The sequence below is a fragment of the Anopheles arabiensis genome, chromosome 2, assembly GCF_016920715.1.
Source record: "Anopheles arabiensis isolate DONGOLA chromosome 2, AaraD3, whole genome shotgun sequence".
Taxonomy (NCBI): Eukaryota; Metazoa; Arthropoda; class Insecta; order Diptera; family Culicidae; genus Anopheles; species Anopheles arabiensis.
Window position 1 is genome coordinate 1,008,370 of NC_053517.1, and position 468,146 is coordinate 1,476,515.

The following is a 468,146-nucleotide window of genomic DNA, read 5'->3' on the forward strand; positions in this document are numbered from 1 at the left end:
ACGAGCCCTTGAAGATGCAGCGTAACGAGAACTGGCGTGTGTACGCTCTCCTCCTTCCCCGAAACCGATTCTCGATGGCGGATTACTTACTTAGCCTTCACTCGCCTTCGGACGCTCGCACTGGTGGATAACAAAACCTGTAATTGATATTGTCAATTCAATCACTGTCATTGTGGAGCAGCGCGCTCAACGTCTCAGCGCACACACAGTCGCGCCATCTTTATCATCTCGAGTGTGTCATGGCGGTTGGGTTAAAGACAACACAGGAAGGGTTGGAAGCAACGCAAACATGTAAGTGTTTTTATTTTGATAACTACGTACGCTTTACCGGTACGCACACCTTAGCACGCGTGTGTCCGTGGGTGGGTTGAAGGAGGTGGGAGGGAGAAAAACGCCTGGAAAAATAAGAGGCTTTACAACAGTGATTATCATTCCCGTGCCCCCGGGTTTGGGTTGGAATGCAAGCCTCTTTCCAACAGCTTCACCACACAGAGTCTTTCATCAGTCATTGGATTTATACTATACCGAATCGGAATACTAAAAGCCGTGGAGTTTACAAACATCCTGCTCTGATTTGTTTCCCGTTCAACAACAGCTCAGCTGCAGGTGTTGTTTTGACAGTCGCTCAAACAAAGGGACGATTATTAAATACAGCGTTTTCGAAAGAATGTACCAAGGCATCATCTTCCTGACTCACCTAGACCAGCGCTTTTTTGTTGGAGCCCAATGATTGTTTGATGATGTATCGTATATACTACACTATCAGCCGTGTGGCTCGTGTCAGCCAACCCATCGTCCATATTTACGTGATCCAAATGCGCTGCCACGGCGTGTTTGCAGTGCAGGTGCGGGCCCCTAAGAAGCAAGGTTGGTGGGGATCATCAAGAACGAGCTAAGATGCTTGCTATCCTCCTCACCGAACCATCCCACGGGGTCCTTGGCTAGAGCACGGTGGCACCAAGCAAACTCTACGTCTTCGTGTTCGTTGCCTTTCAGTGGAAAAAATACTTTGCGATCAAATATTGTATATCAAATAGTTTCCCGTGCACCATACGCCATCGTCGACGAGAGCCCTCGCTTCGCGGGCACTGCGGAGGAGATAACGATGTTGGGTTTTGTTTTACTTTCAGTTGATACTCGACATACCAGATCCGCTATCAGAGTCCTCCCCAATTTTCCTCCTTACCTACCCTTCCCCTTAGATGACATTTAATTGCTGTAGAGCAGTGGCCTTCCCACTAGCTTAACGGCCGATCTCGCGTTTTGATCGTTGCCCGTGCTTCTCGGAACTCTCGCGGACGAGCTCAAGCTGAAATGTTCGAGAAGGATTTTATTGCATTTCTATCCCGAGAGCAACCACCGGCAATTACGCGTAGCTTGTGTGCAGCGTTAACTACCGTTTGTGATAAACACCATCGCATTCGATTGAGCGACATGAATGACCGTCGCAGTGTGCAGTAGCATTCCAGCTCCCGTTCCGGAAGGTGAATGATTATCCTAATTGATAAGGCCAGGCCCGCCAGCACACGGGAGGAGAGTCACGAGTCAGCTCATTTGAAAGGATTCGGCGTCTTGCCATCACCTTCACGCTCATCCATTCCGGACCTCTCGCTCGCTCGCCTCTTGCTCTTTGCATTGAATTGAATGAAGTATCTGCTGTTACCTCACTGCCACAGTGGTGCTATTTGTCACGTTCTGTATCGTCCGCACACGCGACCAAGACACACGGCTCCCCAAGGACATGCGCATTGGGCGAACTTCTCCTCTTCGAACCCGAGCACAATCGCCACATCGGTGCTCGGTGGGGCTTCTGGGAGAGCAACAGCAGACAGTTGGAGAAACATCTTTCCCCACGTTGCACGACGCAGTGTGAAGGCGAACGGTAGGCGATTCTGAAGCGATGATTGCTAGTGCCATCACCAACCGTCTGAGGGCGCTGCTAGGCTGCCTTAACTGTATTGACATCCTTCTTGCGCTCCACACCCCCATACGTTGGGATCATTTTTCAACCGTTTTGTGCACAGCTCCTGCACAGCTAATCAAACACCAACGAGCCGGTCCCGTCCTAGGACAATGTCACAACGGCACCACCGTATCGAATTAAGTTGGAATGCACCACCGGCCCTGCCACTGCACTGGCTAATTCGTGGAAAGCCCAAGCCTGCAAGCCGAACGTAAACATAAATAGAATGTGGTCGGATCGAAATCCACACCCGACTGACCTTCCCAACTCGCTGCCCCTTTCCGCCTCGCCCCGGTAGGATGGCATTTGGTCGGATCAGCATCTGCCTCATCAACATTGTTTTGATTTGTATCGAATTTTGCCGTCGTCTGGCGGGTGTCCATACCGGCCGGTTGTCGCGGTCGTCGTCGTCGGTTTCGCTTCGGCTGACAGGTGCACACACGCTTTCGCGGACAGTCCCGGCAAAGGTCAACAGGAGGGTAGGGGAGAAGGGGGAAATGCGGGCGCTTGGAATGCCGTCTGGGCGTACGATGAACCGCGGAATGTAAGCAACACTCTCCGCAAATACGATCATGTGTGAAGTAATGGGAGTAATGGGAGTAATAGAGTACACGCCGCGCCATTTCACCGCGAAAGTATATCAAAGTCATCAGAATCAGAACTAGAGCCTCCACGTAGGAGATAATCAAATGTTGGGCTTTAGAATTGTAATTTTAATTCGTTTTAATACTGTCCGCAAGCTTTTCAGTGCCTCAACCCGGGGAAAAAGTTGCTTCATCAAGAGCCATAAACAGAGGATGTACAATCGTTTAAAGCGTTGAGTTATGGTTCGTTTTGATTTTTATAACACCTCTGACCTCATTTCACGTTCAGAATCACCCAGTACGAGCGCGTTTGAGCGTTGATATTTGCAAACAAACCCGCGCCAAAGCGTAAAAAGCCAAACGGAAGTGAAGCGTTGAGCCTTTAACTGCGCTGCTTACTCACAAACCATTCCGAAGGTGTTTTATTTTATCGCGTCGCCACCCTTCCCTACATTTTCCCTCCCCCCGTAGCCTTCTGGACACAGGGGCCACGGGCAAGCAAATGAGGACACTCGGGCCACCACTGCAAGCGATCAGTATATGATAATCCACCTATTGTTTATTGTGTCGCGCCCGTGGCCCATCTTCATTTGTGGGTTTTGAGCCACTCTGTCCCACTCCCTCAATCGTCCCTCCTGCTCAAACCCACGCTTGTTTGACATTTTATGGCGCGTTGGTTGCAGAAAGGGTTATTAAAATTAAAATCTCACATCAATTCGAACACTTTTCGTTCGCATCATTTACCGAGAGCAAAGACTTTGTTTTCGGCACCTTAAGACGACCGTCGTACCGGCCCGTCGTACCTTGATCTCCCTCACACACACACAAACCCCCTGAATGCGGTGCAGCAGCGGTGCCAGGTTTTGGTGTCCGCTGGCCTGTGCATTGTCGTGATTAATTTTCGCTTTGTTTATTTATAAAGCTCGCCAAAGGGAAGGCAAACAACCCTTTTCCGAGCCGGGGCTGTGTTACTGATGTTTCCTCGCTGATTTCGCGAATCACTCGAGTTGCGCCCGGTCGTAAATTCGTCTTAGCTCTTCCCCCAACCCACCTAACCCTCGCGTTGGTTCGAGGGTTTGCCTTTTTTGCTAATTTTTATATTGTTCTTAAGGCAAACGGTCACCACCGTGGTCGAGTGGAGGGTTTTGCTATTAGTTATTCATCGAGTGCGATCTACGAGGGCGCGATTAACGTGTGTGTTTGAGTGTGTGCCTGTGTTGGTATGGGTGAGTGCTGTCAGATTGTACTGTTGGATAAGGGAGGAGAGTGGGGAGCATTTTTATGTTGCACCCTGGAATGGTTTCCTTCATTGAGCGTGTTCTGTCCGGTGGTGGTGGTGTTGTTTTTTTTTGCACATAGTTTCTTATCGCCGGCCACAGCCAGTTGGGCACCTTTTACATGCTACCGTTGTCTCGAGTCGATGTTTTCCGCACGATAATCCGCCTGCCGGTGGTTTTTATTCTGAGCGTTTTGCGTCCAACGAATGCAAGAAGGGGAAGAGAAAGAGACAAAAGTATCGCAAATCAGCGACTCGCCATTCCCACCCTCCTCCCTCGAAGGAGATTTATACCGCAAGATCCGTACGCTACTTGCTGCTTTATGAGTCATACATAATTCGCTACGAAAATCCGCTCTCCCAAAAAAAACGGCCTCCGATTATGGACTTGTTGATGAGTTCACCCATTCCGGAGCGATTGTTTTGAGTGGCAGAGCAAAGGTTTTCGGGTTGTTTGTGTTGTGTTGCAGCAATTGATACGCGGCGATGATAAAAGCATGCCGAAAAGATGTAAAAGTTTGCATTCTATTTGCATCCTAAGCGTACGACAATACATTAAACATTTGTTATTCACGGAAAGATTTAGAAGGATGAGGTTGAGGCTGTCATTTCTCACGGTCGCTTTCGAGTAACAGTAACACAAAAGCCCATCCGCGAGGTGCAACAATCGATCACAACATCTCGCAACATTCCCATGGATCCCGGTTGACCCACATTTGGCAGGTGTGTTCCCTACATCCAAATCGTTCATCAATTGATTTCTTTCATCGCTTCAAGCACAAATTTCGATGAATGTTTCGAATGAATGAGGAATGATTTTATTGCCCTTCAAATGAAGTCTGTCAACACACCGATGTCTACCGATTGATCTCGGGATACAAAAGACACATCAACCCACCCCACAGGGAGGACGGAAACCAAGGTGCAAATAGTGCCACCGATCGTCGGTTCGGTTTCGGGCCATTTGTTCTCTGACCCTAAAAGCATCCGCGTTAAGATCTACGACGGAATAAGCGGCTGCAGGAAGGGGCAACCGGCGAGAAACGCGCTGAGCATTAAGTCGAGAATAAAGATAGCAAGCTAAAGAGCGTCCGACAAACCATCGGGCTAAGAAGCATCAGCTCCACCGTGTAGTAAGTCGGACGGACTCGAAAGAACCTTCTCTCGGCGTGTGTCACGAACGAACCACGGCAGAGGCAGAGAAAGGAAAAGCTGATTCCGTCTTCACGCGTGTGTGTGTTGGTGAGGAGTCGAACGCGCCACGGTTCACACTACGGTGTGAAATGGGATCCAATTAAAATTAGCATAAGTTTGTACGCCGGGGCAACAACGCCGGCAAGGAAAATGCACTTTTTTGTTCGACACTGTGTAGCAACAAAATAGCAGCAGCGCCACTTCGCCCGCCGTCCCGTGTTTCCCCGTCGGCCCGGGGCTTACCACCGCCGAAGGCTGTGGCGGAGGCAATGCTTGCTCATAAAATACATAATGCATTTTCTTTTACTGGCGGTTGGTTGCACTTTTTTCGCCTTCCTTCTTCTATTCGCTCTATCTCGCTTCTTTAAACTCCATTGAGTAAGTCCATTTTCCGTCCGGTACAGACAATTTCTTTTTGGCGGGTCGTCGTGCCATTGCTAGTGGACCACTTTCGGGGGAAAACACATTTACGTTCAGGTGCGTTTGTTTGTTTTCTGGAGGCGCAGGGGGAAAAACACTCACATACACATGCAGACAAAGACACACGTAGCACGCGATGGGAAGGAAGTTGCCGCTGGTGAGGGTCGCTGCTGAATGTTGAATGCACTTGAATGCACCCGAACGGACGGTCGGTCGGTCGGTCACACGGAAATGCAGACAGATGTCTTTTTGGTGGTGGCGGTGGTCGCTGACAACACTGGGCTGGCGGTGGGACTTAAGTATCTTGGACTTCGATTGTCCGATCCGGATGCTATTCGCTTCCCGCCGGATGGTGATAAGAGCAGAAGAATAAACATGAAGCCGTTTGAACAAGGGTTCTCAAGGAAAGAGGCGACAAACATATGAACGACAGGATGTTTGAACGTGAATCTCTTGCTGGACTGCTTGTAGCTGTTCAGAAGAATCAATATTGATCCAAAAGTGGCACTGAAAATGCACTAAAATGGTTTCTTTGAGTCTCCAGCAGCACAAGAAATCTCGTTAAAGCTTAAAGCTTCCTCAAAATGGGCAGTGATATACACTTACATCTCACTGTACCCTCCACGACATCTGCAGAGAAAAGCAAAATCCATTCTTTGGCGAATTTTAATCACAATTCGAGTACCAGCCTGTCCAATTCGTTCCCATCCATTTTCCCAGCAGCTGCACATATCCCTGTCAGTCACATTTGCAGCTCGTACGGCAGACGTTTTTTTTCACTTCTTGCCAACATTACTACAGCACATCATTTCGTTTGCCCACATCGTCATCGTGCTGCTTTCTTTTGAGGGTGGATATTTTCCTTTCCATCAAACCTCCATTGGCTGATGCTCGCTGGCAATGTGGCTGCGCTTCTGCTTGGACGGAGTACGGAGGGACATTTTTTTAAACGAAAAATCACAAATGAAAATTTGCCTTTTTTGTCCGCTTCAATTCTTGGCGAGTGGGAAAGAGATTCGTGCACCGGTTGAGGGAACACAGACACACACACACGTGCGAGCTCGAAAGCGTTGGTTGAGTTTACATCGTGTCCTACCATCATAAGTCCCCGGAAGAAAGAATGCGCCATCCTTTTGTGCTGAAAAGCCCCCATTTCCCTTCTCCATTGCCACCGCTCGCAGGACAGGTCAGGTGCAAAAGAAGGGAAGAAACACAGACTCATGTACAGCCCATCTATTCCCATCTATTGAACCCTCCTGCGCTGGCTCCTTCTCTCCTATGAGCCCGTTCCTCCCCCGTTGCCAGCCTGTAGCTGGTCAATTTCACCGGCAGGTCCCAAAAACGAAGCACCACCACACGCAGACATACATCAGGAGTCGCATTCTAGCGAACCGAACTAATGACACTATGCATCATGGTGCGCTGACATGGCACCGCGTTCACCGCCGCGTGTGAGTGTGTTGTGGCACTTTCGTAGCCGATTCGTGAAAAACGTTTCCCTGCCACTCTCGATGAACCGACAACGACAACGGCACTGTGCGCCATGCGAACCTGAACCGTGGTCGGATGGATCCGCTCGGGCAAAGGACATTAGCGCAAGAAGCAAAACGTGGCGGATCCGGAATGCAGTGCCGGAATGGAAACACCTTCTCCAGTGATGAAGTGCAGCAGCAGCAGCAGCATCAGGACGATGACATCCTCTGATGCCTTCGACCGAGGCAAAAGGACGAAAAAGAAGCGTCCGCTTTCTTCGCCACACACTCACCCGCGGGACTCGGAACATGGCCGGCTCCATCCGACATCGAAGCGGGAAGCGCTCGCGTACGGTAAGATTCGCTATTAATAGGGCGCACACACACACACAGATCGGAGAAACACGAAACTCGGTGAAAAAGAAAGCACCGGGCTTCTGAAGGGAAAGTGCAGAGAAGGGAAACACACGGACATCATTGCTACGGGAAGCTTAGGGCACGTACGGCACGGGCAACGATTGAAGCTGATTGAAGCAGAGCAGAAGAGGACCAGAGACCAGAGCCACCAGGCCACCGGGTTGGACACATGCTCGGGGAACCGAAGATAGCAAAGGATGCAAATAGATGATGTTTGATAATTATTATGTGCTCGCTTTTGCCTTTTCTTCTGCCTGTTCGTTGCCATGCAATACGCTCCTCTGCCCGTTCCTTAAGAGTGGCTTCAGCGCACGGGCAAAAAATGCAACCTTTTCTCATTTCCACCAACCAAGCGAGTTGCTGCTCTTGGGACAGGGTTCACCCGGAAGTAGAAGGAAGCTTTCTGGCGGGCTCTGATTGGAAGCTGCGCTGGCTGGATTCGGCAAAAATAGAATGCCCGCCGCTGCGAGATGCCCGCTCGCACTACAGAAAGAACAGCAAAGCAATGAACGCAACAGCAAACGACAGCAAAAGCAGCAAAAAAAAATAATGACGAAGGCAACATCAGCGCGAACACATATGGTTTTAGGTCCCGATGATGAGAATCTGATGTTGATGCGCTTCTGTCGCAGCGCTGTCACACTTGGCGCAAGCAAGCGCTGCCATCGCGCTGCCCTTCCACTCACCGTGTGCCTCACTTCCGTACGATTCAAACATGCAGATGAGACGTTTTTCCTGGCGCGAAATGTTCGCGAAAGAAGTAGGGGAAAAAACACCACGCTGGGCTCTTTTTGAGCTTTTTCAGGCAAGGAAGAAACCTCTTCCCTTTCTTTCCCACCCAGTTTTTGGGGCCGGTCTGCAAACGGTGGAGTTTTAATTTGGAATTCTGTTAAATGTGTGTTCCCTCTTCTTTCCCTGTTGGAAACTATATTTGTGGAGCGTTTTTTTGGTCGCTCTTTCTACACACACACACTAGCCGTGCGACGAGTTTAGCATTTTTATTGCCGAAAGAAAATTGATGAGAATATTCTGATGATGGGTAAATAGCGAAAGCGCTCCCCCAAATCGCGACCAGCTTCCATGATGCTTCATTTGGAGCGGAGGTAAATAACGCTAAAAAGGAAATGCACATGAACGATATTGGTGTGTGCTAGTGGTACATGTATGGTGGAACACAAGCGACAGCAAAAAACGATCATTTCAAAAGACTTCTAATGCATATCTTTGCCAGGGAGTGCAGTTTTTTTGGTGTTTTTTTTTTCGTTTTTTGAAGGACCCTGATATCCCATTTTGCAAAATACACACACACACACACACAGGCAAAGGGTAAATATAGCGAAAAAATGGTCCCTTGGTTTCGCGCATCAAATGGTTTGAATTTGCTTTTTAAACGATGTTTGTTGATACAGATTGGGGCCAGTTGCTTTTACGTCCCCATCGTGAATGGGGGATTTGTGTATGGAATTCTGCGCAGACTGTTGCCATTGTTTTTCTATCTCTAACCGGTATAAATTGTTAGAGTCATTTTTATCTTCCAATCGACACGAGTTATTCAAATTGCCCTCCAACCGTAGCCGTATCGATGGAACACAGTTTTAGCCTGTGTTTTAGAATGTTTGTGGAAATTCTGAAAACTCTCGTCCATTCTTTCCACAGCCCGGAGAAGGATGATGATGATAGTTTATTCTTGCTGGTGTTCCGCCTAGTGTTTCTAGTTTGTTCTAGCAGCACACAGATAGTAGCATCACATTCGTGCTAGTCATTCGGAAGCGCACCCGGTGAATGGCCAAAAAAAGCAGAAAAGTGTCAGACCTTCCAGCGAGTCTGCACAGCGCTGGGATGCATTCTGCAGCGAAAGATAGTAAAAAATCAAACCGATGCAAATTTTTCATCCACTCCAGCAATGTACGAGGTGACAGTATGTGAAGCATTCGCTCCATTCCACCCACCCCCCTTCGTTCCCGCTGGCTGGCCCTTGGGCGGTCATATTGAAGCGAGAAATGGGAAAGAAAAATCAGATTATCTTTGCTGACTTTGGACTGAAAAATACGGTTCCTTTGCGCCATGAATTTCCACCTCTCCAGCGCCCCTCTTGCTTTGGGTCAAGATTGAATCAGGTTGGTTCTGTTGGATGCGAGTGCAGGAACACAAAACAAATGCAGCTGCAAAAAGAAAGAAGAAAAAAAGCACCAAACAACACAAGGGGAATAGGGGGGGAAAAAGAACTGTCCATATTCCATCGCGGAATGAACTATTTTTCTCGCGTCACGAACCATTTTTGCCATTGCCAATCTGGTCGTTTTCTTTTTCGCACCATTACCGGAGTCCATACTTGTCACTGGGTGGGATCGTATTATATTCTCACCCTCGATGTGCATCCGTTTCCTGCCTGCACAGTCGTCTGCTTCACTGTACGCAAAGGTGGAGTTAGTTTAGTGTGAGTGTGCGTTTTATGTTTGATTGTACACTCCCGTGGAGGACACACATTGTGCTCAGTTAAATGGATATTTGATTGAAAGCCTCTTTTAAATAGTTTTTGCTTGTATTCAATGTATTTAAAAGAGAAACCCGTATCAAATAGAATAACGTTTAATAAAACTGTAACCAATTTGTAGCACAATTATTCCCCACTTTCGCAAATGTCTAAGTGTGTCATCTCATGCTTTAATGCTTCCACACGCAAGGGATGAGTAAGAAAGCGTTCTATCGCAAGCGAACTTTACACGAACGGCTTCGAGTAATAAATGATGAAAAAAGCTTCTCATCTTCCCCTTGCGCCGTACGCACGGTTTCAGCTCCGGTTCACTTCCGGTTCACCAATCCAATCCATCCAACCTACCCACTCGAGCCACCCACCCACCACTAATAATGTACGTAATGCATTTTTGCACCGAAGCGGACCAAAAATAATACAAAAAAAAAAAACAAAACGAGAAGGATAAAACATGAACCTGGTCGAAGATGAAGGCATCCTCCCTCATGCAAGGATCCTCCGCAAGGATATCGATTGCATTTTCCGCTGAAGCTCTGTGCGCTTTCTTACTCTTTCACTGTGTGTAGCTCTCGCTCCCTCTCTCTCTTGCTTGCTCTCTTTCTCACATTCATACATTTGGCTTATCAATCTCGCTTGCGAATCATTCGTTCATTTCATCCCCTGCACGCCGGGGCCCACTCGTTTGCACACGTCTTCGACCCCAAAAATACCAATTGCACCTATGACGGTACAAAGGACAGAAGCATGTGGAACTACTGGAGGTGTGTGGGGAAATAAATTCTGATTTCCGAGGAATCCGGTAAAATATTAAAGCTTCCCATCACTCTCGCTCCACCGCCCATGCGTCCTTTTTCTGCGAAAGCTCTGATTTATCCTTCCGGCCGGCCGAGAGTGGCATCATGGGGATGGATTTCTTTTTTCCGCTGCTCTCATTTTTTGCTGAACCATGCCCCAAACCCAACCAACGCAGCAGCCGACACCACGGGATATCCAATCGAAGGTGTCAGTGTGTGCCTGTATTTGTCCTCTATAGAAGTTTTGCTCCGGAAGAGAGGGTAGACACTGATGAAAGGATGCAGACGATCTAAGAATGAAGCTGCATGCATGTCTTCTTCGCTTGGGATTTCCCCAACTCTCCTCACCCTCTCGGCTCGCTAGTGCAATCGTTCGCTGTTGGTGTGCGAACGAGTGCTCGACGAAAACGCTGGGAGAATAGAAGAAGCGGTACATATTTATCTGCACGGAAGATCCATTTCTTCCCCTCTAAGCGCTGCCTCTTACCCTCTCTCTCTCTCTCTTGCGTCTCCCAAGTGGATGGGAAAAATTGCACACGAATCTTTTGCAATCACTCCCCCTCCTCTCCCACACACACCCACCCCCTTTCGGATCAGGTCCTCTGTCCCGTTCGCTCGTGGCGCTATGTGGCCGCGAACGGTGCATGTGTTGTTGCATTCCGTTGCCTAGTTTAAAAATGCTGCTGCTGCCGGTGTATTTGTAAGGATGGCGAATCGATGCAGGCGCTCCTGCCGAACGGCCGAAGAAATAGCGGACCCACCCGTCCACCCGTGTGGGTGGGATGGGTGGGTGGGCGAGAGCGAGATCGCATCGGTGCACCAGAAAGAGCGCGAAAAACACACACAAACGCGCGCCCGGAGTCGATGGAGGTCGATGAAGAACGAGAAGCTTTGGCACTAAGCAGAACTGTTGGGGCTATTTTTTACTTCTTTCTGTTTGCCACGGCCCGAACTGCAATAAGGATGCTCGTGAGCGGAAGAAAAAACAGCGCAAAAAACAAATCAGCAAAGCACGACTACTTCTCCTTCACCACGGTTGGAGCAGCGTCCAACGTAGTAAGTAAGAGCGAGAGAGAGAGAGAGCGCGCAAAACCGAGAGTCGAGCTTCTCGTCGGGGCGCGAGATGAGAGAACGCCGTTTCTTGCCCCGTTTGTCGTCGAGCACGGTTTTGGTGGATCTTTGGAGCACGGTAGCGAAGGGAGCGGGGGATACATGGTGACATATGCGACATAAAAGCACGGCCGTCGTCGTCGTCGTTAGTGTAACTGAGCCCCGTACGCGGCAGCGCCTCCGAAAGCGACTCCTCACCGGCCCAAGGTGCTGCGAAATGGATCAGTGTGCAGAGGGATTTGTGGACGAGGCGAGTGAGAAGGAGAGTGAGAGAGAGGGAGAGAGCGTGAGAGCGGGGCACACACATATTGGTGGTGGCCCTAAAAACGTCACCCGAAAAGGGGTTGCGAGCACGAGCGGGGATTGAGAAATGGTCGCGATGGCGCGCGCGGAATCGCGGCCAAATCGTGTATTGAAAAGGCGTGGCTAATCGACTCTATTAGTATAAGTGTCGATTCCGAACCTATACACACACGCACATATACATCTATGTATGGGATGATTCTCCCAATTCTCGTAAAAATGTGATCCGCTGCTCTTGTGCGCGCGGACCAGTTTTTTTGTTGTTGTATTTCTTTGATCGGTTCAGAGCGATTTGAACCGTTGACCGTCGAACTTCCCCTAATAGCTTATGAATTATCGAAAGTTTATGGTTAAAAAAGTACTTTTAGTGTGATTTTTGTTACTTTTGACATTTTCAAACTGCATGTAGCCTTCAATACAAAAGCAGTATGAGCCATTTTTAAATGAAGCTCAATCAAAGAAATCAATAATAAAAATACATATCACTCGCACATGTTCATATGGAGCCGAAGTCGATGTTTACAGCAAGCAAAACAGAATGATAAAATGATACGCTTCACGGAGGGGAAAACGGCATAAACACACACTCACTTCGCTCACCCGTCGCCTGCCGAGCGATTGGTGAGATTTCTGAGCTCTCACTGCTCACTGCCTAGGGTGCTCCGTTCTCACTACCGCAGAGCGTGTTTTTGCTGCAATCTCCCACCGACTGAACGCTCACGGCTCAAAACGCGTGTGTTTACCGCTCCTCGCCGTGCGCTTCAGCCACCGCGCACACCCCCTGCTCTTCTGCTTGTTTGTTTGTTTGTTGTGAAAACTATGCTGCTGAGTGTCGCTCGCTCGGTCACTCACTTTCTCACCCTGCCGTCACGGCGCGCGAGAGGGTGCGATTTTGCTCGCGTGCGAAAACGAGACCACCAGCGGGTGCGGCCGTCGCACGAGGCAAAACAAAGCGGATTGGGCTGAATGGGATTTACGCTGAATTTTAGTCTATCTGGAATTTTATACCTGAAAACATCGTTTGCGACCAGGGGCTTTCGATGCGTGCTCGCCGACGCCGCTAGCGCCCGCTTTTACGAGACGATTTTCGAGACGACATCGACGACATCGACGTTCGTTCGTTCGTGCGTGCGTGCGTGCGTGCGTGGGATAAGAATATTTTTGTTTTTTCGTTGTTGATGGTTACTTTTTTTTTTTTGACGTTTCGTTTCGTTTGTCCCGGTTTTGGCGCCCGTTTGCGGTTTTGCGATCCCCGTTTGCGTCCGTCCGTACCGGCGCCACCCAAAACGGGACAGGTGCCGATCGGGCTGATGATGATCCTGTGGCGCGCGATCGATACACTAAGGCAGAGCGAGTGCGTTCGCGTGGTGTGTGTGTCTGTGTGTGCGAGTGTGTGTGTATTTCGCGACACGATCGAGACCGTTATCGGGTGTCTGTGTGACTGTGTGCTATTGCAATTGAACCCCAGTGCCATGGTGTGAAAAGAATTGCATTTCCGCAATATTTTGTTTGTTTTTTTCTGTTTATTTTCATCGAGTGACCTGACACCAAACCGACTTTCGCACCGTGATCCGCACCCTTATCATACTTGCATACACACATACACACATACAGCCACCCACTCAAGCAAATACACACATACATACACACACACACATACACCCGCAATTGCACATTGAAGTGAGCCGTAATTCGGTGTGACAGCGCAAGCGATGCAATGAAAATGACTATGAAATCAACCCGATCAAAGCGCATCCAGCATGATTAGTGTTCAAATTAAATCGAGACGCCGACGAAAACAAGATTCCCCCACAATCCACCCCCTTCCTCACTCCCTCCACCCACTCCAAACCATCACACTACAAAGTGATCGACATACAGTTGGTGCAGTTTTACGATTCCCGCTGCCCAGAAATCCATGCTATAAGATGTTTCGCTAATGCTTCTCGTCGGGGTTGTATTTATTTTGTTTTTAATTTGCTGTTGCGGTTTTTTTAATTGCACCTGAACTGGCGCTCAACACTGTTGCCCCGTTGTGGTCGGTGAATCGCACAATCACAACCATCCATAAAGCCATAAAAATCGATCGGAAATGCATGCAATAAATGGCCGCAAAGCAGCAAACGATCAACGCGAACGAAACACTATTGAAGAGCGCCAGCCAATATTATATATTCACCGATATGCGTTTGACTTTTGGGTTTTGCACATTTAATTCGATCATGAGCTGTGTGACCGGTTGTCATAATCATGCATGCAAACGGTCCCAAACAGCAAGCAAGCCATAAAACGCCAATTAATAGAGATTTGACTCAAAACAACTTTTTCGATTCCTTCTGCAGCCCCGATTCGCAGTTCGATGTAGTTTTATTGTAGGGTTTGATTTGATTTTGTGTGCATTTGAATGCAGTTTCGGCAAAGTGTGACAAACAACAGTGACAAGTGACCGACCCTGACGGAGCAGATCGATGGTTCAGTGCTTGCCGCCAATACTCGAAGGTATTGTGGTTCGCGACCGATGAGTGTGGCCGTGGCCGGTGGAATGCATCCGATCCAAGGGGAAGCAAAAACAGCACAACTCCCCATAACCATGTAAAGGTGTGTGTGTGTGCGTTTTGGAAGAAAAGTTGCAAATATCACAGCAAACAAAACAGTGCATTTAGTGATGAAAAGAAAAAGATCGTGCTTTTGGTGATTGAGGCGAGGCGAACAAGCCGCATCCAGCAGTGAAACACCGAACGAAGAAGCTCAAGTGTGAAGCTGTGTGTATGTGTTTGTCGTGCATGCGTGTGCATCATCGTGAGGTGTGTGTGTGGTAGAAGAAAGAAAAGAAAACAAAACAAACAGTTGCACCAGATTCGGGGCTAGAGCGTGGCATCAAACACGGCTTCCCTCACGAACGCAGTAACACCCGGTGCGGAGGGAGCAGAAGCAGGCGGAGGAGGAGAAGGAGGAGGCATCAAGCAGGTGGCCACGACTTCCACTTCCGCTTCCACCGTGGTGGCCCCTCCCGTCGCTGCCCCCACCACTGGCCACCGAATGCAGCCGACCATTCCGCAGAGCACGGGAGGCAGTGATATGGACCTCCCTGCCGTCCAGCCTATGGATTGGTTGTTCAAAAAGGAGCGCATCTATCTGCTAGCACAGTTTTGGCAACAGGTAAGCAAGCAAATGCCCCCCCTCTTTCGCCCAGAAAACTCGCACCAGCGCGTTCCCAGGTCGGTCTATCCCCTTTAAGCAGGCGTCAATGTAGCTGCGAATGGGGCGCCCTGTTTGGTTGCGTGCGAGCGCCATCTTTCGGTAGATTCGGTTGCGTATCCTTACGCGCCCAGTTTGTTGACCCCTTTTTCCCGGCCCGCCACTGTGCCACGGGGGCCCGTGCCAGTGGGTCGTTCCGCTTTAATTTGGTTTCATTTAAAATTGATAATTTGGCCCGACGACGACGACGACGATGATGACGGCAGTGCGAGCCGGCAGACAGTGGCGATGATTATGGTGACATTGCCTTCTTGAGATGCTGTGCTGTGTCGTCGATTGTCCTTGACCACATTCCAGGGTGAGGTGGAAAACAACAAAAACAAAAAAGGAAAATTGTAGCATCGTTTCTGGATCGGCCTACAGCGATGAGTACGCGAACGAGCTGCCGCCAGCTTTGACGCGTCGTGTATTGTGATACATTTTCCGGCCTGAACCCTTTTGTCGCCCTCACCAACCGTTCCTCTGGTTCCACCGATGGTGGTGGGTGGCCAATGGCGAACCCTTGCGAACTTTTCAATCCCCTTGTCTCTCTCCTCCTTGCCACTCATCCGGCAACAGGAAATCGGAGGCTCAACAGCACGCTGTAATACCACAAAGCCCGGATTGCGGAATAGACACACTCGGATGATGGGCCAACAGCGGCGACAATCAACAGCATGATGGTGCTCCGATCCGATGGGCGGCTGGGGGGGGCGAATTCGGTGGCCGGTCTGGACCGAGCGTCGAATTTAAGTGTTTACACTTTGGTGAAGTGTGCTGCTGCTGCTGCTGCGAACTTCTCTTCCCTTTGGTCGTTTTTCAAACGCGGAAGTGATGGAATGGGAATTTGGGGCCTCGTTGATATCGAAAATTAACCCTTCCGTTGCTTGCTTGTTGTACGGTGGTGCGATTTTTCGATGCTGCCTGATGATGAATTGTTACAATTGTTGGACACAAAACTTTGGCTATTTGACTATTTGTTATGCCAGATGATTGTTGTTCCATTTTGCTTCGGCGAAACTGAAGAGTGCTCTATGAATCATGCTTTGATTTACTGCTTCCATTTTTAAATTGAAAACAATTCTACCATGTTCTTCTATGGCAAAACCCACCACCTCATAACCGGAAGTGAAGAAAATTGTGCAACACACTTGCAAAACACCAACACTGCACCACTGTTTCGCAAGCGCAAAAACACCGACGGCAATTTGCACAACACGTCGCCACACGCGTTCCTGCTTGAGAGCCGCTCGCAATTCGAGTCGTACTTCGTGCATTTTCTTTCGCCTTCAAAATCTACGACATGTGTTTGTTTACGGTGATAGTTTCTTTTAACAAATCGCTCATCTAGAACACGGCAGGGCAGAGGAACGCACCCTACATCGAACATCGATACGTGTTTAAAGTAATATGCGTACTCGTGCAGCCGTGCAGCCGTGCAGGTTCGGTTCGATGGCTGCTTGCAAGGATGAAAACGCAAGCCGACTCATAGCAACAAGATAACTAAAGTGTTTCCCTATGTGTGTGTGTGTGTGTGTGTGATGTTGTGCGTGTGTTTATGTGTGTAAGTGCTTCCTCATGGCAGTGTGGTTTGCGTGTGCCTAATTTATGCTTCAGAACACGGCGGTAGCAGGCACAAGTATTCGCCTGTTTTTTTTATTCCCCGGGAGCAGTTATTAGCACGGGCCGGTTGGTCAGCCCGTTTTGGGGATGCATTTTTCGTGGTCGATTGAGTTTTTCCCCTGTTTTTTTTTTTTCGGATGAGCTGACCGTTTCGAGATGATGCGTGTTTACTGTTTCATCCCATCCCACGCCCGATTGCGTGCGATTCCCGTGCGAGTGAATCTCATTTCGTACGTTCGATTGATGCTGTCAATCGGATTCCGCTCTTCCAAAAATCACTTGTGTGTCCTTTTGTGTTCTTCTGTCGTGCTGCTGCTACGGTCAGCCACGAGGGAGAGACTGGCTCTGTGCCGGAAGTTGTAATTACAGCTCATCGACGGAATGCCATCCAAACGGGACGGGGAAGAAAAATTGGTGCTAGGAGTTCTCGGTGCTTTGGTGCGCTAGTTCGGACATCAATCGAGGGAACTATTTCTGTCCCGGGATTGTTCCGAAACCGCCCGCGATTGATGGATGCAGTGAAAGGGAATGGAACACAAATTAGTACCAATATGGGTGCGTGAATGTGTGTGCGTAGGAGAGGCTGCATGTTCTGAGTCTTTTTCCGGTTCAGAAACCAAACCGACCCGGCAAACGGCAAGTGATGCTCCCGAACTCCATTGATCATTCTGTGTGTGCCGTGTAAGTGTCGTGACGTGAACGTGAATGGCCGATGGCAGAATGGGATGGATGTTTTTTTTTTTTGGGGAAGATTGAAACACTTCTCGGCCCGGTTCGTCATTAATAAATAATCAAATTCTCGTTAGGCGACGCCTTTCGTCTCCTTATGGGACCGGCTGGGAATCAAACGCAAAGTTCGATCATCATTGGACGGGCAAAATTGTGATTTAGCAATCACGATCGAGAAGCCTAATTGGCCATCGATTACTATTGATGTGTGTAAAAATTTGTACGTATAATTTTTCTTCACGAAATTCATTTCTTTCATTTGTTTTGGACGACTCTTCCTGTTTTGTGGGAAATGAAGCGGTAAAGAAACCGCTTGGAAGTCTCTAAAGACCCTTTCAACCGGCCAACGAGCCTCAGCCACTGAAAAACCCAACACACTTGCACAACCAACTCAGTTTATCTGCTTTTCTTTCACTCAATTTCACTTCGTTTTCTCGTATTTTATCTCTTTAGCTGGCAATGTGCGTCCTTCTTCTCTCTCTCTCTCTCTCTCTCTCATTCAAAAACATTACACACCATCCCAACCGGTATTGAGGCGAAACCATAAATTGATTAATCTATCGACATTTGTTTCAAAAGATATGCTTTTGATGCCTTTCCTCCGGCTTAATGGGACCGTCGATCGGCAAATTGCACCCGGGAAAAAGGGGAAAAAAGCAACACCACAACGACCCATTGCTTCTGTGTGCGTGTGTGTTGGTGTTGCAAATAATCTCACCAAGTGCCATAATCTTGATTCCATCGCAGTGCTTCGAACGCATCGGGGTGGCCAACGACGATTGTTCAGCCGCAGCCCCGCCGAACGATCTGATAACAGCTGAACCTGCAGCGTATGCATCATTTCGGAATGAATGCAAAATGACAAACGCACACACACACACACACACACACCCAAGTGCACATTGCACACACACACACGTACACACGCCGCACAGAAAAGCGCGAAAAGCGAAAAGACAAAAAATAATCATCATTATCTTGCATCCCTTGGCGATTTGGTTTCGCAGTTTCGCTCCTCATCTCGCATTGGTTCAGCCTCTCCACCGGGGACTCGGACACGATCTGACCACCCACCCTCCCCACGCACCACCCTTCGCCGCGCTGCGCTTGCCGTTGGGAAATGTATTGGTAATCATCATTATTTATTATTGAAATTGATACGATTTTAATAACACGTTACCCACCGTGCAGCGGACGGTCGAACGGCTAGAACGGAACACGGACCCGGCGATCGAGGGTGGTGTCTTTGTAGAGTGTGTGTGTTTGTGTGAAGAGTGAACGCTCGCTAACGAATTCTTGTTTTCCGGTCCGTCCTCGTCATCGTCGTCGGGATCGATGCCGGTGCAGCCAAGAGCGAGAGAGGGAGAGATCCGGATTCGTCGAACGAGAAATCACCATCGATTGAAGTGGCTTCGATCACATTAAAACCGGGGCCCCGGCCACAAACGGGCCCATTCCGGCACGCAGATGATGATGAACGATTGATGGGAGCGAACGGAAAAAGGGGGGAGTCTCAAGCGAGAGAGAGAGAGCCAAGGAGCAAGTATGAACGATCAAAGATGATGGATATCGCCCGAAGGCCCGCCAAGGACCTGGACCTCGGTACGGCCGGCTTGAAATAAAATAAATAGACGCTCATTTGTTGCTGCCAATCGCTCCGCTTTGTACCGCGCGAGATGCGCATTCCGTCGATCATTTGCCGACACGATCGATTAAAGAAAGAAAGAGCGGCGGGCAGGACCGCAAGGAACAGGCGGAACACAAAATGGGGGTAGCGCATGGTCTGCTTTTTTTCCTGCTGCTGCTTCCATCGCTTCCTTTCGCGAACAGCAGAATGCGGGCCCTGTATTTGCGGTTTCCACCATCCGCTGTCCAACCCGGCAAGGGTTGGCTGTCGATATCCTGAGGGGATAATTGGATAATGCACACACACACACTCGCAAGCACAGATGCCATCATCAGCGCGCACCATCTCGGGGTCCACTCTCCGGTCTCTTTATGATGGAAAATTGCCGATTTATGGAGACTGGGTGGTGTCGAATTCTGCGCAAAATGTTCACCGCGACCCGTTTGGCGCCGTTGGTGCTATAAAGCAGAAATGCAAAACTGCAACCGATACAACGAGGACAGCAGCGTCACGGTCGTCGGGGCCACGGCTGCGTCCAGTTTCGGGCCGCTGATGGGATGCCGTTTGGGTTGCCGGCGGTTATGATTAAGAGCAATTAGAACCAATCGACAAGTTAATTACTTTTCATTTGAATTCTACCATCGACCGATCGTGTGTGTGTGTGTGTGTCGGTCTAACGCGCCCCCGTGCCCCGTGTCAGTTGCGTTCGTGTGAAAACATTTTAAGCTACGATTGCTAGTGTGATCATGATCGCGAGCGCTCCGGCGATACGGTTCGGTATTGCCGTTGTACTTTTGCCCATAAATAATGCCTCCAATAGTGAGTGTCAGTGTCAGTGCATGGGCAGAGGGCGATAGAGAAGCGACACAGCAACGTGAACGATGACCAGTTCGATTCGATTGCCGGCCCTCGCTAGACACACATTTTACTTGTGGCTAATTAAGCGCTGTCAGTGAGTGATCGGACGAAGACGGCAGACGCGCAGGATATTGAGTGGAATTCCATTAATAAAACCGATTCCATTCCAATGCTCTCCGGCGTTTGGTGCCTATTCCTGCTGTTGGCCTAACAAGACCTCCAGGGTGCATTCTGCTTCTACTGCAATGTCGAACCAAATCTGTATCTGCTGTTTCGGCCACATTTTCAAGCGGCAGTTCCGGTAGCCACACACGCTGTGAGCGCGCGCGCCACACATTCAACTTCACGCCATCCATCGAAACACGTGTTGTTCTGTGTAGCGTCTGCCTAAAACACGCAACTCGCTCGACGATCGCCGAGTGTGGGGGAAGGGTGGATCCACTGGAGCGCAAGGGTGAGTCTGCCGCGCGCGTTTACGAGCGTCTGTCGAGGGGTCAAATCGACCGGAACGCATAATGGTGGTGCCGCCTCGAATGCTAGCCGGTCGCCGGTCGCCGTCACCGTCGTCCTCGTACTCCTCACCGTCTTCGTATGCTAAAGCTTTCTGGCCCCAAAGAGGCGCGCGCAAATTTCTTACCCCCCCCCCCCCCCCCCCTCTCGGATGCAGCTCCCGTTATTATTAGAATGTATATTTTCACCTCGTTACTGTCACGGGACAGATTTCAACGGAATCATATCGCTTCCAACGAACAAACAAAAAAAACGAAACACACAGATGCAGTGAAATCCGGATCATGATCACGTGACAGAAATTGGTTTGATATGTTCTTTTCTTCACTCGCTCTTGCTGTCCAAGATCAAACATATTGCATTACCTGGCGTGCATTCTGTGAATAATGTAAAATATGCCTCTCGGTTTTAGCTCGGCTGCTCGGGCTGTCCCGGGGTGTGAACTTCCATTATCCAGCTAATTGTCGCGACACTCGCCGCCTCAAACTGTCCCGCTGCAGCCATCGTCCATCGTCCGACGCCCGACCCCGGGCAGCAGCAGGGACAAGAAATTGCATGCAGAAGATGCACATCTAATTGCATTCGCTTCTAATCGTTCGTGACAAAAGCGCGGCTCCCGTAACGCATGATCGTTCGTGCGTCCCCGTTGCCCCACCATGTTCAGGCTGGTCGGCTGGGGTCGGCAGGGGCTTTCGGGAGAGCGATCCACCGCGTACATTTTAATCGCTTTTTCACACCACTTGCTACGCGAGGTATATAGATGACGACTCACTGTCGCTTGTTAGTGTGTGTGTGTGTGTTTGTTTTTAAAATTGTATTTCAGTCCCACGAGTGCGTTTGGCACACGCGAAACAAATGACCAAACGCCCGGCGGTCAATGTACACTCTATTTTGCAGATAGAGAAGATCGACCGCACTTTAGTGGCCGCACATAAAATGGGCGCCCCAAAACACAGCGTGTATGTTTGTGTGTGTGCTCAATGATTTATGGTGAATATTTTTTACTCCCATTTGCCGGTGCGGCGACGATTGCACAGCATAAACCGCCGCAAGCATCGAATAAAACCACCCACCATTTGAGGTCAGCATTTTTCGAGCCGTCGCGACTACGGAATGGTTGTGCGGGAAATGTGTAAGTGTGTTGGCGGTGATGGGGATGGTGTTCCATCTCCATTTTGAAACGAAGGAAAACAATAGATAATGAATTAATTCAGCGTAATCATACAATCAGCAGGATTACACTCTGTTTTCCGCCCGAAAATCCTCGCCCGCCAAGCTGTGGCGATCTGTGTAGGCACGGGACCCCAAAAACCCATAGCGGCCAAACAACGCCGACCTCCGTTAAACACGGATGCACCAGTGACCAATGCATACACGCCGAAAGACACACAAAATGGAGAAGCTTTTAAATAAATTTAGCAAATTACGCCCAAAACCGAGGTGCAACCACCTCGGCACGTTGGAGCTCTGCTACTACTCCTACACGAGACGCCACCGAAAAGCGAGAGAGAAAGAGAGAAAATACACACACACACAGAGACGGAGAGTCAAAACTGCCTGATTAATATCTGGAACAATGACTTTAATTAAGCTGCCCGCTTTCGAGAATTTTTAATTATTGGTTAATAAATTCAGCCACCAGATGACGGACGTGCTGCTGGTCTGGCCGGGCTTGCCCTCGTCCCCTGGTCGGTAACGGTGTGTCCGTGTGTGTGTGTGGTGGGATAGTTTTTGGGCAGCAAAAGACACACACCGGCCACAGAACAATGAACACTTGAGAACCGTTGCAATTGTTTCTAGTCTCGCAGTTCGCAGCTTTGGCTTTTAAGATGGCTCCACGGTTCAATCTGATACTGAACTTTGTGCTGGTGTTGGTGGACTTGAGTCGTGTTACCGTGAGGCAAGAAAGTGATCGATGGTGACCATTTTGCTGAACAAAGCGGAGTCCTCCATTTCGTCAGCATTATATCATAAAGCGCATGAAAAACGAGGGCGAGGGGTTTCATGAGTTAAGGTGCGTTGTGAGTGATGAGGACCGACTCTCCGCTCGAAACCGAAGTTAGTTACAAAATCGTATCAGCAATGCAAGGGATATTAATTATACACAAACCACGATAACACACGCCGGCAACACTTGTGCCGAGAAAACACAAGCTCGATAATGAGCAGCCGAAAGGCGGCAAGCGATATTCGAACACTTGCTGCCCTCGCCTTTGATTGCGGCCGAATTCCAAGACAAACAGTACTCCGGCTGTGGCTTGCCAAAGATAACGCCATCACCGCCACCACTGCCATCCAGAATGGTGCAGAACTTATCGGCCAGCAACTCGGGTCCAAACCGAGCCGCCTTTATCACTCGAACGTTGCATGGGAAGGAAGTGAACAGATAAAACGGAGCTGGAACAACAGCAACCCAGCTTGATATGCGATCGCAAACCCCCCCCCCCCCTGTGCTTGGTGCAGGAATCGAATGCGTCTCATTAGCAAAACTCGAGCCTAGACAAACCGTGAAGCGTTTGATCGCGTACGCTGTCGCTGCAGCTTAGCGGCTTGCGTGAAAAAATGAAGATTAAGGGAGGACGGCCACCTCTTTTCCACCTCATTAAAGCGATCCGAAGACGCGGCGTGAGAATTCACCCCTTTTTCATACACTCACACACACACACCCATACACTCAAGCGCACATGGTTCCTTCCTTCCTTTCTGCTTCTGCTGCCCGGTGCTTCGTCTTCATTAGCATACTGCCACGGAACGGAACGGAACGGAACGGAACAAATTTACATTTTTACATACCCATACAGAGCGACGCGCACCAATACCAGCAGCACCCATCGCCCCAGTGTGCGCCTGGAGATAAACCCAAATGCGGCCGAAACAAGACGAAAACAAACGGGGTCTCTTTTTATCTGCCGCAGCCAAGCGCCTGCTCGAGCCCTACTTCTTCCGTGTGTGCGTCCGGCTAAATTGCCTTGCGTAGCACCCTTACGGAACAGCTGTCGTGTCGAGTCGGTTCAACTACTATTCTACAGTTCATGCTCATTTTTTCGTTGCTGGTTTCCTCGCCCGGCGCTCTGTGCTTCTCTCCTCAACATCGTCGCTAATGTGCCTAACGGTAGTGGTGGCCCTCGCCGAGCCGGCTTCTGGGGGTCGGCATTCTGGGAAGTTATGCGCTGGTGGCTGGAAGAAGAAGAAAAAAACGGCGCAAACCGAACGGTCAAACATGCACCCAAGATACCCACGGGTCGTATTAATTACCGCCACCGTGGTGCAAATTAATCAATATATAATAAATGAATTTCTGTACCATCTTGGGGTGGGGAGGAAAATGGGCTTGCATGCGGGGAGAAGGTGGAACAGACAACCGACGGGGGGGGGGAGCCGGGCAACGAGACTCGATGCTCATTATTTTGTAACACGATCTTGCCACCGGATCGTACGATCTTCTTCAGCGGGAGATTCGAAGAGTTAAATCGACCCCGAAGAATGGACCACCGCGGTAGAAGGGATGGAGCGGGCAGCCAACGGGAGAAGTGGCAAGAAAAAACTGTCGATGACGCCGATTTAGGCGTTTAGTTTGTTTGTTTGTTTAACGTGCCAACCGTGCTTCTGTTCGACGAAATTTTATGATAGAACCATCGCGACCAGAGGGCGCAAGATGCAGCTTCTCCCGATCGTAAAGTAGCGAAACTTCCCTCGCCGAGCAGGCAGGAAGAGTGATGTTGCTCTTGACTGTTGGCCACCCACGGCTTTGCTTTGAGCAACAGCCAACCTGAGGCAACAGAAGGAGAGAGAGATCTGCTCGCCAGCACTACCATAGCACAGCGCGGTAGCTAGGGAAAGGCACGCTAATCGAGTGTAAAAATGTGATCGAAAATTGTTACTCGCCGTCGCCAAATATCAACAACAATTGACGGGTCGGCGGCAGATCACGCCGCGAAACGGAACCCGCCTCGAGGTTTTGGCTGTGTTAAATTAAATTTTATTGTCATCCCACGATGATCAGGCGAATCGGCGCAGTATTTTGTTTTGCTGCCTTAAAATAAAAAAAGCAAACAGCGCACAAACGCGGGCAATATTTTACCAAACGGAGTGGACAATACACACTTCGCGCTCGTAAAAGTTAAGCGCTCGAGCTGACTTTATATATAAATTCGGGGGAGAATTTCCTCATTGCGAGTGATTTGAGTTTGATAAACATTCGAAACCATTGATCGAACCTCGGTGCTCGCGGGGGAAAACAAGTGTGTGTGCTGCTTTTCCCTGTGACTTCTTCCCAACACCACAATAGCTGCTTGCATCGTCATAGCGAAACCGCAACAGCGACAGGATCGTCAATCGACGTAAATTCACCTTGCGACCTCGCCACACTAACCGACCGAAGCAAAGCGCGGCTGTGGTTGTGGCAAAGGAAATAAATAAATTGCCATTACACCTGTTATTAGAAATCATTCCCTCGCCTCCCCAAAGACCGACCCGAAGAGCAGTGGCGTTCAGGAGTGGAGTGTGCACCTCCGGGCCCCGGGCTCATCCCGAGCAAACCGCCCCGTCGATCGATGAGATTTGAAGAACAATGCTACCCATTTTTCGATGGGCCATCGGGTTTCTCAACACGGAGGCAAGCTATTTTTAAGTCTGGGAAGACGACGACGACGACGACGACGACGGACGCCAACGCCCGTTCTCAGCGGACGCACGAAAATCTCTGACGATGAGATTTGTTCGAGTCGATCCGCTACGACCGATAAAACTAGCAGGCGCACCCAGGCGGACGAGCAAGTGTGGGATGGTGGGTCATAAATTGATGTTCGAATGACTGTCACCAACACATCACACCCCACATCGCAACCCCACTACTGAGTCTGTGTGTGTGAGTGTCGCAGTGTTTGAGTCGTAGAAGGGAAGTGGTTCAATCATTAGCCTTAATTGAAACTTCCGCAACGAAATCAAAACCTCCCCGATTCCCGATGCCATTGATGCAACTCGATCATATTTTCCCAGCATCATCATCGTAGTCGTCGTTGTCGATTGCATCACCAGTCCCGGGCACACAGGCCGTACGCTTCAATCGATTCGGGTTCGTGAATCGGCATCGGAAACGTCGAAGACATTATTAGTCATTGGGACTTCGTTTGGGCTTCTTCCTTCGCCTCGGATGTTGTCAACGTCAACGCGTTCTCTGTCTGCACGCTCGCAAGCATCGAGGGCGACGATCAAGATCGAGACGGAAGCGCTCAATTGTTCGAGGGTGAGGAATGTTCATAAATCCCACTGCCGAGGCATGACAATCGGGAAGCGCACAAACACCCGGGGACAAACTTTCAGCACGCACGCCTTGGGTGACGTTTCATCATCGGAACGGATCCCAGCGGAGAGAAGCAAAAAAGCGAACCAACCCGATTGAATTAGAGTATTGCTTTTGTTCAAATAGACCAGCAAAAAAGTGGAAGGTTTTACGTGTCTGTGTGTGTTTGAGTGAAACTTCCATTGAACTAAGTGTCTGTTCTTGCAATAACAAGAGAGCGAGTTTCCAAATGCCCTTGTCTAAGCCTCCGAAACTCATCTTCCGTTCCGTGTTCGGCGCGAGTGCGTGCGATCGGTTCCAAACCAAAACCAAAACCCACACCAAAAAAACGACCAAACGGATGTAAGCAGAGTGCGTGCAGTGTCGTGCTGGTCGCGGGGTACACCAGGGGATCGTTTGCTTCTTCATCCGTTCGCTCGCTTCCCGCTGCATTACGATTTATTCCCATTCCTCATCTTCTCCGATGCTCTGGGCTCGGAGATGTTCTGCGCGCGGAGCAGTCGTCGGATCTTAATCTATAATCCATACAGTACATGCCCGGGCGTGGGTTACTCATTGGATCATTTACTTGAGAAGAAGGGAAGAGAGTCCCCTCCTGTGCCACTGTCCTGTCCCTCGCACCGGGATTTATTATGGCATGGCTTCTGGTCACGAGAGACGCAACGGCAACGGTGAAAATGAACAAAAGGAATGGAATAAAAAGGGCAAGGATTGTGTCTCTGAATTTGCGCGTTCGTCGTCTTCACCGTCGTCGTCTTGGTTTGAGTTGGCAGCATCGCTTCGATAACGCACGAAGATACGCATCGTAACACGCATCGATCGTGTCGAAAAAGAAATGCGTGTCGCAAATAATACAAAACCAGCGTCTCTTGATTCTTCCGGACGCTGAGCAGGGAGTGGGCTTTGGAGGATGATTTGTTTTGTAAGGCAATTCACAGCTCTTGAATGAACACTTGCCACGTACCTCAAACCGTTCGGGTCTGGTTGATTCAGCGTAAAATAAAAACAAGAAATAATCGATGCTACTCCCGCATCGATCGGAACCGTTGGTGTACTGTAGTGTCAGTGTCAGTGTCACCGGGAACGGCAGCCCTAGCGGCAAGAAGACGGTGACAATAAGCCACAGCCACTGGGGTGGAGAGATTTGCTTTCGTGTTCGTACGATTCGGCCCAAGGGTGTGGTGGTGGTGGTGGTGTATGGCAGATTTTCTGGCGACAAACCCAAACACAACGGACGGACGGTACGGAACCAAGACCGGATTTAAAGACGGAACGTTCACCCCCAAAGACACTGCCCGTTTCTATGGATCTGCCTACGAGCGTGTGTGTGTGTGAGTTTGTGTTGTGAAATGGAGTGAGAAAAATTGTACGAAATGTTCATCACGCGTCCGCTTGCTCGGTGCTATGCGAAACGAAGGGCAACATAACGCCGCGACAGACAACATGTGGCGTTTATTATTATTGTTGCTGTTGCTGTATGCTTTATGCACGCCATTATCGGGTTTCCTCCGGTTGCTGCCGGGACCTACCGGGACCCATGCTGTGTGTGCTTTCTTCCGCAGTCCCTGTCTTGCGATCTGCCACAAACCACAAACCAATGATGCGCAATTGCTCTCACCTCGTCGCAGCATGTTGGAGATTTCCCTAGCTGTCCTTGTGTGCGTTTCTGTTAGTGACCTAATCCTTCCCCAATACACTCACCCGCAAGTGCAGCACCGTCGTCAAACTCCACACTCTATCAAAGTGGTCGCGATCACATAAATCACGAATCTGAATTGACTCTAATGATAACATAGCGCTTGATTGGCTTTGAATGTCTGTTTGCTACTGTTGCTGCTCAATGCACACACACACCGGGGACACACGGGGGGGACAAATCCAAATCCAAACAAACAACAAACGGCGAGAGACCAATCGAGCTGATAAAAGCGAAATATATCGTAACCTTCATCATCAAACACAATCATCCCCACACACCGGTTCGATGCCAATAACACACACACAGACAGCACTCGCCCTCTCTTTCTCTCCAATCAACAAACAAAAAAGGCAATAACAGATCACTGAAGTTCTGGGGGGTGTATTCAGCAGGGAAGCCCAGCCGATGGGCGAGGTATTCAATTGGAGAAAATCATCTCCAATCGCGCCGGGGACCGCGGTTTTTGTAAAACCGGATGTGGTGACATCGTAAAGCAACGTTAGACGGTGACGAATGGTTGAAGTGTATGGTGCAATTTTCTAATCAACCGTTGGAAGTGGGAGCATGCTTTTTTCTATGCTGTTCGGGGACAGGCGGGAACTGATTGAGCGGGGTATGGCAAAGATGGCAATCGGTTTGCACCGCTGTTTGGAATGTCCGCTCGATAAGCGCACAAATTGAAAACAGTATCGACTGTCCTCCAATCACGACCGCAAAGGGAACGGAAGTCACGCAGACAATAGCCGGACCCGGCGGACGAAATGAGTGCAATATTTTTGTTAATAATAATATAAAGATTTATTAAGCTCATAAATAAGATTGGATAAAGATCTTGCGGAGGGTTATAGAGACCAGACTCCCTGTTCGGTTCATTAGTGCCGGGCGTGGCCGTTTCCCCATTAAGAAAACTCTACCACCACCGGTTTGATGGCAAAGTTTTTCCTTAAGCTTATGTCTTTGCCTCACACAACCACACGTACTCACTTCCTCCGCAATGGCCCACGCGGATTGAAGGACACGAATCGAATAGCAACTAGTAATGATGGGTTTATTACTCGGCAAGGGCGATTATATTCTGCACCGGACATGAAGCAGAGCCGTGCCGTGCCGGGAGGATCAAATTATCGTCCTAATGAGATAAATAAACGATGATAAATCATAGATTATGGCAATACGCTTTCATAACACACCAATGACTTGGGCCTGTTGGTGGAAGCGTTAATGTCTGGTGGGCTTAAAGTCACCCATTCCATTATCCCAACACATCCCGGCGGCTTCCATTCCGGCGGAGGAAGACCGACACTGCACACTGTGACGGTGTCCTAGTTCACACTTGAAAACAAGGAAAATTTCCTTCCTCACTCACCAAAATGCACCTGATGCATCGAGCTCGAGGGGCTTCTCTGGAGCAGAAGTTTTTTTTAATTACACTCCAATGCAAACGATAGCAAAAGTAAACGAACGAACGAACGAACGGGGTGCGCACAAAATACGCACAACTGTACGCAACGCACTCCAAGCGCGTTGTTCGGTGGTGGCGTGTGTGCGTACTCGAAACGCAACAGCAAAAGTGGCCCGGTGGACGCGCTGGCCCCTCCGCTGCTTGGCCGCAGGGATGGTTTGGTTGGTCGAATAAAATAAAAGGGGGAAAAACGCGTGTTTCTGTGCGAGCTGCGGTAACCCACTTCTTCGCACATGCCAAGTGCATATGGTCAAGGATGGCGAGCCTCTACTCCTGTATGTGTGTGTGTGTGTGTGTTGATGTGAATGAAAAGGGAAAAGTTTCTAATGGGATGTAATGGCCTTTGACACACTTTTCAACCCCGTTGATCTGCACTGATTACAGGCGTCGTTTTGCCCACCGTTGGAAAATAGAACAGCTCGCCAGTTACGGTGGTGTTGTGGCTAGGGAGACCGTTCGTCCTGAATCAACAAGCATGTGTCCGGGTGTACAACGTCAACGGAGGCGTGTGTGCGTGTAGGCAGTGAAATGTGGACTGTGGAAGCTTCAACACATTTCAACACTTTGTCTTGCGGAATGGGGAAAAACGGCGATAGCGCTAGGGCCATATAAATCAATGCTCGCTTTATCTGCTGATTGTAGTGAATAAGCGTACAGAAATGGTTTTTCTTTTCCGGCTGCCCTGTCCATTTAGCATTTCATGAGCTGGTCGGTTGCGTACGAACGAAATCAATACTTCGGCGCAAAGTTCACCTCCATTACGCACTGACTCGGCCAAGTGTGTATGTGTGTGTTTGTTTTAATATACATTTTCGTACTTTATCTAACAGTTGGCATCGTTTGATTAACATGAAACTGTACTAACCTGCCTGCCCACTGCCCTCCAGCGACTTGTCGCTCTAACAATCCGATTGCAGATAATTATTTATAAATAACTCATTGAACACGCTCGCAATGGAGGTGCATTTAACTTTTTTTTTATTCGTCCCCTCCCGCATTCTGCTTTGCATTCGATTACACACATCGGGGGAAATAGCAAAAAAACGCAGTCAGAATTCGTTCGTCGATTCGTCCCTTTCGTCACAACCTTCCTCGACGGACGGGTTTTTTTCTCTGCCCTGTTTTGTTCGGCAGGGTAAACACGCAAAGCCTATTTCGCGTGTTGAAACGCCATTTTACATCCGTCAAAACTCTCACCGGGGCCACACGCTGCACACACACACACTCGCCGTACTGCAGCCGTATTGCACACCGTTCTGGTGATAAAATCAGCGTTTGTACAAGAGTGCAAGTCTACTGAGAATGTGCATAGCAGTTAGAAAAAAAGAATTACCCTCACAAGTGTAGAATTTAGAGGCGAGCAGGGGAACACAGTGTACATTGAACTGAAATACTTCTCATTTACAGTTAAAGGTAGAGTGCGTTGTACGCCATTCCAAACACAAACACGCACATTTTGTAGAGCTCATATGAGTATTTTAAATGATAAAACATTGATAATTGATACTCAATAATTAATTTCCCGCCTCCCCATTATAGTTGAAAATAATAATTTACGCACCCGTTTACGCCAGCCGATACGCATTTTCACGCACTTTACAAACAAACACACACTCGCACACGGACAGTTGTTTGTGTGCCGAGGTGTACAATCAAACAAACACCCATCCACCCACCCTTACCCCAGAACGGATGCATCACGAAAGGTTGCATCGTGCGTTGGGAAATGGTTTTGTTTGTCCTTTCCATCGCCTAACGCCTTCCCCTAACGGTTGGTCGCTTAATCGGGGAAAACGGATTGAAAATTGATGTAATTATCGTTCGGCTTCGGAAACCGTTTGTGGCACCGGCTTTTTTGCACCGGCTAACAGCCCGCGAAATGAACGGAAGGAAGGATTGTTCGCTTCCACCACGGTAAAGAACCACCTTGGCATGCGATAGTGAGATTTCATAATTGCGATAAAACGCTTTTCCAGCACCCGTCGCGCGGCTCCTTCGCTGCTGCATTTCCACCCGGGGTATTGGGAAAATGACACAATTGCATGTCGGCCCCGGCCAGGGCTTCGGGGCTGCACCTTCGACGCAAAGCTTATTTCAATCAATGGGTAAATAAATAATGATTAATTATAAATAGTACAGTCTGTTCAAGCCTGTGCTTCGGCTCGGGCGCTATTTCCGGCCGTTGGACGCCTGACGCTAAGACGGATAGATAAACAAGTGGAAAGCCCTTTTCCTGTATTGAAGCTTCGCCAAAGTTGAGACTCGCCTGGGAGCGTGAGCGAGCCTGCTGTTTGACCTGCTTTTCTGCGCTGTCCTGACCGGAGAGGTCGTGTCTGCCGGAAGCTTCTGTCTCGTTTCGCCGGCTCAAGCGTCAGGCAGGCTGTTCTGCTTCCAGGACAACTGCTTCCGGCATAGGGCTCCATGTCATAGGCTCGGTCAAGCTACCGGCTTCAGGCCTCAGCGTGGTCGTATCGAAATCGAATTGAATCGATCCATGAGCTACTACAGCCTACGGGAAGCATGGCTCGGAGCCCGAAACACAAAAAACGAGATACGACCTCCGGTCACGATGCAGACAGGCGTCATTCATTCGCTTTTTAATGAGTCTTGCATTTTAGATGCACCGAGCAAAGTGACTGGCCACGGATAAAAGCATCGACCGTGATTAGGCGCATCGTTGGAGGAGTTTTCAATCATTTTTTCCCCTTCCCGTATTCAATACCACAAGCTCCACAAGTCGGTCCAGTAACGAGCAACAGACTGTGCAACCGTTTGCCGTTACTGCCATCTCTGTAAATCTGTCGCTCGTAAACCATTCCATCTTTTCTCCTGCACAAGCACTCAAAAGGAAAGCAATTTTCTTCCTCTTGAGCCACTATTCAGGCAAAAACTATTAACTTCCGGCCATGGCAAACGGATGCACTTAGCAGACACGGTGCGAAGCCACCGCCGGAAGGAAAAAACTACGTCCTGAATCTTCGGGAGCCACCGATTTCCACCGAAACCAGCCCATAAATTAAAGTTTATTGTTCAATGCTGTCAAAAATGGTGTGCGAGGCCCTACTATGGCAGCATTATGCGTTGTTCCCGCCACACCACTACCGCGTGCTTTTCCTATCCGTATTGATTTAATTCGAGTAGTAAATCCCTTTTTCCGGTTTCGATTCATGCCATCCTTGATGTTGCGTCTTTTTTTCCTCCTTTGCCGTGACAGTTGCGCGGCTGAATAATCGCGTTTTTTCCTTCTCTCGCTCTGTTCTCTTCATTTCGAAAAAAAAGAAATCCCATCACTGCCTGCTTTGCATCCATTGGCAGGGCTGGAAAACCGGTTCCGGCAGTGCGGTGTCATGGTCCCAACGGAACGGGCGCCGCAAGGATCTGGCGCAATTCCGCTACCATCCAGTGGATTTGCGTCGAATTTGTCCATTTGTTCGTTATCCGTTTGATTATTTCTCAAATCATTGGGGTAAACAACGAGCACTCACACACATAAACGTCGTTTGAAAATCCGGCGTAGGGAAATGAGTAGTTTTCCATCCAAACACACCATTCCATTCGATACAGTACCGATTTGCGTCTGTGGTGTTGTTTGATTGTGATGATGCGAGCGGCGCAAAAGGGGCCGACATTAAGGACCGTTTGTAAAATAACAGGGCGGAGAAAACTAGTTTCAATTCCCACCGGAGTGGCATCCACCAAAAAACCGGGGTAGGGTCGGGTCGGCATGCCTCACGCGGTGTGATGTTTCGAAAAATGATTGTTGATAACGAAACCCATCCTCCTCTACGGGGTTGTCGATGAGGTCTGTCGTGGCGTTTTGGATTTCGATTCAGGTCGGGAAGCGCGCCCGTAGGTTCTGTGGATCGGGATTAATAAAACATCATCATCTGTCTGCCCCGCGGGGCCGTGAGGTGGCCGATGTCTCCCGGAGATATCGAGCGCATTTGCAAACAAGCTGATAGTGTGATAGTGAGAGTGTGAGCCGTGTGTGGTAGAGCGAGCAACGAAAAGGAAAGAAAACAAACGCGACAGTCGATAATTTATCATCTTTCACATTACACATCCCCACGATCGAATGTGCGACAAAAACCCATCAAAAGGAGAAGGGCAAAAAACACTCACACCCAAACCCATGGCCCCATAAGCCATGTTTCTCGACCATATGCTCGCCCGACCGACCGTCCGACATGACTGAAAGCCATTTCCCCATGACCACATAATCCGCCCAAACTCCTGCCAAGTGCGTCAAGTTCTGCAAACGTTCTTTTTATTTAGCGATTGTGCCCATCCACTGCTACCTCTCTCTCTCTCTCTCTCGGTATGAATTAGATGTGTGTGTGATGGTGTTTTTTCCTTCATTGCTCTTTCTGTACGGCTTTTAGCAATAATCATCGAGCCATTCTCGTATCGGAGCCGAACCGTTTTATTCGATTCCTTTGCTCGGTGGGCCACCACTGCTGTACACATGATGATCATAATTTATGGCCACTCTCTGCTCGTTGCTTCCCGTGCCAGAAGAAGACATCGAGCTATTAGCACCAGCACCATCGGTTTTGATAGTCGTATTATTTTCTAATAATCGTTTCGATCGAATAGACCGAGACCGACGGGGGCTGCCAGATGAAACCCAAACCAAGAGCAAAAAAAAAAACACAATAAATTGCATGCCATTCGGGAGCGTTCTCCATTGTGTGGTGGCGACCCTTCTGCTTTCAAAAAGCACAAACCATTGCCCTTTTTATTCACGCACTCCCGAAAATCCCGAAAATCGGTAAAATGTATTGATGATCATGTTTGGGCCATAAAACGCCGACTCGCTTCTCATTTCACAGCCCAATAACACGGGAAGCCTTATTTTTTTGTTCGTCGGTGGCCATGCCCACCGAAAGAAAAACACACGTGCCCGTGCACTAACGAGCCAGGGCGGCATTGTGTTGGTGTATTAATTGATTTGTTAAAGCCGTGCGTTATCCCGTTCGTTCCCACCAGCAGAAGGCAGCGTTTTTCACATTCATAACTTGTCGCTCGAGCTCGGGCAGTAAAAAAGCTATCTTTCACAATGAATTTCAATATCGGTAAATGCGGTTCGCGTGGGGTTCTGTAAAGTGATATATCAATCATCATTCCACGGGCCACGGAGAGAGAGACACGCAGCAGAAGTGCTTACACTTTTCGGCGAAATACAATAAACGATTGGGGCATGTGTTCGCCTGAGAAAGGCCAAAAACAGTGGAGCAAACGGGTTCTGGGAATTAATCAACGGCAGCGATGTGTCGCGATCGGCGGGTTCACATCCCGTGGCTGACTCACACACGCGTGGTTTGTTCCTGCCTCGACGCCAAGACAACGCCTCAACCTCCCGGCTCGGCTGCACGAAACACGGTGTTAATGTTATTATTTTGTATTAAAATCTAATAATATTTAAAGCCACCACCGAAATCGGGTGACAAGCTGTTATTGCTATTCTTACCACTCGATGAATATGGTCCGTGCGTCCTTCCCTTCCCTTCGGCGGAGTCGCTTTAAATGGTGGGCCGGCTTTTGTGGTGTGTGCTGCCTGTTGCCGAACATCAGACCGGTGTGCCGGTGTGCGATGGTGTGCCAGTGTTTGTGTGTATGTCCCCCAGAGTGGCGATGCAAAAACCTAAAATCCGGCTTTAAGCGCGCCTGTGTGTGTGTGTTGGGCTGCTACAATTTCATACTTCCGACATGGACAGGACATAGAGCCGTTTAACGGAGCTCCTACTAGGCTGTGGCGATGAGGGTGTGATGGTCGAGGAAAGTAAAAGCAAAAGTTTTACAACATCCTTTCCACCGCGCCACGCGCTCCTGTCCTACAGTAGTTCCTTGAGTGTGCTGCCTAAATGAGCACCATCCACCACCCGCACTCCCTACGACAGGCTTTACACACTGACACATCCCCCCGGCACATATGCGTATGCTTATGAGAACTTGCCGTTGTGAGGTTGGGCTCGTTGGTTGAGGTGTACAAATTAAAGTACTTTTCGCCGGTTGCGTTCGCCGCCACAGCACACACCCGGAGAGAGAAGCCAAACGGAAAACTTTCTCCCGTCCCGGCGCTGGCCACATTTCCGGCAGCAGCAGCAGGCGGAAGAAAATCTCACTTTCGTTCTAATGAAATAATGGTTGATGACAAGAGCGGCACCGAGCACAGGAAGATGACAGGCGAGTTAGCAGTGTGTCATCGTCGTGTCGGTGCAAGGCACGCTGCATCTGGTGCTCATTGAAGGGTGGATGGTGCATACCGATGCGTGCGGTTATCACCACATGAGCAGATCACACACGTTGGAGCAAGTTGCCGGTGGGTTGGTTAAAATGTTGACGAAAAGTTTCGGCATTAGGCGTCCCTTCCTCTTCCTTCCCGCCGCGTTGTGCCCCACCGTTGACAATGACACAGTTGAAGGTGCTCCGGTTTTTAGCACAACGCGCGCACCAATGCACCTCAGTGGCACAAAAACCTTCAAACGGGGAACGGGGAATTTAATACCTGATGTATCAAATGCGAGCGACAACGCAACGGTTTTTTGTGCAAATGCTGGGCTTTCCCGCCCTTTAAAGCACGCACATTCTCACATCGGTAAAACGGTAAACAAGCTAGCAGGCATCCGACGGAAAGAAGATCCACACAATTAACATTAAATTTTACGATGAAAGTATTTTAGTCAGCCGGCTGACAGATGAGCAAGTGCGTGGCATTGGAAGAGGAATGAGTTGCGAGCACCGCACGGCTCACGCACGCACACCACCGCTCGTCGGTGGCGTTGGGTTTGCCACTCCGGAGCGAGCTAATGATTAGGCGCCTCTCACGCACGAAACCGATCGAATTAGGTCCTAATGCCTGGGCCTGTGCTTGTTGGTTCGATTTTTCCTATCGAACAGCGCTCGATCGAAGGAAAAAAAGGGGTCGAAAAGATGGATCTTCGACAGGTGCGGTGACGTTTGATGGAGGGAACAGGGTCGTTTCCTCGTGTGTGTGTGAGTGTCCGTGTCGGAGTGAGGAACATTGCATGAAGGAATTAATTAATGGATGAGAATTATATTTATATGAATTATCGAATCGATCGGATCGGCGTGTGTTATTTCGGGGTTTAGGGAGGGTTGTTTTGGAATGTTTTGCGGCTTCCTGCACACACACACACGGACACACGGACACACGGACAGGTGATTGATATCGATCGGACTCGCGCAAAGGTCAACCACACGCACCGGTGCTTCCCGATGAAGCGACTCCGTCCGTCCGTCCGTTCGTTTGCTCGTTGCGTGTTTGCGGTGTGTTTGCGATCATGCGTTCGATGCTCATGCTGCGTGATCGTGCGTCACATCAAAATGACGCGGAAAACCCACACGCTCGATTCGATTCGATCGATTTACGGTGTCGTCTTCGCCATCGTCGTCGTCATCAGCAAGAGCTGTCTGTGTAGTTGTGACTGAGTGTGTGTGTGTGTGTGCTTGTATGATGTGTTCGGGAGCTGGCAAGGCACAACCATCATCTGCTTTCAATTTGAAAATTTATTGCTTAATTTCGGTAACCCGGAGTTCCTTCGAAGCCGCCCATAAAGTTGGGACACTTTTCATGCTCGTTCGTTCTGCCGATCGTTCTGCGCTTGTACACGGGGTTGTTTTTTTTTTGTTGGTTTGTTTGCTGTATCTTATTTTCATTCCACTTGTAAATTAGCTGTCGAACGTTGACGATGCTCGGTTCTTCGAACGGGAAAGATACGCTCAACCAGCGCTAGCGCCGCCCGGGATGGCGGAAGCAAAAGATTTTCCCCTGTCAAAGATCATAAAACCGCGTTGTGTGAAACGCGCAGTGAAATATGTATATTGCCTCAAAGAAAAAGGCTATTAAAAAGAAAAGAGAGAGTAAGATGAGTCTGTTTTTTGTTGCGTTGCTGTTGCTGTTAGGTGCTGTAACAGACAAACACAGATACGGGCACGGGTATCAAAGGCGCATCGAATTTTAAAATTGACACTTTTCACATGTTGTCATCGTTGGCGCACGGGGAGTGGCGGCAGGACGCGCGGTTTTCAGATTCGGCCACCACGCCACACCGGCTATGAATAAAAATCGGTCAACATTGGGGACATGAATGGTGCAACATAATAAACCCACACACTGGCATACATTTTCCTACACCCGGCTACCGTGCGCCGGGAAATCAAACGCAAACGAACGAAAGTAGGGAGGAAAGGCAGCACGCTCGAATCAAGAACGGGCCACATTTCGTCGATCGATTTATTAGTGGGTGCTACTCGATTTGACAGCGACCGGGCAACGTTGCTTTAGTCACCCACCCGGGCCCGGGCTGTAAATGTGAAGGAAATACCCTTGGACTGGGGGACCGTAAAAATATAGTTGTCGTTTTGATTTTCCCCCGGCAAAGACGGCGGCGGGCGCTGTCGTGTCGTTCGATTCGTGCAGTAGCGCAGCGTCGACGACAGCGATGGAAGCAACCAACGAAACGGAAAAAAATAAAAGAGGGAACGAACCCCGCGAACACTAATACACCCTTGGCTTCTACGCCCGTTACAGAAAAGCGATCGTAAAAACAAGAAATTTATATTTATTTCCAATAAATAGTGGGAAACGATATTTATGAGTTTGAGCACTTGTTTCGTGCCCACACCGGGCATGCCTTCCCGTCAGCACCGACTCCCTCCCCCAGGCCACTGGCTGTTCGATGGATTTCTAATGTTCCAATTCCCAAGACGCCCGACCAGTGCGTCTTTCGCACAGAGGGGGTGGTGTGCAGGTTAAATTTGGTGGTGTAATTTTTACATACTATCCACATCATCATCAACATCATCCACTCGCACTCGGGTGGGTGGAATGTAGTTGGCCGCTTCGGGTGGAAGGGCGAAGCCGATGAGAAAATTGTGCACGATTGAACGGTTCGAGGCGGGTTCGTGTTCGAACCGGTCAAACACGCGATTTGATCGTTGTTTTTATGTACTTCCCTGCCGTCCTACTCCTCTGCTAGTGGCAGCGCTTGGAGCGATTGATTTGATGGCAAGGGATTTGGTTTATTCGAATTTAATGGACCCATTCCGGTATCGGCAATCGGCGATGTGGAAAAAGAAAAGACGGTGAAGCTTCTCGCAACAAAGGATCGTTTCACCGTCCTTCCAATCGGTCATTATGACGCCCATGTGTCAAAATTCTCAGCGCAAACATTGCCTTTCTTTCGAAGGAGTTCCTCGACTAGAAAAAAGGTTTGCCTCATTATGCGTGCGAAGAAGGCACAGAATCGAATTCCACTAAATTGCAATCTGCACCCGCTCCAATGACCTTCAAAACACATTCAGAAGATGATCGGTATCAGAATCACATAAACATTTAATTGAATTTCGTATTCGGGGCGGTCGTACTCAACCAGAGTCAGTCAGGAATGACGCAAGAAATCAATAAAACTGCACTACAGTACGACGCTATTGCTTGCCTTAAAAGCACAAACAGCTGTAAAAAAGCGACGGCCTCAACGTACCGATACAGTCCCGATACTCGATGCGGGCGAGCAATGAACTTTTACTGATTGTTAATTAAAATTCATTTAGAAAAAAATAACCCCCTGCATCACCACCCGTCCTCATTGCCAGCGTGCCGACAGCATCAGCACCAGCGGGCCAACAGCGAGTAGTGCAAACTGGAGCTGGTTAATTATCGATAATTCTTGCTGGGAGAGCTGGAAGAAAATCCGTAAAGTGTTTTCCACCCGACGAACGAAAGGCGAATGAAGCTCATCATTGGGTCCCTCTCTCTCTCTGTCTGCGAAACGCATTGATCCATATCCCTACCATCCTACCCTCGTTCCGGGGCATTCTGCAACGGGTTTGAAATTCGAGCGATATCGGTAAATTAATCTTTCGATTTTTACGATTTATCGTTAGGCTCTTTGCCACTGCGCCTGTCGAGTTCTCCCTCGCCGCATTAGTTCTGTTCGGGCTGTACGCTCGAACGCTGGCTGCAGAACGCAAACACTCGCAAAGAGCGTGAGAGAGAGAGGCAGAGAGAGACATCAAAGAGATTCTTATCGGGAACAGCTTCTCTGATATGTTTGCACTAGGGCTTACGATCCAAACTCCCTTCGCACAAAGGGGGAAGGGGGGGGCGAGGAAAAGCGTGGACACTTCTAAAGGGGGTTGACGATGATGAAAGGGTTGTCGAGACACAATCAATTGATTAACCTGGAATACAGCCCCCACCCCACCACCACCCCCTCACTTGCGGATTTTCACCGGGCGTAACGACAACATCAACCCGTTCGAAGATTAAAAACAAACAAAAGTATAAATCAAAATTTGTCCTCAAACCACCGGCACCCGGTCGTTCGGTTGGTTCCCGATTTGTTTGCGGATTCGGAGCGCACACAAGGTGCCGTGGTTTGACAAGGGGATCAGCGAGAAAGTTTGCCCAGTGCGCTCCCTCGTAATGGGTGGCGTATTACACATTTTTAATTGATTCCTTCGGTAATCTCTTCGACAATCTAAATTAGTTCGGAGACAACGTTCCTTCGGTCGGGCAAGTGGGTCCGATACCCGATGCGGGTCGACGAGAATCGTTCACTTCCGGCACAGGGGCTAATGAGCCACGAGATGCCATGGGGTAACGGGACGCGCATACACACCCATACAAGCTGCTGGCTTTGTTGCAAGTGCAACACGCAGATCATTAGATTTGATGCATATTCAATCGTTCAAATTCCTTTTTTGCTCGAACCGGGGCCCACAAGAACCCTTCGCGCTCGCGCGCCTGCAGTTCTGAGTGGCTGCTGCTCGGGTCGGTGCATGTTTGCTGATAATAATGACCTCGATTGCATTGTGTACTCGAGGGAAAACTGTCTTCCAAATATGAAACTCGCATTTCAACTGCTGAACTGCATTTCATCATGCGGCGGGGAGCGGTGCAGCAACTGCAGCTGCAGCCGTTGCTTTGCAATAACAACATACCAGTCAATGATCTCTGCCGTGGCGCTCGCGTGGCGTTGTGCCCTCTCTTTTACTCTCCCTTTTGCACAGGCACACACACACACACACACATTACTTCGCCACGAGGGTGTTTGTTAACGTGATGTGGATCAAAATCATTCACGTGATTGCCTTCTCGAGCCTTCGTTCAGTCTCTCCCCCCCGCTTGTGACCAGTGCAGAAGCCACCTTCCCTTCATCGTCGGCTCGACACCGTCGTTAGGTGTTGTGGCTTTATTATTTCTACCACCATTTTTTCATGCCACCACACACACACACACTAAGACACCGTCAAGTAATAAGCACACAATGGGAATAAACATAAATTATTGCAGCATTATGTTATAGTTTTCCACACCATCCTCAGTCCCCCCTCACCCCCTCTTGTCCAGTGAATGTTGTTTTGCCTCTTTCTGCACTCAGCCACATTCGCATACCTTTGTCGCTTTCGTCGAGCACGAGCACTGGTTTTCCCACGTGGAATTTTCATTTTTCTCACCAAGTTTCCGCCACACCGGGCTTTTCCTTTTCTCCCCCGAGGCGGCTAGTTGAGTTGAGTGGGCTTTGGTGGGCGATCGGCCACGAATGGACGCGCTGTTACGTCAAGGTTGTGAGCAGAGACATACACAGAGAAAAGACAGAGAAGTGCAAGAGGAAGGTAGCAAGTGTTGTAATGCAAACACATTAAAAAAACACAACCTATTTGGCGGTGCGTCGATGGTAACTCGATAACATCCCGGGTGAGAGGCGAGCGAGCGAGAAAATCAACAAATAAAGGCACATTAGTTGGGTTAAATGCAAAAATAAAAACAACAATCGCAATTCCCCCTGCGCCAGCACCTCGCCTGACATATGCTTTTCCCCTTTTGGCGTTTGCTTCCTTTTTTTTGGGATGATTTGCCCTTTCCTCCTATTTGCCAATTATCGAGCCTTCAATCACTGATTAATGATGATGTATTGACTACTTGTTGTTTGTCCGCAAAAAAGGGGCTTCTGCAGATCAATTTCTGCAAACAAGAACGGGAAACCCGAAACACCCAATTTCGACAAACCGGGGAAAAACAACAAACAATACAGCCCAACAAAGGACAGAAAAGAGAAAATGCAGAAAAAAAACACGGCCGCTATCTTCCGCAACAACCGTCGACCCTTCAGCGACTATTTCGATGGTTTTGCACCCGAAAATTCTCTACCAAACTTTCCCCCTTTTTCCTTACCAATCGTTCGTAATAGGTATCGAATTCGAAGCGACAATATGTGAGGTGTACGCGTGTGTGTAGAGGCGAGAATGTGAGTCCCTTCTGACTTTCCTGCGGGGAAATGCATGCCGGCATCATCACCATCGAACCGGAACCACATACACACACAAAAGATCAATAAAAGCAGCGTTAAACACGGCTCTCAATTGACGACGGCCACACAATGGAACGCTGATTGACGTTTGTCCGCGGGTCTCTCTGGTAGGTCCCCGACCCGATGTGTCACTGGAGGGGTGTATTGGCATTTCCTTATTGTCTTACCCTCGATCGATCGTGCCAACAGGGCAGCCGATCGGTGGCGTTAATAGGAGGTCACTTGTCGCGTGCCCACTTGTCGCCACACTGCATGTGGGGTCCACTAAATGGCATCGGTTCCGTTCGATTGATCGTCATCATGGGGCGAAAGGGAGCGCAAAGGGAAAGCAAATCGAATCGTTGATTGTAATCAATTCTTACACAATGCCCATCTGCCCCTCCACTTTTGAATATTCAATAGCACAGGCCGAGTTTGCCGGCCCAGGTGAGTGAAGGGAGAAGAATCGACCCACACAGCTGGACCGTTCGGACTGTTCCTTTCGCCTTTTATCTGTCAAATTTGTGGCCGATGATAGTTTTAATCAAATTCCTATGCAAATATTGGTCAACCGAAAGTGGGTGGGATCAACAAGCACTGTCAGAAAGAAGGGATTGAGGAAAACTTTCGTTTTTGTGGCCGGTATTTGATCAATGTTGACCCCGTGGTTTTGACCCTTTGCTTGGTTTTGTCCCCCACAACCTCAAGCGCTTTCGAGAAGGATTTCTTGACGAATAGTTGCGCCGTTTGTTTACCATTCATGGCATTTTTCCTGCCAATTTTTGCTCTTTTACCAGTAGGAAACAATCAAACGAAGGATCTCGTTCGTTCCCCAACCAAAACAAGAAGAAACCTCTCTCGAAGAATTTCCGCTTCCGAATGAATAGTTTAGCTCACCAACTTCTGCCTAGCGGAAGTAGGAGTCGAAGATGTCGAACCCCTGGTCACCATTTCCAGCAGGGAAGGGAGCAGATAGGACATTCTTAAGCATTCTTCATTAATTTCTCATCGAAAGTTTTCCGCCTCCACTCCGCCAGGGTGAGAAGTGACTACTTAAAGCGATACCTTTACCCTAACACACGCAGACACACATAGTCGGAGCATTAGTTCTTAAAGACACAGGGCACTCATCCTTCAACCCGAAACTGGACGAGTGCAAGTTTCTTGGAGAATTTATAGCCCCAAGCAAAGGAGACCGAGCGTGTGTGTGTGCGTATGTGTGTGAATGAGGAAAGTGAAAGTATTTAGCTGTGATTGTTTTCCCTCGGCATAGTTAGTTTTGGGGGTAAAAGCCCTAGCCCTGTGTGGCTGGGACACAGGACCTTAAGCGAGAACTTTAAGCGAGAGTTTCTTTGGCTGCAGGTTGGGTGTGTGTGTTTATGTCGGGAAGAACCACTCTGTCCCTTCGGTGGGTGGTGGGCCCATTATTTAGTTCTTTCCCATCGTGCGTTCAAAAGGTCAGGGTTACTTAAAAGATCATCAACTTGTTCCCCTCGTGCTGGGACGCTGGATGCTAGGAGTGGTGTGCGTGTGTACGACTATGCGGGAAGGAGTGTGTCACCGTCCCTGCAGGATGTCCGGGAGCAACCGGAGACAAAGAAACTCTGCTACTATAAACTACGGCGCGTTGTCCGTTCTTAAGCCCAGTCTCTGTTGCTGCTACTGTTGCTGCTGCTGATGATGATGATGATGGTGAGGCTTGGTGTCTAAGCAAAACATACTCGAGCATGGTGGACAATCAAAAGAAGGCGCCTTTCGGATGAAGGCAAACACTTTTGTTCTTCGTCCTTGCGTCCTGCGTGCTGTGTCTATTAACGGCCTCCGAGGAACGAACGACCGAGTGGACTTCCGACGAAGAAAGTCTCATCGCACCCAGCTGGACGCCCAATCCGGCCCCCCCACACTGCAGAATGCTGACAAGGACAGGGAAATACACTTCCTCCACGCCTCACGCCAACGGGGCCCAGTCGGAGAGCTTGATTATGATTTAATTCCGAGTGATTTTGTTTGTTGTTTGCTCGGGCAATCCTTCGTCTGGCCGATCGCAAATAGCAGCAGTGGAAAAGTGTTACTGGGAAGCACACCCCCATGGCCCTTTCTCTCTGGTTCAAGGTTGTAAAAGGCCTAGTGTCGAAAAACACGAAAGGATTCTCCGCTCCACCGTTGAATGTTTGCAGTCGAGCGCAGGACGACGGCTTTAAAGTCAACCCGTTTTCCATCTCGGGAATGGGGCTGAATTCGTCAACCAGTCGAGTCGCTCTTCGACTGTCGTAATAAATTGTTCTTAATTGCTTTGACACGGATTTGCGCATAAATCAATAAGAATTTAATTTAATTTATTACACTCTCACTCTCGCGCGAACTTTTCGGGGGGGAATGTTGTGCGCGTTTCGTGTATCCTTTTGTTGAGACACGCTGCTTAGCCAAAAAGACGTCCTCCGCCTTCGCCTTCACCCTCAGTCCGATGTTTTTCGATCGATTTTATCCTTGAATAAATCCTTTTTTGCCTACCATCACAAGCCCTTGACTTATGCCCCTTTTCGTGGGCGTAGAGATAAACACGGAATCCATCTTTAAACTGTCACGAGAACATCTTTCGGGACAAAAAAGAGCATCCCATTGTGCTGTTGGGATCGTCGAATTCGGTGGGTGTGTATGTGTCTGTTTTATCAGTGACATTTGTCGTTCTTGTTTTTATGTACTCTTTGCTTTGCCGGCCACTTTGAGCACGCTCGTGCCAGTCGTTGTGACAGCCATAGAAACAAAAAAGAAAGGGCAAACTGTTGCCAACAAGATAATTAACAGGGAATTAAATAAATTAATAGGAAAACTTTAACCCAACGCCTTTCCGCGTTGCCGGCCGCCTCATCGGCGCTGATGTGGATCGCCTTCGATAATTCCTACCACACAGAGTCTTATCACGTTTCGAATAACCCGATAAAACCTACATCCTTCCAAGACGCGGTGCTGCTTAGCTCAACTCTTTAAAGTAAAGGGCGGGCGGTAAATTGAACATCAAATGCTCTCAGGTTTCAAAAAGCGTCTCGGAAGTTATGCGATACCTGCCCCTGTGATACCTCTAGAAGCGGGTCGCTGGATAGTGGCATGAAAAATCCATAATCAAAGCCATTCCAGTGAGCTGCTTTAATCGCTTTCCAGCCTTTAATGCAACCTTCAGCAGCTATTAAGCAGTATCTTCGAGCGTCCTCAATGGCCAATCGCCCGCCCAAAAAGACAGTTTTGTGCAGAGCAAAAGCACGCGTCTGGCACATTTTAAAGCGCCAAGGAAAGGGGTTGCGTAAAACGGGGGGAACGTTAGGAAGCGCGCCGGAACGCGATACCGTCCGAAAGTTTCCGTCTTTGCCTTGCTTTCATCATATTTTCGGATAACCATTCTAATAATTAAACAACCATCACACCATCGTCATCGGCGGGGAGAGCATCATCGCTATCATTGCATGTCCTGATTGTGGAGATTTTGCGGGCGTAGTATCATTGCCCGAAAGAATGTCTAACCGACTGTAGTAGCCTACCAGGCGTGAGGAGAGGTACGGGGTTGGCAACATTTTTATCATAACCATCATCATCGTCATCATCGTGATGGTTGTCGTTCGTAGCCGTCATAAAGCTGAGTATCATCGGTGTCGTCGGGAAAAGTTGCTCCACAGCCATCGCCAGTCGTCGTATTGAGGACACACGGCGCAATCCCAACGGCAAACCCAACGGGAGAGGGTTCGCCAAAGGACACGGACCGGCGCAAAGACACTGTATTTAATGGCCAAAAATTTCTCCATTAAAGTTTGAACTTGAAAAACCTCGGCTATGATGTGTCTGCTTCGGGACGAGGATGGCCAACGCGACGGGAGGACCACTTGAGTTCGTCGGTAAGCCTTCGTGTACGCCACAAATATCGGCAGCGGAAAGATCAGCATCAAAGATGAGCCTCCGCCGCTTGTGAACACGTCTCGCAGTTGGCCGAGAGGACAATTTCCCTGACAGCAAATGGAGAAAGGCACTCTAAATCAGAACGCTACAATTTGGCGACTTTTCCCGTTCTCGAGTGGTTTTTGAGGTCGCGTATCGGAACACTCTCACGGTTAGGATTGGCGGGTGAAGGACGACAGGAAACCATTTCTTCCATTCCGCACTTTTCACTCTAAAACCGTTCATTAACGCTCCGTTTCGAGGCAATAAACATCGTCCGCTTGTTGTGGTAGATATTCTTCTTTAAGGCGAGTTCATTGCAGTTTATGTGTTTCCTATCAAGAACGAAACCATCCCTCGCCCTCGGATGGACGCTTGGATGGAGAGGATGCTTTAAAGTGAGGCAAAACATTTTACGTTAATGAGTTACGCTCCGTCTGGCGGGAACGGCGGGAACACCCGACCGACGGGGAAAGGATTGCCGCGGGGCAGTTTTCCATCATTTCCATTTACTTTTGCAACAACAGCTGACTCGTCGTTGTCGCCGGTCTCGTGGTCGGGTTAGTGATCTCGACGCCTTGCCGCCCCCCACCCCGTCGGATAAGATAGTAAGGGGCTCCAGAGCAAAGGCTCCGAGAGGGCGCTGAGATGAGATAGCAACACAAACAAACCGTTTGTGCCGTCTCGCTTGCTCCCGCCGGCCTACTAGATGTGTTTTGTTACAAATATTCACGCGCGCTGAATATTCCCTCCGCCAACGCTAACGCCAACGACGACAACGACGCGTAAGACGCAGACGGGACCGGGGTGACGGGACACGGCGAGGACGTAATCGTTTAGTCGCGAAAATGTATACCACCAAATACCACACTCCGCTCGGCTCGTTTGTAACAGGGTTGGCGGAAAAACTTTAACTCTGGCGCGTGCTTTTATCGTCCTCGCGCTGTCGACATTGAAGCGAGCTTCAGCTTTAACCCAGCAAACCCCTCAGCAACTGCTGCTTATCAACTCTGCCTCTCTCTCTCTCTCTCTCTCTCACACACACACACGCACACACTCCCACATCGACCCTTTTCTGTTGGCTTTCTTTCCCTTTCTTGCGCATTACGACGCTGCGTAGCGTAAAAACAATGCGGCGTAAACCGCGTGTTAAACATATTTGAATATCGGTTACGCTGCGAAACGCCAAAGGAACCAATTCTTGGCGTGGGTGTGGGTTGTGGGTGTGGGATGGTGTGGTATCATAAAATTTCATCGCCTTGCCACCTTGCTGCTTGGTGGTACCCGAAAAGCACGCGGAACTCCGCGGTCGAGACGCCAAATGCCGGCGGTTCACTTGCGCGCACGGTCGGTTCGGCCGCGTACGCGCTTCATTCCTTCGCAACGCGCGGCTTCGAGCCGGGGCTTAACACCTCTTCTTTTTTTTCGGGATTCTTTTACGTTTCCGCTTTGACCTTTCCACGGCTCTCGCACACACACACACACACGCTGACTACACGTGGCAGGGCATTTCCGACCTTGCAAGCCAGCTGCAACTGCTGCTAGGTGTGTGGAGATTAGTGGACGCACGGGTTGGCTGGCTGGCTGTTTTTTGGTTTGTTTTGCTTCTTCCGCCTGCTTATCCGCGTCTCAGCAAAAGGATGGCAAGCAACGGTATTTACCGATGGGGGATGTTTTGGTTGTGGCTCTCGCAAAAATTGCACATGTTGCGCCAAACGGGGATTTGCGTACGGTCGCGTACAAGGAAGAGGAAGACCCGAGCGAATAAAGTGTCAATCACACAGAGCGAAGGGAACTCCAAAAGCCCTTCCAAATAATTGGAGCAATCGAACGGTTTCGTAGAACCAGAGAGTTGCGTGTTTCGGGACCTACGAATTTGAGGTCAGATGCTGCGAGGGCTGCGATGCATCTTGTGATCGAACCGAAAATACCGATAGCTCTGAAAGCAGGTCAGCGAAGATAGAAGGAGAGAAACGGAAAGACCTTCCGAACACGGATCTGGTCCCCGCTTTCGGCGCCATATGTTTCCATCTGGCAGGGGTCGGGAGACAACAACGAAAAAGAGGCTCAATTCAGGACGACTTCAAAAGAGAAGCTGTTTTAAACACATCCACCGCCAGGAGAGCCAAACAAAACATACGTTCAGTGTCGTTCGGTCGGAATGAGAAGGGTCTCTTAAATTACACCACGCGCACCAGCATTGTAAGAGCGTTTTCAAACAAAATACGTTAATTGGAAAGGAAAACTTGTGTTGCTGTGTTTCGGAATGTTTAACACCACTTTACTACCTTAGAAGCAACTTTTATCGAACATATCTGCATACAGGGCAGATGGTCATGCGAGTTTTTGGCGCTCTGCTTGGCCACACCAATGCCTCAATCCTTGCTGCAGAGGTCTGTTTGTATGCGCCGATAATTGACCTTAATTTCACCGCCCCAACGAACCGGGAAGCTGATGCGTTCAATCGGAAATGCGGAGGAAATTCAATTTAAGCCTCATCACCAACGAACCAACGAACGAACGAGCGGCCAACTTGCTCACAACACTGTCGGTTGGCGGCGGCACGATTAAATAATTCCTCACCGTATCAATTCAATAAATCCAATCAAAGCTAATTGAGGTCTGGCTCGCGCTTCGGCTCGAATTCGATCAAACCGCGAACGCAGATGCCGCTGACGATCGAGAGCTTTGCCATCGCGTCATACCGCAGGCAGTTTCAATCAGTTTTACCACATCACTGTGTGTGTGTGTGTGTTTGCGCGTGTAGGAGCTGTTTGAGTGAGTGATTGATGTGGGAAAGCGCTTATCTTATTAACAGAAATGGTACATTGAACAATTCATGAGAAGCGTTAACTCACTGTAATGTTGTTTACTGTTTAGAATGAAGCAACACAACTCACCCCCCGACGTATATCGAATATCAAATCAATACGCACACCCAGAACAGGATGTCATTTTTTCACGAATCACGAGCCTTTAAATTACATCCATATGGCCGTACCAATGTGCACCCCTTTCCACCAAAGTTGCAGGCAGCTGCAGCGATGGAATGTGTCAGTATCGTGTTACTCTCCCTGCATCGGTGGCATGGGTGCTAACTAATCAGAGACACTAAAAAATATGCCCATCTTCCATCGAACTCTTTCCAGAGAGAGATGCCTTTGCAAGGTATTTCTACTCTTTTTAAGAACATTCCCGAACGACATGTCACTCGAGCCATCCCAAAAGCAAGACAAGGCGTCTCATTCCGTTGATCTTTAATATATGACAGCCATCCATTTCCCGGACACTGTCCCGGATGGTTTTGGGGAAGCCGTGAAATATATGCGTTACCTTTCTTGCTTCCTTTCTGCACCGCAGGAAGATAACTCTGTAGAGCACGATTTTTATGCGTTTGTGTTACTTCTTTTTGCCACTTCGAACACGAATCGAAACACGCTGATTGCCATTTTTGCAGAGCGTTTCTTTCGGACTAAATCGGACACATTTTATCAGTTTCGCCCCCCACAAAAGAAAATGGCGTCGTTCGTTCGAAACCGTCGCCACCCCGCTTCACTGACCAGCCGAGCGCCGAGTGCCCGCCGGCGATGGATGTGAGAGGTTTCCTGTGCTTCCTTGCCTTTTATTTTCCGATGGTTTTTTGCTTTTGCTCATCTCAACTTCACCTCAAGCGTATGAAAAATTCTCATGAAATGAAAAATTGCTTTTTGCTTCCCTTTTCCACGAATTTCTCCAACCCTCCAACGCTCGACGATTGTCGGACAGCGGCGGGGAGGGATTTAATGCAAAAAAGCCCTCGATTTCTTACCTTACCCGAGCAACCGTCATCACTCGAACGGTTGCCATTTTCTCGTCGATGATAAAAATCTTTCATTTTTCTATGCCCTCGGCCAGCGGCGGCACAAAACGAGGGAAAAGAAAAGAAACACAACGAATTGAACCTTGCTCCCCACTTTGGCTCCGTTCCTCACACACACACACTCTCTCTCCCTCTCTGCCCAAAGTGTAGAGGAAGCGAAGGAAAAAAAGGCCAACGGGCATGAAGCAAGGAAGTGAGCGTTAAAAAAAACTTTCACCCCTCGCGCGTCCCCTTTTTAACGATGTTCCATCTCACTCGGATGGATCCACCGATGGGCCTTGGTCTTAGGACACACCCTTACGTCCCCCTGGTGGTGGAGAAGGCGTCGGAGAAAGGGAAGGTACGGTATTTTTTTTTGCCGCCCTCTTCGATGATGTTCTTTCCATCCATTTCGTTCGGTTCGGAGGATATTCAATGCTCACTGCGATTGCCCTTGCTGCTCCGCTCGAAGGATGATGTTTTTGTGTGTGTGTGTGTGTGTCCTTTCTGCTGCTTTATGTATCCCAGGAGCGTGGTTTGCCTGTCCTTCGCCGAACATCACCCCCCCCCCTCCCCCCTCATTCCTTGGGCTATGTATCGGCAAGGGCAAAGAAGAAAGCAAAAAGGAAGCTTCTGTCCGATGGATGGATCATTTCGTGCGCCATCCATCCAAACGCCATGCTACCGCCGTGTGCGTATGAGGTTCGCCTTCGTGGCAAATGATATAAGAAACGAGCGAAAAGACCAAGAGAGCGAGCAAAAAAAGCTATCCAAGCGACACGGTATTGGAAACTTTCTATCATCAAGTATCGAATGGAGCAAAAAAAAAGGAATCACACGAACCAACCACACACTCACACACAGCCCTCTTCAGACAGTGCTTGATAAGGGAGGTGATAGAGGGGGAGTCGTTGGGAGGCACGGGGAGCAGCTCGTTATGTAAGACACGTACACTTTTTTTTACTGATGCCACCACCAACACCACCCCCAAGCAAAGGCTCCATTTGCTCCAGAATTTGCTCACGTACGGTCTCGGTTGCGCTGGCTCTCGCTCTGTCGTTCCCACTCTCGCGCACGGTGCAGCCCGAGAATGGATTGGAAAATAAAAAAGGCGACAGGAGAGGCAGCTAAAAAAAAAACACACACACACCCAGCCCCAGCTGAAGGTGTACATAAGGAAAGGAAAAATGGAAATCTATTGATGGAGATGACGGCAGGATGGGAGGGAGAAGAGGAGGAAGTGAATAAAGCCCCACTGTTACGCGATGGAGCTTGAGTGCGCAGAGAGGGCGGAAGAAGGCGGGAGAAGATTAGAACGGAAGGGAATGAAATAAAAAGAAATCAATGAGGGTGGAGCCAGTGTCGTCTTATCAGTGCGACGTATCGTGGAAACCAGACGTATAAATTTTATTTCATCGTGTATCGTGTCCTGGCTCTCCGGGGTTGTCATCGTTGTCTTGTTGGGTGTGTTGGTGTCGGCATTCGGTATTGTGAATATTGAAGCGCTAAACTCAATAGTATTGAAAGTATTTTTCACACATAAAAATGGAGGAAATTTGGCGTTTTACGAGCTTTTTTCAATCTTATTCCACAAACCGTATCAATTTCCTTTGAAAGAAGCGCGTTCTTCCAATCAGTACATACCGACGAATGTCACACACACACCGACCAGTCCAATTCCATCTTCACCAATAGCGTTAGCGTCCGCGTGTGGGGAGTATGTGAGGCCCGAGATAGGTTTCGATTATTTGACGAACGACGAGAAGTAAATAAAAGCGCTTTTTCGCACAAAAAAAGGAAAAACAACGACGCATTCAAGGATGAAATGATACCCAGGGAAGCGCACAGTGGAACATAGAGCGTTTGAAAATATAAAAGAATTCCTTCCGGGTGTGTGTGTGTGTCCTAACAGCGCGAGACAGAAAGAGAGAAATGGAAAAGCACTTGGAGCAGCTTGCGAAGCTCATCTTTTCCCTTCGAACGAAGCTAAATCAATATAAAAGTGTATGATTTCGATCTCGCCATCCTCCCGCGTGGAAAGTGTTTCCTTTTTGTCTCGCTTTCACAGGCTCAATTTTCCACACTCTCTATCTCTCGCTCTTGCATGCTTTTCCCAGGCGGCATGGTCTGATAATGGAAACCTTGGCAGTAAAAAAAGCACAAAGGCACAAGATGACTTCGCGTTCTTCTACACATACTCGCGGCACACACACACACTGTAGTGAGAATGTGTGAGCGAAAAAGTTTCATTTCTTTTTCTGCCAGCGTTGAGCTTGCTTTTTTATTCCTTCTGATTCTTTCTTTCTGGTTGCTACAAACACACCACCATCAGCTGCACAGAAACACATACACATGCGGCAGCTTTCACATATAGAGCACATAATTCCTGCCCATAAACACACACACATGGATGCGAAAAGCGAAATGATAACGATGGTTCGAAGTGATCGCAGCCAAAGTCATACACACACACACACACACACACACGACCGAGCTGGCTTCCAATATTTTCCTTATATGCGCTTTTCCGAACGAACCGAACGCCGAAGCGAACGTCGCGGGTCGCTCGGTTGGCTCGGTGGCCGAAGCACACCGTCGAGCTGTGTTGCCGTTGTTGGTGGCGTCGAAGCGGAAAACAGGGCGGAAAATCGCGCTAAAAGGATGCGCTTTTGCAGAGACGAACGCCTCGGCCGGCTCCGCGCCCGTTTTGAGGTCGCTGCTGTGTTTGAAAAAAGTTTTTTTCACCGCCTCTTGCTCTTGCTTTCTTGCACACCAAGGATCATCGCTGTGGGGGAGCGGACGGAATGCTTCCCGATCGTTAGGTGCAGGCATCAAAAAGATATTAAAATGGCACACCCTTTCTGGCCCCCGTGCCCTCTTACAGCCCACGGTCCCACGAGTGCACTCCGGAAAAGCGTCCGGAAAAGTAAAGTTCCGCTTGGAAAGAGCTGAAGGTGTTTTGCATTTAAAGAGTTTCTCCTCCGCTATTGCTCCACTTCCGTTGCTGGGAAAAGGCCGCGGCAAAAATGATCAAAGTTTTTCGCAGTTAAGGCAGGAAAGCCATTTTATTGAAGTGCATGAAACGAGTGCGCGCGAACGTTACGTTCCACCATGGCGTTCTTTTTGCCCGTTCGTAAGTTTGCCCGCTCGCCTTTATCTCGCCTTTTGCAACAGTATTTCATTCGATCTGCGCCACTTGCATCTCCTCTCTCCCGCAAGAATGCTGAACCATTTTCCGGAAGTGAAAGGCGTGCACGAGAACAGAAACACACACACACACACACAAAAACGCGTTGATCGAAGGAAACATAAAAGCTCCCCCACACGGGTTCGGTCGGACTTCGAGGGATCGACTCGCCGAACAAGCATGATGCTGCTGCTGCTGCTGCTGCTTCTGTCTGTGTATGAGTGTGCTTGTGCTTTGGGTAAAGTGCAATAGGAAGAAGCTCCCCCTTTTCCTGCACTAAATTCACACTCACACACTTTCACCCAAGCAACATACGGGAAAGGAGAAGAAAAGAGGCCAACACACTGAGGCGAAAAAAGTATCGGAAAAACATGCACTTCAACGAACACGGGCAGAGATATTCGGGTTCTCGGGCAGGTTTTACCTCGGCTTCGGGGTGTCGGTGTATGAGTGCAAAAGCTGCCAAAGCTCGGGCGTCGATCCGGGCGACGAAAAGGAAATACGGACGAGAAGGAAATAAATAAGGCATCTCGGTGAGGGAGGGAAAGGGGGGGGAGGAAAGACATGGGACAGCAGCAAAAAATCCCATCCCGATAGTAGTTCGATTCTTCGATACTTTCTTTATCGTTGCGCACGTCGCGTGCGCACATCCTTCTCGTGTGCATGCTATCGAAGCTGGGGCGTGTGTGTTGGTGTGAATTGAGGACACCCCCCGGGTGGGTAAGGAAGAAGGAGAATGGCATTTCGCTCATATGCAACCATCCGAGATCCATCCGACGACCGCCCAAACGAAACCGTTCCAGGGCCCCGAACCACGGGACACGGGCGGAAGATAATGGGAAAACATGCGTTTTTCCATCGCGAGAGAGTGAAAGCACTTGCTCTCTCTCACGCTCCCTATCTCTCGCTCTCTCACTCCGCTCCTTGGCAGGCAGTGGTCAGGTCAGCAGACGGGCAGCAGCATTGATGTCGCGAGAGCCCATCGATATGTATCGGAATCGAATCACGTCGATTGGCGCCGACAGAAGGAAAGAAAGAAGCAGCTGCAGCTTCGGAATCGGGGAAAAAAAGTTGCACACTTTCATCGCAAGAGGGAGAAAGCTTGCGCGATAGAAGAAAGTGTGAGCGGTGGGACTATTGGAAAGGTTTCGATCTCGGTGCAACTGCGCGACTTCGGTTCCATTTTTTCTGTGTGAGCTTCTCCTGTTTCCGCAATCGTGCTTCCGTTTTATTTGTTGCTCCACGCTGCTGCCAATACATTCAGGTGGCGCTTTTTTATGTACATACATGCGCGCTCTCTTTCTCTTTCATATCATCTCTCTCTCGCTCACTCGTAGCGCTTCCTCTCTCTCTCCCTGGAAACCAACGGTGGCGAAATACATAAATCGAGTATCGAAAAGAAGAGAATAAAATACGATCGTGCGAGAGAGCGATGGAGTCGCCCGGCATTGCATTCGTTGCGCGCTCGCCGCCTCCCTCCAGTGTGCGCGCCACACACCATCGATGACGTTGGGTGTCGATGTCACCTTCTCACCCCATCATACCCTCCGTTCGTATCGTTGCTCTTTGAATGATTTTTTTCCCTTCCATCCGCTTCTGCTGAACGATTTTATTTATCATCGTGTGACGACGACGCGGCGGGTTCCAGGCAGGGTTTCGCCAACACATCGACGAATCCGAATGCGGATTCCACTCCCCCACCCCTCTAGCCGTACACACAAATAAGCGTATACATGCATATGTACATAATAAATCGATACTGTTCGGTTTTGTGAGTTTCGGTGTGTCCGCTTCTCGCTCGCTCGGGTCGCTTGGCGCTCCATGGGTGATGGGGGATGATGGGGGATGGTGGATGAGGGTGCGCTTTTCGCGTCCTGCTCTCGCAAACACATCGCCATCGGTGGTTTTAGTCGTCGACCAAAGGCGGAGCAGTATCGTTTATTGGTAACGCCTCTAACTTCGATATTGGACCATCGTCGGGCAGTTTTTTTTTTTGCTGCTCTCCATTCCCTTACGTGGCTGTTTTTTTCATGCTTGCTCTCCAGGATTGTTTTCTTCTTCCAGCAGAGCATGTTTTTTGTGTGTTATTCCTTCCACCACACACACACACTGGAGGGTCGATTTTTATGTGCTTTTCCGGGATGGTGCATAGCGCGCGCTCGAACAGGACGACGGTTTCTTCCCGCAGTGCTATCGAACTTGTCGTCAGCTTCCGGTTTTGGAACATACACACACACACACACACATCGAGTTCGTGCATCCATTGTTCCTAACCTCAAAAGCTCTCTAGGGGGTGAAAACTCCAAGGGCTGAGCGCATGCAAACACGGCAGGCAAGGGAAAGCACGCGAGCTGAACTTTAACATGCAATATGAAAGGAATTTAATTTATGTTTCAGCTATTTCGCTGCCTCACTGCTTCCACCGAACCGAAGCGGAAGCCCTTGAGAGTGATGTGAGGGGTGAGGGATGAGGGAGAGTGCGGTGGTCCCAAGAAGAACTTTTTCTTCTCTACCTCCCGTGCAGGAGTCGAAACGAGCCGGACTCGACCGGACTCCAACCGACCACGCGTCTCTAGGGGACGTTAGTAATTTGTTAGCAACTGCTGACTTCTTCTACTGCTGCTCCGGCTTCACGACTGTTGCTGACCTATGCATACTCTCCTCTCCTGCTCAGGACTCAGGTCAGGCGAGCTGCCCCACCGAAACGTTTGTTTTCCATATTTTGCCACCCAGCGCCCCCCGCGTAACCGCTGTTGGCGAAGTGAAAGAGCGAAAAATTAGTGGTCCCAACACTAATTAAACGGTCCGGTTTGTGTGGCTCACGGGCGCAAAGCTCACCACCACCCTCCACCAGCGGCCGTTGGTGGGCGAGGGATTGAGCGTGAGTTAATTTTATGCGGTTGTTCAATTTTATGACCTCTCTCGCACACTCCCGCACACACTGGAAGGGCTCGTCAGTACCAGCAGCTTCGTCTTTGGGGCGTCCTCACAACAATATGGGCTTTAAGCTTTCGGTGTTGAAGCTGCAGTTTTTTGTTCCCTTCTTCATCTACTCCGCTCTCTGTGTGTGGCTGTGTGTGGGGGGATTGTAGTAATACTGTTGCTTTCTTTGCCTTTAACTTGGGCACTTTCGGTTGGACGGTCGCTTTATCCGGCCTGCGATACGAGCACGGGGCACTTTGGCGCGTAGCGTGTCGATTTGTTGACGACGACGAGGTGAAAATTGGTTAATTGGAATCCATTTCTTTGAGTGGTCGTTTTCGGCCGTTGTTGTGCTTTTGCTTCGACCGAGGTGCGCGCGCCTTACCGGTCCATTCATTCACGCGTCGTCTGTCGTCTGTTTTGAATAATTCCCCGCTCGGGGCTGGTGGAAAAGCTTTACGCTGGCGCTTCGATAAAGCCTCTCCATGAACCAGTTAGGACAACCGTTTCGGACCGCATAAACTATTAATTTGGTCAGGTTTTGTTGCGTTTTCACGCGGGTCAATGATTGAAATTTTCGATTAACCATCAAGGCGGCAGCCGCACTAATGGATTCGAACGTTCGCCATTTTTGTTTCGCGACTTTATTGCATCGTAGACTCTATTTCATTCCGTCCCAGCCCACACCCAGCCAGCCAGCCAGCCACTCCATGCCAAGATAAGATTATGTACCGAAAAAGCGGCCCCTGGGTGGGAAGTATATGTGTGTGTGTGTGTGTGTGCTTGAAGGTTTATTGAGCAAATGGAATGTACGCAATACCATCTAGCAGCACGTAATCGCACACGAATGGGAGGAATAAAAGGAAGCAGTGGCTTTTTCGCCGCTTTTTTATTTTGTGTGCTGTTCCCATCTTCCCATCCTCCACTGTGCATCGATTGGTGCTCGATCCGAACGGTGTTATTTACACACCGAAACCGAATCGGCATCTTTGCGCACTCGAGAACTGCATTCCATCTCTGTTCCGGTGCGCTCGTTTGCGCTCTCGCTTGCTCGCGCGCGCCCCCGTTATCAATTTCGAGGCTATCGGCCCCTCGAAACGGCGTCCCCAATAGCGCACTCCCCAGCAACGTCCTCTTGCAACGCTGCAAACGACCCCCACAACCACGACGACGACGATGGCGCTGCATACATACAAGCTTTTATTCTTCACCGAACACCGCTCGATAGCATCGCTCATGTACAAGGACCGCCGCACACCCGCCCAAACGACCCACCGACCGACCTGAATGGTGGTTCGAAAATACATCGCTCTTATCGAAACGAAGAAGCGAATTGGTGTGATTGTGAGCGAAAGGACGATGCGAACGAAGCGAACCGAAAACCCGCTCTCTTGCAAAAACCCGGGACGACAAGGCACACACAGCCGTGCACGGCGACCGAAAAACCGAACCCAACTGAGAGAGGATGATGCGCTTTGATTCGATTTTTCCGAATCGAATTGTGCTTGGCGAAGCTCGGGAACAGGCCACGGTACCACGGTGGAAAAATATAAAAAAGCTCTTCTCATTCTTTTCGCAGCTTCCGCCGCTGTGGTGTGTGCTGGTGGTGGTGCTGGTGGGTGGGTGGGATGCTGCAAGCTTCTCACAAGCAAGCTTCAACTCTCTCGCTCTCTCTCTCTTCCATACTGTCTCATGCACACAGACGCACACACATAGTGAAGCAGCATACAGTCGCTCAATCACTCTCCAACAATTGAAGAAATACAATTCGGAAAATATCGTCTATCTATATGCAGGAGGCAGCTTTTCCTATTCTGCGACTTCTTCTTCCCGGGGCGTGTAGCAGAGAAATGCAAGGACTCTGTTTTTTTTTCATTCCTTCCCTCTCGGGCAGTCCACTCTCCATCTCACTCGTTCGTTTCGCGTAGGAACTTGTGTCTAGAATCAGGCACGGAATCGTTCCGTTCCGGTGGAAGTTTATAAACATTTTCCATTTCCAATGTTCCATGAGAGGGAGGGGGGGGGTTGTTGGGGTGCGGGAGTAGAGGGTGTGAGGCGAGTTCAAAAGCAGTGTGTGAGTGCTTTTTATCAAACGTTCAGCCCGCGCCGTGTCTCACCGCCGCCACTGCCAAGTGACATACCGACGAACCATCATTTGCGAGGAATCCGATAGATGGTTGGCACGTTTGCTAGAGCTGTTTGTGGCAGGACTTTTCCATCGACATGGCTATTCGCTGTTTGTACGACGTTGTTTTGCGGTGGGTTTTTTTTTTCTCTCCCCGAAGGCGGAATGGAGATGAGTACGAATGTAGACATGAAATCAATATTTTGTAACATTTTCGAGGAGTGTTGTTCCAAGGCGTGTTTTTGAGCATCTTTTCAAATCGAATATTTAGCTGTTCATTTTCAGTACCTCCAGAAGTGCTTAACAAAAATTCTTTCTTTTCTTTACTTTCAGGTAAATACCCGTCTTACATTGGCTGCTCTATTCTTCAAGCCAGCTCACTAGGTATGCCTGACCCTTGCACAACAGTCCTTCTTCTCTCGGTTCCGTGACATACGCTAATCAGAACACTCCGGTGCAGAGATTATGCTTCCCCCAGTAGCTTCAAATCAGTCGTCAAATTGTCTGGAAAAAGGCAAGCAAATCCTGGTTGTAAACATTTTTACGAGACCAAAGACGGTACGGCCTGTTCTTGTCTTGGCTGCACAACTAACTGTAGTTAGATTTTTGGAGCGCGACAAAGAACAGGAGAAAAAAAACCATCAACCGACACACATGCTCGATGTGGGTTGGGAAGCGTGCATCAAATCAAACCATCATCGTCTTCGAATCTCCTCCACGGATGCCCGAACAGTGGAGGAAAACGCAGAAGGGAAATCTTTTCGCAACCTGATGACGATGACTGCGAGACATAAACATCGTCCGTCAGAATTAGTAGCGACGTTTGATATCGCAAAAATGATATCGAAAGGAGAAAAAGGGGACAAGAGAAACCTGGCAGAGCAGGATGGACCCGGAGTTCTTTGCCTGCCTGCCACAATCCAACGTCCTCGTTTGTTGCTTTTTTGAGGTTACTCTTGAACTTCAACTTCTATCTAGCGTTCCTGCTGCCTTCCTCTCCACCTCCGACTCCGAAGCTGTCATGTCATTTACTGGGCAGAGAAGGCAGCAGCATTAATGCATGGAGCATGGTGGAGCAGTCGAGGAGCACGGTGTCAGTGATGTATAAATTATAATTATGCATAAAAACCGCACGCGATGAGCATATGATGGGCATGGGGATACACGCCGGAGGAAGCGCTTCGCAGGTCAAACGGGTGAAAGCAACAGAAGCAGAAGCATTAAACAGCATAACACAGGACCAGTCGTACCAGCCAGTACCACGCTGGATGCTGCCAAAAAGGGCTGCAATCGGGAATGGGGGGATGGATGGGGCGACAAAAATCAGCCTGATGAGCGACATTTAGCCAAGTGAGAGAGAGAGAGAGAGAGAGAGAGAGAGAGAAAGAGAGGCCGAGCATGGGCTTAGAGATAGCGAGCGAGGAAAGGATTGTGTGTGTGTGTGTGTGTGCGTCTGGCGCGCTCTGAACGTCGCTGAAAAACGAGATATTGTTGTCTGGGTTCTTAGCCCCGGCAGCATCCACCGGCATCATCGCAACCCATCATCACCGTCATCGTCATCGTCGTCGGCGGTTGTGGCTGCGGCGGCGGCACAGCGTTGCGGAAGTGTGCCTTGCGCCAGTGTGTCTGTGGCAGTGTGTGTATATGCCCTTGCCTTGTCAGAACGCTGCACGCAATTAGAATCAGATTTTTGTCAGCACGATTAAAGCGCAGCACGGCAAAACGGATCTTCAAGTAAGAACTTGGGTCGCAGAAAAAAAAGCAAAAGAAGCGTCAAGCAGGAAACGAGTCGTGGACGTGGGAGTTGCACACTTTTGTTCGAAGACAGTCAGGGTTTTTTGGGATCAATTGGGATCAATTTCCATACTTCTTGCACATCCAGCTACCACCCTCCCCTGGCGGCCACGGCAACGGTACGCAACAATTGATTTCCGGACGACTTCCCGTTTTCCGGCTGCATCGTTCGCCAGCATCCTCCGTTCGATGCTGTTTTTATTTATATTTGGCAAAGTCACAGACGGTGAGGGGGAGTCTTTTTGTTGTTGTTGTTGTTGTTGGTTTGTTTCGCACTTCCCGTTCAACTCGATCAGCAGCGTGAATGCATCATGCAATGCATCCTTATGGAAGATCTTTTTGCAGCTCGTTCCGTGTGTGTGTCCCCGCGCGTTGGACCTACATTGTAGAATGATTTATCGCCCGATTGTATGCAACCTCACGGGGGGGTGGGGGGAGGAGGACGTCCACCAGCGATCGATCAGAAAGGTCGGGAAGCGGTGGTGGAGGGGGAACAAAAATGCATCGAAAAGAAGTTGGCACGCGCAACCCACACGCGCACTCGATTAATTTGTACAACACACACACGCAGTGACACACACACACAACAGGAACGATTGTGTTCCGCACAGTGGGAGAGAGGCACCGAGGGGGTTCCTTTTATTGCACATTTTGGAGGGCATCATGGGGGGTTGTGAGGAGAGTTGAACTCTAATTTCAATAGCGAACGTTCGAAAGTGAACAACGACCGAGGGATGGTGGGTTTCGGGCGATGATTTGCGACGCATGCTGCTCATTATTCATGTTTTGGGGAGTAAGGGGGTGAACCAAATGCAAATTCGGCGAGGCCCTGTGCAGCACAAGCTGATCCGCCAGTAATCAAACCATCAAAGTAGCCTTTGAAAAGCGTTTTCGTTAGTTGGGGAAACGTCTTTCGATACAGAACATGAAAAAGTTGGTGTGCGTGTTGTTGTTTTTAAGAGCATTACAAACCGCTTCGGTGTACGGCGATAATCATGGCTGTCAAGTGCTGCTGGAGGGGCCAAACTGTCCAATTGAGGAGAACAACAGTAACAGCTCACTCGCGGCAGCTTGTGATGGATGGCTGTGGGACCGACGCTGGATTGCGGTGGAGAAGAGCTGTTTGCCAAGAGAATGGCTGCGACACAACTGTACCCAAGATGTGAAGGTAACGCTGACGAATCTGGAGCTCGTGTATGTGCAGCTAAAGGTCGATAGATTGATTTACCATCCATCCCCAAACGACACTGTCTTGCTGGTAAGGAGCATACCGCGACAGCACTGTCCTCTCTTGCCAATTGTTGCATACATTATTCACGCCACACAGCTGCTGCTAAGCCGTCCATTCGGTGGACCGTTCGAGAGTGAGTTGGAAGTCAATCCCGCTTTGAGCCTGCACCGGAACTGGATTGATGAAACGATTCGCCACGAAGATGCGAAGGACGTTGCGCGTCGACAGCTGGAACGGGCGGTGGATACCGGCGGCGGCGGCGACCTTCCAGCAATTGCTTTTATGGACTTTTTGAAACTGCTCCTCGTGGTGAGCTCACTGGCCGGTATATCGTTCCTATTCTGCTGCACATTTATGCTCGTTTCGAAGTAGCAGCAGCACCGGCAGCACCGGCAACAGCAACAGAACCCATCAAGCGTAATCAAAACTTGTGTTCCAATCAAACATTTATCATTTCTATCATTTCTTCCCTTCCCCTTTGTGCGGTGGAAGAACACGGCACCACGACTGCATGGCGTTTGCTGGCAAACGTGTGTGTGTGTATTTCGGTGCAGATTTTATGCATGTTTTAATTTCCACCGCTCGAATTGCCATTACCCGGGGGAAGGGGGGGGTAGTGGGGGTTTGCAGCATAATTTTAGCAGCTGCTACGAGCAATTCCTCCCACGAGCATCACACAAACACACACGCTGAAGCACACCAGGTCGAGTCGGGATGTCATTTTCATTAACTGAGTTGACAAGTTGCATTGTTTCGATTTGATCGTAATTAAAACAAAACCGGAGTTGCACACTCACACCCTTCCTCTCTCTCTCTTTCTCTCTGTGTGGGGCATGCAAAACGGGTGCGCCGGCCTCACTGCACTGCGTGGCGTTTGTTTTTGTTTGTGAGCGCATTAAATAACCCAATTGTATGGCACGGCGGTGGCGGCATTTGCCCTCGGCGCTTCTTAATCAGTTCCCGAACGTTTCTGTGTGTGTGTGTGTGTGTGTGTGTGTGTGTTTACAGGGGAAGGAGTACTCCGGTGCGCACGGTGGCACTAATTTAAATTTAAATAATAAATCGCAAACAACGGCCACCTTTTGCGCGGCATTTTGGCTCACGTGCGCTGCTGATGCGTGAGATTTGCCTGGCAGGAGCTGACTCGAGCGGCGACCTCGGCGTCTTTCTCACCGATGAACCAATATTTTCCACCTTTTTTTCATTTTTTGTTTTGTCGTCACTGTACAATACCCTCCACACGTGCGGAAGTGGCCAGCGTACAGTATGATTAATCCAACCTCGAACATTTGAAGGCCCAAGGCCGGAAAATCATCATCCCCTCGGTTTGCTCGGGTATGACCTCATTTTCGGTGCCTCCCCTATGCTCGATTCGATTTCGCTCAAGATCCTGCATGAAAGATTGACACTTGAAAGCCGAATGATGAGGGTTAATTTTTCCGAGCGTTTCGTTGTGGAGCGGTGCCATTTCTTTCCACCTCCCCCCGAGGGGGGAGAGAAGGAGAGAAGGCTTTTATCACTCGTAACGCGCCCCGTACTCGTGTTCCGGTCGTAAGCACAAAGCAGGCGCGCGCTGGCGACGTTGGTGGCGGGCCCTGGTTAGCGTGTCGCGGAGTGGTAAGTGCTTAATGTTGCTGCGGTTTCACCGAGAGACCCCGAGAGCCGCGCCGAGGGAAGTAATCTCGACACGCAATATTTCGATACGTTATCAATCATAGTCCGGTACGATTTCCTTCCTGAAAATAATACGCTTTCGGTTCGTTTTCGTATCGCTCCGTTCCGTTCCGTGTGTCGTGTCGCTTTTCTTTGTTCGTCGTGGCAGGCTCTCGCCCTCGGGTCCGATAATTTAGAACGATCATAGAATCGGGCCCATTGCTTCCGTGTACCGCCCTTCAATCGATGGCCGGGGCACTTTGGGAAGAGCGAAACTTCCCCACTCCCACTTCGCTTGACGGTGGCCCTCAGAACCGTCGTGTAATGACCAACGTCCGCATCACGAAACGTGGTCGTTAGTGCCCGACGATCTGACGATGCGGGCGCTCCTCGAGCGGATATCGACCGAGTGTGGCTCAGTGTGGTTCAGAAAAGAAAACAAAACAAGAAGAAGAAGCAACACTAACCGCAAACCGATCATCGCATGCTTCTTGTGGCAGCAGTCGTTTTTTGTGTGTGTGTACTTCAACTTTAAAACGACAATCGCGCGCAGAACGGGGAAAACATCATGCACCATCATGAATGGAAATCATTTATCTCGGTATATTTTATTATTGTGCTCCCACACAAACACACACACCAAAGCAGTAAGTGATTTAGTGAGACTTATGTGCAGTGGAGGGTGGAGGGTGGAGGATGGGTACCCTATCGTCGTTTGGTTTCGATCGTTCCACGGTTCGATCGTGTTCCTTCCGAAATGAAGCTCAACTCTGCACATTCCACACATTTCCTTTGGGTTGTTTTGTGTGTGTGTTTGTGTGTGTTTTTTTCACTTCTGCACATCGTCTCTACATTTTTATTGTTAGCTGTGTTTGCTTAATTTGTGCTGCCTGCCTCGAGATGAGGGCAGCTGGCGGTGGCCCGTGCTGGCTCGCTTCGTACGCCAAATTCAATACGCCAAAGCGCAAGGGAAATGGTTTTCTGCGTAGGTTTAAAGCTCAATTTTGTCCCCTCCGGCCGATGGGGGAAAGGGCTCGCCCCGTGCGACATCATCAAGGTGTCGTTCAGTTTCGAGCGTAATTTGCATTTACCTGTCAACCGCCGCCCGCTTCCCGGCCGTGTGGAACCCCATTCATCCGGGCGCTTGGACCGTCTTTCACGATTCATTGAGCAACGTGGTACGGGTGTGGTGCGACACGGGCGAAGGTTTTGAATAACAAATAAATTCGTTTATTAACAAACGAAGAAAAGAAGTAATTCAATTCGAACGAACCTGACGTCTTGCCTGCCCCTGCTTGCGGATCGACCGGGAGGAGGCTGGCCGGAGACGAAGGACATTCGTTTAATCTCACTGCTTGTGCGTTCCGTGATGAACGAACGAACGGAACACGCCCGAACACGGTCTTGCTGCGGAATAATGGTCGCGTGGTGGACGGTGGTATTATTGTTTCCGGTATTCGATGATTTATATCCGATTTCAAAATCATCTTTGACATGGGAGGAAGCCTATTTCAGCGCTCGGTCGGGGAACGTAAACTGAAGCCCAATATGGAGGCAGGCATTTAATGTTTGTCGTTCCAAAACCGTCCTCGCATTGCGCATTCGAAGACTCGCTGCGACACTTTTGCGATGAGAAGTTGATCGAATTTCGACCCAAAGTAGGCTTCAACATCAATTCGTGTCGCTTATTTGACAGATGTCGCAACCACGGTGGGTGGAGTGCCCCGTTGTGTACGCAATGTTTTCACCAATTACGCGCAGTAAAGGCCATGCATTTTGGAACTAACCGGCGGTAATGTTTACAAAAACAAGATGACACTACGGAGCTGCGGGACTCGAATCGAATCAATGTTAAACGCAAACAAAAACACGTACGCTAATTCCCCTTTTTGTGGGGTGGGGGGCTGGCAGTGGCTTAGTCTGTGGTTCACCAGCCCGCGAACACGTGGCCGCGCGAGTGTTGCTCGTGCGCCGAGTTCGTCACCCTTTTTCGCCTATCGAACGTTATGCTCCATTTCCGAAAACGCGACCAAATCGACGGCCGACCGACCGACCGGTTGAAAGTTCCGGAAGCCACACTAGGGGCGACCGTCCCGAGTGTTTGTGTGTTTTTTTTTCGTTCTTTCTTTTCGTTCGCTTAATCTAACGCTCCCCCAGCCCCCTCTTCGCACCGAAAAACAACCGCGTCCAAAGTCAAATGGTGGCTAATGTGTGCGACCGCATGTTTATACAAAATTACTCCCGTGCACACACTCACACTCACTCACTCACTGAAGGCCGCACACTTCGCCCGGGCAGTGTGTTAAGTACGTTGGACATGAAGCTAAGAGAGGGGAAGGCAACCCGGCGTGCTTTCGTGCATTACTGGGGAAATGAAATGGAACGAAACGGTCCATCGGAAAGCGTGGGGACGATTAGAACGATTCTGGTCTTTCTTTTTTTCACTAAGGGACTGGACTGGTGGGATGGAATAAAATGGAAAGAAGTGATTTTACACAAAAAACTTTAAACAACAGCATGCCCTCATAACGGTCAAATTTTAATTCGATTTGAATATGGTTCCATTTATTGAGTATCATCGTGCCAAGTTATTGATGGCATGCAAACTTAGAATATGCCTTAGTCATTGCCCTGATGATGACGATAATGATAGAGCGCAGCATATGGGCTTTGAAGCGAAACGCTAATAAAGCTGTAACCATCATCACAACTTATTTGAATCGTATGAAACGCGTTCAGAAAGACAAACAGATTCTTCACGTGTCGATAGGTCAAAGGTCAACTATGCCTCACAATTATCACTATTTTCCACGCACTTACGCACTGCTCCCTTCATAGATATCTATGCTCCTCCATCCACAATTGACCGCGGTCGTATCGAAATCGAAGTGATAAGAGCACCAACCCTCCCCCCCTTCCCCCCGGTGCCACCTACCGGAAGTCGTCCCCGGGAGCAGCGTATGACGGGCGCGAGTGATCATAAATTAATTACCGGTGTTGATAACAACTCAGCACCATTAAATATTCACAGGCGTAAAACGACGTCCGCGTGCGCCCATCAAGGCGTGCACACTGTCCCGTCCACCCCACAACAGCGGCCGTATCCTGAACGCAGTGAAAATAATTATCCTGTCTATCACTTTTCCCTCGCTGGCCTGCGCTGGGACGGTAAACGGTAGTCAAACGCACTGTTTGCCACTCGCTAGGCGGAGCTGCCCGATGACGGAGCGCAAGTATCGTTGGAATACAATGTGTCCACGCGGTCCCCTTTGGGAGAGGCTGAATAACAAAAAAATGCCCATCCTGATAGTGGGAGAGGGAAGAAGGAGGAAAAACCAACAACAAAAACAACAACTACCGTACGAAGGATGGCCCCCGTTGGACTGATGGGGAGAAGATATTAATAGACACGCGTTGACCCTATTTTTTAATGCTATTCAATTCTTTTCCACCCTCTGCGGGAGGCAGGGGGAGTGATAGGTTAAGAAAGTGAAAAATGTGTTCCTATCATAGCCGGCCCCGGTAGCGTTGGGCGTTGTTTGCTCGACTAACGATCGGCTACTTGCTAACAAATTTTCTACATCACCTCACGCTTTGTGTGTGTTGTTTTTTCCTTCTCCCGCTTGTCGTTGGTTCACGTCATCTGGGTGCGCTTTAAAATCATTATGCTTCACCAGCCCGTGGACACGAAAGATAATCAATTAATGACCGGTGCGGAAATCAGTCCCCCGCCACCACCCCTACCATGCCCAGTCACGCGGCGGTACGCGGCTTTTTTGATAGATGAAGAGCGAAAAAATGAATGAAGTGAGACTTAATAGAAACGGCAAACACGAAACTGATACCTTTTGGATGGCAACGGGAGGAAAAGAGAGGGAGAGCGATGGAGAGGGGTCGAGGAAGATGTTGTGGAAAATAATCAACACCTCGCGCCCCTGGGACACTTTGCTTTCAAAAAGCGATGACTAAGACACTTTTGTCGCACGGTTGTTGGTTCTTGTGTTTTTTTTTTGGCAAGTGTTCATTAAAGCTGAAAGAAATTTGCTTATCAGTGTGCTCATCTATTGATTGTGGGTGTAAATTACGGATGTTTTTGAAAAAAAGTGATATAAAAGCTTCATACAAGTCTACTTTGGAAGAAAGGAGGAAAAAGTTATGAAATCATTCTTCCCTCACAGTCTCCCAGGTTGTTTAAGAACAGAAGACCGCTGCCGGAACCTTGCACAGCCCGCGAGCAATAATGGGGATCAGTTGCATTGGAATCCGAGCCGAGTGAAAGTTAGATTGATAATTTGAAAATTCAATGCAAATGGCCGGGCTGCTGAGTTTGAGCTGGTGGATAAGAATTTTTTGATTAAATCCCCAGTTCTGCTGCTGTTCCGTGCACAGTTCGCGGCTGTCGGGGAGAAAGAATTTTGCAATTATCGTAAGAGTGAGAGCGAGTGAAGGATATAGGGGAAAAAGAGAGAGAGAGAGAGAGAGGGATAAAAAGAAGCGAGCGGTTTTCATCAGCCGGGAAGGATGCGGGTGTAATGATAATAAAAATAATAAAATTTAATCATAAATATAAAAACGGATATAAAAGCTTGATAGAGCGCACCGAACCGAGGGGCGCTCGTGAACCTCGTGAGCTCGATGACACTGAACTTTTTCCCGGTTTGCTGGAGCACACGCCCCCAACCCCAACACGCACCGGCTGGAACAATTCGCGAGAGACAGATATTTTGCCCATTGATCAAAATTTATTGTTATTATCGCGGGTGCCACACCACCGACGCCACTGTTGCGCCGTTTAACTGCTTCGTCGTCCGGGGGTCGTATTTTATTTTCGGTTTCATTTCACCGTTCACCGGTCCTGTATTGATCCGATTCATTTCCGTTTTTAAGGCGGAAGCTGTTTGCTACCCCCTTGGGGAGAAAAGGTGTTGCTTCAGCGCAGGAGGAAGAGGGTGAGAATTAAAAATTCAAACCAATGTTTGTGCGTATTATTTTTACTGTTTTCCCACGAAGGTTTTCGATTCGTCGATACGAGTGTGTGTTTGTAAGCGCCTCGGAACACACGGATGATTGGCGAGACCACGCGCGCACACGCCACGGAAGCCTCCGAACGATACTCCGATTAATAATTGATGACGATGCCGTTGCCGAGTTGCTGGGTGCTGTGGGCACACATATTCGCGTAGGTTATGTGTATGCAAATTTTTCGTTATTCATCCTGCGAGCGAGTTTTCTCTCCTTCCGCTTTTTCCGCTGCGTGTGGTAAAATTGACGGCTTTGCGATATGTTTTTTCCCTCCACCACTCCCTTCTGGTACTATCTCAGCTTACTCGAGCAAAAGAAGATAGGGTGATGCCCTACCCCTCCCGAAAGATGAAATGAAAGGAAAGGCGGGAAAATGCTCATTTCGGGAAAAGCGTTCGGTGAAATATTGAGCTGCCAAATCGAGCATGGCTGCGCATGGGAGAAGCACAGGAGAAATAGGAGCCCCCCGCCTTGGTTCGCATGTTTGATGATCGCTGGGAGCTGCGGGATCATGATTCCCTTGCCACCGCGCCGAAGCAATAGGGAAGGAGACGGTTGTCCTAAGCACGGTGTGGAATCCGCGGGAGGATGTTAATAAATAAAAATATGCTCCCGCGTTCGCTTTCTTTCTTCTCCTCGTTTCCATCACCTCACCACATGTATCGGGATGGTTTAACAAAGGGATTAATAGGGGGAGGAGAGGGAGAGAAGCATGGTGGAACAGTTTGATCTTTGATATCAATCAAAAAAATCCTTTTACGTGTTCGAACCGCCGCGTTCGAGCCCGTGTCGGTTGCCGGAGGAAATAAATTTCAATTTCACTGCCACGTCGTGCTGTAATGCCTTTGTTTGTTCGCGAACCCCATCACTGTGACCTACTAAATCGATCGATAGGAGGAAAGTGCTTCGCTCACTGCTCGTATCCCGACCAAAAAAACAGAGTGTTTTGGTGTATGATGCATTAATTTTTCAGCGTTCTTTTATCCACACCAAGGGCTAGCAGGGCGTAGAAGGATGTTCTTTACTCCTCAACGCAGCTCATTGTGCCGAAATCGTGTTCGTTTTCCCTTCGGACACATTTAAAGAAAGTACCCCGAACGGATGGCGATGCAAGGTGTGCGATATTCATCAAAGCGAAAATCGAGCACGGATGCCTCATCCATGTGTGTGCGTCTAAACCCCTTGGCTAATTTTTTACCCCATTTGGAGCCAGAATTTTCCAACTTTGTTTTTCCACGGGCAGGTTTGAAGGCGAGAATTTTTCCATAGCTTGGCCGTAAACACTGACGATTGCGTTGGCTGCGGAAGGGATGGAAATAATTTTAATGTCTAATAATATTTGCATATTATTTATGACACGTCTTCCTCTCTCCCCTTCCCACCACTGCTTCCCCCTGGCTGCGTTTGTGGCGCATCTTTCTTATGCGTCTCTCAAGCGACGCCTTTTTTCCCGCTGAGTGTTGTGTGAGTGCCAAATAAACCTCCGGCTCATATGTGCGTTTGCCTCCGCTGTACGTAAGGTGCGATGTATTTGTTCTCGGGCGTAATAATTCTGCATGTGAGCGATTACTTGCTCGTGCCGGGGCATGCCGCCCGTGTGAGATATTGGACAGATTGTGTGAGGGATGAGCACGCCGACACCAGTCCCTGTGACTGTGGTGTTATTCGATTAAATTTTTATGCTGCAATTTGCATATTTTATGGTTTTCATGAGCGTTACACACACGCACAGACGGAGAGGCATTTTTACACACTGCTTGTCTGCTGCCACCATGTTGGAAGGCCGCTGGAAATGCGCTTCCGGTTTTAATTCCATCCGAGGGGTGCCGAGGAGGAGTTAAAATTCTTAAGCAGTGCCTGTTCTCGAATCACGTACCAATGATGTTTATTAATCGTAAAAATAATTCATTTCCTTACCGGCACCAGCTCAGACACACACACATACACTTTAAAAAAGGGATGAAAGGATCGCTGTGCTCTCATTGCAACGTGCTCCTGTCGCGCGTCTGTATCGATTTTCTACCGTCTCACTCGCAGTACGATTTTTAATCCTTTCCTGCCCAAAAAAGGAGACAAAACCCTTCGAACCGCAAGCATCGGAAAACCCGACAATCGGATTTTCCGATCGAAAGGACACAACGGTCCGGAACGCGCAAATGGAAAACTCTTTCCACGCCAAAGCACGAGGTGTGAGAGATGCCTCTCCATTGATCGAATATTAATAAGCTTCTTACTCGTCTTTGTTGGTGATGGCCGGTGATGGTGGTGGTGATATCGATTGGTGAATGTTGGAATAAAACGCTACAGCGATACAAGAAGAAGAAGAAGAAGAATCTCCAGCATCGAGTTTTCCATTTTCCACGGCAGCTCGAACACGCCCTCGTAGATGTATAAATTTAATTAAATTTCAATAAAATTACACTTTTAATTACGGTATTGATATTTTATTCGGGCCCCTCCCCTCCAACAGCGAAGGGATGGCGCGTATCTCTCCGGCATCTGGCGTCGCTGTGTCTGTTTTGTGTAAAATTTCTTTGTAACTCTTTCCCAAAACTTCTGCCCGTTCTGCCTTGCCCGAAAAACGGTGTCGATTTAGCGCGCGGCACAGCTGGAGTTTTCCAATGTTACAAGCCGATCGGAAAGTATTGCGCTTGAGATATTGGTTCGAAAGATTCTTTCACTTTCCAACCCCAAACTACCCTACCCACCTCCCCCCGCCCATTAGATGGCGACTTTCGATATCGTGTTGTTCGCTTGCCGAAGATGGACCGTGAAATGGGCCGGAAAAATGTGGCATCCAGCGTGCTATTGAGTATTTATTGAAGCAAAGGCTGTCTCTGAAGGTTCCCCACTCGCTTGGAGGGAAAAGGGTCTTTGGAAACTACGCGAAGATGAAATCAATTTATAGAATTCGGAATGATAACGGACACCCGGAGCCGTTGGTGCGTAACTGGATGCTTTTTGGCGAGGAGGAGAAGGAGGAAAAGGGTTTTTCGGAGCGGAAATGGTTATCGGAAAAAGTCGCCATTTGGCTTTGAACAGTCGACAGTGCGTTTTGATGGAAATTGATTTTTAATTAAAATTTACGACGTGATGGACCGGTTTTTTTTGTTCGTTGGGATGAGCTGATGGAGAGAAGAGGATCCACTTTTCCCGTTTATGAAGTGAAAGAACAAACAGAGAATGAAGCTAGTCTTTCCACTGTAAAAGATGCTGGTGGTGGTGGTGATGGTGGTTTGCGTGTCCTCCCGAAGGGGTTGGAAATTCGAAGCACAGTTGTGATTCGTTTGAATTTTATCTATTTGCCGTTGACCAGCAGGAGCAGGTCGGCCCCTTTTGCGCCATTTTGCGTGTGGTGTGGTGGACACTCGCTAATTAGCTATCAAAGGGTTTTTCGGGTGTTGCAGATAGCAGATCTCTCTGTACGGTCGGTCTAGCGGTACGCAATCCATGAGTGGCGAGTCAGCTAGCCAGGTCAGCCTCTAACCCCCGTTCGCTTTGTCCGCTCCTAAGGGAATGGAAAAATCCGCTTTTCCGAGGGCTGGTCCTTTCAAAATATAAATTAGAGACTGCAAGGAGTTTTCTGACCTGTGTGCACGGGCGAAATGATACCTTATTTCAATTACATTTGCGCTGAGTGAGTGAAGAGCGAGGAAAAAATAAGGGTCCACCCGTCGGCCAATACACTTGACCGAGGGGCCGGAAGATAGGGCCCGTTTTCTCTTCTCTTTTTTTTGGTGGGTTCTTCTGCCCCCTCCAATCCTGGGCCTGTTGTGCGAGTGTGTGAATGTGATAATGATGTTAGTAAGCGTAGTCGTCACCCTTCGGGGTTTGGTGTACTATTTGCTTAGGAAGGAATAATAACCTACCCGACGAATCAATACCTATTTACATTTGCCATCCACTCGGTGGAGCCCGGCCGCTCGCTCTTCGGTCTGCACCCAATTAAATATGTATTATTTAATTTCCTTCTCTTATTTTTTGCTCCGTGCACAGACACACACACACATGCCACTCGCCGTTTGAATGTGTTTGTTTCGTCGCCCGGTTTCCACCCACGGTCGTAACGGGCCGGTTTCTTCGCATGTCCTTCGCGGTAAAGTTCTTTTTCGGTGCTGATGGAAAGTGTTTGCTTTTCCGCACAGGTTTTTATTGGAATGGACTGTGCAGCTCAGCCCAGTTACAGACTAATTGCTTCGTTTTGTGTGTGCTGTAGTGCCCTCGTCCTCCCTTGTAAAACACCCTTGCACCACGATCGGGAAGCAGGGAGAGAGCGAGGAAATTAACAAAGATCAAACAAGCATAAATCCTTTCGCTCCACCACGACAGTGTTGCAACGGGCGAGCTGTTACGCTCAGGTCGGTCCAGTTGTCGTTAATTAGCTTTTGTTCTTTCGTCGTGGCGCAATGTGTGCATATCCTTCGACCGGGCTGCCGGGACCGGGATCCTTTTTTCGGGGAACAACCCGGGACGCTGTCGGTTGGATGTGTTGCAGTTCAGGCGGGTTAGCTCGCATCGAGCAAGTAAAAGTTTTTCTCCCACCCGGGGTTGCGCAAAAAAAAACGGGAAAAATGTTACAAATATTTATTTCGTGTGGAATTGGAAAGCGGTAACAAATGGTCAAGCGAGCACATTTGCCTTCGGAAGTAGTTTGTGAATTTTTAAATAGTAATTATCGACCCCTCTCGTGTGTTTTTCTTTCATCCGAATGATGAAGCTGCGCCAAAAAGGAACTTCCCTTGCATTGCTGTTTTCGTGTACGGGAAAAGTCAATGAAACTGTTTCACTACTTTCGTCCCTTTTTGGCACTTTGACACCAGCAGCGATAACACACTAAACTCCACCGTCAAGCTCTCTCTCTCCACAGCTCCACACACACACAGCCAAACACACTTGATCACGTTTAATCTTCCCAATTGCATCGACTCTTCACACGGTGCTCGAATAAAAATCCAATTACCATCCAGTCACGAGCTTCCCGTCCATCAAACGGCGCAAACGGGTCATCATTGCACAAGTGGTCGCCAACAGGTCCGGCGAAAGGCAGAAAAAAGCGCGTAAAGGGAAGGAAAGAAATCACCCCACCGATAAACAAATCCCGGCCAATCTGCAAAATAGTCAAAAATTAACCTTCCCCAAATTGATCCTGTTTGTCTTGTCCGCTGAGCGTACAGTTGCAGCGAACGGATGCACCCTCTGCACGTACTCACACTGCGCCACGGGTGGTACATACCGGGTGTGTTCAAAAGTGCATATGTCCCGTGCATACGACCATGGGGCTGGGGTTGGGGTCGGTCGGTGGCACACAGTATTTAGTGCCGGACGAACATCATCATCGCCATCATCGCCCCATCGGTTTCGAGGGCCTGAGCCTCGCCTCGGCCCGAAATGTGTTTTCCCGCGGAGTTTGTTAATCGTTTGCCGTTGCGCGTGGTCTCAGCTGCAATCATATCGACGATGCACATGACGATGCACATGACGATGATGATGCTGCCGCTGCGTACGATGCCGAAACGAACGGCACACCGGCCAAAGTGCACTGGCGCAAAAATCCAATTACATCCCACTGCATGCGGCGGGAATGCAACCATTGACCATTGCAGTGAGCCGATTTCCACGCATCCTGAGGCGCGGTAGATCGAGCGGAAATGCAGAAATGGAGAAGGGGAGAGGAGTGGACCAAAAAAAAAACACAAACCAAACCACCCAGTTTATCCCGTTACATCCATCGCCTCACCTTCCCTTTCTAGCTGCAATCAAAAAACGCTAAATTCCCACATATTGGGCGCATACTAATTGCGGTCATTTTGCACTGATAACCTCGCGCCCGCTGTCGTCCGGTCCGGGACAGTTTCCTCCAGCCCCATCCCTAACACAAAACCGGGGGGGAAAGGTGAGAATTGCATCCGTTTGCGCATCTCCAGCCCCGATTGTCGATTGTGCATGTGCGCTGTTTACCGTGAAATTGTGAGCCCTAGTGTCTGCAGTTGACTGTGAAAATCAACAGCTCAGGCCATGTGGCCTTCGTTCTTTTTTCTGTGCTTTTTTCCCGTAGGCCTTGCAGCGCACGGCCACCGGGCCAGAACCGGGCCGGATGAGGATGTGAGCATACAGTATGGAGCAGAGATCTCCGGATCACTTGCCCCCGATGGTTGATGGTAGTTGTTATTGTTGGTGCAGCCCGAAACATGCATACACGGCGATGCACGCGTGAACCGTTGCAGAACCGCGGCACTTGCAGAACGGCACATCATTGCCATCCTTTTTGTGTGTTCGTATGTGTGTGTGTGCGGGGGGGGGGGGGGGGGGTTGTGCGCTTTTCTTTCATTTTTTGGCGAGCGTTCGTCGCTTCCTGAATTCCCCCTTTGGGAGTGCTCTCTGCGGTGACCTGTTGTTGTCCGCCGCCCGTGTTTCCTGTGGTTGTTTTGTCCGTTTTTTATTCTGTTTTTTTTTGGGATGCATTCTACTGCCCTTTTGCGTGTGTATCGTGGGGTGGTTTTTTTTCCATTTCAAGTTTGTTGGTTCCGTGTTGAAGGTGAACCTTCGAACCATCAAACCGTCACATTGGGCAATGTCAGTCGGTCGGTCGGTCGGTCTGTTTGCGTTTGTGTTGCTATCATCATCAGTCAATTCATCACGCGTCCTTTTGCCTACATCTCGTCCCATGTGTGTGAGCGGGGTAGAAGCGCCTGGTAAATCGAAAGGATGAAGTGACGAATGGCAGCAATCCCGTTCGACCGTAAGCTGCAATCGTTCGAATCGTTTCGTAGCCTGCAGGATTGGCCGTTTAGAAGCATAAACAAAAACCCACCCACCCGTGCAGATCTTTCAACAAGAACGACCTATCATTCGACACCATCGAACGGTTGCATTGGATTTTGGTTCCAGTGCCGTTTAGGATGACTGCAGCGTACATGACCAGAAGGGAAAGCATACAAATCTCGCTCGAAAAAAAACCCCGCCACACAGAGTGTATGTGTGTGGCCTTTTGCCATACGTGAAGATGAGGTGGCTTAATACGTATGTAAACAGTTTCCTATCCCTCTATGATGCTTCTGCCTCTCACCGGGAAGAGCTCTTCGGGAAGAAATGATCCTTCTAAAAGCCAGTTTGTGTTTCCAGCTCCATACGCCGCTCCATTCGATCGGTGATTTATGCGATGCGACTGGTCTGCCGTGCTCGTTCAGAATTTTCAATGAACTATCCACTGGTTTAAGGCGTCGTTTTTTGTGCCGCTGTCCGCAGAAAAAGCAAAATCCTTTTTTCCGATTGCATTTGAAGAGAATGGACGGGAAGAAGGTTGAGTGAAAAAAACGCACACTCGCACAGGGAAAAGCAAAGGATAAACCGACCCGATCATCGGTGAACCGTACGATGCGATTCGGAAGCACACGGAATGCTCTGTCGGGTGAGATTATGACTTGTAAACATTCGCGTCGAACCACTTCGATAAATCAAAACGCCGGATTTGGCGTCCGCTCGGGCCACGGAAAACGGTTCAGACGTTCGAAAAGCGTCCAGAACCGTCCGGCTTGAGCTTGAGGTTAACCGAACGTGTGCTAACCCTTTAGAGAGAGAGGGAGTTACTGAGGGGACAAAAAAGAACCACGAAGACTCCATCAAATAGCCCTTTACCAGATAACGCGGACGCGCAATGTTTGTGTGTTCGTCTTTTGATGCTTTTATTGCTGCGATGCACATCTCGAGCAAACGTTCAGCGAAAGGAAATTCGCTCGAACTACGCGGCAAAAGGGGAAAAAATGCGTCGAGGATGGGGGAGCATTTTTAGTCCATTGAATTCACATCGACTGGTCGACGCTTACAAAGGATGCAAGTGAAAAATTATTGGATTCAAATCTGGCAGCCCGAGTGTATTGGTTGTTTTATTCCACGTTTCTAGGGTTTTCCACGACCACGACTGCCAATGAATAATCGGGATTTCGTACGATTTTCCCCCTTTATGCGACACATTAATACTGTTGTTCTGTACTGGTGCTCTCTCGTGAAAGCACACACACACAAACGATAGGCAATATCGGTAGAATAATTAAAAATTTATCAATTGGAATTAATGCGCCTTAAACACAACAGCAACATCGTGATTGTGTCGGTTTTATCCCCTCCCCAAGCGTTTGCGTTTGAGCCGTTTTGCTCGTTTGTTTGCTTGCTTTGGTGTGCGCTTTTGTATGTGCATTGTCGATTGCAATTGTTGCACATGACACCGACATCGAACGGGGCGGGTTTAAGGGGACAGGGTAAAAGCTATTATTTTGCAATTAGATGTTTGTTTTGTTCTCTCCACTCGCGGTCAATGCCAGCTGGAGGCGGAGGTTGGGTGCATACGTAATTGGCGATGCATTTTGTGATAGGAATCGCGTCGTGGTGGTTGGTTGCAAGCCATCGCGGGTCATCTGATTGATTGGGCCATCCAAGCTAATTACCCCGAGTACAAGTCGCGACAACTGTATGAAAGAAGAAAATCCACAAAAAGTTTTGAAGGGGGTTTTCAAGGATTTGTTAAATCAATAAATAATTCACTGCTACTGATTTCAAGTCGTCAAGCACAAACACACCAGTCCCTAGACGCCGTTTTTCACGAGATGAATTCAAGCAGCAACCCAAAAAAAAACCTCAATTTTTGTGCAAAATTTGAAAGCAGCTATCGAAATAAAAAGAAAAACGAACGACCGGCGGTTTTAGAAAACCTCCTCCTCCTCCTCCTTCGACCGGGCAAGCGGTCGATGATTTTGTAGAATGCAGCGCCGAATGTCAGGATTTACAGATTTTAATGGAAAGCAAATATTTGCCACCAGTCAACCGAGTGCCGGTCGGACACACTCTTCGACCTGCGCCTTCCAAACCAGCAATCCATTGGCTTGGCGCATGAATTTATGATGGTCTGTCGCTCGCGGTGGAGTGGACCCGATTTTGGCGATGTTGCGGCAGGCCGTTCAGTTCCCTGAAGTGTATTTTTTCCCCGTTGCATCTTGTTCCTTTAACTCGCGCCGGGATTTTGGGGCGTCTTTCATTCGGCACCGGCAGCCGGATTGAACCCAATTTTTGTACGAGACGATGTTGTTGCTATCTATTGCGGTTACCCTACACAGCCACATGGTTCCGGTGGAGGTCGTCGTTTAGAATTTGCCCCTCGGAACGCAAGCGAATCGAGCGCTGTGCATCGATACGCAAAAAAAGCCGTCTAGCGAACGAATTTCGCAGAATCTGGTGGTCGGGTTAATGATGGTTCCGACAACGACGACGACGTCGACGACGCTGTTTGATTCTTGCTCCATCGAGCATCGGCAGTGGCCACCGGGCGCAACTACAATGACGGTCATTCATAAATATTTAAAGTGGATTTTAATCACGAAAGTCATCCCGAGCGATGGCTGAAGGTTGGGCAGTCAGTCCCGAAATTCGTCGGGTGTCGGGTTGGTCGGGTGGTTGATGTTTGTTTTGCTTCATTTCTTTTCAGTTTTCTACCCAGCAGCACACTTTCCAACAGATCGAATTCCACACAAAAACACTCAAAGTTGGTGGTTATTTTCCGAATGTTGCATCTTCCGAGCGTCGCTTTTTACTGAGATGATATTGGTCGTGATTGTTTCCTGCCCTACCCGGCCCTTTTGCTTGTTGGAGTGTCTCTAGAGCTGCTCCGAAGATTTGCTCTTGATACGCCTTAAGGTTGCAGACATCCACTTAAGATGTTTACAAATCATTTCACCAAAGCATGCACCGAAATGCGGGAGTGCGCACAGTGGCCAGCGAGCACGCGGGCGTCCGGAAGTCAAACAAAGAAGCAGTGTAGCAGGAAATGGAGATAAATTTGTAATCCTACGCAGCTCACGGAAGCTGTCGAATTTTATGAATACCAAATTAACAACATTAACCGCTTCGGGAGTCGGTGAAGTCGATTTTTGGAGCGTCTGGAGGCGTCAAGGGATCGTCTCTCCGGTGGGTTGGAGTGGTGCTGGGTGCTGGGGCCCAGTATCCCAGGTATTAGTAATGATCCGACAAGCACCAGCACCGGCAAACCGCCCCAAGGAAAAGGGTGCCCCGAAGGTCGTCGATACTGGCACCCACCGCACAGCCGACAGTATGGCGGTGTTTATTGTTATCGTTTTCTCGATAATGGAGATAACATTTCTCCAGCGTCGGCTCGGATCGGCTACATTTGCGAGCGAGATAATTACCTTTGGAAGAGGTGCAGAGTGGAGGAGGAGAATGCGCTAGTAAAAGATGTTTAACGTCTTACGGTTGCTGTGCTATCGAACTATAATTAAAGAATGGTTTGCGTTTGCGTTGGCCAAGAAGAAGATGTGCAAATGGCAATGGTTTCATTATCTAATTGAATTTCATTGCTGGTGGGAGGCCGTCGGCGGCAGCAGCAGCAGCAGCAGTCAATAAATGGCCATTTCTATTCTAATGTATCGACCATCTTGTCGTTGTCGGGGCTGGTGAATACCCGGCGGAGCAATATTCATGACGTTGTCATCTCGATTTGACGCGCACCCGTGACGTAGTCACTCCGAATGTTGCAAAACTGACATTAGCTCTCGCTCTCCGCACCACATCCTTCGATTGATTGATTATGTGCTGTCAAAAGCGTACTTCTTTGCAGCATACCCACCACACTCCTGGCACATGGAACCCGTTATCAAGCGCTCGTTTCAACCCCGTGGACGGGTGTGTGTGTGTGTGGCTGCGTATGAGCTTAATTATTTTCAATCTTCAGCTTCTCCAGCCACGCGCTGGAAGGCGTCAAGATGTGGTATCGCTGGTGTGGTCTCCTTCCCTCGACACGCGAAGGCACACACATACACACACTCGCATACGTTTTATCGAACAGTTGAGCTGACTGTGGCACATTCTTATCACATCCCTCACGTCTGACTTCCCACTCCCCCGCACCCACTTCCCTGGGGACACAGGAACTGAACCATTTGTTTGTTTATAAATAGGTTCCAGAAGGATGTGTGATATAGAGCACGGCCCGTTTCCTCCATCGCTGTGTGCGCGGGTCGAAAGACTACGTTGCCAACATTGGTTCCCATTCCTATCGTTTTTAACACACACACACGCATCATATTTATTATTGTTCGTCAAAACTTCTGATCAGCCGCAGCAGAAGAAAAGACCTGTCGCGGGGTCGATGAAAAAGCTTCCAAGGAACTTGAGCTCATCAATTTTTGCACACCTTCTCACCCCAGTGCAGTTCTTTCCTGTTCGCAGGCTGCCTTTAAGGTTGCTGCTGAGCATGACATAATGTAAGGAGATAATGATTTTGTCGTTAAAAGCGACCATATAGGCGTTTGGGCGGGTGCGCGCGTTGTTGGCATTTTTCCATTGATTAGCACCAAGGGATGTGCAGGGAGTGGCACGGGGATGCGATGGGATGCGCTGTTTTTAACGAGAGAACCATTGCCATGCCACACATTGCCCTCGGAAAGGGGACGAGAAGCTGGAGATGTGTGTTGGGCGTACGGGTGAAAATTCATCAAATATGATAATGAATAGAAATAAATTTTCCTCCAACGCGTGGTGGTGAGGGAGGAACGCTGATTTTGAAGGAGGCTAATTTATAATCTTCACCCCCGTTGGACCCGTTTCCCCCTTTTTCGTCGCGCAAGCAGCTGGTTATGGCGGGTGTTAATCAAAGCGAATGTGAATATGATCGGTCGATTTTTTAGCTTGAAATGTTTGTTCAAAACCTGCAGAAAACGCGTTAAACGAGCTGGAGGGGTTCGTAAAAACGCTGACATATCGGTGTGAGCGGACTGATAAGTGGCCCCAATACGATTAATTATACAACACAGCAGATACTTTATTTTAATATATTTAGTTGAAAACTCCTTCTAAAATGGATATTTTAGAATAAAGATTCTAAATATCATAATTTTGCATAAAAACAGCGAATTCCATGACGTAATTCATGAATAAAGCCGCCTCAAAAACCATCGGAGGGAGGAACAATTTCGATTAACCTATCACTCACTCCCCTCTTCGGCTTTCCCATTCAAAGCGCAGGCTTTTCCGCGGCCACTAGGGCAAACAGGTCGACCTGTCACAGTTCAACTGGTATCGTTGTTTACCTTCTCCACGGTATGCCGCGTTTCCCTTCGCGTTTTTTTTTTTTATTTTCATCTTGCTTTGCTCTTTCTCATCACCCCCGTCCACTCTTCCGGTAATTGATATCACTTTTTTCTAATCTGCCTTATCATTATTGCTTCTCGCTTCCCATTTTCCCCGCTCCCCGGTTGAAGCGTTTTCCGTTCCGAGGTCAATTTTTGCCCTTATTTACCGTTCTTTTTTATCCTGACGAAGCATAAAGATCGAACAAGATGAAAAGTCCCGCCTCCTGTTTGGTGCGCAGTTTTTTTTCCTAGGTTTTGTGTTTTCCCCATTCAGGTCGAACAGGAATAAAAGTTTTCCCATTTTCCATCACTTGTTAGAAGTGGGGAAAAAAAACCGAAAACAAGACAAAAAAGTGGCACACCGTGGTGACTCGATTTTCGATTCCCGAACGACTTTGCCATTTATTCAAATTTTACAATCATTGTTGTCTGTTATTATTACCGTCACCACGGATGAGCCACGCTCGTTGCTGTTTCATGCTGGCGGTTGTTTTGTCTTGTTTTTTTTTGTGTTTCGACGGGGAAGCAAGAAAACGAGCCAGGAGAGTTCGCGGGATAATCGTGGGCACAAAACGCATCCTCGCATTCATCCCATCCCACCCCATGGGAGTTCTCCGTTGCACTGCTCCCTCTGCGCACCCTCTCAGCAATTGGCGGTGGAAGATTTTCCGCGAAAGCACCGACGAGAAACATTGGGTCGAACGTCAAACGTGAATAAAGTTAAATTAAACCAGCAAACGCAGCTTGTGCTTCTGTGCCGATCTGAATCCGACTACAAACTCCCTCACACATACACACAGAGAGTGTGGGAGGGAGCAATGGAAAATAGCGACGGAAATGGAGCAACCATAGAAATAAATAAAAAATGAGCTGATAAGGACTGATTGTCGTCCGCTGCTCCCTTCCCTCGACGCCCTTCCCTCCACGGTGGTGGATATCTTCGTCAATTTCTTGTCATGCTATTGTTTCCGCCTTCCGCCTTTCCCAAGACAGTTCAAGAAATGGCCTACCTACTTCAACGACGGGCTCACGCAAAGGGTCGACGACGACGACGACGACAAATTGTGGATCGATTCGGAACGATAAATAGAGAAAGAGCAGCTCGCCTCTTGCTGGGTGAATGAATGGGCACACGCACAAGTGCGCTCCAGCACTGTGACGGGGAGGTTTGGTGTGTTTGTAAGTGATGTTAGGAGAACAATCGAATGACAAATAATAGGCCGGCCTCAACGACCGACCAACGGAAGCAAATTTTGGGATGTGGCGTTTTTTTACGCTCGATAGTTAACCGAACAACTCATCGGAGGCCCGCAAGGGAAGAGATGACATTCATTGTGGAGCAATGCCGAAGGGTGGTGTGATGGTTTGTGCGTTTGGGTGGCACTCGGAACTGAGGTCTGAGTGTCGATACAATATTTTTTCCACCGTGGACGAGATTTGTTGGACGAGATAAAGGAAAACAATTTTCAAGAATTAATCGAAATTGTATTCCAGTGTGCTCGTTATGTGTTTGCGTCTTCTGCCTCCACACAGTGCACAAGAATAATCTCCACCACGGTCTCGAAGCTGTGCTGGATGGGTCCAAAACTAAAGCAGAGGATGGAAAGAATGTGGTTAGGCCACGCGGGGTGGGGTTAGCGGTCGGACGGCATGGCAGTGGAGCAGCAGTTCCATTGTTCGCAGCAGATCTGCGTGGGAAATTCGACATCCGCGAGCCGTCCATCGACCGCTTTCGAAGCGTGTAATAAAACAGAAACCGAACGAGCAAGTGAACTCGAGTGACGTGGCACCAAAACCGCTAAGGAACTTACCCCCGAAAAACACTTTATCAAGCACCTGAGGAAAGGTTGTGTCGCTGTTTATGAGATTGTGAACGTTGGACGCCCCAAACCGGAAGCGTCGCACAAAGCGCAAAGATTTATGTTTTGCACTTGATTGAAAGACTTGCTTCAATCGATCGATCGTAGGTTTATTGTTCGATGTTGAGCAGAAGTTGAATCATCAAAATTCGATTAAATGATACAGCGTTGTCTTGCGGGAAGGTTGCGTGTTTGCCTCACAACATACTAACTAATATCGGATTCAATTTAACTTCCACCGTTCAGTGAGAATTACAGAAGTTTTCGAGAATCAATTGCTCACCCTCCTTATCGGGCTTCGGCTCATCCACCCATCCACTTCCCTGGTGCCGTTTGCAGCATCATTTCAAAAGATATGAAATCGAATTTTCAATGAGCACTCATTCGCCGTCATTTCATTAGTCACGCCGCGTCGTGTCCCAGGGCAAACGAGCACATGCACAGGGGTCGCCATCGCAGCGCAGCGCACGATGGGCGTGAGGAATAATTTTATCAAACAAAACATCTTAATACTCGGGCTAAATGGATCGTAATGAAACTGTCGATATCGTATTATGGACGGTCGGTTTTGGAACATGTTTGCTGGTAGGGACCGGACCTGCTTCTCGTCTTCCCCGTTGAACACCGACGGCGAACCAGTCGAGCGGAGAGGCAAAATACGGGTCGTTCGGCGCTTGGGTTTTAATAGTTTTCGGTTCGATATCGGTGACGACCGTTTGTGAGTGTGTGTGTGTGTGTGTGTGTAAGTGTTTGATTCAGATTGTTCCAAGTGGATCCCAGAAGCGGGAAGTGAATGAATATTTGGGAGAGTTTTTTTTACGATCAATTAAACCGCAATATACGGGTAATATGTTTTAAGTCTCGTTTGATGAACGATGAAGTACATTGTGGACGTTTGAAATGTGTGAACACTTCACAGCGATTGATAATTTATTTATTTGGATTATATGTTAGAAAACTATGAATTATTTTTTACTCTTCAAAACCAAAAGTTGTATGTAAATATAACCGTTAAACATTAAATTCTCTACAGCGCTCATGCTCGTCATCATCATTCCCTACAAAAAGAGGTAACGGAAGTGAACATCCTTTGCCAAAGGGGAATCTTTTCGTATTTCCGGTTTAATTGATGCTCATCAGAAGCCTTTTCTTATGCTCACCCTCTTTGTTGCGTCCTCATCATTCGCCGTAGCAAACGGGTTCCCCAACAGACAAATCGGTACATTACACGAAAGCCATAAAAGTTATTGAACAACTGAATTATATTTCGCATTATAGCTGCCAGAAATCCAACCAACAGATGAAAAAAAACAGAAACAGCAAGGATTCCCATTAATGAAGTACTCAAAATCCTCAGTACCTCAACTGCCCGCCCACAAAGACCGCAGACGAAAGGGCGCAGTAACTCTCAAAAATAATACACCTTCCTCAGGTCCTTATCAAAGGGTTGGCCTTTCCATCGCTCGCAATGACTCGGAAGCATCCAATAAATTGACGAAAATTCCAACGATGTTGTACCGCCGTGTAAGCCATCCTTTCGCAAAGTCGTTCACATTTTTGCCTATCCTGCACATAGCAACAACAAAAAAACTGGGAACCTCTTCCCAGATTGGTCATTGAAGAGTTGAGTGCTACAGGAAACTCGCGGTACCAGCATTTGGCTTTCGAAATACTTTTACATCCCATCGAACGGCAGGAACGGCGGTTCTCTCTCCCCGGTTCCCGTTTCTGCTGCCTTTTCGAGTGCGGTTTTCCTATTTCGGAACATTTTAATGAGTGATTCAACGGACTGTCTTTCCCCACCAAGCTGAAGGGTCTTGTTAGACAAGATCTTCATCAATCGCTGAACAAATCGCACATTTACGGCAGCAGCAGCAGCTCAACAAAAAAAGATAATCTCTTCGCTTGGGCGGTAAACCCTCTCCCATCGCCCGGGAGACAACCCCGGGGAGAACCTCAGAAAAAAGAAAGGATCGAATTCGAAAAAGGGTTAAAAATTTGATTAAAATTTCTCAAACCCACTTCGGGAAATGCTCATCCTTTCTTTTTTTCCCAGTGCTCGATTCGTTGGCTTCTAATATTGGCTTTTTAGCTAATTAAGCGAGTGCGATTTTACACTTTTTTCTTCCTCAATCTGTTCCCCCGAAAGGAAAAGTACAACCCGTTTTAGAATCTTTTGATCCGATCCATGCTGCCTGTGCCACCCGCTTCCCTTGCAGGGTGTTGATAACGATGGCCGGAAGCAAAAATCGAAAGGTCTTTGAGATTGTTTTTGAGGCTCGGTTTTTCTGTTTTTTCGTTTGGCTCCATCATTTACCATTGAGCAGGGTTGAGGCTGCATCTCGCAAAGAAAACCGAAATGTTCAAAAATTAATGCCCGGTGTGGTGTGGCGTGGATGAAAAAATCGCTCAACCGAATTGAATTCAATAACGTCCCGGCTTAAATTTCACTACCATAAATCATACAGCACGCCAAACAGCAACTACAACTGCACAGCCGAACGCACAGAGAACAGTGCGGGAATTGGTAATTGAGCGTTCGTTGTCCTCACCTGGAGTGCGGAGAACGGGGACCAGGGAGTGCAGCGGGAACCCACAGAATGGGATGACGAATTTCGTCATTCCATCGCGTGATTGTCGAAGACATTGAGGGGAAAACGCACACACACACACAGAAGGAAGAGGATGCTGAGGACGATATAGGAAGAGGAAAAAAACGAGATCATCTTATTATTCAAATGAGCATACATTTATTGTGTTTGATTCATGCATTGTGCCCGAAATGGTCCGGAAAGAGCGACGAGCGGGCATATGCCAACAACAACAACAACAAAAGCCACCGAAGGAAGTGATGCAGGGACGAAGGGAGCGGAAGCGTAAGACCTTCGGGGATCGGGACCATCACACAGGCACACGGATTAAAAGGCGGGAGGGCGGCAAAAGGAATTTCTGATCGTCGAGCGCTGGGGTATTGATGTTCGGGAACGGGGTACGCTCCAAGGGCTGGCGGTGGTAGACAGACGAAGCTTGAACAGACTGTGAGAAATATCTAAATCGAATCTGGTCGAAGTACAGACGGGTACAGTGCGCGGCAAAGGCAGCAAACACACACAAAAAAAGAAGCTCGATCCTTACCGAAATTGAATCGACATGACGTTTTTCCCTCCCAGATCAACGGGTGTGCGAGAGTGTGGTGAAGGAAGGCTGGCGAAGAAGCGCTACGGGCACATCGGCTCGGGCACGATGAATGGAAAGATGGTTCGGAATGAATGAAAAAAAGTGAAACGACATCTTATGCGATCATCATTCCCGCGATCTTGGCCACCAGACCGACACCGATCGGGAAATGGAAAAGGGTACAACGCACGGGGAGGACACACAACGGGACGCAGTATGTGTATGAGTGTGAATGAATGAAAAATAATATTTAAGAAATAGAGAAGCAAAAACCTCCACGTCGTCGACGGCGATATGGTAATGATGGGAAAATGATGCCAAACTGTAAGTGAAAACGAGTCACAAAAAATGGCATTCAACTCAAAAGTCTACCAATGAATGTGGCTGTGTCGATGGTGGTGGTGGTGGTGGTGGTGGAAGTTGGGGTCTCATTCACATTGGAACGCATCTGTGCATAAATTAATATCGCCGGTCTAGCGATGCAGACCGAGTGACAGATTGAGGGCAGGGCAAATAAATGAATGAACGTGCATTCGATTTGGTGCTCTTGAATGGTCGAGATATGCCAATGCCAAGAGCCGTTTGAGCCGTTGTGCTGAGTTTCGGGCCCACGGACTGTGTTTCACGCGCTAATTACGCCCGGCCAAAGACTTTGTTCCAAACTATTGTGACAATTTCGATTATCGCGCTGATGTTGGGTCCAAGTCCATCTGCTTCGTGTCGTCTCGAGCTGTCAAATGTCATTCCAGCAACTACTCCAGCTGTGGTACACGTTGGAGAACCTGGATGAAACGCCGTCTTCCAAACCAAATACAACAATCTTCGCCTAGTCGCGCCCAGCTGGAAGTGCATCCGTTGTGATCGATCGGGACCGTCACACACACACACACACACTCGGGGTCGGGTCGCTGGTGAAATGCGCATGTGCTTCAGGGCCGTGGCGTCTCGGTAGTATCGTATCGCATTGGAATCGGTGGGCTGGTATCGGTGATCGAAATGCAAACGGGCGTAAGAGAGAAAGCCACTTGGCGCTTTCGAACGAGACAGCTCCAATTGCATATCCCAATTGCAACTGCAAAACTGCATCAACACACACACACAGGCAAACAGACCATCGGCATCGGTGTTGGTGAAAGCGTTGTCAATACCAATCCGTTCGATCTGTTTGCGTACTCAAGTGCAAATGGGATGGAACTACCCACGACTCGTGATGGTGGAATGGTGAAGAACGATTGGGGGAAAAAAAAGAAACCACCGCCAGACAGACAACGCTGAACCTTTAACCTTCACAATGCGTATGAAGGCGGGTACTGGGCGGGTTGGGCTTTAGTGCTGCGCTGCCGATGACAAAAACTGATACTTATCAGCAATTAATGTTGCCGAGAGCCCCGCCACGCTCATGTCAAGTGCAGCGAATGGTCAACCGCAGACCAATTGCACTGCGGCGCGAGACAATGCAATATCCGCCCCGTGCACATACGCTAGCGGTGGGGTGGGGGGGGGGAGGGCGACCGGAAAGCTGGTCATCCAATTGTCAGCTCATCGATGCGTTTTATGTGCGATTTTCCGGCCCAACATAAAACGCCCACCGAACATTTGCATGCGCGTACGCATGGACGGTGCGAAAATGGTGGGGGTTGTGAAAATTGAATGGAAAATTACTACCATTCGTCGTTATCGTTTTTTTTTTGTTCGTCCCCGGTGTCCATGATCTCATCCTGTACGGCGAGCATCTGTTTTCAATGTTCAGCCTTTGTTTACAGCAATTTTCAATAAAACCAACCGAGCCATTTTTAAATCGGTACAACTGCTAGAATGTCTGGTGCGAGCGTACGAAGGGATTTGGTTTAAATTTTCCATTAACGCGTATCTGGCGTTTTGGGTTGGAAACATTGAACGGCAAATCGAATTCATTTAATTGTTCGCTGTTTGCCACATGTTTGCCAACTTCACTCGCTAATATCGATGCATCATCATATTAGGGCGATTTGGTGAAGCAAAGCTACCAACTCATCTCGATATCGCCACGATGCACGATAGCGCAATGCAGTTCGGTTCCGCGCCAGACGGTTTGGGTATTTGTTTTGCCCGGCATGCTGACCCTTTCCCGCAATGGCACTGGCTGGCTGGTGGCTATAATTACAGCATTAATTATCCAAATAATTATCGCACGCCTTTCGACGCTGCTCCGCAGGGTTTTCGTGTGGAAAAGTCGTTTTTCAATCAAACTGCGGTTGCCGTTGGGTGGTGGTGGTGGTGTTTTTAAAATGAATCGCTAGCCAAAACAAACGCCCCATAACGCGCACAAGAATTCCATAGTCGTTCTCGGCTACCCCAACGTGTATGAACCGAGCGAAACCGAGCGAAGTTGCCAAACAGATGGCTCCATGCGTCGCGATTTTTACATTCCCATGTACCGCACCGGAAGCGAAATGCTTTGCACGCGTTTCCTAGTTCCGTTTCCCTAGCTGAAGTGGTGGTGGTGGTGCTGGTGCATGGAGGTTTACCAAAACATGCCTCAAACCACTCAGCTCGGTGTATCCAAAACAGCGAAGTGGATAAATATGGATAATCGATAGCTCCGCGTGAGCCCGGAGGAAGTTGGTTCGAAATGTAACTGATCTATTTTTAAGCATCGCGCCCATCTCCTCTTAAGAGAGTAAAATGCGATCCAGAACGCGCGTCAGCTTGTTTAGATGCCCCATTCTGAGTGTGATCTTGTCACAAAACAACCACTCACGATCGCGATTGATCCTCGCTCACAGTCACGTGTCACTGTCAGTCTCGCTGGGCGCGCGCGCGCGTGAAACGGAAACATTGCTTATGCGCCATCGATCATGCGCCCCGCTTCACGCGTAGAGATCAAAAATTTTGCTCACACCAGCATCAAACACGGCGGCGACTGGATTAAAATATTAATTGCAACATTAATTAAGCACGGTGCACGGCTGCGCGGGCCTGTCCGTTCGAGAGGGAGGTGCCGCTCCATAACGCACTTCTTAGAAAGCGATGCGTGTGTGTGTATGTGTGAGTGCGCATGTTTATCTTGCTAATTGGATCAATTTTCACGCGTTCAATATTCCTCGAAACCGTTCGACGACCTTCCCGACGACGATGCTGGCCTGGGCGACGCTGGCAGCAGGCGTAGCAAACACTTGTCCCGGGCATGTTGCTGGGCCGGTGTGAAGATTGAGAAATTTATGTTGCCCTTCGGCGTCTCCATGCTCATCATCTCCACTCTTGGTCGATCGGACGATGTTTATTTACCTTGTCGAGAGCCGAAGAAATGGGCGCCTTCCTTCGCACACAAACTATCATCAGCTCGAGAAGTCACGGCCCCAAGGAGTGTGGGTAGTGAAATTTTTGAACCGGCTTGTAACAACATTTCCTCAACCAGGGCTGTATCGGAGCGGCTTTTAGTCGGATGCTTTGAGAATTCGATATTTATAGTCTATTAGCTTCGATTTCCGTCGTTCAGGCGAGTGTTGGTGAAGTTTGCTTTGAAGTTTTGAACATGAATCATTCCTGCATTAGAGCGATTGGGTGCGCAAAAAACAAGACCCTTAACAGGTGCATTAGATGTAATGAGTTGTCGTTTTCGCTTGTCGGGGCTTTTCCTTGGGCAATGCGACTGCTTGGATACGTGTGACTCCTTCAAAGTGTGTTTTCGGAAGTGGCCTTGATCGGTGTAAAAAAGGCACATCTTACAACACACAACAGGGGAGAGAAGAAGAAAAAAAAACACAATACAACAGCCCACGTGTTTACGCAAAAGGAAGGATGACGAACACGGCGCGAGTGCGTGAAGGTGCTGACTGGCCGAGTACAGACAATCGTAAAAATTCAATTTAACACAAATTGACGGACCACCGTACCGGGTACACCAACGACCGGCCACGTTTAATGGCTGCGTACGTACGTGTGTTCGGTCGTTCGGGGTAACGTGTTTTATTCGATGCGATTAATTTAAATCTTTTCAAGAACATTCGAAGGACACGAACGCCCTGCCGGCGGGGTTTGCGGGGCAAGGGATGTATGGTCAGGAATCGAGATAACTGCTAACGATCGTTGGTGCGATGTTGAAACGATTTTAATTCTTTTCGCGGCGAAAAGCCACCCGAACGGCAACAAACAAAAAACACAAAGATCCCATATACTAATGAACCGGTTTGTTTTATTTTCTCCCCCACTCGATTCCATTACAGCGTGCCACGTTGGCGGAAAAGGAGGTAAACTCGCTCAAGGAGAAACTGTCGACCACGGACCGCGGAGTCAGCAACAACAACAACAACAACAATAACGACGGTAACGATATGGACGTCACGGCACCGCCACTACCGCCATCGCTTGCCACCTCGGCGACACTGCCACCGTCCCTGCCACTGGCCACGTCGCCGACACCACCGACGGTCTCCTCGCCGATGATCGTCGAACAGAACGGTATCACACCACCATCGCCCTCGACCACACCGGTCTCCGAGAGCGGCAGCATCCATCGTCCGGAGGGAGCGCTCAGTCCGAGCGAAAAGCCCCACGGCGGAGCTCGATCACCGATGGCGCGCGCCCGCACACCGGACCTCGATCGTAAGGTGCAGCAGGAGCTGGCCGCTCTGGCGCACTCCATCAACAACAACAACTGCCTCGCCAGCAGTAACAACAATCACAGCAGCAATCGATCGCCGACCCAATCGCCGCCGACCACGGTTGGCGACAAGATGGATTACGACAGTGCGACAGGCGTGTCGAAGGGCAAGACGAAGGAAGAGTCGACCGTCAGCGAGTGCCACAAAGCGAGCAGCAGTGAGAAGCTGAACCACTCTGCGGAAACGAACTGCAGCGGAGGCGAAACGGACTCCCCGGCCAAGGAGCCGGCGCTGGACAGCAGAACAAGATCCCTGACGGAGGAGCTATCGGCTAAGGATCGTGAGGTAAGTGTCGAGAGTGCGGAGATGATTTTGAAAAGAAAGAAAAAACATTGCTCGAAACAATAGCGTTTGCATAGCAATCATCGTATAATTTCTTGATGAGTTAACCATATCCCTCGGCGAAGAAGAAAGGACACTTAGCAGTAGTTCATGTTCTGGGAAGCGTTACCCTAGAAGATAAAAGACTAAAAACCCAAAACGTAGGATGCAGTCACAGGGAGGGGGTGTTCAGCTTCAAAGCTGCAGGATGTAAAACCCTCCGGTGATAGGGATTCAAGAAATAATTCTTGATTTTATCGAGCCGCCAGCGGATGGATTTCGCTTTTAAAAGATAGCTCACACTCACACAAACAGAAGAAAAAAATGCCTTTGATTAATTTCACCACATTTTTTAATTAAATCTTCGGTTGGAAAGCATTTTCCCCTTTTTTTCGGTGCTTTATTTTTCGGTATTCATTGCAACCTTGCTGGCATCTTTTATGCCCATTGTGATAAAAAGAAAAGCAGCATAGATGAGCAGAACGGAAGGAGAGAACGAACAAAACAGAAAAAAAACCTGGAAAGAACCCTCACCATCCGCGGGTGGTCAGCAGAGTCCTGGGACCCAAACCAGCTGCATCCCGCTGGTGGGGACTGTGGCGTAGCAGGGCGATGGTAACGGTAACCACCACGCGTGGGGAGGAAGAAAAACAAGCTTTTGATTTATATTTGCTGAAAAATAATGAAAAACTTTTTTATCCGTTCGAATCACGGCGAAACAAGCAGCAGGTTCGGTTGGGCGGGTGACCATATTGAGGGATGGAAAACAATTCAAAGGATCTTGGAATCGTGGGGCTAAAGTCTAAAGCGAACCAGCAGATGAAGAAGGAAAAAGCATTAACAACATGAAATGTAACAAATGAACGGAAGAAAAGAGTTTTCTTACCCTCGAACCGGGGGAGGGGGGACGCTTTCGCCTTTGCTGCACTGCCACTGACCACACAAGAAACAAAGATCAATAGGGACCGTTGTTTTGGGGAGGGGTGGGGCGAGTACACCAGCTGAGTGGGGTTAGTACAACAGTACAACATAGTTATTAAAGAGTAAAAGTTTGCCAAAAACATCCTCATTTTTCCTGCCCGGGTTCCATTCTTTGGAAAATATTAATAAAAAACAAAACACACAAGAACGAATGAAAAGCAACAGTACAGGAACGGCAAAAAAAAACCGCAACCCGCCAAAGTAACAAAAATGCCACAAAAAAGGACCGCGTAGTGGGGGTAAAAAAACGTCCTCCAATCCAAAATGTTTCAAATAACAATACAATCGGTTTTTTATTACATAATTTATACACAATTCATTGAATTTCGCTTTTGTGGCCACGGATGTTTTGCGGGGGGTGAGGTTGGATTGAGGAACCAAGCGCGCGCTAAGAGTTCTTTTTTTGTGTGTGCGTTCCCTTTCCACGCCAAGGATCCGTTTACGAGTTTTCAAAGGAAAATACAGTGCAGGCAACTTTTCCTTGCAAGGGGTTTGATTTTTTTTGGTATGCTGTTCTGGTTGCCATCTCCCGGTAAAACACCAACGCTTGATTGACGCTCCAGGTTTGGGCAAAGTGGGGAGATCGCCTTCCGCCTTCCGATGGGTGATGGTGATGGGTGTTTGAAGCGAAGGAAGTAGAAAAAAAACGCCATAAAAAGTACGCAACGCACCCTTCAATGAATGTCGCTTGTGCGTGTCATAACAGCTTACTTCCTTCGTGCTGCTGGCTGCTGGTGGAACGTGTATCCATGTACGCCACCAGAGAACGCCCAAAACCAAACATTCTCCTTCCTCTTCCTTCCCTCAAACGCCCCTGTTTGTGTGTGTGTGCGCTCAAATAATCTCTTCATTGTGGCAAATCGAATCTTGTGAATCGAATGTTTTCATGTCATTCTACCGCACCGGGAGTGAGTCTTTTTTTTCGAGAAGGGACGGCCAATTTCCTTTTTTTTTGCTTTTCGCTGCCCTTCCCAACCAAGGCAAGAGTGTGATAAGAAGATGTTGTACGGCCCGAGTGAAGGAGGAATACAACACGGACGCACGCACCCACCACCACCACCACCAAACAAACGAGTCGATAAAAATCGCTTGTTGATTCTCGTTTTCCAATCACGGGGCCCACCCTAGTCAAGGGTGAAACTTTTCTCTCGCCACAACAAGCGAGTGCGGCAAACCTTCTTTTCACACGACCCGGCCTAATGAAGACGCTGTGCTGCGGAGAGGAAGGAGAAGGTCTTGGTGGCCACTTGAGGAATTAGTAAGATACACTCGTAAATCCACTTATCGACCAAACCCAAGACTTTCTGCCTCCCTCGGCAGGCGCACGGTTAGGCGCAAAAGGCCATTCTTAAAAGGTGATGGAAGTTTGACCGGCAAAGTTCGCCTTTGACCGGCCACACTAGACAACCATTTCCTTCGGCAAAGGACCTGGGCGCAAGAAGAAGGACGGCCGAAGGTTTGTTTGTTTACTTACGATGAACGGTTGCTTGCCTTTCGTGTTGGGATTCCTTTTTGTGGGCCGGTTTTTTTGTGCTACTTTTGTTGCTGCTACTCCCATGAAGCAGGAGATGCCGGGCATCTTTTGGTGTCGAAGATTTCGAGGGGGTGATTTATCGCCTTATTTTCCACCCGAAGGATCAAAGGCGCCACACAAACAGGCGGACGAATATTGAAAACATTTTCCTCCGACAGCTTCTTCTGCTTCTGCTGTTGTTCGGTTGTCCTTTCTTCTGGAGCAAAACAGTCTGACCACAGACGACACGCGGCCAAATCATTTGCATTCCTTACGATTTGACCTGTTTGCGGCCACTTTTCTGCTCAATTTTTTACCAATCATACGCGCCTTCTTCATTTTTTGTGCTCCTCTATTTCCATAACAGAAAGGTCGCCAGAAACAAAAAGGTCGCTGTATCAATAAAGAATAGCGAAAGTGAACGGAAGGACTTTTCACCTTTTTGCGGGGCGCATCGGATCCTGTGACGAGTTTTCCAGTTGATTTGTTGACGATGGAAACGATTTTCACGCCCCGAAAGTCCGCAGCCCGTGGCCCTTACGGGCAGGTCGGGGAAAATCCTTTGGCTTCCTTTCGTTTTACGGCTGAAGGAAAATAAACAATATCCAATTTCCTGAGCTGTTTTTTTGTCTTCTCTCTCTTTTCCCACCCACTGGAATATGGTTTGAACGTTTGAGAATGTTGTGTTTTCTCTCCTTCTTCTTCTCCTCGGTCGGTGTGCTGCTGCTGGAGTATCAGTTTCCCACGGGTTTTCCTCGGTCTGGCACGTTCGTAAAACGGCGATGGTTTGTCAATAAGTTATTATCTTGTTTACGGACTTGTTTGGCCCCTGGTTTCGGGGTGATGGATTTGGGGAGTAAAAATTATTCTTTCGGCATGGAGAGGAAACAAGAGAGCGAAAAAAAAGAAGTGCGCCTTGGAACGCCCCAGGAACGGGAAGGAAACACGTGGTAATAACTTCATAAGCTGTTTGTTTTCCCATCGTCCCAAAAAGTCGGAGCTTCGACGCGTCTCCGGGCAAAAGTTTCCGTCGAAACCGAACTGATATTGGATTTGGGTAACGTCCTCCCTTTCCAACCAGCTCGAAACGTTCGTGGTCGATGTAAGGTGTAAAATTCGAAATTGATCTATAAAGCGTCATAAAAACAGCCCTGCCACATGCCAAACAAGATTCGGCGTTTTTGAAGCGAAATCCTCACAGCAAGGAAAATCGCTCCGTGATGGAACAATCAAAACACAAGCCTTGCGCTGGATGCCGATGCCGAGAGACGTGAGCTTGGGGAAGGGGTTGGTGAAAATGTTGTTCGATCCCTTTTTTTCGCCGGGAACAGAACATAAAAACCCATGAAAATATTTAAAGAATTTGATACCCTTGGTTGGACGAGTTGCTGGTTCCCGAACCGTTCTTTCGCTCCCAAAAGAAAGGCGAAGGTGATTTTGTGGTTGTGGTAAAGTTTAACAACCACCCAGCCCCACCGAACGAGCATAACGAGCCATCGGGCGGAACTGGTGCGGTTTATGGGTGGATTATAATGAGCCGCATGGGTCGATTGATTTGCCAGGAATTCGACACACGATATCGGGTCGTTAAACTCCCACCGCTCGAGCTGGAGGTAATAATCGTTTATTTACGACATTTATTGAATCCAGTTTGCAGCACAGACTGGGCGCCTCCATGCCACGTGAGAGCACGGTTGAAGGAAAAAAAAAACCCCTGCAACGTATGCTTTTGTTTCATTAAATTCCCGCCAGCGTTGAAGCAGGAAAACACACACACTTATTTTCACTTGGTGCAGTCCAACCACCAAGAAAAACACCATTAGACCGGCGTTTGGAGTTTCTGCAAACAAGAACGTGCAACTTCTCGCAAGGAAAAGCGCCAGTTCGTGTGAGAAATGGAGCGGGCCTATTAGCATGTAAATTTCCCTTCTCAACGTATGGATTTTTCACGTATTGCTACACCGTGTACTTTTACTCGATTTGTGTACTGGAATTTTCTTCAATTTTCTCTACTTGAAGATGCGTTTTAGATACAACTTAAAGAGCTCCTTCTTATCCATTCCTTGCGTTTGTGGTGTTTAAACATTCAATACAAAGCAAATTCAATCCGCTCCCTAGACAAACACGTCTCGTCCTCCCGGTCGACCTTTGCATCGATTATTTCGCTGCTTTGCACTGTCTGTCGGAACGATGGCGGCAATTCTGCTTTTTTCCTTCGCAAGCAGAACAAACGAAGCAACACCAGTCAACGATCCAAAGACATGTGCTGCACACGGTGCTGGTGTGTCTGTGTGTGCGTTTGTGTGTCTTGCTGCGAATGGCTGAGCCTTAAAAACCGGTTGGCAGAGAAAATACGCTCATGAGACAGTGGCATCGGTTCTTTGTGTTCATTTTGTTGTCTTTACCAAACCGCCTGCCCTCGCCAGGCCTGGCCTCACGGTGCTCCGTTGGAAAAGCGCCCGCAAAACGATGAACGATCTTCTGCATCTCTTCACTGCGCAATGAAAGTGAGAAATGAGCTACACGATACCATCACCGTCATCGTGCACCGCACCGTGTGTATCGTTTTGCCGGGGTTTTTCTTTCCCCTGCTTGGGATGCCGTTGCAGTTGGAAATCTACATCCTCAACCCTCCCCCCGGTATGAGTGGTATCGGAAGCGAAAACCAGAAGGTTGTGAGTGTGTGTATGTCTGTGTGTGGGTTTGAGAATTGGCAATATGCTCATTTTGTTCAACAACATCACCGTCACCAGCAGTGCCGCGCGGGGAATGGGGCAGGCAGCAAGTTGTCGTCGTGGTTTGGTTGCATGAATTATTCAGTAATGACAAAACAATATGTAAACTATAAATATCACTAAGGCAGCCAATTCATTTTCACTTTCGGGATGGACAAAAAAATGGGAGGAAAAATCGACATGCGGTTTGGTGAGCGTTTGTTAACAAGTTTATTAATTAGTGGACTTAAATTTTATGCAATAATGATTGCAAACAAGAAAAATTACTAACAATCTCGAAGAAAAGTGCTCTTATACAACCAAGAGAGCTGGGGGAAAACCTACACCATTGAAGAGCATCCAAACACACACAGCGCAAGAAATGCTTTCGATATCGGTGGGCGTACGACTGGCGCGGAATGTTACTTCACGCTGGAATACGACCACCCAGCCCCACTCGTCGAAGTAAGTTTTCTTTCGCCTCCACAAGACGCCACCGTCGCGACAAGCGCTTCGGTGCACTTTGGAATAAATGCAAAAAGCAGCAACACTCATCGTGGTCGTTGTCGGCGCAGTTGCACAGCACTAAAACTCGCTCACCACCCAGCGGGCGAGGGCGAGGGGACGGAGAGCACGGGCTGGGCATGTGGGCTCGGGCTCGGGATAAAATAGTCCAAATTTTGTAAGTGTCAAAACAAAACATACTTTCTGTATATTTATAGCATTGGTGCTGTGTTTCCCATCGCCCGCCCGATACGCCTCCATAAAGAGCGAAGGTTCGTTCGAATCGTTCGAGCAATCGAGCGCCAACCCACTAACCCCCCCCCCCCCCCCGGGTGGGTGAGTGGAGTGTGGAGTATCATACGCTTTCCACCGTGCGGCATGCGGCACCGAACCCGAAAAAGCGGTACAAGTTAACCATATAATCAAACAATCCGCCCACCAGCCAGTTCCTTCATCAACACGCCGCGAAGCAATGTCACATTTGCACCCTCCCTTAGGCCCTCCCTTCCACAACGAGCCGTGTGTCGCATTCATTACCCCACCGCGGCACACTCACACACACACACACACACACACACACACACACACACACACACACACAGAGGCGTGATCGTTTCGTTCGAGGTTTTGCGATTGTTTTCGATTTGTTTTCATTTGCCGAGCGCTGCTGGAAAAACGGGCAAATCCGCAATCCGCAGCTGCGTTCTCGCTAATGGATGACTCGATGAAAGTTTCCCTTCGCCTCCTGCCCTCTGCACGATGCCTTTCACCCATCGAACGACACGGCATTAGTATTTGATCGAATTAAAAACTCAATCGTTTCGCTTTGTCCTTTGCGACGTTCCTACAAAACTAGCGCTCACGAGGCGCCCTACCAGGGATGAGGGTTGGTAGAAAATGTTTTTATTGATAAAATATCGTTTGTAACTCTGTGCTCCTAGGGCCTTGTGGCCGTTATCGAGCGGGGGACAAAACAGCGAACGAACGCCACGTCAAAACGTTCCGACCCCGAAACGAAACAAATTATAAAACCGAATCGAATCGAAACTCCTTGTTCACGCGCTCATTTGCTCCCCATTCCCGCCCGTCCTTGGCGGTTCGTGCCACCAGCACCGCCTTCGCTTATCGCACCGCTTTCGTCAACCGCTCGCTGGGTGGGAGAAATGAAAGGTAATAAAAATAAAAAGTTCTTATCAGAGGAAAGTTGAAATTTATATGCAAATGTTTTTCCCTCGTTGTGTGTGTGTGTGTTTCCCGCGCGGTTTGTTAATCCATTCGGGGGCCGGAAAAAACGGTCGAAACGGTGGAAAAGGGGTGCCAATGGTGCGGTAGTGTTACCGTTCCCTTCACTACAAATTACCGAAGAATTGGATCAAACGGTTTAAACTTCCTCTCCGGCTCGTCTTTGAAGTTTTGACTTCGATTAAATGCCACCGAAACATTGGCGCATATCACGCTGTGTGTATGTGTGTGTGAGTCGGTGTGTGACTGCGTGTGTCCTGGTTTGGCTTTTGTTTTGTCAGAATGCGTTCTTGGAGTTCTTTTGTGTGGGGACTGTTTTGCCTTGCACCATTCGGCATGCGATGGGAAAGGAAAATCGTTTGTGATTTGTTCCGCAAAAGCCTAAGGGGAGTGAAAAACAAAACTTTCCTTTCACGTCACCAATGCGCCAGATACAATCACGTGAGTGATTAACAAATAATACAAGCCTTAAAGGTACGAGAATTCTTGACTCCCGGGTTTTTCCCACCTCCACCAACAGTCCACCGATCAACCGAACCCATATCGTGGGTGAATTGACGAGGTGGAATAAATTATCAAACCCGTGCTTTGGAGTGAGGAAAAGCCAACTTAATGGTCGCCGCACAAGGAAGTCATTGGAGAAGGACTTTCTTTGCTTTTCCTTGCCACACACGGCCACACGGCCCAGCAAGCACACATACGTGGGTAGAACACAAGCCACAGCACAACAGGGACCCCATTAGCCGTTCAATTGCATGCGAGTTGATTTATTACGGTGCAGTAGTACACTCGAGTGTACAAGCGACCGGGTCGATTTTATCGAGACTCCCCTCATCTGAATGTTTGTGAAAAATCCGTACTCCCCGTTCCGGATCCGGAGGGCAATTAAACTGCTGCGGGAGTCTTGTGACAACTTCTCTTGACAACGAGACACGGCGCCAGCCGGAAAATGAATCATTCCACTTTTAGCAAAGTTGTGTCATTTTATAATTTGTTTAATTTTTACTGCTAAATCGTTTTCCCTCCAGCATCGAGTGATGAAAGATCACCCAATTAAGGGCCAAACGATGATCGTTCATCATCAAATTGGGAAATGTGTGATCATCTACCGCCGTTTGCGCGTGAGTGAGGTCACTTTAACCGATTTCCCTTTGACCTCGCCCCCCCGTTGCTCAGCTCAGCTATTTCCAAACAGCGGAAACATGTGCATGTTAAACGGAACGAGAAAACAGAGCGAGAGAGAGACGCGACCCGGCCCCACCAAAACCCCAGCAGTTGCGGGATTCCAATGTTTCTAATATTCCGCCAAGTGAGGCGAAAAACCACCGGACGACAACACGTGGCGTTAGTTTTTCCTCCCTTCTTCTCTCTTCCCTTTCGGCCCTCGCCCTCATTGCCTGCCCTAAACCTCGGCCCTCGCTTTATGTATGTGACCTGCTTGGCGCAATGATTTATACGCTAAATTTATGATTTATGCTACATTTTTGCATTCGGGTTGAGCATTTTCCCGCGGCGCTCGGGGAGGAGAGGGCAGGTTTCAGGGAGACTTTACACACTTTCGCGCGATGCGTTTGACGCTGGATGTCCGGCTGGATTCCTTCGGATTGCAAACACCACAGCAAGCGGTGGTGGGAGAGCGGCTGCATTGAGTGCATAAATTACATCCTCGAGCATCCAGAGCGCACTGGAACGGCAACTGAATCACTGTACACCAGTGAAAAACGTTGCACATTTTCACTCATTTCTGTGGTCGCATGCATGAACAGTGATTGCAGAAAAAAAAACTGGAGACGAGAAGAACAGTGGGAATAACGAAAAAAGGGGTTCTGAACAAAAAAACAACGGCTTTGAGCAACTTCAGCGTTCTTTTCTGCCCACACTCGTTGGACACACAGATACCAACAAAAACCACACGACGTACCGCACAGAAAAGTGCGAATAGAAAATAAAACTAAAGCATAATTCGTTACCCAAGCCACCCCTTTGGTTGGCTTTTTTGGTTTGTTTACTCTATCTCTCCAACTCTAAGCGTGCATTTTATCCTCAAAAGGGACCACCCCAACGACCAGCCCTGAGATGCTGGATTTTTAACATCATTAATGAATGAAAGTGTGTGCAAGAGCGAGAAATATTTGCAAGCGTTTTTCCCGAATAATTGTCACCGTTTATTTCTTTTCATTCTCTTAACCGTCATGCATGCGTTTTTTCCTTCCTCACAAAACTCCCATGCGTCACATGTTTCACACACACAGAAGCGCGAGGAAAAAGTGCATCAAACGCAAAAACTAAATTTCCCGCCCTCGCGCAAAGATGCGGCCGTCGGGGTGGGCGGGCAGCGGGAGTGCTCGCCCAAGCGCATTTTCAAATGTGATATTTATATCCGTTATCCAAGCCATTTAACGAAACGTTCATAAAGATCGGGTTGCTTTCTGCATTATTTTCCAGCAACTCTGCCACATCGCATCGTGTGTGTGTGTGAGCGTGCATGTGAATACGAGAATGCCGCATGTGCGATGAAAAACTCGTGTTTTCTGTTGACTTTTTGATTAACTACTGCTCACAACCCACCCGAACCAGAGATCGAGATGGTTTCCGCAGAAAGGGAAAGAGAATGTTGTTTCATCAATTTTTGTGCTTATTAAAATGAAGTTCCACCGAGCAAGACGTTCCTTTTGGAACCAAACAGAAACCTTCAAGTAATGCAATCCCATTGCACAACTACATCGCTCACATGCGGCGGGGAAAAGAAAATCAAAAGATGTTTCATTACTCCGGCCGTGACTGTGCAAGCGAGGATCTCGCACAAAACAATCCCCCAAAAAAACACGAAACCATTGCTCAAGTACAGCACACACCGACACGGAGCAGAAATATGAAAAGCTATCAATAGAGGACTCAAAACACAAGACAAAATGTAAGCGAAAGTTTGTCTTCCTGTCTTCCAAGCTCCGGCTTCTTCGGCACGAACATGCAATGCCCGTTATCAGGTCGAGATCAAACAGCAAAGAAACAGCAACCGACCGTTGATATGGAGCGCTTTTTATTATTTGGCTCCCGAGCTAGTGCGCAAACACATCCCTTCCCTTTCCCTTTGGATGGCACGGCTCCATTCAAAGCAAGAAACGTCGCAGGGTGTAAAGTTCCACTGGCATCTGCAACCGATCCGCCCGCCCCATCCTTGAACGCTGCCTTTCATTAGCACTGAATCATATGCACCATACCCATTAGAGAAATGCAACATAAAAGTAATTAACAGTTTGTACGGTTGCTCCCATTCCCCCTGCGCGGCAACTCCTCAAGGATGTTCAGCAAAGCCGTCCAAACGCTGAGCAAAGGGCAAAAAGTTTCCTCTTTGTGTCTGCACGGGTTGGATTCGGCCAATTTTGGGGTCCTTTTTTCATGCAAACGTTTTATCTGCAGTTGTGGGTAAGCACCGCCTCAAAAAACAGCCTTGTCGGTTTCCTCCTTTCTGCATAAGATTTCCCGCTTTACTTTACGCTGGGGTGATTAGCGCTGTTTCACCCTGCAGTTCGGTGCAGAACGGTCGCACGGATCGAACATTGGTTGGAAAGTGAAACAGATACACGATTGAGTAAGCGACCGACCGCCGGGCAAGGAATTCAGCAGGAGTAAGACGAAGAGAGGAGGGCAAATTTTGTGAATTCTTAATTAAAACAAGCCTCCATATCTCATAAAGATCTTGGCAAGAGCCATAAAACACGCTTCGACCATCGGGGTCGAAATACCGTTAGAAGAAATTAAGCGAAAAACAAAAACAACCGAGCACCAAACAAAACATTCCTGACTGAAACCGCGCGCCACACAAAACGCGAGGGAAAACAGTTGCAAAAATGAAAACAAACAAAAACAAATACACCGACCTCGGGCGAAAACCTCGCAAATTCGCTTCACGGTACCGGGAACACACAAAACTCCAAAACGGCATTTAAAATAAAACTGCAATAAAGCACATGCAACGTTTTATTTTAGGCGCTACTAAGTACGGCCACCCCGTTTGGCCTTCCTTCTCTCCGTCCCCACCGCCACCAAACGCTGCCCAAGTGCACCGGAAACAGTAACAGTGGTGCGGCAAAAGGGCGTACCGAATTGATTGCGGTTGCAAATGCGACGATCGTGCGACGAACAGCGTCTTCCCATTCGCACGATCGGTTGCACTATGCTTCGTACGATCAACCATGCGTCTCCAGCGCATCGGCTTGGGCAACATAAATCGTCCGTATCGGTTGCAATTAATCAATAAGCGCAAAGAACGTCACCGGCATCCGATGTCACGCCGTTTCACGCTCGTCTCTTATCCTCTCGAGGATGCTGAAAGGATGGAACTAATTGATGGGAATAATACCGAGAAATGCAAGATCAAAACCTCCCAGAACACCCAAATGCATCACCCCGAGCGCAGCTCGCATTTTCCCAGCCATGCTCGCGTTGCACAACACATGCAATTTTCTGCACACGAGCATCTGTTCACGTGATGCGGCATCGGTGCGGGGCGAAACAAAAGAAAAGCGGGTTCAAAAATCACATTAATTGCAAAAAACACGAACAACGCGCCGTTGCCTCGCCCTATGTCCCGGTTGACCTCTTGCATCTTCTGCCCTTTTGCGTTGTTTTTGTGGGCCGAAAGAAAAAAAAAGAAAAACGGAAAAACGTACATGTACTGACACACAAAATGCGCTAAAAGCAAAACGCACTCGTGTTTCGGTCGTTTGTTTCGAGCGGGTTACGGCCCCGTCCCTCACCTTATGCTTCGGTAGCACCTCTTTTCGGTACATTAAACATTCGCCTCCTCGCTCGCAACGGCACCTTTTACAACATTTCCCTGAAACCCCCGAAGACACCCAGGTATCAAACATGCACTTTTCTTCTTCGATCCGCGGCCGCCATTCTTCCCAGCCCCAAAATTAGTGCAACGAAACAACAATAAAAAGTGTGGAAAACAAAACAAAACAAAACCGGCCACAGCTCATGCTAATCGGTCGAACGAAAAACTACCAGCCAAACAAAAAGGAAAAACGAGAAATTTGGCACTACCGTAACACACAAAAACAGCCCACCAAAAGCTGCATTAAAAACGAAAGTATCGTCTACTGTTTCATTGCAATTGATGGATGGAACGCTAGGCGGCTATCTTCAATCTCGTGGTGCAAAATAAGACATTCTCGAACAGCCAGACACAATTCAACGTGAGCAAAGATTGCTCATTGTGATAAACAGTGTCTAAAATTTTGACTGTCTGTGTAACTGTAAGCGATATCCGCAGCAATACGAGTTTTGTCGAATATTTATTACACGACTTCTCGAAGGAATAGTGGAAAAAAGGTTTTTTTCTTTCCTTATTTCTGCCCATCAGCGCTTAATGGATAGATTTTCTAATTGGCAGCTATTTTAGTATGGCTGTGCGTGAGTGGGTTTTTTGAAATAATCGGCCCAACTTTCCACTGCTCCCTATTTGTTTTTCATGTCGCTATTGCTCCCGTCGTCTAGAGCGCGCCTGCAACAACAACAACAACAATCCCTTCGACCAACAAAACCGCAACGACAACGACGACGACGACGCGGAACAGATGGATCCGTGGCGGAATGGTTTATTTACGGCGCATATCGAACGCTTCCCATGCCTTCCATTCCAGCACCGTCGCCGATGCCACCTACGCACGTTGGCCTTCAACCAAGAGGCAAAAACAAATGCAAAACAAACGGTAATGCTCGCTGCTCCCCTTCCTGCTCACCTCAAATTGTCACCTCGCGCCCTAGTTCAAGCCGCAGCTATCAAGAACGCCGCACACATAAATCAATCTTTAATCCCATCTCTCGAAAATATCCACCACAAACCTCCGCAAAGGAAATCGAGACATTCCGGTGCGTCGGTGGGTTGCGACGGTTTAGAGCACCCACTCCGGCCATCCAAAATCGAACACAGATCACAAATGAAGTATGGTCTTGCGGCGGGCGCGCGAACGCGGAAAACGCAACCATAGTAATGGACTACATGTCTGTGTGTTACCTCTCCCTCACGTCGATCAGAAGGGGCTTTTGTTCGAGCGCACGAACATGAACTTTCTTCGGGTTGCCGGATTCGGATTCGAAAGCCGCGTGTGGAAATGACACCCCCAAATAAATCACCATCCATCGGCAATGAATCACCTTTTCACGTCGAAATGCACGCAGCAATCACAACCGCAAACGTCGTGCACGACGACGCACGTTCTTCACACACGCTCGGGGGAATTTCCAGAAAAGAAAGCAACCAACCCAAACACCGGTGCGATCAATAGCCCCGAACAGCGAACGAGCGAACGAAACGAACGCGCGGGCCACCGAATTCTCGCAAGAAATGATCTACTACCCTTACGGCGACAAATTTCTTTGGCCAGATTTTCCAACCTCCCAAACACACTTACACACACACAGACACACACATACACATGGGTCAAACACTCCTGCCTAAGTGGCACTCAGTGGTGCAAGATTGGTTGTGACGGAATGTTCATCCACCCCGTGCCTCCCGTGGGATAATGTTTGTTCTTCTGGCAGTGTTCTCTGCCCCGGCGCGGAGGATGAAACAAATTGTTCTGCTTGCCCGGGGTTGGAAGCGCGCGGGGGAATCGCACCTTTGGGGAATACTCCCAAGCCCCGTGCACGTTTTTCTCGATCGAGTTAGACCGCGACCCCCGCTCTCCGCGGCCCTGTGAGTAATGGTTTAGTGATGCAATTTCGAAAATAGCTCACCACGCCAGTGCACAGCTATAATAGAAGGACATAATCGCTTTTTTGCGCTAGGTTATGGGTGGTATCTACATTGCCAGCCAGCCTCTCCTTGAGTCACCACAATGTGTAGCGATTTATTTCCGAGCCAAGGAAGGCCGTCCAACCCTCCACCATCGGGTTCTGGTGCATTGAAACTATTCTCTTCTGCAGCTCAGCCGACCGGTGAAAAGGGAATATGTGATTTAAGCAGTTGTCTTCACTTTGCTCCGTCTCCCTAAGGTAACAGGGAGGAAGGAGGAGCTGCCGGGGCCGGGGAGCGGGAGTGTGGGAGAAAATAGTCAACTAATAAGACACGTTACGGGTGAAAGTAGTCGCTCCTAATTCGAATCACCCCGAGCCTAACAAATGTGCAGCGTTTGTTTTGAGCCGGCAGCATCAACAACGCTCAGCAGCTTCATCCCATTATCGAAGAGGAAAAGTGTGCCACCGCCAGCCGCCACCACCCCTCAACGGCACACCGTGCTTGGCGAACCGTTTTCTCCGACTGGTGGTGCTCTTTATTTTTAGCGTCTATGAAACAAAGCGCGAGCGCGAGAACGGGACACGCCAGCCCCCAGAACACCAAATCTCTGTCCGCATCGTCTATAATTTATAGCTGTTTTACATATTATTATTGTTTTTATTGCCCGCGGCGTCGCCCTACGGCACGGTTGCAATGTTGCCCGGGATCGATCGGATGACAACATTCCGCCCAAGAAGCCGAGGCCGATTTTGCAACGCAAACCCCAAGATTTTTGCCGGCTCTTTTCGGGGGCAGTGCTGGGTGGAGGGGGCTTCAACCATGCGAAACTATCGTCAACCCGTGCCGTGGGGAAGGCGTCGTTGTCACCGCATCGATGTCGTCTCCGTCGTCGTCGTCGTCGTCGTCGACGAGGAGAGTCAATTAGAGGATTTTATAGTTTTCGTCTAAAGTATGCGAAACGGCGTAAGGTTTCCACCTACTGAGCACGCCGGGAGTGGTCCCGGATTTTATAGTCCTCTCAATCGTCCCCACAAAGGCCCTCCCAACACATACACACACTCACACATCATTATTGTCTCTAAACTCTTTCACTGACAGTCTCTTCTCTCGATTCATCTCCTCCTCTCTGTCTGCAATCTTCACTTTCAACAATCGATTCGGTTTATGGTTCTTTTGCTAGCAAATAAAAATATTACCACCGCTACGGTTGGTCAAATCACCACCGAAAGAATCGAAATGTGTGCTCTTTCTTGGTGCGGTCAACCACCACACACACACGCACCCGTAGAGAGAGAGAGAGAGTGAGAAAGGTGGGTTTGGTTAATGACACAATTAATGATTTGTTTTAATCGACCAGCTGTTGGCAAGTCTGTCAAGCGCGACACGAAAACCGCGACCGCGGGCGACCATTCGCGACCAATAACTCTCGATTAACGATCTTGGCGAGAAGCGCTTGGTTACTGTTACCGAGTGCCAACAAAGACGCCTGACGCTGTGGGATGGATCTTCCCTGGGGAGTTACCGGCAATACAATCGATTAAAAAGAACACTCCGTGGGGGGGGGGAGAGCGTTGGGAAACGGTGTGGTTACGGTGAAATATTGCTCTTCTCCACTCAAACTACAATCGGTTTCAACAGTATCGTAAACTTTTAAACCCACCTGCCCAAGTGAGGAAAGAGCTGGAAGCATTTTTCCTTCCAACAGCAACAACAAAACGTCCCCCAAAATAAAGACGTAGTCCCACACTGAAGTGGTCAGCACTGATGGGTGCCGGATTCAATATTTGAACAAATCGCAAACAGAAGAAACCAGCAAGTGAAACAATATTTATTAGAACGGCTTACTTTTGGCAGCTTTTGGCAGCCGTGCGGATAATATGAGAGAGAGAGAGAGAGAGAGCGAGAGAGGCTCCCCGGTGTGCCTTGCCTTGCACAGTTGCGAGTCGGTCAACCGCACCGAACCCACCCCGGCAACTAAGAGTGGAAATCGAAACGACAGAAAGTGTCCCGCAGTCCCAATCTTGACCAGATCTTGCTGCCCAAAAAACCAACCACCACCGCAAGGCATCATTTGCAGCAGCAGGTCGGAGCAGAACACCCGATTGACAGGGCGGGACAGGGACACCCGAGCAGAGAGTTTTGTGGGAACTTTCCTTTCCTAAAACCCCCAGCGCTCCGAACTGACCGGTGGATTTTCCGGGTGAGCGTGCGAGGATGGAAAAGCGATCAGTTACGTGTGTTCGTTTCATTTGTTTCCAATCGTTGACGTTGGTCTCGGTGGTAGAAAGGACTCGTTCCTTCCAACCCAAAGGATGGCTGGTGGGTGTGTGTGTGAGTGTGTTTGCATACGCGCAGAGACATCATAACCAGTTGACTATCCGCCTGCCGTCATGTGCGGCTCAGCTCGGTTGATTTCTTCTTTGTTCAGGCCGACACAGTGCGGCAAAAGGGTTTCACTTTACATGCCAGCCGGGAAGGATAGCCCCTGTGAAAACAATCACACCTCGCATCAAGTCCATCTATAATATTATTGTTGTAAATATTTGCAATCAAAAGGAAGCTGCCAACGGAGCATCGTACAAAAATCCAACCAATGGACCAGCGGGAGATGAAAGTGGAGGAGCATTGGTCGGGTGATGCGCCCAGCTTCTCCCAGTAGCTGTTCTATCTGATTCTATCGACTTTCTTTCTGCAGCATTGTCTGCAGGACGTCCTGCGGTGTTGGGTTGGGGAAGCGGGGCAAGCATGTGGGTGTGGACGCTTGTGGTGCATTAGCAAAGACTTTCGAGCTCCAAACAAATCCAAACAGGCGACGAGGACGAGATGAAGGAGATACGATTCCATCAGACGTCTTTCTTCTTTTCATCCCGAACGGGTCGATGGATTTGGAAGGTTCTCCTGCTCCTGCCAGTGCTAGAGCTAGTTAGTTAGTGTTTCCGTTCGTCTGGATAGTTTTTGGACGTGGCGCTAGTTTGGCCATCCTGTCCATTGCCATGCCATGTGAGTGTGGTGTGTTTGGTAGGGGTGATGGTGATGCGCTGTCCGATCCGATCCCATTACATCTGTTTGATTCGAACAACCTGGGAGCTGCCCAGCTCTCTGGGGACGGGTGGGTGGGTGTGTGTGTGTGTGCCAGATCCATTCAATTGCCATGACACTTTTTGTTTTGCTGTGCTGCCCCAGCTTGCCCGGCCTGTCACGGGGAGGGCTTTTATTTCGATGTAAACAAGCTGAGAAGGTTAATAATCTTCGGATTTTTCGCTTCGCTCTAACGATGGCTTGCGGGTTTTGGGTTGGCTTTAGTTGGGAGATGAAGGCAGCCCATGTGTTGTTGGACGCTTTCAGATCGAAGACATGCCTTCGTTCGTGACCAGAAAGCCCTCCGTATGATGGACATGAGCCAGCAGACAAAGCCTCACGATCGAAGTAATTCGAGTAACCGTAATCTCGTGTACGGTTTTGCAGAAATCGCATAAATATCTACTCTTCTCTCCCACTCACCACTTCTTCCTCCAGCTCGCAGCCTTTGCTCTGATGTTTTATGTTTCCTACAGGAGTTTTCCTCGAGCAGTTTCACTCCAGCACGAGGCGAATGGTGGTGAGAAGAGAAAAAAAATCAAACTGGCGCAGTAATAAAATAATGAAGCCATTTTTGTAACAATGCTACCACACGGGAACGGGAGTCCCAAACGGCTGCCCGGCAAATATAAGATCTTGTCCCGCCACCCTCCTACCCATGTGGTCTCCCGTTCATACCCGAGCGGTTCACAAAGTGGGACGGCTTTTTTCTCGCATTTATTTTATCCTTTTGTGTAATGTTGCCACTCCGCCAAGGGTCTTATAATTTATCCCCTTGCCGCCCTCTTTGCCGTCTTTTATGCCGACCAACGGAGCGCCGAATAAAAACCGATACATCATTTCCAAACGGGGTTTGGGGCAGTCCGGGCGGCCGGGAAACATTGGCAAGGTGGCAGCCACAAAACGTGTAGACAATTGCTCGACGTTAGCCACGGGAAATAATCCCTACCCCTAGGTTTGGATGTGTGTGTGTGTGCGTGTGTGCGTTTGGGCGCGCGTGTTCGCCGGGGACGTATTGGGCCTTTCCGGTTGCGTAAATTATTAAAATTATTTAAAACAAATTACAATTAACGATCGAAAAAGCGGAGCGACCCCGACCGGCAGGCCGAGGTCCCGGAATTAGACCGGCTTTTTTGTTTGCGGCAGGGTTGGGCCAGTCGGCGAATGACTGGCCACCGAAAAAGGCGGAACCGATCTGCGGAACCCCTTTTCGGATGCGGAGAAAGGAACAAACAAATGCAAACACAGCAGCAGCAAAAAAAAAACCCGAACCGAAGCCAGAACCAACGCAAACGCCACTGACCACTAAAACACCAGCCCAGGCCAGAGAAATCCTTCTCGCCGGACATGACCCTTTTTTTCTGGGCAGGAGAAAAACCCACCCCCGATCGCGTTCTTTTGTTCCCGAGAGTGGGGTGGTGGGTGGTCTGTTTTCGCCTAGTGTGTGTATGTGTTCGGAGTTATGGGTTTTTAATGAAAGTAAATAAAATATACAACTCGCCATCCCCCCACCTCCCATCCCTCCGAACCCCTCCCCCAGATGGGTGTGGAATCGGGTTTTTATTTTGGAAAAATTGGTTCACTTTTCGAAAGTGGCCAGGCTTGGGTGCTGGCTGCGACAGGATGGGAGCGGTACCGATGCGTCTAGATTGCTGCTCTTCTTCTGCTTCTTCTTCATTAATTGAAGTCCAAGTATTAAAATTTCATTCCAGTCCGGGGGCAGGTGGTACAGTACACGCGCGCCCGGAACGTACCCAGGTAAAGCCCAGGTTTAGCAGCATCACAACAATACTTCGATAAATATTTTATCGTTATAAATTTCCTCATCATCGTTCGCATGGCGCACATCACAGGCAGGTGGAGGAAAGGAACTGAACGCCTCGCCCAAACTCGCTCTCCCATCACGGATAGGGTTTCGGTGTTGTTTTTCTTTCGAATCGAGAGTTTTATTTTGTTCAACTTCAACAGTCTATTTATGCTCGCAGCTGGTCGGTCGGTGGTGTTCGGTGTTTTGTAATGCTACAAATATTACCCACACCACACCACACACGCTTCCTATTATCCGGCAAAACCATTGGCAACCGGGAGTTTAGCCGTATTGAGTGGGACAGATACGGAAGCATCCCTTTCTACCGGGTGCCCCGGTAATTTAGCATTTTTCGAATGGTCATCATACGGTAATGCGTACCAAAAATTTATGAAAAATGTACATACACCCTTCCGACTCTCCCACCGTTCCACTCTCCGGCCCTTCACCGGAATGGCGGAATCTTGTTTAGAGGATCGAAAGCTCTCTGTTTTTCCTATCCATGCTCAATTCATACATTTATTATTATATTTGACCGTTTTCGTTTGACCACTTGTGCGGATGCCAGCACACGGACGGTGGTTGGGACGGGATGGCAAGTCAAATTATTCCTTCACTCCTTTCTGTCTCTCTCACCGAAGCGCCTTTTTTTTTTTGGTTTCCAAGGACGGCTCAGTGGAGGAGTAAAATAATCCATCTCTCGTCCGTGGCCAGGGGAACGGTATCGAAGCGAGAAACAAATGAAAAATCATTCTCCTCTTCTAAGCACTAAATTCACGGGTCGAAGACAGGAAACATTCCTCCGACTGTCGCTCTCGCAGGATCCGACCAATTCCAGGCTCGTATCAAAAGCCACCCCCTCGGAAAACACTCATACATGCGTGAGTGTGTGCGAGTAAAAGGGTTCGAAAAGACACTTCGAACGAGAAAGTGTTAGGAACAGGCGAGGAACAGGAGGTGGCGAGAACGGCCACCGGGGGAAAAATATGAAATCGTAACATATATTATGTAAATTTTCCTTTTTGCTGTTCGGTGAAAAATGAACCTCTGCCACCATTGTACCGTGCGGGAGAGGGGGATTGTGTGCGTGTGTGTGTGTGCGCGTGTGTTTGATGTAAGGAAAAAATGCGGAACTTACATTGGAAATCGTCACGTATGGCCGTCCATACAGTTTCCCTTGCGAGGATTTCCGAGCCCTTTTGCTCGCTCGTTTCGGGTTTGTGATATCTTTTGTTTTTCCTCGCACTCGGGATGTGAGCAGGCAAGCGGGGAGGAAATGGCTCGAAAAGGATTCATTCATCAAAAAAGCGAATCCTCGCCCGAAGGCTAATTGGCATCAGCAATCAAACTTCTGAAGCGAGCGAAAGGACGCGTACGGCTGCTAAGATCGTCCCAGCACGGTTGGAGGAAAACCGTGTTTTGAGAGAGCGAGAGAGCTATGGAGAGTCAGTAGCAGAGGGAATGAGAGAAGGAGAAAGGATCAACTCCCAAAAATCGATACCAATGAATGGTTTGCTTCACGTTTTTTGGCCGGATTCCCATTTTAATTTGATTCTTCCAAAGTCAGTCCCAAGAGTCGATGTAAGGCAATATCGACCCCGGCTGCCTGTCCATTTCAAAAAGGCTAATGATCTGCAGATGATAAGCAGCAGGAAGCAGGTGTAATGTATCTTTACCATTGAAACCAAAAGGTAGCTAGATAGCCGTGGGTAGTAAGATTAGCTTTGGAGTAATTTCTGGGTAAAATCTCTATCTCTTTGTGATACTAGCGACTGCATAGGTAAAAACGAGTCCATTTAAACATATACAACGGTTGTGTGCTTCCAGAAAATCGTTACATTTGTTTGATCCTTTTGTTTCTACGTGCATCCATATACTTAAGTATATCTGTACAGCGTTTCCTCTTTGATTTTCGTGAGCATAGCTACTTCTGGCTACCAACAGTTGATGGAAGGTAAATTGGAGTATTTATTTCATCACCACGACTGCAAATACACCTGGTGCAAGCCTCTCAGCTGATGAGCAAATGAGCTTTATCTTGAAGTGGATCTACAGAATTTTCAATGAAGTGATCCTTTTCCTAAAGTTCTGGGCCAATACCAACCAAACTAAGGGGTCTTTTTTTAAGTACTTTAGTACCCAGTTACGACATACATCATGCACAATGGAGAACGATGACTAATTAATTCGATTGTGTGAACATGTATACGAGTTATGTCTCTGCAATTCAGCAGAACTGGTCAATAATTAGACTGAGATAACTCTTACGATCTTTTTAAAAGAATGTATCATTAATTACGCTACCATTTTGAAGATGAATTACAAGAGTTAGGTATGATAAGAGTAGAATTATGCTTTACAATTGGTATGTGATGAAATCAACGATTCGGGTTACTGGATACCTTGAAAGACTACCACCTTGTAGCACAAAATGCTTACAAATAGGGCCGAGCTGTGCTTCAATTCTTTTACCGCGCTCAACCCTACATAATTGGAATCGTACGTGACTTGGCTGATTCCTGCATGGAACTTAATTAAACAAGCAAAAAAAAAATCCTTTCACAGTACAGAAATCAAGAATTTGCCCACAGTAGCAATCCTTCCCACACACTCAAAAGTGACTTGCCTGAAGGCTTGAAGTGTTGCACTTTACGAGTGACAGGATTCGAAATGCACCGAATGCGCCGACATTTCACGACGCCGAAGAACTTGGTTCAATACAAAGAACTACTGACTAGTGCGGGCGAATATGGAGCACACACTTGCACGCACACACACACACACACACACACACACAAAAACAGCATCCGAGCTTCATCTAATTAATTATTTTCCATCCCATGCACCGAGCGAAAAGAAATCAGCATTCAATGCCGGAGAGCGGAGACACTGCAAGGGAGACACAGCCATCCTCATTTCATCCCATTAATGCGCGTGACGCGACGTTCAGTTGGTATTAACAGTTAATCCGAAGCGCCACTACACGGCGGAACACAAACAAGCAGCCAGCCCGTACACACTCTGCTATTCAGCAATTTCTAAGAATTCGAACTAACGAATCGTGCGCCACCTCCTCCACATACGCCAGGACATGTGCACAATGCGCTCGACGCCCCGCACCACCAGCCAGGACCGACGGGAAAGCGTCATTGACGAAGTCGCATCGTTTGCGTATCCCTGGCTGACGAATGCTTCTTTTTTCACTTTGCTCCTTCCACCTCGAACCGTTCCACCGGTATCTTATTCAAGTGCAAAAGGCTCCGTTGATCCCAATTTGTCGATGTGTGTGGTGCGTTATTTTTCCCCCGAGCATGGGACAAAACCCCCGCCAACCCAGAGAGCAGCAGCGGCGGTGGAGTGAAGGGCGGACCAAACAAACCCGTCAAACGCGAAACACTCCTTTGAGATTTGCATTTTTTCCGCTTCGCGCGAGGGCACGGCCAGAGGGCTTTCATAGGGATATGGCAGCGATGGCACGTTCCAGAAGCTGTCGCCTGGCATGTCGCTATTTTCCTATCAAGTACTCATTAGAGACAAGATCTGCTTCCTGCGCGAAACGAAACCCAATTGCCAAAAGAAAAACCCGCGGCGTCGGACAGGTTGGGGGGAAGGGCGCGCGCGTCGGAGTGTTGCGATTGATAATGAAGGATTTCGCTCTTAAAATAGGCACACTTATACACGAGCGGCCGCTCCACCTTCCTGCAGGGGTAGCAGCTTGAAACAATAGACTCGAAACACGTACCCGACACGCAACGGGGGGGAAAGCAAGCCCTTCTCGGCACAATCGGTTGAATTTTGTTTTGTGCCAATGTGTTCCCGGCTCGGTTCGGGCGCACGAGTGGCTGTGAGTGGTTCTGTTTTCCAGTGATTTAAAGAATTTCTATGGCAAGACGCGGGAGACAGGGCGAAAAAAAGTGACTCTACCTGCTGCCATTCGCTACAAAGTAATCGAGCAAATTGTTTCTTCACTCGACGACACTTCATCAGAGGGTGTTGTCCCCACAGACCAAGGCCCAAAACCTCCATCTTTGTGTGGCAGCATTCGTTGAACCGGAATACACCACCGTTTCCACTGGGAAACGTTAATAAACGATCCTGTGTGTGTGTGTCTAATGTATTCTTTCTGCTTCTTTCTCTCTCTCTCGCTCTCTTTACAGGTGAGTCTCCAAAGCGCCAAATGCGGTCTTGCGTCTTCTCCGGGAAGGCAACCAAATTTGCACCATCCGAACACAGCGGCGCACTCAGTGAATGATTGTGTGCTGCAAAAGAAAAGGTAGAATATGGTTTCCCTGTGCCACAGACGGCATCCGTAATCAGGTGATACTTGGATAAAACCTTTAATACTACTGCGATCCAGCACGGCAGGATAGGAAAAACGGGAGCAAGGTTCTGGGGGAGGATATTTATGCACACTGTGCCCGACCCGTGTGCCCGATTTTCCTATTGACTTTGGTGTCATTTGCTTTGTTTTCCGCCAAGTGAGAGGCGCTTCACAAGCAACGAAACAATGAAATTGGCCGCAGACGCGCGCGCGCACACACATACGCACATACATTGTCGCTCCCTTGGCGCAGGTGGAGCGAGCGCGTGGCCTTAGGGAAGAAGAGGTACGGTAGAACCATTACGTATGATATATTGGCGCAATTTTGGATATTATTTTGTTTTTAATGAAAAATATCATTAGCCCTAATGGATGCGGCCGCATTGACCGGTGTTCGGTATTCGCGTTCGTGTCATCTGCGAGCAGTCGAGATGAGCAAGCAATAAGCTGCTGCTCTAAATAAGTCTTATCATTTCCCGCGCCTTCAGTGGTGTTTACTGTTATAAATCTCACACTGACCGTGAGCATCGTAAAATTTCTCAAGCTGGACACGCGGTTTGCACAAACTTCCAATCGATTATTGAACGCTTCCGGCAAGAACGACGGAAAACGGTACGAAAGAGGTGCCAGGAGCTCCTGCTTTCAAACACTACGAAAAACATCCAATCGGGCGCGATAACCTTGTTGGTGAGAGCATGCGGTTGATCACTTCCAATCGAAAAAAGGCACCAATGCGTAAACCGTGCCGTCCCGCGGGGGAATCGGCAATAAACGGAGCCTCTAAGTCAGGCCTTATTACCACGTCAGTGCGCTCGCTGGTGCGTCTATCGATCATCGATCACCTCTTGATCTTCTAATCAAATCAAATTTACGAATTCCATCGAAATGTCGGACACAAGCGGTTCTGCCCGTCTGCACACGTACGAGGCCGCAGCGTAGGGGAGCGGGGCCTCATAAATTGACATTTGACATCTCTGGGACGCTGGGATGTTTGTGATCAGCAGCGGGAGGTTTGCAGTCCTGGGATCTGGTCCGAATCGGTTGTAACGCAACCGTGGCGCAGTCGGTGAGCCGTGCGTCTTTGTCTGGCCCAGACAGAAAACGTACATAATGTACTGCAGCAATAAGCGTAGCGTTTGACCTCGAAGCTCGCATCGATTGGCGGGCGTGAAGAGACCGGGCACGAGTTCACAAAATTTATTTATTTGCCAGCGGGGTGTTTTTCGCGATTTGCTACATTTGCCGCATGGAACCGATAGGTTATCGGTGTTTTTTCCCCTCTTTTTTTGTCGCTCAACTCAGGCTAATCTGTGGCCTGCCCGTGCCTTTTGCCTGACTATCGAAGAAGCCTGCCCAATCCGACCCAGACGGAAAGGGAATTAAAACGGCCTGCTTTGTTTTGCGACCGGGGTGTAGAATTTATGTGAGATTGATAGAAAATCAGCGACTGTTTACGATTTTTGCGAGATAATCTGGCCGATTGCATGCTTGCGGTTGCTAGCTATTGTGCAATTTGCGTGTGTGTTTGTGTGTGTGTGTGCGTGTGTGTGGGGAGAGGAAAAACAAACCTCTTCATCATGTCCACTCAAACGCATCGGACACATTTGATCGGGATTTGAAAGCAAACACCAGCGACAGATCAATTGATCGCTGCCACTTCCAACGACCATTCGCTGAACCAGTGAAGCACAGCTCGGCCTCCGGCAGCGATAACGAACGACGCGTTCGGGGCCAAAAATTCTATCAATGAAATTGGAAAACACCTCTTCGACCCTTTGCCCAACCCCTTTCGCGTCGCGTTTCGGCGGAGTGCCCGCGGCGGAGTGCCCGTTCAAATTATCGCCCATCGCAACCTCCGTGACGCGTACGCGTTCTAACGATCCTCTTCCAGTCGTGCTCTTCATCTTCTGCTGCTCTAACCACTGCCCAGCGCTGTCACGCTTCCGAAACCAATCGAGCCACGGATTTGTGTGTGTCTGTGTGTTGGTTTGGTTCGATTACTGTTCCAGGGGAACCGGCTCGCAGACGAAACTTGTTAGAATAATTATTAGTTGGTGATAGCGCGTCCGCGAGGTAACACAAAGTACGCAAACCACGTTGACATCGTGGCATTGTTGCCTTTTGAGCGCGTTTGTTATTGTGCTACATTCAATCCATTTACACACCGTGCTCGTGTTTCTAGAGTGCCATTGCTGAGTCAAACAAGCAAACACAAAAACGCGTAAAAAAAAATCCGAACAACACCTTCCAAAACGCCGGAACCGGAATTGGCTTCTGTGGTTGAATGTTCGCCAGTGCCTTTTGTTTGAAGAGTGCAAATTTGCCAAAGCATCGATTGTTTGCATCCGAGTGACAGACAAAAAGCAAAACCAAAAGGAAGAAGAGCCTCCACTTCAACCCCGAAAAGGGTGCAAACATGTGACTCAACGCGCCGTTGTCTCTTTTTCCTGTCGTGTGTATGTTTTTTTTTTGTCGCTTCGTGTGTGATGTGCAATCGAAATGGCTCGATGTGAACGCTGCCCGTTTGCACCCTTGCGACTCGTGTGTGGTGGTCGTTCGTGTCGTCGAACGTGCTGAACAAGAGAAAAAAAACACGGTATCGATATCGTGCAACCCGTGGAAGCACTTCAAAGCGCAACACACACAGCCGACGATTGGGGCCGATCCAATGACAAGGGAAGACACGCCGGCGACGACTGCAAAGTGACATCCACACAGCAGGCAACAGGTATTCAGTTTCCATTCAATTTTCACCAATACGCGATCAACAGATAAAACGGTTGCACTTCGGTCCCGATGTGTGTGCGAGGGAAGGTGAAAACTGAGAACGCTTTTCCTTCTTCCCGGTCGGTTGGCAAGGGGGACGCGGGGCAAGTTTCCACGGAAAGCAACGAACATACGTGGGAGTTCTTTTCATTTCCATCAATAGTGAGATTCGCTTGTGTGTCGGTGCTTTATTGTGCTGCCCTTCAAACCGTAGCTCCGGTGTCGGTGGCGCATAACACAAAAAGAACCACACACACACACACACGCTATTGACACGAAAGTTCGGCATCGTTCGGTGGGATCGATTTACTGCCCTAAAGCACTCGGGGAGGGGGAGAGCGAGTGATTTGATTGTTTTGTGTTGGCTTCGGTGTTTATCCAACACCCACCCATCGCAACCTGTTGCTGGCGGAAGCTGGCGGCAATGACACTTGCGCCTTAAACTAACAACAGCAACCGCAGTGCTGGTGCAACTCGCTTATCTATTGTTTGTTTTAAAGCGTTCGGGAAGGGGGTGAGTGAAAATATTAAATCATTTCACTGGTTACCATCACTAACACGACAATCTGGCCAGGAAGTGTCTAGAACGAACATGCTTTTGCTCCAGAATGAAAGGAAAACGAAAGCAACACTGCACTGCACTCCTTCTCCCCTCGATCCTCGAGGCACATTGTTGCACTTTGCAGCGATCGCTGCATCTAAAGCGACCGAACGAACCGTGACTGACCGGTACAAACAGGTGGCTGGTGCTGGTGCCCTGTCCTACCGCCACACCGGCCACAGATCGGCTTCCGATCGTACAGAATTTCATCGCTGTTCAATTGCGCATAAATTGTGGTTTTGCAGACAAATTCATTCGATATCTTCTTCCCCTGCCCGCGCACGGAGAAAGGGAAGCCCCACCAAGCGCGTTCGTTCGCTCTCTTTCTCGCGCACTTTCCTTTCTAAAGCAATCTTGTGCCTTCATCACCAGCCACCACCACCATCACACATGATGAGCGAAAGATCGTTTTATTTCGATTCATTCGAATGATTTTTGATAGATCAACAAGAGCGATCATGCTCGCCCTGGGACTCCCCGGCCCCGGGACCGAGGGGTTTGGAGTTGAATTGTTGCCCTTCGGCAGACGGCCGTCTTCTGGCACCCGTTCTTTCTCAACCGCAACCTATCCACTGGCAGCGGCAACAATTGCGGTTAAAAGCTTTTGTTATTGTTCCGTTTCCGCAACCCCCGTAACTTTCGAGGTCGACTGGAGCAGCGATTTCGATTGGGGTAAAGTTGGCGGTTCTTTTTTCGGTGTACGGCTTTGTTTTGGCGAACGGTCCCGAGCGCGAACTCCCCGAGCTGACCGATACCAACCGATACGCATGGCCGGGTTCGATAAAAAGCGTCTGGCAAGCCACATTATCCCTCCACCGGGTGAATAAATTCATCGAATGAATGCCGATCGTCGTGTTCTGGCCAGAGGTCTTTCCGACCGTCTCGGCATCGATCTGCACACTACTTTCCCGTATCGCGAACTCACGCACTTCGATCTTCGCACAAGACGTGGGCTGTCTCGTCGCAAACACCGGCTTCTTGCTTTCTGCGATCATTAGCACACGATCATCGTGTAAGGAAGGTAGCGGTGCCCGGGGGGAGTGCTTCACAATTCATTTAACTCGATGAATCCGCAGGTGTGCGCAGCGTTTTTCTCACTCTTTCTTTCGTTTCCTATTTCGCTATAATTAGAGAAGTACTTGCAGGAGGAGCTCTCTCCGTCTGTGCCTGCGGAGTTCGCCCCTGCGCAGGCTGATTAATAGTCCGATCTGATCGCATCAGCTGAACCGTAGCCGTGGTGGCGTTTCATCGATCCAACCAGCGCCGGTGGCATGGTACGTTTTTCTTCGGCGCGGCGGGAAAACCCACTCCGCCTCTGCGAATGCCAAATACCTTCCGCGGGACAGGCACACGATCTGCGGTGCGATCGGAAAAGCCGATCGAGAAATGTCAGGAATGGTGTTGGGTTGCCGCATTTTCCAATTGCCCTCTAGACCACCGTGTGGCGAGCGGAACGAGCGACTGATGCGCCTCTCGGAATGCTTCGAATTGCTTCACACTTCACCGGGCGGGCCGCACAGATACCGTGCACCGAAGGAAAGGCTTTCCGTGAAAACGCCAAAAGGGAACACCCCTGAGATGGCTGCGTGTCCAGGGGGGATAAATTGATGGCAAAAAAAAGGGGAGCCAGCCGCACCGTGATGGGCCAGCTGACGATGGCGGAATAGATTTATTACACGCATCAAATTGCAACTTTGCCGTCGAGTTTACACCGTGCGCTGTTTTGTGAGTTGTTTGTTGCGAAAGAGGGAAAGAATTTTCCTTCGTTTTTTACCTTTTGCTTCACCATCGCCACTTCACTGTGGTGCGCGAGGAACTGGAACCGACGATGGCAATTAGTGGAAATCGAATCGATGCTCCCGAGCTTCAATTCTTCCACCCGTTGCGCACACACCGTTTTCCTCGATAATCAGTCGAAGCGTCGTTTCCGCACCGATGACTATAGATTAATAGAATTTTTATTGATCGACCACAATCAGCAGTTGAGCTGATGTTTAATGATGATTTTTTGCCTCCCTCTCTTGGACGTGTGTGTGTGTGTTTGTTGTTGTGCTTTAGAACTCGTCCGATCATGAAGTTCCGGTTGACTAAGGCTTGCAAGCTCACATCAAAGAAAGAAGACCTTCCGCTCGACCGAAACCGACTGCCGTTCTCGAATGGGAGAAGGTACTCGGCACCAATACAAGTGCCGATGCCAGCTTCGAGGGAGTTCGTGATCAGGTTGATCACCGAGTCGACGGACTGGCCCCCGATCGATGCTCTGCCCCGGAATGATGATTCACTGGGGAGGTTGTTTTACCTCCAGCTCCAGGTTGGTCGCCGTACGAAGCCAATGAACTGTTTCGCTCGTTCGCAACTCCAAACCTTCGTACGCGTGTGTTAGCTAGGAGAAGCTTTTTATGGCACACACTTAAAGGCTACTACACACTTCCGATCCGATTAGGTTGTAGCACATTAATGAGTTGTTGGAAATTTATTGATTTGTTTCAAAGCGCATAAACGCACTGTTTTGTTGTACAGCTTTAGCTGCTTCCGCGCGCGCCGCTTGTAACGCAATTGATGGGTAAATAAAATTAAAACTCTTTAAACAGTAGGTCGATACCACCGAAACACGGTTCACATCCTTCCTTTCCCGAGAGCGCATTGAGAGTCCCCCAACACGCCAGCCAGCTTGCGTCAAATTAATCATCAACAGAAGACGAAAACGATGGGCGAAGAGATTGGTGAGGCTGAGCGGATTCCGTTACTAGCGCGTAAACCGTTTGAGCAGCAGTGTTTGGTGTTTCGACTGACTTCCTACTCGTTTTGAATTTTGATTACTTTCGATTCGATTCCGCAGGCCAGCCGCGCCAAATCAGCGGCTTGTTGTGCTGCTCGTGGGAGGGTAATTAAAAATATTCATCCCAAGCACATCGCTTTTCCCCGTTTTGGGATGGTACGGTGGTCTATCAAAATCGGAAACGCCGCCGAATCGAAAGCGAGGGAAAAACTCTAACGAAGATGTACCGATCGGATCAACTTTGATCTTGGCTTGGAGAGAGAAGGAGATAAAGAGAGAGAGAGAGAGTGGGAGCTTGATTGGGCTCTTTGAAGATGTATTGCGCCGTATGGATCGTTCATTCCCTAATCTTATCGTGCGATTATTGACACTCGCTTGGGCGTACTCGTTCCACCACCGCTTTTGGGCACAAACTTTGCACAGATGATTAAATAAATCTCCCACTTTAACGAAGACGCTCCTGTCGTCTTGGTAATCGGATGTGAATGTCCCTTGCCGTTGCTCCCGAGGGGTTGGACGGTTCCAATGTCCCAATCAAACATTATTGAATTTCCACCAATCTTCAAGTCGTGCTTCGTCTTTGCATTTAATTCATTAAATACTATTTATGTCTCATTGCAAGACGTTCGGGCACTGGGACGGGAAAAAAGGTTGATTTCGGTTGCCTTCACTCCTGCGAAGCATTCCGGGTGTCTGACACCGCTACTCCACAGTTGACACAGTTCCCCTTTCCGTCCGCGATGTTATCTTCTTGCTGGTTCGTTATGCTTTTCTTGCTTCGCCGAAACTCAACGCCGGCAGACGAACGATGGATAGCCTGCGATGGAAAATTGCCTGCACAAGGAACGACCGTTTCTAATCTAAGATTACTTCCGGGGCCGCCTTCGGTTGCCTTCGTGCCCCTCGGACATCCATCACTCGGAACGGCTGAAGCTTATTCGTCCGCATTTTCCTTTTAATGGAATCCACCGTCAAGCGGGAGAGTGGGGCCGTGTTCCTCGCAACCAGCGTCCAAGAAAACAAGCGGAATACAAATTAAAAATCAATTCCACTTTGCACCAACGCCCTTCGGAAGTCAGCGCCCTTTCGACAGCTGATTGACTCGGCCAAACTCTGTCACTCCGTTTCGGGTGTGTGCATGCATGTGTGTGGCACCATTGCACAATATATATTGACTTCTTGGCCACCCGTCCCTTTGGTGAGGGGGCATGATTGGAGAAAAGTTTTGCAAAACTCCGGAAATCATGCATCGAAAAGCACATCCTCCCGCATATCCGTTCGTAGCCCGAGGCTTCGATTCACGAAAGCAAACGGTTGAGCGCATTCTATGTCTTGGGAAAATTCCGCTTCCCATACGGTTGTCTTCTCCATCGTAAACACAACACACACAGAGAGAGAACACGGCCGCCAAAGACGGGAAGCCAAATTTGATTATGAAATGTTTGAATTGATGCCAAACCGGCAAACCGTGCCAAATTGTGGAGCTCTAACAATCGAGCAGAAGGAAAAGGGGAATCTCCTCCCATTCCCTGCGAGACGTTGAGAAAACTTTTATTATTCCACACGTTTGATTTCTTCCGAAGTGGAGCCCTGCCCGGACGCATCCACACCCATGCTTTCGATAGGTGATATTTCCCATTTGCTGCAAGCGAATGGTAGGTAAGCACAATGTCAGTCAAACTAAACGATACGCGCAGGCACCCAGCAACCCGCCAAACCATATGTGAACTTGACGACTGTCAAATTTTTGACGATTTAGAAGAATTCGGGAAGCGAAAAAAAGCGCCCGTTTTGCCCGATTTCGTTAAAACTTTTCGACACTGTGCCTAACTTTTGATTGAAAGATACGCAATGACTGCACACCGCCCAAACAAAACTGGAGCTAAACACACACACACTCACACACACACACTAAACGTGGTTCGATGCGAAAGTCTACATTTGACGTGACTTTGTTAGCGCAGCGACGATTGCGCTAAAAACTGGAACAAGAGATTGCAAGCAACGAATATCGATTTTCCGACCCTTCCCTACAAAAAAACGGGTTCCAATCGAGCATAGTCGGGTTTTCGTACTGCACCAGCCAAACCAAACGAAACCAAACGTTCCGCTTCTCTTACATCAACTCCCAAACAAGTCGGTTGACTCGTTGCGAGCGTCTAATTATCAGCATCCCAGGGACACGGAATTCGATGGCACATCGGTTGGTGCGGGAGGGAAGCGGGTGTGATTGCCTTAAACGGAATAGACAAGATACATTCCTTCACTCAGAGCGGAAGGGGAGAGAAACCGAACGGCAGCCCGGTGAAGGATGGTGCTGCAACAACTGCAGTGATGCTATCTGCGTGGATGTTTTTGAAATGCTAATCCTTCAAAATCCTGCATCCTTTCGCTCCTGCCATTCAATTCTTCCGCCCCGCTTCAGCCCGGGCGCCGGGCGTAAACATCGAAAATCGGATCTCGGTTCGAACGACCGGAACGCTTTTCCCAGGGTGGAAAATGGTATGGCGACGGGTGCACTCCACTCTTTTGTCCCCGAACAACGCACCCTCGCGTGTTTGTGCTCCATTATCAGCATCCTCCCCCTACGTACCACTGCTGCGAAGGACTCTATGGGAGTGCCGAGGATCTTTGGGCGCAAGAGAAAAGTACGCAAAAATTAATTCAATTGTAATGAAAACTCCAGCAACCGGGGAGGAAAAAATAGGAAACAAATCCCGTCCCGTTCCGTGCCATTCGCCACACAGCCCGCCCAGTGGTGCCAAAAATGCCAAACGCTTGGAGCAACGCTTGCAAGGAATGTGCCACCGAACCGAACGGCTGCTCTTAGTAGACGATCTTAGTGAGCGCACGAGCGAGCGAGTGAGCACGTGCGTGTGAGCGGGCGAGCGTGCTAGCGAGTGAGCATTGCTTAATGAAACATGACGTAAGATATAAATCAAATTAATATCCTTTTCGTAATTATTCATTGTATCAGTTTGGTCTCTTCGTTGTCTCTTCGTTTGTCACTGACTGTCGTACTTGGAGGCGTCGTCGTCGTCGTCGTTGTCGTCGTCCTTTGGTGCTGCACCACTGTCGGTATGCGTAAGTGTCGTGCTTGCTAGTGAAGACGCTGGCAAGTGAACGGTCCATTGTGTTTCGTTTGCAGGCGCAGAGTGTGTCAGAGTTTTTCCTCCCGACTCAGAGATGCCTTGGACTATTGGAGACACTCTTCCAGAGGCTTTACTGTTCACGAACGGACATAAATAATTCCAATCAAATTATCCAATCATCCGCTACATTTAATTCGTGGCTAGTTGAACATTGGAATTTTTGCTTCACGATACGTCCAAACGATCCCATTCTTCCTCGAGGATCGATTGCCAAATGATGCATGTTTGACTGTTTTGAGGGCGAAGAGAGAGAGAGAGGAGGGCGTCTGAAAGTTTTCGTGGTAATTACTTTTTATCACACCTGCGACTTCGTGTCGAAAGGACTCACAACAGCAGGAAGATACATGTCCGGGTATCATTACATGGAGGGAAAAAAGAAGCTGTTAGTTAGGGCCATAAATTAACATGGTCGTATCGCTTCAGCATCTTCTCGCCCGTCCCACCCAACCGGCAAGCCTCGGGTGACATTGCAGTGGAGCGTTATCAAATTATCATGTACTAATTTATTGTCCCCAATTATTGTCGCAGCAGCAGCGGCAGCAGCACAAACATGACGAACAGAACGGGGTTGGATCACCAACACCCCTCCCCTCCCACTTCATGCGCACAAAGGTGTGTGTGCGAATGATAATTCGCGGCTTTTTCCCTTCATTTGTTCCATGCAGCCGATTCCATCGCTTATCATACCGACCAACCGACCGGGGTAGACGACGATGGGTGAATGATTTGTTTCGCGTCTGCAGTCAACCAAGGGAAGTGGTGGTGGAAGGGTTAAGAAAATTAACAAACAATAAATCAATCCACCCCCGGAGATACACACACACACACGCACACACAGACACACTGCCACAGTAAAGGCTTAAGGTGCGCGTTTTAAGCTTTCGCGAGCGCCTCCACGGCGCCATCATTGACTGATAATTGAGCTTCATTGCGCCCAAGTGGGCCCGCCAACCTTGCGCTGACTGGTGGAGCAATTTATCGTTTTGTTTAGCAAATATGGTTCGTCTTGGTTGAGCGGCAAAGTAGGCCGCGCGACCCACCGCCGTCATGTGACACCGTCGCTCGTCGGTACCCATCGACGGCGGTGACGGCAAATGATCATGTGACACCCCACACCCATCGGCCCATCGTCACGCGCACACACACACTGCGCCAATCGATCGTAAAGCCATAAAATAAGGTAAACTTTTTAAAACCCATTTACAACTCACCACAACAATCCAGCGGGGGAGCAGGAGCGCGATAATTTCCCTTCCATACAGATCAATTCAAGTGGAAAACGACGGAACGAGGAAATTAATGCTCCGCTAAACCGGTGCCTCTGGTTTTTGCAATTCCAACCGATCCGATTTTTAACGACATGATGCTCATGGTTCGGTTCCGGATCCACCAGTCCCGTGACTCCCTCGCGTGCTCCCCTACGTTTGAGAAGTTTCGGTAATTAGCACGTCGATGGCAAGACGGCAAAGTTTTCCCTTGCACAAAAAACGCACCATATTTTGGCGGCGTCCCCACGGTGCTCACAATGGGTGGGGAGCAATCTGTCCCCTGCTGGTGCTGGTGCATGTCCTCTGCCGACGCTGTCGGCTGTCGGCTGGCGAACAAAACAGCGAAGAAGGAAACAGATTGATACATTCGTCGTGCGCAAGGATTTATGCTTTTATTGAAGGTTGGATTATTAAATTTTACTGTTATTTTCCTTTTCAATGAAGCTCGGCCGTAGCGAGCGATCCTTTCGAAGGACCAACTTTGCGAAAACCAAACCATCTTGTGCCTGCAACTCTTTTTCCGAGTTGATTTTTCCGCTTCTGCTGTTGTCGTTTCGAATAATCATCAACCGATTCGTGCTCTTGTTGAATTTCTATTTAAACACCACTTCTTGTTTGGCTTCCTTAGGGAGGAGGGGGGGGGAAAGGATTCGTTTGTCGCGCGACTAGACGATGCAAACGGAGTCAATAAAATCGTTGTGCAAATATCGTGTGTGTGTGTGTGTGTGTGTGTGTGTGTGTGTGTGTGTGTGTGTGTGTGTGTGTGTGTGTGTGTGTGTGTGTGTGTGTGTGTGTGTGTGTGTGTGTGTGTGTGTGTGTGTGTGTGTGTGTGTGTGTGTGTGTGTGTGTGTGTGTGTGTGTGTGTGTGTGTGTGTGTGTGTGTGTGTGTGTGTGTGTGTGTATGTGTGTGTGTGAGGGCACTTTTTTTGTTCTATTTTTACACGAAAAGGGTTGTTCTGCACTTTTTACTAAAGTTTGTAAGTTTTGTTTTGTGAGATGTGTTTCTGTCGACTGTCCTCACCACCAGTACCTCAAAGTCACAGGGAATTGCACCGGTATCCGGTATCCCTGCAGGCCAAACAAACACACACACACCTCCCGAGCTATGCTCTCAGATCACGCGCGTTTAATCACTTCTACCAACAACCATTGGGCCGTTTTGGGCCGAATTAGCACGAGTTGGTGTGGCGCGCGGACCAGATTTCTGTGCGCGAACCCCAACAAACAAGTGAGGGTAGGAAAGAAAAGCGACATCGTTTCGAGCAAAACTTCCACCATCACCAAATGCCTCCATTAGCGAATGCTTTTAAAGGGACAAAAACGCGTCACTACAAACTTCGGACAGACCAAGACTATTCGTCTTAATCTTGCCGCCGCCTTCCCTGCTCAACTTGTTTGTCTCTTATCACAGCTTAGAAAGCAACTTGTTCGTGGGAGGCCGTGCCTGTGCTTTCGAGAATCCGTGTCGTCAATCGTAAATATTGATTACCAGCCAGAGGGGGAGAAGGGAGTTCCTATTTCCCAAACCCCTTTCCGGACGAGCCGTTCTCGGGTCCAACTGCTTGTTTCGATACGATTGTTTGACAAGGCCAACAACCGTTTGGCGTTTGGCTGGAGAGCGGAGAGTACGGCCAATCCGCATTGGCTGAATCGATCCAGCCTCGAAAGCACAGCCCAAGACACAGACCCGAACCCGTAGCCGTAGGGCTCCAATAATCCATCAATCAAAAATTAAAACAAGAACAAGTTTTATCATGATTAAAAGTGGGACCGTGTCGCTTCCGTGTCGCTAAAAAGCGTCATTCCGAGACGGTGGGCAGGGCCCTGCGGAAACCCTGTCAAAACATCAAACATTTTTCGATATTTAATCAATATAATTACACCGAAAACTTTTATCATTAAGCTTCGATCCAGTTTTTCCAAAGCCGTCCAAAGAGGTGGCCTTTTTGGGGATGGGGGATGATTCCCTCTACGGAAGACTGTGTGTGTTTGTTTGTGGCTTGGTGTGTGTGTATTTCCTGCCCAAAAATGTCTTCCCTGTTTTCAAAGCTGTTGGTAGAAAAATTGATGAGCAAACCTCAAACCACTCGGTCGCACCAGATCGGGGCGCGCAAGACACATTCCCGGCGCTTCGTTTGACTTTTTGGCGAGCGTGGTGAAACACTCCCCTTTCTGTCTCTGCGGCAGGAATCGGGCGAATGCGCGAACGAAAGATTGTTAATTATAAATTCTGTGTTTGTGAAAATTATCTTCGAGCAGGAGGGAAATTTATGTTTTTCTTTGCTGCAAATTGCAATTCCATCCTTCCCTGTGCTTGGCGGAAAGATGAAAGAGCTCATAACTCTTGATGAAATTATGCTTTCTTCGCACTGGCAAAGCGCTCAGTTCGTCGGCAGTATTGGCAGGGCAGACACCGGCGCAAACGCAGCTGCTAATCCCAAAATGCCATTGATTTCTGATTCCACTTTGCTTCCAGCATTTGTTTAAAATGCTTCGATCAACCCCTTCTTTGTGGAGAGTGCGACTGGAGCTAAAATGCTTCTTTGCTCAAAGTCTTTAAGCGATACATCTTCAACCCGGTCGGTGCTATGTTTTGAAGATTGCCAACCAACAGTGCGGGACGGGATGCTTTGGCTTGTAATATTTAATTTTCGTTTCTTAATCCCATTGCTTCCCATATGGGGTGGCGCCAACGCGGTGGCGCTACCGAAAAAAGGAGCGACACAATTAAGTCCTCGCCCTCATTCCCGCAGAATAAAAATCGGCCCCGTAACTCTCCACGCGTGTGGATAAAGACATACGGTGTGCGGATGCCTCCTCCCCACGGCTTCGACGGATGCTTGACGGTTGACTGGCTTCTGGCGAAAAATCAGTTGTAATAAAACAACAGCCCGGCGTCGTCGTCGTCGTCGTCGCAAGGACGACCCCCTAGAGTCACATACATAAACACACACAAAAACGCGCACGCAAGAAGGGAGATGATACAAGGAGATCCTTTTGCGAAAGCCAAGAGCATCCAAATGTTCACCAAAACTCAACTTCAACTCCACTTCACTTCCCTCATCCAGTCATTCTCTCTCTCCAGCTGGCGTGTTCGAACGCTGAGAACCTCGGGACATAGATTTGAAACGGGAGTCGTTTCTCATTCTCCAAATCCGTTTCAAACACACACACAAACTCACGCGCGCGGGGGCAAACACGGCTCACAAATCAAGCAGTCCCTCCCCAGTTGTCGATTGGCCCCAGCACACAACACACAAAGACTAAACAACATCCTCCCGTGCCGCTCGCTCGCTCCAGGGAAACCCACATCGACCCGCATTCGCATCTTGGAAAAATGAAAAATTTCCAAATTTACCAATATATTCCATCATCCTCATAATCATTCGGTGGTGGGGTAGGGGTGGGTGGAAGGAGAGAGGTTCCAGAGAGGCGAGGATGTAGTAATGGTGCGCCTTCCGTCGGAATATAACCCTTTTTCGCCTGTTTCGAGAGTGTCGTCCTCGGTATCAGCTTCCACCGCTTTCGGGACGGGAGAGATCGCATCGCAGCGAAGCGGAAGGAAGGAAGGAAGCGCCACGAATGAGGCGCTTGCGAGGGAGGACGAGGGAGGAATTATAAATCTAAATCCTAAATTAATGCCACTGTGTAGTGGTGGCAGCAGCGTGAGTGAGTTTTTGAGAACTCGGGCCAACGTCGAACGGAGCGCTCGTCGAAAGGACAAAAGGCAGACATCGATGTGTCAACCCTTTTTTCCCGCTTTGCAGGGTGGCAGGGACAGGGGAAGGCTGCGTTGCGTTGGTTCGATCGGCGACGCGTTCGTTTGTCGATGAGTTTTAGAAACGTTGGGCGATGGGCGGAGGAGCACGGCGGTCGACAATATCGACGAGCCCTTCGGAAGGAATTGGAGAATCTTTTCATCCTTAGAAACTGTCACCCCTGTTTTTGCATAAACGCTCTGATGTGTATGTGTGTGTATGTGTGGTTTTCCATCGAAAAAGGGTGAAAGGGTTGATGAGTGGAAATCATCATCATTACGTCTTGCAGCGGGGTTGTGGAGGGATGCGCAGTGGCCCTGCTCAACCTCTCGTGGTGGTGGCCATTACTCACTCTTTAACGGCCACCAGAGCGTGTGCGCCGCGTGGTGATTGTGTGCGTCTGCCTTTGGGATGTCATTTTTTACCTCCTCCATCATCGACTGATAAGGCTGTGTGTGTGTGTGTGTGCGCGCGTATGCAAAGATGCGTGTGGGAAATGCGGTGCGGATGCTGCAGATGGTGAGACACCGATTAGGGCTAAGAGTGGAGCTTGCAAGGATCGATTTTTAAGTTGATTAATTTTTACCACACATTTCGACCATTTTAATCAATCAACCGAAATAAGCCTGCACAGTGCACACCGAAGCACCCACTCCTCTCATCCTCATTCATTCGGTGGCGGGTGGAAAGATAAAAGGACCAATACACCTTGAACAAGGAGCGGGAATTTAAAAATCCCTTCCCGGGCGATCATTACCAAGCACACACACACACACACAAACCCAGAGACAGCAGCAGCTGAGTTTTCATCTCGAAGCTTCGAGGGATAAACATAATTCCCTTCCGCTCCCTTCCATTCCCTTCCCCTCGGACGCACAAAGCGCAGAAGTACGACTGCTTCGCTTCGCATCAGCAGAATTTTCCATCAATTTTTGGCTGACATGAATTATATATTCAAATTTCTGTTATTAATTGGGTTCGAGCTGCTTCCCCGTTCTGCTTACGCTCACATGTGTGTGTGTGTTTGTTTGTGTGTATGTTTTTTGGTACACCTCCTCCTCCCCTTCTTGCTATGTATGTCCCTTTTTTAAACTGAAAGGTTCTTTTTCCGAAAGGGTTATTTTTCTCTCTCTCTCTCTCTCTCTCTCTCTCTCTCTCTTTCTCTCTCTCTCTCTCTCTCTCTCTCTCTCTCTCTCTCTCTCTCCCTCTCCGTTGTCTCATGCGGGAGAGTGACTTTTTATGTTTATTATTACGAATTACGACTTTTGATGTGCCTTCAAACCAACATGACCAACTTGGCCCATCATCGTCATCGCTTATATGAAGACGCATGTGTGTGTGTGTGTATATACCCATTTCGTATGCTAAAAAGGGTTTGTTGTATCTATGTATGTGTATCCTGCTTGCCTTTGATTCCCGCTTTCCACCAGAAACTGTCGACTGTCTTACCGTTTGTACGAATTGCCGATTGAGGTGGATTTTTTCATTCACACACAGCCGTAACGCGACGCCCGTTGGCATCCGTTACGCATCGAACCCCACAAATTAACCCTTTTTTGTGCTGCCACACCACACCGCGCCCCCCCCCCCCCCCCCACCTCAGCCGAACAAATCGACCTCGTAAGAATATCGTCCTTGCTCGACGGCAGGCCAACAAACGACGCTACGCTTCCCCTCTGCATCACTGGACTGGAGTTTGATTTTTCATTTCAAAATCGAGAATAATAACTTTTCCCTTCCCACGCTTCCCTTACTGTCTCGCTCCCTGACCCTCAAGCGGCATAGGTTCAAACACGGAGCACGATGGCAAAATTATTAAAAATCGAATCATACACTCTTCTGCACAAGAAAACCCATCAGAAAATGTTACGATCGAAGCCAACTACCCTCCAAGGGAGGGAGGGGGTGGGGGTGTGTGGGTGCTAACCCCATTCCACAACGCCTCTCATCCCGATTAATCGTCATCTTCTCGCTCTTTCTCCCTTTCGCGTTGAATGGCGAAAAAAGGGATAAAAACGGGGGCCAACCGCGCGCGCGGTTTCGTTCTGATATCCATTCAAATGGTGTGTCATTTCACTTGCCATCAGTACACCCTCTCCGCACCCACACCGTCCCCCCCCCTCCCCCCTCTACACGGTGTTTTGCGCTCTTTCACTCATCGCGCAAAAGTTATTTCCAACGGGGTTGTGGAACATCAGGCGCATTGTTTCCGATTGGCGAGCAACATCGTCGTTGTGTTCTAAGCCGCGGTTTTCCTATGGCATCGTTTGGGGAATAGACAACACGGGAAGGGGTGTGCCTCCCCCCCTCCTCTCATTTCACCCACCTTATGCCGCCAATTGTCGTTTGATTATTTTATATAATAAATATATGAATGGTACTCGGGACCATTTTTTTCCTCCCTTTGCGCTGTTGTTGCTGTTCCCCTTTCTCTGCCATTTTTCTCTGTCCCGGATCGCTGAACGATTCCGGACGAGCGACAGCGATGTGTGATGAGATGTGTTCCTTCCATCGCGTAGATATGTAGATTTCGCTTCGATATTGCGTTCCTCCTGGGGGATAGGGAAATATGAAGACGGCTCATAACACACAACACTGGGAAGACGGTGTCGGTCTCGGGAACAATCAAACCAAACGAACGAAATCGTACGTTCAGGATATCTCGTACAGTCTCTCTCACATTTGCTCCTTTTTGTTTATATTTTTCATTACGAAATTACGAAATGTGTGCTGCCGGAGTGGTGCGGTAGATTTGTGATCCTTTTCCCATCTCCTTTCCCTGCTCGCATCCGAGCACAGGTCTGTGTGTGTGTTTGTGTTTGTAAGTGCGGTGGAATGGAATATGTATTGAATTGGAAATTACTCTCAATCCCCCGTCCCTCCCACCTACCGGGCGTGAAGGAAGCGGGAAATAGACCAACTTTGTTGTTCTACCAGTCCCAGCGAAGCCATCGCTTTGGTGGTGGAGACAAAACATGATCCGTTCTGCCGTTTTTTTCCCCCGGCACACAACGGCAAGATATTTGTACCGCACACGACCGCAGCTCGAACAAAACTCCACCGAGAACGGATACGGATTTGCATATCAATTATAAAAATAAATTATAGAAATCCTTCGCAGTCCGTCCTCCGCGCCACCGGAACAACCGGAAGCTGGCGAGCAATTTCCAAACCACCGATGGCACTGATCCGTGGGATCTCCCACGTTGGCGTTCGGTTTCGGGCAGAATGGATTGAAATTTGATTTCTTGACAAACTTTTGACGGGGGAAAACTTTGAGAAGAAATAAATTGGTTTAAGAAACAAAATAATCATTGAGCTTTCTGTTGCTGCAAGGAAGCTACCATATAAAGCGCTTGTTTGGATTAAACTGAACGGAGATACGTTGGTCTGTAACAAGCAGCATCTTTCTTATCATGATTTTATACCCTCACGGCCGCACGAACAACCTCATTCGAAGCACACTTTATTTGTGCGGGATGTTTTCTGATAAAGCTAATTCTTTATTGCCTGCTCCCCTATCTGCCTAGAATGATCTCGCAAGCAGAAAATGCTTCCGTTTTTTTTGTTGCAGTCTCTCCCCCCGAATGCTCATGGTCCATCCACTTTAAGATGACAGTTCCATTTCACACCTGAATCTTTCGGCCCCTTCGGCCCATAAATCAAGCGTACGAAACCCTCTCCCCCTCGGACTGGTGCTGCTGCTGCTGCTGCGGAGATGTCATAGCTCGTTGTTAATTCTTGCAGGTCTCTTTTCTCTCCTCCCAATGCCCCGGTCCTGCCCTGTACAAGCACACTAGGCCCCGGCTCTCCAGCGCGAATGACACGAGCCGTGCTATAAATCCGTCCACGATCAACACGATCATTACGGGGCCCCAAGGGAGGCTCCGCTGTTGACGATGGCGATGGTGCAATTGGGCTCGAAAAACTAACATTCTTCGTTGGACCAATGGCCGCTGTTGCTGTTGTTTTTTTTCGGGGACCACAATTGCGCAAACCACTAGCAGCGAACACGCTAGTACGCAATCCGTAGTAATTAAATCAAATTCAGTTACCAACCCTTGCCACTTGCGACCAGAGGAAAAAGAAGAAGTAAGAGAAGAAAAAACAACACGGTAAGGTCGGTTAATGTGTCGGTTAATTGTTTAATGTTTAATTAATCCCTTCCTCAAAACGCGTCTACTCAAAGTCGTTCGCTGTGCCGTTCGCCGTGCGCTGTTTGTACTTGTCTTCGTCATTGGCAAGGGTTATAGCGTCCACACACACACAAACAAACGACTGAGGGAGGGAAAAAAGTAGAACATAACGCGACCATTTAAGCAGAGCAGATACTAAGTGACATTGATTAATAAAATTTATTGTTAACTCTCCGCTTGTCAAACAGACGTGCAATGTTTGTCCCACCACCTAGGCTAGGCGGCGCTGGCTGGCGGGCTGATTCTTGGGTTCGGGCCGCATTTGGCAGCACCGAGTGCCCAAGCAACAAGCCCCAGAGAGTCCCGTTCAGTGGTTTTATCGTTCAACAACACCCACATGCACCCGAGTACACAAAGCCACCCTTCAATCCACCCCTTCCCATCTCCAACACTTTAAACTGTTGTTATCAACATCACCATGGCTCGTGGTACAATCCGTAGTTGTTTTTTATTTTTTCGAGAAGCGCCAGACTGAGCTTTTTTTCTCTCCATCTGCACACGATTTTATTTTATGATTATGATACGCTCAGATAAGAGCTTGAAATAGAGCAACTCGAATGGCTGTTTTGAGTGGAAGTGGATTCGATGGTGGTGGGGTGAAAAAAAAAAGAACGCACTGGCTACAACTAAATCAAATAGTCACAAAACAAATCATTCTCGACTGTGCTCGGTTTTCGTGGGCCAGCAGCAGCAGCAGCAGCAGCAGCAGCTAGATACTGTTTACCACTCACTGGCTCAATGATGATGCTGATGATGGTGATGATAAGTGGCTCAAGTGCTGGTCATTCCCAAAATTGGAACAATGTCGCTCACAAAAAAACACTCTCACACACGCACAAGGCACCAAGCAAATAGAGGAATATTATCACCTGACGACAAGTGTGTAAACGCTAATGGAAATTAACCCGGCCGTAATGAAGCGCGATGATTTATTCGTGGCTCACGTGGCGTAGTGTCTCAGCAGGAGCGTTGTTGTCGTTGCTCCAGCCACTTCTATCCCAAATGCCAATAGAGCGGGCCCGAGAACTTTAAACCCGAGAAGCACGGTCTGATTGCAACAATCCTCGGTTACCGTGGTAACGCAGCCACCTCCGTTGGGTTTAAAGCTGCCCTTCGAATGACGGCGCTTTTCCATTTCTTCCACCACCCGGAAGAACGGCATCAGCGGTTGAAAGTGTCCTGCACGAAGAAGAAGAAGTAGAAGAGAGGAAGAGAGACAGGAAGAGCAAGAACAAAACGACACCGCGCAGCAGCAGCAGCAGCAGCGAAAACCGATACGAAAAGGGAATCGACAACAACGTGCGCCCTGTGGTGCTGTGTGCTGTGGAAGGGGAAATCCCATCCCATTTTGCGTGAGCGAGAACGCCCGATTGCCCGATGCGGTCTCGTGCGCACTCTGTCGGCGCATAGTGAGAAGGCACTCGCGTGAGTGCTCTCACTATCGGTGTCGCGCTCTCGCACGCGGCACCACGCTGGCAGCATCTCGCTTCCGCGCGCACCACTCGCTGGCTCGCTCTGGCGGGCCGCTTGCGCGCCTGCTCGCACACCGCACGGGCGACGACCAGAATCCGAGGGGTTCGGCCGTTGGAAAATAAACAATCAACATCAGAATACGAATTCTCAGACACAGAGAAACACATCCTCTTTCGCGTACGCGCTCGATCGCAGCGGTGTCCGTGGTGATGCGGCGCTGGTACCGGGTCGTTGAATCGTTAGACGCGAGCGTAGTGCAGGTGTTTGTTGTGTGCGTTGCGCCCGTCAATTGCTTTCGGTAACGGCGCTTTTTTCTTCCGTTTTTCGCTGTGCGCTCCTCTCGAAACCGAAACCTCAGTGATCAAGTTTGTACGTGTGTGTGCTTGGTGTCGCGGTGTGTGTGACTGTGTGTGATTGTGTGTCCGTTTCATTGCACTCGTAAATCAGCTTCAACGAGCTTTGGGCATTAAGAGACGAACCTCTCCGTATGCATTATCAATCCGAAAGATTTCCAAACTTCCAGTGCCAGTGTGAGTTCGTGCAGTGTGAACTAGTGCAGTGGTGCACCATCATCGCTGATAGCTGTGACTGATAGTGCGGTGTGGTGTTTTTGAAGTGGGAAAAATTCTAAACCAACAGCAGGAAAAGCTACCCTCTTGCCTTGACGACTTCAGCACACCGCCCAGCAGGCCATGATGGAGGTGAGCAAAATTCATCCCGAGCCGTTTGTGTAGCGTGTGTGTGGTTGCGTGAAATTAGTGCAACGTGGGGCAAAAAGTTGCTGTTTTCGTTTGTTACATTTGTGTGTTTCTGTGTTTGTTTTTGTTTTTTTTTTTTGGTTCCCTCAATGTTATGCCACTTTTGTTTCGGTTTGTTTGTGCACTAATGGATGTGTGTGTGTGTGTTTGCGTGATTTTTTTTTGTTATTTAACCGTACTTCAAAGTTATGCTTTCTTCCGTTTCTGGCTGTTGGAGGAGACTGGGGGACCGGGAGACCGACAGCGAAAGAGAGAAATTATAATTTATCGTACTTGGAAGAAACTGCTCATAAATCAATTTCGGTCCACCCTTCCTTTTAAGAGACGAAAGATAGAAATTGCATTTAACTGCAGGAGGAGGAAACTTCGTCCCCGAACTCTGCGGAACGTTTGTGTGGATATGTGTATGTGTGTATGTGTGTGTATGTATGGTGGCTGGATTGTATGAAATGCATTCGTTGCGTGCCATGTGCCGCGACCGCGAAATTATGCTGCACTTGACGAGACATTTTTGTGTGTGTGTGCTACTTGCTGTTTCAACTTGGCTCCATTTAGTTGATGGCGAGTTTTGCAAACGGCGAAAGAGAGGGAGAAAGAAAGTGCAATAAGGGGCAGGGTTCACTCGTAAAAGAAAAGTGGTGCTGGGTGCTGTGCTGTTGTGCTGTGTTGCATCGTTCTTGAGCTAGACGGCGACGAAACGTCAAATGAACTGAACCGCAACGGCACCCAAGCACGGCGTGGAACCGAAAGTCGAACAACCATCGCTGGCTCGATTTTATTTATACCGAATCGAATGCACCAAAGTCCCCCCCATCATCATCGTCGTTCTTGGGGTGTTTCAGCAGCGAAAAAACGCCCCAAGAACGGGGAACGAAATGCAAAAAAAAGCAGGCAACATAAAGAAGGAACAGGAACTATGAAGAAATGCATATCATAATTCATTTTCCCGGGCGACCTCTCCCGTTCTCCACCTTCAACGTCTTTTGCTCGTTTGCCTGCTACTGTTGCTCATTACGCATTTTCCTTCTGGAACATTGAATCATTCGATAGGATTTTCCGGCCGTATTCTCTTTCGTCTTTCGTCTCGAACCACGCGTCGAGGCACCCTTTTCTTGCACCTCCGGGGTTTTCGGACGGGTGTTTTATGCCTCCTTTTTTGTTGCTCCCTTTTTTCCCATCGTTCTGTCCCGTTCTGGCAACAGTTCCCGTGTGCAACAGTGCGCTCCCGAGCTGCATATTCGATGATGCAACGCGATGCAACGATCAACCTTTTTTTTTGTTTCGTTTGGATTCTTCGCCGCATTCTGCCCTTGCTCCAGACGTTTGTTAGCCCTTCTCTCCCGGTTCTTCCATCACTGTCATTATGATATTGAATTTATGCATTTATGTTGAGTTGTTGTTTCAGTTTTTTTGTTGTTGGTTTGTTTCTGTTCTTTTATTTTGGCCGAACGTTTTATCTGCCACAGAAAAAAACAGTTTAACAGAGAGAGAGAGTATGCATGTGGGTCTGTGTGAATGTGTCGGTGACTGGGTGCTGGGAGCAGGAAAGAGGCGCTGGATGAAATAATTTATTGCATCCGGTTAAAAGTTGCCGAGAGTTATGGGATTTATGGTCCCTCGTTTACTGTGCTGTGCTTCACTCAATACTTGTCATCTTTTTTGAGACGAGCAGATAGATAATGGCGCACGGGCTGGTGAATGTGAGAGAATGGTAGCTTAATAACCGCATTGAAGAGACCATCAAACTGACAATATTCAATCAATTAAGGGAGAATTGATCAAACCTCCACATGCACCGCACTGACGGTAAATTGTGTTGACCATTGAATTGATAACAATAAAACATATCAATTCACCTTCTGTGTGTGGACCTGCAGTTTCGAGCTCGTTGCGCCCTCTGTCGGTCGTGTCTCGCTTCACTGCACTTACACAACCCACCGCATGTGGAAGTGTGGCCGTGTGTGTTTGCCTGTGTTTGTGCGCATTCGCTTCCAATCAACCCGATTGCAGAGATGATGATGATGATGATGATGATTTTCCATCTATTCCAGTTAAAGTTCATTCAGCAAAGTGCCCACAAACTCACGAAACAGAACGCCATTCATTATTTATGTGTCCAATGCGCGAGGCACACACACAGATACACAATTCTCACACGTACATAACAAGTTATCGAAATAAGGAAACGATCAATTTAGTATTCCAATTTCCCCCCGGAGCGCGCCCGAACAACACACGCCACACAGCAAAACCATCGCGCGCTGCCTGCCTGCCATTTGTCACAACGATCACGAACTCTTCGCTCGCTCTCTCGCTCCGCGGTGCAGATACTCCCTCGAATGGGATGTCATTTTGAGTTGTGTGCATCGGTCGAGACGATGTAACCAACCGACAAGCGCATGGTAGAACTGCCAGGCGGCCGCCCGCCAGCCCTCCTATATCAGCCAGCACAGCATCAGCAGCACTTTCCCATTCGAACTATTTGCCGGTGTCGGTGATGCTGCTGCTGCCTGCTACTTCTGCTTTGGTAGCATATATTTCATAAATTGGTTTAGTAATTCATTTCAATTCCAAACCGGGAGCTTCAGACTCGTCATCCGTTGCCGCTTGCTCATTGCACACAATCACACACATGCCGTTTGCTTTCGATGTAGATGCGGAAGGCAAGGCTTTCTCAAACTGCACCAACTGCCTTAGAAATTCAAATTTCCCACCAAAACCATTCAAAGGCGTTATTTATCATTCAATTAATATTCAATTTTATTGTATTATCTTTGAACATCGTGCGCCGAGACGGTGGGACGGTGGTGGCAAATCTTCGCCATCGTCTTCAGCTTGGATTGGGATTTCTAAAGGTTGCAGATTCCTTTGCTTCACTTCATGCCGAGAGTCCCCAGCATCGCCATCAACAACATCCTCCTCCAAAGGCAAGACGACGTGTTCGATTTTTGCTAGGGCGTGTTCGTGTGAATCTCAAGCAAGAGACGACAACATGTTAATGGGAGCCTGCTCGGCCCAAACCCAACGCCACCGCCACATTGAATAAGGCTGGTCGGAGTAAGGAAATCGAAAGTTCCTGCCGAAAGACAACTCCATTTCCAGACGAAGCATCTCGGTGCGCTCGAGAAGTGGGTGAGAAATTACACACATTCCAGCCACACACACATACACACACACACCCACAACCCAACCACTTCCCCAGCATCCCGATTAGCTTGAGCGTTCGATTCCGAGCCGACCGGCATATCGGATCGTCTTCTGCTTAATAATTCTATTAATAAATTATAACAGATACATCACATACTTGACTTAATTTATTGAATTCGATTTCAATATCAATAGAACCGGGCCAGGGAACCGTGCCGTTGAATCTTGTTGTGGGAATTGGTCTTTGAAAAGGTGCTGACTTGGAATTGGAGCGATAGTTTCGTACCTACAGCTCTCAATGTGTGTGGGTTTGATGAAAGCTAATCTCAAGAGCGTCTTGAAATGCTTTTACATCCGTCTGGGTTGGGTTTGCCCGTTGCCACTGAGAGGGAGGTAAATCGATAGGAAGGAGTTTTGTCTGCGTCTTTGCACGAACGGGAATCAGCCGAACCGTGCGAACTGACGAACTCTTGACAGCCGTCTTGACGCACCAGGTAGCATTAATCGAAGCCAACGTGTGCTCGATTTTCCGGTAAGCTCGGGGAATTCAATTCAGTACCAAAACCGTTCAGTGTCGTGAAAAGTTGCACCTGCAACAACGCTGATGATGGCAGGAAGTAGGAAGTCGTCCTTTCACCCTCGCCAAACTCGACACTTTCTGCGTCGCTCTGTGTGCGCGCTCTGCCCGAGAAGACTGTTGTAAATTTATTAAAATTAAATTCATCACTACTTTGTCCAACGAGCAACCGCAACAGCGAGGACACACACACACACACCAGTGCCAGCTTCAGCCGTCATCGCCCGTGCTCTTTCTGGTTCGATTTCTTTTTCACCACGCTGGGAGGGAAATTCTTGCAACGGAACGTGCCCGAACTCGATGTGCAAAAGTTTGGCCATAATTACATTAATTAACTCTCATTGTAGTCACAATCCTTTCGGCTGCTTTTGGCGCACCGACGCCACACGGCCGTGTTTTCGAAGATGGGTAATTTTATTCAATAAAAACTTACCTTCCGGATATTTTTCTGTCTTTTCGGTATCCCATTTTTCGGCGACCAAGAGCGTCTTCTTCTCGTCTGCTGTCAGAGGTGAAAGAAAAATTTGCATTTTTAAGGCTTTGGTGTGCGAAAGGGGGAGAGAGAGAGAGAGGGTTTAATTTTTGAAAACCGAACCGTAGCCAAAGATTGCCCGTTGATCTGAATACGAGAACGACGCCTGTCCAATTCCGAACTCGTCCTGTCCTGTGCGAACTATCTCTCATCTCACCGCGCTTTACCCATTTTAAATACATACAGCATTCGGTGGTTATAGTTTTCCTCACCCTTGCCCGCCCGAGCAACGAAATGGGAGGAATATTTTTAATCAAAATTCCTAAAAATTTGTATTCCAAAAATCAACCAACACTCACTCATTCAAACCCCTCTGTCCCTTTATTTTTGCTCGTCAAAAATCATCCCAACCCATCAAGTGCCCCCTGCTACACCCCTTCTTCACACTCCCGTCTATGACGTCGCGCCACAATACAAACAAGCCCGTGGTACAAGGCGAGAGAAGGGTGAACGGGGAGAAAGTGCATCTAAAAGGCGACAAGCTGCCTCTGCTGCTGGGGAGGGATGGTTGGATATTGATTTTTTCAAGGCACAAACTGCAAACCCGGTCTCGGGGACGGTCCGATGCCGAGTGGTGACAGCCACTTTTTGGTTCATTTTCTCCCGGCCAAGGATCAACGGAGACAGCAACCACTGGCCGCAAACCCCCGCGTCCCATAGAATGGACATTTCCGGGTTCATCTTCGCTTTTTTGGTATTTATTTTATTATTAAATATTATAAATCACTAGCCCATCCTTCAGTCGTGCAGGTTCCCCCCGACCGCTTCTTCGTCCCGGCCCCGGACCGTCCGGACAAAACTTTCCGAGGAAGGACAATTTTGACGGCAGCATTCAAATGCTTGCCCGCACTCACCGAAGACTGGACTGAGAGCTGAAGAGGTTGGGAAGATCATTCAGTCATTCAGCCGGTCGACAGCAGCTCGTTTCCCGTCCGTCGTCTGCCGCAAGGGACGCTGCTGCTGTGAGAGGAATAATATTTATGTGAAATGATAAATTGAACCAACTCTTCGACTTTTCCGAAACCGAGCGGTAGAGTGGGAGAGACGCAACGCAACGCAAAAGGAAGGATAACGACAGGGTGGACAGTTCCGATTGTCTATCGTCTTTTTCAGGCACGATTTTTGACGGTCGGGAGAGGACATTTTGGGTGTGAGTGTGTCCTGCCGGCCATCGAAATGACCATCGTGGGAGAAGGAGCAAGACGAGTCTTTACTTTCCCCCAGTTGATTTAAATATTAAATGAACTATTTTATGAACTATCTGCTCGTCCTCGTTCTCCAAACTCCCGGGACTTTCGTCCATCAAGCCGTTGGCGTTCACTGCACGACGGAGAGATGGGACGCCGCTTTGGTCAGCGTTTTCAGCGCAGCCAGCCAACCAACCAGTAGCGAATCCAGCCGACACGTCTCAATCTTATCGAATTAGGAAATCAATTTCTCGCCCACTGAAATCGTCCCTAGCCGCCGCTTCGTCCACCGTCGAAACCAAAGCGCCACCAATGGGCCGTGACCGATTTTCGCACGGTCCGTTAGGTATTTAGTCGCCTTAAATTTGAATATTAATTGAAAAGTGATAAAGTCGCCCCATCGCCCATCGATTGAAGCTTCGAGACGGGTTTCCTTCGGTTGGTTCCTTTTTCTTTTCGGCTTTTCGTCCCTGTTTTAAACAGCCTGCCTGTGTCTTCTTCCCCTTCGACGGTGAAGGACCAGCGTCTTGGCTTTCGTTTTCACGCTTCGTTTTACTAATTAAACAATTAAAGACACTTAATGTTGTTATTATCATTATTGCTTCTCCTTATTGGGCTGCGGGCGTGCCTCTGTCGCTCCGCCGCCTAATACCAGGTTTACTACCGTTTTCCAATTTCCCCTAACCTCCAGCACCAATGATTGAATGTCGTCAAGGGGATTCGTTGGCCGCGCAATGCACCACCCCATTGGCCACCGGTAGGTTAAGTATTTGCGTTCATCTGCCTTCCTTCCCGCCGCTGCATTGGCTCGTGTTTTTTATGATAAGGCCGAAAGAAGGGAAAAAACACCACCCAAACACACTGTCTGCTTGTCGGTAAATAATGAAGTCCTTCCAACCACGCAGAGAGAGAGAGAGCGCGCGCAAAAAAAGTGTATCAAACGATTGAAACATGCACCAAGCCTCCTGTGTTGGGCAAGGGGGAACCCCGAAGAACGACAAGAAGCAGGAGGCAGAAGAAGAAAAAAATACATCTAAGAATTCTGTCCGGTGGACGACGGAAAACGTGACTTAATTGAATGATCTGCTTTCGTAGTAAATTAATTCAATTGCCTGCTCCGCACCTCCGCCATCGCACAGTTCGATGGACGATGGTGAAGCGTTTAAGTAGTCGATTTCCTTATGCGTCCACTTTCGCGGTTCGGCTTTCCTGTCGACTGCCATCCGTCCTGCAATCGGATTCGCTTCCTTACTCGCTCGAATTTCAATGATCTGCTTGAGTGAATTTTTAAATCATCCTCCCAAGCCGTCCGTGGTCCGCTTTACGATCGGCTGGGTCCGTGTGGAAGTCCTGTTTCTTCGAATCGAAAGGCCACCATTTTGCTTTCTCGCCGTTCGCCGTTTCCGCCCGGGACCAGCTGCTCAAACTCCACTTCGCTGCGCTGCGTCCAATTTCACCAGATAATGATTATTGGATTAGAGATTATTATCGAGAAACAGGACACAAACTGGCGGCTCCCGGTACCCCCCGGCGGCGGTCGGTGGCAGTTAATTCCAGGTTTGCACCGAAACGAGATCTGTTCCGATTAGCCGGGTCCATTTTCCCGATTCTAATTAAATTCAGGCCAATCGATTCCCGGCCACCCGCACCAGTGCGCGTGGAAGGCAAAATAAAACAAAAGCCAAAGTATAAATATGACCACGTCTTCGTTGCCTTTCGCCTTTACGGTACCGGCTCGAGGATAATGTCCGGAGGATAAACTCTGCCCACACTCTCTCGAGCACACACCGCGTGCACCACAGCCGCAACGCATGAAAAGAAAAGCATAAATTCCAGCAGCGAATCCTCCCAAATCCATTGCTGGAGAATCAAACGGACCGAAACCACCGCGCGCGCGCCACCCAATCCGTCCACCGCCATCCAATCGTACCCTTAGAATCGACGGGATTTTTGGTTTTTGGTCTGATTTTTAGTTGATTTTCCACCCCACCTCAGTCTAAGTCCCCTCCCACTACCCGTCCGTCACAGACGGCAAGCGGTCAATTGAGGAGGTGCGATGGCGGCGCTGTCCGCATCCTGCACATGCAGAGAGGGAAAACTAAAAATTGAAATCCTGCAAAATATTATTTTAAAATATCTCTGCCCCGGCATACGTTCCGGCTAAGTCCCCGGGTTAAGCCGCCTGCAGCCCGAGTTCCCTTTCCGGGGTTCGGTCCTTGCAGGCCTGGCTAGGGGTTTGGGTTATTTATAGTTAGCCCTCGCGTTCGGAGACGAAAGGTACACCATTCCCCCTAGGCTGCTCTGTTTACGATCAGGAAGACACGAAGCCACGTATCCTGTCGGGGTGGTGATGGTGGTGGTGATACGACGCAGATAAGGTTAGGATTAGTTGCACCGAGCACCAACCAATTTTGGAGCGTTTCGGAACTTTTTCTCCAGCAACCGTAGGGCTGGTGGTAGTGGTGAGGTTTGTCCCGAGTTCGTCTCCGTAATTCCGGAACACTGGGCTTGATTGTACGTGTGTGTGAGTGTGTGTTCAGTCAACTTTTTCGGATGAAATGTTCGTACATGGCCCGGTTGGCACGTTTGCGATTGGTTAAAAATTGTTTCTGACTTTTAAATGAATTATCGTCGAACAACGATTTGCCAACGTATCGACGGTGATGGTGCGGGAAAAGGATTCGCAGGGAGGAAGCTGAAAGTTTTCGTGTTTTATTTAAATCAGATACAAAAGGCTGATATTTGTGTACTGATAAAAAGGAGTACGACGAGTTTGGGGCTCATTTGCTACAACCATTTTCCACAAATTATGATTTATGGGTACTGCTGTGTGAAAAACCTAAACAAACTAATGTTGTTCTTTTCTGTTCTCTCTCTCCTTCACAGGTATGAAGTCCAATTGTCCTTTCATACGGGCAGGCAGCCATGAAAACAAAACCAAAGGGATCGTAAGCTAGAGCATAATTTTTGTATCACTTAACGTCGTGACGATCGACAATTTCGGGCCAGTTTGCTCTTAATGGAATGACTAACCCCCCCGAGCGTCACAGAAACAGGAAGGAACCGTCTGACGCAATGACGCCTCAAGCAGTCGATGGAAAAACAAGAAAAATCGCTATTATCTGTTTTCTTCGTGCGGTCGTCCCTCCTAGAGTGCGGCCGTCGCATATTTCAACAAGTCATTTGGCATCGCATTTGTCGTCGCCCTGCGTCGTCGTCCGTCGTACGCCCGTCGAGACTCTCTATAAATCCATTACGAGAATGCATTTCGATAATGAGTCCTTTTCGAATCCGGGCGCTTTTCTTCTTCGCTTCGCTATTGAATCCATGCCTGGTCCTTGTTTCCATTTTCGCGTTCACAGCACAAATGAACCACACGCTTTGTGGCACCGAACCGTGCAGCAGCTCCATTAAGCGATGGATTCTCGCCCTGTTTTCCCCCCGGTTGGTTGATGCGATGCGATGCCGAGGTGCGAAGGGCGGTGTTGGTGGTGGGCAATTTTTCACCGATTCTTGATATGACACAATGACGGATCTTGGCGATATTATCATCTCGCTCTTCTTCCCCATCTTGCCACGCCGAAGCAACGCCCGATGCCACAAGCAATGTCACATACACATTTGCAGGCGCAAAAAAGACGATTCCTTTCATCCTTTTTGTAATGTCCTCTGCTCTCGGCGCTTGCCTACCCGGTCGCCCGTTGCCGTTGTTTATCGCACTGCGCGAGGGTTCTATGGCAACGGACCGACAGGGAGGAACGGATGCTCATGCGTGTTCTAAAACGCGCATAAATTTATGTTTTATAATGTTACCCTCCGCCAACACCACCGAGCGGGTGTGATTCCCTCGGCCGGTGACAGAACGGAAAAAAGGGTTCATTTGCCGACGGAGGCACACAAACACAAAAAAGCCACATACATCCATTAACTCAACCAAACCCTATGCCAAAAAAAATGGACGACCGGGAAAGAATCCTTGCGCCTGTGAAATACGCAAAATGACAACACAACTAACACACACACAGCCAGGCGGTGCCGGATGTGGGTGGGAAGGGATGAGGAATCAAACCAACAATAACGGTCGCACAAGATGCGCACTCCTTTTTGGCGCGCCCGGGCGGATGGAAAGTGGACAGAGAGCGGTCCCGTTTGTCATTTCGGTTGCGTTCGGGTAATGATTATTACTTATACATTTTTCAACCTCTCGGCCACCACCGTGCGTCTCCATAATTCTGTCAAACCCTTTTTTCCCCCGCCCCGTTCGGAGGGCTCTAATTTTCCAGTCCTTTTTTTTCCTAACCATCGAAAAGTGCCATTATTCGTGGAAATGTTTTTTTTTTGTTTTTCCACTCCCAGCGCTCATCAAACGCTGCTGCGTTCGCCCCCCGAGGACGAGAGCGATATGATATATGTCTGCGCGTGTTGTCGGGGCGAGCCGACCCCGGATCGGCTTTTCCCTTATGTGAAAGTGTGTGTGTGCTGCGCGCACAGTATTTAGAAAGGATTACATGACAACCAACCAACTGACCATCCCGGGCCCCGGCTGGCCACTTACCAAACAATGGGCGTCGCTTCAATATTTTCGCCGACGAACGACACTCTCGCCCCTAGATCGCGATAAAAACTGAACAAACATTGCCCACTAGCGCCGTGGCCCTGGCCTGGGAGAGCTGTTGCTTCACTGGGTTTTGGAAAGAATTTTCACCGCACAAGGAAAAAGCGCCACTTTATGAGGCTTGAGAACTTGCGTTGCGACAGTTGCGTATGAACTTTTGCAGATCGCGTCAGGACTGCAGAGATTGTTTTTTATGACGGTGGTGCTGCCCGTTTCTTGCTTGGTAAGCTTCTTTCGCAAAAGCTTTGTGCGATGCGTGTGTGTGAAAAATATATTCAAGCGGAATGGATGGACGCTTCTTGCGTTTTATGGGCGTTTGTGGAGCGATGAAAATATTCATGCTAATGCTCCGTTGCGCTGGAGGAAAACTGGAGGAGAAACTATTTTAAATGCACTCTTACAACGCATTCTAAACCCAATGCTTTTGGTATTATTCCCGATTGTTTGTTTAGAGATTGCACATTGTCAACATGGAAACAGAAAAAAATGGAGCATCCGGGGTCTGTTTTGTTCGTTTCTTTTTGTTTTATCAGCTCGTTCCGAATCATAAAATTTGCACCCTCAGCAGCTAATGCAAACTATAGTCGGTGCGGTATCCGTACGATGGGAAAACAAATAGATTCCCGTCTTTGTATGTGCTTGCTTGTGGCGCCCAAAACCAACCATCAATCCATTAATAACTATCCAACAGCACCAAACCGCGCCATACGTTCGTCGCTTGCGTTATGGTTATATTATTTTTTCGGGCATTCTTGTCCCTCAATTGTCCTGTTTTACTACCATTAGTACGAATTCGACAGTAGCTGCCGCTCTCTCCAACGTCCTGTACACACAAACACTCACAAAAAAGGTTCCTCGTCCATTTCCTAATCATCAATGAGGTCTCTGCGCGAGGAAAGCACAAAAAAACAACGACCGGCACATAATGGCCAATAGCCCCAGCCATTCTCTCACAGCACACATTGTGTGCGAAAAAAAGGGGTACCACCGCGAGTAAGGACACATACAAACTGACCGACATCCCCGTCCTCTCGCTCCAACCACAAAGGCACACAGGAAGTGAGCGCGAGCGAGAGGAGGGGAATGGGTTGGACATAATTTTTCAATTTGGTGATCGTTCCATCCAAAACGGGCATGGGCATGGCGATTGTCCTTTTTTCCTACGCTCGCTCACTTCTCACAGGCAACGACAGAGAACAAACGGAAAATAACAACAGCAGCAGCAGCAAAAAAAAAGCCCTCATGCCAATCGGACCAAATGGCAAAGGATATCATCTACATATTCATAAAAATAGGGTATAGATTATTTGGTTGCTGTCAAAAAATATTTGCGTGAACACAACCGCACGACGCTCGGCGACACAATGGCCACACACCAGCGGGGATACAGTGAGGGAAGGTAACGAGCGGAGCGAAAGACAAAACTCGCGCACATTCAAATGCCAAATGCCGCATACCGATGCCACTTCATTCGTATCCCCTTCCACCCAGGAATGTCCCAGCAATCGGTGGTTGGAGGATGAACCAAAAAAAGAAGGACTTTTTGGAACAAAAAACCTCGGCAAGCGGCAGAAAGGATTCGTTCGTATTGTTCGTATTGCGTGATCTCACACTTGCGTTCGTTTTCTGCTGCTTTTACTATCATTATTGTTTTGCCCCTCCTTTGTAACATGGAGGATGAAAAAGGCTATCACACACATTACATGATTGAGCTGATCGTCCTTAATTCTGCATTCTCTATTACATGATTGTTAGAGCCGTCTAATGTGCAGCGCATTCGCATCCCTTTAATTTCAGTTAATTTTGAAAATAGTGTTCGCGTTTTACTGATTTCCAGCAAACAAAACAACAGTCCAGAAAGAGTGATTTTCCGGCAAACTCTAGCCAACGGCTTAGAAGCGACGTCAATGGGCAATTTTTCGGACAAACACTAATTCAATCACGATACGAGCGCGACGACACACGCCTTCAACGCCCGTACGCCAGTCGTGGCGCGAAAATTTGTAATTCAATCACGAACGAAAGTGACCGACACTCGATATGTGTGTCCGAGCGCGCGGGCGCGTTTTTGGTGTTTGGAAGTTATGAATTTTAACGATTCGATTACACTCCGTCCCGTCGGCGTATGACGAAGTGTCCACATCCTGTCGGCAGACAATCAAATTTTATTCCCTCAACTACTTACACTCGCCGGCAGTGGTTGATGATTTGCCTATGTAGGGGAGCGTTCGGTGTGTATCAATAAAACACACCAGCAGCCAACGCGAGCAACCACTTAGTCTCGCCGCGCTCCGCCATTGCGTCAACTGTCAAATGTCAACTCGGAAGAAGCGGTCGGTGGCGGGAAAATAAAAAAGGACCATCCCGTCGCCGCTCATCCGTCTAATGAGGATCAATTTCTATAGAACTGATAACGATCCCGCAGGTGGATGTGGGTGAACCAGGGGTGAAAGATGTCTTTTCGATGTCATCTTTTGCGAGTCGTTAAAATTCAAGTGGCAGGCAGTCCTGCCTGCCCCGAATCCACTTCAAACATTTCGCCCTTCCGTAGATCGCAGCTTTTTTCCCGATATGGAGTTTATTTTTAATTACACACCGACACTTATAGCTCGTCCCGTTTGTCTGCTCCTGGTGGGATATAACAGCGTATACCGAGGGCGGAACGATATTTCCAACATTGTATGTACGCTTCCATTACATTGCGAAACCGAGAGCGCGTCCCTACCTGCCCGATGATCCATCCCGACATCGCACGGCATATTGATGTACAAATAAATAATATTTTTCAATACACCTTCCTTCTTACTTCCCTGGGCTTCGCATCCTTACGAGTGGTCCTAGATGTCGCGACCGGGACTCGCGCAAAAAGGACAACAACGATAGAACGGAGTAGCAAAAAACAACCACTCTCGCATCATGAAATCCTCTCGAAAAGCGTGGTCTTGTCTGGTACGGGTGTAACGAACACCGGAAGACTGGGAACGAAACCACGAACTTCAGCGAATAATATGATAGATAATCTTGATGATACCGTTCTCCACGCTCCACACTCGAACCTGCCAAGCCACGAGCGCACATGAGAGAGATTCCCAAATATATAATATTTGTCCATCCCTACCAGCTTCTCTTCTTCAGCTGGTTGGCCTTCTTCGGGTATGGGAAAGATGGTGGAAAATTTGTCCGGAAGTGGATGGATTGCAGCGGATGACTGGATGTTCCGTTCCGCGTGCTCCATTTCGCGGTAAGAGCGCGCACACACAAGCAGACAAAAACATGTGGAAAAAATGTAGACATAACGGTCGACTGATTTGAAATGGTAATATTAAGAGGTATATATCATTCGGGTGGCTTGTTTCCATCCCGCTCTCCTAGCACCATTTCACCACACACATCCTTTTACGCGGTTCAGTTCAGTCTTCTGGCTACGAAATGGATTGATTCGGGAGAAGGTTTTTTCCCCCTTTTCAGGGAAGGCGTACTTTGCTTGACCATTTGCCCAGAACATCAAGACTCATCAAGAGTCCTCTCGTGTCCGTTTTCTTTCGGACGTATGGCCGAAATGGCCGATGTTGCGCGCGTCTAATGGAGAGGTTTTACTTTTCCGTCCATCACACGACCGTATCGCACAGGTCGTATATTTATAAAATTTATATCTATTTACATGCATTCGGGGTGCCAGGCATTTTCACCAGAAGCTCAAAACATGTGACAACTCTCCAGTAGGTAAAAACGAGCTCTACTGCCAAAAAGGATTACAGAAGTTCGGTCGTCCACCGTTCTAGCAAGGATTCCAATCGTTTCAAGGATGTTCGTCAAAATACTGCTTTTTTCGTTTGTGCTTTCCCATTGGAGCCCGTAGGACATGTGTGAGGAAGGCATTAGAACGGTCGCACACCATCTTTTCGTCTGCAATCCCGCCAAAGAACCGTCTCCTCCTGAGCGCCAGTTTGGATCTGGATTTAGAATAAAAGCCCCCGTGCCCGAAGTGCTCTGCTCAGGAAGCAAACGAGAGACGTCCTTCGAGAGGTCCTTAGGCGAGCGAAAGGGAAGATTTTTATGATTTTGTCGCAGTGTGAAAGAGGAAATCTGTGTCACTTCTCAACGCTCGCGCACGTTCGCGCATCAGCTCTTCTCGTGATGAAGCATGAAGGCAAGCGTAATGAAAATAAATTGACGCTCCGAACTGTACATATCCTTTTTTTTTTGCCCGTCGTCCATCCGCGATGTCCACCGTGAACCGAAGCGGGCCAATGTGTGTGGCCACTCGTCGCAAAAGATCCATCCGTTGGTCATAAATTAGTCAATATACTTGCTCCCACACACACACACACTCCCACAGCTCATGGTTTCATCTCAAAGATGGACGCTGGAACTCACTGACGCTAGTGATTAATCAACGGTTTACATCCGATGAACAGACATACCCTCTCAACGGGGTAAATAATGAAAAATTGACGTCCCATGTTGGATTGCGAAAAGTGCTCGCGTTGTGGAAACCACCTGAAAAGCAACGCCAAAAAAGTGCCTCTTTAATCGTAATGTATGAGTAAGTTATTAGCTGCAAGGGAATAACCTGCCAAATGGCCACTAAATCCTCGACACAGCAAAGGGCGGCGCAATCCGCCGGTTATCTGTAATTAATATCGATCGCATGATCTCTACAAAACCCGCTGGTAAACGCTGGTCTGTGTTTGCTCATCATCAAGCGTCACACACGTGCAAAGGCCCCAACAGGGTAGTATCGATATTCAATATTTGTAAAAGCCCCTCCAAACATCGCTACAACGTTGCTTTTAACCTAATAATCTCCAAATATTATTTCATCTCCTCCTGGGTTGACCAAAAGGAGACCGGGGATGGACCGAACTGAAATAAAGCGCGTCCTCGCGTACGATAACTTCCCATTCCCCTAAGTGGGACGAGTTTGTGACGCCGACAGCGACCAACCTCACCAAACAAACCGGCCAGGACGGACGCTGGCCAAGTAGATAAAAGAATATCATCCCCGCTCGAGTGAATTTTCCGGTGGACAGAACACTCCAACTCCCCCTCCTGCCCAATGGAGCACCATTATGACCGGCGTCGATTTTAAAAACATGAAATTTATGTTACAATCCCTCCACAATAAGCTGCGAATGAAAGGTGGACTTCGGTCGGTGTCGGGTAGAGAAAGAAAGAGTCACTGGTTCGAAATAATCCAAACATCGTCAATAACGGCTCTCTAAGGTCTGCGGGTGGATAAAAAACGTGAACCACGATGCGGAGTCGCAGGTTGCACGGGGGAAGGCTGGGTAGAAGAAAATCCTTTCGACCAATCCTCTAATGATCCTTTTTTTGTGTTTCGACTCTCCGGCTCTCACTATGGCGGATTTGATTGGAATTTATGTCCCTCTTCCTCCTTCTTCACCAGTGGCAGTGATTTTCTTTGAAATCCTCCAAAAACCGCAGCTTTACTCCTGCTACCAGCAAAGGAACGGCGGCGAGAATGGCAGAGAGATTGAAATCACTCAGGAAACTCATCTTGCGAATGCTTTCGCCGCTGAGTGATTGAGCTTTTCCTTCGACGCCAGACGAAATGCAGCCAATTTTTCCCAAACTCCCCCCTCGTTTCCATTTTCACCGTGCAAAACAAAGAAGCGTGAGCGTTTTCCGTTGCAAAATATTAATTTCCCATCGTATATCTTGTGCTGGGCGGGCTCGCGCTCCGTCAAAGGATTGCTTTGCTAGGGGGGAGGGTGAGAAACTTTATCCATCCATCCCGGGAAAACCGGGAAATCGGAATAGTTTCTTGTTGGCTGAAATTCCATTCCTTCCATTTGATAAGGATTTGATTTGCCATGCCGAGTGTGCGTGTGTGTATTGTCTGACTGGAGAAACTCGTTCTCCTGTTGACGGTTGGAGGGTTAAGTTAAATTTACAGCAATCGGTTTGCCATCCCTCAAAAACCGGGCGGAGTGAGTTGAACGATCGATTTCTGGCGCCGGAAATGAACATCAACAACCTCTTCTTGCTTCCCCCATCGCCAGCCCAAGTGGCTTGCGATTGAGAGAAATTTGCGGTATCGTATTTACAATTTTGATTTATCGCGCCCATCCTTAACCGTGCGGTCGTTTCGGTCTGGCAATCTAGGGCTACTGTTCATTGCTGAGAGCTGGTGAGCGACGTGAAAATTAATGAATCAAATCGGTATCGAATCCTTCCGTGACATTGTAGAGTGAAAGGATGGAGCCGACCGTGGGGAGATGCCGGCGAGACAGAACCTTGGACCTACACCAAGGAACCCATTGAGCAATGACGATTTACACCGACACATTCCAGCCATTTCTTGCTTCTCACCCTCACTTGATGTATGGTGGAAAGCGAAAGGACCCGGTGTGTGATTTGCTGGTAAATTCTTCGGTGACATTCGCGCGTCACAAGGACACATGCGGTGCAGCGACGCACAAATGGGCGATTTATATTTATCACTGTTTAATAGATTTACAATAAGACGGGACATGACGGGAAATTAATTAATTTTAGAATATTATATATTTCCGAGCTCACGCTGCAACCGAACGAAAGGATACGTTCCCAGCAAAGCGTTCGCTTGTCTTCTTCGCTTCGGAGCGCTGTCAATTTGACGTCTTCCCTCCGTTTAGGTCGCATTTAAGCAGAGCGAGAACCACACTCATATCATTAATCATAGCCGGCCCCCGGGTTCGATCCATTTGACTAAACTGTGTTTTCATTTTCCCTCTGTTTTTTTGCTCTCCCGTTTACAGATATCGCTCCTGTTCGAGGAAGTTGGACGGCTGCGGACGGCCATCGCCAACATTCAGGAATCGCACAACCTGCAGATCCAGCGGCTCGAGGACCGGCTGGAGGAGAAGCGGCAACACATCGTGCGGCTCGAGTCGCGCATCGAAAAGCAGCAGGACTTTGACGATATCAAAAAGGAAAATAGGTAATAACGCGGGCCCTTTCCCTAGCTTTCCGCCCCTCTTGGTGGGGTTTTTTTTATGGTGTGGCACACGTTTTTGAATCTCATTACTTCCAATCGCACCCGCACTGGGTCGTGCATAGATGTGTGTGTGTGTGTGTGGGTGGGGAGACATCAACTAGGTCCGTATGTTTGCCTGCGGGCTTGTATGATTTTATTTTTGGCTTTCTACCTTTTCGGGAAACATTTCCCCCGGCATTAAATTGGCCAACGAACAACAACAACAACAACAAATACTACCACAAAAAACACGTAAACAAAAACATAAACCACCATATCCTATCATACCGAGCCCATCGGTGCCCCTGCGGTGTGTGGCGCCCTTCGTCGAATGCGTTTCTGCGTCTCCCATTTCCCACTTTCGCTTTCGCAGGACGACGCGTGGTGGCGATTTAAAAGCGATGGGGGAAAATGCGTCCGAAACGAACGCGCGCGCCTACAGTAGTATGTCGAATTTTTGGGCCGAATCCAATGGAAGATGGATTTGGAGGGATATTTTCAAACCGTTGCGATTGTGTGGAAAACACATTACGCAATTTTCGTACTCCCCTGTACTGCCAAAAAACAAAAAATGAAGGAGGAATTTTACAAACCAACGAATGGAATTTTCACCACGCAAACGGGCGCGCCTGAGGGTGGTGCGTGAAACTGGGATTTAGAAGCGTGTTTTTATGTGTTTTCTGTTGTTGTTGGTTTACTGTGGTTACCACCGTCAAGCCGCTCCCACACGGATGTATGTCAGTGGATTACATGCCAAGCCGAGCCACGCTGAGCTACTGGGTCAAAGCTTAAATTGTTCCCGCCGCACCCGATACGCTTTAAACTAAATGTCCACAAATCCATGCGTGCGTTACGTTGTGATGCATTTTAACGATTCTTTTTCTTCTTTTCTTCTTTTCCATTCCCCTCCCCTCTCACAGTATGCTTCGCTCGGTCGATCTGAGTGCGTCCCACGAGTCGAAACAATTCCAGGAGCTACTGCTCGAACGCACCAAAGCGCTGGCGGCACAAACGGAGGCAATCAAATCGTCATCGGCCACCTCAGAAGGTAAGTTGACGAGCAGGGAGGGTGGGTGGGCAGTTCAGTTTCAGTTTCCCATTTTTCCGAACCCATTTTTGCATGCTGCATTCGATCGGTGTGTGGTGTGGCGTTTACATCATACCCGCGGCGCTTGTGCTGCTTTTTCAATCAGCCCGATGATGTTTATGAGTCATTTGTGTGTGAGAACAGACACATAGGCACACACAGTAACTAACGCTTACCCCAACAATGTACAGTTTCCATTAACACACACACACCCCATCGCAGACACACCAAACCATCACACGAACGGGGTGAAGAGATGGAGGCGCATCGATCATACAGTGCAACTAACACTAACTCTCGCTCGCAAGGCGGCTAACGGCGGCGTCGCGTCAGATCGTAAACTCATTAAATTAGATTCAAACTCACCCATTCCCACTACGCGACCGGCCGGCTCGACTAACGAACCTTCCCCACCGTCACCACCACCCGCTGGCGTGAACATAGAAGAAAAAAACTCTCGAACGAGGGAAAGAAAACCAACTGAAAACATTCACAATCTAAGCAATCCTCCCCTCTTTGCCGGTTCCGTTGGAGCAGGTCATAAAATGCAACCCAGCGAGAACCACCCAGCAGACAACGGCTTGCAACGGTGTGGCGCCAATTTTTACAACACCACCATCAATCGGCACCTTGAGCCGGTTGCCAACAAAACGGTGCAGCGGGTGCCTTTATTCGTGTGCATCACTCACCGGCTCGAACCAATTCGTCAGGTTGCGTTCGATTGCTGCGATCAATAATATACAGCACAATCGCGACGCGGCCTCATTACTAATGTATTAAGTGTGTTTGTTTTACTTCATATTTTATCACTCTTCGTAAACAACCAGCCACGGCCCCGGTCTCCAGGGAGGTCTCCCAAGGCGATACACCCAGTGCCGATGCTCTTAATTATGTTTACATGCTAATGATGTGTGTATCTTGTGCTGCCTGTGCAGTGCACACCATGAGCGCAAGATCGATCTTCAACAGTTGGATCGCTATTGGGATGCTTTTGTTTGGAAATGGTACATTTATTACCATCTTCTTCACCTCCCTCATCCAGCTCATCGCTACCGTTTGCTCGATCGACGCTTTTCCGTTCCCTCGTTGTTTTCCCACGGATCGGTTCGGTTCGGTTCGGTTCGGTTTGTTGGAGCAACCATTCCTCTGCCTCTTTCTTTTCTTCGCGTGCTCCCTTTGGGCATTAAATTTTATTTTTACGATCTTCGCCCAGCCCGCCCACACACACGCCCGCCGCGACTGATTGAGTATTGTGTTGGGTGTGTGTGTGTTGCCGTGCTCGTTTTGCCACACGTCTGCTGTGTCTGCTGTTGGCTGTAATTCTAATTTTCGAAATGCTCTGCCAGCCACCGGTTTACTTAGTACAAAATGCTTCTTCTGACAATTAATAAAAGTTTCATCATTAGTAAGACAAAAAGGCCGGCTTGTGGCGCGAAACGATCACCAAACGATCATTTCTCCCACGCGATTGCGAAAAAATAGCGACAGAATAAAGTACCGCTCCCCCCGCTGATCCCCACCACCCGGTTGTTTTGGCCAACACACAGCCATCCGTCAAGTGGCCGACCTGTCAGTGGCGTGAAGGCACACCGACAACAACAAAAAACTCACCTACTTTGTTATTTGGCTCTCGGGTTGGTCTTGAGAATTGAATTCAAATGGTTTCTCTTTTTTTTTTGTTAGGCCCGGTGCGATTCGAACGACGATCAAGTGATCGAACGCAAACGCAAAGTTCCCACTTGCCGTTTATCTTCTCACCCTTCGCCCAGCCACCCCCCAACCCACACTCTCACCCCCGCGAGCAAGATGCGATTGTGTTCGAGAACGGGAAGCCGGCGGCGGCGTGGGTGTGCGCGCACGATGATGGAATTATTGAAATTTATGGCTACTGTTATTATTGTTTTGCGTTCGATCAGAGTGTCGTTCGTTCGCTCGTCGCCGCGATCCGAAGTAGATCGCTTCTGTGCTGCTATATCTATCCCCGGGGGTGCGCGGGTTGCATTCGAAAACGGTTGCCTCCATTTCATGGGAAAATAAACATGTTTTACATAAGTTTTCTTCACTCCCATACGCCCATACGCACACATGATACAATAACGGTTGTCTCTCTTGAAAAAATACACCCCGTTCATGCCAAACGCCATCATCATCAGCCAGCCATACACACACAGTAGCACTCTTCATGCATTCATAACATATTCCACTCGAGACACTGAAAGTAAAGCAAAATGAGAGGGAAATCTTACACAGAGCACAAACACACACGCGCGTGAGATACGATCAGCAGCTTAATGCGTTGTTGATGCATCGATCGTTGGAATATTGGAACGGTCTTTTGAACGGTTTCCGCCACATGGAACGGAAGCAATGCTCCAGCATTCTTATATGTTTTGAAAGTATACACCGATTGTTTGTTTGATCTCATCCCTTTTTCGTTTCTACTCATGTGTTTGAGTTGGTTTGGCTTTCGTTTTACCCATTTTGGTTCCGAGCGATGGACAGACATCGAGCGAGTTTGACACACTCATTGACGCCCGTTGATTTGTCGCACACGTCGCATTCTGCAAAGGGCAAATTCGTAATATTTAAAACATGTTCTTGCCCTCTCTTTTCTCTCTCTTTTTCTTTCCCTCTGGTCGGGTTTGCTTTGCGAGTAGGATCTCCACCTGCCAGCGGTCTCGGCAGTGGCATCAATGGGGACGGCGGCTTGGCCGGGGCTGGCGCTGCCTCTTCGCAGCCCGCCCGCGCCCTGTCGCCCTCGAACGCTAGCAACAGCAGCTGCAGCATCAGCACGAGCTGCGTCAGCCAAGCGTCGGTCGGCACCTCCAGCAACTCCATCCAAGCGCCCGCCGGCGACCTGGAAGCGCGTACCATCACGCACGATCTCACTAACAGCAACTCGCCAACTAACACCAGCACGAACGCCATTGCTTCCCTGGCCGAAATTAATAACAATAACTGCTCCTCCACCGGCCGGCCGGCCTCGACGCCCTCCGGTGTCAGTTGTCCTCCTCCGCCTCCGCAGCCCCTGCTGCTCCATCCTCCGCTGCTTCCGCCTCGCTCTCCCCAGCCAACCTTACGATCGCCGTCGTCTTCCGGCGTCACCGCCGGCCAGCAGCAGTTGGGCCCAGCGCCGCCCACCGCTGGAGCAGGGGTCGCGACGACGCTGACAACGCCCTCCGCCCCGGCCCAAGCCAACCCGGCCGACCCGATGGCCGGCCTGAACTCGTTCCTGGCGCCTCCGCTGCAGAACGTGGAGCAGTTCGGGTCCTTTCTGGGCGAGGAGCTCGTCAGCAGCTGGCGTCGGGGAGCGCTCGATCTACCGCCACCGCCGCCGGGACTGGCGGCAGCAGCTGCTGCCGCGGCCGCCGCAGCCGCCGCCGCTGCGGCACGCAATCCAGCCTTACTAATGAACCACCACCATGTTGTTAACTCGCCCTCGACAGATCTGCACCATGGCGCGGGCCTGCAGGACCAAGACAAGGCCAGCAGCCACCACGAGAACTCGTCCTCCGCCAGCACGCCGGTCCTGCGCGAGGACTCGTCCCGGCACGACGACCGCCACCTGAACGGGGGCGGCGGCCTCACGCCCATGTCCATCTCCAAGAGCCCGCTCGAGGACAACAACAACACGCTCGGTGCGCTCAGCCGGCTGGATGGGGCGGCGTCCGGCAATCTCATACAGGGACTTCCGTTTCAATTCCAAGAGCGTGGACATTTCCGGTTTGCCGACGCGTCCGACATGCAGCTGCCGCCGGGCTCGATGGTCGGCCGGCTCGGCGACTCGCTCATCCCGAAGGGCGACCCGATGGAGGCCAAGCTGCAGGAGATGCTGCGCTACAACATGGACAAGTACGCCAACCAGAACCTCGACACGCTGCACATCTCGCGCCGTGTCCGGGAGCTGCTCTCGGTGCACAACATTGGCCAGCGGCTGTTCGCCAAGTACGTGCTCGGCCTGTCGCAGGGCACCGTGTCCGAGCTGCTGTCCAAGCCGAAGCCGTGGGACAAGCTGACGGAGAAGGGCCGGGACAGCTACCGGAAGATGCACGCCTGGGCGTGCGACGAGAACGCCATCATGCTGCTCAAGTCTCTCATCCCGAAGAAAGGTAAGTCGATCGATTTACTTCCAATGATGAACGATGAAATTACAAAACGGTGGGAAGTGGGGTTTTACGCGAGTGATGAGGAAGGATTCAAAAAAAAAAAAAAGGAAAAGCGCTCAGCACACAACTCCGCCGGATGCAGGAGTTGCTTTTCTGCAAAGCTGCATTAATATCCCAATGTGCAGCCCGACGTCGCGAGCGAAAGAAGTCGCTCGTTCGCCAGCATAAATGATGTTTTATTAAAAAAGTTTCCTTCCCAGACGATACGATACGCTTTACTTCCGGGACCGGAGTGCTCGGGCGCTGCAATTTGTAGCCGAGCATTCTTTGCAGCTACCGTGTCCCGATGGTGGAGAAACCGATTCCTCCATCTTCATCGCCGTTGTAATATCTCTCTCTACCTCTGTGCAACGATAGCGAAAACAAAGCGCTTTTTGCAAAGTGCATCCTCAAGCTGGAATTGGAACGCTGGTAGAAGAAGATGGCAGATGAAACCGTACAAGTCTAAGGTAAAGGGGTTGTGTTTGTCTTCCCGGGAACTCCCCATCCCGAGTCACGCTCCACAGATCGCTTCTTGTGCGGGATTAATACCGAAATCTCTACCCCGAAATTGGCAGATTCCACGATGCCATAGCGCTGCGCCATCAGCCACTTGAAAATGCTTTCCATTCATTTGTGTTGTGCAAAGTTTTTCTGCAATTTCGTTGCTGCGATAGCGAGCAGCATCCCTGGTTTTTCTGTGTGTTGTGCCGTTTTGATTTCTTTTTGCACACTCCCGCGACCAATCGTTGCGATTGGTTTCATAATTAATATTTCATTGTGATTCGCCCTTTCGCCCGTGCGCACCACCGCTTTTCAATCCTTCGTTCCGCCATCCGGGCGCAAATGCCATTTGCGCCAAGTGGTTGGGATTCTTGTGCCCCCTGTTCACAGCGCGCCTGCACACTTGACAGGTCGGAGCGATTGAGAATAGAAAGAATGTCAATTCAGTTGCTCTTTTGATTAATCATAAAAACCTACCCGCGCACACAGCGGCGGTGATGGGTGCGGGGCCATCATATTCAAACGAATCATTCCATCGATTGAAGCTCGTCCTTTGAAATTGTGGTGCTTTGACATTCGCGCTCAAAGGGCTTTGATTTGTGCCGGTTGTGGGGCCTCCCTTTGCCGTCGATTATTTGTCATTCAAATGTCGATAGCATGCGTTGCCGGGGTAATGCAGGGTTTGGTATGAAGTGGATGGTAGGAGGTACTGCTCTGGATGCAATAATTACTACCAGCAAAGGAAACAAATGCTCTTGCAAACTTGTCAACGAGACACACAGGGAGCAAAGGGAAGAACGAATACACACACAGCAGCAGCAGTCCAGATGATTGTGTGGTCCGGATATCCGTCGGTCCGTCGACAACGTCCGTGCAGCAGCTTATCAAGCAGCGCCGAACGCACAGTGACACGGAACTACCAGATGGGTGACAGCTGTCAAGTGGTTTGCTTACAAAACGGCTACAAACAACCAGCTATGGTTCTGTACCGTAGCTTCCCCATGTTGAGTTCGGTTCAAATATTTGAAAATTTGATTAATTGTCTTTACCTTCGCAACCAAACTGCCAGCGTCTTTCGCCGTCTTTCTTGCTAATCCTTTCCCGACCCAACCCTCACAAGAGTTTTCCACCCATTTGACGGCTTGTTCAATTAATCGATCGGGATAATTTAAATATGCACCACGATTTTAAGGCCCACGCAAACACAACCAAATTCATCAATTATTCACATCAAACACAGCTTCTTTGCCGGCTGGTGAGAAAGACGGCTTTTTGTTCAAGTCATTAAAGGTTCCCCCGCAGCGAAATCCTTGTTTGCCTTTCTGTGTTACCTTCCCGCCACTGGGGAGGGTGGTCACATGTGTGCGCGCAAGTAACCATGCGTTCCGCTGCTGAGCCGCGAATCGCTTACTGGTCGGGGGACGTCCCGTCTTGAACCTCTTGCCCCCAACCACAGAACTCAGTGAACCATTTTCCGAATGCCTAGCGCCGATACCTACACGAACATCTCAATATCCTGCAGTGGAAAGTTTCTTGCGCGCTCTCTCTCTCTCATTCTCTCTGTGCTGCGATAATTGCCGTCTTGAATAAATTATAGATAAAGGCAATTTATAGCCACAATAAAGACAACGGCAGCAGCGCACCAAAGGAGTTTGGCGCATTTTTACACCAACAAGCAGTTCGGTGGTGGTGAGTTTTTTGCGCCAATGGAATTTTCCCAGTTGCCATCGGTTTCGGGGGCATTCCGGGCTGTTTTATTTCAAAACCCCGCCGGTTTATTTTGCACATCTCCCTTCTCCTCGGGAGAAACATAAACAAACTCTGAGGCACAGGGAGGCCGGGGCAGGAAAAATCGATTACCGCTAATCCGCTCATTAAACTTCACTCCTTCGTGCTTCTTTTTGCGGAGGTCGTTAGTGAGTTCTTGAGCTCACGACAAGGAAAAAAAACCTTCATTTCTTGGGCGAGTTTTTCCGGGGCACACAACCCCTCTCTCCAACTCACGCACCCCCCCTCTCAGAGGTTGGGGTTACTTTTTTCGGGCTAAAGGCAACATGCAACGTCGTATGCTCCTTTCCCACTGTCTTCGTGTTCTACCCCATTGCATGTAAGGAAGTCTGTCGTCTCAAGACACACATGAGTGTGTGTGTGTTTACATATGGAAATGAGGCCAAGATGAGGACAGCCGACGTAGTGGGTAGTGGTGGAGATTAAAAACTTTTCCCTCCCTTTCCCCTAAAACCTGCCTCCCTCCGCGGGGTGTAACCCTTTTTTCGTTCATCAATTAATTGACGCAGTGTACGAAAAGTGTGCGCCGAAAAAGGTTTATACACATGCAGTTCGAAAAGAGGGGGCACCAGCGAACGATTTTTACGCTCCGCAGCACAAAATAAACATATCATAAGGGGTTGCCGACGCCAGCGGGAGTACACACCCATGCGCCTTCGCTCGAAACTTTTCCACCCGACCGTAGGAGAAGATGGAAATTAAAAATCATCAAATTTCGTCTGCCAAAAACCCGCTCGGAAGCCATTCCTTACCCATTTTTTAAATGCCACCCCTCCTTGGCAAAGGGCTGAACCAGTTTAATGATTGGTAAACATTTATATCCATCCTATTGTGCGGGGAATCGTCATGTGGAATGCTTTGCTCGTTACGGCACCCGTCCAATCACGCCCCTCGCCGCCAGTGCAGAGCAAGTGCTTTAGAACGGGACTTCTCCTGCAAGTAAAATTACGTACATTCTGTGCGTGACAGTTGACAAATCGTGCATTCCGTACCTTATAGCCTAACCACACTCACACAAACGCTTAAGCACAGCAAAGGATTCGTAAAATATGTCCCCAATTAAACTGTAATCAAGGTAACCCCATCTTTATCTCCAGCAAACTGTGCATCGCCTCGAAAGATCCTCCAATGACCGATTGTGAATGACTCTCCCTCGCTTGGGATATAAAATGCCTGATGAAATTATCGACAGTTAAACAGCTATTAAACTTTGACCCAACACTGGACACCTTTGCACTGACCGAAAAAAAGGGACGCTGTATCCAGGGCGGCAGAAGAATTCCCAAACCACCAAGATGAGGTACCTGAGCAAGACACAGAACGAAACAATTTATCAACCATTTTGCGAAACAACGTAGAAAAAAGATTCCATCATGAAAAACTAATGATAAATCTTTTACAAACGAGCCGATCTCTGTCTCTGTGTTGTCCCTCTGTTGCGAAACGATGCAGCATAAATTATGCTCAACGATCCAGCCTGATCGTGGTGGCAGATCCCTGGATGCCTTATACAACGACTCCACGGCAAGCGCGGTGCGCGAAGATATCATAAAAATATCCACTTTATGTAAAAGGTAAAAATGTGTTCACAAAAAAGCACGCCAACACACTCACACACACACACACATACGCTACATCAAAAGGAAATGAAACGTCCAAGATATTATCGAACGCGAAGCATTACCGCGAAGGGCTCCTCTTGTTTTTTTGGGTACCTGAGGTCAAATGCAAGCGCTGGTACATGTTTGTGTGCGTGGAGAGGGAGAAAATTTCAAGAAAAATTTTCATAATCTGATTACTATCATTACTGCTGTCTCGCTCTGTCCGCTCGGCAGCTCGTCACGTCCAACGGACTGCCACCAGCGCAAAACGTCAGGAGCAGCAAGCGACTGCCGCAAGTTCAATCAAATGACAGCAGAACAATAGGCCCTGCGGGAACAAGTTCTCATGGGTATTAGCTTTCCTCCAGTGCTCCACAGTTTACACACAGACACACGCACACACACAACCACCAGCCACGGTACGGTAACGGTTCTGCATCATGTTGTCAGCCGCCGGTTGATGTGGCCGCATCATGCTTAAAGCTAAACGTCATTTGGCGGCTCTGCTGCTCGCTCGCTCGTCGAAAAACGCAATGAAGCTCGCTCACCAGAAGATGCGATCTGTGCTGTTGTGTCTTTGTCTGTCTGCCAGCTCCCCTATCTCTCTCTTTCTCTCGCGGCGTTCTTTTTCGCGATTTTTCATCCCCCTTCCGCCATTGGCTCTTTGTTTGTTCAGCTGAATAGAAAGCGCACACAGATCAGAGCACTTGGTACAATACACACACACACACACAATAGCATTTGTGTGTGTGCACGTAAAGCAATGAGCAAATATGAGTGATCTTTTGACATTTAAGGTTCCCTCGTTCTGCTTCACCCAACAATTGCCCGAGAAGGTTCGAAAGCTTACCACCCCCCAGACGATGGGCCACCGCCGTCCATGTTGGCTGTTGGGTGTGTGCCCACTTCTGCGGCCATTTTAAATCAACCCACTACACCGAGACCGAGGCTTGATTTATCGATCAATTAAACATTGAACAGGGGTCTAATCGCTGTTATAGTTTTCTGCTCCCCGGTTCGGGGGCATTTATCTTCCGATAATTCACAATTAATTGCGTTCGATAAGTTGAAGGTGCCCGCTTAAGCACATACGCCCCTCATCTCCGGGAAAAGGTCGAGCGTAGCGTAATTGCCGGAAAAATTCAACATTCCCAAACCCAAAAAGGCGGAGGAAGCTCGGGACCCGTTTTACCCCATTCCCGGTTGCCAATGTCCCTGCCGTGGTCGGGTTTGGGTAAGGAGGTACGTACTATGGTCGGGTAAAAGGACCAGCTCGTTAGTTTAGCGTCTCTCGCTTCCCCAGGAAAGGATATGGATTTGCGACTGGGGTATTTATCGTAAACTAGCCACCCGGTTGCCACTTCCTGCCGGCCTCAACCACGGCCGAAAGTCGTCTGAAAATGAACGCCCGAAATGAAGACATCTTGCCGTACTACTCCGCGCACTAAATAAAAGTTATTCTTCCTCATCCCGATCGGCCATGGGGACGATCATTGCTCTTTTATCTCTGCCACAGACACGACAGAGCGCGGCGGTGGAACTGGTGAAGCTCGGGATAGCAACACGCATTTGTTGCACACCACCCGGTCAAGGATCAACATCCGGCTAAACCTCTGTCTCTAAACACTGTCCACACCACACCGGCACAGTGGGTGGAGACAGGGAAGGAAGGCAGTTGTACCTCTCTCCTATCGTCGGTAATGATGATGGCAACCGTCTGCCGATTTGGGTAGGAAAAGTTTGCCTTTTCCCCATTCTCAGCCCATTTTGACAGATTTCTGTCTCTTCTGGTGAGCGGTGCTGTGTCCTTCCGAGCCGAGGTCAAACGGGTTGAACTGGCCCCTTCATAGTTGCATGACTTTAATTGCATGATAATGCACTCTTCCTCTTGTTTTTCGGGCGAGAAAAATGGGGTTGAGAATAAAGGCCAAAAGTATGAACAGCTCATCCTTCTGTGCTGTGATTAAAGCAAATGGCTTTTTCGAACTCAAAGGGAAAGTTGTTTGCAAATTAATATTTTTTCCCACAAAAAAAGGCAAAAAATGCCCCAAAAATGAATTACACACCATATTGACGATCAAACGAATTTCTAGATCAATGAATAATCCCGAAATCGAAAATGAAATTTTTCGACTATTTGGTGGTAACAATTCGGCACAGTCTGACCTTTCCCATCGCAACAAGGGAGGAAGGAAAGCCAGACACAAACCCAAGCAGAAGGAAACGGCGGCGCACGAGCGGCGAAACGAATTTCACCCAAATCATCGTTTCATCCGCGACTGCACGCAGCAGGTCGGCCACTGCCGTGCCATTGTAATTCTTCACGCACGAATACGCATTTTATTGCACTCGTTTGCGGTGCAATTAAATCTTCCGTAACGAGAAAGCGAGAAATGTCAAAAAAGCGGACCAGACGGACGGTCGGCTTTGCGTGGGTCCACGCCGAAAGTCATTGTACTACGGGCCTGCGGGTTGTTTGCACTTTCCTTGAATGCCGTCAGCCGGCGACCAAGGATGGGACGCGCGACGCTTCATCATCGACGACACATTCTTAACGCGCGCGCACGGACGTTATAGCTAATTATTGTAAATAATGAAAATGAAAGTGACTGGAACGGTCCGCCAGGCTCAGGGGCGTACACGATAAAACGGTCACACCATGGGCATGGATCCTTGGACCACCCAACCCAAGCGGGAGTTTATTTCGAGCGTCCCGATCATTCGTGAGCGTGAGTGCAGCGAGCAGCGGGCATTAGCTACACAATCACAAAATGTTGCTCGTCGGATTCGCTCACACGCCAGATGAAAGGTCTGTGCCGCCTTTACACAACAAACCGCTTATTCCGCGAGAGTTAATCGCATCGGCTGGCCGGTTGAAAACATTGTTTTTATAATTTATTGATCCACACACACACAGACACGACACAGTGGTAGACGTTGTCAGGTGCCTGGGGTGATTGTGTCTGGGCGGAAAACAACTGCTAACTGCGCCGCCACCCCCAGAACGAGCACCGAGCGGGCATTAAGAAAATGGGAAAATAATTGATTATGCCTATCTGTATTATTGTCAGGCGGTCGTGCGGGGATGTTCTGCTTTTCACACCTTGCCCACCGCTACCGCCTAGCAAACGGCGAACGGCGAACCTTTGCAGAACTAAACTCCGACCTGTCGCTCTATTTTTAACATTTTCAACTCACAAATAATCCCCGTTTTGCACAAACCACGCCAGCCACCGCCAGCGACGACGACAACAGCGAGGGCAAGAATAATACAACACACTACCTATCTCTCGGCTATAAATCGATGAAGAAAGATCGAAAAGCCGGCGTTTTTCGGTTTCTTGAAGATTCTGGTGCACAGCGCCGATTCGGAGGTCACGCGTCACAATCGATTACGGTACAGCGGTGGCGACTGTTGAAATCGAAAACAACAGCAGCATGGCCTGAGTTTTTCTCTTCCCTAGCGCTTGATACCATTGATTGATTTCTGCCGTACAGCATGACACACAGCCAGAAGGACCCGCGGGTTGTCGAAGGTCTACCAGCAATCAACGAACAAATCAAAATAATTCCTTAAAACTTTGACCTAGGGGTTTTGGGGCCGGTTCTTACCTACAAACCGAAGCCGAAAAAGCAACAACCAATTCCTAAGACGTCAGAATCGTAAGACGTCTATCAAACCGATTTGTGTCGATTTCGACAAGTCAGTCGAAAACTTTTCGAGGTCAAAACACGTCTAGCCGGGGAAGTCAAAAATCAAACAGCCGCGGAGCAAAGTGGACGCCTGGTAGTTGGTAGTTTTGAGTGCGATGAAACTTTATGAACTATTGATTGTTACGATTGAACTCGAACGACAAATCAGTTCGCAAGCACAAAGGGCACAAAGGCCCGTTCGTTTTGTTTTGCATTTGACCTTGTTTTAATGGGGTCCATCGCGTTGCTGTTTCTATTTTCTCAAATCCTTACATTATCTACGCGGGCCATCAAATGCCATCACACCCGACACCCGGCCGTTGGTTGGGCGATGATCTCTAAATTTGACATTTCCTCACGACCCAAGCCGACCGAGATCGGCACCCGGTTGAGCCCTTTCGCCGAGGGCCACTTTCACAATCACCGCTCGAAAATCTCTTTTCACAAACAACTGTAAACAAACATGGGTCCCTGTTTCGGGGGCTCTTGTCATTCGTCATCATCGTTCTGGCCACCTGCCCAGCCGTGGGGCGGAGATGTTCGGGGAAGAACGACCGAATCGGTGTCGCAATTATTCGTTCAATCCGGCACCGATTCGAGAAAGAGACAGAGAGAGAGTGTGTGAGTGTGTAGTAAATAAAAGAATATATTTCATTTTATTGCTCCACCACCGCCGCCTGGTCCGATGCGGCAGATTAGATGGGACGGTGGATCGACCAGTTTACGAGCGGAAACACATACACGGGCGGATACAAAGCAAACCGTACACCCCGCTGGGTGGTATGCCAGATCGTCGTCGATGCGCTTAAATATAGCGTGAGCACACTCGGTGACAAAAACTTAGTGCTCACTTAGTGGCACAGTCCGGCGTGAAGAGGAATGTATTAATTAATGTGTAATTATTCTCGAGCGCGAATTTGGGATCAGATCGGGCCCAATTTCCACACCCCCTGCCATCCGGCTGAACGAAGGGGAAGGGCCGACGACGATCGACAAACACATGGTGTGTTCGCGTTCGTTTGCGCGGCGGGAGAGAGAGAGCGTCAAGTGCGATAGTGATGAAGTATTTTAATTAATTAAATTAAATCGCAGCTATTTCGCCGCGTGTCACAAGCGCCGGTCCGGTCGCCACACAGCACTGCACAGAAGTTGCAGTTGGTGGAGCAGTGCGCCATGGTTTAATCCGCACGCGTGCATTTTCGTTGCAATTCGTTCGCGCTACAGCCAACCAATCGGTTAGCCGTTTTTATTCGCTTCTCTCCTTAGCGAAGTTTTTGTGCGACTCCTGTGTGCTGTTTCGGAGAACGAAGAAGCTTCCGCTTCCTTTAGCAACCTTTTGCTAACACTAACTAATTAAAACTTTCCACCTGCACGCTGCGTGAATGCTGTGCTAATAATCTTGGTTTTAAGTTTCGCAGTTCGCTCAAAACTTTGCTTCCATTCGTCAATCTTTCATGAACGCGAATGAGCTGGCCGCAACAAGAAAACGGAACCATTTTCTTTTTCACCACCCAACCCTCACTCCACTAAGGCACAACTTTAGCCTTGCCGGTCAAACAGTTAAAGCGAACCACTTCCGGTTGAAATGTCAGCAAAAGTGAGTTTCCATTCGTTTGAGCCGGTCGGAGCCGTTGGCGCTGGCGGACGGAAAATGATGAAAGCTTTCCATATGCCCAATTTGCATATTAATAGGTGAAAAGCCTCGATATTGGGGATGGGGCAGATTGTGCGGTCACGTCCGACGAGGGAAGAAGGGGCTGGAAACTACACCCAACCTAAAAAGCCCTTCGCCCCACGGGTTATTAATTTGTTTATTACACTCATTATGTGAAATTTATTCCCGCTCGCGGAACTTTCGCGTCGTGTGTGTGCGGATTTCTGATAGATGGATTCCAGTGACCACTCGACCACCGGCCACAAAACGGGTCATCCCGTCCCACCGGTCGCAGCGAGTCGGACTTTTGATTTACAACTATCGATATCCTGGAGAGCCTACAGCGCGGCTGCTTGTAATTATACTTTATGGCACTGCAGTGTACCGCCGGTCGGTCCGGTTGGGGGGAATCGGCCAACAAAACACAGTGGCTAGCTCCGATTTTTCGCTTATTGAAGAAAGCAGTCGAAGGGAGCCGGGACTAACAGGGAACCTTCTTCGATTTGAAGCACTGCCGCGCAGCACTGGTCGCCGGCTCTCGACGGGACAGCGGTGACCCTATCAATATTCCTATCGTCATCGTCAGCATTAGGCCATTTGTCGTACAGCCTGTGGACTGTGGCACAGGCTACAACGGCGTGTTTGAGTGGCATTAATCATCCAATCACCGCGGTGCTACTACATGTCAAAAGCAAACAATATCTAATTAGCTGGAAGCGGCCATCTTGGTGCGCCGCCGCAGCCCTCGAGGACGACAATGACGAAACAGATACCGCGTACCGCCTGCTCCCCTGCTACTGCTCCTGCCGATATCGAGTTGTGATTATGCTACTTTGCTATTTTTGCTCCATTTTTCTGTTCTTTCTCCAAAACATACACTTACCCCCAACATCAACAGCAGCAGAGTGTGTCCTGTTTTACCTTCGATGTCCTTTCGTCCCTTGCAAGCGGAGAGGAAGGTGAAGCAAGCGGTGAGATTTCGAATAAAAAAGCGTGTTCATATTGCCCGGAGACATGCAACCCCATTCGGGTGGACAAAAGATGGCCCCTTGTTGTTCCTCGCAGCAGACCAATGAACAACAAACGGAACGATCCCGTACCCGCACCATGGCCATATTTCATTTTCCATTCGCATTTAAAACCACAAATACGGCGAAGCTTATTATTAAAAATGTTAAACTCTGCCTTAAACACCCACCACACCACAGGGCCGTTATTGCCTCGACTCGGCAAGAGGCAAAAGTAGCACGATGGTCGGAAAATGGACACCAATTTAATGGAAGGCAAGTTTTCCCCGAACCACCGCACCGTGGCGTGGCAAACAAAAACCCGATTGGAAGGATTTTCTCAAGACATGACAAGGCGCCTAACGATGTCCAGCAACGGAATCGGATGATTTTCTTTCAATTTTCCCCCGCCACACACACACACACGAAGCTACTAATTGGCGCGCTCGGGGTAAAGCGGGTCAAACACTGCGCGCGGCTCTGTGATGCCAATAAATCGAATCGAAGTGAAAAAACAACAACCGCATGGGTGTGATTTAATGCCACCGAAACAGCAGAGAACACACACAACGGCTCACAAATACCAACACGCAGAAGGGCACGCTCTCAGCGAATTCAGTCCATTCTAATTAAACGCAATAATGTGACAGGACACATTTTTAATCTTTGATCTCGACGACGATCCCTCCCTCCTCCGGGCAGCGCTACAAAAGAGGGAAATGTCGCCGGGAATGTGCCACAATGTGCAGCACAAACACACACACACAACACAACGCTCGAACCGGCAAGGGGGTTCCTCTCGGGGTGCGATCGCAAGTGATCGCAACCGATTCGTGACGGCAAACATGCGTTTTTTGCGTGTGCGACACAAGACACACGAGGCAACCGAGCTTGTACCGTCGCTCTGCCGCGAAATGGGTTATTTATATACATTGATACAAAATTTACACAACTATAGATTTCAATGTAACGACGTGTGTGTGTGTGCGAGAAAGCGAGGGGAAGCGAAAAGCGGGAATGAATTTAAATTGGCCAACCGTAGCGCGGGCAACCTTCGTGCGAATCGGGCGGCTTAGTGTGTGCGATCATCCCCTTGCTTCATCATCCCCCGGAAAACATCGCCCCTTCTCCTCGCCATCGCACATTTCAATAAACTAATATTATAAATATATTGTCACCCGAAGGTTGCATGCGCGGTTTGCTGCACTTGTTGTGTCTCGGCAGACGGCAGCTGCGAGTTCCCTGCGTCTAGGTTTGGCGCGGTGGAAAACTCGGCTCCTCGGGTGACATTTCTTTGTTTACGCACACGAACACGCACACGCATCGCGGAGTTGCAGGAAAAGCGTTAAGCACGCACACACACACACAGAGTCGCACCGAAGCCAAGCCGTTGCTAATGCAAATTGTTCCACGACAAACAAACGCGCAGAAAGATACGCAGCGAGCGAACAGGCATGAACGAACGATCGCTTCGACTTCGATGTCGAACGCAACCGTCGTCTGTCGCTTCGCGTACCATTGCGCGACATTAATTAATTATTGCGCGACATATTTATAAATTCGATTTCATTCCCGCGGCTCTTCGATGGGCGGGATGGAGCGGGATTGGAGAGGTTAATAACATTTCGATGACACACGGCGTACGGCGTTAGCGATGCCGTTGGCCTTATACGCGCGCAATCGATCTATTTCCAAACGGAAAGTGAAAAGTCGCCCGACGCACCGACGTCTTGTGCACCCGACGCCCGCCACCGGGGTAATTAAAATCGAAAAATCACGCATTCGAACTCATCATCATCGTCGCCCGGGCCCGGGCCGGGCGTCTCTTTCGCCGAATCTCAATCTGCCATAAATCAGCGTGCGCAGGCACCATCCTGCGACACGGCAATGTTCTTTCGGTCTGCCATCTCTGCGCGTCTTCAAGGCCACCCACCCAAACGCGATAGAGACGAAAACGAGATCAAAAGTGGCACATCAAGGATCTGAAATCTCTCCCCACCCCCTCCCCACCCAGCCCCGGGTCGCGTTCACTCTCCTTAACGATAATTGATTACATGACATTTATCAATCACGACGTCACGCGGCCATCCCTGTGTTTTACCCCCAAAGGCGAAAGCCCTCTGTTTACACTTCAATAAACCGTCATCCTTTCCAGCGCACATCCTCCTTCCGGTCTCTGTGTGTGTGTGTGTGTGTGTATGTCCTTGGGTATCTTTATGCGACATCCGACGACAAAATCAAATAAATCCACCCTCTCCGCGGCGAAGTGAAAGTTCCGCCCGGAATGGGAAAAATATTGAAAATATTTCATCAAACCTACCCAGTGCTCGGGCTACTTCATCCGCTGCCGTGGAAAAGCGGTGACAATTTCGTCAATTTCCCTCGACCCCGGGCGTGCCAATTTCATAAAGGTTTTCCATCTCAGCCCTCCCTAGCGCGGGTGTGTCTCTTTCGTGTAGTATAAATCATACCCTCGAGCAGGCATTAGGAGTGCGGTGGGTGTGGGTATAATGCGTACCATAACGGAGACATTTCACCCTCGGTCGTTCGGTACAGAGGAGAAGAAGTAGGACGGGGACACATAAATACGAAATAAATAACCTGTATCCCGCGAATATTTTACAACGACCGCGTGATCTTCGTCGATAGGGAAGAAATAAAGGGACGCGGCTTCGGGAGAGTTGTTGCTGCAGGTGGAGGTGATGGTGCAAAGGAGAGAAAGGTGAAGGTAATAAACAACTGACATGTAGATTAGACCACACGAGCCCCGAGGAACGAGGAAGCGAAGCAGAGAGTGTGAGAAAGAGAGAGAGATTAATAACAATATTCCTTCCCGTCCGAAGGAAAAACGCAAGGCAAGTGAAAAGCGGGCACTGAATATCAAAGAAAGGAAATGTAGCTCCTCCTTCTCCTCCTTCGCGGGCCCATATCGAGGGGGTGGATATCCGGATTGCTGTGCGTTTTTTTTTTTCATTTTGCACAACCCCCGGATACCTTTCTTTCCTTATTATTTCATTCATTTCGGGTTAGAATTGCTTTCAATAAGGAATTTATGTGATTTCCACCGAAAATGGCATAATCGTCACCCTCCCGGTTTGGATGACATTTGCATGCCCCCCTGCGCCTGGCAGTGGTGCTTGTAAAGCATGAATTGTTAAACCCCACACGAAACAAAAAAGTACACAAACCCCGTCCCCGTTCTCTTCTCTCCCTCTCTCTCTCTCCAGCTAAACTGTCTTACCCTTTCCCATTCCATCGCGGCGGGAGTTAGGGAAGAAAGGTGAGAGCGTTTGTTAATAAAAATCCATATTTATTTATGGCGCGTTTGTAGCAACGCAAAGGGAGATGCCGCTTTAAATGGCCGAAAAACGTTTGCTTCCCATTTTTATTGCCAATGCATGTCGATGCCGGTTCGGTTTTTTTTTCTTTCTGTGTAAAATTATTCCCCCCCGCTGCGTTTCCCAAAAAGATGCCACCACCACCCACCCGCCGCCCTTGTTTCGGCGTGTGATCGTTAGGATGAATGTTTAATATTTCCATTAGTTTTGCGCCATTCGGGCCGCGTTTCGTGTGTCCAAACGGTGGTGGTGGGGTGGGGTGGGTTGAAAACTGTCATAAAATACGCTTTATCAATACGCGCAACACAGAGTTGGAGTGCTGAAATGCGTGACATTGAGAGAAGCGTCCCACAACACAAAACGCACCGTTTTACAGCGCGCGTTGGCAGGCAAAACAACCGTATCAATTCAACTTGAGCAGAAAGGAGTAGCGGAAAAGAAAGAAAAGCGAAGAAAATGAGCCCACTTTTCGCTTTTCGCCCCACACAGGCCTTCGACACACACAGCAGACAGCGAATTACGAATTCATCCAATACATCGCGGCTTCCGAAAAGTGAATTAATTAGTTCTCATTTAGCTCGCGCGCGCGCATGGCCTGACGATAGATGGACTGTCTTTTTTTTCCTGGGGATGGGTAGCTGATAAACCCCCCAAAACACGCCGACTTTGCCATTCACTCGCGCTGTTGTTTGTCTCTTTCCACACAATCGTCTCTTTTTCCCAGAGCATGGGGAACTTTCCGAAACAGAACAATGGTTTGTGATGTGGCAGAAGCAAGAAAAAAGAACACGCAGGTCTATTTAGCCGGCCAAGAAAAGATCGGGTCGATGAAGAAATGATTCTTTTTTCCCACTCACAAGGTTAATACAACGTGCGAAAACAAGACACACCAAAAAAAAAACTGCTCAAGCCTCGGTTCCGTTTCGCGGCGCTCGATTCTTGTCTAGAAGACACTCCAGATCGATCAGAAAATGTAGGGTGAATAAATTACGTGCCCTCTTTGGTTGGGTTTGGGGGGGGGGAGGTCGAGCAAACCTCCCAGCAAACACATTTTCCCTCCGTGCCCTCTGGTGTGCCAATCGGGAGGACCTTTCCGTTCAGATTATTTTTATTAGGCGGTATTAGTTATTCAATTATCGTAACTTGCCACCAGGAAAAATGTCTCTCATTCTCTCTCCCTCTCTCTCTTCTATTCCTCCACCTCGTTGCCATTCTTTTGCTAATGCAAATTCCGCCACATTCCAGCAGTCAGTTCCGAAGCCAAACACTCCTAATCCCGCCCTCGATTGGCTTCCTTCCATTGCTTGGGCGAGCAGCACCGAAACCCAGCTGTTCGGTGCTAAATTAGATGGATTATGGGCTGGCCCGCCTCTGCCTCGGCAGTGTGTTTGTGGTGAAGATTTGCGCCTGGACGAGATTTTCCGACGCAGCGCGAATAATTAAACCCGAATGCCCGAATGCGCTTTCGTCCGCCTTGCTGCCGGTGGTGGGTGGTGGTGGGTTCATCGATTTCGCTTCACCAGCTCTGCACGCTCTCCACACACACATTCGGCACTTTAATTGCAAGTGACACCCGCATCACACGGCCCGCTGCCCACGGTGACGTTGGCGCTAAATCGGTTTTAATTATTACAAAATTTCAAATTATTTCATCACCTCATAATTAAAAGCTTCCCCATTTTGCACACTGGCATTATTCCGGGCTCCGGGCGACGAGACGATTTGAACGCAAATTTTACAACGTCGTTCGAATGACCATTTGAATCCATCTCCACTGCCCCACTCTAGCAGCTGCTGCTCCTGTTGCACCTCCCGCTGTTGGATGCTACGGGTGTAGTCATAAAAATAATTTAGTAATAATGTGATACTGGCTGCAAGTGCACACGCGTACACACACTCACACACCCATCCAGGGATGCATTCCGGCTGCTTCCCAGTCACACTGATTCAGTTCGTTTGGAATCAGATTTGCCTCTCTCACTCCGGCACTTCAGGTCCAGTCCCAACCTGGGAGTCTTGTGTGACTCAACCCATCGACACATTTTCGGGATCATTACGCTCAGTGCAGTACGATGTAAAACTTAATGAAGTGATAATTCCGAACGATCGCTACATTTTAAAATGCAAAATGTATGCCTCTGCACTACGAAATGGAATCGTTTCGGAGCCAAGGGAGGACACAGGCAGGGAACTGGACGCGTCTCATTGAGTTTATCGTTTCCTTTCCCGGGTGACAGGTGACTCCAGAGGACATCCACCAATTGGCTGGCGTAATTATAGGTCGCACCGTGTCGCAACTCACCAGCAGCCGCAGCCAAATGCAAATCAAGCTTTCTAACGATTTGTTAATGAGAGCCTCGGTAGTACAACAACATGTATCGCGACACGTGCACACTTACTAACGAGCCGCCGAATGTGCAAACATTGCCGATCAATACGCGACCGATCGCCCCGAGGGTGAACAAGTGCTCCAGAAATTGATTGAACCTGATTTATAATTACTTCTCCCATCGTCGTCGTGGCACACTTTGTTCGATTGTCAATTTCAATTAGGGAAACGGGCGGGAGGGAATCCGCCTAAAGCAGCCTACAAACGGGCAAGGAAAATAATCAAATCCTGCCAGCAAAGGTTTTTTTTCTGTATGTTTTTTCGCCCTCGGGCTTCGAAGCGTGCCGTTGCGTGTTGCGTCCCTATTGCGATTCGCGCGCAACTAAAAAAACAATGCGCGGTGTTGAAGCGCGAAGATATTGTGCGAAGAAGGAGCGTGGTACGTCGAACACAAAAGACACACCAGCGGTTTTGTATGCATTCTCCCTCCATTCACCGTATTAATATCAAATAAATCTGTTGTTGTTTTTTGGTTTGTTCGATCCACCGAGGCTGCTGCCGTGATTAGTACGCGTCGCCGCCCGGGGGAATAAATGCCGCTCGAATGCCGCTCGAAGCTACCTTTTGCGGTGCGCGCTGCTGCTCTACGAACAAAACACACAAAAATCCACCCAGATCTTCACCCCGCTGAATAAGGAAGCTGCTGCACTTACACTCCCGTAACTGCATTTACCCTTACTTGCAATCTGCGAAGGGTTTTGCTGTCTGCCATCTGCCCTCTCCGGCAGCGAAATTGAAAAGAGATTCATAATCAATCAAAAATATTACATCAACACCGCGGGGCACAAGGCACATTTCCACCGTCAGACACATACAGAATCGAAGGGTTTCAATGCTATAGCACGGGCGCTGCTCCCTATCGAGATGCAAATGGAAAAAAACAGACCAAATCCCTTTTTTTCGCTCTCTTTTTGCTACGAATCTCTTACAAAACTGCACCGCAAAACCTTCGGAACCGACAGTTTTTGTTTTTGGCTCTACAGGGAATGGTTTTTTTCTTTTCGTACCCTCTTTTCTTTTCCCCCGGATCTCTGACGATATCGGTTGGGTGGCAGAACAGAAAAGAGCGACACATAAACACAAATGACAGACACATTTCGCTGTAATTACTCAGCCATTGCTCTCGCAGACCCAGCAGCAGCAGCATTAGACGGGTATACCCAGCAGACAGTGAACGAGTCTCATCGGAAACGACTCCTTCACTGAATGGCGTCTACCGGAAGAGCGGTCCAAGGAGGCAAGCGATTACAAGCAAACCCATATCCTGCCTTCGTCTTCCGTTTGATGGCACCGGCGTCCCGGCGCACAAGACTTCATCAATCGGGCGAATCGGGCGAGCCTTTGAGATTTCTGGCTCTCGATTTGTGAGTGCTACTGCTGCTGCTGCTGCTGCTGCTGATGCTTCTGCTGACTTCCGTTTAATGACAGACGACGCTGGGCCGCGCGTTTGGGATTTGCGTGCTGTTGGCCAATTACGTGCGCCCGGGCCCTCGGCGCCTCGGTCGTTTTGCTCTCTGCGTGCGCTAATGACTAATTTGATGGGATCCCCGAAGCCCCGAAGAAGCCCGAGCTCCGTGCCTGCGGGTTGATTGATTCTTCGAATGGAACCAGGCCGCCACCCGCTCCCCCCCCCCCTCCCCCCTTGTGGTGGGCAAGTATCGTTGTCGCTTCGCGGAATTGGGCGTTTGATCAAGGACAAACGCACACTGCAGCGTCACAGATCGTTAAGATGCTTCGGGTTTCGGGTGTTTTGCGCCCTGTTGCAAAATGACATCGACGACCGCCAGTCATCACACACAAACACACTCACAGCACGGGTGTAAAACAAAACCGCTCTCGGGGAAGAATCGACTTTTTACGAGACATGTGATTTATAGGTATTCGCTTTTATGATCCCCATCTCGGAGTGTTTTTTTCGTTGTTTTGCTTGTCTTTGCTTGACACAGAGGCCAATGGGGACGAAAATAAACTCCACACACACACACCCTATCGGGGCCATGACCCTCGCCGTGCCCACGCGCCCACCGAGGACATATACAGCACGCGCAGCACTGTCTACTCCCGAGCTGTCAAATAAAGTGAGGTTAGAAAAATTACAACCCTACCGTTTAAGTACCCACCACACCACACAACACTCACTACAATGCTTTCGAGGCGCAAAATGGCCGCGTTGCGCCAAACGCGCCGATCGGTGAAAATCGATCAAAGTCATCGCTGAGGGCGAATGGGATCGCTTTAATGCCATCCGGTCCTTTCGGGTTGAAAATTGCATCCCAAAGAAGGATGCAGGTTATGGTCGCGATTAAAAATGCCAATTAGTTCCGCACGTTTTCTGCGCTCATTTCGAACCACGAACGCATCGCGAAACTACGTGCAGTGCTGCTTTTCTGTATGTGTGTGTGTGTTGCACTGTTTAATCGCTTCTTCTGCTGCCGTCTGCCATCATAATCGCACGTCTCATCTCAACCCGAGTGCGCCCCCGAGAGCATAACGATGATGGGAGCTTCAAAGGCAGAGGAAATAAAAACTCGAATCGCAAGAGAATCGCGAAATGGCAAAAACGGAACAAGAAACGAGCCTCCTCCCCCTCCGTTCCCTTCCCCACGGTTGATGGTGGGGAAGATATGGATGGAGTCGTTTGATATAAATTTTATAAAAGCTGAACGAACGAATAAATATAGATTGGGAGCTGGAGATAGACTGCCGGCGACCGTGGGCACGGTTTCTCCCCGGTGCCTCCAGTCCCGGGTTGGCGGTGCCTTTTCGATGTCCGCCCTTTCGTCGCTCCAATCGGAGGAGGACAGGCGCACTGGAAGCCTTCGGAGAAATCCGACGATGATGCCCTTCGTGCGTTTTGTTTCCCTTTTGCTCCATTCCCGTCACGCCATTGGACGATAATGCTCGGTGTGCCGATGTGCATATGTGCGATCTGTCTTCTTTCCCTGAGTCCTTTTCCCTCGTCCTCCTCGGCCCAGAAAGTCGAGCCTCAAGGGCTTCTTCTGACGTACTTTGTGCTGCGCTGTTCCCTTTTAACCGATGACGACGTCAACGACGATGAACACGATGATGATGATGATACACGTTCGTATAAAATGTAGATTTTGAAGAGCAATATTTTTATCCATCTTCTTCATGCCGTCTGAAATTGACCCTCGAGCGGTGGGTAGAGGTGGAAAAAAATATATGCGCAAAGACGTGCACCATCGCGCGAGGTGACGCCCATCTCCGGTCACTGATTGTGTGTTGTTGTAGTTTCTCCTGCCATTTTGATTTCCTCGCCATCACTCGCAACGAAGGATACCCACTGGGGAGTTGTTCAGATTTGGTTTCCTCCTCGTCCGCAGCCATGCCACGGGCTGGCCCAATGTCGCTGGTTTATATGACAGATGTATACTAATTGCAGGTGCAGAACCGGGAATGCCATCCTACGGTCGGCCGGACGGTGATCTCAGCGACGACCGCATGCAGCAAATCCTGTCCGAAGCGTCGATGATGAAGCGTGGCGAGCCGCCGACGCCACAGCAGCAGGCCCACCACCAGCAGCAGATGCGGGAACAGATGCAGCTCCAGCAGCACCAACTGCAGCAGCTTCATCTCAGCGGACTGGACGACTCGACGCAGCACAGCGACAACGACTCCAAGTCGCCGCACAATCGCGACGTCCACTCGCCCTTCTCCAAAGACTATCTCGGCGGCCGGCTCGGAAGCACCGGACGGCCCAAGAAGTACGACAACGACGACATCTCGCAGGACAAGATCGCCAAGATCTACCAGGAAGAGTTCTCCAAGCTGATGCGCAGCCCACGAGACTTCCCCAAGTAAGTATACCCGCCGGCGACTAAGCAGATGCGCCCAACTGATGCATGATGGGTGGGATTGGATTTTGCTATAACTGATCGTTAGTCTTCTGTTTCCACATTTCCTCAGCGGTGCGATGCCTCCCGTGGATCGCCCACAGGACGACAACCTGCGGCTAGCGTTCGAGGCCTACCATCGGGAGCTGGCCAAACTGCAGCAGAACGCTTCGGCCGGCCTGCCCGGTATGCCCAACATTTCCAACCTTCCCAACTTCTTGGCACTCCAGCACCAGCAGCAGCAGCAGCAGCAGCAGCAACAGCAGCAACAACCACAGCAACCGTCGCAACCTTCCACCCCATCCGGACAGCCGTCGACTCCTTCGCAGCCATCGCAGCATGCCGCGACCGGGCTGAACGGTGGCGCCGTGCAAGACCTATCCCTGCCAAAAGAGAAGCAATCGTCCGCCTCCAAGCTGAACGGTACCATCTCCGATGCCGAGTCCGATGCCGACATGAGCCAGAAGGAGCTGGACGACAGCATGAAGCACAGCGCCTTCAGCCTGGTCAAACCAAAGCCCTCGGAACCGTCGGGCATGTGTACGCCCACCACGACGGCCTCCTCGGCGGCCCCGAGCCCCATCGGCAACAGCATCCTGCCCCCGACAATCACGCCCACGGACGACTTCTCCGTGGCGGCCAGTCCGCTGCAACGGATGGCATCGATCACCAACTCGCTCATCACGCAGCCGCCCGTCACGCCACATCACACGACGCAGCAGCGCCCGCTGAAAGCCATCCTGCCGCCCATCACGCAGCAACAGTTCGATCTGTACAACAACCTCAACACGGAGGACATCGTGCGGCGCGTCAAGGAGTCCCTGTCGCAGTACTCCATCAGCCAGCGGCTGTTCGGCGAGTCCGTGCTCGGGCTGTCGCAGGGTTCGGTCAGCGATCTGCTCGCCCGTCCGAAGCCCTGGCACATGCTCACCCAGAAGGGCCGCGAACCGTTCATCCGCATGAAGATGTTCCTGGAGGACGAGAACGCGGTGCACAAGCTAGTCGCCAGCCAGTACAAGATCGCGCCGGAGAAGCTGATGCGCACGGGCAACTACAGCGGTACGCCCCAGCTGCCCGGCATGCACCTGCCGAAGCAAATGCCCCCCACGATGCCGAAGATGCTGAGCGACTCGATCAGCAAGCTGCAGCAGGATCAGCAGAAAACGCTTCTCCAGCTGCAGATCTCGCAAATGCAGCAGCAACTGCCCAACGCGCAAGCTGCCCAAGCGGCCGCGGCCGCCCAGCATCAGCATCAGCTGGCCGCTGCAGCTGCCGCCGCAGCCGCCGCCCATCACGCGGCCCAGGTGCAGGAAGTCCAGCGCCACTCTGCCCAACAACCGCCCTCCTCCTCCTCCTCCTCCTCGCAGCCATCGCCGCTCGGTGCCATGGGCGGCTCGCAGAACTCCTCCGCACAGCAGCGACCTCAGCAGGCCTCGCCCCAGACGATGCTCCTGACGCCTCCGGGCATTCCTCCCCAGCATGCCATCGCTCTGCAGGGCCATGCCGGCGCGCCAGACAAGAAGTCCTCCATCATGATGCCGATCCACTCGCCCGTCCCGCAAGGTCCGCCCGCTTCCGTGGGTCAGCACGCGGCCCAGCCGGGCGCACCCAACTCGATGCGCGGCTCGCTCCACCAGCACATCTCCCCGACGGTGTACGAGATGGCGGCGCTCACGCAAGATCTCGACACGCAGGTGATCACGACCAAGATCAAGGAGGCACTGTTGGCGAACAACATCGGCCAGAAGATCTTCGGCGAGGCCGTGCTCGGGCTGTCGCAGGGGTCCGTTTCCGAGCTGCTGTCCAAACCGAAGCCCTGGCACATGCTGAGCATCAAGGGCCGCGAACCGTTCATTCGCATGCAGCTGTGGCTGAGCGACGCCAACAACGTCGAGCGACTGCAAGTGCTGAAGAACGAGCGGCGCGAGGCCAGCAAGCGGCGTCGATCGACCGGCCCTGGAGGACAGGACAATAGCAGCGACACCTCGAGCAACGACACGTCCGAGTTCTATCACTCCAACTCGCCCGGCCCGGGGTCGGTCGGGTCGCAAACGGCTCCACCCAACAAGAAGCAGCGCGTACTGTTCTCCGAAGAGCAGAAGGAAGCGCTGCGACTCGCGTTCGCCCTCGACCCTTACCCCAACGTGCAGACAATCGAATTCCTGGCCAGCGAGCTCGGCCTGTCCACCCGCACCATCACCAACTGGTTCCACAACCACCGGATGCGCCTGAAGCAGCAGGTCCCGCACGGGCAGCCCTCGGAACCGATCCCGTCGCGCGAAAACCAAACCGGAGCCCCCTTCGACCCGGTGCAGTTCCGCGTCCTGCTCGGCCAGCGGCTGATGGAGATCCAGAAGGAGCGGCTGGGACTGAGCGGCATGCCGCTGCCCTACCCGCCCTACTTCGCCGCCACCGCACCGGCCACCAATCTGGCCGCACTGATCGGGCGTGGATTCATGCCGGGCAGTGAGGCCGACCTGGCGGCACTCAACAAGAGCATCAGCGAGCAGATGAGCGGCCTCGACCTGTCCATGCCATCGACGCTCAAGCGCGAGGGCGACGACGACTACGAGGATGACGCAGAGAACGAAGAGGAAGCCGGCAGCGGGCACCTGAGCGACTCGGAATCGATGGACAGCAGCAGCAAGCGGGGCGGCGACGAGGACGATCTCAGGACGTCCCTGTCGCTCGCCAGCCTGCAGGCCATGTCGCGGATCAGCCGCCGCAAGCCAGCCGCCCCGCAGTGGGTCAACCCGGAGTGGCAGGATCCGGACAAGAAGCCGACGTCCGCCGCCACGGCAGTCTCCAACATTCCCTCCTCCGTCGCCGCCGCCGCCAAGAAAGATGCCGCCGATGCCATCATCAACGGGGTGTGCGTTCTGCAGCCGCCGGACGGTGTGCCCTCGGTGCAGCAGCGCTTTGCCGCGGCCATGGCAGCGGCCGCCGCAGCCGCCGTGGCGGCGGCCACCGGTGCCGGAGCGACCGTGCCTTCCCAAAGCCCCGACGACCCGTCGAGCGACGCCGAACACGAGGAGGATGACGCCAAGTCGACCCATTCCAAACACTCCTCGTACGGGTCGGAAGGAAAGCTGGACGAGGAGCGACCCCGAACCGCGCACGATCCCGAGTCGGAATCGGAGGCACCCTCGGACGCGTTACGGCCGGCGGAAGATGCGTCGGATGCGGCGCAGGAAAGCAACGGCAATCGATCGGGTGCCACCAGTCCGGCCGGTTCGTCCGTCACCGTGAAGAAGGAAATCCTCGACGACAACCACAGCGACCGATGGGATGCGTACTAAAATCCAACTCCATCCTCCGTTCAACGCGGTTCTAAACCGCATCTGTGGGACAGTGCAGGCGTGTGCGTGTGTGTGTGTCTGGCAGTGGTGATACAGGACGCCGGTAGCCCAGGTATCAGTGCAATCAAAAATGGACGCATCCAAAATGGACGTTGGACAAACGAAAAGTGTCACTCCCGAGCGCGGGCGAGCGGGCGAGAGAGGCGACAAATGCAGCAAACAAAACCAAGAGAAAGTAGACAGTAGACAGCGTCAGCTGGCGCTGTATGTGATTGTTCTAAACCTTCTGTTTTCCTTTCAATGCTCTACCTTTCGCTCTATTTTGTTTCGACCATATCGCAACATCGATCGCAACAAGCGTGATACGATCGCACGGGGTACGATCGCAAATTTTCTTTCAAACCTCCCAACACTTGTACATAGCATATGTTCTTGTAAAGCAAATGTATTCCCCTGTTTTTTTTTTTTTAATTCTGTTTCCTGTTCTCGCTATCCTTTATCACTGTAAGAAGACTGTTAAAAGTGAAGTTTTAAAAACAAATGAATAACCAGATGTAAGGCATTGAGCCATTGCAAGCGCAGATCGCTAGCAACAGCGCAATACAAAAAGAGCTACAAAGCAGGCGGGCTCGGTTAGACGTTAAGACACGTTCAATATTTAAATGAAACTATGGTTTAATTGTACGGAATAGCACGAATACAAAGAAACGAAGCGCGCTTCGGCTTATCGGTTAGGTTTTATTATGCTTACGTTACTCCTTTTCCTTTGCTTATGTTTTTACATAGTTTATAGATCCAGCGATCCAGCGAACAGCAGGGCTTAAGTCGTGAGTTAAGGAATCTCTCCGCCTTCCGCTAGCGGAGCAGGAGCATGGAACGAAACGAACCGAGCGACGACGCTCGTGAAATGCATTTATATGTTTTTTTTTAATCAAATCTTGTAGATATCAACAAACGGACGGCGCAGCGGTGGGAATGGAGTCATGCAAAGAAAATTCTAATAAACGTACTTAGCGAGACAAAACAATGTATGCAAAAACAAAACCAAAACCATTACAAACCATACACAGAAGGAAAGGCAACATATTCAAATCCCCGAAATCGCGTTGGACACGGCCAAGGAGCAAATCAAAACAACTCAAATCGTATTTAAGTATATGAATCAATCAAAATTTATCCAACCTTTTTGGAGCAGGACGAGGACGATCAGTAGCGAGAGAGGGTGAGATATTTTAAGACAAAATTACACACTACTTATGCGCTCATCAACTTCCGCCATGCGCCTGTTTGTGCGCTATTCTCGCACGCACGACAAGAAAAGGGCGATTTGTTTGTTTTGTAAATTATATTAATCATAACTTCAGCCCGCCCACAGGCAGGTGGGATCGTCGAGTGGGATTATAGTTAAACAAACATATGCACACACACACCCAACCACAAACACACACACACACACATTATACACGGACTTGTACACAAATACAAACTGAAAAAAGGCCAAATATATTGTTAAAGTCTAAGTAATTGATAGCATTACAGAGTAGTAAGGACGGTGTTGAGGTACGGTGTTGCTGTAGGCAGGATGCTGTGTTGTGCATTCGATCAGTCCAGCAGAGGGAAGCGACTCCTTAGTAGAGGGGAGCCGCTTACATCAGGGTTTTTTGCTTCCTCCATTAGTTATTGTTTTATTTTCGCGCCCTTGCGTGTGACTGCCCGATTCCACACCCGGGAGGGGTAGGAAAGGTAGCCGTGTTTTGTTGTGTTGTTGTTTTCCTCCTTTAGCATCGATGAAGCGATCTCAAATTTCATACCAAATATATTTAACAATATAGCGCAAGCAACATTTTTACACACATAAACACACACACACCGAGCACAACACTGGCTGGAAAATGGCAACAAAAGATTTTTCGCCAAAAACCCACGTTTTTAAAAGGCTAAAGTGTTTCCTTACTCCTTTACAATTACTTTCCTCGCCACCCGACGCGTGGGTTTGGAGGTTGTACATTGCCCTGTACATACAAAGATGGATCGTAGCCACACACGATCATTGGATCATTGGATCATCCCTTTTCCCGTTGCTTCCAGTTGCCCCCCCCCCACTGTATGAATTGAATCACTCCAACTCCTCCCATCTTTAACGTAAATGATGATGAAATGAGTAGCAAAACACAACCCCCGAGCAGCAGCAGCAATGAAACGCATATCCCGAATTTAGCGAAAGCAAACGGAACCGATCAGCAAAATCGGTTGCATGTTTACGCATTTAGTAAGAGATACACAGATACAGAGATAAATACACATTTTAACATGTTTGCGGGGACGAAACCGTAGCTCGTAAGCAGTGTACATTTCAGAACCGTACGTAAGCCGATAGAGATCCCGGGTTTGTCCAGGCAATGCTCCTGGAGGAACTGATTTTAGTTTTTACCTTATTGTGTATCCCCGACCGTGTATTGGTGGCGTTTATTGTTAAACGAAATAAACGCACCGATACACATCCTTGCTTTTCTTGCATACTTAAAGGACGTTCGAGCGAAGCAACTGTTTAACAAATTGTTTCGAAACGCCGGAATGCAGAAAGCAAGCGAGCGTTAAGAAAAATGGCACGGAAGGCATACAAGAATAGCTAGCAAAAGGTTCAACTTTTTTTTTAATACATAAGTAAATCGAAACAAATTTAAAGTAAAACACACAAGTAATGATAAAATGGAATGCAAAAAAAATGAAAAGAAAGAGACGAAACATAAAAGAAAACGCAAATTAAGAATACGTAAAAGTGAGCTGGGGAAAGTGGTTGAAGAGAACGAGAAAAAAGGATAACGAAATGCAATATTATGAGCGAACGGGAAAACCCATTGGAAGGAAACAATAATTTTATGCAAACAACAAAATGTGAAAAGCTGATCAAAACAGCACAAAAACAAATGCCCCCCCCCATTGTAGTATGTAAAGTAGAAAAGCAAGCACATTTTGTTAACTTATTGTCCGTAAGTCTTCTATTGATTAGTTCTTAGGGTGAACAAAGCAGAATCTTTTGCATAACAACAACGACGACAACAAGTCCCTTCCAATAAGTCAGCCCCTTCCCGGCTTTGCAGGACTCGCGACGAAAGCAGGGAGCAAGGATGGCTGGTTGTTGTTTTCGTTTTAATCGGTTAGGTTTCGTTTCGTTTCCGGTTGAATTTTTGTTGGGTACGGGTTACTTTAACCGTTTTGGGGCGCGATCGATCGATCGAGATCGATCTGTTGCATGTGACGGATCGTGTACATAAGAACGATGGTGGTGAGTTTTGGTTTGTGTTTCAAATCAGCACACATACACACAGCGATAAGGTGATCGTGGTGTTTGTTTCACAAAATTAACCAGATCGAGTATTTAGAAATGTCTCAAGCCAACCAGCAAATCATAAAGTTTCCTTGACGGAACACAAAAAAAAACGAAAATTGTGCAGTAACATTGTTTACAGTAATTTAAACTTGCCCAAGGTATAGTCAAGAGTCGGAAGCAAATGAAGGATAAAACTAATGTATTATTAAGTACGCTTAACCAGCGTGTTTCGAGGGTAACGTAGTAATTTATCGAGATTCATTTGGCTTCTGGAAGGGAAAAAATAAATGAAACAAAAGCCGCTGGAATGTAGGAATGCAAAACACTTTTCGTTTCGTAATTCAGTCGAGTCGGTTAGGGTTAGTTGCTGAAACCCCGATTCCACGGTAAAACACACAACACGCACATCCACATCAACAGCACACACACATGCACAGACAACTCAAGCGACAGCAGCAAACAAAAAAAAAAGAAACAATGCTACAGCAAACAAGCAAACATAAATAAAAGCGAAACAATAAACAAATGTCTAGGGAAGAGAACGAGATGAGGGAACACGGGAAGGCAAACAAGGTAATGCAAATTGTAAATACTTATTATCATATCATTATATTATATTGTATTGATTAATATTATTAAAACAAAACACACAAAACACACAAGTAATGGTAATACATTATTGCATTGAAGATAAAAGGAAAAAAACAAACGCGGTAGACAAACGGGTGGATAACGCCCGCAAATGCGTGCAAAAACGCGGAAAAAGCGCATAAATACATACAAGTTGTAGCGAAAGACGAAGAAGAAGAAGAAGCAGACCGACGTACAGCGTACAGTAATGGAAGTATAAATTATATTGTCTTCTTTATGAATTTCTATACAATAAAAGGAAAAATAAAATATTATCTGTAATGAATAATATAAAACAAAACATAATGCAGTTGTTATTCTTCCATCCTATCAAAATGCATTGATTTGCAGTTTAACATCCGAAGTTCTTGGTTGTAATTGATTTTACTTGGAGATCGGTGGCGTGGAACAATTTTTTTTTTACTTTTTAAGCAACCATTGCGCTCGAAAGGCTATTTTTAAACCATTATTATGATACTGCCCCCAACGAATTATTCAAATTTAAATACGCGGATGAAATCGACAGTAGCGCCATCTGCCGCTATCGTGTGTAACTAACAAGCGGCATCTATTTTTCGGTCTTAGGCCACACGTAGTTTATGGTATCACATACAGGTGGCGCAACGTACTTTCGATTCTGAACAATAGGTGGCGCTAGTTTCTCCGATTTTTTTTTATTGATAGGCGATTTTTTTGAAAAGCATAAAAAAGCAATTAAGAATTTATATTAAATATGAATGTGATTTACATTGAAATTAAAAGGGATTTTTGATACACAGTAATCAATACGACACTACATCGAATTTGCTCAAGTGCCTGATGATTGAAAACAATTCCTTTCCATTCGGCTCTACTCTCGTTCAATGTTAAGGTTATATTCAGCAGGTTTTTATTGTTACATTCATAAATGTTTCTTTCTGTTTGGTTTCATTTTTCTCTGTGCAACGTCCAACTTCCCATTCAACGGGCGGTGCGAAGGGAATGCAAGAAAGCAGATCACATCACCCAACACACAAACACACCAGCGCTGCCCCGACTGACTGGCCCTTGCCTTACAGGGTTTTCCATTCCAATTAACAACTGTCCACAGTCTACTAGCAATCTTCGATTTGAAAAACACAATTGTCTACCACTTACACACAAGTCAAGCCGTTTTTGGTACACTGTCCATTTCAATTTCACAATTGTCGTCTTCGAAAACACACGACAGATGCGGCACGGGTTTGGCTGGAACGTGTATCACTTGTCTGTAAGAATTGAACCATGTTGTAAACAGGTCTTGACTGAATATCAGAATATGGGAAAGCTGAGCAATTTGGACATGTTAAACAGTTTTATCATTTGGTTTTAGTTATTCTTGGATCGTTACAGTTTTTAGGTTATTTTGGGACGTTGTAATTTTTTTTCACTGGCTACAAGTAAAAGCACCGATAAATGTCAACATTTCTGCATTGTGTTGAAAGATTAAAGTATACATAAAATGCCTAGCATGTCCATTTTGCTCAGCTGTCCTAACATCAAGTGATACACGTTCCAGCCAAAACCAAAACAACCCGTGCCGCATCTGACGTGTGTTTTCGAAGACGACAATTGTGAAATTGAAATGGACAGTGTACCAAAAACGGCTTGACTTGTTTGTAAGTGGTAGACAATCGTGTTTTTCAAATCGAGGATTGCTAGTTGACTGTGGACAGTTGTTAATTGGAATGGAAAACCCTGTATCAGCATCGCTCTCTGTCGCTCGATGTACCTTGCGAGCGGTTTTGTTCGCCTGATAGCTGGAAGATCCGTGGGGGCTGGATTTTTTTAACCCTTTACCCCTTTTGTGGGTGGTAGCTGCGCGCAAACCATCCTCCCGAGCGAGCAGCTTCTCTTTTCCACCCCACAATTGGGCGAAGCCGTGCGCAAGGGGAGGTGTTTTTCACGGAAGGAAAGTAGAAAAAAACCTGCTGCTACTTTCTCCGAAGTTTCACAACAAAAGCAAGGGGTTCTTACTGTTTGTTGGTCCTTCTCTTCTCTCATTGCAAATCTGTGTCTAGCTCTGCCGCTTTCAAAATTATCCACACAAAAAAAGGGTCGTGTCTATCATCCATTTGCCACCCCAGGCCCATTCAACTTGCATCCAGCTGAAGATGCTTGGAAGAGTACACACAAAGGCGACAAAAAAGAAGGGTTGCCGGACGTCGTTTCTTGCGTTGATACGGTTTGCTGGTCAGTTGATGATAAGAACGAGGAGGCAAAGTAACAAAAGAAAAAAAAAACAACCCACAAACCTACGCCACCGAGCAGCTACCTCCCCAGACCGCTACGTTTTATGAGCTTCTGGTAGCTTGCTTCCTTAAAAAAGTGGACAGCACCAAACGAGAAAACGCAACAATGGGGGGAGAAAAAAAAACAAGCGAATAGGAGAGATCCCCGTGTCCCCGTGTCGGAGATGTCTGATGGCTTCGAACAATTGGTACCGCGCCCAATGCATTCATCTCACAATGTACCACCACCCTGGGTTGGGGCGTTGGATGAATCGAGTGGCTCTCCCACTTTAAAACGCGCGCAGAAACTACCAAACTGGCAGCAACTGGCGGAGGATTCAGAGTTGCATTTTTTTAAACCCCAACCCCCTACTTTCCCTTCGCCCCAAAAAGAGGGGGAAAATGTACAAAAATATGCTCAATGTGCTTTAATTGCTTAATTCCTTCAAATAATAGGAACATGATTTTTTGCTTATTTTTACCTTAAAAACAATACTTACAGTACAACAACTTCTGATTTTATATGAAAGTTTGTTAAAATTTAGCTATTTCTACCCTTTCCTAGAAGAAATCCTTGGCATCCATCCAACTTCCCCACGTTCAGTGCACAATAAAACCAAAACAAATCACCTTAACACTCCCCTTCTTAGCATCTCTCCCCTCCTCCCGCACAGTAGCGATGCTCGAACTTCACGGCACATTGCCAACAGTGGGGGGAACGATCTTCGTGATGCAACGATGCATCACTGCAGCTAGCGAGCGGGCGAATGAAAACAACAACAAAAAGTCAATCTTCCCTTTCGCTCACTCGCTGCCAACTATCTTCCTCGCCCATTGTAGGAGAAAACGGTCGTTGGCACAAACTTAGCTAGCAAAATGGCACACAAACACACTCACACACGCACGGAGAGCTCGTTGCTGGCTAGAAAACTATCCCCTCCAGCCCCATCCCTTCCGACGACTTTGGGGGGATGCATTTTCCCAGCAACTATAGAGCGGTTTTCCCAAGCAAGCCAAGCTAGATAGGGGAAGCGGTGGAAAATGTATATCTAGCTAGCGCTCTCGTCAACGCATGGCGTTGCCATTGGATGCCATTGGGATCCATCTCTCCACCCCGCCCTAATGCGAAACAATATCGAAAAAAACAAGGTTTTCTTGGCAACTTGGCAACTAGCACCACCCCAACCGACGTCGTCTAGGCGTTTGGGAATAGTTTCATAGATAAAAATTCGTACCAGGAACACATGCACTTCAGCAGGCCTCGGAACGTCTGGCAGCGGCTGGGAACAACTTCCAGCTTTCCATCCACCGGCCTCACAGTGTCCCCCTCTGCCCAAGAGCTTAATCCCCACCAATGGAGACCCACAACAGACGGCGAGAAGGGAGGGAGCGAGGGTACTGCATGTACTGCTGTGAAGCGCTTGCATCGTCGGTGCATCGTCGATGCACTCGCGACTCTGCCATTACCGGTCGACTGGTTGGCCTTGGGTTCGAGCCGACGGTGCAACGATGCAACGCAATGTGCAGTGGGGAAGTGGAAGCTTCATTGTGATGGAAGTGCCACCGCGGTGCCGCTACAAACACACACAGGCAGACACAGACATTGTCGCTGGGGCTCATTGCAAAGTTGCAGTGGAAAATGAAATAAGTTGCGACACACGATGAAGAGATGTGAACGAGCTGGACGAATGATACATTTAAATTAGCTAATTGTTCAGCGTAGAAAGCAAAGTCAATCGATTGAAGCTACACTAGAAGAAGCTGCTCCCTTTAAAACGACATCATTTTCTCAGTTTTCTCCACCACACCAAGGTGCCGTTGCGCAACGAAGCAAAACTTTCACTTTCGGCTCATGCGAAATGCGGCGGACGACAGCAAAAGTGAAAAGAAAAGAACGAAACACGCTCCCCCTGGTTCAAGAAAACAGGTTTCTGTTTTGGTGTGCCAATTTACTGTTTACTGTTTAAAAACACACATCCACACAATCGAGGGTGCACTCAAAACAGCTTCGCCTTCTTGCCCAAATAGCAATCGTACACGGCGTAGGCCGTATCGCACGGATTGGTGCGCCGCAGGTCACACTGCTGCACGTAATCCTTCGCCTTGTCCGCGTCCATCAGCTTGGTGAGGAACACCTCCAGCTTGTCCTTCAGCACGACGCCCTTCTCATCCATCAGGCGCAGCTTTTGGAAGAAGCATTGCACAAAGCACTGCCAAATGGGAGAGAAAGAAGGCGATAAGAGAGAGAGAGCGCGGCACAAGAGAGAGGTCAGCGACCAACACGATGCAACCATCGTGAGACGGACGAGATTCAAACGGCAACTGGTGAGGAATTATCGCTCGCCTATGAATCTTATAATATGGAAGGGCATCTCGAACACCCCAACAGGCTCCAGGCAGTCAGGGAGCAGTCGTGAGCAATTAAAAATGGAATCCCACCACCGCTAGACATGCAACGATAATTGCGCTATTGATCCGTTGACGCTCACCGACGCATCGATGATCTCACACGGTAGTGGAATAATATCGGTTCTATCGCAAAAAAGAGGAACACAAGCAGCGTGAGACTGCGTTGCATCAAAACACACACGCACCAATCAAGCTGTTTGTTCTACATTTCCAGAATCCCACAGTAAGGTGCATGCATCGCCTCAAAACGCATCAAACAACCCAAACGCTCCGAAACACTTCGGACACACGGAGAGATGCAACAGAGCCGTTCAACAGCACCATCATCATCATCATCATCGTTGGGTGCTTCTCGTTTGTCTGCTCCTCGGACCGGCCCAGACGCCGCTCGTACACCGATATCTCTTCACTGCTTCACTTCTAAATTCGTCGCATTCTGCATTCGGGTTTTTCGAATTTTCGGCCGTTTCGTGTGCACCGAGCGGCGGGAGCCTCCGCACGCTCCTGGGATGCTGGTAGAAACAGTATTTCGAATAAATTATCGAAAAAATCACACGCCGGACCAACACAGCCCCGGATGGGAGTGAGCCCCTTGGGATGCTGCATGCGGTGGCCGTCGTTGTCTGCGCGTTCTCTTCTGCTTCTTCCTGTCCCCCGTGCATTTTATCACCCCGACACAGTTCAGCCGAAACTGCCTCGGGCGGGTCGAGTGAAATGTGAAATGCAAATGTGAAATTTCAAGCCAACGGACGGGAGGAGTACGCGGTTACCTAGCGTGTATCCTTTGCGCAGCCTCGCCGTCAGCTTCATTCCGACCGCGTAAGGGAAACCCCTGGCAACGCCGATATCCTTGCTGGCGTTTGAAAAAACCGGTCCAACCATCAACCACTTTTCGTCGTCCCAGAAACAAGGGGGAAACGGACCAAAGGGAAAACGGTTTTTTTTATTCAGTTCGATCGATTTATCTCGCACTCTCGGTGTGTTGGTGTGTGTTTGCGCTCGTTACGCTCCGCTGTATCCTTGGGCACGACGCGGCACAGCGCTCAATGCTCCTGCCGGTGCTTCACTCCTGGCCGAATCGTTGCGGATCGATAAAAAATTTCCCACACTCGAAATTCCGAGATCTTGTTGCCCTCGCTCTCGCACTCACATCGGGGTTCAAGGGGGGGTGAAGGAGAGTTTTGTTGTTGCTTTATTGTATGTACAGCGGCACAGAAACGGCGTTCGTAGTCGCTTCGCCAGAGAGTCCTCGTACTGCGCGTGTTTGCCAGCCAGCCAGCCAGGAGAAACGATCGATTTAGCCAGCATGGACCGGGTGGTCTGTTATGACAGACAGACGGCACTTTCTTGCAATGCAGTTTTGAATCGTTTTAGGGCTGCAGTTTTTGAGACATCTTCGACACATGACCTACCCTTCGGAGGAACGCGTTGATCTTGGGCATTACGATCGTTCGCGGACCCTCCCATCCCATGCACGGCCAGGCTCATCAAACGTTACAGTTTATGACGGGTGTTTTTTGGGTAACAGCAGTGCGTTTGGGCCATAAAAATGGGTAGTAAACTTTTATGAAAACCCATATAAAACCGTTCCAACTCGTGAACCACCACGAACAAGCACAAACACACCCGCATCGATGTGGAAGGGTGGCTTTATGTGTTTTTTTGAGATGACGGTTTCTTCCTCGGGCCTGGTGGACATGGTGGGGTGCAAGGGGTGTGCCGACTGTTTATATACATTTTTATTACAACTGTTTAGCTATAATTTCCCAAAAACATGAAGCTACCTTCGGTGTAGCATCTTCCTCTAGTACTTTTATTATCGCTTAATGGTCTTTTTCGACTCTTGCTAGCAAAACCCCCACACCAGGACCAGTGCTTCTCTATCTCTTTCTCTCTAGCTCGGAACTCTTGCCTGGTATCAGTCTGCACAGTGACGACCTTCTTCGGATTAAACAGCTGTTTTCTTTGGCTGGTTCCCGCGCAAAAACTAGTTTCTCATCCCCATAGCGTTGCATTTGGCAAAGACTAGTTGTTCCACACAAATGCACACACACACACACAAGCTAGTTCCGATGCAACCCGAATGTTGAAGATGTGATGATCCCCCACCATCGCATGCTTGCTTAGCAGTGAAACTATCGGGCAGAGCAGAAAATGGCATCCCTCGCCGCGTGTGTGCGAGTGTGTGTGGGGAGGGAAACTATCCATCGGAAACTAGGCTCCCCCCGGAAGAGCTTTAGAAACGGGACGCCCATCTGATGGGGCAAGTAGTTTCTGCAGTTTTTCACCTTCCGCAGAAGCTTTCGAGCCAAACCCGGTACGGGCTGAGGAAAACCGCAACGCACACTCTTCTATTAGCCGGGGCTAGCGCAGCCCAGAAGCGGCCTCGCCCCGCCCCGCCCCGTCGCTTGGCTATTTTTTGAGAAAAGCGCAAACGAAAAACAGAACGAAACGACAGATGGCGAGAGTTGTTTATTTCAGCTGCACATTTTCTGAAATTGTAACAAGAGAGCATGCCGCATGGGATGCGCACCCGGACGCGGATGTCGATACGCCTCGCCGAGCATGGTGCCGCCAGCTGCCGGGCGCTGTATCTGGTTCACACTTGGCATAAACACACACACACACGCATAGAGAGACACAACCAAACGCCCGTGTTCTTCTCTTCGCGCTCATCTTGTGCGCATCTGTTTTTTTGTGTTGTTGCTTCCCTGTCTTGCCGTGTGTGTTTCCAATGTTCATCTTCAACTTGCTTCGCGGCGAGGTTCTCGGTGGTCTACCTTTCGATGGCTCGCGATTCTCTGGTTCGTTTATGCTGCCGTTGCTTTCCCGCATACGCACACGCGGATGGGCTTCGGCTGGGCTCGAACCGGTTGGGCTACGCGCGCTTCCCCGCGGGCGCGTGTGTCGTGTCTTCGTCGTCGTGTCGGGCATGTTTCTTTCTCGGCAGGGGGAAAACGAACGACAAGGCTAGAAGGAGTTCGAGAAGCATAACGCTAGCGAAACCCAGCGTGTTCTAGGCTAGAAGCAGGGAGGAGCCCACAGCACACGATCCCGGTGGCGAGCGCTTCTGCTTCCATTTCTGCGAAAAGCCGCCAAAGAACGCTGCCGATCCGGCTGCTAGAGAGCTTTTTGTAGAGTTACCATGGTAACGGCGGTTGGTTTAAATTCTACACACAACGTAGCGCCCGGTTCTAGCGCATGGAAGCGGGCGTCGTGCTGTGGCGGCGGCGGCGGCTTCCCTTGTGGCGGAATTTCAATTTCCGGTATTTCAACAAAAATTTTATCCATTCTACCAGGAGCTCAGGGGATTCGGTAGGGCACCGAGCAACCAGCCAGCCCGCCAGCCAGTCCGGAAGCGCAGTCGGGCGGAAAGGGGTAGGGGACGGCATCACGACCCGCTGTACCGAGCGCACCACGAAACGCCGCCCGCAAACGGCCGGACACGATGCGCCGAAGAAATGAGAGCGAAACGAACGAGGGAAAAGACGAACCGATGAGAGCAGCAGATGGCTTGCTTGGGGAGGAAGCCTTATTCGAGCAGAATAACGACTGGATACGAATCTTATACGAATATATTAGCTTTTTCCATTTCTAAGAGTTTCAACTAAATGAGACAAAGTTTCAATATGTAAACGTGAAAATTGTAGCAGTGGAAATCAATACTGTTCTTTCCATCATGTTCAACGTTTGCATCGAACCCTTTCGAACAAAACACGAACATCAAACCTTCTCTACCATGCAACAACCGAGCAGCCTGTGTGCTCTTTTCAAGTGCATCGCCTTCGCTCACCTTCCCACAAGCGTGTTACGGTCGACGCTTCCCACCAGTACCACCACCACCAGCACCACCACAAACGGCCGCCTTCGTGAGACGTAACGCATCGACGCTTCCGCACTCGCCGGACGCCGACGCCGTTGCGCAAGTTCCACGTGTCGCCGTCGCCACCACCACCGCTGTTGTCCGCTCTTCTCGCTCGGCGCTCTATCTCTGTTCACCTGCCGCGCGGGGCCCGAAAACGCGAAACGCCACCTTCGGTAAACCCTTTTCTCCTGTGAGATTGGATAAAATTTTTGAAGAAAATGTAGAAAACTGAAACTGAGATAATGAGCCCTTGCAGAAGGGTCCCCCCTATGGTGCTGCCACACGACGACGCGCCCACAAAAGTACGGTGTGGCGCGTGCATTTCCTGGTGCAATTGCGCCCATCATCCATCCCCGAGAGGTGGGCGTCCAAAATTTTACCACCACGAGGTCCCCAAAAATACGAACTTTTTGGCAAACTTCTTCCCGCCTTGCCATGCCCCAACCAAAAAACACTCCCACGGCAATCATCCCCCCATCGAGTGGGTCGTCGGTTGGCCCCCTTTTTCGTTCGCAGTGACGCAGCGACGATGCGCGCTCCCCAGCTGTGTTGGGGCCGCAGCTCGCGAGATTTCGTAAATCCCCCAGTAGCAGAACAGCAGGTTGATGTGGAGGAATGCTTTCGATTCCCCTTTTGCGCCCGGTCGATGACCACACCCGCGGCCGGCCGGTTCGGTGTGTTTATCGTAAGGTGAGGGCACCTTCCCCTTACAGTCGAAGGCGTCGGGGCTTGCTCTCCGCGGTGCTGCGAACTGGTTTTCAGTTTTCGTCCCGATCCGTTAGCAGTATGGTATGCGAAGCGATAGGTGTACACTTCGGGTTCGTCTGCCTTCCAATCCCCCAAGAGGCGGTTTGGTTTCTTTGACTTTTCTTGGACGCAATGTGAGGCGTTTTAGAAAAATAAGGCAACACACAATTGGAATCAAAATTCGAGATATTTTCAGGGGATTCATTTAATACAATTGCAATATTGTTTTCACATCGGGTAATTTATATTTCTTTCGATGGAATGATGCCAACAGTTACTTTTTACACGACGTAACGGTAGATTAGCGACAAGAGCTAGATCTCAGCCTAATCCAGTGGGTTAGTTGGCCACTTCATGCTGATATAAATAGCAAAATAGCGCAATTGCACCGCACCAGTCCTTTGCCGGTCGTGCTGTGCATCGCAGAGTGTGTCCATTTTTGCCATGAATCTTCCCTTTCTGTGCACTTTTGCCATCGTGTGGTCACCCGTACTAGCTGCAACAGGTAATCTTACATTAAACATGCATCTTCCACCAATTCACCGACCGTTTCTGCAGTGAATAGAATCATCGGTGGAGAGGAAACGGCACCCCACGAGCTCCCTTATCAGGTGTCGCTGCAGTGGAATTACAGCAATGATTCCATACCGCCGATGCACTTCTGCGGTGGTGCCGTACTGACCGACAGCTGGATACTGACGGCGGCACACTGTAAGACGTCCTACACGGCGGACGGATACATAGAGGTAGTGGCCGGAGCGCATGACATTCTGAACCGGGGGGAGGTAAACCAGCGGCGGAGGATTGAGCGCATTATCACACACGAACGGTACTGTGGGACGGTGTGTCCGTACGACATTGCGCTGATTCGTGTCGCCGAACCGTTCGTGCTGGGAGATACCGTTAAAGCAATCCGATTGCCCGCGCTGAACGAGACATTCCAGGGAAGCGCTCTGGTCAGTGGTTGGGGATCGACGACCCCCGCCATAGTGCCCGAATATCCGGACAAGCTACGAGTAAGAACTTGTTACCCCAACCCGTACGCCCAATCAGCGACTCATAGCAATCGTTTTCGTCTTGCAGAAAGTGGTACTACCGCTGGTGGACTACGACGAATGTCGGCAGCTGTGGTACGACGTGAGCCATCTAGCGGATACGAACGTGTGTGCCGGGCCGGAGGATGGATCTAAGTCATCCTGCTCCGCCGACTCCGGTGGCCCGTTAGTCACGATGAACGGTACGCGGGCCAGCGAGGAACCCGTTCTGATTGGACTAGTTTCCTGGGGACCGTACCCGTGCGCATCTCCCTGGCGGCCCAACATCTTCACCGGCGTTGCCTACTTCGTCGACTGGATTGAGCAGCATTTGAAGGTGGGCCCACGGGAGGAGGAGAAGGAGGAGGAGCCTCAATAAAGCATGTTTTCGGCCCCAATACCACGTGCAATTCGGTCATTTCTATCCGGACCACAGGATTCGCTCGAAAGCACCCACCGCGCGGAATGCAACACGTTTCCACTGCGGCGCTTAAGAACGGTAAGGGAATGACGCGTAGCCTGAGATGGTCGTGCGCACGCGCAGTGCCGTGTTGGCGTAGATGGCCACCTACACCTCGCCATGCCAGCCGGGTATGATTTGTGAAATTTTTCGTACTTATTCGACTCGATCCGAATCGATTCCGAAAAGCGAGCGACGACCGCCACCATCGCCGCCACACTCGCACCCACCCGCAGGCCGATTCGAGTAATGGCCGCCGTTCGGCAGAGCGCCCGGGCGCGGGCACACGAGTTGTCCAAAAACTATTGTCTTCATGGGGTACCGCTACCAGGGCACTAGGACGCCAGCATCGGACCGCGGAGGCCGCACACAGGACACGCGCCAGATACAGGGCAGGTGCTGTGGGCGCGAGCGCGACAGTAGTGCCCAGTGCCGACGTGTGGTGTTCTTTTATCGAGTCGAAGCGCAACCAGGAGTCGTATGGTGCGAAGAGTTTCTGGGCAGCTGGCAGCTGGGAAGCAACTCGATTCGGGATTCGAGAAAGGGACGGGAAGAATCCGCGCCCTGTCCAGCCAGTGCGGTACTACGCGAGCGGATCGAATCCGGAAAGATTTAGTCGAATCCGGTCGAAAAAGAGCGAATCTTGGCACAACAGCGCAGACCCTGGAGAAGGTTACCTGCGAGCGAGTGGACGGTTGCCTGGGGACGTGGGGAAGGGTGACAGAGGGTGGTGGCGCCGCACTCGTCGGTTCGAGCCAGCAGATCGACATCTCGGAGTCCCAGTTCTGCTGGCTACGCCGAGGGGATGGACCCATTTTTCCAGCAAAAATATGAACCGAAGTAACAAGAGAGTAGGCCCCGAGGAGGAGAGTGTCCGCGCAATCGTTCGTGTGTATGTCTAGTTCTAACTATTTTGTAAGACACACTGGGAAAAGATTGCTTTTGAGGTTCGGTTCGGATAGAATTTGATTTTGTTTTCTTCAATGTCACGATGTTGCCTATACTCAGGGTCGAGAAGGACCCATCCATAATATAATGTTGTTCATGTTCCCTGTGTATGCATACAAATCAATTCCAAAAGACAAAAAGAGTTCCCAAAGATCCGTTCTGACCACTAATGCCGTGTCGTGTGTCCCACTGTGACTGACCAACGGCGATGATTCGAGCAACGAGACAGATCAAATCTCCACGCGTTCTGAAGCCCTATTCTAATTCTATCATAATTTGCATACAAATGTTGCCGGGAGGCGCATGAGCGCGCAGAGCAAACACAACCAACACGCGTCGGTCCTCGTCGGTGGGAACGAAGCACACAGTCTGTCTGGCGGGGTGTACAATCTCTCCACACTGCCACACACGCGTTTTTCAAACGCGCGTATTTCAAACACCCGGCAGCTGGTGAGCAACGGCCTCCTCGGGCGCATGCTGGCCGCGGAAGACGATTTCGAAATTGAACATGTGGTTCACGAACGCGCGCAACACGCGCAAACGAGCGAGCGAGCGAGCGAGCGAGCGTCGGCGCAACTTTGTTGGCAGGGCGGGCCCTTTCGACAAACAGCGAAACCGTTGCCCCACTAAGAAAAGCGCTCGCGTGTGTCTTCGTGCCCAGGGAGGCGGTGACACACATCTCCAAGAAGCGCTCGACGCCGGGACTCTGCTTCGCTTCGGCAAGACCGCGATCGCGCACTTCTTCGCACTGCGACATCGGTACCAAGATTGCATACTAGCGGTGCAACAGGACACCGCCGACGGATGCGTTTTGTTTGTTTTTTGCAGGTTCGGGCGAAAGAGGACACCGTGCGCGCCAAAACAGCGACCGGTGGAGGCACAAGCGCAATCAATTAGCAGCAGGCCAATTGTCGATTATAAAAACGCCCACCCAAATGTGCATCCTCATTAGTGTCAATTGTTGTGTGCCTGTTGTTCCCCATGCGCATAACGACGATATTAACATTATATTACCAGCCCCTCGGTGCAACAGAGCACGGGGACACACGGTTGCGCTCGAACGGCCGAACCAATATTTGGCATGCGCCTGCGTCCCTAATGAAGAGTGTATTTCTGTACTATCGTATCGGTTTCATGCAAAATCGTATGAAACTGGTTTAATTGCTGTCGAATATTAAATTAAATAGTTGACAGGACAGAAATGCCGCTTTTCTGCATTTAAAAACTGTACACAAGGGTAAAGAAAATAATATTTTCGAACTATTTTCATGAAATATAATTTAAAACATTTTCTCCTTCTCGTATACCCTCCAATCTATCATGCGAACGTCATGCGCCTCCAACTAGGTGGATAGAACAACACCAGTCACCACAGCAACGCTGGTAGATCGACTGTAACTCATCGCCCAATCGCCCATTCGCCCTGTCCCATACAACGTTACAGCGGTGGTCGTGTAACTTCTCGTTGCTACGCACGGTTACACACACACACTCATACCACCCCGTACCCAGCGAATGTGTGTGCTCGATACGCTAACAGCGAGCAGGGTTGATTGCCCTCTCGACTGAAAGCGCCCTGCTCTGCGCATGTCTCCCTGGTGCAGATTCATCCAAGGACATTGCCATGTCATTGACGACGTGTGCGCGCACGGCCACGACCGCCGTCAGTGTTATCCCGTCCCGGCCACTGCTGCGCGGTCTGCTGCCCTGGTCGCAGTCTCAAAAAGGTAGGAACAAGAAAACGAAAGTGAAATAAGCCGTCCCCACCAACAACAGCAGCAACAACAGCAACGGAGCGAGTCCCTGACACCGAACCCTGACAGCGAATTGAGGCCACGGCGACCATGGGGCTGCGATGTTTCACCATTGGCCGCCGTAGCGATATGGTGCGGCGTGACACTGAACTTGACTGGCGCAACCATGGCGGCCAGTCATCGCGTCTCAGCGGACTGCCCGTCCAAACCCCTGCGCGCCCGGTACGAAGTTCGCCATGACGTGATGAAAACGTGACAGCGCCATCGCGCTCGGCGCCGCTCGGCTGCCCGAAGCGGCCACGACCGGTGCGCGAACTGCACCGAAGGTACCGAAACGCCCTGCGAAGCGCATGCGACCCTGGCACAGCCCTGTGAAATTTACGCGCGAAACTCATCTCTCGGTACCGGCGAGTGAATTCGTCGTGATTCGCCATGGGAACCGGCGGCTTCGTGCGCCCGTCACCTCTCACGGCTGGGCGGTTGGTACCAGGCGGCAATCTGCCGCACGCACACATCGACACACCGTACGCAGGGATCGGCAACTCTGCGTTTCGAAGGTGGGAGGGGCTATTTATTGTTTAGAAAAGCAAAATTAGTGATTCATTACAGTGAGATAATTTGTTATGATACTTGTTTATAGTAAATAAGGGAGCTATTGTAGGATAAGCTAGAAAAGAATGTTCAAAAAGATGAAAAACGTTGAGGAAATTAGGCGCACCAGCTATTTAAAACAATTCTCTTTGCTCCAAAAAGCACCAATATATGATAATTTACATTCTTTTTACTATCCTCCCTTAACTACCGAAAGCACCATCGTGTGAAGAAACTTCCAATAATAGTGACTCAAAAGCTCCGCAAGCAGAAAAGTTGACAGCCCCTGCGCGAAAACGATGATGATGCACTTTGGCGCGATGCATCTTGAGGGGTGAGTTTTCCCTTTAACGATGCTTCTCAAATGCATTCTCACTTATTATTTCGAACTACATTCTCCATCGTTCGCCTTTACCAGCGGCCCTTGGTCGTTACGCGAAGGGCCGTAATTGCCTTCGTAACGGCTCGGGTAGGGCCCTACTACGGTGTCGTAAAACAGACACACACACACACACATTGCGCTCGGGCAAGATGCAGCAAAAAGGGTTGCCAATTGCATCTGCGTATAGCGCGATGGCTTACGCGCGCGATAGTTGCGACCACACGAGTCGCGAACCCACTATGCACCAATGCGATGCAGGAGGTAGTGTGCAAGTGCACTATCGCGATGCGCACAACTATCGCAGTCGCAGGCCGCAGCGGAGGAAGGGGAGTGGAACGCGGAGGTTCTAATAGTCCCTTAAGCGACGATTAAAACTAGCTTCCTGCGGAAACACCCTTCATCGTGGGTGGTTGGGCAACCGCGAGAATATTATGTTTCGGCAACATTTCTACCAAGAGATCAGGCGATCGCGGCGGTACGTCTGTACTAGCTAAGAACTAAAGTGCAATTGCACCGTGCGAGGGCTTGCGAGGGGCGGCAGCCGGCGAAAGGCGGCCTGTTTGCTGCTAAAGTGCATTCGGTGCAGTGTGAATGCACGCGTGTGGTGGGGATTCAGTTGCGATCGTAAAAGGGTTTTACTTTTCTTTCTTTTTTACCCGACGACTGAAACGTACGATCTGTTGCACAGCAGCAAATGCACTTCAGGGCGGCAGCAGTGCAACAGAGCAGGTAGGATGAGGATGACAGAGGAAACGAAGAGTAGAACCGGTTTTGGTACCAAAGGGAACAAGTCTGTTGGACGTCTCGATTCTTATACGACTATAATCGCCTCCTCTCACAAGAAGCAGTCGTGGCCGAGCGGTTAAGGCGTCTGACTAGAAATCAGATTCCCTCTGGGAGCGTAGGTTCGAATCCTACCGACTGCGGTAAAGATGAAATATTTTTTTTCTCGTTGATTTTTTTTCCTAGCTAATTGTCACCTTCACGTCTTTCATTAATGACCTCTATCATCTTTCATCGCTTCATTCTATTTTTGATTGTTGCGAACGGTGACCATTAACACAAATCGCCTAGCATGCGCATGTGAGCTTTCGTGTACCATTTGCATACACGAATCTGTCGTGAATACTAGTAACGTCTTCAATTGTACCCCACAAAACACCTCCCAATCTATTGCGACAGCCGAGCGATGGCAGCGCGATTTTCAAAGCAACACACAAACAAAATGGTTGATGTGTGTGCAATGTCCACACCGTGCGCAAAAAGAGCAATGGTGGTGGGACCGGTACAGAAATGGGCGGCGTAACATGTCGCCGCCATCAGGCCCGGCAGCTGCGTTTGCGTTGCACACCACACGCCGAAGAAACAAAACAAAATGTCTCGTAACATCTATCCACGAACTTACCAGGAACGGATACTTTCCGTCCTGCCAAAGAGGGTGCACGCCCGGCCTCGGCGTTCGGGGCCCTGTCGTAGCGATGGCAGCAGCGGCGCGCGCCCAACAGCAAGAAGAAAACATAAATTATCGCACCGAAATGGAGCGCCACCCCCTCCTCGCCATTCATGATGATGGCAATAACCATTCCGTTAATGATCATTGAAAAATAATACCGCCGCGGCCATCATTTGGCCGGGTGCTTAGCGAGCTCGCCACCGCGATGCCATGGCGGCGGCCGTTCTCGCCGGATGCAAATTTGGTGCAACTGTCGAAACGCGAGAAAGAAAATGATTGAACAGAACAGTGTGGCAGCATTGCTAGCAGGACGACGCCCGCCGACGTCACGCAACCGATGGGCCACGCTCACCAGGCGCTTCCGCTACCAGTCGTCGGCCGGTTTTGCGCGCTTTTGTTCGCTTTCATTGTGTTCGCCCCGGTCCCGGTCGCACGAAGAGGAAAGCGTCGCGAACAAGTAGAAGCCCGATCGGACTCGGTCGCTCTCGTGACTCCAGAGAAAATGACAAAAACTAGCCGGCGCTCAGCGCGCGCAAGAGGTAGCGCTGTTGTACCAGTCGACCGGGTGCTCGCACCAGCGCTGCGCATGACTCGACCGGTTTGGCGGTCGGTAGTTCGGTCTCGCTTCAACACACAGCCGAGTCGGTCTGTTTCGCGCCAGCCGTCTGGTAGAATGTGATCCGCCGCCTGGCGCTGCTGCGCTTCTGGTGTTGGCATATCGAGTTTAGTGGTGGTCATCGAAAGCGAACTTTCGCCGTCTGCCAATCAGCGAGTTCGTGCCCCCCTCCCTTTAGCGCAAACGTGGGGCCGATAAGTTCACACCCCTCCCGCTTGCAGTGGGAGACGGCGGGGAAAAACTGCTAGACGACGCCATCGCCGCCGCGCGTGTGAAGATGATCTCCCCCCAACCCACACAAACGCACGTATAGTTGCGATTCGGGTGTCGCGCGCGCGACCGCTGGGGAACCACGCCGACCACACCGGCAAGAGAATCCCGGCCATCTTCGGGGCGCACGCCCAACGACGACATCCACAACAATGCTCTACTTTTGCCAGGCGATCAGCCCCCGCAGGAGGTGGCCCGATCCGATCCGATCGCCTCGAATTATTCGTCGGTTTCGCTTTCTCCTTCGTTGCCATGGTGCTGTTGCTGGGTTGGTTCCGTGCGCTCGCGTGCCGGTTTTTTTTTTTCGTTTCGTTTCATTTCGTTTCGTTCGCTTGGCTTTCGCTTCGGAGGCTCTCGCTCGAGGCCGCTGCTCGTTGGAGCCCTTCGAGCACGAGCTTTGGGAGCTTCGGAGCCCAAAATGGTCCGGATGGCATGTTTTTCGGATACTGAGCAGGTCACCGCACACGCACAGACGGAGAGGCGCACGAACCAAAGGGCTTGCTCGGTGGGAGCCGTTCGGACGGAGGTCGAGAAAGCTCCACCACCGCAACAGCCTGGTGCCTCCCTGCCGTTGGTTTGGAGCAGGGCTTCGCTTGAGGACGACCGAAAGGGAATTCCTTCGTCTGCGAGAGACGGCTCTTTATGGAGACTTTATTGGTGTCTGAGCCGGCTGTGGCAAGCTTTAGAATCGATTTCGCTCGCTCAAGAACGCGACTATGATTGTTGGTGCCCTTTGCAATGCTGAACATTGCAGCTAATCAAACTGTGCCGTGAAGGCAAACGATTCCACAGCTACCGAAAAAGCTACCGGAAATGGCAGCTAATGAAAAATCGATGTCGCTTATCCAACGCAAACGCCTGCTTCTTGAGTTCTATTCCCCTCCAGAAGCTTATTCTGTGTGTTCTCCGCTGCTTCGACCGAGCGCACTTGTACTTGGAGCTCTTTCGAGCGGCAGTCGCTAGGCACTACAAACAGTTTAGGGAAAAGTTTAAAATAGTCCCGCAACCCGAGTAGCATTCCCTGGGTGCACTTGAAAATAGAATGAAATTACAATTAAAACTGACACATACCCAATTACCTTCCCCTGCACTTGCTTCAACTATCCAACTTCCCACAACTCAGGGGAAAGGTTAAGATATTCGTACACAAGAACACTTCTTAAAACCGAAATAGTTTGCCTTTCTTGAGGCGCCGAGCCTCGCCAGTACCTCGACCTGGGGAGCGCCACACTGATCGATATTTGGCTGATTAATGCCGAGTTTGCAGTTTTCCGTGTTTCGGTGGGAAGTGTGCCAAGTGTTGAGGAGGACGGCCCGGCATCATACAACGGGGTCGCTGCAGGTCGAGAGGGAAGAAAGGCACGAACAAACGCAAGGGCTGATGATGATGTACGGTGCCGCATCGGTGCCTATTATATTTAAATTTTTGACACTATCGCTTGTCGGCCATCTTTTCGATCGCGTACGGTTTCGGTCACCGAAACGGTGCATCCCTGTTATCGATTTGTTGTTTCTCTACGGGGAGGAAAGCCATGAGTAAAAGAAAAGTCTTTGGCATCGACGTTCAAACAACGAACAAGCGTTATTTGTGAGATCTTTTTCACATAACGTTTGAGTGACCTGTTGCAGTGTATAAAGGTACGAAAATGGGTCACGGATAAACTGACACCATCCTTTTTTGTACATAATCCTTTTCTAAACATTTTGTTTCAAAACCCTTTCAAGTGGATTTGCATGAGCTACCATCATACCCCGACTGCGTCCCCCTTTTTGCAGGGATGTCTAATGCAATAAATATCACCATAATCGGACGCAAATGCACACAACCTGAGGCTACCAGCATTTTCCAACATTTTAAATTCATCCCACCCTTAGACCAGAGCTTCTTCGCTTCTTCGCTTCTTTCATCTTTTTTTTTATGGCTGCCCGGTTTAATATGCTCTGATCCGTCTGGCAATCGTCCTCGGTCCTTCGGTAGGCTTCGTTGGTGATTCCATTTGCACCGGCATTATCATATGAAAGGAGCACGGGCAAGGATAAACCTCGCAGGTTAACAAAGCCCCATTACATATTAAAGCCACACAGCTCGGTTGCCAACTCGTCCCGGCAACACTTGGACTTGTACCGCCAAAAGGTGGTCGGAATGTTGGATTCTGAGTCCTCTCGCCAGCATCTGCAACCCCCACCCTTCCCTCCCATGTATCACCGGGTAAAGTGCACATATATAAGCGTAATAGTGCTGTCCCGGTTGCCACCATTCACCTGCTTCCTTCCGAAGGGCGCCGTGTCGCAGGACACACCGTCTACAAAGTATGGCATTTTCGCACACGCCAAAGCTCCCACCTGATTGCGCAATCGGATATGGATTTTTATTATTATTTATATTGGTATTATTCGCTGCTTTTAATGTTCCACGGCTGGCAGCGCGTGGCTTGGAGCCAGCAAGCCGTGGTTGCAAGCAGTCGCGAAGAATTAAAAAAAAAGCCCAGGTATCGCCTTCCGTCGCCAACGCTGACGGGTTGATATTCCCCACGGAGGCTATAAAACATCCCGATTCGTATGGAAATGAAGTCAAGCTACACGTTACAGCTCCCCAGCACCAAAGGTAGCTCCATCGAGGACATATCTCAATTTCGCAATGCGTGTTATATGCATCTTTATCGAGCATTTCCGATGGGAAGAGAAAGGGAAAAAGTCGCAAATCAAACCGCGAAACAGGATGATGAAATTTTGAATGCTTATTTCCGATCGATACGCCATTATGCGATGATGTTGAGTGCAGAATGCACAGTTAGGTTCAAACCGTGCACACCACCCGGCTACAGTTTCTTTCGCCCTGCTGCATTGCACACCGGCTTTATGTGCAATGGCACCGCATTTCCAATAGACACTACGTATTCCGAAATCAAGGGTACGAAGGGTTGGGATATATCCTGCTGAAATGGATGAGAGCCACTAACACCTTCCTGGTGGTGACCACAGCGGCGACGACGACAACGACGACGACGACAACGACGACGACGACAACGAATGGCCGATACAGAACTGGACCGGAACCGGAAGAAAGCCATAAAATCGTATATACGCCACTAGCACCAGCACCACACCACCACCACCATCATCATCAACGGTAGCACCACCATTGTGTGACCATTGTGCTGGAGTGCAGCGCAGGCGACATATTTCCTATTTGGCTCCCTCATTCCCTCCAGGATACCGCCGACTGGATCATGTGGAATCAACCGGAACTCATGGTTCCGCTGGCAGGGCATCAACTGGAGCAAGCATATACAGCACACACACACCCACACACAAACACTTACCCGCACCCGCACACCGTATTATTGATCGTACACCATTTGCCACAACATTTGCGCGAATTATGCGGCCCCAAAGGATTCGGCGAGTGCGACAGCGGCAAGAGAAGCCGGCAAAAGCCAAATAAAAATAAACCCTCGGCGACAAATATAGAAACAAATCGATGGGACATCCGTCACAGCGGTCTGGTTGGGATGGAGGAGCTTGGAAGGATGGACGGAGGGTGGTTGTCCAATGGTCCAATCTCAACACAGCTACATTTGGGCAAATGGGCATCGATTTCGCATTCGGTCATCTTTGCACACGGGCGGGCGGGACATCTAACTAAGGGTGGAAGAGCTACTTTTCGGAGTGCGATTGGAGTTAATGATAGCGTCGGAGGTCGGAGGTTGAAGGAGGAAGCGACCCGGGGAGCAATCTTGGACGTGGATAAATGAAGCTATTCCGCTCGCTTGCTTCCGACTGTCGAAGCGCACCAGCAGCTTGATGGGCAGTGGCTTGTCGCTGACGGTCCCCGTGGGGACGCGTTACTTGGAGCGATACTTCTGCCAGTTGGCCGTGACCATTCTACTTAAGGCGTATCGGTCGGTGCTTTTCCGTATTCATCCGTCTTTCCCCACCGATGAAATATTGGCCCGGACAGCAAAGCGCCAAATAAAACACAGTGTCGCCTTCCTTCCCACCGGCTCGAGCCCATCTGCCAGTGTCAAAGATTACTTTATCGATTGCGAGGAACGGGCACGGAGCTTTACCCTTGGTAATGCACATTCACCACCACCGTGTCTGGGAAGCTCACAAATAGCTTATCCAGTAGGCACCTCTTCAGCCCACGATTAGTGCTTCATCAAAGGCGGATGATAAGCACCGACGTCTTGACAGCTTCGTTCACTTCATGTGCTCCGTGTCAGGTGCCGAGACGATGTGGCAGCATCTGACCGTTTCGGTGCCGAGTGTTCATCATCCGGATATTAGGCCTGTGAGATAGATTCTGATAATCAAGACCGATGATGAGCTACCATTCCGAGTCCGAGAACATTCCTTTTGATCATAAATAGCTCCTCATTGCGTCGGAAATACGTCAGCAGCCATTCATCGGAAGACAGTTCAGTTGCAAGTTCTGATTCTGTTTAGAATGAAAATAAATGTATTGACTATTCATTTTTCTGTTCCGAAATAAATACACTTGACGCGAGGTCTAGACGAAACGGATAAGGGAAGCTTTCGATTCCATGAAGCATATCATTGGCCGTTCTATTAATGTTCCAGTTTCCGATGCTATTCTTACACTGACAGGTGTTCCACTTTCGAGTTTACAACCAACTAGAAGCGCCGAGAACAAACGGATGCGATAAACCGATCAAGTCCATCGACCTTGCCCGCGTGTCAATATTGCGAAATTCGCGAGATGAGCGCAGCGGCGAAAGCAGAAGGGTAAGTATAAAGTGGAAAGCATACACGCTCCAGCTCCCCTGAGGTACGCACTGCTGCTGTTGTACATCATTTTCGGTTGCTAATCATCGCAAAGACAACCGCTCGAATGGTCCGCTCGAACGGGTCAGTAAACGAGTCTACTTTTCAGCGCAGTTAACACCTGTTAATCGAATGAAATTGACCCGTTAAGGGGTGCCCCTGTTTCGCCGCTTTCCCATCCGCCAGTTTAGCTCGAGCGACGTTAATTAGCTAGATTCAAACGGTTGTGGCACGGGGACCCCGACGTGTTTGTTTCCCTATTTTGTTTTACCACGTGTAAGGTGCGACCGCGTGTGCTGCGGTGCGTAGCCCCCAAACGAGCGTGACGAACGAAGTCGATTTCTGAAGTCAAACAAACCAACAAAATGATGAGCTTTGGTCGCTGCTCCCAAATCAGTCTGAATTGGATGATGTCTTCCTCGCGGCATCATCTGCTGCCCTTTTCGTGAGCGTGCATACAGTGCGTGGATGCGTCACGGTGGGAATGCAGTGCCCAAATGTATGCAGCCGCTGTTCGAAAAACCCTTTGGTGTGCCCTTTTTCCCTTACCGAGAAGTAAAACGCTCCTGCGCATATCGCACATCTCACACGCGTTGACTCTCACGACGAACCTTCACTCGCGCTCTCTCTCTACTACACTAGGGCATCTCACAGTTCGCTCTCAAATTAATGCAGAATCATGCCAAGAGGTGGGCAGATTTTCCGAACCCACCAGCCGGAATGTCCTGCGGCAGGTGAAGTGGAAAATTCGCGCACCATTTCCGAAGCACGGTCACGGTGCTGGAAAGGGGGCCAATCGAGCGTTCTTCGGTCGAGGGCTCGGGAAACTGCTTCTAGCGGACGGTGCGCGAATAACATCTGTGCTTCACGCCACTTCTCAAACAGCTGTTCGTGTTTGACATTTGAGCCGTGTTCGGTGCGCTACTGTACGAGCCCGTGCCTTTCTCCCTACTCGTCCCGTCTGCTGCCTCTCTCGCTCTGGCTCTCTGGAGTTTGCTGCGTACATCAAGTACGGGATGGGGCTTGAAGTTGGCCACTACTGCAGCGGTGTACCGGTACGGATGACAAATTGCTAAGCATCATGTCTAATTTGCACTTTGCACCGAAACATGCAGTTGCGTTGGGCGAGAATCCGCTACGCAGCACACTAATGCACGTTGTAGACAAGCATTTACAAACGATCAAACGCAGATTGGAGAACCAGCTAGGCATCATTGGATGTGCAGAAAGAGTCACATTAAATTCCAGTCTAAAATCTCGCAGAGCATTGAATGTGAAGCAAACATATCGAATTAACACTGTATGGCGTAGCAGCACCAGAGGGGTTAAACGACTCATACTGCGGTCTAAAATTAGCTGCTACAAATTTGTCTCAAATGACTGGAACCATTTCACGCCACGTGCGAACACAGTGTTCTTGCAAAAAATAAATACAAAAAAAAACAGTAACATAAATGCTCAATCGTTCGTTCGTTCGTTCGCTGTCGCATGTTCTTCCAATTCTGCAGTTTTACCCCAAAGCGATGGCAAGCAGCAAGATTTGCCGCCCCAAGAGTGTATGACTGGCTATGGCTTCTCTATCCGATCCCGTTTCGAGTTACCAACTTCCGAACGGTGCAAAATTTCTTTCGCTGCATCTTTCTGCTGCCGTTCTCCTCTTCGTGTCGCTTTTTGTTTTGCGAACGGATTTCCTTCTCGGTTGTGTGATGATTGGAGGGGGGAGGGTGGTTGTTTGCTGCTTTTGTTCCTTCCTAAATGAACCGTGTGCACGAATTAATGCACCTCTTATTACTCCAAGCTTACGGAGCAGAGTTAGGTTGCAGCTGGCATTCTTGCCACCAACGAAATGACAACTGTCACAACCACGAAAAGGCAGCAAAAAGTGGCAACCTAATGTCAGGTTAATGTACTTAAGCGAAGGAAAAAAACTATCCTCTTATAAGCAATGTTTTTTTTCTTCGCAACAATTGACTACTTCTCCGTTGGTTTCGTAGCTATCCATTATTTTCCTCTTGTCACAATTTCGCGAACGGCTTCCGAAAAAACAGCTACAAGGCTACCAGTAGGATGGCATGCAAAACTCATCACACACAAAAACGGGAAAACGCCATGCAACCATAAAGACTCGACTCAACTCAACAGCAGGAACTCAATTAGTGCAACTGCCATGCCTTTCGTTGGTTTGATTTGATCAGTTAGATTGCCACTCTCCCCATGGCAGCGTCGAACGGCCAGCGGGGTAGAGCCAGAGGCAGAAGAAGAATTCGCAAAAAATCGGCCCCCACACCGGGCAGGTGGTTCCGCTCCAATGGGGGGAGTTCCTTTCATTTCACCCACCGGGCAATCAAAATAAAACGAGAAGCGGGATGATTAAATCTGCCGAATGCGGATTGTCACGGTCGAGGAAAACTGTACCAAATCGAAAGGGAAGAAAGCCCACGTAAAAGAAAAGCCAATTGCGCGAGCGGCTTTAATATCGGATTATTTATCTGGAGCAATTAATGGGCGGCTTGTGGGGGTCGCCCGAACGCGGGCAGGCGACGAGTTATAGATTCAATTTCGTCCGGCAACAGCAGAGCGCGGATCATTGCCGATGGATTGGCCGGCGAAAAGCGATCGAATGGTCGCGGGACCTCTCTGCTGCACCATCATCGTGGGGAGGGAGGCGATGGTTGTGAACGTTTCATTGTACACCCTTTCGCACCACCCACTCTCACAACCACCGAAATGCGACTTTCCAAACTTTCTCGCCCAACAACAAGCCGGTGCTGTATGGCGCGGCCCAGTGTGCAACTGCAAGTCATAAAATAATGCTGTATTTCTGTGTCTGTGTGTTTGCTATCTGAAAATTCGGGTATGCAGTGTAAAATAGACAGCAGAAGACAGGGGGGTATGTGTGTGCGTTGGACTGTACGACGAAAGGCACGTATTTGAAGATCATTTCTCAAAGTTCATGCGCCCAGCGTTTAGGCGGCGTTATCGGAAAACTAGGTCCCCAAAATCGGACGCCAGCAAACCGGAACGGCCCGCTTCCGACACGTGTTAAGTGTGGTGGAACATAAAACGCACCCCCAGAAGCAACATTCTCAGCCTCGTGTCGTTTGATTTTTGGCCGACATTTGTAATGCCGTTTCTTAATGTTATCTTAATGCCCTCGTCTGTACCCTCCAGGGGGTGGACGAAAGGAACCCACAATCTTAATGTGTGTGATGACTTTTGCAGATAAGCAAGTGGGGTTATGGTTAACAATGTGATAAAATATGCTAAACCAATGATAGTACGGCAAATGTTTTCACCTCCGTTTGTGCGAATTGACCGATATGATTATTAATGCTCCTCATCACACTTTGATGAAACGGGTCGTTCACAATCGGTTTGAAAGCTTTAGTTTTTGATAGGAAAATGGGTGGAAATTTGGCGATGAAAGTTCACATTTGCTATCCGGCACAAATGAACCGGCGACCGGCTTTTGGGAGGAGAAAATGAGCTTGGAAGCTAAATGACACGGGGCTTTGCACAAATGTACCACCGTGTACCGGTGTTCCCACAGTGCCGATACAATTAAACTCGGCCGGATGCGTGGTGGCGCTTGATTCGATTTAACGAACTCATTATCAATGCTTATCGGTGGGGAAAAACACGGCCATTCGAGCAGATTTTGTGGTGCGCACTGTGTGTCTCGATCACTTAGCGTATTCACACAGCTGTCGGCTTTTTGCTGTTTGCGGCGGTTCATTTTCCATTTTCAAATCGGTGCCTTTGGCGCCGATTATGGGGAGATAAATGAGTTCCGTCCAGATGTGGCATTGTCGGCAGATTTGTTTGTTTTTTTTTTCGTTTTCTTGTTTTGGTTTGTGGTTCTTGCTAATGCGTACGCGGGATGGTATGCCAAGTGGACGTTAAAGCATTGCCCCACGAGGGGAAGTTTTGTTTCTTCTCCCAATATTGTCTTTGCCACAGTTTGATTGGATTTTCGATTTTCGATTAGGCGAGGGGTATTATCGGTTTTGGATTATTGATCGACCTTCCGCTTGTTGTACATTTTCGCTAGCCATTTTAAGCGTGGAAAGCTTTACCGTCAACCACAATTTTAACGATTTATTTGGAGACAACAACATAACTTCAGTGCAAATATTAAACATTCAACGTGATAACTCAATTAATATCACAACACTGCCAATGCAAGCCTCTTGCCGCACTAAAAACCCACGATCATAAATACTTAGAGCCTCTAAAGATGAAGATTAAAAGATACTTCTCAATTTTGCTTGAGCGTCGGGAGCGATTTTTTTAAGCCCCGCTCCATAAAACGATGAAAATAAAAAAGACATGCAAAGTAAGCACCACAAAACGGAAGTGAAGACGTGTGCGGTTTGGCTTTGCCGAGGGCGATGGCAAGTGTGGGGGGTGGGCGGAATCGGGAAGAGTCGTCGTTTCTTGTTGCTGTTCTTCTTCGCCCTCGAAACTATACGCCATAATGACTAGCCGGACTTGTGCAGAGAGCGGGCCAGAGAATCGCATACCAAAAGCAGGATGATCGGAAAAACAGATGGAAGCAATGAATGGTGTCGGTACGGTTGGCCGGAATGCTCTCACACGCCCTGCTGTTGGCGCTCTCTCTCTCTAACGCAAAAATTTCGAACCCGCAAGACGCAAAGTGCAACGGGAAGCGCATGGACGGCGTTAGACGAGAGCGACAACTTGGCAGAGAGAAGCGAGAGAATGACCGAATTGTCGTCGGTGTGACTCGAGAAGAGAAAGCATCCCCCCAAAGACCCTACACCACGGTGGCGAGAGCAGGGCACCGTGTTGTACGCAACCATGGCGCTTCGAGCAGCAAACACCGACACATACACAACCGGTAGCGCACGAAAATCGAATCGAGGCATGCGCGATCGTGTGTACGTCCCCGAGCACCGAATTCTCCACCACCGTCACCGGCCTCTGGCCGCCCCGGTCCGGCGGTCCGTTGGCTGAGGGCTCTCTTCTTTTCGTCTGTTTTGCAGGCCTGCCGCTCGGCTTTTCCGCTACCGGACGGTTTTCTTCCGCTCGCATGACACACGAAATATGTGTGTGAGCGGCGCACGAGCCGGAGAAACCCCGAAAGGCGAAGCCGATACCAACCAGCAGCCAGATGTGGCCTGTCGTCAGTCGTGCCTGTCATACTGAATTCGTTTTCGCAGCAGCGCGCAGGTGACTTGGCTGTGTCCAGCAAACGCCGGTCGAATATAAAAGTGATCTCTCCAACACGGGGCAAACGGCAAAGATTCAGACAGAATGGTAAACGCAAATATATTACACGCCAAAAAGATGACGACATAAAAACACAAAAGCAAGTGGAAAACTATCGGCCGAGAAAAACGAAACGGCGAAACGAACAGTTGCTATCAGTTATAATTCCAGTGCGCTGCAAGCAAACCATCCAAAGTGCGAACCCCGTTTGACCCGACAAGAACAGAGAGCAGAGTTAAGGATAATCGCAAAATATCTTGAAAAGTCCTATCCAAAGTCCTGACGACACGGACAAGTCCGGAAAATTGAGCCCAAAGAAAAAAGACCTCACCGCAATTCCACTTCCCCAGCACATACTAGTCCGCAGCAGGGGAAAAACTGCTCATGTGTGTTAAGTGTACGTGTGTTTTTGTGTGAGTGTGTGTCTTGGGACGTCGTTTTCCACCATCAGAGGACATAGAAAGGCTCGTCAGAGAGTGAGCAAAAGAGAGAAAGCTACACCGAGAGCGATAAAGAGTGGAATAGGAAAGACTTTTCATGTACAATAAGTAGTATTACATACATCAGAGTAAGGCAAGCAACTGTTACGTCTCCAACATTCGTTCGACAGCCACAGTCAGAACCAGATTGTACATCTTGCGCTAAGGCAAACCTCTGTGAAACAACCGACGCAATCGAAGAAGCTATCAGCCGTGATATCTGGTAAAAAAAGTGATTAAACCGAAGTATACAAGCAAGCAAAACCATTTGCAAGACATTCCCAAAGCTTTCACCCTCGGTAGTGAGGGGTGGTAACAGGCGTCAAACAGGAACGAATGAAGAGAGAAATTAGGATAATTTAAATACAACTGCTTCATAACTAGAACCCTAAAGCTAGGCTAGAGACAGTAGTGTGAATGTGAGCCCGTGAAATAACTGTTCGTTTAGAGATAAAGCTGCAGAAAAAAAAGCTCGAAGAAAAGTAGTGCCGCGAGCAAATTGACACATCTTTGAGCCATTGCCAGGATCGATCAAGAAGCTAGCTTCGTGTTTGTGTCATCATCCGTGCTTTCCAATTCGTGCGTTTGTGTGGTTGTGATAAGGCCATAGAAAACTTTCCAGTGTAGACGAGAAAATTTTACGCTCTCTCCCGTTTTTTTCCGATCGAGAGAGTAAGCTTCACAGAGCGTGAGAGCGAGAGAAGGTTCAGACACAGAGCGAGTGAGTTGATAGTTTGGTGGAATCACCCCGAAAGGATTTCCCTTTCGACGCCGGAACGAAAGCGACACGAGGGGTAACGGACGAGGCAGCGCGGCACGGTGTGGTGGTTCGTGTTTCCACGATTCTGGAACAAGGCTAGTGGACTCGACTCGGTGTCACTGTGTTAGTCGTGAGCGATAAAGTGCATAGACAGGACACGCAGTTACGGGTGTGTTCCTTTTTCGAAAAAAGAGCAAAGAAATATCCGACCATCACTGATCTACTGCTACTGCTGCCTGGCAAGCATCTTCATCATCAAGAAGTGTCCTGTGTGTGTGTCCTTCTCGAGCGAAGCAAAACAACGGCTGCGCTCCAACCATTTGCATCACTGTTCTCAGTGGACAAAGACTCGCAAGAACACGGTCGGTCGGTGGAGAAAGTAAAGCACACAGTATTTTCTAGAGCTTACTGCGTATTTCGCATACTTTGTCTCGCCCCGTTGCCACGGAGAGTGACTGACCCGTTATCCTGAAAGTGACCTATTGCGAGAAGCTGCGCAAAAAGCGTCCACCCTTTCGTGTACCGTGCACAACAAGCAGCTGCCATCTTTGCTGGTGTAGGACGTTATTCTATTTCTGCCAGTGAGCTTTGAGTGAACAAATCGAACGCCAGGAAGGACGGGCCAGCATGGATCAGGACCAGGATCTGGTGGCACCGATGGAGGTGAACGGGGCCGATGAGCAGCAGGGCGGCAGCATCGACATCGGGGCAGGGTCCGATGGGCCACCGAGCATTATCGGTGTCGGTCCGCCGAGCCCACTTACCGGGTGCTATCTGTTGATTGTCATCGGTGAGCCACACTCGCAGGACCATAAGGATATCATTCTCCAACGGCTTATCAAAGGTAGGTGGCTGCGATGGCTGAGCCATTTTGATTGCTTTCCGAAAAGATGATGTAAACGAACGCGAGGGAGCGAACTGTCGGAACTGTTTGTTTATGACAGCCGCTTACGTCATACAGTTGCGACTTACAGCGCAGGTGGAAAAAAGGAAATTCGAACGGATAAGGGAGATGCCGTCGCCCCACTCGTCTTATTAGCGATTGCAGGTCGTAAACCGGAAGGGGAGATACCGAAACGATAATCCGCCGCGCTGTCACTGACGCTGACCGGAAAAACGAGCCGTGTCTGCGGCGATCGCTGGCAATTAATTACATCATCCCTAGCGCTTCATGCTTCTCCTTGTTCGGGCTTGTCGGCGGCTACCCATCAAGGGCATATGCGGCTCAGGCGGCACTACCCACCCACCATAAAGCCATTCGTTAGGCCTAGACGACGACGGGACAGCCTTCTATTATGCCGATTGCTTTGTCGGTCGGAATGGACCATCCATTTACGTGCCCTTAGAGTGCAACTTCTTGCCTTCCCTTTATACCGTCCTCATCCAATGGACCCAAGTCAGGATATCATGACGATAAAAGCGTAGGCAAATATTAGCTGATGCCGGGTGTCTGGAAATGGCCGGTATTTGGGTACAGCAAAATGAAAAAAAACCTTCCAGAAACGAAAGTATAATGAAATTATCCGTCAGAACCCAACCCCTTGGATGGTGGCAGTATGGGTTTTGCCTTGTGTGAGTGTGGGGAAGAAATCAGAAACGCTAATAATGTTCCGGAGTCCACGAGCGACGGAGGGGTTTGTTTGAAGAACTCTACCAGCCGACGAATAAGCCATTTGCTCAGGAGAAAAACAAACACTATTTCAGGGGAGTGGACAAGTCTCCCCCCGGTCGCCAGGACAAGAAAAGCCCATTGTTATGCAAGGTTGCGTATAAATTTGTAATTTATTTGTCTTTATGACACTTTTTGGTTTGCTGTGCGCCATGCCGAATTACGCTAACAATAGCGTGTTAAGCGCAAATAAAGTAACAATATTGTGCCAAGCGCTTTTCGACACCTTCTGTCGTCCCACAACCGGGAATTGGGGATTTATGGAGAAGTTTCGAAAGAATTCTGCCAATCCCACGGAGAAACCACACACATGGGGGCAAACGATATCAATCAAATGGGAAAATTTTACACCACCAACATGATTTATGATAGCATGGGCTTGGGCTTTGGGAGGACCGGCTTTTCATTTCGTTGCTACCATTGAATTTCGGCGTCTCATGTTTGCTGCACCACCATTAAACATCTGACAAGTAAATATTATCCTGCTATTCACAGACCCACCATTCCCCCCCAAACAGTAAAGCACTCATTGAGCAAACAGAGCTTTTGGGAAGGATTAGGCAGAGTGTGTTAAGCGCTAAGTGAAACGAGTCGTGTCTCGTTTCGCAACATAAAGAGGGCCAGAGAATATGCCAGCATGCCAGGGCAACGGTAGGACGGTGGAATGCCACGGATCTTTGAAATCATCGTGCGAATGATAGCAGGTTTGGGCCCGTCTGCGTGCCTATGGTGGTGGTTGTTTCTATGAAAAGGCATTTACGTCATTTTGGTTGCTGTAAGGAGGAGAAAATATAAATTTCCATTTCACTTCACTCGGTGCGATAAGGTAGCAGCACATCAACAAGCACGTTAAACGGTAGCTTTAATCGGGTGCCGTGCTCATCCGTTCCCTTTCGCTTCCGGTGAAAAGCTGCCGCCACGCTGGAAGTGTTAACATGGAAATGGACGTCATTAGGATCAATGGACGGCAGCGTTCCCCTTTTCTCACCTTGCGGAAGGTGGGGAATGGGGTTCCGGCAGATGGGGAGGGTGGGTTTTTAAAACGAGTATAATATTTTCCACCCAGTTTTTGCTAGCCGAGCCCGAGAGGCCTTTCTTTGCCGAATGCCATTGTGGTTGTCAGACACCGCACAATGCGGGAATGGTTCTGAAGTGTACAAATTGTGAGGTGTTGCTAGTCGTTATTTACCACTCAAAGAGCGCTGCACACAAAAAAGCTGACCGCAAGATGGCGCCGCAGCAGCGGTTGGAAGCGGACGCGGGGTTGGGTTTCGTCCTTAGCATTCATTCGGGCACAGGCTTCCGAGCAGGATGCGAGAAGAGCGCTCATAGTAATCAATTCTATGTAGTTCCCTTGTGTTGCGTTCCTTTTTTTTACGTATAAGTCTTCACAGGAGGACCTTCTTCAACACACTTTACACCCCCAGAAAGACGCAAGACGAGCGATAGAAAACACAGGCATCCGGTGTGTAATTTCAGCCCTGTTTCTTATACGCCGACGGAAGGCCGTTTCCGAACGTATCGAGTCGTCATGAATGTCCTTTAAGCACAACGAGCAAACGAGACTCCCCATTGAAAGTGTTTCATCTTCTGCTTGGACCGAGTTTCTTATGCGAGCAAGCATTCGTTTTTTTATACTTTGCTATTGCTGTTGCCTTCTTTGAGGTTCCCGGTGCTACTTTGTATTCCACCGGGGTGGTTTTGTTATTTCCGACGACAAAACGAGTGTGCTCTCGAGCGCCGGGGATTTGATGGGAGCGCCACAGTGCGAGAAGAGCTAGTAATCCCCAAAGCACATGCCCGACACTACCACCACACCGACCCGGTTCCACTGTTCAATGGCCGTGCGCTGTGCTCTTGTGTCTTGTGTCTGTCTCGAGGTCGTACAAAAGACGTGTGAGCCCGGTCCCATCAAAATCAGAAACTTATAATAGCCCGACCCGAATGGTCGATAGCCTCTCGCATTTTCCCACGAAACAAGGCCCACACACACACACACACTCGTACGACCGAACGGATTTTCCGCGAAGCCCCGGTGGAAAATGTCGAATCGATAAGCGGCGTGTATCCTGTGGCGCGGTTCTATTTTCGACCGGAGCAATCGCAGGCCCACCACGTATCGGTCGATTATACGCATTGCTGTTTTCGTGTCACAATCCAAGCTAATAACAACACCGCTGTACCGTATGCCGCTGGAGAGCGCCGTTGTGTACGCCAGAGCCGGTGCAATCGTGCCGTGGATGTGTTTTGCGTGTGACATGCAAACCAGTTGGTACAAAAAAAAACAGAAGCTTTGTACGACGGCCAAAAGCAGGCCAATCGAAATGATGGAGTTAAAGAGATCAAAAGCACACGAGCGAAGAGAAGAGCGAAAGGAAGGTAATTTATGAATTGCACTGTTTGGACCGGAAATGCTTATCGCTGGCCTTTGAAAACTGGCAAACCCTTTTCTAAGCCTTTAGGCTCTTGGCGGGTAGCAAACTTTCGAGCGCGCCGCTAAAGTTCACAACTCCGAAATCCCGTCCCCAGTGAAAGGGTTATTTCGTAAATGTGAAAGCGCACAATAAAACGGGGAGGTTTATTCTTTGCGTGTGTGTATGTATGCTGGTGCTGCGTCCCTTGCCTATTGTTCTGCAAATTCTGCAGATCCTTTCATGGTGTTTGATTTACATCGCCAGCAATCGTAAAACTGTTTTAAACATTTTATTCTCCCTTTTACGCTCTCTTCTACGCGGTTGTGTTCGGTGGTTACTGGCCTGAATAGCGCCGAAAGTGGAATGTTTGTTGAACATGAAAACAGACATTAGTGTGGTGCTTATCCATCTCGTGGCCCCGATCCGAGCGCAGAAGCAAAGGGAATTCATTCTGCACCGTGTTTGTTCAGTTTTTCGATGTGAAAAACGAACCGTGAAATATGTTTCCTACTTTCGTCGAAATTGCGTCATCGTTTCGGTAATGAGATTGTATCTCATGTGGGTATATATGTGTGTGAGTGTGGAGCTTTTCGGGCACAGCGACGTGGGTGCTCCGAAGCAGTGCCGGGAGGAGACGGGGACCGGGAGACCCATTTTACAGAATCGCGACACATTGCCCACGAGACATCGTTTGATGTCGCTTGAAGGATGCTAACGGCCTCGTAATTGAATGTTCTTTACAAACCGTCTACATCCACCGCACTGATGACAAGAACCCGTGCTCCACCACGGCCAAGTGCCTATGTTGCTCATTAAGTGCAATCACTTGCCAGCCAGACTAAGTGGAACCGAAATCTGTCCCTCGGAAAGGCACAAAAACTGCCGTTCGGCTTGAAGTAGCGAAAAAAGGCGAGTCTAGTGGTTCGAGAAAAAAAGGTAGCTGTAGCTGTAGCGCATTTTTTTACGACTACCGGCACCACTTTATGCTGTTAAGCTATTTTGGTTTTTCTTTTCAATATGCCCTCGATGTGGTTCACAAATGCCCGCGACCTAGTGGTGAAATTTCGGACCGGCCGTGCTACCCGTGAAAGGATACGCTGCCCGTCTGGCTACGATCCAAGTTGCGAATCGGTTCCGCAACTTTGGCGAAAGATTCTAGAGCAAACACTCGCTGCCTCGATCCTGTGCTCGTGCTGTGCGCCGCACCGGACCGCCCTCGGCCAAATCGAATGCGGGCAGAAGCTTGTGCGCAAACGCATCCCAATGCTGTTTTCCGGCATTCTTTTTTGCACCCACCGTGCCACCGTGCTGGCTCGGCCCGGTTCCGGGCCATAGCGGCTGCGAGTGTCTTCAGCTTTACCTGTGTACTTCTTCGAGCTTTTGCCGGCTTTTCCTGGGTGACTTTCGAGCTTTACCGAACGGAACTTCCTCGACAAACATCAAGTTTGAAAAGAATTAAAACCAACCAAACAAGGTTGAGGATTAAAAGTTGCCATGCGGCAGCAAGAGGGAGAAAAAAAGGCACCATCACACTGAAGATTGCTTGTTTCCAAATATTATTGCAAGCAAAAATATCGGAAGACCCACTTCCAGCGTTAGGTTTGAAAATAATGTTGAGAGTATAATCATAAAACGATCAAACGCTGAATTAGACATGCAATCAGTCGCTGAAGCCGGCTGGAAGGCTCGACCAGCTGGCACCAACGGAACCAAAGCAAGTCGCGATAAATGCTTTGGGCCTCATTTTTTACCACGATTCCAGAACGGATAAAACGGATGTCGGCTGCGCTTGGGGTGGGAGGTTCCACCCAGCAGGAAAGGTTCGTTAGGGCACGCCACACAGCTCCGATGAGGTGAAACTGGAAAATTGGACTTCATATCTCGAGGAAAGCAGTACGCGCACCCATTATAGCTCGTTTTGTGTGCGAGGTAACAAACATTCCAGCACGGCACGTGTAAGTACATGCGGGCTACGCGGTAGGTCCTACCATTCGCCGGTAGTCCTGCCAACCACCCATTATACGGCGGGAGCACTATATTACACACCAACGAAAAGGAGGAAAAAATGGTTCCTAGTGTTCATTTAAAATTCATGACAGCCTCACGGGCCCGGTAAGCCAGGCAGTTCTCGTGCTTTTTGTCCGACTTCGAAAAAAAGCCACTCTCCATGAGTAAAGTTATATTTAAAAGCACACATACACACACACACATAAAGAACACACTTTATGTCGAGCTTTTTAAGTAGGGTAGCCCGATTGTACAATGGCTTTATAGCGTGCCGGAATAATTACAGGGTCCCGAAATTTGTTTCCTTTTCGATACATCACAACACACTCACACCCAGGGAGCTCTGGAGCTCGTTGCGACCTAAAGACAGCGATTGCGGACATGGCACACGATTTTGGGGATATTTTTGAATTGTTCTATACAACCTGTACAGTTTGTTTCATCAATTATGCTGACGTGGATGGTAACGAGAAGCCGGGACATGGTGTCAGATGATGAGGGTTTGGAGGATCGATTTCCCGGGGATGATAAAATGTAAAAATGGACCTATAATTTGATTTGTGAAATAGTTTCTCTCCAACGGTCGCCGGCAACAACCGCACCAGCGCGTCGATGAGAGTGACTACTGGATGCAGGTTTGGGAATGAAATTTTCATACCTAACGAGCTTTACGCTTCTGTGGAAGCTTTTATGAATAATTTTAAGTAGCCTGCTGCTGGGGCATTCGACCGCACTTCCCATGATTGAACAGGAATGAGGTCATAATTTATGAGCAATCGCTTAGGCATTTAAATACACAATGACGTGAGTAAATTAAGCTGCATTGGCACTGCAGCGGAGCGATTGCTTTGACATGCACCTCCTGCAATCGTTGGGATAATGATTTTCCATGGTTCCTGCTTTAAACCGTGACCAATTTTGTTGTATTGTTCAGTAACATCCTTTTCGTTAAACGCAATCACCTTCCAGTGGGAAACATTCCTTCCAATGAATTGAAACTATTCCGACATTTTCAATTGGAATTTGGTGCAAATCCATTCCTCGGAAATGTTTCACCATCGTTTCGCGATCCGTAACGAAGCCATTTTCTAGCCCACAATCCTCTGAGCTAGCTACATTTTGCAGATTCACTGCATAGCGAACGTTGGTCCCCTCAAACCCCGGCAGGCAGACATAACCGTCTGTGCGACCGTGCTCCAGCAGACATAAATAATAAACATCCTTGCAGGTTGTTCCGGCGGAAGGGTGCAATGTCGGGCGCAAAACAAAAAATAGCCCCAACAACCAAAACTCACCCCAAAAAAGCTGGGACGCACCGAAAAGGCCCTTGCAAAAAGGGGTCGCCGAAAAAGGGCCATCTAGACATTGGATATCGATTTCCTTTGGGTTCGATGTTATTTGGTTGTCCAAAAGTGGAAGAAAAACATCAGGGCGGTGGTGGTGGTGGTGGTGCTTTCCTTCTTCAACCCAATTCGAATGCTAGGGCAACGAGGAACCACTGAGCACCGTTTCATGTTTCGGGTGGGGTTTCGGCCTGTCACGTTGTCTGCGTCATGGACGGTTGTTTGGAACTCAAGAAGACATGTTATCCGAAAGTGCCCAAGGAAACATGTAACTCGGGTTATTTTCGCTTGTAAGCTTGTATTTTGGACCAACTTCAGCCTTTGCCGCCTTTGTCTCGAGGTCAGAGCGGAATGCCAAACAGGTGGGGTAATTGTTTTCCAATACGATGGAAAGGTACGATGTGCCGGTAGAAGATCATAATTGATGAGTTCCGAAATCTTATTCCAATGTCTCTTCGTCGAATGATTTTGTTTTATTTTTGTGTTAAAAATAAATCTACGAAACAAATCACATCAATTCAGAAAAGGCCGTGGAATCAGTTTCTTATAGAGACATATTGCGGGTGGCTCAAATTTGCATTTGCCATTCCCCAGAGAACTCTGCCTTGTGCTGTTCGCTATGCGGGATAAATTATGTCATCAGCGGTTGTTTACGGAGTTCCAACAGAATGTGGTTGCGTCACGGCTCTATCTAACTGCTGCCTGGCGGCTGCTGACGATTTTCATCACTCTTTTGGCACACTGAGTTTATGTTTTATTATTTCCATTATCCTTCGCCGTATTTCGCAACAAGGCAACGAGAGCAAAAACGTTGAACCAGCTTTCTAAAAAGTCTCATGATTCTACCAGCACGCTACGCAGTGTTCGCTCTAGATGCCGGGTTATTGACGAAGGCACAGCACAGACCGTTCTCGGAGCGCTCCATCTTTCGGTACCGATGATATTGCGGTAAAATTCTAATTAGAATCTGCACAACCTACCGTCACGCACAAAACCACACCAACCACCGAGCGCCGAGCAGGGTGTGCTTGTGTCGGTTTTTAACATCGCAAAAGGTTCTAATCTCGAACAGCGAATCTGCGGCCCGCATCAAACCACACACCGTCATAATGGGTGGCGAACCCGACCATTCTGCTGATTGAAATAACCAAACTTAACATAGATGCAATGATGACATTTAATGATCTTATTCCAGTGCGGGACAGAGGGTACAATCACGTTCAACTCTTTTCCAGAGAATTCAAAATCACTTTAAAACAAATTCGTTGGCAACTCAACGACGGCAGGCACCAACGCAATAGTGGCAACGCTGGATTTGACCTGCGCATATATTACGCAACGTTTTAAAAACCCAACCCTATCCAGCCCTGCACAAACAGTCCGACGGAAGCGCTTTCCTTGCGCCCGTGACATTGATGGGGTACGTTTGGAGTTAAATCAAAACAAACACACCCAGAAGGAAACAATGTGACCGTACCGAAGGGCGAAAGTGCTACGACGAGGCGCGCGCGTTACGATTTGCGTCACGCCACTAGCCTGTCGGGTTCACTACTCGACACTCTCTGTGTATTTTCCCCCTTTTCAAGACGCCTGTCGGAGCACTTTTTGTCACTTGTGACTGAGTGAGAGGGGGAGTTGGAGGGAGAGTTCCCCGACACCGGAGAACGAAAATAGAAGGATGGGGAATTGCATTAAAGTTCATAAATTTCGACTAAACTATTGATAAAACTACAGTATCACTCTGCTACGTTTGCTGTACGGTCGCAGAGGAAAAGGCGACCCTTCTCCCTTGGAGATGTGTACGTGTTTTTCGACCCAACGCCACACGCAACCTCTGACGGTGATCGATTTATTTATTAGTGACTTGCGTAAAAACTTATTCCATTTCTGCGGGCTTTTTCACACAATGTCTCAAGTAGGAATGAAGGAAAATAACGAATTACTTTTTCAAAGGCATGTAAATAAGTAGAAATATTAGAATACAGTTTTGTGTTTGAGAACAGATTCAAATTCTCTATCGAATTGATTTTAAATTGCCCTTAAACATGCACAATCTCAACAGCTGTTGGTCAGCTAACGACGTTACGGCAGACCTGCCGGTCATCGTTCGCAATTATTCCAATAACGTTTGCGCCAACAAAAACCAAGCTGCAAGGAGATGTAACCAATTCTAGGCTGCTAGTAGCAGTTCAATAACCCTGCCCAAGAAAGCCGATATCGAATTGGCAAGCTTTTCGCCCTTCGTCTCATTGCAAATGCCCTCTTGACTTCGGAAAGGTCGAAGCCGACACATGCAGAGATTATGTGTCGGGGGGCTTGACATTCGTTATTGAATTCGACGCCATAGGCGATTTTCGGTTTTGCGGCAATCGGTGCCAGTCGGTGGAGCTTTTTTGTGTGTGAATGTGTGCGTCCTATATTTCGTCAAACGATACGAAATGGAGAAAATTTGATGGATGGCAGAAGCACCACCGTTTGGAGCGTTACGCAGCCGCTTTACGTAATTGAGTCTGGCGGATTCGTTTCGATCCTTTTATTTGTTATGTGTTCCCTCCCTAGATGGGATATTGATTACCCGATTGGTGCTGGGTGTTACGATCCGTACCAAGGAAAAGATTGCTGGAAGCTGGCAGCTACATTCTCTTTTGACATTTTTAAGAAAATAAATAATCGTACACAAAAGGGCCCAATAAATGGACGAAAATGGAGGCATTCACCGCTGCCGAAAATATTTGTCCGTCCCAACAAAAGCATTCTCCTCGCGGTGGAACAGATTCCAAGGATCGTGAGGGCACTTTTCCCTATCGAACAACACCCAAAGCATTCATATTTCCTACCGTTTAGCAATTCGATCCAGCCGCCCGTGTGCGCCACAATGTCTGGAAATGAAAAATACGTTCCGTAAACACGCCAGCCCACGGGTCGATTTGTGGTTGAGTTGAAAGGCAAAAACTCGTAATCCTGAGGTAAATGAAATAAGCCCTTCCTCGGGCTGTTTCTGTTCTGGGGGGAAGGTACGGCACAGTACGCGCAGTGGCAGATAGGCGATAAGCGGAAGGGGTCACGAGGAAGAGGTTTCGCATTCGTGCTTCTTATTGCTAATCTAATTAACGGGAAGAATAATGAGCTTTCATTGGCTCGGCTCAGCGGCTTCATCATACGCGCATGGCTCGGAGGTTATAGCATACGCACGAAGGAATCTCGAATTTCCCGCTACGGAAAGGCGAACGGAACACACTACCGCCAGCACCAACACCACAGTGCGTAGTGTTGGCAGCATGCGTTTCCACTTGAGGCAGGATTTAGAACCTTGTGCTGCCGTTATATCAACCATCAGCTTGTTTGCGCGCAGTCCGGTGGGTGGCACTGTAAGGGGGTATCCTGCAGGAGGCCGCACGTTTATGGTCGCGGGTTTTCAATTGGTTCGCCTCACAACTGGCGAACCCTTTTTTTAGTCCCACGGATCAGCGGGTGGCTGATTGTGCAATCGCTGGTACTGATGAAAGGACCGGTTTGGGGTTGAAATTTATCCTCTTTCACAGTTGACTGATTTCCCAGACGATCGACCGACGTCTTGGGTGGACCTTTTGAAGACGGTTCTGCTGCTTCTTGTAGGACTTCATAATTGTTTGCGCACAGTTATGATTCACCCGTTGAATGAACGATAAGCATGCAAGGTGCTTGCAGATATAATTGAAATATCGTGGAAGCAATCAACTTCGGCTTAAACTGAATCCATACATGTTGCCATACAGAAATGCTCATAAACAACGATATATAAACGATAGCACAAAAACTTGTTTGCAGTTTTCATGATACAGAAGCCATATTGAATTACTTTCATTTGAAAAACACATGCTGCATCCTAAATGATGCACACACATCCATTTTGTTGCGTGAAAGGTTATTATTTTCCTATTTACCAAACAACCACAGTGCATCGCAGTGGTTCGAAACAATTAAATTTACATCAGGCCTACTGTCACCAAGCACCAATGCTGCAATACGCCCACACAACAGTTTTCCGCTTACGTAAAGGCAGAGCAAACTCTCCCAATCGAATGAAAATAAGCAAGAACTTTGTTAATTGTCAAAAACCGCGCTGTATTCAATCCTTCACCCCCTTCAAACAGGCATAAATCATCCATAAATCAATGATTGCGTGACCGGAAACCCAACCGGAGTCCTTGGCAGGACAGGAAAGAACCGTACAACGTTCCCTGTTTTGGTGCGACCCCAAATTTTGCCCATAACCTTATTTCAAAATAAACTGGGGTAGCTCAGCAATGAATGAGTCATTTTTAATTATTTTAAGGTTTCTTGTTTACGCACACAGACACACCAATGGAACAGTGGGTGGGCAAACAGGGTACGGTACCCCGTTGTGCGGCAGTTTAAAATTTATTCCCAGCACTTGGGGACAGTTTTGAAGCTGACTCGCCTTCTCCCTTTTCTCGCTAGTATGATTAAGGGCTCCCAAGAAACACTCAATAAACGTCGCATGTCGTGCATTTACTAGAATTAAATATAACTCCACACTCTCACGCGGCTACCCCAAAGCAAAGAAAAGCCGTATCCTGACGAACGATGCAGAAAAAAAACACCCACAGTGCTGGTCAGACGATGGTTGTGACATACGCCATGATTAATTTCCGGATATGATGCCGCCAAAGCGAAACACACTCAACGTACGACGGAGCGCTGTGAGCATCCTTCGAAGCTTCGTCCAACGGTCGTTTCGGTGCGGACGCTTATCGCCGGGCCATGCGACTGCAAAAGGCAGCTACGATGATAAACGGTTGCAGCGTCACTGCACCGAGCCGATGTGTTATGCTATAAAATGGAGCAGAAAATACCCGCTCCGAGCAAGGTGGAATGCTAATCATGATAACGTACGGTATGGCCATCATTTTAACCATCAAGCGGACGAAGACCTTTGAGCGAGCTGTTAGAGTGACGGACAAGACGCCGAGAACAGGAAACAGCAGCTTGAACGTGGGATGGAACGTCACACAGCATAGCAGTAGCGAGTGGCTGCATTATCTCTCCGGCTGGTACATAAAAGGCAATTGAGTGTGGTCAGGGTGCGATGAGCGTGATGGTAAAATCCTGAAAACCTGGAACATTCCCCAAAACGCTAACGACATACGAATGGACGAGCATGATAGTAATATGAGCTTTTGGAAGGAACATCATTGGTCTAGAAAATTATTTGCACCCATCAAGAAAGCTAACGACAGCTACATTTCAACTAAACATGTGCCGTAATTACTGAGCAACCATGGCTCAATGCGTATATTTTTTACTCAGTTTTATCAGTGCAGTAATATTTCACTTGCACTACAAACCCCCGTCTTCTGCGGGTAAATCACCGCTGTGGTCAGAGCTACTTCGAGCTTATCGGCAAAATACTTCACTTGCTAGTGCAATCTCCTTCCACGAATAATCGTGTTCAGTGCAGCTGATTCTTCACCTTCTCAGCTTCGACATGTCATTCATAAGAGTCATTAAATGCTCGTTCGATCACGTCTCAAGTGTTCGTTTTCTTATTGCTTACTGCACAATAAGAGAAACAAAGCGTTGCATGGGCGAATCACCTCGCGCAAAAGACATGGGGAATTCATCGCACGGCTGTGTACGTTCTTACGTTTATCATGGTATGGCTTTACGTCATGCAAGTGATGTCATTCGTATGACCTTCGAGTTGGGTGGGGATGCGCTGGGGTTTAGCGCTTTCCCCTGCCCACTAGTGGCCACGGGTGGATGGAATCGGATTATCGCTCAAAAACGCACCTCTGTCTCCCAGAGCGACCATAAGAATAGAAAGTGCTAGAAGGGGTCGTGGCTGTAGAACGATAATGACACGTCCGATTAGCGTGATTTGAGTATCTATACGAGCAAAACAATGTCTCTCTTTCTCTTTGCCAGCTATCTATCTCTCAATTTCCCTCGCTCTCAAAAAAGCTTTCGTTTAACGTGTCAGGCGCGATGGCACAATTTCGATATCAAATGGCTCATTCGCCAAAAGACGAACCTAACCTTGATGTGCGTAGCATTTTGGAGCAGGATATTAAAAGAAAACTTAATCCAACAATAAAAAACACTAATTAATTACTCAGGGTGTTGTTGAGAGCACCATTTCCAAACACGTAGCACCAGTAGCTTACCCCGTGGGTAAATGCTACGTGACAAAATGAAACCGGTTACAGGGAACAAACAATTTGAGCTTGATTCCCGGGGCCGGAAAACGAACCATGCCTCTAGGTAACATCATTCTCTAGCCACTCTCATTAATTATGCTTCACGAAATGAGATTACTTGCGAAAATTGAAGCCAACCAAAACCAATCTGCAATAACAAGAAGCAGCGCCAAGATCTGCGCTTAACTCAGGTGAAATGACGTTTATTCGTGATGGACAGAATAATTAATGTCATTGATTACAGTCACGGTGAGTGGCAGTTGGATGGATAGGAACGGTACTTTAAAGCACAGCACAGCACATCGACGGGATATTGGAAGTATTTGTCATCTAATAATCAAGCCTATTTGACTGGCGCCTAACGAATCTTAAATTATGCGAAGAAAGCTGCAACGAAGAGTTAAAACTAATAAACACTGATTTATTCGTAAGAATCGATCGACCCAAAATACACATGATATAAACTACAATGACGTCGACGGAAGTTGGCAAAACAAAGCTACAAGAAACACCGTTACTGCGGTACACCACACGCGTGGCTGCGGTACGAACGCCGCTGACGACGGTTTGTACATGGAAAAGGAGAACCCGGCGCCTTTGTCCACCTTTGCCGGCAGCAGTGTGTTGAACCCGTTGCAAAAGTCTCGATCATTACACGTGCTGCAGCCAACCACCTTAACCGACTTCCAGTCGGTTAGCTCACACATTCCAGCGGACTGTACGGTGCAGCTTTTGACCGTTCCGGATCGGTTTCCGTGCGCGTTCGTAAGCCGCAGCTCAAAACACGCAAACTCGCCGAGGTTGGGCAGCTCGGAGAACTGCGTCAAATTCACCAGCCGCTGCAGATTGCCGTGCACTTGGTTGACACGCTCCAGGTTGCACTCGACCAGCTCCTCGTGCGATCCGCACGTGTCCCAGCCGCAATGATGACACCTTAGTGCACTAGCGCCTACGAATCGAGATGAAATCTTGCAATTACCACCAAACGCCGCTATCGAAACGATCCACACACAAAGCACTACAAACCATTCGTTTGCAAATCCAACACAGCTGCCAAGGTGGCCAGTGTTAGAGAAACTTTCCACAAAATTGTACCCCTAACGAACGCCATCTTACACTTGCCGGGGAAAACTGCGATGCACGACTGACCAGCGGCACGCTATACAATTCGGGATGCCGTCAAGCTTATTTTCCAACAGAAGAAAGAGCTCAAACACTACGTGCCCTTGGCGAGATAAAATGGCTTCTGGGCGACGGTCGCGGGTGCCGGTAGCCGCAACAATCTGCTTATGCAAGCAAACTTTGTAAACATTTTTTCTGCACCGTGCCGTTTGCTGACAGACGATGGCCACCCCGATCAAATATGGATTCGCGATCGTGTGAAGCTTTTGCAAAGCAGCAACATTGTGTGGCCGTTGCACAAACACATAGCTCCAACCAGCACCAAAAAATTTTGGAGTAACACTTAAAAGCCAAATAGAAAAGTTGTGAATGAGTTTTGAATGGGCGATGTTTTCAAAACAACCCACCAAAAGAAGAAACATTTATATGAAAAAGCAAAAATTCATTATCTTTTGACAACACTGGGAGGGTTGCTTACTATTTTCAGAATCGCACATACATCACTTTAAAAACAAAAGATTCTTAACTAAATTATTAATTCTCCACTTTTCCTCTTTTCTCCCATACGTAGGCTTCCTGTCATGGGATGTCGTCGATTGCCATGTCGACTTGGAGGACGAGCTGCATACAATCACGTTGCAGGCATTGGAGGGAGAGGAAGGCAAGCATGGTAAGTCTAGATCGCCCATAAACGAGCATATCCAACTACGTAAAACGCTTCTTCGCAACATATCAACTTTAATCTTTTAATCCGACCGTTACTGTGTCCTTCTTTTAACATCGGGCTATTTTTAATATAACCGCATTGAACATTCAACTCCACGGGAGCTGCTTTTAAGCGGGCCTACCGGTTCTTTCGCCAACGGTAGGAAAGCTCGGCAAGGTCAAATGTAAATTAAAAGGTTCTGTCGAAGGCAATATAATTCATTACCTGCAATGCCACAGCGACAACAGCTGTGTTTCAAGGGCGGCCCAGTTTTACGAGGAAAAGCTATAGCTACACAACACACAGCTCAACAGAATTTGAGAAAACCTGGTGAGGCCATTTATGGTAATGAGTAATGAGCGCGTTTGATAAAGAATTCTTCTCGCAACAGCGGGTAAGAGTTCTTCACGGTCGAAAACTTTCTGCAAGATATTAATTTTCATTGCCTCCGCTAACAACACCAATCAAGTGTTATGAACGGTGTTCTTCAAATATAAGACTGTGAAAACAACTATTGATTAACATGCATACTCCATCAAGTACCAAATCAAAGAAACATCTCTTTCACATTAAAATACACAACAAATTACTTTATCACGTTGCTAACGAAACTTAAGCTTAGCCTCCAGGAGCTTCCATGATCTACCACAATCCGTGCTTCTTGTCCTTCAAAGAAAACCATATTTTTCCATCAAACACAATCTCCTAAGGGTTGCGAATACGTACAGATAAACGGTGTTATCACATAGCTGCGGTCTATCAACACTTGCTTGTGCTTGTGCTTTGGTCAAAAAACAAAAAACCGCCATCGCTCAAGACTAAGCTTCTGTTTTGTAGAAGATTTCACAGAAGATGCTGGATTTTTCTCGTTGACCTTTTAAGACGCACAGGAAGGTCAAGCACCATAGCTTGCCGGGTGTACATTTTTTATGAAGGGCTCTCTTGAGCCGGCACGCTCAGAATGAGATAAGTTTATCTCCCGTTCATTTTGTAGGGTCGAATCAAATTTTGCGCTACCTTGCGAGTTGTTGAAGGATTTTTTTATTATCTTCGAGAAGGAAACACGGAATACGACCTTAAAAAGGTCGAATTGGATACTTTTTAGACACGAAATGGCGCACAACACCATCGTACCACTTCGCTAGCTATCGCTGTTTGCTGATTGTGTGCTTGATTGTGATCGTAAAACGCACATATTGTTCTAATGATACAAAAGTCATTCATAATTAAAGCGAATCAACATAGTGATTGTGTTCTGCGTGATGGTTCATCATTGACGAACTTCATTCTATATTATAATTGAAAACGAGTACCAACACAATATCCAATAAGTTACAATTCAGTTGCAGCCAAGGGATTAAACCATTTTTTGTTGCTACGTAACATGCGATTTAGCCTGGTAATCCTGGCTAATCCACTTTCCGCAGCTTCCACTCTCGGGCCACAAAGCCAACCCTGACTGCTGCGGTAAGAAATCAGCGTTAGTTAAAAATCGATGACATGTGCACTAAAAATAGAGCGTAAATCGTGCAGGTGCATTGTAAAGCGTCAGCAAATGGTGCAACACCATTGCGCCCACCCGGATCATCACCACGCTCTCTGCTCAACTTTTGCCTTTTTTGTGCCGATTTCAGGGAGGGTGCGGTTTGGCAGGGCGAGTCGATGCTGCTCGTACAGATTCAGAAGAAATGTAATTTAGTCCGTCCTCGCACACAGGCACCGGGCTATGAAAAACGATACGAAATTGACAGCTTCGAGCCCGTTGCTCGGCGACGCGGTGGAAGAATCGATCGATCGGAATTCTTCCCCCAACCCACAACGGTTCGATTGTCCGCAACGCGGAATGTGATTGGTCGCGTCCATGCATGAGCATGACAATTCTAGATTACAACTTGGATTGCTTTCGAACGGGTTTTATGCATTTATGCATATGTTTTTGGTGGAAACGAACGAATTCGTTTTGTTTGTGTTTTGTTGATTGGAAATTGGGGCAAATCGTACGAACTGCGGTACCAAGATGAGTTCGCTGCGATAGGACGCACTGAATTTATGTGCAAGAGCATGTTATCTTTGTGTCATTTTTCCTACAAAAGAACTGCGCTTTTCTCAGAATCTTTGGTTAAGCAAAATTGTACCCCAGTGATGTATGGTAAAGAACTCTCTAGTAACAGGTAATATTTTTGCATTGAATTAGACCCACCGAAGCATACCTACCATGCATACATGTTAACGAAGGCAAAGCACCTCAACTTTCTGCGACTAAATGGTACCTGTGCCTTTTGTTTGTGCCCTCACACGAGCGCTCAGTGGAAAAGGAAAAGCATGCTGGCTGACGAGTCGGTGAGATCTCGTTTTCATCGGGTGAAAATTGTGTGCTTTTTTATTTCCTCCCTTTAGCATGCATAGCTTGTAAAAAGGGTCGAAAACAAAATGCTCGGTGGGGAAAGAACACATTACCACCAACCTTTGTATAGCATAGGAACGACCCCGAATGCTACCAGAGACCGTGCGTCATTTCTATTTGATTGCCAAGTTGAACACACTTGTATGTGGGTTGGAGCCGATGAAAAGAACGCACAGAGAATGGTTGACACAAGGACAAAAGCCGTTTCTATGTATTGTATTAACTAATGCGTAAACAACTGCTTTTCGCTGAAGGACTTACAATCATTAGAATTATTCTCTCGTACGACTAAAACTGCAAAAATAAAAGGTATATCAGCTATTTCTGGAATGTACCCACTTTACGGAATGGAGCCGTTTTGCATATGTTCCTGCGAAAGCAAAGGAACAATCCAGTCCTAATTGATTGATTTGAAAACTGATGGATGGAATTGAATTGATCAGCTGGGGTAGATTATAATTCCATTCCAGGGCCTCGGCTCAACCTAAAAACGACGCCCCAAGCCAACCAAACACGATGTACGGCCGCACGCACGCAGACGCCGGCGACAGTAATTCCATTAATCTGAAATAGGAAACCCATCCCTTCCATCGATTTCCTTCGTAACGAAACTAATTTATGTGCTGCTTAGCCCTCTCCTACAAAGTATCGCACGCACCAAAAAGCTCGTTCGCACGAAGCCGAGTACAGAATTTTGTCGTTGTGGAATAATTTCTTCCCTGCATTGTCGCCACAAGCGATCGCTAGATGGTGGGTAAGCCGGGGCAAATGAATTGATTCGGTATCTCCCTATCGTTGGGCTTGTCGTTTATCAATGTCGGCAGGATAAGGGAGGTTCCGGTACCATGCCGTGCAAACACACACACACACACACGCGCCCACCCATGTGAGCGTCTTCAAGGCAGATAAAGGCACCTTTAGACCTCGGGCGATAAATTATCGTACCTCTGCCGTGTACGTGTACGCTACCGATGACACGAAACGGGTGAAACTAACGTACCGGCAGTAGAGAAATCGTTGAAGAGCCCTGCGCTAGGATGCGGTGACTTTACCCTACATCCAACAAAAAACACGAGAAAAGAATCTAACCCAAATGGAACTTCGATGGAGACGCATGGTGGAGGCGCAATTTCCTGTTTCCTGCATTGCGCTCCGCAGGGACCTCGAAGATCTGGCGTTTGTGCACTCCTTCTAGCTACCTCTGCACGAATTGAGCTATGCGATGGAACCGAAAATGAGCGGCTGTGTTTTTTTTTCTACATTCTTTCTGCTTCTGCCTCCACCGCACTACGCCGTGGATAGCATTCTTGCGCAATAGAAAAGTATAGCAAGAAAACTTTTACCACCACCGATATTGATTGAAATGGAAGGAAAAAGTTTACTCAGCCACCGGAATCGTACTTGATTGGCAATCGTACGGAATCGCTACGGGCAGGGATGCACGATGTTGAATTAGTTTTCCCGCAGGACTAGCGTGAAGGAAAAGTTGGAACATTGCAGCAGATTGAAAAAGCCCATTAGGATCACACAACTAAACAGAGTTATCTGTTCATACATCGTTTATCTTACCGATGACGACTAAGCGAAAAGTGTGATAGAAGTCGTTGAGTATCTCTAAAGTCAATGCTTACAGTTTAAAACGCATCATAAGCATTATGCTTTAGAACATGCTAGACGCTAGTCAGCAGTGTATATTCTTTAGCTCTTAAGAACGATTCCTAATAAACTAATGCCTGCATCAATCCACAACAAGTCGTGATAAATGAGATGGTTTTGGGTTTTTGCTACTAACAATGGTTGTATGATCGTCTTGTAAGGATGAGATAAGCAAACAACTTCACTCCACTATGCTACAGTTTGAATGGGCAAAAGTATTGATTAGTTGTACTGGCCTGTATTGGCTGATACCATCATATCAAGGAATTCGCGTGATATGCAAGCCACAGCACATCACTGGCTGAACTGTCAAGTGACTAACCGATTGAAGTGGTTTATTGGTCTCAAAACGATTTACTTATCGATTCGATGGCGTTCCAGCTAGATGCATATAAATACCTCTGCAGGTGCACATCGCGACCAATAGTGACCTACAGAACATTCCCGATTGCAGTCACAGAACACAGCAGCTTGCGTAGAAAAGAAACAAACCAAAAACATACAAACATGTTGAAAGTTGTTGTGGGACTAGTGACTGTTTGTGTCCTGCTCGCAGTCACCAGTGGTCAAACAGATCCTCCCACTACTACGGTAGCACCGACCACCACCACGGTAGCACCGACCACTACCACTACTGTGGCACCGACCACTACCACTACTGTGGCACCTGGACAAACAACCACCACCACAGTGGCACCTGGACAAACAACCACCACCACAGTGGCATCTGGACCAGTAACCACTACCGGAAGTACCGATACAACGACACCTTCAAGTGCCCCACAGGATGTGAAAGCTGCCCTCGTACCAGTGTTGTTGGGAGCATACGTGGCAATGTCGATACTAGTCAACTAATTGTACCATGCGGTAAACATATCATTACTTTAAGTAGTCTACTTTCAACATAGTTTGGTGCGACTGAAAAACGTGTGAAGAAGCGGTTTGGTAACACAAAATAAATTTAAATGTAAAAACATCACTTGAATTTACATTCATTTATCTTTGTTTTAAATAACTCTTTTGCCATACTTTCCGTTATAAACCGCTCACTCGCTCTTGAGACAATATTTGGATTCAACATGCGCTATATTCAGGTGTTAGGTTACCGAATCCACCAACGGCTTCATTCGGCAGTCTTTTGGGGTTTAGCTTTCACCAAAAAAAGAAAGACATTGCATTTCAGACAAGCAACCAGAACGTGCCTAAGCATTTTTCTTCAAGGCACGTTCTGACCCTTTTTTAACAAAACATACCATCATGATGTGAACGATATGAAAATCGGATAAACAGCTCCGGCTTAACTTGCCACGATGTTCAGTGTAGGAAAAGTTATGACTCTATCAAGCTTTTCCATATTACACTTTTACAGCACCTGAAACCAATTTTCCAAATCAATATTCTTTCGATTCTTATTCGTGCCATCAAAGAACTGCACAAAAGTGATCGTTTTCTACTAATCGCTCTTCAAGCCGTGGGGCTCTTCACACTTGATATAATCCTTCCCACCCGATGCAGTCACCGCTACAACTTAACAAGATACTCAGCGCTACGGTATCTTTTGTTGACTTACAATTGATAAGCATCGATATAAATAGCTGCGTCGGCTGTTTCTCGGTGCTAGATTTGCTACAACTTTTAGAAATGAAAAACCTGCAGCTACGAGCCATCATTGCGCTGGTAATACTGTGCATCCAACAGGGTAAGAGACTCCGGATAAGGCTGTACACTGCAGCACATCGCCTGCTGTTGCATAACGCACACTGCTAACCTTTTCCACTTGCAGCACAATCTCTCCAGTGCTACGTGTGTCTAAGTGCGGTGAGCTTTGACGACTGCTCCACTAAAGCCCAGAAAATTGACTGTGACTCACCGCCGCCCGATCTGCCGTTCCCGTTCACCACGTCAACGGCTAGAAATGGCAACTTCGCGTGCGGAAAGGGCAGCGGATCCGGTTCGGGAGGGCAGGTCTTTATGAAATCGTGCATTCCCAAAATGACCGAGACAGAGTTCTGTGCCTTGCTAACGGCGGAAGTGGAGGCGGACGGCAAAGTGGACGTATGTAAAGTGTGCAACGACAATCTATGTAACGCAAGCAGTGTGCGAGTGTTGACCGGTGCTTTGCTGCTGTTGACCGTTGGTCTAATTTTTCGCACGTAGCTAGGGGCGATTGTGTAACGGCCGCATATAAGCCGTACGACAGTCAGTGAGACTGAAAATAGACTGCTAATTCATTCATTTAGTACCAACAAGCGCTAATCCATCAATTTAAATTCCCTGACAATATCACAGATTGTCGATTCGATCGATTTTTACACGAACGGTTACAGACATGAAGTGTTTAAAATACATATCATTAATTACTTTTAATTACAAGTAACCGTTCAATGCTAATGGAATTGATAATGTTAAGTAAATTAATTTTTTTTTAATTCCACCATCCATCAACATGAGCAATGATAACCAAGGCACACATTCTGCACAATCTAACCTTTTTTTGCACTGCTTGCGAAAACCGGAGCAATGCGAAGAAGCAAATGTTCCGAAAAACACTTCAATTCCATCGGTTTTGGGCCGTTTTTGTGAACGGTGGAGGATTTGCGAATATAGTTGATTGTTACGCCATAACAAAAAGCGCAACGATCTGCTGTGCAGTGATTGTACGGTGTGTGCACAAAATGGGTTTCGGCTAAAGTGGTTAAAAATACATGAATATGCAAATTTCCAACAATGGACCGGGACACCGGGAGTGAAGTGGCTTTTTCGTGTCGACCGAAGCACACCACCACGCCACGAAGGGTGCACGCGGCAAGGGTAATGAAAAGCACACATACATAAAATCTGTTACACTTCACTTTGACCTTCGCGCTACTCACACAAACACACACACACACTCCCGTTGTTCCGTACCTCATTCTCAGCACAAGTGCTCGCCAGGATCACAGCAGCATGTAACCGAAACGACTGCCGACGAGCAGGAGGGCCCAACGTGATGAATGCTGCAGCCACATGAAGTAACACTTGGGTACCAGCACTTTTCGCATCCCTCGAGGCATGCGCTACCATGTGCCGGGTTTCGCATCAGCACGAGATCGCACGTTCCATCCAAGGCGCGTAGGACCGTAGGCCGACTGGGAGCACTGTTATAAATTTCATAACTCTCCTTTCGATGATGTACTTGCGGTTGAAACACTGTTTTGCGAGACATTACAGCCATGTAGAACTTATTCAATATGGGATAGAGTTTAGTGCTTCGCTTCGCAACATTTCATTTAATGTGTGCACGTTTTGGTACGGCGGCATTGGGCTGGACAACATCCGAAGCTGAGAATTAATGTCGCAAATACAACTTTCGCAAACATATACCATTGGGAATACATGGAAATTGTGAGAATATTATGTGCGCTTTGGATAATCTTCCACTCCCAAATGGCAACAACTTGTTCGTTCGGTTCGTTAATCTGCCACAGCTTGTGGGAGGTTATCGAGAAGAAGGATACTCTCAATACATGCTGTCAAATCGCAGCATCATAGATTTCTGATAAACATCTTGAAGCACAGTTTTTCCTCGTTTATTCTGCTCGGAGCCACCGAGTGTATACGATGTCATGCTTTTCTATATTATGTCAAAGAGTTTTATCGGATTTTATGTATGCGAGTGAGTGTTAATGTATGAGTATCGACAGGCGTGACGTTGACAAGATTGATGGAACGGAGCGTTCAAGCTGACACAAAAACAAAGAGCCATTTCGAAGCAAAACGTTCCGACGGCTTTCCATTCCCAGTCCCACACATACTAAAAGCGTTTTATCTGTTTTTGTTGGTGGAAAGAAAAATGTTATTTCTAACTTTTAAATTATCAATTCACAGGTGAACGATTGATTCAGTATGCCAGCGAAAATCTGGTAACTGAAATATTGATTCATCCACAAGTCAACACCTTCATCCAGTGCATTCGGAATCTGCTGAGTAGCTTCACCCGGCACCGCCACATCATCCACACCGGATACACCTTCTCAGGAAACGGGTCGTGGATATTACAGGTAAGGAGCTAGTGATAAATTGATTTTGCTTCGTCGGAAAACATAATTTCGTTCTTATCTCAACCTTCCTTTTATTGCGATTACAAACACAAGTTTTTTCGTAGCTTTCCCGTATCCTTTTTCTCAAATACGTATAATTTATGCAATCGTTACTCACTATGAAGGGATTATTTTACTTTTTTAAATCTTCGATGAAGCTGACGAAAACGAGTTTGGTTTTTTCATAAGATTTACCAACGAAGACGCAATACGCAGAAGAAAAATTAAATTATGAATTCTGTTTGTTCGAATAACTTTTTGGCAATGGTTTTGTCACAGATGAAGGCACACAAGCCGGATGACCTAATGAACAAACCCCTTTTCATTTGCTCTTTGTTTAGGATGGAACTTTTTCAGTGATGGATTTCATGGAAGCATTCCAGGAGCACGAGGTGCAACGCGTGCTCCGTGCCTATCCTGAAACGATCACGATGGACATTCATTGTGCGCCCGTAGGACAGTGGCACATGATTCAGGAAAAGTCCTTCTCACGGCTCTGTCGACTGCGTTTGAATCCGGTCGACGTACTGGACTCGGGCAGTGAAAGGTTGAACTCTTTTGTCGGTAAGTTACAGCGGCGAAGTATTTTTTTCCTGCCTTTCCTTACTCACTGTCAAATTTCGTGTTTTACAGCTTATCTGTCGTCGATGATCATACCGACGGAAATTTCGGAGCTGCTGGAAAGCTCTGACGTCGTTGGAAACATCCGTTTCAGCCACCCGACGCTGTACGTCTTCCCAGGAGGCCAGGGAGATGCAGCACTGTTTGGCATTAATGGCTTCAACATGTTAGGTAATCGAATGAGTGTGAGGAGACAGCGTGAATGTATAATTAATGAGAAGATTTTTTTTGCTCATCCCCACAGTTGATGGAGGGTTCAGCCGCAAATCCTGTTTCTGGGACTTTGTGCGCCACCTAGATCGTCTGGATGCGGTGCTGATGACGCGCATCAACAATACCAACATCAAGGGCATCTCGTCCGTGGTTGAGCGCAAGAGCGAGGCGCACGTCTACCCACAGATAGGACATTTCTTCGGCAACATTCCTGAGCGCAAGGGGCTGCCGAGTCCGGACGGTGATAAGGATCGTGACCCGCTGCTGGTGGATATACTGCAGGAGGGCCACCAAATCGTGACGAATCTGAAATCGTTAAACTTGAAGGCACAAAACTGCTACCGTGATGCGGAGCCGATCAATCTGTATCATAAGGTGGGCCATGGAACGCTCGATATGTACGTTATCAGTCCGGCCCGAGATTCGCGCGAGGTGAAGGACTTTCTGGCACGCTGGGCCGCGGCCGACCAGCGGCTGTTTACGAAAGAGGCGAAGGATGGAAAAGACTTTGCCTTCCCGTTGCAAAATCTGATCTCTATCTGCGCGCTGCTGGTGTGGACGCCAGCCAACCCGGAAGACAATATTACACGCATTCTCTTCCCGGGGTCGGCACCTGAGTACAAGATCCTCGAGGGATTGGAGAAGATGAAGAATGTCGAGTTTATGCGACAGCCAGTGTGTCCGGTCAAGTCAATCACGGCCAACCTCTCAACACCAGTGCTAGTGACGAAGAAGAGCCTGAAGTCGGCCTCGACTGATCGGATTATCGCGGAACCCCTACATCCGTCCAAGCCCAAGGACAACAAACTGATCGACAACAAAATGAGAATGATGCATGCCGATAACAAGCTGGCCAGCGATGGGATGGATAGCTCTGCGGACGAGATCAAAATGGAAAAGCAACTGTCCAAGACAGCGGCCTCGACGACTGTTGCTTCGGCCCGGATCGAAAGCAAACCCAAAGCTATTCGTGCCGGCAAACCGATTGCCACTGCCGAGAAGAAGCTTGACAACAAGAAGCTCGACCAGCAGGACGAAAAGAAAGACTCCATCTCAGACGTGAGCTCGGACAAGGAGGATGCACTATCCATCGACAAATCAAAACCCGTGGCCGTGGACAGTGAAAAGAGCCTCGATGAAGCGATCGACGCGCCCGAAAAGAAGGAGGAGGTCGATGCTGCCAAACCAGAGCTGGATGCGAAGGAAAAGAAGAAGGACGATACATCCCCAGCTGGAGCTGACACCGGTGGCATGGCGACAAAACCGACCAGGAAACCTCCTACGTCACGCACCGTTACTTCATCGACCGCCAGATCCAGGGTGGACACAGCAAGCAAAACGTCCAAGCCTTCGGTCGAGAGAAAGCCTGCAGTCAGGAAACAAACAGAAGCAAATAAATCCTCACCAACAACACCGAAAAAGACGAGTTCCATCGAAGCAAAACTTACCAATGGCAGTGCCACCAAAGCGGAACAGGGCGAAGATGTGAAAAAGGCCGTCGGAAAGTCAACTGCAGCCAAAGTGGGCCCAACCTTAGGATCAAAACCAGGCAAATCTAGTCCGAAAGCTACTCCAGCGAAAAGTGCGAAGGATGAAAACAACCGCAAGGTCCTCGAGGCAAGACAGCGTCCAACTATGGCTGCCAAGCGTGAGGCTCGAAAAGACCAGGAAAAGAAGGAAACTGCTCCAGCAAAGCAAACGGAGCGTAAGCCCATCTCGCGACGACCGAAGGGCACCGTTTCGACATCTTCCAGCGCAATGAACGCTGGTGGTAGTCCTGTCAAGGCCAAGAAGGTGCTCAAGTCGGAAAAGGATGCAGTCATCAGGAAGGCCAAGCTGGACAAGAGTGGTACTACCGATTCGAGTCTCGTGTCAACGCCAAGCGCCGACGAAGGCGGTGTGCCCGTTCCCAAGCGACCGATTGGAGTTGCTATTCCAGATGTCGCTCCTGGAGATACCGAGACGCTGGAAGCTATCAAGAAACAGCAGCAACTGGCCGAGCTCAAGGAAGAACAGGAAGCGGTGCGTGAGATTGAAGCCGTGTTTAACCGCGATCAGGCTGCACAGAAAGCTCTCAAACACCGAGAGCTTGCACTCACCGAGGAGCATCGCGAAGTGCAGGACAGTGCCACCGAGCCGGAAGAAGAGGAGGAATATCTTATCATTGAAAAGGAAGAACAGTACACCGAGGACTCGATCAATGAGCCGGAGAGCAGTGCCACCAAAGAGGAAGAAATTCAGAAACATCAGCGCGATTCGCAAGAGTCCGAAAAACGGAAGCGCGACAGTTTGGAAGAAGAGAAAGAGGAAAAGGTGGATGCGGATAAGGTTGTTGTTGTTGAGACGGCTGCCGAGGAGGATGCCGCTGAAAGTGAAAAGCCGGATGACGATCAACCGCATCAGGAAGAGGAGGAAGATGTCGAAGCCAGTGCCCCGGCCGAGGAGCGACCTGACGACAAGGAAAGGCTTTCGCCCAAGCACAAACAAGAGCTCGAGGAGGAGGTGCAGGATATTATCGCATCAGCGAAGGAAATCGCCAAATCCAAGATGGAAACCTCGATGGACGGGCTGAAGACAGAGGAGATCTCATCCTTTAGCCCGGATGAAAAAATGAGCAGCACGAAAAAGACCAGTGACACTCGGGACGAGGAGCAGGAACTACCGATCGGCCATCCAAAAGACCATATCGATCCCCCTCACCACGAGAGCCACCACGAGGAGCGCGTTTCGGCAACCGTCGAGTCTGGTGCGACAACGACTGCTCCAACACTTCCCGAAGACGAACGCATACCCCTTGACGAAATCAAGGAAGATCTCGTGATCGAAGAAAAGCACGTCAAGGAGGAAACAAAGGAAATCGAAGTGGCATCGACGATACCAGTGGCGTCTGCTGCAGCAATCCCAATCGAGCAACCGATGGGACCGGTAGTGGCAACGGAGGAAGTGCCCACTGCGGCAGCTCCATTGAAAACAGTTTATGAGCCACTGGAACGACCGGTACCGGCTAAGATGCAGTTCAGCGCACAGCAGGCCCATATGCGCGATGTGGTGAAAACACCGGATGAGGTTGCCGATCTGCCGGTGCATGAGGAGGCCGATCTCGAGGAGGATTACGGCGAGGATAAGGATAAGGATAGTAAAGAAGATGAGGATAAGGACCGTGATACGAAAGAGAAGCCAGAGGAGGAACCGATCGTCGCAGTCTCTACGACAATCGTGTCATCGACACTGGCGGCGATAGAGACTGAAGTTAAGCAACCTGAGAAGACTGATCAAGAAAGGCATGTAGCGGATAAGTCAGTTGAAAGTGATAAACCATGTGATACGTCAAAGAAACCAACTGAAGTGGAGGAAGTGTTCGAGAAAATGCAAAGAGATACCCTACTGGACAAGCCGCCAAAATCTGACGCACAGGAACTAGAACAACAGGATGCTTCAAAACCACTGCTCATGGACGATGCCATTTTGAGGGATTTGGAGTCACAAATAATCCCAGTAGACGATAAGCTCGATAGTGCCGTAAAGGTGCAGCAACAGCATCAGGTTAAACCTGACAGCAAGTTGCCAGCAGAAGCAACCGATCAAGATAAGCATGAAGCGGATGAAGACGAAACGAACAAGGTCCCAGTGGAGGAAGAGTTGATCGTCGCACAAAAAGTAGTACCTAAGGTTCCTGAACCACCACAAACCGTAGCGTCGGTGTTGGATGAAATCTGGCAAACACCATCAAAGGTCGAGGAAAAATTGGACGAGTTGAAACATCTAATCGACGACAAAGCGAAGAGCACCGTGTCTGATCTAGTGGCCATCAAGGACACTATGGTGAAAACTGTTGCCGAACGGAAGGAGGAAATCATCGATACCGTTGTAGTAGAGGTCAAGGATGCGGATCAAAAAGTAAAAGAGATCCTTGAAGACGCTGGCAAAGAAGTGGAACAAATGGTTGTTCAAACTGCACAAGAGGTGGTAAAAGGTATTACCGATAAAGCTGACTCCGTGCTTGACGATCTGCAAGCTAAGACCAAGCTGATCGACGACGAACTAACAGCCACCACTTCTAAGATGGACGCGAAAGTGGATTCCGTAGTCCAAGAGGTTTCGCAAGCTGCTACAAAGGTAGATGAAACGCTGGTCAACATCGCAGCAGAAACGAGCGAACTGGAAAAGCTAGCGAAAGATCTCAAACAAGATGTTATCAGCCAGTTGGATAGTACCAAACAACAGCTCGAACAAGACCTTACGAAAGAGGTAGAAAAGGTGCAAGACAAAGCGAAAACTGGCATCAGCTCTTTCTTCGGAAGCATCACGGAGGGCATTAAAAGTGGAATCGAGAAAATGGCAGACAAAGTGGAACACAAGATCAAAGATAAAACCGAGGAAGTTGAAGTCAAATTGCAACAAGTCACAGAAAAAATTGACAGTCTGCAAATGGAGCGCAATTTAGAATCGGTCGCAGCAGCACACCAAGAATCGGAACAACAAGCATACGATCGATTTGGAGGCCCTTACGAGCGAAGCTATACCCAGGAGTTGCGTGAAACGCATATTACGACACTCGATTCTCCGGTCTCAGATGGGGATAAGCTAAATATGGAATTGAAATCCATGGTTAACATTCCGCAAGATATCGACGAAGACAAGGAGCTCGAAGAGCTGGAGGCTAACAAAAACATGGGTTCATTTGTGATCGAGGACATCAAGTACAGTGCTTTTGATGATGCTAATCTGCGCGAGATCAAAGAGGAGGAAGAGGAAGATCGGGTTTCTCCGCCACAAGGAGCCTCGGAGAAGCTTGACCCTGTCATTGGCATGATGCCACCACGCGCGCGTACTCCGGAAGATGTGGCCAAGATTGTGGCCAATGTAGCGGAAGTCTTGAAGTCCGATAAGGACTTAGAGGAAATCATTCCTGGTTTCGATCCTCAGGAGCTGGAGCGAAAGCTTTCCCAAGGTGCTGCGCGTGAGGAAGATGTAGGCACAGTACAGCGCATGCTCGTTACGGCCAGCAGCGAAGATGGTGGCGAAGAGACGGTCATTTGTGCCGACGGGACTATCACATTCTCAAAGTCAGCCACGCCAGAACCCATTCAGGGTTCCGGCACGACTACTCCTGAGATTAAGGTGCAGGAGGAGAACGAAGACGAAGAGGATGACGCCGAGTCGCATATGCCCACAAAGGATGCTACTGACGTGAAGCAAACAGGAGATGAAAAGGGAAGCCCTGCATCGTCAGGCAAATCGTCGCCAGATCTAAAAACATCTCCCACATCAATCGAAGAGAAGGACAAACACGAATTACCTGAGAAAGTGGTTCAGGTCGAGGTGGCAAAACCAAAGATGCCTGAAGAAACTATTGACATGGTGAGCGATATCCGTAAGGAATCGTTAGCCGATCATCAAACATACGATCAAATCGATGATACAAGACGTGAGTCCGCCATTAGTACATTCAGCGAGCGAGATTATACCAAGGATGAAAGCTCTTTCGTCGATGAACGTGATTCGTCTCGGGCGCATTCGATATCAAGTCACATCAGTGATCTTAAAGAAGACCCAACCGATCTAAAATCAGTGGCAGACTTTTTAAAGGAATCTGAAAAAGATCACGATCAAGTATTTGTTGAAACAGACGGCAAAATGAAGGATCTTTCTAGTCCTGAATCCATTACAAGTCAGAAAACGGTATCAGAGAAGGATCAGATTGTTGTAGGCGGAACTGCTGCCACATCAATTGAGCCAGCTGCTGCATCCGATATGACTATTGATGCTAAAGCACAGGTCGAAACGGGTGAGTTTTCTCGTCCAGAATCTCCAGCAAGTGTGGGAGAAACTTGCCTTCCAGAATCGACAGTGCCACATAGCACAACCAAAGATGTTCACGAACAACCCATTCAAATGCGACAACAGTTGAAAGAATCTGCATCATTGGATCTCGCAGAAGAACTGCAGGAAGAAACAAGCTTTTCTCGTCCTGCATCACCAGCTAGCGCCGAAGATATATCTCGCCCTGCTTCTGCTGCAAGTGGACCTACTGGCAAGGCTCCGTCTGAGAAGTCCGTCGATCTCAAGGCTGAGACCAAGGAGGAGTCCCGACCTGCTTCTGCTGCAAGTGGACCAGCTGACAAGGCTCCGTCTGATAAATCCGATGAGCTGAAGGCTGATGCCAAGGAGGAGTCTCGTCCTGCTTCTGCTGCAAGTGGACCAGCTGACAAGGCTCCGTCTGAGAAGTCCGTCGATCTCAAGGCTGAGACCAAGGAGGAGTCCCGTCCTGCTTCTGCTGCAAGTGGACCAGCTGACAAGGCTCCGTCTGAGAAGTCCGTCGATCCCAAGGCTGAGACCAAGGAGGAGTCTCGACCTGCTTCTGCTGCAAGTGGACCAGCAGACAAGGCTCCGTCTGAGAAGTCCGTCGATCTCAAGGCTGACACCAAGGAGGAGTCCCGTCCTGCTTCTGCTGCAAGTGGACCAGCTGACAAGGCTCCGTCTGAGAAGTCCGTCGATCTCAAGCCTGAGACCAAGGAGGAGTCTCGACCTGCTTCGGCTGCAAGTGGACCAGCTGACAAGGCTCCATCTGATAAGTCCGATGAGCTGAAGGCTGATGCCAAGGAGGAGTCTCGTCCTGCTTCTGCTGCAAGTGGACCAGCTGACAAGGCTCCGTCTGAGAAGTCCATCGATCTCAAGGCTGATGCAAAGGAGGAGTCCCGGCCTGCTTCTGCTGCAAGTGGACCAGTTGACAAGGCTCCGTCTGAGATGTCCGTCGATCTCAAGGCTGATGCCAAGGAGGAGTCCCGACCTGCTTCTGCTGCAAGTGGACCAGCTGACAAGGCTCCGTCTGAGAAGTCCGTCGATCTCAAGGCTGATGACAAGGAGGAGTCCCGACCTGCTTCTGCTGCAAGTGGACCTGCTGACAAGGCTCCGTCTGAGAAGTCCGTCGATCTCAAGGCTGAGACCAAAGAGGAGTCCCGACCTGCTTCTGCTGCAAGTGCACCAGCTGACAAGGCTCCGTCTGAGAAGTCCGTCGATCTCAAGGCTGATGCCAAGGAGGAGTCCCGTCCTGCTTCTGCTGCAAGTGGACCAGCTGACAAGGCTCCGTCTGAGAAGTCCGTCGATCTCAAGGCTGATGACAAGGAGGAGTCCCGACCTGCTTCTGCTGCAAGTGGACCAGCTGACAAGGCTCCGTCTGAGAAGTCCGATGAGCTGAAGGCTGATGCCAAGGAGGAGTCCCGACCTGCTTCTGCTGCAAGTGGACCAGCTGACAAGGCTCCGTCTGAGAAGTCCGTCGATCTCAAGGCTGATGACAAGGAGGAGTCCCGACCTGCTTCTGCTGCAAGTGGACCTGCTGACAAGGCTCCGTCTGAGAAGTCCGTCGATCTCAAGGCTGAGACCAAAGAGGAGTCCCGACCTGCTTCTGCTGCAAGTGCACCAGCTGACAAGGCTCCGTCTGAGAAGTCCGTCGATCTCAAGGCTGATGCCAAGGAGGAGTCCCGTCCTGCTTCTGCTGCAAGTGGACCAGCTGACAAGGCTCCGTCTGAGAAGTCCGTCGATCTCAAGGCTGATGACAAGGAGGAGTCCCGACCTGCTTCTGCTGCAAGTGGACCAGCTGACAAGGCTCCGTCTGAGAAGTCCGATGAGCTGAAGGCTGATGCCAAGGAGGAGTCCCGACCTGCTTCTGCTGCAAGTGGACCAGCTGACAAGGCTCCGTCTGAGAAGTCCGTCGATCTCAAGGCTGATGACAAGGAGGAGTCCCGACCTGCTTCTGCTGCAAGTGGACCAGCTGACAAGGCTCCGTCTGAGAAGTCCGATGAGCTGAAGGCTGATGCCAAGGAGGAGTCCCGACCTGCTTCTGCTGCAAGTGGACCAGCTGATAAGGTTCCGTCTGAGAAGTCCGTCGATCTCAAGGCTGATGACAAGGAGGAGTCCCGACCAGCTTCTGCTGCAAGTGGACCAGCTGACAAGGCTCCGTCTGAGAAGTCCGTCGATCTCAAGGCTGATGCCAAGGAGGAGTCCCGACCTGCTTCTGCTGCAAGTGGACCAGCTGACAAGGCTCCGTCTGAGAAGTCCGTCGATCTCAAGGCTGAGACCAAGGAGGAGTCTCGACCTGCTTCTGCTGCAAGTGGACCAGCAGACAAGGCTCCGTCTGAGAAGTCCGTCGATCTCAAGGCTGATGACAAGGAGGAGTCCCGACCTACTTCTGCTGCAAGTGGACCAGCTGACAAGGCTTTGTCTGAGAAGTCCGTCGATCTCAAGGCTGAGACCAAGGAGGAGTCCCGACCTGCTTCTGCTGCAAGTGGACCAGCTGACAAGGCTCCGTCTGAGAAGTCCGTCGATCTCAAGGCTGATGACAAGGAGGAGTCCCGACCTGCTTCTGCTGCGAGTGGACCAGCTGACAAGGCTCCGTCTGAGAAGTCCGCCGATCTCAAGGCTGATGCCAAGGAGGAGTCCCGACCTGCTTCTGCTGCGAGTGGACCAGCTGACAAGGCTCCGTCTGAGAAGTCCGCCGATCTCAAGGCTGATGCCAAGGAGGAGTCCCGACCTGCTTCTGCTGCAAGTGGACCAGCTGATAAGGTTCCGTCTGAGAAGTCCGTCGATCTCAAGGCTGATGACAAGGAGGAGTCCCGACCAGCTTCTGCTGCAAGTGGACCAGCTGACAAGGCTCCGTCTGAGAAGTCCGTCGATCTCAAGGCTGATGCCAAGGAGGAGTCCCGACCTGCTTCTGCTGCAAGTGGACCAGCTGACAAGGCTCCGTCTGAGAAGTCCGTCGATCTCAAGGCTGATGCCAAGGAGGAGTCCCGTCCTGCTTCTGCTGCAAGTGGATCAGCTGATAAGGCTCCGTCTGAGAAGTCCGTCGATCTCAAGGCTGATGACAAGGAGGAGTCCCGACCTACTTCTGCTGCAAGTGGACCAGCTGACAAGGCTCCGTCTGAGAAGTCCGTCGATCTCAAGGCTGACACCAACGAGGAGTCCCGACCTGCTTCTGCTGCAAGTGGATCAGCTGACAAGGCTTCGTCTGAGAAGTCCGTCGATCTCAAGGCTGATGCCAAGGAGGAGTCCCGTCCTGCTTCTGCTGCAAGTGGATCAGCTGATAAGGCTCCGTCTGAGAAGTCCGTCGATCTCAAGGCTGATGACAAGGAGGAGTCCCGACCTACTTCTGCTGCAAGTGGACCAGCTGACAAGGCTCTGTCTGAGAAGTCCGTCGATCTCAAGGCTGATGCCAAGGAGGAGTCTCGTCCTGCTTCTGCTGCAAGTGGACCAGCTGACAAGGCTCCGTCTGAGAAGTCCGTCGATCTCAAGGCTGATGACAAGGAGGAGTCCCGTCCTGCTTCTGCTGCAAGTGGACCAGCTGACAAGGCTCCGTCTGAGAAGTCCGTTGATTTCAAATCTGAGACCAAGGAGGAGTTCCGACCTGCTTCTGCTGCAAGTGGACCAGCTGATAAGGCTCCGTCTGAGAAGTCCGTCGATCTTAAGGCTGATGCCAAGGAGGAGTCCCGACCTGCTTCTGCTGCAAGTGGACCAGCTGACAAGGCTCCGTCTGAGAAGTCCGTCGATCTCAAGGCTGAGACCAAGGAGGAGTCCCGACCTGCTTCTACTGCAAGTGGACCAGCTGACAAGGCTCCGTCTGAGAAGTCCGTCGATCTCAAGGCTGACACCAAGGAGGAGTCCCGACCTGCTTCTGCTGCAAGTGGACCAGCTGACAAGGCTCCATCTGAGAAGTCCGTCGATCTCAAGGCTGATGCCAAGGAGGAGTCCCGACCTGCTTCTGCTGCAAGTGGACCAGCTGAAAAGGCTCCATCTGATAAGTCCGTCGATCTCAAGGCTGACACCAAGGAGGAGTCCCGACCTGCTTCTGCTGCAAGTGGACCAGCTGACAAGGCTCCATCTGATAAGTCCGATGAGCTGAAGGCTGATGCCAAGGAGGAGTCTCGTCCTGCTTCTGCTGCAAGTGGACCAGCTGACAAGGCTCCATCTGAGAAGTCCGTCGATCTCAAGGCTGATGCCAAGGAGGAGTCCCGACCTGCTTCTGCTGCAAGTGGACCAGCTGACAAGGCTCCATCTGATAAGTCCGATGAGCTGAAGGCTGATGCCAAGGAGGAGTCTCGTCCTGCTTCTGCTGCAAGTGGACCAGCTGACAAGGCTCCGTCTGAGAAGTCCGTCGATCTCAAGGCTGAGACCAAGGAGGAGTCTCGACCTGCTTCTGCTGCAAGTGGACCAGCAGACAAGGCTCCATCTGATAAGTCCGTCGATCTCAAGGCTGATGACAAGGAGGAGTCCCGTCCTGCTTCTGCTGCAAGTGGACCAGCTGACAAGGCTCCGTCTGAGAAGTCCGTCGATCTCAAGGCTGAGACCAAGGAGGAGTCTCGACCTGCTTCTGCTGCAAGTGGACCAGCTGACAAGGCTCCGTCTGAGAAGTCCGTCGATCTCAAGGCTGAGACCAAGGAGGAGTCCCGACCTGCTTCTACTGCAAGTGGACCAGCTGACAAGGCTCCGTCTGAGAAGTCCGTCGATCTCAAGGCTGACACCAAGGAGGAGTCCAGACCTGCTTCTGCTGCAAGTGGATCAGCTGACAAGGCTCTGTCTGAGAAGTCCGTCGATCTCAAGGCTGATGCCAAGGAGGAGTCCCGTCCTGCTTCTGCTGCAAGTGGATCAGCTGATAAGGCTCCGTCTGAGAAGTCCGTCGATCTCAAGGCTGATGACAAGGAGGAGTCCCGACCTGCTTCTGCTGCAAGTGGACCAGCTGATAAGGCTCCGTCTGAGAAGTCCGTCGAGCTGAAGGCTGAGACCAAGGAAGAGTCCCGTCCTGCTTCTGCTGCAAGTGGACCAGCTGACAAGGCTCCGTCTGAGAAGTCCATCGATCTCAAGGCTGAGACCAAGGAGGAGTCCCGACCAGCTTCTGCTGCAAGTGGACCAGCTGACAAGGCTCCGTCTGAGAAGTCCATCGATCTCAAGGCTGAGACCAAGGAGGAGTCCCGACCTGCTTCTGCTGCAAGTGGACCAGCCTACAAGGCTCCGTCTGAGAAGTCCGTCGATCTCAAGGCTGATGACAAGGAGGAGTCCCGACCAGCTTCTGCTGCAAGTGGACCAGCTGACAAGGCTCCGTCTGAGAAGTCCGTCGATCTCAAGGCTGATGCAAAGGAGGAGTCCCGACCTGCTTCTGCTGCAAGTGGACCAGCTGACAAGGCTCCGTCTGAGAAGTCCGTCGATCTCAAGGCTGATGACAAGGAGGAGTCCCGACCTGCTTCTGCTGCAAGTGGACCAGCTGATAGGGCTTCGTCTGAGAAGTCCGTCGATCTCAAGGCTGATGACAAGGAGGAGTCCCGACCTGCTTCTGCTGCAAGTGGACCAGCTGACAAGGCTCTGTCTGAGAAGTCCGTCGATCTCAAGGCTGATGGCAAGGAGGAGTCTCGTCCTGCTTCTGCTGCAAGTGGACCAGCTGACAAGGCTCCGTCTGAGAAGTCCGTCGATTTCAAGGCTGATGACAAGGAGGAGTCCCGTCCTGCTTCTGCTGCAAGTGGACCAGCTGACAAGGCTCCGTCTGAGAAGTCCGTCGATCTCAAGGCTGAGACCAAGGAGGAGTATCGACCTGCTTCTGCTGCAAGTGGACCAGCTGACAAGGCTCCATCTGAAAAGTCCGATGAGCTGAAGGCTGATGCCAAGGAGGAGTCTCGTCCTGCTTCTGCTGCAAGTGGACCAGCTGTCAAGGCTCCGTCTGAAAAGTCCGTCGATCTCAAGGCAGATACCAAACAAGAGTCCCGACCTGCTTCTAGTGCAAGTCTAGCTAGTGACAAAGCATCATCAGACAAATCGGTTGATCATAAAACCGATGTGGAAACATCCTGTGCATCCTCATTTATGAAATTTGAGGAGTCTTTATCGCGCCGAGAATCATCCACTACCACCAAAGACGAACGCCCTGCTTCAGCAATGAGCGATGGTGAAGAAGATGACTTCGAGACAAAAGTGGTTATGAAGGAAACCCGATCCAAATCTATGTCAGCCGTGGCCACATCTTCTGTACAACGTTCCGGATTTGAAGGTAGCACATTGGGAGTACTAGAAGAATCGGTCATATCTTCCCGTGACGATCTTGACACATTGCGCAGCCCTCGTGATAGTGTAACAAAAATAGATCCCACGTTCGTCCCACACCAATCGGAGCGAACCATGGTAAAGTCTTTTAAGCCATTGTTTAGTGACAATCCACAGTTCCCGGGAGAGAAGGATGATATACACAAGCAAGATGCAACGAGTACGTTCCCAAAATGCGGCCTGGACAGTACCGAAAGCCCTGATCATGGCGCATCTATTGCCAAAGGCATGGATCAGCTACTAAAAGATACAGTCACCTCCATGAAAGAAATTGAAAAGATGACTTCCACAGTCATTTCCTCCACGGTCTCTAAAAAGGAGGAATCAACAACAGAAGGCAAGACCTCTGGAACATCCACCATGAGCGCATTCCCGATGTCTCTCGATAGTGGTAAATCGTCTCCTTATCTTGCTGACAAATCGCAGGAGTCCAGTGCAAAATCGGTCAGTCCGCAACAGGACAAAGACTCGCTCGACGAGAGCTCCACATCGTTCAACACATTCATTGAGAAGGATAGCTTATCGGAAAAGACCCAACAGCAGCAACACATTTCTATTCGAATGAATACAACTGGCGAAGCAGTAACAACTGAAACTACCGCAACCACAACTGAGAGAATTGCAGACGAATTGCTCTTTGCTGGTAATAAAACACCACCAACTGCTCCAATTAGTCCGAACGTTGCAGCAAAAGATGGTATGAGTATAACCCAAACTCATTGCGAGTCTTCAACTCTGTCTAGCTCGACGTCTGTTGCATCAGCGACAATGACACTGGCGAGTACTGCTATGACGACTGCGCCGACTGGTCCGACTGCGCCAAAGGACGATGCATCTGGTATTTCAACACCTAAAGAGTCTGTACCATCTGGCAAGTCGAGCCCGGGGCTGATGTCCGTGCACACGCAGGGTAGTACGGACAGTGCTTCCAAATCGATCAACTTGGGCCACAGCAGTTCAGGTATTGAGACATCAGATTCATCGCCAAAGCCAACATCGCCCTTCCCGAAGGTGGTCGTCGACACGCTAAAACTTGCGGACGAGGCAAAGACCACCTCCGGCATGAGCACACCGGACATGACGCGTTCCTCAACGCCAGACATGGTCGACTCACAGATCGAGCGCATTGCCACTACGACAGCGAGCGGGGAGAAGAGCGACTCTCAAACTACTGTTACGACTACGACGACGACGACAAAGACCACGACGTACATCATTAAGGATGGACAAAAGATTGAGGTCGACAGCAACGTGCATAGTGACACAGTTAGCAAAACGGAAACACAGCAACCCGATGCTTCTGCCGTCCCCTCCGGTGGAGTATCGTCCATCACCACAACAACTTACATTGTGAAAGAAGATGGACAAAAGATCGAAGTGGACAGCAGCCAACACGCCGATCAGATGTCGCAATCGATCGTTTCCATCAAAGCGTCGGCTCCTACCCAGCTAACGCTGGCCAGTACCGAGGAGCGCAGTTTCGCCGAGGACTACGATGAAAAGGATGTGCTGTCACCGCGATCCGACATTTCCTCTGGACAGGCATCCCGCATTGTGGCCGGATGGCACGACGAGGATGTACCTGGCTCGCCGATGAGCGTCACTTCGCAAGCTCCACTGTCTCCCAGCACTAAATACACCTACGACTACGACCTGCAGCATTCGAGCTCGGGTGTGAGCAAAAAATCTGACATTGAAATTGACCAGGACAGCCAGGACGACGTCGTTCCGCCGCAGTACGGCAGCGAGGAAGCGAAATCGGCCATTCCCATCACTTCCAGCTACAAAGCAGACCCAATGAGCACCTCGTTTTACGGCCAGCTGCCAGAAGTTCCGTCAATGACCATGGCCTCAAGCACCACTCGTTCGATCCCGATTCCGATTACCGGTACCGCTAAAGGCTTTTCCAAACCGTACGTAGAGTATGCGTCCAGTGGCGACAGCAGTGTCGATTCCAGCCACAAGCCATCGATGACGGGTGACCGCAAGTATCTGGACGAGGCAGATCTTGACTTTGAAAAAGCATTCAGCAGCGCCAGCAGCACCAAGATGGACGATCTGATGACGACGTCAATGCACTTTTCGAGCGAGAAAGAGTTTATGGCCGCTACATCCACTATCGCTGCCAGTATGGCCCAGGCGCAAAAGATGGAAATGGATTTCACTTCAACCGGACTTCCGTCGTCGGTGACGACCACTGTCACGGGAGCACAGCCGAGTGCAGCTGTCGCCGCTCCGTCTCAGCTCCCGCCAGCACAACCACAAGCGCAATCACAATCAACTCAACCACAATCAACTACCCAGCCGGCCGGACAGTCCACAAGTACGACTACGGCCGAAGCGAAGAGCGTGCTCGATTCATGGGGCAAACCACTGGGACTTCCATCGCCAGCGCCCATGACAGCCGATGATAACAAGACGACGCCGAAGAAGGAACGCCGCATGCTGATGAGCAAAACGAAGCTGAACAACGAGAAGAACCTCCGCAAGCGAGCCGAATCTCCTACCAAAGCATCTGCGAAAAAGTGTACCACTCCCGTCTACGTTGACCTGTCATACGTGCCACATCACGGCAACTCGTACTACGCGAACGTCGAGTTCTTCAAGCGAGTGCGTGCCCGATACTACGTTTTCTCCGGTACGGAACCGAGCCGGGAGGTGTACAATGCCCTGCTGGAGGCCAAACAAACCTGGGAAGATAAAGAATTAGGTAGGTACTAGCTAACGTTAGCGTTCATCCTAAATATAACACTTATTTTTTTTTTAATTTCTTTTACAGAGGTAACTATCATTCCAACGTACGACACCGATGTGCTTGGCTACTGGGTTTCGGAGAACGAGGAACTGCTCGCCAAGTATCACATCGATCTGTCTCCAAGCGCGGCACGGTGTACAATCAATCTGCAGGATCACGAGACGTCCTGTTCAGCCTATCGGCTCGAGTTCTAGGCACCGGGGCGGATCATAGCATTCACCAGCCAGACCATGGACGATGTGGATGTGGACACCCAGCAATAGCAGTAGGAGATCTCATCAGTACCAAGTTATGCGCTGGCTTTCCCTTCCGTACCATCTTTTAGGCGGAGGAGATGAAGAAAGCTGGCCAACGTGAGTAGACACACTTTAGTTCGGTTCTTTGTACCGCAAAGACCTGCCGATTGATCGATTGCACTCGTTCAATTGTTAGTTGTACGTATCTAGTCCTAGCGAGCGCATCCTGGTAATGCAGCTATGTTAAGTTACAATTAGACATTTTCCTCCAACGGAAAGGTATAGAACGAAAAGGAATGGAAACAAGACTCAGCGTCAGCTAAAGAAAGAGGTTTTTAGATAGAACACGACCGAGCGAACCCAAGCGGTGGAAAGGAATAGCAGGGAAACAAGATAATTTAAACGAAGAGCTTACTTTGTAGAGCATACCCTTTATCCCGCACACGCAGTGACGCATTGGTTCTTGAGCTTCCGGCTAGAAGACGCCTAGTTTAGGGATGATACAAATAGAACGCAAGAAGTGTCCGTAATGAGACAAACGATAGTCTACCTGAATTTTTTGAATCTCCCTTTTGAATCCTACAGACACTGCTTCTTTCTCTCTCATCCAACGTTCCGACGGCGAGAGGCAAATATTTTTTCTTCCGCCATAGCTTAGGCCGCTGCACCAATCGCCGTGCACCGGTACAACATTGCAAGGGGTTTTGCACCCTGTAGTTAGTTGTGATAAAGTTTACTTGTTGATTGAGCAAAATTACTCCACATGCTAAGTTGCAATGTCATATACCAGAGAACAGAACGGCTTCCGACCGTGGAGGTTACACCTTCGTTGCACAGTCGTACCCGTTGGCAACTCGTCTGAATACGTGCACAGCCGGGCACACACAGCAAAGGGTGGCAGCATTGGGGAGATACAAACGCACAACATCCGTCTAAAGTCTACACCCATACCGATGATAATCGTATATCGCAACCAAATCGATCGTCGTTCGCTAGATCTGCATCAGACAAATGCAACTGTTAACGTACGTACAACATGCAGCACCGTCAAGCAATCGTTACATTGCACCAATTACTAATTCCAAGAAGAGGTATGGGCGAGTTCGTGCCATACCGGACGATACATAACGGGTCGGTTCATCAGGGAGCATAAACAGGAGCGAGGATGAGTTTTTGGCATGGCCATTCCTGGGATTGCTGTTCTTTTTTAGGATTGCAAGGTAGTCAAACAAGCAAAGCATATACGCAATGCCATTTTGGAAGGAGTTCGAAACATACGGGAGTTGGTTGAGAAGGGATTTTTTGCTTTTCGGAGACTGTGGTTACAATACAAAACTTTTATACACCAGCTTACAAAATCATCATCACCTCCAGTGCAACACAGACGGCTTGCCGTCTTGATCGCCTAAAGTACCCAGCAATGGAATCCACCCAGTAACAGAGGATAGGTAAACCGTGTTTAGGTAGGTAGATAACGTATCTTACGCATCTTATGAGAATCGAAGCGAAGACGATCGCTCACTGTAAGACGTCCACTACAGACTGGAGAAACACTTCACACGTCTCCCTTTCAGCGAACACAAAAACCACATTGACACACGTCAGCCACAATGCGTAGAGAAAGCCCAAGTGTGCCCAAGCGGCGTTTGCCATATTTCGGGGGAGTTGCCAACGCTGCGAACTGCAGCGGAAAGGTGTAAAAACAACCTAAGGACGAAAAATATCCCCAAAAATATCAAAGTTGCGCGCACCACGTATAACCGATGAGCTTTGATGCGGACAGGAGAGTCTATTTACTTAAATCACTAATGTTGTTGATCGTACACGTCAAACTTTCGTGGCACAAAGATAAACTAAACATTCCTTATGCTATAGCGACTCAGTGTGCGCGGTGTGATCCTTCAAGCACGCGTGCGTTTGTTTGTATGGGTCTGTGGGCCAGTGGATGATCCAGAGAGAGGCATGATAGTTATATTTTTCTATATCACCTCTCTCTCTCTCCCTCTCTAACACACAAAAACGTGCGTTATATGAAAAGCACGAGCAGCACTGGCCCACATGGAATGGACAACAGACCGAATGGATGAATTACTACTTAAAGGCAACACACACTTTTCCATAATGCAATTTCGTCATCTAAATAAATGAACATCATTTATCACCACAGCTGAACTATATGAGCGATTGATTATAGCAAACAAGAGGATAAACAAAACTCTATTTATCTAAATATAGTCTGAACAAAAGACGATTTAAGAGAGAAAGAGAGAGAGAAAGAGAGAGAGAGAGAAAGAGAGAGAGAGATAAAAAACAACAAACCAAGATGTACCATGTTACTACATTTAATCTTCCTTAGAGCAAAGTGAATATTACCAAATCAAGCAGAAAAAGGGGCGCCAAATATGCCACAAGAATGTTGTTGTTGAATGAATGCCTATAGTACATTTCAGGGCGGTGGGTGGGTGGGTGTGAGAGTTGAATAGATCGTAAATCAAATTTTCCTATACTTCATCGAGATGCACGCTCACAAAGCGCGATACTACATCCCCAGATTGTTCATGGAACGTGTTATCCCTCTGAAAGAAACTTTCAGCTATAGTTAAAAACAAAGGCAAACACAAACCAATAGGAAACACAGGCAGGCCACGCATTTAATGCATCAAAGAAGATCGGAGCCTACACATACAGGAGAAAAATGGGGGGAAAAACGTATTTAACACACTTCACACACGAGTTGATAATGATGATAATGATAGCGATATAAGCCCATGAGACAGTTCAAATGAAGCAACTTGCGAACAACAAAACATTTAAACAACACAGCGTGCAGCAGCGGCACGAAACCGGAAGGCTACGTGCGGGGCGAAAGGGAACGAAAGAAACCGAAACACAAGACGAATGTTCAACTAATAAATGTATTATTTGTTAGCACGAGAGAAATGCGCTCCAGCAGCAGCATTAGCCGATCGATTTGTGTTACAAGCGGCGGTGTTAATTAATGAATAAAATACACTATATAACGATGTTTAGTTTCGATGGCTGTTTAGCAAAAAAAAAAACAAAGCAAAACAACACACACACACACACACACACACACACACACACACACACACACACATATACAACACACACGTAACATTGACGTGCATCTACAAATGCGTACTCGTATATTTAAAAACAACTCATCCCACACTCATCAAAACTGCAGAAATCAGAACAAATGAACGATATTTTACAAGTGCGAAAAGGGGGAGAGTAATGCTTTAAAGCCAAAACAAGAATGTGGGGGAGAGATAAAACGTAACCGAACCGTGGTCGTCATCGTGACAGACTCAGACAGAACAGCGTCCCGTTGAAGGAAGGAGACGGAAGGGGAGCAAAGATAGGAGCAAAATTTGTCGATTTTTATATGCCAATTTTAAGCTTTTATATTAGCCACCAAACAGACAGAGAATTAAACAAAACAAAACAAAAAAAGATACATTTTCACCCCGCGTAGTAGAGACGGCCGTAGAAAACGTCGGCCCTAGTAACCTCTCTCAGTGAAGAAATGCTTGTGATTTCTGACTCCGGCCACAAACCGGGCACGCCGCTGAATGTGACGAAAATTTACTATTTGCCAATAGCATTGCACGGATATTAGGATAGGGTCTGTAGAATCAACGTCTGCTTATTGGTAGCGAGGGAAAGGAGACGCGGGAGAAGTAGAAAGAGCAAAAACGGCTGCCGCCTCCTATCGGTGGCCAAACCACCGCCAATGCTGATCTGATACCTGTGGCCAATCAAAATGCAAAGTGCTTTGCCGCTTAGTGGATATCATTGTTTTGCTGCGTGCGTGTGACGCGTGTACGCTCATCTGCCGACGTTGTGTTACGATCACCTTTTACGATAGCGGTAGCGAATGTTTTCCTGATTTGCCTTAGCTTGTGAGCCGACGAGCCATCTGACCGACCATTTGGAGGGTTCTTATTACTGTTAGTATTAGTGAGCATTTGTCTGTTAATGAATTGGTTCCCATTTTTGCTTTGGTTTACGCTTACGCGGGGTAAGTTTGGTATTGCGACGTGAGTATGAGTGTGAGTGTTCTTGTATGTTTTGGGTGCTATGTACCGGAAATGCCTTCTAGGATGGATAGGAAGTCAACGCGACGCAATGCGTGCGACAGAGAAGCAGGGAGTGAGGGAGAGGAGTATCATATGTATGGATCCCCCCGAGGACGAACCATGGAAGGGCTGTGCGACTGTGTGGGGTGTGACAAGTGTAGAAGACGCAAGGCAAACATAATGACGATTGAGCAGTACGACGACGAATTCGTGGAACGAACAGGTGATACTGTTACAAAACTAGAATATACTGAGGGCCTAGGATAATGTTCAGCTTTCTTTTATAGCCACCAATCCCCGTACTGCAGCAAGATAGACTATGCCAATGTACTATCCATACTTTGGTTTTACCTCTAAGGTTTACCATGCGTTAGATGCTAGACTGTTAAGTTATGGTATCTAGATTTCGGTATTGATTTGTAGACATTAAGATTGCCCAGCGAGAACGGCTTTTGTATTATATGTTTGCTTGCATCTCTAACTTATATATCATATCCTACTTTCGAAAAGACAAGAAGCATGTATGGCTGTATGCAGTATTTGCATACAAAAAACGGGCAAAAAGAAGCTTTTGACATTTGATGACTAAAAACCAGTCGGACGGAATTGGACTGAAAGTATTCACAAGACACGCAACGTTTGGAATGAGGCAGGACAGGAATGTGGAATTGACACAAACACACACAGAAGTTGAACGATAATGGAAATTATATGAATCTACATTCTACACAATAAACAGACACATGCACACATTCTGATACTATAATAATAAAAAAAAGAGTTATCATTAATGCTGAGATCACATTGGTTGAGATCTCTAGTAGCAAGAGGAAAACCCTATACTTTTAGCTTCATCTAGTCAGTTAATTGAATGTTTCATCAGTTTTTGAAAGTAAACAAAAAAGAAATAATAAAGACAAGAGGCAAACAACAAAACAAATACTATGTACTCATACATACATACACATAAAGCAGCCGTACTACAGGCTGGACCCAACTAACCCGATGGGAGAAAGGAAATACTTAAGACCACTACAGATGAGCGACAAAAAGATGGGCGTATCATATTTCGACTGCAAAGAAGCTACGACCCTTTTCGGCGTGATGTTTTTTTAAAATGAAAATTCAATATGAAGGTGGGTCGTTTGGGAGGATTACAACGTACATTAACAATGAAAGACAGCTTGAGGAACGTCGGACATGGACGGGATCGAAAAACGCGACCCAGACGAAATGTTTTCTGCTGCTTACCAATACATCAATTGTACGAATAATATGCACCACTGTCATCTCAATGCGCAAAATAGGCACGCAGAAGAGCAGATTGCGGAAACAATTTATTGCATACGCGTCTGATGAAAAATACGTCCGTTCTTTACGCCAGAGAGAAAGAGAGAGGGGGGATAGGAACATAACAGAGCATGAGAACGAGCAAAAGCTGAAGAATTTCCACATTACCAAACCAATTTAACGATACAAAAACAGAAAACAAAACAAAGAGACAAACAAAACTATTAACCTATTATTATGATGTATGGTGAAATCAATAAAAATGAATAAAATTCAATAAAAACTATAAAATCTACGACTACACCGTGATATTATCATTTCTCTGCAAAGAAAACACTCCGGGCACACGTGTTGGTTTTCGTGAAATTGTCTATCCAGCATTCATTTACCCATGTGCTCATGCAGCTTGCGTTATAAGTCAGTGTCCGTATATTGATCCGCTGGTCATGCAGCGGATTACGTAGGAGTTAAATGATTTAAATGATAATTACTAGTCCATTCCACGATCATTGTAGCATCTCCCACACACCCTCGCTCTCTCTCGCTCTCGTTGCCTCTGTGCGCACAGCACATTCCGACGCATGTTTTGCACACAGTGATCATGATCGTGTCTTTTCTTTCACTATCGATCGATCGTCGTCACTGGACCGTGAACGAGTACCATCTATCAGAGGGAAATAACGCGCACGATAATGGAGGCAATGCAGGCGCCGGACTTACGCCCGCAGCGCGGTGAACTGGTGAAACACATCCAGTATGTGCGGGTCGAGATCGGACGTAAATAGCAAGCTTTCCAATGTGCTGCTGTATTTCTGCACTTGCTCGTGGTGCTAAACGTAAAAAAAAAACAAACAATACCACGCATACAGCGGAGAGGAAAAAGTCATTAGGACAATGTGAACAACACCACCGAGCGAGCACAGTGTATCGCATTATCGTTAAGTTTTGTTACTCTGCAGTTAGCACTTACCATCATAAACACCTGCTGTAACCGGCCAATGGTCCAGCGGTACCAGTCGGTGTCATAGTCCCGCCCGTCCGTGTCACACTTGACCAGGTGCTCGGACAGGATCATAATGAAGCGTTGAAAGATGATCAGAAACAGGCGCTTCTGGTCGACGTACGCTGCCTCCAGCTTTTCCTCCATCCGCTCCACCTGCTCTTCGGTCGGTTTTTCGCCCGATCCTTCCGTGTTTTTGCGACGCTTCTGAGCGTTGGGTGAAGCGGCTTCGTCTTCCGATTCGCTGGAAGACGACTCTACTGTGCGGGCCAGCTTTTCTTTCGCTTCGTTCATTTCCCGACCTGTACACGGAGAGGACGGAGAAATGTGAGAAATTGTGTCTTTCAACAAACATATCCGTATATACTTACTCAGCTTGGTGACGTGCTGATTCATCTTCTTGATCGTCAGATGCAGAATTTCCCACAAGTACATTTTGGTAAACTCTCCCACCATTTCCTTCGAGAACACCCACGTCGCGACGGCCGAACATTCGACAATCTGCACCTTGAGAAGCTTATCAACGATAACGACCATCATCTGCTGATGATCTACCCACAGCTCGAACATGTTGTGTAGAATGCAGATCTGTGCTTCTTCCGTTTCCGCCAGTGCCTAGAGAGGGAGAGACAGAGAAAGTACATTAGAAAACCATCATTCCTTTCAAAACGATAGGGCCAACATTACCTTAAATACGGCATGAAATTTAGAAATGGCAGCGAAGCTGTGCGAGAAGCTCTTGGAGCCCAGGTTCAGCAAGGTTTGAACAAATACATCTATTTTCAGTGGGTTGAAGGGCGCCTCGGCCATGTCGGTGTCGGACGCATCCCTTGAATTCGGCAAATCGTTCAGCTCGTTCAGCACATCCTCGGCGTTGCACTTTTGGCGAATTGCAACCACCAGCTTGTGTGCCGTTGCAGTCCCCGGGAGAGATGCTGAAAGGCAGAGGAAAATAATGGAAAACATGAGTGGATGTAAACAATGTACGAGGACCTTTCGATACATTTTACAATTCTATTACAGTCGGCAGTGCAGTACCTCAACACTTGCAAATAACTCTCCACTAATCGAAGCAGATGGTAAAAAATTACCCGAACAATGTACGAAAGCTCCACCCAGCTGCGAGAGAAACGACAGACCCAAACGCAGGCAAAACATCATGCACACATTCCGAACGTTGGTTAAACATCACTTTTACTACACAATCCGATGCGAAATTCCAGCACGATGCGCCAAAGCCCAGCCCAAAACATAATCGCTAGCCTAGCGCTTGACTTTTCTAAGTGCGATCCACGCCACCTTCCCCCCTCATGGGACCAAAAGGGGGGAAGAGTGGACGGGTTTCGTCGATGCACGCGAGCAATGCTTTTCTTTTCATTGCATCTGTTTCGCCCCAGGATCGCTTCCATCGCGCGGGGCATGATCTGTCCATCATGCCGGCGCACGTCTGCCTCTGATCAGCTGAGTGGAACTGCACACCCGTTGCGTTTGCATTGCCCGCGGAGAGCCGACAATGCATCGCCGGTGCATCTGCAGCCAATAACTGTCGATTAAAGAGTTTCGCCACTTTCTTTCAAACGAAGCAAGACTCAAGCTAACCAGCAGCAGCAGTTCGACAAACCATCACCCCTCTAGGCAGCTGATGCGGACGGCCTTGGTGAAAATTATCGACAACCCGCAAGTCGCTGGCCAGGGCAGAAACATTGCTCGTAGCGCAGAGGTACACATATCTCGGTAGAAAAGGATGGATTGCGATGCTAACAGCATGGCACTAACGATCAACAAAAAGAAGAGTCCGACAACTACAGATCGTGCAACTGATCGGCACGAGGTGAGTTTTCACTCGCACTTGCATGCACTAACACGAAAAATTGTTTTTGAGAAATTAATCTAATTAATGGTATCATGGCAGATTAGGGCGGACTTTACGAAACGGGGAATGTGAGAAGATCGCCGCCGCATCTCGCATGACCATTGCACGTTAACGAACGTCCTTCAGGGTTGTTGAGCTCGATATACACTTTTTATTAAATAATTCCACATTTACGATCGGATAACGATAACATACAAAGCTCTCCGTTTATCAGGGAAATAATAGACCAAACATCAGTTCAAAAGTATCCATACTCCGGATGGTAAATTCGTTCTGCTTCGAAACAGGAAATTCGAGCGTTACCTTTAATGGGAAGTAATTATCACATATTGACATAATGCACTTAAAAGCGGGAGCAAAACCGCGACGCAACAGCAGAACCTTCCTTTCTCCTTATGCAACATTATATGCACCATTGGTTTTATTCCTGACACACAAAAAGCCACATCAAATCCGGCCCTTCTAAAGTTTGCTAAACCACAACAGCGTAATTAGAGTTTACGACATGCTAAAAAGAGTGTTCCGGGAAGGAAGGCGATCGAAAGAAAGCAAGGAAGACAATATGCTGCACAGCTTTGCGGTTAGACATGTACAACGGGTTCTGCTAAAGAATGAAAATAGCTCAAATTTGCCTTAAAAAAACCTAATGCAATAGAGCTACTTGTTCGAGATGGTACAAAGAAGTTTGCTGGTTAGTAGCGAAACTGTTTCCATATGCTCACGTCGGCCGAAATCTTACATCTAAGCTAACACCTCTGCACGAACGACACTAACATGTCTGCAGTGACGAACTAAGTCATATTTTTAGAGGCTTTATGAGCGTCATGCACATCACCCGCGATCGCATTGTTTTGGCGCAATCTTTGACTTCAGATCGGGTGGTCGCTCTGAACTCGGCAACCCCACCCGCCCGACCAATCGACCCAGAAAACCATTGTGCTTCTTTTTAAGTGGCAAATTTGTATTCAAATGTTTCCGTTTCTTAATCCATTTGAATCTACCGCCACCGAACAGACTGACATTGTTTTTGCCTTGATCTGTCACTAGAATCGTGACCGGGCGCGGGTGTGTGCTTTGGGCAAATTGGATGGAAAAAACAATTGAACTTTTCCACGAGATCCGCGTTTCCGGGAAGTGGGAATCGGCCCAAAATGCCGAAATCAAAGCCAACAATCAGTCCCTGACAATAATGTCGGTGTGTACATTCGAAAAGTTCGCCGCTCGCCTCTCGGTTCCCAAAGCCGCAGTTGCCTGCACTGCCCGAGGCCTTCTGCGCCAAGTGCATTGGGGCGTACATTTGAACGAGTTCTTCAGCCGAATCGATATGCACACGAACGTGAATATCTAGTATCAAGGAATTACTTTCACTCAAGAAGTGATCCACCCTGAAAAGCGCTTTCCTTCCACGTCGATCGTACTATTGCACCATATTGACCGCTGATGGAAAACCCCTTTTTATGTTTCAATTACGACAAAATGGAGCCCTCATACGTAACCCAAGACCCAACATTCGTCAACAACAAAAAAGCAATCTATTCCAACATAATTAAATTGTCTCTCTTTCTGCTAGACTCATCGCGCGGGACCAACTTATGCAACTCTGCCCAATACCGAAAGAAGATGCTTCTTCGCACGTGTCTAGCGTCGTTCGCACACCGCCGAGAGTGCTTCTTTTGTATGCAGCTATGTGCTTAAATTTCCATTTTCAACATATTGCAAACGGCCCCAAACGATTGCTCGTTCTCTTTTGTCTAACACAAACCGTCAAACAAAAACTGGAATTTATGCAAAATGAGCAACACAAAAAAGAGTTTACAACCACTTACACTCAACCCACCCAGGGTAAGATGAGCTCTTCGTGCATTAAAGTTTGTCACAGCAAGCACTAACCCCTGAAAGGTGGTGCCGCGTTGGGGCACTTACGATAAAAGTACGACGGAAGTGTGCTGCGTTCGTCGTCAGAGCCGGCAAGGCAACAAACACTCTCCCTCTCTCTCCCTCTTGCGACATTTCCAGTCCATTAAGCCCCGTCGAAAGATCGCACACGACCCACACATTACATTTTCGGCAACATTAATTGTTGCCCACAAAAACGATCGTATCTTGGGATGCAAATACGATGCTGCGGCTAAGCATTACAGAAGCTGCGGGCAGAAAAGAGATGCAACACGGTCGATTTGGACTGTTTGGAAGAGGTGTCGAAGACGAGTGACGTGCCGGCCCTTAATGGAGGGGTGAGAAAAGCCCTCAACGCCTCCCGTCGGCGTCGGCACACGACGGAAAATGGAAATTAACGAACGAAACTGCGCCCGAGCGTTGAGTTTTCGCGCAAGAGAGGGGAGAGCAACCGCGGTGGCTGGGAAATGCAAACGCTGCGTTACGATGCAGGCGTCGGTTTGGAAGGGAGGGAGATCCGTCCATATCGCTCGCATCGGCGTGGCGGTGGATGGCCAGTTTTAATATGATTTTGAAAATATTACCCTTTTCAGTAGGCGCAAAACGCTCGTTCGAAACGGTTCACACATTGGTGGAAACAAGCTAATAGTAGTGTTGTTCGGTTTGGTGCGATATCACCGGTCGTCGATCGATCGATTAGGGCAAGTGCAGGCATAAAACGCATCTCTCCCCAACGGGCTACGGTGAACTGATACCGACGGATAGCCAAGATGTACGGTGAATAGTGCACAGTACGGGGACTAGTTTCCCTCCAGTGACAGAACGCACACAGTGACAAACCCGAAACCATCGTGCTCAGGAGCAGTGTTACGATACTATCGATACGTTGTGTGAGGATCAAAGCTCCCCAAAACAGTGCAACAAAGAAAGCGCCCATAGACAACGAGAGGCTTTTGTTTTCCGTTTTAAAATAGAAACAATTCAACTGCTGCCACGTGTGTGTGTGTGTGTGTGTACGTGTATGTGTGGTAAATGTTCTGCACCCTCACGGCGCTCGTTCTGCAGCTGTACAAGACGAAAACTCAGCGAACGATCCATCACTGTCAGCGGCCAATCACGTTCCGCCATGGATTACATCGGACGTACAATGAACATTTGTTTAATTCTTTTCATGGTAAGACAAAACTCCCTCTAACTGATCTTGCAACATCGCATATCCCTCCGCGGTGGCGGTGCTGGTGGGGTGGAGTGTGCTGTGCTTAGGAGGCAGGTTGGCAAGGCGGCTTATGTGCATACCAAACCAGCAGATTCTGAGGTCGACAAAGAGACCGAAAAGCTTACGCGAGTTAAATGACAACGCCGTATTTTGCATACCCCACGGTGACGAAGAACTGTGGGAAACGGTTCCCTTTTTGTGTTTGAGCTAAATTCAAATCAAGGCAATGCGACAAGCATGGAATGTGATTGCTCAAAGCCGCTGCAAGGGAACTAACCCTATTACTTGATTAAACATTTTCCTGGAGATATGCAACAGGTGCCTACAAAACGGAGAGTAAAGATCAATTCACTTGATTAGAATATGTTCTTAAAAAACCAATCAAACTTGCTAATGTCACCGATTTTCCACGCCTCCAACGAAACAATGCCTTCGGGTACCCGAAATGAGGCTGACACAAATTAGCTCTCGATCTTCTCCTCACACCAGAACAGAGCCCTTGACACTAGCGACACTGTCATGGAACTGTGAAGCATTCGTTTCGTTCAGACTGCACATCTGACCCACCACCACCTGTCCGTCCGACCGCTGCAATCGTAATTTATTCATCAGCTTTAATGCTCTGTTGATGATTGCCGGCGCCCATCCGACTATCGCGTTCGTCCGCGCCAGGCAGGCAAGCTGGGTCAAACGCTTCGAAGGCCCGTCTTTCGGCTCGTGGTTTGTTTAATTACGAACGAACTGTAACCTCATTGAGCGGCGGGCATGAGAATTTTTGAGCAGCTGTAAAAGAACGAGAGTTACTACTATTGTGCCGCGATGGAAAACGACGTCAGCGGCGGGCGCACATAGGCGCAGAGAAAACGCTACCGAGAACGGGAAGCTCTCAAGGCGATCGCGATGCAGATACACAAGCCGATATCGTCGCACCGTAACGAAGAGACTGACTTGATCTTGAAAACAATCGCCAGCGCGTTCCGAAAAAAATAGTTCGTCAATAGTAAACAGTTAATAAATCACAGTCCATTTGTAGCATTAATCTTCAGCAGACCTTCCTTCAGCTTAGGATTGATCACATCAACTTATCATTTGTTCGTTTTTCCTTCCCACACAACATAGATATCCATTACCGGCAGCCATTGCCAGTACTTCAGCAACCGTGATATCATTCTGACGCCCCACCAGCTGAAGACGCACCCGGGCAAGGTTCTTTACTATCGACCGCGTGAGCAGGTTCCGTCCGACGAGAAGCCCAACGCGACCGGCGGCAATGGTAACGCGGTGCCCTGGGAAGAAGTGTTAAAAGAAACCGTTTTCCTAGCGCTGAATGATAACAAGACGAGGTAAGTCACCGAAAAAATAACCAAGCAGGACTGATCGAAGCTACAGAACAACCACGAAGCTGCACAAACACACACAAACTTTAAATTGCGAGCCAATCATTTAGTTGTTCTTTGCGAACGCGTAGTTTCTCTTGGAATTAATTATGCCAAACAAGAGAGAAGGCCCCTTTAAAGCTTCAAGGGGAAAAGAATAACAACAAACAGGGGGAAAGGGAGCTGTAATTGCTGCCGAAAGGAAAAGTGCGCCCGAAAAGAAAAGTCTAACGATACACAAACCAGTGAAGTGCGAAGTAGCAGCATCGTTCCGCGAGGCTGCACGCGCCAAACAGCATAGCAAAGCGGCAAGGCCAGCCCGAGCGCGCGTGCCACCGACTGGCGCCATGTCATGCGCGTACCTGCGGGGAGATAGTAGTGTATGTTTATGCAAATCAGAAGGCTTTCCTTCACACAGCTGACGTCAAGGCGATTGGCGCAGTTGTACTTATTAAACCGTACGGATTAAGTGAGCATGAAATTACCGATTCAATTGGTAACGCGAAAACAAAAACGATAATCTCGACTGTTGTTTCAAGGGGGGGGGGGGTGTATAGGGGATTTGGTGGGCATTACGACTTCTTCCGGCTCCTACACTACATTAGATCGTAATGACAAGCGGGAAATAATGACAATCATGCACACGTAACGACAAACAGGAAGCAAAACAAAAACCCTTCCTTTTCCTACTATTTCATTGCTTACTCTCTTTGTTTCATCTCTCTTTCCCTCATTCCCTCTTTTCCGTACCATCATCCAATTAGCCTTCAGCAACAATCTTCTGGAAGCACTGAAAATGCACCGCTCCTAGCGAACCGGCAGCAGAAGGCGATCTACAATGCACCGTACATCGGGGCAGTCGATCTGACCGTTCCCCGCTTTGGTGACATCGTCGAGTTGGCCCACGGTAGACTGGAGCAGGACGCCGCCGCCGACGATTCGTACTTTTTCGTCCAGCAGCAGGACGGTAAGCCGGAGGAGCCGCTGCGCAACGTGACCGCCCTGTGGAAGGTGGAACGGATTCGGCATCGTGATGATCAGCGCGGACATCGGTATGAGCTGAAGTTCACGGTGGCACAGCCGTCCAAACAGGCTACGACGACGGCCAGCGAATCGACCGCCACTCCGCTGGAAGGTGAACAGGAACAGGGAGGAGCAGCCGCAAGCAATCGCACCTACATCATCCGTGACGAGGACTACCCGCGTTACTTTGGACAGCTGATCAACTCCCCGAACGCCATTCCCATGCACCGGAAGAACGATCAAATGTTCGATCGCACCTTCTTCGACATGGTACAATCGCAGGCTCCCCCCCATCCGCAACCGCACCACCAGTTCGGTTCGTTCGCTCCGGCCACCCGCTTCTACCGACCGGCCGTCGTGCAGCAGGCACAGCAAACCATGACCGTCGGGCAGTATCTGCTGCAATCGCTGCTGTCCGGTGGCGAGGCGCCCAAGTATCACCACCATCATCATCACTTTGTCCCCGGCAAGATGGCGGCCAGCCCCGCATACTACGGAGGGCTAGCGGCGGCCACGAGCAATCGCATCAAGTTCCCCGATTCCTTTACCGGCTCCAGCCACTCGGTGCCCAAGTTCTACCAGCACATCCACTTCCAGCGTCCCTCGATCGCTCCCCTAGCACCGACGGCCCTTCCGGGCAGCTATCTGTTCCACCATCCGAAGGACTCGCATGCCCCGGCCCCGAGCAACATCCATCACGACTACACCAAGCTGGTCGATCTGCGCGGTGCGACGACACCGACGGGGCACGATTCCGTCGAGGCGAAGCCAACAACCACCGTCAAAGCGAATGCCGTCCAGCAGCAGAAGCCCTCCGCGCCTTCGCCGAACCTCATCCAGCAATCGTTCCAGGCTCAGAAGACGTCGCCCAAGCCCCAGCAGTTCCCTACGCAGCAGCAACAGCAGCAGTTCCACCAGCAGGTTGCAACGATTTCCACTGCAACCGGACCGCAGCAGCAGCAGCAGCAGCAAACGGGCCCGGGACAGGCTCCGAACGCCCCTACCGCACAACAGTTCCCACCGCAACAGCACCTCATCTACCGGCCACAGGTATCGCCCCAACAGCAGCAACAGCAACCCATTCTGATTCATCCCCACGCTCACCCGCAACTCGGAGGGCCTCCTGGCTTCTTCCCACCCTCGCATGTCATCCAATCGATCCCCTTCTACAATCCCCAAGGCCAGATGGTGGTCAACCACATCCCGGTCATGTCCAACCACCACATGTTCCAGATGTCCCCGCCGCAACCGATCGCCATACCGGTGCACGTACAGTTGATCCCTCCGTCCCAGAACCATCTGTACGCTGCCCAGCAGCAGCAGCAGCAGCAAGCACCGCTTCATCCGCATCAGCCGCAGGATGGTCTTCAAGCCATCCCGGTGCGTATCATGCAACCCATCCCGAATCCCGTCCACCTCTACTCGCCCGTCAATCCCTTCCTGCCGCCGCTGCAAGCCCAGCAGCAGCAATCGTTCCACCATCACCACCACAACCCGCATCACCCGATCGTCACTGTGACGCCCAAGACAACCTCCTCCTCATCCTCCTCCCCTACCACCACAAACTACCAGCACCATCAGCATCATCCTCATCCGGCTTCCCACGGCCACCATGCGGGCAACCACACCCAGGTCGCGTCCACCGCAGGCCAACCTTCCCCCACGTCCCAGAATCATCCGCATTCGCATCCGCATCCGCATCATAGCTCACACTCGTTTAATGCCATTCCCACTGTTTTCAAGTTCACCAGTTCTAATGCGATCCCACACCCACAGAAGACGACGACGCTCGGCGGAGGGCCCACGTCCTCGTCCTCCCCAACAGTGACCGCGCAGCATCATCGCTACAACACGCCGAACGTGCAGCTGAGCGGCCCCTCGATTAGCCCTACGCCCGCCCACCGCCACCGGTACTCCACCGCCAGCGGAGGAGCGACGGGTGCCGGCGGCACCAGATCGTCCCCATCATCGTCCTCCCCCTCCTCCTCATCCTCCTCCGCTAGCTCACCGTCACCGACCTCGGCCACGCGCTCCAGCTCCCGCTACACGTCCGCGGTCGGTCAGGTCAGTGGTCCGACGGTCAGCTCGACCGTGGCCAACCATCGCTACGCACCCCTGCCAACGGTCCCGGCTTCGCCCGCTGGTCTACGGGAGAAATTCACCGCTGCGGCGTTCCAACCATCCGCCAGCGAGTCCAAGCAGACAACCCGCAAGCTGGAATCGCCGACCTCCAAGGTCAACAACAACAACAACAACCAGGCCGGAGTCACCGATACCGTCGGAAGTCCGTCCAATGCCGTTTCACCCAAATATGAATCATTTGGTGTCGAGAACGCCGTCACGCCAACGCCACCCGCCGAATCCTTGCTGTCTGCCGCCACGCCCACCGCCAGCAGCTTGTCACAGATTCACCACTCCCCCACCGCTTCGCCCGCTTCCCGCACCACCCTCGCCGGAGGTCCCGGTGCCTTCAGTTACAGCAATTTTGTCGACGCCTCGGGTGCCGTCAGTGTCACCGCCAAGCTAACCTCCGAGCAGACATCTTCCTCACCGCACCACCGCACTAGCAGCAGCAGCAGCGCCAGTACGGCATCGCTTGCGTCTTCTTCTTCCGCTTCTTCTGCAGGTTCGCCTTCCCCCACAACGCCCATTTCCATCACCACGCAGGCCACCTACGTGCCGCCGCCCAAGTCCTACATCCAGCAGCTAGGTCCCACGATCGGTGTGAAGTATCCGCCCGCCTTCAAGAGCATGCCCTCGGTGACGATCCTGCCGCCACAGATTGAGACCCCGATCGCGTCCACCCTCAAGACCTACCAGTATCTGAACCACCACGACACGTACGATTTCATTCCTTCGCGCGTCGTCGAGCTGGCGCACGTCAAAAAGATGAACGGTCAGAAGCACGGTAAGCGCACCAAGACACAGAAGGGACAGAAGAAGCCCAACGGTCCAATGGCTGGTCCGGCAGGAGCGGGAATGGGTCCCAATGGCAACCACCATCATCACGTCACGGTCACGAGCAGCAAGCCGTTGCGCTTCTACCCCGGAGATGGACCGGAATATGCCACGCACCGTCCCGAAGCTCAGCTCAGCGTTCAGCTGCCTCCGCCGGAGAAGGATTACACCATGACCTATTACGGAACGCCCAAGCACAACCAGAAAGTGCAGCGACCCAAGAACTTTGTCACACCGCTGCATTCCTACCAGAGCTCCTCGACTACACCGATTCCGCCGCCGTCTGCCGTGACCGTCCCATCATCCTCGGCTCCTTCGGTAGTGTCCTCTGTGTCCTCGCCAGCCCCTGCAAGCGCTAGCACCACTTCCGCACCACCGCCACAGGTAACGGCACAGGGAGGCCGGAACGTAACCGTCTCGACGTTCCGTTCGGCCACTGCTTCCAGCACGGCCCATTACTACAAGAACCGGAACGAAAAGTCGGACGATCTTACCACCATGGGCATCACCACGATGCGGCCCCGCATGATGCTCAAAACCATCTACCGCCAGTTCCCGGGATCGTTCGTGTCGACCTCGACGTCGACGTCCACGGAAAAGCCGGTCCAGAAGTGGGTACCGAAGCGACCGAGAACCAGCAGCAAATCGACGAGCGGTGAGTTTTCCACATCCACGCTTCCCTCTTCCTCGCTGCCGGTCAGTGGCGAACAGGCGGTTGCATCGTCCGAACGCGCGATTGACGTCGTCACTAAAACTCCGGTCGTGCCTGTCGTGCGGTCCAACCTCGATCAGCAGATGCAGCGCGTCCGTGCATCGAGAGGACGCAGCCGATACACGTACCGCAGAATTCCGTCCGGCAATCCGCCACCAATCCCGACCGGTCAGCAGCAGCAGCAGCAGCACCTAACTGGCAGCAGCATGCGGACGAGCCGCATGCGAAACAGCAACTTCAGCTCCTCGACCACCACCATCAAGCCCATCCCCAGTGTAACCTCTTCCGTGTTCGACAGCAACCGTATCGATGGCCGCTCGTTCGAACAGCAGGAACGCAAGGCCGAAGAAATGGTCATGACGACGGCCACGGCCAAGAATGCGTCGAATGAAAAAATCAAACGCGACACCAGTGAAGCCACGGACGACAACAAGGAAGAGACCGATCGTACGACGGTCGCCGTAGCGGAGCAGCTCGTCGCCCAGCAGGCCGAACACAAGCAGGACGCGCTGGAGGTGACGGAGCCGGAAAAGGAGTTCGTTATGGTGAAGGCCAACATTTCGCCTCCGATTGCCACGAACCAATCGAATATGGTACTCTTCGAGGCCAGTGATGCCGGGTCGTTCGATGCAAGTAGCGGCCCTGCCGCTGTGGAAAGCTCGGGACGATCGATTGGTTCGGCTTTCGATGATCTCACGATGTCCATCATCAACCACGCGAAAGCGATCGTAAATCAGACGGAAAAGCCCGCCGACCCGGCACAGGAAGAGCTGAGCGCTACGGAGCCAACCGTCGCACCCGCCGTCGCAAGCGGTAAATCGATCGAAAGCAACGAGATCGCTCATAAGGACGAGTACGAGCCGGAAACGACGGTTGAGGTGACGACGGCCGCGGCCGGTAGCACCAGCTCCCCAGTTACGGAAAGCACCGTCAGTGAAACGATAGGCACCACCTTTGAGGATGGCGTCGAAGGTGCTACTGCCGATGATGGGGCAAGCCAAACGACAGTGGCTGTCGATGTTGCTTAAAGTCTGTAGTCATACGTTGAACACACGATGATCATGCCACGTTCATGCAGAGCGGAAAATGACCATTCCCTCAATTCCATCCACTGAACCACTCATCCATCCCCCGTACGACACGTTCATCTGAATCATCCGAATTGATCTGCATGTAGTTTTAAACGCTCTACTCCCACCGCGTGCTCACTGGGAGATGTTAAATTATTCTAACATTAATATATTATTTATCAAAACTGTGACAAGACAGAGGGCAGGGAGGGCAGAAACGAACCAACAGCATCCATACGAAAGGTGTATGGGTATAGCAGGACAAAGTGAATGCAAAAGCGAAGCCAAAACCAACAACGAACACACCCCCAAACCGAACGATCCAACCGAAACGAACGGTACCCAGCTGGCCCGCTGAACGGAGCAGGATGCGGGGACACAGCGTTCGAGTCGTAGGATACAATTTTGTTATTTTGTTTTTGTCAAAATAAAGATAATTATAGTGTAAAGTGTATAGGAGTGTGGATTTCCCTTTGTGCGGGGAGGACTTACCTGCGCCCTCCATCGAGTACTTGTAGTGCGGGACGGGTGGTTTTGGGATGAGCTTCGCATAACCTTCCGGCATCATTTCCTTGAATCGATCATGGTAAGAGAATCTAAAAGGGGGGAAATTTAGTATAATTAACACGGGTAAGTATCGCACAGGTAAGAAGTATCTCGACCTACCTCAAGCACTTGAGCAACACCTCCTGTATGAACTTCGGTCGAGGATGCTCGTTTTCCAGCAGCAGACAGCTGTCCCAATCATCCCAGGACCAGCGGAACTGGAAGTTGCTCAGATGGTACGAGAACCAGTTCACAAACCGATCGAAGCACGACGTGTTCATGGAATCGATGCGCATGAACAGAATCTCCGTGGCCTGGGCCAGCACCTGGGGCATCTTCGACGGTTGCTGCTTGCAGAGCTCGATCAGTATCGAACCGTAGCAGATCTCGAGGTAGCGCGGCGTAGGCATGTGAAACAGCTCGGCAAAGATCACCTCCACGATACAATACTCCAGCGGGATTTTGTCCTTGTACGGCAGCATCAGCAGATGGATGGCGCAGTCCTTCCGCTCCCAGCGATGCATTTCGATGATCGAGTGCAGATGCTCCTCGATCAGGAAGCGTTCGATGGAGTGCGCCCCGGGCAGGATGGGACCGGGCGGACAGTCCGTGTAGTCGAACATGCGATACACCACCCACGGCATCGGATACTCGAACGAGTCCTGGTGCGGTGGCGGATGAATCACGGGGATGTTGTGTTGCAGCGCCTCGCACAGCACCGAATCGAACGCCAGGTACGGGCGCGGGATGTGCTTCTCCGTCCAGTTGTCCTGCCGCAGCTTGCGAATCTGCGCCCACAGACAGTCGAGATACTCTTCCTGCGGGTGTGGCGCATCCACCGACCAGACGCGCAGCGCATTGTGATGCTTCTTGGTGCGCTTGTTGAGAAACACCTCGATCCGCACCAGCAAGTTCTCCAGTGCCGATTCCTTCTTCTCGTACAGCTCCCGCCCAACCCACGGCAGGGTGGAAAGCACCGCAAACACGTACCAGTCCCGGCGAACCTGCGGCACGTTGTCTTCGTTCGCCGCATCGACCATGCTGTCCAGCAGCTGCAGCAGCGAGTTCGTGGAAATCACGTGACAGTTCACCAGGTCGGCCAGAAAGCGCAACGCATACCGGGCGGCATCCCACTGGCACTGCTTTAAGCTGTCCTTAAACGTCTTCACCATGTACTCCACGAACTCGCCGCCGAAGTTGTAGTTCTTGGCGTTCATCAGCCCCACCATTGTCGAGTATATGGTACACTTTTCCGGCATTTTGATCGGGCAGTCCGAAAGGATGCGCAGAATTTTGCTCCTAAAATTCCCCAGATCGGACTCCAGCACCGACACCAACCCTTCCAGATTCGACTCCAGGGAGGAGGTACTGTTTTCACCGACACGCAGGATCAGCGTTTCCAGCCGCTCTTCCATTTCCTGGTTTTCGGACACCCTGCGCCGCTTCTTGTTGCGCTCTGTTGGGGAGAGATAAACATGATCCAAATATTATTCCTCGACTACTGCTGGCACCACCGCTCGCGATACGTTGGTTTTGTAGGTTAACCAACAAACGCCCGCTAAATCCGTACCTCCGTAAAAGTCTCCATCATCTTCGTACGCTCGTCTCCGGTTCATCGTGATTCCTTTGCAGTGCGCGCTAACGGGTGAACTTAGTGTGTACAAATGTAGAACTTTAGTTCCGAATTATTTGCGTTAAACCCAAACACTTAACGCGGTGAAATCTACAAGTTTTTGGACGCACCAAGTTTACGAAAATTGGACGCAAGAACTGGGGAATAAAAAACTCCGCAAACGCCAATTGCCGAAGCGTCAAAAATGTCAAACGGAGAGTTGCGTCTATAACCCTCGGGCCAGTACTTCGATCGATACAATGCCAAGGTTTATACACATACAACACGCACAAATTCGATAAAATAGTTGAGAAAATCATTTTACAAGAAAAGAAAATAATGAAAAGTATTAAATACAGCGGTAAACTGCAGCATATTGATAATAAAAATCAGAGAAACGTTAAGTTTCCATTTCTTCGTTAAATGTATACACCTTACTGTATGGCTGTCATCGAGCTCGTAATAAACAAACAAACCCGCCCGCAGGGATATTGTTTTCCACAAATTTTCATCGTTTTTCCATTATTTCTAACGATAGTGTAGAATCGCAATGTTTACGGTTGTTCCCTCGAGATTTTCGGGTCTAAAAATCGAAGACGACGATGATGGATTTCGAAAACCAAAGCAAAAATCTAGATCCAATGCAAACTCCAAGCCCAAGACGACGACGACGACGACCACAACGCCGCCCGTGAAAACAGCTGCAGCTCCTCCACCACAATCTCAACCGCAAGCAAAGAAACCTAAACCAGTGAGTTTATAATTGCGCATTTCCTTGAAAGGGTTTTCTTTAAATATTTCACTTCTTTCTGTTTCAGAAATCACAGAAAAACAAAAATTCCAGCGACGCAGTACAAAAGGAGCAGTGGTCCAAATGGCAGGAAAAGGATACGGAACTGGTGGAGAAATCTTACATGAACGATCTGGAACAGGCACTGCTGCTATCGAAGCTCGATTTCGAGGCCAACAAAACCAAGTACAATCAGCAGGAAAAGGAATCCAAGGCATCGAAGGACAAGAAACCCAAAACACTGTCCCTGCAAGAGTTCCAAGAGAAGGTCAGCAAGGAGTTGAATGAAAAGCAGCAGCAAAAGAAACGCCAACAAGAGGAGGCAGAATACAACCGCAACTACACCTTCTTCGAACAGATCGACCTCGAAACGAAGCAAATACTCAACAAAGAGCAGCTGAAAACGTTGCTGCAGCAAAACAATGCCAATTCGGCGAAAGCTAGGGAATCGAAAGGCAAACCAGATGACCTTCCGGCAGTCGAACAGCCTGCCAGTGAGTTGGATTTGCTTAAGGAAGAAAATGCCACCCTAAAGGAAGAGATCACGGTTCTGCGCGATCGGTACAAGAAGGTGGTGGCAATGCTCAAGAATGGAGAAATGAAAGAGAAAACCGAACTGATGATCGAGATTGAGAAGCTGCGCAAGGTGCAGGAGGACATGACCGCCGAGATGACTGCCCTGTACGGTCAGCTAGAGCAGGCCAAGTCCAGAACGAACCAGGAATCGAAAGGCAAAGAAAAGCTAGCAAGTCGCCGCTCGGTACGGTTTGATGCTGCTTCTGAAGTGCAGCCCGAAAGTGGCACCAATTAGGACCAATTCTCATTCCAGCATTAAACACTTTAGCAGTGCAGTATTGAAGCACATTTCCCAGAAGATCTCATTTCTCAACGTAATGGCTGTAGATATAAGAATCTAAATTGATAGAGTGTTTCTTTAGCATAAATTACGTTCCAATAGCTTTAGTACATTGCATGTCTTTGTTTTTCAGGGAAAGTAAATAAAACGAAACGAATGAAGAGCATATTGAACACACCGGAAGCGGATTTTATTGCAAATCACGTGACATCGTTCATAACAGCTGCTACCGATAGCGATACAAGCCGGAGAAACCTTACCTATCACAATCACAGCACAATATTATGTTGGTCCTCCACACCTGTCCTTCGGTTCGGCCTCGTACTGGGGTTGTTTACCGTCTTTGCACGAATCGTCTTTTATTATCCCGATTCAGATTTCACCGCATATGCTAACGGAACAGAAACTCTCATGCTTTCCCCATGCCTTTCTGCAAAACCATACGCCCTGGAGTGGTGAGAATGGAAACAGATTTCCCAATGCGCAAAGAATGATAACAAAAAATAGCACAAAAAAAACGAAGATAAACTCAACAAATCCGCAAGCAGTCGTTCCTATCTTTGCATGCAAAAAGAAAAACACATCCAAACACACACACACACATCCCATATACCTCCTCTGGCAGTGGGTGGAAAATGAGTGAAAATCTGTTGCTAGGCTTTAGACGAGAGGGGATTATTTCAATTCATATAGTGAACACATCCTCCCACCAACACCACCCTTTTTTGAACAGAACTGGAACAGGAACGGGAAGCGAAGGGAGCTGTTCCATAAACCCTGCTTTCCCCTTCTCTCGCTCTCTCTAGCCGCAGTTTCCCTGGCTGTGTCAGTGAGGGGGGAGTGAAGTTGTCTCAACAATTGAAAACAGATGAAACCCGTAAGCCGGTAACGGAACGGCGGAGTGGGGTGGGGTGGGGGATAGGGAAAGAGGTTTTGCTGTTCGTGTTCTTTTCCGGCCTTGTGGCAAACCCTGTAACGCTTCTGCACAGATTCAAACCGCGTGGACGAAACACGTGGTGAAGCACGGAGACAATGCATGATGTGCTTCCGTGGATATCGTGGAAATGTTTACCAAAAGGGGTTGGGTGGGAGGGAGGGTTCTGGTGATGGGAAGGATAAAAAGGATATTGGTGGTGGAGTTTTTTTTCTTTTTTTTGTTACTTCTCTTAGTGGGATGAAATATCTCGCGATGCAAAACCACACACACACACACACGTACTCCCACCTACATAGAGTGCCCCTTCCCCATTGGTGGTGGTGGTGGAGAGCTTATTTTGCGTACGCTCTTATCCCGATTCTATTCCATTAGCGATGCGTTTGTTTGATTTAATCCTTCTCGTACGTGTTTGTGTGTGTGTGTGTCGATGTGAAACGCGATGGAAAACTCTAACTGGAAAAAAAATCGTTATTTGCATTCAAGTGCGTTGAATGATGAAGAGAGTTTGCAGTGCTTTTTTGCCACTTTTTCTTGCCGCATCATCATGTGAGAAAATCGATACCTCAACCGGCAGTGTGAACGTGTGGAGTTTCAACTTTTTCTAATGATGGTAACTGATCGATCGGTTATATTCTGTTTGAAATGAATCCGATAACCATTACAAAGCAGGTGAGTTAGAGGGAAAATAACCATTCAGACAATGATTTGGAGTGAAGGAAATCGCGAACGAAAAAAATGAACCCACACACACACGAAACGGATTGTATGATTTATGATGAAAATTGTGTGCTCCTCATTGTCTACAACCGCCGCAGATGACAATATCGAGGACGCTTTCTCCTCCCATTATAATCCCAACAATATTCTGCTCTGCTAACGAGCTTCTTAGTCTGATTGCGCGGCAGTGAAGGTAAGTGAAAAAGAATTATCTCCTTGCAGCATAATCGTCACCACCTACCTACCTGGTCGTGTCCTCTCCTTTCGCTCCCTTTTATTGACGGTCTCAGATAAATGAGGTTTTTTTTTGGTTTTCGAGCGAAGAGTATCTTTTAACGAGTCTTTTTCATCCGATTTTCCTTCACTGTTGATTTTTCGTGGAAAAGTTTCCCCCAGCAAAAGCGACGAAAGGTGGTGGGGTTCTGATTTGCCATCAATAATCGGGAGATCCCTTGGAGTCCTTGCGACGGGAGGAATCAATTTCAATCAAGTAATTTAAATTAATGGAAATGAGGCGCCAAACGCGCCCGCTGATGAGCTTTTTTCCATCCCACAAAGAAGGAAAATCTATTCCACATTTTGTCGTTTCGCACTCTATTTGTTCTTCTCACTTGAAGTTGTGTTGAATATTCATGATTTTAGAGCAGCGTGGAAGTGGAACAGAGCGAAAAAAAGGCGCACTCATACATTTCTCATTTTTTTGCATTCACACACCACCGTTAAAGGGGACTCGTTGCGGCCGGAAGGCTTTCCACTGCTGCTGTGTCATAGCTGTGTCCTATTGCGGTGTGAAAAGTGCGAACAAAGTGACAGTTGTCGTCACGTGGACGGACATGGCCACGTTTTAATATGAGAGAGGGAGGAGGAGGAGGAGGAGGAGGAGGAACAAAAAAGTCATAAAAAAACCCGAATGCCATACCAGCCAACAAATGAGTCCTCGCACTGCCAGAGCAGAGGAAAGCTGGTTGGGGGAAATGTTACCATTTAGCATAACGAGCGTGTGGTTGTGGTGGTGGGGGAGGGGGAAATGTGGACGATCGGAGAGGTGCCTACCGCAATTGTGACCGCCGGCAACCGGTTGGTTGGATGACTGGACGGATGAATTCCTCGACTGGGACGGTCGCGTGCAGTCGTCAAACACGGCAAATGCCAACGGTACTGAGGCTCGGTGGGAATATTTTCCCTTGCTAAAGACGGGAACGAATTTGATTTTTCCAACATTTTCAAACATTTCTACACTTTCTGTTTTAATTGGAAACAATTTTCAAAATATATTTGATTAAATAAATATTATTGAACACCTACTAATTAACTGAAAATAATATTATTATCTAAATAAAAAGATAAATTAAATTTAAACACTTTTTCTAACATTAAACTCCACCCAAAACAAGCCATACAGTCCTTCTCCTCATGAACCAAAATCCAATGAAGGGAGGGTCCTTTTTTCCTCCCATTTTTTCTTCATTTGCATACCACCCGGTTGGCTCCATCTGCTCCCATCACCACCACCACCACCACCACCACCAAGGAACCACAATAATGGGAGATTTGTAGCATGAAATTGTCCGCAAATTGCTTTTAGAAATGTGTTCGTGTTTCCTTCTTTTTTTTCGGTTTTGTTTGTTTGTACCGAACGCAAAGAAAGGATAGAAGAAGGAAATAAAAACAAAAAAAAAGATGTAAAGTGCTTCCGGTGCGTTGAAAAGTGGAATGAAAAATGTGCGAAAAAGAAGAGCGATTTTTAAGAGCAAAATTGACACTCACCGAGGCCGAGGGAAATGTTTGTCTCACTCGATTCGATTTCCCACCATCACCACCACCACCACCACCACCACACAGTGGTGCATCAATCATGTGTAATTGATTTAAAAGTCCGTCCAGCAGCTCCGAGGCACGCTTTGCAACGCTTTGAGGAAGATTAATTGAACGAACGGAAGGAAAAAGGAGGAAAAAAATCGAAAGCCTTCCCGATTACAGCGCCGACAAACTCACTCAACGTGCAGGATAATCCACCGGGGGACCAAAAACCGTTGGCAATTTGCATTTTTTGCGCCCCGCGAATGCGATGGAAAATCGAACGAGTTTGTTTAATTTACTAGAAAACTTGCACTGATCGGCCGATTGGCACCGATTCTCTCGAATGGTGTGTGTAAAGCTTTCGCTCGGCCACCCAAATTTACTGCCCAAAAGGCGTGTTTGTTTGTGCAACGGTTGCATTCGAGACCGAATCTCCCCTCCCTCCCACCCCCACCCCCAGAAAAAGAACTGTTTGCTTCCCAAGTGCAATTAACGGTTGAAAACGGACACGGACCACAGGACCAAACAGACCGGTCCACTGCCGACTATCGCCACCGTCACGTGCCATTGAGCAGAGGGAAATTTATTCGGCAGAAGGAAAAGTGGAAAAAAAAGAAACACTCGAAAACACAGGACAAATCCACGCCTCGCTCCACGGACACAAAAAACGTGACCATAAATCATCCCGCTTTGAAATGCGCTTGATTTAATGCGCCGGCAGTATTACTTGAGACGAAGCGCAAGACGCGCGCACCACGCGATGGTTGCGTATTTCTTGCTCGGGCCGGCTCGCGCGTAATTTGACCGCTGCTTGGTTGCTGTTTGCGTTGGAAAATTAGCGCGCATCAAATTGCCGCACCGTAGTGCACGGGGGGTTTTTGAAGATTAACAAATTGCTTTATGGAGGAATTGTTATCGCGGATTAGGGAGAGTAATAATATATTACAAACGGAGTAAGAGTGTCGCAAATTAATCAACATTGTGGTCGCTTGTGTCGCATGACTCTGAAGGAAAAAACTGACGAAATTTCGAAAGTCATCTCGAACGAACTGAAACTTCCACCAAACATTCTGATGGACATCTTTATCCCTGAAGCAATGCGCCACATGAACGCAACGCATTCTCACCGGTTGGATCACTCGGGCTCCATCGTTAGCGAGCTCTCCATCATTCCAGCCAGCCATCCATCCATCCGCATGGATCGCTGGCTGTCGATTTTGATGAGCCTATTTTTTTTTTGTTTTCGCCCCTTTTCCCTCTCGAATTTAATCCCTCTCGCTGGTGCGTTCCATCTATTTTTCAAATTATGCACCTCCTTCCCATGGTGGCGGTTCGCCAACGCGATTTCCAGATTTTGGGCCAGAGCTGTATCCGGTAACGGTGACAACAGTTTCCCTCCAAAAAAAAAAAGGGAACGAACGTTGGTGGAAGACGAATTGTTGAAGTTCGGTGGCCACTAGCACCCGTCGAAGCGTCGAGGGATTGCCTCGTTTTTCCTGTGCTTTTAGTCGATGTGTGTGTATGTGTGTGTGGGGCTTAACATTCCCGGCAAAGGGGGTGCTGCTATTCCAAAATCGGGAGGAAATCTGGCTGCTGCTGCACTATCCGGAACCGCAGATCCGGTCGCAATCATTGTGAAGATTTAAAAGCAGGTAAGGGGACGGATACTGTTCGACAGCTCTTGTCAGGATAATGACACACGCCGAGGAAAAGGGCACTTATACACAGGCATTTCGTTGTGTTGAAGCCAAATAGCCTCATTAAAAAGCAATAAAATGTACAGTAAATATAATAAAAATAGCAAACTAATAAATCGCCCCAAACACGGTGCACCAAAATCCGTACATCACTGTATCACTTCCATCTCCCAAGTGAAGTCATGGCATGCTGCTGCTTCATGCTGCGGTTTTCACCAGTTGCTACCGACTCCTGGCTGCAGTGATTGTAGTAGGTAGAGTAGCACACCACTCACCCAGCACACTTCCCTTCTCTCACCTTCTCTCCCCCAGCGGTTGTGTTCGACAATGACGTTATTCTGCTCGGTTCGTCCTATTGTGTCGTCGTCGCCGTCGTCACCGTCGTCGTCGTGCCGGGGAGGATGCAAATGCGCGCGCTATTCACGGAAAATCTCTCAAAATCTCACCCATTTGCACGCACTCGCTCTCGCTTCCACGACCCTATTGCCGGCTCACTCTTTCGCACGGGGACGGCGCGGTCGCGTGTGGTTGGAATACTTTATTTTCCTCCGGCTGGGTCTGGCTGGCAGGGTTTTAGAACGCGGTGCTCGTGCTGCCTCTGCTCCTGTTCCGGGATTTTATAACGCTCGAATTGACGGAGCGGATGGGCGGGCCTGGCAAGGGGGGGTAGCGGTTGCGGTTTGTTTGCCGGTGTGATTTTCCTTTCCATCGCATTGCCGAGCACCGACTGGAACGGATCCCGCCAATCTCGGTACATTCATCCTCCCTTCCTTCCTTTCTGTTCACACACACACACACACACCACCACCATCTGTTGTTGCGGTCGTTCATTTGTAGCGCAAAAAGGGACGCGAGTGGTCGAGGTGTAGTGGTTGGGCCGACCGAGCTGGTGGATGATTTTACGTAAGTGGCAGCTCAGGGATTCATTCCATTTTAAACCACCGAACGGATCGGTCGTAGTAGGTCTTGCGGCAAGCGCTGCCGAACGGTGTTTTCCGCCTCGTGCGCTGCGTGATTTGAACGGTGGACTACGCGGGAAAACACGTGATCGATCGTCAGATCGGGAAACGGTTTTTGTATTAAAAGTGATTGGAAAATTGTGAATAAGATTAAAAAAAGTGAAAAGCATTAGATGAGGAAATAGAAAGTTGAGTAAAGTGTATATTTGCGAAGAAACAATTATTTAACCAGTGTAAGTGACTCTTTACAAAATTACAATTAATTGTTCATGGAGGAAGGATAACTACATGAAAAGGATACATTTTTATAAAGTAAAGAAAAACACACTTTAAATCGATCTGTATGGAAACCTACCCATTTGTTGCGGATGCACTCAAATTTGGATAAAAGCCCCATAATTATCGGACAATCTGATTGATACTGGCTCCAATTACCACTCATCCAAAATGCACCCGATAAGCAGGAGTGCGAGGGGGACGGGGGAGGGGAAGTGCGTTTTTCGCTGGAAATGAGTTTCTAATCGCGTAATTTGTTCTTCCAACCTGCCCACCTCCCGTCCCGCGTTGAGTTTGACAACAAAAAAGGCACACGCATGCACACAATGTATGGCCGCTGCTAACCCCTGTTTTTTAGCTTGAATCGTGGTATTGTTTAAAGGAGCGGGAGGAGAATCCTCCACTTAGTGCTACAGGTTTTCGACCAGGTTCTTCCTCCGTGCCACACACATGCACACAGCGCGTATAGTTTGATTTATGAGTGAGCCACTAACATCAATGTCCTTTTTAATGGAAGGGTTAACACATGAGCCGGATCGCGATGATGCTGACGATGATGGTGATGTGTGCTGTCGGGAGTTATGTTTCGCCTGTACTGCCTCTCGCTGCCCTTATGCCCCTGGCTGTGTGTGCGTGTGTGTATGTGTGTTTGGTTCGAAACACGAAACACGTGCACAGTGTGACCGCAGGCAGCAGACGTGGAAAACCTTCCGATTAAACAGTAACCTGAGTCCTGGACAAGTACCATCGCCATGGGAATCAGGAGCGTGACCGTGGTGATGGATTTAAACTTGCCAAAAGGGGGTTAAACATTAACAAACTGCTAGTAGGGTACAATTGTTTAGCTTGTCCAAAGGTTTTTCACAATATTTTAAATTATTCTTTATATTCTGTTATTGATCATTACCTATGAAAGGTGCGATCGTCATCCATTTTTGGAAAAATGTGAAAAAAGGAACTTCTTCTTTTGTTTTTGTCTTTTTTTTATTCAGGAGTAACGGCCCAAAAGGGCCGTATTGCTTACCTTTTGTTTTTGTCTTATCACGAACATTTTTCGCATTTTTTTTAAATATTTGTTAAAAATTGAATATTTACCGATACGATTTTTGAGATCATAAATCAAAAGAAATAAACCAATATTGGAAATTTACATAAATTTACACATAAAACCGTTTCTCACTATCCTCATAATATAAAATCAATGCAAAATTTCAACCGACAGCAGAACAACAAAAAAATCAAAAGGAAACAAGCAAAACCACACGACTGCAACACTGACGAAAGGGGAACCGATTTTGAGTGTAATTGAATTTCGTCCTGTTCGCATAAATTTGTCACCGCAAGGACACAATTGTACCGCATCCCGGCGTGTATGTGTGTGTGTATGTGTGTGCACCCCACTCTTCTATGTATGTGTGTGCATGTATCTGTAAGTGTTTTACGCGTCAATCACTTATTTATCACAGCCGCGGTGATGACAACCGTTGTGGAGTGCTGCCGCAAGTGCGTCAAGTGAAGGCCAAAACGAGGGGTCGAATCTGTGTCCAATTGGCAGGGTGGCGGCAGGGAGGGAGGGGCGAAGAGAAGTTCATTTTTTAATCACTATCACTCGGATCGGAAAATAGAAACGATATTTACCAAAGGGGGATGAACGAGAAATTTGCGTCGGTCCTTCCTTTTTAGGGTTTTAAATTCGGCGCTCGAGTTGATGTAAAACACAAGATACGCCTCAAAGTGGGAGAAAAGGGTGAAAAAGGGGGAAAACGACCCTTCAAAAAAAAGGGAAAATGTCAAATGTGAGAGAACCCCTAATTGTGAATTGATTCCCGCTTTCCGCGTCGCGTCTTTCGCGTCGTTCCACGGGGATGACGATGACAAACAGCACAGTTTGGTCACAGTTTTTCGAGGGTTGATTTATGAGATGTTTCTCCATCGGGCGATGTAAAATGGTTTTAATTCCCCCGCAAAGAAACGAAAAGGTTTGGCGTGTCCAACCCATCCGGGTGACCAAATCCGGCCGCGCCATCCATCCACTTTACCACAATTAAAGGCAATGGAAGAAAGCTGCTAAAGTCGTTGCTTTCGCCTGAAGCGCTGAGCAGCACTGGGCAGAAGAAAATTTATGATGATTAAAAAGGATTTTCTTTTTGTTTGCGGTTTCTTGTGTGTGTGTGTGTGTGTGTGTGTGTCTTTCTTCTCTCAGTGGACCTAAGATCCACGCGGCGGGGAGGAAAAACTTTCTTCGCGAACAATATTGCACACCCATCATCTTCCGTCTTGCAAGCAATCCGAGGATCGCTTATTCCTCGCGCCAATTCCTGCGTCCTGCGAGGATTTTATTTCCCATTTTTATTGCAACCGTTTGTGCGCCCGTGTGTTTGCATGGATTTGCAGCATGGAAAACCTGGAGAAAAAAGGTGCCAGCAAAAGGAGAAAGTTTTTTAATAGCGCAAAAGTGTGTCTGGCTGTGTGCGGAGCTTATTTGTCGCCGTTGCTTTTATGACACCGTCAAATCTGAGCTGCAATCGTCATAAAGTAGAGCATGCAAAAACGTTGGGTTGGTTTTAATTGGAGGATTTTATTACAAAAATAAAGGAGTTTGAGAGCAATTCCCGGGCTTTAATGTGTAGCAGTAGCCAAACAAACCCGGTTTTATATCCCAACTCCCAACACAGCCAGGAGCGAATGCACCTGAACGTGTGCAAATAATGTTTTATCACACCTTCACACCATCAAGTATCACAGCGCCGATAGGACGAAGAGAACGAGCGCTTAGAATTGACACTAATCGAGACGGGACTGGGTGGAAAACTCGGAGTGAAATCTTGAATTGAATTCACACACCACACAGCACACAACACGAGATGAAGACGTTATGCTACGTTGGTGTTAGAGTTTGCACAGTGCTGCTGCTGCTTCTGTTGGGCTGGTTTTGATAGCAATTGTCTTCGTTCAATAGGAATTCGGGGGAGGAGAGTGGTGAAAATTTATTTTAGATTTCCATGTGACATCCTTCAGATGGATGCTCCTGTGGGGGAGGTTTTCAATGGGAAATGTCTTAGCCGTGAAGGTAATGGGTTTCTTACCGAGGGAAACTAACTCCATTTTCTTATATCACTTTCCCGAGATGTAGCCGAGATTCTATTGTTTTCCCCTGCCCCTGGAGGGGATTTGTGTCCGACGAGTTGCCTACAAAAGGTTGAACCCCACCAATGCCGGGGGACGGATGGGACGAATGCCCATGATGAATCATTTCAGCAAGATAAATCTGTTTTTCCACCTCTGGATGGAGCGGGTTGGGACATTTAGTTTTTGCTTTTTCAACTCTCTACCGACCGACTCTTTAACTTGCCAAACAACTCAAGCATTCAAGGCTTAAAGCAAAAAGCACTGCAGCAATTACAAAAACCGCACGTTTGAAGACGCACTTTTTCACCCTTGATAAGAATCGTTTCGTTAAATCGTACCCCCCCGTCCAACAACTGTTTGTACTGCGCGGCGGCAGCAGCTGAAGCGGAAATAATTAACTCCAAATTAACTCGAAAACCATCTGGTGGTGGAGGGCGTAGTGGGGTGATGGTTTTTCCGCGGCTAACCGAAACTGTGCCAGCTTTAGCCGAAGCGCAACGGAACGTGTGCAAACAGTGTTTTTGGTTGCGGTTTTATTTTATTTCATTTTACGCTTTATCGTACGCCTCATCATCGCCTTTGCTAAGTAAATACGCCGCCAGTAAAGGAGGAGAACAAGGTGGAGGAAGTTGTGGGTTGAGTTCCACGAAAAACTCGTCGCAAATTAAAATTAGCATTGCAAAACGGTTGCTTGCGTGCGCTGTCGTTGTGCCCCGCGACCGTTGTTGGATTTTCCATTCTTTTTTTTTTGTGTGTTTGCAACTAGGAGGATGAAAACTTTTGCATTTTATTTACAACGTGCCGTGTACAAAAGCTTCCCCCATCGTCCCGCTTCAGTTCCAAGCCTTTCCAAAAAAAGGGAAAACTTTTGCTCCACAGCGTGCGCTGTGATGCGCTCCCCGCACATGCTTCCAGTTGCGCTGCAAAGGAAGAGGAAGAGTAGCAGCGACCGAAAGCGATTGGTGGGATTGGACCGCGCAAGTGACACCTTTCAAGGATTTGATTTCTTTCTTTTTTCATCCGCTCGCTCTCGCTCCGCATTGGAATGTCGTGTCCTATTGCTGTGCCTTGGTTTGGTGCCTTAGTGGCTTCGTGGAGCACACGCTAAAAAGTGGGAGGAGAATATAGAACCATTCGTCGCCATTCGGAACCTCCTACTCGGGAAAGGTGGACACACAGACCACGGCTACGGCTACGGGTATGGATGCTTTGCTGAGGTTATTGTTGAACCGTTGCGCTTACTGTGTATACAACATTTGATTTAAAACAATTGTCAGTCACTATTTTCCGAAACAGTTTCCCTTTCGAAAGAGCAGAAAACTAATTTACCAACATTTAATTTCATTCCATCTTCAACGTGTCGTGCTTCCGGTGGTGTCAATCACGAAAATACAGCGTTTGTAGTTTTCTCCTCAATATAAACGAAACATCACACTCAAATGGGAGTTTTACACACGGGGAATGTCTGGGGGTTTCTACCATGGGTATGACATTCATTCATTCATTCATTCAACCTGCAACAACCCATTGTTCTTTCACGAGGGTTTGATGGGCGATTGAAAGGATTGAAATGAAACTTTATGCGATATATCTCATCACACGTGTCGTCCGGTTTCCGGTACAGACCAGGTCCATTGGCGAGTTGCACCTCGAACCGTTCCTTTCCTTCCGTCCATCCTTATCGCTGCATTCAGTGAGTTCGATTGCATGCTATATTTTATTCAAATTAAATGAAAACACACATCGCACTCGCCCTCGCCAGGGATGGCACACAGAAATCGCGATTGGAAATGCACAAGTGCTGGAATAATTTACACCGAACTCATTTCCACGTTTCTCTGCTTGCACTCTTTTGGTTCTCGTTGAAAATGTTGCTTCTTTTTTGCCTCCTTCTTTTTCTCTAATTAGAATCCTAATCGAATCGATAGGAAAATGACGGAAGAGCTTCAAACTCAAACACAGCCCCAGGCGGCTCCACCAATGCAGCCGCAACCGAAACCACGACTCGGCCCGCAGGACTATCGCAACTCCGAACTCGTCACCAAGCTGATGGCCGCCAATCCGCCCTACCTCTACTCGCCAGCCGTCGGTCCACACAACTTTTTCTTTAGCGAGATGCTCCGTTCTTTGGTCGCGAACAAGCGCAACGAAAGTCTGCGTAACGCAACGGAGCAACTTCATCACCAACAACAGCAACAGCAACAACAGCAGCAACAGCAACAATCGCAGCAACAACAACCCATTCAACATCCAACCCATTTGACCAGCAACCAGTTAGCGCTTCAGGCCGCATCAACCCGTCGGCCACGCAAACGCTCCTGGAGCCAGCACCGATACTATCCCGACGCGTTAAAGGACGGCAAAGACGCGGACGATAGGCGACCGGCCCAGCCCGAGAAGCCACTCGAGCTAACCAACAAACTGTCGTCGTCGTCGGCGTTCACTAGAAGCATCAGCTCGACCACGGGTCCTCCAAAATATCCCGACGGGCTCGATGGAAGCCCCTCCGAGGGCTTTAAGGCACCGTCGTTCCACGATCGCAAGCCGCACGACACGAAACCTCCGACGGCTGCTGGCGTTCCCGATAAGGCGCCGATTAGCAGCAGCACCCTGCTCCAGGAGCCTCCGGCAGCTTCAATGCCACCGTCCGATCTTATCCTTCCCCCTCCGCCACCCGTCTGGTATCCTCCGCTCTACCCACCGTACGGTATCGATCCGTTACACTTTTTCATCGATCTGCGCGTCTCGGGACACATTTACGACCGCAAGAAGGAATCCGGCTCATCCAGCACCAGCTCGGAAGACTCGGTGCTTACGGTAAAGCGCGAACATTCGAAGCTCATCGGGGCGGGCAACGATCGGCAGGGGTCGGCATTCAGCGTTCCAAAGCCCAGAGACGCCACGATCGGCAACAAACCCGCACCGATCAATCTCACCGCACCGCCGGAGGAGGGTGAAGGTGTGCCCGGGGATGGGTACGGTGCAAAGGAAGGAACCGATCAGCAGCCACCAACCATGGGATCGCTGTTCCTGGGCGATGCCGGTGATCATAAGACGATCGATGCGATCAAAAGCACCAACTATGTGCTGCAGAATTTGCCCCGCATTTACGGCGATCTGAACGGCAATCACAAGCTGGTCGATCGATGCCTGACGGAGGACGATGAGACGAATGGGAATCTGAGCGATGAGCAGGAGCAGGACAGCAAATCCGTTGGCTCGGCGGACGATCTAAACGGGGAGGAAAATAAGTATAAAGATGTCGATTTGAACGTCATTTCGGACGAGGAATCGATTGCGGTTGATGAGAATTGAATCGTTACTGAGGGGAGGGGGATGGGCTCGCCAAGTGGAAAGAAAGTGTTTAGCTATCAGATGTATCTTTCGCTTCTCGTTGTGCCATATAGCGCATGCTATTTCATATTACACGTAAATATATTGCATGTATAGAAGATGGCGTTCGGTTGATTGCATTTTTGGTAGGAGTGGGAAAGAAAATGCTTTTCAAGCGGGAAAAGGTAAGAAAATTGAGAAAAAATATGAAAATATAGAACAAAGACATATTTATTTACCTCTAAATTGAAACGAGAAACGTCATTTAAAAGCATAACAATCCTTGCACTAATAAATTATAATTTTCGTATCAGCAACCAGGCTTCTCCACCAAAAACTCAACCCCACGTTCTGGCCCACCACAGCAACTGGCAGCACTGCCCTTCGTTGAATCGTTCAGCTTCGCTTTCGTTAAAAAATAGGGGTTGCGCTTTGACGTTTTCGTTAAGTGTCGCTAGACGCGCGCACCGGCGGGGTAGGGGGTTGCAACCGGCCGTGCGGAAAATTCAAAACAAACACACAAATACAGCGCACTCTCGACGCAAGTACACACGGGCGCTGTCGCGTATCGTTCGCGTCTCTCTAGCCTCTGTCGCAAACACAGTGCGCGCTCACACGCGGATTGCATAGCAACGGCTCTGGACGCACCGCACCACACACAGACGGTTGTCGTGACGCGGGGCGCGCATTTTTGCAAAATTCCAGGAAATCGTTTCCTTCGCTCTAGCGCTCTGTGCACTTGTGCCCCCCCACCAGTTTAGTAGGACCTCGGACATTGGCAAACGGACACGGTGAAAATATGAGCAATCGACCATTTACGGCAAAATTTCCTCGCTATCCCGAAAATGGCGATGAAGTGTTCATTCGAGGGAAGCTGAAAGACGACGCCAAGAGGTAAGAGAGAGAGAGTGTGTGTGTTTCCAGCGCTATAAATTCCAACCAGGGAATGTGGGGAAGGAAACGGCCCCACCTTTTTGCTAATGACGGAAATAACTTTCTTTCTCCCCGGCCCCGTCGCCGGCCATTACGTCACGCACGCGTTTCTGGTGCGTTTGTGCGTTCTGGTTTAGCTTTTCCGTGAATTTCTGTCTGCCGAGGCCAGCGCAGGTGGCGGAACACCAAACACCGCCGTACATTGCGTTCCATTTTAAAACGATTTACGACGAGCGCGACGACACTAGCCGCGTGGTGCTCAACTGGAAGAACTTGCAATGGCAGCAGGAGGAGGTGCTGGACAACTACTGGCACGTGGATCGGAGCCAAACGTTCCGAGTGGTATTCCGACTGCACGAAGATTGCATCAAGGTGTTCGTCAACAGTGTGGACCATCCGCCGGACTACCAGTTTCCGGTGCAACTGCCGCTCGACCAGATCGAATCGATCGAACTGTGGGATGATGTGGAGCACGTGGAGGAGATATCATTCCGGTATGACAACGGGAACTGTAAGTCACCAGCTGGAGCAGGTTGTCTCTCATTGGGCTCTTTACCCTTTTTTTGACCCGGATATATCTTTGCAGCTTACTAACCCGTTGAGATCCCAGGGTTGAGAGGCTCGCATCGCATGCGGCAATCACGTTCGATCGTTCGTGACATTAAGCATCGATCATCGTGATGATCTACCTGCACTGCCGCACTGCACTGTCGAGGCCGCATGCTCGCATACCGTTTCTTGTGTCGTAAAGTCGCCACTCTCCAGGCAGCTTCTTCAAAACGTCCACGAATATATTCTACCGTCTAGTCATACGTCAAACTACTACTGCACAGTATTGCGCCCTACGATCGCCCGTACACCTACCTATGCACCTTGCGACTTGCGCAACGAAATGTTACTGTGGAAGTGCCTTACTGTGCCTTTCTGAGGGTCAGGGACGGTATGAGTCAAGTGCCATCCGAGTCATTCTATCGCGTTATCTACAAGGCAGCAGCAACAACACACCGTTACAATCGGACGAATCAACCGTTGGTGCTAGTTTACCGATAAGTATAGGTATAGGAAGCGTTGAATCGAACGTGCGTAATGTTTGTATTTTATCAGCTGCTATCAGCACCGCTGGACTTCGAGCACGCTTCTTCCCCAGCGCGGGTTGCTTTTGTGTGGAACATTAACTTCGAAATGGGTGGTGCCATTTAGCTGAAAATAATAAAAGTTTATGTTTTGTTTTGTTTCAGCAGTAGCGTTCATTACCTCATTTCGAATAAAATAGGGGGGGGGGTGGTTTTTTAAGTGCTAATTGAATTTAATTATTAAACACTTCGAATCGCTTTAGACGTACCAGGTTTTGGAATGCTAATAAATCGTGACGAATACGTAAATTATCGCAGCGCTGTGATTCGAATACCACACTGATCGCGGTATTCAATCATGGGAATTGACCATAAATAACAACAAAAAAAGGCAAATAAATTACTTATTCCCCCTAAAACAGCTCCTCAATCAGATCTCGATAGTACTGCGCCTGTTTGTGCTCCAACTCACGACGATTCAGCGAAAACACGACGGGACAATCGAGCGATATGCAGGCCGTTTCAAACGTTCGCTGGCAGCACGATCGACACATCTGCAAAGAGACCCAAAAAATCAAGTAAATGGTGTTCAACTTCCCCTTTTCGTGTGACACGCACCTTCTCCGTGAGGACGAGTTTCCGCTCCAGTTTGTTCACTTTGTTCATCACATGCACCAGGGCGCGCTGGGGCTGCTGTCGGCAATCTTTACACACTCCATGATGCGTCTGCTTGCCACAGTCCACGATGCAGTTGGTGGTGGAGAAGTACTGCGAGATGGTGATCTTCTTGTGCAGTCGCTCGTCACCACCCGTCGTGGCCAATGCGGCACCCATTTTAACGACCGGTGCACCACCACTGCCACCACCACCACCACCGCCGCCGGTGTTGTGCAACATGAGCGTCTTTCTTGGCAGCTCACTGTACCATTGGTGAGCATCGGCGCCGATCAGCAGCAGACATCGATTCAGCGGCGGAATGATGGCCTTGGAGATGTAATAATTGGCGTTTATTTTGAGGCCCTCGTTCGACAGCAGCTCCTCCGGGCTGCGCACCAGACGGATGAGCGGCACGAGCGGAGGCCCGTTGATTATCACGTACGGCACCCGTTGGCCCTGTCGCGGTTCACGCCGCGGATCGGTCAGCTTCCATTTCCTGCAACAATTCAGCGTGTGTTAATGGGCGGCAGAAGGACGGCTTTGCGGTGCGACCGGGACCCCCCGGGCCTACCTCATCAGTTCTAGCGCTGGAACACAGGCGCCCGGTTTGTAGCCGCTTTCGCCCCGGAACTCTTTGGCGAATATGAAATCCTGCAGATTTACACGGCCCTCCAGTATTTTCGTAAACTGCCGACAGGTGTACTGCTTCACCTTCGACACGTCGCACGTCTCGAACAGGATGCGCAACACCTTCTCCAGCATCTTGGCCACCACGGGGCACCCATCGCGACGGACCGTTTCGATGCCTTTCGCTTCGTAGATCGGTTTCTCCTGATCGGCCGACTCGTACATGTATCCCACGTAGCGTTTCTTAGTCTGCGGAGGCGAACCACAGCAGTCAGTATCAGAAAACAAACACTCCACGCCCTATCTCAAAGCACACGTGTACGAGAGGAGTTATGAGCTCTTGAGATCTACACGAAAGCGCCGGCTATAAATACGCCTACGGAGGATTCCCGATTTTACAGCAACATGAAACGATTAGCGTTTATTATCATCCCTGCCCTCATTGCGCTCGGACACTCGATCCGGCCGCCCATTATCGAGGGCACGGAAGCCAATCTGCACGAGTTCCCGTACCAGGTGTCTTTGCAGTGGAACTTTAACAATGGATCCCGTGCCCGACACTTCTGCTCGGGTTCGATCATTAACCAACGGTGGATTCTAACGGCGGCACACTGTCTGGAGGAATACACCAAAGACGGATGGTTCGAAGTCGTCGCCGGAGTGAACAACATTGCGCACGAAGAGGCGGGAGCACAGCGACGAAATGTTACCCGCTATGAGCAACACGAGTCGTACGATTTGTCGGCAATTCGGTATGATATTGGAGTGGTAAGTTCATGCAAAAGTCCACCAAAGCGATGGAACGTCTCTGTGAATGATTAACTCGTTACAGCTTCAACTATCACATCCGCTGGATCTAACCCGGAACATCAAAACGATGAGATTGGCCACGAAAGACACGCTGATCCACCAGAAGATAGCAAAATTTGCAGGTTGGGGATCAATCTCAAAGACGTGGGAAGACATTTACCCCGACAAGCTAATGGTAAGACGTATTCGTAGAAAATCAAGCAAAAGTACACGAACGATCATTTTCCTTCTTTCAGAAAGTAAATCTAATTCTACGCACGGAAGAGGATTGTCAGACGATAGGGAAGATCGACGAGACCCAGATATGTGCCGGAGGATACAAGAACGTTACTGGCTGTACTGCAGACTCGGGCGGACCACTGACTGTGACCGTTGACGGCGAGCAGATGCAGATTGGCGTGCTTTCGTATGGCGAGAAGCCGTGCCAGGCTCGATTGCCCGTTGTGTATACGAGCGTTATGTACTTCCACGATTGGATCCAAGACGCGATCAAGGAAGACTAAGCACACCTCTTGCTCTGTATCTTAAAACACATAATAAACAAACCCCCCCCCCGAACATGAATCTTGTGCCTTTTACACTTACCTGCAATATCGCTGGCTGGTAGACCTTCTCCAGCTTCAGCTTCACTGGCGGTGGATTGGCGTTCGTGACCGCTTCGGCAATTTCCTCCCCTATCTTAAACGCAGCTTCCCTGCTACGCCCCGGACACAGCACAAACAGTGAATCCGTATCACCGTACACAACCTTCGCTCCCCAGCGTTCCGTCCCCTCGACTAGCTTGATCGCGCGCTCGAGCGTTTCCCGCCCCTTCGCCACGACACTGTCGCCGATCTCGACGCACGGCATCCGTCCGCTGAAGTTGGCCGCCGTATACCCGTACGTCACGTTCGCTATCAGCTTCAGTCCGAGCTGGCGCGAATGCAGCACACGCTGCAGCACACTGTTGTCCTTGTGCAGCTTCATCGACTTCTTCACCATGAGCCGAGTGTTTAGGATTTCGCTTAACATACGCGGCAGCACACCTTCCCGTACGCGCTTCTTCACGAACGCTACGCCACAGGGGGAAAACGTGACCAGATTCTTGTCGAGCAGGGCTTTCAACATTTTCGGCGGTACGCGTAGTCGCGAAGCGCCAAACTCAAACGATTCCGTGTCCCTACAAACAATGAACCATTAAAGCAACAGTTGGCAGAGAGAGAGCTCAGGGACCTTTTTTTTACTTACTTTCCAAGATGCTCGATACGCCCCAGACAGGTGGAGAAACAGTAGTTGTACGCAATGATGACGCTGGGATAGAGACTCTGGAAGTCTAGCACAATGATCGGATCGGCGTAGAAGCGCGAATTCGGCTCGAGGATCAGCGGCAAGTACTCGGGAGCGCGCATGTGCGCCCGCTGATTGATGCTCGGCGATACGGACACAAAGTTCCTCGGCTTTGCTATGCGCATCATCATGCTTTCCACGCGGAACTGGGACCCGCGGGACAGCACCTCGTAGAACTGTATGCCGAACAGCTTGGCCAGCTCCGCCGTGCGACCGATCAGATCGAGCTGGTTCAGTATTTCAAAGTTCCCATTCACCCGCTCGAGGTAGTACTCGAGCACGATCCACCGGCTGTACGGTTTGCTCCACAGGCGAGACAACTGGCGGTAGGAGTGGTTCGGAACGCGCCGGTGCAGTATGTGGTACACCACGTTCTCGAACGTGTACGAGGTGAGCGCGATCTCGTGCCGCATCAACCGCCAAATGTCCAGCAGAATGCGGCCCGGTATCTTCAGACCAGCACTGTAGTCGTGCATTTCGAGCAGTTCGCGCTGTTCCTCCTCCGACACGTGCACCGTCTCGGCGGACGGTACGCGCGAAAGCCGCTTCATCAGATTCATTTCCAGTGCGTAGCCCCGCTCGATCACGTAGCCCCAGGATACGCTCTCGATCTCGTACCCGGTAAATATGTCCGGATCCCAGAAGGAGATCAGTAGCAGAAACTTCTCGTACAGTTCGCTCTCGTCGGACACGAGCACGACGTCGGCCACGTAGGGACACTGGTTGTACTTGAAGCTCGCCGTCTTCCCGCCATCCTGCCCCTGGACGCGTTCAAACTCGCGGCCCTCGTGGTCACGGTTCAGTATGATTCCACACACGGACGATGCCCGCGGATGGTTTGGGGGAACATCGTTGTGGATGCGGTAGAAAATGGCCGCAATCGGATCGGTGGCCGGATTGGGCCGCAAATCGCCCCGGGTATTGACATGAATCTCAACCGACATGACTGTTAGATAGTTGTACTGAAAACGGGCCAGAAAGAAAATAGGGATCATTTGTTAGAATGTCATCTCCATTTCTAACTCGTTGTGTAAATGCGTCTCGCTCGAATGTCATCACTAACTGCACCAACAATTTGCAACCTTGGTTTTCCATACAAAACATCATTTTAATTATTACTGTCCCATACAAATGCATACTGCATACATACACCACTACCAACGGCTTTTGAGAAGCTTACTGGAAAAAGGAAACCAAATCGAAAGGATCTAGTAAGAAACTATAATACAGAGCAATAATAACGAAAAATACAAAATATACACACAGAGCTAAAGAAGAACGTACAAAAAACACAAACCTAAACAAACAAACATATAAACCCTTTCAAGAACATACATTGTAGCGAAGAAAACGTGACAATAGAATTAGCAAACACAGAAATCGCAAATCGTACAGTAGCACCAAACACACACACACACACACGATGACAAAGATGATTAAGCCCTCGGTTATCCCCGGCCCGTGAACGTTGTAAAAGCCCCTCAAGTCTCTCGAGTGGTGGCTTTTCTGAAGATGATCCTTAAACCAGTTCAGTGAAGAAAACACTCCAAAGTGCGTCACACGCTCACAGCGATTAGCGGTTGAGGGGAAAGGCCACGTGCTTTGCACAGAAAATGAGAGTCGCGCTCGGTTTATCTCTGGAATCCCATCCATCTTCAATACTGTATACTGGAGTGTTTCTTCGGGCACACGACTGGTATAAAATATCCATCGGGTCTGGTTGTTCCGTCAGTTCAACGACTCGACTCGACTCGTAACAACAAGCAAGACAAGCGGCAAACAGCAAGATGGCAAAACTACTACGTCTGGCAGCTCTGGCAGTGGTGCTGGCGGCCCTGGTCGCAGCTAAACCGTCCCGACCGAAGATCGTCGGGGGTGAGGAAGCGATCGCGCACGAGTTCCCCTACCAGATCTCGCTGCAGTGGAACTTCAACAACGACGAGCAGGATCCATTCCACTTCTGTGGCGGTTCGCTGATCGCTGAAAAGTTCGTGCTGACTGCTGGCCACTGCGTACCGAGTGCGATTTCGCCCGATGGCTTCCCGGAGGCCGTTGCCGGCGAGCACGACTTCAGCCAGTACGATGCAGGAGTACAGCGTCGTCGCATTGCCGAGATGTACGTGCACGAGGACTACGAGGGTAGCGTTGGGCCCAACGATATTGCCATTTTCCGTGTCGACAAGCCGTTCCATCTGAATCGCAACATCCAGCTGGTCTCGCTGCCGGAACCGAACGCTATCCCAACGGGCGAAACCACCATCAGCGGATGGGGATCGACATCCTTCTCCTTTGAGCCCTCCTATCCGAACATCCTCATGGTAAGTTGATGGTGGGCCCATTAACGTAGTAGCTTTGCGAGGCCATTGAACTAAACCCTGTTGCCTTGTTGGTTGTTTACAGAAAACTACCCTCCCGATCATGGATTTGGAAGTGTGCCGTAAGATCTACTTCACGGAGACTGTTGCGGACAGCAACATCTGTGCCGGTACCATGGAAGGCACCTCGAGCGTCTGCTCGGGAGACTCCGGCGGCCCGCTGGTCCAGATCGACGACGAGATCGTGCAGGTTGGCATCGTGTCCTGGGGAGGTATTCCGTGCGGCGGTTACAAAAACCCGGGTGTTTTCGTTCGTGTTTCGTACTTTATTGACTGGATCAATGACAAAATCAACAATTGAATTACAATGGGCGCGTGATCGATGAACAAAGTCCTACGCGAATAAAGGCTTCAAATGAAGTGCTACCCTATTTGGCCGTGTGTTATTCTCGCTTACTCTTAAAATCCTTGTATTAGCTAAAACAATCATGTCTGTGATACATGATGGACAAACAGGTTAATACAGTGAACACACCACAAACATAAATTAAAAGATCGAAGCACCCTCACTCCACTATGCGATCGTTGGTGCAGCACGCCAAGTCGCGGTTCAACTTACCTCACACTTGGATTTGGCGTCCTGTAAGTTTTCGTAGTCCACCTTGAACCCGAACGTGTTGTCGCTCGGTGTGGCGGACGAAATGTTGGCATTGCTCTGTTCCAAGTCCGACTGGTTGGAGGAAGCAATGCTCGATACCGGTGCGATAGTTTCTTCTGCAGCCATATCTGCGTTCTTCTCCGCTTGTTCCTACAACGGAAAAACACGACATTGTTTATCCATTCCACATACACGCACACACATCACCATCCGTTACTGACCTCGTTCGTTGCAGCATTCGGTGCTGCCTCGGTACTTTCCATCATGGAAGATTCGATTACGTCACAGTCTTGGGATGGCTTTGTTCGCTCCTGCATTGTCGCGTTCGTTTTGTCGGTGGATGAGGCCGATGGTGCAGCATTTCCATCGTTAGCTACCAACACACTAAGATTGAGCGAAGATTCACTGTCAATCTTTGGCGCTGGTAATCGGGCCGGCGTTGCACCATCGTCCACTGTCATGAGTGTGTCCACCGTTTTCACCTTGATGGGGCTGTCTGAATCGGCGGGCCCTTCCTTGGTGGCAGCAGCAGCAGCAGCATCTACCGACCGTTTGCGGCATCTATTATCAATCCACTCGCTCGCTTCGGTACGGCTGGGCGGAAGCTGCGATGGAGTGATCGCAACGGAACCTTCCGACGCTAGCAGCTCCTTCATTCGATCGGAGCTTGGACCATTCGCACCGACCGGGCCAAGCACATCGTTTATGTTTTCCCCAAACGTGCGCTGCAGGTTATCGTAGCGTAGATGCTTCAACGACCCAAGCCCAGCAATGGTGCTGGTGAATTCTTCCACATCGTTCAAACTGTTTCCCCCGACGTGTAGAACGGTATGGCCAACCTCTTTCTTTCCCGTCACATCGGCTGGATCGCTATAGAACGGGGTAGGGTTAATGACAGCCGGAATTTCGAATTTATCTATTGCCTGCTGTGCCTCGGCACGTGTCGGTGCCCCTGCTGCCAGCGACACTACGACGGGTTGTTCGTTCTCTTCCTTTTCGGTAGAATCTTTGTTCCACGCCCCAACACAGCTGTCGTCCGAATCGGAGTTAATTTCGTCAAGCTCGCACAGCAATGTTTTCTCGCAGAAACTCTGAATATTTGCATTATCTTCCTCTTCGTCTTCAACTGCTTCCGCATTAGTTGCTGCCGCCGTGTCATGGGTTTGTTTTTCGCCTACAGCATCTTCCACCTCATCCATCAATTCGACCACACCGTCCAGCTGGCTTTCGATGGTTACAGCCGGTGCAGTTGATTGTTTGTCGCTGTCGTCGTCGGAAATATTGATTGTTTCCTTCGCTGCAGTTGCATCCTTTTGGAAAAGGTCAGAGAGCGGTATTGCGTCGAGCAAACTGGGTGTGATCATCCGAAAATCGTCCTCCTCATCATCCGGAATTGAAATAATGGGCTCCGACTCGATACTCTTTTCTTTCGGCGGCTTTGAGGCACTTTCGCTGTTAAGAGAGATGTCCGAGTTATCATCAATCGTAATTGTTACCCCATTGTGCTTATCTGGCACGGTATTTTCGTGGCTTGCTTCATCTGGCAGAGAACTGGCCGGGATGTCAGAAGCATCGTCATCGATTCGTTCCATTTCTTTATCCCCCGACACCTCATCGCTGCTAGTCGGCAACGAAAACTCCACATCCATAGTGTCGCTATCCTTAGTCGCTTCATCGGTTTCGACCATCGCCACACATTCGTTCGTCGCCGTTTCGGCTGAACATTGATTTGTCGGTTCATTTGTACTGTTGCTTTCCAACACCTTCGATACCTCCGGTGGTGTTGCCATAGCGTCCGAACTAGGCACTGTATCGGTGGTTTTATCGTTTACTGTGCTCACCAAGGATGAGCATTCAGGACTCTTCGAGACGGAAGTTGTCACATTGTCCGAAAAATCGCCCGTTTGCTCAACGCCTGCTTCCGGTGGAGTCTTGCGCGGCGATGAATACTCGGACAGCGACAGTTCACTATTGACTGCGGGTTTGTCCATAAGCAGCAACGGTTTAATCAGTACCTTTGGCGAAAGCCGTACGATGTTTTTGAACCTTTCCGACAGAATTACTTCTATCTGCTGCTCGACGTCCAGCTTCAACTGCTTCGATTTTGGCTGTCCTTTGTCGTCGGTGCTCTTACGCCGGCAGCGCTCGGACTTTGGTGTGGACGGGCCCTCGAGTGGATCGTAATTGTTCAGCAAATCGTAGGTTCGCGCTAGTTGATACCGATCATCCGGCTTGGGAACAGATGGTTTATGCACGTCGTAAGCCGTTGGATCCAACTTTTGCACGCTGCAATGGATGAATGGAGATGAGAAAATTGGAACAAACATTCCATTTTTCTTGCTTTATCCTTACCGCACATGGAGATTTTTTAAAGGCGCCGTGGCTTCATCATTGCTCTTGGGAGATTTGCGATTGTGAAACAGGATCGATTTCTTTATCAATCCAAGCTTAGGGATCCTAAAATTTAAAGCAAATTCCATCATTTATAAACGTTTAAAAATACGCTTCAAGTGTCCTACCTTATTTCAAAGTTCTTCAGCGTGTTTGGAGAAGAATCTTCAAACTCCTTCAGCACACGATTGGCGCGCTCTTCGTCCTTCTCCTTGGGAGAAAGGGCGAACCGCACTCTGCGCGGAGTCAACGATTTCCGAGCAATGGGTTGCGTCAAGTCGATGCGCATCTTCTTCGCTGAAGAGTTGGCCAATGATTTACCCTCCTTGCTGTCCCTGTTACGCTTAGGTGTGTTGGGAGTAAATGAATCGTCCCCTCCGTCTAGCTGTGGAATGCGGCCGCCAGCCAGTAGATCTTCGTCGCTGTCGCTGAAATATGGCTCAGCCTCGGGCGCGGTGTCGTTCCCAGCAAAGGCTTGCTTCTGGGTCAAATCAAGCAGAAATTCATCATCCGAATCAAAGCTTGCGTCCTGATCCTGATTCAGAACGGCTGACCGGTTCGCCTGACCCGACATGAGACAAACCGTCTCTAGATCTCCGCACATCGAGGCGTTAAGTATTTTGTTGGCCTGCGACAGGTTCAGAGTGGCTTGAATGATGCTCCGGTTACTTTCACCACTCTGCTGAGTCAGCGGTGCCAAGAGACAGTCGCCTTCAATGTTTTTGCTCTCATTCTCTTCGAGTTCCCGCATGATTTCCAGCAGATTATAATCCTCCTCATCGAGCGTTACGTCCAGATTCTGCGACATGGAAATGATTTTCCCTTCGTCCACCACGGACGACGCATCGAAATGGTAACTTATTTGAGAATCGTACAAGCTTTCGTTACTCTGGACACCGCTAGCCCGTGCATGGATGGCGATGTAGGACGCATCCAGCAACGCTTCTCCCTCCGATGCTTCAGAGGGATACGCAGACGACGACACTTTGGCCTGATCTTCAGCAGACGAGCTGGGCGTGGGCTCTTTCAACAGCTGCGCCAAAAGACGTGCTCGGTAGAAGCGATCGCTTTCGGTTACCACTTCAACCGGTGGTCCACAGCCCTGCGATAGATACATGCGTTCCGGTTGCTCCAAACCCAACAGTGCCCGTCGAGCCTGTTCGTCCTTCCAGATGGATGCGATGCCTGGATTCGCAAACTCTCCATCTTCCTTGCCATCGGGCTCTCGGTTCAAAATTTCCGATGCTAGCGCATCTATTTCGTACTCAGAAGTGGTCATTTTCGGAGGGATATTGCGGTCGCCTTCGACGTCGCCAGTCCTTTGACGCAATCCTTTGGAGTCTAGCTCCAAGAAGCTCATCCCGTACAGATTGTAATCGATGAAGAACTGCAAGATGTAGGGGATGTGAGTTTCGTGCACTTGATACGATCCCGACAGGATGGTTCCATTCATCAACAGCTGGGTAGCATTCCGCACCAAGTATGGGTTGTACATGTAGATCTTGAAGTAATGGTGCGGGTTACGATGGTAGCCATAAATGGGACTGCAAAGTAAGGCGAAACATGAGCCATTGGTCACCCGAAACCGTGCCGAAAGTGCGCGTACTTACATTCCTTTCACCAACACTATCTTGAATATGTGCTTGGCTTGGGACGATGCCCGTCCCAGCATAACGTTGATACCTTTGTCGAGTGCACCGGCCAGTTGATAGATTTTCTTGTCCACCGCCAACCGGTCCGCGACGGAACCATCGTAGGGCACGTAAAAGTACGGAAAGACACCGTGGATGTGGACGCAGCTATGCGTGCCCTCGGCGTTTGAGCCAAACAAACGGATGACCGGCACTTGTTTCACTTCCGCCCCACGGAACTCCGAATAGCACGTATCGAACTGGGGATCCGGCTTGCTCATGTAGTGATCCACACTAACGATGCGGATCAGTGTTTGGTTTTTATGTTGCACCATTGTAAAATTCAGAATCACTCTTTCTTAGCGTCCCCAAACATAACCTTCAATCAACAAAATTCGAGCGGTAAAACTCCTATATTCGATCAATACGCCCAGCCCGCATTTAATTTCGGTTGCATCTTGTGCCGCAAGCAAGTTTAAACTCCTTTTTTCATCTGAAACACTCGCACGCGCGATTAAATCGGCATAAAATGCGGAACAAAATCTTGTTTCGCCAAAGACGCGCAAAATTGTAATTTATTTTTTCCCAAACGAAGCCGCTGTCAAAAACGCGAAGCTGTCAAACGGGAACTGTCAAACGTACTGTTTGTTGTTGTTTTGCTGCCGCCCAGCTGGATGACATTTCTCGCGGGGTCACCTTGAGTTTAATTTTTCTGTAGCACACAGAACAAAACTGATCAACTGTGGTCGGTTAAAGTTGTGGAAAAAGGTGAGTGAAAGATAGCGCAAACTAACAGATAAAATACGTATTCTTTGCGATGCTAACCTACACTGCATTGCGGAACTCAAGGAAAGGTATATAGCGAAGCCTTATGAGAATGTTTACTGCTGGGCCGCAGGACACCGAAGGACAATCGTGCTAGGTGGAAAAATTGTGAAACTACCTGTAATGCAAGCATGATTTGACCTACTGAAGCATTGGTTTGATTTTATAGCCATGTGATCAATAGTTTCTAGAACAATAATGTTTGAAACTCGTCAATTTTGTCTGATTGCTGTAACGCACTCAGTGGACCCAGCGTACAAACTAATGAACGGCGAACGGATGGCAAGAATGCGATTGTTGTGTGATGAAAGAGAGTGTGCACGTGAATTATATTTAGCCAAATATACACACCACTGGCTGCGGTAGCAGATGGTGACGGTACCACCGCCAAGCATGCCATCGGAATCTGTTTGTAATCAACGGTTCCGCGCCCCTTGGAGGTCGAGTTCAAAGATGCGAAGAAGAAGCTGATGGCACACTGCACTTCATGTTCGTGTCGATCAGCTGCTGAGTCGACGGTTGTGTTTGTTGTTTATTTCACCCGGTGGGAGACGATTCCCGATGGCGCCCTCGCGATAATAACCGCCGGGCGAGATTGTGGATTATCAGCAAAATTGCTGGTGCGTTTAGCGAGCGCGCGCGCGCGAGCGTCTGGCTTGAGGTGACGATCGTGCGCTGCTCGGGTCAGTAGTGTTGCATCGCTCGATCATTGCATAGTATGTCCCTGCCGAGAAGACTGTCCAGTGCTTTCACACCGCTGGTGATTAGAACGAGACTTTGCTATAGCTTTTTTGGTTAAAACTCATCGTTACCCCATGCGCGGGCGTTCTTTCTGTTGCAGAGTGCCATCGAAGAAGTCATCGAGTCAAGCGCCATGGCTGATGGGGTCATTTCAATAAAGCTAGCCATACATGACAGCAACCAAGGGGATGGAGCTCTCTATCGGCTGAAGAAAAACTCGCTGGTGCATGTGCATCCGGGTGCATCGCTTCTGGGACGCCGGGTTGCGCTCTACTGCAACTACCCAGCGGATGGTAAGATTTCAGCTTAACTTGCCGGGTGGCTTGCTATATTACACTATGCTGTGTCTTTACAGATAAGGAGTTTTGCCGAAAGACCTACAGACGCCTAGAATGGTGTTCGGCAGCGGGATCACCGTTGGAAACGAGCGCGAGCGGATCCGAATACACCTCCATCAAGGACGTGGATTATTATTGCAATGTTCACTTTACCAAATCGGGAGCGTATCACTTTTATGCCTTGTACGAAGAGTGTCCCGAGGCGGGGGCACAGGCTGGCCTGTACGTACAAATTGAGCCGCAGCTGTCGGTTGGATCGGGAGAGGCCGCCACAACGCTGCCCCTCGATGCCATCCGCTGTCAGACGGTGATTTCGAAGCTGCTCGGACCGTTGGACACGTGGGAGGCAAAGTTGCGCGTGGGCAAGGAGTCGGGCTACAACATGATTCACTTTACGCCCGTGCAAGAGCTGGGCGGATCGCGCTCCGCCTACTCGCTGCGCAACCAGCTCAAGGTGAATCCGGACTTCCAGAGCAAGGGCGGCAAGGAGGTGAGCTATGACGATTTGGCCGTTTTAATGCGCAAAATGCTTGAAGAGTGGAACGTTGCATCGATCTGTGACATTGTACTGAACCACACGGCCAACGAGTCGATCTGGATTCGGGAATATCCGGAGTGCAGCTACAATTGCTTCACCTGTCCGCATCTGCGGCCGGCCTTCCTGCTCGACGCAATGCTGGCCCGTGTCGGAGAGGACGTGAAGGACGGCATGTTGGCGCACGTTGGCGTGCCGGAGGTGGTCGAAACGGAGGATCATCTGCAGGCCATTCGTTGGCAGATCCATTCGAACTACTTGCCGCAGGTGAAGCTGTACGAGCTGTACCAGTGCGATGTGGACAAGTACGTGTCGCGGTTCAACGACGAGTGCAGCAAACGCAGCCCCAGCCGTGCGCAGGATATTCCCGAGGGCGATATAAAGCTGCGGATGGACCCGGAGCATCGCCGACTGGGTGCAGAGATCGACTTCGAACGTGCCATGAGCATCTACAACGTGTTCCGGCAGGACTGTTTCGATGAGGACAGTCGTAAGCGCAAGTGCACCGAGGTGTTCCGCGCTCGGTTGCAGTTCCTGAACGAAGAGGTGCGCCGGGAAATACAGGAACATCTGGACTACGCCATCGACAACTGTCTGGCCGGCACACGCTATGAACGTGTGCAGGGCGATGGACCCCAGGTGAAGGGCATATCGGTGAAGTACCCGCTGTTCATGAAGTACTTTACGCACTACGGAACGCAGGGTAAATCGCTCAAGGACATCGAGAGCATGATGTACGGTGGCGCTGGCAAGCTGTTCATGGCCCACAACGGATGGGTGATGAATGGGGATCCGCTGAAGGATTTTGCCCGTGCGCAAACGGGTACGGGCAATGTGTACCTGCGCCGAGAGCTGATTGCCTGGGGCGACAGTGTGAAGCTGCGGTACGGCGATAAGCCGGAGGACAGTCCGTACCTGTGGAAGCACATGCAGGAGTACGTCGATACGACGGCCCGTATCTTTGACGGCGTGCGGCTGGACAACTGCCACTCGACGCCGCTGCATGTCGCCGAGTACTTGCTGGATTCGGCGCGCAAAGTCAACCCGGAGCTGTACGTAGCCGCCGAGCTGTTCACCAACTCCGACCACACGGACAACATATTTGTCAATCGGCTCGGCATTACGTCACTGATTCGAGGTAATTAATCGCCGACGAGGTGATCGTGGGTGAATGGATTGATTTGATCGGTTTGATAGATTAGTCTAGAATGCCCAGTTATGCCGCGTTATCTCGGACGGGTGATTAAGCAAGCGAGCGTTAACGAGCTACTGCTTGCATTGCCAATCGCTGCAATGGGATGTTTATATGTTTCGCATTGATGTTATTTTTGCCCCGCTCTTTTCCGTACTTTCAGAGGCCCTCTCGGCCTGGGACTCGCACGAGCAAGGTCGGCTGGTGTATCGTTACGGCGGGGCACCGGTCGGCGCATTCTTCCCCTGCCCGAAGCGTATCCTGGCGCCGGGCATTGCGCACGCCCTGTTCATGGACCTTACGCACGACAATCCATCGCCGGTTGAGAAACGGTCGATCTTCGACCTGATCCCGTCGGCCGGCCTCGTGTCGATGGCATGCTGTGCGACGGGTAGCAATCGTGGCTACGATGAGTTCGTTCCGCATCACGTAAGCTTCGAGTGGACGTTCGGAGATTGTGTTTGTTTTATTATAGCCCCGCGAGTTACCCCTATTCCTTTCCCTCTCTCTCTCTCTCTCGGAACAGGTTCATGTGGTGGACGAGGAGCGACAGTATCAAGAATGGGGCAAGCATGTGGACAAGAACACTGGACTGATTGCGGTAAAGGAAGCGTTTAACGTACTGCACGGTGGACTAGCGTCGCGTGGCTTCGACCAACTGTTTGTCGACCAGATGCACCCGGACATTGTGGCCGTAACGCGTCACTCGCTTTCGAATCACGAGACGGTGATCCTTGTCGCGCACACTGCCTTCAGCTATCCGAACCCGTGGGCCGGTCCGACCGGCGTGCGTCCGCTCGAGTTTGAGGGCGAGTTCAAGGAGATCATTCTGGAGGTGCAGATCTACAAGAAAACGGGCCAAACGTTCGATAGGCCCACGGATTTCGCCAAAAATGTAGACTACATCAATGGCGTCAACGAGTATGTGGTGGACTTGAAGCGCAATCTGAAGCTGGAAGAGTCGGACATTTTCGCCAAGGAAGCGGTCGTGAAGGGTAACGTTACACAGCTTCACTTCTCGAATTTGAAGCCCGGCTCCGTGGTGGCGGTGCGAGTCGCGCTGAAGGAGAGTGTGCGGGTACATTTCGACACGCTGCAGTCGTTGGTGCGCGAGTTCCACCAGGATAGGGGCTCACGGTACGCCGAGCTGCAGCACATCCTGTCCAAGCTGGACTTGGTGGACTTTAACAAGCTGCTGTACTGCTGTGCCGAGGAGGAGCGTGATAATGGCGGTGGTCCGTACAACGTCGAAGGATACGGCGATCTGGTGTACTGTGGCTTGCAGGGTGTCATGTCGATTCTGTCCGAAATTGGACCTAACAACGACCTGGGCCATCCGTTGGCGAACAATCTACGCAACGGAAACTGGTTAATCGGTGAGCGCAATACGCATAGCATTAGTTCGTTTATTATTTTACTAACCAACTTTTCTTCCAATAGACTACTGCTCCCAGCGTTTGATGAAGTACGAGAAGCTGGTACCGATGGCCAAGTGGCTGGAAAACAATCTAAAGTCACTGAAGGAAATTCCTCGCTACATGATACCGTCCTACTTCGACGTTATCATCACGAACGTGCACCGTTTGGCGATGGCCGCTGCGTGCAACTTGATGTCGGACTTTGTGCGCCATGGATCCAACTTTGCGCGCCGGCTTGCGCTGGGATCGGTGCAATGTGTGGCTGACTGTCCATCGGCAAGCCTGCCCAAGCTAAGCCCGAACGTGAGCGATCCGAAACCACCGAGCCACTGTGCTACGATGGCTGCCGGGTTGCCTCACTTCGCGACGGGCTATATGCGTTGTTGGGGCCGAGACACTTTCATTGCAATCCGTGGCCTGACGCTGCTTACCGGACGTTTCGATGAGACGCGTTACATGATACTCGGGTTCGGTGGATGCTTGCGGCATGGATTGATCCCGAACCTGCTGGACGGAGGTCAGAACGCACGGTTCAACTGTCGCGATGCCGTCTGGTGGTGGCTGTACACGATCAAGCAGTACGTCGAGGAGGCGCCCAATGGCAAGAGCATCCTGAAGGACAAGGTGTCCCGTCTCTACCCAACGGATGACTCTGAAGCGAAGGCACCAGGAGAATGCGTAAGTAGCAACACTTTGCGATGGTGCCATTTCCGTGAGATAATGTGGGTTTTTGTTTTGCCGTAGGACCAAATGCTGTACGAAGTGATTCAGGAAGCGCTGACAGTCCACTTCCAAGGGTTGTCCTATCGCGAACGCAACGCCGGTACTCGCATCGATGCCCACATGAAGGAGAAGGGCTTCAACAACCGCATTGGTATCAACCCGGACACGGGCTTCGTGTTCGGTGGCAACAATGCCAACTGTGGCACGTGGATGGACAAGATGGGCTCCTCCGACAAGGCCGGCAATCGGGGCATTCCGTCGACCCCGCGTGACGGTTCGGCGGTCGAGCTGGTCGGACTGCAGATGACCAGCCTGCGGTTCATGCAGGCGATGGCCGAGCAGAAGGTCATCCCGGTGTCGTCGGTCGAGCGCACCTCGTACAACGGCACCAAGACGGTGTGGACGTACAAGGAGTGGGCCAACAAGATTGCGGCCAACTTCGAGAAGGAGTTCTACGTGGACGAGTCCTGCGAAAGCAACTACGCCAACAAGCGTGGCATCTACAAGGATACGGTCGGGTCGGAGATCGCGTGGACCGATTACCAGTTGCGTTGCAACTTCCCGATCGCTCTGCTGGCGGCACCGGAGCTGGCCGATCCGAAGCATGCCTGGCGTGCGCTGGAGAACGCCAAGAAGTATCTGCTCGGCCCGCTCGGCATGAAAACGCTCGACTACGAGGACTGGGGCTACCGTGGCAACTACGACAACTCGATCGACAGCGACGACAAGACGGTCGCGCACGGTGCGAACTATCACAACGGGCCGGAGTGGGTGTGGCCGATCGGGTTCTACCTGCGGGCGCGTCTAATCTTCGCCAAGGCCAACGGCGTACTGAAGGAGACGGTTGCCGAAACGTGGAAGATTCTGCAAACGCATCTGAACGAGCTGCAGCGCTGCCACTGGCGCGGGCTGGCCGAGCTGACGAACGAGAACGGTGCGTACTGCAAGGACTCGTGCCGAACGCAGGCCTGGAGCATGGGTTGCGTGCTGGAAGTGCTGTACGATTTGGAAAAGTACGAAAAGGAGCTTTAAATGTACGCCGGCAAACGGCTCGCCCAACTGCCGCTCCCACTGGTGTGGAGTGTTTTAGTGTTTAGCGTTATTATGCCACTCAATGCCATACCTTCTGTTGAGATTGTTTTGTTTTGTGTTTTACTCTATACGTTGTTGATTGATCGATTGTGTTTATGAGATTAGATGCTAGTAGAGGAAGCGGATGTACAATGCGTTTGCGCACACATGCTGTTGATAAATAAAGCAACAATACTCAAACGAATGCTTGTACTGATGAATTGCAACTGTTAGGCGCGTTTAAAGTAGCGGCCACACTCCATCGTAACTCCATCGAGTGAAGCTCAATCGCAAAAAGATTCGTACGGCATTACAAAACCCAAAAGCCCGACCAAAACGACCACACAATGCACCATCGAATCACGGCCGATTGAAAAACGGACTAAAACGAATGCGAAAGTAACGGAAGTAAAGCCACGCCACGTACTGCGTTTTTTGGGGACGGTCAAAAACACTGCAGTCCGTGTAGTCGATGTGACAATGTTAATTAAAACGAAATGCGTCATGCCAACCTACCAACGACACTACTGGTGTTTGGCGCTGTTGTCCCGCGGTTTAATAGTGATCGCATCCAATGTTCCCAGTTTTTTGTTTTGTTTTGTTTTGCGACTGCCGGCAGGGCGAAAAATCGCACGAAAAGAGTGACGATAAATTATCACTTTCCAATTACTATTAACAAGCGCTTCGGGCAAGGGTGGGGGTGGGGGGAGGTGGGTGGTGATGGTGGTTAACATTTCGCTGCTTCGATTTATTGAGTGCGGCATTTGCAATCACTCGAATCACGTGCTCCTAGAAAGAAAGGGTAGCTTTACCCCCGGAGGTAATTCGGGCTCGTGCATATTTATGCAGATGTATGGCGGTCGAAATAAAGCTTTATTAAAATGAGTGTAATGAACAGAGAGGGAGAGGACGCTCGCGCCGCAGAACGGAGGGGAAGGTTTCTGTGGTATTTGTGGGGGAAAGAACCGTCGGCATTACACCCGATTGAGGGTGCTGCTGCCATGCGGAGAAGGATTTATGTTGCTCAACTTCGGTATTACTTTCGACGGGAGCAATGGTGCAGTAAGCAAATAGGGTTCATAGTTGTGGTACATAAAAACAGGGGCGATGAGTTTCCAGAAAAAGTTTGTCAATTAATTGAGTGTGAACTCCATTGATTGGTGTTAAAAATAAACTTCGCCGAGGAGAGAATTTTCTTCTATGGCATCATTCCCAATTTGCTCCTCATTCTTCCCAATGGAGAACAATAGACAACTGTGAAAAAGTCACACAAAACATGAAAATTTCTATGAAATATTAACAAAATAGTGTAGCCAACGCCATTCTTTCCAAAGCTTTTAACTAAATGCTGCCCTCCTATTCAGTAACAGTTTAAAAACTATTTCAAACAAATGTAGATCATTTGGTAAACAGCCAAATCCCACCCTTATGAAAAAAAACCAACCAACAACAGCAAACTGAAAATAGTTGCTAAAAGTTGTTTGGCAAACTGTTCTTTGCTGCCTTTGCCGACTGTAATGGGAACTGTTCGCTAATTAAGACAGATCGTAGCGGAATGGACTACGAACTCGATGGACCGGGTGCGGTGGAGGGGAGAGAGAGAGAGGATAAATTCGGAATTTTGCTGATGCAGTTGCAGAGTGTGTTTGGATTTGGGAAACCTCCCCCCTCCCCCCATTCCCTCCCATTAGTTGCCCATTCGTCCCAGTCCCACTCCCGACGACTGACTGATGAGATGATTGCTCTGCGGGGTGATTTGCGCCTTTCAGCAAAAGTTTGTCTTGAACAGCAGTGCCCGTCCGAATCCAGGAGATCATCAGCAAAACCATCAGAAGTGATAGCAGGTGAGACAGGGTTAACAAACCGGCGTAACGAGCGGCTTGGTTCAAATGGACGATTAAAGTAGAAAATAGAGAGGCAAATGCACTTTGCTTGCAGAAGCATCGGTGCATGCATGGATGGAGTTGAGGGAGCTTTGCTCGAGTGTAATAGCTTGCCACAGCTCGCTTGTGGAGTCGAGAATGGGCCGCTAAACAAAAGACGGATGAAGTGAGGGAAAGTAGGAATAGCAGGTGAACGGTCTGTCAACTGCAGGTGAACGGTTTTTACACCGAAGAAACCAATCCGCCGGAACTAGAACCTACGCTACGAAGCAATACGAAGCAATAAACACTGACACGTACGTGCGGAACACGCCGACAAACAAAGCGGCAAATCCCGGCTCCTTTTCGCCCGGAACTGCTGTCCGTTCGTGTAACGGAGGCCAATTGCATACAGAGAAACCCCGAAGCAATCACAATGTACAATCAACCTACCGGGGGTACGGATGAATAGGATGTGAAGGAACTAAAGTCGGAACCAGTGAACCGTACCTTACCGTGCCGTATGACCCTCGGCTCAGCTCATGCTCGCTATGGTCATTCGGAAGGTGAGGATTTAAATGAAAATTGATATGGAAATCGTTTGCACGTGCCATATTCTCATGCCAGCTTTCCCCTGCCCCCTCCCAATGGCCAGCCAGTGGGCAGTGGGCCAATCGGACAATCGAAAGAAAATGAAACCCATTGGCTGGGATGGGAAATGTGTTGTGAAAAGGGCGGTGCACCAATACTATATCCGTCGCTGGATTAGGTCGCCATGTTTGTCGGTGTGTGTGAGAGATTAGAGCGCTGACCAATCATCGGGTATGGGAATTGATGCTTTTCCGGTCCCATAAAAAGACGGAGATGGATTAGGGAGGGAAGAGGGGCATACTTCACCCGGGGAAATAATCCGATACCTATTGACCTTACTCTGACCGACGTGTTGTAGTGGAGTAGTAGCGTGCAGTAGTATCAGCACGGTTCCGTCCTCGGCACGTAAGCACATCCAAATAAGCACGTATAAGCATTGACACTTCTTCAATTCTTAGGGTTCTACGCCCCTTGAGTCGTCGCCCAATCTATGGTGGAACATCATTTTGTAGTCGAGCGAAAGCCCCAACGCCCGAGTCGTGCTAAGAACCCAATTAGATGTTGAAGAGCCATGTGAGGAGGAATGTGGACCGAGCCGGGGACAGAGGATGACGACTTTTTTGCAATATTTCCAAATCAAAACGCAAAGAAATGTTGCCATTATTGAAGCAAAGTGTCCCATTCCCAGTTCCCAGTGGTTGGACCTAAGATGGGATTTAGGTGCGTCCGGAGGACAGGAAGAACGGAGCGCACTGGGAGCGGGGTTTTGCATTCAACGAAGGGACAAACGGAAGAAAAGCGATGAAAATGGAAATTTATTCAATCATCTCCACATTGATATTCATGCGTAATGAACCTCTTGACGGTGTGGACGGACGGACGACGGAGTGATGATGGCGCGTCCCGGAGCGCGAAGTTTCGCATGAAGTTGGCAGTGCTTAAGCACGCAAAGCTTCGGGAAAGGGGTTCGACGTCAGGATGTCTCAGGCATCATACACAATCCCGGGCGGGCATTCTTCACGCTGGGCGCTCTCACCCATCCCCCGAGGGCATTGGACCAAACATGTGCGATATGCGTTCACCTGCTCAAAAGGAGTTCTTTTTTGCAGAGATTTCCACGGTACGGTAAGAAAGCTTTCATTGAGAATGTCGTAGAATTGGAGCGCGCACAGCAAGTGTAACGCATTCTCTGAGTGTGCTGATATTCGATTAAATTCCCGCTAAAACAGATCGATGACGTTTGCACGTTCTGCTTCTGCCCGCTGGCACCCCGAGGATGCTGCCGAAGCTTTCTTCAAAGTCGTGCTCGTCCTCTGCGCTGGATTTGTTTAATGGAATGAAAACCGTATCGATTTATTGGAGCGGCAGTAATTTTTCGTTGGAAAGTCGCGTACTCTGAAATTAAAACCATCACGATATGATGCTCGGTGCCGGTGCCGGTGAGGGGTGTGGTGCGTCTCCTACAAAGATGTTGCATTTTTCATTCCCCATTTGCTGGCGCGCGTGGGACACCGTTGTGGCCCTGTGTGCCGGTGTGGATCCTTCTTTGAAGGACAATACGCTTGCGGCTACATGGGAGAAAATGCACGGCCAAACATAAATGAAAGAATAATAAGCTCCACAAACATAAGCGTGCGTGCGTGCACACCAACCATATGTGTGTGAGGAACAATAAGGCGCAGTGTGGCGTATTTTATGAGGTAATTTCTGTTCAAAAGTTTCCTGGAAATGGTGAATAAGTAAGACGACCGGCTTGAATATTCCCGTGAAGTGCTTTCATTCCAGTTTTCCCTCACTCTCACTTCTCTCCCAGGTACTTTCCCACTTTCTTTCTTAGCTGCTGTTACTCAAGAGTTGCTCGAAACGCATCGCATCGTTTCAATTTCTCCTACGCATTAGTCGTTTATTTTCAATGTTTATGAACCATCACACGTGAACCGGGTTTGCCATTTAACGAATGATGATAATGGTTTGTGTTCTCTGTTTCCTCTTTCCTCCACTGTCCAGCTGTCCACTTCTGCACAAGTGTCCCTCTTCTACTGGCCACACTCTCCACAAGTGATGATTGTTGTAGTTTTTGTTAGATTTGTTTGTGTTTTGGTTTGTTTGTTGTTTTGATTTATACAGAGAGATTATTTGATTTATGTTCTTGTTTCGTTTACTTCTTTGCATCGGCTTCCTCCTTCTCCATGGGATAAAATATTTTGTCAAAAGAAAACCATTTCAGTTTGTAGTTTGCGGTTTGCTTCTCATTGTTTCTGTTCTGTTTTTTACCCTTTTCTTTGTAACTCTGTATGTCTGTTGTTTGGTTTTTGTTCGTGATCGTTTGTTTTTGTGTCTGTTTGTTCACTTTCGTGTGCTAGAGCCACCGTTAGCAAGTTTGCTTGTTTGCTCTTTCTTACTTACTGCTGCTTTACTTATCCGACTTCCTGTATTGCCTACAATTGGGATCTAGATTAGCCTTACATGTTCTGTCTCCTTCGATCGATTGTGCTTCCAGTGCCTCTAGGTAGCACTGTTCTGAGCATTCGATCTGCTGTGTTTGCTAAAATGAAGTGGAAAGGGTTTGAGAAAATTCGGCTTTTTTGTTCGTTTACTGTTTAATTACACATTTCTCCCCTGCATCCTCTTCTTTGCCTCCCATTCTCACCAACGTTTGATTTAATTCGTCCATGTTACTCCATGTTTCTATATCTATTATTTTCACAAACTCGTTTTTCGTCACTTTTTTTGTTGTTGGGGGGTGTTCATTCGTATTGTTTGCTTCTCTTTCTTACTAAAATGTTTACGCATTTGTGTGTTTATCGATCTGGGTTGCAGTTTCACTCGTGTATCTGTGTGTCTCTCATTTAGCCTATCTTACAACGGTTGTACGGCTTGTCCCGTGTCCCATTCGGTTTAAGTCTTAAATTCGGCGCGGCCCTGGAACGAAATGCTGGCTTGCTTTTTCTTCTTATTCTTCTTTGCAGGCCGCATCTTACCGCATTCCTGGGCGTGGGAAAATGGGGAAATATTGACTAACTTATCTAGGGTATCTTACTCGCTAGGATTCTTCGAATCCAGTACATCATAGTGTCCAGATAGTGTAGTTTACTGTCATTCCGCCCATTTTGACTGTTCCCTTTCCTACTAATCGCGAGCCCCCCTCTTTCCTCTCCCTCACCTTCATCCACTTCCTCACTGCAGGGGGCATGCCATTAAATTTAAATATTATTTTTATTATTATGAAGTAGAAACTTAACATTTATACATTTACAGTTCACCTCCGCGACTCACTCACTCACACACTGACTGGGAGAATGATGATTCGTTCGCGTGTCATTGGATTCCATCCTTATGTACCGGTTGCATCTTCCCGTTGCATTCAGTTTTGCAAGTTTTTCCTACCTTTTTTGCCAGTGTTTCTCACTCGAAACGTGCTGCTGCTTGCACTGCTGAATTGTGGGCGCACGTTGATTGCATACGCTGCTCGACGTGACGTGACGTGAGTGCGTTCCAATCAGTGTCTCGGAGATCTCGCTGGCCCGTCGTTGCCAAGTCCACCGGGCATTCATAGAACGTCGCCGTCGCCGCCATCGCTCGGTGTTGCTGTTGTTTCGCCGCGCCGGGAAGAAGATCATCTTGACTGGCACGCTGGCGGATATTGCACCGGTCGGGACGCAGGTGTAGTTGCCCGAGTCGCGCAGCGTGGCTCTGGTTAGCATTAGCCGACTGCTGGTGCCACCCTCCGTTTTCTCCGTCTCGAGGCTGATGCCACCGCGGGCCGAATCAAAGTCAACGATCGACGATCCATGGTACCTGAAACGGAGAGAAGCGCACAAGAAACGAATGAACGGACGGAACGCTTTAGCAGAGTCGTTGGATCGCTCACGTCAACGAAGGACGAAGGACTACACGTACCATGAGATGGACGATGCATGGACGTTCACAACACACGACAGGGAGATGGTGCTGCCCTTCTTCACGTGCACCTCCTGGGAGCCGATAATCTTAGCACGGGCGGCTGTTGAGAGAAAGTCTATAAGTGACGCAGTGAAGTTATCGTGGGAAAAGAATGGATTCGTGTTACTAAAGGTGTTTTTGCTGCATCAACGCTGGTAGACAGGGATACTACGTAGAGGGATGAAGAGAGGCGGCTTAGATGTGGTGGGGGAAAGGGTAGGAAATGGGTAAAGAATCAATCCACAACAAACTAAAGCGAAGGAAAGCGTGGTGAAGTTTGCACTCCCGTCACTCAATCACCAATCTCGCGTCCGGTTGAGATCGTTAATGACTTCAGCAACGGAAAGCAGCTGTGGAAATGCACTGGAACGGAATTGCAATTGCGATAATTGCGTTACATTGCTGCGCATTTCGCATCTGTCTAGTGTGTCTCCACCATTTTGATGGGACTTGAGAGCGCAAAAATGTCGCTCCAAATTTAAAGCTTTGTAAATAGCACAATTTCCATCGGTTGTGGAAGAAAAAAAGAAGGAAAAAACACACACACATGATGTCCGGATAGGCATAGGATCGATCGATGGTTGCAGCACATCTGGCCATCCATTTGGAATGGGTTGAGAAGTTGGTTTTTTGACAGCCCATGCGGAAATGCGAAACGTTTTAATTCGTCCCACTTTAGCAGCAGCAGCTGGGCTCTGGGTTTCAGATCCAGGTTTTTTCCTTCCTTCCTCCCATTGCATCGTCGGCGTGGCTTGATGACACGGGCTCAGTTGCTGACAGGATCGATGGGCTGGACTTCTTTGTAGTCGATGTCGCCGGCACAAAAGCACGACCGGTCTGGTGCCGTCAGTACGCGTACGCGTTGAGCTTGCAGCTGCATTAGCCCCTGCCTTTGCCCTGACTGCGATTGGCTTAGTTAGTAGCTTTCCATTGGCGGGGTGAACGGTGTGCGTTCTTTTTTTGTTGTTGCCATTTTGCCCATTTGCCCGGTACGGGTTGAAAGCGGGATAATCCTACACCAAGTGGACGGATCTGCCGCGGATCCGAGTCCGAGCTCGAAACAGGCATTTTAGCTGTCTCGCCGTCTCGCCCTCCGTTTCGATGGAAAAGTGGCACAAAAATTAGAATAGTTTGTGCTGGACACATCGTGCAGCAGTAATTTGGACACGTTTCAGTGTCCGGTGTCGATTTTACGGACCGACAAAATCGAACAGCACAACTTTGCCCACTGCTCCGGTACGGTTTTGCGACGGGCCTTTTGTCGTGTTGTCGGGTGTCGAGGCAAACTATTGTGCCCCGATGCTTGTACATCGACACAATAACGCCATGATGAACGTGAAATGGTGAGGGGAAATGACAGTGGGGGTGGAGTAGGTAAAGCGGATTCGAACGAATAGTTTCCGGAACTTATATTGCGAGTGCAAATTGTACGTAGTTCGCTTTCTATTGATAACCGTGCACGTATGACAGATATGTTACGGTGGTTTTCTAATTGGATCTATTGCACGAGTCGGAAATATGCTGCAACCAACCGGTTGTTGTAACGACCAGCGATGCAGCAATCGAAAGTCAAACAAAGTTTCAGCTGTGGCTTAAATGTGATGCAAATTTGTCAAGAATTTTTAATCAACTCTCGACCGTTGTTGCCGGTCGTCTGCTGGTATGGTACTGGTGCCGGTGCAACAGCAAGACGAACCGATGTGTTTTCAAGCGCAAAAGTGTATTTGAGCGTGAATTTCAAACGTACAAAGTCATGCAGACGCTCCTGTGCGGGGATAATTCTAAGAGACCGATGTGAGCAATTATTTCACCGATCGCTGAACATCGGTGAAAATCCCTCAGGCATTTGTGAAGTGAGTTTTGTAGCTTTCAAATTCATATTAATTAATTATACATGTGTACCAAACTACAGCCATAATATTTACATTGAAAGAAATAGAAGGGGTTTAGAGTTTGTTGTGAGCATCCAATTTACAGACAACATTGCCCTAAACCTGAAATGCTAAACGCTTCAACCAATCTATGAGCACGAGATACTATAACACGAAACCTTTTAACGGTATGAACGGCTCAAATTAAAATGATTACGAGCTTTCAGCCATATGCACCGTATTCACCCCTTTGCGATTAATCATAATTTGTTAAGCGCCACTAGATTATGAACCCACCAGTGTGCAATTGTCTCGCTATTGTGACTGTGAAGGGGTGCTATTTAGCTCACCGAATGCTGCTGTATAGTCGTGTGCTTTGCTCCACTCGAATACCTGCCACAATGGAGAGGGAGCTACAAGTTCGCGTTCGCGCGAGAAAAACAAACGCAGAACATTTCCTCCACGCTTTGCTCGCTGTGGATGGATGGAAGGAGCGGGAACGAGCGAAGCGAACTGATACTATCGTTACGCGGCATCGACCACACACATTCACATCGACCTGCCCCCCCCACCACCCACCTCCCCTTCCCACCCGAATGATGGCGATAAAAGACGGATAATGACAGGATAAAACAGTGGTTAGCGCCAAGGCGAAATAAATAAGAGCAATCTTGTCTGAGGCTGTGTTTGCCGGGGCGCCACACTCGCTGGCATCGTCCGTATCATCATTGTGCGCCAGAAGGATTTCTGCTGTAATAATGGGAGGCATTAAAAGTTGCCGCACCATTCCATTGCCATCAGTTTTAGGCGCGGGGGGTCGGGCTCGGGATGATGGGGTGGATTGAAATACTTTCGATTTGTTCCCTTTGCTTCCCGGAGATGCAACAAGGTACAGCGCACAGCATTGCGCCCGAGGTGATGGGGTATTGTGTGCCATTAGCGTGTGGTGGCGTAAATTCGTGTGTTTGTGTGTGTGTGTGTGTGTGTGTGTGTGTGTGTGTGTGTGTGTGTGTGTGTGTGTGTGTGTGTGTGTATGTATGTGTGTGTGAGTGTAGTAAGCAGGAAAGTATAACGGGATAAAGATCTGGTCGCTTGTACCAATGCGCGATCAATGATCTTGGTCGTACGGTCGTTCGGAGGGTGGAAATAAAATGGAGCAAATATAATAACGTTAGCGACGGAGTACGAGTCTCGTGGGGGAGCATTGAGGGAAGAAGGGAGCCGAACCTGAACATTAAACATCCTTTCCCTAGGCTGGTGAATGAGGAGAAGAAGGTACAGAAGCAGGTAAGGAGGAGGAGGAGGAGGAGGAGAAAATCGTACGAGTAAGCGAATATGCGAACGTGCTCCATGCGAACCAGTTCCATGTTCGGTTTGCCAGATTATGAGCTTTTATTCGAGCGCACCGGAATGGCTGGCTGGCTGGTGCTGTGGCTGGTTGGAGGTTGCACTTTTTATATCTTTTAATATATGATTTACGATTGTCGTTTGGTAGAGATAGCGCAAACAATAAATGGGTTTAAAAGCGGCTGCGGGTAGGCGGCTGAGAGGGTGTGTGTGTGTGTTCAGAGTGGAACAATTGCATCGTAGCCACGTTTTTGTTTCGCGAACCGCACTGAATCGAGGGTCGGGTTGTTCTTTGAAAATGGTATGAAAGCAAGAAAAAAAAGGAGAACGGCCATACAAACACACTCACACACATTTGTGGAGCGTTTCTCAATGGTTGTTGTTTGTTGGTGGATTGAGAAAGTCGACTGTGAATGGTTTTAATGGAGTTATTCCAAGCTTTGGGGATGATGCAGGGGTGATACTGCGTGAGAGGGACCGGGCCCCAGCATGGTTTAAGTTTTGCTTTCACAACATCGATTCGGTTTCATCGTTTGCGTACCGACAAACGATGGAAGGTAGAAGGAACGGAGGGACTGTGCAAGCTTATGGGTGGATTGAAATCGATGCGCGACCGTGCCCGTGTACGCGGGAGGAAGATGGTTTATAAATCACGAGTGGATTAAAACGAAACGCTGCAGCAGTATGTGCGATACCAAAACTGGGAGGGATTTGCTCGAATTCGTCGAACAACTGGAATGAATTAGATTGTGGTTAGCGATAGGTAGAAGTCACTACATACCAATTAATTTGAGTGAACGATGTTTACGATGAAGTACTGGGCGTCTCCATGAAAAAATTGGTGAAAATGTTTTTGTAATTATTTGTAAATATTTCTTTCATTTGGCCCATGACCAGCCACTCAAACATGGAACAAAGCTTTCATAATTAATTTTCCTAATAATTCAATGATCCATACAAGCATTCTTCAACAACGTGTTCATAAAGCTTCCATTTAAGCGAAGTACTGGGCGTCTCCACGAAAAATGATCGCCTCAGTGATATGCTCAAATAACATTCATTTTTTTCCCTCAATTTTTTCGACGTACTTACTATTTAAATTTAATCTTTTGAATGCACAACGCTATCGAAAAATAAACCCAATGTCAACTCTATCTATGTTGTCACTACGAAGAAAAGCCATCCGAAAAGCTCCGTACACTTCCGAAAGGTCAAAGTGTGCTCTGTACTGCGAGCAAAGCTCGTTCGTTCCAACCGTCTAACAAGCAAAACAAAGTAGCATGCCTGCAATAAGTATGAGGTATGACTGGTGAAATGTTTTGCATAATAGTGAAAAATTAAAGGTACACAAAACCATCAATTTTACTGCTGACTTTCGCATTCAAACAAGACCATCGTCGGCAAGGGACTCTAGTTGCCCGTTTTCTGTGCTTTTTCCCTCTTGATGCTTGCCACTCACTTACTCTCTATACTCGTGCCACAATGCTCCCTCCCCCTCGGTGGCGGGATGATTCTTTTATTTAGCGTTCAATTGAAAGCACACTTCCGGCTGCCGACGGTCGTTTGCTGAGTATCGTTTGCCATCGAGTGTCCAGTGGAAAGAAGTGGGATCTCTGCCCCTTCCTGGAGTGTATCATTATGTTTTTAGCATTCATAGCTCATACATAAACACCGAAGCAACAACAGCAGAGCTGAGCATGGTCAAAGCACCACCCGACCGCAAGTATGACTGTGTATATATGTGTATGTGTAAGCGTATGCGAGCGTGTGTTTGTACGCTTTTCCTACTTTTTGGTGCGTGTTTTTTTATTCTTCTTCTTCATTATTTCCTTGCGGCTTACGTCTTGCAAACAAATAAATCCTTTGCCAACTTCTATCATGACGGGTTTGGTTTGCGTGTGCGGGTTTTCTCCCGCGCCAGCAAAATCACTGCCACAAAACAGCACACACAAAAAAAAGTTCCCATTCCGTGTGGGCCGAACGAACGAACGGAAGAGTGGGAAAGAAGGTTGAAGAAAACAAACCACCATTTGTCTATGGTGAGTTGGGTGGGTCGGAGCACACGGAGAAGCAAAAGTTTTTTATATTGTTTTTCGATAGTTTTTCTTTAGCGCGCAAATGGGCAGCACAAATGGGCCACGGAGAGAGAGAGTTTGGGCCGAGAACAAATGAGGAAAGAAATGGCTAGTTCGTACAAAGTCGAACACGATCGATCGATCGTTCGCGGGGAGAGAGTGTGTGTGTGTGTGTGTAGTTCTTATTCTTCCCTCTCTTAGTGCTTCTTGGTTGGTTGCATTATCGTGTTCGTGGTGCCGTTGCAGAGGCAAGTAATCGAGCCCGTGCCAAGAATGCTTGGCAAACCGGTGACCTATGGGGTCGGCAATGAATGCAAAAGAAGGGACGCCAAAGCATCACGTAATCGACCGCGATTCTATCGACAAGACACGAGCAAAAAAGAAAAGGGAAAGACAAAACGACCGTACAGCAATATAAAAACGAAATGAAAATGCTGGTTTGCGTGCATGTAAACGGCCACACTTGGTGTTGAAATGGCCCCGCTCCTAACCATTCATTCTGCCCGGCCGTTCGTCCTGTTGTCCGGGGTGGGTTGGAAAATTAGGGGTGTGCCTTTCTTTAGCTATCGCGCCATCGTTAATATCACTTCACGCTGCATAAATTAGAACCGACAGTGATAGTTCCATCGTGCAACCGGGAGAGTGAGAGAGGGGGATACTGTCACGGACCGTGCGAGGTGGGAGCTCGGGAGGGAGATATACTACTTTAATTTGAGTTTAATTTGCATGTCAACCCTCCGCGCCGCCGGTCCGTGATTGTTGCAGCACCCGCTCCCACTCTACCGTCTAGCTGTGTGGAACTGCTGATTTGCCTTCGCTTTCGAAATAATGTACGGCACCGAACGCTCACGCCAGCGTGTGTGGCACGGGGGGAAAACGGACCGGGAAGGGTGCTGTCGGCTGCAGAGTGTTATTTATTGAAAAGCTCATTCGCTTGCACGGACGCCTCGCCAGCCAACGGAGGAGTCAGCCGTGGCTTGCCCGCGTGGTGTCATTAAGGTGCAGTGTGCATGCGTGCGTGCATAACATTGGCAAACGGGTGCGGCAGGGTATGTTGCTTTCTCGATTGACAATTTCAATTTTTATCAAGCCACTCGTGTCGCTTTTCAAACCCCCGCCGGCGCACCAGCTGCGCGTCTCGATGGTTCCGCGACAGCTACACGCACGGTCGATGGTGTGTCGTTGTTGTTCGCTCCTCATTTTATTCAGCTTCAGTTCGGTGCGACTCGGTGGTGTGTCGCTTGTTTTTCCGTTTTTACCTTTTTTTTGCTCACACTTCCTACCCGGTGCATAGTTCTCACGATCGTATCAGCTGCGGCTGCTATCAGCGTTGGCTGCGTATATGTTACGTACCACACACACATACACAAGGGCGATGGAGCTGGTCGTACGCTCTTCTTCCCTGCTGCTGCTCACGCTCATGGTAAGTAGCAAGCGCACTTTAATGATTATAAATTGAAAATGAATTTTAATGAAAACATGCAACGCTGCAACAAATGAACACCCCGCTGGAGAGTACGCTTGAAAGTGCATTTGGCGAGTGGGTAGGTTCCACCTCCCCGTGTGGGAAGGGAGAGAGAACAGAAAAGGAGAGGGTTTATTTTTGTACGAAGCCCGAACCCACCCTTTGCTCGCTCGCGATGAGTTGTTGTTTCCCTTGTTGTATTATAAAGAAAGTTTCTCCACTCACACACACAAAAAAATGGGACCAGCGCGCAACGTTCCGGCAAGCGGTCATGTCGGTCATCTGTCAAATTTTGTGTCGGTTTCCTTTTGACAGCGCTCCCTACCCTTTTTTGTTATGTGTTTGTTTAGCAATTTAGGGGTGTTAGTGTGTGTGTGAAAATGTGTGAAAATTGTATCAAATTAACCTACATAACAGACTGGAGATAGCGTGATGAACAAGATTAAGTTTGTTTGCTTTTGAGGTCGTTGTCCTAGTGTTTTGTGAGAACATAATCGGGGCGCACCACTTGTCTAATTTTCCATTTATTCAGTCCGAAAAAGAGGTCTGAAATCGATCATAAATGAAGGCTTTCATACTTCACAAAAGAACGAATCGAAGGGTGTTTTTAATCGCGTTACGCAAACGCTGAGATAATGGGCGATGAAAATTGTATCTAAAATGCTAGAGCATGTAAATCGCATCGCCCGCATTTTTTTGTAAGTTCTTTTCACGTTGCATTTAATCCCCCGAAATCCCAAACACGATACTACACGCTTGGGTAGGGCTTTCGATTGCGAGCTTGTTTGCGTCATTGCGTCATATTTTCCAGCGTCCAGCCACAAAATCGTGCAAAGGATGTGAGCTCGTGGTACGTTTAGCGCAACCGAGGGCGTTACTGCTCACCGGCTCCGAGTCGTTAGATGAACGATAATGATCACCATTCGTTCTGAAATCAATGCTCGGGGTTCTTTTTTTATCTTAATCCTCCCAAATCCTTCAGCCATTGCATGCGCAGCAAATGGGGTTTTATTTTCCGTACGAACCACCACAAAGGGGCGAAAAAAGCTTCCCCGCCGTACGATGATAACGGTTGCGCTTCTAGGGGTAGGGTCGAAATGGAAAGTCACTTTTGCACCTGCAGCGGAAGTGACACCATAATTCAATTGCAAAACACTTGCCGAAAACATGTTCCACCGAAGACAATGGGTAATCGGGGGCCATTTTCTTCCCACACAGTCAATGGCTGGCGGATGGGGAGGATATTCCACACAGAATAATCACCCACAAGCCCGCCAGAGGGAAATGGAAGTTAAAGAGAGTTTGCTTGTTTTTGTTACGCCCAGTAGCCAATTCCCTAGCCGGGTTGCATTAAATTAAGCGAAAGAAGAGTAGAAAAAAACCGAATGCCCCCGAAATGCTGCAAAATCGACCATCACCCGCTAGTGCCATCCACACGCGAGGTGGCGAGTGTTAAATGGGTGGAAAATAAAGTTATTCGATTCGGTCGTACGGACGCTTATAATATCATTATAATTATCCCAACCCAGGCACTGGATCCCACGGCACAACGGCCAATTCGGATCGAAATGAGGGGGGAGAGGGACTTTGCATTTGCATTTGTGTGTGTGTGTTGGTGTGGGGTGATTCACCGACCGAGGAAGTCTGCATCGGTTGTACTCGCTTTGATACGAACGGGATAGAGAGAGAGAGAGAGAGGGAGATGAACGGTTTTATGCGTATTCGAATGTGGCATAACGAAATTTTACTTCCATTTTTTTCTGTTACAGGAAACACTGTCCCCCCACTCACACTGGTATGGGGGTTTTGGGAGGTGAAACTCTATCGTTTGGGGTCCAGTTTTTCTGCAGCTTCGAGATAATACAGCCTTCGTGCTGTCGGCTCGATCAAGTTCATTGTGGACTGTACCATCGGGGGAGGGATTGAAACAACAACCCCAACGGGGGGAAAAACGTTGATAAAGGTGAACCCCACATACCCATAGGCTTACCGGAATTTTCGGAGTGGATAAAGTAGTTGCGCAAGGTCCGATGTGTGTGTGTGTGAGCTTGCATATGCATGGAATATAAACAAATTGGCTAACGCAGGGCAAGCGCAATGAAGCTTCCGTGTTTGCAGAAGGGCCCACTACTTGCGTAGTAATGTACGGGACAAAGTTCTCTTTCCCCAAGGGGGCAGCATGGAGCCTCGTTGAGTGTGTGTGTTTGTGTGGGAGTGGTGTTTGATAAATTGTTTAAGCAAATTTTAAAGCGTACCGGTCCATAAATAATACCATTAAAAATCACTTTCTCGTACCGAAACAGGGCTATATTTCAACCCGACCACCCGGCTACTGTCGGGAACCCGTTTTGGGAATAGGTCCTACTGTTTGTATGTGTGTGTATGTGTGTGTTTGTATGCCTGTACGGGACACAACAGCGAGGGAGAAAACCAAAAAATAGTTTAGCTAGCTGTACTGGAACCATTTTTTTGCCTCTCCTCCTTTGTTGCTGCTTGCAAAGCTTCCCACAGCTTCCCACAACCAGCCAGCCAGTCAGCCAGCCAACCAACTAGCTAGCGCTGCTGCGTAGCAAAGTAAAGGGCAAATGCAAAAAACAATCAACTACACGTGTTAGTTCATCCTGGTAGGTTAACGCAGCACCCGGAGCTCCCGGAGGTGCCCGGAAAGGATGCCCGTGTTTTTGATGTAATGTATTTATAATGCGTTCCGTCGTGCGCAGGAGATGCAAATTTATTCCCAGCGCTACTATTACCGGCACGCTGGCGCTCTGCTCTGCAGGGAGTGCTTAAAAACTTTTTACCCTGATCGTCGCACACACTGATTTTCTCACACTGATGCGCCTCACCTGACGGAGGCGCTACGTGCATACATACACGCACCGGTTGAAGCCCGGCGACTGATGACGCTCAGCCAGCCGGTCCCGGGCGTCCCGGGCAGCAAAGATTAGAAATGATGGTCAATAATAATGAATGCTTCGAGATTAGCGGGGCCATTGATTTATGCAGTCGAGAGCGCGGCTGTGGATGGACATTTGAATAAAGCTCGCTTGGTGCGTTTTTTGTGTGAGTGTGTGTTCGTGTGCCGTGGTTGTGCCATCGAGCATAAAGTCGACAGCGGGCCATGTCGCACGGAAATCCCACGGTTTTGTTCCGCGCCAGTGTTGTCCACTGGTGATGATAAGTTATTGGCATCGAGCGGGGTGAGTGTTCAGCAGGGGGGGAAAGCTACCTTTTTCGATCGCATCCGTAATGTGTCCGTGTTGCGTTTTTCCCATGGCTGGTCGGATTAAGCGTGCAGTGTTCAATTAAACTGGGCTGTTATTAACTACAACTACCACCGCGTGGACTCTACATGGGGAAAATGGGAAGCGAAGCAGAAGTAAAGAGGAGTGAGGTACGTGGTATTAAACAATTTATTGGAGGAAAACGAGTGCACGGATTGGTAGCGTTCGCGGACAAGAATCCTCTCAAATTACGAGCAAAATATCCCCCGTTTTCCCGATAGATATCTAGCTTACCGTCCACCTGTACGTGTGTGTTTGTGCACGATTAAGTCCAACAGGAGTCACGTAAATCAGCCATCAGTCGGCTGAATGGGGAAAGCGTTCCCGGGGTGGAAAGGGTTTAAGAGCATTAAATTGAGTGCAATGATGCGGATCAGTAATGAATCTCGAATGGTTGCACTTAGCGGGGAGTCACCATGGCAACGGAGCGTGCATCCGTGAGCGTACAAGAGACGAATCGGGCGGATCAGCATTAATCCTTGCTTTCTATTCATTCTCTTTCCCTTCCTCTCTCTCTCTCTTTCTCTCTTGCACTTGAGAATAGTGCGCGAATGCGAATGGGTAAATGAAGTACACACATATTAGTCAAAACGATCTTAACAAGCGCTTTGCTTTGGCACACGCACACGCGCGTTGCATTAATGCCCCAAGTCCTGCGCGTTCTGCATAAATCCTCCATTAGCAAGGTAAATTTCACCTAATTGGGATCTCATCAGCCGTACCAGATCGCTACAAAACGACGGCCAGCGTTGCTTCCGGCACCGCTGCTTTGATGTTGGCGACAAACTCATTCACTCCGGAACGCGTTCCGCGGCTCGCGGGCAATGGAAACTAGTTAGTGCTACACGCGGTGACACACAGAGGATTAGCGAAGGGGCGAGCGATGGGACAACCACTTCCTCGGAAGATGAATGCGCGCTGCTTCCGCTTTGGATTGCCAAACGAAAACACCCCATCGCAGCACCGGGCGGAGGATTATTTATTCAAATTTATGATCGTTTCCCGGTGGAGATCGTGTTCTGCTGTCGTCTCATTCATTCCCGCGCATATGACGACGACGATGATGATGATGACGATGACGAGAATGACGAGTCTCGGTGACGGCCCCAACGACCAGTGTGCGTTGGAGGAAGAGTGGGTGCAACTCGAAAGCCCTCCCCCACCCAGCAGAAAACAGCAACATATTTATGCACATGAAAAGACGCTTATTTATCATTCGCCATTGTTTTGACGTTTAAGTAATTGCGTTCTGCATGTACGACACTCGTAATGCTCGCAGTTGTGGTCGCATCAATCCTTCCATTTCTTTCCGCCCTCGCGCCCGCGAGTCCACGAGGCAAAATTGGAAACGTTCGGTTCCGGTTTTCATGTGTCGCGCATGTGTTTGGTTGCAATATAAATGTATACTTAAGCCGGCCGTGCAGAACCCGAGACGCTGGTAAGTGTATGTGTGCCATGTTACAGACGCGTTACGCTGGGCCCTCGTTTGCTGTCAGAGCCCGAGAGCTCGAGCTCAAAACACACGACAGATAGATAGTGTAATTCAACAGATAACAGCACATCTAACAGTACTGGCAGCATCAGCAGCATCAGCAGCAGCAGTTTGCAAGAAAAGCGGAACCGGCTCGGGGTTCCTTTGCCTCCAAAAACGAGCCACACCACCGTGTGGGATTTGGCCAACAAGACCACCAACAATACAGCGAACGGAGCAAACAAAGAAAAAAAACCTACCCACCCGGCACCCGGAAGTTGACTAGGATCCTCACATAAAGGAAATGATTTATTGCACACTGCAGCACGGATTATGTCGCCTGTTGTTCGGAACGGGGGCCGATTTTTTGTCCGTTGACGGGCGGGAGGATATTTGTTTGTTCATGTTTTAGTTTCGGTCGGTCGGTCGGTCGGGCGGTCGGTCGGTGGTTGGCATCTAATATTCTTACAACGGCGAGAAGAATTTAGCCCTTTCCCCGCGCACCGGTCTGTCGCGTAATCTAGCACCCAAGTTTTGTCACACTATTCGATCCCTGTGGAGGGTAGCGGAGGGGCGAGACGTCGCTGGAAGTCGGCAGGCTGCGATGAGTTTTGAAACGGAGATGTTTTAGGAAATGGCTGTTGGAAAAACAACATGCGACTGCGGGTAAAAACTGTTCCGTTTCGTACCGTCAGATGAAGTTTTCGTGAACCTCACATGGCGCACAAGCACACACACACACACATGCACGGCTCTGTTGCGCACTATCGAGCATCGAGCATTTGCATAATAGATAAACTTGTGCTCAACTTGTGTACGCCCGGCTAAGTCCCGTGCGCTCGGTGTCCTACGCAGCAATGTCGGCACGTCAAAAAGTCATTGTGGCAGTTAAAGATTACGTAGCTTCCGTTATCCGGGCTCGGCGCTCTTCATTCGGTGGCCCACACAAAAAGGGGTTTTAAATCATGATTTTTCTCCCTGCCATTTCCTCCGTACAGTTTGCCCGAAGAGTCTCCACGTTCTGCAACGGCAATAGAGTCTCGGTAATGGAAGCGATACAATTCAAAAATTGAAAACCATTCCCAATCCTGTATTGTGTCTGTTTGTATGTGTATGTGTAGGGGGTTGCTTGTAGAAGCCAAGCAAATAGGAAAGACTTTTCTTTTGCACTGTTTACCGGTTTGACGTGGAGCACTTTTTTATTATTAAACCATTTTCCTATCCTGCCGCACCGTTGTTCCCCCCTGTGCTTGTTTTTTTCCCCGCCCGCCCCACCGGGGGTGACCACGGACCGGGCGGGTTGTGTTGCATTTGTGGCCAGAGTCGTCTCCTCGTCGCGCGGATGAATTATGGGCGTTATTGTTGCTGTCAGTTGGGTAGTTGTGGGATTTCGGTTGAAGTTTATTTGTGCAAAACTGTTGTGTGCTTGCACGGAAAGGGCAAATTTGTAACTCGTTTGGCTTTCGCATCGCGATTGTGCTCGAGGGTAGAGGGCAGAGATGCACCCGGGTGACGCGTGGACTCGGTACCGTAGCCCTGCGGGTGGGGGTGAAAAATAGTGCAGCAAATGATTGTGAAGAATTACATTCATGAGTATGAAAAATGATACTGCATTCAAATGAATCATTCGACGGTGGCGGTGAAGGCGAGCGGGAGCACAAGCTTTTCGGGCTGTGCTTTTGATGGAAGAAGTTTTTATGAATTCAAATTAGTTTGGGAAATAGTTTACACGATAAAGAAGATGGAAAATTGCCTTCTCTTAGGAACAAATCGTTTCCAACTTGGCAAAGTCAGCTTAGAGCTTTGTGTAGTGCGTTGCGTGTTCGTTTTCTGTGTATCTTGGCCATTAAATCTTGCCAGGATCTTTTGACCACAGCGACATACTCTTCGAGCGCTACGTTGTGGGTATTGTGTTCACATCTCTATTAGATCATGCATTCTTTTTCAGATAAGATTGCCAGAGAAAGATTGAAGATTGGCGATTAAATATTTGAATACATTCACTAAGATTTGGCTTTTTAGTTCCAAAATGTATGCTTGAAAGGTCTTTCTACTATGTTTCACTTTTTACGTTTACAGTAATCTAACCAAAATGTCTTTTCCTACGTTATCGTCTATGACTCACCATCATTTACCCTATTACTGTTTGCTGAAATCGAAGATCCAATCCAATTTACTTTGAAATGGTTCTATTACAGCCATCCGCCGGAGCCGCACACTTCCCAAGCCCGAGAGATAGAGGCTTCAAATCATTCGGTAATCCTCAATTTGGGCGCACGTTGATAAGGTTGGCTTTAATTTTAAAACGTTCCCCCGCTCTCGCTTTACTATCTTTCGCGGTCGGGCTTTGCAGCTTATTGGTGATGTGGAGTTTTCACACTTTTTGTCAACAACTGCCGCACGATTACTGCGCAAACCGAAATGTAAACCTTTCCTCTGTGCCTCCCCCCCGAGTGCCAGGTTAGGCGTTTTCCTTCCTTCGAAAACAGCAGATAGCGTAGCGTACGCGATTGCAAGGAACTTTGTGGGCGATAGTCGACCGGCATGAAAACATGAGCGAGTGTGTTTGCTGTTACAGTGTGGCGGAGTGTGTGTGTGTGTGTGTGTGACAATGTAAGACGATGTTACCGATTAAGGATTTCGCTGGTTGTCGTGTTCCATTTACAATACCGTCCCATATTCTTGCCGTCAGCGGGCGAGTCCGCTTACAAGGGCCGCCCGGACACCGTTGATGACAGGGAGGCATCCACAACGACAGAATGGTTCGGTGTCATGAGCCAGGGCAAAATCGAACCTTGAACGAGTGCCAGAAAGCAGATGGAACGATCGCTTCGGTGGCATTCTCCAGAACATAGTAAGTAAATGAAGAGTTCGCTCTGCGCTGCTCAAACACCGTCCGGCTAGCGTGACCACAATGTACGGATCAGTTACCTGCGGCAGCGTGGTGGGTCGAGAAAGCAGAGCCTAGCTCACACGTCGTCGAAATGAAAGAAACACCGAGAACACACGGTTGCTTGGGAAGAAACCGAAAACGAACGCTTTGGATACGTTCTCGCGTTTCACATAACATCAAAACCCCCAAGAAAGTCATGGTTCGAGCACATGGAGGCGCCGGAGCATACATTCCTCGAAGTGCTTACCGCTTGGTGTGGTTTCGGTTTCCGTTCGTTGGATTCACACACACACACATACAGGCTGCATCGTCACGCCACATGTGATGCTAAATGAGTGTGACTTGAAAAACAGTTAACGCTTAGGAAAATCCATCTCCAAACTCCAAATCCGGCACGAAAGCGGACGCCGTGGATGCGATGGCACACGCCGACGCCTTCGGCAGGGAAAAGGTGATGTGTCGTGTTTGCTTCGGGAAAATTAAATGACAACGACAAAGCAAACGACACTTTCAAAGTGTCGGGCGGTGGGTGAGAGATGAGTTCCGGAGAACTAGGTGGCAGCATGGGCGGATATCAAGTTGCTGGCTAGAACGTGCAGCGGCTTAGGCTAAAGGATAAACAGCACAAATGACTAATGAAAATAAATGGCGCCTCAGATAAGGCGATGCTGTGCTGTGTGGTCTTTCGCCTCAATCCGACGTTTGGAGAAACGCTGGGGGCGTTTAAAAAGAACCCACAGCACGAATGAAAAGTGACAAAATGATCGAATCATACGAGTGACAATGCGTGTGTGTGTGTGTGGGTAATGTTTTTTCAGCCTTCCGAAAGTCATCATAGCCGATGGGGGGATGAACGGCTCCATTCTTATTATGATTATGTGCAAAGACAATGGCGTATGTGTACAGTGACGTTCGAAAGTGTGTGCAGAAAATCTACTCTAACGAGGACGGAGAGCCAGTGTGCCCGACTGACTGAGGCGTAGCCGACAGTGACATGCCAGTTACGTCGCTCGCCGCCAAACTGCACAGGCAGTGGGGAAATTAATACCATCTGCAAACAATTTGTAGCAATTGAAGCACATTTTATGGCACTTAAAAATGTGACATCTATGGCCGGGGACGTGCCGGGGAAGAAATACCACCGGATTCGTGAGAAATAGCCCACTTTGTATCGTAATTAAATTTCTTGCAACAAAAAGGAACCCTCTTCCATTGCAATGTCCCTGCAAGACCAGGAAGAAAGAAAAGAAAAAAGAATATCATTTGTAGTCCGCGATTGCTGGGCGGAAACGACAAAACCCTCACTGTTGACGGCACGTTGGAACACATTTATCGGGAATTGGCGCGCGTCGCCTCGTTCGTCTTCGATTTTCATTTCCTTCCGGCGTGCCAGCATAATAAGGATGTTTCGCTGTACAAATGGCCCTCAATATGGTCGGCTGGTTTAATGTTTTTTTAAAGGCAATGGCACCAGAATAAGAGAAGGATGTCCGAAGAGGAGGCTCGCATCCGGAAAAGGATCGCAAATATTGCACGAAGGAATTTCCCATTTTCCATGCAAAACTACACCCCGTGAAAGATGCTCTTTATTAGGGAAATTACATTAAGGAGCTGGAGCTGGCTGGTTTTTTTTTTGTCTGTTTGCACTGGACGATCCCTGAAATGAAGCAAATAAAAAGCGAATCTTTCCCTTTTTGTCGCTGAACGATTTCTGGGAACAGTTTTATTGAAGTAAACGTGTTTTTTTTTTGTTATTGGCCAAAGAGACGTTGATGCGGACACGGACGCAGGCAGGAAGGCAAAGTCATATTAGGTCTTTGGGCGGGACCGAGTTTCCTGTGATGCTATTTTTAAACCGATGATTTGTGAAAGGTAAACCCGTGTGCAGCCTCTGTCGGCGTTGGATTCCTTTATTCGGTTGGCTTAGCTTTGAAATGAATTAAATCCACATGGAGCCACTGGCTTTGTTCATTCCAAGTATGAATCTCTCTCTCTCTCTCTGACCCAACCACCAAATGATTGTTAGGGGTTTTGCTGATAAATGGTATAAAAAACACGCTCTCGGGGAAAAACAATGTGCACGTTGTTAATGCATTCGAGCTAATCCTTGGTCGGGAGCTGAGCGTTAAAATAATGCTCTAGGTACTCTGAACTTTAACCTTCACCGAGCCCGCAAGGGAAGGGATAAAGTCAAAGCCCTTCGGTACACCCTTCCTCTCGCTCACTGTTTGCTTACGGTATTAAAAACAGCATTTGCTTGAAGATATATAATGTGGTATTGTTGAGCATGGTTTTAGCGGTAAAGGTAAAACTAACCGTACTACGTTATTTTGGCTCGGGAACTGAAGAGGGGTGTGGGTGGAATAAAAGAAGGACTCTCTTCTGACTATATGTGTGTGTGTGTGTGTGTGTGTATGTGTGTGGGGGGAGGGGAATGGGATAGGAAAGCTGAAGCTGAAAAAATATGATCCATTACCTAGTCCAATGGCACCGATAAAGTGCTTTCCTCCAGTGTTTGGACCATACTTGGAGAAATCTTGGGCAAACTCTCGTTCATCTGTTCGGCATGCGGGTGAAAAAGAAAAAAAGACAGATAAAGAGAAAAAAGACAGAGAGAGAGAGTGAGTGAGTGAGTGAGCGAGAGAGTGAGCATGAGAACGGTTGCAGGAGGGAAGGAAAGGTTTGGATGGGTAAAAATGAATAAAAACGCAAGCAGCAGGATCAGATGAAAAATTGCTTGTTTTGTCGGAACTTTTGTCCGTGGAGCAGTAGGAGCAGCAGCAACCCACCCTGAGCAGTGCCTGAGCCGGCCAGCGAGGAAAGGGGCAAGCGGGCATGATCACGTAGTAGCAAATGGAATAAAATAAAACAGCAGCAGGGGGAAGAACGGGGCAGTGCAAGAGTGGCCAGCGAGACCATGCGGGAGAAGGTGAAATGAAATGAAATAAGAAAGGTTTGAGAACATAAAATCCTGTCAAGGTGTGATCAAGGGGGAGGGGGAGGGAGGTTGAATGGCTTGCTGGGAAAGGGAAGAAATCGAGCTTTTAATGGATTTTTGGGGTGGGTGGTGGGTCTGGCCTAAAACCAGACGGCCCCAGATTTCGAGAGGAGCAAGATTTATTTCTAGCGGCAAGGTTCGCACCCCGAAGCTTTGCACGACCGAGTTGACAAAACATTGTTTTGCTGCAGATTTATGTGTTATTTGGAAGGTGTCGGATGGGCTGGTGACTGTGGTGTGGCAGACCCACACACACACGCATAGAGGCTAATATATTATCTGTTTGCTTAGACAAACAGGAAAGAAGACGCCTAGTTTTGCTTACTTATATTACCAAAATGTTTCCGTAAACAGTACAGACCGACGACGGTCGATGGTGAAGAATTTAAGGTCGGAAAATCACTCATTCCCGTCATGGTTCTGCTTCTTGCTCTAGCTACCACTTCTACGCAACCATCCAACGGCCATGCGCTCCAATGAATGCTTGACTGATTGCGTATAAGCTTAATAAACATGTAATAAATTGAATGACAAACGATCTTTATTGTTGTTTGCTAGACTCGAGATCAATGGCCATCGCCCAAGATACATTCTAGCAAGCAGCGTTTCCCTTCTGTGTCTATTCTACCCACCGCCTCTCTTGCAGCTCCACCCGAAGTTGATTATAAACGTCCGATTTCCCCACGGACCGTGGCACCCACAATAAAAAAAGAATACATTTTCCAATGCCGTCCACTTTGTGAGGGTTTTTGGTTGAAAATCCATTGTGCTGAAACATCTTCATTCTCCCCCCAGTGGTTCACCATCCACCACCTCTAGTCGGCGCCGTGCTGGTGCTGAGAAACCAAAAATCTTTCCAACTAGTCGCGTAGAACCGTCCGGAAATATTGGGATCAGAGCATGGCGCAGTACGGCCAACCGATACGTGGTAGCGTTTGGAGGGAACCCCAGAAGCCCAGAGTCAAGCGGAAAAGGTCACCCAAACTTTGATACTTCAACGCAAGGCTTCCTTTTATCCTTGACCTTTCGCTGGGGTCGGGTTTCACTATGCCCTCTGGGTGTTGCTCGCCATTGGGACGTGCATTTCCGCCTGGTCGGGCGTTCTTTTTTCGGTCGTTGTTGCGTAGCGAGGAGCATTTTTCCTCCCTCCTTACATTACGGTCTCGAAGCTATCGAACCGGTTGACAAAATCGACGCTATTGTTCGTTTACAAAAGGGCTGGCTGATCGGAAAGACGATGTCCAAGTTTTGAGGAGGAGTCGGCGTGATGATATGGGTATGTGTGTGTGCTTGTGTGTGTTGAGCTCAGAAATAGTTCCTATTGTCTGTTCTATTTGTACTCTTTGGCTGGAAAACACACCAGGCCGTTGTGCGATAAGCTGTGCTCAAGGTTTTTGGAATGTACTAAAAGATTAGACCACAGCCATTTGTAGATCAGATCGGTACGACAGATGAGACTGAGACGCCTTGTGCGAATGGATTATAAACCGAGAGTACTGTCCAACAAGTTAAACTAAAGAAAATCCTTTTTGCTACAGTGATGCTCTATGAAATTGTAAGCCATTAGGGAATGATGAAAATTTCACTTTGAGTGGTTTTGAATGGAATGTGGCAATCTACACACTCGCAACTGTTTGCATAAGTAAAAAACATGCCTGCACACGACTACTTCCACTAACAAAGCTCTTCTTAAGCTAAGTGAAAACTGTATATAATTAAGAAAAAAGTCACACGATAAAAGCATATTAATATACTAAAAAACCTTTAACAAAACTGTCGTCGTTTAAACTCGCCGAAAACACTCTGAACAAAGGAAATAAGAATGATAGAATAGGAGAAAGAAGACAGGAAAACACGAATACACGTGGAAAGCATAGAGGAAAGCCAATCGCCGGCATTAAGAAGGATAAAACAGTAAATGGGGACAAATAAGGCGCAAAGGAAACACAGCGGGAACACGGTGGGATATCCTGCCTTCTCTTCGTCCCAACCTCCAGACGCTACTGACCTGTGACGTCCAGATAAACGGCGAGATTTATTTTCGGCTCCGTGTTCACCTGACACTCATAAATTCCGCTATCTTTCTGCTGTGCATACTCAATTTTCAGATCCCAGTCGTCCGAGTCGGGCGGATGGATTACGGAGAAGCGCTGATCGCCGGTGTAGGTGTAGATGTTGGACGTCAATATGTGCAGGTCCCGCTTGCGCATCCAGGACACCTGTAAGTGCAGGGCAGGAGAAGAGAGAGAGAAAGAGGAATAAAATTCCCGTTAATTGCCAGTTGAAACTGTAGAGCATTTAGTTTAGACGCATCAGGGGTGCTTTTTTGTGTCTATATTGAAGCATTTAAATATTTAATTACATTACAGAACAGGTGACAGTCGAGAAAATATTGAATGGCACACCATAAACCGTTACCAGCGTCATATATTTCAATATTGAATCAATTTGATGTGACCACAAGCGTCGCGTGATGGCGAGATCATAATTTTAACGAGGTATTAAATTGTGTTAAATGCGAAAAAAAAATCCACCCATGGACGGGCAGTTGTTGGAAATAATTTGCCTAGCCGCAAAACTGCAATAGGTAACATATTACTATTGGGCGATCGTTCAATTGCATGGCTTGCCAAATCCTTTAATCTGCCAATCAAAAGCTGTGACCGCGCTTATGGTGCCGCTTTCATTAACAGTAGTTGACCACTGCTCTATGATTTGCCGCGTCACACAGCTAGTACAATAAATAGCAACTAGGGAAATCTCTTGAGCTGATTTTGCAATCGTTACATTAATCAATTTGTGTCAAATTTGTATTCATGTTCCTCCATTCGATGGCAGCAGTCCAAGGGATAGAAAAAATATATTCTATTTTTTCACCATAATTTTTAATGGCTTCAGCTACTTTGGAGGCTATGGCTTTGGAGACGTGCTGTTTACAAAAAATAGCCCGTGGAAGGGCAGCACAAAAGGTCGGAGCAAAGAGCGGTGAGGTTACATGGATCAATTAATCATAATGCGTCATAAAGTTCGGGAAAAACATTCTACCGTTGTACATGAAAAATGTCTGTGTGGATGCAATTGAGGGAGGTGGGTGGATAACAAAAAACAAGGTTCACGGACTCGTTGATACAGCACGTGGCCGTTTGAACCGTTCGAACGCTGCATAAACGCATCATGCATCGAGAACGGCAGCAAAGATACAAGTTGCATGAAGGGCCCGCTCACTGCAGCCGTCATGAAGCAGTGGACAGTAGAATAGAATAGAACGCTTTTGTTTGCATTTCCGGTCGCTGCTGTTGTGCATGTTTTGTGTGTCTCTTATGTTTTTTGTTCAAATGTGCGTGAGTGCGTCTGTTCACTGCAAAGCCAAAACCTTCTGCGTCTCGCGTTCGGTCGTGCGAATCGGCCACGACGGTTGGCGAAACAATGCAACGTTGTTCTTGTGCCGTCCTTTGACACGCGTGAATAAAGCATAACGGGTGGGCTTGATGGTGGGTTTTTTTTTTTTCAATACATATTTTTCATCGCCCTTTTGCCAACATTCTATATCAAACAGATCTTTGTCGGCGTTCGATACGATCGGCAGTGCGCGAAGGCTTTTGGAAGCGAAGGAGCGGCATTTTCAACTGAACCATTCCGATTGTCTGCACCCGCCTATCGTGGGCGCGCGAAACATCCATCCGTATCCGTGTTCTACCGGGGTTCGGGGTGGCTGCTGGAGCCGAACGGAACAGTGACTGAAACGGACCACTGAGCGTGCAGCGTGCTGGCAAAGTCGATAGAAACACTCCAAGCTCCCAGAGCGCCATATCGCACATAGGCGTGTGTATAGGCGCGCTGTGTTCGCAAGCATGACGAAAGGTGACATCACGGCAGGACATATTCCACCCCAAGATACACACACACAAGCTCGCATATGGCGACAAATGGCACACGAGAACGATGCAGCACAGCAACACAAATTGATGAATTATAGACTGAATATTTATTTCGCGAATTTTCCATTCGCATCAAAAATGTAGGCCCATGTGTCTGGCGGAAAGAATGTGCTCTCGCACGATGCTTATTTTGTACAACACCAGGGAGGATATTCACATACCGCTACACCACAGAGAAGGCCGATAGGACAAAAGGTGGCTGCTTCGGGTGGACGGACGGATGAGAAATGATGGGAAAAATGTCAGCTCAATTTGATTTTCCGGCGAACTGACGATTCAGTGCGAATGCTGCCCTTTTTCTGTGTTTGTGCTACTGTTTTTTGTCACATGATAATTTCAACTATTTTTGGTTATTTTTCATCGTGTGTTTGCATTTTTTTTGTGTGTGCAACTGATGTAACTGATAAAGTCGCCAACGCGGAAGGCGTGGAGCCGTGGAGATGGAAAATATTCGATGAATATTAACAGCCGAAAACAGAGCAGGAAACCAACCAGCAAATGAGTTGCAAACGGAGCAAACATATTTACCCCCAGCCCGGGGGCAAACGTCAAGCGAGTGAAAGATAATTCGTTTATGCAACGGGTATCGGGTACCTTAATGAAGTTTCCACGACTGTTCCTGACCGAACGGGTCGCCGGGTCAGGTGTCACTATAATTACTGAAAGCTTCAAAGCTATGCGTATGTATCCGAGTTAAGAAAATTTGCTACAGCTTGGAAGCCCGCAAGCTACTTCTAGAACATTCCGTTTTCGAGATGCAAATGGAGCTATTTTTAATTATTTTCTGATGCTGAAACAGCGACGAAGACATCATTTGCAGCACTAATTGGAGGGTTATATCTTTTTTTATTATTAATTTAATTACGCATACATACATTGGCACACAATCTCATTAAGCATTGCGGCAATGATTTGACGCATGTGATGGAACACATCCACCCCACGGTTTGTTCCCCACAGGGCACGTTCCAGTCAGTAGATGGCATTTCATAGCCCGCAGGCTTCCGTGTCCTTTGTTGACTTTTTGACAAAAACTCGCACCGACGTGCAAATAGAGACTTTTGAAACGGGGAAAACATTAACTCAATTGCCTGGGCGAAGAAAGGCTACACCGTTTGAAACTTTGTTCGAGGATGTGTGCGTGTGTGTGTTTGAGGGAAACTTTTCTTCCGTCTAATTAATGCGCACGTAAGTAAGCGAGTGTATGGCGCAAAGAATCTTGCGCGTTGTCATCGATGGAGGGTAAATGCTACGGGAAAGCGGTAGTCAAAGATGATTCTATTACTGTTCCATCCTAGCGAACAACGCAATAGACGGTGCGCAATCAGTCAGCCGCTTATGGCAAAGATAAATATGCCCCGCGTTGCTTCAGTCACAGCCCACAGTCCGTTTACTGCACAAACAGGAAGTGAAGCTGCGAAGCGTGACAAACTTTTGCCGGCACAACGAAATTATTTCCACACATCTATCACACATCCTGGCTGGAGCGTACGAACCGGAAGGCTACTGCACTGTAGGACGATTTGTGGTCGTCGATGGAATCGATTGGCCGTCAGAGCAGAAGCAGAGGCGGGCGGATTTTATGGGCGTCTTAGCCGACGGCCATAAGACGTGGTATAAATTGAGCTAACCGATTGCCCGGGCCCGTTTCGCTGCCGACGACGGGCGCAAGACAAAACCACATGAACACGCAAACGGCCGAGCTTTGCTTTGCGCACTGATATATTATTTTTCAATTATCGGAGATTTATTTAATTAAGAAAATCATTTACGCTTTTATCATCCCGGCTGACGCTGCCGGCGTTTATCCGGTGTGTGTCTGTGGGTGTGTGGGTGCGTTTTGCCCATATGTCTTTCGGTACGGCCGCAACGGAACTGCACGATTAACCGCGTCACGTGAGCGTTTCCGGGGAGCTGTTCCGAGGAATTGTTGGCGAATTGTTGCTAGACGATGTGATACGATTGATTTGCAAGCAGTGCGGTGTAGAGCACACGAGAGAGACGAGATCGATAATTAATTTCATCAGTTTGATAGATTTCCAACGCAGGCAAAATGCTAAATGCCAACTGCTAAATCATGGTTTTGTATATCTTGGGTAATTTTAAGAAACGTTACTGCGCTTAGAATTTGCTTCCCGTTACACGTATTCTAACTAACAGTGTTCACGTTCTGAAAACACTTTTACAGCAACTATGCCAAACCTCCAAACAGCTGGTGGGCTCTGGATAAACAATTTTGAGGATAGCTAATGCGCAAACATACATGCTCGGCACGGCTGTACTTGGTCCGCATAACCTACATCCGCATCCAGTTGGTGTGCTGAGAGCGCCTAGATTTGTGCCTACCTTCAGGCGTTCGTGTATTATGTTCGGTCGGTTTGACTCGCTCGTTCGTGTGTAGTACGCCATCACACCGCAAGCATACACACACATACACATGCAAACAGCTACATACGCACATGTAAGGCGACGTCGCTGGGTGTAATTAAATTCTGCATCCCAAGGCCCGAGGGGCGTCAGCGTGTAGCACCAGTTGTGCCACACGGATTGTCGCTCTCAGCAGGAAAGTTGGTCATGGTAGTTGGTGGGACGGTTTTTGGGCACGGCTAGAGGGCACGCGGGGTACACTGCAATGTCGTGGAATTCAATTAGTAACCTTGCATCACTACGGGAGGGTGTGCAAGGAGCGCCCGCTTACTTAAATTATGACATAGCAGTGAAGAAATGGTGAAGAAAATTCGTGCATTCCATCATTCTGCGACAAATCGTTGAGGGAATGTCGAAATTTCGGGTCGGGGAAAGCTTTAAGGCTCATCGATCGAACGCGCAGCAACACGTTGCCATTTGGGGCCTTTGTTCCGCTGCCGTCAGACTGGCAGGCAGTGCCAGGCTTGGTCTAATCCATCACACAGGATCGGTTCAGTGTTTGCGATTCACGTTGAGCATATAGGCTGATTGATTGATTTAATCATCTGTTAAACAGTTTATATGCGAATAATTTAGCTTGCCGTAGCGACAATGGCGAGCGGCGTAGCTCAGCGTGAATGGGTTTCTGCACACATCCCGATCGATCCCGTCCGATCTGATCCCGGGATGGGCTCGCTGGTTGGTCGGTGTTGCTGTCTGTTTTAATGGTACAGGAAGAGGGCGCACGAGTGTATAATAATAGCTAATGATGGATTTCAAACGAGCACGATGGTACACGTCAGTCGGTCGGACTTTTCGATGTTGTGCTGCGATCAATCGAGCGCACTGAGGCCGCATAATCACAGGCTGCGCGTTTCCGTCCGATTAGAAGCCAGTGATGCCAGCGCTTTTGAATAAATCGTGAAGATAGCATTCCACTAGTGAGCGGATTCGATGGCTAATTGGGTTGAAACCATTTCAACCGTCGACCGAAAATGTTCTACCGGCTTTTAATCACTGTAAACAGTTTCACACTCGGAGCGCTGTAAACACTGCCAACCACGCCTCCTGGCAGCGACACACACACACAAAGAACGGGGCAGGAAACGTTTACAGCATTCTCGAGAGCACCGACGACGGCTCCTTCCGCAGTTGTTTGGCAGTTCTTTCGCTTCCATTATCACTCGGTGGCAGTTGAGTAACTTTCTAATGTATAAATTAGCCCTCGATTCGCACACTCCGCACGATGGAACACATCCAAGTGCTTCGCCAAAGCATTCGCCACAAACGCCACACGCGCAGGCAAAAACTTAAAACAGAAAAACCTGCACATATCTTATGAGTTATGACATCGACTTTCCGGTCGTCGCTCGATGCAGTGGCAGTGCCGTGGGGTTGGACCAAAGTTTTCTTTTATTTTTTGGTCGCAAGTTCACTCCCGAAAGTTGCCTTGCACGGGCTCGCGAAGGGTTTTGAAGATTGGGCGGTTGTTTTGCTCGGACACGAAGACACGTGCGGTAAGATGTAGCCCACCGCAAAAAGGGACTGCCGTCTACGGTGCAGCCTCTTACAGTTCTGCTAAACCCCCTACCGAAACCGACACTGCACATAAATCTGGCTGCTCGATGTCGTTTTGGAGCGTGCGTTACGTGGCGGTTGGTTCGGAGGTTTGGTTTTAGCTTGCTTTATTTGTTTGAACACTCCAAACATGGGCTGGAGCGAAGCGACTGGAAGCACACACACACACAGGCACACGGAGTGCATGATGATTTATTTTAATGTATTTCCATTTATACCATTTCCTCGTTTGGTGGGCAGTTGGCGTGGTGCGCGGTGTTAAAAGCAAATAATTTTAGAAAGACACTGCCTTGGCAATGGCAAAAAAGGCACACGGCCACTTGCCGATTAGAACGCTCCCGTGTATGGTGACACGTTTCCTCTCGGACGTTTTCGAACGTTTTTGCGGGTACTAAAAGGCTGCCTTTTTCCCCACCGGTTCCATTATAACTGCCAATCGCGTCTATCGATGCTGCAGAGCCCGCGCAGAGTGATATGTCGATCTGGAAATCTCTATTTACGGGGCCGGCTGTTCATGAACACATCAGATTGTACACACACATACTCTCTCTCTCTCTCTCTTGAGCATCGTCGTCGTTGGTCACGGTCAGCGCCCTTTCCCGTAGGAGGCAGCAATGCACTGCACCTTCGCAGTGTTCTTCACCGCAAAACCAACCGACCGATGGTCACTCGTGGCCGTGCGGGATAAACACACGGGGATGCACGGAAGGGAAGAGAAGGGACCGAGGGTAATGCACTCAGCCCGGGACCCGTTAAGATAAATCACTGGTGTGTCATTCGTGTTCAGCAGAAAACCGCTGACAGTGATGTATTATGGGTGAGGAATTTATATCAGCCGTTCCTTAAAATGGCTGCTGGCCCGCACGATGTCCGCCGTTCGTCGGTGGCCGCATGCGTGCACGTTACGCTTCGCCGGCCAACCGACCAACCGGTGGTCAGTTTCCGAGCGCGGTGAAATAGTAGTTAATATTCGTAGCGGTGGACGCATTTCGTCCCAGGGAGCTAAGCGCCCGCCCGGCATGTGTATGCGTTTGCGTTTGCGGGATACAATCACGTGCCGTTTTTCAGCGCTGGGAGTTAAAGAATTCACCTTTTGCTGCAGAACGAAATGGGAGGGTGGTTGGGGGAAAACATGGCTAGAATGCAACCGACTCGCTTCGTGATCACACCGGCCGGAGCGAGCGACCGGCACACCAAAGGTCAGTGGTGCAGATACGAGCAAAAAATATGCTCTTCTCTTACTTGCCGTGTCGTGCGGTGCAGTATCATTAAGGGGCATAGGGGAGGGGGTTTCGGGTTTATAGAAAAGCATCACCATACAAAGCGCTTTACCATGCATCCATGTATCGTTTCGCAGACAGTCCGTAGACTCGTTCATACAGAGGATTAGGAGAGGCCACGTTTCCACAAAAGCTAAAAACCATACTGGTCAACGCAAAGGTAGCGAAACGTAACGAAGAGCGTAGAGGCTATACAATTCAACAATCGATTGCTATAAAAATGGTGCTTTATTATCAGTGAATAAATGTTTCAAAACCTGGTTAATAAAAGAAGCGAATGTAAGGTTTTATGTACAAAAGGGTTTTTATGCTCAAAGGGTTGTAAGAGCGCGAGCTTTCTCATTACTGCACCCAACGACTCTCACGTATTCCGCGCTAAAGTGTTGACGTTCTAAATAAGCTGTAGAGGTTGGAGCTTATCATAAAAACCCCTCAACAGCAGACAGTTTTGAATGGCAATTTTTCAAATCGATTCCCTTTTTACTACTTTTTTGCCGGCAAGAGCACCGAGCGACCGAACGAACGCTGTTTTCCAATAAATACCTGGCGCCTCCATTAAGCAAAGGTTATGGGCTAGTTTTATGGCTGTCATCTCGTGATCGCGGCGATTCACTATGGCCACTATTGTACTGCAGCTACTTCACCGCCGGTTTGGCAAGTTTCACACTTGAAGTGAATTCAATAAAAATGGTCAAATGAACAATTTCACGCGATCTCCATCTTGTAGAACCCGTGGCCCCAGGGGTCGATCTGCGACTCAATCTTGTTACGGTGCGAAATTGCACACCACGGCCTTGATGGGGAGGTTGGCAATGGTTTTATTTTCAATTAGGATTTACAGCACTTTAAACTCCTAATGACCGTTAAACTTGCGCTCAAATGGGATTTTCCACGCCAGGTTCTCTTCGCGCACTGCTCTCTTTCTCTCTCTCTCTCTCTCTCTCTCTCTCTCTCTCTCTCTCTCTCGTCTGATAGGAGCGTGCGTCGCTCGCAACGCGCAATGTTGTCCGGGCGTCTGGTGCGTTTTGTTTCTGGAGTCGTCTCAACGAACGAAGAAACAACACTGCCCTTTCATAAAGACGATAAAGATGTCGCTCGCGTCACCATTTTCCCAGTGTGTCGTTAAAGTGTGTCCGATAAACAAACACAACACATCTACCGGGGGGAGGAGGAACAGCTTCTCATTTCGGTCCCGCCGTTGGTTGGTTGGTTGGGGGTGAAGCAAGCAAAGCAAATGGCACCCGACAGGGATTTAATTTTTATCACTGCTCTCTTTCCAGCGTGTCGCGTCTGTGTCATTTTTAATATCTTTCTACTCCGTTGCCCCGCCGGCCGGAGCGGGCTCTTCCGGAGAGTCAAAGGCCAGCTCACGTGAAAAGGCAATGGAAGGCAAAAAAAACAGCACGATCTTCGTCTTGGTGGTTGAATTTAGGGGGCGGAAAGAGGAAGCAACATTCACAACATTTAATGACGACCGTAAAGAAGAAAGTCAAAATGCTTTCGGCTCAAGCAAACAACTTCTCCAAGGGCGGAAAGAAGTTTGCTAACGCACCCGACCGTGCAGGAGAGTTTTTTTGTGTGTGAGAGAGAGACAAGAAGCTTATCGCTACACAAGCCTATCTCACCTTAATTGGCTTATTATGGGTGAACGATGAAATATGATTACGTTTGCTCGTTGGCCATTGTTGGCTGTCGTTGTTGTTGCTGATGCTGCTGCCGATCGTCACTCCGCCACAGATTTCATCTTTTAAATAATCTCTTAAGGGCAAACAAAACCAACAACTGGAGTGGCCAAAGTAACGACCCACATCCACGGAGCCGAAAGGAAAGTGGAAAATGTGACGAATTTGTGTGAAAACATGAATGCTTCCAAGTTTTTCCTCTAATTTTTACGACCATTCATCGCGTCACTTTGCACCATGTTAGACACGACGGGAAGACCGGTGTCTGAGACCGGTGTTTTCAATTTTCTGCGAAACACATGGCAAGTCGAGGTAAGTCGTAAATTTGCGCCACTCTGCGACACGGGACGAGCTAATTAGTTGGTGGCCGGTACCGAAACACAATATAGCAGCATTACGCCAGATTTGATTTAATTTGATGCGTTCTTTGGTGTGGGTGGATGTGCGTGGTGGGGATTTTTTTCCTCTTCATCTCTACACCCACTTCCCGCAGGGCCGGATACCAACCAGAGTTAATGCCAGCTGATACCGGATCGTGCTTTGTTGATTTAGGAGAAGATTAAAAATATTCCATCCACCTCGGGCATACCTGTAGCCGTAAGATGAAGAAGAATGGAAAAGTCTTGCTTGGACGGGAGCGGAAAAGTGGAAGCCAGTTGATATGTTTGGAGAGGTAAATTGAAAATGATTTTAAATCGTTCCTTTCATATCTCATTAAGCGGTGTGGTGTGGGCAGCATAGCGCAAACAAAAAAGAAGAGAAAAAGCTAAAATGTGCAATCTTGATCGAGAAGATACAGCCTCTACGCCTATGATTTATCGTTCAGGGTGAAAGAAAATATTGGTTCGCCTGCTTACGCCAACGGCTGCAATGTAAATTTTGGTACAGCAACAGTTCAGTAGGACGCCGCATCTCGTTCGCTTTGGTGTAGTAATAGAATTACCTCAAACAAGATATCTTTCTCCTTTTTACTTATGCTGGTGTTTCTCTGCACGGCTTTTCAATCATGCACGCCCGTTGGTCTCGTTCAATTTATCTTAATAAACACTTTTGCCGATGGTGCGACGAGAACAGGGTTCAAAAAGCTTCAGCACGGAACAAATTTTGCCAAAAGGTTTGGAGCTTTGATTTAGTAAACTTATCGCCCATCGGAACATCGGACTCAGAATGTCTAACCGGTAAACGACGCATCTTAACTGCACTCCCACCATCAAAGCTTCTTCGGGTGGAATTAAAAACAAAAGCTTTCCTTGGCACCGACTAGCAAAGCGAAAACAAATACACTTAGTGTGTTTTATGGCCACAGTTCCCTATAGGCGCGGGTTGAAATGATGATTCCTCGGCCGACTTTGTGTGACTACAGCCGAACGGGGGGGTGGAACCGTGGGGCTGAGGCTCATCCACAGTGTAAACGAAATTACGCTAAGTAATTAAGGCGCCAGCTTAACGGTGAAGGGCCCGGGCCGGTAACCGGGACATTCAAAATATTGTTATAATGTATTAAAAGTGCTGCAGAAAGTGGTGGTGCGATCTGTTGTTCGCCACTTTCTGGAGCACGACGGCGGCTGCGGTAATGTTGGTGTTTAAAGATGAATGATTAGCTGGCGATGAAATTAAGCAGACCGGCCCGGAAAAGTGATGATAATGTTGATTTTGGGCGTTGAAAGTATATTTTACGATACTTATAACGACCGTACCCGACACACTATGTTGCTATGATAATCGAAATCGAGAGAGAGCGTGAGAGAAGAGGCAGTTTCGACTCCCACCTTCCCTGTTTACGACACAATTAAATGGGAAGTTTGTATTCTTTCATGCTGCACAAACAACGTACGGAGTTTGGCTTGAAGTCTCTTATCTTACTCGTACTCTTTAATGGTCTATGAGCTAAAGGGAAAGCATTGCAGCGCAGTACTGTGAAAGCCATTTTGACGATCGGTTGGACACACTCTCCTGGACGTTCCAATTTAACAGCTGAGTTCACTTTCAGTACCAGAAACCACGACCAGTAAAAAAACACACACCATAGAGCCCGGACGAGCGGATATACTTGTCCTGCTAAAGCACGAAACAGCTGGCTTTGGGCTAAAGCTTCCGCTCGACAAACGACAAATCCCACGAGGCTTGCACTGCAGATCCGTGAACGTCGCGGGTCCAGCGTGCTGCAAGGGTAATGGGTGGAAAAACGCGAGATAAAACGAACTCCCAGCGCATGGAGCCATGGAGTTGGTCGAGTCCATTGCTCGTACGACCTGGGCTGGGCTGTTGCTGTGCGCTCGATGGATGCAAATATCCGCACGAGATAACCACCGTAAGCCGTTGCGTGACTTTGTTAGAAATTGAAGATGATTTTTTGGGCAAACTTTATGGAAACAAACGGGGAGGAATGGTGTTTACAGACACACCAGATGCGAGTTGAGCACCGGTGGTCGGTGCCATTTCCCGCGATGCAGTTTTATTTTACTCCGCTTTTGGTGCAAGGGTTATCTTGTGCGTCGTTCAGCTTCCATTTTCATAAATTTAAATTACCGTCTCTGGCCGGCGCATGGTTCGATTCGGTGCAGTTTCAATGCGAACTGATGCGCACACCTGCTGACAGAGGACGCTCGTTTCGGTGTCGTACGCAAGGTAAAAACGCAACCATTGCGGTCGCTGGCCGATATGCGCTCCCCGGGGTCTGTTGGTGTCGTTATCACCTTCTCAGATGATTCACCTTTTTGTCGTAAGCCACACCCACAGACAGGTGTGACGGTATGAATGTGGTTTATTTTATCCCAAAACCTGCTCTAAATCATCAATATTGGAAGCAAAAGAGTTCCAATTCCTTTCCAATTGGACATTTGCATTCCTTACGGACATGTCCCGAGCGCAGAAATAAAACGTATAAGAACGAAGAAGGCCATTGGCCAAATGTACCTCCCAAACACACCGGCAAACATTCACACTCAGCATCCACACGGAACAAGAAAAAATAGGTGCAAAAAGGTGTGGATGGCCACATCACTTATTAAGCAATTTTTCACTGTCGGATGAAATGGGAAACTCGGAATGGGACACGTGTTGGCTGATCGATGGAATTGCGTCAACCACAGCGCGCCACCCAACCCATCGGATGCCATTTCGGTCACACTGAAACACTGCCTGTCACCTTTTCCCTTTCCCACTGTTGATTTTATACCCTTCCCCCTTCTTCCCTCTGTCATCACATCACACGCTCCTGCACATATCGAAATTTCGCAATAAAAATGAAGCGATTACATCCCGGGCACTGCGAGGAACGGGGAACGGGCACCGAAGGTCAGCGACAAATTGCGGTCGTTACAAAGTGAACCCCAATATTACTTTCTTGACAGCTTCCGGGAACAGGGGGAAGGATTGGCATTCGAACGTTTTTTTGTGTGTGTGCCGTTGACCCAAAAGTCGAATGGAACGGACTGGCAAGCCACAAACCGACCTGTCAGCATCCGGCGCGACCCTAACGCGCCACGTTTTCTCGCTCGTGATGGGTTGACCAAAAATTGCACCTCCAACGCAGCGGGGCTCGATTCGATTTGTCCACCAGCGGAGGAAGCATTCAAAGGTTCATTAGCAGGGTGGTGGATGGTTTGCTTTTTTATCACAGAGGGAGAAAAAGAGATAGAGAGAGGGAAGCGAGAGTGGTGTAAATGTGTTTTCATTCCACTTGCACCGGGACACGCCAACCCCAATACAGCTGACACATTACAATTTTTCAGGCAGCTTTATCCCACCGACCGGTAAATGGCACGAAGCGTTATATTGTTTGGCAGTTTGTTTCGATTGATCGTTAAAGATAATATGGGATGGGAAGGGGGTTTCGTAAGCCTAATTTAAGCACCCGCACATTCTCCGTTATTGTGGGTACATTTATTTCCTTCTCCATGACGCTGCGAGTAAGAGATTTTGCCTTTGCCGTTCTCAGGATACTCAGTGACATAATTCAGCAGCGATCGAAGCGATGGCTGCAAACGGCAAACAGTGCGGAAATGAGTTTAGAATGAAGCGGAAACACAAAAGTCAAACATTAACTCAACTTTAATAGAACACAGCAGACCGTTTACACGAGCAAGCATTTATGTTTGCTCGGCGCTTCCTCGTTACCATTGTGTTCTCGACATCGACATCGTGGTCCCATTATAGTTCATTTATTGTAAAGTTTGTGTTCGTTTTTCCCACATCCACCCATTTGCTGTGTCGTCTCTTACTCGACAAAAAAAGAAGAGACGAAGCGAGAGTAAATTGTTAGCACAATCGTTTGCCAGTCGAACGTTGCAAATTACAGATGGTACTCCAGCTGGCAGAATTGACTTGAAATAGCACTTGCACCGTGGAATGTTTCGTAATTAAACAGTGGTGAAATTGCTTGCACTTTCTCCACTCTCCCTTACCACCGGTTGGGAGCGATGGAGCGATGGAAAATGGCGAAAGCCAACCAACACCAAACACCTCTGGGAGAGTTGCTTGTGTGGCTGGGAGGCAGTGCTTTGGAGCTTGCCGCTGTAACAAAAACGAAGCCACAGGAGCAACCGTTTTTGGGGGCCAAAGAATTTAAACTATGCTGGATGGTATGATGCTTTTGCCCAAACTTACCCTGCGGGTAGTTGCTGCACGAAGAGCGGTGCGGATTCGAGCGAGAAATGGAAAATTGAACTTTTCATGTTTTCGCCAAAGTAAAAGTAAAAGTAAAAGTTTTGCAAAACGACGTGTTTCTACGTGTAACCCAGATGCTGGTGTCCCAGACCGGTTAACACTTGCCGAGGTGTGCTGCTCGGAAGGGCGATTAACCTCAGGTGCGTTTTCCTGGTGCTTGAAGCTGCATTTTGGAAGTCCACTTTTAACTCAACTAAACTACTCAACTCTTGAAGCAACTTAAAGCCACTCAACAAGAACCAACTCGATTAAATTGAACTCAACCTAATGGAGTACGGAGCCGGCCTTTTGCAACTGGACAGTGCAGACTGTTTACAATTCGCATCTAATTGAAGCAGAAAGAAGCAATAGCAAACATTAAAAGCATTATTTTTCCGCCAAAGAAACTAATATCTTTTCACCGGGTGCGACAAACCGAGAGGCAACCGTGTCGGAGGACCGCCGGACATCAAACGGAAACGGCACGTGGACGGCAACGCATCAAAAGGACGAAGTGAAAAAGGGCATCATAAACGTAATAGAAATTTATTTTATTAGACTTTGGCCAAACAGTTCACCCGCCGTCGCCGCAGCGAGGCGAGAGGTTACCGTGACAGTGGGCGGTGGCGCTGGTGGTGGTACATTCATCCACCCATCGGACAGTTTCGGTTTTCCAGTTTGCTTTTCTAACGTCGCCGTCTGCCTTTGGCACAAAAATACACACACACACCCACGGCCCAGCTCCGATGGAAGACAAGCAAACGGTGACAAACAGTTCGCAAAGGGCCCGACATGTGCCTGACAGACACAGCGCGCAAAGGAAAATGAAGCAAAATACACACAGTCATGCACATATACACACACACACACACAAACAAGAGCGTCGCAAAAAAGTAAATCGTAAAAACGGTTCCACGAAAAAAAGAGCGTGTGATTTATGGTTCAGACACGGATTAACGTATTTTGCCATTCGCATCGTTACTTTCTTTGGACGCTCTTTTGCTTTGGCGGCGAGCTCAGTTTCATTCCTTGCAGGGGCGTTTTTGGAGCTTTCCAAACCATCCACCTTCTCCTGGTGCTCCACTTGGCCGCCCATCGTTTGATATTTCGTGTCGCACGAAATTTAAACCTCCAAAAAGTTTAGCCAAAGCCATAATTGTGGTAAGCGTGGAAAAATTGGCCTTTGGAACTCTCGGAGTCGGGGGGGTGTCCATCCCGTTGGAAAGAGAGAGCAACCCCCGAGGACGGACGAACCACACGAACCAACCATTCTCAGGTTACCGTGTCAGTTGCAGCCCTCCCCCGCGCGAGGGCAGAAGGTACACGCGACAGCGAAACAATAAATATTGAAACAAGGTCGTAAATTGAGACAAGATTTGCACCGATGGCCATTCGGTTTCGGGATGTTGTATTTATTTTTTTGCTGCTCTCAAAGCGAACCACGAGTCCATTTTAGTAAGAAAAATTAAAATACATGGCATCGGTTTTGTTACGATTTCTTGGAAGGAGCTAGAGCGAACGACTCTCGAATGTCATGAGCAACCGCTCACAGTACAAGGTCATTCCAAGGCGGCCCCAGCACCGGTGGAACATCGGTTTAAGTTTCTTGCTTTTGCACATCGCCCCATGGACCAAGAAACTGGGTCAACTGGCATGAAAAGACTGCTGCATGCAGTGGCTGTATCGAGATTAGGCAACGGCAACGTTTAACGATCGGTACGAAACACTCAAACGCTTCATTCCACACACTCACTCAGTGGTCATTAGCAAGTCGTTAATCGATTGGCACGTCATTGTGAACGTCGCTGACGAGCAGAGCCAACGGTTTCGAGGAAACCTTTAATGTTCGCCAAGGGTAGATCGATTTCTTTTCCCAGCCAAAACACAAATGTGTGCCAAAATCAACAATATCCCAGCGCTACTACTACTGCTACTCACACAGACACTCACACACACACTCACCGTCGGACTCGAGTAACGGATGAATCTAATTAAGATTTTGCTTACGCTTGACAGTGTACCTAATTCCGGAAGCTTCCACTTTATACGGTCCGACAGCAGTCGAAAACTCGGCAGCGGCCGACGGAACACGGACAAATATGCATCCCGGTAACAGATGTGTTTTCCCTCTCGAGAGACACTAAATCCTGCCGTGCCGTCGTTTTTTAGGGGGGGGGGGTGAAGTTTTCCCATCGCTTTCCACGGCGCGCGTCCTTTCCGGGGCATTCCGGAGACAAAAGAGCGACACTTACTGAACCGGGCAAGTGGGCATCCCCGGGAAAAGGGTCATCGAAGCGTGTAATTAGAAGAGATTCGAATTTGGCCAGACGGAAATTGGTGCTGGAAATCTTTGACCCGTTCGCTTTGTGGGGAGGGCAATGGAAGAATGGGCGAACGGGCTCGTTTGGTCCAGCTTGCACGACCTTGAGCGAAACGACCGGGCAGCACACTTCGTTGCTCAAGGAAACGCCCTGTCCGGGCCGTGCTGCAGGTTCGCTGCCAGATTGGAAAGTGCAACAAATGGTCACAGGCGAGAAAACATTTCAAGCTGTAATTTATTTCATTTGAGAGGGAGAAAGAAAGGTCGAACGAAACGAGCGGACAGCTGCACAAGACAAGGCGGGAGCGACATGCCTGACATTCGTAATTAAATTTGAAGAGAGAAGCTCGCCTGGGACCTGCTGATGTGATTATCGCCTCATGCCATCTTGTAGTTGCCGCCCTTGTCTTACTTTTATCCTTCCGTGGTTTCCGCGTATGACGTAAGGGGCCGGCGAAGGAGACCGATTCTTGAGTGACACTTGCTTTCGCACTCCTTCCGCTTGCCCACTTACTCTCCCAGACCCACCGGTATCGTTTGCAATAACAAATTACACCGATAACGATAAAACGTTGCCTATAATGAGACACCCGAACGATGTGCGCCTGTGTGTGTCTCATTATGGACAAAGTCGCAAGAAGCGGTTGCTTGAATGTACATTTGAAACGGGGAAACAGGGGGGGGGGGGAATGGTTCGCTTCGGATGGCGAATGTTTTGAATAATGAAGCAAGTCAAATCTAATCATGTTAACGGTAGTGCCGGCGAGCGCCACGCCGTGCCTGCAGATCGCCTCCTTGCCGTAATCAATTTTAAATTAGACACGTTCTCATAAAAGCCAACCGCCGACGCTCAGGATGCTGTGCTTGAAGGGAAATAAGAAAATCCAGCCCAACTCGTGCGCCCGCGTGTGTCAAGGGGGGCTCGCGGGCGCTCTCCACGGATGATGGGCACGAAGCCTTCATCTTTAGCATGTGTCGGGAATGGGATGCTTACGCTGGCAGATGCGCGTGAAGCACACTGTCACTGACTCGATAATTACCCTTCGGGCGCCCGACACGCGTTAGCCTCGGTGAAAGCACATTCGCGCGCGCGCGCCCCAAGAGGTTGGCGGAGACTGGCTGCAAGGAGCGTGCTTACAAGCACGGGAATCAATGTTTTTGCTCTTGTACCGGGCATGTGTAATCTTCTTTTAAGTACCAGATTTAACGCAATTTAGTACACCTGCCGACAGAGGGCTTCGGGATGGTTCAAGGACAGCTCGGGGCTCCAAGCCAGGGCTCCAGGTGGGAATGGAAAACAAAGAACGGAGCTATGTTCAGGACGGAGCTTTCCCATCGGAAGAGTTTGTGTTTAGATTGTTTTAAAGTGAACACGAGCGAGAGCGAATGAAAGGGCAAAAAGGATTCTGTTTGATAATATTTCAATTTAGTTCACTTTTATTTTATCTTTATAATTCACAATTCCTTTTTGCCTGAACCGCGTGCTTCGCTTTTTATCTTACGTCTAACGCACACATACATTGTCCTCGCTATCGGTCTGACGCGTCCACATGTCCTATTGATCTCGCTGTCATAGCTTCCAGCGAGGATGATCGATGTGCGTCTATAGCGGTCGGTGCACTACTCACCGATTACATCTAACATACTCCCCGCATTGAAATAGGTATTTCAATCATCAATGGGAAGAACGCATAATTCTGATACCGCTCGCTTATATTCTCCCTTTGCTGTTTTAACTGTAACCACTCTGACAATACCATCTGCTCCAGAATGTAACTGTATTATTCTACCTAATGGCCACTGAAATGTAGGACAATTGGTTTCCTTTAGCAATACTAATGCTCCTTGTGTAATTGTTACTTCATTTTTCCACTTTGACCTATTCTGAAGCTCAGGAAGATATTCGACAGTCCATCTCTTCCAAAATTGCTGTACCATTGTTTGCACAAGTTGCCATCTAGACAGTCTGGATAATTTTAAATCTAAATATGATGGTTCAGCTGCTGTTTGCATTGCTCGCCCTATCAAAAAATGTGCGGGTGTTAAGGCTGTTAAATCGCAAGGATCGTTAGAACAAGGAGATAAAGGCCTTGAATTGAGTACTGCTTCTATCTGAATAAGAGTCGTATTCAGTTCCTCATAGGACAATCGATGGCCCCCTACGACGCGAGTAAGGTGATGTTTCACTTGTTTTACACCAGCTTCCCAAATCCCGCCGAAATGGGGACTCCTCGGAGGAATAAATGACCATTCTATTCCTCGGCTGGTACACTCGTAAACGATTCTCTTAGCATTTTCTTCCTCAGCAAACATCTTAGCCAGTTCTTCCAACTCGTTGTGCGCTCCAACGAAGTTTGTTGCGTTATCTGAAAAGATTCTAAGAGGAAGGCCTCTACGGCTTATAAAACGACGCAGGGCCGCCAAAAATGCATCGGTTGATAGGTCGGAAACTAGCTCAATGTGTATTGCACGAGTAATCATGCACACAAACAAACACACATAAGTCTTTATAATCGATGGCTTTCTTCCAGTAGCACTAGATTTGATTAGAAATGGTCCAGCAAAATCTACACCAGTTTGATGAAACACTGGGGCTGGTTGTACCCGGTAGGACGGTAAATCACCCATCAACTGCTCAATGGTGGTAGGGTTTGCTCGGAAACAAGTAACACACTTCGCAATCACTTTCCTAATAGTAGATTTTACTCTTAGCGGCCAGAACCGTTGACGAACCACTGCTAACAATCCCTTTTGTCCTTGGTGTAGGTTCGTTTCATGTAAATGTCGCACAAGAATCTCCACAAACCTATGGTTTGCTGGTAACAGCATCTGATGTCTACTATCATACGGAATAAATGCACTTTTCAACCGTCCTCCAACCCTCAATAACTTATCCACTGGATCAATAAATGGTCTCAAGCTCAATAGTTCATGTTTCGTATTACCATTTTCTAACGCTCGAAAAACACTCGCAAATGATTCACGTTGAATACACCGCACTATTACCTTCAAACTGTCCTCTAAATCTGCACTTGTTGGTAAATCTTTCTTAAAGTCGCTTCCTTTAGACACTCTGTGTTTCGCAAAACGCACTATATACACCATCATTCGTAATAGTCTTTTATAGTCACTGGTAAATTCAAAATTCAACCTAACTCCTTTCATATTTGCAGCAATCAACGTCACCTTGCCCTTTAACTCAGGAACCTTAAAATCATTTTCTGGATTCACACATTTCAACTACACTCTTTGTTCTTAAGAAGGAGGGCCCATACCACCACCCTTCATTAGTCAACAATCGTTTGGGGGTTTCACCACGCGAAATTATATCAGCAGGATTATTTTTCGAAGTTATATAACGCCATGTAAAGTCCTTTGTAAACCCCTGAATTTCTCTAACACGATTCGCTACGTAGGTTTGTAATTGTTCTGGAGGGTGACGTATCCACGCTTCTACAATTTGTGAGTCTGTCCACAAATACACTTTGTTAAATGACACATCAATTGCTTCTATCACTTTTACAACCAATCTAGCTAGTAACTGTGCAGCAAGTAGCTCTGCACGTGGTGTTGTGATAGCCTTTCGTTTTTCTATTTTAGTTGGCAATAGGCGCGATTTGCTACATATTAGATTCGTTGTAACACTATCATCGTCATTGATGCATCGACTATAAACACAAGCTCCGTACGCATTGTCAGAAGCGTCCGCAAACCCATGGAGCTCAATCACCTTAGTATTAATCGCAAAAATCCAGCGTGGCACTTTCAAATGGTTCAAATGAAACAGTTCATTACGAAGGCAAATCCACTTATTAATCATAACTTGCGGCACTATCTCATCCCACCCAGTTCTAAGCTCACTTACTTCTCGAAGTATTAATTTTGCCAACGTTATAACAGGGCCTACCAGTCCTAGCACATCATAGATTTTAGCGACTTCACTCAATATTTTACGTCTCGTATTCGCTTCTTGCTGACTGCAAGTAACGTCAAATGAATACCAATCTTTATCAGGATTCCACACTACGCCAAGCGTTTTCACTAAGATTGGTGAGCTTTTATCTATCACCTCTAATTTGAAGCCCCGATCTCCTTCCGCGATATTTTCTAACACTTCTCTACTATTTGAACACCACTTGTGCGCGCCAAAACAAGCCTTTGCTAGAATCTTTTCTAAGTCTCTCTGTAGCTTGCATGCACGATCTAAATCATTTTCACCAGCGATTATATCATCAACGTATGTATTTTGTTCCAGCACCCTTGCTGCTTCTGGGAACTCATCTTTATGATCTAATGCTGTCTGCAGCAATGACATAGTTGCTTGAAAGGGGGATGGTGTCAAGCCATATGTTACTGTTTCCAATTCGTAAACGTCAATTGGATCTTCAGCGCAATATCGCCAAAGAATTCTTTGAAATCGAGTATCTGGTGAAAGCACTCGAATTTGCCGATACATTTTGGGTATATCAGCAGTTATGGCATATCGAAAACTTCTCGAACTCAATAATATTGTAAATAGTTCTCTTTGAACCGTCGGCCCTTTCCGTAAAATATTATTAAGTGCTATACCATTCGACGTAGCTGCTGATCCATCGAAAACTACTCTTAGCTTCGTGGTTGTGCTCGACGGCTTCAGCACATAATGATGTGGTATGTAATAGGCATCACTCGCATCGCCTTCTTCATGTTTCGAAATTTTTCTCATATGACCCAATTCTGTATATTCACGCATGAATATTGAATATTGTTCTCTAAGTTCTGGTTGTTTAGCTAGGCGTCTTTCTATTGTACTTAGCCTCTTCATGGCTATCTCTTTTGAATCACCTAACTTCTCACAATTGGGTTTGAATGGAAGGCGAACCCAAAATCTTCCATCAGCGTCTCGACGATGTGTCTCATTAAAGTGTGCTACAGTTTCATCGTCGTCTCGTGTTTGAACGTATTCATCACATGTTTCTATCTTATAGAAATTTGTAAGTATATCAGCTAGTGTATCGTTATTCGTTAAACAGAATGTTTGCGCTATTACTTGGACATTAGTATTAATGACTCCTCCAGCTATCCATCCAAGCGATGTTTTGGTTAGTATAGGAAGACTCTTTCCCATCTCAAACTGATTAGGCTTAACCAGATTCCAAAACCATTCTGATCCGATCAATATATCTACCTTTCCTCTCATGTTAAAGGTAGGATCAGCTAGCTCGATATCGGTAGGAATATTCCATTCAGAAATATCAAATGATCTTTCAGGCAATTCGTTCGTGATCTTAGGAGTGATGAGCACATCAATATTCAACATACATTTTTCTATGCGTGATGCTATGTTTATATTCATATCTTGTAAAATACGCACTTCATTTCCATTAAAGCCACTTACTACGCAGTCAATATTTCTTCTTTTTTGTGTCATAATATTTGCCATTCTAGTCGTGATGAAATTAAGTTGCGATCCTGAATCCAAAAGGGCTCTACATGCAAATCGGTTTCCCGAATCATCGTAAATATCAACCATAGCAGTGGATAATAAAATTTGCCCCTTCGATTTTGGAACAGTGCTCGCACTAAGAATTGTTTGTACATGTTCTTCACTTCTACTAATTCCTTCTTTTATAACATTATCTTGTCTCTGTTCCTTTTCTTGGGACACGACTAGGCAATTGGGTCGTTCAATCGTTCTATCAAATGGCTGTTTTCTTAGATCTGTTATGTGCAAAAATGTGTGGTGGCGTTTGTGACATAGGTGACAATTTTGCACTGTCTTGCATTGTGGTACTCTGTGCCCCTTTTGTAAGCAGTTGAAACACAGACCCAACGATTTAACCGCACCTAATCTATCCATTACGCTCATCGCTTTGAAATTAGTGCAATTTGACGTATTATGTGTGCCTTGACAAATGCCACAAACTTTAACTGAGTTCTCAACAACGCCAACTGTCAATGCTTTAGATGCTTCACGTCTCTCATATCTTGCTACTATTGGTCTTTCTGGAAGTGGTTTTGCCATAAACAACGCTGAGCTTTGATCATCGATAAACTTCAGAAATATGTCCAACTTCATCACATTATCACCTTCTTCGGCTTGCTTAAGACACCACAGCTGCTTTGTTTCAGGATCTAGCTTCTCTATAAGAATATGTATTAGCCAAATATCCCGTCCTTCTTGCTTCATAGCCGCCAGTGCTCGTAGCACTTCGTCGGAAATATCATGCAATGATCGTAAGCCGCTTGCCGATGGTTTAACAATTGCCGGTTGCTTCATGAATCGATCGATATGTTTCACAGCTGCCTCTAACGGTTTTTCGTACCTCTGCTTTAGTTTTTCTAGAGCTGGCTCATAATTGCCGTCTTCGATCTTTAAGTGCGAAATTAAAGCAGCTGCTTCGCCGGTTAGATTTGTCTTCAAGAAGTACAATCTTTGTGCATTGTGTAGCGATGCGTTTTGATGAATAGCAGTTTCAAACAAATCATAAAAGGATGCCCATTTGAGTATATCACCATCGAAAGTGGGTAAATTCATCCGCGGCAGCCTTACATCGATTCTTGGGGTTGTATCTGCTACCGAAGTTGATTCGGCATGTGGATTAAATGAACACGACAGCAATCTTAACAATTCTGTTTGCTGCTCAGCTAACAATTTGATGGCGCCTGCACCATTTTGTTCGTTGCCTTCATTTTGTTCCGACGTTTTCTCTTCGGCAGCTCCCCTAAAACGATTATCAATTTTTAGTAAAGCGGTTCGCATATTTGATGTAATTTCATCGAATGTAATTTGATGATCCACAATATCCTTTCGATGCTGCTCGTTTTCGCACTCATCCACAATCGCTTCTTGCAATTCCACATACTGCGTGGACAGGTCGTTGACTCTCTTCAAGCACACAGCAACGCTTACACTGTCGTATTCGCTCGCCACCACTTCCTCGACCTTTGTCTTGAGCAGCTGTACTCGTGCATCTATCAGTGATCGTTTAATCAATAAACGCTCCATATTACGGGCTGATATTTACTTTTCGTTGTAATTTATCACTTATTGCACCTTATCCGGTTCGAAGGACCATAAATGTTTGATAATATTTCAATTTAGTTCACTTTTATTTTATCTTTATAATTCACAATTCCTTTTTGCCTGAACCGCGTGCTTCGCTTTTTATCTTACGTCTAACGCACACATACATTGTCCTCGCTATCGGTCTGACGCGTCCACATGTCCTATTGATCTCGCTGTCATAGCTTCCAGCGAGGATGATCGATGTGCGTCTATAGCGGTCGGTGCACTACTCACCGATTACATCTAACAGATTCAATGTTCGATTTGGCAGGGATGGGCAACAGAGCAACCCCAGTCCGACCCATAGGTGAAGCATTACACACTTTAAGAACAGATAAGCTTAGTTTGAATATTGTAAATGTCATTTTGTCACGTCGTTTCTGCCAGGTAAATGCAAATTGCGAAAAAGTACACCGACGTGTGTGTTGGGCGTGCTTAGATGCTTATGCTTGCCGCGCGTGGTACGAGCGAACACAATCGAACACAAAACGGCGGTAAAATGAACACCAGCTTGTGTGTTTAGCGGTGAAACTTAATTTGAAAGCAGTAATGAGCGCATAAAAAATGATAAAATCTCTTTCTCTCTCGCACCATCAAAGCACCGACGAGCGTCACGTCACACCCCGAAGCTGTCAGCTTCTGTTGGACGTCACGCGCTGCTAGGTCGCTGCTACGTCGCTTTCCATTGCGGGGCTGTGATTTGGTTAAAATTCATCCTTAGCTGAAATTGTTTTATTGGCCACAAATTTAGTTATCTCTTTGCATGGGGAAAACTTGAGCCCGAGGACAGGAAACTTGTTTCGTCCGTCATCCAGGACCGGGAGGGACAGGGCCTCCTGTGTGTGGGTTTTAATTGATGTAGCTTATGGTGAAGGCGAAGTTCAGGAGTTCTGGGAATGCCTTTAAAGTGGATTCTTCTTCGCAAACGTGTCGAACAATGAGAATCGCGTATTTATGCATATGAGTTCGCAGTTCGTTTTCGTTTCCGCTGGCGTGTTTCGTGATAACGAGCTGAAGTGTGGCGGTGAAGACCGCCCATAAACCCATTCGGATACGATCCAAAGCACTTCGAGAGCACTTTGAGATAGTGCCGGCAAGTCATTATTATTAATTTAATTAACACAAATAACAAATGGTAGTCCATGATAACGATGGGCGGTCATGGGACTTCGCCGTGGTTACTTCTCCAACCATTGGTATGGCAAAGAGGACCGATCCTTTCTTCGGGTGCCAAAAAGTTGACCAATTTTTTAACGAGTTATTTATTCGCCCGCCAAGATTTACGGTGCTTGTGTGCTTGATAAGAACAACAATCAACACCTCCCAACCGGCCGCTTTTGCAGTGTTGCTTTTTCGGTTCCCCGCACTCCCTCAGCACGGGTACATTTTCCGGGACGCTAAGCTTCCGTGCGGGCGGGCGCCTTGGAAATCCGATAATGGGCTGTTGATAATAGAATAAATGAACTGCGAAGGAAGTTTCGGGTGGACCGGTTTCTTTTTGATTGGGCTAGAGCTTGCCAATTTCCCCTCTGATACGCTTCTTCGTCAGGAGACTTTAGCTGTGGGTACAGGATGCCGTTGGGAGCCTTTTTTTTTTCGCCTGTTGTTGGTTCATTTCAGGGTTCAATTTAGTGTTTTTTCCCTCTTTTCTTCTCATGTCCCACCCAAATGGTTGTGGATTGTTTTGAGCACAGACCCGCCGGCGAATGCTTCCGAGGCGAGAGCGTGTGGGAAGAGTTTTAATCCATCGACGCCACCGTGTGGCCGTGAGTTGGCCAGGAGTTTTGTTCGGATTACGCCCTCGGTGGCCAGTTTGAGCGAGTGGAGCAATTCGCTCGTAAAACGTTAAGTCCCAATGGATAATTCGTTTCTCGATTCGTTTCGTTTCGTTGCACGCTCGTCCGTTCGCTCGCCGGGAGGGAGAGCCTCTGTGACCGGCGACCGGTGGCCACGAATTCCGACAGAGCTCGGTGAGTGTGTTGATGGTATGCGGTGGCAATTGGGAAACTTTTCAATCGTAACGAATCGCCTTTTCGCATCGTGTTGCCATCGACGCCTTTTTTCAATTAAACGATCTCGTCAGTTCGATCGATTTTAACCTCCATCACGCTGGCTAGCTGGCTGGCTCGCTGGCTGGCCGTTTGCTGGCGAATGGCTAAACTTTGCCCGTTCGGAAGCCAGAATCCGGCCAACTACGCCCGGGCGACGGCACTTTCCCCCCGTGGAAACCGAATGCGACGTAAGCGCTTTGTGGTTGAGCAGTTTCGGAGTCAGCGTAATTCGTTCTGCATTAACATCCGATAAATTTAATCCTCTTTCAAACTTTCCCGCTGCCCCGGCGGTGGCAGTGTGTTCTCGTTGGGTTTTTTGACTTCTTTTTCTTCTTCTTCTTTGCGTTCATTGTGCGCAGGAGGAGTCGTAAAAGATGGTATTTTGTTTTAGTGCAACGGTCCCGGTTGGTGCCGAGGACTCATCAATTCCAACCAATCTAGAGTGACTACAAGCTTTTCACTTCATTCCATTTACTCTGGGGTGCGCTTTGAGTGGGAGCTGAAGAGCGGCTCCAAAGTTGCACTGAGCACGGGACGGGAGATGCAAAAACTTTTACATTTTCTCAACCCCTGACTGCTGCAACCGGCTGTGAACGGGCGGACAGATGAGAGGAAAGTTTTCCGAAAGCACCAAAGCGCCGCGGATTACACGCGGTTACATCACTATTTACCGCTGCCATGTCATAAACGAGCGCTTGCGAGAGCCAACGTCAGGAAATATGTTAATCCAACCGTGCTCGGCTTAGAGCATCGTACCTTCCAGCACTCACAGCGGGTGGCAACAAAAAAAGAAGCGACAAAACGCCCCTGCACAGTGCGCCTCGGAAAGACATACCTTGTATCAATATTTTGATTCGTAATCAAATACCGACCGGTGGATAGAGATAACAAACCTGCTCGTCGGAAACTCACTTTCCGGGCGTGTACTTGTAGACGGGCCTGTGCGTGTGTGTGTGTGTAAGTGTGTATTTGCTAGGGCGAGGTTCAAAATGTGCGAAATATGCCAGAGCGTACCGAAAACGAGCCCCTTTGCAGGATATCCGGGTGGAACGGATAGAACCATCGCCGTTTCTGAATGCCTGGAGCCACCTTCACGCACATCGCGTCTCTCGCGTGCTTCAGACGATGTTTTCTCATCAAATCATCGTTTTTATTGTGCCCTGCTCCTCGTCGTAATCAAACCTCGACATAAATTTCCTTTCGAATTCTGCCCCGTTACGATCCCCGCTTTGCTTCCGTTTTGCCACCGCCACCGAAGGGCAGATGAAGCTCGACGCGCTCGTCCGGCTTGCGATGATGTAGCGCACACTCAAGCATTCCCTCGGGTGATTGATTTCAATCAATTTCACCGCTCGTTACCGACTGTTTCGAGTTTCGAGCCATGGGCAGTACTCGTACTTGGTTCAGGTATCCCTTTATTTTTTTTTTTGGGGGGTGGAAAACAGCACCACACAACCACCCATTGCTCGGTGGTCCACCCAGTTTTTAGCCGAAAAAGAGCGAGATCCCACCCTGTTGGCGGTTCGGGTACGAGCGGGCGGAAAATGCGTAAATTTTGGACGACGGTCCTTTCGTGGCGGTTGGTGCGGATTAGTATCCTTTCAGGATCCACTTAAGACTCCATTCTCGGCCTTACTCCGCTCGGGCCGATTCTGAGCAGGGCGGCTTACGGGGGCGCATTTTCGCTGATCCAGATGCACGTGTGCGAAGGCAAGGAGTGTGCGAGCTCGTGCCTCGGATTAGAGCGACTAACCTGGGAACAAATGATGAACAGTTCCAACAGCTCCTGCCTTTACCATCCCCTTTGCAGCTGCCGCTCTTATCGGGACGTGTAAAATAAATTTCCATTTTCAATTATGTTTGCGTTTCGCTTTTCTCCGCTACGGTACGTGTCGCATCGAAAGCCGGGAGACGCATGTCCGTTCCAGGCAACCGTGATCATCCGGCGGGTTCCGATGATGCTAACGGGGCGAAGGTTCAAGCTGTGCCCAACATGTGCGAAGGCATTGGTCGATCATCGCTCGGCTGGGATGAACTCAATCCCTGGATTCGCTCTGCTTATCAGTCTGGTAAACAACGATATCCACGCTCACTCCGCACTCACACGCCGGAAAGGTGCGTTAGGGACGCGCGTTGGTTCCGGTCGGTAAAAACCTGGGACACCAACGAAGCTATACATCGACTCACACTGCGTGGGGTTGCTGCAGGAGGCAGGACAAGGGTTTTCCATCTCGACGATTCGGTCACGGAGCTTGGAATGTTGATTACTTGAGCAAATTCACAACCCATCCCATCCAGAGAGGCAGACCACCCGTTCCCCCTATTTTTCAACCCATTCCACACACACCAAGAATCGTTCATCGTAAGCCACTGGTGCGAAGGAATCTTTGTATAAAAAGCGAGAAGTAGAGAGAGGAAGGCATTTCCCTGAGGAGACCAGGTTTTCCCATAACCCTATTCTTCCGACAAGATTTCTGCTGGAAAGAAAACTTTCGGCATTCGGGGTTGTTTGCGATTGTTTACCCAGTAAATGATTACCAAACAGTAATCTGTCCACTAAAACAACATGACGTTGTTGCGGGTCAAGGAGGGGTCGAGCACGAGTAAAGGGAGCGTGCCTGTCCGCTTTGGCTGATTAAATTAAGCTTGGGATAGCCAATTACAACAAGCCATCGTTCCCGCTGGAGCACGACGACAGGCGCCGGGGACGAAAAAGTGGCCACATTATCATGGTCGGGAAGAAAAACAACGCCGATACGCCGATGCTAATTAATTCCCAGGGTTTTGCCACAGTTACGGGCAAGTTGAGGTAAACTTTTGCTGGCCACATCACCGAACATTGGGCTAATTGACCGTTTGCTGGTGGTGGATTCGTGACAACCTTTGCGGGGTTCCTCCCTACGGTCCGGTACGGAGCGGCGGTGTTTTGTGTTGCTGTTTGCTGTTGTGTAGTTGAGTTTTGCTGGCCGGCCCAAAGACAATTGGAGGAGAGTGAATGTTTGGAGCTCGGTCGAAAATCTAGTCGATTTTTCAAAACAGCGTCCTTGTGAAGCATTTTTCTTTGAGTTGAATTTGGAACAAGGAAAAAAAAAGCTGAAGATGCCTTTCCCGCCGTATGTAGCACGCCCGGTTCGGTCGGTTTTGGGTATTATCGTCATCAAAGACGTCATTAGTTTTGTTTTCGGATTTCCCGACGAGCCTATTAAAGGCCAAGTAGAGAGGTTTGCATTTAAATACGCTGGCAAATGGTCGGTAAGCCGGGCTCAGTCGGGGTCGGGGGAGCGCTGTGGGGGCTCAGGATGGGAGGGTCGGTTGCTCGTTTGGCAAGCATTAACATAATCTCACAAGAGGATTCGTACCGCTGGGGTAGAGCAAAAACAGCCCAGTGTGGGAGATATGGGCACCGAGAATTCGAAGAATTAGGCAAGCCATCATCAACATCGAGAGTGCTGAACAGGGCCGGTGGGCATCGCCCGGAGGGAGGAGTCACTTAAGTGACTCACAAAAACACGAACCACCTCTTACGAATGGGTTCAAACACGCCTAGAACGCTCTTTTTTGTACCAAATAGGGCAGAATGTGGAGGTATTGGACGGCATTATTTATGCTGGCTTTACCGTTACACTCGGCCATTAGCGTTGCCCACACAGGCCACACACACACGAGCATGAATGTTCAATGCTATTATGAGGACGATTGAAGCTCCAGCAACTGGAATAGATTTGAAGCAAATTGTTTTCGCCCCGATCGATGCCGGGTTGATAACACTCATCAATCATGGCAGCCCCACTTGGAGAAACAGTGTGACAACTGTATGAAAAACACATTCCATCATCTTCCTTGAAAGCTAAATCAGCTGCTGAAGGGGGAGAGCCCAACTAAGTGAAGAAAAATTATCCAACCAGTATGCTGATTTGCGGCAATGATTCCGTCATCTAAAAGGGCAATATTAGCATGGAGATGATAGTTTGTGCAGTTCGCGAATGATGAAATTGACACTCGCAAGTGCTTAACTTTTACTGGGCAATACCAGCTGCCACTCATTCGCTCAGCTACTCAGATGGAGGATAACTTTCATTTTTCCCATCTTACGAATACGCTGCCAGGTGTCAACTTGAATTTTGCTCTTTCCGGGGTTCACTGGAGGTTCCCTGGTGTGCCTACGCTGCCCAAACTCACTCTAGAGCAGGCTCTCCCCAGCTACCTTGAGATGTTTTATTCATCACCAAGCCACCGTGATTCAATGCGGGCGCTGGGACGGGAATTTATTCTTTTCATTAGACCTCGACGGTCGAAGCCAAATCACACCGGCAAGCAGACAGGCAGAAGTCGCATTGATGAATATTTTACCACCATTGAAACGGGCGGTGTGACACCAGTGCTCTACAGTTTGGTGCGCCCGGATTAGGCAGATCCACAATTGATGAAAATGCATCAAAAAATTATAATTTTTCAAGCTCATTTTCAACTCCAATTGGAAGTTTTCGCCCGCCTGAGCCTATCAATGCGATAGCTTGTGTCTAACAAAAACGACGAGGAAGATACAGAGCGAGAAAGAGAGGGAGCGTGCAAGGGAACGTTGATAAAATCTGCTAAAATCACAGACTCGCTGGAATAAGAAATGGAATACGTTAACAGTTTCTCGCCCGACTGATGAAAATGCAATGAAAAACTTGCCCAATCCATGCCGCTCCCGGATGGAACTGTGGTCTTGTGGTAAGTTGGCGAGAAAATTTATCAAACTCTTAACCTCACAGATTTGAGGCTCACCCGTGTGTTTTTTGTCCACCGTTTCGGGTCGACATAATAATGAACCACGTTCGGTTGCGGGAACCCGGGCCCGACGCAATGCGACGTGCAAAACCCCATGCCATCCTTGGCATCGTTATCATGTCCGTTTAATCCTTGCCGAAACTGTGTCGTTCCTCGGCGAGGGCACATCGAGGGTACAACAAAAAAAAAACGTGGAGGAAAAGTTTGTCGGCAAGTCATCAATCAAAACCGGACATAATTGTATTTGAAGGCTGCTCGCAGAAAAAGGGGTCAGGGAAGGGTAAAGCAAACCCCGTAGCCTCTGAAAACTTTTATTCAGCTCAGCAGGGTTCTCTGTTTCTCTCTCTCTCTCTCTCTCTCTCTCTCTCTCTGTCTCTCTCTCTATCTCTCTCTCACTCTTTTTCTATTCCCTCCCGTTGTTATGCAGCTACGAACCCGTGTCGGCCTAATTACTCTGACCGTGGTTGCGGAACATTATCTCTGTACACGGTCGTCTCCGTCTCTGGGGAGCTCTTTTTCGGATAGCCACTACCTTATCTCCGGTCCGGAGTTTAGCATTGGGCCGGTGCTTTATTTGTGCGTCGTTGGGCACTTGAGCCATTCGATCTTGCTCACACTCCCGACACGCAGACCGTCGGCCGAATTGTGCTCGAGCGGTTGCAAACTCGACTGAACTGTCCAACCACTTCCGACAGATGATGCCAGCGATGATGATGATGATGATGGCGGCGATGGTGATGAAGATGATGAGGACGATGATAACGATGATCCTAAATAATATGCCCCGACGCACGGGGCTGCAAGCAAGCGAAGCAAAAGGGAAAACCCTCGTTTACCACGCTCTGGTCGATGATAACGAACTGACAAGCTTCCGGCCACCGAAAAAGGCGTTTGGTTTTTGGTACGGCTGGCCTGCAAAATACTGACACTCTCCACCCCACTCTCCACCACCAAGCGCCAGTTATTTGGGCGAATTATCCACTCAGCGGGTGGCTCCACTCAGACAAGTGTGCTGGAAACGTGGTAATTCTGTTTGCTGGTAAACGTTACACTCGTACCACTGGAGCCCGGAATGGGACGAGTTGCCCAGATGGGGAGAGGCTACAAAATTGAGGGAAATTTAATTTTCACTCCACAGGCAAATTTACCTCTCACTGGGCGAGTGAGATGAAGGCGTATGAGGTTGGGGCCTGTTGAATTCACCCTAATTGACAGATGTGGAAATTTAAAATCATCCAATTCGATTACTCGCCATTAGCGAGTGACCTCCGCTCAGTCACTGCGTGGCATGGGGCCGTCGGACCAAATGCTCAGTCTCTCACATTCAAACACACACGAACATACAGCGATCGACTTTGAGTGTTGCAAAGTGGCAACAATGTACTGGCAACTGGATCGTTTTCGTTCTTGCGATCTTGCCGGGCGTTGGGTCGTTGGGGCAACACTCGTAACACCTTGGACCGCCGACATCATGATCATCAGTCTTGCTAACGACGTCTAATTGACAGGAAAATGAGCTCAAAAATCGTTTATGCACAGCGGTAGCTCGGTAGGCAGTACACACACACACACACACACACACACACACACATTTCCGGGAGGATTGATTGCGAAATCTAGCAAATGGAGGTAGCGCAATGATAAAAAGAGCGGCAGAAATAAAACACAACTTTGTGCAAGTGTGCTAACGCGCGGGGAAGCAGGTTACTACACCGTTTGACTCGTAACGACGACTACGGTAGCGGCTACGACGGCCAAGGAATGCCCATTTTCCGCAAATAATGGCGCCGACGTGCTCGTTTAATTCTTCCCCCTCCGTCGCACAGCGTCGTTTTGCATTAGGCAATGGGAAGTTCTAGTTTCCTGCCCCGTTGCCTTTCGGCCATGCTTGGCCAGTCCGGCAGCGCTAAAGAGGAGCTGAAGGTGCCGCGCAGTGCGCTATAAAACGAAACTTTACACCCAAACCCCAAAACCGACCAGACAGTGGATCACGTTCCAGGCTTCCATCAATCCATCCATCAAGCGCGCGCGTGAATGGAAGCGGGAACACGGTCCCCTGTGCAGTGGAGCGGGCTGATTCCAATTGCGCTACGGCCCAGGAAATGCAGGGTGCGCTCGTTACTCGCGCCCGAAAAGAGTGAGAAAACCCTCTGAAACGATAAAACTAACAAACAGCATAAGCGCAGTGGCAGCAAATGAAAATTGGTGCAAATGCACCCTGGTCTGGAGCAACTGTAATTATATGGTCTAGCCACTGGAGCAGGAGCCACAAAACGAGTCACTACTTCTGAAGCGTGAAGTGCATCCCTATCCCGAACCGGTTAGCACTCGAGGCGGGGAATTAATTATGCAACTCATTATTCATGGAAGTGAAATGAATTACGCCGTTTCGCACTTTCCAGCGCGAGCGTCCGCGTGCACGCTCGCCCATCCGTCCGTCCGTCCGTCCGTCCCGTCCAGCAACGGACCGACTTTTCTGGACGTTGCTGGGTGGGCCTTTTCTGCTATCTTGATTCTTTCGGCGCAGCGATGTCGATGGTAGAAGCTGTCGATGACGGAATACCGCACAACAATACAGACCAGTGAGAATGGTTGGTGTGGTTCCCGTTTTCGACGAAGGGAAAGGTCGCGCCAATGGGGGCAGAGGTTTGGGGTAAAATATTTATGTACAACCCGTGTTCCTGGTTTCCGGGGTTTTCACGGAACGCAAATAAAAGATACGCACCAAGCGTGACTGAAGTTTCGCCCGATGGACGCTCCGATACGCCAGTCCGTGCCGCGTTTTCCAGCGTTTGATCGAGCTGAAGAGGACCCACTGGAGCGGAGTGGGAGGGCCACAAACTCACACACACGTGCGCGCTCTAAATGATGTTGGTGCCATCAGGCGGGTAAGTGACAGGATGGACGGTTCATAAAAGCATGTCCAGTGGCGAATGCATTAGAATGAACAAGGGCCACGGGATCGCCCACTTCCCAACCAACCTTTGTGCGAGTTTCCCGCGCTCGGTCAGTGTCCTATGCACCAATTACGGGTGCCTTTGTTAGTGTGTGTGTGTGTTGGGGGTGGGAAGAGAAAATATAATTTATATCGTTATTTAATGACCTACCGTTCTATCGCCCTTGTGCTTGACGCGACATTTCAGAACTGCTGTGTCGTCCACGACCGTCGTAACGTTGCGCGAGTTGACATCGTCAAAGTACGGCTTTTCGGCTGGCCCTGTCAGCGAGGACGACGGTGACGCGAGTCCTCCAGCGACCAGGGCCGCTGCGGACGCCGAGCCCGACGATGAGGCCGTGGACGTGCCGGCGGTGGCGTGCTGCAGAGAGCCCGGGGACGCTGCTGACGCAATTCCTGCAACGGGAATGAAAAAGGGGTTAAATTAAACAATGATCATTTAGAGAACGTTATTTACAATGGCTTTTATTGAGCGCTGTGGCGTGTTTTAGGCAAATTTTCTTATTGATTATTGCAAAATTCTTCAATCGAAAGTATTTTGAAGAATCGATGCAACAAATTCGAAACATTCCTGATTTTATTTAATTTCTTCAACGTAAATATTTGCCAGCATATTTTTCATGGATAATTTTCCACCATGATCATAAATTAGCTCCCTTCCGCAGGATGCTAATTGATCCTAATTTAATGCCATCGATCGAACCAATTACTGTAGCCCTCGTGTCAACGGAGCATATGGAGCAGCACCGAGTGAGATTATAAAACACAAATTGCAATAACATTCTCGAGTTCATACTTTTGACCTGGCATGTTAATTGATAATATGTAAATGAATACCAAACGAGGCTGATAATGCTGCTTCCTAGAAACAAAAATGGCTTTAATTGTATCCAGCACGTGGGAAGCGGCTACTTGGATTGGAGCTTTGAGTAGAAATTTAAAATCTCAGTCACGTTGCTTAGCACTAAACACCTCTTTAGCGGTTGGCACGGGGCAGAAGCTTACCGAGTTTAACAGGGTGAAATATGTTACCAACAGCGTTTCAAAGAGTTTTTTTTTTCGAGCAGTTTTTTATTCCAATTTTTAATCCCACTTTTCTTGGCTGCTTAAAAATCCAGCGCAAAAGAAATTTGATTTTTGCCGCAGAGGAACGGCGCGCGGGAAGCGTGGTGTACCGTGCAGAATGGTTACGCGCTTGGTGGATGAATGGATAAGCGCAACAAATAAAAGGCAAAGTTGTTTCACCATTTTCATCACCCACGCACCTGCGAGGGAGTGGTTATTATATTTTCAAGTGATTTCTTCATCATGAGCTACACAGAAATATTGCCCCCTTTATGGGTGGGCTTCAAACAACGGGCGTGTAATGTTTCGTCCCTGTACGAGCCGCTTTCCGCCCGCTAACGCCCGCTCCTTGGTGAACGGGAACTTGATATTTTAATTAAACTTGCCAATGCCTCTCCTTGTGAGAGGCATCCTCCGTTGGTGAGAGAGAGAGAGAGGGGAATGCGAGAAAGCGCTGAAGTTGGGGGGGGTTTTTTTATAAACATCACGTTTAATGAATTAATTTGCATATGTGGCCAGATTTGTAGTCTCAACCACCCTCTTTTCTCCACCTTTTCTCCTAAGGCAAAAGTACATACAGGCCTCGACGGGGCGACCCGCACTTCACGGTAATAAAGGTGTTGAGTTACCGGTTACTGCGATGTTGTTCACCGGAGCCTACAGCCTACGATTTCCACCACGAGAAGGACGAGGAGGGGTTGGAAAATTGGGACCATTTTCAGCGCGTGGTCAGATGCGAACGACGACAGTTGGCGAATGTTTACCTTGCGAATGTGTGGTCGACTGGCCGTCGGAGCACATTCGCTCGGGACCGCCGACCGTTTGCCGAGTTCTGGTGTTGATTTTACGTTGCGCGAGCATAACGCCTTGCTGTGCCTTGGGCTGTGGCAAGACGACGCAAGCATATCATTAACTCTGTGTTGCTTTAACACATTTCCATTTCCGTTATAAATTATGGTAAAACAAACACCATAAAAATAGGCAGCAGCATCCCGTAAAACAACCTGTAGCAAAAACGGGAAAGTAAATAACAGGAAGCTCCCGTCTGCGCAGCGCAGTATTTTACAACCAAATGCTGTTCCCATCGATTGACAACACTCTTTTATGGGTGTGAAACAAGGTGTACACATTATTGGATGTTGATTACCCTCGTGCACTCCTTTATGGCGAACGGTGGTTTTATGTTTGCTGGTGTGTTTTACCATACCACGGCCACACATAAACGGGTCACAGCAGGAAGTCATTAGCGCTTGAGAGCCACAAAATTGGGTAACAACTCCATTTAATTGGCCGTCCTTCAGGGCTGGCATCGTAAGGCACCCCGTGAAATGGCTTTCTCATCTTGAGAACCGCCTGGATGAGGCCGTTGCGTCTTCGCACACGGGGCAATAATCGGGCAAGACACAGGATCACAGGATCGTTGCAGTTGACCTTGCTTGAACCTGAAGCTCCGGGTGCGTCGTGCTGATCGATCGAACACGCAAAGGCACCGTCGCAGATGGAGTGTGTATTTATGTACGTGTCGCCATGGTTACCGTTATGGGTGGAAGTCGAACGCTGCGCGAGGAAAGGAGAAAGTAAGCGCGTTTCCCTTTGATTTATGGGCCAACCTTGCAAACAACACGCTACTTATCGATCATTGGCGGTTGTGAAATGGTCTCACGTTGGTTAACGATGCAGCAGAATGCTCTGTGGCAGTGGGGAGAGTTATGGGGCCGGGCGGGCAGCCTGCCAAACGGGACGCATGTGTACGTACACGTGTAATTCGGTTGCCGGGACAGAACAATTCCCCGTTCCCGTAAGGCGTACGCTGTCGTCAAACGGCGTTCATTGAATCCATAAATAAATATTGCATCGTAACCCCGTTGCTTCACGACCCGCGCCGGGAGGTGGGTCCGTTCGAGCGTTTAAACTTAATTTGCCCATAAATAGGCAAGCGCTAGGGCTGCAGAACGTCTCAAGTGCCTTGCATCCGGGGACGCAATACACACACACACACACATACACACATAAGCCAGGAGAAGCATGTGTGGCGGTGGCGGGTTTGCAAATGTTTTGAGCTTGAAGCTCGGCGCTTCGAAGCTCAGCGAGCCGTAAGTCCGGGAGAGGCTGTGGATTTAATGTCACATAATTTAATGGTAGCAATAATTTACAGGCAGATTTTCCAGCCCATCGAGGCAATCGGGACCGGAACCGGAAGTTCGGGTCGTTTGCAGCCGATCGACGAGCTGCTGCAATGGCGGCGGACCACTTCCGGCGGTACAAGGCGGCCGAAAGACGTACAAGAAAGGCGTGTAGGTAGGAGTGGCAAATTTATGTCCGTTCTTGTGCATGGCCAACACCCGAAGGGCTCTAGTCAACGCCTTCGTCAACAAAGCCATCCGCTGGTTCAATCCTTTTTCCGGCGAAGGAGTGCTCAAGAAGCGGTACTCCAAAACTTTCGTTCAACGAGTGATTGACGGTGGCGTCAACTGTAGCGGAAAGGAGGGAAACACCTTCAACAAAGATGTGTAGAGAAAGAGAGAGATAGTGATAGAGCGTGGTAAGGAAATGACGAAAGGTGGTAAAATTGCACCATTTTCATTCGAGTCGAATCGGCAATCAGGGAAGCGAAGAAGTTTGCCTAGATTGCGTCGTCTTTTTTCCGGTTCATTCGGACTTTGCTAGCTTGTGCCCAAATATGCCCTCCCCCCTCCCCTCCCCCCCCACTAAATGCCCTCCCCGTCTCGTCTGGCAAATAGAGCCCTCGCCGTGCCGAAATTTTCCCCGAAACACGTCGAGCGTAATTAGCATGGAAATTATGGAAAGTTTTTCATTTTCCACATTCAGCAGCTTCTGTTTCTCTTTTTTTTGTGTGTGCTTAATTGCAAGTCTATTTCAGTGGGGGCAAGGGTGGGAGGGAAATAATCATACTACTCAGGTGTGTTTGTGTGGGCTGGTGGCCCGAGCAGGTGGGATAAGAGTCGAGGGTTTCCGTCTTGCTCAAGAATGGACCGGTTTCTTCCACTCTCATTCCCTCAGGCAATGCTCAAACAATATAAACTTTTGCCTGAAATCAAATTGCTTCATTTCGTTCAGCTAGCGAGGTGCAAGGTAAAAAGTGCTTTACTTAACGCAACCATCGAGCGTTAATGGAAAAAGATTTCGCGCAGGAAAAGCTGAATGGTTTCTTCCGCCAGCAGCTTCATTATTCATTGTTTGCTGTTGTGGAAAGTGTTCGGTTGCAACCGTGCACGTGTAAACCAGTGAACATTTCCTCAAAAAAGTGAAAAACTTCCCAATCTGTACAACCCTAGCTATATTGCGCACAGTTACATGTAAATAACGCACGCTCTCTTCGAATAAGCACGTGAGAGTTTTTGATAACAACAATACACGAGCAGCTCGTTGCCAATGTTGATAATGCTTCTGTGTCGCTGAAAGGCCCTTTTAAATTATGTATCTCAACGTCAACATACAATACTGCCCATACTCGGTCCCGCTCGCTGTGTTTATTTAATTATCTGTTCAGTGATTAACTTTTCCTTCCACAAAACAATCTAACACACAGCAAACAACCACCGAACATGGAATTGTTCTTGGTGAGCCATTCGATAGAGGAACTGAATTTGTGGCAAATAAAAGGGACGTGGTGCGCCATTATCGTCTATTGAACCTAAACTCTCCACAACCCATGTTGCATGGGATGAATAATGAAAAACTGCTGGCCGATACACCATTGTCTCCGATTTGAATGGGTTTGCGGCACGCAACTGCAGCCTGTCTGACCCTACATCGCTCGATACATAAAGTAGCGAAGCGAGTCAATGATGCCACACTCCCTCTGCCTAACAGACGACAGAAAGCCTCTTTTGCCAAACCGACGGTGGACGGTGTTGTGACGTAGCAATCGAACAGGAAACGGCCGCACTGGAATAACAGCATAATAAGAAATATTAATGATATGGTGGATGGTAGCGGAGATTATTCTTTCCCTTTTGCTCCCATTTTCCCCCGCAGCCAGTCTATTTGGGTTTCGATGGGCAACATCATCCACCTGTCTATTGCCTGCCTGCCCGGCGATCGTTTGTAAACGCCTGCGAAAGTAAGCCACGGAAGTGGAAAGGATTTTTCGAGCCGGCCCCTCTCGAGTGGCCCAAAACGGAGCGGAAGCGGGAGTGAAAAATGTTTATTACGTTTGCCCGCTTAATCGGCCGAATGGATGCCTGCCGGGCCAGACACACTCATGCAGGCGCATGTGTGTGAGAGAGAGAGAGAGAGACAGAGCACGATAAGCGGTGGGTGAAAATAGCACCGCTGGGAACGGTTTAATCGTGCAGCTGGCAGGAGCCTGTCGGCCGCGGCTGCCGAGATTATATCCGGCAGTAAATGAGATATTTTGGAGAGCGTAATTATTAATGAAACTCATGCGTGGTCGTGCTCATTTCGTGCACTGCCGGCTGTTCCTAGGCCGTCTTGCATCCCGGTATTCAATCGGGAAGGATTTGCCGCATGGTTGCTGATGGAAAGTGAGCTAAGAAAATTGATTCTAAACTCACTTAGTCTCTAATCTGGTTCCTGCACACTGTCTGAACTATTTGGGAAAAGCGCATGTGGTATGAGATCATCAATTGCTAGACATACTGAAATACATTCTTACAAACAATCTAACAAATGTTCAAGTGAGCCCGTACAATGAATGCATAATTGTTAAATCTACTCTTTTGCTCTTGATTGTGATTGGAAAATAGGGTAGAAAAACTATCCATGGGCCGCGGCGTACGACCCAGCATGTTCTGGCAATTTCATTCAGCCCGTTTGCTCCACAAAAACACTCCACACTTCAGGGAAATTCACTCGATATACGGCTGAAAACAATCTGACAACAATTCATCACGGCAAAGCGGGAACCGAATCCCAGAGAGAGAGGCTCGGACTCGGACTGAAAGGAAAGCCCTCTTTGAAGGTACATCGTGCAAAGGTGCTTCACAACAGAGCTTTAGCTGCAGAGTGTGTGCTGGTTTTTTCATCTTACGCTGTCCAAGCTGTCTGGAAGCGCAAGAGTGTAGCCGCCCAGCATCAAGCATCATCGAGCCGCCCTACGGGAAGAGAGCTCGCTGGAAGAGCTCAAACTGTGAAACTAGACTCGATGAAGCTATTTATCCGAGTGGCATTCGACATGCATCGGCGCTGGCTAGATGGATGGTCAAGAGGCAAAAAGCACCGGCCCAGAAGGGCTGCAACGCCCCGGCAGTGTATCGATTTGGAAACTTTCATCAAGACTGACACGGGTCCGGCGAACGTTGGACGTTTAAACATTCATGCCGTTCTCGGAATGAACATTCCACATGAACGAGAGTCCAGAATTTACAAAGATCACACCACTGCTGGGATACGCAAATTGTGCACCGAGCTCGTCGGACCTTGGGTGGAATGATGAGTGAAAACAAAGCTTGTGTGTGGGTGTGTGTGTGTGTGCGTCTGGAGCCCTTTTTCAGGGTAGCAATTTGTTAGCATACGGCACTATGTGGCATGGAAAATGTTGTGTTTTCAGGAGAGCTTTTTCTTTGCATTCGGGCCTCATCGTCGGGCGGGCAAATATTGTACTTGTGTTTGACTTTTTGATTGACTACGAGTGAAGGAGTTTTCTTGGAACGCAGGAGGTCACGTAACGTAAGATCAGGCATCAGCTATGCACATGTGTAATGCTTTGATTGTTTTTATGTGGAGGACAGCTTTTGAAGTCCCAGCAACAAAATACACACCCTGTTGTTTCTCTGCTATTAATGATAAGATAAACTTCCTACAGGCGTAAGAAATTGAACACAACTGGTGGTCAACCACCAGCAACTTTTGATGTTCTTTGACCCAATGACCATCGGTATGTTTTCCCAAGGGACGGCTGGGGGAGTCTCCCTGCCTCATTTGATCCGCTCAATTTGTCGCCCATTTACTTGGTTCATATCGAAGCATAATCTTTTGCAGCATCCAGCACCCAAGAGACCAGCACCACCTGCTGCATCGGCGGGAAAGTGAATTTTCAAAACCGGCAAAGTTTCCTCACATACGTCTACACCAACTCCCAGAACCGCCGCCAACCCTTGTTTGTAATCAAATTTGGTCGCTGACCTTTCCCACCGGTTGCTGCTGATGATGTTCGTCATTTAAAATGAGTTTCTTGAAGAAAGCCTTAGAAGAACGAGGCTAAAGTCGGCCGACATGTCTTGCGTGTGTGGAGCCATTCCCACACGCTGGGAAGAAGTTGGGCCGGGTGGATAAATTCAATTACAAATTATTCATCCTTCTTTTCCTCTGCCGGCCTGCGGACGGCTTCTTACGTTGGTCCACGCAACAACGACACAAGATGTCGTTGCACGGCCTGAGCGACCGGCGATGGCTAATGTTTCGTGCAAATCTGCACCAACATCATGGCAGCAGCACCGGAACGAGCTTCGACATCACGTATTGATCGTCTTTTATCTCGGACCTTTGACAAGTCAAAAGGCCCACAGGGAGTACTGCGAACCCGCTTCTTCTCTCACTCTCCACAGCCACCGTCTCGGGCTTTGAAGGAAATTATTTAATTATTTAATCACGCCACATGAAGACCAGCCTCGCCGGCAGACCTGCAGGGAAAACTTTCTCGTGCAAGGGCGCCTCTAAGCTGCAGTGGCTGCGTTGGCTCATTCATAATTTAAATAAATTACACCGAAATCGCTGTAAGACGGCTGCCGGGCTGCAGAAACTCGGGCAGTGCTTTCAGCGTTGTCGCTCTACGGGTGTGGAAACCATCAGCACTGCTTGCCGGGTTGCGTTCACGTTGCGTGAAAGCAAAGTTCGAACGATGCAGTTGGTGAAAGTTTTCGGGAGGGCGAAATTCATCTTCTGAGAGCCATTCGCATAGTGCAGGACGATGATAGGTAGCCCGGTTTCTTACTCATCGACGACCATCGCGGCAATGAAGCACACGAACAACGAATCTTGGCAGCAAACTTTTCCTTCGGTCCTCTCTCTCTCTCTCTCTCTTTCTCGTGTTGTGCCGAGCGTGGCGACCGTCTGCACTGGTGATCTTTCATGTGGCTTTTACACTCAGCACACACAGGGTAGGAGCAGCCGGTGGCAGGTCACAAATGTAAGGATGATACCGTTCTCACAGTAACAGAAAGGATAAAGTTTGGTGTGCATCGCGTGCTCCGAAATGGGTGCAATGGCCCGGCATCACCGGCGGCACGATCACTGCCCGTGTCATAAGATAGTTTCGGGAGACTCGCAGCGAGAACACACCTTGCCACACACCTTACGTGAGCAGTGTGTGTGTGTGTGTGAGCAAGAAGTGCGCTTGCTAATGAGACAGCAGCATTCGTATGATGGTCGCCAACCACTCCTAGCCAACCACTTCTACTGGGCGCTCACTTATGTGATTGAGAAAATTTGACAAAACGTGGATGAATTATGCATTCATTCGGGCATCCATCGTCCATGAAAATGGTACCACTGGGCGCGCGCGCCATTGCGGCCACACTGGTAGAAGTAAAACTTCCACCGGCAAGCGAGAAACCCGTCGAACGCATATTGTTCCCGCCGCAGCGTGTACCGTAAGAAGCAGGTCCTTTTGTACCCACGCTAAAGAGGTGTAAGGGTCCGGGTTGGGGATTAGAAGAACAATGTCCGTCCAACTTTCGACCAGGTCCAGGGCGGACGAAGAACAAGTTTCACCAGCTCGCCTCGAAGCTCGGAGGACAAAGGATTCTGTTGGTACGGCCGGACGATGGCGCTCGTGATTCGCTGTTATCACGTCTTTTAGCTATGAATTGATGGAGATTAGCGATGAATGGCTGTCGATGCGGCGATTAGTGCGGTGGATGTTCTGTGCAGCAGCAGCTTTGCAAGACGTTGATCAGCACTCGCCCGGCTCAGCGTTTGTTGCAGGCAGCAATTGGACATAATAGGATTTCGGGGGAAATTCACGTGCGGGAAAACTTTCCTAAACTGTGGGGCCTTTGGCGTCGGCAGTGCGGGGGCTGCTAATCGGACAGAAGCTACACGAGTTTGCAGTCGCATTGTTCGCGAACGGAGGCGGAGGAAAAGTTGGACAGTTCGTCAGTTTATCATACGGGCTGATTGAAAAGGTGGTTCTAATTTGCCGATAGTGGTACGTTGCGTGTAATGGACGGCGTGGCTGATCGTCCCATTGTTATCTATTGTCGTACACGTAGAAGCTTACACCGGATCAAACGCGTAATTCGTATGAGCTAATTCTTGAGTCTCGTTTCCCTGTTTGACACTGCCATAACTGCTTTGTTCTGTATCGTTTCAGCCATTACAATAACAAGACGGATTGAAGCAATCTGCGTGTACAAAAACCTCCATTACTTCCATTACTATCCCTCATTGACCGCAGATTGTAACGACCAATTTGAACGGATTCGCTACAGGTGCCCCGCGTTCGGTTGATCCAAAGGGTAAAGCAAAGGGCAGGAGGAAGATTTAGTGCAATTAATGAATTTTAATCATTGTGCAGGTAATCACGACGTTGTGTTGTAACCGCGCGGGCCTGTTTCCTCAGTAAAATCAACCTCATTATCATTTGCATCGTCGTTGGTGGTGTTGTCATCTCGTACCGCTTCTGAAATTGCCATCGTTGAATGGGTTCACCGAGTAGGCAGAGTTTCCCCCCTGTGTAAATAGTGTTGGCGTTGGCGAAACAACACAAGCACCATTCCAAACAGAGATGTCGGGAAAGGTTCGGGCTTTCGGTCGCACTTGTTGGGAGCGCTGGGAAAGCTGACAAAAAGCTCGATTTTGTGAACAAACGGTGAGAAATTAAATTTTAATTGCTCTACTGGAGTGGAGTGCCGTGGGTACGGTGGGAAGGGCGAAGGGAGAAGCAAATGATTATCGACACTGCCTGCAAACCCAACTCCAAGGCCCCCGTGGTGATTAGCACCAGTAGAAGATACTTCACACTGGCAGCCACGCACAGATACAAACATGTATCTGCGTGGTCAGCTTGGAGACAGCCAGCTGGTACCTTCTGCCAGTTGTGGTAATCAATTAAAATCGATCACTCCCTCATTGCCCGGAACGGGGTTCGGGAAAAATCGGAATCATTTTCCAATGGATAGGGGTTTCCGGTCGGGTAATCGATTTGAGACGCGTTGATTGAGTTTACACCTTTACTTTGGCCAGCATTCCGGCTGTCGGATAATGTGCAGGCAGTGTAAAGTCTATCGCCACCGTCACTCCCTTTTGCTGACCTTTCCAATATCATCGATAAAGCCCAAAGTTGAAGCGGGTCCGGAAAGATATCGACAGCTACCAACTCCAATCAGCCGATGTGTCGGGCAGCAAAAAGAAGCAGCTCTGGCGATAGCTGCCGGGCCACTGTGCAACCCTTTCCGAAATCAGTCCGGGCTCGGGGGAGTTGTTTTCGTATTTATGAGTTATCATTCGCAACCCAACCTAAACGGTGAGCAACGGCAGGAGCCGGCCTCTGTGAAGTGAACGGAATCGATAAGAGGTTGCACGCATGGGAAACTCGTAGGCGGAGGTTTTAATTTTCCCCAAAGTGATCCCAGAGGAAATCTTCTACACATGCACACACGGCGTCGTACCTACACGCTAGAAGGGACTTATGATATCGAGTCTGGAGGCAGACAACCGAGACGGGGGTTGGTCTGAATTATTGAAAAGATCATTACACACAGAGATGCGAGAGGAAATTATCTGCCTCGTGTGGGGTTGGGTTTGGGCTTGAAAATAGGTGAAAACTATTGCAGGGACGGCTGATGGCTGATAACATGCCAACGGAAAAGCGGGCCGGGCAATAAATAATCAGATGCCGTCGCTATCGGCACGCATTAGTAAATCGGCCCACCGTGATATTCGAGATATTTGACTTTCCGCTCGAGGAGATTAACTCGTTTTTGATGGGGTGTCTCTAGAGGGTTGCATTTTTATTGCTGTGGAAAATCTGAACAACCCATTGGCGAAATAATATACAAAAAATGGATAATCTTTGTGATTTCGGGGGGAATTACGGTTGCACATTTGTGCTTGTGTTGTGTATCAAGTTATATTGTAAATCTATTATTTAATATTTCCATCTACAATTGCAGCCCTCCAATAATGAAATATACGGAACGAAATAAATTGAGTCCCTGCACCACAGGACACAGAACAAACATATAAATTCCACAAATTTGAGTGTCACGCACGCCAGCTTAAAAAAAAAGAGAAGAAGATTAAATACAGAGGCCTTTACTCATCAGTGCATAAATAAAGCTACCGAAAGCCATTTATATCAATATTTTGTTTCCGAGAAAAAAATCATATAAAGTTGCCCAACTCCTCCACAAAGCCCATTCAGATTTGTATCGAAGCGCCTAAATGTATCTTTCGACAAAAAATAACGCCCAATCGTGATCTGATTTGATTTGGCTGTTCTGAAATTCGAATATTGGAGGCACTGCCAATCTCGATTCGGATTCGGAAAAAAGAGAGAGAGAGTGAGAAAGAGATAAAAAGAGAGAGATAGAGAGAGAAAAAGGGACAAACGCATACGACTATGACGATTGATACAAAATCAGATTTAATGTACACGGGTGAAAAACTTGCTGTCCTGGGTACCGTTGGCACTCAAAGCGAACCCACCGCGAAATGAATCGCGACACGTACCACGGGTGGTGGACGGTGGGTGGTACAAGTGCGTCAAAATCCATCCCCATTTTGTGACGTGGTGTTAGCGATCGCTACGTGAAAATAAAATTTATACACACACTCCCACACACACTCATAAAAAAAGATCCTTGGGGGCAGCCCTATATGGCTTCCCATTTTCAACAAAAACATATTTATTGCCACGTGACCTGCATATGGAGAGTTTGGTTGAGTTTTAGTTTTTTATCTTCTAACATATACCCCACTCTCTCTCTCTCTCTCTCTCTCTCTCTCTTTCTTTTACACACACAAGCTTGGACACATTTTATATTGGTTGATTTGGAGCCGCCATCGATGTATGTTTGCCAATAACCAACACTGCCATGGCCTCGGGAGAGGAAAATTGGCTTTTACTGAAACCCTGCCACCCACCCACCTTCATATCCTCGCAAATGCACACGATTACGCCGTTTCAACGGAAGGGAATAAATCAGATTTTTAGGCAGAACGACACAACGGCTGGCGAAACAACCCCACCTCCGATCGGCTTCCACGCAGCCCTTGCCAGAGCTGCCTGCAAAATGTTGCTAATTTTTATCCCATCGTGTTTGGTTGGAGTTGCGTGCCTGATTGGGGTGGGTCGACGGGGGGCTGGAAGGGTTCGTGCCGATCGGTGAAATTGATTACAGTAAATGAAATTGCTAACCGGGAGGCACAGAGACGGGAGCTTCGATTGATTGAAACCGAATGTGTCGAAAGTGAGGCACCGAGGAGCCAAGAGAGAGAAAGAAAGAGAGAGTGCGACGCAGTGAGCTGTTGTTGCCGAGGAAAGTGGGGAAAAGAAAACCCATTGCATGTGGATGCGATTGGGCGGAAGTTGGGGGTAAATTGAAAACGAGCAAATAGTAGTTTTCCCCGGGAACGTTAGGGCCTCCCGAAACGATTGCTATTTCCATTGAATGACGAAGCTTTCTGGAGAAACGTTTTGCAGAGTGTGCTTGATGACACTTTGCCCCAGTGTTAGCACCATGAAGAGAGGGAAACAGATAGAGAGGGGGGAATGAGATAGCGAGTCGGTTTTTTTCATAAGGATTTCATGCATGGTGTTTGTGTTTCGATGCGGGCCCAGTTCAAAGTTATCAAACAAACCCACCCTGTCAATGGTAAACATATGCTCCAGCCCTCACAGTGGTCAGCTGGCAAAGTGGGTCAGTGTATAATTAAGTAATCAAAGTTTCACCACACAACCATGCAATTCGGTTTTTTTCCAAGTTTTGCTTATTTTCCAACAGTGCAACATTGATATCAAAGGCGAGGAAAGCCGTTCCCAAACAAGCATGCAATGCGTCGGCAATGCAATGGGATGGCAACTGTGCACGATCGTTGTGCGTGTTCTGAGTCTGGGATTATTGTTCTCCAACCTATGCTACAGTTGCAGGGCATTGTAATGCTTTTTAATTAAAGGAATGGAACCAACACGCTCCATTAGACTGGTTTGATCAATTAAAAAGGTCCCGAGCTCCAGCGGGAAGAGTGAACACAGCGTACCGAGTGTTTGGTCCCAATTTTCGTCAACAAATCATTCACACACCTCGAGGCAAAACATTTTCACCATCCTTCTCTTCCTTGCTCCTTGCTTCTCCAGTCCCGCAAGTGTTAATATTCAATTCACTCTGTCGTACATCATCACCAGCATGTCGCGTGTCGTCGTTTGCTACCTTCGGGGCGATATAGTTTATCGTGCACACTTCCCTACGGGCGGCTTTTAGCACTGGCTTCCTCCCAAACTCCGACCAGTACCAGGGTGTGTCAGTCTGGCTAACATTCTCATCCGAGAATTGTTTTCTTTTTTTGTTGTATTCGCTACGTCTCTCTCAACCGATTCCGAGAACGATTTGATGCAAACGCTTTTTCCCGTCGCTTTTGTTGCGGAAGAAAAACGATCCTCGGCACGCTGCCATGGTCCTATTTCGGGGCAATGTATTTCCGGGATTTATTTGTTTTATTTGCTTGCAAACGCCGGAGAGCGATCCATGCCATTCAGGGCATGGGGCTTGCCCGGGCCTTGCCAAACCTGCAAGGCTACAAATTCACACGACAGTTTCGGCGTACAGTTTCGCGGTACGCTGTGCCGGCAGTATGTACCGGACGGCTGGCTGGGGACAGTACGGGTACACGCGGTGATAGTAACTCGTGCTCGTGAGCAGTGCAAAGCAGTCGACTCGTCCTTTGGCGACAGATAAACCATCTTTTCCACTGCGTTTTCCACCGTGATTGCAGTGGCGGGTAAAGGAAGGTCTGGGCAACGGCGGTGGGCCCGCAGCGGCGGTCCTACGGAAGCGGAAGAATTATAGTCATACCGATTGAAATTGTTTCTGATCGCATCCATTTAACGTCACCAACCCGGAACCCTAGCCGCGCTCCCCAGCTTAAATAAGTGTGCGTGTGCAATGGCGCATACGTGTTGTGCCTGCTGTTTCCAAACGGGTTGTCGTGTGTCTTTCCCGTGTTTTTTTTGCTTCTTCTATTGCTTTGCTGTTTTGTTTATGTACACCCAGCAGCAGCAGCAGCAGCAGCAGCACCAGCAGCAAGATGGCAACCCGCGACGAACTTGGAAGGCAAACAGATTTACCCGGAATGGATCTGTTTATCGCAATGGCGCAATTGCCAGCGCTCAACTTTGGAACGCAAGGCTTTTTTTCTGCTTGGCTAGAGGATGGGTAGACGCGGGCTGCGGCAAAGTGCCACTTTCAATTGTAACTTTTTGCCGAAACTCAATCCAATTGCCTTTGCTGTTCCGGTGTACGAGGAAAATGGGATGGAAACTGGGTAATGGGGGATTGGGAGGGCAACCAAACTACCAACGACGACAACGATTTGCTGAAGGAAAGCGGTTAATTGGCCGCCCCGGAAGTGGTGGCGTGGAAACTTGCGAGCTCATTCGCCCATCACAAACAATATGGACGAGCATACAGTGGTTTTCATGTCTGTTGTAGTCGGAGAAAGCTGCATAATAAATTTGAAATAGAAACTTCGCTGGAAATTTTACTCTTCTGTAATATCTTCAACTTGTCTTTCGACTGTGGTTAAAGATCTATCTATTTAAAGCTCAATTTTTAAACGCGATCTTTGCAATGAGGTTCATTCCCAACCCAACTCAAACCCGACTACTTACCGTGGTGATGCATTTTAAGACCGTCGGGCCGCTGCAGATCCCCGCTCGGTCGTCGCTCAATTCCGGCAGCTGCACTGGCACTGGCACTGGCCGCGGCCTCCACCACCTGGCACACGTTCACGTTGAACGTCATCAGCAGAAAGGTAACGAGCAAAGTTCGCGAAAATACGGCCGATGGTGTGGAAATGAACGGATTACAGTCGCTGGCGATGCCGCCACAGCCACACCGGTTGCCCCGCACTCCCGCCTCACGACGGCGGCCACGCGATCTGTTGTTCTTCAGCGCCATCATAGGCACCATTAGCGAGTGCCCGTTGGCAAATCGTTTCCTGCCGTCGGCGGCAAACTCCCCACCGGCGCACCAGACGGGGAGGGAAAGAAAATTATCACCGAAAACTTTGCCTAAGGTCCCAGTTGCGGTGTCTCACTCCCTCTCTCTCTCACACACACTCTATTCTGGTGTATTTCTGTACACTCGGTTCGCGTACTGTGCGTATTGTGCAAAAAGGATTGGTTTGTGTTGCTTTGTTTGTTACCGGGACCTTTTTCACGACCTTTTAGCTATTTTTCACTCGTCACTACTCACACTCACTCCTTGGCTGTTGCTAATTTTGTCACTTTTCTGCACTGCACTGCACTCCATTTTCCGCCTATTTCCCAATGACGTCAGGTTCTGTGCCGTTGGCGTTAATGTTGTCTCTCTTCACACTCGAATCCATCGTACGGCTCGCTTCCAGAATGTATTTTTTCTTGCGTCTTTGGGGTCTTTGTCCTGTAATGGGACACAAGCATAATGATAGATGCTTTGAAAGAAACAAACAAAAAAACCTACGCCCTCTTCCATTTCCCACCCCATCCCACAAAAAGGCCACACTCATCCGGTCCAACTCAAGCGAAGAGAAAGTGCAGATTTTTATTAGATTCGTTCAAGTAAGTGTTATTGCGACGCTTTGTTTTCATCTTGCTTTATGTCCTTTCGTTTGAAGCTTTCGTGCAATGTTTTGTGGGACCATCTTTTTCTGCATTTTTTTCGTAAGTCCACGCGGGGTTCGTTTGCTCGCGAATTTGGTTTGGAAGGAAAGAACCTGTGTCTCGGCTTAACTCGCGCACCCGATACGGGCTACCTCCCCGTTTGAGGCTTGAATTTATTACCTTCATTAAAGATATTTGTATTGTGTGTTTTATGCTCTATTTTGGCCTAGCAATTTGCATGCTTCCATCCATTCCGGCCCCCGGGAGAGGGTGTAGTTTTGGTGCGAGGCTCGAGGTGTGCCTTCTCCCATACCCGGGCGCTCCATTTGCCTGCGTCAAGTTCACACTTTTTTCCCTACCCTTGCGTCACCCAACACGTTGACCTTTTCGCAATGTTTTTTTTGCTCGTGCAAACGGCAGTAAACAGCGGAAAAAAGCCAGCACCGCAGCACCGTGCGCTTAGCGCACGGCCTAGCTATTAATAATAATACATTTTCACGCTTTTGTTGGCACGCTAGGAGTTTTTGTAGTAATTTTTTGCGCTTTTTTATCGCTACCACCACCCAGGGCAGCGCTACAAAGGAGCAATGTAGCAGTGGGAATGATAAAAAACGAACGAAAGAAATCTAGCACCCGGACTGAAGGGAAGCATGCCTGTTTGCCATTAGCACACGACAGGCGACAGAACAAATGAACGAGAAGCAGAATAGAGCGAAGTGGCCGCCAGTTATCATTGCCAATCGGTGTCTTAACTATCGCAAAAGTGCTCACTTTGGAATGAAAGCTCGACCTCCACAATCAGGTCGGTTCATTTGTGTCTAATCGCGAGGCCTGACTGTATGTGTGTGTTTGCCTAAGCTAATATGCCTTATAGAAACATAAACCAAATTGCTTTTGCACCAGTTCGTTAGTATCGAGCAGCTCCGAATACTCCCACAAGTTGCACCGGTTTTGGAGCACGTGACAAGAACTCGAACCGAAAAGGCCCGGGCATATAAATAAAATAAATCACAATCTCAACTGAATTGGTAACCATTCTTCCCATCCACCAAACCGCTGTACCTGTGCTCGAAGCTGCCGTCACGGTTCCGTGGCAGCACCGTTTCGCTTCCGCTTGCGACTTCCGCTGCTACTTCCGCTTCCGCTGCCCGCGATTGTGACTAATGGGTAGCGATTTTTCCTTCTCACCTTTAGCTCCGCTTTCTGTTGCTCCTTTTTTCCTCCCTCCTCCTTTGTCTTGGACCGGCCAGGGATCGGCAGCTCTGCAGTGACGGCTCGTTGCTCGTCCTTCCGGGACCGCAAACTGGAGCGCGCGCGCGCGTTGGTGTGAGATGGAAAGCAATACACGGCCTGCTCGTTCACCGGCAAAGTGGCCTCCACCCTCGACCCTTGACAGTGGTGGACCCCTTCATTTCGAGCACTAATGGGCACTCGTGGCCGTACGGCGCGACCCGGACCACCGGTTCGCTAGCGCTCGGCAGCATCCTGTCTTTGCGATCTTTAACGCTCACGGCACTTCAATTGCTTCAAATATACTTAATTTAATTTCATGACCACTTCACTACGGGCGGTACGATTGTTCACTTCACTTGGAGGCTGCGCTGTGTCTCATAAATACAGAACCACACATCAACCGAGGTCTTAGTGGAGGTCCTTTAGTGCAATCACTGGTTGAATTTGTCTTTTGTGCACAATCGAATCAATCGAATTTGTACTTCTCCAGTTCGTTACTGCTGCCAGATGGTTCGTCCTTTTTGTGGCTGTTGATGCTGTTGCAGAGGTCAATGCATTCGCACATCGGGGCTGTAGAGAGGGAAGAGAAAAATGAGAACGACATTATGAGTGAAACAAAAACCACACTACAAAAGCGTTAACCTCGAATATGAAACCCGTTTTTTTTGCATCCTGCGTGTGTGTGGTTTGCGTTCCCACCCATCGCAGGGGTGGTGGATAGGGTGAGTGGGCAAAAGTTTTTAATTAAAACGCTTTCATCAAGATGGTCGAGTGGCGAAAGATGAGTCGAAATTTTCATCAATTATTTCGTTTTAAAACGCTTTCCATGTCTCGACCGTACACTGCCGGCGCGCACACAGCTGCCACAGCCGGTGGTTCGGTGGTTCGGTGTTCCCAGAGCAGAGTAAAAATTCACTCCCCCTTCCTTCGCGTCCCTCGCTCTTTAATCCCTTTCCTTCGTTCCACGTCCAAGCACTTGGATTTATGTAGGCCTCAAAGGTCTCGGAACGTATTACGGCGTTTATTTTTCGAGCTGGTCTTTTTTTTTTCTTCTTTCGTTCGCTGCAAACCCCAAGGCAATGCAAAAAAAAAGACACAGTTAGACCAGAAACCAACTGGCTTGGGAATTACAGCGGCAGGCGAGCTTTGGCAAACAGCTGATGGAAAATGAAAATTAATCTCCATTCGGACGCATTACCCTCCATTTGCGTCCCGGTTCGGGCGTAATTAATCTCCAAAAGGATTAACGAAATGGATAGAAATCAGAGAGTGGCCAGAGCACTTGGCAAATGCTCGGAAGTGGGACTGAAGTGTATTTGCCGGCGTATGGCATTGTGTAGCTCCCGCACGGTGCGCGGAAGGAAAAGCTTAAAATAACATCATCATGAAGTATTGCTTGAATTGCTTAATTGCTTAAAATTTTAGGAACGTTCCTTTTTCCCTATGCTACATCATTTTACATTTAGTTTACCACAAGTCTATGGCACCGTTTTCGATGGTCCAGGTCCACACACAACCACACAGGTATCGTTTACAACCTGGATTGATTGTTTTCTCGCATATGGCGCACGCTCGCATTAACCACAAGTGGATGAAATCGTCCCACACGGCGCTACCCATTCCCCATCATTGTGGTTTCTCCCCCCTCCATTCCTTCCCTGCTCTCCCTTCCCCCGTCAGTTGCAAGGTGTCGGATGAACAGCAACCAATGCCCGAAAAGCACTCAAGCTTAGAGTGTTACCGATAACACAATGGCGTTATTTTTCCTACTGTTCCGCAACACTAACGCACACGTTGCCAAACAAAGCCATGGACCGTGCAGAAGCAGCAGAAGTAGCAAAAAAGGACCACACCGCTTAAAGCTTTCCTCCAGCCAGGGGCCCGACGCCAGCCGGTGTAAGCTATCGGTCCCATTTTCTACGCTTCTTGGTGTAATGTCTCAGGAAATATGCTCAGTCAGTGTTGGCACGTTTGCGGTTGCTTCCGTCGAATCGGAATCGGATTACACAGCGCTGTGGCGAATTCACCGTTTTCCACCAGCCGTGGGTACCGCTTGTACCAGTGCGCAAACTGCGACGGTGTGTAACAGTGAGGAAATGATTGGGAAAACATTGTTTTTAGATTATACAGGAGCAGCTTTTTCCTTTCCCTGGGTCGGTCCGCAAACACCGCCACGAACACACGCTTGCATGTGCCGAGTTGCATTCGACGACGGGGCCTTTCGGGGAAATCGATTTTTCTCGTTTAAGCTAGACCGCTTTTCGACCAGCACACGGGGAAAGGTGGATTCTATTTTTCAACACCACACACCTGGCAGAAAGCTGCCACACCCGCATCAAGGGAAAGGGAAAGGGGAAGAGATTTATCATGACTAGGGAAGACGAAGGTAACGAGCATGCTTTTCATCAGAAACCGAACGAGAGGCTAACTTCCTTCGCTTTCTCGCTCTCCACAAGAACGTGCGATGAAGGATGATTTACATGTGAAATAAATGTTGTGAAGTTTCCGATTATTTGCTCCGCCACATTTCTCACCAAACCGAAGGGGATAATGCTTTCTCGCATCAACACACGTAAGCTTCCGCCGCTGCTGTCTGCTACATGTTACAGAAACACACACACACACCCACAGAAATGTGGTATAAAAATCCTTTCTGGAGGAGAACCGATCGATCCAAAATACTTCCTTCGAGAAGGTGTGAAGAAACAAGAGCAGCAAGCCAACCCCAAAACCATTCATCCATTGGTACAGTTTTGAAGATAAACAAAATTTAAATGAGACTCCCGGACAAAGCAAATGGCAAGGAAAACACCCCACCCCCCCCCCCCTCCCGACCACTGCCGATCGAAACCGAATCATTCGGTCCGGTTCTAGTCGGATTGATTGGAAAATCTTAAATGGAAGAAATTGGATTTGTTTTGCATCCCACCCACTGGCGCGTCGCCGGAGAGTGTGTGGAGTGTGGACGGACGCGTTTGAATTTTAGATTAGACTTTGATGAAGCGTATCATCCAAACATGTTACGGTCAATTTGCGTTTTCGGATCCTTTTCTTCTTCTTTTTCTTCCTTCGCTGTTTGGTCACTGGCCACACTTTGGCGTACTGGGGGCGCTCGCATTGGACGCCATTTCGGAAAGCAGTTTTGCTGCTGGTGGCAACCACAACAATTACAAACAACACTTTGACGAGCAAACTTTACTCTTTCGTGTGCAAAACTCGTTCTGGTGCTGCTGGTGGAGAGCTTTCTGGTGGATTGACTTCGTGCCGAATCGAGCCTTCCCGTCAATTGTAGCCACAGCGCTCCCCTTTTCGGTGCAATCGTCGAGAAGAATTTCGAGAAGAAGTAAATAAACAGTCGTTCACAGCAGCAAAAAGGCTGCGCCGCCTGCCGGTTGACTTGGCAAAACTTTGTTATCTCGCCATTACGAAACTAATTGGGAAAGTTATTTGGCCGTCTGGAGCTACCGTTTGACATTTTTCATTCGTCAATTCCAATCCATCGCTCGGCTGAACTTTTGCAGCGGCGGGGTTTTTCGATGCCAATCCAGATCCGCGCAGCCAGGCCTGGAAAATCATGATAACTGTCTCGTTACATCCATAACTCCTGCGCTCTTTCTCTCTCTCTCTCTTTCCCCAACGGTGTGCCGATTTCAGCCCAGAGCTGCTTATCTTGGTTAATGGTGCGTACAGAAACGATCTCACAAATGAGGGTAATTTCGTGTGAAAAAGCTACTCTTCTACTAAAATTGATTTCTTCCTGGCAGCGGGCCGGTCCTGGGGCTTACATCACACGTTTTAACCGACCGGTAGTGCCAGGGAAATGGGCACACAGACCCCTTCTGCTTTACGGCTCCTGCTCGGCCGATTCCGGAAACGGCTAAAAGGTAGCTAATCTTCTGAGTGATTTCACCCACGTACTGGAATGAAGGGGATCGAGAGCCATTTGGCGTGTGCGGTGTCGTCGTAGCCACTTTGCCACTTTGCCGCCCCGTAACAGGCTCTAGACTCGTTTAAGATAATTCTTGTTTATTAATTTGCCATCCGTACCATTCTATCGCTGGCTAACAAACAGCTTTCGCTCTTGAGTGCCAATCTTCTCGCTCCCTTATCGTCTCTATTCCAGCTTTCTTCTTATCAACCATCTTGCTGTGCCGCACGGAGCATGTAATAGCGCAGCTCATTATCCTTTTTTCTGTATTGCTTCTGGTAGAACGGGGCAGAATTGACGATTTCGATTCCATTGGGCTCGGTCGGGCTGATTGCATTGCGAGAGGTAAGCGAACAACCCGCGTCCTCCAATGCTTGCTGTGCATATTGAGTAGGACCGTCGAAAGGGGAGGGAAAATACGCCCACCAAGGGGAAGAAAAAAAACGGCCGATTTCTTCGATACGCACAATCGAAACCGGATTGCGTGCGCTGCAGACAGATGAAAGAGCTTCAACCCGACGTTGGGATGGATGTAAACGAATATTGTGATTGCTTTTCTTCAACAGCCTACAGGAACAATTGGCTGGGTGGCTGCAACTTACTGTTCGGGTGATCTATGAAGGTATAGGAATCGCTCGGACCCGTTCCCCGTATCGATCTATTTATCTATCGTTTTGTAAAACTATTCAAGAGTTGTGCGGTAAGAAATTGGTATCGTTTGATCAGAATGGCTGCGATGGTCGTATCTGTTTGCATAATTTTAGAATTGTTTCCAGGAAGGTGAAGCACTTTTTCGACGGCACATGAAAGGAAATCTAACCGTAGCCAAGCTCGAAATTTTTGTTTCGAGGGAAAAAGTTGTTTATTTACTTTCAAGAAATCAATAATCCAATGACTGTTTGGAGTTCAGACACTCAAGTATTTGTTTCCCTTCTGTTGTGTAAGGTTTTGTTTCAAGTGTTTCTGTTTGTTAGAGACTTTCTAGATTTTCCTGGTGGAAAATATTGCAAATTTAACGCATTGAAGGGCCTTTAAACATCCATCCAAAGAGATAACGATGAAGTTGTATCTCGTAATATTACTAAAATTTATTCTTAACACTTGAAACTTATTCATCATCCCTCCAATGACTTCATTAGGCCGCCTCTAGCACTAACTACATCTCTACCGAGGCCTGGAATGCAACGAAAATTCCTGGCAACCGCGGGAGAGAAATGATTGACATTTTTTAAGGATCTTCTCAGAAACCAACTGAGGCCAACCGGTTCCACGCGAAGTGCATCTGCCCAGGAAGGCGGACTCCCACCATCACCGATAAAAAGACGACGCTGGGACGAGATGCTAGTTAAAGCCTCGGCTGCCTGTAAGCAACTCTGATTTTTATGATGATTTCCACCGTCATAAATTCACGCTGCTTTCACGCAGCGTGGCAGTAAGTCGGCTGGTCGGAGCAGCCGTTGTCGCTACGGTGCCGAAGTAAGGCCACTGCGCCCCTGCTGAGCAGCGGACGGGATGCGATCCAGTGGCGCCCGGGAGTACGAGACTGGATTGCAAAGTGGATGCTGCTCTCAGCACGACTTAACCTGACGAAAGGCTGCTGTGTCCCGCGTTTTCCGCTGACTTCCTAAAACAGCCGCACACGAACGGAAAGCATGTTGCAAAAGCACACGCCTTCTGCTGCCATTTGTGCTCTCAACGTGGTGTATGACACAAATACATTCCTCTCGAGACTGGAAGGAACTTTGGGTACATTTACTGGTTGCTTCCAAACATTGCCCATTCCCTCCCCGCGTTCCGACGATTTTGCTGCTTCTCCAACGGGGTCTCACTCGCGATCATATTTCTTACACGGCGCTGCATTATATCTAAATTATGTTTTCGTCGTTGATTTATGGTTCCGAGGAGTGGAACGATCGTGGGTGCGCTCGGTCTGCGTGTGTGAGTGTGTGAACGATGGTCAGGCGGTAAAGTGCCAAGCGGCATAATATTTCCCAGAAGTCGAGTGAAGACGGTGCTCGTCGTCCCCGACGCTTTATGCTGGGGGTGGTGGTGTTTCGCTTCCACGTGTCATTCCCGTCGTCTCGCGGGAGATACGAACACATTCAGACCACCACCGTCACTTCCACCACCACTGCCAGCATCAGTACAGCGAACTTCATTTGCCACAATATCGCGCAGGATTGACGCAGGACAAGGGAAAAACGACGAAATCACAGCCCCAAGTTAGCGAGCGAGCAAGTGCAACTTGCGAGCGGCGTTCAGAGCATCGGAGGCTTTTATCGTGTGTCAAACAGCCCGGGCCATGTTGGGGCTTCCGCCTCTGCTACTGAGCAGTAAAATGACACTCGATGTAAGCAGCCACGACGAGGCGGGTCGACGAAGTGACGATGGGTGGAGGAAACAGAGCAGAAAAAAATGGTACCAGCAAGTTATTAAATGGCTCTTGCAGCGGAGATGGAAGCCAATGACTTTCGTCCCCGTTCCGTCAGAGCAACCCACAGCTACGCTGTCTTACAGCTTTGATCTACAGCAGACCGTTTCTTGGACAGGCTTCTGCTCCCAGTATACCCTATAGTCTTAGCTTCCACGTACAGAAGGAGCCTTTGAGAGCAGCACGAAACATAACTTGCGATCGAGGAAAGCGATATAGGACGGAATGACACAGAGAGAGAGAGCGAGTGGGAAAGCGACGAAGTATCGCTGGAATGGTAAAACAATTGTTCGTCCTACGCCAACGCCGATGCCTATCTCGAAAGCGTATTTCCGGAGTGCAAGGACACGGTCTGATGGCTATTCTCAGCGATAGGCAGGGCCGCTAGGCGTGTGCGGACGAACGAACAGCCAGCAAAAGAACAAAGCTCAACAACGAATCACACTGGATTGTGACAATGATCTGGCTGACAGGGCAGCACTAGGCTGACGGCTGCTGGGGCTACTACTACTGCTCCACGCCCTAGAACCAACCAGCGGGAGGTAAAAGGTCAACTGAAGTCGCATAAATAAACATGAAGCGCAGCCGGAGAGCACGGATTTCCATTAGGTTGCTCGCTTTCAGCACACTAACCGCGCCAGAATCGCCGTTTTCGATGATGAAAAACGGAAACAAACGGGAGTATATGAATGATAACAGACCATCGACGTGCCATCTGATGCGAATGGGAAAGAAACATTGAAAAGAAAATTGAAGAACCGTACACACAAACGACGACAGCGATACTTCCTGGTATGGGGGAGTGCGTTCAGTAATCTGCCGCATGTTCGAAGAAAAAAGCCCAAGCCCATCGGACCGAACCATTGCTCATACACGGCCGAAAGCAAATTAAGAGGTGATGTAAACATAAATATTCATACTCCGAGGAGGGGGTCGAACGCACACGCAAACGGCACGTTCCGTCGATAAGCATCGTGCGCGAAGGGAATGATAAAAACAGCTCACAGATTTGTTCGAAGAAACCCGCAGCCCACCACCACCCCGGTCCGTTCCGTTTGCGAGGAAGAAAGAAATGGTGGCAGAGTGAATAAATATTACTGGTGACCAGTGTAAGAAAACAAACAGGAACAACAACTTGAGCGGAAGAAAAATGAGTGCCTCTCGGTGTCGGAGAACGCCAGCCAGCGGAAAGTAACTGCGGAAAAGATAGAGGAAACAACAAAAAGCAACCCAACCGAACCAGCCCGCTCCATTTTAATGCGATGCCAGCATAAGGAAAAAGCTTTATGAATAAGTTTCCACTCTTTTTGTTGGCCAACAACGGGATCATCCGTGCTCCATTCCTGCTGACAGGAACGAAGGCTCGAGCAAAAAAGTCACGACGACCCATGGACAGTGCGTTGTCGCACTGCAAAGAAACAGAGAGAGAGAGAGAGAGAGCAATCCGGAACATAAATGGCAGAAATATGGCCCCCGAAGTGAATGTGGCCCGGGGATGACAGCGCAAGGACGAGTTGCATCGTGCGCTGATGGATTATGGGGCCGTCTCGAAGGCTAATTGGAAATGGAATCGCTTTTACAGCGCTTGCCTTTTTTCCCCGCTTTTTACGAAGAAAAAAGCTTTTGCAAGTGGATTTAGCAGAAGCTGAGACGTTGGCAGGCAAGGAAAAGCTCGCATGATTGTTTGTTTCACGTGAGTAATGTTCGGTACGTGGTGATATGTGCGTGATGTGCTTTTATCCCTGGCTCCCGGGGAGCTCTACCTGCGAAAATGGAATAAAATTTAAATCAAACGCAAACAAGAAAAGCAAAGCATAAAACATGGACCGAAGCTGTTGGACTTCTCAGACAAATACAGTGAAACTGGTGACGTCTCACACGAAGAAAATGGCTTCGCACAAACAAAAAATACCGGTCTGGATTTTCAACTGGTCAGCCGGAAACGGGAACAGTCATAACGCCCCCAGACCCCACTGGGCGTGTGGTGGTGGTGATGGTGGGAAAGGGCGAGACTGCAAAGAATAAGGTAATAAATTTTCATTTATAGCTTTATTATTCCTCTTTTATTGCTGTTATCCTTTACTTCAGCTGTAATCTATTATGTCCATCCGTAGAGCCGGTAATGGTGTGAAAAGGCCATAACTCTTCCACAGTCCGGGCTTTTCCATGCGGGGCCCGTTCCAGAGCGCTCGTCAGTCGACGCCTAAAGGATGCGTCCAGCATCTCAGCTTAAAGCTAGTCCACGAAGCATCGAAACGAAACAGTTTGTAAAAAAATTAAGTGCGCAATTGTCAATGAAAGTGCAGAAGCGAACAAGTGCTTGGAATAATTCTTCCATTTAATGTAATTATTTTCCGTTGAGCTGTATTAACTGCACACTATTGTAATGGAAACGGTGCTGTGAAGGGCTTGTTGGAAAGTTGCTTGGCGAGCTGAAGGCAATCCATTGCTCTTTCCATAACCAATCGAACATGGTTGCGTTAACTTTCCAGCACAACAAAAAAACAAACTTTTCTACCCGGTCCCGCGAGGAAATGTAATCGTCTGGGACTAAGAGGAAAGATCTCCCACCGGAAGTCTGCATTAACTTTTTGCTTCATTAGCGACGCAATGCGCGATGCGATCAGTTTGCAGTAAATCGTAAGTACGCAACCCGAGCGGTAACCCCACCGGCCCAACGAAATCAACATCGTAAAAGTGCGTTCACAAATCATCACAAAACTGCATCGGTACCGGCCGGCTAGCTTGCTCTGTGAGGAGCGGTTCCCTCGGTTTGGCTTTCGTAAATGGCTTACAAAACGCTTCCACTTGGCTGAAACAACAACTTAATGAAGTGTAATAAAGAGAGCGAACAGGAAGGCCGGCGGGGAACGATGGAAAGGTGGAAGCTATTATAATAATTGGACCCCGGTGGTGAAGGTGGTTGGATGGATGTTAACGATACTTCCTTCCTGCCCGGCCCGGTCTTGGAGTGGAAGGAGGAAAAAAACATTTACCATTAACACACCGAGCGCAGCAGTGCGCGAGAAAAGGGTATGTGGCACAGTTTTTCACACACTCTGTACGAGTGCGGCGGGGAAATGATATCGTTAAGAAATAACATTCATAATCTTGCCTCGCCCGAACCAGTCAACAGGCGGGCTGCCGCTCAAATGTGTCAGGTCACATGCATCGCCTCGTTGCAGTGTAATGCATGCAAATGCAGGTTTGCCTTGGGATGGAAAGGCACAAGTCGCCCTCCGTACTGCACTACCCTGAAATGTCGCTAGGAACGGATTTTTCACGCCAACCAGGGAAGCCAAAGGTGCGGTCTGCACACAAAGAAAGGGCCTCTGTGCGGCAAAAGAAAGGTGAATTACCCGCTGTTGTACAACCGGAAGCCGCCCATAGCGGTAGCTTATTAAAAACTTTTCACCACAGCCCCGTGTACCGTCGCTTCCGTTACAGCGCGAGTCACGGCAGGAGTCCTCTATTCTCGATATTAAACATTTTTACCCCTGTTTCGCAGGCCGCTACCACTCCTACTTTGCCATGGGAGTGCTTGCGGTGGGATTCCCGGGGACTGCTTGCCGAGTAGATTCAAAACGACAAAGTTCCACTTCCGGCACGGCACGGCACCACGGAGCCCTGGGGGCGAACGCAGTAGAACAACAAACAAGCATGTGGTAACCAGTGCGAGACCTCCCGTCGGCCATTGACACAGACACAACCCACTGCTCCCGTTCCCTTGTGCTCTTGTACTGTTGAGACTTATTGCGACTTTGCTTTGGGCCACCGGTGTTGATGCGCGTTGCACAACTAATGGTTTGAAATGAAAAATACTTGCCAACCATCGTTTTGCCATTAGCGTTTGAAGCCCCAACTAGCACGGGAATGAAGCGGAAAAATAAAACTAGAAAAATGTCCCTCAGCGGAAGCTCGCTGCAAATCGACAAACTGCGGCCATGGATACTAATGAGGAAAATTCCCCTTGTGTTGCCTAGGCATCAAACAAAACTAGTCGATGCCGTACTCAACCCGTTTGTGGAGTGATAATGAGCATTCCATCGTGATTTTTACATCAAAAAGCTCAGCTGCTGCTTTGCGGTACTATAACAAGGGAACATCAATAAACAATAAACAAACCATACAACATAAACAGGTTGAGTGGAAAGTAGTGTTCCGGGGGGAAAAATAACAATTATGAACAATCTAAAAATAAAAGAAATTATAGATATTTCATAACATAGACAGCGACGTCTCAGTTGACTTTGTAGGCGAAACACAGCTTCACAACAATCGTTTTGATGTTTTACTGAAACAAAACCACTCACAATCACACTGCTGTGACACATATTGCTTCGGAGCGTCATGATTGGACTCTTCCTAGCTCGCAACACAACAACACACGCCTTTGTTGCGAGCTGCAGTTGCAACACATCGAAACGGCAGCGAAAATGGGGAAAGCTTTGGCGCTTTTGTGTTGTTTTTTCAATAAAAATGCAAATAGTAAAACAGACACACACACACACACACACATACACCGTAAAAAGCGTGGCAGATGCTTTGATGTTTGCATTTTATTAGCATGCCGAATGGGGGGGAGAGGGAGTCCAAATACAAAAGGCAGACAAAACAACATGGCAACATTTTTGGCGGATGTAGGTCGGCGAGTGAGCAACATATGGTAGAAACGAAGAGCACACACACGCACACTCACCGAAGACAGTAGTGCGTTCTAAGCGCAGCGAGCGCAATGGAGGAAATTGCGTTGCTAGAGCGACCCTCGGATTCAACGATAGTAATAAAAGATCTAAACATGTCGCTCCATTTGCCAGCGCTCTCCTAAAGTGACATGAAGTTTACTAGCCCCAAGATACTGGGGAGCAGCTTCCGGCTTTTTTGTTTTGTTCTTGCTTGGTAGTTACACCACCCCCATTTGTGACGTCATACTGCCTGCGTCCTGTAGCGAGTAGGCAGTTCGTATTTTCTCCACAGTCATTGTATTTTATGTCCCGCTCACAATCACCCTTTTCTTCTATGTGTGTGTGAATGTGAAGGGGAGCTCAAAGAGAAAGAGAGCCAATTCCATAAATTAGGCCCAAACCCTTCTTCCGTCGGCGAGCCTTTGATTGTCCCGGGACGAAAACACCGCGTGAAGGTCACGTGGCGCGCGTACGCTCTGAGGCGCACTCTCCCGATCATAATCGTGTGCAAATTTATGATATTCATTCGCCATTGCTTACTGCCGGTATAGAAGTAGGGTTGCTGGTAGCTGGCTGAAGTAACGCTGAGTTGTGGTTTAACACTAGTAAAGCGAATGGCTTGTTTGCTTGCGTGAATGGTTCTCATTAGGCCCTTGTGCTACCAACCAACCAACCATACCGTGAGTGTACGTGGTAAAGAGCACTTCAAGGTCTGGCGCGACGCACGTGCTGCGTGCGCGTTTGGGGAAATTAAATTCCCCAAAACGCATCCGCCAGTGTCGCGACCACAGGAGCTAGGGGCCGTGGATCCATATGGCGAGGGGATAGCTGAAGCGGGAAGGCAAATCTTAATTAGACTTCTTTCCACTGTTAATCGAAATCAGTGCTAATCAGCGACCCATTATCTCGGTATGTTGCCATTTTGTTGGAGGGTGCCTGAAATAAATTCAATCCATATGCCAGCCACACCACACACACACTACCACACCCACTCACGCTCAATCAAAGTAGGTTAATGAACGAAATTTGCTTACTGTGCCTAGTAGGAGTGTAATCTGTGCGGGAAAGGAATTTGGGAGCGAAAAAGAAAAAAAGAAAAACCGTTTCCCATGGCAATGAAAACAGTGAGCTGAGTATAATTCCATCAAATTAGATTTTTCACCACCCGATTCCGCAATGGCTTAAAAATAATCTTTTTTTTTTTGTTGCTCACCATTTTGTACAGTAATTTTCGCCCCGTAATTTTCCCCCGAGCCTCTCCCAACGGAACGGCTGCTCGATCGCTTTGCCGGATACTTTATAATTAATTTATTTCAATTATTGTCGATACTGGCTCATTCGCTGTGTTGAACCTAGAATCACGCCCTTTCCGAAAAAACGCCCCCCCCCCACCGAGCGATGTTGCGGCAAGTGTGAAAAAAGTTTCACTCGTTCGAGGAAAAAAACAGCCACCTAACTTTTCCGGGTCTCGATGGGGACACAGTTTTCCAATCGAAAAAAAACCCACATTGAAACAATACAACCCACACATATACACACATACACCTGTCCGGCCTGGAGGACAGTATCGATTCATTTTCTCATTTTGGATGGCAAGAACACTAACAGGACGATTCTGGACACCTTCACACACATAAACACACACACAAGTACACAGGATTGGGCTGTGGGAACGGACTAGAACCTGGGAGTAGAGGATGAAGTGAAGTGAAAATTGCCAATGCGATTTAATATTTATTGTTAAACTTTGTCCGTACCCGGTGAGTTCGGTTTTGGTTTGTCTTGCGTTTTTCGATTGTGCACCGTTGTGTAGCGTTGTCCCACAAAATGGTCCCATCCACTGCATCTTCGGGTGTCGGATGCGGCAACGCTATTGGCTCAGCTAGAGCTGTGGGAGTTTTCCCGGTAATCTCACCAACGGCTTCTGCCCTGCCGCAAGAGTCCCCCACAATGTCGGGCGCTGTGGGAATCGGGATAATGTCGTTAGCAGTTCCTTCGGGATCTGCCCCACCTCGCTGTATATCCACCCGTCACCCGGAAAGGTCTCCGGACCGGAAATCGGAGTGGAATAATAACTTTTCCTTGCTTGTTGGAAAACCGATACCGCCCGCGTTCGGTCACCGCCACGGAGCTCATGAATTTTCGGGCTTAAAATGTCGCGTGGAAATAATATCAATTATGAGAAAGTTTCCTCCCAGAACCGTTCCGGCGTGCACCGGTGACGTGAGCGTGGTACCAATGAGATGGATTTCGGCATTCGTCGTACTGGAATATCGAATCTCCTTCCCTCTCGCGCGTGCACGCGGACTATAATGAGAAACTTATAATAAGGATAATTCCTTTCCATTACCCTAAACGGCGTGTTGCTATGACAGGTATATTTTGGGGTTTTTATCTTTTTTTTGGGTGGGTTTCTTATTTCATCGAGAAAAGTTCCATCCACCAGGGGGTGCGGTTTAACGATCGTTGAGCTTAAATTAAGATGATCGAATTTTCATGGGAGCGAAAAAAACACTTTTCAAAAACACCCCAAAAATCCAACCAAACCCAACCCACCGTTGTTCGCTAATTGTGGCGAAACAAAAGAACACACCCGATAAGACGCCATCTATCCATCAACAGGCGGATCAATCAATCAATTCGTTCCCATAAATCAAGCGAAGCGCTCGGGAAAGCCACTTACGTCACGAGACATGCGGCACACCCGAGTGACGATTGGACCAGAACTCGTAGGTCAGTACGACAACCCTCGCCATCTGGAGTGTCCGAGTGGCCGTAGAGCCGGAAAAACCGTGCACGAAGGGAAATCGGTTGCCCGTCGACCATAAACCGACCGCTTACCCTTATCAACGCCTTATCGATCTTGACGATGCCCGGTGTTAGGGGTACGATTTTCGAAAAATGACCTTTTGCCGACGGCAACCATAATTGACCAGACTCTCAGGGAAAAAAGGACTCCAAAATACACACACACACACAGTTTTCCATTCGCAAGCTGCTGGCCAGCTTGTTTTCCTTTCATCAATTAATCACGTACCTCGCTCTGCATACACATCGGACTCGGAAGGCTCATTTCCGGGAACCGAGAGTGAATGAGGGCTTGTGCTTAATTTTCCCACGACCCCACCATTTGACCTTGGCCCGTACTTACTTGGCGCCCCAGTGCTAGTTGCCCCATCCCTTTTTTCCCCCTTCCGTAAAAAGTAATCAAAACAACAACAGCAACACAGCACCGATACATACACCAGAGCCATTTTGGTTCGGTTCGGGATAAACAGAAGAAAAGGAACGCAAACGACACGGTTGAAAGGAGCCGGGCTGAGTGATGGGATGCTGAAACAATCACTGCTACGTGATGTCATTCCCTATCTAGCCGGGTTTGCACTGACATTGGCCACTCTTTCCAACCGAATGCCTTGCTCGGGGCGTTCCATTTGATTTTTTTTTGGTTTGGGTTTGGGTTTCCGTTCCATTTTGACAGTATTCTTGAAAATCTCACCCAATTCAGGGATCTAATGTGTTGCGCCGTGAACCGTCGTTTAAGGACAATTATCTGAGCGAAGGATTTTGGAACCTGTGCCATCTCTTATTGCTCACTGTAGCGTGAAGATGAAATTGTCTGTTTCATCAACTCCCGCACACCCGGAATCCTTGAACCTTGTTTTACTTTCCAACCCGAATGCTGCACCAATCTTCCCGCTTCGCTACACGGTTTGAGGCGATTTTTGTACCACACATCCCGGACTTTGTCATCCGCTTTGCGCAGGAACAGAGTCCATTTGCCTTCGGCGCTGAAATGGATCAATTTTCAATCATCTTAAACACGCCCCACGCACCGAACTGTTTTTGCTGGATTTGAACGACTGTGTTGATACAACTCACGGGCGGATGTTTCTTGTTCAGTATTGCAAAATTATTGCTGGGCCAGTGGTTCTTGGAATAGGCTGTGCTTCCATGTTGATGCATAATTTTTTAAGCGTTCGATTGGATTTTATGTTGGTCATCCCACCCGCCGCTTGTGTAAGATAATTCATAAATTGTACTCAATCTCAAGAATAATGAATAAACCATGTTTGCTAGCCAAGCAACATGTTGTTTGTCAAGCATCAAACGTGCTATCATAGAATCAGTGCCTCTCGCTTTCTGGGAATGTAATGCGTATTATTTTTTTTAAAGCAATTAAATAGAATACATACGCACCCACACACAACCATCTACAAAAGGTCTACGTGATCTATGTTGTTTTCCTCAACGGTACTGCAAAACAGAGGCATTCGCAGAAACACGAGCTTACAGTTTAAATGGACACAAAACAACATCGATGACTTCTTCACCGTCAAAATCGAACGATTGGTAAAATTGAACAGCGCACAACACGGTTAATGTGATTTGGCGAGAATTGTAACGAATGGTAACGTTGTTTGTTGTGCCTCGGTGCTCCGGCAACGACGGTCTGATCCACCTGCGCTTTGCTGCTCCTGTTCCACCACCACCACCACCACCACCAGCAGTAGCATGAATTTCGGGACACAATTTCGTTGAATTGTGCGATACTGGAGGCTCTTGACGGAACCGGCAACATGCTGCTTGAGAGAAATTGAATTTCCGTTTCCCAGGATTGAGCAGCGACTCGGGCAAAACATCCACACAAGCACACGTGCATCCACACACCCACACGCATAAAGTACAGGGTAGGGAGTGGCGTTTTCTGGAAGCAATCTAGCCGTTCTGAGGGGTTTGTGTTCTGGAGTATCCTTCGACTCTTGGGCGTGACACTTGCATATCGCGTTTCGCCCCAATGTCAAGTGGCTGGCAGCGGGGCGTTTGTGGCGATGACAGCCACAGTCGCACCGATCAAATATTAACTCTTGCAGTTTCAGTGCAGGTGAACGCGCGTGACACTTGAGCACTTGTGTGTGTGGGAGTGCTTTCGGGCGACACACTCAAACGTGCAGCCTGAGCGGATGCATTACCTGCAAGACTTTTCACGCTCCATCGGGTGAAACAATTGAAATGATTGTGATTGAACATGTATTACTTATGTTCACCAATATGTAGCTCCGAACAAATCACAAACAATTTAGTTCTTGTTGTACCGACATGTTAATATGATCTGTTAAAACATAAAAATGGATTCATACGAAAAGAATTAAAAACATTCAATTAAAAAGTGTCAATCAAATGTAACACACCTTCATCATGCCTTAATTGTCAACCTTACATGGATTAATTAACGTCGGCGAAAGGTGTTTAGAGATAAACCTTTAATTTGCGAATTATGTATAAACAACATGTTTTGACCGCTGTTAAATCCTTGCACATTAACACCGCAATAGGGTTTGCTTATAAAAAGAGGAAATATTATCACAAGGTTTCATACCTCACACCTAACTTCTACTCTGTTTGGTTTTCTAAACGCGACAGAAACGATTCATCAAAATTATTGTTGCGGTTTGAGGATTCCGTCGGTGAAAAATCCAGAGCTAACCGTTACCATACCGTTTTTTCCCTTTCCAATTTCGTTTAATTCTACTCTCTTTTCATATCCTTGCTTACCCAAAAGAGACAGGAGCATATTTAATCTACAATTGACTTTGCGCAACGCAAACATTTTCACCCTGAGCTCATTCCAAGAGAAAAATTGCCCGCAGCTCTGCCAAAAGAGCGTTGTTTTGGAGTTTTTTTTCGAGGCACCCACACTTCCCTAAAGATGTCACCCGGAAAAGGGTATCAGTCGTCACCTAACACCTACCTTCATCCTTCCCGCGCAACCCCTTCCACAAGCTGCTAAGTTAACCGCGCAATCAGCCCTCTGAACCGCTATCACTCATCTAAAATCCAGCGGGATGTGATGGATTTCGTCCTTCATGTTTCCGTTCCGCCTGTGGAGCTTGTTTCTTTCCCGGGGCTGCTCTGGCTTGTTTAACTTCATCCATACCGCATGGGTCGTAGCCTGCCCTGCTTCATTCCCCTTCGATGACTTGTGGAGCTGCTTTGTGGTGATTTCTAGCACTCAAAAGCGCAACACATTCCAACCCTCCCGCAGCATTGCCAGACAAACATTCGACTGCGGAACCCAAGGGGCAAAGCGAGGGGCGAATGTGCGTTTGAATTTTAGAGCTAAACATTTCCTTCGTTAAGCCCATCAACACATTCTTTTTCACTCTCTTCCTTTTTTTTTTGTAGAAAGGCATTGAGGGATGCGCCAAGGGTCTATGGTATGCAGCCTTCCACAAGCCTTCAGCGTGAACGTACTTTCGAACGGCTTTTCGTCATGCCGTGCGCAAGCTTCGGCATAGAAAAATGAGTAAACCACCAGGCTGCTCCATCGGAACGCACGCACAACCGGGAACCTACCGAGCATATGTGCGTGTGTGTGTGTGTTATTGTGCTATGGGACGCGATGCGAGGTCACGTAAATCCCTCCAACGAAACGACAAAAAAAACGCCCCTAAATCGTTTTTTTCCCGAAAAAGAACTCCCCAAAGGTACTTATCGTGTGACGCACACACACGCAGCAAGGGTTTTTGTTTTGTACAATCCATAGCGAAAACAAATCTCTGTCCCGTGCTATGGCTGAAAGGTAAAATGGATGCGCTATTCACCCCTTTTTTATAACCCATCGCTGGAATTTGGAGCAACGTTGAGTAAATAACATGCACACAAAAGATGAACGGGAAAGGATAGCATTTTATAAATTCCGCTAAATGCATCAAAATAATGCCAGGCAAGGTTTGCTTTGTAAGCTGTCGTTATCGTATAAGAGGTCTTGTTACAATATTTTGAGAGGATAACGACTTCAATAGTGTTATATAAGAGAAGAAAACTCTTTACCATTTTACTTTTTAATTAGCTACAGAAGCACAATATAACGACAAAGCTGAGAAAGTGTGTGTCACTAGCACTCGCCAGTGTCACAAACTACCCTCAAGCAACGAGCATCTTCATTAGCCGAGGGATGTATTTTAATTCGTCATGTTCCCGAAACTAATTAGAGGCTTCCAATTCTGTTTTGTTCGCTGCAGAATCGAAACACTGCCGACGGCAGGATGGAACAGCACCGTTTCCCGGATGCGGAACATACGATCTGTTGCGACTTTACTTGTTACGCGCCCACTGTCACCCCCCCAGGGGGTGGAAACATTCCTTTCTGTGTGCTGCTCGCCACCATTTGACGGTGTTTTGTACATTATAAAAGCGTAAAGGAGAAAATTACACTTTCGTCTGTATCCGGCTGGTCCGTGGAGCGTAGAACCGGTTCCGAATGCTTGCAAGATGAAGAATGTCTTTCTTTGTCGAGTCGTTGTTGCGTTGTTGGTATAAATAGAAGCATGGTACCGAAGGCGATTGTCGTTTGTTTTTTTCTGTTTCCCCTCGCACCTATGAAATGTGAGATGAAAAGAAGAAATAACCTAAATGTCGTGCTTTGTTTGTACATCAAGGAACGCAGCTGCTAGTCAAAAGGGTGGTGCAGTTGCTGCGCATCGTGGGAAAATGTCACCGGGGAAAATGGAACCATCTCCACCAATCGCATCACAAGCCGTGCACGACGATGAGAGAGTATCGTGCCCATGGGAAACTGACACTTGGACATCCTCAAGGCAGTCTCGCTTTCTTAGCGCAGCAGCAAACGTAAGGAAGAGACCCGAAATAAAACCCCTTTCTAAGCTCGGTACGTTTCAGGAATGTTTGAATGTTTTTCACGTCGAAGCGAAAATCCTTCGCCAAAAGAAAACGTTGCGTGAGGTGAAGTCTGTTGTTGTTGTTGATTTACATTTGTGGCAATTTCTTCTCCACCGTCGTAGGTCGTGTGTTTGGGAGAGGCTGTGAGGCTGTGGAACAGCATCTCAGCACCGTTCTCAGCAAAGGAATCTCAGCACCGTTGGTATGGAAATGGGCTTCCGGTAAGAGGATTTGGACAAACAGACAGAAAAGTATCACTAGCAGCGGGTTTCAGCTCCCAGCCATTCCAGGTGAATCATTTCCCCAATGTTCCGTTACATCTCTATTGCGTTGCAACACATTCCGTTGTACTGCAGGCTGTAGACATTGACAGAAATGTTTTAATTAAAGTGGCAGTCCAACACAAATACTGTTAGACAGGATCTTGGCTTAGCTGTCTAGCTCACGGTGGCTCATCCCGTACTGCATCTCTGTTTCCTCATTAGCCAATATCACTGCACTCTTCTTCGTGATGGCTTCATTGCCGAATTCACCGTTGGACGTAAAGGACGTCCAAGTGGACATCGCAGGCACCAAAAACCGTATGTCCACATTGGCCATTCAATCGGGTGCGTTTGTATCCGAACGCCGTCTGCCAATCGGTACACAGCCACAGTGCGTTCGGAATGTTTGCTCGAGATTTATTGCTGATTTCATCTGGCAGAGGGCGCTTATTTACTCTTTTGATTGGTAAGTACACAACATCCGAACCGAGCGTACGAACTTCAACCTTCCGGGACTTTCTCGAGGCCTTGCTCTTATCGATGGAAACGCGAATCTTCAACCAAGCGGCTCACAGCAAACACACAGCCTCACACAGTACGCATCGAAACCCGGGGAACCTCGCCATCCGGAATTATGTCACTGCTGGCGAGTCACTGATTTCTGATTGTCTGTGTATTTAAGCTCGGCCGTTTTGCTGTGGAACGGTGCTTTGCCGACAGACGACACCGGCCCACTGCTCCATTGATGGTGAAGATGAGAAGAAGGACGAGCGAAAGAAAAAAAGCTCATACGATGCTCCTTCCGCTTGTGGCATCCTGTTCGTACGAATAAGTGGAAGATCTCGAAATGGACAAAAGCCACCAGGTCGGAGGCCAGCAACCACTCTCGAATCGGTCGTGTGCGATCGTCCATCATCAGTCATCATAAATCGACAAGCGGCAAACGTAATCCAATCAGCAATCGTTTGGGCAAACTTGCTCAATACGTGAAAAATGGCCAACTACCGGTCCTGCGGGAGCACAACAATGGGCATTATTGTGGCTGAAGCTCCTTTTCAAGCCGGGGGTTTTGGGGTGGCGATACTGTTTCCCGGTAAACTTTGTAAATATGTTTGCCATTCTTCGAATGGAGCAAATTCTTCCGCAAGCAGCTCGTGAATCGGAATCACAGCCTTGATAATGATAAAACTAAATTGTTCCCAGAAACGGCTGTCTTGTTCGAAACATTTCTGCAACATTCTTAAAGTTGCCAGACACAGCGCTTTAGTGAAGCACTACCTCAGAGGTTCTTAATCTGTCAAACGCTTCCATCAAAGGGGCAGAAAGCGTAATTTTTCATTCGCCCGTTACTTGACCCGATAACCTAGATTTGCTCCACGAAAGGCTCACAATAAACTGGCCAAAGCACGTGTTCTGACAGCGACAAGTAAAGGGGTGGCGCTCGAGCACACTCCGCTCCAGATGACAGACCGTGCTGCGTTACCACAGCCGTGTCGGGTTCCCAAAGCAGCTAACATAATTTGCGCCTGATGCGACTATTAATCTTCCCCTCGCGAAGCCCTGCCAGTGCATCGTACGGAAGAGGTTTCGGGAACACTTGCTAGCAGGACGCTCTTTTCGCCAGGACTTTTCGCCACTCGCAGTGAATTCTGTGAAGAAAAGGACCTCTAGAGAAGCGGGGCAAGAATAGAGGCACTATCTGTAATGTGCTACCGGGAGCTATAAATAAGCTTACACGTGGAACATGAAATGCTTCACGTTTATGAACTAATGCTTGTGAGATTTTCTAATGTACCTCTCATGCAGCATGAGGTCGTGGGATAGGAAATGTTATTCTTTTAGGATACGGTTGAGCAAATTTTGATTTCAATTCCAACTAAAGCCATCTAGATTTGGCATCGTGCTTGCCTAGCTCCTAAGTTCATCAATATTTCATCACACATTGGGAACAGTCCCACAGAACAAAGAAAATCAAATGATATTCTCATCGATAATGCAGTCAAACATATTATTTCCCACAGCGCTCTGGATGCTATGCTCTGGCCTACCGAAACATTCGCCACTCCCCTCGCACTACTCATCACCCGCCCCGTTAGCATTCGTGCCGGCTGCAATCGTGACAAACACTTATTCTGGGTAATATATTTGTGCTGAGAAAACATGCAGGTGTGTGACTTTTTATTTATATGTATCGCCCGGGGGAGGATGTGAGCTCGCAATTTATGTGTGCAAACTTCGAGTGAATATCATCAGCTGACAGCAATTTCCTACCGTGTCACCGGGAGACCCAGTATCCGAATGGATAAATTTGTACGAGTGCCAACGCAATTGCGGCTCCGTCTCTGCAGGAGCGCCGGAATAATTCACTAGCAAACCACAAAACGCACCCGAAACCTCAATATTTGAAAGCTACAGCGTCATGTAAAATTCATGAGCGCCTAACCAACACCAGCCAGCAAGCTAGGCCTGCCGACAGTGTTTCTTTCTTCGCTTTTCCCCTCCGCACCCGCCCAGACGCATGCCAATAAACGGCAACGAGATGAAGTTTGAAACAAAAACGCACGGAAACTTTGCCACTTTCGCATAACATCATTATTTGCTAAACTCATCGATCCTCTCGAGCAGTCATGCTCGCCCGGTTCGGGTGACAGCATCTCGAGCGACCTATCTGTGGTGCGTTTTACTCAAGAAAATACATACCAACGTGCGAAGGTGTGTGGACGAGACGTATTGAGAGTGAGCGAGAGCGAGTTTGAGAAGAAATTTCAGGATGTCACAAGGGTTGCCTGATATTGCCCGAGCAGCGTGTGTGACAAACAGTACTTGAAACAACAATTTCCTCAACCGGTTCCCATATTCACACGTACTTCTTGTTCACTTTTGTTGTGTTTCAGTGTCGTACCATCGATTTTCTCACAGAAAGATACATTTTCTCTGGCAGCTCTCCTACATTGGCAGCAACATTCCGACCATATCAACGGATGTATCGAGCATTCAGGTATGTCTGATTTTTAGACTGATTTGATTTGATCCAATTGGTGAAATTGACTGAAAGCTAGTAATTACACAGTAGAGAGAAAATAAATGAATAATACCACCAAATCACAATGCCTTATGAAACAAAAAAGGTAACTTTTTAAACTATAATGTTTATAATTCGAGTATTCATCGAATTCGAATGATATTCAATGGCTGACAAATCAAACGAAGCTTTCATCAGTTTGACTAAACTACCTGTCACCAATGCAGATCACTTCCATCCGCTGCTGAATTGATTTCTAGGACGTTTAATGCATAATTTATAGGTAGCAATCGAGTCGTTTCCACTTTTGGAATCTAAAGGTGCGAGTATTTTAACCGCAGAGTAAACTTGTTTTAGACAATATGTGTAAATTATCTAGATATGGTACAAATATTAATGGAAGTATATCATTTAAAACGGACAGAAAATATTGCACAAATATTTCATTCTAAATACTCAGACAATTCGGAGTATCTGTTGAATCCATTTGCATCTTTTCCATTATCTACATACACCACCAAGCTTTTCGTTCACATTCTATGGCGCAATACTTTTTCTACCGTCACTATACTTTATTTCTAGCATGCTTAACCTACTAAGGGAAGAATGATGACAATATAAAAAAAGGTTTCTGCTTTGAGAGTGAACTGAGTACAAATGCCTAAACCAGGAAGAAATCTGGTGAAATCTTCTCAATATGCATAGGAATAATGTAAAATTGTCCAGATGGCCCGATGCTTTGTAGCGAGATTTATTCCAACCGTCTGGCGCCTATGGTCGACCACCAAACAGAAGGAAGCGTAAAACCAGCCCGTCCCAGAGGAAGGCGCCGATTTGCTTCCTGCACCGCTCGTGGAGTGGAGGCAATTTCGCAAAACTTTTAAATTATATAGAAAATAACCGCACCAGATGTCGACAGTCATCTTAAAATATGAAACGATGAACTGGACGTGAGAGCAACAAAAAAAAACTGGGAAGAAAACACTCACACACTCCCAGCAGCAAAGGTACGCAAATGCCACAAGGGATGAGCGGAGAGGCATTCGGAGGCAAAGATGCATAGTTTCCGTTCATTGCTGGCCTTTTTCACGGAATTCCCAGCGAGGGTTTTCTCTTTGTTTTGACATTTTCCACCTTTCAGAGATGTCTTCCCCGCCCGTGTCCGTGATTGTCCTCGCGAGCGAGCACAGGCGGACTGATTTGTGGCTCGTCCAGCTGCCGTGCGCCACTTGGGCTGTGGGAAGTTTTTAACGCTTGGTGACGGTGTCCTCGGCATAACCTTCGCGTCACACCAGCCAACCAGCACCACGCTGCAGTGTTGCATGACGTGCAATGGTGCAAACTGCCTCGGAACTTTGTTCCGGCACCCCGGTGTTCCGGTTCGTAATTTTCACGAATTCTTTTCATCGCTTCTTTTCGGCACCTTTCGCACAACAGCTTGCACCGTGCCGCGCCGTTCCGATACTGCTGATGAGAGTTTGGTTGGGACCACGCTTCCTGGTAGCGTTCATCCCGTTTCGACAGCTGGTTTTGAGCCTGCGGACCAAGTTCGTCTTATAATCCGGAATATATTGGAATCCGTAATTCGGCAAGAATGGTAGGCGAAAAGTTGGTGACGATGGAAACCATTTCCAGCTGACCTACACGTCCCCACCAGTAAGGCCAGCAAATTGAAAGAAGGCGGCGAAAGGGAAGCGAGTTGAAGAATGGACTGTTCTTTACCCTTCCAACAGCAGATGGTTGGATTGCAGTAAAGGCGAAAATGATGGGGAAAAAACTCCTTTTGTCAATGAATCTCAAAGCAACAAACTGAGCTGATGCAAAAGTTGACGCACTCAGACAAAGGCGATGTGGTTTCTGTCCACCGAGCAGCTCTTTACTAAATCCAGCAGATGCTGGGGCTTTATGGGATTTAAACTAATGAAACTATTACGATTATTTTTATTATTATGATCCGGTCCAGAAAGATGCTAGTTGACTGGCGGACTGGCACACCGGTGCAAATCGAGTGCCCTGGTGCGAGCTGACGTCAAATTTCTCGCCTTCATCTTGAGACGCTTATCTTTCATCAGCCGTGCCAGACGCGGGGCTAGAGATTGTCCCGGGACACAGATGGCCGCCAACCGTGTCCAGGGGGAGGGAGGGGGGGGACGTTATGCCTTTGCTTCTCTGGATTAGGGCCAACCCTTCATGCAAGAAGAGATATTCCAGTTGGAATATGTTTTTTTGTTTGCTCTTCTGCCTCAGTCGTAATTGTTTTTGTGTTTCCATACTCGAGTAATTCCAGCAGTGCTTGCCCCTGATTGGTCTGATGCTTTTCCTTTTTTTTTCTACACTCTGCGCTTTTCGCTCTATCTCAGTAGTTTGGCAGCGTGTATCATTCCAACCACATCCTAATCCTTTCGTGGGGAAGGAAAACAGGTCATTTGAATGCTATTAGGCAGATGACTGTCCTCCGCAGACCGCCGGGGCCAGGCACGAGCGAGCAGAGTTGATATTACCGGCTAAGTAATTCATTCCACACCGGATAGGGCCAGGAAAAACGCACGATAAAGATTAGATCGAGCCGCTTTGTCTGATAATGAGGGCGGTTAAAATTAGTTTCACTTGATTGAATTTGAATGGACGCTGGCAGGCTGGCTCTTGCGTCAGAATCAGGCCCTATCAGCACCAACAGATCATGAAACAGATGCACTCAAGGGGAACTATTTTGGGGCAGGACGATCGTGACCGGCTAACCGGTCAACTTTATGGATCAAACAGCAAACGAGTATCTTGCATCGGAGATGGAGGTAAGCTTGCGGCACGGAAAAGGATTATTCAAGACACTCAACACCGGCTACGCAGGCCATTTATCAAAACATCATTTCACTTTAAGCGATATTTTCCTGCCTTCAGTTCGGCCTGATTTTCATTCCTAGAAGTTCTTGTCACCTGAGCTAAGCTGAGGATGCTTTTCGAATGAAAACACGCACATCTGCAGCTTTGATTTTGTAATGATTCGTGGAAAATTGCCCAACCGATGCTTCCTGCGTACTGTGGCTGTCTTCCATACCATTCGGCGTTGTAGACTTTTTGCGTTTAATCTTACTTTGCAACTTCCAGTAAGAAATAGGGCGGCGTGTGAGGCACGCTTGTTTTTACACGATTGCTTCTCATTTTAAGCCCACGGGCTGGTATTCAATTAATCAAAATGATCAGAATAAATCTTGGCCCGTCTCGGGCCAACGCCTTAAGCTCACAGTATCTCACTTTACCGATGCACACCTTTACCTGGAATTCGGTACGCTTCCATCGAATGGCTCTTCGCCTCGGCTTCAGTGCCCAATCCTCTCACCAGGGTTGATTTCCAGGGAATTTTTCCAACACCATCCTTTTCCCAGTGTTGATTGTTGATTTATAATTCCAATTAAGGATTTTGTTAACGGTCCTTCGAGATGCAGTCGGTTTAGGTAGAAACGGAACTCCTGCCCGAAACGCAAAAACGGATCCGTTTGCCTTGCGTTTGGTTCGAGAAGCGGTGATACAATTTGAACCATGGTCGATGGTAAATTAAAACAGTTTATATAATTAATTAATTTTACGACAGATTATCCGGGCGAGTGTTCGTCTCGATACGAACCGGCAACGGTCGGTTGCGATGTTCGGCACGTTCTAGGAAAATCAATCCTGCGTTGGGATGAATCACAGGTACATGCACTTCTCCCGCCCGGTACACATTTCCAGCGAAAGATGTGAAGGTAAGGCGAACGAGTTTGCTTTTGCGCCATAAACAAAGACGCAGGCAGTGAGCCGAAAAGTGTCGGCTGTAATCTTGCCGGCAAGCTTTCGAGAAGTTGTTAGTTAATCGGGAAACGCCCATTGCCAACGGGGTGCTAGACCATCGCCAGCGGGACGACTCATCCAAGTGCTCGGTAAAATTCCTTTTCACGCCCAACCACTAAATCGCTTTACAAACTCGGTGTACCGAAGGACGTTCGAGCCCGGGTGGTGCTGCCTTGGCAACACCCAGAAGCATCTTAAGTCAAGCGAAAATTAATTTAGTTTTTATAAGCCGGCCGGTTCGAACGACCACTCCCTGGATCGTTTACAGGCAATGGCAGTAATGAATCATACGCTCATACCTCTCGCAGACCACCCTTGGGAAGCCCCGACAAACCGTAGCTCCTTAGATTGCAAACCAATCCTCGAAAGGGTTAGGCAATAATAAAAGCTTTGTACCGTCCCGAAGCACCAATATTTCTCATTTAAACACCCCTTTCATGGACGAACGGCTAACGCAAGTAAAACGCACTGTCCACACCACACACCCACCAGATTCACCCGCAGTAACGCGCTCCATTGTGGTGGCAATTTATCCACATGAATTTTGGTCCAGCGTCGAGATGAAGTACACACACACTCACACACACATGCACTCTCTGTTTCTAGTGACGAATTCATCGCATTCCATCACAACCATGACGAAGGTCACATTGATGAGTTTCAATCAACGCCACCGAAGACAGGGGCTGGCACATGAAAGAGTTTTGCGTAGATGGAGCAAGGGGGAAGGATTACTGTGGTTCGTCTTTGTAATGAACCGCACCAGCCGACGTCCCGTATGGGAAGCATGCCACTTGGTTACCACCGCTTGGGTTTGTCCGGAAGCGAAGCCCCACGGCACAGGCGGATGTGCTTTTACGTAGGAAGGAGCACAGCTTCGTGAGAAAATCGTCCCTCGTCCCATTCGGTGTGGTGTATTCGAAAAGGATTTTCCAACATACCGCACACTACGCAACTGGACCTTATTAGAGCTTTCGGAACTGTCGCGTAACGTTCATCCGAGTGGAAAGCGAATGGTGGGGGGGGCCGTACCGAGGAATCCGTACGTGAAGTAAGAGGAATTGTCAATCAGATCGTGTGTTCAGTCCTGCTCCCGGGAACTGGCCCATCGTCGCCGCAACCTGCTTTCTCTCTCTCTCTCTCGCTATCTCCACAGAGTGCTGATGTGAAATTAAGAACTTGTTGGGTATCACTTACACTTTGAGTCGTTGGAAATGAGTCAATTCTCGGAACGAAATGAAACGATTCATGCCTTTTGTGAAACAAATCCTAGTTACAAACATTACTATAACGAGCTGTTATAAGGGCTGTCCTCAGCAATTTCCACGAATTCGATTAAAGTACTCATATAAAGTGAGACCCTGAACGCTCTCTCGAGTCATCCGGCACGGCGATTCGTACGGCTAGTGTTTTTAATTTAACAAATAACGAAACTTTGTTCATTACTAGGCACCTGTATTTTTCATTGTTCGACCAACTGTAAGGAGCTTTCCTGGAGCACATTTACTCAAGCCTCAGCCCGCAGGGTGATGTGTTGAATGAGGAACTTCCAGGACGCTCGGCTGTGCTGATCAAACGGCAGCTTATTCGGTCAAGCACGTCCCAACGTCACTCGGTCGCTCAACGGGGCCTATCTCTGTCCGTCAACGGCTCATTATCGTATCCAGGTAGGGTTAGTGTGTGCTTACCACAACAAAGCACCCTCACGTTTCCGGGGTTTCCGAGCCTCCCGCCTGCCACAACCGTAGCGAGGACTGTGGGGCAACTAGCAGTGTGGCGAGGATTCTCGTTAGACATGAAACATTACAAGTGATTAAATGAGGGCTTTTGATCTTTCCGAGGGGAAGTCTCGAGGCTAAAGGAGTGACGTGTTACAGCGAATCTGACACTTCACATCTTTGCATGCATGTTTTGCACCAGAGATGGCCTGTTCCCGCAGGGCCGTACGAGGACGAGTGCCGAGACCAAGACCAAGCAGCTCCAGCCTAACATTCATTCGCTTGCAAGCCCCGGGAACGATGTGAGAACCCTTTTTAATTATGAATATTTCATTTCATGTCGAGGCTACACGTGGCGGAAAGGCCACGTGGCGGTAAGCAACGGACCAAAACAAACTGGGAGCGGTTGAGATTTCTGGAAGACACGGTACCACCAGAGCAGGAGCATAGTACCATGCACGCCATGATACTGTTTAAAAACCAACAGAACAGCAGCTCTAAGGATCCTCGAGCCCCGGCGGAAATGTGTAATGACTTACTTAGTGCAAAGCCCTGCCGTTCAACAACACGGGATTTTGATGCTTTTTTCCTCCCATGGCGCCAGTACCTTCCGAAAATTCCCATTTTTTCTTGGGTTCTTTCTTTGCACAGGGCATACCGCAAGCATGCACCCTAGAATGCTTACCTATGCAGAAGCAAACGTTCGTTCGGTTGGATGTTTTCTCAAATTTTCACTCCAGCCGCCATACGATACACCCGGTAAGTCACCCGCAGAAAGCGCATTGATCGTTTTTCCTACATTTTACAGCGCTCCCTGTGTCTGTTGGTCCGCTCCAGAATCAGCTTCCGGTAGGAAAGTTTGCTGCTTCCTGCTGAGAGCTTCAGTCATTTTCCAAGAAGTGTCTATGTGTGTGTTTTTATGCCCTTTTCACTCTATCCCGCCGCGTATATCCATTCGACGCAGACTCAACGCTACCGTAAAATCCCCAGTTGACGTGTTTGACTTTGTTTCAGCGCGACTTAAAGCAAACGTTGGTAAAAGTTCGTCCCCTCGTCGCTTTAGGGAGGTAAAGTGGTAAAAAAAGGTTACAGAAGCGTCGGTCCAAAGTCCTCGTTCAATATTTGTGCACACTCGGGCGAACAAAATCCCTACACTGGCTCTCTTTCGCTCTTTTTCCATCGCACTTTCTCCCTCTCTCACTATGGTTGGGCTAGTTGTTCCGAAACGACAGGCGCTCGCCTGCAGTAATGGGAACATATTGCGCTAGTCTGGAAACTGTTGTTTGCATTTTGTTTCATTTTGTGTCGCGCTTTGCCGGAACGCTCTCATCAAATGCAACCGTATCGTGTAAAACTTGTTTTTGATATGCCCCGCCCTAATGTAATAGGATACAGAACACAAATCGTACTTACTGCAGTGTATATAGAAAACTAAATTATTATTCTATCAAAAGTCCTGTTCATGTGCTTTCTAAACTGCACAGTATTCAATGAATACTGGTTATATTTCCCAGCAACCAGTAATCAATACTAATCATCAAACTCAAAACTAACCACCTCCGTGTAAATCTCTAACAAGTTCCATACGCTTTGTTTCTAATTCATCACTCTGTTACCCGTAACCGCCATTCGGAGCTTTTATTAAAATTGATTAATTTTCCCAACCTACATCCTCTAATTACTGATTGAGTTTCAAGCACACTTCACACGCCTCCAACGCTTCACACGCACAATAAAATCGGTATTATAGCATCTCCTTTCCAGGAACTGCTCATCCCAAAACAAACCAACACCATTAATTGACGCCCAAAAGGCATGAAATAATTATTGAGTTTATTAGTTAAAAATCATACATTGTCCTAGCTGAAACCGAGCTAAAACGCACAAAATATGATAATGATCGGGATCCGCACTGAATGCTCAAATTAGTAGTGTGCTGACAGTGCGTGTGTGTGTATGTGTTTAATGTTGGCCAATTTCAGTGCTCGCAACTAAAAAAACAAAGCTGAATTGGGCATGAAAAGGCCCAATCATTGAGACCTACCCCCCACTCATAAAGCCAACCAAATCAGGCAGGATCTTTGGCGGATTTGTTTAGTGCGTTTGCTATTAACCGCTCGATCTGTGCTCGTTCGCGTGTGTACATGTGTGTCGGGCATCCCCATTGGAGGTAAAAACATGTGGCAATATTTGTGCACCACCTTCACTGCCCGTTCCCGTTTGTACTGCAAAGGGCAGTGTGAAGTTTGGTTTCTAAACGCAATTTTCACGCAAAACAATAAGCGCTAACAATTATTGTCATCGGTACGTCATCTCCCCTGCCACACGCGGTAAACGCAACTGCTCCACTGCTCTTGATTTGGCTCATCATTATCATTAACGCAAATTTTGAAAATTCATTCGACGTCGCCCACCGCCCGCGCCCACCCAACCCAAGTGCACCGGTGCAATTGATACTTGGCACATCCTGCCCCCGGGGCAAGCACGATACGATACCGAGTGCTGGCTTATTGGCTTTAATTGGACGGGGTCGGTGTGGGGCGACGAGCTGTGAGCAGCGCATTCCTTCCACCGACTGCGTTCGCGTGTGCAGTTGATTAGCGTTTCGCTGCGGGAGGCTGGGCGGCCGGCCGTCAGCCCGAATCTCTGGCAAAAACATGAAAGAGATTGGCTTCGATGGCAAATTTGTTCCTCCCAAACCCAAATTTGTCCGCACTACCCAAACCCGGTAACAGCGTTTGATTGCGATCACTCATTAGTGAGTCCGGTGGGTTTCGTGTTTGAAATTAGCTTCCCGCCATTCTGCGTTAATGACATTTCCCATTTGTGTGCTCGGGTGTCGCAGGGGATGGATTTTTATGGCAATTGTGATTATTTGACTTTGTGCGGCCAAGTCCCACGTCACACAAGTTCGTGAGCCGATGTTTCGGCATCGTCCCCGACAGGCCTAACGGTGCTGTAACCGAAATGTGTAAATATTTGCATGGTTACAGTGTAGCAAACATGCGCACGATTTAAATTACCTTTACGAATGGCAAATTGATGCAAATTAAAATATCCTCGCGCAGGAAAGTCGCTGTACAACATGCTTTGTCCATGTGTGTGATATTTCTGCCAGTCCTGAGTGATAGCTTTTTGCACCTTACCTAACGGGATCGGATTGATCCGGAGCTGCTCGCAGTGCTCCATCGGATCGTTTGATGCTACGCCCATAAACTCCCTTTCCTTGCCCCAGACGCCAGCACCAGCAGGCAGAAAGTGGCAGGAAATGGATTTAAACAATAAAACCGGCGACTTACTACCCGAAAGACCTTCCTTGCTGATAAGAAGCAGCCATCGCAGACACTGCCGGAAGCCGGGGGTCCATTAAATAAATCATTGAATAATAAAATTATACACACGCCATAAATATGCTTCGCTTGTATGTTTATTCTCGTTATTTATAGTGAGCTGCTGCGGTGACGTTTTCGGGGCGGCGTTTTTCGGGCCGCCCTTCACCGCCCCCAGCGAATGGCCCTATCCGGGTTTTATGGCCACCGCCAGTGGGGGGGGGGTTTGATGGGAGAAATCCGCACGAGAAAGCGCTCCCAATTTGACTGACTTGTGTTTCGTTGACAGATTTTACTGCTGCACAGTAGCCGCCCGGAAGCGCGGAAGAGTTATGGAATGAAATAAATCGCTCAAGGAAGTAATATCAACCAGAGACGGAAAGAAGGATGCTTTCGTTCGTTGTGTTGGTTGGAGTTTTGACAAATTCTCACAGCCATCATCAGCTTCCAATTATGCATCAGTGTAATGAAGGAACAGGCACACACAAGCACGTAAAAAAAAGAATATTCAGCAGCAGTCACATTATTGATCAAAAACTTTCCATTTCGAATGAAAAATGGAACCGTCCCTTTTACGAATGAAGCTTTTATAAATAAAGTTGGATTTGCTTTGTTGCACTCAGCATAAAGGGAGCTGGAGAGGGGGAGAGGAAGGTTTCTTTGGCCCATGCTACAGCTTCATCCATCAAGCTTCATAAATGAAAAATTATGTCTTTGTGTGAACTTACGCCAGCGGACGGTTGTCCCAACAGTGAAACATAACTCAAAAAATGCGCGACGTAAATGGAGCGTCCAGGACGGGGACGGGGACGAAAGCACTAAACAACAAAGGCGAACCGAACATCGGTCGGGAAGGGACGCGCACAAACACAAAGCAAGTATCGAACAATTTCCAGAACACGGGCCAGAGGTATAGCATGACGATGATAATTAATCGTAGAATTCAAATTAATTCAGCTGGAAGCGGAGATCCTGCAAACGAAGCGAGTAAGACAATCAGCACCGCGCGAAGGACGCAATGTGCAACCGAAGAGAAAGTAAACTGTTTGTTTCGCGGAAGAAACACCATGTCCGAAACAGTAGAAAAGGGATTGTGTCCCTTTGTTGTTGAAGTTTGCTTTTTTTCGCAGCAGCAGCAGCAGCATCAAGATCGCCGCTGATAGCGAGATGGTTGTCTATTTTTGTAAAGACCCAAGAAACCCAAACCTCGCCTCGCCATTCGTTACAATCAAAGGAGAAAGAAAATGGCACAAATCAGACCGGAACGAACAACAACGAGTCTGCGTTTTTCTTTTTGCACGACCGAAAACAAAACCCGAACACTTTCTTCTGCTCGTGTTAATTACTCCGCATTTGCTCGCGCAGTTTTGTGGAGCGTGTGCTTCTGGCGTAACATAATGCGCAAAAATCCATGCCACCATTAAGTTTTGCGCGCCCGGCAATGACACAAAAGCTCAACATATTTTGATTGTTTTACATCATGTCGCACACACAAATAATGATAACTGGGTTACATCAACTTGATTGGCAGCCGTCTCTCTTTGCCAAAACCAAAGTCCAAAGTGTGTCGGTGCGTACGATTGCGCCGTGTAGGTGTGTGTGTTTTTAATGAGTCCTAATTTGTGTACTGCACATGGCGCGAATTAAAAACGCTCTCACTCTCTCTCTCTCTCTCTCTCTCCCTCTCCCTTTGTCTTTGTGAACTTTGTGCACACTGTTTCCAGCTGTAATAAAATCACCTCAATTAATGTCTCCCCACCACCACTGAAATGAAAAATAAAGGTTGATGCGCAAAGTATTGCGTTAATTGACATCCATTCGTGTTAATGAGCGTGTCCCATGCTAGTTTCTGCGCATCAAACGGAGGGAGCGGCAGTATAACATAACGCGCCTCATGTGACGTTCGTTTGTGCTGTAATTTACACACCGACAGAAAATGGTAATTGTGTGTAGCGCGCCCAGCACGGGAGCATGTAACATTGTATGAAAAACGCCGCCATGTAAATTAAATATAGCCATGACTGTTGCGAAAACGGTCCCGGGGCCACTTCTCAAGTTCAGCCGAGGTTCGTAAATCCAAAACGACATACCCTTTTGTGGGGCGGGATGGGATGGAAAAGTTTCCGTCCCGCCAGTGCCGAAGAAACATGCGCCGAAATTGTAACGAGATAATGCTCTTCTAACAACAACTTTTTCTCCCGCGAGAAATACCCAAACCGCAGCCAGCCCAATCCTTGCCCTCCCGACACAACCGCCGGAATCTGCGCCGTGTGGTGAGGGCAGCCACGCCACAATCACACATTTACCCGTCCAAAAGGGGCCCCAAAAACGCCTGGCCAGGGGTGTGGGGGTTGTGGGTCAGGGGTTTTGCAAAGTTTTACCTCAAATCTTCCTGCCGCACGTGGCCCCTTGGTCCCGAATCCGACCGCCCCGCACCGACGTTACGACGTCATCTGGTGAAATTTTATACCGTCCCTCCGGAAAAAAGGGACCTGGTGTTTGTCTTTGTCGCTTTCCCAGAAGGTAAGCCACTTCACCTTTTCGTTTTATCGTGATTATGTCGGCCCCGCTTTGCAACAATTATTCACACGCACAGTCCTGGGAAATGGTTTTATTTATATTCGTACTTCGTCACACGAGCCAGTCGAGGAAACGCCCGATATTCCCGGCGACGACGACAACTTGCTTTCGGGCGTGGAACTTTTCCCTCCAACCTTCATCAATTGAAAGCACACCCATCCAGGCGTGCTACGGCAAGGGTGTGGAGGATGTAAAAAAACACGCTTTCCTCGACAAGGTGCGGGGTCTTGTCACTCAAGAAACATCGCTTGGCAAACGCTCATTTTCAGCGCACGAATGGCGGAATGGCGCAAAGAATAAACAGACGAGGCGAATAATAATATTTACTGGCTGCATTGGCGTCGCCACCCCTGGAGCAAGAGCTGGCGCTGGCCAAGCAACAATGTTGTGTTCGAGCAAAGTGTTTCGCTAAACGAACCAATATGGACGAGCGGCAAATGACGAGCGGCAAACGATTCGCACCCCGACTCCAGCCCCTGCGCCGCTGCTCAGCAAACATCGCGAAGGACGCGCTGCCTGTCGATCGATCGAGCGTCTACAAGAAAACACATCGTTCGAGTATAGATGGATCATGAAATCAGCGATTCGTTGTCGTTCCCGGGTACCGGGTACAGCGGCAGCGTTCCGGCTTCATTCCGGCAAGGACGCTTGTAATCAGACGCGCGTTTGTGTGTGTGTTTTCGTGTATTTTTCCTCTCCCCGGCTGCATTTGCATAATGATTATTTTACACTTCGATCGTGACAAGGTTCTGGTGGCGGCCCACCCAACACAGGCCATCAGGCGACCGAGGACTTTGTAACCGAAAGGGAGCTGGGGGAGATTGTACAGCAAAGCAAATAAATGAAAATATAAAAGAAATGGAAATAGCATGGCATGTTTCTCAATAAAGAAACACACACCGAGAAAGTAATTTTGTCCCGGCAAGCGTCCCGGCCGCAGAAACACGGTTGTTGTGACATTTCCACAGGTTGTTGTTTTCCACAGTTTTCCCGTGCCCGCGTACCAACAGCGGGGCAAACAGTCAGCGAAGGGATGGCTGGCTTCTTCGATTCCGATTGCGAATCGGGAACAAATTCAACAAGCCATAAAGAAACCCATTATCCAACTGTTTCACCACGTTCCAGTTGCGCGATCTGCGCTTCAATAATTGCTCGTCGTCGCAACGGGTGGAACGGGTGCCAGCTCGTTTATTTTTTAATGGAGCCGCGACCACCGTCTGGAAGGGACCGTAATGCGAACGGGGTTTTGTTTAAATTGTGCTCTCGATGCGCATGAAATGTCATGCCGGTGGCGTGAAGTTATTGAACAATTCGATTAAGTGCCTGCACGTGTGCACTCCACACAACGTCCGTTGAGGTGAGTTTGGGCAAAATGGGCGAACAAAAAAACGCTAAATGCTTTCCTTTCGTACAGGTGTAAGGACACTTAATGTTACCAGCAGCCGGCTTCGAAGGCCAACCGTGAGTGCCCTTCAAACAGACAATTGCCCAAGATCGTGAAGCCACCGGCTAAACAATCGATCCATGGTGACTTGCCCGAAAAAACGCGTCACTTTGCGGGACATAAATTCACACTCCTATTTGAAGAGTGCCCAGTCCGAAGTCCCGCCCCCAAATGTCCATTGCCCAGCGTGGGTGGGTTGGTGTGCCTATGTCGATGTGTCAAATGGTGGCGAATTAATCTGACATCTGAGTCCGCCGGACGAATTGTTCCGTGGGCCCGTGGTTCCGAAAACGTTTGGACGAAAAACATGAAATGTCACCATCGGACCGGCCAGATAGACGGTGAGCTTCAGGCGTTCGGCGTCCAACAACGGGATGTGTGTGTGTGTGTGTGTGTGTGTGTGTGTGTGTGTGTGGTCGTATGTGACGGAAAAGTGGAAAATCGTGCCTGGTTTACCTAATGTCACCGAAAGCCGGCGTTGAAAGAAACCTCAACGTCCAGCGGATAGAAGACCAGAGAGCAGAAAAAAAACGAAATGTCTCTCATCTCGTTTGTCCATAGGCCGAAATGAACGAAAGTAGAGGAAGAACCAGGGAATCTTTCCATTCGATTTCTTCCCCTTTCGCTACATGACAAGACCGTTCGGAGAGTTTGGAAACGTTCCCGTGCGAATTCCTCTGTTTGGGATTGGGAAAGGAGAGCTTGTGTCGGGGAGGGGGCCAACAGGGGGCAGCGGAAGACCCAAAGGACCGATGTGATTCTAAATGCGCTCCGGGCTTTTCCGGTACGATAGGCTCCACCGCCGCTTTGGGGAGAAGGTAGAATGATTTATTTCTTGTGGTCGAAGGTTAGTTCGATGGTTTTAGTCGATAGGCAGCAGTAAGAAGAAGAAAAAAAGCAACCCCACCAGACGCCGTCTTTCTCCTGCGATGGGAAGAATTACGTACGCCGACCGGATAGCGTCCTTTCCATTTCTGAAGAAGGTCATAAAATGGCTGTGGAGAAGGTGACCAACACTTCATCAGATCGGAGGCCTTTTCCGCTCGATACGCAGTCGAGCGCGTTGCTTTTACGAGCTCGCCGTTTGTTTATTGAACTTTCCAACAACTTCGGCTTCGTCAAGTGCGGCTCAGTTGAGCTCGCATGCGCTCACGTACACGAGCACTGCGAGCAATCCACAAGCAGAGCGATGTTAATCAAACCTTGCAATCATATTCATAAAATAGAATCAGCTCGATATTGGACAGTATTAGTCGCCTTCCACAAAAAAGGTCTGATAGCATTACGCCCAGGCCGTATCGTACGCGTGTCTTCTCTTTGCTCGCTTCCTGCAAGTCATGCCAGAAGGTCAGACATCTCGTGGTTGCCGACCGTCTGAATGGGGTGTTGACTGTGCCGCAGATAAACTTATCTACCGAGCGACACCGCCCAGCATTTGTCTCGCTCAACATTGTGTCGACGCGTTAGAGGGAATACCTTCCTTCTACAAGGTATTCTCACCAGGCTTAGAGAGACCATCCATCCACGAGCGCGTTTTCGATAGCTAAGCGGAAGCAGCTGCACACATGTGCGTGCCATGTTTGTGTGTGCGAGTGTTGGTGAAGGTTGACGGCGATCAGCATCAGCGTGGTGTGTTGTTGTGCGTCGGCGCATTGACACGATCATAACAACAACAACAGCTGATAAGTCAACGACACGCGGAATAGTAAACCATGCGGCCGCAAGCCGCGAGCCGTCTTGGATGTCTGCGTGACCGCGCGTACATCGTACGACATCGGGCGAAGATTTATCAGGTGTTTCTCGGCTAGTTTTGTGTTGGCGGCTGCGTATCTGGTGCGCCCGATTGCCCGATTAGTTCTAGCCAGTGCCGTGAGCCGAGCAGTAGCCGCGCACGATGTCAAAGTCACCGGCATCGGCGCCGGACCGCGTCGAGCTGGACGATTTGCTCGAGGAAGTGGGTCACTTCGGACCGTTTCAGCTGTGGCAGTGCACGCTGCTGCTGCTGCCCGTCATCTTTACCGCTTTTTCGAACCTTTGCTACGTCTTTACCGCCGGCGACTTGCACTATCGGTAAGAAATGGGGGCACTTTCAAGGGTCGTCCAGGCAGCATCCGTAACTCCGCCATAAACTTCAATTCTTCACAGCTGCCACGTTCCTGCGTGTGAAAATGCATCCACTACGGCACTGTACACGCCGGACTGGCTACGGGACGCGGTGCCGTTTCACGGGAAGCCAGAGCTGCCCGCGAAATGTGACCGTTATCACGTGATACCGGCAAGTGAGGATTTCGTGTGCGATGCTGCTCGGTTCAATCAAAGTGCCATCGAACGGTGCTCAGAGTTCGTGTACGCCGATCCCACCGAAAGGACTATCGTGAACGACGTGAGGAAATACGCGCAGATACCAATTGACTCTCCATAACTATCAGATGAACTGATACGTGTTTTTTTCCTATTTCATTCCAGTTCAATCTCACGTGCGAAGAGAACCTCTGGAAGGTAACGCTCGTCGGCACCGTGCACAGCATCGGCCAGTTTGTGTCGCTCGCCATGTCGGGCATCATTTCCGATCGATTCGGGCGCCGCTGGACGCTGCTGCTGTGCGTTGGGGTCGGAGCGGTACTCGCGATCATACGCTCCTTTGCCGCCAGCTACGGTGCCTTCATCACGCTCGAGTTTGTCGAGGCAATGTTTGGCTCCACCAGCTACACGACCGCGTTCATCCTCAGCCTCGAGCTCGTCGAGCCGAGGTTGCGTGTCATTGTGAAGAGCGTCATACTGGTCGCGTATGCGCTGGCCGAAGCCGTGCTCGGATTGCTGGCGATGACGTTCCGCGACTGGCGGACGCTTTCGATCGTGCTGTTCGTGCCGGGCGTACTGTCGATTCCGCTGCTTTACACCACGGTCGAAAGCGTCCGATGGCTGCTCACCAAGGATCGGCAATCGGATGTGGTAAACATCCTGCAACGGGTGGCCAAAGCGAACGGCCGTCCTCCACTGCCCAACAGCACGCTGGACGAGTTTTACCTGCAGCAGCGGGCCAAGCTCGACGCCGAGCAGGCGGCTGACGGTGGGAAGCGCAAAAGCTTTCTCCAGCTGGTCGGCGAAACCTGCCAGCACCGGCGATTGCTGCTGCGGATCGCCAACTGTGCCTTCTGCTGGTTCACCAACGCCATGGTGTACTACGGGCTCACACTCAACTCGGTCACGCTGGCCGGGGACAAGTACAGTAATTTTATCTTCATCACGCTGGCCGAGATACCCCCCTCGTTGGCTATCAATTTCATACTGAATCGATTCGGCCGCCGGAAAACGCAATGCGGCTCGCTGCTACTGTCCGGCCTGTTCTGCCTGCTGGCGCTGACAGCTCTCAAAGGTAGGCAGAGGGCGTTGAAATGCTCATCCCGTCCGTCCCATCCCAACAAACACAACCCCAGTCCCCAGTCCCGTGCCGAGTCTATTCGCGCACCACTCATCGAACGGTTTCCGATTTCAGACATCACCTGGCTGAATGTGAGCCTGTTTTTAATGAGCAAAATGGCCATCTCGCTGTCCTTCTCCACGCTCTACATCTACACGGCGGAAATCTTCCCCACCAACCTGCGCCAGAGCTTCATCTCCTTCTGCTCGATGATGGGCCGGTTCGGGTCCATGCTGGCCCCCCAGATGCCGCTGCTTCAGACCCTCTGGGCACCGCTGCCGATGGTGCTGTTCGGCTCGGTGGCCGTCCTGTCGGGCATTTTGATACTGGAGTTTCCCGAAACGACCGGCGTCACGCTGCCCAACACACTCGAGGAGGCTATCGAGCTGCACAGTCGACGCCAGCGGTCTGCCGACGGTGCCGAAAAGGGATCCTATTCTAGTCCGGGATGAGTATGACGTTCCAGTGGAAAGCTTACCCTGAAATACATATCAAATGATTTTCATTAGTTATTTACACCTGAATAGAACTCATTCAAACACAACAGATATTGGTTTGGTTGTTGTGTTCAAATTAAATTGGGAAATGAAATTATTTCAATGAAATACAAGGAAATGAATTTTCTCAGATATCTCACAGACCCAACTATATAAAAAATTTATTCCAAGATTAGTTGGTTTTGCCGTTAAAATCTCATTTCCAGATTGAGATCCTTTCATTTACTGAAGCTTTTTCAGTCGGAAACGTCTATTGGACAAACGTTTTTGTATCCCAAATTCAATTTTTCTTTTTCTGTCCGGCAAACATCGCACAGCGACTAAAAAAAGCTCCCACATCCCTCCAAGCAATTCCATTTTTTATCCAATACAATCACATTTCCTTCTCTGCGGTCACAGGGTATAGTGCTGGGACGCTAAAATTTGCCTTGCTGGTTACCAAACAATCAGCGTGACCCAACTCTACTCAAGCTTTCATTTCAAACCGTCCTGATGTGAGATAGTTTTTATTTGAAGTTGTTTTTTCTTGCCCAATTCCCGTCGGCTCATTGAGCGACTTTCGCATTCTAGCTTTTTTCCCCGTCAGTTTGCTTAGGTTGCGCTTTCATTTCTCCACCTCGATTTGATCGACTTCCGCAGGGGAATTTGGAGTGAAATTCTGGCAAAATTTGGGTCATCACTTCTGGGTCGATCAGTCCCAGATCTCCACTTTGGTTCTTTCATCGTGCACACTCACGGGTATGGGGAGGTGAAAAATGAAATTATTTCCCGAGGGCAACCGGGAGTAGCAAAACTAAAATCAAAACTCGGTTGGCCCACCCCGGGCCGGCAAGCAAATGTTTCGATTCCAGCATTGTTCGATACATCCAGTAGACGGAACACGGAAGCTCTTGGCGAGTAAGGGAAATGAAGAGTATGAGACCTTAAAGTCTCTCAAAATGATTCGAGCAAGTGCTCGAGTGTATCCAGTAGATTGTATTTATGGCAACCACCGCGCCGCAACGAAACGTTGACAGAAGCTGAAAGGCTTTCGAATTGGTTGAAAAGGGCTGGAAGCTCCAAAAGACGGAATCGCTTCCATTGTCACAGAATGGAGTAAAAGGCGGTATGTTTGCTTCTTCCGTTGCTCATGTTGTAGCTTTCCCGGGGGAGTTGTGAAACTGTTGCAAATGGCTTCAAACCGAACAGTGTTTCGAGGCGAGTAAACCAAAATACGTGTACGTCTTGTTTTACCTTCCATTCGCCATTCTTCGTTCTAAACTCCAACTCATCCACCAAACTGTCGATGATGCTCGGCAGCGTGGAAAGGATTTCAGTTTCACTCTTCCCAACTGTTTACCGTACCGTTTGCGCTGCTGTTGCTGCTGGTTTTAGAAAATGCGAAAAATTGACAAAGCCCAGCAGCAAAAGCCTGTGCGAGAGAGCAAAAAAAACCGGCGAAGAAATGGCTTTGAAAGATGGCAGATCTGGCCGTCTTCTCTGGCCGCCTTTATGCGAAGGTTGTCCGGGCCCCGGGAGCTAAACGGAGAGAAAAAACTGATTTATTGCTCGGGGGCTTAAGAGACCATTCGGCTTAACGGTTTAAACTCGATGGCTTTTGAAACGTTCAAGACGCTGCTTATGTTGTTCCTGCTGCTGCTACTACTACTGTTGCCGGTGAGGAAAACACAAACAGACCGAAATTAGGGATGGGACATTAAAAAGAATGCTTTACGGTAAGGGCCGCCCCAACCCAACACAGCAGTCCCACAGTTTGTCACAGGATTATTAGTTTCATTTTATCGTTTTCTTAAACTGCTCGTAAACTGCTTATCGCAGCATCGCCACAGGGATGGTTGTGGTGGTGGAAGTGGTGTGCTTCAATCAGATGCTTTTAAACAGAATTCATTTTCACAATTTCCTATCCACTTGATAAGAAAGCAAGCTAATTCTTGTGCTTTCATCGTACGTTCGCGTATACACACAACGCCTCACTTTATTAGTTCCCAACCCCATCAGTAAATTACTTTCCGTTTGATGATTTTTTTTGTTTGTGCCTCAGAAATCAACGTTCAACAACGTCCATAAAGCGCTACAGCCCAAATTCCGGAAATCGACCAACAACCAAACGATCGTTCCAGCCGTTTGCAATAAGAATTCTCAACAATTCTGCTCTGCAACGATGAATAACTGTAGCCAAACATTAAAAATACCAAAGCAAAGGATATAGACGAGAAAAAAATGCTTTCCCTATGTATGTATACCAACACTCTACGCTTTGTGCAACAACTGGTACGGGAAGCGGCCTGCTTCATATCCTGTCAGGAACACAATGAGCGTCCACCGGGTTTTGCACTGGGCCGTGCTTCGCCTTTTGCTTTTATTTGACAAACATTCGTGCGCCGGAACAACGGTGAAATGAAAACTTCATGCCACGGGCAAACGTTGCCGCTGCCTGTGCCTGTTGCCCGGTGCCATCACTCCGACCCTGGACGCCGCTGTCGAACTCATCAGTTCCCGTGCCTGTCAGCGGCACTCGCAGGCCTGGACTTGCGAATCGATTGCACCAACCGGCCAGCGAACCGAATAAATATGGCAACGCTACCAATTTTACGGCAACTAAAAACAATGCACATACACACGAGCAAACGAATTGCACCCCGCTTCGCGTTCCGGTCAGCAGCAATCACACGTACTAGCTGTCCCTGGTCTGACCGGGCCTGTGGTCCTGCGCCCAAAAATACCGCGCCTGTCGAACAGCACGTTGAAGAATAACAATAACAAAGGTCGGAGATCAAGCCTCGGACCTCTTGTAGCTCCGAAACGAAATTATGAGATATTTCACGGTAAAGCATTCTTTTTTAGAACACACACACATACACAAAGCCGGAACGAATCAACAACACGGTCCGATGAAAACACACATCATCCATTTTAGAGCAAACCAAACCTGAATGATGACGATCATCGGCCATGCTCGGGACTCGGCGCTTGTTGGTCAGTGCCGGGTGAACATTTGCCTGCCTGGGAATGTTTAGATAAGCGCCGCCAGTGCCGCCAGTCTCGCCGAACGGTCAATTTCCCCACGAACGCAGGGTCATGAGTGCGCTGCATGTGGATCCATCGAAAAAGGTGTCCGTTTTTCGAGTCCACCACCAAATGTTGACGGTGGACGGTCCGGAAATTGAAGGTATTGCTTGCGTTTCCCTGCCCCCCGAAAAAAACTCCGTGCCCAAAGAATGAAGCCATGTCGTGAGAACTGGTGAAAGGAATTTGGTTCGTTTTTTCTCTGCTCTGCCCGGTTTTTGTTATTAATGATCTTCTTCCTTCCCGTCAGCATCTACTGTGAGGCCGGTACACCTGGTGTTGCGGCGGGAGCACTTTTTTCTTCTTTGTTGTTGTTGTTGCTGTTGTTGTTGTTATCTCGACCAGCCCTCATCAACATTCAAGGATTCCGGAGAATTATTTGATTAAGATATTCGAGCGAAAGCGTAAAAAACCAGTATTTGTGTCGAGCGCGAGCGATCCAAAAACGTGGATCAGAAACTTTGGCGAAACCCCTAAACGTCTACGTGGGGCTGAGCTTCATCCAGGATGCAGAGGGGCCCGTACCAATGACGATAGGTCATGGAAAATGAAGCGGTCAGTGGGCAAAGGTAGCCTTTTTCCCTTTAGTGAAAACGATGTTGGGGTCCCGCTTTTTTCATTGCCTCGTATTTGCCATTATGGTGTAACCTTCGACCCAGAAATACCCAGCCTCGTTTTATATATACATTTAATACTGCACGTGAAGGGTTTTTTTTCAGCTCGGTTACTGTGAGCTATTTATACGGTTTAGGGTTAGAAGGGTAATTTGATTTTGCTTTCTCTTTTTTTTCGTTTAATGTCAACCGGTGAGATGAAAACCTTTTGGGATTATGAATGCTGGTTATTAAATTTTCATACAGGTGCTTGTGTAAATGTCAAACAGTTGCCGCTAGAATAACAACGTTTGTCCGCTCCTGAAGCCAGGGAAAAGAGCGTTCAAACGTGTATACCGAATAATGTTTCTGTGATTATCACAACAACCAACAAGCTAAAGACATCATCCACAGTCAGCTCGTCTTTCTACGGGCTTTCGCTCGGCATGGCTCGAAATAAAGTGCTCTTGGGGCAGTGTGGAGTCACACACTGCCACCTAGCCCATTGTCTGCAGATTGCTCTTATGAAGGTGTGGCTTACAGTGGCGTTAAGTATACACTCGATGGACGTGATTCCAATCCCCAGGCATCTAGACGGGCTGTCAGTTACAGTCAATAGTAACCGGGTCCGGGATTCACCGCCATAACCCCTTTTTGTGTTGCACAGCGCACAAGTGAAGCTTCAGAGCCCCTGAAGTCGGCACGATCCTAAATCGGACGGGTTTCCGGACATTCCCAGTGGAACAAAAGTTAACCACCCACGGTGGAGTGCCGGCTTTTTTATTTCATCTCCACATTGCTATTTACCGCCTGCGGTGATACCAGTGAAACCCATCGAACACAGACCGAGTATCCCAGACACCACAGCACAATAATGAAACGATGATTAAAATAAGGACGGATAATAACAATAGTAATGAAATTATTAAACGTCCAACCGTTCGCTCATCCTCAGCCACGAAACTTCCTTGAGCCAGTCTTTGACCATCGGCGTATCGTGGCGTGCCTTTTCCACCGTTGGGCAACACACTTTAAGCAAAGCTCTTTAACCGTGTCTCTCTGTGGATGCTGCACTCTACAAAAGCTTGCTTGCCGGCTTCGAGATGTTGTTTGTGTTAAAATTCTTTCCACAATCCTTCCCTTTGCTGTCATCCCCTCGTCTTCTCCTGCAGTGGCAAAAGGATAGATCCGAGTTGGTCCGTGGCGAGAAATGAATGAAACCGGCCGGATGGATCTATGGACGGATGGATGTTTACTTGCCGAAGAGGTTGGATTAGGCTGTTTGCCGAAAGTCACGAAACACTCACGCCCCACGAAGGCAGCAGGCACCCAACTGCCGAAAAGTCGGGCGAAGCGGCTCGGAGGATAGCCGCCTTAGTTAATCAACCAAACAATGAAATTAGTTTTTGATACGACCAAAAGCGAGAAGTTATTACAACGAGACCCTTTGAAGTGGGGTTTTGCCACAATGTAAAGAGAGAAAAAGTCGTCTATGTGTTGAACGTTTGTGTGTGCTGGGAAAGGAGAATGAATCAAGTTCGGTACGCCCTCGTTCTTGGAATGGTTGTCTGTGGGCAGTGAAGTCTTCATTGTTTGGAAGTTGTTTCACGCCGTTTGGATGGAAATGTGAGAGTAACAGATTTCCCAACGATTATTTTTACGGGTCTGATGCTTACCCTTTCGATTTCAATGCTGTGACTTCGTTAACACTGCAAACAGTATAAATAACTTATTATTTGCACTTTGCATAAGTTTTATGTAATTTAGTTATGCACTCTAACAGGTACATCCGAAGAATGAACTCCTAACAAACGCAATCGAAAGCTCATGTCGTATGCACACGATAATTAGATCGACCCAAGTCGAGGGTTATGATTTATTCTTGACGCGTTGATATGTTTGGCAGCCCGTGAAAGCAACTCGCTTTCTGGAAAACGGATACTCGGCCCCAGAAAACCAGGGCAAATATATCATCGTTCCGATTCTAAATGGCTTGTGTTGATCGAAGATTAATCGACCACCGGGGCCAGCTGACCAACACCATAAACAGCCGCCCGAGACCGAAGGGCCACTACAAAGCAGTGGCCAAATACAAGAAAATTATCGTTCGAATACACGGGTGCATGGGGCATGTTGGTGGTGAAATTTTGCCTCGCACCGTGCTCCTTCTGCAGCCATCCCTGCGTTCAGGTGAATTTATTGCCTTTCCAGACACGCCGACACGGTGGCATATTAATGCTCGCTAGCTTTGGTCTGACCTGATCGTTAAAATATGGAACTCATCCGTTTTGGGTACGGAGGTTTCGCACCTCACCGAGCGGACGTACAACCGGCCGCCCCACTCGAAAGGGTCCTCAGGCCTAAGAACCTTAGTCCTTCAGAGCGGGAGCGGGAACTTCATCGTTATGCAGAGAACGGAAAACAGTTACGCCAAAATGGGCATCATGATTTATGTACGCCTTCTTGCCCTTGGGGTCTGCTGCCGTCGTGATGTTTCAAATTTTCCACGCGGCCGAGCCTAGCCATAACCCCCAAACGCAGACGCGCGCGCGCGCGCTCGATGGATAACGGTTCAGGTTTGTTTGTTTGTTTGCGTATTTTTATGTTGTTGCGAGCCAATCCTTTATCAAATTTGGCCTCAAAAATATGCATGTTTTGAAAACATTCCGTAAAAATGACGCAAATAAATGCTCGCCGCACATGTAACGAGGGTCAGCGAAACGATTTTTTTTTTATCGCTGTGAAGCGCCCGTGCAGTTTGTTTAGCACACTGTAATATAATCTGTCCAAACATTGATTCTAATTTCGTTTCAAACCACACACACACACACACACAACTGCCCCGAAACCACAATACCATGCACACATTTCCTCGCGCCGAAAGCTCGACATAGGCTCGACGGTGCCCAAACTTGCTCGCTGGCTGGCGCTGGCGAACGAATAAATAAACCGCAACTGTCAGTTCCGATCAGAGCTAGTCCATGGCATTGCGTTTATTTATAGAGCTGATGTTTAGCAGCATGTCCAACACAAACACATCCACTGGGCACATGGGCTTGACGGCACCGAGAATGGGAAGCGGAAATTGGTAACTAAATTTCAATGAACTGCGGAGAAGAGTGTGTGATGTGAACGATGCCAAGGGTGGAAGTGGTGCATTTTTCATACGAATCAATTATTCGTTATTAGATATGTATAATTTAGAGCATGGTTGCACTCACTCTCCAGTCATAACCTACCACGTGGCTGGTTCAACAGGCAAACAGGGGCCACAAGTCGGAGGGGAATTGATGAGCGTATCAGGTGTATAGCATTCGGTGGTTTATTCCGCTCGAAATAGACCCCTGTCGTATCCGGCTCCCCGTCTTCCAACACATCCCCTCGGGGCGATTCACCCACCAGCAGTTGTGCGGTATCATAATTGATGGAGAGACGCCTGGTCGGCCTTTAATCGTGCCATTCCCGTTACGGAATTCAAGCGGAAAGATGACTATTGACCGAACCAGCTCGGACTGCATGTAATTTCTAACCAACATGGTTGCATGGCTGCAAAGGACGGTTACGCATAGGCTCTTGCTTCAGGCCACACTGATGGGAGATTATTTTTGCAATTAAAACTGACATTCCGGATACGTTGTGATTACAAGCTTAACAAGGATTGCAGCAATACTACAGCGTGGATTATGCAGTTCGAAAAAAAAAACGGACAACGCTATTGGTGGCGCTTTTTCCCCCTTTTGCCGCTTTCCGGCAGGCGGTTTCAGAATGTTTTCCGACTAATTTAACAAGTCGCGTTAACCCGCCGCGTTAAAGTTAATCAGGTCAGTGGATATTTATTTCATGGTGCATCCCGGGACACACACACACACCCTGTTACAGCAGCAGCTTTGATTTATTTTGCCCGATTTTCCTTCCATCGCCCTGCCAGCGGGACGGACCTGTCTGGAATAATAAATTGATTTGTCGATTCCCCAATTTAGTATTCACCTAAATGGCCACAAACTGTTTGCCGGCCTACGACGAATGTTTTACTGGACGACCGTAAACTGTCGTGAATTCCGCCACCCCCGATCGTCGTGGACAGGATAATTGCTTGGATTAGGATTCTGGCCGCTGATGGTGCTGGAGCGCTTCCACAGTATGCAGATGAGGTTCGACCATTTTATGGGTTTTCAGTTTCGTCGCCTTTCCTTAATTGCCGAACATAAATCCGAAACGAAGGGACGAAACGAAAAACGACGCGAGCCAGGAGGGGTAAATCAATTTGTCCAATGTTTCTTTTTTTCTCTTTCTCTCACTCGCCAAATGCCGAAGGGCTCGCCGCGTGATGGAACGAATCAAAATTGGATTAGCAAAGCAAAATAAAGTCCAAAACATGGCGCAAAACCAGTCAAAACGCAATTTTTGTTACTGCAAACAGCAAAACCAACCCAATCTCGAACAGGTGAAATTGACAAATGGCACCAGCTCGCCAAAACCCTTGCCTCCGTGCTGGTGACGAAACCCAAATGGCCATTCGATATTTATGGAACAAATTTCTTGCGCAAACAAAGTCCCAACACATCCCGACTGGCTCGGTAGAAGCGTAAAACAAACCGTTACAACCGTTGATAACTTCCGCTGCCGGAAATTTACAACACCGTACAGCACGCATACACTTGCAACACGATCGTGTGTCCCGGAATTCTATCCAGTCCCGTAAACCTTTTTTCTCTCCCTTCCTCCTGTTTGGACACGCTCGTGTTGAGTTGAGTCGTAAAGTTCAGCTCGGAAGATTTCCCCTACGTCCCAGCGGGCGCACAGCAGAAGAAAAGTTGCGGCAGAGACTAACGCCGCTACGCTAGGTGGTAATAAAATCAAGTCACCCCACAGAAAATTAGGGTAAAAGTCTGGGCAGTAATCCAATTTTTACCACTCCCCGGAACGGCGAACGCAACCCTTCGACCCTGGGCGGGCGCTTGGCTGAAGGGGATATTTTGCAAAACCAGTACAACAAGCTCCGCACGATTTGGTGTCTGGCCGATCGTTAGCAGCAGCCGAGGAGAACCTCCGAAACACCCCGGAAATATAGAAACATTCGAGGCTGCTAATCTACATCCGGAGCTCCCTGCTCGAAAGGCACGACCCACGGTCAACCGATTCGCACCGCTTCTGCGTCTCGAAGGATTAGCCAGTCAGCTACACCGAACCAGCTCCAATTCCGTGCGTGTCTCGAACGGCCTGGAGGTGCCAGAAAGCGAAGATCGTATCGGCAATGTAAAAAAGGCAGACACAAAGCTGTTGAAATTGGAAATTCTAAAATTTTCATCACCTTCCATCATTCTGGCAATTCTGGAGGGAAAAAAATGGAATCGAAAACTTTCCCATCAACAAGGCATATCGGAGGTAAATGGGAGAGGAAGAAAAAAGCTGTAAAAGGATCAAGTGATTGGAGCCACTCCACACCACTACCAAGCGTGTGTTGAAATTGAAAATCGATGATCCGTTTTGTTCGGTTGTCCTTCTTGATCGGACATTTATGGTGTCCGCCATGCAAAAAAGGGACGGGAAATCGGGACGAAGCGAAAACATGATTACCGGAAGTAATCCTAATCCGCTCCCTGCAGTTAATACGGTAACGGACCCTTCTGCTAAGACAAACTGTCGAAATCGATTGGCACGAATAAGCGTCAACGAGCGTTTTCCTTTCGCTTAAGCACACTTTCACTGCCGAAAATGAAATCGAAAGGAAATGTACCACACGAAGCCGGAGTGGATAACGGCCCTCTATCTCGATATCCGGGTTGCAGTCATTGGCTAGATGAGGACCCTTACACCGACGAATTCGTAGAGCAGTACCACACTTCTTTAAGCACTCCATAAAACCAACGCTACTACTCCCGTTTAGGAACAGCATGAAGGACCATAGGACCATCGGGAAATGGATGCACATGTACCCAACATAAATATGTATGCGAACGCTCGTCTTATCGAAAGTCCCCCAGTAAGAGGTGGGTTGTTTTTAAGCGTGTGCCTTTACACACCGACCACCAGCACCACGAGCTTTCGGTCGAAATCCTATTAGCATAAATCGTGGTTTTGATAAATATAATAATTTTACTTCACCACCACCAAGCGAGACTCCCATCGGCTGCCCCGAATAGACCCTAGAAGACCTAAATCGTGGGCGTTTCCTGCACATCGTTGGACCGGTTGGACCAATGGTTCACCTTAGTGAAAAACGATAATCAAAAACCTTCCCTTATCCGGGGATCTAATTCAAAAGTTCCATTTTGCAATCATATCACAACGGCTGCATGGGCGGTGTCGATGGCTTTGCTTTCTGGCTTTTTCCATCCAATTTGCCCATCACCGGTTCCATTGCTCATTTTGGGGTTCTTCATATTCGCACAGCGCCCGTCGATCTGTTCACATTCTAACCCCAGCAGGGAAAGCGGATTATATGCCGGCGAATGAAAAGTTTTGTACGAATTTATTTATTTCGGGGTTTTTTCAGTAGCATGATCGGAATGCTTAAAGCTGCCAATGGCTTGTCAAACTTTGGCCTAAGTATATTTGTGTATACCGGATATTTTAAGACAGATTTGAGCAAAGCTATATCAAGATGAGAACGAAACCACTATGACCAACATGTTTATATAGCAATTCATCTTCACATTCCAGTACATTCCATTACCAATCACTAGCTCATCATGACGGATGTGAAAACTTAAAAATTTTGGTTGCTTTTTTTTTAAAAGAACCTTTCCCAGTTCTCCAAAATTTCATTTACTTTCCGCCCACAGATTTCCCAAAAAAATCTAGATGAATATCTGAACAACTAACTCTACCGTATCGTTCACTTTAATCTTCCAAACAACTCACCGCATTGGTTATCGATTTTGAGTAAATTTCAGATTAAAATTACCAAATCCTTGGCCCCACCGTACGTATCTACACTCATCCACACATCCCTGCACCAACACACACTCTCCACTTCCAGGGTGGTTGGAATTCGATGCGCTTTCGAAAATGTGCGAAAACATTCAACGATGCTGAAGGCCCTTCCCAATCGATAGATAGCCGAACTTTTAATTAAGATAAAAATTCATCCCACGTAGCAGGTCTCCGTTTTTCCACAGGCCGCTTTCCGTCGGGCCTCGACCGAAACGTATTCGAGAGCAAAACATCCCAGTAGCAGGCAGCGTATCGTTGGCATTTTCCAAGAGATTCGGTTTCAATTATTTCCTCCGAGAGAATATTAATTTTCCGCTTTCACATATTTTAGCCTCAACGCTTGATGGATATCCAACCAGCAAACAACAACTTCTGCTTGCTGCCAACTTCAGCATGCTCAGGTGTCTCGGGGATGGGACGTCTTGGACCAGGGTGAGCTTTATTCGGCCGCAACCTATCGACGAAGCTGGTTTAAGGCGGACCAAAACACAACTTTAAATCCAACCTATCTGGAACATAATCCAATATTTCGGTGAACTCGTCAATGCTTGGACCGGTTGGAATGCGTTGCGAAGGAATTTACCGTGGGATTTATTTAATTATACCAAATGATGGGGCCCTACAGTGAAGGATAGTTTGTACCACGCATGATTTGCCACACTTGATTAATTTGTTTGATTTTCCAGTAATCGTACCCAGCGACAATCGGCCGGCGGCCTACCGAGAAAGCCATAATCGGCCAACCAATTAATTTGCACAAGTCGATATAATTCCAATAAATTCTGTCCAAAATGGTTATGCGATCCCTGCGTGGTAGTGTAGCAACCTAAGTACCACTGTACATGTGAACAAACGGGCGTAAGAGAGATGGTACAAGTTTTTTCCACCCTGCTGCTCCAATCCGCAAACAGCAACCAATTGTGTAATGAATTTTAATCCGCTTGGAGCGCAAGGGTTTGGAAGCAGATAAGAGCATTATGTTTGGAACAATATTTTTGCACACACCGGCGGTAAGGTATCATCGCGAGCGAAACTTCGCATCTACTTCCTGCGTCTGTTTATGCCTTCGGTTACCAATTCGGGCTTGTGTGCGTTTGTGCAAGTCATCTTTCAAAAGAGAATTAAAACTGAGGCTCGGTTTCGGATTGGATAATTTCAGCATGAACGAGCCTTTCTTTGCTTGCAACGACCAAGCACAGTTTACGCAATTGTACTTAACCGTTGAGGCGGAATAAGAACAACTCATTATTATGTCCAACTGCTGCTGCTGCTGCTGCTGCTATGGCATTATCGAATATTGAACAATAGGTATGGCATACGTCTGTACTGTAATTATGTGAGTGCGAAGGATTGGACGGAACCGCAACGGGGTCGGAGGTGCAGCATCGCAACACTGTCATCTCGTTTGCGTAACACACAGCTCCAGCTCCAACTAAAATGGCGTTGGCTACGTGGCTACGAAACGAGGTTGTTTTCTCCATTTGCCACGCACTGTGCGTCATGGCGAAACGTGTACACCCTAACAGCAAGGAAGCAGCATTTTCACACTCTTGGTAAAATTCAAATGTTTTCCACATGCCTTCCATGGAGCCATCCACCGGGTGCGTGAGCTCCTGCGTTTGGTGCCCATGCGACAGCACGTCACGTAGCTTCCGTTTTTCGGTGACATTCGCTTCGCGCACGGAGCTGCGTACAAACGACTCCTCGCGCCTGCAAATGTCAAACGGCTGACAGTAATGAGAATGACAAAGTGCCACTATGTGCGTCCCATACTCCTGAAGGGGGGGGGCGAAAATTAGGTCGACCATTCGCCAAACGGGACCGAGGCGAGGGCGAGAACGTTCGAGAGACACTCGCAGTAAACGAAAATCACTCACGTACCGACCACCGGCCGGAATGTTTGTCTCGTCTCGCTTTGGAGGTGTCAGGGCGGTGTCGTGCACACTAGAGTCAACGCCAACACAAGCAACGACTCAACTCTCTTGCATCAATATCGATGGAATGTTTCAGCAGCACACGATCAGCAGAATGAAACCACCAACTATAAAGCCAACGGGTTTGATCCGTTCATCAAAAAGTAGTGAAAAATAGTGGCACCCGACACGGGGTTGACACGGCGTGAGATTTATGTATCGAGGGGATTACAGAAATAAATGGCACGCGCTAACTCTTGCGTCAACAATGTTTGTAAACATCACGGTTTCCATCTTGGCGCTTCTCGACAACACGAAGATACCAATGCGGATGATGATAGACCAGGATCTTGCCTGACGTTGACAACTCATCCCCCACCCTCCCTTAACCGGCACAGCCACACTCGAACGCTCATCACGATTACATCATGTCGTATGTTAATTAATTTCCCACCCAGCGCTCTCTGCTACCGGAGCTTATTATGCGGGGGGTACATTCTTCAATCAGGTACGTATGTCAAGGACATCCACAAACACACGGACACACATACACCACAGAAGTGCTAGCTGAACGACACCCCCGTCCGGATGCTGCACGGCCAGTGCAGAATCACTGCGACACAATTGAAATATGACACGCTTTTGACGTCCTGACCCTGGAGAGCACATGACGTACACCGGTTTGCGGTTCGCCGATACCCGGGTGCCACCTTGCCGATAGACCACGGCCATGCTCGTGCTTTGTTGATGTTCTTTCCCGGAAGTGCTGGGTATCGATGGTATCGGCACGGGTGTGACACCGTAACCGCCATTGTGGTTTGGACGATGCAGTGAAACACGGATACTCAAACAATCCGTCTTGAAGCACAGCACGTTCCTGCTAGCAGAGAGTTCAGCTCAAGCAGTCTATGCTTTATTTTCGTGCCAGCTAAATTAAGATAACGTGTGCATGGTTCAGGCGTCACAAAAACAGCCAGCAATCCTTAATGTTCTAGTGCTGATGGTGCGATGACATGGCACAGTTATATTCTAACCAGAACAAAACACTATCCGCACTATCGGAAACCAACGCTCTCTCATCACAATCACGAACGATTCCAGCGTTCAGGCACTCTAGAACACAAAAACAATCACACCACCACGCCGTTTGGTCGGGCATCTCTCTCTCATCTTCTCATTTTACGCCCAGGACACGTACCCATCATATCAACAATTATAGTTCACTGCGCAAAAATTAATGCATCACTTCCGTGCCGACTGGACCCTCGCCGCACTCCATACACATGTACGCAAAACGATTGTCCAACGTCCACCGGGCGTGACTCGTCTAGTAGCATCTCGTCGCTCCCACAAAACCCGTCCCCGCCCGTCCCCAGCAGGGACTATCATCGTCATCTTCACAGTGCTGCGGTCCTGTGGTTAAAGTGCTCGTGCCGTTTCCAACCAGCGTCGGCTCCAACGTGAACGTGGATTGGATTACCGGATACGGGATTCCGACGGTTCACCGTCGTTTCGGTCCCGCACAACCTCACACGCTTTAACTCTCGCCACTTGCCTCATTTACATAACGCGCCTGGTGGCTGGAGAAGGTGGTGAAAACGGCAGCGCTTGTCGATGGTTAACGATATCCCGGCTAACGAAGTATTCACAGTTTTTGTTTCAACGACACCCCATCCGCAAGGCAAACGGAGGAGACACTTGCCTTTTTTTTTGTTAGCTCTCCCCAACTATATATTGAGTGCGGCGTAAGTGTATGCAAAGGATTATTAGATACTCTGGTGCTGCGTTTCTTGCGATCAGCTGCATGAGCTGAGCTTTCGCCATGGCTTTGGGTCGTTTTTCGTATTCAAAAGCTGTTGATAAAATAATTTAACTTCTTCGTTCGCTGCGTTCGATCTGCGGGGATGTAAAGAAACGACCGCCGTGGCCGTTCGGGCTTTTCGATATCGTCGTCTGGTAATGCTGGCAAACAACACATTCACTTCACTTCGTAAGCCGTACAGAGAGTATGGATTTAATGCGGAAAGGGAGCTTCCATTCCAAGGGACATTACATTAACAAATCGATTTTATGAAGTCAAGAGCTTATGGTAATGTGAAACTTAATCCAAAATTCAAGTAAATTAACAAACTGAAGACAACATGGTACCGTCCTTAATGAATTATAATTTCGATCTTATCTGCAACCTGATTAAGAAAGAGACAAGCATGTCGCTAAGAACGATTTGCGTGAAGCTTAGCAACCAAACATCCCCTTCACATATGCTGTGCAGTACATTTTGCTCGCATTTTGTAAATGCACTGTGCATCGTTGTGCATTGTGGCAGGGATTTATTGCCCCGGCAACCATCCCATCGTGTGGGCAAAGTGTTTTTCGCCCGGCAGACAGATCCGTACCGAAGTGCACTCCGAAAGAAAATCAGTCGAGTGCATCTCGAGGCCAACCGAGATGTTGGGTCTATTTCATCCATTCACCCCAGTCCCAGTGCGGCACGGCAAGTGATTCTGCCCGCCGGTGGCGGTGAGTGTGCAATTAAAATTTTCCCCAGAAAACAGAAGCTGTCCGGTGCTACGAATGGCTGCTACACATCTCTACCGCAGCTGTTGTCGTTCGGGCAGGCGTCTGGTGCGATTTCAGGCGAAAAAAGACTGCCGAGTCCGTTCCATCCGCTCACCTGTCAGTCAGTCTTGTTGTGAAGCACTGTGTGGTGCTTGGGTTTGGGGCGCCTGTTTAGCGAAAGCAAGTGAGCAGGTTTCACCTTTTCCATTCTGTACTTTTGTTGCCGTAAAGACAGCATCCGACCCACACCATCAACAGCATGTGGTGAACGATAGTGCTCGGAAAATCATTTCAATCATCGCCGCCGCACTTGATGATGCCGATGATGATGTGTCAGACATTGTTTCGGTTTGGGACGTGCATCCGAATCTTATCTCCCCCCAAAAAAAAATGGAAAATGCTTCGCAAATGGATCTTTCAGGTGTGTGTGATCCTTTTCAGTCTATGGCTATGTGAGGTACGTGCACAACACATTTTTATTTACTCTGGCCACTTTGCACCCCGGAGAACACACAAGCTCACGCCGCACCGTATGCTTGTATTCTTACCGCCCTCCTATACGGCGCCATAATTGCAAGATTGCCAAAGCTCGCACCGGAAATGCTTTCGAAAGTAGAACAACATGCTTTTTTATCCAGCAGTGTATCTGGAACGCCAAACGCCTGGGGAACAGATAAAAAATCGAACAACGGCTGATGGGACGCCGTAAAGTAAGGAAAAAGCACCACCAAGTCTGAAAACAGCAGCCACACCAAACCACTTGCGAGTGAGATAGCAGCCAACAGACACAGACAAAAAAAATCACCGAATGATTGAAGCTTTGGAAATAATTGTTTGCTCTCGTCTTTGTTCGCGCGCGAGCGCGCATGTTGCTGAAGAAGCGATAAACCTTTTCGCCCAAAGCTTTGGCCCTCGGCTCCGGCACATAAGGAGTACGTCCGTGTGCACAAATTGAAAAAAAACCATTCCTTTTCTTCCCGCCAGCCAGAGCAACTGACTGGTGCATTAGATTGCAGCGATTGCATCCAGCAGGGAATGGACTGCAGCCAAATGCTTCCCGCCTCAACGGGGTGACGGTGCTGCCGCAGTTTTTAGTTCATTTTCGCGTCCGGAAACTGAATTGCACATTGTAAAACAGATTATCCTGCACTTTTCGTCCGTTTGGCAAGCGTTTGAAGCCATTGACGCTGACGCTTGCCTCAGGTAAGAAAAACGGATGCTTTTACACAAAACGTACATACTGCACACATTCCCCTGCGGTCGGTGGATCTTTTTTTGGCAAATAAGTAAAACCCGAACAAAACAAAAAAAAACGCAATTACCACACGGCGGAGAGCTCCGGGAAGCTGCACTCTGTGCGCAAACAACGTTCAGAGCGTGAACCATTGTCATAGTTGCTTAGCTAGAAGAAATTCTCAAATTAATTGCTAAACGCAACCTGTACTATTATAATAAGCTGCATCAAAACAGCGACACAGATCCATTTCTTTTCGCCACCTTTATACATCTTTAAGTACGCTTTTAAAGCGAAACTTTCCCCCCGTAAGCAGAACATTATCAAAAGGAAACTGTTTCCATTGTACGGCGAAGAATATGATACTATAAACAACAAACGCTTTGCAACAGCGCCTGCACTTTCGGAACCTTGGCGTCAACCGTGCTTCTGTTGGTATCTTTTTTTTTTTTTTTTTGTATGTATGTCCGACCACTTTTCTTTCGCTCTGTGTCCTTTTCGTGAAGCGTCCGGAAGCGGACAAAGAAGCACTTTTTTGTCCGATGGTATGCGGAGGAGGCTTCAGAACGGGTGGGGTACAATGAGCAAGTCGACTTTTTCCCTGCGCTTTCCCTGCAAACCGGTACCAAACTCAAGCTCGCCAGATAAGCGAAGAAAGAGGCAGGCTTAAGGAATCATCCCACACAAAAGACAGCTCCTGGGGCGTACAACACCGGACGGATGACAGACAGGCGACCTGGTTGTGTTGTGGTGTACGACCTGGATTTACTTTCCTGTCCGCCCACCTTGCCCGCAATGCCACAAACAAAGGCTATGCATCATTTCTAAACCTACGAGAGAGACGTGGCAGGGTGGCTCGATCCTCGTTACGCCTACCGAGGTGAAGCCACTCTTGCCAACCGTGAATTGAAACTAAGGACTCTAACCGCTGCAGGTCTATCGTTTTCGCTTGGCCCCACACACACCGGCTAACCGACCGTTGGCAACCGTTGCTGATGGATGGGATAATGGAACTCGTTAGGCTGTGCGGCCGTATCGTGACGAAGGATCTCTTGTACCAGTTTAGCAACTGCCAACACACACACACGCTGGTGCTCCCTTTTACAGAAACTATCCCTTTCAATCGTATCTCGGGCGTCGGCATTGCCTTCGTCATTCATTCCGTGCGCCACGGGGAAAAGTGCACTCTCTTACCAGTTAGCCAAATCCGCCATATGTAAAGCCAGTCAAAGGGTCCGGGAATGTTGCACATCCGACATGAGTACTGGTCGCCGGTACAGCTCTACGTTTCTGGCCATGCGGGGTCGACAGGTGCAGGCCAAAAATCCTTACCATTACACACACACCCACTTTGCCAAACGATGTCGTGCCGCTTTCTCGTAACAGTTTGACGCCGTTCAGCAAAGGCGCTTGCCGTGGGATCGGGAGATTAAATCCATAATTCATCCCTGCTGCCATGCCTACCACAACCGTATTCACAGTACGTCCGACCAAATAGAAGCGTGGTGGGAAAAAAGAAACTCCAAAAAGTCTACCACGAAAGGAAAACGGAAGCCGCGCTCAGCGCTATCAGTGCGAAATCCATCAGGCTAGATTTACCTTGCCGTCAGCCCAGACAATCGTCTGAACCATCGGACTTGATGTATTTTGGGGGGCTAGATTTTGAGCACACCGGACGGTGACGGACGCACAGGAGACGTTCGCTGCTCGGCTGCCAAGCCGCATGCTTTGCGTAGCTTCCAAGGTTTTCGACCCATGGTCGCATTTTTCACCACATTATAACATATTTATTATGATAAAGTGCTTTTTATCACGTGATTTTTCGACTTCTGCCAGACACCGCGGTGGTGGTGCTTATCTTCGTGCTCTTTCCCTGCGCGCCGTCTTGCGAGCGTGCGCTAGCGTTATAAGTTTGGTAAGTTTTATAGTGGTTTCGTTACTTTCAACTGGCATTAAAGTCGAAAAACTAAACACTAGTTTACTCGTGCCGGGAGAGTCTTCTGTAGACTAATCGCACTAGCCGGGACAGTTCATATGTTCGCCAACGGTCACGTATTGCGGTATACTCTGTTTCAAGCGGTGTGATTTATTTTACTGCAATGCTACACACAACGACGTGAAGATGTAATTGAACGACTTTTGTACCCTTTTGTAGACAAAATAATGACTTGGCAATTATATTTCATGCTTTTGAAGGGGGTCTTTTATCAAAAGTTGTTGCCGTATGTGTATTGCTCTAAGAAATGGATACGTTTCTTCACAAATGCCACACCTTTTTCATGCACCAATCGATTTCCGAACGTAAAACATCACCGCAGATGATTGACAGGCGGCGTATGTATGCAAACAAAGAGAACATAAGTTGGTCCCTTTTGACAAAGGAAAAGAAAAAGAAATCGAGGGTCTGTTACCGGAAAGTGGACATTCTTTCCAACTTCACGTCCACTACCAAGAAAAGCGGTTACTTACCCACAACATGTTACTCTCAAACAAACCGAAACAAAAGAAACTGTAAACCTTTTGTGGCTCCGTTAAAGTTGAACTATTTTCAACCAAAAATAAGCGAACCAAACGAACACACCGGAAATGAAGCTCCAGATCGCAGCAGAAGGAAAACTCCTACACAGCACACAGGGCAGAAACCCAATCGACCGTGCAGCCTAAAGAGGGTTGGTAAAGGATTCAATTTGCCGAGAAGTCGAGATGTCGATTGTTTCAGTAACCTTTTTGTTGTGAGAGGAGTAAAATGTGTTTATGAGTGTGTGTGTGTCTGGGTGTATGTGTGTAAGGTGAATTGAATGGGTAGGATATGGGGCGAAAGGATACCTTACACATTCCGCAGTTTGGCACTTTCGATCACGCAAGCGACAAACATGGGACGGTTAGTTAATATTGCCCAGGAGAAGGATAGGAGCGTTGATATTTAGAATGGGTTTCACTTGAACGTGTGCTCCCAAAACCCGAGAGCTAATATTGATGACCTCTGGTAAACGATACCCGACAAAAAGGTCACTTCAATAGTGCGTCAAGGACTCTGCAAATATTTTTGTGAGTTTTTCTTTCAAGCCCGCATCTTCGACGATTGTTTGCTGAGTTTAAATTATTTCACTGCGCATTCAACTAAAAAAAAAGTAGAGCGACTAACGTAAGAAAGAGAACGAAATATACCGTACAAATTGATCAATAACACTGCAATTGATCTTTGGGATTGCAAGCGATTTGTTAAGGAATAGCGCTGAACCGACGAGAATGAAAAATGTCCGTAGAATAACTCGTACTTTCCCAATGCTATGAAAAGCGATACAGGCCAATCCGTGGGGGAAAAGAGCCATTGTCCTTCACCTTGCCCAAGTACATACACACACCATCCCTGTTATCCTTCATCCCTTTGGCATAGTTTAGCCGGAGACCATTGCCCCATTAAGGTTGTGTCTTATTTTCTGCACAATCAGCATATTTTCCTTTCATAGATTTCCCAGCTCTTCCGCCGGTGCTGGGCTGAAATCATCGTGTACCGCCGGGATGGCCATTTGCCGCAAGCACTATCCGCCAGCACAACCAGAATCCACTAACGCTGCAAAAAGGGCTCATTCTCTCATTCTCCTCTCTCTCCCTTGCCGAGTTAAACGGTGGGGCGTTGGGAGGCACCGCTGAAAGCGACCTATTGTTTGATTCCATAAAACACTCCAGTGATCATGGACGGTATTGTTAGTCGTTTTCCTGCCGTCCGTCAGCAGCACGGTGCAGCAGAAGAAACACCAGCACACAATAGCCACGGTACGGTGTGTGTGAATGTGTGAATGTACACCAAGCCGTGCCTTTCTGCTCGAAGAACTCAATCACTGCACGGCTGCAGCATCAGAATTCGTCCACACACACACACACGGTACTGAGCTCGAATCGCGAAACTGACGCATTAGACGAGTTGAGGCAAGTGTGAGCAGTTCATGGCTTATTATGTCACACCAGCAGTACGGCACCTCCGCCCAACCGTAAACGGCCACCTATTGCGGCTATTGTACGGTAACCGAGCAGCTTTTAAGAAATGGCGCTGCCATTGCCCTTCACCACACATTCATCTTGATCCACGCTTCAGTCCACGTGTACGGTATCGCAACCCATTCAACCGAACGTTCGCAAATCGTCCTCACTTATATCAGCATTATGGTCGTCCGGGACTCTTGTGGACACAGGAGTGCCCGCAGAACCCACCGAGAACGAAGCAGCGTATGCTTCTAGCCACGAACAGGAATGTGACACAGGGGAGCTTGTGCTTGATTGAATCAAATGTGTGAAATTGCTGCATCCTTCCCTACTGGGGGTGGAGCATTCCTCCGGCGCTCCGTTGGTGGTTATCGGGAGCGATCACAATGGATGGGTACGAACACACCAGCCTGAGGGGGAAAACGGTACTTTCGAAGACGCTTTCGAGAGGGACTCCATAAGGAAATGACGTTCGAGTTACTGCGGTGGGAGGCGAGTTTTGTCATGATACATGGAAACGCGCTAGGCAAGAGAGCGAATCATGCCCCTTTCCTTCCAATTTTCCGGAGCACAAACACAAAAGCTCGCACCCGCCACTCCATCGATACGCGACGCCTACCCACACGTGTCAAGAGTGAGTATGGTGTTGGTGGTACGGTACGGAGGCAGCTTAGAGTGAACATCATTTGTATTGTTCTCTCTATTGTGGAAAATTCAATTTTCACCCATCTCTCCCCACCTATCACCTTTCCCCAGTTTTTGTACCGTGGACAAGTGATGAGCCATCACTTCCAACAGGCTGCGCTTTTCCCAGGCTTTCTCTCCCACTCAAAACGCTCGCGCGTTCCCTCACACACACACAAACACACACACGAACACATCCCCATGCACACTAGCGAAATATTTAATTCATGTTTCACTAACGAGATAATTCTTAGCAAACATGACTAGTCATCATCATAAATATTGTATTATGCAAATGTGTGCCTTGTAACAGCTTGTAAAGCTGCATGTCGAGGGTGATTTTTCCCTTTTTCCAACCCCAACCCATTGCTGCAGTGCCCGTCATGCTTCGTCCCTTCGTGCTTCATTACCTAACCTCCCGTCTTAAGAACGGTGGAAGCTGAGGCTTATTTTAATTTTTCTTGCCGCGCTCGTGCGCGCACCGAGCATTGACAAAAAGCTAGCTGGCAAAAGTTGGCGGTAAATTTGTACTTCGCCAACGTTCTTTCAGCTCCAATACATGCAACTTTGGCATCTGGAGCGCCGTTCACTTGTCTCTGCCAAAGAGGTAATTGAGTTTGAGCCTGTTTGAGCAAATTTACTAAATAACTTTACTGAAATCTGAATTCATCAGAACTGCACGTGAGTGCCGGTGCGGATTCGTGGTGCAATGAAGGTTCGGCCATGTCACAGCCCTATTACTGCCTCCATATCAAATCGGCACACAACACTCACATACACACGCACACACGTATGTACTGATTTATTTACCTCCGTGAAAATCTCTGACCGAAGCATTTCCTTTGACAGCTCCGAGGACAGACTTACTTCGCTGCCCAACTTAATACGCCCACCGAAATGTCCCCGTTACGGCATTTCTGTCAGGCTCAAAGTGCCATTACTGCTGTTCATTCTTTCGCAGTAGCAACGAACTTGGGCGGGTTGTCGGTTCCATCTTTTCCCCCACGCTCTCTACGCTCTCGAGAACCTGACAATAGAGAATGCTTGACCGTGCGGTAGCAATAATGGGGCGCCGTGCACATCAAAGGATACATGTGGCAGTTACTTCCAGCTGACCGGGGCCTGTGTCAATATTGTATCATTTGTGCACGTTCAAACCAATCTCACTAATAGAAGTAATGAAGATATCATGTCGTCGCAATCTTCAAGCCGTCGACCGGTTCTCGTCAAGCATGGGGCAAGAGCGGAAGGAACCCCCCAAACACGCACAATAATGGATCGCTCGTTCGGCATCTATTGACCGGGTTGCTTATTTCTTTTCCCTGCTGTTCACGGACAGCCTCGGTTTACCCTCGGTGTGCCCGAACCCCTGCAAAGCATCGTCAGAATGTTTCCAAGAAACCATTTATTTTACGCAACACCGTTACCGGTTCGACCACACGCCGCCTTGCATGAGGTGTGTGCGTGTGTGTGTGTGTTCTATAGCAACTGCTTGCGTGGCCGGATATGTTCTACAATCAATCAAAACTGGAAAAATATCCAATCCTCCCTTGGTACCGGCCCGATGACGGCCCGATGTGCTCCCCACAGTGCAATCGATTTTCCCCAAGCAGCCAAAAGGAGTGGCCGGTCACGGGGCACTTGTATTTGCCGCCTCACCGTCACCCTGCCGCCAAGAATCTCCCGTCCCGCCGCAATTCGGTGTTTCGTGATCGGGAGCAAAATCGTTTCTCATTTATCAGTCCCGTGGCGATGGTGACCATCGGGGTCTATTTTGAGGAAGGTCCGCCATATCGACACGGTACGGTACTGCTACTGCTGGTGCTGCCTCCTTTTTCGTAGGAATCTCAATCAAATGAGGAATTCGATTCGTTACTGTTGTTTCGCCGTTAGCCTGGATCACCATTAGTTTCGCGTCTACGTCTCTTCGTCTTCGAGCCGGCGCTTGAGAAGCTCTCGACAGAAGGTCACCATAGAACGAGTTTTTTTTTCCTCCCCCATCACTCCATTGCTGCCTGCTCGTCCGCTGTGTCGTGACGGGCGACGCATATTTCATCCGAGCGCAAACATATTTCCTGATGCTATTTCTGAAATGTCTGAAGCCGCGTAGGACGGCAAGATTTATCGCAGGACAATGCATCGGTATCGGCTCTGCTATTGATTGGGTTCGCACCGAGGTTTCACCCATGGCGTCTAAATTGGACCAGAAGATGCAAACGTGGAGCTTGTTTGCCGTCTGCTGAGCATAATCAAATTTATTAAATGAAATTTATCAAACAGAACCAATCATCCGTTGTTTGCCAATGGATCTTATCGTTACAAGCAAACATTAAATAACCGTACCTTTAAATAACGCGCTGCCGAAGTTTTCCCTCGTCGGTGCGTTCCGTTTTCTCGCGCCACTACTACCGACGGCTGCTTCGGAACGAAATTTACATACCAGCCGCCAACACCGAGCCAAAGGCAATGCTAGTACTCTCGCAGATTCCTGTTTCTGTGCGCACTTTCTTTCCACCTTCTTTTCACTCAGCACTACTTCCACCAACTCTCCTCGCCCACCGGGTATCGTTACTTTTCTGGGCACGATTTTCACTTCTCCGGCTTTTCACTACTGCTCCGAATAAACATGCCCGTTCCCAGATGGCCCACCGGGCCGGAATCCTGGAGCCGATGGTTCGCCTTTTTCCTTCATTAAGCTTTTATGCAGATTAAGCACAGACGGACCGAGACCGAGAAGCAGGGCGGCAAATAATGGACAATCATATCGCGACGAAGCGCCGCCGGGCATGCCCCGGGTCCTCAGACTCGCGCTCCAAATAAAGGACACGCGGCAACTGTGCGTTACGTGCCTGCGATAAGAAAGTGGGCAACCTAAATTTACTCACAAACGATCCTAACCTTCTTCCAACGTCGAGCCCGTTGGGTGGGGGCGTGGAAGTTGAATGGATAAATTCGGGTATTAGGTTTCGATTTTCCGCCGCGGTCGCGTTGTCACCGTTTGCGGCTTCTGAAGCACTTTTTAGCAACTTTAATACACTTTACCACTTAACACTCTACACCGTGCAGCGTGCAATCATGCATTTCCTTCACTTCCTATACACATAAAAACGAAGAAAAAAACATTCAATTTCAAACCACACGCTTACATTCACAACCTTTTGCCCTTCAAACAAAGGGAAACAAAAGATCCTGTCACCATTCGGTCTTCTCCCAGCTGTGTGCCTTTGCTTTACTGCGAAATTCCAGGAAACTTTCATTTCACCAGTTTCACCGCGACAACGGCAACGAAACAAACAACTCTGTCAGCCGATTTTCCGCCCAAGGTTGACCGCGATTCGCCCGGGCCCGATGCGCCGATCACTCAATCACGAAAAACGGGAGCAGCTGATAATAAGAAACAATAATAAACAAAAGGAAAGGAACGGTGGCATTTTTGGGTGAAACTTTTCCGCAACATTTGCCCGTTCCCGGGGACGGTGTGGTCCTGCCGGCCGTTGTTGTTGACGTTGCCGTCACCGTTCTCTTTGACTTTTTGGCCTCGCGCAGCAGCCGAATGCCGGTTGGCTGGCGACCGCTGACGGGCTTTGTGTTTCACTTATTGTGCTAGCCGCTTCTCACCCGAAAAAGGAAAACTTTTGCCCCCCATCCTCCCCCCTCGTTCACGCTCACTTCCTGGGATACGCACTTTCTATCTCGCACACTCGCACACCAGCAAGTCAATTCTGCTTCTTGCCATCAAAGTCGCGGGCAAAATTGTTCGACGAGCCGAGCGGCGGAACAGCAGCGGGATGAAGAACTTTCGAGAGCAGAATAGACTCCGGAAAAAGATCACAATAAACAGAAACTTGCGTAGACTAACTTTTGGCGCTCCGTTTCGCGCCTTTCGCCCTGCCGGAGACCGCCCGGAGGCCACACACTTTTCCCACAGTTTCCGCTCTCACGACCACACGTAACGGAGCGAGTTCAGCAGTGTCAGCTCGATTGACTTGCCCTGCTGGCGCGCGATTTGTACATGTCATTGATTTGTTGCTCCGACCGAATCACTTCACCGAATCAATCAGCAAACACACACCACCGTGTACCAGGGGGTGTTGGTTTTGCAATTTTTATGTTCACCTGTTTCGCTTACTTGTCAACGCTTTTTTGGGCCACTGTTTGCATTTACGTTAGCGACACAACAATACCTCACCGTGCGAAATCCTTTCAATCGCTCCCACGACCATGTTTAACTACAGCTATTTCTTTTTATAGTCAACCTTCACGTATGCCCTTTCTGCTGTCACAATCGCGTAAAACGTATCCACCCACGTGAAACGCAGGGCGTGCTGCTGTACACGCTCGGCCTATATCACACAGTACTCCTTTCCGTGTGTAACGCGTTGACATTCACAACCTACCGCACTGCAAATCCGGTGCCAAAATCCAACATACACACACAATAGCTCTGCTCCCGCACCGAGAGCTCGGGGCCGTATCAAGTGGGCGAGGACTCGGAACACAACTCGTCGTTAAATCGCGCTTCCCTACCAACCGGACAACATTGCTGGCTCTGACTGGGACGTCTGAGTCCGTGCGGCTAAGTGCCTGGTAACGCTCCCGGTCTGTTCGGGCCCCTCGTACAGGCAGCTGTCAAACTTCGGCACCCTCGCCTTCGGCTGCCAATATTTACCGCCATGATGAGCAGGCGCACTGAGCCGCGGAAACGCCAGCATCCATCGCGTACGGGCTGCACACAGGGAGCCTCGACTACCCGGACCCGTTCGGGTTGCGTAGCGAAGCGTTACACGGAAGCGTTACGCGACTGCCGTGAGTTCCTTGGGCAGCGTGACGCTTGCGCACCAGCGCTGAGTGACCGGTCGAGCGAGCTTTTTCCCAAAATGTTCCACTTTGTTTTTGTTTGCCCGTACCCGTACGGAAGCTTTCGCACACGAAAGTCGCATCCGGCCGCCCTGCGTACGACACTGACGTACGTCAAGGGACTCAGCACGGCGTAGAGTTTCTGGCAGCTTCTTGCAGCACGCTCGCCTGACTGTTGCCGGTCCTTCCACTGCTCCACTGTCCCCCCGGAGGTGTTGACAGCGACATATTTTAGAGGATTACTGAATCGATCCCCCTGGATGTTTTGGCCCCGGTCAATCGTTCGGTGAAGCGTACCGCCAACGAACATTAGCACTGATGGCCGTGTGTTCCGAGCTTTAGCAGGATGATCATGTTAAGCACGATAATAGTGCGCTTCCGGATTCCACAGCGCTCGGTTTGCTCGCTCGGCTCACCCCGATAGGCTTGCCGACAGGAACGATAATGAAGGATAATGGACGTACCACCTTTGGGGCCGCATCCGATGAGCCGGATAACCGTGATAATGATGCTAACATTGATGGAATACCGACGCGTTTTACCCCTCCCCTGCGCTAAAGATAGATCAAAAATACTCTCGCAACATTTTTTGAATTCTTAGCTCAATGAAATCTCTTTATTTTAACAGGACTTGAAACGAAATCTAACAGCAGCTTCCCGTTGACTTTAAGATTTTACGTTGCCTGAACATCGCCCACCACCTGCAACAGATTAGTCCACACTGCCGCAAGGTACGAGCTACCTTCAACCTTAAGATCTAAGCACGGCTCACCCAACTGGAGGCTGCAGGACACGCTTATCCTCAATGGTACTCGTTACGTTAACACCCGTCAAAAGTAATAAAGCTTGCACTCACAAGCTTCACCTCGACACCTCCCGCGCGACGCTCGCCCCCCCCCCACGGAAATCTTTGATCCATCGCTCTCGACATCATGGCGTGGAGTGAGTACTCTACTTTGGTAAGGAGCTCTCTGCTAAACGAACGAACGCAGGCAGAAACGATCGGCTGCATTAAAAGTGTTGCTCGATCCTTTCGCTGCTCGTATCATTAGACCATTTGGGTGGAAATTTTGTACGAAAGATAAAAAAAGCCCCGTCGATTTGGGCCGTTCTTATCCTGCAGTTGTAAGACGAATGCGAGACGGTCGCGTGTTTCGAGCGATTTTCTCCACCGGCCGGGTAAGATTTGCTGTCTGCGTTCCTTGTGGTATACGGTATACTATCGCCTTTCCTGTCGTTTATCGACGAAAGTTTTCCACTTACAGCTCTTTTTGTAAATATTTTATTCACCCGAGCGGGTACAGCTAGCGGCTAGGCGATGGCACACGGTCTTTGCTGACGTTGGGTTTAAGTCGTCGTGCTCATTTCGCTGGACGCACTTGGACGTTGATCTTTTGGCTGGCGGTATTTATAAAAAACTTTTCGTTAGCAAATCGACCACAAACTGTTTACTTTTACCATTGTGCTCGCTCTTTCTCTCTCTCTCTCTCTCTCTCCCTCTCTCTCTATCTCTCTCTTTTTCTCTCTTTCCCTCTTGCTGCAGGCGGAAACCGACAGGATCTACACATCGGAACTTTCGTCCTTTGCTGTTGGGGTGGTGCAGGAATGCGCAGCAAAATGACAACACTTGAACGGAGTGAATCGGAACTGGGACGGTGACAAACATGGCACCACTGAGTTCGAGTACAAAGTCCGTAAGTATAATGACAGCATAAATCTTTTCCCCATTTTTTTGTTCTGCCTTTTATATTTATTTATTCGAACGTAAGCGATATTCTAATCCTGAGGCTTTGCTTCACTTGAACTTTTATGTCTGTCTCGAGCGGGTTCCTTCTTGTGTGTATTTTTATCTCTTTTCCACCCCTTCTCCGCTTCTATCTCGTTCTATCTCGTTCTATCTATATATCTGGCTCCAGTATTTGACCGCCACACAACTTCGGATATGTTGTTTACTAGCACTCTTGACGCTTCTTGACGCAGCGACTGGGCACAGGGTGACGGTTGGGCTGGGTGTATTAAGGTGACAGTTTATCGGCAAAAGTTTTCCATCCTCCATACTTTACTTTCTTCGCTTTGTTGCCCACCGGTAACCGGTAGCTTTTCTTTGGAATGTCGAGCTGACTTTTGCCCCCGCTCGCTCACACAAACGCCCAAACTTAACTGGCCGGTAACTGGCCGCGCAGTAAAAATTGTTTCCAGAGCACTGTTGCGTGTTCTTAGCATGCGGCTCAACCATCCTAGCCGCCATTGAGATTATCCTTGGAATGTGCTCGGAAGGGTGGCTGGTTGACTTTGTTGGACGTTTTGCCCCGTACATAAGGATATTTCGCACAGGTTAAGGAATTTGACACATCAGAAGCGTGATAAGAAGGGAAGGGAAACGATGCCATGAAGTAAGGAGATCCTAACCAAAAAAAGTATGCTTTGAGAACAAACGCCACCACAGCAAACGGGGGTTGAGTAAAAGTTTGCGGATTACTAAAAGTCACCAGCCAAAGACAAACGACAACAACGAGCGTGGAAAGCCCACAGATCTGAAGCACGGTAATGAAAGGGACGAAACAAAATTTCGCCCAAAAAACAAACACTCGCTGCCATGTGCAGGGAAGCTACTTTGTGAAGAATGTGCTTTCAATGGTTGGGAAAAAAATTAAATGATAACACAGGCAAGGTAAAGTTATGATCCGCTTAGCCCGCGGAAACTAGCGCACGGAAAGCCGAACACCAACACATCAAGTAAAAACACATGCCACCATCGACCCCCGGCCAAGTGTGAAGGAGTGAATTAATGAATGCAACTATGAGACACACTTTGAGCAGCACCCGAATACCGCCGCTCCGTTCTAGCGCCCGCAAACCACAACTTGGCCCGGCTAAAAGAACTGCGTTCAACTGCCTACAGATCAACGGATGAGGGGACAAAAATTGCCTGCCAACGGATTGGCAGCGGTTGCTTCCTGTGGGTACAAAGTTTTTTTTTACACTTTTTCCTGTCACCGAGCGTCACGGTTATGGTGCGGAATGGTGGAGCAGTGGGGACGAATTATTAATTTTTCGCCTGCGTGTCAGGATTGAGCCGCTCAAAGAGAGATTTCATCAGCAAGTATAATGATTTATTGCCGTTACGGTGATTAAGCGGTATGGCAATCGTTCCCGAGCTGTTATCTCGCTCTTTTATTTTCCCGTTGTCCTTTTCGTTTTTACGAAGAAAATGTTTTCATTAATACACCGTACTTTGTTTCCAGGCAGCGCAAAACCGTGCACCCATTAACATCGGTGCGTTTCGATTAAGTGTAACATTGCGACCTTCATTTTTGAATACTTGTATGAGCTCATCTACCACAGGCCGACCGTTGTACAGGTGTAGATAAAAAGCTTCATTTCGCTTATGTCAGTCAATAAAAATTACACCCATTGCTCGTTTTCAATAACCAATTTTCATTTGCGTGCCGGGGAAAATTCGAGCATCAAACGCTCTTTCAAAGTGGCATGTTTATCAATCTTACAAAGACGTGTCGCAAACACGCCAACGTAATGCATCGGTAGACATCTGCTTACCTGTCTGTACGGATGCAGCTCTACAGAGTCAAGAAGACCAAACTGCCAAGGACGACTTTCCCTGCGGCAGGTTGAAAATAGCAAATATTATGATAATCGTCTTCGAAGCCGTTCTTTGCACTGGGAACCCAGAAAAACAACCCAAGCACAACGAAGCAAACGTGTTATTCTTGGGTGCTGCGACCCTACGACCCAAGGTAGCTTGGCTCAAGCCGGACACTTACAAAGCATTCTTCCAACAAAACATCCTGTCGACCTGCTTTCCATTTCCTGGTGCTGCTGGTGCCTGCAGAGCCAACCATTGATACAGATTAGATTCGCATCGCACAAAGAACTGCTGCGGAACATTTGCTCCAAGAAAGTCGCATCTAGACATGGGGAAGGGAGCGAGACGCTCTGACGGCAAACGCTTAAGATGCTGCTGGAAGAATGTTAGCTCAAGGGAAAAAGGTCGACCATCAGCTACCGTCAGCAATCGACATAAAACCATAAACTGCATCTTTGATGTGCGTTTCTCCTGGCGGGATATCTTCACTGCCCAGCTGACCCATCCACAACTAAAGGCTGCTTTCATCTCTGTCCTCCTCCGGAAATGAAACCCCCAGCTGTTCTAGTACCGTCAATCGGATCGTGCAATCGAAGTTGAGTTTGCACGCCCACCAAGTATTTCCATCTATCTCAGACAAACACACACACATATTGTTCCAAGACATTGCTGAGAAATACAAGATTCAGCCGTACCAATTTCCAAGACGAACTACAATATCGAAGGAGTGTGATTTTATGATTTATCCTAGGACCTAGGTGAAACACATCAGTCTGGTGTAGCTTCACTACGTCGCATCCCGGATGCATGCATGTGTGTGTGTGTACACAGCACACCAAAGTGTAATGAGAGTGTACGGGAGTGGAAAACACCCGATCTGCCTGTCCCAGGACCGGAGCGCTGGTGTACCAGTGTACCGAAAGATGATGGTGATTATGCAGGACTCGAGAATTTTGTTGTAAACATCGTACGTAATCACTGACGACAGGCAAAACAAAAGACCCCGTCCGTTCCGTGTGCCCACCGTGTGGTGGAGTTCTCGTGGAGCTGAACTGTCTTTGCCGTCTCATCAACAGTCCTTATAGAACCTGGCGAAGAAATCTCTTGCCGCCTGGAGGAATGATGCGACGAAGAGCGAACGTAAGAAGCTTGCTGCTTCCTTCGTAAAGATTCTTTCCTTGAACCTCGGAGAAAACACCCCTTACTGCCTGGTTTGCTTCCCTTTCTGCACAGCAACCGATTCGATTGCCGGGGTCACTGGGGCGAAATGCGTTTTCCTATCCGTCATATGACCTGGTGCACCGGCGACGGACTTGGAAGTGGTAAGGCACTGGCTACGTTCATGCACTCCGCTCTCATCTCCGCTTCCGACACTTCCCAATCATTACTCAGCAGCATGTTAAAGTCAACTGGAAAGTCAAAAGTGTTTACCCGGCTAGCTTGAACTTTTCACCCAAAGCAACAAGCTTGCCCGTTTTGCTTGCCATGCGCCCTTCAGCTGCAATTTTATTATGCTTTCCATGCGGAGGAATGGATGTGTTTGGAGCATATGAAAAATGATCACACGTAAGCTGTGCCCGGGTGAGAGATTATTCAACAAGCGATTCAACTCTGACTGAACTATGTCTACGCAAACACACCCAGCCAAACACTTATTCAATGTGTTTTGGTGTTGGTCGATGCGAACGATCGAGGGTTCTTACATTGCGTACGCTTCTGGGAATAAGATACTGAGTTTGCACTGCACCATTTCTAGCATGCTGACACAACCTACCTTCAAACTAAAGCTGTTTTTTTGGGAGCACCACTTAATTGCAGTATTCTAAGCTTCGTTCTTGCAAAACGAGCAGTTTTCTTACAATTGACCCGGCTGCTAATGGTGGTCACTCGAAATGCTCGTACAAACGATACAGTTTCACATTTACAATCATGTGGCGGAGGTTTGAAATACTCAACGCTTGGTAAGATCAGATCACCTCAGCGCAAGTGCATCCTGATCAAGATGCACTCAGGTGAGCTACATAGCACTATATATCACCATCAGTTATACCTAAAAGCATCACTGCCGCGACTGCTTGATGTGGCTGGAGGGAATTTAGCAAATAGCAGATGCGGGTATGAGCAAGAAGTAAATGCTCCGAAGCTGGCCCTGAACGAACCTGCACATGTGGTGCGCGCGGTGTACACAATGTTGATTTTGGCAATGATGCTGAGAGCCCGTCCCAACCAAAGATGCAATGCAAAGGGTACAACAAGAAGCATAAACATGTTTGAGTTGTTTGAAAATTATAGTGGCTAACAAACAGATAGCGCGCAAACCGTATGACCGGCACCGAGGAACCTCAAACGAGTTTGGTCAAAAAGCAACCAAACCCCGGGTAGATTGATGAGCTGCTTGGAGCCGGACGGGTACGGAATCGAATCAGGCTGCCATTCACACTTCCCAACACGCTTCCCTAAAGTGGCCTAACAGCGGGAAGCACAGTTGGAAGAACCATAAATGAGCATCGAACCCAAAGGCTAGAAGCTCGGCGAACGATGCCAACGACACCATCATCGGTCTTGTGTGCGATGTTTGCTCTGAGCGATAGTGCATACATTTTCCCTGTGAATTTAATTCATTAGCAAATCCTCTCGTTTTCACTCCGGGCGTTCTCGAGCCGCTCTCATCTCACGCTACCAGAGCAACGACGACGGCGGGATGTTTGGTTTCGAGGCGGATCGCTGTACGTACCAGCACAAGAAACTACGAGTTGCCGAATCGTCTAATACGAACCGTCCGGACCGACCTTGTGCGCCAAAAACCTCCCAGCTTCACCTCCGCTTTCAAGGACTCCCGGTTCCCATTCCAGTGTTGTGGAGATTATATTACTTCCAGATAATTTCGTCAGAATTAGTGCCACGAGCTGATGGTCTGCTGGCTGTGCGTTTGCGTTCCGAAGTTTGCTGCTTAGTTCATCAAAAACTGACCACTGCCACCCGCTTAACGGGGGTGGAGGCATTCCAGTTGGGTGATGAGAACTTGCCGGATTGCGGTAGGCCACGCGAGTAAGATGGATTATGGGCACACTAAACCGATCGCTCCTGCTTCATGCTTTTCCGACGTGTTGGTCCATGTTCTTAACGTTCTTGCTACTCACACACACACATATACACGAGACACACATACACGAGCCACAGCTTCACCGGAAAACTGTATGCTCTCGGAAACTGCCGCGAGGTGAAATGGAAAAGTTTTGTGCTAAAGTTTTCACTTTCAATGTGCACGCTTTTTTCCGCATCCGTGTACGTTCCAAGAAGCGCGTTCCTCCGGTTTCCTGGGCATTTTCGACATTTTTCGTCGACCCTGAGACGCACGGCTAAGTGTGTTGTTGGTGAAGGCTGCCGCCTGCGCAGGCGGAAAAGCTCAGCAAATTTCCTTACATCGTAGTGCAAAGTTGGCCGAAAAAGGTAAACTTTACCGGGACCGTGTCCGTGTTCCGGTGCTCCGGTATAATCCTTGTGCAGTGCAAACCTGTGGATGTACAAGAAAATCCGCTCAGAGCGAAAACGAAGCAGTAGTTGCTCTTCGTCTCATGTGAACCACACTTTAATGTGTAGTTAAGCATGTTATTTTTTACGGAAGGCAACGCTCAAAAAACACCCTTCACAATCTCATCTACTGTGCCTTTGATGTACATCGTGTTTAGGATTATCATGTAAGAGGATGAGTGCACTGGAGAGGATGCAAAGACTTGTCAATTATTTTACACTGTCTTGCTACAAGCACCTGTTCATCTTTTGAAAAATGCTTGCAGAGAATTAAGAGGACCGTTGCTTTAAAGATTCCTAAAATGCCAATAGAGATCTGCTGTCTAAAATTAGCTACACTATTTCCCATCCTAAAAGGCCTACAATCCCTAATCGTTTCTTACCCCAGTCTTATGTAAACATTATCCGCATCTTGCATAATTGACAGGACAAGGCTCGACCAGCCATGGAGAAAATTAACTTTGCCTTTTTTTGCAGCCTAACACTCCCGTTGCTTCCTGTCATGGCTTCTGTCTTAATAATTCCATCATTAAAACTTCCCATAGCTCTGGGTGTGGACTTTTTCGACACCATTTGCCGTTGCCTATGTATGCTCTCCCCCCCCCTCCTCCCGATTAGCCCATTAATTTGTCCCCTTTGCCCACAACCGACCAACTGACACAGAGACAAAGACTTAGACCGTTCACTTCAAGGGGCGCACCAACCTTGTGCGGACTGGTCTGGTGACCAGCAGAGCACATGATGATCAGACCAAGATAAGACAAGAAACAAGCTTGTTCCGGATTGTTTCCGCTTCGTTTGCCCGAAAAAAGAATCCTCCATGGACACTAGCGTGGGGTAGGATGTTGCCATTGGAACCGTTTCCTCGTCTCGTGCGTTCATCAACTTTACTTTCGTTGTGTTTCAGACGTGCTTCATCAATTTGTCAGCTCGACCAGACCATGCTTCAAGCTAGTAGATAACGGACGGCAGTGCGAGAAAAAGTGCACTGAAATTGAAAAAAAGGGCACACAAAGCCGGTACCAGTGAAAACAAAAAAGAGCAGAACACTGCGAAGTACTAACAAAACGGTCCCTAGGATCAACGATGGTCCGATGAAGTTTCACTGTCAGCAGATTCCGGTGGCACCAGATCAATGTTTGTCCCTTTCCACTGCCAGCTGGGAAAGACGCAAATTCTAACCTCACACCACACAAAACGCCCAGAGTCCAGGAAGAGTCGAGCCAACCTTGCCTTGCCTTGTACTACCCACCGATTGTCTCGAAGGACACCATCGCAAGACGTCGATGAGTCGCTGTTGTCAACGGCTTCGTCGTTGCCTTGTTAGCGTTCCCGTACCTTTGCTGCTCCAATCAACTGAAGGGAAAAACGAAAACTCTTGTCCGCACGGTGAATTATGGTCGTTTTGGAAGATTTTACGATAAAACTTCAATATACGACCAATGAACCAGGGCTACGATATTGATTAGACCGATGGATCACCGCCCTGTTACGGGTGAGAGTGTACAGATTTGTGTGTGTTCGTGGCGTTCGTGTCCCCGTGCCCAACCTTACCCAAAGGGAAGGGCCAACTCCTCCTGACAAACTGTCATAATGTCGCTTTATATGCTCTAGTTTTCCATGACTTGACGAAACTCGCCCCTCTGGAAAGTTTCTACGGAATTTTGATGACGCCCAAGGAAGAAGAATTGAGGCCATTTACTCGTCTCGGGCACACACGCTCACCCTTGCCGGCGATTGCAGCCATTGACGGCAACGACGCACTCGAAGCGCAGTCTTCACTTTCATTAATTGGAGGCTCACTAGATTGTCCGTGTTGCTCAACTTTTGCAACAAAGATAACGCACCCCGCATCGGCTAGCTCGATCCAATTGATCAGATAAAAGCAGGAACGGAAAACACCTCCCGACGCCAGTATTATGACCAACACGCATCCGCCCAGTACAACGCCATCGATAACGTTCCTTTTTTACGATCGCTCTTTAAAAGGCAATAATATCTTCCTCGCCCGAGTCCGGCCACTAGCGTTTCGAGCCAACGGTTCGGTTTTAACACGTTTATGATCACGCCCATGCCACATCGACCGGCCAGGAAACTCAAACGTCACTCAGCGTGTCGTGCCATCCATACCATACGCCGAACAGCGTGATTTTACGACTGCTGACTATGGACAAAACGCGGATTGGTTGCCCCATTTCCACCATAGCACAACCCCACACGCTGGCCTTACTTGGTCAAGGTTAGTTTCTGCCCAACGCTGTAGAAGCGGTCGAGAACGTTAACGCATGCCGATGGGGTTTGGAACAGTAATCGAATTGCAAGCGCTGCTGGTTACTGTTTCGAGCTGAACGGTTTCGATCAATTATATGTCGATAGCAATAAGGCTCATGGCGAAATGTTGAAGCCAAAACACTCCTTCCCGTTGCTATTGATCCTTCTCCCGTTTCTAAGACCGGGAAACACGCAAACCAAACCGTACAAAAGATGGGAAAAATGGGACAACTAGGGCGGACCCATCGGCAGTTACTTCATAAATCATCATCCGCCTTCCCGGCGAAAGCCTTCCCAAATCTACCGGCGTTCGTTCATACTTTCTACGATACGATCTTCGACCCGATTTCTTGCATCCCCATCTGACCCCGGTTTCTTCCCTCGTCGCTCAAACTGAAGAGCCTACCGGGCGCCAAATAGAGACACTCTTAACTTCCACTGACGAAAAAATACGCAATAAATCTTCTACTGAAGTGATGGATTTTAAACACACGCGCTTTTCCGCGCGTGCCATCTCCGCTTGAACATCGAACCTGTCTGCTCCAGCCCAACCAAAACACGGCGTAAAGTTCACCCAAAGTCATGAAGTTTTCCTGGCCCCTTTGAGGGTACAATCGTGAGGCTCGAGCTGGAAACCTGGCCGAGAATAGCCATCATGCCCTTTCACAAACATCAAACATTCGTGCACGAAGCCAAAGCAAAATGGAATGGAACGAAAAAAAAAACAGAACAAAACACAGTCATCAAATCCAATCGCAATTTCGTGCGTCCAGCCGTCCTGGTCCAAGAAAATGGTATGTTTCGTCATGAGTCGCCAAAGGTTTTCGTGGACTGTCGGACTTCCCCTTTTTCGTTTGCCGCCCATGCCTCCTAGCCTTGACAGATCAGACACACGACGGGTCATTGAGAGAAAGTTTATGAATTTTAATAGCCACTAAACTTTAGCCACCCGCAAGTCACGTTCAATGGCTAAATTTGTGCTCGAGACGCTTTACTCGACACAGACCGCAGCAGACAGCAAACCCCCACCAACCAGCACCAGATTCGGCAAGACAATCTTTCTTCTCTTTATGGATGTCTGCAACGTATTTTGTTTTTATTTAAAATCTTCAAAAGAACTCTTATTTATTTTGCATACATTTTCTTGGAGAACAGAGGACAATTTCGGTGGTTTCAAGCGCTTCTTGTTCCATTGAACACCTCATCAATTTGTTCGGGGGATTTGTGGGAAAATGAAAGTCAACATTCAATTGAACATGAACCAACGTTGCGTCAAACAGGCGAATTGAATGCCAACTAAAACGAGAAGCATTTGTTTTTCTTCGATCAGTTTTCATGGAACAAATTTTGGTTAAACCGAAAAAGTTGAACGTCAATGTTTATCTACAAATAGTGTCAAAACATGTTATTTTCTACCAACTGTGCAGAATTATACTTTACCAGAATCCAAGCATTTTTTTCCCAATATTCGCATGTGTATGCAAGATACGGTACAGTTGTGTATAGAAAATGTCATGCTATCCTTCATGAAATTTTACCTTAATGGAACTTTTACATTTCCGTTTACATCTGCACTAGTTTTGTTTTTTTTTGTGCTTTCTCGGAAGCTTATGAAATTAATATTCCAATGTTTAAACGATGCTAGACTACCCGATTGGATGTTTGGTTTTGATTGAATGAAGCCTTAGCCACTAAGTAGCGTGCCATTTTGACTGTATACTTTCGTTTTAAGCATAATTTAAAAAGTGCATCACTTTGGGTTTCTCGCACAACGTCACAACTTTTTTTTGCTATGTGTTGGCTCCAAGCGCACGTACGTGGACGTTTCATACTTCAATTAGTGTGGCACGGTTTCGTTCTAGGTGATATTGAAACACATGCTTCACCACGTTTTTCCGATTGAAAAGTGGCAAGCGATTGAAAATCTGCTGCCCCAGCTTGCCCGCTTCACAACAAGGTCGCGCGTACCAACTCACTTGACACCAATGACTTACGTGACGCGTGCCCCGTCCGCGCTGGAAAAGAAAGAAAGCTGTCGAACTCTACATCGAACCCCAATAACCGGACAGCACAGCCAGAAACGGTAAAGTGCATAAAACATAACATCCGGAAACATGATCAATGTCCCTCGGACGCTAGAACACGAACGGCAAAAAAGAACCTCTTGCAAAGTTGGTAATTACATATACTTCAGCAAACGAGCTTAAGAAGCGTTCTTCCGGCACGAGAGATCAAGCTTCACTTTCTGTCCACGGTTTGCACGGCAAAGGAGCCCGCGGACGAAGCAGCAGATGCGAAGCGTAGCAATTAAAATTTGAAACAGAAACCAATCCAACAGCGCTTGAAATACGCCAAACGTTAGCATTTGCCTTCTCTTATTTACTGGGGTTTCTTCTCGCTTCATCCCACCCTGCTCACGTACTGTTGAAGAGCGCTTTCCCTCGAGGTCAGTAATTGGTTAATCGAATCACGTACGAACGTTCGACGGTGCACCCTGATAAGAGCGCACTCGCGGCTCCGTACTCGTACACTCGTGCAGTGAAATTGTGCAAAACTACTTATGCAATTTAAGTTTCATGTAAAAAGATATCCTACATACAAGCGCTACATTCCCCCATACATGATGTAACAAACCGTCCGTGTGTAATGCGCTCTTGACCGTGTTTGGTACATTTTTCCTGGTAACTAACCAGGGGAAATGGAATTTTGAGCAAAAAAATTCTAGCACCTTCCCTGCCGATTGCATTTCATGTGTAGTGTAATAAAACATACTGCACAGTGTCAATATAACACCTCACATCCGCTGTTGAATTACATCTTTCGCATGAAAAGATGTCTTAAAACTCTTCACAATCAACTGTCGGTTATACTGTATGGCCATCTTCCGGTGTGTGTAGTTGTTGTGTAGTTAATGCACGCATCGTCAGATACAAGTCTGACACTTATGGAATTGCTTCTTATTGATTTTATTTAGATTTCTTATAAAAATCTTCGTTCATTTTCAATTACAATCGCTGGACCAATGGTGCTTAACACCTTGACCAGATTCACACCTTATACAACTTTGAAGAGTACTTTAAAGTAAAGTGAAACGCCCATATGAAATGGCTTTTGCTTTAGTTTGTCGTCACGTTTGACCTTTTCACTTCCTACGAATGAATTCTATGGACAGCTTGGTCATGAACAGCCCTATCAGAGATGATAGCTGTGTCAGATCGTAGCAAAACGGGTTTGAACTTACTACAATATCGCCGTCCGAAACTCCATCTCCATCTCCGCCGCTAGTCACTGTACTTGTCGTGTGCATACGTTGAAATGCAATTTACAACGATCCCGATAACAGGAAGCAGTCTGTCCGCCCGCTGATAAAGCGACAAGTCAGTTGCACTATGGAACGCTTCTTCTTCTACGAATGTGCGGGGGAATGTGCATATGCAATTCCATCAAACTACCGCCATTGCGACTGCGACTGGTCAGATCATAATTCATCAGAACTGATTTCAATTTTGCGCTTCTTGGTCACGGAACCAATTTTCTACCACTTCTCGCAGCTTGGACCACATCACCACGCCCTTTCCGTAGTGCATCGGTGCGTGAATAATTTACGACGAACCGATCGTTAATTTGTCGTCCGTTCGGTTTGCATTAATCACCAACCTGCCTCACTGTGTGGCTTCTCACAATCGAAATCTGTTGATTGGCGAAACGGCACTAAGCGTCTTACATCTTGGGGCGATCGGTTTTTGGGAAATTTGCCCCCTTAATACGAAGCCATGTTTGACCTACCGAGGACAACAAGCCCATCTCGGTGAACAAATTTCCTCTTTAAGCTATTTTACTACGAACATCAATCAAAGCGAATGGTCTTGAGCTCACTTGCTTCATCCTTTCCATGCCCCGCATAAAGAAATCCCCCTTACGCACCATGATGACCTTTGCTGGGGAAGAAATCTACGAAGAAAACACAAAGCAGCTACTTCCCGCAACCGTTTTGTGTGCTGATTTATTGAGCCATAATTTTCCAAAATTTCTCCCGTTAATGTCCATCCCCTTTGCGCTACGATTATCCATTCAAAAAGCAAACTCATAAAGCGTTTCTAGCACTGTCCTCCGATTTCCGTTTCGGCCAGTACCAGGGCCGCTTATTGCCTGTCGTTCAAATATTACTTCAAACAACATTTGTCTTCGGCCAGTGCCGCCGTGTCCGTGCAGGCGCCAACGAGCTGCGGTGTTTGAATGAAGGCGGCGTAGAGGTGCGGCCTTAGTGTACCTCCTTAAGACACACACACACATAACACAAACAAAAGCTTCCGGCAACGGGGGCACCCACGACGGCGATTGGGGCACGCTTTTAGTTTATTTTCGCCTCGGAATTGCTCCACAACGAGGCGTTTTATCCTTTTCGGGCATCGTTTGTAGATATTTTCCAGCGAGATTTCGTTTTTTTGTTGTTGTTGAGGGGTGTTGTTGTTGTTGTTGCTGCTGGTGTTCAACCTCCCTTGCCACCCGTTACCAGTGAATCTGCACTTTATCTTTCTAGTTTAACCACAATCACAAAAGACACGAAAGTGGAAAGCTGTTGCGGACAATACAACATACCCGCCCTTTTTCCAGCTGGCTTAAGCAGGTCCAGCTTGTTTCTTGGGCAACGGGGAAAAAGGGAATAAACAGCAGCAACAACAATATTCCCACACTGTTCAAACAGGAATAAACACACACACATCCACACACAGCAAGCTCATGCGCTACGGGGAAGACACTGGTGAAAGTTCTGGTTTTATTTGACTAAACTTTCACGCGTCTTCCGCCGTTTCCTGCAAACATACCAGAATGAGAGAGAGAGTGAGAGACAGTGTGCGCAAGAGTATGGCGTTATCTGGTCGCGTAGTCTCATTATAAGCGCTATTATTACTTTCATAAGTCGTTACCAAAGTTGTAAACATAAACGAATCTTTTGCGCCGTTGCCGTCGATCCTGGGCAGATTTGTTTCCAGTGGTTGCGTTTAGTTTTTATTCGACTGTCAAGTAGGAGGAAGAAAGAAAAAACGGAGGGAAAAAAATAAATAAATGACAATAAAGGAAAGAAAAAACGGAAACGAAAAAAATGCACTGGTCACACGAATGTAACGGAATTGGTACCCCAAAACAAAAAGAAAAGATTACTAACTGTTGTTTTTCGCATCCATTATCGACCCTGGTGAGGAATGGGTGAAGCTATTCGCCCGAAGTGCTGCCGAATGGTTTAGTTGCCGTTTTATGTCCCTCTCAGGTCTTACTGTTCAGTTTATGATTTTCGCTTAAATTACATGGACGATTCTTGCCTCCGATGTTCTCGGTAAGGGTTGGAATTATGTTTGTATGTTTTCATGACTGTCGGTACGGAGTTTATCACTTCCCCGGGAAGAAAGCTCGTGCTGGCAACACGGTTCCGCGTCAATATCAAAGCTCTACACGCATTACCATTTAACTTATAGCTTGTCGTTCCCTCCCTCTGCCACGGCTTTCTGTAAGCAAGTAGAAACCTTTCGCATGACAGCAGCCCCTAGCCTTCTAAACCATTACCATACATTTCTCCTTCATGGACAGCAGTTGCCGCCCAATAAACATCGGTTAATCTTATCGAATGCAAAGTACAAACTTAGAGTTGGAAAGAGAGTGAGCATGAGAGGGATTCAGCTGTGGGTGGATTTTGCGATTGTTCTTGATTGCATGAAGTAACGTACTTTAAAGCAAAACCAGCGAACCAGCCACTTTTATGAATTTTTCACCATTCACCACGCTGTTAAAAGCCCAAGCTACTACCGGGCAGCAGTTACGCTGATACATATGCCTACGTTCGTCTTTTGTGTTGCATTATTGAACACACGGTCGACCCATTCGCCTTAATGGTCTCCACACTCGGGGCGACCGTCCTGAGTACCTTCTGTTTCGAACGAACCGAGGGAAAAGGAAGGATTTGAATTTTCTTCCGCACCGTCTCACAGATGTGGCGTCACGTGGAAAAGTCCGTCTCGGGTGCTAAAATGAGCTCTCGTTATTTTACCACGCTAGTAAGTCCTGGTACCTGCCTATCGGGTGGCACCGAATACGACACCTCATCACTCATTGAAAGTTAGCGGTGTGAACAGGCGGACAGGGGTGGTGTTGAGGTTTTGAGCTCACGCTCCATCCATAGGGCGGTGCAATTTTCTAGCACCTGCACTTAACAGACTTCCGTAGCCTTGTGCTACCAAGCAGCTCACCTCACTTGACAGATGAGAATCAAACCTTTTCCATTTGTTGATGGGCTTCGTGTGTGTGTGTGTACGGCAAGCATGTGCCCGTTCCGAAACATCTAGCCCATGCAGCTAACTTTGGCCAGTTTCGAACGAACGTCACCACAAAATGGCACAAGTCGCCACCACGGTTAAGCGTCTTTATTCCATTCCATTTAACCTTTCAACTACGTTCACCTTTTGCCTCACCTCATTGCAGCTTAAGCTGATTTTGTTTCACATTTTTCAATTCCACTCCAGACATTGGCAATGGCTCTGTTTCTTCTGCTGCACTTACCCACACGCCATTTGTGGAAGGGTTCGGTGCGGAATCAATACGGCCGTAACAGTGCACGGCTCAAGTGATTACTGCCGCTTTGCTGCAGACTTCCGTGTCATTAGTCATGCCTTTTTTTCTGGTTCCTCCGTCTGTCAACCGCAACACGGCCCGTACAGTTAAGGAATACAATTTTGTCTTTTCATCTCTTGCTTATTACATTTCCATTAAACATTTCAACGTTTCTGCAATATACCGCATTGTAACATTACAATTACATCGCACGCTAACAATATCGCAAACACCCTGTGAACAATCATCGATTGAGTATTTCAATCTAATGTTCTTGTTTCAAGCTTGTTTTGTATCCAAAGAACACTTCGTTGTCTAACCATGGTTATACAAGCAGCTGGGCGCCTCCACCAATATTTGCGCATGACACTGGCGGGATTCCAATGGTTTTTTACATCGTTCCATCTAATCAAAGTAACTAACGAACTAAGGGTGAAGCTACATAAAAAAATCCTCATACTCGACAGCGCATTGAGCGAAGAGGTGCAAAGGCTAAAGAGATAAACCACCCATCGTAGGATTACGCTAGTTACGCGCCGGCAATAAATTCTGGACCTGCCTAGCCATCCCGTGCCGGATTGTTTCTTTGGATTTCGATACGCAGCTTTCAGCACAGCAGAAGCATTCGCCAGAATGCGTAATCTTTGAAGCATAATCGCCCTGGCTGCCGCTCGGTTTCGTGTTGGACGAATAATAAAATGAAAAATGCTGAAAGATCAGCACACTGTATTACGAGCACTCTGCTTGATTGATTGAACGGAAGCAAGTATCAGTTGTGTGGCCTTGAGGCTTGTGCTTCATAAGCAAGCGTATAATATCTGCTGGGACACACAAAGAGCATAAAGCATCATACGAGGTACCGTTGCTCATGGCTCACCGAAGAAATCACGCTGTAACTAATTACTGGGCTTACAGCGTATGTGATAAGATATTTCTGGTGGGGGACTTTTACACAGCGTACACCGTGATGCATAAACCGTAATCTATTCCATCTATTAGACTGGAATCAGCTGAATCAGCGGATTGTGTCTGGTTCCTGCATTAGCCGAATCATAAGTGATAAAGCAGTACAAGTAATCCTAATAAACCAGTCATGTATCATAGTGATTTTTATATGAATGCAAAACATTTGTATGAAAACCAAACACAAGCTATGAACATGTATTTAAATTCTTGGATAATATGTTATCAAAAAAAATTGAAATTACAACGATACAGCATACAACTATGTAACCAATTGCAGATCAATTTCACAAATAGATGATATGTTATTTAAAACAAACTTCATAAAGATACTACACAAATTACCAAGCTGTTTTAAAGGTTTATATTACCTCTCTAATCCAATCAAACTCCCATTTTTACTAACACACGTGAATTTCTGAAAAATAATCACATTAACCGCTCCCAGCAGGGTCCATCAAAGCTGGTATAACGATTGGGAAAAGTTTCGTACACTTCTCAACCAACGCTTACCAAACACACGGGAGGGTGGAACAGTTACAACACAACTGAAGGGATCCCACCCACGCTCACCCATCCACGTACTCATTCCTACGCGATAGGATCGATGAAACAAAATCGTTTATGCAAAAATTTCCCCCATCAAAGAAGCACAAATTGAAGTTTAATTCAAAATCCGTAACCGAATCCGTGGCTGCAACCATTTCACGAATGATGAGAGTGAGCGCCTGTTATGAGTTCCTAGCCCTCCCTCGCTCCGTACGCTCTGGCGCGTGTGGTTGAACTGTCAGTGAAAAGCATCCCACAGTTTCCCGCGATCGTTCTTGCGCAGGTACAATGTTCTCCTTCGATAGGTACACATTTTGAATGTTCGGGGAAAAATGGGCCATTTTTTCCCTTTAAATTGCTCCACAAAGATGAAAAGCCATGATTGCCTTGGTCGTGTGTTGCTCCTAAGACCCTCACTCCACGCCGCACCTGGTTCCCGCGCACTTGTGTCACTTTTCGATCAAGCATCGTCTAAACTAACGACCGAACAACACAAACTCTGCTGCAGTTTGTTTTTCATCGTCATTTCCTGTTCCGGGTTTTGGCTTTTACTGCACCACCTTGCCCCTTTTGCAAACGAAAAGGTGTAGATGAAACTAACTTCCCCATTTGCCGCGCTTTCACCACACCCGTCAGCCGTGCCCGGCAGGAACTATAAAAAGAAGTGACGGGAAGCTGGCAGAATGGAACAATACTAGCAAAAAGCACACCAACCTAACCCGAATGCTACAGCTCACCAGAAGCAGCACTAAGCTCTTCGGACCGGAACATGAATTTTCTTATTTCACGGCGCACGCTTTTTTCTGCAGATTCCTCTTTTTGCCATCTCTAGTTATAGTTTATTTTCCCCAATAGCAGTGGGCGAATGGAATAAAACCGGATACTGAAGTACTGACGACTTGAAGTCATAGAGAGAGAGAGAAAGAGAAAGAGAGAGAAAGAGAGGAAAAAAGCCCTGCACCAATGCTCCCAGCGGCTGCAAACAAAACAATGAAAACTTGCAGGTGAAGGTAACTTATGCACTTTCCAATCTCTAATCTGCTTTTTGTGCCGCGAACCTTGTATTGTACTTTGAAGAATTTCTTCGCCTCGTGCTGTAACTGAAGCTTGCGTTCCTCGGATGCAGTTGAAAGTGTTTTGGCAGTAGCGATGCTTTTGGGTTTTATTTAATCTTTTTTGCTCCGTTTGATGTTCAATATCTCCATTTGTGGCTGTTTTTCCTCCCTATCGTACATGGTAAGTGCTGATGTACGAAACTAAAACTCATTACATCAATGCTTCGGGTTTGAAGAGCTGCATTGTATTTTTAACTATAATCGTTCGCTATGCAAACCTTTCAGAAGCACAGCGTAACGACCATCCTGCCACGAAGAGTATTCCTTGAACTATTAAAGGGTGCGCTTTAACTGTAAAATCAACACTCTCTGACTCGCTCACCCAAGAAAGCAGAAGAATGATGCTTTATTTACTGGTAAGAACACTTTTCTCAAAACTAAACCTCACTCCATACCTGAAGGGTTGTTATGACCAACCCAGTCGCTTAAGCCTTAGAGGAAGGTCAACGTTGTGAGCAAAGTGTTTCTTCAAACCATTACTTCTTGCAACAGACGTTCCTGGCACTCGTATTCATTGTAGACTTAAGCGTTTGCGAAACAGACACGAAAGCAACATTTACTCACCAGCAGCATCGTCTGTCGATGTTTGCTCGAAAGGTAGATTTACAATTGTTCGTGCAACTGTGCTGGAAAAAGAAAACCACCCTTACTGTGACTGCAGAAATGTTGTGAGCAATAAGAGCACAAGCACAAAGCTTGACTAAATGTGCGTATCGAACAAAGTGTTACTTGTTATTCGAATACCAAGGAGAATGGAAATAGGCTTATTCGAAGAGTGCTTGGTGCGATTGTATGGCAAACACATGCTTCGAACAACGCACCGTTTGAGGTGTGTTACAAACACGTCCTAATGATAAATTTTAACACTCTCTTCAACACTCGACGGACATGAAATTGTTTTGCTTCAAACAGCTGGTACAGTATGAGAAACACACACACAGCCTGTTCCGGTCTAGAACCAGCAGAACTGTATACTAAGGAAAAAGAAAAGCAAAAATATTGCATTTTATTCTTTGTTAGATTTAACAATAACATTGCTTTAACTTGAACAAGCTTTCAACACAGTCATTCTAATCATTCAGATAAACTAAACTAAAACCTTTACTACTGGGTTTCCCTTGTTTTTGAGTAAAACATTATGAAAAGGTTGTTTATTAATTTCATTCTATTCTAACTAGATTTCGAAAGTGTTGGGCTACGCTCACTTTTTTCATTTTTAATGGCGATCCTTATCATGAGCTCACTTGCTCTTTCAAATGACCTCTTCATTCCAGTCGTTTCACGACAAAATGGATATTTAAACCCGCTCTAACGTCAATTTGAAAGCTAGAGCCACCTAAAGCAGCTATCAAATAAGCAGTGAAAATCCGACCGTGCAAAGCGACCCCGATGAGATACTGCTTCAGTAAATCCACCGCTACCTTTACACGCCTGGCGAAAACTGGCTTCGAATGGGAAACGAGAATGTTAACATACCAATTATCCATGTTTCTGTAATTAATCTTCGATCATTTACCATCGCCCAGGACGACAACGACGACGATGCCGCCGATGCCGACGTTCTGCAAACGGATGGTGAGACAAATGTCTTGAAATTTCGCACAGCTGTTGCACCGGGCATAACGACACATTAAGGTGGATCGGTTGCTCTTGCGTAGGACCCACCCGACACACCGGAGCAAGCGTCGAGTAGAACGCCCGAAAGGTATGCCGCTTGTCAAAGGCACCGAGGCACGGATCGGATATCATACACACACATACAGACACACCGCCACAAACCCTTCGGAAAACATCCCACACAATCGACCCTTATTGTTTGGCACTATCAACTGAAGAAATCAGTCCACCTCAAGGCTCGGGGTGTTTTGCCGGTTTCTAAAGATATCAAATAAAGGATCCTATCGTTGCCATCGTTAATTGAAGTGACAATCATTCCCTCGCGTCTATTTGGCTGGGGCACGGCGAAAGGAACAGGGTTGCGAAGATGGGTCGCGACAGGGAATGCGAAGCACTTGTTTCCATTTAAGGAGCAATCCTACCGGCAATACTGATCCAATGGAAGACCAAACACCGCACACCCGTGCAAGAGGGACCGGATGGAAACTGTGCAACACTGTGCCGTTCGAAGACGTGCCATGCCGAGTGGGACATCTGTAAGAGCGGCTTAGCAAAATGTGGCAGGTTTAGCGGTTACCCCACTACTCCCTCTGTCCAAATTCTTGCGACGTACTGTAAACCACACAACAACACGTACGATTAAATTCGCAAATAAATAAGTAATTCTAAGCATTAGAACAATCGTTGCATCCTTCCTCTCTTCCCGATTTCCATACAGGTACGAATCAGCTCACGGCGATGCATCTGGTCGCATTTGCACGAAAGTGCCCTCGAACCAGTCACCTCCCGCGTTAGCATGGGTATGTTCTGTTCATGTTCTTCCTGCACCAAAGACGCAACATCTCAATACAGCGCACTGACGATGCCGGATGCCGTAGTTCGGTGCTCGGTGCATTGGATAAATTTACCCGAGCATCCCCAAACATGTACCGCAATATACACGTGTGTGTGAGAGAGAGAGAGCGTGCGTCGGGCCAGAGCAATCCTCCAGCCCATGTCCTCGAGATGGTTTGGGTCGCTTTGCATCGGCAGCGTGTGTGCAGTGGCGGGGCGATAAGCATGAGCATTTCGAGCTCGACGGTGCTTGTCACCGGTACGTGTACGAATACTGCCGCTGGCATAACGGAGATCATGAGTGCAATGCCGAACCGGTTCCCACCAACGCTTTGAAAGCCTCGATCGCCACAAACCACCCACCGCTTTGTTTTGAATACATTTAATTAGTGTGAGCGAGCCACGTTCAGCAATGGGTGCGTGTGTGTGTGTGTCTTTGTGTATGTGGTTTACACGGGAAGCAAACATTACACAGTTCTGTGCCTGTTTGTGGCATCAGATCCTCGATAGCGTAAGTGCTAAGGCAATCTCCACAACCTGGTCGACATTTTGATTTCCCATATCAAGCGGCAGTAGATCGATATCAAAGTGATAGTTGCATCCTTCCCGGAACCTCCATGGGTGGGAACTTCTACGATCCTTTCACCTGCAGATGGCATCGTAATTTAAACACTAAAATACTTACTGTAAAGCTCACTGTACTACATTGGATTATTTAATGAGTTTGTGTTTTTTTTTTTCTAAATAGAACTAGCATTATTATTTTCCTGGATAGGAAAATAAAACCCCTCATATCCCCCATAAAGCTTTCAGTTTGTGACGAGTGTTCCCATGTTTTGGTTTACCCCAAAACAACACCATAACCATTTATCAATGCCACACCATTAAATACTAATCTGTTCCCACATTTTGAAGTTCATATTTTTGTGGCATGTTTTTTTTATTCAAACTGACCTCTGCTCTGCTAGAAGCTCCGATCGATATGGGATCGGCTGGAAACATGTGCTACCAGCAGGGTTTTATTTTCCTCTTTATTTCCATTGTCTTTGTTTTCGCTGTCACTGTCGGTTGTTAGTCGCTTTGCCAGGATTTAAAGCACTCCGATCCCATCCACTCATTTGCGGTTACATGATTGAAATCCTATGTGGCAATAGGGATGCATTCGTAGTGTACAGCTTGAGCGTGAGTACATAGCTCATCATAATTTACCCATCCTGTTTTACTTTACCGTTCTGCTGTGATACAATGTTCCCCAGATTAGCTCGCACTGCAATATGGCTCAGAATCAAGGGATCTGTATGATTTTCCAGTTATTTAACGAATGCGACGGAACATCCCGAACTATACTCCCATTACGATAACTTTCCTTCGATGCTCCATAAACCCAACCTAGCATAGAGCAGAATGAATCAAGTCAAACAACACTCTGCTTCATCTGCCAGCTCGCTTAGTGGCATGTTACATCAGATGTACTGTAATTTTGTTCCATACATTGCACATCTTGGAGCTTGTATGTGTGTCGATTATTTTTAAATACGCTTACCTATGCCACAATCACGTACTTTATCATTTTGCATCGGTTTTGACTCAAATTGGATGTTTTTTCTCTCCTTCATTCTTTTAAATTCACACGATTCGCAATTTTATTCCCCATTAAAACCAACTACCGAATGCTAACGATCGATCCGTGACTCTTTTTACTGCAACAATGATAATTGTAATCGAAAAAAATATGACAAAAGGAAACCAAAAACCACCTTTTTTCAGTGTACTTTGTTGCTATGCGACACACCCATTACACCCTGCTCGATACATTTGATCTGCTTTTCAATACTCTGCCTTTTTGGGGTTTATGCACGATACGGTGAGTGGAGCTGTTCGCTGCTACATCAGTTGACATATTTGTGCCTCCTTCTAGTTGGGTGTGTAAGTAGTGCTGAAAAATCATCAATTACACGTTGTCTAGCTGGGTGTGCAAGGCGAAGTGCAATTATTCCGTCGTATTTCTACATTCCATCACTTTTACCGACGCGACTTGATTTTCTCTGCAAGCTTACAAATGTTAATACATAGTTTCAGATTGCAAGAATGATGTAATGAGCTGTGAATGGTATGATCATCACGATGACATGCAAATTCAAATTAGCTTCATTTCAATTGCCAGCAGCATGATTCCTTGAACACGTAATTATCACTTGCAACGTTCGTATAATTACTCTGCCTTCCACGACCGTTGCAAAGACATATTAATTCTATCGCCCAGAAAGAGCCGTGTTGCAGGAAAATGCCATCTACGTTTGCACTGTGGCGCTAAGTATAGCTTGTTGATAAAAGGTTCCCGGTGGTGCTGGCGTTAAGTCACAATTGCTTGTTAATTCATTTCTTTGAATGTGCGCCCTGTCTTTGCAACCATGAACGCTGTAACAATTTCCAATCCTAAGAATATTTTTTTATTCAAAATACCTACTATCCCGGATCCAATTCGTAATAGTTGCTGCATGAGGGCCAATTGTCTACAAAAAAGCTTCTTTTTGTCGTTACATTAAGCTATGTTTTTGAACCCATAAATTTCCCCCTTTCTCTCCGTCGATGTGCAGCCCACTCTGCAGTGTAACAACGGCAATCTG

General features: G+C 48.5%; 19 protein-coding genes and 1 non-coding gene across 43 annotated transcripts; 15 read left to right on the forward strand and 5 right to left on the reverse strand.

Annotated features, from left to right (window-relative positions):
- The first annotated feature begins 13,025 nt into the window (after nt 1-13,025).
- LOC120897112 (homeobox protein cut) lies at nt 13,026-182,544 on the forward strand. Of its 10 annotated transcripts, none has more exons than XM_040301749.1 (8): nt 13,026-13,171; nt 14,370-15,186; nt 88,463-89,185; nt 149,706-149,887; nt 150,844-150,971; nt 154,457-155,119; nt 174,533-174,947; nt 175,033-182,544. In XM_040301749.1, the coding sequence occupies exons 2-8, from the start codon at nt 15,067-15,069 to the stop codon at nt 178,280-178,282; spliced, it is 5,481 nt and encodes a 1,826-aa protein (XP_040157683.1). In that variant the 5' UTR covers nt 13,026-13,171; nt 14,370-15,066; the 3' UTR covers nt 178,283-182,544. The 10 variants fall into 10 exon arrangements, with proteins under 10 accessions (XP_040157683.1, XP_040157669.1, XP_040157738.1 ...); XM_040301735.1 differs by having other exon boundaries at nt 13,026-13,167; XM_040301804.1 differs by having other exon boundaries at nt 13,026-13,167; nt 174,539-174,947.
- LOC120897159 lies at nt 60,075-61,210 on the forward strand. The gene is made up of 2 exons (XM_040301825.1): nt 60,075-60,439; nt 60,509-61,210. The coding sequence occupies exons 1-2, from the start codon at nt 60,107-60,109 to the stop codon at nt 60,782-60,784; spliced, it is 609 nt and encodes a 202-aa protein (XP_040157759.1). The 5' UTR covers nt 60,075-60,106; the 3' UTR covers nt 60,785-61,210.
- A 3,858-nt stretch (nt 182,545-186,402) lies between the features above and the next one.
- On the reverse strand, nt 186,403-186,786 carry LOC120896324. The gene has a single exon (XM_040300347.1). The coding sequence runs from the start codon at nt 186,784-186,786 to the stop codon at nt 186,490-186,492; it is 297 nt and encodes a 98-aa protein (XP_040156281.1). The 3' UTR covers nt 186,403-186,489.
- A 5,103-nt stretch (nt 186,787-191,889) lies between these two features.
- On the forward strand, nt 191,890-192,947 carry LOC120897594 (trypsin-1-like). Its single transcript, XM_040302585.1, has 3 exons — nt 191,890-192,018; nt 192,072-192,529; nt 192,597-192,947. The coding sequence occupies exons 1-3, from the start codon at nt 191,958-191,960 to the stop codon at nt 192,924-192,926; spliced, it is 849 nt and encodes a 282-aa protein (XP_040158519.1). The 5' UTR covers nt 191,890-191,957; the 3' UTR covers nt 192,927-192,947.
- Nucleotides 192,948-197,526: 4,579 nt separating this feature from the next.
- Trnas-aga lies at nt 197,527-197,608 on the forward strand. The gene has a single exon. It is a non-coding gene; the product is annotated as a tRNA-Ser (tRNA).
- Nucleotides 197,609-208,977: 11,369 nt separating this feature from the next.
- LOC120893554 (microtubule-associated protein futsch) lies at nt 208,978-255,480 on the forward strand. 3 transcript variants are annotated; one of them, XM_040295519.1, is made up of 8 exons: nt 208,978-211,124; nt 225,607-225,705; nt 233,669-233,841; nt 234,222-234,444; nt 234,514-234,672; nt 234,746-244,755; nt 244,843-249,505; nt 249,575-255,480. In XM_040295519.1, exons 1-8 carry the CDS (start codon nt 210,908-210,910, stop codon nt 249,742-249,744), a joined length of 15,714 nt encoding a protein of 5,237 aa, XP_040151453.1. In that variant the 5' UTR covers nt 208,978-210,907; the 3' UTR covers nt 249,745-255,480. The 3 variants fall into 3 exon arrangements, with proteins under 3 accessions (XP_040151453.1, XP_040151452.1, XP_040151451.1); XM_040295518.1 differs by having other exon boundaries at nt 234,746-240,840; nt 240,928-249,505; XM_040295517.1 differs by having other exon boundaries at nt 234,746-249,505.
- LOC120893558 lies at nt 224,314-225,097 on the reverse strand. The gene is made up of 2 exons (XM_040295523.1): nt 224,940-225,097; nt 224,314-224,862 (listed from the first exon to the last, which is right to left on the reverse strand). Exons 1-2 carry the CDS (start codon nt 225,022-225,024, stop codon nt 224,378-224,380), a joined length of 570 nt encoding a protein of 189 aa, XP_040151457.1. The 5' UTR covers nt 225,025-225,097; the 3' UTR covers nt 224,314-224,377.
- LOC120893560 (threonine-rich protein-like) lies at nt 230,208-230,780 on the forward strand. The gene has a single exon (XM_040295525.1). The coding sequence runs from the start codon at nt 230,309-230,311 to the stop codon at nt 230,654-230,656; it is 348 nt and encodes a 115-aa protein (XP_040151459.1). The 5' UTR covers nt 230,208-230,308; the 3' UTR covers nt 230,657-230,780.
- On the forward strand, nt 231,177-232,047 carry LOC120893559. Its single transcript, XM_040295524.1, has 2 exons — nt 231,177-231,500; nt 231,585-232,047. The coding sequence occupies exons 1-2, from the start codon at nt 231,311-231,313 to the stop codon at nt 231,956-231,958; spliced, it is 564 nt and encodes a 187-aa protein (XP_040151458.1). The 5' UTR covers nt 231,177-231,310; the 3' UTR covers nt 231,959-232,047.
- Nucleotides 255,481-255,528: 48 nt separating the features above from the next.
- Nucleotides 255,529-270,465, reverse strand: LOC120893557 (nuclear cap-binding protein subunit 1). Its single transcript, XM_040295521.1, has 7 exons — nt 270,420-270,465; nt 268,970-270,305; nt 268,796-268,899; nt 256,867-257,114; nt 256,551-256,794; nt 256,150-256,481; nt 255,529-256,009 (listed from the first exon to the last, which is right to left on the reverse strand). The coding sequence occupies exons 1-7, from the start codon at nt 270,463-270,465 to the stop codon at nt 255,896-255,898; spliced, it is 2,424 nt and encodes an 807-aa protein (XP_040151455.1). The 3' UTR covers nt 255,529-255,895.
- LOC120893556 (mucin-5AC-like) lies at nt 260,560-268,752 on the forward strand. The gene is made up of 3 exons (XM_040295520.1): nt 260,560-261,122; nt 262,284-262,507; nt 263,305-268,752. Exons 1-3 carry the CDS (start codon nt 260,970-260,972, stop codon nt 268,259-268,261), a joined length of 5,334 nt encoding a protein of 1,777 aa, XP_040151454.1. The 5' UTR covers nt 260,560-260,969; the 3' UTR covers nt 268,262-268,752.
- Nucleotides 270,466-270,912: 447 nt separating the features above from the next.
- Nucleotides 270,913-272,284, forward strand: LOC120897192 (G kinase-anchoring protein 1-like). Its single transcript, XM_040301866.1, has 2 exons — nt 270,913-271,212; nt 271,280-272,284. The coding sequence occupies exons 1-2, from the start codon at nt 271,012-271,014 to the stop codon at nt 272,060-272,062; spliced, it is 984 nt and encodes a 327-aa protein (XP_040157800.1). The 5' UTR covers nt 270,913-271,011; the 3' UTR covers nt 272,063-272,284.
- A 5,919-nt stretch (nt 272,285-278,203) lies between these two features.
- Nucleotides 278,204-285,076, forward strand: LOC120897286 (probable E3 ubiquitin-protein ligase IRF2BPL). Its single transcript, XM_040302036.1, has 2 exons — nt 278,204-278,450; nt 283,531-285,076. Exon 2 carries the CDS (start codon nt 283,555-283,557, stop codon nt 284,935-284,937), a length of 1,383 nt encoding a protein of 460 aa, XP_040157970.1. The 5' UTR covers nt 278,204-278,450; nt 283,531-283,554; the 3' UTR covers nt 284,938-285,076.
- Nucleotides 285,077-285,420: 344 nt separating this feature from the next.
- LOC120897821 lies at nt 285,421-287,125 on the forward strand. 3 transcript variants are annotated; one of them, XM_040302947.1, is made up of 3 exons: nt 285,423-285,849; nt 286,026-286,382; nt 286,475-287,125. In XM_040302947.1, the coding sequence occupies exons 1-3, from the start codon at nt 285,755-285,757 to the stop codon at nt 286,488-286,490; spliced, it is 468 nt and encodes a 155-aa protein (XP_040158881.1). In that variant the 5' UTR covers nt 285,423-285,754; the 3' UTR covers nt 286,491-287,125. The 3 variants fall into 3 exon arrangements, with proteins under 3 accessions (XP_040158879.1, XP_040158881.1, XP_040158880.1); XM_040302946.1 differs by having other exon boundaries at nt 285,426-285,849; nt 286,026-286,399; XM_040302945.1 differs by having other exon boundaries at nt 285,421-285,849; nt 286,026-287,125.
- On the reverse strand, nt 286,962-297,980 carry LOC120897817 (DNA polymerase zeta catalytic subunit). Of its 3 annotated transcripts, none has more exons than XR_005738580.1 (11): nt 297,356-297,980; nt 295,874-297,289; nt 295,707-295,811; nt 293,576-295,640; nt 293,316-293,504; nt 290,283-291,343; nt 289,641-290,214; nt 288,190-288,494; nt 287,580-288,114; nt 287,231-287,515; nt 286,962-287,088 (listed from the first exon to the last, which is right to left on the reverse strand). XR_005738580.1 is itself a non-coding variant. In XM_040302939.1 (10 exons), the coding sequence occupies exons 1-10, from the start codon at nt 297,709-297,711 to the stop codon at nt 287,375-287,377; spliced, it is 6,747 nt and encodes a 2,248-aa protein (XP_040158873.1). In that variant the 5' UTR covers nt 297,712-297,980; the 3' UTR covers nt 286,962-287,374. The 3 variants fall into 3 exon arrangements, 1 of the variants encoding a protein (XP_040158873.1); XR_005738579.1 differs by having other exon boundaries at nt 287,143-287,515; XM_040302939.1 differs by having other exon boundaries at nt 286,962-287,515.
- LOC120897820 (chymotrypsin BI-like) lies at nt 288,631-289,619 on the forward strand. Its single transcript, XM_040302944.1, has 3 exons — nt 288,631-289,013; nt 289,078-289,230; nt 289,292-289,619. Exons 1-3 carry the CDS (start codon nt 288,651-288,653, stop codon nt 289,556-289,558), a joined length of 783 nt encoding a protein of 260 aa, XP_040158878.1. The 5' UTR covers nt 288,631-288,650; the 3' UTR covers nt 289,559-289,619.
- LOC120897819 (trypsin-1-like) lies at nt 292,093-293,127 on the forward strand. Its single transcript, XM_040302943.1, has 2 exons — nt 292,093-292,699; nt 292,782-293,127. The coding sequence occupies exons 1-2, from the start codon at nt 292,169-292,171 to the stop codon at nt 293,055-293,057; spliced, it is 807 nt and encodes a 268-aa protein (XP_040158877.1). The 5' UTR covers nt 292,093-292,168; the 3' UTR covers nt 293,058-293,127.
- Nucleotides 297,981-298,018: 38 nt separating the features above from the next.
- On the forward strand, nt 298,019-304,424 carry LOC120897818 (glycogen debranching enzyme). 2 transcript variants are annotated; one of them, XM_040302942.1, is made up of 7 exons: nt 298,019-298,144; nt 299,043-299,235; nt 299,298-300,953; nt 301,171-301,436; nt 301,534-302,383; nt 302,448-303,103; nt 303,170-304,424. In XM_040302942.1, the coding sequence occupies exons 2-7, from the start codon at nt 299,076-299,078 to the stop codon at nt 304,178-304,180; spliced, it is 4,599 nt and encodes a 1,532-aa protein (XP_040158876.1). In that variant the 5' UTR covers nt 298,019-298,144; nt 299,043-299,075; the 3' UTR covers nt 304,181-304,424. The 2 variants fall into 2 exon arrangements, with proteins under 2 accessions (XP_040158876.1, XP_040158875.1); XM_040302941.1 differs by lacking the exon at nt 298,019-298,144 and adding an exon at nt 298,830-298,961.
- A 4,121-nt stretch (nt 304,425-308,545) lies between these two features.
- On the reverse strand, nt 308,546-444,140 carry LOC120893765. Of its 8 annotated transcripts, none has more exons than XM_040295857.1 (9): nt 443,973-444,140; nt 441,919-442,668; nt 379,736-380,350; nt 377,576-378,347; nt 362,849-363,093; nt 330,027-330,237; nt 327,497-327,577; nt 310,573-310,675; nt 308,546-310,470 (listed from the first exon to the last, which is right to left on the reverse strand). In XM_040295857.1, the coding sequence occupies exons 4-9, from the start codon at nt 377,874-377,876 to the stop codon at nt 310,056-310,058; spliced, it is 1,356 nt and encodes a 451-aa protein (XP_040151791.1). In that variant the 5' UTR covers nt 377,877-378,347; nt 379,736-380,350; nt 441,919-442,668; nt 443,973-444,140; the 3' UTR covers nt 308,546-310,055. The 8 variants fall into 8 exon arrangements, with proteins under 8 accessions (XP_040151791.1, XP_040151785.1, XP_040151788.1 ...); XM_040295851.1 differs by having other exon boundaries at nt 310,573-310,690; XM_040295854.1 differs by having other exon boundaries at nt 310,573-310,690; nt 444,107-444,125.
- On the forward strand, nt 416,352-418,687 carry LOC120893763 (organic cation transporter protein-like). Its single transcript, XM_040295850.1, has 4 exons — nt 416,352-416,758; nt 416,834-417,071; nt 417,155-418,064; nt 418,185-418,687. Exons 1-4 carry the CDS (start codon nt 416,583-416,585, stop codon nt 418,559-418,561), a joined length of 1,701 nt encoding a protein of 566 aa, XP_040151784.1. The 5' UTR covers nt 416,352-416,582; the 3' UTR covers nt 418,562-418,687.
- Nucleotides 444,141-468,146: the final 24,006 nt, after the last annotated feature.

Coding starts and splice junctions, on each gene's coding strand:
- LOC120896324 (XM_040300347.1), bottom strand. CDS start 186,786: ATGGTTGCATCGTGTTGGTCGCTGACCTCTCTCTTGTGCCGCGCTCTC.
- LOC120897817 (XM_040302939.1), bottom strand. CDS start 297,711: ATGGTGCAACATAAAAACCAAACACTGATCCGCATCGTTAGTGTGGAT. Junction 295,812..295,873: donor CTGAAGAACTTTGAAATAAG/GTAGGACACTTG, acceptor TTTAAATTTTAG/GATCCCTAAGCTTGGATTGA. Junction 290,215..290,282: donor CGTATCGAGCATCTTGGAAA/GTAAGTAAAAAA, acceptor CATTGTTTGTAG/GGACACGGAATCGTTTGAGT.
- LOC120897820 (XM_040302944.1), top strand. CDS start 288,651: ATGAAACGATTAGCGTTTATTATCATCCCTGCCCTCATTGCGCTCGGA. Junction 289,014..289,077: donor TTCGGTATGATATTGGAGTG/GTAAGTTCATGC, acceptor AACTCGTTACAG/CTTCAACTATCACATCCGCT. Junction 289,231..289,291: donor TTTACCCCGACAAGCTAATG/GTAAGACGTATT, acceptor TCCTTCTTTCAG/AAAGTAAATCTAATTCTACG.
- LOC120897819 (XM_040302943.1), top strand. CDS start 292,169: ATGGCAAAACTACTACGTCTGGCAGCTCTGGCAGTGGTGCTGGCGGCC. Junction 292,700..292,781: donor CCTATCCGAACATCCTCATG/GTAAGTTGATGG, acceptor GGTTGTTTACAG/AAAACTACCCTCCCGATCAT.
- LOC120893554 (XM_040295517.1), top strand. CDS start 210,908: ATGGATCAGGACCAGGATCTGGTGGCACCGATGGAGGTGAACGGGGCC. Junction 233,842..234,221: donor ACGGGTCGTGGATATTACAG/GTAAGGAGCTAG, acceptor CTCTTTGTTTAG/GATGGAACTTTTTCAGTGAT. Junction 249,506..249,574: donor CTGGGAAGATAAAGAATTAG/GTAGGTACTAGC, acceptor TTTCTTTTACAG/AGGTAACTATCATTCCAACG.
- LOC120897159 (XM_040301825.1), top strand. CDS start 60,107: ATGAAAAAGTTGGTGTGCGTGTTGTTGTTTTTAAGAGCATTACAAACC. Junction 60,440..60,508: donor CAAACGACACTGTCTTGCTG/GTAAGGAGCATA, acceptor CACGCCACACAG/CTGCTGCTAAGCCGTCCATT.
- LOC120897112 (XM_040301749.1), top strand. CDS start 15,067: ATGCAGCCGACCATTCCGCAGAGCACGGGAGGCAGTGATATGGACCTC. Junction 89,186..149,705: donor TATCGGCTAAGGATCGTGAG/GTAAGTGTCGAG, acceptor TCCCGTTTACAG/ATATCGCTCCTGTTCGAGGA. Junction 155,120..174,532: donor GTCTCTCATCCCGAAGAAAG/GTAAGTCGATCG, acceptor TACTAATTGCAG/GTGCAGAACCGGGAATGCCA.
- LOC120897594 (XM_040302585.1), top strand. CDS start 191,958: ATGAATCTTCCCTTTCTGTGCACTTTTGCCATCGTGTGGTCACCCGTA. Junction 192,019..192,071: donor ACCCGTACTAGCTGCAACAG/GTAATCTTACAT, acceptor CCGTTTCTGCAG/TGAATAGAATCATCGGTGGA. Junction 192,530..192,596: donor AATATCCGGACAAGCTACGA/GTAAGAACTTGT, acceptor TTCGTCTTGCAG/AAAGTGGTACTACCGCTGGT.
- LOC120893558 (XM_040295523.1), bottom strand. CDS start 225,024: ATGGCGTTCGTTAGGGGTACAATTTTGTGGAAAGTTTCTCTAACACTG. Junction 224,863..224,939: donor GTTGGATTTGCAAACGAATG/GTTTGTAGTGCT, acceptor CTCGATTCGTAG/GCGCTAGTGCACTAAGGTGT.
- LOC120893765 (XM_040295851.1), bottom strand. CDS start 377,876: ATGGTGCCTATGATGGCGCTGAAGAACAACAGATCGCGTGGCCGCCGT. Junction 363,094..377,575: donor TCTTAAAATGCATCACCACG/GTAAGTAGTCGG, acceptor TTCCCGTTGCAG/GAATTGCGTCAGCAGCGTCC. Junction 310,691..327,496: donor TATCGGTGCCATTGGACTAG/GTAATGGATCAT, acceptor CGTCACTTATAG/ACTTTCTCTCAACAGCCGCC.
- LOC120897818 (XM_040302941.1), top strand. CDS start 298,920: ATGTCCCTGCCGAGAAGACTGTCCAGTGCTTTCACACCGCTG. Junction 300,954..301,170: donor CATTACGTCACTGATTCGAG/GTAATTAATCGC, acceptor CCGTACTTTCAG/AGGCCCTCTCGGCCTGGGAC. Junction 303,104..303,169: donor CGAAGGCACCAGGAGAATGC/GTAAGTAGCAAC, acceptor GTTTTGCCGTAG/GACCAAATGCTGTACGAAGT.
- LOC120897192 (XM_040301866.1), top strand. CDS start 271,012: ATGTTTACGGTTGTTCCCTCGAGATTTTCGGGTCTAAAAATCGAAGAC. Junction 271,213..271,279: donor AAGCAAAGAAACCTAAACCA/GTGAGTTTATAA, acceptor TTTCTGTTTCAG/AAATCACAGAAAAACAAAAA.
- LOC120897821 (XM_040302945.1), top strand. CDS start 285,755: ATGAGCAATCGACCATTTACGGCAAAATTTCCTCGCTATCCCGAAAAT. Junction 285,850..286,025: donor CTGAAAGACGACGCCAAGAG/GTAAGAGAGAGA, acceptor GTTCTGGTTTAG/CTTTTCCGTGAATTTCTGTC.
- LOC120893559 (XM_040295524.1), top strand. CDS start 231,311: ATGCAGTCACCGCTACAACTTAACAAGATACTCAGCGCTACGGTATCT. Junction 231,501..231,584: donor AATACTGTGCATCCAACAGG/GTAAGAGACTCC, acceptor TTCCACTTGCAG/CACAATCTCTCCAGTGCTAC.
- LOC120893763 (XM_040295850.1), top strand. CDS start 416,583: ATGTCAAAGTCACCGGCATCGGCGCCGGACCGCGTCGAGCTGGACGAT. Junction 416,759..416,833: donor GCCGGCGACTTGCACTATCG/GTAAGAAATGGG, acceptor AATTCTTCACAG/CTGCCACGTTCCTGCGTGTG. Junction 417,072..417,154: donor AAAGGACTATCGTGAACGAC/GTGAGGAAATAC, acceptor ATTTCATTCCAG/TTCAATCTCACGTGCGAAGA.
- LOC120893556 (XM_040295520.1), top strand. CDS start 260,970: ATGTGTGGTAAATGTTCTGCACCCTCACGGCGCTCGTTCTGCAGCTGT. Junction 261,123..262,283: donor TTTGTTTAATTCTTTTCATG/GTAAGACAAAAC, acceptor CACACAACATAG/ATATCCATTACCGGCAGCCA. Junction 262,508..263,304: donor CTGAATGATAACAAGACGAG/GTAAGTCACCGA, acceptor TCATCCAATTAG/CCTTCAGCAACAATCTTCTG.
- LOC120897286 (XM_040302036.1), top strand. CDS start 283,555: ATGACGGAAGAGCTTCAAACTCAAACACAGCCCCAGGCGGCTCCACCA.
- LOC120893560 (XM_040295525.1), top strand. CDS start 230,309: ATGTTGAAAGTTGTTGTGGGACTAGTGACTGTTTGTGTCCTGCTCGCA.
- LOC120893557 (XM_040295521.1), bottom strand. CDS start 270,465: ATGAACCGGAGACGAGCGTACGAAGATGATGGAGACTTTTACGGAG. Junction 256,482..256,550: donor TCAGCACGTCACCAAGCTGA/GTAAGTATATAC, acceptor CTCCGTGTACAG/GTCGGGAAATGAACGAAGCG. Junction 256,010..256,149: donor TACAGCAGGTGTTTATGATG/GTAAGTGCTAAC, acceptor TTTTACGTTTAG/CACCACGAGCAAGTGCAGAA.